This window comes from Myxocyprinus asiaticus, chromosome 5 (genome assembly GCF_019703515.2).
Source record: "Myxocyprinus asiaticus isolate MX2 ecotype Aquarium Trade chromosome 5, UBuf_Myxa_2, whole genome shotgun sequence".
Classification (NCBI taxonomy): domain Eukaryota; kingdom Metazoa; phylum Chordata; class Actinopteri; order Cypriniformes; family Catostomidae; genus Myxocyprinus; species Myxocyprinus asiaticus.
In genome coordinates, this window is record NC_059348.1 from 52,713,508 (window position 1) to 53,234,800 (window position 521,293).

The 521,293-nt window shown below is 38.4% G+C and overlaps 11 protein-coding genes across 20 annotated transcripts in view; 3 read left to right on the forward strand and 8 right to left on the reverse strand.

Annotated features, from left to right (window-relative positions):
• Positions 1–1,356: 1,356 nt before the first annotated feature.
• On the reverse strand, positions 1,357–91,528 carry LOC127440672 (potassium/sodium hyperpolarization-activated cyclic nucleotide-gated channel 2-like). Its single transcript, XM_051697405.1, has 9 exons — positions 91,399–91,528; positions 87,088–88,065; positions 83,821–84,244; positions 70,324–70,485; positions 48,787–49,005; positions 25,343–25,489; positions 17,725–17,965; positions 5,714–5,878; positions 1,357–4,308 (listed from the first exon to the last, which is right to left on the reverse strand). The coding sequence occupies exons 2-9, from the start codon at positions 88,029–88,031 to the stop codon at positions 3,329–3,331; spliced, it is 3,282 nt and encodes a 1,093-aa protein (XP_051553365.1). The 5' UTR covers positions 88,032–88,065; positions 91,399–91,528; the 3' UTR covers positions 1,357–3,328.
• Positions 91,529–94,317: 2,789 nt separating this feature from the next.
• On the reverse strand, positions 94,318–119,772 carry LOC127440686 (E3 ubiquitin-protein ligase RNF126-like). The gene is made up of 9 exons (XM_051697430.1): positions 119,604–119,772; positions 110,343–110,401; positions 105,052–105,109; positions 102,510–102,745; positions 100,384–100,452; positions 100,217–100,286; positions 98,093–98,186; positions 97,367–97,482; positions 94,318–96,686 (listed from the first exon to the last, which is right to left on the reverse strand). Exons 1-9 carry the CDS (start codon positions 119,676–119,678, stop codon positions 96,534–96,536), a joined length of 930 nt encoding a protein of 309 aa, XP_051553390.1. The 5' UTR covers positions 119,679–119,772; the 3' UTR covers positions 94,318–96,533.
• Positions 119,773–121,530: 1,758 nt separating this feature from the next.
• Positions 121,531–147,417, reverse strand: LOC127440692 (twisted gastrulation protein homolog 1-A). Its single transcript, XM_051697437.1, has 5 exons — positions 145,725–147,417; positions 144,487–144,632; positions 133,967–134,066; positions 126,881–127,126; positions 121,531–122,121 (listed from the first exon to the last, which is right to left on the reverse strand). Exons 2-5 carry the CDS (start codon positions 144,610–144,612, stop codon positions 121,940–121,942), a joined length of 654 nt encoding a protein of 217 aa, XP_051553397.1. The 5' UTR covers positions 144,613–144,632; positions 145,725–147,417; the 3' UTR covers positions 121,531–121,939.
• LOC127440689 (uncharacterized) lies at positions 122,098–123,852 on the forward strand. Its single transcript, XM_051697433.1, has 3 exons — positions 122,098–122,224; positions 122,784–123,596; positions 123,772–123,852. Exons 1-2 carry the CDS (start codon positions 122,115–122,117, stop codon positions 123,508–123,510), a joined length of 837 nt encoding a protein of 278 aa, XP_051553393.1. The 5' UTR covers positions 122,098–122,114; the 3' UTR covers positions 123,511–123,596; positions 123,772–123,852.
• A 936-nt stretch (positions 147,418–148,353) lies between the features above and the next one.
• LOC127440668 (ankyrin repeat domain-containing protein 12-like) lies at positions 148,354–243,129 on the reverse strand. 7 transcript variants are annotated; one of them, XR_007897174.1, is made up of 14 exons: positions 242,975–243,129; positions 178,800–178,913; positions 178,171–178,321; positions 176,421–176,492; positions 172,665–172,811; positions 171,837–172,040; positions 170,659–170,801; positions 167,370–167,517; positions 159,297–163,840; positions 159,035–159,133; positions 156,486–156,629; positions 155,890–155,985; positions 149,350–150,045; positions 148,354–148,685 (listed from the first exon to the last, which is right to left on the reverse strand). XR_007897174.1 is itself a non-coding variant. In XM_051697395.1 (14 exons), exons 3-14 carry the CDS (start codon positions 178,857–178,859, stop codon positions 149,860–149,862), a joined length of 5,994 nt encoding a protein of 1,997 aa, XP_051553355.1. In that variant the 5' UTR covers positions 178,860–178,913; positions 186,721–189,816; positions 242,975–243,129; the 3' UTR covers positions 148,354–149,859. The 7 variants fall into 7 exon arrangements, 5 of the variants coding, with proteins under 5 accessions (XP_051553355.1, XP_051553354.1, XP_051553356.1 ...); XM_051697395.1 differs by adding an exon at positions 186,721–189,816 and having other exon boundaries at positions 148,354–150,045; XR_007897175.1 differs by lacking the exon at positions 148,354–148,685 and adding an exon at positions 153,278–153,886 and having other exon boundaries at positions 149,912–150,045.
• Positions 243,130–249,508: 6,379 nt separating this feature from the next.
• LOC127440690 (NADH dehydrogenase [ubiquinone] flavoprotein 2, mitochondrial-like) lies at positions 249,509–264,851 on the reverse strand. The gene is made up of 8 exons (XM_051697435.1): positions 264,716–264,851; positions 261,256–261,318; positions 260,996–261,058; positions 259,209–259,325; positions 258,292–258,460; positions 256,856–256,965; positions 254,271–254,347; positions 249,509–249,688 (listed from the first exon to the last, which is right to left on the reverse strand). The coding sequence occupies exons 1-8, from the start codon at positions 264,755–264,757 to the stop codon at positions 249,595–249,597; spliced, it is 735 nt and encodes a 244-aa protein (XP_051553395.1). The 5' UTR covers positions 264,758–264,851; the 3' UTR covers positions 249,509–249,594.
• A 1,687-nt stretch (positions 264,852–266,538) lies between these two features.
• Positions 266,539–291,366, forward strand: LOC127440674 (acetyl-coenzyme A synthetase, cytoplasmic-like). The gene is made up of 17 exons (XM_051697408.1): positions 266,539–266,761; positions 267,098–267,293; positions 272,327–272,418; positions 272,581–272,684; positions 274,539–274,611; positions 276,053–276,128; positions 277,327–277,408; positions 279,928–280,065; positions 280,847–281,017; positions 281,203–281,336; positions 281,417–281,549; positions 281,753–281,809; positions 281,962–282,042; positions 282,500–282,608; positions 284,109–284,177; positions 284,516–284,767; positions 289,827–291,366. Exons 1-17 carry the CDS (start codon positions 266,551–266,553, stop codon positions 289,952–289,954), a joined length of 2,106 nt encoding a protein of 701 aa, XP_051553368.1. The 5' UTR covers positions 266,539–266,550; the 3' UTR covers positions 289,955–291,366.
• A 17,429-nt stretch (positions 291,367–308,795) lies between these two features.
• Positions 308,796–395,241, reverse strand: LOC127440670 (microtubule cross-linking factor 1-like). Of its 4 annotated transcripts, none has more exons than XM_051697400.1 (15): positions 394,240–395,241; positions 389,555–389,779; positions 389,168–389,326; positions 356,363–356,422; positions 353,031–354,452; positions 342,294–342,440; positions 338,395–338,520; positions 337,985–338,203; positions 335,592–335,756; positions 328,632–328,799; positions 322,665–322,916; positions 321,308–321,646; positions 319,790–319,866; positions 315,621–317,187; positions 308,796–309,163 (listed from the first exon to the last, which is right to left on the reverse strand). In XM_051697400.1, exons 1-15 carry the CDS (start codon positions 394,975–394,977, stop codon positions 308,936–308,938), a joined length of 5,892 nt encoding a protein of 1,963 aa, XP_051553360.1. In that variant the 5' UTR covers positions 394,978–395,241; the 3' UTR covers positions 308,796–308,935. The 4 variants fall into 4 exon arrangements, with proteins under 4 accessions (XP_051553360.1, XP_051553359.1, XP_051553362.1 ...); XM_051697399.1 differs by having other exon boundaries at positions 338,395–338,565; XM_051697402.1 differs by lacking the exon at positions 342,294–342,440.
• Positions 395,242–396,198: 957 nt separating this feature from the next.
• Positions 396,199–417,033, reverse strand: LOC127441129 (ras-related protein Rab-12). The gene is made up of 6 exons (XM_051698345.1): positions 416,685–417,033; positions 414,205–414,265; positions 402,348–402,486; positions 402,126–402,215; positions 401,552–401,656; positions 396,199–399,921 (listed from the first exon to the last, which is right to left on the reverse strand). The coding sequence occupies exons 1-6, from the start codon at positions 416,887–416,889 to the stop codon at positions 399,814–399,816; spliced, it is 708 nt and encodes a 235-aa protein (XP_051554305.1). The 5' UTR covers positions 416,890–417,033; the 3' UTR covers positions 396,199–399,813.
• A 2,488-nt stretch (positions 417,034–419,521) lies between these two features.
• On the forward strand, positions 419,522–433,799 carry LOC127441052 (gamma-soluble NSF attachment protein-like). The gene is made up of 12 exons (XM_051698205.1): positions 419,522–419,670; positions 420,354–420,421; positions 420,553–420,637; positions 420,977–420,994; positions 423,085–423,115; positions 423,199–423,308; positions 423,819–423,885; positions 427,023–427,093; positions 427,437–427,515; positions 429,224–429,303; positions 429,838–429,967; positions 432,786–433,799. The coding sequence occupies exons 1-12, from the start codon at positions 419,615–419,617 to the stop codon at positions 432,924–432,926; spliced, it is 936 nt and encodes a 311-aa protein (XP_051554165.1). The 5' UTR covers positions 419,522–419,614; the 3' UTR covers positions 432,927–433,799.
• An 11,433-nt stretch (positions 433,800–445,232) lies between these two features.
• The window catches only part of LOC127440425 (piezo-type mechanosensitive ion channel component 2-like), a 144,868-nt gene continuing 68,807 nt past the window's right edge, over positions 445,233–521,293 (reverse strand). Inside the window, exons 21-56 of the mRNA XM_051696980.1 lie at positions 520,172–520,332; positions 518,920–519,096; positions 517,307–517,426; positions 515,239–515,439; positions 514,777–514,981; positions 514,438–514,539; positions 507,750–507,915; positions 504,891–505,134; positions 503,776–503,878; positions 502,355–502,502; positions 500,707–500,796; positions 493,781–493,908; positions 493,276–493,338; positions 485,258–485,361; positions 483,975–484,073; positions 482,981–483,101; positions 482,684–482,749; positions 482,419–482,585; positions 479,102–479,280; positions 476,521–476,685; positions 475,015–475,647; positions 473,319–473,577; positions 472,546–472,728; positions 463,214–463,502; positions 462,847–462,979; positions 462,604–462,751; positions 461,048–461,262; positions 460,662–460,820; positions 456,086–456,233; positions 455,385–455,573; positions 452,917–453,009; positions 452,539–452,711; positions 452,177–452,299; positions 450,366–450,445; positions 450,035–450,245; positions 445,233–448,196 (exon numbers count right to left, since the gene is read on the reverse strand). Coding sequence (XP_051552940.1) covers positions 447,944–448,196; positions 450,035–450,245; positions 450,366–450,445; positions 452,177–452,299; positions 452,539–452,711; positions 452,917–453,009; positions 455,385–455,573; positions 456,086–456,233; positions 460,662–460,820; positions 461,048–461,262; positions 462,604–462,751; positions 462,847–462,979; positions 463,214–463,502; positions 472,546–472,728; positions 473,319–473,577; positions 475,015–475,647; positions 476,521–476,685; positions 479,102–479,280; positions 482,419–482,585; positions 482,684–482,749; positions 482,981–483,101; positions 483,975–484,073; positions 485,258–485,361; positions 493,276–493,338; positions 493,781–493,908; positions 500,707–500,796; positions 502,355–502,502; positions 503,776–503,878; positions 504,891–505,134; positions 507,750–507,915; positions 514,438–514,539; positions 514,777–514,981; positions 515,239–515,439; positions 517,307–517,426; positions 518,920–519,096; positions 520,172–520,332 — 6,098 coding nt within the window. The 3' untranslated portion in view covers positions 445,233–447,943. The remainder of the gene's footprint in view (positions 448,197–450,034; positions 450,246–450,365; positions 450,446–452,176; positions 452,300–452,538; positions 452,712–452,916; positions 453,010–455,384; positions 455,574–456,085; positions 456,234–460,661; positions 460,821–461,047; positions 461,263–462,603; positions 462,752–462,846; positions 462,980–463,213; positions 463,503–472,545; positions 472,729–473,318; positions 473,578–475,014; positions 475,648–476,520; positions 476,686–479,101; positions 479,281–482,418; positions 482,586–482,683; positions 482,750–482,980; positions 483,102–483,974; positions 484,074–485,257; positions 485,362–493,275; positions 493,339–493,780; positions 493,909–500,706; positions 500,797–502,354; positions 502,503–503,775; positions 503,879–504,890; positions 505,135–507,749; positions 507,916–514,437; positions 514,540–514,776; positions 514,982–515,238; positions 515,440–517,306; positions 517,427–518,919; positions 519,097–520,171; positions 520,333–521,293) is intronic.

The window sequence follows — 521,293 nt, forward strand, 5'->3', positions numbered from 1 at the left end:
AGGAACGTTGTGATGCGCCGCAACTGCTGTTTCCAATGCTGACAGCTCCGATCTAGTTTTGTTGCACTGTGACATGCCACACACATCCGGTGGAGACACGGTGTTAGTCATATAAGGTGGCATCCTCTTGCTTAAAATGTTTTTAAATATTCGAAAATGAATGGAACCCTGTCTGTTCAGGGAAATCAATAACGAAATCAATCAATAGTGATGATTTTATTAAAAAGATTATTTAAATTATAAGGTCAGAGACCAGAAACATCGCAAGCTGGCTTTGACGTTACGGTCAAAAGTTTCTTAAATATGTAACAAATAGCCAGGTCTCCTAAGCAACCAAATTGGCCCGGTTGCTAGGGAGGGTAGAGTCACATGGGGTAACCTCCTCATGGTCGCGATTAGTGGTTCTCGCTCTCAATGGGGCATGTGGTAAGTTGTTCGTGGATCGCGGAGAGTAGCATGAGCCTCCACATGCTGTGAGTCACCGCGGTGTCGTGCACAGTGAGCCACGTGATAAGATGTGCGGATTGATGGTCTCAGAAGCGGAGGCAACTGAGACTTGTCCTCCGCCACCCGGATTGAGGTGAGTAACCGTGCCACCACAAGAACCTACTAAGTAGTGGGAATTGGGCATTCCAAACTGGGAGAAAAGGGGATAAAAAAAACATGTCAAAAATAGAAACTTATCATCTGTAAACTGAAGGTGTGTTGCGATGCACCGCTATGGCCGCTTCCAGTGTAGACAGCTTCATTGTAGTTTTTGGACAAGTTTTAGACTAGCTATATATATAGTTTTTTTGCGTCGAGATGTGCCGCACGCATCTGGTGGAGACACGGTGTTAGTGATATGAGCTGGCATCCTCGTGCTAACAAAAATGAAGCAAAATATTCAAAATGAGCTGATACTGTTCAGGTCTGTTCAGGTCAATAATAACAAAACAAAACAATAAAAAATCAATAATGATCAATGCACTGTTGTTTCAGTAAATCTTAGAGATAAGAAGCTTTTGTTTTGGTCAACTGAATTAGCTGCCTGTTTCAATCTCACAATTACTGAAATCTCAAACCGTTCAGTTTGGCAACTGGGAATGTGGTCATTATACCTGTCCTCTACAGAGCACAAATAGGGACACAGTGTGCTTTGTGGTGCGGCTATCTGGTTTGGACATAGGCTACTATGTGGCCACAGATGCAACACCATTAGGAAAACAAGACTAGAAAAAATAAAAGCGTTCTAGACAAATGTGATCAAAGTATTTAGGACGTGATTGCTACAGAAAGCTGACAAATACACACAAGTTTCATTTTGCATTAATTATTACTGGTCTATTTACATGGCAGTTATTTATATTCAGGTCATGTCATTTATGACATTTGACATACATTCAACTCCACATTATTCACCAGTCTCTCTGAATTCTGAATTATAATTTTTTCTAATAGTTTTTTTTTTCATGATACTGCCCAGGCTTGCACATAAAATAATTACAGCATCATATTTACAATTTCACAGTTCAAGTGATGAAGAAATTGCAGCAGTTTACAACGAAACAAACAAGTACATTCTTGTAAAGAGACAAATTGAGACAAAACAACCCAATCGTTTACATCTGTTTGCAAGCAATCACCAAACAAACAATTCGGCCATTGTTCAAATTCGTGCAAATTCAGGTTTACAGGCCATTTATATGCAGCATGTTTTATATATTCAGTAATTTGTGCAAATCATGATCTATTTTTGCAACAATGGGATAACACACAACGTTATAAAAATGTCACTGTTTAACTGTAAAATACAGAATAATAAATAGATAAATATAGAAAATAATGTATTTTGTAATATTATTTATTTTATTGTATTATTTTATTATGTTTATAAGCAAATATTACAATTATTTAAGGTCTACACTGGAACAATCATCCTCTCTGACCCTTTGACTTTTTAAAAATTGTGACTATCAATTACCGTGACTAGAGCTCTTCCGACATGTTAAAAAAAACAATCAAAAGAACTCTATTACGTTATAAAACCTGCATCCTTCATCAAAATACACTGAAATGTATGACTGCCATAGACCCTTACAAACGTAAAGCAACAACAATTGTCTACAGTAACAGTTTACTATTTACTGTATATAAACTCTAAAAAACTATATCTGAAAGTTACCTAGTCCTGTGCCTTAAACAATGACATTTTAATTAATCTTTGAATTACACTGATTAAATTGCTTATGCTGCAACATGACATTTTAACGTAAAAGGCAGGGCATGAATATTGCTGAATTATATTGCATGTACAGATCAACACAGATCACAGAAAACAGCATGATTCTTTTGGCTTCTAATTTTTTTCTGTCTGCTAATTTTAATGCGTTCTGGAGAACACCATTTTCTTAAAAGTCTAACACTCATGTGCAACCTTGATGCAGTGAAGTATTGCCTTTATTAAGAAACCCACTCAACAAACCAGACAAAACGACATAAAAATACAAGCATTCCACTACATGTGCATTGCACTCCCTTTTGAGAAAAATAAATAAATAAAAAATGTATAATAAGCAAATATGATCAAGCGCACAAACAAATACACACGCACACACAAACCATTAATATGGCTTCTAAACTTGGAATCAAGGCAGTTAAATAGAGGAAGTTTTCATCTGACTTCTTTTTCTTAGTTGACACAGACACAACCAAAGCTTGTGTTCAAGCTCAACTTTGGTTTTCGAGTAAATACAATTATTTTTCTATTATAACATTTTCCCTTTTTTCCCGTCTTATTTACAATTAGATATAAGATCGACCAGCGGTCCATAATACTTTTTCATTGATATTTTACAATGATGTGAAAGACAATTAATTAAATTGCTATGAGTAGAGCCTCTACAGAAAGAACAGAAACCGTCCAAAACCCTTTTGCAAAGCGTTACATTTTATCATTGTCATCTCTTGCAAGTCCCTGGTTTTCTTGTCGTCGCAGCCCAGGCCCGATTGCACTGTATGAACTCTACAAAATACACCACGTAAAACACAACAGGATATCTCCCCTTCACTCGGGACAATAAAGACAACTATATTTAGAAGCTTTGGAAGTTATACAGGGGCGGCGCTAACTACACAAGCAAGTGGAATCGAGGCATCCAACCTTGTTAAACTACTTGTAGCATAGACTTTATATCTAGTAGTGTTAAGTCAACTGGTTCCCATGAAAAGCCACCGAGCTTACCTTCTCCATGGAAGGCTCCTATAAATACAGAACTCGGGTAGAGCTCAGACAAAAACGAATCAACTGGGACTTCCAAAAGTATAGCAAACAGTCCCGGATTTCTCGTCAGAGATTGGACGATAGCCTGGATCTGGCTGTGTAGTCCGTCTCGGGAAGGCTGACTATGGAATCCTTCTTGCGTATTACGGAGTCCACAGGCGCCAGTCCCACCATGCCAGGTGGGGTACCTGTAGGAGGTGGTGTGGATGGGCAATTTACAACCGCAGCTGCTGCTGTTGCTGCTTGATGGGGTACCACCACTCTCTGAGGAACTGCACTCCTAGCTCCAGAAGGCCCGGGAATGGCTGGATGAGGTGTTTGTGGAGGACCAATTGATGTAGAGGAAACGCGAGTTGATGGCGGTGGGCTTGGTGCAACGGGTAGAGCGCCATCTTGAGGCAGGGAGGGCTGGGAAGCAGACAGATCTCTAACGTCATGGGTCAAGCTGCCCGTTTGGTGCAATGGGTGGGAGCTCTTAAGCAGGGTGGGTCGTGTGGGACTGGGAACGTGCTGTTGAATGAGCGACAACTGAGAGCCGGAACGGCCACCCATTGGGCCACTTCCATACTGGAATGTCCGTCCACCAGCTGCCGCAGCTACTAGAGGACTTTGCACCGGCGTACTCGCCAAAGCTACGGCAGCAAGTGCTCCAAATGGTACTGAACCTGGTGGCTGCCCCTGCTGGGGAGAAATGGCAACTGGGCTGGCAAGGTTTTGTACCACCTGGAACCGTCTGACCATCCTGGGTGACTGCATGGTACTCGGCCCCACCATAGGGCCTCCAAACTGGGGACAGAAGCTCATAGCGACCGCCTGCTGGAGGGTTGCAATGGCAGAGCTGCCCTGTGATTGGCCAGGTGGAGCAAACATCCCACCTGGGATGGATGGCGTCATGGACATGGCACGTGGACGCTGCAGGTCTATCAGCTTTACCATCTCTCGGTCGTATTTTACGATCTCTTGGATCATCTCATTCTCGTGATTGTTTAAGGTGCCGGAGTTGAGGTCGTGCTGTACTTTATTCATTAGGATGGAATTCTTTTTCCCTGCAAGGGTGAGATGGATAATTATTTGTATCTTTGATCATTTAAACATATTTTAATTATTCACTTGAATTCGCTCCAAAATACGTAAAATTCCTCCATTGGTTTTAAAAAGAACTTTTAAGTAGCACTAAATAACTCAATAGAAACATACACAGTGTGCAGGGAAAAATCCGGTTTGAATGGACACAACTGACACATGAAAAGCATGACTGGGTCTAAGGGGGGACTAGGGGGTTTTGTCCCTAGATTTGCCTCAAGCTAATACAACCCCCCAACCACCTTCACCCCCTCCGCAACTTTTAATGCCCCTGCCTTATGAAAAGATCAAGGGGTACTCCTCTGGAAATGATGGTGAAACAATCAACGTTGCCCCCTCTCCACCCCCCTAAACATAGAAGTGCCCCACCAAAGATCACATCCTAGTACCAGCCCTGATGAAAAGTAACATTTCACAATCTGAATCTTAAAAAGTCATTACAACTAGTGGTTGACTGACATGGGTTTTTTAATGGCCGGTGCCAGTATCGAGAAAGCAGGGTGGACAATGCCGATATAATGTAATCTATTTATTACATATAATATTTAATGATAGCAGGTATACACAAAATGTAACTTGCTGAAATGAAATGTATTTAAAGGTTTAAAAAAAGTTATATTTTACAGCGTATTTACTCATAAAAAAAAAATAAAAAAAATGAAAACAGAAAATTTGCATTATCCATTGACAAGGCTAACTGACATTAGGCGGAATGAGCACTTCTGTTGCCAATTAGGCAGTTTTTAGCCAAATACATTAATCAGCCAAATATCATCTAATTAACTGGCCCAGCTGAGACATTATACCAGCACATAACTAATTATAACACATAATTAGAACATTGTTTTTACACTGTTCTTCCAAACTAATCTTTAAAGGATTATTCAGGGTTAAACACTGCTTACGTTTATTATGTAAAAACAAGCGAAAAATGCATTTACAGTAATGTACTTACAGTAGGCCTACAATGGAAGTGTAGTAGGCAAGTGTGCAGCACCATGAATAAATGTAATATTATCACAACTTTTCAAAAGTATAACACTAAAAAAGAAGCCCCACTGCTGAAAGAACAATTTAGAGCTTTACATCTCAAATAACAAACATTTTAACAAAAATACTAGCTTTAAATTTCTGCTTTTAAACCCTCCAGTACGCCCCGTAGACTTTCATTGTTCTGTAACTGCATTACTGGACGCACGATTTCAGTTTCCTGACACACAATTCAATATTTTCTGTAGTAATTAACAGCATGCTGCAGATATTGTCGAAAGAGTTTGAGCTGTATTTAACCCTGACTATTCCTTCAAGACCTTTTAAATGTGAGAGTTCACATTCTGTAATTGAGAAAGCATTTCTAGTTTTGCTTACCTAAGCGGTCCAGTCGGTCAATGGCCACAGTCTCAAACGCCCTCCTCATCATGGGGTATTCCTCCAACACCTCATTAAAATTGTCCACGGAGAGAGAGTACAGCCGACAGTAGGTCTCTGCTCGCACGCTCGCTGTACGACGACCTCGTGTCAGCAAACAGATCTCTGACAGAGAGAGAGGCAGTGAAACTCTTAAACACTTCAACACAGTTGCTATGTTCCCATCCAAGTTGTGAATTTAATTTATGCAAATCTCTGAATATCGCAAAAACAATAAGCGAATAAATTAGCATTTCCATCCCAATAGTATAAGAGAACAAAACCCTCACTTCTGGGGCAACTGGCGTGACGTAGAAATGAAAATGGAAGTTGAAGCCACTGTTGATCTTTTTTTAAATGTAATAAATTATTTGGAGTGTAGAGCTTGTAGACAAGTGCTCTGGCGAACTTCATGTTTGACGGCATTCAGCGGCAGATGCCTTATGTTTGGGAACGAAAGCGTGTCAGACACTTTTGGGAGATAATAGTAGCAAAACATTTAAATGACAGGCTTTGGCATTTTACAATAATCAGAGCAACATTTGAGATGCTATGCGATGATATTGATGATATTCTCTGAGCTTTTAGATTTCTCTGAGGTTTTATAGGTCTATGTTTGGTAAATGTGTTTCCATCGTAGTGTTCTTACCAACAACAACAAAATTTGTATCCACCTCAAGCAAACATAGAAATGCACATTTTGGAAACTTTATTTCCATCTTGGTGTTTCCATCCAGTATTTTTTATGCAAAATCCCAACATTTGCGTAAAAATATGTGGATGAAAACCCAGCTAGTTGGAGAACATTAAGATTCAAGAACATTCCAGGGGTCTATTTGCAGGTCTAGATTGTAGGTCTGTTCCAATATTATGCTATCATTTAGTAACACTTTTAAATGAGGTTACTCATGAATTTGTAGATAATCATACACTAGGTCTTACTCAGGAACTAGGTAGACGTCAAAACAAGGCAGGTAGTAAACTAACTCTCCTTTTATTTTATTTTAATGAATTCACTCAGCAATGACTACCCTTACAACTTACAACTTACTTCTTCTCTGTATATTTTTACTTCTTTCTCTTTAACCAATGAGCGCCCCATATGCAACACACATGACACAACAGTTACATTTGTTAACATTAGTTAGCTACATTTGTTTACATGAATGTGTTAATCTTTGTTAACTTTAATTTCAACATTTGCTTATACATATAAAAAAAATGTAATGCTGTATATGTTAACAGTAGTTAACACAATATGAATTAACATGAACTAACAATGAACAACTGTGTTTTTATCAATTAATATTAACCAAGATGTAGCAGGGTGGAGGGCGGGGCCGGGTCGTGATTCCGCACACCCATCCCCAATAAGGCTGATTAAGCCTGAGAGGGATAAGGCCGACCGGAGACGGCAGTGTGTCAGGGAGAGAGTTACGGACAGCTGTCCGACACCTGTGTGTGTGTTTGTGCTTTTGTTTTAGTTAATCATTAAATATTATTTATAGTGTAAAGCCAGTTCTCGCCTCCTCCTTGCCTCTTGTGTTACACAAGATTAAAGGAATATTCCGGGTTCAATCCAAGTTAAACTGATGTAAAAATGATGATTTAAACAACTTTACAGCTCAAATAATACATGAGTTTTATTTATTAAAAGTGCTTTTGTAAAATTATAAGCTTCACATTTCTGCCTTTAAATCCTCCAAAAATTTACCCCATTCACTTCCATTGTAAGTGCCTCACTGTTACCCAGATTTTTGCTTTTTTTAAGAAAAGGAGGGACAAGTCTAAATATTTGTTTTGTAGTAATCAACATTATGCCACAAATGCTGTCAAATGAGCTTAACTTGTATTGAACCCAGAATATTCCTTTAATAAATTATTTTTAAAATATTTTGTTCATTGATAGATCATGATACTAATGCATTAACTTAATGGAACCTTATTTGTAAAGTGTTTCCTATCATTTACAATGCTAACTGCAAATAATAAAATGCACCTAGCCATATACTGTATAATTGTGCATAGTTAGGCCTATTATAGTTGCATCCCACTCACCCTTAAAACATTCTAGGGTGTGGCATTAATGGGGGCTCGTCCAGGATCCTAAATAACTACTTTTTAAAAAATGTAAGGTAATTTTTGCTGTGTGTGGTGAATTGCTGTACAAGCTAGAGTCTGTTGGAGTTTGTTACCTCCAAAAAAATAAGTGCAAAATGAATAGGCTTCTCAATTTTAAAAAAGGGAGGAGAACGTCTTTGTTTTTGACATCAAATGTTGTGCGTCCAGAAAAAAACTTGATATTTTGTTACAAATGCATCTGTCATTTGGTAGAAACTAAATATAGGTTCACATGCAATGAGGATAATAATGGGTTGTGTTGACTACAATTTGTTTTTTGCTCCAAATTATTGGCTGCCAAGAGCATGAAACCATAGAAATTCAAGAGACATTTAGAAACAAATATGATATATATATATATTTATTTATTTATTTTTGTCCTTGTATCATGTCAAAGGAATGTTCTGGGTTCAATTAAAGTTAAGCTCAATCGACAGTATTTGTGGCATAATGATGATTACCACAAAAAAATAAATAAATAAATAAATATTTTGGCTTGTCAAAAAAATCACAATTACAGTAAGGCACAATGGAAGTGATTTAGGCCCGTCCATAAACACTCAAATACACATTGTTTCAAAAGTATAGCCACAAGACATAAACAATATACACGTTAACATGATTTGATGTAACAAATTAACTTATAGGGTTTATCAGCATTGTGTTGTCATGACATCAAAGTTGTAATATTGGCTATAACTTTACACAGTCAAGGTTAGTAAGCAATTTTATCACAATACCATCATGTTAACATATATAATGTTTACGTTATGTGGCTATACTTTTGAATCAATGTATATTTTAATATTTATTAGCTTGCCCCATTCACTTCCAGTGTTAATACCTTACTGCAACCACGATTTTTGCTTCGTCTTTCTTTTTTTTTATATATATAAATGAAGGACGAGTAGAATTTTATTTGTATTTATTGTGGTAATCCATATTATGCCACAGATGCTGTCGACTGAGCTTAACTTGTATTGAACCCGGAATATTCCTTTAATAATTTGGAGTGTCTATTTGCACCCCAGTGTAAATACCATCTGACACACAATAGTCTGGTGATACCACAGAAATATACAACAAACTAAATAGTATAGCTGCGGTGGCATGGGGTGTAAAGACGGTGTGTGAATGTGTACTGTTGTCCTAGCAACTGTGGTTCGAATCCGTGTTTTGTCCCACTCTTTTTCCCCATCTAATTTCCTGTTTCCACTCTTTTTTCTTTTTTTATCCCCTTTTCTCCCCAATTTTGGAATGCCCAATTCCCACTACTTAGTAGGTCCTCGTGGTGGCGCAGTTCCTCAATCCGAGTGGCGGAGGACAAGTCTCAGTTGCCTCTGCTTCTGAGACAGTCAATCCGCACATCTTATAACGTGGCTCGTTGTGCATGACACCGCGGAGACTCACAGCACTGGAGGCTTCATGCTACTCTCCGCGATCCACGCACAACTTACCACGCACCCCCATTGAGAGCGAGAATCACTAATCGTGACCACGAGGAGGTTACCCCATGTGACTCAACCCTCCCTAGCAACCAGGCCAATTTGGTTGCTTAGGAGACCTGGCTGGATTCACTCAGCACACCCTGTATTCGAACTCGCGACTCCAGGGGTGGTAGTCAGCCTCAATACTCGCTGAGCTACCCAGGCCCCCTCCTGTTTCTACTCTTAATATTTCCTTTAATACTAAAAATAATAGATAAAAGTGAATATAAATGTTGATTTCATCGCAGTGATTTGGTCACGGTGAATGTCGTGGAGTGCAGAGAAGGGTTTGATCTGGAGGCGGGTCTGTCGATAAGCACTCATTCCTGCGTTGGTTTCCATACAGAAACAATGGTTACTGTAGTAAAACCAAGGTTATTTTTTATAAGGTAAGGTTAAGGTTAGGTTTAGGGGTAGGGGTCATTGTAGTATGTCTGTGGCACTCAAAAAATATGGGTTAATTATGGGCACATATTTAAATATGGGTGCAATTAGTATCTACCGTTATTTGCACCAGGGTTGGGGTGCAAATAATATCTGCCACTATTTGCACTGGGGTGTAAATAGCATATACAATTATTTGCACCAGGGTGTAAATAGCATCTGCCTTAATAATTTTGCATATTGTTGGGTAATTTGTCCATGTTTCTTTGTCGCTCTCACATGATGTAAATAACCTAGAGAAGTCTTTCCCACTGATACCTGCACAAATGTATGTACTGCAGAATAAACATTAAAAAATTTTACAAAATCTCTACCGGTTGACACATCATCTATATAGACATACTGCCCAGCCCTACCCACCAGGCATTATTTCATGGTGATTGTCCAAGGTTATTTTGTGTCTATATTTATAGGTCTATATTTATAGGTATAGGTTGTCTGAGATTAAATTTACCTCAGACAATATTGGAACACTAGTGTGAAACTCTTCAGGATGGGAGAGAACTGTCCAGTAAAAGCCTCCATAGATAATAAACATCATTCATCGCACGTTGTGCGTCATCCTCTGTATTAAACCCTGACCGATCCATTAGGTCCTCTGTGTGTTTGGTCCATTTCCCTGTCTGCTCCCAAAATCAATCTACAAAATCCAATACACAACCTTGGAAGCTTCAGCTAATTTTAGAGAGCCTTGTCATTCCCGTGGCATTCATCGGGAGCCGCGGTCATTCATCAAACCGATAGGTAGTAAATTAAAGCCACAGTCCAAGGTACGTACGTAAAGGTGAACAAATGCACCAACCCACACTTGTATGGACATGCACACAGGTACAAAACCTAATTTGCATCTAATTTGTTCTTTCTTCTGAATACACATAAAATTAACACACACACACACACACACACACACAAAGTGGTACAACCTGTAGAAAGAAGAATTGTAAGAATTGCAAATGAAAATTAATATCGCAATTGTTTCTCCTAGTCAGCAATGAGATTAAATAAAGACATTTCAGATGTTTCTTTTTTTTTAAAAAAGAAGAAAAAAAAGAAGCTATAATTATCTAAGCTATACTATCAACATTATAATTTTTTTAGCTTGGTACTCTTACTGCATGTCAACAATTGACTCGTTTCTGTTTGTGTTTCCCCTAAAGTATTTTTGAAGAAATATCTGAGACAAAGTTGGTAGGGGTGTTTCTTCAACTTCTAGCAATTTCATGACCCAGGGGCTGATTTTTATTAAGACTAACAGATTTCAACTTTTTTCTTTTTGTTATATGAAGGGCATATTAAAACTGACTTAAACTTTTTACCAGGCCATCATCATTTATTTTTGGTACTTTTCAGATGCCTTTTATCTATAGATTTTGTTGTTTTAGCCTTGTCTCAGAGCAAGACTTTCAATATTAAACTATGCAAATCCATTCAAAAAATATAAATTATTGCATGTTTAAAACATATTTGATCATATTTTATGTATTTATTTTATAAAAATGTTATGTACCTTGAATGCATATAGTAGTTTGGCATGTATAACCCACCCCTGTGACATTATTTTTTCTAAATAAAGAGAGCAATGGTTCATACAAAAAAAAAACACATGAGACCTCTTCAGTGTTGGCTCAAGAGCTGTGTGCTACAGCATGCCTGGCGCCAAGGACGCATGTGCATCGCTATATCTATATCGCTACCTGCTATAGCACCTTGGACAGCTCCTGCTCTCTACCAGCAAGGTGTCATGCTGTGGCAGGTTTTCAGGCAGAAAGTGGTGACCACAGATGCTTCCAACACACGCTGGGGTGCATTGTGTGACAGACGCCCAGCTTTCGGCACCTGGACAGGTGCGAGTAGGGTGTGGCACATCAACCGCCTGGAGCTGTCGACTGTTTTCCTAGCCCTGAATGCTTTTCAATCCGAAATAGCGAATTATCATGTTCTGATTCACTCGGACAACATGACAGTTGTAGAGCATAAAAACCGCCAGGGCGGAATTGGTTCCCTGCCAATGACTGACACGTCGCCTCCTCCTGTGGAGTGAGATGTAGCCCTCACACACCCCTCTCCTTCAAAGGTCCTTGCTGGGACAGCGAGAGAGGAAGTCAGCCATTACGTTATCTTTGCCAGGGATATGATAAACTTTAAACTGGAAGGGCTGCATAGCTAGGTACCACCGGGTAATCCTTCCATTATTGTCCTTCATCCTCGGCTGGAGGGACAGGCTCTATCGTGTCCTTCTGCAGAAAGGTCGCAATTTCCACGTGCAGGGCAGCACAGCAGCGTTCTCGCCCTTCACTGAGGTGAAGCGGACGCCGTTGAACCTGGGTGGACACCTGGTGAACTGAATCGCATAGCCGAGTCGGATGGTCCGGGTCAGCCACCGCGATGGGTTGGAGAGCGCAAGCCACGCCTCCAAACTCCGGGCGAGGGGGACCAAGGGGACAATCGCATCGGACGTACCGGTGGGTGGGGCTTAGTGGTGAGGCGGAGCCTGAGGCACCACGTTGAGGGGGCTCGTGCCCCGAACCTGTGGCCATGCTGAGTCTGGGGACGTCGAAGCACTTACCTGGCTCCGTATACCCATCATAGGGCTGGTCAGGGAGGGCGGAGGAGGGAAGTCATCCCCATAGTCCATCAAAACCGCCCTGGTGTGGGTGTGTTTGTGCCACAGCTGGGCACGCCGGGGCAGGGGGCCCACCTCTTGAACTGTGCCGGGGCAGGATGTGCTGAATAGCCTCCGTCTGCTTCTTAACTGCCGAGAACTGCTGGGCAAAGTCCTCGCCGGTGTCACCGAATAGGCCAACCTGGGAGATGGGGGCATCAAGCCTCCTTCATCTCAACCAGGTTGAGCCAAAGGTGGCATTCCTGAACCACGAGGGTGGACATCGCCTGCCCGAGAGTCCACGCCGTGGCCTTTGTCGCCCGGACAGCAAGATCGGTCGCCAAACGCAGCTCCTGCATCACTCCCGGGTCAGAACTACCCTCGTGCAGTTCTTTAAGCGCCTTGGATTGGTACACTTGCAGGAGAACCATGGCGTGCAGGGCGGAGGCTGCCTGTGCAGCGGCACCGTCAAACCATCGTCAGGCCGCGAGGGTTCAGGTGGGAGTGGAGGGTTCCACTCCAGCCCAAACGCTCACAGCCGCCCTGGCAAGCATCGCCTCCAGCTCTGCGTTGGCCTGCAACTGGGTGACCACACCCGAAGGTGGAAGCCCAGCAGAGTCCTCAGCGTCCGACTGGACGAGCATGCTCTCTGATGCCGCTGTCGTCAACTCATCCTCTTCATGAACCCCGAATGAGACCGCAAACTCGCCCTGAAACTAGCTGGCAGTTTCATCGCGGAGAGCTCGATCGGGGCGATCGAGCGTGCTGGGGAATGGGAGGTCCGCTGGGGCGTACTCGGCGGAGCGGCTCCCATTGGGGTCACCAAGTCGTTCCCAGTGCTAACCGACATGGCCTCAAACCCGTAGGTAGAAGGACCGTGGTGGGGAGCCACTGGGGTGGCTTTCCCTCCGAAGAAGTTGCCATGGTCATGTTCTCGCAGTGAGGACATGAACTATCCACGAACGCTGTCTCCACATGGGCAGCGCCCAAGCAAGTAAGACAGCGATCGTGGCCATCGGAAGCGGAAAAATAATGACCGCAACCAGGAATTATACACAAATGAAAAGGCATCTTTAAAAAGATGCTCTCCGTGAGTGCCACTCTTTTAGAGGAAAATATACTCTTTCAGTTAAGAATATACTCTTTTAGTCTGTCGAAGCGTCCAGGGGCGTTCTCTGCACTCCAATGCGAGAGGGGAGAAGCCGCTGTAATGCGCCGTAAATCCAACAGCTTGTAGAGGTGAATGAGACAGCGGGGAATTCAGCTCAATGAGAACACAACCGCTCGGCTCCGAAGAGAAAATCTGAACCTGAATGAGTGGTTCCTGTGGCGAGCCAGCTCCTTTTATACCCGTATGTCCGGGGGAGTGGCATGCAAATTCCACTCACCAATTCCCATTGGCCTTTTCTCAAAGATCAGAGGTGTTTGGGGCTCCCAAGAGTGACCCCTAGTGTCACTACATCGACACAACGTCGAGTGAGTGACAGATAGGGAAGGCAACTTAAACAACCAACCAAAAAAACCCTCTCCCCACCAAGAACAAGGAGACATATATATATATTGTCTGATCAGACCAATTACAAACAAACAGGGGGAATAAAACACAAACACATTCACTGCATACACAAAAGCAAAACAACTCCGGCTAGCCTATTAACTAAAACAAACACTTCAGCTATGCCCAACAATATTCAAATATCAAAACTCAAATCTTAATAAATATACAAAGTAACCGAACTGCATAATCCCCACTCCCCCTTGATGCAGTAGGCAGTTGGTACAGCACAATCAGCACTTCCTGTATTTAAGACTGCTGCTTTCAAAAATCCCTCTATTGCCCAGTTCTAGCCAGACGACCGCTCAGCAGAATTAAGGAACACCCCAGCACCAGTAAAACAGAAGAAGTGATTAGTTATGTAATTAGATAATGTTGAAAACACAAGTTAACTAAATGTGCGCGCTAACAAATACAACCAATGAATTCAACAGATACTAAATAAATCAAATGTTATAAACATTGAGTTGTCATTATTGATATGTATATAGATATTGGCAAAATGTGTAAAATGATATCAAAACATAAAATGAAGGCATGTATGGGTGCAGGAAGGTTACAAACTTTCACTCTTGCTGTGGGGCTACAGATGTAGCCCTCACAAGGACGCACAAAGGAAAGTCCATCTCCAAGCAAAGACTTTCCCACTGGATCATTGATGTGATCGCCATGGCTTACAAGTCGCAGGGTGTGAATTTCCCAGTTGGTGATAAAGCAAACTCAACTAGAGGCATGGCCTCTTCTTTGCATGGATGAACAGTGTGTCCTTACAAGACATATGCTTTACAGCATGTCTTCTCCAAACACATTTGCAAGGTTTTACAACCTAGATGTAACGTCTCTCTCTTCACAAGTCCTCTCTGTCTAAAGCGCTTGCTATTTCTTTGGCCAAACATAAACTTATGCCCCCCTTTTTAAGTATGGGCTCCCCCATCATTTTACACAACCGCTTGCGTTCAGACTGTTGTAATTTCCCATAAAGTCACAAGCACTTTCATTATAAATAAAAGTTCCTTCCTGACTGGGTTCGTGAAGGGGTTAATTCACACTATATGACTATAGTTCATATATCCATTCTAAGTGCTCCCCTCCTGGATCACCATGAGGGTTATACACTTGTGGTATACTCATGTCGGTTACTGGACCGTGGCATCATGTTCTTTTGAGAATTATGCTTCGCTATCCCTCTCTGGGAGTGTTATGTCATGTAGTGTGGCGTGATGGGACTCTGTTCCCCATATGTGTCAGCTCGACGCAATGTTGAGTGAACTGTAATCGTAAGGAAACGTCTCGGTTACGTATGTAACCTTGGTTCCCTGAGATGAAGGGAACAAGACATTGTGTAAGTTGGCCGCACTACAGACTTTTTTAGGTGCAAGCGATGTGCTCTTTGTCCTTCAGTCAGAAAATTCTGAAAATGGTGTTTTCACACCCGCTTATATACCGGACAGCTTCGCGCCTAAAAGGGTGGGGCTTAAGCACCATGGCCAATCCTAGAATTGGCGTTATTGTAGAAGGGTTTCAACTAGCTCTTCAGAAAAGAAATTTCCCATATGCGTCAGCTTGACGAAATGTCTCGTTCCTTTCATCTCAGGGAGTCAAGGTTACATATGTAACTGAGATGTTTTCATTTATAATGTGATTCTCTGTTGTGCAGTACTTTAACTGACAAAAATAAGACTCATTTTGTGTTTTGGATTATGCTGTGAGGATCTTTACCGAAGCACTTATAAAAGTAATTGTTCTTTTTTCTTTGATTAAAGTTGTATTAATTCAATTGATTAGACATTATGTTGATGATGATATTGATTAAACTTTAAAACATAGAACGGAAAACAGAATATGTGGTTTCCAAGTTTAAAAAAAACTTGAATCAGTGTTCAGTTAATTGAGAAACTCTTCAAGAAAACATGCAATGGTTTTAATCTATTATATACTTTGATACATTTAACATTGTTAAATAGGCTAAAGGAAGGTGTTCAAGAGCATATGACCTTTTTATTATTATTATTTTGTGGTATCAAAATTGCTTTTGAGAATCGTGAAATTTAATGGTATTGGTACCGACTACTGAAATTTTGATATCGTGACAATTCTACACCACACCAAACAGTTTTGTCCAAGTTGACATGTGTCAGTGAAGAGCATCCTTAAGATAAAATATGAGACCAGTGGCATAGCCAAGGGTGGGCCGGGTGGGCATGTGTCCACCCAAATTAGACACTGTCCCACCCATAATATTAGAGATTATTCTTTGACTTCAAATATATTTTTATAAAATAGTTTAAAAAATGCATACATTCGGATTTCTTAAAGTGTGAAAGAACTGTTTGATGCAGCACTTCTCTGTTGTTAAAGAAAACTTCACATCCATTTTTATTGAGGCCCACCTAAAAGTAATTTCCTGGATATGCCCTTGTATGAGACAAGTGATGTTTGAACAAAACAAAACAAAACGTAACAAAAATCAAGGTAAATATAACTTGTTGTGAGCAGAATATTTTATTTGGTGTCATTTCTAATCAAGCTGTAATTTAGCTAAATTTGCATAAAGTGTTAAAACTATTATTTAGGATTCATAAAATGTTAGCTATAAAATTACCTTTAGCAAGACAAAGTAGTCGGACATTTTATTTCAAAAACGTTAAAAATGTAATTTCCATGAGTGTCATTTCCACCACAGATTTCTATAAAGTACAATACAGAGTTTGAAATGTGCTGGGAATTACAGTGGTGGGAATTTTAATGACTTAAAGAAAAGAAAAAAAATGACATAAATCATCAGTGATACATACACATACACTATTGCACATTTTAGTAGACAATAAAAAATAAAAAAAATTGTTAGACTGTGAAAAATGTTTTAACGAGACTTTACTTTCTAGAAGTCCACAGTTGAAAAAACACCCTTAAATGAAGTGTAACTGAGAACTCCATTAGCAAATCTCCTGAGCTATGAAAGAGCAACCTCTGAGCAATAACATTTTCCATTGGGTAATACTAGGATGAAGATCCTTTTAAACATGATGTTAAAAGTATAAGGCTTTATCTCTCTTTATCTCATGCTACACAAGACATCAGTTTGTCTTTGACCCTTCCAAGGTCACATGCTTAAAGCTCTTCCAAGCATATCTGCCCACTGCAGCTAAAACCGGCTGACTCATGCGGATTTATGGCTGCAGAGGGATCGTGTTCCACTCCTCAGCAGCACACACACTCACACAACACTCTTCTAGAGTTCTCCAGGGTTCTGGATTTCTCTGCCAACTTAGAACCAAGAGAACTGATTTGAATGCTACTGCAGATCTGAATTTGATTAGTAAAGATCAAGAGAATTTTGGAAATAAAGAAGCTAACACCATGTCCTAATCAGGCGTGATGCAACAAGTTTACAGAGACAGTTAGGCTCATTTATCTGTCCAACACAGCCACTCAGAGCATGTTAGATGTTTAAATGTAAAGCAGGATTTTGTAGCAATGAGATTTCACTTATTGTGGGGCTAGCCAGTGTGACACCACAGAAGTGGAAAGCAAGCTCGGCACGTTTGCACCTGGTTTGACATGGTGTTAGTTTTAAAATTTCTCTGAGGAGTTTAAAGAGTACTTAGATGAAAGAGGTCACATCATATCCGGCTTAAATTGTTTTTCAATGTTACGGGGTTCGATAAAGTTTAAGTACTTTAATTAAGCAAAGTGATGGTTTAATTTCCATCTAATCTGCACAGATATAAAATAAGGTATATTTGAGTAATTTGTATTGTACCTCCGAAGTAGGAGCCATCAGAAAGTTTCATTCCGACAGTTCCTTTGGTAATAATGTTCACAACGCCAAGTTGAATGAAGTACATCTTCTTGCCAATGGTGCCCTCACGGATTATGTAATCGCCCGGCTGGAAGACTTCGAAACGGAGCTTCGTCAGCATGGCTGTCACAAAGTTGGGTTCGGCATTGGCGAACAGGGGCATCGAGGCCACCAGCTTACGGCAGTTAAAGTTCACTATTTCCTAAGAAAAAATGAAAACCGATGGGAGGCGAAAGAAATTAGGTCTTTTCAAACAAATTGTACACGTATATTACATACACAGCATTTATGTAAAGCAGTTTAAGGGTGAATCTTACAAAAACTGTAAAGACATGGTTGGGTCAAATTTAATTCCAAAATGTATGAATCTATAAATTATTTTAGATAATAAGAAAATGTAAATTTTAATACTGAAATGTGAAAATCATATTCTCATTTATTTAAATTGTAAAGTACAGTTGTAAAATCGCATTTGTTGTACTACATTTGCTGATTTAAAAAAAAATAATAATAATTTAAATAAACAAATAAATAAAATCCTAATTGTGAGTAAACATAGTTGTGATGACTTTACTATTATTCTAAATGTGAAAAAAAATATATATATAATAAAGAATGAGTTAATGTTTAAAAACTTTTGACCGGTAGTGTATATATATTATAAAATAAAAGTTTATATAACCTTTTTTTTTTTTTTTCTTCTTTTTGTTTTTAGTGTGATGTGCTGGAAATTTTGGTGTGAAATTTGACCTGGGTATTTCTTAAAGAGATTCACCTGTAAATGGACAATATACATAATAAATAAATAAATAAAAATCTGCCATTTAAAAAATAAAATGCTTAAAAATAATTTCCACCATAGAATGGTATCATACACAATTCGGAACACTTCACGTCCCAGGCTTTGATCTTATTTTATTTTTTTAAATCCTAGTTGTGTCTGGACAGGAGGATTGTATTACATCATAGAAATGAGAATGAGTTCCCTATCTGTCACTCACTTGACGTTGTGTCCCCCGGACATACAGGTATAAAAGGAGCTGGTATGCAACCACTCATTCAGATTTTCTCTTCGGAGCCAAGCGGTTCTATTCATTGAGCTGAATTCATCCGCTGAGTTCATTCACCTCATCTGCTGGATTTACAGCGCATTTCAGCGGCTTCTCCCCCTCTGCACCCGTGGAGTGCAGAGAATGACCCTGGGCGCTTCGGCAGAACAACAAAAAGAGTATATTCTAAAAAAAAGAGTATATTTTCAATTCTAAACGAGCAGCACACACGGAACGTCTTTTTAAAGATGCCTTTCCGTTTGTGTGTTATTCCTGGTTGTGGTCGTTATCTCTCCGCTTCTGACTGCCACGATCGCTGTCTTACATGTCTGGGTGCTGCCCACGTGGAGACTTCGTTCGTGGATGGGTCTTGTCCTCATTGCGAGAACATGATCATGGCAACGTTGCGTTCGCGGCTTGCCTTCCCTGCCTTAGTCCTTCTACCTACGGGTATGAGGCCGCATCAGTTAGCACTGGGGGCGATTTGGGGACTCCAATGGGACCACCTCCGCCGGGCCTCCCATTCCTCAGCATGCTCGCTTGCCCTGGTCGGGCTCTTGGACGAGACCGCTGGCTCATCTCAGGGCGAGTTCGACCTCTTATTCGGGGCCCGGGAAGACGATGAGCTATCGAGCGCAGCATCGGAGAGCAGGCTCGTCCACTCTGAAGCGGAGGCTTCACCTGGGCTTCCCCTTCGGGTGTAGTCGCCCAGTCTCAGGCCGATGCGGAGATGATGGACATGCTTTCCCGGGCAGCCGCGAGCATCGGGCTAGAGTGGAACCCTCCACTCTCCCCTGAACCCTCGCGGCTCAATGATTGGTTCCTGGGCCCAGAGTGCCGCTCATGGCCGCGCCCTGCCCTGGTTCCTTTCTTCCTGGAAGTGCATGAGTAGCTGACAAGATCCTGGAGGCCACCTTTTACTACCCGGTCCCGATCTTTAAGCTCCCCCGCTCTCACTACCCTCGATGTTGGGGCAGCCAAGGGGTATTCGGTGATTGCCCAGGTGGATAAGGCACCGTCCAGGGCCTGAAGGTTTACATCGTGTCTGACGGCTAAGGCCTACGGTGCCACTGGACAAGCCGCCTCCACCCTGCACGCCATGGCTCTCCTGCAGTACACCAAGCCAAGGCGCTAAAAGAGCTGCACGAGGGTAGTTCTGACCCGCAGCCCACCCCCACGGCCCGGCACCGGAGTGGAGCCCACCACAGGAAGCAGATGCCACCCGTCTCACGGCCGGCCGCCAAGAACCCTAGGAAGGCTTTGAAGCGCCCCTGAGACAGGCGACCCCGGGACAAGGAGACCCGCTTCTACAGAGCTGGTAGACAGACCACTCCATCCCCCCGGTGAGACAAAAGAGTGGTTTCCTTGTTCTCTGGGTCGCATGTCAGGTGCACACAGCCATCATCACGACCGCCATTCACCATCCCATTTTGGCAGGTTTGGCGCTCCAGAGGTGGACCCCCCACCCCTGCGCGGCCAGCTGTGGCAGAAACATGCCCACACCGGGTTGGTTCCGACGGACTGCGGGGACGATGTTCCTCCTCCCCCCTCCTTGACCAATATTATGGTGGGTGTCAGGAGCCAGGTAAGTGCTTCGATGTCTCTGGACTCAGCACGACCATGGGGTTCAAGCCCCCTTGACGTGGCGCCTCAGGCTCCGCCCCACCACGAGGCCCCACCCGCCGGTACGTCCGACGCGATTATCACCTTGGTCCCCCTCGCCCGGAGTTTGGACACGTGGCTCGCGCTTTCCAACCCGTCGCGATGGCTGACCCAGACCGTCCGACTCGGCTATGCGATTCAGTTCGCCAGACTCCCACCCAGGTTCAGCAGTGTAAGTTTCACCTCGGTGCATGCAGAGATTGCTACCCTTCTACGGAAGAGTGTGACAGAGCCTGTCCCTCCGGCCGAGATTAAGAAGGGGTTTTACAGCCCCTACTTCATCGTACCGAAGAAAGGTGGTGGGTTGCAGCCAATCTTGGACCTGCAAGTACTGAATCGGGCCTTGCACAGACTCCCGTTCAAGATGCTGACGCAAAAGCACATTTTAGCGAGCATCCGGCATTAAGATTTGTTCGCGGCAGTAGACCTGAAGGACATGTACTTCCACATCTTGGTCTTACCTCAACACAGACCCTTCCTGCGGTTTGCTTTCAAGGGCCAGGTGTACCAGTACAAGGTCCTCCCCTTCGGCCTATCCTTGTCCCCTCGCATCTTCACAAAGATCACAGAGGCAGCCCATTCCCCGCTAAGGGAAGTGGGCGTCCGCATCCTCAATTATCTCGACGACTGGCTAATCCTAGCTCACTCTCGGGATATATTGTGTGCGCACAGGGACCTGGCGCTCACGCACCTCAGCCGACTGGGGCTTCGGGTCAACTGGGAAAAGAGCAAGCTCTCCCCGGTTCAGAGTATCTTTTTTCTCGGCTTGGAGTCTCGATGACGGCGCACCTCACGAACGAACGTGCACAGTCGGTGCTGAACTGTCTGAAGGCATTCAGACAGAAGACAGTGGTTCCACTGAAACTTTTTCAGAGGCTCCTGGGACATATGGCATCCTCAGCGGTGGCCACACCGCTCGGTTGATGCATATGAGACCACTTCAGCACTGGCTTCAGACTCGAGTCCCGAGTTGGGCATAGCGCTGTGGGACACATCGTGTGGTCATCACGCCGATCTGTTGCCGCCTCTTCAGCCCTTGGACCAACCTTGCATTTCTACGGGCAGGGGTTCCCCTAGAGCAGGTCTCCAGGCACGTCGTGGTTATGATGGACGCCTCCAAGACAGGCTGGGGCGCCGTATGCAATGTTGGCACATCAACTGCCTCGAGTTGTTGGCAGTACTGCTCGCCCTGCGGAGGTTCCGGCCGTTGATCCAGGGCAAGCACGTGTTGGTCTGGACGGACAACAAGGTGACGGTAGCATATGTAAACTGTCAAGGTGGTCTACACTCCCGTTGCATGTCACAACTCGCTTGCCGTCTCCTCCTCTGGAGTCACCAGCGCCTCAAGTGGCTATGAGCCACTCACATCCCAGGCGACCTCAACATCACACAGGATACACTGTCAGGACAGGTTACACTCAGGGGAGAGTGGACACTCCACCCCCAGGTGGTCCAGATGATTTGGAGTCGATTCGGTCAAGCACAGGTAGACCTGTTTGCTTCCCAGGAATCCTCCCACGGCCGCTTTGGTATGCCCTGACCGAGGCACCCCTCAGTATAGATGTGTTGGCACACAGCTGGCCCCTGGGATTACACAAATACGTGTTTCCCGCAGTTAGCCTACTTGCACAGACCCTGTGCAAGGTCAGGGAGGACAAGGAGCAGGTCATCCTAGTAGCACCCTACTGGCCCACCCAGATGTGGTTCTCGGATCTCACGCTCCTTGCAACAGCCCCCCCCCAGCGAATTCCCCTGAGGAAGGACCTTCTTTCTCAGGGACGGGGCACCATCCGGCACCCACGACAAGACCTCTGGAATCTCCACGTCTGGCCCTTGGACGGGATGCGGAAGACCTAAGTGGCCTACCACCCGCAGTGGTAGACACAATCACTCAGGCTAGGGCTCCCTCTACGAGGCGCCTGTATGCCTTGAAGTGGCGTCTGTTCGCTAAGTTGTGTTCTTCCCTACGCGAAGACCCCCAGAGATCCGCAGTCGGATCGGTGCTTTCCTTCTTGCAGGAGAGGCTGGAGGGGTGGCTGTCCCCCTCCACCTTGAAGGTGTATGTAGCCACCATTTTGGCACATCACGATGCAGTGGATGGTAAGTATTTGTGGCAGCACGACTTGATCATCAGGTTCATGAGAGGTGCTAGGAGGTTGAATCCCTCCAGACCGCGCCTCATCCCCTCGTGGGACCTCTCTGTAGTCCTTCGGGGTCTACGGGGAGCTCCCTTTGAGCCCCTGGAGTCAGTTGAGCTTAAGGCACTCTCTTTGAAGACTGTCCTCCTGACTGCGCTCACTTCCATCAAGAGGGCTGGGGACCTGCAGGTGTTCTCTGTCAGCGAATCATGCCTGGAGTTTGGTCCGGGATACTCTCACGAGCCCACTCTACTAGGAATTTAGCGGCCTCCTGGGCCCTGACCAGTGGTGCCTCTTTGGCAGACATCTGCAGAGCAGCGGTCTGGGCAACACCCAACACCTTTGCGAGGTTCTATAATCTCCGGGTTGAGCCGGTTTCATCCCGTGTGTTGTCAGGTACGAGCAGGTAAGTTCCAGGACAGCTGGCCGGGTGTACCGCTTGCGCATAGTGACTTTCCCCTCCCATGAGGTGAAGACGTGCGCTTTTGACTCCCAGTCATGTTCACAAGCTTTGACCCCTGGATGGCTTTCCTCCTTAGCCCTGTGGCAGACAAGTTTGCGGAGAAACTCGCTGCCGGCCCAGTACGTGTGCTAATTAGGCCCTGTACTGAGGTAGGTGCTCCACATATGCTGGTTCCCTGTAGGTGACCCCATGTGATATCTTCAGCTAAATTGTTTCCCTGTCGGTAAACTGCGTCTTCCTTGGGCAGAGGCCCCTCTGCACCTGGTCACCATGTTTGTAGAAACTCCTCCCCCCTCGGGTAGGACCTACCATAGGACTTCTCCACATGACATACTTCCGACAAGACTCAGTAAGACCATGTGACGTATTTCCACTCAAAATACCCCCCCACCCCCCCTTTTTTTTTCTCTGGCCAGGGTGTGGTCTCCGCGGTGTCTTCCCCTTGGGAGTGACACCCCCCTGCCGTAGACATTTATGGCCCCCAGTCAGTTAACAAATTCTACTCTTCTTGGGGAGAAAAAAAGAGGAAAAGAGGCCATGGCTGGGCTAGCCTGTCCCTATTTTTTAGGTAGTCGACTTGTTCCCGAAGGACCGTTAAGATTGTTGGGGGAGGTTACGAGACAGCCTGGTGCGCTGGCTACGAGGCACACAGTGGTCTGCCCCTCTCGCACTGCCAGTCCACGTAACACAGTTCAGCTAGTTGTGGCGTGTTGTACAGGGACCCCTAGTGTCACTACATCAACACAACGTCAAGTGAGTGACAGATAGGGAACGTCCTGGTTACTTTCGTAACCTCCATTCCCTGATGGAGGGAATGAGACGTTGTGTCCCTCTTGCCACAACACTGAACTACCCACTGAAATGGCCGGGACCTTGTCTCGGCTCCTCAGCACAAAACCTGAATAAGTGGTTGCATACCAGCTCCTTTTATACCTGTATGTCTGGGGGAGTGGCATGCAAATTCCACTCACCAATTCCCAATGGGCTTTTTTAAAAAAGCAGAGGTGTTTGGGGCTCCCAAGAGTGACCCCTAGTGTCACTACATTGACACAACGTCTCGTTCCCTCCATCAGGTAACGGAGGTTCCGAAAGTAACCAGGACAATTTTCTTTTAAACACTACAGTAATGAGAATTGGGCAGTGGTAGCTCAGCGGTTAAGGCTCTGGGTTACTGATCAGAAGATCGGGGGTTCAAGCCCCAACACCGCCAAGATGCCACTGTTGGGCCCTTGAGTAAGGCCCTTGACCCTATCTGCTCCAGGGGCGCCGTATCATGGCTGACCCTGCACTCTGACCCCAGCCTAGCTGGGATATGTGAAAAAGAAGAATTTCACTGTATATGTGCAAATGTATAATGTGTGATAAATAAAGAAAACTATTATTATAATTATTAATTATTACAATTATTATTAATTATTATTATTATTAATTTGGGAAAATGTGCTTAATATGTGCTTTTATGAAAATAATGGCATTTTGAAAATTTTATATATATATATATATATATATTTCATGCAAATTATAATTTTTTATTAAATGTATTTATTTTATTTAATTATGTAATAAAAGTAATATATTTATTTTTTTAAACTTTGGGATGAAATTTGACCTTGATATTTCTTTGTGAGATTCACCTACAATATAAGGGAAAATATCAATAAAAATGTGTATTAGATATATTTAGATATATTTATCTGCCATTTTATTCCAAAAATGCTTAAGACATTTTCACCAACGTCATTTTTAATGGTATCAACCACAACATGGACCAATTCATGCCCAAGGCTTTGATTTAAAATTTTTGAGTATATAAATTGGGAAAATAATGGCACAATAGAAAAAAATATATAATAAAACTGTTTGTATTTATTTATGGTTTTATTTAATTAAATAATAAAGCAATATCATTTCCTTTTGATTTTGGGATGAAATTTGACCTGGATATTTTCTTTGTGAGATTCAACTGTAAGGAAAAATATTCATAAAAAATATTGAACAAACAAACAAAATAGAAATCTAGACACAATGTTCAAATAAGAACATTTAATGTGTTTTTTTAAAAACACAAATTAGTCTGGAGGCTATACAGTTAGTTCCCTATTAAGTATGGCTTTGTTGATGTGGAAAGCTCTGAGACAAACTGTAACGCCTTCTGGGAGTTTTTTCCACAGATGTTTATAGACATATACAGACCTTTGCACAGACACAAGCAACCAAACATACACACACACATACACACACACACACACACACACACGTGTCCTCACCTCTCTAAGCGGTTCGTTTAGTTCCTCTAGGATGCTTTCTTCATCAAACATCTTACCCTGGTAACGGTGCTCATAGTAATCATGGATCTTCTGTCGGAAATCTGCTGGTAGTTTATGGAAGGACATGTACTGCTCCACTTGTTTGTACTGCAGAGAAAGAAAAACATCATTGTAAATAATATTGGTGCTCCAGTAGCTCAACTATTAGAGCACAGTGCAAGGATGTGGGTTTGATTCCCAGGGAACACACATACTGATAAAATGTACACTCTACCTTGGATTCACTAAAGTTACTTTGGATAAAAGCATCTGCCAAAGCATAAATGTAAATTTCATTTTTGGTCTTGCCCTATAGACAGCAAGTTTGCTGTTACAGTACATAAACTACTGGTCAAAAGTTTTTTTTCTTCACATTTTAGAATAATAGTAAAGTCATCACAACTATGGAATGACATAAATGGAACTATGGGAATTATGTTGTGACTAAACAAAATCCAAAATAAATCAAAACTGTGTTATATTTTAGCATCTTCAAAGTAGTCACCCTTCGCCTAGAATTTGCAGACATGTACGCTTGACATTTTCTAAACCAACTTCTTGAGGTATCACCCTGGGATGATTTTTAAACAGTATTGAAGGAGTTCCCATCTATGTTGGGCACTTATTGGCTGCTTTTCTTTATTATTCGGTCCAAGTCATCAATTTCAAAAACTTTTTTATTTTTATTACATTTTAGTTTTATAATGAAATAAATTAATATGGTGGCACAATTATATTTTTGTCTACAAAACTAATTTCAAACATTTAAGCATACGCCTTCAGATCAAAAGATTTTTAAGATCATGGGAAACATTTCAGGCAAGTGTTTCAAAACTTTTGACCGGTAGTGTATAAAACACACTCAAACATGTAAGATTACATTCACATATACCATTAAGACCTCAATCATTACGTAAGAATAATCTTATCTGGATTGGTACTTCAACTATAGGTACTTTCATGTCCCAGGGGTTGATTTTTTTATAAAACGTAACATTTTTATTTGTTATATGAAAGTCACATTAACTATTTTACCATGCCTTCATCATTTACTTTGGCTACTTTTCAAATGCCTTTCATGCACAGATTTAGTTTTTTTACCCTTGACGCAGACCAAGACATTCAATTTTAAAAGTGGTTGGTTACTAATCAATACCACCAGTGATAGAATATTTTTATTGTGTGTCAAGTTGCAATTTTGTTCAATTATATTTTGAAAATGTAATTGATTTTTAATTGTGCATATTTAGAATATCTACAGTCTGTCATTTTATTCCAAAAAATGCTTAGAAAGTCATTTCCACCACCGTCATTTCTAACATAGAATGGTACTAAACACATTACTGATCATTTCATATCTTAGGAGGAGATTTTTTTTTTTTTCCACTTTATTTATTTTTGTTTTGCGAAGGTCTCAAAAAAATTAAATTGTTGAGCTTTATAAAGGACTGACTGTTTGATAGTTTATGGTGCTGACACCTTGTCTACACCGGGCGCGTCCGCTGATGCGACACAACGCAACGGCTTGAGGCTGTTTACAGCAGGTGCATCAATGCAAACTTTCTAAACCATTTATCTGTGTTGTTGGCAGTAGTAGCACCAGTGCAAAATGGAATGGGACACCTGTTTACTGTTGGCATGACGCGCTGCAACTGACAGTTCCATGGTAGACAGCATCATTGAATATAATGGGTGCTATTGCTTTAGACGTGACGTGCCTCTCGTGTCCGGTGTTGACAGGGTGTGAGTGTTAACAGTTGTGCTTGAGTTTAATATATTCGGATGCAATGTGTTGGATGTGCGTCATGTGGAAACCCTGAAATTTTGTTTTATAATATTGTGGAGGTTGTTCATTCTCTGCCAATTGAATTTCAAATATGGATGTATTTGAGGGGCTGCACGATGTTAGCCAATCAGAACTGTGTCCATTTACATTTAAAGGAGGAGCAAAGACCAAAACCGAATGTTCAGACATAGGGCCAGAAATACGGTGGAACATGATCATATATTACTAAATTATGACTGTTTTGGTAAAAAAAAAAAAAACTTCACTAACATTATAAGTGGACTTCAGGGAAGATAATAAAAAAAGAGCATTTCATGACCCCTTTAAATCAATAGTAAGGGTTTCTAATACATATCACAGTGTGGTTATAATCAGGGATTTTATGCTGTCATATTTGTTGGAAAGACTGCCCTGTGTACAGTATCATCTGGATTATTTTGAGCAGTCTACAGTGGATCTATAACCTGAAACAGCTTTTCCCAGTTCCTCATTGATCCACCAGCTTTACGGTGAAGATGTCACTCACTTACTCAGTAGAAGCAGCAGCAGTGTGGATCTAAGTGGCTTACTGATGGAGTGATACAGAAAATTGTTTAATGGCCGGGCCAGTACAATCAATAGAGCAGAGATGGACTGATTGGCCTGAATGTGACGTCAACTAATTAAACTGTACTCTCTCACCTCATTTACAGCCAAATCTAATGAAAACTGATTTATTGTTGATGGTGCCATTTACAGATGAGGTGAGAGGTGACGGAAAAGGACAGGCCACAACATGCGATGATTTTCATCAATTTAAAACGTGGCCACTGATTTTATTGATGCTGACATGATAGAAAGAAGTGTGATTGTTCTTATGGGACCCACTTTATATTAGGTGGAATTAACTACTATGTACTTAATCATCAAATCAAATCAAATCAAATCAAATCACTTTATTGTCACACAGCCATATACACAAGTGCAATGGTGTGTGAAATTCTTGGGTGCAGTTCCGATCAACATAGCAGTCGTGACAGTGATGAGACATACGCCAATCTACAATAAACATCAAATTAACACAACGCAATTTAAACATCTGTTATACATAATTAAACTCGACTTAAAACATCAAATTAACACAACACAATTTAAACATCTGTTATACATAATTACACAACTTAAAACATCAAATTAACACAACACAATTTAAACATCTGTTATACACAATTACACTCAACAATATACAATAATAACATACATTGCACAGTATACAATATGCTGTTTTTGTTTTGTTTTTTTTTGTTTTTTACTATATAGATACTATATAGATACACATTATTCAATAAAAATTAAAATATATATGAAAAAAGTATATATATAGAATGTACAGTATTGTACTGTATTGACATTCAGGCTGTCGGTTGATAGTCAGTTGTTAAGAGAGATATAATATAAAGACAGTAATATAATTTATGACAGTCCGGTGTGAGATAAAAGAGTAATAAAGTGCAGGGATGATGTATTTTGATCGTGGGAGATCAAGAGTTCAGAAGTCTGATTGCTTGGGGGAAGAAGCTATCATGGAGTCGGCTGGTGCGGGTCCTGATGCTGCGATACCGCCTACCTGATGGTAGCAGTGAGAACAGCCCATGGCTCGGGTGGCTGGAGTCTCTGATGATCCTCCGAGCTTTTTTCACACACCGCCTTGTATATATTTCCTGGAGGGAGGGAAGCTCACCTCCGATGATGTGTTTGGCAGTTCGCACCACCCTTTGCAGTGCTTTGCGGTTGTGGGCAGTGCTATTGCCGTACCAGGCGGAGATACAGCCAGTCAGGATGCTCTCCACAGTGCAGGTGTAGAACCGTGTGAGGATGTGGCGGTTCATTCCAAACTTCCTCAGCCGTCTCAGGAAGAAAAGGCGCTGATGAGCCTTCTTCACAATGACTTCAGTGTGGACGGACCATGTGAGTTCCTCAGTGATGTGGACACCCAGGAACTTGAAGCTGCTGACTCTCTCCACTGGTGCTCCATTGATGGTGATTGGACTGTGTTCTCTGTCTTTTCTCCTGAAGTCCACCACAAGCTCCTTTGTCTTACTGACGTTGAGGGAGAGGTTGTGCTCCTGACACCAGTGTGTCAGAGTGTGCACCTCCTCTCTGTAGGCTGTTTCATCATTGTCAGTGATCAGACCTACCACCGTCGTGTCATCAGCAAACTTAATGATGGCATTGGTGTTATGTGTTGCCACACAGTCATGTGTGTACAGGGAATACAGTAGTGGGCTGAGAACACAGCCCTGCGGGGCTCCAGTGTTGAGGGTCAGTGATGAGGAGATGTTGCTGCCTATTCTAACCACCTGGCGTCTGCTTGACAGGAAGTCCAGGATCCAGCTGCACAGCGAGCTGTTTAAGCCCAGAGCCCGGAGTTTCTCATCTAGCTTGGAGGGCACTATGGTGTTGAATGCTGAGCTGTAGTCTACAAACAGCATTCTCACATAAGTGTTCTTTTTTTCCAGGTGGGAGAGAGCAGTGTGTATTGTAGATGCAATGGCATCATCAGTGGAGCGGTTGTTACGGTAAGCAAACTGCAGCGGGTCAAGATTGAGTGGTAATACAGAGCAGATGTAATCTCTGATTAGTCTCTCAAAACATTTGCTGATGATGGGGGTCAGAGCAACAGGACGCCAGTCATTTAAACAAGTTATTTTCGATTGTTTTGGAACAGGCACAATGGTGGATGTTTTAAAGCATGTGGGGACTACAGACAAAGAGAGGGAAAGGTTGAAAATGTCCGTAAAAACACCAGCCAGCTGGTTCGCGCACGCTCTGATGACGCGGCCCGGAATGCCGTCTGGACCCGCGGCTTTGCGGATATTCACCCGTCAGAAGGATCGGGTTACATCCGCTACAGAGACGGAGAGTGAACTAACCTCTGTAGCTTCGGCCGTGAGAGCTCTCTCCGCGAGGGCGGTGTTATTTCCCTCGAAACGAGCATAAAAAGTATTTAGCTCATCCGGTAGAGAGGCAGCGGTGTTCATGGCGGAGTTTTTATTCCCTTTAAAGTCCGTGATGATGTTAATTCCCTGCCACATGCTTCTAGAGTTGGTGGTGTTAAACTGTCCTTCAATCTTACTCCTGTACTGGCGTTTTGCTGTTTTGATAGTTTTTCGGAGGGCATAACTGGCTTGTTTATGCTCCTCCGCGTTCCCGGAATTAAAAGCGGAGGTCCGCACATTAAGTGCTGCGCGAACATCGCTGTTGATCCACGGCTTCTGATTCGGATAGATTCGCACAGTTCTGGTCGGAATCACTTCCTCTACACACGTTCTGATGAAGCACATTACGCTATCAGCGTAAAGCTCGATGTCGTCATCAGAGGCGGACCGGAACATCTCCCAGTCCGTGCGATCAAAACAGTCTTGTAGCGTAGAGTCTGATTGGTCCGACCAGCACTGGATCGTTCTGAGGGTGGGTGCTTCCTGTTTCAGTTTCTGCCTGTAAGCGGGCAGAAGCAGAATGGAAGAGTGGTCCGATTTGCCAAATGGTGGGCGGGGGAGGGATTTGTAGCCATCCCGGAACGGAGAGTAGCAATGGTCCAAAACCCGGTCCCCTCGTGTGTTGAAACTAATGTGCTGATGATATTTTGGTGCGACTGATTTTAAACTGGCTTTATTAAAGTCCCCGGTCACAATGAACGCGGCCTCAGGGTGCGCGGTTTCCTGCTCACTTACACTCCCATACAGTTCCTTGAGTGCCCGGTCTGTGTCGGCTTGTGGGGGGATGTACACAGCAGTGATAATGACCGCTGTGAATTCCCTCGGTAGCCAGAATGGTCGACACAGAAGCATAAGAAATTCCAGATCAGGAGAACAGAAAGACTTGATAGAATGTATGTTCCTCTGATCACACCAGGATTTGTTGATCATAAAACATACACCACCTCCTCTAGTTTTACCTGAGAGGTCTTTCGCTCTGTCCGCTCGGAGCATGGAGAACCCCGCGGGTTCAATGGCTGAGTCTGGAATCTCCGCAGACATCCAAGTTTCCGTAAGGCAGATAACGCAGCAGTCCCTCGTCTCTCGTTGGAAAGAGATCCGCGCTTTCAGCTCGCAGAGCTTGTTATCCAGAGACTGAACATTTGCCAGTAGAATAGTGGGTAGCGGGGGTTGATTTGCGCGGCGTCTTACTCTGATGAGAACGCCGGCTCTGTTTCCCCTTTTCCTCCTGCGTTTCCGTGGCCGTGCTGCCCAGACAAAGGGCTCCGCTTGCGTGTTTGTAAACAGCGGGTCGGCATTGAGGAATGTGAAGTCCGGTTTACGGTGTGAGATCGCTGAGCCAATGTCCAAAAGTGTTTGTCTGTCGTAGACAATAAGGCAGGCAACATCCAAGACAAAAAACATAAGAATTGTAAACAAAACAAACAAACCATTGCTAAGTTGTGTCGGAGCTCGCAACGCAGCAGCCATACTCGGCGCCCTCTTGAGTCCTGAGTCCTAATCATTTGATGCAATGTACTTATTATGTACATACATGTTGTTGAATTTAATTACATTTAAAGTACTTGTATTTAATTACATTTGTAGTTACATGTTTAACTTTACCCCTAACCCTAACCCAACCCTTATCCCAATACCTAACTCTAACCCCTAATCCTAACCCTAACCCTAACCTCACTCCTAACCCTACCCATACCTCAACCTCAGTAGCAGCAAATGTGGGCATTTTGCAGAACAACAAGCAGTTACACAGTAAATACATAGTCTTGTATGAATTTAATGTTAGTACATAGTAGTAAAGGCCACCTAATATAAAGTCATGAGAAACTTCGCTAGGATTTTGCTATGTAATTGATAATGTGTTCTGAGTGGTTGCTAGGGAGATGCTATGTGGTTACCATGGTATAGTAATGGTATCAGATCGTAAAACCGTGGTACATAGATATATGATTCAATAGTGACATGATAAAATCTTTTTTTTTTTTAAGAAAATTGACATTGATATTGTGGGTGCTTGCTGCCCGCTGCAAAGGTGTTCTGAGTGGTTGCTAGCACATTGCTATGTGATTACTAGGGTGTTGCTATGTTCTTATCATGGTATATTAATGGTATCTAATCAATAAACTATGGTGCTGAATGATTACATTCTCAAATACCATGGTATTGCTATAATATATTATCTTAACCCTAACCAATAAAACTGTAGTATATTCTTCTTAGGGCCATAAAACCGATAAAAAAAAATGTAATCAAATTAAGTACATGATATGGCGATTAATTAATCACAATTAGTCGCATATATCAGTAATTGCTAAAAAAGGCACCCAGTTAAAGATAATTTCATATATAATAATCAAAATAATGAAAAATATAACAAATAAAAAATAATAATAATAATTCAGATAATTGACAGACATTATTGTGGCACTTGCATTGATTAGACAATACAAAAAGTGCCATGATTAAGGCGTAATTAAATGCGTACATTTTTTAGCACATTTTTTTTATATAATTAATTGCAATGAATTAATGTGTTAAATTGTCAGCCTTAATTTATATAATAAAAAAAGACAAAAAGAAAATGTGAGTCTTGCAAACTTTCACTAGAACATTGTGGGTGGTTGCTGTGTGTGTTGCTATGGAGTTGCTAGGTGTTCTGAGTGGTTGCTAGCACATTGCTGTGTGATTGCTAGAGTATTCTGAGTAGTTGCTATGGCAATTCTATGTGGTCACCATGGTATAGTAATGGTATTAGATTGAAAGAGCATGGTGCTTTGATAATACTAGAGGTAGACCGATATATCTGTTTTACCAATTAATCGGTGCCGATAGTTACTTACTGGAACTATGGGTTATCTGCAAAAATCAATGCCGATTGTTGCTGATAGTTTTTTCATCATTTCATCATTTCAAAATAAGAGTCCCCTGTTTGTTTTTGGGCTTGTTTACATGTAAAAAACCCAAGTTATGCACCAAATCTTAATTTTTTTTCTGGTTATTAATGGAATTTTGATTGAACAATAAACTGCATCTGGGATTTTATTCATTTTGGACTCTTTGTCTGTGTCCATCATAGTGCAGAAAGAAAAGGTAAAATTTTTGACATTCTATAAATCTATTTTAAAAACTATTGGCCGTTATTAATCAGTTATTGGCCTTTCCAACCACCTTAGTTATCGGTATCTGCAAAATCAACTATTGGTCAACCTCTGGATAATACCATGGTACTGAATGTTTACCATGCTCACATACCATAGTGTTTACATGGTACTACAAGCTACTTCAAAGAATACCATGGTATTACTATGGTACATTACCCCAAACATAACCAATAAAACTGCAATATATTTTTTTTATTAGGGCTGTAAATAGATTAAAAAAATTAATCAAATTTATTACATGATATGCCAATTAACTGACTAACTTAATCACAATAAATAACATTTATCAACATTATCAGTACTTGCTGAAAAAGTCCCCCCAAAACAGATAGTTCAATATGTAATAATCAAAATAATTATAAATATAACATAAATAATATAATACATAATAAGACATTTCATTATTTTGGCAGACTTGTAAAGCTTTGATTAGACAATACAAAAACGGGCAGAATTTAGGCGTGATAAACTGCATGATATTACCATGGTATATTACCCTAACCCATAAAACTATAGTATATTTTATGGTAATACCGTTGTATTTTTTGTAATGAAGAGGAGATGCTTTAGAATGCTTTACTTGAGCTTTAGAATAACCTGAGTGTAGTGTGTGATTTGTTTGCTATTTCTGGTTGTCCTGTCATGGAGTGCACAACAGAGATGTGCAGACGAACAGAAGCAGGAGGACAGCAGCAGTCACAAAGACTCAGTCTGCTGCTGTAGATTTAGACCATGTCTTACGGCAAGCCCATTTATAAATATACACAGCACACACAAACTCTCTCCATCTCTCGCTTCAGTATTCCAAAACACTGCACGGAGAGATATAAAAGCCTTTTAGGATGGGAGCGAGGGTTTCAGACTGTTTGATAAAGTGCATTTTAGGTCAACATACCAAAAAGAATATTGCAGATAGGAGAGAGCAGAGAATTGTTTGGAACTGTGAACAATTCAGAGGCAGTTTAATCTGTTCCTGATGAGTGTGTGTGAATGGACAACTGCCCTTCCAAACCAGGATACACAATAATGTTCCACTCATGCTTCAATACTGTGTGTGTGTGTGTGTGTGTGTGTGTGTGTATGTGTGTGTAAGTATAACTGATAGAGGCATACAAATGTCAGCCCTAAATAGTAGTTTAAAGGAATAGACCACCCAAAAATAAAAATTCTCTCATCATTTACTCACCCTCATGCCATTCCATAATCATATGATTTACTTTCTTCTGCATTACACAAGCTTTTTTGAAGAATGTATAAGATGTTTTGATCCATACAATGCAAATCAAAGGGGTCCAACCTTTTAAGCTGCAAAAAAGACAGAGGCAGCAAAAAAGGAATCCATACAACACTGTGTGGCAGGCAGTAATGCCCAGAAGGTTTATACATCTACCTGTGTATCTGACTAATATTCTGGGAGAACAGTGTCTACTGTGAAAAGGGCAGTTGGAGTCCAGGGAAGACTGTCAGGAAAGTCTGACTGACTGCAGGAAAGTCTGCACAGGGGTTGGAAGGCTAGTTACCTTACCCACAAGTCCTCATACAGGTGACATCCTAACTATGAGCACTATACAAGAAAAACAGCCCAGTGGTCCTCCAAGAGGTGGGATGGAAGATTAGGATGGACTCTACAGACATGACTGGAACGGCCATGGATAATGAGCAAAGGATCCTTAGGAGATGCAGCTATGGGTAGACGAGGGTAACGACAGGAAGGATGAAATGTGGTGGGAACAGCCAGAAACAACCTTGCAATGCAGCAGCAGGCCAGACAAGAAGGATATAGAGCCCGGTTGAGCACCATAGCACTACTGAATCCACTGTTGTGGAGGGTCACCAAGAAGACCATTACTGCCAGTAGGACAAGTCATACCCGCAAGGTGAGCCACAGAAGGATACTGTTAACCTACAAGAGACGGAAGGCAAGACAAAGAAAAGAAGCCAGGGAGAAGGAAACTAATTAATTGGCCAAGATCTGACGATAATGAAGCCTGGAGCAGACTAGACCAAGACCTGTGCTCCACATTGGAGAATGCACTCAGCGGAAGGGTGGAGGTCAAGCTTAATATGTTTAGTGACATTGTTTATGAAGAATGTATAGGTAGATTTGGGGAAGCGTCAATGAAGGAGTGTGGTCCCAGGGTGATGGGTAGGAGAGAAAATGAACTACTTAAGCTGGTGAAAGAGCATATGCAGCTCTGCAAGGCATGGAGAAGAGCAGATGACCATGACAAGGAGGGCTTGAAGGTATTGTGGAATGGCATAAGGGCTAGGTTGTCAATTTTGAGGAGGACAGAGAGAATTCGACAGCAGAGAAGAAGGAAGGAGCATGAGAGTATGAAATTTGTCATGGATCCTTTTAAATTTGCCAGAAATCTTCTCGAAGAGAACAGGAGTGGAAAGCTGGTGATGCCAAAGCAAGATCTAAAAGATCACATGAAAGAACAACTAGGGGATCCCCATAAAGAAAGCCTGCTAGGCTCACCCGGATATGTCCCACAGCCAGCAGAGCCCGTAGTGGGATTTGATATCGCTCCACCCATGCTGAGTGAGATCAGGCAAGTGGTAGAAAAAGCCAGGGCAACTTCAGCCCCTGGCCCAAATGGGATACATTTTAGGTTGTATAAGCAGTGTCCAACAGTTCTTAAACTGTTATGGAGACTACTGAGAGTTGCCTGGAAGAAGCAATGTATACCCCTGGACACCCAAAGAACAGGAATCCACCAACATAAGTCTGTTTAGGTGTATTTCTCTACTGAATGTGGAAGGAAAGATTTTCTTTTCGGTGGTAGCAAGGAGGATGTTTGATTACCTCCTGAAGAATGGATACACAGACATAAGCTGCAAGAAGGGAGGCGTAACAGGTTTTCCTGGATGTGTGGAGCATGTGTCAGTAATATGGGAGCAGATCCAGTCTGCCAAGAGAGACAAGAAAGACCTCCATGTGGTCTGGCTGGACCTGGCAAATGCCTATGGATCAGTTCCACACCAGCTCAACAGTTATGCACTGGACTTTTTCCATGTATCAGAGTGTATTAAGAGCTTGGTAGATACAGTAGTTACTATGGGGACCTGAAAATATGTCATGCAACACAGGAGTAAATAACTGGATGGCAGCAACTGGAAAAAGTTGTGATGGGATGTTCAATCTCTCCCATGCTGTTCACAGCTGCATTCAAGATCATCCTAACTGGTGCCAGACAGATGGCCCGAGGAATCCGTTCACAATCTGGGGTGAGAGTTCCAGCACTGCGCAGCTATATGGATGATGTCCCAATATCCTCCAGACTGCTGCATGTACAAACAGACTCTTAAAAAGACTGGAAGAGCTTTTGGCATGGGCCAGGATGAAGATCAAGCCAGCAAAGTCACTTTCTATTCGTAAGGGGATTAGAAGCAACCAGATATCATTTGAGGTGGATGGTGAAAGAATCCCAGTGCTTGCAGAGCAGCCCATATGAAGTTTAGGGAGATAATACACAGCAGATCTGTCAGATAAACATATGGCAGGGTTGGTTCTGAAACAGCTGAAAGAGGGCTTGGATAATTAGACAATTGTCATCTCTGAGGCAAATACAATGTCTGATGTCACCAGTTTATAATGCGTCATCACCTGATTTGGTCACTAAAGATGTGTGAGATCACTGCAGCGGCAGTGGAAAGGATTAGACACCAAGGCCAACAGTTACGTTAGGAAGTGGCTGGGCTTGACACATTGTCTTTCAGATGTAGCATTGTTTTGAAGAAATGCCTTACAACTGCCATTAAAGTCCATAACCCTGGGTTACAAGCAGGAGAAGACAAGGCTGTTCTTAGAACTAAGGGAATCAACAGACCAGTCGGTGAGGGCTTGTCAAGCCCAGGTCAGAAAAAGGCCACACGCTAGAAGGCAGAGGAGTTGTAAACAGGGCGGTTTCAAGACTGAAGCAACAAGAGATTGTTGGAAGAACCCAATCGGGAACAGCAGGACTTGGATGGGGATGGCTACCAAGCTATGGTCAGCAGCCTCTAAAAAACAGAAAAAAGCACCAGTAGTGACAGAAGTAACTAAGATGGAAGAGGAAGGGTATATGATTTGAGCTGTCAGCCAGCAGCAGCAGGGGCGCTGGACAGTATGGGGAGGTGCATCTAATAGAGATTTAGGAGGGCTGACCTGTGGAAGATACCTCAGACCAGGCTAAGTTTTCTAATATGCTCCACCTATAACACTCTTCCAAGCCCTGGAAATTTGTCTCTGTGTTATAGTAAAGAGGAGAGTTGTCCCCTCTGCCTGGCCCCAAGAGTAAATCTGCAGCACATGTTGGCTGGGTGCAAGACCACCTTGGCACAAGGACAATACAGGTAGCGGCATGATCAGGTTCTGAAAAAGCTGGCAGAGATCCTTGAGGCATGAGAGTAAAGGCCAACAAATGCCATCATGCTCCTCAGAGGAAGTACATTGAGTTTGTTAAAAAGGGAGGTGCCGCACAAGGCACAGCTTGGACGAAGGAAAGGTCAATCGTGGCACATGGAAGTGATTGTTCAATATTGTTCGACCTTGGCCAGCAGCTAAAATTTCCTTCTGAGATCGCCATTACCTCCTTGAGGCCGGACATAGTGTTATGGTCAACATCAACTAGTAAAGTCATCATGATTTAACTTACTATCCCATGAGAAGATGGACTGGAAGAAGCCTATGAGAGGAAAAAGCTCAAATATGCTGATCTGGCCGCCAAGTGCAGGGAAAATGGATAGAGGGCTGCCACTTACCCTGTAGAGGTCAGATGTCGAGGGTTTATTGGAACATCAATGCAGCACCTGTTGAAAAACATTGGTATCTTTGGATCAGCGTTGAAGAAGTCTCTGAAGGAAATGGCAGAAGAAGCAGAAAAAGGGAGCTTCTGGCTATAGTTAAGAAGGAAGGATGAAAAGTGGGGTGTGAAGAAGTAAGAAAGTAGGAATAGGGAACAGTTGAGATATGTGGTGAGGTAGCATGAAGAAGAGGAAAGGGGTGGGGAGGAATTATTTCCGCTGACCCAATCGGACCTTATCCATGGGTTTCTGGAGAGGGATTGAGTGGGGGAGTGAAACCAGGCCAAGCTAGGCATTGGAGGGGCGGCTGATGCAGTCTCGTGCCTCGCCTCTCATGTCGCTCTCCTACTTAATCTGTAAGAGGAGTGGTTTAAGGATAGGCACTGGATGGGTGGTAAGTAGAGATTGATAGCTTGTGTTTTTTCTAACAGAGAAGAGGCCTTGGACGTTGGGTAGGTCTGCTCATGGGGGGGGTGTATTGAACCCTGGTTGTATGGTATGTCTCAACAAGAAAGGAGGAATGTCTTGATGGGAAAGCAAGAAAGAAAGGCAATCAGAAGGATCCGGTGTCCAGCTGTGGGGGGTGGCAGGGAGATGTCCCTGACTGCCATCCCTCCACCAAGAGTTGTTCCGGGATTAATGGGGCAAAACATCTGTGATAGGTGGTTTCCAGCTGATAACCCTGTAGCTGGACAACTAAAGGTGCCGGCAGAGGTGCGGAATGGCAGTTAGACATCTACCTGTGCATCCGAGTCATTTCTGTTAGTTTCAGGCATCCGAGTACATCCAGCCACCGAACAACATGGTCCACATTTTAATAATGACATTTATGACAGTCATTTTAATGTAAGTACATTAATCGTGTTAAAGTCACTATCAATGAAGCGTCTCCCGCTATTGTTTTAAATGAGTATGACAACTAGAAGGAAATGTTCAAGGAACAAAGATCACTTTCTCAAACCGACGAATATTCCTTCAAATGGTCTGTATAAATCATCCAATTATAATGATTAACCAAAAGCCTAACCATACTTTTTAAAAGATAACTTTGTGCTTTGTTTTATTCATCAATCATTTTTACCTTTGAGGACATTGCCAGATATCAGCAGGTTGTTTTGTTCCCCAAAGTATAGCAAAATAAACCCACACCGTCCTTCTAAACCACCGTGTTTTAAAAGCTGAAATTTACTAAATGGTAGTATTATAACACTAGGAGGCCATGTTGATTCCTGTCTAAAGCTTTTCCAGTGTACTGTAGATGAAAGCAAACAAGACCTTGCTCCCTCATTCCCACATCTCAAATAATGGAAAACACTGAGCCGAGCCTGTGTGTTTGTGCTGTTTAGTCTTGGTGTCCTTTTGGTGAAAGTTAAGATGAATAAGCCTAATTTCAGGTCCACATCAGAGATGTATAATTCACTGCACTGATTTTAGTATAAATCACCTCAGTATGGTACTAAGCACACTTTGTCTGAGCCAAAGCTAGCCTGTGAGCAGCTGCTGAGCAGGGTCTGTGCTTTCACAGAAAAGTAGGGTCAGCGTTATGCAGCAAAAAGGTGTCTTAAGTTTTAAGGAACCAAAAGCAACTTTGATAAAATTAGTCACTCAAATCTCGTTTTAAATTTGTGTTGTTACACCAGTCACAGGCAAAGATATCTGTCATTTATCTAAGAGATGTGTAATCAACAGGTTCGGCCTGGGATTTTACATAGTAACTGGCCGAAAAGTTGTTGAGCAGGTGGGGGGGGGGGTGCTGTCCTTTTCTGCATATAGCTGTCCCCTTCTGCATATCGCGGCACCGTTTTGTGGTGCCTTCTGCATAACGCGGCGGCCCCATTTCACGGCCGGCACACCGGGAAAAGTCCTGGTTCTCCCAATGGCCAGTCCGCGACTGGTAATCAACTACCCCATGTAAATAATGTCCAAAATAATCAAAAACTTTGTTCTTTCTTGCAAATAAGTACTGTGGCAGTACCATGGTACTTTGATATAGGCTGTATAGGTACAAAATGACTACCATTTTCATGTCCTGCTGAAGAAAAAAAAAACAGCTTAAAGAGATACACCCAGAAGGAATTCACCTCAAAATAACAACTTGTTAAAAATTATGTTGTTCAAAAACCATACTACTTTCTTATGTGGAACACAAAAGGCAGAATGTGGCTTTCAGTCCCTAAAACTGTTAAATAAAAATGTTTTCCATAGAAGACAGAAAGTCAAATGGGTTTGGAACAACATGAGGGTGAGTAAATTATTACAGAAATGTAACTTTAAGGTGAACTATCGCTTTAAATGTGGTTTGTTTGTCTAAACTGGCCAACAAGCTGGTTAGACGGGTCTAATTTGCCGTTTTAGAGGAGTTTTGGGCACTTGCCAGCTGGTCAGGCTGGGAGACTAGCTGGCCGACCATCTAAACCAGTAAAAGACCAGCCAAGCTGGGGCTTAGATGGTATTTCACTGGTTTAGATGGTCGGCCAGCTGGTCTCCCAGCCTGACCAGCTAAACCAGCAAGGTGACTAGCTAAACCAGCTAAGACAACTAGCATGACAACACAAGCATAGTGTTCCACATTATTTCTACATTGCCATTTATTCTGGGCTAGAACCGGCAACTTAGACCAGAGGAGACCTCTATGAGCGACATATAAAGCATCAACCACAGTTTGTGTTTTCCATGTGATATTTGGGGGCTGGTAAATTTGAAATAAACAAGAAAGAACTCTTAGAACAAAGCAAATACAGGTGCGCTCAAGTACATATTGTCTTCTTGCTACTAAGGCCACTCCTTTTTCAGTTTCCTAAAAAGGGGCAATTCTAGGATCAGTGAATTTTCAGAGCTCAGCCCAGACCTCTGTGAGAGTACAGATACGTATGGGCCATACTATGATGAAATATTGGACTATAATATACTTTATAATAAAAGTTTTAATGCTACATCAGTGAGGTGTCACTTATCTAGTAAATCTTTAAATATTACTGAAACTAAAACTAACTTTTGTCTCAGCTTCAGATACACTCTACATCAGAAGATGTGTGCTTTTAACACTGTGGACAGTAAAACATGATTAAAGAAAAAATACCCTTTTGGTTTTCCTTAGTTCGACACACATTGTACACAATAGACAGTTTTGAAGCCTATTATTGATTCATCAGGTGTTTTAAGTCAATTTAGAAGATAGGCTGTAAATGGGCTAAAATAGGACAAATTAGAAAATATAAGAAAAAAAAACTGTGACGTTCAATGCATCGTGCCTTAATGTTTGCATTTCACAAGGAAAACGCTGTTCAAGTAAAGAGGTGTAATCATAGTGAAATTAATGCGTTCTCAAATGAAAACATACTAGTGTGGATGAAGCTTAAGTGTCTAAAACAAAATTCAAAAATGTATTCAAGACAAATTCAAGACCTGTTCTTTCTGGAATGTACTTACTGTAGCAGTTTGGGAACTTGTAAACTCAACTTTGTTTTTCCAGCAGACTCATTAAAACTAATTCACCTGAAACTGACCCCCAGGAATTGCGTACAGCCAATCAGTACATGAACGGTGTGTGGACAGGAGCTGGTGTCGAGATAGCAAATCAGAATTTATTTTCTACCTGTTCTAATCTGTCCAGCTCTGTCAATCTCTTTTAGTATCCAGACTGTTTCTCTACCTGCCAGATTTAGTACACAATCAACACACTCTTATACCAGTGATATAAATGAGAAATGCTAGCAAACACACACACACACACACACACACACACTCCATTCTGAGCGGCCACTGCAGCCACCACATTGTTGAACTGAATATTTGGTAGCTTGCAGCTATGATGCAAATCAAACAGAATCGTTCATTGTAACATATGTGGAGGCCACAGAACTGCTATAAATGTATGTGTCACGCTTCCTCTTCAGGCAATGTGTGTGTGTGTGTGTGTGTGTGTGTGTGTGTGTAAGGTGTAGACGTCATGAGAATCAAACGACTCTCTGGGGCAAATTCATGTAACTATCACATGACTTTTCATTGCAGCATTTCAGCACAAAACTGCTGCAAAACAAAATTTTGACGCAAAAGGAGTAGACCTAAATAGAATGCTATAATCGACAATTTTCACAATTAGTCAATCGCAGCAGCTATAATCGTAATCTCAATACTTATTCAATTAATTTTGCAGCCTTAATGTGTACATGGGATGACTCTTTGTTTCCAAAACATGCCCGGGCAAAGACACAGACATAAAGTTCTAATAGATGAAGATGATCAATAAAACTCTCTCTTTGAGAACTAACTGTTGACTCTTTCATAAACCATTGATCAGTTCTCATAAAACGCTAAAGTTTGAGCTAGAGGCTTCCAGAGGGACCTGAATCATTCATATAGCTTCGTCATTTTGGAGTGCCCGGCTCACATGTCTGCATTAATTTTTTCTGCTTGAAAGCAGAATGTTTCCCTGTCGGATGAGTCATGACTTCTGTAATTTTAATTAAGACATAAGTGATTCAAATCAGGTACGAGTTTCAGGTGACAAAAAGCACAGACAGTCTGAATGCAACGGAGTGAATCTCACCAAAACATGTCCAGGTTATATTTCACGCCAAAATCAAAAGAACACAAGAATTTATACTTTGGGTAACACTTAACAATAAGGTTGTATTTGTTGACATGAGTAAATATGAAATAACAATAAATCAACTTTTTCATTTTTTATTTACATAGATTTATTTTTCCGCTTTGGATAAAAGTGTCTGCTAAATGAATGAATGTAAATAAATGTAAATGTTCTTGACAGGTTTGGTAAGACACACCCAATGACATCAATGATGCTGAACCCCAGTGGTTCTCATTTTTATGACTGTTACGGTGCGTTTTTTTATTATAAATGAAAAGTTAAGATAACAATAACGACAAAAAAGAAAACTGTTTTACCAAAATTATTTCACCAAAAATTATATTTATGCACATCGTGTCGTTCCTCCTGCGTCACTGTATCGAAATCAATTGTAGGACTGTGTATTAATCCAGATTTCCAGATTCAATTCAAATGCGATTCACAAGCTCTTGGTTTAAGAGCTAATAAAAGAAATTCCATTTTTGGGTAAACTGTCCCTTTAAAACTGAAGCAGGGATTCAAGCTGAGGATTTTTCAAATTGAGTGCAGCACAATGTGCAGAGAAACAGGTCACTCGTCCGTGACCCCTACAGGTCTATCCACCCCCCACACCCTATTCCTCTCTGCCTGTCTTTTCTTTCTCCCTCCCTCATGAGTTAATTACAGTACTCTCAAGGACACAGTCACAGTGTACATACACACACACCTATGTCAACTTCACGAGGACACTGGCAGGACAGTAATCTGCTGCCTCATCAATTTTACCTTGTCCATTGTAATATTGTACACACACACACACACACACACACACACACATAAATCGTATACACAACCACTAGAACACACCTTGTGTGCCCTCCACTTAGGAAACACACCCACCTCAAATTACTGGCTAACCAGGGTGAGGGGCAATCCCCCCCTTTCAAAGCAACCAATCACATAGCACCGTTGCCTCGGCCAAGCGTTCTGCATGGTAACAGAGCAGACAACTGATTGGCTGAGCTCACCGGCACAGAAACGCTGATAGCCACGCCAGGTCTAATCTACTGTTAAAAACACAACGCACAGAAATATGACCGTCAGCAGCACTGCGGTAGGTAGTACATTAGCTGATTCTGTAACTGTGGCCTCTTCAGCTAATAGAGAGCTTGCAATGAAAACAAACACAGAGATAGTAAGGCAAACACATATCTGCCGCATTAGCAGTCATTATCCAATCAAAGCAACAGCATGTGAAATGTTGATGACACAGTGCAACAAACAATCAAACCATAGCAGCTGTGCAAACAGTAGTTGCGCATGCAGCAGGAACAATAGTGACTTTAAATGAATTAATGTAGGAGTGACATCATAAGGTGAATAAATGGGTGTTTGGACTCAAAAATGAAAGTATACAGTAAGTTTAAAGACTGAGTATGAATAGTTACATCATGTCCCTTTCTGAAATTCTCATGTGGACAATAAGCGAAAGTAACTGGGTTTACTCTTTTCGCTCGTAGTTTATACACCATGCTAGTCAAAACTGTGACCATTTAGCAGAGCCACTTCTATTAAAATGAATGGAAGAAATTGGAATGCCCAACAGTAGCCAACGGTCAACAAAAAAAATGCAGCCTCATCACCGCTTTCTCCCGGTCTTTCCCCATTCAAGTATATAAGAGCTACACTGTTATGACGCTTGTTTACATAGAAAAATAGCTGCCCAAACTGGCCAAGAGCATTCCAAAAACGGCCACTGAGTGGACTGACTTACCTTGAAAAAGAGACTTTGTTGAAAGGATCCGGAAATTCATTTGGACTGTTCTAATTCATTTTTTTTTTTTTTTTTTACATTCTTGAAATGGTCTAAAGTTGAACCATAGTTACTGTAATAAAACCATGGTAAATTTTGTGGTTACTATGGGAATGCAAAACTTATTGCGAGGGTATGCAAACTATTGTGAGGGAACGCAAAACTTATCGCAAGTAAATGCAAAACTTATTGCGAGGGAATGCAAAATGTATTTCAAATCGCGGACGCAAATCGCAAATGGGCTGGGTCAAGTGCAATTTAATTCTGATGTTCTTCTCCGGTTATTGCAGATTCTGCATCCTGTTATATAGTCCATTCCCTGTCAAGCACCAGCGATATAAACAAAAACAGCACACCCACAATAAGTTGGTGTAAATGGACTGTATGCAATGAATTAGAATAAAATAAATATGGACACGCCCTTTTTATATGCTTAGAACATGTTATTCTTGTCAGAATTTATAGGGAATGTAAGTATTATTACTGACACACAAATCATGACTGGTATTAATAGTGATTGACACACTCTTCACTTCTACCGGTCGATTTTGATCAATTAAATTCATTAATTGAAGCTCAAAAAATTTAACCGAAAATATTTCTTAATTCAGATTACACTTCAAATGAAACAAAAATATAATCAAAACAATCATATACCAAATCCAAATATTTTATTCTCTCCAACTTCTTTCACCAGCACCTTTTGCAGTGACATAAAAATCACTCTACGACAACAGGTGGCAAAATACCAATACAAATTAGATCATAAACACAATAGTAAATATAAACAATAATGGCAAAAAACCTGCAGATTGTCAGGGACATAATTTCATGCTCCACTTTATTTTCAGAGTTTGGACATGAACTTTATTACCACCTGCTGATGGAATTTACAAACTGTAAAATGCAGGAGGTGAGTTTGGACTTTGCACTGAAAACAGACCTGCTTTTGAAACGTCTTAGTGCAATTACCTATTTCTCAGGAAAATAGCAATTTGCACTATTTTGCCACTTAATTTACATCCAGTACATCCACAGTTTGTGTGCATACACCCACAGATAGCACAAACACCCCCCATGCCCACTTGCACTGGCATGGCAATTGCACTTCGAATTAGTGCGCTCACAAATATTGGATAAGACATTGTGCACATTCTGTGCACAGTCTTTGCACATAGTGCTGCCTGATCACGAAAATAGAACCCATTATGTCATGGAGGGAAATGTATTGTACACAAGTGTGGCAAAAAGATACTTTCTGACCCTATAAGTTTAACTGTTGTGGTGATACTTTCGAAACAGAGTGGTATATGCATATTTTAACCATAAAAAGCAAACACATATCTGTTGCATTAGCAGTAATAATCCAATCAAATGTACAGCAGTTGCAAAGTTGCTGACACAATGCAACAGCAACAAACAAACCATGACAGCTGAGCAAACATTAGCCGTACTGGGCCTGGGACATCAGTGACTTTAAAATTATTTAAATGGATTTAGGAGTGCTTTTTTAATGGGTGCTTTGTAAGTATTGTTTAAGTTAAAAGACTCTCTGCTACTATTGTATTTCAATTGGATTATCTTGGTCAAATATTTTGGGTTAGGCAATAGAGCTCATACTCTGAGTTCCTGTAGCTCAACAGGTAAAGCATGGCGCTAACAACACCAAAATCATAGGTTTGATTCCCAGGGAATCCACATAATAATAAAATATATAGGGCCTACTAAATATTTTGTATAATCTAAAATTGAAATACTATTGGTTTTTACAAATTGAGTGCGTTTACATGCACAATCTTGCACTGATTATGCTTAAAAGTCATGTGTAAGGTCATGTAAACAACTTAAACGGTTTTGTTCGAGGTAAAGTCTTAAAGCTGCACTATGAAAGTTTTTTGGTTACAAATAACTAAAGTTCATTATTAAGTGAGTACATAAAAAAATCAATGTTGAAAATTGATTGCGAGCTGTTGAGTCGGATTTGGTGTGAAATCGCAGGCATCTGTCATTCGTCCTTGTTTACCTGCTATAATGCTTGGATATGTTTTCTGGTGGGGTTGTTGAAGCTTATATTGGTTGTCATGCTTTAAAGTATCGATCATTACTCATGTGTTTACTGATTGCAATGTGCTTTTAAGTTTGTTTGTTTTTTCGGTGAAGTTACTGTAACGTGTTTACCATTATTCATGACTTACTACTTCTACTTACTATACTACTATAGTATTACGGTTTACTTGTATTGTCCACTTAGACTGTAGGTTGTAAAATAAAAATGTAGTGTCTTCAATTGAACTCATATCAGTCATTTCACAAATGTCACCTCTTAAATTGATATGTGTAGTACAATACACAAATTACCGCAAGGGTCTTGGTCATAGGCGGAGCGTGTATAAGGCTGGGTGAGGCATGATCTTTGTATTAATGCTTATTAGGTATTGATCAGAAATTCTTGTTGCCGCTCCTAGATAACGCTGCTCGTAGCTGCACCAGTAAACTGTCAAGGATCAGTTTCCCCACCTCATTTACAAACTTTAATTACTAGCGTAAAGGGAAAGCTGACTCTAGATCAGTGGCCGTGGCCAAATTCATCTTAAAACGAGTCACTGTGTGCATGGAGAATGTCTTTATTTCCGAAAGAATTTAACATTTTAAAACAAATATAAAATAACGTAGTGCAATTCTTACATTGATACATATTTATTAGATTATGGTAGCATTGAAAGTGTATCCGCATTTGTAACATTCCTTTTTAATTGCATCCATTCATGTTTAAATCAATAAGCATCCGATCAAACACGAAACGATCCAGCATGGAGATGACTGAAAAGAAATTCATCATCGTTCCTTGAGCTTGTGAAGAAGACTCTCTCCTCTGGATTTTATCTTAACTTTCAAAACTTTAATTCAACTGCATGACAGGTGCGGGGCCACTTTTAACGGTGTATGCAGGTCCAAACAGTTAAAAAAAAATTATTTTGCTGTGTTAGCAAAGAGATTTTACTACCTATTATTTAATTTGCTTTTATGCCAATAAAATAAATCGTGCATATTTGCTTGCTGTAGCCAAATATTGAGTCACTAAAATAATTATTAATAGCCATACTGGCATCTGTGTAAATAACAATAATTAACCATTTATTCATCTAGAAGTTTTTGTATGGAGTGTGAACATTAACAGCTGTTAGTAGATAATTGCAATTTAATAAAATATTTTGTCTTAAATGCATGGGTTAAATTGAGGTCTCAGAGGTGGGGAACCTTAATCATGTGATTGCTGATTATAACATACATTCAATTAAAAATATGGATGTCTAAATATGTATATATTTATAGGCCTGTGTATGGTATTTCATAGAATGTTTTTTTTTCTCTCTCAGATGAATCTCTTTGACTGGGACAGTTATATAATTTGTCTATTATTTTTTTAACTTAATTGTGAAAATAGTTACTTGATTTAGTACATTAAATGACAAAAATACATGTTTAATAATGATGTCAGATGTATTTTATGCATTTTATAATAATCAGATGACAGCTGGGACAAGTTTATCTTCTTCTTGCCCGAGGTAAGGCGTCATCTTGCCTTTGAAAATGCTAAACTATCCAATTATTTGACAATTTGAAAGTAAATGCACATTTTTAAGGGGTATACAGCTTTGAATTAAACTAAGCAAAATTGCTACTGCATATTGATTTCAGAAATGGGTGAACAGTTGATTCCATACAGTATTTCACGATTTCTATGAATTAGTGACCACAGAACAATAGAGAAGCGCAATGCGTTTCTGTATGCGGGGGCGCAGTCTCACTCCGTTCTTGAATAGCTGCCTCTACCAGCATGCGGAACTGACTAGAGTGAAGCATAATGAACTTGAAAGGTGTCTGAGCAAGTATACTCATGAAATTGAGCCAGAATGTGTGAAATATCAAACAAAACCCATGTCAAAACATAAAAGAAATTGAACAGGTTGACAAACAAGCAAAGGTGCCGGACCATTGCAGCCCAACTTAAGCTCTGACTGAATATGGTTCCAGATGGCAATAGCTGTATTTAAATGTGTTATTATTATTATTAATCTTATTATTATAAGCCTATAACCCTATTATTATTCATTTGGGGGGTGGGGGGTGGGGTATTGTAGCCTTACCCTGCAGTGCGTTCACCCTCCACCTATGGTCTTGGTTAAATGTGTGGAAGTAAATGTAAAAGTTAAACTCAAAATAATAATTTATACTCAAGTGAAGTGGTAATATTCCAAAAATCTACTTAAGTACAGTAACAAAGTATATCTACAGATGTGACTCTTACCTTTTCCTGGTACTGGCGTCGTGAGGAGTCCAGTGATTGGATGAGGGCCGTAGCGTGTCCGATGAAGACGGCGTAGCAGGTGGCACCAACAATCATGCTGAGCATCGTCAACCAGATATCAGAGAGACTCTCTGGAGCCTGACGACCGTAACCAATACACAACATGTGACTCATTGCTTTAAACACAGCAAACGAGTACAACTCACTCCACGTGTCATTCTGTAGAGAGAGAAATAGACAGAGAAAGACAAATGAACAACATAAACAACACGTAATTGCATCGTACAACACCTGGGACCCATTTGAGAGCTAATCATTCATAAGTTGATTCCTGCAAAAATAGTAAACACAGCAGCAGTAAAGTCATTCTAACTTTTATTATCTGGATTGATTGGCATACTTGTTACATTTTTCATATTCTGTATGCAATTCATATTATGACCGAAATGTCCAAACTCTACTCTCCAGCTTTCTAAAGTCTTGTGCAGAGTTTAAGCTGCAGTACGGGCGGTCTGTCAGATGTCTCCGGCGATGACACAGATCAGCGTGTGGTTGGGGTCGGCCAACAGTCTCAAACAAGAAGCCATTAAATGTGCCCTTTTTAAAAATGCGTCTGCAGTCTGACTTGTGCTGACATCCAGCTAATTCCCAAGGCAAGATTAATTACTGTTGCTGTCCTCTGCCAAACTGCTCAAACTCGTGAGCTGAAAAGAGAAAACTGAAACCACGGCACCCTGTCGTGACTCCAGAAGTCTCAAAATTCATGAATTTTATATACTATATATCAACAGCTTATAGAACTTATTGAGATTAAGATCTACATTTTTGACATTTTCTAAGGGTATGTTTGGAATGGCGGACTACTCATACTATTTTTGCAGTACAAAGTATTATAGTATAGTGCACCTTGCATAGTATGCAAATGTTTTTTTACGCAGAATACCTGGATGACCTACTACACTGACATGGTATACTGTATGCCTCATTGCCAATGTGATGAAAGAATCTTAAGTAACTATGTTTGCATCATAACTGGCAAAAGTTTAGACATTTTTACATAAAAGTTTATTTAAAAAAAAAAATGCAAAATAACTGCATTTATTATTGTATTATTAATTGAGATGATACCTGAACATTACTTGCTGAATTAAATAAGCAATGTAGAGAGATCATGTGACAACAATGTGGCATGCTCCTGTTCATAGTTGAATACTGAATACTTTTTAGCATACTATTTAAAAAACTTAGAAGGCAATAGGCCTATATTGTATGAACTGCACAGTATGCAATGAGCAATGCACTACTATTCCATTCCAAACAAATCCTGAGTGTTTTTATTTTTCTCTTCCAAGACCTCATGGTGGGATGGAAAGCAGAAGGAAAGAAGAAAAAGACTGATAAAGTAAGGATGAAAAGATGAAAAATAAGTAAAGAGAGAGGTGAAGTCAGAGAGAGAGCAGGCCGATGTAAAAACACTGGAGTGAACAGAGCTGAATTATGTATGAGTCAAGAGCACTTTGCCTGGAAAACAGAAGTAGAGTGTCCATGCTGGAGGTCTGGACACACACACTATTATATTTGCAGACACTTAAATAGAAACTATGGATATTGAAAACCAATTCTATAGCAACAATGACATGTAAACTTACATTTACATTGGCTATATTTGAAATGCAATCCTAGCATACAGCTTACTGTGCATTATATACTTCATACTACCAATATTTTGTTTTAAAGTATGCGAAACGGTATGCCGTTTGCAATGATAAATGTTTCCAACAACAGCATGCTACATTGTTGTCAAACTACATTGTTGTTCACATTAAGTTACATGTTTAATTCAGCGAATGGCGTTCAGTTATTTCGGAATTAAATATGGTTATTTTGCCATTTGAATAACATTTTATGTTAAATTGTCTTAACTTTTTGCAGTCCAATCAAATTTTGAATCAAAAAACATTTAAATTAAAAAAGTGGTTAATATTGTTTCTGGTTCGTTCATCAAGCTGAAAATGGATGGCCAAGTGGAGCACATTGCATTGTGACATACAGTATTCCTTGCAGTGTGCTCTGGTTGTATACTTCACATTTTGATGTAGTATGTATGTAAGTAGTAGGTAATCCAATATTTCATGCATAAGCACAACTCACATACTGTGCAATTACTGCAAAAATAGTATAGGTAGTATGCTATTCCAGACACATCCATATTCATACAGGTTATACAACGTTAAATCAACCAAATTTTAGAAACATCCCCAGCTGAAATTTGTGAGTTTGTTAATACTTTCTGAAGAAAGCATAAACATAAATGATGATGAAAGCCAAAATATTAAATGCTGTTAATCAAGGGGTTCGAAATTGCAAAGTTGGATCAAAACTACAGGTCAAATAAATAACACTAAAAAGATGGCATTTTTCACCGAGATAGGTAAGTCTATTACTAAAATCAGTTGACTTCAGCACCCCGTGTTGCACTCTATGCAAATGGAGTGTGTCCAAAAATTGGAAAAATAAAAATAAATGAATATGTATTGACTAACTGAAGAGCTATGTGTGTCATTTATTCTGTACAACAGTGTATTTTTTTGGTTCCCAAATTAAGTTTTTGTCATTGTTTTTATGTTAATAAATAAAGGTGCATTTCTAGTTTCAACGTTATTTGTACTTCAGCCCTTTGCATTGTTGGAGAAGAAAAACTAGCTTCATACCAACTGACCCACATTTGGTTTTCGACCATTGAAAATCTGTTAAATTGAACCATTTATGCATGGAGCCACATTGAGAGCCTTATATCTATAGAATTTAACCATATAGAGCCTTAAAAATGAAGATATTAAAATTAAAGTTTGTTCTGAATCAGATTATAAAAGGGTATTAAGATATCTTTAATAATTCTGGAGTTATAGGCCCCCCCAAATTGGGAAAAACAACACAAAAAAATTTTTTTCCCATGTTTGGACTCACCCCATTGGCTTATAATGCAACAAGGGGAGCTGAAGTCAACTGATTTTGGTAACAGACCTACATATCTCTGTGTAAAATAAAATAATGACGCTGACACCTTTCTAAGGTTATTTTTGGACCTGTAGTTCTGCTCCAAACTCATAGCTGAAAATTGTCATTTTGACTCACTACTCCATAAATATTGATTCATGGCCTTTAATATTTTGGCTTTCATCATCATTTATGTATTTCTTTCACCATGTTTTGAGCTGGGGATCTGGTTGAGCTGGCATGGAATGACCTAACTATCTAACCCTAACACACTGGTATGTGTAGTCATCCCAAGGTAGGTGTCTCCTACTGGGCCTATCATGATACATTACAAGAATGAGAAGTATTCTAAATGAAAACCTATGTGACTGAAAAGTGGATCTGAGAAGAATTTTTTATCGCTCTCCCATTCATTCATTCTCTCCTGCCCTGGTCTGTCATGATAGGGCATGAGGCAGTACAGCAAGACATTTATTTTTCATATAGACGAGTGTGCCCTGCGGCCGATAAGCTCTTCGAATATCAGCCTCTTGTATTCTGCCTTTAATACTGTGGATGCAGACGCCAGCCTGTTCTAACTCTGTTTATCAGAACACACAGCACTCGACACATCCTCTACTGCGACGACACGCACCACTGCCCAAGCACACAGTGACCAGATGCTGTCAAATATATGTTTTTAATCTCAGCAGAGACAATCAAACATCTTTCCATGGACCTATTCATCTCCGCATTTGACCGAGATGGGGACACGTCGGGGTTTTTTTTATTCCTAAAATGAATGCGGCAGTCAGCCGGAAAAGCCTCCTGGAGTGATGATACTGTATGCCTCTGTGCTCTTCAGAATGAATATATTTAGACAGGGAGCAAATTACAGAAGGAAGCAGGACTCATCAGGATTATATTTCTGATCGTTTCAGTATGGCAGAAAGAGGTCATTTGCCCCAATTGACTTTTGACATGTTTTGACATAAAGCAGCTCTGCAGGAGAGCATCACAAATACATTTGCTAATATTTAAACTTTTAAACCCAATCGTCATTCTTAAGTACATGTAAAGACTTAGTAAGGCTAATTTCATAGTTAAACTTTAATGCATCTTAAATAAACACAATTAAATGATACTTAGACAATTTTTGAATAATTTGGCACAATTTGATTGGAAATGACGTCCAATGAAATATTCTGCTCACATGTGATATTTACCTTGATTTTACTATGTTTTCTTCAAATTTCACTTGTCTCAAATTTCATCTCAAACATGCTCTTCACTGACACTTCTGTCAACTTGGTTAACAAGCAGGCTACACTAACTTTAGAATATGGTACTTCTCACGTGTTAAATATTGAAATGGTTTATGTTTATTGCACTCTTTGTTTAGATGATCATAGTTATAAACATGTAATAATACATTTTTTATAATGGATTTTTATAGTTTAATATTGAAAGTTTTGGTCTGGGACAAGGCGAAAACAGTAAAATCTATAGATTAAAAGGCATTTGAAAAGCCCCAAAAATGTATGCTGATGACCTGGTAAAAAGTCAATTTTCATGAGAACTTCAAATAACAAAAATAAAAAAATCTGTTTGTTTTAAGTAAAAACAACCCCTGGGACATGCAATTGCCCAAAGACCCATTTAGTGAAATTCTGTTCACTGTGAGTGAAATTACATTATGTTCTGAGTGAGTATCTCAGAATAGTCTGTGTTTTATGTGAAACCCTACGGCTGCTGTGTGTGTCCACTAAAGTTAGTGTGCTACCTCATGCTATCCTAATAGATTTATGTTAGCACTGAGGAACACACACACAAACACACGCACACATATTCAAGTTTGTTTACGGATGATTCACAGCGTGTGCAAATCTGTTGCCTCAGTATGACTTTATTAATAGCCGTTATCATAAACCTTGCTGAGAAGGAAGCTGCACAGATGATAAAAACAATAAATAAAGTTTTCTTTTTAAACAATATTCTCCACACCTGCTGTTTATTACATGTAACTGCAATATTTGAAAAAGTGGTGTTTGCTAAGACAAGCATCACTATTACGATAGCTCATACGGTGGGTTGGGATTGGAACAAACCCCTAATACAAAGTAATGACTTTGGTGCGTATCTCATCTTTTCTTCATACAATGAAAGTGAATGGTGACTGAGGCTAACATTCTGTCTAACATCAACTTTTGGGTTCCATGGAAAACAGAAAGTCATATGGGTTTGGAACAATATTTCATTTTTCATTTCATTTTTGGGTGAACTATCTCTTCCTGTAAACACAGCTATTACTGACTGCCAAAAAACATTAATGCTCTGTAACACAGTTCAATGGAAAGGAGGCGGCGAGAACCAGCTTGACAACATAAATAATATTTTAATAATAAACTGAACCAAAAAGACAAACACACACAGGTGTCGGGCAGCTGCCCGTAACTCTCTCTCTGTCGCTCTGCCGTCTCCGGTTGGTCTTATCCCTCTCAGGCTTCATCAGCCTAATTAGGGGCCGGGTGTGCGGAATCACGACCGCCCTCCGCCCTGCCACATTCCTCCCTCATTCTCTCAGGCCGGGGAGCCCCCGGCATGACGTACATCTCCCCCCCCACCCTTTGCCTGGGGGGAGGCGTGCCATTCCGGCCCCGTCTGCCGGCAGGTCATCCCCACCTTCCTGTATCTGGAGAGGGGACAGGGGGTTGGGAAACAAACAACAATAACAAAAAAACACGGTACTTACACCATAACGGTGATCATACCAGCTAAAACAATACTAAAGATTTAAAAAGAGAGGGAAAGGCCAATGCGGAGCGACAGCGGGAGAGAGAGAGAAAAAAAAAAAAAAAAAAACTTACTCGCCGGTTCTCCGATACGCCGTATCCTGGTCCTCGGCCACTCCTCCACCCTCTAGTGGATGACAGCCGCACCTCCCCGGGTGGATCGGAGGTAGTCCTCCGGCCCCTGGCGGACAGAACGCCCTGCCGCGTTTTCGGTGAACGGAAGGGGTCTCCCCCGCCCCTGGCAGCGGTCCTCCCGCTCCAGGAGGTCGGCCAGGAACCCCTCCTCCCCTCGCGGTTGGCGGCCGTTCCTCCACTCTCAGGCGGCCGGGGCTCCTCCGTCCCCCGGCGGATGCCCGTGGCTGCTCCATTGAGGTGGATGGTAGCGGCGAGGACTCTACTACGGGGCATCCCTCCTCTTTCCCGGGTTTCGGCACCAGTGTAACACAGTTCAATGGAAAGGAGGCAGCGAGAACCGGCTTGACAACATAAATAATATTTTAATAATAAACTGAACCAAAAAGACAAACACACACAGGTGTCGGGCAGCTGCCCATAACTCTCTCTCTGTCGCTCAGCCGTCTCCGATTGGTCTTATCCCTCTCGGGCTTCATCAGCCTAATTAGGGGCCGGGTGTGCGGAATCACGACTGCCCTCCGCCCTGCCACATTCCTCCCTCATTCTATCAGGCCGGGAAGCCCTCCAGAGACAAAACCCTACATGTATTTCTCTGCCCGTGTCTCATTCCGCTCCTAAGTGACCTTTGATGTAAATAAGTATATCATGAACACAGATTCTAGCACTAGCAAGGGTGATGATCTACGAAACATTGGATCACTAATGACACAAATACGTACAACATGATTGTTCTGCACATTACTACACCAAAATGTTTTATTTTTCCGCTGCTCATTGTACGTATCGTGTGAGTTTGCTGTTGAAATGAACACTAAAGCCGCTACAACAACTTTGAATGTTATTCACTTTCATACAAATCACAAGTAAAACGGCAGATTATCAGTTCAAAAACACTCACTTTTCACCCTGTTCCTCACACAATGCTATTTTCTGACATCAAAACACTTTTACTATTACGCATGACTTGTAAGGCGAAACATTTTTACATATGCACTACATAACCAACTACATTTACAAGCTTGTTCATGTGCAATCAAAATGCAAGGTAGCTCAACTGATAGAGTGTTGCACTTGTGATGCAAAGAACTGGGGTACGAGTCCTGAAAAGTACATGATTTGACACGTAGTCGTATTGCGTGCGGAAGCACTGCAAAATGATGTGGCTGCTTCAGCAATTGCTCTTTTCACGTAACATTTGTTTTTTATGACACTATCAGTTAGGTTAAGGTTTAAGGTAAGGGCCTGAAATTCACCACGGGATTGCCGGTATTGCTCACATTTTTAATCATTACCGCAAATTCTATGTTTATTATGCGGGAAATTACCACACACTTTTATTCACTTATTATTATTGTTAAACCAATTGATGCAGATGAACAAATCAGAAATTAACAGGAGCTCTGGGCAAAAATGTACTGTATGTGTGTGTGTGTATATATATACACACATATACATATATACACACACACACACACACACACACACACACACACACACACACACAGCGGCGTCTCCTGCATGGGAGGCGGGCGTGCTAACGAGGAGGCTAAAGGCTGCAGTCTCTAGCGTCAGTTGCAAGTGCGCCTCTTGAGCCCAGGGGAGTGAGGTTTACACATACCGCACAGCTATCACGTACCTGCTAGCTACCGTTACACTCACACCCCCAAATCTCACTCCCATCCAGGTCACGCCACCACTGTAACAAGACCTGCTTGAGCCGATTCGAACGGGATTCGAACCGGCGTCTCCGGCATGGGAGGCAGGCACACTAATGAGGTGGCTAAAGGCTACAGCCCCTAGCATCAGTTACTAGCGTGCCTCTTTAGGTCAGGGGAGTGAGGTTTACACATACTGCACAGCTATCACGTACCAGCGGGCTCCCGTTACACTCACCCCCCTAAACCTCACTCCCATCCGGGTTATGGCACCACTGTTGAGCAGTACACACGCACACACACACACACATATATATATATATATATATATATATATATACACACATATATATATATATATATACACATATATATAAGCTCCTCATTCCAAATCTATCTATCTACAGTATATCTGTCTGTCTATCTCTATCTAGCATATTCATAGTCATTCATTCATTCATTCATGTATCATCCATCCATCTATCTCCTCCACTCCCTGGGTAGTGTACTTACTAAACTAGGGAGCGGATTGAGAAACACTCTTTGTCATATTTGTTCTTGCGCTTGTGTAAAATGTCCCTTTCATCAGCATATGTTTACATAATTCCTCTCTTTTCTCTTTCTACCCCACTGCCATGTCTCGTTCTCTCCATCTCTCCCTCGCTCTCTGATCTCTAGAGGGATAGTGACCTTAATGTCACGAGTGACATCATCACGAACCCTCTGTATCCAGAGCGACAGTGCCAGATCACCCAGACAGAATCTGCACTTGTTTCTTTTCCTTTTGTGGCATTTTGTGTGCTGATTTTGAGGGAAAATCTGTGGAATGGATTTAAATATGGTAAAAGTGTTAAACTGAGCAGAGTAATTAACTAATTAATTAAGCGAGTAAGTAAAGCTTGATTTAGCACCTTTTAAAACAGTGTTTACAAATTGCTTTACAGAAAACATATAAATATACATTCATATAGATAAAATAAACAGTAAAAATAAAATAAAAGAGCAAAACAGAATTAAAAAAAAATAAGAAGAGAATTAAATTCTCTCATATGTGTTATTGGTAGATTAAAAAAAAAAAAACATCAGAATAGCCAGAATAGTATTAAATAACAAACATGCCAGAAGGGGAGGACATTTTAATGAATGAGATTCTGCAGAAGTCTATGCCATCAATACCATAAAAAGTGATATAATTTTTTAAGTACACCTTAAATGTCCCAGATATCACTGAAAATAGGGTGTTCTAGGTTTTGGACAAAGAGGGTGGTCTAATTTTAAGATGCTGTGTTAAGTGAAGAAGAACTTCAATTATTTTGCTAAATAATGTTTAATGCTGTTGGTCAATGAAAAAACAACAACATTTTTGTAAAAATAGTTCATAAGACTCGTGTGGTATTTTACAAGACTTCTGAAGCCATACGGTAGCTTTGTGTGAGAAGCAGACAGAAATTGATGTCGTTATTCCCTGAAAATCGCACAACGTGAGTGGGAGATGACAGAACTTTCATTTTTGGATGAAGTATCCCAATGTTATTTGGAATCAGTGGTGTGTTTGTATCTGTATGTGTGTGTGTGCGTGGTGTCTGGCCCTCTAAACATGTTCTTTCATGTCTGTTTGAGAGATGTACAAAGAGCGCAGCTGCTTTGGCACATCTCTAAACCTTTACATGCACAGACACACATACACTTTTATCTCCACTGCCATCACCCCGTCTCCTCTCACCCACCCCAAAGAGCCCAGAGCTGAGCATCAACACACTCCTCTCTGAGTTTCATCACACACTTCAGTAGACTGATGCTGGATGAACTAAGAGTCAGTGACAGATTGTAAACCTCAACGAGACAAAAAGACAACAGAGAAAAACAAAAACTTGAGTTGAAAGAATACCCCATTGAGATGAAACTCTCTTGAGTGTCATATTTTGGGGGATATATTTGCTGTCTAACTCTATAAATCTTCACGGTCTGTCCTAATGAGGATGAAAACACAAAAGGGATTAATTTAATATATTATTTGCTATGACACCAGTAAAATAAAATTGAGAGCCAATAATTCTCACGTTTCTCCTGAAAAGACCCCATTAATCTCACATGTGAGAGATGAGAAGTGATTTTAATAATTTCTCAAATTGTGCTCACATTCAAGAGACTTAGTGGTGATATCTTTTCATTTAAGCATCAACTTTGTATTGGATGTTTGTGCTAAAATTTCTTTGGATTGAAACAATTCACACAAATAAGACGACTGTTTACAAACAAATTATATTATATTATTAGCTATAAAATAATATAAATAGCAAAGCTCAGATTATTTGCTCTAGGAAGAATTTAATGAGAAATGCTGGTAACACTTTATAATAACTTTCATTAACAAACATTCTATAATACTTAAAAGGTCATTAGTTAATGTGTATTCAAATATTTATAAGTATGAGATAAAGCACTTGTCAATGCTGACTAATGAATTTAACTAACGTTACATGTTAGTTAAATAGTTAAAGCTGCACTGCATGTAACTTTGTGCTCTCAAGCGACATCTGTGGTTGAAACTGCAAGCGATTTGCGGAATAATACATTACATCAGTCATGTTCTGGCACTGCTCTCCTGGCGGAAGAATCTCCCAATTTGAGTTTACCTTGACATCGCCTGTGCGTGATCATGACTGGGGCCGGAGTCATAAAGTGCTATTTTCATGTTGATATTATGCATTTGAAATGGAAATATTACTTGCTTGATGAAGATAAACTCTTATTTACATATTTGAATGAATTTTACACTTTTCTGACACTACACTCAAAGCATTTTAAAAAGAGAACAGGGGACTCTCCTCAGCCACCACCAGTATACCTTAATATGATTATTCAAGTGTTTTATCTACTATTAATGTTTGAGTTGTACTACAATTTTTAATTTAAGAGGTTAAACTCGTGATATGGCTGATACGGGTTCAAGACTTTACTATTTTTATACTATATTGTCCAGCCTCTGTTACTAAAATAGCATGTCTATGCAATGCACACAATAACACCATAAACTAAAAACATAAAACTTGGATTCAGTTATGATGGGGATCAAATATACTTTATTAAACATAAAAATAATAACGCTTGGGGCCTGGGTAGCTCAGCGAGTGTTGACGCTGACTACCACCCCTGGAGTCGCGAGTTCGAATCCAGGGTATGCTGAGTGACTCCAGCCAGGTCTCCTAAGCCAAATTGGCCCGGTTGCTAGGGAGGGTAGAGTCACATGGGGTAACCTCCTTGTGGTCGTGATTAGTGGTTCTCGCTCTCAATGGGGCGCGTGGTTGTGCGTGGATCGTGGAGAGTAGCATGAGCCTCCACATGCTGCGAGTCTCCGCATTGTTATGCACAACGAACCACGTGATAAGATGCGTGGACAAACTGTCTCAGAAGCGAAGGCAACTGAGACTTGTCCTCCGCCACCCAGATTGAGGTAACTGCGCCACCACAAGGACCTACTAAGAAGTGGGAACTGGGCATTCCAAATTGGGAGAAAAGGGGAGAAAATATAAAAAAAATAAAAAAATATATTCATGTGGCAGCGGGGGCGTGGTCGAGCATCCGTCCGGAGAGAGAGAAAGTAGTAAGGTCGCTTACACCTGAGCTAGATTATGTCTAACACCTGTCTCTAATTCCAGTGAGCATGGGGAGAGTGGCATATAAGCAGCCACACCACCAGCAGAGAGAGAGAGTGAGTCTGGGTCCAGAAGTCTTTTGTGAAGCTAATGAGCTATTATTGTAAAGCTGTTGAGTTATTGTGAAGCTGTAAAACAGAAAAGTTGCCAATTAAAAGAGCCTTACCTGTGACTGAAAAAACCCAGTTTCCTGTGTCCTCCTTCCCACTTACTGTGAACTCTTACACTGGTGCTGAAACCCGGGAATTGAACTGAAGGAAGTACGCCCCATGGAGTCCTCGTCATTTGCTGAAGTCCTCCAGTCCCTCGCCAGCCTGCACCACTCCCACCAAAAGGCCCTGCTTGAGCTTCGTCAGGATCAAGATCGTCGCTTCCATGAGATTCTCAGAGCTCAAGCAGAGGACCGGCAGGCGATCCGGAGCCTCCTCAGCCAGGAGAAAGCCCTGGCAGCGACCCTGGACAACAGCAGCCCCATGCCCCCGCCCTCACTCATGAAGATGGGGGCGGAAGATGACCCAGAAGCCTTCCTCGACCTGTACGAGCAAACCGCCGAGATCTGGGGTTGGCCGCGTGCTCAGTGGGCGGCCCGACTCATCCCTTTGCTGTCTGGGGAAGCCTAACTCGCAGCTCAATAGCTGCCGGCGGCTAATCTCCTGGTCTACAGCGATTTGAAGGAAACCATCCTGCAGCAGGTTGGCCGGAGCCCAGAACAGCACTGTCAGCAATTCCGGAAGATGAAGTTGGACCGGCCACACGTTTGCCTTCTCTCAACGGCTCCACGACCCTTGCCGGAAATGGCTGCTGGTGGGGGACTGCAACGTCAATGGAACTGTCGACCAGGTGGTGCTGGAACAGCTGATTCGGCAGCTACTGGAAGGGACGGCAGTATGGGTCCAGTGCCATCGCCCAGCATCGCTGGAGGAAGCGGTCCAACTGGCGGTGGACCATATGGTGGCGTACCCAAGGGCGGAAGAGCCCTCCCACTCTCTCACCCCTCCCCCTATGCTTTCCCCATTCTCTTCCCCCTCCCCTCTTCTCTCTCACTCTGCTCCCTCCCCAGAGCCCATTCCTTCCCAACAGAGGCGAGGAGTCCCACCACCGAAGCCAGTACCCCATGTGCGGGGGGTTACACCCCCCCAGCATCAATAGTGCCCTGCCGCTCTTCCCCTCAGGTGGAGGTGTCCGCCGACACAGGTGCGGGTGTGGCACCTGGGCTGGTCTGCTGGAGTGTCGGGACACTTCCGGGATCAATGCCCTGTCGATGCAGCTAGGGATGGTGGTCCGGATCCCCAACACTCTGCAGGCTGCTCCCGATCAGGCCGGAGCAAACCGGATACCGGTAAGAGCCAAGGGGGGTACTCACCAAGCCTTGGTGGACACGGGTTGTAATCAAACCACTATCCACCAATGCTTGGTTCAACACGAGGCTTTGGGCACAACCAAAAGGGTGAGGGTGAAGTGTGTGCATGGGGATATTCACAATTACCCCGTGGTGACACTTGTGATCAAATATCGGGGAACAAAACATAGAGTGGAGGCCACGGTTAGTTCCCACCTTACCCATCCGCTGATTTTGGGGACTAATTGGCCTGAATTCAGAAATGTATTAAAGGGAATATGCGCGGATAGGTCCGCATGCTCTGGCAGGGGAGGCAGATCTCCCATCCTCAGGGGATTTCCCTTTGGAGCAGTCATGAGACGAAACCCTCAAGCACACCTTCGACCAAGTGAGAGTGATCGATGGTCAACATCTCCGGCCGAATGTCGCACTTTCATATCCCTATTTAACAACTATAAATAAGCGGTTGTATAAAGTGACGCAGGATGCTCAAACAAAGGAAGATACAACCCAGCTCTTAATACTGCGGAGCCGCCAGGAAATGGTGTTCCAGGTGGCTCATTATAATACGATGGCGGGTCACTTAGGGGAAAGAAAAACACTGAACTGACTAATTGCCCGTTTTTATTGGCCGGGTATTGGCGATGATGTTCGCAGGTGTGTGCTGCATGCCGCGAATGTCAGCTGGCGAAACCACCGGCCACCTCAAAAGCGCCATTGCGCCCCCTTCCGCTGATCGAGGTCCCCCTCGAGAGAATTGGCATGGACCTCGTCGGGCCATTAAAGCGGACATCACTTTGTATAAGTCCTAGTGGACTATGCAACGCGATATCCGGAAGCGGTGCCTCTACGCAGCATCTCAGCATGTAGTGTAGGGATTCTGAAAGAAATCCTCACCAATCAGGGCACAACCTCTATGTCATGGACACTACGCAAGCTTTACGAATTATTGGGCGTTAAGTCAATTCGCACCAGCGTTCACCATCCACAAACAGATGGCCTGGTGGAGCAATTTAATAAAACCCTTAAAAACATGATTCACCTCTCACCGTATCAAGTCGCAGAGGTTGCTAAGTTGCAACAGGAGTCTGCAGACGTGTTTTCCCATCTACCGGGTCATACAAACCTCATCCAGCACCACATCGAGACCGAGCTGGGGGTGGTGGTATGTAGCCGTCCCTACCGATTGCCAGAGCACAAAGAGAAAATTGTTCATCATCAGAACAGATGAAGAATTGGATGCAATGCTCAATATGGGGGTAATGGAGGAATCCCACAATGATTGGTCCAGCCCGGTTGTTCTAGTTCCTAAGAGTGACGGGTCTGGACGGTTCTGTGTGGATTATAGAAAAGTCAACGCGGTGTCTAAATTTGATGCCTACCCAATGCCTCGCGTTGATGAGTTGCTTGATTGGTTGGGCACTGCTCGATTTTACTCGACATTGGATTTGACAAAGCGTTATTGGCAGATCCCCTTGACACCAATTTCCTGTGAAAAACAGTCTTCTCCACATCGTTTGATTACACCCATTTGTGACGCTTCTGTTCGGTTTGTTTGGGGCTCCGGCCATGTTTCAGCGCTTCATGGACCGAATCCTCAGGCCACATTCGGCTTACGCCGCTGCCTATTAGGAAGACATTATCATTAGCAATGATTGGCAGTGGCATATGCAGCATCTGAGGGTGGTTCTGAGGTCGCTGTGACGGGCGGGGCTCACAGCAAACCCAAAGAAGTGTGCAATTGGGCAGGTGGAGGTACGGTATCTGGGGTTCTACTTGGGCCACGGGCTGGTGCGCCCCAAATTGACAAGACTGTGGTGATCCCGACCTGCCCAAGACCCAAGACCAAAAAGGGGACAGTTCCTGGGGCTGGCTGGCTGTTATAGGAGGTTTGTGCCTAATTATTTGGATGTCACCAGCCCGCTGACTAATCTCACTAAAAAGGGAGCTCCAGACCCGGTCCAGTGGACAGAGCAGTGTCAACAGGCGTTTACGCTGGTTAAAGCCGCACTTTGCGGGGGGCCGCTTTTACGTGTACCTAATTTCTCTCTCCTTTTTGTGTTGCAGACGGACGCTTCAGACAGAGGGCTAGGGGCTGTACTGTTGCAGGTGGTGGAGGGGGAGGAGCGCCCGGTGCTGTACAATAGCCGCAAGCTCTCGCTGAGGGAGACTAAGTACAGCACCGTGGAAAAGGAGTGTCTTGCCATCAAGTTGGCGGTCCTCACTCTCCGGTACTACCTGCTGGGGCGGGCCTTCACCCTTTGCTCGGATCACGCCCCACTCCAATGGCTCCACTGCATGAAGGATACCAACGCGTGGATCACCTGGTGGTATCTGGCTCTCCAGCCCTTTAAATTCAAGGTGATCCACTGACCGGGGGCGCAGATGGCTGTCACCGACTTTTTTCAGAAGTCATACAATTTCAGAAGTCATACATATTAAACATGTCACAGTAACTTCACCGGACAATGTAGATACATCGTGATCGGTTAACATACGAGTAATGTTCGATTCATAAAAGCATGACAAGCAATATAAGCTTCAACAGCTCTACTAAAAAATATATCCAAGCATTATAGCAGGTAAACAACTTCGCCAAATGGATAACAGATAAACATCCATCTGGACTGCAACTGTGTGAGTGTTCATGAACTGAGCTGAACAGCGTATAGTTTCTCCAGCCCGAACATGAGACAGCCAGTCCTTCTTTCCTGTGTGTGCATAATGATGCAAGGATGAACATCATAAACCAGCGATTTCACATCAAATCGAACCCGACAGCTCAAAACACAAATCATAGGCTAACCGTAGTGAATCAGGGTAAGGACGTTGTTTTGAACACTGATTGTTTATGTACTAACATTGTTAACAAAAAAATGTCATAGTGCAGCTTTAACAGACCACTAGTTAATGTAAATTCAAATACTTACAAATGTTATGAAGCTTTCATTCATATATGGCCGTGCACTTTTTAATATCTACAAATAATTTTTTACAAATGTTATACACTCAAAAAAATTATTTTAGCCTATTTTCATGATTTCAATTTCATAACAAAATTCCATTACATTGAATTGCATAATCTTAAAAAAATTCAATTCAAATTAAATAAAATAAATCTTAAATGTATTAATTTTTATTCATTTAATTTTGTTTAAGATTACGCAATTCAATTTGATTAAATTTGGTTATGGAATTGAAATGCGTAAATCTTAAAAAAAAATTTAAAAAAAGGCTAAAATGTTTTTTTTTGTGTGTGTGTGTGTGTGTGTGTGTGTATATAATGATTAACAGATCATTTGTTAACATACATTCGAATGCTTACAAATGTCATTAAACTTTTTCATAAATGATTCATAAATGAGCTCATGCACTTTTTTACATTTACAAATGTTTTCAGAATGTATTAATATTTTTCATTACAAATTATTCATTACTGTCCAGCTAATTAGTAACCAACGTCTGTAAAAGCCACATATTTGCTGTTTGTTTGGGGTATATATGTATGCAATTTAAAGATTTTTACAAATCATTTATTCATTATTCATATTCATGTTCATATTTTTGCAGTACCTATCTAAAGTTCATTTAAAACCTAGCTATTCATCTAGTGTAAAGGTTTATAAAGGTTTACAAATAATTATTTAGAATCTTTATGGGCATTTGGAGTTTGAGCTACTGTAACAGTCTGTAAGTTTGGTTAAGGGGTGGTTTCTTAAATTTAGTTGTATGTTTAATACAGACACTAATAACAACAAAAATAACACTTTAAAAACATTTACAATGGGTGTAACAGTAAAGGCATGCATGCATACATACCACAGCAGACCTTGGTTACTAATTAGCTGGACATTTATGAATAATTTGTAAACATGAATAGTGTGTGAAGTTGAGAAAAAAACTATGAATTTCTGAAAACATTTGTAAATGTAAAAAAGTGCGTGAGATTTATATCTGTTAATCATTATAGAACATTTGTTAAAATCGTTTGTAGATGTAAAAAGTGCAAGGCTATGTAAGAATAAAGTTTCTAACTATTGGAATATACAGTACATTAACTAATATTCTGTTAAGCATTATATAATTATATATATATATATATATAATTATATAATGCTTATATATACACACACTATATTGCCAAAAGTATTCGCTCACCCATCCAAATAATTGAATTCAGGTGTTCCAATCACTTCCATGGCCACAGGTGTATAAAATGAAGCACCTAGGCATGCAGACTGCTTCTACAAACATTTGTGAAAGAATGGGCCGCTCTCAGGAGCTCAGTGAATTCCAGTGTGGTGCTGTGATAGGATGCCACCTGTGCAACAAGTCCAGTCGTGAAATTTCCTCGCTACTAAATATTCCACAGTCAACTGTCAGTGGTATTATAACAAAGTGGAAGCGATTGGGAATGACAGCAACTCAGCCACGAAGTGGTAGGCCACGTAAAATGACAGAGCGGGGTCAGCGGATGCTGAGGCGCATAGTGCACAGAGGTCGCCAACTTTCTGCGAGTCAATCACTACAGACCTCCAAAGTTCATGTGGCCTTCAGATTAGCTCAAGAACAGTGCGTAGAGAGCTTCATGGAATGGGTTTCCATGGCCGAGCAGCTGCATCCAAGCCATACATCATCAAGTGCAATGCAAAGCGTCGGATGCAGTGGTGTAAAGCACGCCGCCACTGGACTCTAGAGCAGTGGAGACGCGTTCTCTGGAGTGACGAATCACGCTTCTCCATCTGGCAATCTGATGGACGAGTCTGGGTTTGGCGGTTGCCAGGAGAACGATACTTGTCTGACTGCATTGTGCCAACTGTGAAGTTTGGTGGAGGGGGGATTATGGTGTGGGGTTGTTTTTCAGGAGCTGGGCTTGGCCCCTTAGTTCCAGTGAAAGGAACTCTGAATGCTTCAGCATACCAAGAGATTTTGGACAATTACATGCTCCCAACTTTGTGGGAACAGTTTGGGGATGGCCCCTTCCTGTTCCAACATGACTGCACACCAGTGCACAAAGCAAGGTCCATAAAGACATGAATGAGCGAGTTTGGTGTGGAAGAACTTGACTGGCCTGCACAGAGTCCTGACCTCAACCCGATAGAGCACCTTTGGGATGAATTAGAGTGAAGACTACGAGCCAGGCCTTCTCATCCAACATCAGTGTCTGACCTCACAAATGCGCTTCTGGAAGAATGGTCAAAAATTCCCATAAACACACTCCTAAACCTTGTGGAAAGCCTTCCCAGAAGAGTTGAAGCTGTTATAGCTGCAAAGGGTGGGCCGACGTCATATTAAACGCTATGGATTAAGAATGGGATGTCACTTAAGTTCATATGCGTCTAAAGGCAGGTGAGCGAATACTTTTGGCAATATAGTGTATATATATATATATGAGCCAAAACATTATGACCACCTGCCCAACATACTGTTGGTCCTCTGCGTGCTGCCAAAACAGCACCCGTCCTGTGGTATCTGGCACCAAGACATTAGCAGCAGATCCTTCAAGTCCTGTGAGTTGCGAGGTGGACCTGCCGTGGATCGGACTTGTTGGTCCAGCACATCCCACAGATGCTTAATCGGATTGAGAGCTGGGAATTTGGAGGCCTTGAACTATTCATCACGTTCCTCAAACCATTCCCGAACAATGTGTCAGCGTGGCAGGGCGCATTATCCTGCTGAAAGAGGCCACTCCCATCAGGGATACCATTGACATGAAGGGGTGTACCTGATCAGCAATGATTTTTAGGTAGGTGGCACATGTCAAATTGACGTCCACATGAATGGCTGGACCCAGGGTTTCCCAGCAGAACATTGCCCAGAGCATCACACTCCCTCCACCAGCTTGTCATCTTCCCACAGTGCATCCTGGTGCCATCTCTTCCCCAGGTAAATGGCGTACACGTACACGGCCGTGCACGAGTTGTAAAAAAAAGCGGGACTCATCAGACCAGGCGACCTTCTTTCACTGCTCCAAGGTCTAGTTACAACATGCCCATTGTAGCCGCTTTTGATGGTGGACAGGGGTCATCATGGGCACTCTGACCGGTCTGCGGCTACGCAGCCCCACACACAGCATGGTGCGATGTACTGTGTGTTGTGACACATTCCTCTTGTAAACATCATTAACATTTTCTGTGACTTGTGCCACAGTAGAGAGTAGACCTTCTGACGGTTCGGGCCAGACAGGACTGCCTTCATTGCCCTCGCGCATCGATGAGCCTTGGGCACCCAACACCCAGTCGCCGGTTTGTGGTTTGTCCCTCCTCAGACCACTGTCGGTAGGTACTCACCACTGCTGGACTGATTGTTCGCTTACCATCTAATCTATCCAGACTTTGACATGTGGCCTTGTTAGGAGATGATCAACGATATACATTTCACCTGTGAGTGGTCATAATGTATTGTATATACAGTATATATACATATACATATAAAATTATACAATGTTTGTTAATGATACTGATGAAAGTTATTTTAAAGTGTTAGCGAAAGGTTTGAGTTCAATGTGAGATCTCTGACTTTTAATTGCACACTAATTTTTTGAGTATATAATCTTCTGAGAGATTGTTGAGACACATGAAGTTACTCTGATCTTTTTCTCAGAAGAAAAATGTGAGAAACAGCTGAGACTAAAGCACAAATCTCCATTTGATCTGAATTTAATCTCATTGCTGTCTGGACATGTGATTTTCCCACTGTATTCGCAGAAATGTTGAATTTTCAGCTGTGTTGACGTTGATGTTGCTGGGCTCCATCCTATGACGTTTTTCTGTCCTGGTCTGTTCCACGCGCACACTCTTCAAACACCCATCAGAACCCCGCTTCTACGTTTACATGGCCACAATAAGCCATGTTCTCTGAGAGAAACCTAGGTGTGTTAATCCGCTTTCTATGGCTGCATACAAAAACGTAGGCAGCTGATTTGCTGCAAAAACAGCTGTTTTGAATGAATATAACTCTTAAGAAAACTGGTCTCCGAACAGTTTGAAAAGCACCTTATTTTCATTTTTAAGATGCAGCCTCTTAATCCCTTGCACGGCATAGGGAAATCAGTGTTCTTGTTTACATGACATTTCAGAACGCCTCTTTCTGCTAAAACCCTGGAATAAACTGTTTTCTTAAGTGCATGTAAACGTGGTCAGTATGTAGAATACATTTATGATTTTTCCTTTCCTATGGGAGATTTCACTTTGAACTCAAATATTTCTCATTAAATTAGCCGAGCTATGCTATCTACAGGTGCATCTCAATAAATTAGAATGTCGTGGAAAAGTTCATTTATTTCAGTAATTCAACTCAAATTGTGAAACTCGTGTATTAAATAAATTCAATGCATACAGACTGAAGTAGTTTAAGTCTTTGGTTCTTTTAATTGTGATGATTTTGGCTCACATTTAACAAAAACCCACCAATTCACTATCTCAAAAAATTAGAATACATCATAAGACCAATAAAAAAAATCCTGCTGGAAAATGAAATCAGCATCTTTAAAAAGCTGGTCAGCAGAAGGAAGCATGAAGTGCTCCAAAATTTCTTGGTAAACGGGTGCAGTGACTTTGGTTTTCAAAAAACACAATGGACCAACACCAGCAGATGACATTGCACCCCAAATCATCACAGACTGTGGAAACTTAACACTGGACTTCAAGCAACTTGGGCTATGAGCTTCTCCACCCTTCCTCCAGACTCTAGGACCTTGGTTTCCAAATGAAATACAAAACTTGCTCTCATCTGAAAAGAGGACTTTGGACCACTGGGCCACAGTCCAGTTCTTCTTCTCCTTAGCCCAGGTAAGACGCCTCTGACGTTGTCTGTGGTTCAGGAGTGGCTTAACAAGAGGAATACGACAACTGTAGCCAAATTCCTTGACATGTCTGTGTGTGGTGGCTCTTGATGCCTTGACCCCAGCCTCAGTCCATTCCTTGTGAAGTTCACCCAAATTCTTGAATCAATTTTGCTTGACAATCATAAGGCTGCGGTTCTCTCGGTTGGTTGTGCATCTTTTTCTTCCACACTTTTTCCTTCCACTCAACTTTCTATTAACATGCTTGGATACAGCACTCCGTGAACAGCCAGCTTCTTTGGCAATGAATGTTTGTGTCTTACCCTCCTTGTGAAGGGTGTCAATGATTGTCTTCTGGACAACTGTCAGATCAGCAGTCTTCCCCATGATTGTGTAGCCTAGTGAACCAAACTGAGAGACCATTTTGAAGGCTCAGGAAACCTTTGCAGGTGTTTTGAGTTGATTAGCTGATTGGCATGTCACTATATTCTAATTTTTTGAGATAGTGAATTGGTGGGTTTTTGTTAAATGTGAGCCAAAATCATCACAATTAAAAGAACCAAAGACTTAAACTACTTCAGTCTGTGTGCATTGAATTTATTTAATACACGAGTTTCACAATTTGAGTTGAATTACTGAAATAAATGAACTTTTCCACGACATTCTAATTTATTGAGATGCACCTGTATCCACATTAATTTTATATCTCCATACATTACTATATATGTCTTTTTATTCCTCCTTAGGAGAAACATCGGAGGTAAAGTTGATACTTACATGGAAAAACTGAGAACTGTAAGTCTTCTGAGTAATGAAAAAGCAAGCTCGGAGCAATAACATTTTCACATGGCCACATTACATAATAAAAAAAAATTATATTATCAATTGTAACAAGCAATATCTAAATCCAACAGTCACCAACATGGATCTTTTATTCAGCAGGTCAATTAGAATCAGGTAAAATCTGTAACAAAACACTGGTTAACAGAATTAAATTCCACTCAATTAAATTACCCATTTGGATGTTTGCTCTGTAACTGTTTTGAACCAATTTTCTTAACATTGGCTCTGTAGGGCGCTGTATTGTTCTGCGATAACATGCAATGTGCTAGCTCGGCAGACAGCCTCATTCACAGCATCTTTGTTATCATGAATATTAAAGAAAGTGCATTCATCTTGACGATATGAATGAAAAACGTACCACCATCTTGTTGAGGGATACCCAGCAGTCTGAGGGGAAGTCTTGCAGCATGGGCACCAGGAACTGTAGACACCCGTCCCAGTGACAGAGCAACAACATCATCGCGATCAAGTTAATTATCCTCATCACTGCACTCGCCAGGTCATAGGTCATGTGGAAGATCTGCGAGGGGGAAAACAACATTTGAAAACCAAAATGAACGTTTGCTTGATAAAGTTTGGGAATAAGTTACTTCATTTTTGTATTCTGAATACGTAACACCGTTACATGTATTCCATTACAGCCCAACACTGGCTATATGTGCATCCCAAACTGCACACTTCTGCACTATTCTTCATTATTTTTAGTGTAAGTAGTGCAAGTTGTATGTTAACACTGAAAATGTAACAAAAAGAAGTATACTACGAGTACCTGGATAATGCACTTCAAGTGTGGAATGTTGGACACTTCATGCACACAGCGCTCGCGGCTTGCTGAATGTAGCTAAAGGGGCGGAGTTACTTGGCTGTGTTACTGTGTCCAAAGCAACGCATTATACACTGTTCACTTATATAATATACAGTATACATGATATACAATATACACAATATACACTATGCACTCAGCCATGTACTGTATGAATATCAAAAGTGTAGCATCGTCACAAATAGAACACTTAAAGTTTTTTACTACATGGAAGCCTTCGCCATTTAACAGGAGAAGGAAGTGACGTTTTAAACACATGCAATGTCTCAGTTCAACACTTGTATCTCAAATAATGTTCATATTTACACAGCGTGATGTGATGAAAAAGCATTTAACTAACATTTGTAAGGTCTTCAACTGAGGTTTCACTAGTTGCAACATTCTCAATAATTTTTTTTTTTTTGTCAGACCAGTTATGCAGCCAGGTAACTCCGCCCCTTCCGCTACGTATGGTGAGCCGTGAGCTCTGAGAGCATGAAGTGTCCAACATTCCATACTCTGTTTTAATGGCTGAAGAAGAGCATCATCCGGATAAGAATACCTTCTTATACACAGTGTAAACATACCACACTCCCCACTTGCTCCCCAGGTACAAGTGTTGAACTGAGGTTGGCTAACATGCTAAAGCTAGCGGCAACACGTTGCATGCGTTTAAAACATCACTTTCGTCAGCTGTGGACAGGGGTACACTTCCGGGTAGTAAAAAAATTGTTAAAGGAATATTCCGGCTTCAGTACAAGTTAAGCTTAATCAACAGCATTTGTGGCACAATGTTGGTTACCACAAAAAATTCTTTAAACTTGCCCATTCTTTTCTCTTAAAAAAAGCAAAAATCTGGGTTGCAGTAGAGCACTTACAATGGAAGTGAATGGAGCCAATTTTTGAACATTAAAAAACTTCTTCAAAAGTGTAGCCACAAGACTTAAACAATATGCATGTAAACATGATTTTAGTGTGATACATTCACTTACTAACCTTTTCTGTGTAAAGTTATAGTAAATTTTACAACTTCATTGCCATTATGATGTAATATCAACAAACCCTAAAATGACTGTAAAAATGACAAACAACTTAAATATAAAACAAGTTTTAACAGAAGAATTCATGTAAGTGCTTTTATTAATAAAAAATTATAAGCTTCAAATTTCTGCCTTTAAACTATCAAAAAATTGGTCCCCATTCACTTCCATTGTAAGTGCCTCACTGTGACCCACATTTTTGCTTTTTTTAAAGAAAAGGAAGAATGAGTCTAAATTAATTTTTGTGGTAATCAATATTATGCCACAAATGCTGCTGATTGAGCTTAACTTGTATTGAACCAGGAATATTCCTTTAAGTGTTCCATTTGGGACGATACCACACTTAACACTACATGGCTGAGTGCAAAGTATTATAAGTACTGTACTTAGTGTATAGTGCGTCATTTTCGGATATAGCTTTTGTCTCTGCTAACTGATCAAAATTAATGTTTTCGCAAAACGGACAATTAAAACTCGTAAAAATCACATCGACTTACATTGACAGAATTTTCAAATGTGCCAAAACTATTCAAACTCCAAATGCCAAAAATTCATAAGTAAACAAACACAAGGCCTTAAATCTGTTTTAAGTTACTTTCTTTCATACAGTAAAGACTCACCTTTATTTCTTTACAAACCCATATGACTTTCCCTTTCTATGCGGAACACAAACGGCACATTTTTTATGAATATTCTGGTCCGTCTTTTCAATAACAGTGGATTGCGCCTCAATTTAAAGCATGAAAAGACCCAAAAGTATCATAAAAGTAGTGCCTGCGACTTGTGCATCATATTGCAAATCTTCTGAAAGCGTATGAGAAACAACCTGAAAAGTATGTAATCTTTCAGTGTAAATCTTGCTTTCAGAAGACTTGGAATATGGCACACAAACAGAGCTGCATGGACTATCTTATGATACGTTTGAGGGTTTTTTTAAAGCTGTAGGGCTCTATTTTCGTGACAGCACAATGCATAACAAACATTCTTAACAACTTTAGTTTTTGTGAGAGCGCAAATTCCAAGCACAATTTTCGTGCCAGCGCAAAGCGCAAGTGAGTGGGCCAGTGGGAGTGTTTGCGCTATCTGTGGGTACAGTATAAGTTCGCAAACTGTGGGCCAATGGCCAGAAAAAGGCCATTGCGCTAAGACATTTTAGAAGCATGCATGTTTTCAGCGCAAAGTCTAAAATCAGTTCCTGCATTTGCAGTTTGGAGATTTGCAGATAAAGTCCATGTCCAAAATGTATATGATATTTGTTAAACTATCTATATGTCATGCTGTCATGGTTTATTTTTCAATTATTATTATTATGTTTTTATTTGCAATTGTATTTATGATTTTGATATTTTTGGTTTTATTATTATTATTATTTAATTTAATTCAATTTCTTATTTAATCCACAACCTAACCTGGAAGGCTGATAAAATCATTGTTAATACTAGCAATAATGTATGTCACTTACATCAATATAATTAATAATATTTACATTCTCTATAATTTTAACAGAGCCTACATCCAAATCCTGACGAGAACCACATTTCCCATGTGTATAAAAAGAGCATGTCACTATCATGTAAATATGTCTGACATTCAGCAAGGACACAGTTAATGAACAATAGAACTTAAGTCCATATTTCTATTTTTCTATTTCATTGCATACAGTCCATTTACATTACCAACATCTTATGAATGTGCTGTCTTTGTTTATATCGCTGGTGCTTGACAGGGAATGGACTGTATAATAGGACGCAGACGGTGGACTTGATTGTACTTGACCCAGTCCATTAGAACTTCCCATGCACAATTTCACCAAACCCACATGCGCCTAGACTTAGTGTACAAAAAAAATAAAAAACTATTCCTTCAATGTAATCAAAAATAAATTTGCACGTAAGTTCTGACTGTTATTGTCAAGAACTTCCATTTCGGGAATGTGTCAACAGTACTGAGGTTCACGAATTACAAATAACACGTTATGCAATAAATAGATTTTTTTGGAAGTACCGAGTTAAGTTTTTGAATGTACGCCACAATACTTTTATTGCATATTATATAAAATATTACAATATTAGAAAATTGCATAATATGATAAATTATTATAATAACTGTTTTAAATTTTCTAATTGATTTATTTATTGACAAATACATTTGAAAATCCATTTTCAAATTACAAAAACAATTGAAAACCTAATTTATATTTCAATTTGATTTATTTACTGACAAATACCATTTAAAATCTCTCCCTTCCCCATAACTTAGATGCAGTGTATGTGACATGTCTACACTGCAAATGTAATAATCAGTAAATCTGTCTACACTGCAAGCAGTGCGGGATATAGTGGTTTAGCAGCTACATGCAAACTAATTTGGTGGGAAAACACTCGTCCACAGACCACAGCTAATAAAGAGAAAACTAACTATACAAAACTAAATGTAACATAATTTGCTACTTTCATTAGGAGTAATGCATTATTGTAACATGCTACTTTTTAAAGTAACATTTCCTTACACTGCTGCCCATCAGACAATACAAAAACACAGCCAGACACTTGCTACATGCCCTACGTACACAGTGAGCATTTGGTTGGTTCAACTGAACATCCACCTCCAATCCATCACATTAAAGCAAATGTTTTGTAATCATTTACTCAGCCTCAGGTTGTTTCAAACCTGTATGAGTTTATTTTTTTCTGTGGAACACAAAAGGGGAATTTTTGAAGGCAGCTCTTTTCCATGTGATAAAAGAAAAAGGAACTGGGTTTGTCAAGCTTTAAAATGCAACATATTTCAAGTCTTCTGAAGCCATACAGTAGCTTTGTGTGAGGACAGACTGAAATGTAAGTTGTTATTCAGTGAAAATATTCCTCTTAATGAGGGAAAATGTGTAAATTAGTTATTTTGGTTCTTTCACTGTTTTGCATACTGTTGTACTAGTATTATACAGTATTTATTTAAAAAGTAAGTATTACTTCAGTAAGTATTTACTTACTAAAGTGGCCTATAACAGTTTGTTTTAACATTCATCTGACACAATTTATTTAATTAATGAAATACTAAACGTTTTGGGGGTTAAATCAGGTAAGTTCGTTTTGGGTTCAAATATAAATCTTTAAAAGGATCTGAAGTCATTCAATGCCTTTGTTAACCTTATTTACATGCATGGAGTTACATAGATTGCAGACTTTGGTTTGGCATAACACAAAACTATTCTATACGCTTACTTACGCAACAACTGTTGTAATTTTCTTTACTTATTTGACAGACTCGGAAATCATGACTTAAGTGAGTCTTTCAGGTGAGAGAATACATTGTTCAGAACACATGATAATAAGGATAAAACAATTACAACAGAGCCCCGCAGCGCGACATTTAATTAGACTACTAATCAACACATAAGTGAATCACTGAGTCACTGTACACCAGTTTACAAGAGACTGAGACAGCAAAACCCTCATGCACAAAATAAAATGACCATGTACTCTAAAAATAAAGATTTCAATTACAACTAAAAAGGATTTTAAAGTCTTATATCATAGAACTTTTTAAGTGACACAAAGAATTCTTAATTCTCTACTTCTTAAAAAAAAAAAAACATTTATGTACTGCTACTTTAAAAAAAATAAATAAATAAATAAATAAAACGAAAGAAGCCAATACACTAATCTGAAGAACCTATAACAACAGCAATAATTTTTTTTCAAAGAACCATATAAAACATGTAGCTCAACTCAAGAATATTAATTACTGTATCTAAACATTTTAATTCTATATATTCAGTTTCCCCAAACACTACGCCCATTTTTATTGGTCAGACAAACAGATAGTTCTGCCCCAAACTCACGCCACTGGTTGAACCCATGTTGCTGTTTCAGGCTGGTAGGAATGCTGAACAAACAGCCATTTTTAACTTCATGTTTAAGATTCATGTTTAAGATTCATGTTTCTAGGGAATCAACCAATGAATGGATGATACTTGTTGCCACTGCATATTAAGCTATAGTATTTTAACACTGGAAGAAAATTACTCTCTTCACTTTCAGTGTGACTCATACAGCAGCGTTTTATAGTGCCACATATAAATAATAATAAAAAAAATCTTTTGAGATTTTGTGAATAACGTCATAGTGATAATCATGCCTTTTCTCATAATATTGTAATTTTTTCCCTTATAATATAACTAATTGAATTCATAATTCTACAACTTTAATCTCATAATATTACTACTTTATTTTAATAATATTATGACTTTATTCTTGTAATTTTACAACTTTAGTCTCGTAATAATGCAACTGTAAACCAAATTATATTACAACTTACATTTTATAATACTACGACTTTACTAAAATAATATTATGATTTTATTCTTGTAATGCTATGACTTTAAACTCATAATTTTACACCGTTATTCAAATAATATTACAACTTTAATCTCATAATATTGCAACTTTATTCTAATAATATTAAAAATGTAATCTAATAATATAATGACTTTATTCTAATATTAAGACTTTATTCTCCTAATGTTACGACTTTAATCTTGTAATACTATGACTTTATTCAAATAATATTACAGACTTTATTCTGGTAATTTTATGACTTTAGTCTCATAATATTACACCTTTATTCTAATAATATTACAACTTTAATCTAATAATATTATGATTTTTCTCTAATAATATTATGACTTTACTCTCATAATATTGCAACTTTAATCTAATAATATTATGATTTTTTTCTAATAATATTATGACTTTACTCTCATAATATTGCAACTTTAATCTAATAATATTTTAAAATTATCACATAATTTTAAGACTTTATTCTAATAATATTACAACTTTACTCTAATAATATTATGATTTTACTCTAATAATATTAAGACTTTACTCTCATAATATTGCAACTTTAATCTAATAATATTTTTAAATTTTATCACATAATTTTAAGACTTTATTCTAATAATATTTCAACTTTAATAATATTATGACTTTAATAATATTGCAACTTTAATCTAGTAATATTATGACTTATCACATAATATTACTTTATTCTAATATTAAGACTTTATACTCCTAATGTTACTAATTTAATCTTGTACTGCTATGACTTTATTCTTGTTATTTTGACTTTATTCTCAAAATATTACGACTTCATTCTCAAAATCATTTTAATGTGGCACTGAAATGCCATCATACTATCAACCCCTTGATTACTGAGGTTTGTTACCACCACAATAATGCAAGAATGCGCTTTAAGGATGTACAACAGGGCTGCATGCGCAAAATGCAGTGGTGTACTTCAGTTGTTTTAGAAGAGGAGATCATGTACAGGAAAGGAGAGCTCTATGTTTTTAGATTGCTGCTGAGTTCTCCCCTGTGCATGTTGTGAATATAAATGCATCACACTTTTTTTGAAAACGCTAGAACACTGTGTCTCACCTTTACTGCGGTACCCTACAGTAGCTGAACAGAAAGTTAACAAGGAAGGTCTCTGTACAGCAATGGTCTAATTGCGTATTGCAGGCAAAAAAAAAAAACAATCACAACCTCATAATTATGCAAAGTAGCCACTCTTGAGTGCACTACCATGACCCACCTGATCTGGCTATTGTATCATAATTGATAAAAGACAGTTATTAACAGTACGTAAGCATTATAAATCAACAGGGATCAAGCGATCAGTACAAATTCTGTCATTTACTCTTTCTCATGTCAATCTAAACCTTAATGATGTCATTTTTTTACACAAAATTACACTTTTTGAAGAATCTTTATGTAGCTCTTTTCCATACCACATCTGTCAAGCTCAAAAAGGGACAAAAATAGCCAAAACAGCAACATAATAGTCTATATGACTCATGCACAATAGTCCAAGTGCTCTGAAGCCATTCAAAATGAGTTGCTTTGTTTGAGAAATAGGCTGAAATGTATTCACTGTTACTCACTAAAAATCTTATGGAATCTGTATGCGTTCAAGCTGCGTAAAGTTTTCGTTCAAAAATTCTCCTTTTGTGTTCCATATAAAAACAGCACACAATTTGGAACAGCACAAAGGTGAGTAAATAATGACAGAATTTTCATTTGAGTGAACTGTTCCTTTAATGAACAATTAAAAATATTTTCCAGGTAAAATTAAATGTATTTCCACTGGAAAACTTTCAACCTCACATTACTTGTAATTGAAAAATGCCCCAAAGCAAAAGACCCTTTATGTGTTGTTCATTTTAATGGGCAGTCAATAATCATGCTGAAATCATTAAATGATAATTAAGCCAAATTATTAAGGGATTTAAGTGCCACAGAGCAGTCAATGTTAATTACAACCAGCTTTTTTCTTGTAACAAATTAATTTGGTGCTTGAGGTCTTTATTTTCTTTCTCTGTAAGAACATTCGCTTCCATAACATCTGGGTGATATACTTTAAATTAAAAACATATTCCTCAATATTTTTTCAGCCTGTAGTGGATATCTATCTATCTATACATCTGCCCTAGAGTAGGAATTAGTTGACACTGTCGACAAAAATTTTAGTTGTCGAATAGTCGTTTGATCTCATTTAATGTAACATGAGATCACATTAAACTCTAATGATGACGCGCGAGAGCAGCACTGCAGTTCTGACTGAGGAGAGGAAGAATTACACAGATCACAGTATAGGTGCACTCTAAACTTTCCAAACAGATTCAGGTGATGTAGATCATAAAGTATGAGGGAATTATAATGCAAAAAATACTAAATAAGTAAATACAGAAGCACTCTTGTTGTGGAATACAGTAAGTGGAGCCGGAGCTCTTTAAAGGAAACACCCCGGCATTACATCTTAAATGCAGTTATATTTAATGCATTATAGCTTTATTAAAGTTCAAAAAATACGGAAGCAGGTCATGTAAGTAACTATAAACTACGAAACTGGCATTTCTCTGTGCAGTCAGCACCTCTTCTATGAATTGCGCGAATGTCCCGATATAAGGGGGAGAGAGGCACATCCGGCTGAGGTACACTCTGTTGCAGGGACGCTTATCCTTGAGCGCACACGCTTAATGCAGCAAGATTATAACATGATGGCTCGTGACTTACTGAATCATAATATATATGTCACTGTGCATTTCTTATTGTGAAGAAAATTGGCAATACGCAGATTTAATAATAAGAGAGAGTTTGTTTTTTGAAAGTTAAAGATGGATTGAAGTGAACAGAGAGGTGAGAGAGGGTTGTCTTCACCCCCATTATACACTGCAACAAAATACGTTTTTGATTTGTTTTAGTTTTGGCTTGTTTTCCAATGTAAATATCTAAAACTCCTTTAAAACAGCGTACGTTTACTTTAGCAGCTATACTGCAGAAGAAAACATTGTTATCTGAGAATGTTGAATATAATATTAAAAATACAAATATTGTAAAATATCTAAACCCTTTAAAAAAAGATGCATTCACCTGAGAAGCAGCATTTAAGATATTTAGACTTACTTTTAGAGAATAGATCTTGAATAGAAATATATTTAGTCTTTACTGTACTCGCTGAAGTGTAACCAAGTGAAAAAATACACTTATATACAAAATACACTTATATTTAAGATACATTCTCTTAAAGCAAGCCTAAATATCTTATATGTTGCTTCTCAAGTAAATGTATCTTGTTTTAAGGATGTTTAGACCATTTTAAATGGAAAACAAGACAAAAACATTTGATAATAATAGGATTTTTTGCAGTGAATTTTTTACTGAATTACACTTAAGTATATATTCCCTTTAATTCAGTGAATGTCATTTAGAGGTATTTTTAAAAGATGATTTTGTCCTCTTTATTGTTAGTAAGCACGTTTAATACAACCTTTTAAGTCGGGGCACAAGCTGAATAATCAGTTAAGAGCTAATGATTAATCGTTGCAATAATCGCAGAATAGTCAAATAATCATTAGATTAATCTATTATATTAGATAGAGCTCTAATAATCACGAGTCACTAAATAACAAATGCATTAAAATCACTGCAGTATTCACAACATTGCTTGATTTTATATCACAAGAGAAAATCATCACGTACAGTATATAATGTGAATATTCTATACAGTATATAGCCCAGCCCTGGCTTTCCTGCATGGTGACGTCCAGCCAAGAGAACCTATTGACCGACAGTGTCTTAGACACAGTGCTTTAAATAGTGAGAGAAGTGTGAACGCCCCATTTTTAAGACCCGTTACAAGTCTGCCTGGACCTTTTTCGGGGCCATGACAAGAAAACCATCAACACCTTTTTATCTGTGTTAAACACTCCATCTGCTATCTGCAGGGTCTGCAACCATAGAAAAGAAAAATCACAAATGAAATTTCTTTAATATCTCAATTCTTTCTCCTAAAAAGCAATAGATCAAATGGGAGACTTTTATTTTTCCCAAGAGCAAATGATCTGAGCTATGTTTCCAAATTAATTTTAGCACTCTATGTTCTTACTGTGTCTAATTTGTGTCTATTTTTATTGCTCCCTGCAAGGAATTTTAGGAGACACATCTAACACAAAGTTGACACTTAGATAAAACATATCATAAAACATAGCTGAGAACTCCAGTAAGTCTCCTGAGCTCCAAAAGAACAACATCTGAGCCAGAAAATTCTGGCCTACTGGGCCCCGTTCAACCGGCACATCTCCACAGCCTTCATGCCCTCTACCTCTGTTACGCATGTATAAACATCCACATTCCTTTTGTGCCCATCAGGAGAATAACCCCAACCTTCCCTGACACTCACATTCATATTTCATCACATTTTACACAGAGCATGCTGAGTTCATGCTGGAATCCAGTACAGTTAGCTTTTTAATGCCTGAATGTGGTTATGTAATGCACCACATTGGTTAAAACATGGTGTAAATATTTAAAATGCTAAAGGACAATAAGACAAAAGAAATATTATAATGGTGATTACCTGCATACTAAAAAGAATAATACAACAACTACGGGGTAGATATGTAGCGTTGTGTATAAACATGCAGTGATGGGATATACAGTATATTGGGAGCTTTGTGTATATATGAAGTGATGGGGTATATATGGAGCTTTGTGTATATATCAAGTTATGGTGTAATCTGTATATGGACCTTTGTGTATATATGAAGTGCTGGGGACATGTGAAGTGATGGGGTATATATAGACCTCAGTGGATATATGAAGTGATGGGGTATATATGGAGCTTTGTGTATATACAAAGTGATGACGTATATATGGAGCTTTATGTATACAGACCATGCAGTGATGGGGTATATTCAGATCTTCGTATATATATTAAGTGTATATATAGAGCTTTAAGTGTATAAATGCAGTAATGGGTTATACAGTATATGGACCTTTGTGTATATATGAAGTGATGGGGATATATGGAGCTTTGTGTATATACTGTATGAAGTGATGGGGATATATGGAGCTTTGTGTATACACTGTATGAAGTGATGGGGTATCTGTGGACCTTTGTGTATATGCAATGTGATGAGGTATACACATTATTTGAATCTTCATGTATACATGCAGTCATGGGGTATATTTGGACCTTTGTGTATGTATGAAATGATGGGGTATATTTGGAGCTTTGTGTATATATGAAGTGATGGGGTATATATGGACCTCAGTGTATATATGAAGTGATGGGGTATATATGGAGCTTTGTGTATATACAACTGATGACATACTGTATATATGGAGCTTTATGTATACAGTACATGCAGTGATGGGTTATATTTGGATCTTTGTGTATATATGAATTGATGGTGTTTATATAGAGCTTTGTGTATAAATGCAGTGATGGGGTATATGTGGACCTTTGCATATATATGAAGCTTTGTGTGGATATGAAGTGATGGTGTATGTATGGACCTTTGTGTATATACAAAGTGATGGTGTATACTGTATATGGACCTCTGTGTATATATATATGAAGTGACGGGGTATCTATGGACCTCTGTGTATATATGAAGTGAAGGGCAATATATACCTTTGTGTATATAAGATGTGATGGTATACAGGTGCATCTCAATAAATTAGAATGTCATGGAAAAGTTCATTTATTTCAGTAATTCAACTCAAATTGTGAAACTCGTGTATTAAATAAATTCAATGCACACAGACTGAAGTAGTTTAAGTCTTTGGTTCTTTTAATTGTGATGATTTTGGCTCACATTTAACAAAAACCCACCAATTCACTATCTCAAAAAATTAGAATATGGTGACATGCCAATCAGCTAATCAACTCAAAACACCGGCAAAGGTTTCCTGAGCCTTCAAAATGGTCTCTCAGTTTGGTTCACTAGGCTACACAATCATGGGGAAGACTGCTGATCTGACAGTTGTCCAGAAGACAATCATTGACACCCTTCACAAGGAGGGTAAGCCACAAACATTCATTGCCAAAGAAGCTGGCTGTTCACGGAGTGCTGTATCCAAGCATGTTAACAGAAAGTTGAGTGGAAGGAAAAAGCGTGGAAGATAAAGATGCACAACCAACCGAGAGAACCGCAGCCTTATGATTGCAAAATCGATTCAAGAATTTGGGTGAACTTCACAAGGAATGGACTGAGGCTGGGGTCAAGGCATCAAGAGCCACCACACACAGACATGTCAAGGAATTTGGCTACAGTTGTCGTTTTCCTCTTGTTAAGCCACTCCTGAACCACAGACAACGTCAGAGGCGTCTTACCTGGGCTAAGGAGAAGAAGAACTGGACTGTTGCCCAGTGTTCCAAAGTCCTCTTTTCAGATGAGAGCAAGTTTTGTATTTCATTTGGAAACCAAGGTCCTAGAGTCTGGAGGAAGGGTGGAGAAGCTCATAGCCCAAGTTGCTTGAAGTCCAGTGTTAAGTTTCCACAGTCTGTGATGATTTGGGGTGCAGTGTCATCTGCTGGTGTTGGTCCATTGTGTTTTTTGAAAACCAAAGTCACTGCACCCGTTTACCAAGAAATTTTGGAGCACTTCATGCTTCCTTCTGCTGACCAGCTTTTTAAAGATGCTGATTTCATTTTCCAGCAGGATTTGGCACCTGCCCACACTGCCAAAAGCACCAAAAGTTGGTTAAATGACCATGGTGTTGGTGTGCTTGACTGGCCAGCAAACTCACCAGACCTGAACCCCATAGAGAATCTATGGGGTATTGTCAAGAGGAAAATGAGAAACAAGAGACCAAAAAAATTCAGATGAGCTGAAGGCCACTGTCAAAGAAACCTGGGCTTCCATACCACCTCAGCAGTGCCACAAACTGATCACCTCCATGCCACGCCGAATTGAGGCAGTAATTAAAGCAAAAGGAGCCCCTACCAAGTATTGAGTACATATACAGTAAATGAACATACTTTCCAGAAGGCCAACAATTCACTAAAAATGTTTTTTTTTATTGGTCTTATGATGTATTCTAATTTGTTGAGATAGTGAATTGGTGGGTTTTTGTTAAATGTGAGCAAAATCATCACAATTAAAAGAACCAAAGACTTAAACTACTTCAGTCTTTGTGCATTGAATTTATTTAATACACGAGTTTCACAATTTGAGTTGAATTACTGAAATAAATGAACTTTTCCACGACATTCTAATTTATTGAGATGCACCTGTATATATGGAGATTTGTGTATATATGAAGTGATGGTGTATACAGTATATGGAGATGTGTGTATATATGAAGTGATGGGGTATATACAGTAGATAGACACATACTACACTTAATAGGGTATAAATAGAAATTTGCCCATATGCACTTAATGAAAGGCTATATAATGTATGGAGCTCCGTGTAAATGCAGATGATGGAATATATATAAAGCTTACATTTGCACTTGATGGGGTACAAATGTAGTTTCATGTACAGTATATGCAGATGATGGGGTATATTTGGAACTTTGTGAATATGCACAAGGTGGTGTATGCACAGTACATAGTTTCATGTGTATGCAGTAGATAGGGTATTTTTGGAGTTTGTGTACAGTATATGCACTTAATGAAGTACAGTATATGTGGTATATTAGAGGGGTGTGTGTTGACGTACCTCTTCCCATTGGTGAATGTAGCGGATTAGCCGAGAAAGCCGCAGTAGCCTCAGCAAACTCAGGATCTTAGTGAAACGCACAATCCTTAGAGCACGTGCCGTCTTATACACCTCTGAGTCCATGCCTTTCTCCACAATCAGGAAGATATAATCCACCGGGATGGACGAGATCAAGTCTACCACAAACCAGGTCCTCAGGTACTTCTTTTTGATGGTTTTGGGGTCCAGAATGATGTCAGAATTGTCCTCGATAATGATACCCGTGCGAAAGTTCAGCACCAGGTCCATGAGGAAGAAGGTATCAGAGAACACATTGAAAATGATCCACGGCGTGGAAGTCTCCTCTTTAAAGAAGGTGATACCAACAGGAATAATAATCAGGTTGCCCACCATGAAGAGAAGCATGGTGAAATCCCAGTAGAACCTACAATAGACCATACAGAAAGAGAGACGGGAAAGAAATGGGCCTTTCAACCTTGAAATTATGAACCGATAGTCATTTTTAACCAACTCCTATCAATTCAGTTAAATTCAATTTATTTGTATAGTTTTCACAATAGGCCTATATAATGTTCCTAATCAGTTCAACCCCTGGAATACAGTATTCTGTGCAGTGTGCACTGGCTGTATACTGCACATCACTTCAAATGTAGTAGGTCATCCTGTATTTTATGTATTCAGAAAATGTGCATAATGTGCACAGTATACATCCAGGATACTGCAGAAATTCTAAGAGTAGTATGGTAGTATACTGCTACAAACAGAACTGTAGTTGCATACTGCACATTATCTGGGTATTCCATGCATACTGAAAATCTGCATACTGTTCACTGTATACAGTACATACTATATACTGCAGAAAGCATAAGAGCAGTACAGTATGCTAGTATGCTATTCCAAACGTAGACTTAGTTGCATATTGCAAATCATCCAGATATTCCAGCATACTGAAAATGTGCATACTGTACATAGTATAAATAGCCTACTATATACTGCAGAAATTGTAAGAGTAGTATGGTAATATGCTATTACAAACAGAGTCTTAGTTGTATACTTTGTCATACTGGTAAGATTTTCTGTAAAGCTGCTTTGAAACAATGTGTGTTGTGAAAAGCGCTATACAAATAAAAGTGACTTGAAAAAAGACTATTCCTTGCATACTGGAAATGTGCATACTGTTCACTGTATACATACAAACTATATAATGCAGAAATTGTAAGAGTAGTATGGCAGTATGCTATTCCAAACATGGCCATGGTCTAACATACTGTACATCATCCAGGCATTCCATGCATATAAAAACAAATGTTACTACTGTGCACAGTATACATTTTTTACAGTGCAGAAATAAGAATAGTATGGTAGTATGCTATTCCAAACATAGACTTAGTTGCATATCATCCAGGTATTCCATGCATACTGAAAATGTGCATACAGTTCACAGTATACATGCTGTTTTCTGCAAAACCCACATGTGTATTATGGTAGTATGCTATTTATTTCATGCATTGTATTCCAAAAACAGTCACTTAAAGCACCTTTAATGCAACAATGTGGTGTAGACATGGATGGCCATCATTTCCTCTCTAAATGATTAATATTGAAGGGGAGAGTGTTGCAAGCTTTACAAGACCCCTGATATGCGAGAGGCTCACATGGTTAGGTCAATTCTGAGGGTCTGGAATGAATGTCTGCGCGTGTGGAGCGGAAGTGATCTGTTTCCACGTGGTGCTGCTTGCAGTCGCGCGCGTGTACTACTCAAGGTCACAGCAGCGCGCGTTGAAGTGCATGCTGACTCATAACTGGAGACTGATGCAACTCATGCAAAATGGCAGAAGTTTGTTTTCGCTTGGTTTGCATGGCTGAACGTCTTTAACAAGCTCCGAGGGAATGTAAAATCGCAGATTACATTTGTTTCGCGTGGAAATAGTGATAAATATGCATCGGTTTTCATAGCGACAACGCAAAATGATGAGAATATTGGCATGTTATTGCATGGCATGTTTGAACGCAGAGATTGCATGCACATTTTTATAGTCAACGATATTCATATAAAGATATTAGTTTAAAACATTTTGGTCTACTTTAGACTTGAGCTAAACTGCTGTCCGCTTTGTATGGTGCTGAAATGACGTACTTCGCCTGAGAACCCAGACTAGTTCCCTAAACAGAGAGTTAGACAGGTCTGCCCACGCTTGAAGTGCATGTATTGAGGTCACTGTGTTTAAACTGTTCAATATTTTAAAGACTATCAGAAACAGTTCACATGAATGGTTATTGATAAAGAAAAATAATAATGACTGTGAGGCAATCAAAATAGATGTGATTTTCTCAAACTTAGCATATATTGCGAATAAGTCGCTATTTGCAATTTAATTTGTATAATCTAAGATCATATCTATCTATCACAAGCTATCTCAGCATGATATCTGCTGGACAAAAAATAGCTTATGTGCCACACTCTGTATGCTATGAGGCAACAATTTTGCTGCATTCTGATTTTAGAAGATATATTGCCTGGTCAGTGTACATTATACTGTAACATCCTTAAATGCATTCTTTTGTGTGAGCATATGATGATTGTTTCTTTATTTGTTGGATACAGAAGTATTTGGGGCCCAAAAGTCTCTCTCAGAAAAAAAGGTACTGTTAAACGTACAAAACCCCTCAAGGGGACCTTTTCTGTTCCTCTAGTAAAAATAAATAAGTCCTTTTGGGAGTTTAGTGAGAATGTGTCCATTTAGCATTTTACTGATTTAATTCAAGTTTTTAATCACATATTATATTATCAAACTGACCATTTGAGTGGAAAGTTACATTGAAACATTTGCATGAATTTGAGAATATCTTCGTATTTATTTGCATTAATGACAGCATGCACTCGAGCTGGTTTGGACTCCACAAGTTTGTGCAAAACCTGCTGATCAATGTTATCCAGCATCAATGGAAGCAAGAATATCTGACCATCTGTACAAAGCCTTTAACATGCTCAGTACCACAAATAGTGCAGAATCTTAAATATGTCTTATTCATTTCACGTTACAATGTCACAAAATCCTAACCCTTTGCTTATTTTCAGGTTTAAATGAACCAAAATACTATGTTTTTTTTACTTTGGGGCCTCCAAAGTGCTGTGTAGGCCATATATGTTCGTACTGCCTTTCTCATGCATCCTAAAGGAGCACTTTTTGACATAAGGGATGAAATATTCTCATGCAAATTCGCAAAACTTTATGCAGAAAGTTGCATGCCCCCCTCAGCTCTTACCTGAAGTCACTGTAGGGGTGAATGATCCAGTTGCCCGCCGATTTCACCCGTTCTTGCTCCTTCTCCACCGCTTTCTGACTCCCGTACATGCGTAAGGAGAATTTATTGACCCCGGGCTGCAGCATGCTGCTGAACTGCCGCTGCATGAAGCTCGCCTGGCTGCCCCGAGTGTCACTATCCTCCGCCCCGATCTGGGAAGCATCCTCGGATTTGAGAAATGTCAGCGAGTTCCTGGGCTGCTGGGTGCCGTGGATGGAGGAAGAAGCTTTCCGACTCGGCGCGTTGGAAAAGGACACTTTCGAGTCCTTCTTCTCCGGGACACCAGTGGACACGGGGGTCGCACCGGGGTTTGACGCGTCCTGCCCCTGAGTTAGGGCTCCGATTCCGTCCATGCTGGACGTTGAATTGCAAGCAGCCCGTTTACTCCCGTCCGGCTTGGACATGATGGACCGGAGACTCCCCGTGCCGGAGTCACGCCTGCATTCCCCGTTTTTGTTGCATTTCATGCTGGAAAGCGGTGCCGAGGTGTTGCCGTCACCGACACCTGCAACATTACAAGCCTCCACCTCTACGGTAGACGCTCGACCTCCTCCTCCGCTCCGACCCGCCGCAGCAGCATCACCACCCGGGCGCGCATCTGTGGAAGTGGACTGCTCGTGGTGCGCGGAGCTCCTCCGTGACGCGGCTCCCCCTCCTGGCGCGCAGTATTTATTCTGGATGCAACTCCCACCTCCGACTCTCCTCAGACGAGGATGCTGAAACTTGGACTCTTCCTCCCCGCCATCCGCCTCATCCATGGCGACGTGATTGGGTTTCAAGTCCGGCCCGGCGGCATCGGAATGGGACTCCAGGCAACTCTTGGTGGTGCAGTTGCGCACAGGTGTGCTGCTGCTGCTGCTATGGGCTGCTTTCTTTGTCATGGCAACATCCTCATTCCGGTCCATGTCATTCACTGTATCAGCTTTGGCCTGGAATTATCTTTGCGGGAAACCAATCAGTGATCGCAGCGGTGATGGGTGAGAGAGAGAGAGACAGAGAGAGAGAGAGAGAGAGAGAAACCTACGTGATTTTTTTTTTTTTTTTTTGGCAAACAAAACGAGACATCTCTCAGTTTATTAGCTATTTACTGGTTCAGTCTACAAGTGCTAGTAATTTCTGTAAGAATGTAAAGAATGGCTTTAAGTGTTAATTATTTGCCTTGTGCCATCTCAAGCGAAATTAAAATACTAATTAAAACTGTAACTGTAAAAGTAACAGGGGTGACAATTTAAGATATTTTACTAACCTTAATCAGTTGAAGTTGGAAATACAAGGCTAGGGCCAGGCCAAAAAAAAGGCATCTTCATGACGAAAGAAAAATAATAAAATATATTTTAAAAGATATATTGGATGTTTCTTAAAAATGCATTGTAACGACATAGTAGTTACTATTAATATTAATTGTAAAAGGAATATTCAGTGTTCAATACAAGTTCAGTTTAATCAACAGTATATGTGGACCAATGTTGATCCCCACAAAAATATATTTCGACTCGTCCCTCCTTTTCTTTAAGAAAAGCAAAAATGCAGGTTCCAGTGAGGCACTTACAATGGAAGTCAATGGGGCCAATCCATTAAATACTCAATGCCACAAGACATAAACAATATGCGTGTAAACATGACTTTAGTGTGGTAAAATCACTTACTAACCGCATCTGTGTAAAGTTATTGCCAATTTTACAACTCTGTTGCTATGATGATGTAATGCCGCAAACCAGGCTGTAATCCTAAAAAATGACGATTTAAACAAATTTACTGCTCAAATAGTACACTCGTTTTAATAGAAAAAGTAATGTAAGTGTTTTTATAAAATTATAAGCTTCACATTTCTGTCTTTAAACCCTCCAAAAATTGGCCCCATTGACTTCCATTGTAAGTGGCTCACTGTAACTTCCATTTTGGCTTCTTTTGTTTGTTTGTTTTTTAAGAAAAGAAGGGATGAGTCGAAATTAATTTTTGTGGTAACCAACATTATGCCACAAATGCTACAGATTGAGCTTAATTTTTATTGAACTTGGAATAGTCCTATAAAGTCCTTACTGACGTAAACAAAAGGCACCCGTTTTGTATAATGACAAGTTATAAATGTGCTGGCTTATGATCAATAAATGAATAAGTAATGCCACCAGTTACAAACAAATGACTTATATGTTTAGTGGGCATACGTACTGGTGTTACATAAGCAACCTCACATTTTTCTGTTCATTTTCTAAAAACGCAGATGTCGTCATGGCATAATGATGTCATTGAGCTGGTAGAGGGTGACAGTTTCAGAAGTCCAATCAGACTGTGCCGCCACCTACTGGCACATAGACTAAAGTACAGCAACTCATGGTCAAGAGTTTTGGACAACCTCTGGGGTCACTCATCTCTAAAGACTTGTTGAACACCCTCAGATACCATAAGAAACAAATAAACTCTGCATTTGAAGAAAACACCTGCTTTAATATGCTGTCAGTAAATTACCTTACCACCCCTGTCTGCCTTCATATGCCCTCAAGACCTCTCAAAGATGCTTCAACCATGTTCATACTTTTTTTGTTTACATCAAGCATAGTCTCAAGTGTCTTTGATGTAATAAACATCCTTGCTTTTATAAAATGCATTAATAAAATACAATGGAGTCAAAAAGTCTGAGACCACTAGTGGAAACACTTTAATTTTGCATTCTTTTCTAACTGAATACAAAACGTTTCTTCTTCTTCCATCCGTGATCCATATATTTGACTTGGCACAGGTTTTATGCCGGATACCCTTCCTGACGCAACCCCAAGTGGCTGGGGGACTCTCACTCACAGAATATAAAACGTTTAATTACCGATTAAGTTGTCATTATAAAAGTGCAAGTGTAAAGTTGAAAAACTGAACAAAACCTGATGATCATGTTATCCAGCATGAATCGAGAATGTTCCAAAGAGCATCTTAAGTCCTTCAGTGAAAGCAAGGAAATATTTTGCACAAAGGAGTTAACATGCTCAATGTCACACATTTGCTTATGTAACCCTTAAATGCATGGGTATTTCGCCAAACATTATTACATACTCAGGTCTTTAGAGACCCGGCATGCACTGTATATCTATAAATTATATTATCTATTTAGAATAGAGTATATTCGGGTATATTTTGACGTTTTATTTTTAATATATCAAAGAGATGATGCAAAAAATTAGGACAAATATAGAACACGATTCATTAATTTCACACTGAAATTTCATGAGATGCAATTGGCTGTCAAACACATACTGAGCTACACATAACACATATGTATTTTCTATATTTGAGTCTAATTAGACGCACAACTTACAGAATTACAGTAGTAAACTCAACTTGAGTAAGAAACTGCATGTATAAAATGTATGCATACACACATCTGGGATACTGATAATTCGTCATTGTTGCACCGGAAATCGACATGATGTATTCATTTCTCATTTGTAAACAAAGAAATATATATAGTAAACGTATATAGATGTGAGATAATCATAAAAAAAAAATTTATGGAAGCGCACAAAAAAGCGACACTATTACATATCTCGGGTCACTAATGACCCTAAACACTTTTGGTACTTAAGCAATTAAATTTTTTTGTTGTTGTTGTTGCAATTTTGGCATTTTTATTTATTTATTTATTTATTGTGTTACATAAGAGAAAGGTTGAGGAATACTAAAGAAGTGTGGGCATAACTCCAAAAAAATGGATGAGGTACAGGGTCACTAAAGACCCGAGGTATGCGTTTAAGGGTTAATTAGTGAACTAGAAATAGTGCAGAATCTTAAATACACATACCAGTTGTTGTTTTTTTGCATTGTAACTTTTCTCTGTTTGAAATATTTAAAAATCCTAAACTTTGTTCATTTCCAGCTCAAATCAGTAAAATCCTATATTTTCAATGTTGTCTCAGACTTTTATGTCTCAGAATAACAGATACTGTATGATCATGACATTAACATAAAACACCATAGAAAGCTCATTTGTTTGTACCATAAACCCATATAGCTGCAGAATCGCATCTCTTCTTGACCACTTCCATAAACAGAAAGCATTTTCCTAACCACATCTACAAAAAGCAAGTCATCTACTGCTTTATGTATCATTTATTCTGACCTAGAAGATTTCACTCATGTTGGAACACTGGATCACAGAATTCCTGCTGCCTTTCAGATGTCATTCCCCAAAAAAGCTGGGTCTATTCTGACTCAAGATCTTACCTCATTATCTCTAATGCTGATGTATAATCAAGCACAACCAGTACAGTGCAGAGTGAGACGTACCTTGAGAAAGCAGCTCGGAGCAATGACATTGAAAGGTTGTCTGAGCCCAGTGGAGATGTGGGACGCGTCCCTTCAGTGATGCAGCGGTTTATCCTCTGAAGGTCACTAGGGTCGCCATGCTCCCTACCACACAGTCTGCCTCCCACTTGGGAAGGTGTTAACCTGAGCAGTACTGAATCTCTCTCTCTGCAGAGCAGAATGCCGGCACTCACTTCCTGGTATGACACATTTAAGTATGATGCTTTCGGGTTCATTTGCATAAAATGCAAAGTTCAAGAAAGAAGGTGGTTTCGGATTGATCTTGGAAGCTACCCAGACTCAGGAGATCTAAAGAGTCTGAGAAGTGTTTATACAACCCCTCAACAGATATGGACTACATAAGCAGAGATATGCTATATAAGCACAGATGGAAAATATAAAGCAGAGGTAGACTATATCAGCAGAGATAAACTATTTAAGCTATGGCCTATATTCAGCAGAGATGGACAATATAAAGCAGAGATAAACTGTATAAAGCCGACAGACTATATAAAACAGAGATGGACTATATAAGTAGACAGACAATATAAGCAGACAGAGACTAAATAAACAGATGGACTTTATAAAAGCAGGGAGAGACTATATGAGCAGATCTGGACTACATAAGCAGATGGAGACTAAATGAGCAAAGATGGATTATATAAGCAGACAAAGACTATATAGCCATACAGAGACGGACTACATAAGTAGAGACAGACTATATAGAAGCAAACAGAGACTATATAAGTGGACAAAGACTATGTAGGCAGACAGAGACTATATAAGCAGAGATGGACTATACAAGTAGAGAGAGAGAGAGAGAGAGAGAGAGAGAGACACACACACTATACAAAAGCAGATGTGGACTATATAACAGAGATTGTCTATACAAGCAGACAGAGACTATAAAAACGGAGATGGACTATATACACAGTACATCCGGAAAGTATTCACAGCGCTTCACTTTTTCCACATTTTGTAATGTTACAGCCTTATTCCAAAATGGATTAAATTCATTATTTCCCTCAATTATACAAAAAAAAAACACCCCATAATGACAACGTGAAAGAAGTTTGTTTGAAATCTTTGCAAATTTATTAAATAAAAATGGAAAAAAAAAACCACCACATGTACATAAGTATTCACATCCTTTGCTCAATACTTTGTTGAAGCACCTTTGGCACCAATTACAGCCTCAAGTCTTTTTGAGTATGATGCTACAAGCTTGGCACACATATTTTTGGGCAGTTTCTCACATTCTTCTTTGCAGGACCTCTCAAGCTCCATCAGGTTGGATGGGGAGCGTCGGTGCACTGCCATTTTCAGATCTCTCCAGAGATGTTCAATCGGGTTCAAGTCTGGGCTCTGGCTGGGCCACTCAAGGACATTCACAGAGTTGTCCCGGAGCCACTCCTTTGTTATCTTGGCTGTATGCTTAGGGTCGTTGTCCTGTTGGAAGATGAACCTTCGCTCCAGTCTGAGGTCCAGAGCGCTCTGGAGCAGGTTTTCATCAAGGATATCTCTGTACATTGCTGCATTCATCTTTCCCTCAATCCTGACTAGTCTCCCAGTTCCTGCCGCTGAAAAACATCCCCACAACATGATGCTGCCACCACCATGCTTCACTGTAGGGATGGTATTGGCCAGGTGATGAGCGGTGCCTGGTTTCCTCCAGACATGACGCTTGCCATTCAGGCCAAAGAGTTCAATCTTTGTTTCTCATGGTCTGAGAGTCCTTCAGGTGCCTTTTGGCAAACTCCAGGTGGGCTGTCATGTGCCTTTTACTGAGGAGTGGCTTCCGTCTGGCCACTCTACCATACAGGCCTGATTGGAGGAGTGCTGCAGAGATGGTTGTTTTTCTGGAAGTTTCTCCTCTCTCCACAGAGAAATGCTGGAGCGCTGTCAGAGTGACCATCAGGTTCTTGGCCACCTGCCTGACTAAGGCCCTTCTCCCCCGATCGCTGTTTGGCCGGGCGGCCAGCTCTAGGAAGAGTCCTGGTGGTTCCAAACTTCTTCCATTTACGGATGATGGAGGCCACTGTGCTCATTGGGACCTTCAATGCTGCAGAAATTTTTCTGTACCCTTCCCCAGATCTGTGCCTCGATACAATCCTGTCACGAAGATCTACAGACAATTCCTTGGACTTCATGGCTTGGTTTGTGCTCTGACATGCACTGTTAACTGTGGGACCTTATATAGACAGGTGTGTGCCTTTCCAAATCATGTCCAATCAACTGAATTTACCACAGGTGGATTCCAATCAAGTTGTAGAAACATCTCAAGGATGATCAGTGGAAACAGGATGCACCTGAGCTCAATTTTGTGTGTCATGGCAAAGGCTGTGAATACTTATGTACATGTGATTTATTTCGTTTTTTATTTTTTAATACATTTGCAAATATTTCAAACAAACTTCTTTCACGTTGTCATTATGGGGTATTGTTTGTAGAATTTTGAGGAAAATAATGAATTTTGGAATAAGGCTGTAACATAAAATGTGGAAAAAGTGAAGCGCTGTAAATACTTTCCGGATGCACTGTAAGGAGACAGGCTATATAAGTAGAGACCGACTATATAAAAGCAGACAGAGACCATATAAGCAGAGATGGACTATACTATAAGCAGGGTAGGGCAGTTGTCACAGAAGGCCTTTGGAAAACATTCACTGCCACTTAAGACATGCAAGATTGGCATGTTGAAATCGTGTGACAAGCCGCATTCTACTCACTTTATAAAATAATTATTCTGTACCTAGTACTATTATGTCATCAAACAGATATCCTGGGTCAGTACTGTGATTTGCAGTGCTTTGAGAATATGTTTTTGGGGTAAAAGCAAATAACAAACCCTTAAACTAATGATTATTTTGTGTTTGTGATATGTGAAGAGACCAATGACAGTTTTGATAAAACATTTCATCATCAGCAGGGTACATTCATCTGATTTTATTATGATTTACAAAAACAAATCATTTAACTTAAAATAAGTTAAAATAATAAGCCACCTTGAACTGAAAGTCACTGAATGAGTGTGGACGAGAGAGATTAAAAAAAAGAAAGAAACAGAGATTGTGTTATTGGGTGGTGTTTGTAAAGAAGTCCAAACATGCAGGGTTTCCTCTGTGACAAAAGTTGTAAGGATGACACTAGATGTAAAAAAAAAAAATCATATCAAATGTTGCCAAAGTCATTCACATATTTCAGTTTGCTCAATGATCTAATAACCTTTGTGAAAAAAAAAATGAATACAGTGCAAATGAATATTGGGGAGAGAAACCAACAGTACAGTCAGTGTTTTCCTCGGTAAGATATTATTGGATTAGTTGGCTTTACACAAAATTATGCAATTCTTTTTTTCTTTTTTATGTTTTTCAATAAATATGACATGTCCAGGTCACATTTCACCAAAATCAAACCCAAACCTAACAACAAAAAAAAAAAAAAAAATGTATTTGTTATTTTTGGCATAAAGAAAATGAAGCCTATTTAGAGCACTTTGTTTGACAACTAAACACATTTTTAATTGTAACATAAATACAAATCTAATTACCGTAATGCATTTTGCTTTTAAGTTTCCCTTTGTTCTCAATGGCGATACTTGTTACTGTGATACAGTACTTATTGTACAACAGTAGAAATAGAAAACTGTAATACAATTTTATTTAAATAAGCATAAAGGGATAGTTCACCCAAAAATGAAAATTCTTTCATTTACTCACCCTCATGCCATCTCAGATGTGTATGACTTTCTTCCTTCGGCTGAATACAAACAAAGATATTTAGAAGAATATCTCAGCTCTGTAGGTCCATACAATGCAAGTGAATGGGTACCAAATCTTTGAAGCTCCAAAAAGGACATAAAGGCTGCATAAAAGTGATTCATAAGACTCCAGTGTTTAAATCTATATCTTCAGAAGCGATATGATAGGTGTGGTAGAGAAACAGATCAATATGCAAGTCCTTTTTACTATAAATTCTGCTTCCTGCCCAGTAGGTGGCGACATGCATGGAGAATGCGAATCGGCAAAAACAAAAGAATTAAAGAAGTTAGAATTAGAAGAACGAAATTCAAGCGAAAATGGAGATTGAAAGTAAAAAAGGACTTAAATATTGATTTGTTTCTCACCCACTTATCTCGCTTCTGAAGATATGCATTTAACAACTGGAGCCGTATGGGTTATTTTATGCTAACTTTATGTGCTTTTTGGAGCTTCAAAGTTCTGGTCACCATTCAGCTGTATTGTGAGGACTTACAGAGCTGTCATGTTTGGGTGAACTATCCCTTTAACGGCATTACAACAAATACTTCCACAAAGTATACATTTTGTAATAATAATCATTAATGTGCATGATTCTTTTACGGTAATGGAATTTGTAAATTTGTGTAAATGTGCTATATTGTCATGAAAATCATCTTAATGTTCTTAAAAATTGCCTTCATATTCTTCAAGCTAAATATAATTTTGTATTCCTTTCTTTTGATTTTGGGGTGAAATTTGACCTGTTCTTGACTGGTTTCGTGAAATTCACTCATATGCAGGTTCACATTAGCCACTTTTATCTGTAAAATAAAAATCAAATGATAAAAAGAAAAGGTTCTTATTTTTAATGCGCCTCTCTTCTGAGACACAAAATCTGCTTGTAAAATGCAGTTCAACTCCATGAGTCTTCGTATCTGTCACTGTCATCCGCATCACGCAACCTCCTCTTCCTCTTGGTCTCGCTTTTCTTGTGCGTTCTGCTGATTAAAACCACATCACGTGGACAGGTGCTGCTGTCCGCCAGCTGTGTGCACTGAATTCTTGAGGAATGATCGTTCTTGAGTTCAACAGTTTTTAAAAAAAGAAACAAAATGCTGTTAGAAGGAATATAAGAGTGTATTTTCTCTTCTGTGTTTTGGTTGTCCTCTTTGTTTCCGCCGTTCCAGGGCTTGTAAAATGCATATTAGTGATGTTCGGGTTCAGAGGTTTATCTGCAACCCTGGTTCCACACGTTCTCAGTTCAGTGCCGCTCGGCCTCGTTATCAGTGGAAGGTAAAGGTGTGGTTTGTTGGCCAGGCCAGCACTGTCGAGCTGAGATGATGTTGTGTTCATGTGATCTGGATGTGCGCTGAGGTCTTACGAGTTGTTGGTGGCGTTCTCGTTGTTTGGAGAGCTGGAGGAGGAAGAGGAGGAGGACGAGGGGGAGAAATTCATCCCTGATAGGCCAGGTGGATCTGTGGCTGTGTTCTGCCCACTCAAACTCTTCCTGCACACTGGACACGTGTCATGCTGGGAATTGGAGAAACACAAAAACAAACACACACACGTTACTTGTATCTGTAGACTTGAGTCATATCCAAAAGTCTGAGACCACACTGGAAATCTAGCATTTAAAATCTAATTTAAAAGGGAAAAACTTTCACTGAAGAAAGAATGTCACATGGGGTTGGAACAACATGAGGGTGAGTAAATGACAGAATTTTCAATTGTGGGTGAACTGTCCCTTGAAACCTGGAAATAAACAAAGTTTAAAGGTTTCAAGGATTTTAAAACAAACGTATAAATAAATGTAATGATGTAAAATTAAGTAGCAGGTTTCATCTTGTTATTTTTCTTGCCATTGTGTAAACAATAATAACAATAATAATAAATAAAGCTTAAGTGCCTGAGCTTGACCAAAGCATATTTCTGAAAGTATATTCTTTTACAGAAATATACTTCCTAATACAACACAAACATATTCATTTTGTGCAAGACAAAGAGTTTGAAATGTTCTAAATAACAGGATTGACCCAAACGTGCCATTTCTCAGGCGTCCGCAGAATTCAATTTGCAAAGTTAACTAATGAAAATGTCACAACTACAAATTGAAGTGGACCTTGTTGGAATGACTAATTAACAGCAAAATAATGATGTCAGACGTTTGCAGGTTTGGAGGAATGAAATAAAAGAGAATCTAGAAGTGGCACCTGCTCGAGCCAGGGAACTATACAGTCATTATGAAAGAGATGATTGCAGGGAAGCTGTCTAACGTTCTCTCCTGAGCTGTAGTCTTCTTTACAAACAGGACACTCCAGACCGGCACCTGAATGACAAACAAACACGTTACATATCGCAATCAAACTCATAATGGTTCATCACTGTATTACAAAAAACAGGAGCATAATATTGATGGTGAGTGCAAACCGTGTTAGCAATGTATGTATCAATATAGAAACGGATTTAGATTGACGCTTATTATTATTTTATTTATTTAGATGGAACCTGCTGACATTGTGTGGGCCAGGTTATGGCCAATAACCATAATGATGGCAGATTTTATAATCTATACTTTCCCCCCTTTTTTTGTTTATTAAAAAAAAAAAAAAAAAAAAAACACCACACACTAAAGACCTGAAATAAAAGTAAAACCAGAAAAATTAATCAAGTAAAATCAGGCATCGATCTGTTAACGTACAGAATACATGTGAGGTATGGAAATGACTGTTGTATAATATACTGAACTATTAAAAGAGTATTAATCATACTACGAAAGTGCACTAAAATAGTATCAGATAAGGTTTAGCACTGTAAACTTGTTTAATAAACCCGTACACTGCCATCTCTTATTGTATAGGCATACATAAACATGGATTCTGCAGGTCAGAATATGCTGCAGTAGTCTGAGAGATCTGTTTGGTCTTGTGTGTTCTTACCCACGTGCTCCTCTGTGATCTGGACTGTCGGGAGACTCTTGATCTTCTCTTTGTCTGCTGGAGGGGGACCCGTATTTTCAAACTGATTTAATAACTACAGGAAGACAGAGACAAACAAGTAATAATGCTCAGTTAAATTTTCCACCAAAAAAAAATGGTTGAATTTCCTGAAAGCAGGCGGTTTATGGCTGGTGTATTGATGTTGAATTCAACTGACATGTGGCCACAGGTGTGTGTGTGTATATACAGTTGTGCTCAAACATTTTCAAACCCTTGGAGAATTGGACCATTTTTAAAGAAAACATGAGTGAGCAGGCAAAACACATTTCTTTTATTTCTTATGGGATTCATATTCAACTGTAGGTTATAACAGAATGGCACAATCATAAAACATAACATGGCAACAAAGAAAAAAATGAAATGACCCCTGTTCAAAAGTCTGCATACCCTTAGTTCTTAATACTGTGTATTGCCCCCTTTAGCATCAATGGCAGCGTGCAGTCTTTTGTAATAGTTGTCTATGAGGCCCCAAATTCTTGCAGGTGGTATAGCTGCCCATTCGTCTTGGCAAAATGCCTCCAGGTCATGCAAAGTCTTTGGTCGTCTTGCATGAACCGCACGTTTGAGATCTCCCCAGAGTGGCTCGATGATATTAAGGTCAGGAGACTGTGATGGCCACTCCAGAACCTTCACCTTTTTCTGCTGTAACCACTGGAGGGTCAACATGGCCTTGTGCTTAGGGTCATTGTCATGCTGGAAAGTCCAAGAGCATCCCATGCACAGCTTTCATGCAGAAGAATGCAAATTGTCTGCCAGTATTTTCTGATAACATGCTGCATTCATCTTGCCATCAATTTTCACAAGATTCCCCGTGCCTTTAGAGCTCACACACCCCCAAAACATCAGTGAGCACCACCATGCTTCACAGTGGGGATGGTATTCTTTTCACTATAGGCCTTGTTGACCCCTCTCCAAACATTGCGCTTATGGTTGTGACCATAAAGCTCTATTTTGGTCTCGTCACTCCAAATTACAGTGTGCCAGAAGCTGTGAGGCGTGTCAAAGTGTTGTCAGGCATATTGTAACCGGGCTTTTTTGTGGCATTGGCGCAGTAAAGGCTTCTTTCTGGCAGTTCGACCATGCAGCTCATTTTTGTTCAAGTATCATCATATTGTGCTTCTTGAAACAACCACACCGTCTGTTTCCAGAGCAGCCTGTATTTCTCCTGAGGTTACCTGTGGGTTTTTCTTTGTATCTCGAACAATTCTTCTGGCAGTTGTGGCTGAAATCTTTCTTGGTCTACCTGACCTTGGCTTGGTATCAAGAGATCCCTGAATTTTCCACTTCTTAATAAGTGATTGAGCAGTACTGACTGGCATTTTCAAGGCTTTGGATATCTTTTTATCTCCTTTTCCATCTTTATAAAGTTCCATTACCTTGTTACGCAGGTCTTTTGACAGTTCTTTTCTGCTCCCCATGGCTCAGTATCTAGCCTGCTCAGTGCATCCACGTGAGAGCTAACACACTCATTGACTATTTATACACAGACACTAATTGCAATTTAAAAAGACAGGTGTGGGAAATTAACCTTTAATGCCATTTAAACCTGTGTGTGTCACCTTGTGTGTCTGTAACAAGGCCAAACATTCAAGGGTATGTAAACTTTTGGTCAGGGCCATTTGGGTGATTTCTGTTATCATTATGATTTAAAAAGGAGCCAAACAACTATGTGATAATAAATGGCTTCATATGATCATTATCCTTAAAAAAAAAAAAAAAAAGACATTTTTTTTGCACGATCAGTCATATTTTCAAAATCAATGCCAAAATTTCACAATTTCTGCCAAGGTATGCAAACTTGAGCACAACTGTAAGCTATTTTACAACCACTTCAAATGTGACTCATCTAATCTGATTTTAGAGGCAGGGCTATTAGTTTTGTAACTGTAATATGGTTACTTTTATAACATTTCTTAAAATATCAGAGCTTAATACAACCACACAAATATCTGAACTATTCACAGCAGCTATTTTTAGATCCTAACCGCAAACCTTTCCGGCACTGATGTGTGTCTGCTTTAAAGCATCATAACCCTGAGAAAGACAGCATGTGGTGTGTATTACCTGTGTTATGATGGCGTCTAATCCATTAGCACCCCATGCATAGTCCATTGGGTTTGAATGCAGCATTCCCCTGCAAGAGAGAGCAGCATTATACAGTCATCAGCTGTGCTTTCTCATAGACTGAGGAATGTCGTGAAGAGAGGAAAATAATCTCATGAGTAACTCACCATGGCCCAATTCCCATGTTTGGCATAGCTGTCGGAGCGATGATTCCGTTAACTAACTGCTGAATTATTCTGTGGAAAAAAACAGCATTTTAATCAGTCACACATTTTAGAGTGGTATCCATTTTTTATCAGTCTACAATAATTAAAAAGCTTTTAGATATTAAATACAATAAACAGCCACAGAGTGAAAAATACGATGATCATGTTTCAGGTTTTATGGATGTAATTTTGATGCCTGTATACTTTACGGTTCACTACCGTTATATTATTAAATGATATAAACTTGCTATACTAAACTTCTGGAACTATAAAAGTCTGCTTTTCACTTTAAAATGTACCGTTAATCACCGTAGTAAATATAAAAGGATGCACAATGACTTGGTTCATTAAGAGTGACACTTCCAGTAGCAATAATTAATAAACACGTAGAGACAGTGCACAGTGTCACTCACACAAACACCATCAGGGTAACACATGTGACAGTAAAATAATGCAATAAACATTAACTAAACTACATGAAATATAACATAGAACACCCCAATGTACATAACTGATGAATAAGAAGAAATTTAAATATTCCAATAAAATAGAATGAAATGTGATGGGTCATGCAGAGACTCCTGGGAACGCCCGACTATTGTTAATTACTGTAATAGTTTACGATAAAAAGTAAATGTACTCTCCTGTTAAACATGATACACATTTTTATCATTAATTACAAAGTAAAATCATCCTTTTTACATTTTTTTTTTTACAGTGTGGGATTCAATATCTACAGGATATTCGATGTCAAATCAACAAAATTTCAGAAAGTTGAAATTTTAGATTTAGTTAACACTACTATTGAAGAAAGATAAACATAAATGATGATGAAAGCCAAAATATTAAATGCAATGGATCAATTTTTACATAGTAATCCATTATTTTGAAGAGGGGGGTCAAATGACAATTTTTCGCCTTTGATTTGACAGAATAACTATAGCTCAAAAAATAACCTTAGAAAGGTGGCAGCATCATTAGTATTATTTTTACGCAGAGATATGTAGGTCTATTACTAAAATCAGTTGACTTCAGCATCCCTTGTTGCATTATATGCCAATGGTGTGAGTTCAAAAATGTGGAATAAACATCTTTTTTGTGTTACAGGAGTGCCTATTACTCCAGAAGCATTAAAGATATCTTGATATCCTTTTAGATCTTAGTTCAGAAAAACCTTTCCTTTTCATGTCTTCATTGGTTTGGCTCTATATGGTTAAAATCCCAGAGATATGGGGCTCTCAATGTGGCTCCATGTGAGCCATTTTAAATTTTACACATTTTCAGTGGAAGAAAACCCAATGTGGGTGACATGGTATGAAGCTAGTTTTTCTTGTGCAACAAAACAAAGGTCTGAAGTACAAATAATGTTGAAACCAGAAATGCTTCTTTATTTATTTCACATAAAAAAAAAATCTTGATTTTTTTTAAAAGAGTCCAAAAGTACACTATTAATAATAAGCGACACATGTAGCTTTTCAGTCAGTGCAATACGTTCATTTTGGTGACATTTTTAATATTTAAAAAAAAATCAATTATTTTTCATGATATTAAATAATTTAAAAATATTTAAGATGTTGCACTATTTCTAGGTCACTAATCAAATAAGCAAATGTGACATTAACCATGTTAGCTTATTTGTTAAATTTTCACAAACTTGTGAAGTCCATGCCAAATTGAGTGCATGATGACAAAGGGGGGCATAAATACTCTGGTTATTGTAAAATTGTAAACTGTTATGCTGATAATATAATTTATAATGGAAACATTATTAGTAAATTAAAAAGCACAAAACAGTACAAGTTTCACGACTGTTCTCAGACCTTTGGACCCCACTTCCAGGGCTAGTTAGCTAACTTTTAGCTAGCAATAGCACCCAGAAGTCCCTAGACTTCTCCAGGGCTGTAAATCACAATTTAAAAATTCCCTGATATTTCATGGTTTTCAAAGACTGTGGAAACCCCGAATAGAGAGACTTGTTTTATCATATGAGAAATATAATTAGCAAAATCAAAATGCAAAACAGACGGAATGAATCTATAGTACAAAGTCATTCTGTGATGCCACAGTGCCAAATGTTGTATTCTTACCCCTCTAAGGTTGGCACACCCTCATGCCGTGCCCCTTGTCTTCGGGGAATGTGGCGTCCTCGCGGCTGTCTCGCCCCGTACCGTTGCCGCGAGGCAATTTCCTGTTCTCTGCGGTTCTCTGCGTCACGGTTATCCTCCATGGGCAAACCCGCCCTGAAGTCAAAGCCCTCATCAAAGATCCCCAGAGCGAACTGCCCGTAACCATGTGGAAACGTAAACAAATGCTGGTCCACATTCTGTCGGAGGAGAGCAGGCAATGCTTTGATGAGCTTTTAACATGCAATGGGCTTTATGCACAGAAAGTTCTTAAAGGGATAGGTTACCCTAAATATGAAAACTCACTCGCACATTGTTCCAAACCTGTATGACTTTCTTCCATGGAACACAAAATAAGATGTTAGCAGTAGAAGACCACCGATATATCTGTTTTACCGATTAATCGGTGCCGATAGTTACTTTTTGGAAGCATCGGTTATCTGCAAAAAAAATCTATGCCGATATTTTTTTCTTTTTTTAATTCCTAGTTTTTTTATTCATTATTAATAAACCTCATCTGGTGAAATACAGTTTCATGTGTATATATATATATATATATATATACACACACACACTATATTGCCAAAAGTATTCGCTCACCCATCCAAATAATTGAATTCAGGTGTTCCAATCACTTCCAGACTGCTTCTACAAACATTTGTGAAAGAATGGGCCGCTCTCAGGAGCTCAGTGAATTCCAGCGTGGTACTGTGATAGGATGCCACCTGTGCAACAAGTCCAGTCGTGAAATTTCCTCGCTACTAAATATTCCACAGTCAACTGTCTGGAAGTGGAAGCGATTGGGAATGACAGCAACTCAGCCACGAAGTGGTAGGCCACGTAAAATGACAGAGCGGGGTCAGCGGATGCCGAGGCGCATAGTGCGCAGAGGTTGCCAACTTTCTGCAGAGTCAATCGCTACAGACCTCCAAAGTTCATGTGGCCTTCAGATTAGCTCAAGAACAGTGTGTAGAGAGCTTCATGGAATGGGTTTCCATGGCCGAGCAGCTGCATCCAAGCCATACATCACCAAGTGCAATGCAAAGTGTCGGATGCAGTGGTGTAAAGCACGCTGCCACTGGACTCTAGAGCAGTGGAGACGCGTTCTCTGGAGTGACGAATCACGCTTCTCCATCTGGCAATCTGATGGACGAGTCTGGGTTTGGCGGTTGCCAGGAGAACGGTACTTGTCTGACTGCATTGTGCCAACTGTGAAGTTTGGTGGAGGGGGATTATGGTGTGGGGTTGTTTTTCAGGAGCTGGGCTTGGCCCCTTAGTTCCAGTGAAAGGAACTTTGAATGCTTCAGCATACCAAGAGATTTTGGACAATTCCATGCTCCCAACTTTGTGGGAACAGTTTGGGGATGGCCCCTTCCTGTTCCAACATGACTGCGCACCAGTGCACAAAGCAAGGTCCATAAAGACATGGATGAGCGAGTTTGGTGTGGAAGAACTTGACTGGCCTGCACAGAGTCCTGACCTCAAACCGATAGAGCCCCTTTGGGATGAATTAGAGCGAAGACTGCGAGCCAGGCCTTCTCGTCCAACATCAGTGTCTGACCTCACAAATGCGCTTCTGGAAGAATGGTCAAAAATTCCCATAAACACACTCCTAAACCTTGTGGAAAGCCTTCCCAGAATAGTTGAAGCTGTTATAGCTGCAAAGGGTGGGCCGACGTCATATTAAACCCTATGGATTAAGAATGGGATGTCACTTAAGTTCATATGCCTCTAAAGGCAGGTGAGCGAATACTTTTGGCAATATAGTGTATATATATATATATATATATATAAACAAACATTTCATCTGGTGAAAATATAGGCTATGAAAAGCTTCATTTGGTAAATACTTGCACATAGAGCACTGTAACGCAGCCAAGTCTCCATTGCAAAATAAAAGGTTTATTTCAGGCTTGTTAATAGTTAAAAGTCCTGCATTATGCACCAAATTTCAGTTTGTCTGGTTATTATTGGGATTTTGGTTGCACAATAAACTGCTTTTGGTATTTTATTCACAAAAATTTTAAAAGTCACTCTGTATAAGAACATTTACTAAATGCATTTTTGAAAATGTTAGTGCATTTATTTAATTTATTTAGGCAAAAAATAGTGCTTTCTTAGCAGTGTAGGGCACAAATCTCAACTTCTACTAAACATGCATTAACCAATCTTTACACTCAGCTTTTCAACTTTGTTATAAACAACAATATAGAATACATGGTACATGTTCATAATAGTATATGGATTCAATGTCCATAAAATATATACCCTGAGTATAATTGTTTTTTCATAAAAGCATCTGCATGAATGTATATAAATAAATCAATTATTACACAATGATTCTAAATGGGTAGTTCCTAAACATGGCATTCTTGAAAATGCCATGTGTATCCTCATTCAGGTATGCTGAATAACCGCCCTTAACACGGTTTAAAAAAAAAAAAAAAATCGCCTGCCCTAAAACACAGTAATGATGTTGCTTGTAAAGATATCAGAGTCCACTCACCTCAAATGCGGGATGGTTCTGATCATTAGAAGCTGTAGATGTGGACCCATTCTCTGCTCTGGGGAAATGAAGGGGAAAAAACAGACCAGAGCAACTGCTTACAAGACTGGAAAATCAGAATTCTTGGAAAAGTTAGGTTTACTGGGTTAAAAAAAAAAAAAAAAAAAGTGTCCATTTATTTGCAGTTTTGTGTACATCATATTCCTTACCATATAACTATCTCTGCATAAGAATATTTTCTTGGGCATTATATAAAGCGTTAGCACCATAGAATCACAGTAAAGCCTTTCAGATTCCTTAAGCCTAAAGTATATTTCGATTTTGATGCGAACACTCAGCGTCTGCGTACAGTCGAACGCAAGCCTGTCAAAGTACACTCTACATGTATGCTAGCAAACACAGGCGGTTGCCACAAGTGCGCTAAGACTGCTATAAGACCAACATGACTATTTCTCTTCAGGAGTTTAGACTAGGGGTCGACTGATATGTTTTTTTCAGGGCTGACACCGATTACGATTATTAGTAATCAAGGAGTCCGATGGCCGATATGCATTTGCAGTAAAAAAAAATTTTTTTTTTCCTTTTTCTCCCAATTTGGAATGCCCAATTCCCAATGTGCTTTTGAGTCCTTGCAGTCGTATAGTCATTCGCCTCAGTCCGGGTGGTGGAGGACGAATCCCAGTTGCCTCCGCGTCCGAGACAGTCAACCCGCGCATCTTATCACATGACTTATTGAGCGTGTTGCCATGGAGACATACCACGTGTGGAGGCTTCACGCCATCCACCGCGGCAACCACACTAAACTCACCGCGCGCCCCACCGAGAATGAACCACATTATAGCGACCACGAGGAGTTTACCCCATGTGACTCTACCCTCCCTAGCAACCGGGCCAATTTGGTTGCTCAGGAGACCTGGCTGGAGTCACTCAGCATGAAAATTACAATTTCAGTTTCAAAATTTACACTAACACAAACTCCAACACAAAAGGTCCTTTAAATGCCTATGAACATGTGTTTAATGAAATTTTCATGAAACAATGTTATGTATTAACATGTGATAACAGACGAGAATCAACGTTATTGGAGTTGACACTCTTTTAGCTTGCTGGCTAACCCATTTATTCAAGTGCAAAAAGGGCAACGGGATTTTATTCACAATGGAGGTGAAAGATTTAACGCTAGCAATGTTGACATTACGTTTGCTAAACCTCATAACTTTGGTTAGCTAGCTACCACTATCATCATCAAATCAAATCACTTTTATTGTCACACAACCATATACACAAGTGCAATAGTGTGTGAAATTCTTGGGTGCAGTTCTGAGCAACATAGCAGTCGCGACAGTGATAAGACATATACCAATTTACAATAAACATCAGATTTACAACAATTTAAAATCTAATATACACAATTTTCACATAACACAATATACAAATAATAACATACAATGTACATTACACAATACACACAATATAGAATACACATTATACAATAAAACAAAATAGTATATATAGTATATATAAAATATACAGTAGGTTGTATTGTACTGTATTGACATTCAGGCTGTCAGTTGATAGTCAGTTGCCAGTGGGTTGTTAAGAGAATATAATTTATGACAGTCCAATGTGAGATAATAAGATTAATAAAGTGCAGTGCTGATGTATATTGATCGTGAGAGTTCAAAAGTCTGATTGCTTGGGGGAAGAAGCTGTCATGTAGTCGGCTGGTGCGGGTCCCGATGCTGCGATACCGCCTGCCTGATGGTAGCAGTGAGAGCAGACCATGGCTCGGGTGGCTGGAGTCTCTGATGATCCTCCGAGCTTTTTTCACACACCGCCTGGTGTATATGTCCTGGAGGGAGGGAAGCTCAGCTCCGATGATGTGTCTGGCAGTTCGCACCATCCTTCGCATGGCTTTGCGGTTGTGGGCGGTGCTATTGCCGTACCAGGCGGAGATGCAGCCAGTCAGGATGCTCTCTACAGTGCTGGTGTAGAACCGTGTGAGAACTTGAAGCTGCTGACTCTCTCCACTGGTGCTCCATTGATGGTGATGGGGCTGTGTTCTCTTTCTCTTCTCCTGAAGTCCACCACAAGCTCCTTTGTCTTACTGACATTGTGGAAGAGGTTGTGCTCCTGACACCAGCGTGTCAGAGTGTGTGCACCTCCTCTCTGTAGGCTGTTTCATCATTGTCAGTGATCAGACCTACCACCGTCGTATCATCAGCAAACTTAATGATGGCATTGGAGCTATGTGTTGCCACACAGTCATGTGTGTACAGGGAATACAGTAGTGGGCTAAGAACACAGCCCTGCGGGGCTCCAGTGTTGAGGGTCAGTGATGAGATGTTGTTACTGCCCATTCTAACCACCTGGCGTCTGCTTGACAGGAAGTCCAGCTGCACAGCAAGCTGTTTAAGCCCAGAGCCCAGAGTTTCTCATCTAGCTTGGAGGGCACTATGGTGTTGAATGCTGAGCTGTAGTCTACAAACAGCATTCTCACATAAGTGTTCTTTTTTTCCAGGTGGGAGAGAGCAGTGTGTATTGTAGATGCAATGGCATCATCAGTGGAGCGGTTATTTCCCCTCGAACTGTGCATAAAAAGTATTTAGCTCATCCGGGAGAGAGGCAGCGGTGTTCACGGCGGAGTTTTTATTCCCTTTAAAGTCCGTGCTGATATTAATTCCCTGCCACATGCTTCTAGAGCTGGTGGTGTTAAACTGTCCTTCAATCTTGTTCCTGTACTGGCGTTTTGCTGCTCTGTTTTTCGGAGGGCATAACTGGCTTGTTTATGCTCCTCCGCGTTCCCGGAATTAAAAGCGGAGGTCCGCGCAGTAAGTGCCGCGCGAACGTCGCTATTAGTCCAAGCTTTCTGGTTCGGGTAGATCCGTATCGTTTTGGACGGAACAATATTCTCTACACACTTTCTGATGAAACACGTTACGCTCTCAGTGTACACCTCGATGTTGTCATCAGAGGCGGACCGGAACATCTCCCAGTCCACGTGATCAAAACAGTCTTGTAGCATAGATTTTGAATGGTGCGACCATCACTGGATCGTTCTGAGGGTGGGTGCTTCCTGCTTCTGCCTGCCTGTAAGCAGGCAGAAGCAGAAGCAGAATGGAAGAGTGGTCCGATTTGTCAAATGGTGGGCGGGGGAGGGATTTGTAGCCATCCTGGAAGGGAGAGTAGCAATGGTCCAAAACCCGGTCCCCTCGTGTGTTAAAACTGATGTGTTGGTGGTATTTTGGTGCAATTGATTTAAAATTTTTGTTAAAGTCCCCGGTCACAATGAACGTGGCCTCAGGGTGCGTGGTTTCCTGCTTGCTTATAATCCTGTACAGTTCCTTGAGTGCCCGGTCTGTGTCGGCTTGTGGCGGGATGTACACAGCTGTGATAATGACCGCTGTGAATTCCCTCGGTAGCCAGAATGGTCGACACAGAAACATGAGAAATTCCAGATCAGGAGAGCAGAAAGACTTGATAGAATGTACGTTCCTCTGATCACACCAGGATTTGTTGATCATAAAACATACAACACCACCTCTGCTTTTACCTGAGAGGTCTTTCGCTCTGTCCGCTCGGTGCACGGAGAACCCCACGGGTTCGATGGCTGAGTCTGGAATCTCCGCAGACATCCAAGTTTCTGTAAGGCAAATAATGCAGCAGTCCCCCGTCTCTCGTTGGAAAGTGATCCGCACTTTCAGCTTACAGAGCTTGTTGTCCAGAGACTGAACATTTGCCAGTAGAATACTGGGTAGCGGGGGTCGATTTGCGCGACGTCTTACTCTGATGAGAACGCCAGCTATGTTTCCTCCTTTCCTTCTGTGTTTTTGCGGCCGGGCAGCCCAGACAAAGGGCTCCGCTGGTGTGTTTGAAAACAGCGGGTAGGCATTAAGGAATTTGAAGTCCGGTTTACGGTGTGTAATTGCAGAACCAATGTCCAAAAGGGTTTGTTTGTCACAGACAATAAGGCAGACAACATCCAAGACAAAAAAATAAGAATTGTAAAAACAAAAACAAAAAAATACAATGTTGTTTCGGAGCTCGCAACGCAGAAGCCATACTCGCCGCCATCTTGAGTCCAATATAAAGTCCTATAACATGTAAAAACACCAACTCATACAGGCGAGTACTCTGTTAAATCAGTCCTTATCTCTGCCGCCCATCTATTTTGCTGCTCACTGTATTTCTCCATTACGGTCCACTGTCGTTGAAATAACCGCGTCTGCAGCTCTACTATGCAATGCCTCATGTTGCGGGCCAGGGCAGAGAGGCAACGCGTGCGGAGCGCGAAAGGGCGTTAATAATACGTGTTCGGTGCTAGATAAAAATAAAGATATAGCACTGAAAGATCAGTCTATGTACACCCTGGAACGCTTGCTACCTACACAGCTCCATTATTTTGTCGCGCTGCTAACCTAAAGTGTAGAAACGTTGAGATGGGGCAACCACTGTCATGATGTCTTGCGGTCCGAATGGAACAAATCCGGGGTCCGGACCCGCTAATTGGTGACCGCTGGCATAGAGTATTGTGATGTTTATTGCAACTTCAGTATCTGCATTCTTACCTCTGAAAACAACTCGTCCTCTCATGATGCATCTTTCTCTCGCTGCTTTCATCTTTCCCACCTCTCCCCCCGTTCAGTGTTGATTGGCCATTTACTCGAGACATATAGCCAAACGGATAATACAGTGGGCGGGACACTGAGCCAGACTACAAGCTGTAACCTTTCGGAGAGAGGCGGTGGCATCAGAGCCAACGGAGTTTATTTTAAAATGTATCGGCAATCAGATCAGACAAAATAACAATTCCGATAATTCGAAAAATGATGAATATTGGATCAGATTGGCGGTCGACTCCTAGTTTAGATCCATAAAGATGTCTTTAAATTCCTTCAGACTGGAGTTAAACAATTGCAGGTATCTCCTGATCTCCTCACACATATGCTCTTGATGTGCACATCCACTGTTGTTGTTTTAACCTTTGTCTCTTTATGATTAACGGCAATTATCTTCTAGCGCTTCTTCGTGTCAACAACTGCTCAAATGTGAGTGTTGCCACCTTGTGGACCCGCTAATTAGTGCAAATAATTCCAGGCGCATCTCTGAACAGTCCAAAGACACATGGTTAGGAAAATCGGGCTACACGTGCTCAGTGCTCAAGCACTGAGCTTATTGATGAAATTTGTGCCACGAGTCCTGTATGCGACGCTCAGCATTTGCGTCTGACCGAAGTATACTTTGGGCTTTAATGATTGAGTTTCATCTAGATTAGCAGGTCAATACTTTACCTTCCCTCTTCAGGTAACTCCTCAATGAAGCCAGACTCACACCGCGGACAGATGTAATCCTGCAACAAAAATCACAGCAACATTTTAAAGTCAGATAACCAAAGATATGAAAGCGTACTGCACAGGGTCTATCAAGTATTTTCAGCAGACATTGCAGCAAACTGTCCTTTAAAGACATCACAACAGACCTCAGTTATAAAGACTTAATTAACTTTAGTGCAGTAAAATACTCATACGGAGAGTTGATCGCAGAGAACTGTACCCTTAGCGGTATGTGTAAAACAAAGCAATAAGCCACGTAAGGCCATGTGTTAGTGATTTTGACACAGTTAGGGAGTGTTGTCACTATTTCTCAACTTTGAGCACACATTTCAGCACTGTGACCTTTGCAGCGTGTATCATTCATGACCTCCAGTTGACCCACAGCACTGTGACTGATTTTCTATCCTGTTTGGGCTTTTTCTAGAGTTTCTGCACAATAAAAGCAGGATAATAACAGACTGAATGATGATGAGACAGCAAAAGAACTTTGTCAAAAGCACCCATTCTCTGTTCTGCTCCCCTGTTAACACTGTGAAACTTCACATAAGGAAGAACACATGAAGATCCTTTTGGAAAGACCACAGCGTTCGTGTTTCCTGAGAGCTGTAAAAGTGGCAGAAGGAAAACAGACGTGATGTGTTCTGGGTCATGCGTTCAGTCACTGGTAGAAAAGCTGAAAGTGGATGTAGGCAGTTTCAACCTACTACACTGGAAAAAATGCTTTGAATTTACATGATTTAAAGGAGCAATATGTAATATTTTTACTGTACTAAAGCATAAAATTATCATAATATGTTATCAGAGATTTAGGAAACATGCTAAATTGAAATACTGGCTTCTCTGAAAACAATGCTACAGCCAGTAAATTCTACTTTGAAATGGTCGTTCTGGGACGGAATTTCTTTTTGTGTTTTGGCCTGTGTGATCCCGCCCACTGCCCATTTCCCAATAGTATTTAGACACCCCGGGTTGCCAGATTTGAAACAAGTTAGCGGGCAAACACAGCACGCTGCAGCCATGGAAGCCAGCAATACATCTAGCTAACATTGACAGAGTTATAAAAAATCCACATGAGCTGGTTTATAATTTGCAAACAATAAAAACATTGCAAACATATACATTAGCTGATCAACTTAGAGTGTAAGGCTCTTCGCATGCCACTGTTAGTTTGCTCATTCCTGTTGCGTCTCCTCAACCTGGCAACCCACGAGAGCTTCGAGTCTGGGGAGGAGGCGGCAGGGAGACAACTCTCCAATATTTTGAATTTGTACTGCGGTACCCATTTTAAATGCTTGATGTCAATGTTACATATTGCTCCTTTAATAATCATGTACATCGGCTTCACATGAATAAATTAAGCTGCATCAACATATATATTTTTTCATATTTTTTGGTTCAGCTCATTAAATCTTTGTCAGAAAACATAATTTGTTCACATAATTTAAACTATGGAATAAAGTTATTTTTAAATGACCCAATAAATTAGCCTCGGTGTGATTTTATATATGCCCCTAAAATTTGTAATTTCTTCAGTTTTACATAATAATTGTCACATTACAGATTTAGCTATGCTGTAATGTTATGCTAGTTAACTAACTTTTAGCTGGCAATAGCACCCATTAGCATGCTAAAAGCTTAGTAATTGCTTACTGAGTAAAGCAACATACAGTATGTTGTATGCAAACACATCATCATCAACCTAAGCAAAAAGTCCACTCTTCAATCAGCATAACAGAATCGATTCTAAATCCCAAAAAACAACATTAAACACTATTAAGTCTCCCTTTTTCTCATCTTGCTCAAAAGTGCATAAAATAACACAATTTCAACATGTTTACTCTCTCCAAGTCCCATGCAAAGCATGTAGGAAACTACAAATCCCCTGCACAAATCCCCTCGCCCATGTTGTTGAATATACTTGATTGGTTCACAGTCACCCTACATAATGTAATCTAGTATAGTGCACATTTTAATGAATTACATTATTCGAATGCAAATAATACAAGTTTAGAAGAGAAACACAACTTTGTTTTGTAGATCCCAAATATTATTTAGTAAATCGGACAACCTGCGGTGTTCTAGTTGTTTTTTCAGTTTACAGTTCAACAGACTATATATACAGTGCATTCATAAAGTATTCAGACACCTTAATTTTCTTCACATTTTGTTATGTTGAAGCCTTATGTGAAAATGCTTTAAATTATTTATTTATTTTTTTTTTTTTTACATCAATCTACGGTCCATACCCCATAATGACAAAGCAAAAACCAGATTTTAGATAACTTTGCAAATTTATCAAAAAGAAAAAACTGAAATATCACATTGACATATGTAATCAGACCCTTTGTTATGACACTTGAAATTTAGCTCAGGTGCATCCCATTTCTCTGGATCATCTTTGAGATGTATCTGCACTTTGATTGGAGTCCACCTGTGGCAAATTCAATTGATTGGACATGATCTGGAAAGGCACACACATGTCTATATAAGGTCTCAACAGCTGAAAATGCATATCAGAGCAAATACCAAGCAATGAGGTCAAAGGATTAGCCTGCAGAGCTCAGAGACAGGATTGTGTCGAGGCACAGATCTGGGGTAGGCTACAAAAACATTTCAGCTGCGTTGAAGGTTCCCAAGAGCACAGTGGCCTCCATAATTCTTAAATGGAAGAAGTCTGGACCAACCAGGACTCGGGATGAGAAGGGCCTTGGTAAGAGAGGTGACCAAGAACCCGATGGTCACTCTTGTTGAGCTCCAGAGATCATGTGTGGAGATGGGAGAAACTTGCAGAAGGACAACCATCACTGCAACACTCCACCGATTTGGGCTTTATAGCAGAGTGGCCAGACGGAAGCCTCTCCTCAGTGCAAGACACATGAAAGCCCTCTTGGATTTGTAAAAAAGCACCTAAAGGACTCTCAGACTGTGAGAAACAAGATTCTCTGGTCTGATGAAATGAAGATTGACCTGTTTGGCCAGGCACCGCTCATCACCTGCCCAACACCATCCCAACAGTGAAGCATGGTAGTGGAAGCATCATGCTGTGGGGGTGTTTTTCAGCGGCAGGGACCCAAGAGTGGCTTAGGGACAACTCTGTGAATGTCCTTGAGTGGCCCAGCTTGAACCCAATCGAACATCTCTGGAGAGACCTGAAAATGGCTGTCCTCCGACAGTCCCCATCCAACCTGACAGAGCTTGAGAGGATCTGCAGAGAAGAAAATCCCCAAATCCAGGTATGCAAAGCTTGACACATCATACCCAAAAAGACTTGAGGCTGTAATCGCTGCCAAAGGTGCTTCAACTAAGTACTGAGTTAGGGGTGTGAATACTTATGTCAAAGTGATATTTCAGTTTTTTCTCTTTAATAAACTTGAAAAGTTATCAGAAATCTGGTTTTTGCTTTGCCATTATGGGGTATGGAGTGTAGATTGATGCGAAAAACGAAGGGGTTTATATATATTTGGACACCTCGTTGAAACAGATGTAATTCACGAACCTCACAAAACTTGAGCAAATCCAGTGTCCTGTGGAGCGCTAATATTTCTTCCTCTCAAGCACGTATTCTATCAACATCTCAACAGTTTCCTGTAACTTTTAACTGTCAAATGATAGGAAGGCAAATATCAATAAAACTTCTATCATATACCGTCGGCAAATATGCGGATATCATGTTTAAACAGATGTTAGGGCTGGGCAATATGACGATATATATTGTGGCGATTATATAACGTGTCAATCGATAGAGATTTTGCTATATCGTTTATATCGCAATATGTAAATATACATGTGAGCAGTGTGGGATTATCTAACAGTGGGCAGGGCTTCACGTGAGACTGAGATAGTTTAAGAAACATGGACAGGGTTTAAGAAATTTTTGGCGGCCGCTAAAGCAAATTCAATTACATTCATCTCGCATTCTGTGCTTCATAAGTGCTAATTATGCTTCTCATCTGACACACGCATCTGTGTTTCATGAGAGCGTTGCGTGCGCTATCTCTGGAGCATGCAAGTGGGCACGAGTCCAGCAGGATTTCCAGTATTTACAGGAGAGCGCAGAGCTGGATCACTCGCACAGAAGAAACTACTAACATACGAAAACACAAATAATTAATATTTGATTACATTTTAATCAGAGGGCATCATTAGGGCTTTCACGATTACTCAATTTAATTTGACTACTCGATTAAAAAAATTCCTCAATTGCAAAATTGCCGAATCGACAAATCAAAAATAAGGCAGAAGTGATGCAGTCCATGGACGAGGGTGCGAACACATAACGACAAGGTGTCAGCTGTGTGAGAGCACTTCACTTTAGATTTGAAAAAACATAGCAGGACCAAAAAAAACCATAACAGCACTCCAGCAACAGCGCTTGAAAAGATTATATCCAGTTTTCACAGATGCACTGAACACAGCAAGGTAAGTTCAGACTGCAATTTGCTTTTGCAATTGGTGCTGCCTCCAAATGTGTGAGAGAAGTAGAGCTTTTTGTTGCTGAACACAGCAAAAAAAAAAAAACATTGAATGCAATCTAAACCTATTTATCTACACAACTGTTTGCAGTATAGACCATTTCAAGGACTGTTCTTTGGTGACGTCAAGTGACATCATTGTTCCATGAACATTTCTGCTTGTCAAAACAGAGACTATTTAGCACTTCACGTGTGCTATTCAAATGAAAGGGAGAAATTGGAATGCCCAAAGGCAGCCAATGGTCAACGAATGCAGAAAGTCCCACTTTAAAGGTAAAATAGCCAATCACCTTTTAGATACAGAAATCGGCTGTCAATCAACTCAAGAACGTGCATGCACATTAGCTATACAAGATGGTAAAATTTAGATTTTATTAGTTAAAAACACACAATTATACCAGTTGTGATGGGACGTGTCGCCCCTTCCGTGCATCATCATCGCCCGCGGTGATTTTTCCCCATTTTGCAGCACGTGATGGGGCTCACCAAAACCCAATGAAGAGCCTCATCACTGCTGCTTTGTTTTGGACATTTTAAATAAATGCCTCTCCGAGGCCTGACGCCACATCCACTGCGTCTGTCTCTTGCTTGCCCCGCCACACAGTGTGGATAAATATTTGATAGTTTATCGCCATTATTACAGGTAAAACTCAATGTGGAAATCCAGAAAACTTTATTTACTTAATAAAACCGCAGGTCTGTATGCTGTCAATCAAAGCTCAAAGTGAGTCTGGTTTTAAAGGGATAGTTCACCCGAAAATGAAAATTCTCTCATGATTTACTCATCCTCATGCCATACCAGATGTGTAAGACTTTCTTTCTTCAGCAGAACACAAATGAAGATTTTTAGAAGAATATTTCAGCTCTGTTGGTCCATACAAAGCAAGTGAATGGGTGATTTTTGGAAGCTCCAAAAAGTAAACATAGCCATCATAAAAACAATCCATATGATTCCAGTGGTCTATTAATTAATGTATTCTGAAGGAAAACGCTGGGTGTTTGTAAGAAATAGATCAATATTTAAAAAACGTTTTACTAAAAATTTTCACTTCTGAACAGTTTGAGGTTTGCACGTTGATGAGAGTGGAGTTCAAACTGCCTCTCGCGTTACCCTTGTGTGCGTCCTTCACAAAGACGAATCTGCCCAATTCCAGCCTTGCTGAAGCACCCCCAGATCATCACCGATCCTCCACCAAATTTCACAGTGGGTGCGAGACACTGTGGCTTGAAGGACTCTCCAGGTCTCCGTCTAACCATTAGACAACCAGGTGGAGGGTTGGTGATGATCTGGGGGTGCTTCAGCAAGGCTGGAATCGGGCGGATTCGTCTTTGTGAAGGACACATGAATCAAGCCACGTACAAGGTTATCCTGGAAGAAAACTTGCTTCCTTCTGCTCTGCTCTGCTCCCCAACTCTGAGGATTGTTTTTTTTCCAGCAGGACAATGCTCCATGCCACACAGCCAGGTCAATCAAGGTGTGGATGGATGGAGGACCTCAGGATCAAGACTAGTGGTCGACCGATATATCACCGAGTTCTGACTTTTTTAATTATCGGCATAGGGCAATAAATGTTCCTATTTGGCTGATTTTTTTTCTTGAGGGCGCTGAAAATCGCATGCTTGCATGTGAAGCGTCTGAAATATGTAAACGACCAGTCACGGTTTGTTTTGTTGTTACATGCCATCGTGTTACTACAATAAGACCGGTGTGCAACACAGTCTCATTTAAACGGTCCGCATATCAGAGCCGCAACAGATGCGTTTGAGCTCATAATGTTAAAGTGCTCAACTGTTTCATTCTCCCTCTCTCTCCTCAACAGTTCCCTGTATCCTTAACTGTCTTGTCTAATGATAAAAAGGCAAATATCAATAAAAGGATATATCATTAATCATCTACAAATATGCACATATCTCGTTTAAACAGATGTAATAAACAAACCTCACAAAACTTCAGCAGATCTAGCATTCTGTGGAACGCTCAAATCTTCCACTGAAGCACGTATTCTAACAGTCTCTCCTCAACAGTTCCCAGTAACTTTTCTAATGATAAAAGGCAAATATCAATAAAACTTCTATTATATACCATCTGCAAATATGCAGATATCTCGTTTAAAAAGATGTCATTCACGAATATCACAAAATCGAGCATTTGAAAATAAGGTGCTTTTCAAACTGTTCGGAGACCAGTTTCCTTAAGAGTTCCATTCATTCAAAACAGCTGTCAGTTAAGCCATTAACTGATTAGGCTGCAAGGTAGCAAGTCAACGGCCTACATTTTCAGATGCAGCTCAAGGTAAAATAAATGTCTTATTCACTATGACTGTATGTACAATTGGTTTGATTAGTGTTGACAAAACTACCAATATTTCGGTACCAAGTCGATACTAAAATAAAAAAGATATAACGATACCAGTGTTTCTGTAGCACCGAGCACCGGACTCTATCTGGTGACACACGACAGCTTTAAAATGCTCACAGGCTTATTTTGAACGTATGCTCTTTTACTCCTCCTACACTGAAATGGACAATTAATCAAATTAAAATTGTGACATGTCCTAGTGTGATTTATTAAACCACTAAAGGCTGCAATCTTACTGTGGAAGAGATGCATACTTTAAATAAATCCGACTCATCCACTAGAAACTTCACAAACATTGAGAATCATTCACGATGTAAGGGTACGTTTACACGACAACAATGTACTAAATACGGAAACGTTTTTCCTTTACATTTTTTAAAAGTTTTGCGTATAGACGACAACGTTGTCAAAAGGATCCCCATTCACACGGATCCGTGAAAACGACTAAAACACTGTATTATGCATGTCAGGCCAGTAGTTGGAGACGTCACTTTGTAAAGAAACACTACGCGACTGCGCACATAATCATACTTCCCCCAGAGCGGTGAATACAAACAATGAAGATAGCGAAAGCGTCGAGCAATTTTGTGTGGACGGACGATGAGGTTGCTTTATTATTTCAATTACATTCCTGGAGAAGTGTCAATAAACTCAAAATCTTGAGCAGCACAAACAGTCCTGTAGTCAGCCATTGTAGTTTTGAATGTCTCGCATGTCGTTTTGAAGTACTCGCGCGCATGCCTATAGACTGAACACGTAATACGCGTGCGCATGACGTTATCGTTTTCACAAATTCGCGTTTTTGTTTGTTTACACGGAGACGATAACGGCATCATTTTCAAAAACGTGCACTTTGAAACCCGTTTTCAAAAGTTTGCATTTTCAGGCCCCAAAACGCCGTTGCCGTGTAAACGAACAGCCAAAACGCATAAAAGGTTTTCCGTTTTTAGTTGAAAATGCTGTCATGTAAACGGCCCATAAGAGATGACAGAGCAGAGCACTAATCTACTGTAAACCAGTATATATTTATATAATTAAAATCATAGCATTTGCGCTTTAATCTCAGCTTTTTAATCAGCTGAACTAGCTAAAGAAAAAAGTAGATCTTGATTTAAAAAACAAAAAATGTTGGCCACACCTGGACAAGCAAATCTCTGCCAGTTTAAATTATATACACTTTAATATATATTATAGATCTGCTTTGGGTGTTTGTTGGCTTCAGATATTGTTTGCACAATTGTTTTGTTGTTGTTATTCAATCATAAAACACATAGAAACTTAGTCGAAGGCATTTTAGCCAAACGTGACTTCACTTCAACAACTTTATGCAAACTGAATTAAATAATTGTTCCGATCACTCGATTAATCGTCAGATTAATCATTCGATTTCAATTACTCAATTACCAAAATAACGATAATGACATCCCTAAGCATCATGTCAGTCTGACATTCTTTTATAAACAATTTTATAAGGCTAATGAAAACTAAACAGCTAATGTTTGATGACAACCAGCTACCCAACCATTTCGAACAAAGGGCGTAGCCAGGAAATTACTTTTGGGTGGGCATCAAAAAAAAATGCATGGGCCAAAATTTCACCCAACAATTATTTTTTTAAAACATTTTTCTTAACAACAGAGAAGTGGCACATTAAAACAGTTCTTCTATGTATATTTGAAGTCAAAGAATAATCTCTAATATTCTGGGTGGGCCTGGCCCACCCTTGGCTACACCACTGTTTTGAACTGCTAAACTACATAAAGAAATCACACATCTAACCCCATATGAAACTTAAGTAACAACCACACAACCACTTCCAACCATAGAAAATCTCACCAATTTAAATCTCACATCATATAATTCATTAGTAAGTAAAACTAGACTAATTAAAAATTAACCACTTAATAAGGCCTTCCATTACAGCCAACTCAACTGACATGAATCACTGATCAGATACTAAAACCTCATGAAACATCAACCATTAACATTATGATCAAATTAAAATCAGAAAAAAATACATTGGTCTGACATCATTTAATAAACTGTATAATAACAAGTTAATATAAACTAACCAGCTGATCTCTTAACAACTAGCATCATGTTTCAACCAACAACATCAGACCATAAACGCCTCACAAACACACGAGACGACAGCAAACAACATCTGATCCGCTTTTAACTATAGAAAATCAACACCTCTTCTTATACAGTCATTTCATCATGAATTACTAAAAACTAACGAGCTGATCTCATAACCAGCAGCCTGTTAGCCATCAGCACCGTTGGCACCGGAACAACGCTCGATAAAAGAGCACGTTCGGTCCGTTAAACGCACAAATGCCGATTCTCAGCCTTCAAGCGAGTGTAGTGAAGCCCACGGTGTCTTACCGGGAGGCGCGGGCTGATTTCTTCCGAGCAGCGGTGACAGAAGAACCGGCTGGGCCGCGCGGGAGCTTCCGCCATCTTCACTACAGGAGCGACTGACAACGAGAACGAGGCCACGTACGGCACACCGGACGGGACAAACAGTGTAGCGCACTAAGCCAAAGTCCCTCTAGCAAGTCAGTCCACTTGTGGCCATTTTTGGAACGCTCCTGGGAGGCTATTTCCAGTCATGCCAGTGCAGCTCCTATCTACCTGAATGGGGGAACACCGAAATCTCAGAAAACGGTTGGTCAGGATTACGATCAAAGAACATAAGTCAAATCAGCAATAAAATCGGACAATACTGGAATCATAAATTGTGCTTCTTTAACTCATATTACGCAACAACAACAAAAAAAGAATAAAAGAAAGAAAAGAAAGAAAGAAAAGAGAAGAAACGCAATTTTCCCGGCTCGTTTAGCTAATCACCTTTTAGATACAGACATCGCCTGTCAATCAACCCAACAACGCGCATGCGCATTAGCTATACAAGCCGAGAAATTTTTTTTTTTTTTTTTTTTTTAGCAGAGTCTGAGGTAAAGACGCACAATTAATGATACCGGAGTTGTCAGATTTTACTGCTGATTTGAAACATGTCCTTTGATCGTAATCTTGACCAACCGTTTAGGAGATTTCGGTCTTTTCCCATTCAAGATGATAGGAGCTGCACTGGCATGACTGGAAATAGTCTCCCAAAAGCGTTCCAAAGATGGCCGACAGTGGACTGACTTGCTAGAAAGACTTTGTCCTTGGTTGAGCGTTCCGATTTCTCCCATTCATTTTAATAAAAGTGGCCAATCTCTGCTAAATAATCTCTAATTTAGCCTCAGACGGAGCACTAGTATTAAAATAAATGGGAGAAATTGGAACGCCCAATATGGCGGATGTAGAAACGAAAGTCCCGCCTTACAGATAAACGAGCCAAACACAAGTCGAGATTAGCCGCACCAACCTGAAAAATAGCGTTTTTTTGTTTGTTTTTTTTAAAAAAAAAAGATATATAATAATAATAATAATAATAATAAATAAATATCAAATTGTCAAATTTTACTGCTGATTTGAAATGTTCTTTGATCGTAATCGTCATCAACCGTTTTGTAGAATTCAGTTTCCCCCCAATCAAGTAGAAAAGAACCGTATTTTATGCAAAGTGGTCCCAAGATTGCCGCCGAGTGGACTGACTTGCATTAAAAGCCTCTAAAGAGCAGTTTGTCAGAGCTCTGTAATTAAGCCATTAGTAGAATTGATCTCCCAGTAACGGTTACAACTGACACCAAGTTGTAGAACTACAAAAAATTAAAAACAAAAATCATGCATTACCCTATTTATATACATTGCAGGCCAAACAACTGATCTATGCAATGCCTTTACCATCCTGCAGATGGTGCTAGAGCATTTACAATTCAGTAACACTAAGTTTTCCATTTTCTACTGAGCATAGACACAATTTTTCTTTAAATCTCTTTAAGAAAACACGAACACACGAAACCTCAAAATAGACCAATATCATATTTAAATTTCATGAGAAATCCTTTATGGAATAAAAATATATAACTATGTATGAAACATGAACAAAATAAAAAGAACAGTTTTCAGTTGTAGCTGTAGCCTACATTCTATAAAAATGAAACAAAATTACAGCAACTTTTCAAAAAGATCTGCTTTCAATTTGTAGTTTACAGTTCTGTAACAACACATGCTGTTGAACAAGAATATCTGAGATGCATTCTTTTATCTTTGTTATTAAACTAATTTATTTCTCATACCACAATACTTACGACACTATGATGCTTGTGTCTTTAATATACTGATTAAAATAAGGTTTGTGGTTAAATGACTTGATTCTTTCACGTTTTGTTCTACAACATCAATTACACAGCGATACCTTAAATGTGAATTATGAAGTTTTTTCTTTAGTATGTTGTGTGACAATGCAAGATGACACAATTGAAATATTGAACAATGAACGCTTAATCATAAAATCATACTTAAAAAACATAAAAGTTTTGTTCAGGACTATTTTTCTTTGGTTTTCAATAGCTTTTATAATGCTCCAAACGAGATGCAATCCATATATGCTGCTGAAATAATTAACACAAAATACCGATAATGTTACAAAAATCTCAAAAGCTATGCTTATTTTCTTCCCCCCCCAAAGAAAGACAAGAACATGACCAATAGAAAAACTTTAGAAATATGTGTTTTACACGATATAAACAAGTGTAGCGTGAGTTTGGTCCCACGTCTGTATTCAGTTCTTTGATAGTGCAGTGATTTATATCCGAAAGTGTGTAAAAGTCTCAGATGAGGCAGTTCGTGCATTTCACTGCTTTGCTGCCGTAGTCCAAACATTCGGGTCCAATACACTCACAGCAGGCGTTGTGGAACCAGCGATACTTTGATCCTCCCATTGACTCACAGTACTGCTTACACTGGCGAATGGACACACAGTCATCAAAGTACACCACCGTACACATGGCATCTGAGGGAAGAGAGAGAGGGGGGAAGAGATGTGCACGTGCAAGCCAGAAGAAGAGAAGGCAAGGCAAGGCAAGAAAAGAGAAGGCAAGAGAAGAGAAGGCAAGGCAAAGCAAGAGAAGAGAAGGCAAGGCAAGAGAAGGCAAGGCAAGGGAAGGCAAGAGAAGAGAAGGCAAGGGAAGGCAAGAGAAGAGAAGGCAAGGGAAGGCAAGAGAATGCAAGGCATGGCAAGAGAAGAGAACAGAAGGCAAGGCAAGGCAAGAGGAGAAGAGAACAGAAGGCAAGGCAAGAGAAGAGAAGAGAACAGAAGTCAAGGCAAGGCAAGGCAAGAGAAGAGAACAGAAGGCAAGGCAAGGCAAGAGGAGAAGAGAAGAGAACAGAAGGCAAGGCAAGAGAAGAGAAGATAAGGAAAGGAAAGGCAAGGCAAGAGAAGGCAAGGCAAGGCAAGAGAAGAGAAGGCAAGGCAAGAGAAGGGAAGGCAAGGCAAGGGAAGGGAAGAGAAGGTAAGGCGAGGCAAGAGAAGGGAAGAGAAGGCAAGTTAAGAGAAGGCAAGGCAAGAGAATGCAAGGCAAGGCAAGAGGAGAGAACAGAAGGCAAGAGAAGGCAAGGGGGGAAGAGAAGGCAAGAGAAGAGAAGAGAAGGAAAGGCAAGGCAAGAGAAGAGAAGGCAAGGCAAGGCAAAGCAAGAGAAGAGAAGGCAAGGCAAGGCAAGAGAAGGCAAGGCAAGGGAAGGCAAGGCAAGAGAATGCAAGGCAAGAGAAGAGAACAGAAGGCAAGGCAAGGCACGGCAAGAGGAGAAGAGAAGAGAAGGAAAGGAAAGGCAAGGCAAGGGAAGAGAAGGCAAGGCAAGAGAAGAGAAGAGAAGGCAAGGGAAGAGAAGGCAAGGCAAGGGAAGAGAAGGCAAGGCAAGGGAAGAGAAGGCGAGGCGAGGCAAGAGAAGAGAAGGCAAGGCAAGAGAACACAAGGCAAGAGAATGCAAGGCAAGGCAAGAGAAGAGAAGAGAAGGCAAGGCAAGAGAAGAGAAGGCAAGGCGAGGCAAGAGAAGAGAAGAGAAGGAAAGGCAAGGCAAGGCAAGAGAAGAGAACAGAAGGCAAGGCAAGAGAAGGCAAGGCAAGAGAAGAGAAGAGAAGGCAAGGCAAGGCAAGAGAAGAGAAGAGAAGAGAAGGAAAGGCAAGGCAAGAGAAGAGAACAGAAGGCAAGGCAAGAGAAGAGAAGAGAAGGCAAGGCAAGGCAAGAGAAGAGAAGGCAAGGGAAGAGAAGGCAAGGCGAGGCAAGGGAAGAGAAGGCAAGGCGAGGCAAGGGAAGAGAAGGCAAGGCGAGGCAAGGGAAGAGAAGGCAAGGCGAGGCAAGGGAAGAGAAGGCAAGGCGACGCAAGGGAAGAGAAGGCAAGGTGAGGCAAGAGAAGAGAAGAGAAGAGAAGGCGAGGCAAGAGAAGATAAGAGAAGAGAAGGCAAGGCAAGAGAAGATAAGAGAAGAGAAGGCAAGGCACGAGAAGAGAAGAGAAGGCAAGGCAAGGGAAGAGAAGAGAAGGCAAGGCAAGGCAAGAGAAGAGAAGGCAAGGGAAGAGAAGGCAAGGGAAGAGAAGAGAAGGCAAGGGAAGAGAAGAGAAGAGAAGGCAAGGGAAGAGAAGGCAAGGCAAGGCAAGGGAAGAGAAGGCAAGGCGAGGCAAGGGAAGAGAAGGCAAGGCGAGGCAAGGGAAGAGAAGGCAAGGCGAGGCAAGGGAAGAGAAGGCAAGGGAAGAGAAGGCAAGGTGAGGCAAGGGAAGAGAAGGCAAGGCAAGGGAAGAGAAGGCAAGGCAAGGCAAGAGAAGGCAAGGGAAGAGAAGGCAAGGCAAGACAAGGCAAGGGAAGAGAAGGCAAGGCAAGGCAAGGCAAGAGAAGGCAAGGCAAGAGAAGAGAAGGCAAGGCAAGGGAAGAGAAGGCAAGGCAAGGGAAGAGAAGGCAAGGGAAGAGAAGGCAAGACAAGGCAAGGGAAAGCAAGAGAAGAGAAGGCAAGAGAAGAGAAGGCAAGGCAAGGCAAGAGAAGATAACAGAAGAGAAGGCAAGGCAAGAGAAGATAACAGAAGAGAAGGCAAGGCAAGAGAAGAGAAGAGAAGAGAAGGCAAGGCAAGGCAAGAGAAGGCAAGGCAAGGGAAGAGAAGGCAAGACAAGGCAAGGGAAAGCAAGAGAAGAGAAGGCAAGAGAAGAGAAGAGAAGAGAAGAGAAGGGAAGGAAAGGCAAGGCAAGAGAAGAGAAGGCAAGAGAAGGCAAGGCAAGAGAAGAGAAGGCAAGGCAAGAGAAGAGAAGGCAAGGCAAGAGAAGAGAAGGCAAGGGAAGAGAAGGCAAGGCAAGACAAGGCAAGGGAAGAGAAGGCAAGGGAAGAGAAGGCAAGGCAAGGCAAGAGAAGGCAAGGCAAGGGAAGAGAAGGCAAGGCAAGGCAAGGCAAGGCAAGAGAAGGCAAGGCAAGGGAAGAGAAGGCAAGGCAAGGCAAGGCAAGAGAAGGCAAGGGAAGAGAAGGCAAGGCAAGACAAGGCAAGAGAAGGCAAGGCAAGGGAAGAGAAGGCAAGGCAAGGCAAGGCAAGAGAAGGCAAGGGAAGAGAAGGCAAGGCAAGACAAGGCAAGGGAAGAGAAGGCAAGGCAAGGCAAGGCAAGAGAAGGCAAGGCAAGGGAAGAGAAGGCAAGGCAAGGGAAGAGAAGGCAAGGGAAGAGAAAGCAAGAGAAGAGAAGAGAAGAGAAGAAAAAAGAAAATACGCACATTTCGGAAGTTACAGTATCTTAACAACTTCCGAATTCGTTTGGTGCCACTAGCAGCAAAAATTTACACACTTCACCTTTAAGCATTAAAGGGACAGTTCACCCAAAAATTGAAATTCGGTCATCATTTACTCACCCTCATGTTGTTCCAAACCCATATGACTTTGTTACTTTCGTGGATGTTTGGTTAAATGTTAGGGACTGAGCCTCAGACACCATTCACTTTTATTGTATGGAAAAAAGATGCAATGAATGATGACTGAGGCTAATATTTACTTGTGTTCCACAGAAGAAAGAAAGGCATACAGATTTGAAACAACATGCGAGTAAATGACAACTGAATTTTAATTTTTGGGTGCACTAGGCCTTTTATCACACACCAAATGTAAATGTTTTTAAATTTGTTGTACTAGCATCAAAAAAATACTTCTTTTAAAAGAGAGAAAGAATCTGAAAATTATCTAAAGGGTCTATATTTTTACAATGAAAATCATTTAAACGCACAATACGACTTCCAAACTCATAAGTAGGCATGTCAGAGGAGGACTTAAAGCTTTGTTGATGGATAATAATACATATTTTTCATTTTTTTAGTAAATGCTTGAGTACATGAGTTGCAATTGCATTTCAGCAATTTTGTATACAGTATGTCTAATCATTAAACTGTATTACATACTGTAAATATAGGCATTATATATGTTCTTTGGATGCCTATATTAGCCATTAATAAACTTGTGTCAGTCAACCATTAATAGAAATTTAAACTGATTAATAATCAATTAAAATCATCTCTCATTGAAAATCTTACCTTTATAACAAATCTAATGAGCTTCAGTATTCTGGGACAGGATAAATCTGTGTAAGGAAATGTTCTACCAAAAATAAAATTCTGTCATAATTTACTCATCCCCATAGAGATGTTTTAATAAAAAATGACTTAAAATTCAAGTTTTTTTCTCCAACAATCTGTTGTATACCTTCAGAAGACTTAAGAGTATGATGCTTGCAGCCTGATCTCATGAAAATTATGGTACCGTGGCAACATTTTTGCAAAACGAAATAACATGTTTGATTTCACGTTTTGCTGCAGTTTCCCAGTGTAATGTCCAGCAGGGGGCGCCAAAAGCGAGTGAAATAATGTCATAATCAGACATGGTTTTTAAGGTGAATGTTAGATGGAGGCTTTAATGAGTAAAACGTAGCCCCCTAACCTAAAACTCATCCTAAACCTAACCGATAGTGTTCTAAAAGGAAATGCGACATGAAAAGCACATGTTCTGATGCAACTACGTCATTTAGTGTTGCTTCTGTGACACTTCTGTCTCATGTGTCAACTTGGTTGGGCTCGAACTGCCATCTTCCGAGCAAAAAGTCCAACTCTGTCACAATCAGCCATTGTAGTGGTGATTTGTGTGAAAGTAAATAAAACGCACAGTTCTTATAGCACCTCTAGTGTTCATTTCACCAGGAAACTGTGGCGAAACACAGAACATGGCACGTAAAACTCAGTTTGCAAATATTGTGTAATTGTGTTCATTCTAAGAGACTAGACTGGACGCATGGACTACTTTCATAATATATATATATATTTTTTCTCTTTTTCTCCCCAATTTGGAATGCCCAATTCCCAATGTGCTCTAAGTCCTCGTGGTGGCGTACTGACTCGCCTCAATCCAGGTGGCGGAGGACGAATCTCAGTTGCCTCCGCGTCTGAGACCGTCAACCCACGCATCTTATCACGTGGCTTGTTGAGCATGTTACCGCGGAGACACAGAGGAGGCTTCATGCTATTCTCCGCGGCATCCATGCACAACTCACAATGCACACCACTGAGAGCAAAAATCACATTATAGCGACCAAAAGGAGGTTACCCCATGTGACTCTACCCTCCCTAGCAACCGGGCCAATCTGGTTGCTTAGGAGACCTGGCTGGAGTCACTCAGCACACCCTGGATTCGAACTTGCGACTCCAGGGGCGGTAGTCAGTGTCTTTACTTGCTGAGAATTTTCAAATTTTTCACCCAATACCTACCACCATGGAAGCTGTTACTGGGCAGCGAGATGTTGTGACTCTGACTGTCCAGTGTCTCCAGGAAAGACACGAGATTCTCATGGTGGGACAGTTCCTCAGCAACGGGGAATGAAACAACCATCATGTTAATGGGGGCGTCACCTTCAGTCAGTGCCCTGAAAAGTGACGGGATTGGTTGGTAGAGCTCTTCGACGGTGCTCTTGGAGGTGGCCGGACTGTCGTTGTAATGTCTTGGGTTACACATTCCTATTGGACAGTGGAAATAAAGAGTGTTTACCTCAGTACACACTTCAAAACCTCATCAGGAGCAAAATGTCCTGATGTTGAGAAATGGATGCCTCATGCCTTATTCGTGTGTGGTTTGCTATGATCTAAACAGGATATCTGCTGAATACACAGAACAACAGAAAAACCAAACACAGAAGTGGCAATTAAAGTATCCTTTGTTTCCCCAAACTGTCTGAATCGCTTCTTTAAAAACTGCTTTATGTTTACTGTGCTCAGGTATGGTACTAAACTATGGAAATAAACTTCTGTAAGAAGGATAATAACTGTAGTTTGACAAAAGATCATCTCAAATTAGAGTATCTAGACTTGACTATGAATGAGCCAAAAAAGTTAACATGATCGGCGTCTCTTTAGTTTAGAGTCTCGGCTCATTTCATAATAGCTGGTCACTGCTTGCTAGCATGTCGTGCAGTTAGATTCTTGCTTTTTAAATGTTGCAAGATGTCTTCAAAATTTCCTGGACAATATGTGCAGTTAATGGTTATCCTAATAATCAAGAGAAACTAAAGTTTTGTCTAAAACAGCAATGTTATGATCAGAAACCGCTCGCCAAGCAGAGTAGTCCTTTCTCAGATGCTGCTTCTGCATCGGCTGCCTATAAAGGAGATTGACTGGAATAATTTGTTTGTGTGCTCTTCACTTTATTGGCAAGTCAACAGTGGAGAATACTTGAATAATATTATCCACCGTTATGGCTCAGCAACGATAGATGTCCAGAAACAGAGTGCAATAAATTACATATAAATGATAGAATTATGCGAACAGGTGCGTGCACGTGTGCTGAAACTTTAAGAGTATGTTCATTTCTATTCAGTGTCGGCCTTTGCAAATGCTTCACATGTTTTAAAGTGACATTATTACTTGGTATAAAAATTAAGTGTTTCATGCTGTGATGCTCAATGAATGAATTCTACACTGGAAGACAATAATTATTAAATGAGACAGTTGTAAGATGTTTTATGACATTTGAAAATAATTGTGATTACTGCATTTTTTTTTGCCTGCAATTCACTTTCTTTTTAGTGTCTTGCAGGATGTCCATGTCTTCCCTTAAAGGGATAGTTCACCTAAAAATTAAAATTCTGTCATTTACTCGCCCTTATGATATCCCAGGTGTGTACGACTTTCTTTCTTCACCAGAACACATTTGAAGAAAAACAGAAAAATATCTTAGTTCGGGGGGCCTGGGTAGCTCAGTGGTAAAATACGCTGGCTACCACCCCTGGAGTTTGCTAGCTCACTAGTTTGAATCCCAGGGTGTGCTGAGTGACTCCAGCCAGGTCCTCCTAAGCAACCAGATTGGCCCGGTTGCTAGGGAGGGTAGAGTCACATGGGTTAATCTCCTCATGGTCACTATAATGTGGTTCGTTCTCAGTGGTGCTCGTGGTTGAGTTGTGTGTGGATGCCGCGGAGAATAGCATGAAGCCTCCACACGCGCTATGTCTCTGTGGCAACGCGCTTAACAAGCCACGTGATAAGATGCGCAGGTTGATGGTCTCAGACGCGGAGGCAACTGGGATACGTCCTCTGCCACCCGGACTGAGGCGAATCACTATGCAACCACGAGGACATTGGGAATTGGGCATTCTAAATTGGGAGAAAAAGGGGAAAAATCCCTATATATATATATATATATATATATATATATATATAAATAAATCCCTAAATATATAAATAAAAATATCTTAGCTCAGTTGGTCCTTAAAATGCAAATGAATGGAGATTTTTCTTTTGAAGGTCCAAAAATCACAGTCAGCATAAACATCATCTATACGACTCCAGCTGTTAAATTAATGTCTTCTAAAGTGACACGATCACTTTTGGTGCAAAAAAGATCAATATTTAAGTACTTTTTTAAAACTCTAATTCTATGCTTACATTCTGCAGCGCCATGTACAGGTGACATAATCGAACTGGCATTTGAAACACGAGAATGTGTGACGTACGTGCATCACAGCCGGAAGAGCAGCGCTGTTTACAAGTGAGGAGGAACGTTGTACAGTAGCTTGGTTGGTTTTGGTTTAGATCTGTATTTATCTGTTTCTTTACTCACAATGGTACGTTTGTGTGCTCATCCTGGATGTCTCAACCGAGTGGAGAACGTGAGATTACATCTGTATCCATGGCAACACGAGTACATCACACAAGAGACCGCTTGGACTCCACCCTCTCGTGAAGTGTTGGATTATGGTTAAAATGTACTTAAATATTGATCTTTTTCACACCAAAAGTGATTGGAAGACATTAATTTATCTGCTGGAGTCGTATGGATGACGTTTATGCTGATTGTGATTTTTGGAGCTTCAAAAGAGAAATATCCATTGCATTTTAAGGACCTACTGAGCTAAAACATTTTTGAATTGTTCTGATGAAGAAAGAAAGTCATACACACCTGGGATTTCATGAGGGTGAGTAAATAATGACAGAATTTTCATTTTAGAGTGAACTATCCCTTTATGGGGAAAAAGTGATTTGGAAAAAAGTGTGGACATCAATTAGGTATCAGTTACATTTATTTGTACAGTGCTTTTCATAATGTATATTGTTTTATAGTTGCTTAACAAAGAACATCAAACATTTGTGTACAATGTTTATAATGTATTTCCAAATAAATACGTTTATTTTTATTGCATGTAGTTCTTTTTGTGGCCACTAATGCATCGTTATTTCCCACACAAGAACAATAAATTCAGTCTATCAACAGGATCAGTCGTTCAGTCAACAGCAAAACATTTAATGTAGGTTTAGGCTAGCATTAAGATACAGAGATTATGTATGTAAACGAACAATTATAAAGCTAGATAGAGCTTACTACATAGTCATCTCTTGCAAAATACTTATATTTTATCTGAACAAAAACAGCAGCATAATCTCCTGAGCCCTGTAATAAACAATCCTCCTGCTGTCTGGACCTCCCCTGTCTCAGCTGTAAGTACCCAAGCTTGGTACAACAGACTCTTCAGGTTCTGACTAGACTCAATATCTGTTTTAAAATAAACAATTATCTACAGTTCTCAAAACATGTCCAACTTTACAGCTATGAAGGCATTAGGTTACAGAGCTTTTCAGGTTAGTCTACTCAGCTTCTCCATCGATGGATAAATACTCAACAAAATAAATAAAATGCTTCCATGTGTGATATATGGCCATCATCCTTCCATCCATAATCAATAACAAATAGGTGGGGAAGAACAATATCTCCTCGCTGTAATTATATGATCATTTCTTCTCAAGTTTCTGTCATTTTTAATATTGCGTTAGTACATAACATAACGATTTACGCTTGAATGGAATTTCTGCCCACATTATCCACAAAGCATCATGTGACTCTTGTGGAATATTGTGGATAATAATCAGTTCAGTTCTTATTAATCAGTAATTTTACATTGACCAATTATGGAATGTATTTGTTTATAGACAGGTCAATTGAATTATTAAGCAGTTATGTAGTAGTGTTGATTTTGAGTACTGAATGTGTGTTAAATCAATGTACTGAACGTTTGTTGGTTTTGAGTACTAAATGTTTGTTTATCCTAAATACTGAATGTGTATTAATTGTGAATACTGAATGTGTGTTGATTGAGTAATGAGTGTGTGTTGAATCAATGTACTGATTGTGTGTTGATTTTGAGCACTGAATGTGTTTTAAATCAGAGTACTGAATGTGTGTTTAATCAGAGTACTGAATGTGTGTTTAATCAGAGTACTGAATGTGTGTTTAATCAGAGTACTGAATGTGTGTTTAATCAGAGTACTGAATGTGTTTTAAATCAGAGTACTGAATGTGTGTTTAATCAGAGTACTGAATGTGTGTTGAATTTGAGTACTGAATGTGTTTTAAATCAGAGTACTGAATGTGTGTTGAATTTGAGTACTGAATGTGTTTTAAATCAGAGTACTGAATGTGTGTTGATTTTGAGCACTGAATGTGTTTTAAATCAGAGTACTGAATGTGTGTTGATTTTGAGCACTAAATGTGTTTTGAATCAGAGTACTGAAAGTGTGTGTTGAATTAATGTACTGAACATGTGTTGATTTTGAGCACTGAATGTGTTTTGAATCAGAGTACTGAATGTGTGTTGATTTTAAATAAAGAATGAGTTAGAGTAATGACTTTGTATTATTTGTGAGTACTGGATGTCTTGATTTTGAGAACTGAATGTGTGTTGAATCAGAGTACTGAATGTGTGTGTTTATCCTGAATACTGAATGTGTATTAATTGTGAATCCTGAATTTGTGTTGATTCAGAGTACTGAAAGTGTGTGTTGATTCTGAATACTGAATGTGTGTTGAATCAGAGTCCTGAATGTTTGTTTATCCTGAATACTGAATGTGTATTAATTGTGAATACTGAATTTGTTGATTCAGAGTACTGAATGTGTTGATTTTTAGTACTGAATGTGTGTTAATTTAAATACTAAATATGTTAAGAGTAATGAGTGTGTTATTTTTGAGCACTGAATGTGTTTTGAATCAGAGTCCTGAATGTTTGTTGGTTTTGAGTGCTGAATGTTTGTTTATCCTGAATACTGAATGTGTATTAATTGTGAATACTGAATTTGTGTTGATTCAGAGTACTAAATGTGTGTTGATTTAAATACTAAATATGTTAAGAATAATGAGTGTGTTATTTTTGTGTGCTGGATGTGTTGATTTTGAGCACTGAATGTGTGTTGAATCAGAGTCCTGGATGTTTGTTGGCTTTGAGTACTGAACGTGTGTTGAATTTTAGTACTGAATGTGTTGAATTTTAGTACTGAATGTGTTGAATTTTAGTACTGAATGTGTGTTCATTTTAAATACTAAATATTTTAAGAGTAATGAGTGTGTCCTGGATGTGTTGATTTTGAGCAATAAATGTGTTTTGAATCAGAGTACTGAAAGTGTGTGTTGAATCAATGTACTGAACGTGTGTTGATTTTGAGAACTGAATGTGTGTTGGTTTTGAGTATTGATTGTTTGTTGATTCTGAATACTGAATGAATGTTTATTCTGAGCACTGAAAGTGTGTGTTGATTCTGAATACTGAATGTGTGTTGATTCAGAGTACTGAAAGTGTGTGTTGATTCTGAATACTGAAAGTGTGTGTTGATTCTGAATACTGAATGTGTTGAATCAGAGTCCTGAATGTTTGTTAGTTTTGAGTACTGAATTTGTTTATCCTGAATACTGAATGTGTATTCATTGTGAATACTGAATTTGTGTTCATTTTTAGTACTGAATGTGTGTCGATTTTAAATACTAAATATGTTTAGTACTGATTTAGTACTGATGTTTTGATTTTGAGCACTAAATGTGTTTTGAATCAGAGTACTGAAAGTGTGTGTTGAATCAATGTACTGAATGTGTGTTGATTTTGAGCACTGAATGTGTGTTTAATCAGAGTACTGAATGTGTGTTGGTTTTGAGCACTGAATGTGTGTTTAATCAGAGTACTGAATGTGTGTTGATTTTGAGCACTGAATGTGTGTTTAATCAGAGTACTGAATGTGTGTTGATTTTAAATACTAAATATGTTTAGTACTGATTTAGTACTGATGTTTTGATTTTGAGCACTAAATGTGTTTTGAATCAGAGTACTGAAAGTGTGTGTTGATTCAGAGTACTGAAAGTGTGTGTTGATTCTGAATACTGAATGTGTTGAATCAGAGTCCTGAATGTTTGTTAGTTTTGAGTACTGAATTTGTTTATCCTGAATACTGAATGTGTATTCATTGTGAATACTGAATTTGTGTTGATTCAGAGTACTGAATTTGTGTTCATTTTTAGTACTGAATGTGTGTCGATTTTAAATACTAAATATGTTTAGTACTGATTTAGTACTGATGTTTTGATTTTGAGCACTAAATGTGTTTTGAATCAGAGTACTGAAAGTGTGTGTTGAATCAATGTACTGAATGTGTGTTGATTTTGAGCACTGAATGTGTGTTTAATCAGAGTACTGAATGTGTGTTGGTTTTGAGTATTGATTGTTTGTTGATTCTGAATACTGAATGCATGTTTATTCTGAATACTGAATGTGTGATGATTTTTAGTTCTGAATGTGTGTTCATTTTAAACACTAAATACGTTAAGAGTAATGAGTGTGTTCTGGATGTGTTGATTTTGAGCACTAAATGTGTTTTGAATCAGAATACTGAACGTGTGTGTTGAATCAATGTACTGAATGTGTGTTGATTTTGAGTACTGAATGTGTTTTGAATCAGAGTACTGAATTTGTGTTGATTTTAAATAAAGAATGAGTTAATTTAGAGTAATGACTTTGTATTATTTGTGAGTACTGGATGTCTTGATTTTGAGTACTGAATGTGTGTTGATTTTGAGAAGTGGATGTGTGTTGATTCAGAGTACTGAAAGTATGTGTTGATTCTGAATACTGAATGTGTATTAATTGTGAATACTGAATTTGTGTTGATTCAGAGTACTCAATGCGTGTTGATTTAAATACTAAATATGTTAAGAGTAATGAGTGTGTTATTTTTGTGAGTCCTGGATGTGTTGATTTTGAGTACTGAATGTGTTTTGAATCAGAGTGCTGAATGTTTGTTTATCCTGAATACTGAATGTGTATTAACTGTGAATGTTGAATGTGTGTTCATTTTAAAAACTTAATATATTAAGTAAGATTAATGAGTGTGTTATTTTTGTGAGTCCTAGATGTGTTGATTTTGAGCACTAAATGTGTTTTGAATCAGAGTACTGAATATTGGTTGATTTTGAGTTCTGAATGTGTGTTGATTCAGAGTACTAAATGTATTGTATGTGTGAAGTAACTGTGCATTGATTATTAAACTCACCTACACAGTCGCAGCACTCCTCCCAGAGAGAACTCAAACACAACATACACTCTTTACAACATGAACAGTTTCCCTCTGATGGCCGACACTGACAAAGCCCCTAGACACATACACACACACACAAATTGTATATTAGGAAAAGGTAAATATACAGGGGGAAGTTTTACAACATGGAGGACATCTAGCTTACATAAACATGTGTCATATGCACCATAGCTGACATCCAAACACACACGCTACAGAGACCAGTGTGTGACTGCATACTTAATGGAAACATAAACTTTTAGAATTCTTTCAGTCAAATGAAACCACACAAAGAGACAAAAAAATATTTAAAGCAGGGTAATTATAGTTTTGGAATTGAAATCTTATTACTTTTAATTTTTTTGTAATATGTCACTTAAATTTTGTTTGTTTAGAGTATTTTTTCAACATTTTCTAGTATCAGTTTTGTTTAAAAATGTTCAGCATATATTAATTTAGTATATTAATACATATTAGTATATTTCCATATGTTATAATTAGCTTTAATTTTAGTAGTAATATTTCACATATTTGAAATATTTTAAATATTTTGACAAAATTATTAAATATTTTTAACAACTTAATTTATGGCCTTTTTTTAGTTAGATAGTTTTATATTCCTCTTTATTTACATTTCAGTTATTAAAAATGTTTGAATTTAGTATTCGTTTTAGTTTTCTTTAATGATAATAACACTGACTTAAACATGAGAAGAAAGTAAAAGCAGAGCTACAAACTTTCATGCTGTAAAAAATGTCAAATCACCCGGCAGAGAAAGGAAAAGAGTCACCAAAACCTGGGACGCATTTAGAGTTGTAATTACAGAGAAAACAGCAGCACAGCTGAATGAAAGGGGAACATGTGCTGCATTTGGCTTTTTGCATTTTGTGTTTTGCCAACCGTTGCGAGGAAGGGGTCAACTTCCAGATGTACGCATGTGTGTGTGTGTGCCATTAAAACTGAAAGTTCAGGAGAAGAAGGGGGGAGTTACAACAGAAATGCAATAAAGCAACTATAGAAAACCCAATACCTGAAAACACACGTGGGCCAGATGCTTCCAAAAGAAACAAGCCCAGACAATTCCCCATCCCTGGCTAGTTCCCTTTATTTCAGAGATTTGTGTGTGCAATTTTCATGCATTCCTGAAAAGTATCATTGAACCAAACAGCATAAAAGCTATACTTTAATTCCACACAAGACACTGGAAACAGCTTGCTATAAAACAGCGTCATGAAATTCCTGCTGTAAGTGTAAATGATGGCTTTCATTTGAAAAAGACGTGACTCTGCGTGAAATGAAGGAATGCTCACCGGCGCTCTAAGTTGTGAAATCAGTTTTCGCTCTGACTGTAATTTCCTATAACACATTCAAGATTCAATGCATTCACTGGTTAACTGAACTTTTCACAGTTAATTTATTAAATACATTTTAATAAATTAAGTTTGGTCAATGATGTTGTGCTCTTTTTCTGGATACATTACGATTAATTAAAAAATGTATTAAAAATGTATTACAATTTTTTCACATTCCGAGTTCCAAATCATTTTTGATATTTTTCTTAAGTAAAAAATGTCATGTGGTGTAACTCTCCAGAGACAGTAAAATAATAAAAAAATGTCTTATTAGAAGTTCAAATTATTGAAAAAAGAAATGTTGGCATGAGTAGTGCAGAATAATCTTTAATGATTATTTCTTTTTTTTTAAATAAGCAGTGAAACAATTGTTTTAAAATTTTATTAATATTTGAAAAAATAAATAAAGTTAAATAGACATTTTGTTGTCATGTGACAAAAAAAAAAAAAGAGAGAACCCCTTTAGACCCAAATGTAATGATTGTGTGTGAAGATACAATATCAAATATTATTATATTTTTATGAAAAGGCACATTTGTTCATTTAAAATGGAGTAATCCAAAGAAAACTTCTTGATATTAGTGACTCAATAAATCATGCTATTTGGAAAATATATTTTTTACCTTGAAAAACATGCTTGAAAACTTTTTTGAAATTAAAGATGAAATGACTGAATGAAGTCTAAATGAAATAAAAATTGACCTGATTTACTTTTTAAATACACATCCTTGATTTTATTGTTCACTATATAAACAAAAAAAAATGATTTTCAGCGTAATCTTTCATCAGAATGTAATCACTTGCCCAAACTCTGAAAAAAACATTCCTTTTTGGCTGATGTCATTAATCCCTCTTATTTTCTAATCTCTTCCCATCCAACCACCTGCATGGCTTCATTCTGATTTGTAATGGCCAACATTAAAAATTAATTCCTAATAGATATATATATACATACATACATATATATATATACACATACATACATATACATATATATATACACATACATACATATACGTATATATACACACATATACATACATACATACATATATATATATATATATACATACACACACACACACACACACACACACACACACACACACACACACACACACACACACACCGATCAGCCACAACATTAAAACCACCTGCCTAATATTGTGTAGGTCCCCCTCGTGCCACCAAAACAGTGCCAACCCGCATGTCAGAATAGCATTCTGATATTATATTCTTCTCAACACAATTGTACAGAGCGGTTATCTGAGTTACTGTAGACTTTATCAGTTCAAACCAGTCTGGCCATTCTCTGTTGACCTCTCTCATCACCAAGGCGTTTCCTTTCACAGAACTGCCGCTCACTGGATGATTTTTGTTTTTGGCACCATTCTGAGTAAATTCCAGAGACTGTTTTGTGTGAAAATCCCAGGAGATCCCAGGAGTGTAGAGGCTGATCGGTGTAAATATATATTTACACACAGTATATATATAAAACTGATGATAAAATAAAATTTTTACAATTATTATTTCCATAATTTACCAAGTTAGAAGGTCCTTTGTATAATAATTAACAGCATTAGCTAAACAATCATTTCTTTCATACATTATGCAGGCAAAATGGACATTTAAAATTAAATACTGTATACCCAGATAAATTGGAATTGAAAGCTTGTGAATTGGAATCGAATCGTGTCATGTGTATCGCATTGCGTATCATAATGTTAGGTGGCGGGCGATACCCAGCCCTAAATTTTTTTAAATGTTCAAGTTCCATGTATTCCATCAATAAATACGATATATATATATTACACGGCTCTCTGGAATACTCGAGTCTGATTGGTCAGTGGCGCCATCTAGCGGTCTGATATTTCTCTGTAACAACCGCACATCCACGTATTAGATCACTCATCCAGGTATTTGTGAACCATCTTTCCTGCTTCTCGGATCACTGTGCATTCTCTACAAGTTAGTTTATAAAATAATTTCAATTCAAATGAATGTTTCCTGTGCATATATCTTGTAATAAGATACACAATGAGCAGTCAGACATTCATTTATAACAAAATAAACACCAACAGAACTCCGACGCAAACTGGGGGTGGATTTCAGCTGTTCAGCGATTTCTTTCTTGTCACATAATTACATAATTTCAATGCAAATCAATATTTTATGTCCATGTACTTATTTAATTGGTTAGTAGGCTTATAATAAGCGGGATAATGTACAGACCGTCAGTTGTTATCGCAAAATAAATCCCTTCAGGCTGATACAAGACCCATCCGCTGATCACCCTGTCGGGTTTTATTTTGCAATAACAACTGACTGTAAAAAACAAAGGTTTTTAAAAAGACATAATTCAATGACAAATGGATTGCATGGATCTCATCTTTACACAATGAGTCAAAGCAAACTTTTACTCTCAAACACAGTGAAAGGATCTCAGTGCTAAACTTCTTCGCCACTATACTACTCAATCACTGGTGAATGAACCAACAACTCTTAACTAAAACAAGAGCCCCACAGGGCATTTTTTTATCCCCTTTTTTATTTACACTTTACACCGCAGATTATAGGCATAGTCAGGTGTCTTGTCAAATCCAAAAGTTTTCGGACGATACTGCCCTATGGGTCTACTTAATCAAGGCAATGACCTGGCCTACAAAAGAGAGGTTGAATTATTTGTCAACTGGTGTGATGCAAAAAAATTTAAATTGAATGTTGGGAAGACTAAGGAGTTAATTATTGATTTTAGAAGAAAGAAAGAGGAGGTCTTCCCAGTGATAATTAAGGGTTAGCAGATAAAGATAGTCCAGTCTTATAAATATTTTGGTGTCTATCTGGAAAGTAAATTAAACTGGAAAAAGAACAGGTGAGGTTGTATTCAAGAAGGTGCAATCAAGACTATTCTTCTTGAGAAAGCTTAGATCCTCTGATATTAGCATGAAGCTTCTTCATGTTTTTTATCAGGGAATCTTAGCTTGTGTCCTCTTCTGTGCTGTGCATAGGGTTGCTCACTGCGGATGATAAAAAATAGGATCAATAAGATGATTAGGAAGGCTGGCTCGGTGATTGGCCTTACCCAAGACTCACTTAAAGTCACTGTAGAAAAGAGAACAAGGGCCAAATTAAAAATAGTTTTGCATTTTGAAGGTCATCCATTACACAGTGTTTTTAATGGACTTAGAAGCTCATTTAGTGAGCGACTCGTGACGCCACTGAACGACTTAGAAGGTCTTTTGTCCCAGCAGCGGTCAGATTTTTTAATGAACACTGGTAGATATGGTATAGATCTATAGCACCTTCAGCTGTTAATCATGTCTCAATTGTCATTTAATGGCTTTTTTATTCATTTGTTGATATCTGTGAATGCAATGTCTATATTGTTTGCTGATTGTATATACATGAGTCTAACTGGTGGCAAATGAGTTTCCCCCACAGGGATTAATAAAGCTGTCTATCAATAAATCAATCAATCAATCAAATCTGAACATTTACCAGCCAGTGGCGAATCACAGACATTTTTAGTCCCATAGCGCAAAGTAAAAGCAGAATAAAAGCATACAGGAGAAAGTGTGTGTTTGTGCTGCTGGGGTGAGAAAGTGCTCTTAGCTGACAGGAATTGCTCTTGGCTGCATTGATTCCCAAAACATTCATGACTAAAACCACACTGCAGCTGCCACACCCCAAGAAACACAGCTAACAGTACACAGTAACTACCCTTACAAAGATCGAGAGTTCATGGCTAATTTGCCACAAACTTGTCGCAAATTCGCCGGTGATCATTTTCACACGCAAATGAGCTTTGCGGCAAACATGTGGCAAATTGTCCATTGTTGCCAAAGATTTGCTGCAGAGCTGCAAACATTTCCGGCGAATCACAATCCCATTTGCATGTGAAAATGAGTGGCAAAATTGCAAAATTTGTGGCAACTTTTTGGCTAGTTTGACAGAACTCTAGATTTTTCGTAAGGGACACACACATCACAAATTTAGTAACAAACAATTCTTATTCTCTTTTTATTATTTTGATGGCAAAACAGGAGGGACTCGTGCCATATGTAGTGACCAGAATATCATAGACTAGGAGATGGACTCGTTTAACTTGGGCCAGTATGCAGCCTCCTACTAGCAACCACCCAGGATAGCCTAGCAACACCCTAGCAGCTGCCTAGCAAAACATGTCAGACACCCTAGCGACCACTCAGAATACCATTGCAACTGCCTAGCCTTTCCATCAGTAAGTGCATCAAGTTGTTTTGAATTGTTTATTCAAGTAACGTCATTAACCTCCTTTGTTTATTCCCCAGACAGCCTGCTAATGTTTGAGACCCTCTGGAGTCAACAACACCTGTCTTACATCCACCCGCCTGTCTCTCTCTTTCTTCCTCTCACTAGGATACACAGACTAGAGTAAACACTGTGAATGTCTTTGCTCGTGAAAAGGGAAGCGAGAGATAAAGCTTACATCAGAGTTACACCAGACAGACAACTCTTCAAGAAAGAAAGAAAGAAAGAAAGAACAATGTGCTTCACTGAAAGGTGCCGTATTTATAAGAAATTTACCATGGCACTTAAAGATTACCATATTCATATGATATAATTCATATGGCTACCACAAAGTACTTCATAGGATATCATGGTTTTACTATGGTACCTTGTCCAAAAAAAAAACCAAAAAAAAAACATGAAAAATATGGCATTATCATGGTAAATGTCCAAAATGCATTCTGTAGAGTGGTTCAAGTTGTAGTCCAAAAATCCGGAAGACAATTTGCGTTTTTGAGCCATGGGTTCCCTAAGAAATTTCCAGTTTTTTTAATTGGGGGTTTTGAAATGTGAGTAAAATAAGATCTGTGGTAAAAAATTACTTGAAGAAACTTTCAAATTTCTGTTCTAGAACATAAATGACACACAGACACACCTCAAATGTTAATTTGGAAGCTTCTGTGTTTTTTTAAAAAACAGGTTGCTATCACAATGCTAATTAAGGACTACAACTACCATTAGCTTGGGAGCTACGTGCTTCAGAAAATGTAAGACTGTTGTAGTCCTTATTTAGCAACATGCATTTTAAAAAGCCACAGCGGCTTCAAAATCCACAATTGAGGTATGACTGTAATTTATATTCTAGAACGAAATGTGAAAGTCTCTTCGAAGAATTTTCACCACACATCTTACTTTACTCGTAATTGGAAAATCCCTATTCTAATGCTGCATTCCATTCAAAGTCTGATTCCTACTTGATATCTCCGATCTCCGACCATAAAGGCATTCTATTGCCAGACTCTTGGGCGATGACATGTAAGAGAACAAAGCTGCTACGCTCCTGTTAGGTAGCAGGTATTTGACTGTCACCAGAGACGTCTCCTAGCAACCCAATTGATAATCAAAGTTGCAACGCTAGCATTTGTGCTATAGGTATAGTATAATGAAAAGAGAGTACAACTTAGTGTTTTGAACACCTGTCTAAGCAAACATTTGTTAAATAAGCTTTAATATCATGTAATGCAGGAACTTTGACTCCATGATCCATATTATTTAATAAAAGTGAATATTTATCACTCCCTTTGTACATCTCCCTGGGTGCCAACATGACATCACACAACTAAAGATATAAAGACTTCTGCACAAGCTTTCAAATTGGAAGTCTGTCTTCAAGTGGCATTCTATTGCACTTTTCCTAGTAGGAAATTTGAATTTCTGACTTTGAGTTGAATGGAAAGCAGCATTAAAACCAATGGCAAATTAGCCTTCCAGATTTGCCTACAAATTGACGTCATGGCTGAACAGCCCTATTACCAATGGTACTATATCTAAGAAGATGGTGCTGTGGAGTGTGGTCGCGTAATATTGAAGTTCTGGTCTGTGTAGAATGCAGAAATGTGATTAATCTGTTAACTGTCGATAACTTTTGGACATTTTTGCAGTCTCCAACATGAATACACAACAATTTTCCATTTGTTTTGTATAAATGGGCAGAAAGAGACGCGTTTTGATGAAAGTTATGGATGTCAAGGTTGGCGCCGAAGTTGAGCGTGTCTCTGATGCTTTCCTGAGCAACAGGTATGCTGCGCTCATTGACCCTCGTGGATCATCTAGTCTCAGTCACGATTAAAAATTCTGCCTGGTGAAGCCCATACCATTAACTCCTGCAAAAAGCTCTCCTGCTAAGTAGACTAAAAAGAAGGTTAAGCAAGTGGCATAGCCAAGGGTGGGCCGGGGTGGGCTTTGTCCCTCCCAAATTAGACCTAGGACCACCCAGAATATTAGAGATAATTCTTTGACTTCAAATATATATTTATTAAAAAAATGTTTTTTAAATGCATAAATTCTGATTTCTGTAAGTGTGAAAGAAATGTTTCAATGCACCGCTTCTCTGGAGAAAACTCCTAATCCGTTTTTATTGAGGCCCACCCAAAAGTAATTTCCTGCCTGTGCCCTTCGGTTAAGTAAGTGAGGTTGTCTCTGACATCTTGAACGCTGTTCAAGCATTATCCACAAAGCAAGATGCTACTCTTCAAAACATCATGTCCATCGAGAAGTCGGCTGACGCTACAGTGAAAGCTTGTCTCTGACTTAAAGGAGCATTACGAAAAGATGTGCAAAATGGTGAGCGATATTACAGAGCTTCGTTCTTCAGACAAGGATATCAGATTGCACATTGAGCAGCTTGAGTGCGACAGTCAACACTGGTGTCTGAAATTGCATGGTGCTCCTAAGACCAAAAATGAGGATCTGCATTCGATAGCTCTAAACATATTGGAAAATGTGGCACTGGACGTTAGCTGTACACTAAATTATGTACTTGACATTGTGCATTGAGTCAGAGGACGGAAGCAGGATGGTCTTCACCGGAACATCATAATGAGATTCTCCATGCGAGTCCTCATCTGGAAGGTGGCGAAGTATAACATCTACTTGAAGGAAAATCATCTGTGTGTCTCGGAGGACTTACTTCCTGCAGACATTGCTGCGAGATCTAAAGTATGGCCAATCGCAAAGAAGGCTAGAGGAGACGGCAAGAAAGCGTCTTTCACGGGCCCGTTTGCATTCATAGACGGACAGCACGTTGAGGTGCAATGAGCAATAAATCAGGATGTTGGAAATTAATAAACTGAAACGGTGGGGGGCCTGGGTAGCTCAGTGGTAAACAACGCCGGCTACCACCCTTGGAGTTTGCGATGTGGTTTGCTCTCGGTGGGGCGTGTGGTGAGCCGTGCGTGGATGCAGCGGTGGATGGCGTGAAGCCTCCACGTGCTATATCTCCGCAGGGATTGATGGTCTCAGACGCGGAGGCAGCTGGGATTCGTCCTCCGCCACCCAGATTGAGGTGAATCACTACACCATCATGAGGACTTAGAGCACATTGGGAATTGGGCATTCCATATTGGGAGAAAAAGGGGGAAAAAAAATCCACAAAAAATAAATAAATAAATTAAAAAATAAAAAAATAAACTGAAACGGTAACGAAACTGTGGACAACGTTTTGTTGGACTGTTTTGACAACCTTGCTTTAGTTTCATGCTCATGATGTCATGATGTTTTTTCACCCAATTTGGAATGCCCAATTCCCAGTGCGCTTTTAAATCCTCGTGGTTGCGTAGTGATTCGCCTCAGTCCGGGTGGCGGAGGACGAATCCCAGTTGCCTCCGCATCTGAGACCGCCAACCCGCGCATCTTATCATGCGGCTTGTTGAGCGCATTGCCATGGAGACATAGCGTGTGTGGAGGCTTCACGCCATCCACCGCGGCATCCGTGTTCAACTCAGCATGCGCCCCACCGAGAATGAACCACATTATAGCGACCACGAGGAGGTTACCCCATGTGACTCTACCCTCCCTAGCAACCGGGCCAATTTGGTTGCTTAGGAGACCTGACTGGAGTCACTCAGCACGCCCTGGGATTCAAACTAGTGAACTTTTTTACCACTGAGCTACCCAGGCCCCCATGTTAGAGATGTTTTGATATGCAGATTAATCACTTCCTGCCTTGTTCTAGGTAGGTCAATCAACTTTTCTGAGTCAAAGTCAGTTCTTTTCTTTCTTTTTTTCCCTTTGTTCACCACTTGTTTAGCTGTTTTTGTTTCTTTTTGCACTACATTTTGTGTTTAATTACTTATTTCTTCTGAATTTTCCTCTTTTAGGGTAGTTTCTCTTAATGTTAGGGGTTTAAGAGATCCTTTGAAAAGAAAAGCTCTATTTTTGTATTGCAAAACAGAGTAATGCAGACATATTTTTCAAGCAGTACTCATGCTGTTTACAACTTCTTTGTATTGCATAGTAAATATTTTATTCATAAGAACACATTTCTCAGATTTAAAGCCTTCCTAGCTGAAATCACCCATAATATAAAATCTCTTAAACTACTAAATAATAACAAGAATTACACATTTCTAAAGTATTATGACCTTGTTTTTCCCACTGATTGAGGTTGTTAATTATACTGAACTTCCAATAAAAAAATAAAAAATAAAATAAAAACGGTACTATATCTAAATCAACATTGGTACATGTAAAATACATGTAAATATTTTAAGTTTTATTAATATAATTTTGTTAAACATTACACAATTCAATTTGAAATGCGTAAATCTTAAAAAACAGGCTAAAATACTTTTTTTTTCAGTGTATGTCCAAAAACCATGGTACCTTTCAGCACTTTTTTGTTAATGGAGACATATGTGGATCTAAATTTGAAATTAACAATACTGAGCTACAACAAAAAATGCCACAGACACAAAGAATCTACATTGGAAAGCACACGCGAGCGCACACACATACACAGAGTTTGTTTAAACTAAAGCAGTCATTATGCTTCAGGGAAAAAGTGATCCAATATAACATTAGTTACACCCAGTTACCCTTAAACATGGGGCAAGGCGAATGTTTCTGCAGTGGAGAGTATGCACAGATGGAAGAATAATGTGAAAATATTACTCAGTTTGCATGAGACTGAGTAAAATATTTAGTGTAAAATTGTATTTGCATGAGACAGTGTTTTCCAGGCAAGTTTTGAATGCTTATTAAAGAGTAAAAATGTCCATAAAAAACGAAAAGCATTCCACATTTCAAAGAAGAGGAAAGTATTTTGCGCATTGATCCAGTTGTGATAAATGTGTGCAGCATCCTGCTGTCTATTACCTGCAGAAGACATTTGCTGACGTCACTGGCACACAGGGCTTTGTTACAGCCGTTGATGACGGTCAGTCCAGACAGAAGGAATAACAGAGAGATCAGGACAGGACAGAGAGAGAGAGTCGGCCGCATCCTGACCAAACCTCACACACCTGCGTTATCAACAGACCAAAAACATCATCAATAATGCCTCACTGTCTTTACATATGTAATTCCTCAAAGGAACGTTTCGGGTTTACTACAAGTTAAACCTAATTAACAGCATTTGTAGCATCAAAAATAATTTAAACTGGTCCCTCATTATATATATATATATATATATATATATATATATATATATATATATATATATATATATATATAAAAAGAAATAACAATAATACAGTATATACATATGTGGGTTACAGTGAGGCACTTACAATGGAAGTCAATGGGGCCATCCCATAAACATTAAAATACTGTTTCAAAAGAATAGCCACAAAACATAAACGATATGCATGTTATCCTGATTTTAGTGTGTTTAGTGTGTAACGTGATTGCTGTGATGTAAGAATGAAAATGTGATTATTATTATTGTAATAACACTTTATAACATTTAGCAAAATAATTTATAACAAAAGCAATAAACAAAAATGATATACACTTAACATCAGTAGTTGATGTTCATTAAAATAGAAATATATTTATAATAAAATAATATGTATAGTACATAAATCTATATTAAAATATTTTACTTTAAAAAAGTAGTCTCACATTTCTAACTACATGAATATTTATTAATACATATATTGCTCAGTATTATATTATGCATTGTTAACTTTAAGGACAGTTATTATAAAGTATGCAGGTATGACAATCATTAATTGCCACACAACTGAAGAAAATGTAAGAATGCATTCAGTTACTAAAAAACATGAGTGGCAAAAAAATAACATTGATTAAGGTCACACTGCATTTCAAGAAAATTAATTAAAGATTCATGCAGAACAATAATGTGAAACTGTTGGGTTGCACTGTCGAACACTCTTTCGCCCCTTAAAGACACAGAAACAAAGAAAAGCTTGAGCTTGCCACTCGGACATGTTCTTCTATATAGTCTAATGATACGTATAAGACACATAAACACGCTAACAGACATCCCAAAAGCACAAACATGACGCAAAAACACGATGCATTATCACGTCACATCTCTGGGATACGTCACAGCTTGGGATGCGTTACGTAAACAAAGCATGCATACTTACGGTTTTCTTTGACGCTATCAAAGAACTTTCCTTTGGTTATGGACTTTCTCTCACATAGATCTCGTCTTTGCCCCTTTTACTCAAAATAGAAACAGGACCGAGTTCGATTCATTGAAACAGAATAAGAAGAATAGAACGTACAAACCCAAAATGGGCGGAGCTTGGCGCCCTGGACAATCGCTGATTGGTCATATACTGTGTTGGGAGTAATGCATTACTAAGTAATTGATTACTGTAATTAAATTACTTTTTCCATTGAAATAAGTAAGGGATTACTCTTGTTTTTTTAGTAATTTAATTACAGTTACTTCTGATGTAATCATGTTAAATACCGTATAAACTATAGGACAATTCTATATAAAACAATAGTGAATTTAAAATCTAAATTTAATGTCTAATGTTTTTTTAATTTAACGCTGCCCCCTTAAATTCTTTGGCCATTTATTTGATTGTATATAATTTATTTGATATAATTAAAAGAACAATTTCATCCGGTTGAGGTTGATAAGAGTTTTAGAAAGTAATTAGTAATAAGTAATGCAATTACTTTTCAGACAGAGTAATTAGTACAGTAACCTAATTACACTGTAGAAGATGTAATTAGTAGTTAGTAATTAATTACTTTTTTTTCCTTTTTTTTTTTTTTAAAGAGTAACTTACCAAACACTGGTCATATACAATGTGTCAAAATAATAATTTTCTTATATTAAAATCTTCACTGTGTATGTTCAATTAAATGGTCAAAGTTAAAGTGTAAAAGATTGTTCAGAACGAGAACGCGACAGAAATACTACGTAAATGGCGTTGTCACGTGATATTTGTTCCTTTTGTTCAGCATGGACCAATCACACCGGTTTGAGATTCTGCATGAGGTTCTTTTGAAAATTTATTTAAAAGTAATTAATTTGTCAGTAACTAGTCCATGAGGACTATAATGTTTAGTACATAAATGTCTCCAATAAGGCACAAAACAACCAGATTTCAAATGTAGCTCAGGTGAGGATTTGTCTAATGAGCCACCAAGCGCCCCCTAGAGGAAGACTTGATTATGTCGCATAAGAAACAGTTCGTTGCTTCCCTATGGATTAATTTCAACACAGTAAGTGGAACATGGAGCCCTCTTAAAGACACATCAACCGTCCCAGCAAGAGTATGATAAATCAGGTATGCTCAACAAAAGAACATACAGTACAACATGCATAAGGGTTCCTCCAGGAGTAATTTAAGTTTAAGCATCTTACAGAAGAGTATTGTGGTGAGACTAGTACATTGATGATGTTAGACAGTGACACTACCATGGTACTTTTATATACTATAGGGGGTGTGGTCTGTTGTTGCCGCCTGGTAACTGAACAGTAGCAGGTTCAAGGTCCTATTCAATACTGCTCAAAATGTACCATAATAAAGTACTACCATGTTTTTGGACGTGTGCATGTCAATGCGTTCTTTAAAGCACACTTGAGTACCATATAAATAGCATGGTACATAACTATAATAACTCAGCCGTGGTGCTGTACCACTACTAAATCTTCAGTGCCATGGAAAAAGAAACTAAATTTTACGAGATGTGTGCTTAAAGGAATGAAAATTCTCTCATTGTGTACTCACCTTCATGCCATCCCAGATGTGTTCGACCATTCCCTTGCACTGTATGCTTTATTGAGCAGAACACAGAGTTTTAGAAGAATATCTCAGCTCTGTTGGTCCATACAATGCAAGGGAATGGTGATCAGACCTTTGTAGCTCCAAAAATCACATAAAGGAAACATAAAAGTAATCCATACGACTCATGTCATATGAAACAGCACAATTTATAAGTCCTTCTTTACTGTAAATCTCCACTTTAACTTTCACTTTCAGATGTAAAAGGGGGATTGAGTGAAAAAAGGACTTACATTTTGATCTTTTTCTCACCCACACCTATCAAATTGCTTAAGAAAATGTGGATTTAACCTCCAGACTCATCTGGAGTACTTTTATGTTGCCCTTATGTGGATTTTGGAGCTTCAAAATTTTGGCACCCATTCACTTGCACTGTATGGACCTACAGAGCTGAGATATTCTTCTAAAAATCTTCATTTGTGTTCAGCAGAAGAAAGAAAGTCATACATATCTGGGATGGCATGAGGGTGAGTAAATGATGAATCACTAAAATAAACTAGCACCAAGACCAACCAACTTGATATTCTCACCGTTATTATTGATAAATGTTGCAATCAACATAATAAGCTTCATAATGTCTTTATTAATATTAATAATGTTTTTCAAAAAAATTTCATCACTAGTTTTAGTATCATTTATTAGTCTGAAGGTATGTTGGGTAGACAATCCGCTGAATCTGTCGCCATCTGCTTGACAAAAGTGAAACAACAGTGACACACTTCCTCAAACTAAGCTTCTTAAAACTTTAAAAATTGATTACCCTTTAATTACTTGCATTGATTAGCTATTAAACTCAACTAATACATTTAAATATAAAAAATTAATATTTCTAATTTAATGGTTTTTAATGACAGTTTTATGATCATGATTCTTTTAATATGAACTAATTCAAAAAAATATATAATAATAATAATAAAACACATATAGGCCTATATAAAATAATAAAAATCAGCCAACACCAATATAGTTTTTGATTTCACAACAAATAAAATTTATTCAATTATATATTACAAATATGTACATCCTCATGTAACAAGTAAATATTAAAATAGACATTTTTAGAACCATCGTTCAAAAGGCATTAACGTTGTAAAAAATAGGTTTTGTGATCTCACATTAAAACTGTAAAAGTTTTTTTTTTTTTTTTCCTACCGAGAAGCCACATTTTTTTTTTGTGTGCGCAAGACACAAGGGACAACACACAAATGGATGTTACTAATAGACAGAACAATGGCAGAAAAAAACCAGGACCACTTCGGTAAACCTCACCACAGTACAACTTTTCAAAGAGGGACGAACCTGCGAAAGCATGCACATTATTGAAATCACAAGTCAAAATACACCGGCTTTGATGAATGTCAAAGGGGAATTTTAAAAATAGAATAAAACTAAACGAAAAGGTAATTCAAAAACACATGCTTAAAGAGTTAAGCAAACATCAACAAACAACAGCAACAAAGAACTTCAAATGTAAAAACAACTTTGGTCCATTAAACATTAGACAAAACTAAGTTTACAATCAAAATATTACTTTTTCTGTCCTCTCAGTTGTCTTTCATTTTTTTTTTTACAAGTTAAAAACAATAATTACATGGCTATTTACAAATGCACAATCAGTATGTATAAAATAAGTTAAAAAATGAGGAGCACAATCTATACATAATCTATGAACACTCACTGTAGAAACTTGTTGGATTGAGATCTCTTTCTTAAAAGAGAAAGTTCACCCAAAATGTCATGCACTTTCTTCTATGAAACACAAAAGTAGATGTTAGGCAGAATCACAGACTCGGTCACTATTCACTTTCATTGCATCTTTTTTTTTCTCTCTCTCCATACATTGAAAAAGAATGGTGCTAGATATCTCATTTTGTGTTTTACAGAAGAAAGTATGTCATACAGGTTTGGACAACAAGTTGAGGGAGGGTAAATGACAGAATTCTCATTTTTGTGTGAACTGTACCTTCAATGGAGGAGGAAAAATCTCGATCCCCCATTTCTTTCTCCGAACACTTTCCGATGGTGGCCTTCACCCTTCGGAAGCTGGTTTTCGGGCACTCCTCTTTGTAGTTCTCCCACCCCTTGGTCTACTGGATAGTGGAGCTCAGGGTTAAGTGCGTTTTAGTTAGGCCTGTAGTCTTACCTAGTGAAGTGCGTTTGGAACGGGTACGCGTGGTCAAACCAGTACAAGAACACGGACCGAACTGGCGATGACAGCCTTGAAGTACAGCACAGTCGAAGACTGAGCGACTTAACGTTTTTATTATTTCTTGTTAGTTTAGTTACTTCTCTGGCGTGTGACGTGATATGCAAGCACACATGAAAACTCAAACATACATGCACGCAAACACGCACACACCAACTGACTCCCCCCAGATCAAGTGCTTCGTGTTATTATCATCACTGTCGTGGTCCGACAGCTACGAATTGTTCCATCATGTCTATATCTCGGAAATCGCACAACGTCACAAGGTCATATTGGCGTCAGGTCAAAGTTGTCATTGACTTCCACGAGTGGGATGTAGAATTCGGGAATCTCGAAAATGCTGGTAGACTTGTAAGTGGCGGGATCCAGTTCCTGCAGCTTTAGCTGCCACTCCAGACGCTGAACCGCATTTAACGCGGCCGCTTCGTGCTGCTGGCGCATCAAGAGACATGTCTGCAGAAAGAGAGAGATTTACCTCAGTCAAACAGGTATGCATGGAGCTGAGCCATCTACAAATGCTGGCTAGTGTTAATTGTTTAATTATTTTGTTCTACTTCATATGGCTAGCTCACATTCAATACTTCTGTCACACTGCTGCATCACACATTTCTTTGCCTAATTGCCAGTTGTGGATGTCGCATTCTGTGAATGAAGACCTTTTTAACAACTATGTATAATTACTACATATACATGCACGGTTAATCCAGATACAAGGAAAACATAATTAGAGGTAAAAAGAACATTTCTTAGTTGTTTCAAAGTCCTCACTGAATTATTGTTAGATATGATGCATTAATACAGATTTGATGCTGCTGTGTTTTGACTAAGAAGCAGATCTATAATTAAAATGATACTTCACCGTTTATAAAGTGCTTAAGATTTATATAATAATAAATCCACCACACAGGAAAAAATGTAATTGCTTATTTTCGCTTAATTTAGTGTGGCAAGTGGCTTATTTTGGGCTTGTTTTTCCAGACCAGGTTGCTTGTTTCTCTTGTGAGATCTGGCAACACTGCAACTGGTATTTCACCCACTCCTTAGCGCAGAGTACTGTCATTTTAAAAAGAACGTTATTAACCGTTCTTTTATTTAGTTCTAACCGGTTACCATTTGGAAAGGAGGCTGCGGAACTTCTGAACTGGAACGAAAAAATACAGTTTTTGCTCAGAGCGAACCGAAATGAAAAACATTTAGTTTTCAGTCCCTGCTTCAGAGGGATACATAAAGTAAAAGAATAATTGTCACGGTCCTGTCACTCTGGGTTTTTGTCTGACAGGACCATGGCATTATCGTCCCATGCCTGTCGTGTTACATTGTCTGTCGTTGTGTGGGCGCACGGTTTCGGTTGTATTCCCGGTTCGGTTTCGGTCTGTCGGGATCCGGACACTCGTGCTCCATGTCTGTCTGTTATTGATGTGAGTGCATCGCACATATATCATCTTGGCAGCATGCACTCGCATCAATAGTTTGTCTGTCTCTCGCGAACTTGGGTGTGCCTCGCTTCGCGCTCGCGTTGCGCGCCTGGGTCGTGAGTGGTCTTCATGTTGTTCTGAGGTTCGGTCACTTCGGTCTAAGGTGTCGGATGTGTGTGGCCAAACTCTCGCACAGGTGTCCCGTCTTGTTTTTGTCGCCTGTTGCGTGCATCGCATGGTGTTTGCCTCGCAATGTACGCTCAGGTTTCGTTTAGTGTGAGAATGCGTGGCATCGCTTTGTTTGCCGTTGCTACGCATTCTCTCGTCTTTGTTTGTAGGTATATTGCCTTATTGTCTTGGCAATGTGCACTCATGCCATTCGGGTGTTTTGTTGTCTTGTGAGAGTACGTGGCTTTGTTTTGTTTCTGTATCACCGCGTGTCTCTCTGTCTTACGTCATACCCCGCCTCCTTGTTTGTCCATTATTAGTTTATTAATCACATCTGCCCTGTCTTGTTAACCCGTTTGATTTCTCACCCTATTTTAGTCTCCTCGTGTTTGCTGTCCAGTGCCAGTTCGTCTTGTTTGTTCAGGCGGTGTTGGTCTCATGTTCAGTCGGTTTCCCATCCCTGTTCCGTCCGGTCGGTCCTGTCCCTGTTTTGTGTGCCCTAGCCCCTCTTCAGTTACCTCTGCCCTGGACTTGTTTGTTTCCCCCTTGTGGGAGTTCTAGTCTGTTTTTTTATTTATTTTTGTATACAAATAAATTCCTTTTTTCACTCTGCATTTGGGTCCTGAGCCGCATTATCTGCATCCGTGACAAATTGTGAGTTTCTTCATCTTAAAAATACATTAAATTAAGATTTTCAGAACTACTAACTCAAACGATCAAGTACAGAACTGAGGTCGTGGGGAATAAGCCCTTGTGTTTGAATAATTTAAGCATGCTTTTGGTCAAAATGAACTTATGAGGCATTTAATTCTTTAAGAATTCATTGAGATTTTGGCTTTTTTTTATTTTTTATTATTGATGTTGTTTTGCTGTAATTAGTTTTTTTGTGTAAAGTCACCATTAGGGTGATTAGTTGGGGTGTAACGATTCACTCATCTCACGATTCGGTTCACGATACTGAACTCATGCTTCGGTTCACGATTCTTTAAACTAAGCCTGAATCAAGAAAAGTTAAGATTGATAGTTTTTTTAAAAATTTTTTTTTTTTAAAAGACATTTGCAAAACAGCTCCTTTCCTTTCAAACTTATTTAAAATATTGTTCTTAAAAGTGCTAAATGATGCATCAGAGATTGATCGGAACTAAAAATCAGCCCAGAACAGGGCAATGGTGACACCAAATGGAAATATTAGCTATTAATTCTGCTTAATGAAAATACAGTATTATGTTAGATACATATGCTGCTTACACACCATCACTGATTACATATATTTAAAATATTAAACATTTAATAACTGTATTTTTCTAAAATAATATTTTCTCTGATTACATCTAAATATTTTTTCAAAAATAAATACTTAAAGCTGCACTACGTAACTTTGTGCTCTCTAGTGACATCTGTGGTTGAAATGTAAAATTGCAAGCGATTTGCGGAAGAACACTACGTCCGTCGAGTTTCGACACTGCTCTTCTGGTCATCGCCGGTGTGTGATCATGACTGGAGCCGGAGTCATAATGTGCTATTTTCATGTTGATATTATTATGTTATTCATTAAACATTTTAAAATGAAATATTACTTGCTTTGATGAAGAAAAACAACAATCTTATTAACATATTTTGAATGAATGAATTGTAACCCTTTTCTGCACTTTTTCAACGGTCAAAACGGAGTGTGGAATTTTGGACACTTCGTGCACTCAGCACACGCGGCTTGCCGTTCATAGCAGAAGGGGCGGAGTTACCAGCAGCGATGGTGATCTGGCAAAACAATTGTAAATAATGGAGAATAGCGAAACATGACAACTAGCGAAACTTCTGTGAAGATAGCACCTTACAAAAGTGTGTTAAACACTTTACCATCATACCATGCTCTGTGAATATGTACATTACTTATTTATTTATATCCTTTAATTAACCAGGAAGGTCCCATTGAGATAATAAGTGTTGAACTGAGAGTGGACAGCGCACTAAAGTTAGCGGCAACAACGCTTGTGTTTGAAACGTCACTTCCGTCAGCTGTTAAATGGTGAACGCTTCAGTGTAGTAAAAAAACATTAAGTGTTCCATTTGGGACAATACTACATTTTGAAGCTGGTTCCCACCTCCTCCTTGCCCATCCTTTACCCGTTATACTGGTGCCGAAACCCGGAAGGAGGAGGAATGTGCTGTCGGAGAGCCCTCGCCGCTGTTAGAGGGTCACGACAGGAGGTATAGTACGGTGGTACTAGAGCGGTTCGTCAGGAGGCAGAGGAGCCCACTGCCGTTCTCCAGGAGATGGAGAAGCCGCTGCCGGCCGCCAGGAGGCGGAGGAGCTGCTGACGTCTGCTGGGAGTCGGAGGAGCTGGCTGCCGTCTGCCAGGAGGCGATGTCCAGCTGGCCGAGGACCAGGCAACAGTGTGTCTGGGGACCGGCGACCCACTTTTTCGCTCTCTCGCCTCCTCTCTCTCACCCTCGCTCTTTCCCTCTCCCCTCTCCCTCCCCTCGTCTCTCCCAGGGCTCCAGAGCAGAGAAGACCTGCTGGCAGAACAACGGCCGGAAGGGCAACACCTCCCCTCCAGGAAGGGAGTACGTCATGCCGGAGGTCTCACCGGCCTGAATCGGGTGGCGGAGGAGTGTGACGAGGGCGTGGCTGGGCCGTGACAACACACGCCCTGTGCTGAATTGTCGTAATCAACTGGGAGGAGGATAAAGACGAGCCGAGAGCAGCAGTTCTAGAGAGAGAGAAAGAGAGAGAGAGACACATACGCGGCCGCTGTGTGCGTGTGTTTATGTTTCTTTGAGTTCTTATATGTCATTAAAGTTATGTTGACTGTTCTGCTGGTTCCCGCCGCCTCCTTGCCCATCCTTTACCCGTTACAATACAACATGATGAAATATTGACTATTTTTAAAGGACATTTATGTCAAAAGACTAAAACTGTGACTAAAATGAAAACATGAACAGGGAAGTTGATAAAGCAAGTGAAACTGTAGGCATAACAACACTGTAAACTAAAAAACAAAGAGCAATAATGGGGTTAAATATACTTTATTAAACATGAAAATATAAAATATGTACAAAAAGTCAATTTCAGAAGTCATACGTATTCGTAAACATGCACAGTAATTTCCCAACAATGGATCGCGATTGGTAAACACACGGGTAATGTTCGATTCATAAAAGCATGGCAACCCTACCAGAAAACATACTGTATCCAATTCCAAGCATTATAGTAGGTAAACAACTTTGCAAACGGATAACTGATAAACATTCATCCAGACTGCAGCGATGCCATCCTGAACTGCGTGATTGTGACTGACTGAACTGAAACGTGTCCTGAGCCAGAACACGTGACAGCCGGTACTTCTTTCCTGTGTTCACGGACATGACATCATGACGTTAAGAGGAACGATGAAAGCCAGCGATTTCACGCCTAATTCAACCCGACAGCTCAAAATACAAATTATTTTTATAGACTTACCGAAATGAATCGGGGTAAGGTAAGGACATTGTTTGGACATTGATTAAAAAGCACTATCATTAAACCTCTGTAAACTATAATTTTCTCCCGTGCAGTCAGAGCAGATCACTCTCGCACTTCAAACTAACAGTTGCAGACTGGACACGGTCAGTTTCCACAGTTTCAGCCGAACAACACCTGTGGCTGCTAGTGTGCAATCATATTTTAGAGCTCCTTGTGTGCAATGAAGTGATTTCCACTTGTATGCGCATGTTACGTAGTCTTAGCACGGCGCACTTTTGGATAGAACAGACGCTAAAATAATAAGTCAATATAAAAAAACCTGTCCCATCTCCATTAATGCACATTGTCACATTTTTGAACCATGATGTATCATCCTTTGGTTAAGTTGGATCCTGTTCAATCCATGTAATTTTTTCTTGCGCATGTGAATATGCATTGTTGAAGTGCAGCTTTATCTGCATTTCTGTGGGGAATCAAGTTTAATGACTGACCTCATTATTTTATTTTAAGCCAATTAATTTAAATAGAAACAATAATATAAATGTTCATTTAAAACAACATACTATTAGTTGCTGAATATTCCTCGTGTGACATACCGTTTTTCAGTAAAAAAAAGGTGACTGAACTGATACATCTGTGTATATCTAACAACGATTGACATAAAATAACCATAAATTGAAAGTGTGATGCAAAAATTCTACATATTTTTTTAAGTAATACATTTATTTCAGTGTAATTACTGAAGCCGAAAAAGTGTTTAACCCACTACAAACCACTGTAGCAGAACTAAATAATACCTATTTTTTATTTTATTTTTTAATTAAAAATGAGTAAAAACTACACACAGCAATAGCAGACACTCACAATAGTTTTGGTAGGAAAGAAACAGCATATTGAAAGTCACATCAAATTCACCTGAAAACACTATATGCTTAAAAATCAAGATTTTTATAAACAGTGACTTCCTGGAAACATAAAAACTTCCTGGAGAATATCCTCAATATCAATGCTTGGGTCACTGAAGGTTAAAAATTTTGAAAAAAACAGTCAAAGCAATTAAAATAGAAATTTTTCGTTGTACGTTCATAATTTTCTTTTTAACCAAAAATCTTCTCAAAAATCTTCTGGGGTAAGGGAATGAAGTAGAGGGGCATTCATCAAAAAAAGGTTGAGAACCACTGAGCTAAACAAATACATTATTCATTTCCGTATATATTATATACCATATTTCATTTTGTGTTTTTTTTTTACCTTTAACTTGTCAAACTTGTCATCTACATCTTGAAGCCAAGACATGAATTGTCTTGCATTGAACCGGTCTCTAACAGAGGTTTTCCCATCATCACCCTGAAGAGCAAAAAGAGGTTAGTAAAGATGAGCTTGTGCCTTTTAGAGTTTCTGAAGCCTCAGACAAAATTAAAGACCCCATGAAATGGCTTGACAAATACAGATTTCTTTACTTTGTTGACACATTTCTTATGAAAACAGGGGGAGCGTCTTATCTCGTTCTCTAGCTCCGTATGTCGTGAATCAGATTATAGTGAACAAAAATTGGCGCACTGGCAAGGGTGTTGATCCACTGAACATTGGGGCACTTTGACTCAATTACCTGCGACACGATTATGAGGTTGCATAAACGCAGCTGGTATTAATCAACATCACTGTATAAATGACACTCGTGCATTTTCGTTGTAGATATTAAAACTTACAATGTTATGAAAGACAAATGACATTAAGAAATAAAATTCGTAGGTAATGTTCTTTCATCCAAGTTTTTAAAGCTCCAAAATGTAGTAAAAGTACAGATTCTTCAGTCTGAATTGTGTCCTTACAAGATGGTCACTCACTTGCATGTCCTGGGGCATGTTGTACACTTCAGCATCCAACAGGACTGTGCAGGCACTGAATGGAAGCGTCTGATTGGCTAGTGTTCTTGCAGCTCGGTAATGAACTCTCAAAACCTCCTGCTCATTGGATACAATCAGCTTTTCCTGGAACAGCAAAGGGCAGTCATTCCATCAAATCATCTTTATTACAGTCAAAAAGAAGCAATCCTATTGTTTAAAGGAATATTCCAGGATCAATACAAGCTCAATCGACAGTATTTGTAGCATAATGTTGATTACCACAGAAAATATTTTCAACTCATCCTCATTTTTTTTAGTTTTGGCAAGTCGTTTAGGACATCTACTTTGTGCATGACACAAGTAATTTTTCTAACAATTGTTTACAGACAGATTGTTTCACTTTTAATTGACTATATCACAATTCCAGTGGGTCAGAATTTTACATACACCAAGTTAACTCAGTGCCTCTTTGCTTGACATCATGGGAAAATCAAAAGAAATCAGCCAATACCTTAGAAATAAAATTGTGGACCTCCACAAGTCCGGTTCATTCTTGGGAGCAATTTCCAAACGCCTGAAGGTACCACGTTTATCTGTACAAACAATAGTATGCAAGTATAAACACCATGGGACCACGCAGCCATCATACCGCTCAAGAAGGTGACGCATTCTGTCTCCTAGAGATGAACGTAGTTTGGTGCGAAAAGTGCAAATCAATCCCTGAACAACAGCAAAGGACCTTGTGAAGATGCTGGAGGAAACAGGTAGACAAGTATCTATATCCACAGTAAAACGAGTCCTATATCGACATAACCTGAAAGACTGCTCAGCAAGGAAGAAGCCACTGCTCCAAAACCGCCATAAAAAAGCCAGACTACAGTTTGCAAGTGCACATGGGGACAAAGATCTTACTTTTTGGAGAAATGTCCTCTGGTCTAATGAAACAAATATGGAACTGTTTGGCCATAATGACCATCGATATGTTTGGAGGAAAAAGGGTGAGGCTTGCAAGCCGAAGAACACCATCCCAACCGTGAAGCATGGGGGTGGCAGCATCATATTGTGAGGGTGCTCTGCTGCAGGAGGGACTGATGCACTTCACAAAACAGATGGCATCATGAGGAAGGAAAATTATGTGGATCAACTGAAGCAACATCAAGACATCAGCCAGGAAGTTAAAGCTCGGTTGCAAATGGGTCTTCCAAATGGACAATGAACCCAAGCATACCTCCAAAGTTGTGGCAAAATGGCTTAAGGACAATAAAGTCAAGGTATTGGAGTGGCCATCAAAAAGCCCTGATTTCAATCCAATAGAGAATTTGTGAGCAGAACTGAAAAAGCGTGCGCGAGCAAGGAGGCCTACAAAACTGACTCAGTTACGCCAGTTCTGTCTGGAGGAATGGGCCAAAATTCCAGCAACTTATTGTGAGAAACTTGTGGAAGGCTCCCCAAAACGTTTGACCCAAGTTAAACAATTTAAAGGCAATGCTACCAAATACTAACAAAGTGTATGTAAACTTCTGACCCACTGGGAATGTGATGAAAGAAATAATAGCTGAAATAAATCATTCTCTCTCCTATTATTCTGACATTTCACATTCTTAAAATAAAGTAGTGATCCTAACTGACCTAAGACAGGGAATGTTTTCTACGATTAAATGTCAGGAACTGTGAAAAACGGAGTTTAAACATATTTGGCTAAGGTGTATGTAAACTTCTGACTTCAACTGTATACAATGGAAGTAAATGGGGCCAATTTTTGGAGGGTTTAAAGGCAGAAATGTGAAAGCTTATAATTTTATAAAAGCTCATACATGAATTCTTCTGCAGAAGTTCTGTTGAAACGTGTAGTAGAGATGTAAAGTTGTTTAAATCATCATTGTTAGGGCTGTTTAGGGGTTTACAGTGTTACTTCGTCATGGCAACGAAGTTGTAAAATTGGATTTAATTTACATAGAAAAAGTTTGTCAGCAATTTTATCACACTAACATTTTAATATGCTTATTATTTACAATGTGTGCCTATACTTTTGACAAAGTGAGTATTTTAACACTTACAATGAAAGTGAAAGGCCCCATTCAAGTACCTCACTGTAACCCAGATATTTTCTTTTATAAAGAAAAGGAGGTACAAGTCAAAATTAATTTTTGTGGTAATGAACATTGTCACAAATGCTGTGCAGTAGATTGAGGTTAAATTGTATTAAACCTGGAATATTCCTTTAATATAGTTCAGCAGGCTCAAAAGGTTGACACTTTAGCAATCAACATGTGCCTAGTAACAGTGTAAAGAAGTGATTACCAATCCTAAATATAATGAAAAAATAAAATACAAAACTCACTTTTTATGTAAAATAGAAAATATATATATATATATTTTTTATATTAATTTATATTTATTTCTGTTATATTAATATCTAATAATTTTATTTATTATTTACACATCTCACAGACCCCTGCACTTCCATTATTAACCCCTGTTGATTCAGTTGGGAACTCCTGTTTTTGAGGTTCATGTGCAAGTAAATGTAGAAAATTGCATCCATTTACCCTCTCGATGCTGTGCTGCAGTCTTAGCTTCATCCGCACCATCTCTTGCTGTTTGAACATCTCCTTCAGTGGTTCAGGTAGAGATGGGGGTGGAGTTATCTAAATAGAGTAAAAATTCTCCAATAGTGAGACTTCAGCACTGGTTTAATTTGAACTAAAAACATTTTTATGGTACAATATTTTGTCTTTAATTTCTCTTAGTCTAATGAATAAATTAGTTATATCATCATTACTGACAGAACAGAAGTAGTAAAAAGCTTACAGTTGGGATGCAGAGCTTGCTAAGTGGGTTTCCATCCAGCAGGTAGGACCCATTGAATGTCACATACTCATCATAGTACTGAGGAGCTTGAGGAATGACACTACAAAGAACTTTCCTCTTCTCCTCAATCTTCTTGCGAATGTGCAAATACTCATAATAAGGGTTTGCTCTCTCAGTCTGGTAAGGCTGAATCTCTTCAAGCTTCAATGCATCTACAATTGCAGCTAAGGACTGCTGTGTCTTTTCTTTGACCTGCTGAGCTGTTAGGTTTGCTTGTGCCTGAGGCAAAACCCTAAGCATCTTTCGTTTCCTTGGATGGGTCACCTGGATATCACCTTCCTCTTCCAGGAGTCGGACTTTGGCTCTGGTCCCAGATGTATCGGAATCTCTCTCCACTATGGATAATGGGGAGGAGCTTCCTGAGGTGCCTCCACTAGGTGGCTCTACCTGAGGATCTTGCTGGACTCCAGTGTTGCTTTGACCATGTTCTCCTCTAGCCTGAAGATCCGATTTTGCAGGCTGCTCCTCAACAGCAAGCTGGTCTGACATCTCTACATCAGCCTTACTTTCATTTAGAGTGTGGATTGTCAAACCTTCTTCTAAGACTTTTACGGCATCTGTCTCTGTGACTCGGCTTTCATCTGAAACCTCTTCAGACAACTCCATTGGCTCCTCAGGGTTCCTTTCTGGACTAGTGCAGTGAGGCACGTTTGTTGAAGCAGAATGCAGGCCATCTTCGAGTTTCTCTGGTTGAGCATCAACTGTAACCAATGACTCACTGGAGAACCTTGATGTACCTTCTTCTTGGACACTTGCATCCTTTTCTGTATCCTCCTGTACATTGGTGGTTCTCAGCAGGGGCTTAGCATTTTCCTCAGAGCTGGATCTACATGAACCAATAGATGAATTTGCAATGCTTGTGTGATCTGTTCTGGGGATGTTTTCCCCACTCTTGTCTATTTTGTTCTCAGCAACAGCTGAGGGTTTCTCTTTCTGTTCTGGTCTTAGACAAGAGTCAGCTCTCAGTGTCTGCTCAATGCTGGAATTGAGGGCAGTTTCCCACTGCAGGCTACTTGAATGCAAAGGTACATTGGTTTCTGATGAATTTTGTGTCTGAGAAGACTGAATTGATGCAACTTGTGATACAACACATAATGGAGAATCCTTGTTGGAGCCCTCTGTCATTACTGTACCAGCTACTTCAAGCTGACCCAGACTTGCCTGCTCTACTTGACTACCAGTGTTGCAAAAGTGTTTCTTCTCCAAATGGGTCTGAAACACAACGTTATCCTGTGTGAGGCCACATTGCTGGCTGCTAAGGTCTTTAGCAGTAGATCTGTGCAAGTGCAATGACGGCTGAACTTGACAAACAGGAGTGATGCCTTCACCCTCAGTACTAGACATCTGACTTTCACCATCTGGAATAGTACCAGTAAGACTTTGACTACTCAGATTCTCCTGAACAGGGGTTGCACTCATTTCTGTCTGATGAACTGCAGCTTGCTCATTGCTTGAGTGTGACACAGTAATTTTCTGGGACTCTTCGCTCAGTCTAGTTTCTGCTGGTGGCACCTTGGCTTCTTCATCTAGAATTGCCCTTAAGCATGGGGAAGGGTGCCTGCTTGACAATGGTGTGCGATTGCAGAAAGCCGATTCAGGAAGACTGCTGGTCTCTTTATCAAAAACAGATGGTGACTTGGAGGACTGTAGAACAAGGGGAGACTGCAGAAAAGGTGGCTGGGAATCTGAAGCTTCCATGTTGGGGTCCGAATCATAATCAGTAGGTTTAGGGGTTAATATGGTTGCCTGGCAGGAGTCTTCTGAGCTTGCCACAGAGATCATGGATATGGATCTTGACATAAGACCAGATCTTTCGCTCTCTGGTCGTGGAGATCGACTAAGGTTGTTTTCTATTACTGGACCATTCTTCCCAAAGGAGGAGAGATTTTTCGTATCAAGTGAGAGCGTTCTTCCACTGGTGGCATCTTTTAAAGTTCTCTCGCGATGACCATCCGAGGCCTCTGAGCTTTTGGAGCGAGTTAGTTCCTTGGTAAGACATGGTTCACTGGACATAGAGGAGGTTTTCATTTTATCCTTGCTTTTCTGTTTACCCATTTCAATTCCTGGCCGTTGTTTTAGTCGTTCTCTTTCCTTCTGCTTGATTTTCTCTAAGTGTTTTCTGTGCCACTGTTCAATTTCTTGGTCCTTCAGACTGAGCATGCGTTCAAAGCTGGTCTTCATGAGGTCATCATTGACCAACCTCTTCTCTTTGGGACGAGTATCTTTTAAAGCATGTGCAACTTTAGGTTTGGAATCCACTTCACTTGGTTTTGCCTTGCTAATTTTGCCATCTTTATTCAGTTGTGACCGGTCTTTATCTTTGTCCTTGTGTCGGTCTCGCTCACGGTCTCGATGTCTTTCAGACTCCCGGTCCCTCTCTCTTCTATCTTTGTCTTTCTCTGAAGCCTTCGTTACCTCATCTTTTGATTTCGACGAGATGACCTTATTGTTCTCAGAAATGTAGCCTTTCTTCTCTTCCAACAACAACTTGAGACTGGAGTAGGATGAGGAAGAAGGGGTGGTCTCTTTCAGTTTGTCTTTCTTCCTCTTGTCAGAATCTTTTTCCCGTTCTTTTTCCTTAGTGCGGTCAGATTTGCCATGATCGGTAGTTTTCTCAGGGGCTTTTGCTTTTTTTTCAGAACTCGTTTTGTCTTTGTGGTCACCAGAAAAATGCTCTTTCTCTGCTCTTTTGTCGAGCCTGTCCTTATTCTTCTTGTGTTCCTCATGTTTTTTCATCACTGACATCGCCTTGAGCTTTTCACTATCTTTATGGCTTTTATCATTGGGTGAATTTGAAATGCTTGTTAATTTCTCCTTCTCTTTCCATCGATCAGTGGAGTTGTGCAATTCAGGCTTATCAGCTGAATGATCAGATTTAACTTTCTTGTCTTTATCTGCATGCTTTTTATCAGACTTCTCAGTCTCTCGATCCATTGTTGGCACTCGCTTATCATTTTTCTCTTGAGTGTTCTTCTCCTGTTGATCTTGGTCAACCAAATTCACAGTGATTGGCTTATCATCCGTTTCCTCTTTCACTCCAGAACTGTGCAGTGAACCCTCAGACATTCGTCCAGAGCCAAGGCCCTCAGTACGGTCATCAATTTCATCTCCTTTTCCGTCCTTTCCACGTTCGTCTTTGATGGGAACCTCTTTTTTCTCTTTTTTTATGGTCTTGTCCTTTTCTCGCTCCTCCTTTGGCCTCCTGTCCCTGCTGCTACTACTGCTTGAATGTTTGTCCTTTGATGCCCCTCTTTCCTCTTTAACAGGTGACGATTCTGAAGATTTCGGAGGAGATCCACCACCTAGCGTCTCACATATACCAGTGAGCTCTTCGCTCTCATCACTTTTGAAGAAGTTCTCTTTCCAAAACTCCCGATCGAACTCCATATTCCTATGTCCATCTTTGCGGGCCTCTTTCTGCCGATGGCGATTCCTCTCAGCCTCGTACTCCTTCCTGTACTTTTCCTTGTGTTTCAGCTTGTGCTTTTTAAAAACTTCCCCTTCATTGTCAGTCTTCCTAAAGACGTACTCTGAACTGTCCATACTGTCTTTGAAAGGACTGGAGTTACCATCATCTCCATCTAAGCTGAGCTCTTTGTGGTGATGCTTGCTTTTCTCCTTGTGTTTGCAGCTCTTACTACTTGAACCTTCTGTGCAGAAGTCTGACTCAGTGTAGTGGTTGCACTTGACGCTTTCCATCGGACAGGACCCATCGCCAATAGAAACACACATCTTAGCATTTTCTTGTTTCAGAGGGGTTGTCTGCTTGTCAGTTTGGTTGTGGTTCAGCTTTGGGGACTTGACTAGGTGAAAGAGGTGGACCGATGTGTCATCCTTTGCACTAAATGACATTTTAAAGGAGTCTTCCTCCCTGACGCCCCTATCAGAATTGTCGGACACAGTTGCAGTGGAAAAAATAAGGGATTTGCTGTTCTCTTTCCCTTCTTCTTGGAGTTCTTGGTTCTCCTTATTTTTGCTTTGGCTCTTGTTCTTTTTCTTCTGTTTACCTTTTTCTTTCTGCTCTGCTGGTGTGAGATTTAGACTTTCTTTCTTCAATCTATTGTCCATTTTGTGACCATCCATGCTGACCGACCTAGTCGGCGAGCTCCTTCTTTCTAATGGCACCTCAGCTTCATCGCTTGAACTGTCTGAACTGCAGTAAACACGGGTCGCCTTCGTTTTTTTAGACTTGCATGCCAGCGTCGACTGGTCGCTTTTGCTCCCCTGTTTCGAAGCATAGTGGTTCTTTTCCTTCTCCTCTTTCTCCTTTTGGCGGAGCTCTCTTCTTAGGATGTGTCTGTCATTAAGTGCCTTACTCAGGTCATCCTCCTCTTCCTCGTCCTTGAACTCATATTCATCTAGCCCCGACATGGATGATGAGGCCTTCACTGTGGTGGATTTACAGTCAGAGTCTTTTTCAGCATCAGAGTATTCCATGTTCTCATCTACACTGGATGGATTTACAGAGGGTGGGTCCTCAGATTCTGTGACAAACAAAATAGTGGACAAATGAAATTAATCAAACCATATTATATTAGATGCCTAAATAGTGTTTCCCCTAGAATTTTTTCAGCAGCGGTGCTGTGCGCACGTCCACAAGCCCTCAATGTCAGACCCGTATTAACGCGTAGGGGTGTCAAACTCAATTCCAGCCTGGGCCACATCAGGGTTTATTTGTGCCCTCAAACGGCCCATTGAAAATGTGGCACCAGCACCTGCTTTGGTAGCACCCATGCAAATAACATTACATGTTATCTGCATTGAAATGCACATTTGACAGTACTGCATTGATTTTGAGGTTGGGATGCAGATGAAAATTATGATATTAACAACAGTAACATTTGTGGAAAAAATGAACACCTAATTTTTATATGGCTAAATTGAAATAATCTAAGACTAATTTGGGTCTTCTTTCCAGATTCCTTTCATCAAGCTCCTACTAATTAAACTACAGTCATGTCTACAGGCAAACAAAACAATCAGAGATCATTACAAGTGTACAGATTTTATACAGATGGGAAAACTGATAGCTTGGACCAACGCACCATGGTTCTTCCATAGTATCCATAGTTTTAACGATGTTTGTAATTGTTTATGGTAACCATGTAAAACCATGCATGGCTCCACACTACCATGGTTAGTAACTATGGTTTCTATATAAAGAACTATGGCACTTTTGTAATGAAAAAACAGCAGTCTAAATACATTTAGACAGTTTTTCTGCCACAACTACCATAGTTAATACAGTACATTTAGTGTAACTACAGTAAACCCACTAAACACTGCTAAATTAAAGGAATATTTGGAGCTAAAAACAACTTAAGCCATCCTTTTCAGTGCAAGGGAGTGTTTCCCATTAATTACCTAGACTGTGGTGGCCTGCCACAGTTTCATAATAAACCAAAAATATTTTTACACTTGTTATAACAACATAAAAGATCTCTAATGTTTTGTGCTGTTGCTTTGGCAAAGCATCTCTCATTCCCAGTCAGTCAGCCCCCGGACAAGCAGACTGATTAAAAAGTCAATAATGAAAAAAATAACCGGCTATATTTGTGCTGGGCCTGTGTCACTTATTACAAATTTAATATTATTATTCTGCTGATGAAAATAATCCAGAGTGCGTAATTTTATCATTCGCTAGTGATCTATTAACACCTGCGCCCTGTTGGATTGACAGGCGGCGTATGTGTGTGTGCTGAACATGCGCGTGTGTTCCGAAAATGCTCACGCTAATGCGCACCTGAACGTCAAATACATTTCAAAATTCCGCCAAAAAGCCGTCTTGGAGAGGTATTCATGTAAACACAGAGAGTGATGTCAAATGTGAATGTAAATGGTGGAGAAAAAAGCGGATTTTTATTAAAATGTCAGACTTGTAAGTGTAAATGTAAGCTAATAGACCTGCTGTCTAGTGTGTCATTATAATAATCAAACAACCATAACAAGAAAACCACTCACTGCTCTTGAATGGGCAACTTTAGTAGCTTTAAAAAGCATTCATGTATTATAATCATACAGTAAAGATCAGTAGTAGTTTTATGTTGCATTTCATTCTGAATGTTTCATTGAATACTTGATATCCTACTGCTGTTAAAAAGTTTTAAAGCTGTTAAAAAAGCACTGAATTTTCATAATTTGTTCTATTATTTTTAATCTATTTCTATTCATTGCTGTTTTTTTATTAATAGTTTACTAGTCTTGAATAATTACTTAAGAACTTGAAACCATTCTTCCATAATTAACATATTATTTAGTGTTATTTGTTGTGGTATTGAAGCTGGTATTGAGAATGGTCAAATTACAGTTAAGACTACTGAAATTTTGGTATTGTGATAATGTCTATATTGTACATGGTAGATCTTGCTGCAATAACAGGATGAAAAAGTATCTCTCATTCCATAGAACTATGAGCATCCCTGCTGTTAATGATGGCGATGGAGGCTTTCCTTTATTTAACTACCATATGTAACATAAAATAATTATCATATGACAACAGCCTCCTCCCCTACCCAGTGCAGTTTACATTTCTGCCACAGAGAATTGAGTTGATTGCATAGGAACACTATTAGGTTGGACATCGGTCGTAATTTTAGGAAACATACAACAGAAACTTTGACATGTTACTTGAGCATGTAACTTAAATGTCCTTTTTTCTCTCCAGACAAGTAACATTTTAACTCGGACAAGTGAATGACCAATTAACTTATCTTAGCACATGACAATGCTTAATGTCGAGCCCTGATGTAACGTTAGGCTATTTGTAATGTTAACTAATCAAGTTGAAGTAACACTACAGTTTTAAGCTTAATGTGTGCACACCTTAAGATTTTCAGATCATGAGCATTTTTAAATATTTCAAGAAGAGAGTGTGAAATCCACCACCAGATGAGGAAGAAACAGCTACAGAGGTAGCTAGCTAGGATAGCTAGCATAGTTAGATGGCAAGTCAATAGCCAAACAGATTATTCATAGGCTTTTGTCAAGAAATAAACTGGAGTAACAGTGGAATTTTAACGTTACTTGTTTCTTTGTTGCAGAAGAGACAGCTTCTCTAGGTAGCAAAAGAGACAGCAGGGGCAGAAGGAGAGACAGCCTCAGCTGACTCTCATAGAGGGACAGACATTCAGAGAGGGGCATCAGGGCAGGTCCTACCCATTGAGGCAGCAGGGGAGACAGCCTCCCCTGAGGGTGGAACAGCCAGTGATTTTGACAGCAGAGAAAGGGGGCAGTAGGTCAGAGTAGTTTCAGTTCAGTTTTTGAACTGCGTTAAACTCTCAATTAGTTTATGCTTTGTGGGTGTGACTTTTTTGCCGTGTCATCGCCATTCATATCTATACAACCAATGTGTTTATGATTAAATTACTACTAGAGCACAAAATCCTTTACAAGAGCACAAATTCTTCATAGATCTAGCCTCTTAATTCTGCTCTCAAAGTGCACCAGATTGATACATTTAACTTTAAAATGCACAACATTTTCTTATGGGGGAGCATGCCGCCAGACCCCCTAGAGGGTCCGAGGTCCACCCACCACAGTCTCACAAAATCCTGTGGGAAACACTACAAGGTATATCAAACCTTTCAACTCCACTTAAAAAAAAAAAAAAACATGGTTTCTTTTGATTGGTTTCCAGGATACCAGCAGGGGGCATAGAAGTGATGTAACAATTCATAAATTCATAAATCATGATTACAAGGCGCAAACTTCACCCTCAGGAATTATGCCGTAACACACACCAGAAGTTCATCCAGCTTTATAGTTCTGCTTTTAAACCCCACAGGCCCACTTACCTGCCAGGCTTCCATTTTAAGTGCTGTAAACACATTTCTGTTCATTTATACAGATTGAGGGCAGAGCAAACATTATTTTCTTTGGTCATCGACAACATTTCCAAAAATTCTGACAACAGAGCTTAAGTTGTATTTAACCTGGAATATTCCTTTAATAGTCCTAAAGTACAAAAGCACTAGCACTTGCATCAGCACTGACAAATCTCAGCTGTGTCCTTACCTGAAGAGCTCTCTTCTGGTTCTGACAGTGGGATTTCTCCCTTGAGTAACTGCTCAAGCTCCTGAGAGTCAGCAACATCAACCGGTCTCTCTCCTCTCTTGTTGGCCTGGTAGGCATTACCTCCATGATGCAAGAGCAGCTTCACAATCTATGAAAGTTCAGAAAAACATGAGAGAAAGATAGAATACACACAGATGAATGAGTGTATAAAAAAAACTAGTTAAAACCAACAAGAAATGTCCGGGTCATATTTCCCCCTACTTCAAAAGGAAAAGTCCTTCGGATGAGACGTTGAACCGAGGTCCTGACTCTCTGTGGTCATTAAAAATCCCAGGACACTCTCGTAAAAAGTCGGGGTGTAACCCCGGTGTCCTGGCCAAATTCCCCCCATTGGCCCTTATCAATCATGGCCTCCTAATAATACCCATACATTAATTGGCTGTATCTCTCTACTCTCTCTTCTCCACCAACAACTGGTGTGTGGTGAGCGTACTGGCGCACTATGGCTGCCGTCAAATCATCCAGGTGGATGCTGCACACTGGTGGTAACATACATTCATTCAAAAGCAAGAAATTTTTGCATAAAAAACTGAAACCTGTTTTACACGTTGGTAGTATTTTTTGTACTGAATAAAAAAAATAAAAAAAACTTTCTGAACAGAATGGTTTTTATTACTGTATTACAGTAATAAGAAAGATATTTTTTTGCATTACACTCATAAGAATTTGGTGGGAAAAGGTTAATTGCTTAATTGTCCTGTCTTGCACGCTAAAATAATATCACAATGAAAAAGAGTTTTAATGGTCCTAAAAATATACATTTTTGTTTTCTTTATGCAAAAGATTTATGCTTAATTCTGGGGTGAAAAATGACCAGGGCATGTCTTTGTTACATTCACCCTAACAATTACTAAGGGGGAATTAACTAAGAATGAATTGCGCGCAGTAAAAGTGCCGGTTATTTGTATGCGCTGTCTGCGTTGGTTTAGCGCCAGAAAATGTACACAAACATCTCTTTTAAATCAAATGAATTGCCTGCTTTCATTTGGCGGTAATAGCACAAATGTAAATTGCAACAGGCAATTTTTGTGAATGAATCTATAATAACCCTAATTTACATAGAAAGAGGCGTGTTTGAGAGGAAATGATGAATGATAATGACATCATTTAAATACTCATGCACTAGGGTCGGGAACCGAGAACCGGTTCTTGTTCAGAACCGGTTTCATTCTTTAAAAACAAATTACCAGAATCTTATGATCTTCATGACTTTCGGTTCCGTTAACGGTTCTCAAGCATGCAATTTTCCGCCGATGCGGCTGGAACACCATCCTGAAGTACTCTGACAGTGTTTCCAGCAGCACATTTCTGCAGCAGCACTGCCCTCTACTGACTCTACAGCATAAAACACACAGCTCAGACAGTATATTTAATTCCTGATCGAACGAGTCTTGAGCTGGCTCTTTTGAATCTACAGCACGAAACATACAGCGCTTCCATTTATAGTCCTGTATCCACCTTATTATGCAACGAGGAAGCAAGCAAGCGGCTGCGTTTCCGGCAAATGTGACAAAGTTCCGCTGGCAGTGACCGCAGTGTAAATAACTAGAAGGATAATAAGACCAGAATTTAGTGATATTGGCTTATACACTATCACACAACCACAGGATGTACAGCAGAATAATATGCCAATGTCGGATAATTTTCTAACATCATCATTTATAGTAAAAGAGTAAGTAAATCATTCACTTGTTGCTGTGTGTTGTATTGAAGAGACAATAAAATCAGCTTCTTACTTTACTGAGAGCATGACGATGCCGTGTTTCTTGTCTCCATGTTAACCTCCATTCATATTTTTATCTGCGAAACCTCTGATGATGCCTTTATGTATTTATTTCCAAACGTGATGTTTCATAAGCCATGCTAAATGCAAGATCTGCGTGTCTATAAAAACTGTAAAGAATGTGGGAAGGTTCTTTGACAAGAAATGAGAGAATAATGCGTTTATTATTTTGCCAAAATGAAACAAGATGCCGTTTTGAGGCAAAGAAAGCTGAAGCAGCATTTTCCCAGCGTCTTTCTGCTCTCCACTGTTTGTGTAAAGTTTGCGGTAGCGGTTACAGACGGAGCCGAGCATTTCAGCGCCTGATCTCTCATTCACTCTGCCTGTGCTACAGCGTGTGAAAACGGTTGCAAAATGTGATAAACGGTCAGTGGCGGTTCTAGCTTATATGGCACCCTGGGCGAAACCCGCTTCAACACGCCACCAAAGCCCCCGCAAGATGCCGCCCTAGGCAACTGCACATGTCGCCCATGCCTAAATTTGCTACTGTAAACGGTTAAAACTATATATGCTACAAACCAAGGTGTTCATGAAAATAATAATGAATATAATATGATCACATGTTTGCCAGCCTGCAATATAAAGCAGTATAAATTAGTATTTTTGTATTGCTGAAATGGCTGGAGGTGGCTTATCCCGGATGAGGTCCACATTCAAGGTTGATAATGGCGGCGCCCTAGTTATGCTGAAAAATAAGGTGGATACAAGTAATCTTACTTGTGCAAGTTTTGAATGTCCAACTTTAAATTAAATAAGAACTGTTGAAGTCTCACAAGTCTGAAGTACAACAATAGGCTACATAACAGAGTCAGAACTGTTTCTGTTTATTTAATGATGACCTGTGTCTCTATTAACTCAAGCAGTGCAGCTACTGACTGATTGTTCATATGACAATGTATAATTAAAGATACACGAATTTTGCTGTAATAAGTGGAATTTTATAAAATAATAAATTAATGAAATATGCCATCACATTTTGTGTTGGTTTAGATTTGTTTACTTAAAATATAGTTAGGATCTATTATTGGATTGTATTTATGTCTCTAAAAAGTCTGCAAACACACCTTTTACAAGAAGAGTATTCAATTTATTTCTGATTGGTTATATCTGCTCTGTAGAAATCTGAAATAATCTCATTATTTGGTAACAGACAGCAGAGGGTAGTAAATACAATAAGAATTGCATTTCTCATTTCCAAATAATTCTTTTTAAAAAAGGACTAAAAGAATTACTGGAATCATTACTGGAACCGATAAGGAACCGGAATCATTAAGAGGAATTGGAACCGATCAAGCACTCATTACACCTGCATGCAACTGTTTAGTGAATTCACCCGTAAGTCTTTGCATCATATGTCATTATGCACAATTCAAATTATAAAATGTTAACTAAAGCAATAATATATTTTTTAAATGCACTGTTTTAAAATTACTGTTTGACACTCACATCTTTGTGTCCACTGCTGGAGGCATCATGAAGCGGAGTGTCATCATCCAATCCCTGCGTGTTCACTTCCGCTCCTGCACCAATCAGAACCTTTGCCACATCATAGTAACCAAGGTTACAAGCTTCATGGAGAGGTGTCCAACCTAAAAAAAATAAAATAAAAAAAAAAGACAATTCAGTATGAGCTTTAGAGAAACTGTGAAATAATTTTCTTAATCAGTACTTTTTTATACATAAATTGTTATATTTCTCACTTAACACCATCTTCAGTAAATCTATTGTGATTTAAGGATGTTTATAATATATTTACTGGAGAAAAAGACAAACATACAGATTCTAAAAGCTTTTGACAACTTTTTAAGGAGATTAATTTACATTAAAGGGATAGTTCACCCAAAAATGGAAATTCTCTCATCATTTACTCCCCCTCATGCCATCCCAGATGTGTATGTCTTTCTTTCTTCTGCAGAACACAAATGAAGATTTTTAGAAGAATATTTCAACTGTAGGTCCATACAATGCAAGTAAATGGTGACCAAAATGTTGAAGTTACAAAACGGGCATAAAGGTTGCATAAAAGTAATACATATGACTCCAGTGGTTTAATCCATGTCTTCAGAAGCGATATGATAGGTGTGGGTGAGAAACCGACCAATATTTTAGTCCTTTTTTACTGGGAATCTACACTTTCACATTCAGCCACCTAATGGTTGGGGGGCTGGTTAAAGTTGAAGATTTATAGTAAAAAAGGACTCAAATACTGATCTGTTTCTCACCCACATCTATCAAATCACTTCTGGAGACAGGGATTAAACCACTGGAGTCTATTGGATTACTTTTATGCTGCCTTTATTTCATTTTTGGATCTTCTGAGTTCCGGTCACCACACACTTGCATTGTGAGGACCACAGAGTTTAAATATTCTTCAAAATATCTTTGTGTTCAGCAGAAGAAAAAGAGTCATACACATCTGGAATGGCATGAGGGTGAGCAAACCCTCATTTTTGGGTGAACTATCCTTTAATTTATTATGGTTTTACAATAGCAACAATGACTGAATAACTTTGGTATTGTGGATGAAATTATGGTTTTCATGATCTTTTTTTAAGGGCTGATGAACTACAGACAGCTGGTGGTGTAATTCTATAAATGTTCACAAAATACACACACAATCTCACCTGCAAAATCTTTGACATTCACATCCGCCCCGAGGCTAATGAGTTCCTTAACCTGTTTGACGTCCCCCCTGATTGCGGCCATATGCAGCGGGGTCTCTCCTCTCTCGTTCCGTTTATTAACTTTGTCTTTCTGTCGTGAGGACGAGCTGCTAGCGATCTTCTTCTGCACTGGCGGCATTTGAGATGGGTGACTTGGCGTCGTATCTGACATAACAAAACCATTAACAAGAATGTCAAAGTCATTTGAATGATCTGAATTGATTGTGAAGGAAGTGAGTGCTCTGAAAAAAAAGAACTGCTTCATCATCATCATCATCATCATCATCATCTCTATGAACATAAACAGGTAACTGCAGGTTAGAGTGTGATATATGGCAATTATAATAAATATGCAAATAATTTATTCTGGTAAAATTCTCAGGGGAAATATTTTTCTTATTTTAGGCATAATCTAACAAATTTAGTGACATTTATAATTAAAAAAAAATTGCCAATGGGATAAGAAAAAAGTAATTCAATATATTCTCTGAAATAGACTCTTATTATCTAAAGCCTGCTTAAAGAGTATTTAGATATTTTTAATTGAAAACAACAAAAATACAGATTATGAAAAATGTAAAAAAAACAAAAAAACATATTTAAGCTCATAAAAATAGGCAATATTCACTTTCTTTCAGAAAACATACCAATTCATTTGATTTTGGGATTAAGGAATATCTTCCAGGTTTTAACATCTTCCAACCAGACAAATTACATGGAGAAAAGATTCAAACGTTAACACAACAACAGAGCAACAGGAGTAAGCACTAGGTGGTCGGCGTCCCCTACCAGGACTGTTGTCTCTCGCAGTCATCTGCATTACAAGTGCCATCTGCTTTCGTTCCGATAAAGGGTAGCCGAACAAAATGTTCACAGGGGTTGACTTCTTAGTACCCGACTCCTTCTTAACCTTCTTCTTATCTGGTACATCTTTGTCTACAGCAAACAAGAAAAATTATAAACAGTGCATTAGCATGGCTTTTCACTCACATTATATTTCTTAAAAATGTCAGTGTCTGATGCAATTTATCCCCCTTAAATGCAAAGCAGAAGGAATTGTGATGAAAACTAAAGTAGTGAACTGTTGCCAGCCTGGTAGAGACATGCATTACCCATCTAACACCCCTACTGCATGTCTAGTGTGCCATGGAAAAGCATGCGATTAAAGCAGACACAGTAGACAAATCTGAAAATGTGTCTGTATGTGTGCTTCCTTGAAACCGAATTGCTTTTTAATGACAGACAGTTCATGCGGAAGAAGTTAGTGTACACTTTAGGCCAGAAATGCAAGTACGCAAACATAGACGCAAGTACTTGGCCAACGCACCGGATATGTTATTATTCGGGTAGCTAGCTATAAAACTGTCGAGAGTTTAGCTTACTGGAAACTGAAAACCGACTGTGAATGAAAAGTACAGCTCAAAAGAGAAAGCAGCTCGTACTTGCATTTTGTTACACATTGCATTCTGACACATTTCGGCGTTTGCGTTCACATACTAGTGCAAAATATCTTTTAGGCCTTATTCCGCAGTCACACAATGCCTTCAGCATGCAAAATTATTTTGGACACAGCGACGAACAGGATATGATGTCACGCTTGAGGGCTTCTGATTTTTAATAAATAATAAATCAGAAATAAAAAAACATTATATAAAAAATAAATAAAAAAAATACACTGCCGATTTACTTTTTGGCAACAATAAAAACACGGCCTTTGTTTGTAGGCAAAAAGGTCAGTGTGTGATGTTTTAATCTTCTATTAGTCACGCATCTTCCTGTCATCTGAATTCGCACATGAGTTCACGGAGCAGCGGAAATCGACATTTTTCCACATGAGATTGTGTTTTGGATGCCAGGCATTCAGATGTGTTTGAATGGAACTGAATGGAGTGCTAAGTGCAGTGCTACCACAGCTTTATTGAAACATGATTTATTTCAGCCAACATATTTAAAGTAGAGTGGTCAACTGATAATTTTTTTAAAATCAAATTATCACATAAAACGCAGATTAACTAATAAAATTAATTGCAATTGATCTAATATACAAATATTTGCTGAGAAAGCGCCGCAAATGACAATGATTCAATATATAATGATTAAATAGTGATTAGGCGAGTTGTGGTGGTGTAATGGGTACATAACTGTTAATCAGAAGGTTGCTGGTTTGATCCCCACAGCCACCACCATTGTGTCCTTGAGCAAGGCACTTAACTCCAGGTTGCTCTGGGGGGATTGTCCCTGTAATAACTGGACTGTAAGTCGCTTTGGATAAAAGTATCTGCCAAATGCATAAATGTAAATGTAATGTAATGTAAATTGTTATACAGTTGTGCTCAAAAGTTTGCATACCCTGGCAGAAATTGTGAAATTTTGGCATTGATTTTGAAAATATGACTGATCGTGCAAAAAACTGTCTTTTATTTAAGGATAGTGATCATATGAAGCCATTTATTATCACATAGTTGTTTGGCTCCTTTTTAAATCATAATGATAACAGAAATCACCCAAATGGCCCTGATCAAAAGTTTACATACCCTTGAATGTTTGGCCTTGTTACAGACACACAAGGTGACACACACAGGTTTAAATGGCACAATACGACGATTCTTGAACAAAAATGAGCTGCATGGTTGAGTTGCCAGAAAGAAGCCAATTCCACAAAAATCCCGGTTACAATATGCCCGACAACACCTTGACACGGCTCAGCTTCTGAAGTGTAATCAAGCTTAAAATTATGATCACCAAGGAGACTGCTTATGACAGGGTGTCCAAACTTTTTCGGTCGGGGGCCAAATGCAGAAAAAAATAAGGTGCCGCAGGAATGTTTGGCCTTGTTAGACACACAAGGTGACACACACAGGTTTAAATGGCAATTAAAGGTTAATTTCCCACACCTGTAGCTTTTTAAATTGCAATTAGTGTCTGTGTATAAATAGTCAATGAGTTTGTTAGCTCTCACGTGGATGCACTGAGCAGGCTAGATACTGAGCCATGGGGAGCAGAAAAGAACTGTCAAAAGACCTGCGTAACAAGGTAATGGAACTTTATAAAGATGGAAAAGGATATAAAAAGATATCCAAAGCCTTGAAAATGCCAGTCAGTACTATTCAATCACTTATTAAGAAGTGGAAAATTCAGGGATCTCTTGATACCAAGCCAAGGTTAGGTAGACCAAGAAAGATTTCAGCCACAACTGCCAGAAGAATTGTTCAGGATATAAAGAAAAACCCACAGGTAACCTCAGGAGAAATACAGGCTGCTCTGGAAAAAGACGGTGTGGTTGTTTCAAGGAGCACAGTTCTTGTTGACCCCTCTCCAAACATAGCACTTATGGTTATGACCATAAAGCTCTATTTTGTTCTCGTCACTCAAATTACAGTGTGCCAGAAGCTGAGGCGTGTCAAGGTGTTGTCGGGCATATTGTAACCGGGATTTTTGTGGAATTGGCTTCTTTCTGGCAACTCAACCATGCAGCTCATTTTTGTTCAAGAATCGTCGTATTGTGCCATTTAAACCTGTATGTGTCACCTTGTGTGTCTGTAACAAGGCCAAACATTCAAGGGTATGTAAACTTTTGATCAGGGCCATTTGGGTGATTTCTGTTATCATTATGATTTATACAGGAGCCAAACAATTATGTGATAATAAATGGCTTCATATGATCACTATCCTTAAATAAAAGACATGATCAGTCATATTTTCAAAATCAATGCCAAAATTTCACAATTTCTGCCAGGGTATGCAAACTTTTGAGCACAACTGTAATTAGTTATGTTTAAGTTATTATAATATATATTAATATAACAATAATTAAAATGCATTATATTATTGTGGCAAACGAGTAAAACATTGATACAACAATACAAAATTTGGCTTTAGAAGGCAATATATTGTTTATTTCCAAATTATTGAACATAAGCCCATCACTGGCCTATAGTCCACAGGAATCTACTTTGCAAATTAATTAGTCAATCTATCCGAGACAGAAAAGCCCTTATAATAAATCTAAGAACGTGTCAATGCACACATGCATCAGACGGATGCTTTGGAATGTCTCACTTTGGTTTGCGTTGCATCATAAACGCTGCATTTTTAAGTTGCTATGTCAAGTCACATGTAGTTTGAATCTTGAGATTCCTGCTTTGTATGCGTTCCGTCCAGCTGTTTAAATACAAGAACGCATTTTCATCTTGTGCTGTCGCTGGTGTGGTTGTTCTCTGCACAGCAGCACGTTGCCTATACAGCAGGAGTTTTGCTTACTGCCCCCTGCTGAAAACAGGTGGTACTGAATTACTCCGACAGTAGAAATTTTCCTCATTACAGTCTGGGAACATGATTAATTGCATAAAAATGTTTAACACGCTATTTTTTTTGTATAATTAATCACGCTGAATTAACGGAGTGGATCTGATCTCGAGAAACAGAAATACAGTGTCCATACTTGCTGAATATACAGATGGTGATGTGTCTCAGAAAGTTTCATACAGTTTGTGGCCATTGATGCGACACAGCAATGCTGTGGGGCGGCTTTAGCGGAGGAGTTACCTGCGTATATCCTGCAGGGGGGAAGTAATCTCTCTCCCCACACATCACTTGACTGCCCGGGGTCAGAGTCATCTACAGTGCAAAAGCAGGGAGGCGGGGGAGAGGCAGGGTGGGTCAGGGTTCGAGAGGGAGGGAGGGAGGGGAGAGCAGAGCACTGATTACACCCACAGGCTCCGCCCCTTACTCAAACGACAAATCACAGCACAGGACTCAAATGTTCCATGTTACTACTTGAAGGGATTGTTCACACAAAAATGAAAACTCTCACATCATTTACTCATCCTCATGCCATCCCAGATGTGTTTGACAAAGATTTTTAGAATATCTCAGATCTGTAGATCCATACAATGAAAGTGAATGGTGACCAAAACGCACAAAGGCAGCATCCATGTCTTCTGAAGCGATCTGATTGGTTTTGGGTGAGACAGACCAAAATATAACTCTAATATGTTCATAGAATATAACTTATTTTTCACTATAAATCATGACATAAACCAGGGGTGTCCAAAGTCCGGCCCGTGGGCCATCTGCGGCCCTCCAGCTGCTCTGATAAGGCCTGTGAGAGATTTTAGAAATAGAACAGAATTAGGCCCGCTATGGAGAAATTATCTGAAATTCATATTCTGGACACTGGATGTCGCTATCATGTACAGCCACTATTCACAGCCCATCGTCTCCGCTAGTAGGTTCTGCGCTGTCGCAATCAGCTTCAACAGGAGTTTGGAATACTCCTTATTTCCAATGATGTAGTGCCACACAGAAAGAATGATGCATTTATTAAAGGACTGGCATCAGGTTAGATACTTCACTTATGTACTCGTTCTTGTTAAAATGTCCCGATACCTCACATCATACAACGGAGTAGAGCTGCTGTTGCGCGAGCAGCTGTACAGAGTTTATTGAGCAAGCACAGAGACGCGCGAACCGAGCACTCGCACATCTGCGTCTGATACGCATGCTCAGATTTAAGATTAAAACTTGCATAAATATGATTTTGTTTTTTTACATTATTTATTTATTTAAAGTATTACAGGGATCCAGACCGCAGCACCTTATTTTTTTCTGCATTTGGCCCCCGACCGAAAAAGTTTGGACACACCTGTCATAAGCAGTCTCCTTGGCGATCATGATTTCAAGCTTGATTACACTTCCTAGCACCATCTAGTGCTCTGCGCAATAGTCAAGCACTAGGAAGAGTAATCAAACTTGAAATCATGATCGTGCCAAGAGACTGAATATGTAAACATAGCGAAAAAAAGAGTTATATTTTGGACTGTTATCACCCAAAACCGGTTGGATCACTTCAGAAGACATGAATTTAACCACTGGAGTTGAATGGATTACTTCTATGCTGCCTTTACGTGCTTTTTGGAGCTTAGAAGTTTTGGTCACCATTCACTTGCATTGTATGGACCTACAGAGCTGAGATATTGTTCTAAAACTCTTTGTTTGTGTTCAGCAGAATAAATAAAGTCATACACATCTGGGATGGCATGAGGGTGAGTAAATGATGAGAGAATTTTCATTTTTGGGTGAACTATCCCTTTAAGATGATATCACAAATCTACATCCATTTTTGTATTTGTATTTGATAAGGCTGGCTTAACCATTACATAACACCCTTGGGAAAAAAATTTTTTTTAGTCCTGTGTGTCCAATGAAAACATGTTCCAAAAAAATGACCAGAAGGGGGCAGTAACGAGGCACAAATACAAGCTACTAGAACATTCACACTAAATATCAAACTGACCTGTGTCTGAGTGAAGCTCCTCGTTCCGAGGTGGACTGATGGTGAAGGAGAGCTTTCGTTTCATGGAGGACCTGGACTTCCCCTCTTTCCCTAGGATCTCACTCCGATCGAGCTTCGGAGTTTTGGCAAACGGAGACATTTTCTCTTTACTCTGAGAAAGCAAAGAAAATACACCATATAGAACGGAGGAACATTCCATCAGTCATGTCTAGTGTAAGACAGACCCCGAACTGTTAGTCTTAGTAACTTGGTTTAGTATGCACAAGTATAAGAAACAGTGTAACAGCATAATCGTGCCACATCATTTAAATTCACATGTCCTTTTGAAATTAATTTGTATATCCTTTGTTTGGGGTCCCAGAACCCCCAATGCTGTATGTATAAAAATAAATAATAGAAATTTTGAAGCTGAACTGTAATGTTTCCTTCAAATTCTTCATTAAAACCCAGTAGACACATATTTATTAAAGATTTAACACTCTGATTTATCAAATTAGGCATCCACCAGTATTGTAACATTGCTTCTGTGAGCAAAATACGTGGCAGAAAAATATCAAAATACAACTTAAATTGCAGTATGTTGCTCACATAAACGCAAAACAAAAAAGCAACTCTAGCAGCCGTCTCACCTTCTTCCCTGCAGTCTTCTCCACCATGGCTCCATCACGGCCCGATCCCGGTTTGGCCATGGTGCATCTTCTGACTAGCTGCAGCAGCTACGGCTCACAGATTTCATTATGGGCCTGTAACACAAACATTCCCACGTATATAAGAGTTTAAAAAATAAATAAATATATAAATAAATAAATAAAAAAACTGAAATCCATGAGCATTTCACCTCCAGAATTAAGAAACAGCGATTCGTATTTATTAAAGATGGTTGACTGTATCAGCTGATATTATTGTTTTATTAATTATAAACATCAGTCTGATTAGGCAGATATCAGAAGCAAATACACTGGGGAAAACAATATATTTTGTGGTGAAGTAAATATAGCAGAAAAGATTTAGTACTTTCTACATTGGATAAGTTAGGCCTAGCTAAAGTGTGAAATTTAAAATATCAAGTAAATTCAACATTTGTACTTAAATGGATAGTTCACCCAAAACATTTTCTTATCATTTACTCACCATCATATCATCCCAGATGTGTGTGACGAAGGTTTTTAAAAAAATAGCTCTGTTGGTCCATACAATGCAAGTAAATGGTGATCAGACATTTGTCGCTCAAAAAAAAAAAATAATCACAAAAGGAAACTCCGTAAGACTCCAGTGGTTAAATCCATATCTTCAGAAGTGATATAATAGCTGTGGTTGAGAAACAGATCAAATTGAAGTCCTAAATCTCCACTTTAACTTTCACTTTCAGTTGTAAAAGTGAAAATAAACAGGTACCACGTGTGACTTTCAGATGTAAAAGAGAAAGTGGAGATTTAGAGTAAAAAAAAATATTTTAAAAAAGGATTTCAATTTCATCTGTTTCTCAATCACACCTATTATATCACTTCAGAAAATATGGATTACTTCTGTTTTGTTTATGTGATTTTTTTGGAGCTACAAAGGTCTGATGACCTTTCAATTGCATTGTGAGGACCAACAGAGCTGAGATGTTCTTATAAAAGTCTTTGTTTGTGTTCTGCTGAAGAAAGAAAATCATACACATCTGGGATGGCATGAGGGTGAGTTGATGACAGAATTTAAATTTTTGGGTGATCTATCCCTTTAATTCAAGCATGAAAAAGTAATGCTCTAGCAAGGTGATGTTATCTAATAGACTACATTGCATGCATTAAGTTTCCCTGAGGAAGGCTTCCGTGTGTCATGTGGTTCATGACTAAGTACAACCCAAATCCCGAAAAAGTTGGGACAGTATGAAAAATGCTAATAAAAACAAAAATTTGTGATTTGTAAATGATATATTCACCCTTTGCTATATTGAAAGCACTAAAACTACACATTATATTATGTTTTTTTTGTTTGTTTTTTTTGGGACAGTTGAGTGTTTACCACTGTGAAACGTCATCATTTCTTCTAATAACACTTATTAAGCATTTGGGCACTGAAGACACAAGTTTGTTAAGTTTAGAAAGTGAAATTTTCCCCCATTCATCCATTATGCAGGTCTTCAGCTGCACAATTGTACGGGGTCTTCATTGCCGGATGGTGTGCAAAATAATGCGCCCCACATTCTCAATTGGAGACAGGTCAGGACTGCAGGAAGGCCAGTCTAGCACCCACAATCTCTGCTCACGCAGCCATGCACTTGTAATCCGTGCAATATGTGATTTGAAGTTGTCCTGCTGGAAAATGCAGGGACTTCCCTGGAAAAGATGGTGCTGGATGGCAGTATATGTTGCTCCAAAATTTGTACATATCTGTCTGCATTCATGGAGTTCTCACAGATGTGCGAGTTACCCATGCCATGGGCACTGCCACACCCCTGGCCCATACAGACACTGGCTTTTGGACCTGACGCTGATAACAGCTTGGATGGTCCTTTTCCTCTTTGGCCCGGAGAACACAACGGCTTTTGGTCAGACCAAAAAACACGGTTCCACTGTTCTACTTTCCATCTAAGATGAGAAAGAGCCCAGAGAAGTCGGCAGCGCTTCTGGACAGTGTTGATGTATGGCTTCTCCTTTACATAGTAAAGTCTTAACTTGCATTTGTGGATGCAGCGGCGAATGGTGTTGACTAACAAAGGTTTACTAAAGTAATCCCAAGCCCATGTTCATGATATCTATTACAGATGAATGATGTTTTTTTAAGACAGTGATGTCTGAGGGATCGGAGATCAAGCTAATTCAGAAGTGGTTTTCGTCTTGCCCTTTACACACCGAGTTGAATCTTGAATCTTTTAACTATATTGTGCACTGTAGAGGGTGAAATGCCCAAATTTCTTACAATTTGTATTTGGGGAACATTGTTCTCAAAGTCCTGGATAATTTGCTGAAGCATCTGTTGGCAAATTGACAAGTCTCGAATGATCCTTGTTCTTGAAGGACCAGGCTGTTTTTGGAGGCTCCTTATACAGTATACAGTACTATGACATGATTGCTTCACCTGTTTAACATCTCCTGTTTCACATCACCTTGTTATTTCAACTCGTCAAATTGTTAAATTCTTAAATTGCCCCGTCTTAACCTTTTTAGAGCGTTGCAGTCATCTGATTTGAAATTACTGTAATTCTTTTTAAAAACAACAAAATTCACAAGGTAAAACATCATATAATATGTAGTTGTAGTGCTTTTAATATAGCAAAGGTTGAATATAATTTACAAATCACTCCTTTTTGTTTTTATTAGCATTTTTCATACTGTCCCAACTTATTTGGAATTGGGGTTGTATGTTAAAAAAGTAGTACACTTTTGTGTGAAATTGACTCTAAACAGAGTATTGCAAAGGAAACTTTCCTTGAGAATGTCTAATTCACTAAGAATTGTGTGAAGCCTTAAAAATGTGAAGAAAAAAAAAAGTTGAATAACTTTATAGATTTGGACAAAAAAATGAGCATCATGTCATGGACCCAATTAGCAAATGGCTTCAGGCAGCGATAATGTTTCATATCCTGAGTATCGTGTTAGCGTAAACTTTCATGTCAATGAATATGCAGCATAACAAAGCCTTACACATGGAAACAAGCATAAACCCCCAGCCGAGCACATTTACTCTGACATTTCTTAAAGCAACACTAGAGAAAAGCAGCAATTAGAGATGTCTGACTGTGGCACTTGGGTCTCTTTTGGATAAAAAAAAAACTTTTAAAACTAATCAAAGACCCACAGACCTAAACAACCCCCCCACCCCCCGACAGACTTGCCCTGCCTTCTGTGAAGCAAACAAAGGAAACAGAGCAAAGACTCCTGGGAAATAACACTTCCATGACACCTGACACCCCGTAGGACCAGCAAAAACCAGCTGAGTCACTCCATCTGAGAAAGAGGAGGTGGTGAGGAGAAAAGAGCTACAGCATCCACTAACATCATCAGAGTGGGACAAATGTGTTACAACTACACCACGTTTCCTGTGTTACTGTAAGTGTGCCAGCTTTCACAATGTGCACTTTAAAGCGATAATTTATCCAATAAACGAAAATTCTGTCATCGTTTTTCTCAACCTTATATCTTTCCAAACAGGTTCATGCAAATGGTTTTTACACAGACTTTTTAAATTAAAATATTATATTAATTTATTCCTTTTTATAAAATACCACTAATTGCAACAACACTCATGATGTGCATCTTTAACTATACATTGTCATATTGACAACAACCATGCAATAATTACTTAATTCTTGGTTCATTTCGAGTCTGACATGATGAAATCAATAGCAGCTTTTCCACCATCGGGTTGAATGTTTCCGAGCACGGCGAGGAACGGTTCTAGTAGCACTTCCACTTGAGCATGGTTCTGCATGGCACAATTACTAACTGTTCTCTGCCCGGATTTCTCAGTATGGTTAGCCAACCGTGCTGAACCGTGCTGGTGGAATGGCTTTAGTACGTAGCGACTCATGATTGTCAATAGGTAACTGGCAATGTTCGCTATGGTAAGGATAATAAAATTAAATAAAAATATAGTTTACGTTTAGTGTATCTTAAATGTACACATCTTTTTTCGTCAGGGAGGTAGATTATGCTATAGCTCATTAAAACCCATATAATAAATTAATATCTTACTTGTATAATATTTTGTTAATAAATGACCTTTTTAGTTAGTCTGGGAACGTTTACGTTTCTGTGTGTTTGTGTCCAGTGGAATACACAACCCCTCTCTAGCATTTTTCCTCTTTGCTTTTTTTTTTTTTTTTTTTTTTTTTTTTGAGATATGGGGCATGTCTTTTCTGTTCTTTAGCAGAGTGAAAACCAGGGGGAAAAAACTGGTATATGTGGTCATCATCCATAGAGCACAGGCTCTAATGTTTATCTCACATATCGTCGCCAACTGACGTATTTGTTACGTACATTCAAGCACCACAGTGGAAAAAGAATCCGTAACTGTGCCAACTGGCCTGGATCAGCATGTAAAGCATGGTTTTGCAACGATAACCATTCGGCCCGATGATGGAAAAACAACATAAGAGTCATTTGGTCGAGAATCGGACCACACTGCTTGAGCTGAATGTTTCCCACTGTAGATTCAAAAGAATCGAATAATAAGATTCATTCAATCGGGAATCGGTCTACATAGGTCACATTGCATTTCACATTGTTGTTTTAAAGAAATCTTATTGAATGAGCACTGTTTGAAATTGTAACGAGTACAATGTGTAATGCAACAGCATTTTGTGGCAATGTTCATTAACCAGGGTATGAAATTAACGTTTTTCCCCACCAGCCGCAGTGGCAGGTGAATGGCCTATTTTACCTTACTCTTTGATTTTTTTTACCAGCCACTTTGATTTTTCATACATATATATATATATATATATATATATATATATATATATATACATACATACACACACACACACACACACACACACACACACACACACTTATGCAATTGCGAGTGCAGTGGTGGTTTGTGTCCCGCAGTGGACATGCGTGTCTCATTCACGGACACTTGTTACTGCGCTCATCTGTGACAGTTCCACTGTATAAGTTATTAAATGTAATCACATTGTAATTGGAATAGGTAAAAACAACATACAGAAAAAAATGGTCATGAGCCATAATGTTAGAAAAGTATCAACTAGTAAAATACAACAAGCACATTTGCTTCACTCACAAACTAGTGTCTTTAGCCATCTCACGTCGCTCTGTGAGGATTATTTCACGATCTATACACCGTGTTACATTGTGTTTGATACAACTGTGATTCTATGCTTTAAGTAACAATATGCTATTTTCCATATTCTGTTTATGCTTCATGAAGTAATACATTTACATTTATGCATTTAGCTTTTATCCAAAGCGACTTACAGTGCCCTTATTACAGGGACAATCCCCCTGGAGAAACCTGGAGTTAAGTGCCTTGCTCAAGGACACAATGGTGGTGGCTGTGGGGATTAAACCAGCAACCTTCCGCTTACCAGTTCAGTGCTTTAGTCCACTACACCACCACCACTCCATGTGGTAATACGCAAAAATAATTGAACCCAAGTAGCATGCATACATATTTTTATTTTTGTTGATTGCTTAATGAAACGTAAACAGAATATGGGAAATGGCATGTTGTTCCAGCAGATGATCCTGATTAAAACCAGCCCCAAAAGAACGTAACAAGGTGCAGAGATGTTGAAATAATTCTCACAGAGCGACATAAGTTTAGCTTGCAACATTACCCAATCAGACACGCTGTGCGCGCTAGAGGACAACTGATAGTGGACTGTGTCGACACTGATAACTATGGTGCTGGGAAAGTCCGATAACCAATTAATCAGCCGATAGTTTTAAAAATCGATTTTTAGAACCTCAAAAAATTTATAATTCTTTCCTTGCTATGGCGGGCACTGACAAAAGAGTCCAAAATGAACAAAATCCCAATAATAACCAGAAAATGTTTTGATTCGGTGCATAACGCAGGACTTTTAAGTAAAAACAAGCCCAAAACACACAGGACTCTTATTTTGAAATTACGAAATGATGAAAAAACTATCTGCATAGATTTTTGCCAATATTCAATAGTTCTAAAAAGCAACTATCTGAACAGATTAACCGGTAAAACCGATATATCGGTTTGAGATCGACTGATAATTGGATTTTCCGATATTCAAGCATTTTTCTTTCATCAGATATCGTTTTTGTAATAACGGATCCACAGATAACTGCCGCCATCTAGCGGGAGTTTCTGAAATTGCGCGCAAGACGGCCATTGCAGCAGTGCGTTTGAGAGGAAACAATGCTGGGGGTTGTCCCCCAGCAATGCTTTTGCAATGTATTCCTTGAATTAATAAACTGTATTAAACGTAACAGCTATTCATGCTCTAGTGAGATGCGTTACAAATATGCCTGATGTGTAGTTTAAGCGCTAAGAAACGGAGACGAACTTAAGTAAAGACAAATCCTGCAAAGTCCCGAAGACGAAACATGGATGAGTGATGAGTGCATGTTGGAAATATGACGGTTTCATTTAATTCTTAGTTGGCTTAGTCTTGTAAAGTTTCCATTCAGGTAGACGCTCATGTTCCTTTGTTTTAACAAGATCCACTTGTTTAAAATGTCCTAAATTATACACTATTAACTTTTGCTATTAAACTTCATTTCGCTATGAATTATCATCTACACGATTACTGCTCTCGGGAAATTAATTATCTCTACGACACCGTTAGAGTAAACATATAGTCATTCATGGGGCAAAATACTTGTCACAATAAACATGTCTTAAATAGCTTGTGTCAGGTGACAGTGAGAGAATTGATGAAATTTGCATGTAATTTGCTTCAAAATAAGCTGCAGATGCATTGCTCACTGTGAAACAAAAAAAATAATCAGCTCTGTCAGCAGGTGTTTCATGAGGCAGCTGCTATAATCTAGAGACCTAATAATAATTCTGATGCCGTTCGGGATGGACTCTGTAATTGCAGCGAAGTATTTGTTGTTTTTCACTTTCCTAAAAATATATGCGCTGTTTATTCCAGCAAACTATTTACCTTTAGCCTATTAAACAACACCTAAACCTTTCAACTGCAGGTCTAGTTAAAAATGGAAGATTACATCCATGCAATGACTCCCTTGTAATTCATGTTCTCCGTTTGAAATCAGAGGTTGTCAAATTATTTTGCCTATTATAATCATTGTTGTTGTTGTAGTTAGTCAAGTCATTTTTATTTGTATAGCGCTTTTCACAACACATCGTTTCAAAGCAGCTTTATAGAAAATCATGCATTAACAAAAAATGAAACTGTAATATCTAAGAAGTCTTAGAGTGATCATTGTGTAGTTTAATTAAATATGATTGTAAATTGTGTATAAAAATTAAATAATTAACTAATAACTATATTTAGAACCCCTGTGAGTTCCTGTGGCAAGGAACACAAAATTTAAGATGTTGGTTAATGGAGAAAAATAACCTTAGGAGAAACCAGACTCACTGTGGGGGCCAGTTCCCCTCTGGCTAACTTCATGAATATAATGCCAAAATTAGTTATTTGTGTGTAGTGCCAGTCATGTTTTAAAATTTGTAAACTAAGTAAGTGTTAAGGGCCAGTGTTTAAAAAAAAAAAAAAAATAATAATAATAATAATAATAATAATAATAATAATATATATATATATATATATATATATATATATATATATATATATATATATATATATATATATATATTTTATGAACTAAGATTAAAGTTCATCCTGGATTAACTGCAGAAGTTCACATAGATGCATTGTCCTTTGTTAGTTGGCTGATGAAGGCTTTTGTTTGCAATTAACTGATAGTCTATGTATTTCATTTCAAGAGTGTAGTCCATCAATAGACAAAGGTGATGCAGGCAGAGATCAGTGATGTGCATCGCATTTCAACCAGCAGGTCATTTCGGTGAGGTTCGGTGGGGTCCATCCTAAATCCAAGGTTCGGGCAGTGGCATATGAAGTATCCGGTGTCTTACAGTTGGAGCTGGATCAGTACATCCTCCGAAGTCCATCGTAAAAGACTGAAGTGATGTCTGTCTAGCACCGGCTGTAGTTTGTCATCATTCAGCGACACCTAGCAGTGGAATCCGACACCAAGCAGGAACTGAGATGGATCTGGCTGGCTCTGGTAACCTCAGGATATGAATCCCGAGGTTGAGACAGGGAAACAAATAGAATAATATTAGCGTGAATGCCATTCAATTTATTGCAGAGTTATAGATCATGATAGATGTTTCTGGTTCCAGCAGACCTAACTAAAGCAGCCTAATTGTGAGTTGAAGGATAAATTAGGTGTATGCCTGGCTAAATAGATGAGTCTTTAGTCTAGACTTAAACTGAGTGAGTGTGTCTGCATCTCGGACAGTATTAGGGAGACTATTCCATAGTTTTGGAGCCAAATAGGAAAAGGATCTACCTCCTTGTGAATTTTGATATTCTAGGAACTATTAACAGGCCAGAATTTTGTGATCATAATGAATGTGATGGAATATAGCGTGTCAGAAGGTCACTTAAGTACTGCGGAGCTAGACCATTCAAAGCTTTGTATGTAGTTAACAGAATTTTTAAATTAATGCGAAATTTAACAGGTAGCCAATGTAACGATGATAAAATGGGGCTAATATGATCAAATTACAGCAGCTGCATTTTGAACCAATTTAAGTTTATTTACTGAACCTGCAGGACATCCACCTAGTAATGCATTACAATAATCTAGTCTTGAGGTCATAAATGCATGAATTAGTTTTTCGGCATCAGAAACAGAGAGCATGTGTTGTAATTTAGTAATATTTCTTAGGTGGAAGAATGCTGTTCTACAAAGGATTTTCAAGGATTTTGATTTTCAAAGGACAGATGGGTGTTATATTTGATACCAAAGTTTTTCGCTGTAGAAGACGACGTAACAGTACATCCATCGAGAGTCAAATTATATTTTAGCGGCTTATTTTTAGCGGTTTTTGGTCCGATCATTAGTACCTCTGTTTTGTCGGAATTGAGAAGAAAATTTCTGGCCATCCAATCTTTGATTTCATTGATACACTCTGCTAATTTGGAGAATTGTGAATTTTTGTTGGGTTTAGAAGAAACAAAGTTGGGTATCCTCGGCGTAAGTGGAAACTTATTCCATGATTCCTGATAATAATTCCCAGGGGAAGCATGTATAAGGAGAAATGTAGATGCCCTAAAACTGATCCCTGTGGTACTCCATATTTTACTTTTGTTTGATTTGACAATTCCTTGTTTACAGATACAAAGTGGCAGCGGTCTGATAAATAGGACCTAAACCATGCTAATGCAAGTCCACTAATGTCAACATAATTCTCCAGCCTATTCAAGAGAATGTCGTGATCTATCGTGTCGAAGGCAGCACAAAGATCTAAAAGCACTAGAAGAGAAGTGCAGCCGTGATCAGATGATAACAGCAAGTCATTGGTAATTCTGATAAGTGCAGTCTCTGTACTGTGGTGGGGCCGAAATCCTGACTGAAATTGTTATTATATACCATTTCTCTGTAGAAATGAACATAGTTGGGAGAACAATACCTTTTCTAGTTTGTTTTCGACATAAATGGTAGATTTGAAATTGGTCTGTAATTAGCCAATTCTCCAGGATCAAGCTGTGGCTTCTTAATAAGCAGTTTGATAACTGCCATTTTAAAGTTTCTTGGGACATGTCCCAAGGATAGAGAGGAGTTAATAATATTAAGAAGAGGTTCTGAGAATACAGGGAACACGTCTTAAGAGCTTACATGGTATTGGATCTAATATACATGTTTTTATTTTTTGATAAGTTTTGTTAGCTCTTAATGACCTATGACAGCGAAGAATTGAAGTTGCTCGTGAGGAAAATTGACACTGTTTTCTAAGGTGCTGTGACAGTTGATTGCATAGTTCCGATTTTATTTCTGATTATTTCAATTTTATCAGTTAAGAAATTCATGAAGTCATTACTATTGTGCTGTGACGGAATATCTGGTTCAGTCGATGCTTTATTCCTAACCAATTTACCCACAGTACTGAATAAACACCTAGGATTGTTGTGGTTATTTTCTATGAGTTTGCTAAAATATGCTGACCTGGCAGCTTTTAATCTGTAGCTACAGACACTATCCTTCCATGCACCACGAAATACCTCTAATTTTGTATTTTTCCACTTGCGCTCAATTTTCCAAGCTGCTCTCTTGAGAGCATGAGTGTGATCATTGTACCATGGTGCGGCTTCTTTAATCGAAGGAGGGCAACACTACCAAGAGTGCTAGAGAAGACTGTATTTATATTTTCTGTTATTACATCAAGTTCTTCTAGACTTTTTGGCTTAACGATTATGTGACAATTCAGAAAGATTATTAGTGAAGCTATCTTTAGTGGTCAAAAGAATAGATCTACCTGAACGATAGCGTGGTGTAGATTGAGTGACATTAGCTGATCGTAGCAAACTTGCAAAAAGAGTTGGTCCTGTCACATTTTGTCTGACTCCAAGAGAGTTGAGATTATTGATAAATGCTAATCCCAATGTGTCATTTTCATTATCTATGTGAATGTTGAAGTCAACAACAATTTAAGCTCTATCTACATTAACAAGAAAATTTACAAATTCACCAAGGATATCGGTGTACAGCCTGGGTGATCAAAATACTGTAGCAAGGGTAAAAGACGACAGAGATTTTTTATTTATATCTGACGATTGGAAACCCCAACAGGAACGGGAGAGTGGTGTCACTTTGCTGAGCGAGTATGCCACCGAAACGTCACCCAAACACCCTGCTGCGGGTGTGTCTGTGTGTGTTGCTCGGTGTACAACCCGCAACCGAAACGGTATCTACCGGCTTCTCTTTTGCACTAACCTCCACTAGCGTTCGGATGCGTCCCTCTAACTCATTAACCTTCTCCATCAGACTGACTAATTCCTTACATTTATCATATGTGAATCCCTCACTGCTGACAGAAGAAGCTATAGTAAACATGTGGCATGCAGTGCAGGAAGAAATAACATGAGTGGATGCCATGACTTACCGTAATTGTATGTTGTTGTTGTTGTTCTTGAGCGGTGAGGGTTTGAGATCGATGTGGTTCCTAATCAGCAGATGTTTGAGATTGATGCAATAATCCATGTAAAACACAGTGGAGAAAATGAATGCACGCAGTCGAGACGCAAGATGTAGACAAACGGAAGCAAAAAAGAAAAGAGAAAACGGGTGCACGCGTTAAAATACAAGCAGCTGAAACAGTAGAAAAGCAGAAAACCCGAAGCAAACGGTAAAATGGCAAAGGATAAAACAATGAACGTATAAGAATAAGCAATGCAAAGCATTCTAGCAAGCTACAAACACTCGTGCAGCATGCCGGCAAAAAATAAATTAAATAAAAAAAATCAGTTCTGTATATCGGTTATCAGACATGTAAACATACAAATAATCATTATTGTTTCAGTTTCTAAAAAAATCAATATCGGCATACTCTAATATCGGTCTAACTCTAGTGCACGCACTCGCACTATCGCTTGAGGCTGCCTGAGTCCCTGAAGGAAAGAAGCCACAAGCCGTCTGAGATTCTCAGACAAAGCCAATGAAACAAATTATCGGTGAAAATATCGGCGGTAATTCCACTATTGATGCGAATTTTGTGATAATAATATTTTGATTTTCACGGTTTTCGGCCAATAATACTTTATATCGGCTGCAAAAGATAAAATAAAATAACATACATGTTTTTACATTTTACACAGTTAAATCACTACGGACAACCTGTATGTACAGTAAATGTCCAGGAGGTATACAAAACTGCTCTGTTTAAAATTATGGTACATTACGCACTACTACAAGAGGAAAAAAACTGAATATTTCGTTTAATATAATAAAAAAATGTCATGGTATGATTTTTGCTATTTGTGGGATTTACATTTTTGGTCAGCTACTGTAATGTACGAACAAATGTTCAGAAATATTTATAAGCAAAGCAATAAAATTCAAGCGTCAGGTTGTAGCAGAGGCCTAGGGCTCTTCCACTTTGAGCCATAGTGTTGATGTGGGTAACATGGGTTTGAATGCAGCTTATGATATTTCAAGATCCCAAAATTGAGCAAAAATGCAATAATAATAATAAAAAATATATACATACATACGTGTGTGTGTGTATATATATATATATATACACACACACACACACACACACACACACATACACACACACACACATATATATATATATATATATATATATATATATATATATATAAAATAAAATGCTGTGCAGTTACTTTGCCAATAAAAAGAATAAAGACAGTACAGATCTGTTTAACCCCAAGAAGTATGGTCCAATTTATAAAATTCAAAATTAAATATCAAAGTTAAATATCAAAGTTTGCACTGTTTGAATGAAAGAATGGCAGAAAATACTACACTGGAAGGCACGAATATAATCCAGTGGCACTGGTCAGAAAACATACAACAGGAAACTTCAAATCTTCAGAGGTAAACTGTTTACTAATGTCCAAATATTCTCTGAACGCAGAAACATGAGGTCACAAAACTTGCCAGGTCACAAAGTGAAATCCAAACTGAGGTAACTTGGTTGCCAGGAACATCAAAGCCACTTTATGAAAGTACCAGGGATCCCAAACCGTTTGACCGATGAATTTCATGATTTTTCTGTGACTTTTCCTGTAGCTTGTGATAAATGGGATTAGTAATTATTTTTATTTATTTATTTTATTTTTTTTTTTTGAGAGAGAGAAACACAGACCCAGTAACAGAGACAGAGAATTAAAATCTTGTTCTCGCTGATGAGACGACAGGGTGCACCTATAATTAGGCCCACTAAACAATAGAAGAACTGGACCATGACCATTTACATGCACTTAAAGAAATATTCTGGGTTAAATTTAATTTAAGCACAATCGACAACATGTTTTGCATAATGTCATTACCACAAAAATGTATTTCAACTCGTCCTTCCAGTTCTTTAAAAGCAAAAATGGAAGTTACAGTGAGCCACTTACAATTTTGGGGTTTAAAAGGCAGAAATGTGAAGCTTCTTTTTTATAAATGATCACATTATCTTCTGTTAAAACTTATAAATTAACTAATTTGTTTCAAATGTTATTTACACAGTAAAGATTAGTAAATGATTTTAATCACGGAAAAATTGTTAACACACATTTTGTTCACATCTTGTGGCTATACTTTTGAAACAGTGATTATTTCAACAAATACAGATTGGCCCCATTCACTTCCATTGTAAGTGCCTCAATGTAACCCAAAGTTTTTGGTTTTATTTATTTTTTTCTTATGAAAATGAGGGACAAGTTGAAATTTATTTTTGTGGCAATTAGGGCTGTCAACTGGGATGACAAACTAAATTGTAATTTTTACTTTAAATATGACCAAAATTCTAATTAAATTCGAATTTTAAAGTCCGCAGATTTTTTTAATTGCCGTTGTTTCCTTAGTCCACAAGAGGGCGACTGAATACATTTTAAACCATACAGCACCATGTTAAATTATTGCAAAGAACATTCTTGGCTATTTTAAAAAAAAAAAAGAGCATTACATTTTAAACTAATGAGCATAAATAAAAAAAAATAAAAAAATGTTTTAAAGGGGCTGTTCACACCGAAGACTTCTTACAATTTGTTTTCTATGTAAACATACACTAGACAGACATCTTTGATTGTTTTGCCGCGTTTTGTGTGTTCAGTAGGGCTGGGCGATAGGACGATGTAATAGGATATTGACGATGTCTCACAAAGATCCCGATGCCGATTGCGAACAGACGATGATCGATGATTTCGGGAAATGGCAAAACCATGTATCAGGGAAGTTACTAAATATATTAAACAGTGACCAGGGTGTGAAACTAGCACCAGCCACCTGCAAAATGCGATGAGGCTGAATCCAGTTCACAAGCTCCTCGTCCAAATGTTTTTCATGCGTGGGTAATTTTGCTCATTTACCCGCAACAGGCGGGCGACCTGTAAGACGCCACAGAGTGACACATGACAGGGAACGCTGTTAGTCACAAAGACATGCGCTTGAAGAAACACTATTATATTTTTAAGAACGGACAAAAGAAAAGCCGTCAATGCTTGTGTCTGATTCGCTGTTTGTTCAGAGGTGTGCAGCACGCGTCTGTCATGTGGAACACACGCATGTCAGCGTGCAGCGTAAGCTTGTTTCGTGGAACAAGCGCATGTAAAGAGTTTTCACTTTTTTTTCACTGTTTCATTCGTCTGTGAGTTTAGTTCACTTTATTTCCACACGGCATGCATTGTGAACTCAACTCTGCAGGTTCAGTTACATATATCTTTGTATTAAAGAAAAAGAGGAAAGTGATTAAATCATAAAGTAATACAAGACACGTTCACCTTGAACCTTTTCTTTTGGCAGCATTAACTGTATTGCCAACACGCAATACAAATTCGATAAGAACATACAGATTCTTAATCTGTAGGCTATTATTAATTTTCCATCTGTTGTCATTGACGGATGCTTGCGTGACGGCAAATGGAGTCGTTGGAGATGGCAAATGTTTGGATTTGGGGAGGTGGTTAAATAAGATTTTTTGATCACTTCTTTATTTTATTGCTTTTTTAGTTTAAAGTGCAATTTGAATTTAGAAACATTTTTTACGTTTTTCGTGTTTCAATAAATGAATACAATTTTTAAAGCAAAATCAATAAAGCAAAAAAATTCACCGACCCTCAGCAGGGGGGTTGGCGATGTAATCAGATATCTCGATATTTTTTAAGGTGATTATCAGTAAAAAAAAAATAAAAAAATTACATATCGCCCAGCCCTTGTATTCAGCATTTTTCTTTTACTTTTTAATCACATCAGATTCCGCTGGTCTCAGGCTATATATGCAAGCGTAAGCGTAGTTCTAGCATGAAGATCTCAGGATTCATTCATCCCCACCAGTTTAGGTTCCATCCTGGGCAGGGGTAAGCTGTCAGATCTGGCAGGATCTGCTGAACCGCAGGACGGGGCCAAATGTTACAAGTATCTTTTCATCCGTATTATTCCAATAATCTCGAGTCTTTCTGACAGAACTCTGTAACTCATGGCCATGGCCGAGCGACCAGCGTGCAGCATAAAAGGAAAATTACTACGATCTTGAACATGAATCCATGGCAACCCGCTGAACAACCACTTATACCATGGAACCACCACAATACTTTTTTTGTAAGTCATAGTTTGCACAATTACTCTACAAATGAAATGCTTGCGTTAGACAGAATTTTCTGCATACTGTGAAAGAACAATTTTTTTTAAGCTATTGTCCAATACAATAAGCACACAGTCTATACATAATACAGAACAAAGGACCACAGTGAAAGCAATCATAGCCAGGCAAGTCTGTCTAATGCAGGCTCTGTTTACTTATGAAGCGGCTGGCTTTTATCCGTCTGTAAATACTACAATATACAACATGATTACTGCCGTTAGCACTAACATATTCACTTTGGGAATGGCACATCCAGAAATGCAGTTCCCAGAACACTTCACATAAATTCTGAATCTGATGTTACTGGAACTGACACACAAATAGACAAAAACACACATAGACCAACCACATAGGTCAGATCCATACAAAAGACAGCATTGTTGTATGATATGCTCTGTATTTAATTATACAATGCTTCTCAACTTGTGGGCCTTGACCCAAAATGGTCATGGACAGCAGGGAGAAAACAATACTAAATGCAAATAATAAAATGTGACTAAACATAACCATGCAGAGTTAGGAAAGCAAAATTAATAAGCTTACCAATTTTAAATAGGGAAGAGAAAATGCTTTTGTTGTTGACTTCAAAAGTAGTGAGTCCAAAAAGTCTGTGTGGACCGAGGTGTGAAAAAAAAAACAAAAAAAAAAACAAACACGAAACATAGATATACATATGTAGATTCTAGGGATGTGCGTAACGACTAATTTCACTGACGTTTAAATGGAAATTTTGGAGTTGACTCCAAAGACTAGTCTAAAAAGAAACCAACCTTTGTTTACAGGTTTATTTAATAGTGCAGGACCAATACAGCAACCCTAATAGCCTGTTCTAAATGGAATTCACCAAGTAAAAGTTACTTAACATATCTAAACAGTCAGGACATTGGTGAAAATAATTAACAGGCAAGCCAAATCTACGAGAGAAAACAAAAATGCGCTGAAAAGTGGAATGTATTTCATGACATGCAGTCGTGCATTAACCATTAATCTAATATGACAGCTGTTCTGTAAAGAACGTTAGCCAATAACAGTGAAGATCTAAAAAAAATAAAATAAATAAAATAGCTAAGAGGCCTGTGAAGTACAATAAACCTACTGTATTCTAAACACGACGTGCACACAGAATAAAAGATAGTTTAACCTGTCAAGCAGTAGGCACCTCGTTGAAAATAGCCTTATCAGCAGATTAAAACAAAATGGCATACCTAGTCTAAAACAGTCATTTTCTAAGCTACTTAAAAGCATACATTTTTTGATGAGCAAAATTAACACGTGGTCATGGTCCGGTGAAAGACGGGACTTGACTCTCCTGAAGTGGCTATCCTGCGCTTGAAAAAGCCTGCTCGGTGGAAAAATAACTTACAAACACACACAGATTTAAAGAAGACTCAAATGTGAAAACATCCGACTTCCAAGCCACTGTTTCGGAAATCCGCTTCCCGCACCACCACCAAAGTGATTACTATAGCTATTTTGCTGAGTTTTCTCGTCTAGCGGGAGGACATTTTCCTGCACGCCGCGAGTGAGAAAGGGAAGCACGCGCAGCTTGCGTTGAAATGAAACATTGTATCTGCTCCAGATATCCTCTTTTTTAAACAATATTTGTATTATTAAGTATATTTAAAAAGTGTAACATCAAAATGACAGTAATTTAAGTGCAGCCTCTATAAAAATATAAAGCAAAATGTAAATTGTGGAAAAACGTTGAACAGTTTAATGGGGAAAAGTATTAACCGACTAGTGATTCCAGTGTCGACTAGCAGCATCAGAACCATTTAGTCGACTAGTCTCGCACATCCCTAGTAGATAGATACCTAATTCGGTTGGATCAGACACGCCACCACAACGTTGGAACGGTCAACAAGAAGATCTATTTGTAAGTAAACAGAGGAGAAGCCTTAAAGGGCTGAATACAATGCTTTTGTGTGAAAGCAGTTAATCATATAATAAACAGACTTCCTGGGTGTTAATCTTTCATATGTTTGCCATGTTATATTCATTTGTGGAGACTTATACACACACACACACACACACAGAGTATATATACATACAGATATATATTTATATACACACAGTGTGTGTGTGTGTGTGTGTGTGTGTGTGTGTGTGTGTGTGTGTGTGTGTGTGTGTGTGTGTGTACGTACTGTACACTGGTGGCCAAAAGTTTGGAATAATGTACAGATTTTGTTGTTTCGGAAGGAAATTGGTACTTTAATTCACCAAAGTGAAGTATAGTCAGGACATTACTGATGTAAAAAACACCACCATCACTATTTTTGATAAAATCTAGACAGGCCCCATTTCCAGCAGCCATTACTCCAACACCTTATCCTTGAGTAATTATGCTAAATTGCTAATTTGGTACTAGAAAATCACTTGCCATTATATCAAACACAGTTGAAAGCTATTTAGTTCCTTAAATGAAGCTTAACATTGTCTTTGTGTTTGTTTTTGAGTTGCCACAGTATGCAATAGACTGGCATGTCTTAAGGTCAATATTAGGTGAAAAATGACAAAAAAGAAACAGCTTTCTCTAGAAACTCGAGGAATTAAGGCTATACAATGCTTGAAATTGCCAAAAAACTGAAGATTTCATTCAAAGGTGTACACTACAGTCTTCAAAGACCAAAAACAACTGGCTCTAACAAGGACAGAAAGAGATGTGGAAGACCAGATGTACAACTAAACAAGAGGATAAGTACATCAGAGTCTCTAGTTTGAGAAATAGACGCCTCACATGTCCTCAGCTGACAGCTTCATTGAATTCTACCCGCTCAACACCAGTTTCATGTACAACAGTAAAGAGAAGACTCAGGGGTGCAGGACTTATGGGAAGAATTGCACAGAAAAAGCCACTTTTGAAACAGAAAAACAAAAAGAAAAGGTTAGAGTGGGCAAAGAAACACAGACATTGGTCAACAGATCATTGGAAAAGAGTGTTATGGATCTTAACCCCATTGAGCTTTTGTGGGATCAGTTAGACTGTAAGGTGCGTGAGAAGTGCCTGACAAGACAGCCACATCTATGGCAAGTGCTACAGGAATGACTCATAAATGACTTTTTTCAAATAGTGATGGTGCTGTTTTTTACATCAGTAATGTCCTGACTATACTTTGTGATCAGTTGAAGGCCACTTTGGTGAAGTACCAATTTCCTTCCAAAACAGCAAAATCTGTACATTATTCCAAACTTTTGGCCGCCAGTGTATATATACTCAGTGACCACTTTATTAGGTACACCTACGTATTTATGCAATTAACTAATCAGCCAATCGTGTGGCAACAGTGAAATGCATAAAATCATGCAGATATGGGTCAGGACCTTCAGAAGTACCTCATAAAGTGGTCGATGAGTGTATATATGTATACAGTATATATTAACTTTTTCAAAATTGAGGACATCTCTGGAAGGTTTTTCCTTCTGTAGACAATTTTGTCCTTAAAGTATAACTACATAAATGCACACGCGCGCACACACACACACACACACACACACACACACACACACACACACACACACACACAGGTCAGCATGTGAAAAGCAGCGCATGGAACAGAGTAACCTGAACTAGTGAATGCAAAAGAGGACAGACTCGTTAAGAATAGAGTTTCTACACACAGCACACACTCACAGAACACATGTGGACAGTATAAAACACATATGATGTGGAGTAGTTGTAAATAAGCTGTGCACTATTCTGAGAGTGCGTGGGTTTAGTGAGAACGCAGTACCAGACAGACTTTCACACTTTCAAATGCGTTTGTCATCTTGTCATCGGAATATTCAGAGACTGACGTTTATGAAATTAAAAATGAAAAAATGTCTATTTCTATTTCAAAATTACAAACAGAGAACACGCTGATATACTCATTCATGCATAATATTCATGTTCAAACATTAAAGTACTGGTGGTGACATGAAGCCTGTATAGATTAAACACTAATGGTATTTATAGTGCCTCATAATAAGCACTGCAATGCATTATATATTTTCATAAATAGTTTAACACTTCATAGTTACACCTTTAAAGAGTATAATGCATTATAACACATGATATAATGCATGAAACTGGGTGCCAATCGTGTTTTAATGCATTATATTCTTTCAAGGTGTAAACATGAATAAGTAAGTTGTATTAGGTATTATAACATTTGTTTTTTAATGTTTTTTTTTTTTTAGACATGTGTAGGGCTGTACAGTGATTTCTTCTATTTTTGTGTATTTTTCCATAATAAAATTCTTTTAGATCTTCAAACAAGATAAAACAAAGGCAACCTGAGTAAACACAAAATACAGTTTTCAAATATATATTATATTAATATATATATATATATATATTAATATATATTATATTAATATATATATATATATATATATATATATATATATATATATATATATATATATATATATATATATATATATATATTGAAGCAAAAAAGTTATCCAACACCTATATCACCCATGTGAAAAACTAACCTCCCCCTTAAACTTAATAGCTGGTTGTGCCACCTTTAGCAGCAATAACTGCAACCAAACACTTCCGATAACTGGAGATCAGTCTTTCACAACGCTGTGGTGGAATTTTGGCACACTCTTCTTTGCAGAACTGCTTTAGTTCAGCCACATTGGAGGGTATTTGAGCATGAACTGCCCTTTTAAGGTCCTGCCACAGCATCTCAATTGGGTTCAAGTCAGGACTTTGACTAGGCCACTCCAAAACTTTGATTTAGCTTCTTTTGAGCCATTCAGAGGTGGACTTACTCCTATGCTTTGGATCATTGTCTTGCTGCATAATCCAGTTGCCCTTGAGCTTCAACTCACGGACTGCTGACCGGACATTCTCCTTTATGATTTTCTGGTAGAGAGCAGAATTCATATTTCCCTCAATTACTGCAAGTCACTGTGATGCAGCAAATCTTCCCCACCCCATCACACTACCACCTCCATGCTTGACCGTAGGTATAATGTTCTTTTTGTGGAACTCTGTGTTTGATTTACACCAGATGTAACGGGACCCCTGTCTTCCAAACAGTTCCACTTTTGACTCATCAGTCCACAGAACATTCTCCCAAAAGGTTTGAGGATCATCAAGGTTGTGTTTTGGCAAAATTCAGACAAGCTTATGTTCTTCTGGGTTAGCAGTGATTTTCACCTCGCCACTCTTCCATGAATGCCATTTTTGTCCAGTGTCTTTCTGATAGTGGAGTCATGAACAGTGACCTTTATTGATGTGAGAGAGGCCTGCAGCTCCTTGGATGCTGTCCTTGGCTTTTTTATGACTTCCTGGATGAGTCGTCGCTGTGTTCTTGGAGGAATTTTGGAAGGTCGGCCACTTCTGGGAACATTCACTACTGTGCCAAGTTTTCTCCATTTGGAGATAATGGCTCTCACTCTGGTTCTTTGGAGTCCCAGAGCCTTTGAAATAGCTCTGTAACCCTTCCCAGACTGATGTATTTCAATCACCTTTTTCCTCATCATTTCTGGAATTTCTTTAGACCTTGGCAGTGCGCTACTGGGTGAGACCTTTTAACCAAATTCATGCTGCTGAGAAAGTTCAATTTAGAATTTAGACCCCTGACCAATTATCTCATATTACTGAATTACAAATGGTGCAATTAAATTTCATTCTGTTTGATATTTTATTTTAAAACACTGGAACTCAAAATCAATTATTGTTAGGTGACATTGTTTTTTATGTTGGGATATATATATAAGAAAAGAAAAGCCTGAAATATCTTGCTTGCATAAGTATTCAACCCCTGTTCTGTGGAAGCAGCCAGGTTACACCAATGAAAGAAATTGCCCTAACGAGGACACAATTACTTTACCATTTTCTGTATAAAAACCCATTGTTGAAGGATCATTGGTCAGGCTGTGAATCTGAAGGAAAATGAAGACCAAAGAGCATTCCACAGAAGTTAGAGATAAAGTAATAAAAATGCATAGATTAGGGAAAGGGTACAAAATAATATCCAAATGTTTGGATATCCTAGTGAGCACAGTTGGATCAATAATCAGGAAGTGGAAGCTGCACCACACCAACCAGGCACTGCCAAGAAATGGCTGTCCCTCAAAATTCAGTGCTCTAAGAAAAAAAGAGACTTGTGAGAGAAGCCACAGACAGGCCAACAATCACTTTGAAGGAGCTACAGAGTTCAGTGGCTGGGAGTGGAGTAATGATGCAACAGTCAACCATATCAAGAGCACTGCATAACGCTGGCCTGTATGGGAGGGTGGCAAGAAAGAAGCCATTACTCAAAAGTACCATCTGAAAACACATCTGGAGTTTGCCAGAAAGAATGTGAGTGACCCAGCTGTGATGTGGGAGAAGTTTTGTGGTCAGATGAGACCAAGATAGAGCTTTTTGGCCAAAACTCAAAGCGCTATGTGTGGCGTAAACCTAACACTTCCTATGCCTCAAGACACACCATCCCTACAGTGAAGTATGGTGGTGGCAGCATCATGATGTGGGGATGCTTCTCATCAGCAGGGACTGGGCATCTTGTTAGAACTGAAGGAAGAATGGATGGAGCAAAATATAGGGAAATACTGCAAGAAAACCTGCTTCAGTCTGCTATAAAAAAAAATAAAAAAAAAAAAAAATAAAAAAAAATAAAAAATGAAGCTTGGGAGGAAATTCACCTTTCAGCATGACAGTGATCCCAAGCACAAGGCCAAAGCAACATCGGAGTGGCTCAAGAACAAAAAGATAAATGTCCTACAGTGGCCCAGTCAAAGTCCTGATCTCAATCCTATTGAGAATCTGTGGCACTATTTGAAAATTGCAGTCCACCAGCGTAACCCAACCAACCTGAACAACCTGGAGCAAATCTGCTGAGAAGAATGGGCCAAAATCACTTTGTCACTGTGTGCAAAGCTGGTATATATGTACCCCAAAAGACTTAAAGCAGTTATTGCAGCAAAAGGTGGCTCGACCAAATATTAATGTGTGGGGATTGAATACTTATGCAAGCAAGATATTTCAGTTTATTTTTCATAAAAATATTTTCCAACAAAAAGAACAATATCACCTTACAATAACTGATTTTGAGCTTCAGTGTTTTAAAATAAAATATCAATCAGAATGAAATTTCAGTGTACCATTTGTAATTCGGTAATATGGGAGAATTGGTCAGGGGTCTGAATACTTTTGCAAGGCACTGTGTGTGTGTGTGTGTGTGAGAGAGTGTGTGTGTGTGTGTGTATATACACAAACACAGTACTGTGCAAAAGTTTTAGGCACTTGTGAAAAATGTTGCATAGTGAGCATGTCTTTAAAAATAATGCCATAAATAGTTTTCATTTATCAATTAACGTCATACAAAGTCCAGTAAACATAAAAAAAAAAAAGCTAAATCAATATTTGGTGTGACCACCTTTGCCTTCAAAACAACACCAATTCTCCTAGGTACACCTGGAAACAGTTTTTCTTGGTTGTTGACAGATAGGATGTTCCAAGCTTCTTGGAGAATTCACCACAGTTCTTCTATCTATTTAGTCTGTCTCAATTACTTCCGTCTCTTCTTGTAATCCAAGACCGACTCAATATTCAGTGGGGGGCTCTATGGGGACCATGACATCTGTTGCAGGGCTCCCTGTTCTTCTATTCTATTCGCAAAAGAAATGTTTGGGAGTCTAAAATGTATATTTCCTACTGACACCCTAAAGCTGAAGATATATATATATATATAACCATCTTAAGACAAATGTTTTTATGAAACATCTTATGTGCCCAAGACTTTTGCACACAAACACACACACACAGGTCAGCATGTGAAAAGCAGCGCATGGAACAGAGTAACCTGAACTAGTGAATGCAAAAGAGGACAGACTCGTTAAGAATAGAGTTTCTACACACAGCACACACTCACAGAACACATGTGGACAGTATAAAACACATATGATGTGGAGTAGTTGTAAATAAGCTGTGCACTATTCTGAGAGTGCGTGGGTTTAGTGAGAACGCAGTACCAGACAGACTTTCACACTTACAAATGCGTTTGTCATCTTGTCATCGGAATATTCAGAGACTGACGTTTATGAAATTAAAAATGAAAAAATGTCTATTTCAAAATTACAAACAGAGAAAACGCTGATATACTCATTCATGCATAATATTCATGTTCAAACATTAAAGTACTGGTGGTGACATGAAGCCTGTATAGATTAAACACTAATGGTATTTATAGTGCCTCATAATAAGCACTGCAATGCATTATATATAGGCCTGTCACATTAATTACGTTATTGACTTATCGTACGATATATGGACATGACCTCGATAATTTTTGCTGACCTCGATATTGCCCATTGTGTTTATATGCGTGTTTGTTTACATAAGAATGAATGTCACCAACATTTTAGCCAGTCACTCTGCTTCTGTCCTCATCATCCACTATCTGTGTCGGAGCTCAGGCAGCTCCCCACACACGCACACACGCACACACGCACACACACGCGCGCGACAGGTGAAGATTACGTGTTACTCAAGGATAATAGGTGTTTTTCCCCGACAACTGCATAATTCCAACCAGAAGGTTTGGAAAAATAAGTCCAAATGGACTTGGTTTCAAAGCCGCATTCCAGAGCTCCAGTGTGGTAAAATTTTGGCTTAAAGCCGAATGAGAGCGGAGAGCCCATTAACGTGAACGAGCCGGTATGTCGAATTTGTTTAAAAACAGTGGCAACGAAAGTGGTAATACAACTAACTAGAGCTGGGCAACACATCGAATACCCACAATATAATCCTGATGATTTTGCTGACAATGTAAAATTCAACAATATCGTGAATATCGCGATGATTTTAATGAGCCTTTTACTGGGCCATTAAGTTTCATAGAGTGCATCATTAGACTAATTTCACGATTCTTCAGGGCTGTATAATTAATCAAAATAACAAAGTAAATATGATCATATGTGATTATTTATGTGATTATTGCCAAAGTGTGCAATTAAAGACAGATAAACATGGTCTGTGTGCGCTTCAGAATGAACCGGTGACGTGCTGATCTGTGTGCACGCGCAGGGGCTCATGTTTGTAGCGCAGTTCACCTGCATTGGGAAGTACTACAGGTTCAAGCATTCGCGCAATTCCAAACATTAGTAACCGATATAAAGTTATGATACAAATCTACATACGCAGAACAGTAAGGAGAGTTTGACAGCGATTCACAAGATGCGAAACTCTTAACTGTGAAACAAACACTGCACTTCCTGTTTCATATTGAAAGCTCCTGGTGAAGGTGAAATAAACACTACCGCACTGGCAGTGTCAAAATAAAAACCCCAGTTTAGGGTGAAGTAAATAGGACAGAAATATTAATTAATTTATCTTTAACAAATCTGAAAACAATAATAATTCAGTATTATATTATAATAATAATCTTGACTGGGTTCCACAGTAATAATAATGTTCATAAAGTGCAGTAGTTTTTGTACACCTTGTTCATTGACAAAAATATATGAAGGTAAATAAGATTTTTATTAAGCTTCCATGCATGATTGTTTTAAACATAAGTATAAACATGCAAATCAATGAAAAAGATTACATTTTACCCTCCTTTTTATTAATTTAGTAAAAAAAAATTTGATTTTGAATTATCGAGATATATATCAAATATCACCAATTTGCTGAAAAATATCGAGATATAAATTCTGAAGCCATATCGCCCAGCCCTACAACTAACCTTAAAGCTCATCTAAAATATAACCATCCCATCCAGTTTTCCGAGCTGGGAATATTCAGATTCCAGTGTCTGAATATTCTTAAGAATTATAAGTTCATTGCTCTTGGAAAAGGTGTACTTGCATTATTATGCTATTATATTATCATTATATCAGTGGCATAAAATGGTCTTAAAATGACAATAATATCGTTTATCGTAATGATTTCTGGGACAATATACCTTCCAACAAAAGTAGTTTTCATGACAGGCCTAATTATATATTTTCATAAATAGTTTAACACTTCATAGTTACACCTTTAAAGAGTATAATGCATTATAACACATGATATAATGCATGAAACTGGGTGCCAATCCTGTTTTAATGCATTATATTCTTTCAAGGTGTAAACATGAATAGGTAAGTTGTATTATGTACTATAACATTTGTTTTTTAATGTTGTTTTTTTAGACATGTGTAGGGCTGTCATGAGTGCAGTGCAAAAGTATTTGCCCCCTTCCTGATTTCTTCTATTTTTGTGTATTTTTCCATAATAAAATTATTTTAGATCTTCAAACGAGATATAACAAAACAAAGGCAACCTATATATATATATATATATATTGAAGCAAAAAAGTTATCTAACACCTATATCACCCATGTGAAAAACTTACTGCCCCCTTAAACTTAATAGCTGGTTGTGCCACCTTTAGCAGCAACAACTGCAACCAAACGCTTCCGATAACTGGAGATCAGTCTTTCACAACGCTGTGGTGGAATTTTGGCCCACTCTTCTTTTGCAGAACTGCTTTAGTTCAGCCACATTGGAGGGTTTTTGAGCATGAACTGCCCTTTTAAGGTCCTGCCACAGCATTTCAATCGGGTTCAAGTTAGGACTTTGACTAGGCCACTCCAAAACTTTAATTTAGCTTCTTTTGAGCCATTCAGAGGTGGACTTACTCCTATGCTTTGGATAATTGTCTTGCTGCATAATCCAGTTGCACTTGAGCTTCAACTCACAGACTGATGACCGGACATTCTCCTTTAGGATTTTCTGGTAGAGAGCAGAATTCACATTTCCCTTAATTACTGCAAGTCACCCTGAAGCAGCAAATCTTCCCCACCCCATCACACTACCACCTCCATGCTTGACCGTAGGTATGATGATCTTTTTGTGGAATTCTGTGTTTGATTTACACCAGATGTAACGGGACCCCTCTCTTCCAAAAAGTTCCACTTTCGGCTCATCAGTCCACAGAACATTCTCCCAAAAGGTTTGAGGATCATCAAGGTGTGTTTTGGCAAAATTCAGACAAGCTTATGTTCTTCTGGGTTAGCAGTGATTTTCGCCTCGCCACTCTTCCATGGATGGCATTTTTGTCCAGTGTCTTTCTGATAGTGGAGTCATGAGCAGTGACCTTTATTGATGTGAGAGAGGCCTGCAGTTCCTTGGATGCTGTCCTTGGCATTTTTGTGATTTCCCGAATGAGTCGTCGCTGTGCTCTTGGAGGAATTTTGGAAGGTCAGCCACTTCTGGGAATATTCACTACTGTGCCAAATTTTCCCCATTTGGAGATAATGGCTCTCACTGTGGTTCTTTGGAGTCCCAGAGCCTTTGAAATAGCTCTGTAACCCTTCCCAGACTGATGTATTTCAATCACCTTTTTCCTCCTCGTTTCTGGAATTTCTTTAGACCTTGGCAGTGTGCTACTGGGTGAGACCTTTTAACCAAATTCATGCTGCTGAGAAAGTTCAATTTAGGTATTGATTTGATTGAACAGGGCTGGCATTAATCAGGCCTGTGTGTGTCTAGTTCAGCTGAACCCCATTATGAATGCAGTTTCATAGATTTGGGGATTTAGTAACTAAGGGAGCAAATACTTTTTCATACAGCCCCAGTTGGTATTGGATAACCTTTTGGCATCAATAAATAAAATTATCATTTAAAAACTGTATTTTGTGTTTACTCAGTTTGCCTTTATTTTATGTTAGATTTTGTTTGAATTTTTGAAACAATTTAGTATGAGATATACACAAAAACATTAGAAATCAGGATGGGGGCAAATACTTTTTCACAACACTGTATGAAATTTGGCTGATGATTGTCAAACAAAAAATTGTGATTATGACGATTAATTTTCTCTTTTAGGGCTTTCACGATTAATTGTCATATAAACGGTCATATTTCTTAGGTGCATGCGTGCTTTATAAAACTTAAGTCATTTTTGCATATTTAACTTCAAATATATAAATCAAATCAAACAATGGGACGTGATTTCCTTGTAAAGCTTTATAAACTTGTAAAAATGACATGAAAAATGTCATAATGTTTTAAATATATTAAAATATTTCTTTTTGGTCAACTTTAATTTTGGTAAATTTTACATTTATTTTGTTCTTTTGGAACTCCTATACATTTATAAAAACTAAAATATAAATGTTTTACAAATCTGTATTATATTTATATTATACTATGCAATAGTAAAATATTTCTGTCTTAATTTCTTCACTTTCACGTGTTATTTTAATGCTCTTTGATAAAACCCAGGAGCAAAAGCTTTGAGATTTTGTTTCATCATTTATTCACTAGAATTCAATGAAGCTGTCAGCTGAGGATATGTGAGGCGTCCATTTCTCAAACTAGAGACTCTGATGTACTTGTCCTCTTGTTTAGTTGTACATCTGGTCTTCCACATCTCTTTCTGTCCTTGTTAGAGCGAGTTGTCCTTTGTCTTTGAAGACTGTAGTGTACACCTTTGTATGAAATCTTCAGTTTTTTGGCAATTTCAAGCATTGTATAGCCTTCATTCCTCAAACCAATGATTGACTGACGAGTTTCTAGAGAAAGCTGTTTCTTTTTTTTGCCATTTTTGACCTAATATTGACCTTAAGACATGCCAGTCTATTGCATACTGTGGCAACGCAAAAACAAACACAAAGACAATGTTAAGCTTCATTTAATGAACCAAATAGCTTTCAACTGTGTTTGATATAATGGCAAGTGATTTTCTAGAACCAAATGATCAATTTAGCATGATTACTCAAGAATAAGGTGTTGGAGTGATGGCTGCTGTCTAGATTTGATCAAAAATGACTTTTCAAATAGTGATGGTGCTGTTTTTTACATCAGTAATGTTCTGACTATACTTTGTGATCAGTTGAAGGCCACTTTGGTGAATTAAAGTACCAATTTCCTTCCAAAATAGCAAAATCTGTACATTATTCCAAACCTTTGGCCGCCAGTGTATATCCGCTCAAAATCACCTTATTTGGGCATTAAAATGTGATTGGACTTGAAGTGCACAATAATCGTGGTTATCTGAAATAACCGCAGTTAGATCAAATAACATGAACTTATTTCATATTTTAATTTCATGTTATGTGGATTGAACTTTTTCTTTTTGTTATGTGAGGGCCACATTAAAACTGACTTTTACCTAGCCTTCATTTTTATTTTTTTTTGCCTTTCATGTATAAGATTTCACTATTTTAGCCTTGTCCCACCCATATCAAAAATTAAACTAAGAAAATCCATTATAAAAATACATAATTAAATGTTTAGAACTATAATAATATAAACAAAGACTGAAATAAACAATTTCAATAATTGTTGTGAAAATACATTTTTGCATTTTTTTATTATGACTGTCCCACAGTTGTGGCATCCACTACACCAAACAATTTAGCCTCAATATTTTTTCCCAAAAACAATTTAGTGGACAAGTGTCAGTAAAGAGCATGCATGAGATTAAATATGAGACAAGTGATGTTTGAAGGAAACAAAGAGAAATCAAGGTAAAAATATCACTAGAGCAAAATATTTTTATTGGCCATTTCCAAAAAAGCTGTGACTTTGTGTAATTATGGAAACAAGTGTGAAAACATTAATTGTGTGTATATTGTAGGGCTTTACTGGTTGTTTAGATCAGTGTTACTATCAGAAGAATATCGATTTTCGGGAAAAAAAAACAATGAAAGAAGGTTTGAATCCGAGCACTGACATCCTGTCAGCATGACACAGGTGTATGCAGAACAAACCAAAACACTTCTCTTTGTAATATAAACAGTTTATTTATGCAGTAATATAAATTAATAATACAATGCAGTCAACAAACTTCCGACTTACAACTACAAACTAAACAGTGATATGATTAGATATGGAAATCAAAATAATCCTATAACACATAAGGTGTGTGTGTGTGTGTGTGTGTGTGTGTGGTTAGTAAGAGAGAGAGAGAGAAGTGACAGCCCTAAAGCTGATTTCGCGATCGTGGGAGCGAAAGCAGCTGTTCAGTTCATCGCTCAGAGACGCGGTGGACGGCTCGTAAACAGTCCCGTGTTATATGACTCTTTAATGGATGAACTCAGTTGCGGTCTCACCCGCGATGGCGAAATTGCACAACAATCCAATTTAGTTGGACCACAATACAGCAAAACAAAATCATGATAATTAATACCCTGAGTATTAATAATGAGCGGACATGGCGGTCCGTAAACTGTACAAGCAAAAACCTTGAAACACAAGAATAACACGCTATAATATTCTATCTCTGCCCAGACGTAAACCTCTTACTTGAATCGCATGAGGACACAGGTAGAATGTGTTTTCCTCCGTCCTTTATCTCTGACCCGGTTCCTTGAGGCTCGGGTGATGACGGGAGGCCATTTCCTCGCTCTGTCGGCGGGCGGTACGGCTGTTGATTCGCGGCGGGCTGGCAGAGAACTCAGAAATGTCGACTTGATTGAAGATGGAAGAGAAATCTTTAATCTCTTCACTTCTGTAGGCAAACGGATGAAGATGCGAATTGCTCGGCGGTCTCCTTTGGATCCGTTAGAGTGTTCGGTTGAACACAGAGTAATCTCAACTCGTCCAGCGAGATGGAGATTGTATGGCCACAGTTTCAAGTTGGACGTTACTTCCTTGTGCCACGCGACTGCACCTGAGAGCAGCAAAGAGCTACGTCTATATTCGGTGAACAAAGTCGCTGGAAGCATCTCACGAAACATTTCAGAGGTATTTCAACTCCTGATGATGTCATGTTTGAGGGACGTTCTGTTGTGTGCCTCATCCAATGGGAGTTGAGAGTTCGATCCTTTAGTGAGCAAGGCTTCATGGATTTGTAGTCTGTTTTGGACTTATTTTGGTGTGATTTTTATCAGTAAGATTTACGACATGGAATGTGGGGGCTGAGTTAGGTTTTACGACTTGTGTTAGGCCTGCCTTTGTCTTCTATCTGAATACATGAGGCCCAACAATATACTGAAGAATAGGGCTGTCAAATGAAAATGTGAATTGATTATTTGTCGAATTTAAGAAAATCGATCGTATTCTTGTGCTAAAAAGGCTAGACACAGCACAACAAATACAGTTTAACAGAAAGCAGTTGTCTCAATTTGCTTTTTAATTAGACACAGCATCTAAAAAAACAGCGCTCCTGCACGAGACGCTTAAACAAAAACAAAGCAAAATAAAAGACGTTCGTCTAGCGTTTACATAAAAACAAATGAATGGTTGCAAAACCGTTCAGTGTGAACAGCCCCTTACAGTTGGTGGAGGTACGTCTTGCTTTCTTAATAAGTGTTTCTCAGATTAAACAATGAGTTGTTTAAATGCTTTGTCAGGAAAGGAGTTTAACTTGGAAATGTGTGTCTCGAGATCCTCACGTTCGGTTCCAGTCTGTTGTGTTTCATCTGTTTGAACAGCCCCTGGCCTGGGCACATAGTCTGAGCCACTTCACCACCGAGTTCAGCCGAATACCACTGCTATCTGGGAATATTGCTACTCTACTTACACTGTAATGAATAAAAAACAATGTGGTATTTCGTAGTTATTATGAAGTTTGTGTCGGGGGTAGTATACTTTGGCATCAGTAAGTGTATCACTTTGAAGCATCGCGTCGCGTTTCCCCCCCCCAGTTTTTCTTTTGAAAATACGGAACAGCTAAAACTTTTATTTATTTTATGCACATTAGTTGAAAATGGAATGCTATTTTTTTAACGGCCAGGAATGTTATTTGCAGTAATATAACGGTGCTGTATGATTTATGTATTGTGGACTAAGGAAACATCAATTTTAAAAAAATCAGCTGACTTCAAAATTTGAATATTACCCAAATTTTGAAAATATTTAAGGTAAAAATTCAAACTTAGTTTTTCTGCCCAGTTGACAGCCCTACTGTAGAACAAATAAAATGTTAGCTATGAAATTAACCTTAGCAAGACAAAGGAGATTTTCTTTTTCTTCCAAAAACTTTAAAAATGTAATTTCCATCCCCATTATTTCCTCCACAGTATTCTATTAAACACAATACAGAATTTGAGATGTGATGCAACTTTTAGGAAAAAAAAAAAAAGACATGATGCATGTACATACACTGTTAGTAGACTAGATCCTCTGCAATGGTTTTGTGGCATTTCCGAAATCATGTGCTGTTTTGAATGCGAGGCAAGCAGTCATTGGCTATTGCTGAAAGTCACATGACAAGTCCATGCTTCCAATTGCAGAAAAGCTTTTCCATTCTGGTATTACTGACTGACATACACACACACACACACCCACACACACACACCTTGTGTCCCCTTCAAACATAAATACACCGCATACAAAAACACACACAAATATTCCCATTCATTTCCAACAACAGATTTTTCATTTCTTGGTGATTGATCCCTTTAAGAAAACCTAGACATTAAAACACACACATTTCCCCCTCACAGCCTTTCATAAAAACAATAGACCGTTCGCAGCTCTCGTCTTAGGCCTGACTGCTATAACAACATAGTGTAAACATCCCGCTGTCATTGGCTTTGCCTTCACCCACACCCACGACCAGTAAATCTGCTCCCTTCCCCCCAACCTTCTGCTGAAATCATACTCAAAACGATAAAAACACTTCAACACACACTCTGCTCGATTGAGGTTAGTAACACAACAACAACCACGGTACAACCTCAAACATGACATAACAGAACAGCACAAGCGGTGAGTCACAGCCAACATCAGTATTCTGCAGGAATACCAGTCAAAATATTTTTGGGTAAAAAACATTTTCTTTTCTTTATTCTATAAATTCAGGAGCACTAGTATGTTGGAGTCAGAGAACGCCCATTCGAAATGAATAAATACATAAATCTGTTTCAAAAACTAGTGAGCTGCCTTGCTGTCTACATCCTTCATAGACAGCTTCCTTCTAAGGCGTCGTTCAGACTGAACGTATTCTTGCTCTAAAAAAATAGTAACACGCAGCACAACGAATTAAATAGAACGCAGGTGTCTCAAGACATGCGTTTAAACGCTTAAGTTCTTTTAAACCTGACACATTTACATCTGAAAAATGTGGCGGTATTTCAGAACACTCTGAAAAAACATCTGGACGCAGCACAACGGTCAAAGACGTCCATCTAGTGCATGTTTACATAAAAAAGCCTGTGGGAAAAAGAGTGAAACTGAAATCAAACCTCATAAGTGACTAGGGCTGGCGATATTATTACAAACGTTATATTTCGATACTTTTCAGCCTACTGACGAAATTCGATATACAACATAATTATGTATGAGTAACCATCATTTCAGCCAAACAGCCATTGTAGGGAAACAGATTCAAAACATTTAGCCTAATGCATGACTTAAACTAGCTAAATAAAAATAATAAAATGGTTTTCCCCATTTATTTACTAAATGAACACAAGAATGAATAATACTGAATCATTTTAATTTAAACGCACCCAATAAACGACAATAAATAATAATAACAACAAGCATTAATTACCTATATATATTTTTACTAGCACTGTCGATTTATCACATTAATTTAGTGCAATTAATTAATTCATTATACACCCCTTGACACAAACATAAATTTGTAATAAAAGTACAGATTTTCCTACAATACAAGCAATTCAAGCTTGAAATACATGTGTGAATGAGAACCGCTCACCGAGGAAGCACAACAGAATACAGGAATCTTAAGACGTGATTTTTTTTTAAAGTTTCCACTACTTGTATCTTGACACAGCGCCCAACAAATGCTGTATTTATAATGCGGAATACCAATGAGACGTGTCCAAAGCATTCTGTCTGAGTCACACAAATAGACGGAACAGAAGAACGCATACTGTGAGAACTTGACACATTGACAGACTTGGGGGCTGTTAACACGACAACGTTTTCAACTAAAAACGGAAAACTTTATGCATTTTGGCTGTTCGTTTACATGACAACGGCGTTTTGGGGCCTGAAAACGCAACCTTTTGAAAACAGGTTTCAAAGTGCACATTTTTTAAAACGCTGCTGTTATCATCTCGGTGTAAACATACAAAAACGTGAAACAAAAATGTGAAAATGACGACACCATGCACACGCGTATTACGTGTTCAGTCTATAGGCATGTGTGCGAGTACTTAATGTGCGAGACATTCAAAACAACAATGGCAGACTACAGGACTTTGTGCTGCTCAAGACTGAGTTTACTGACGCTTTTCCAACAAAGTGTAGATTTACTGCATCACTACTACGACCAGCGATCGCCATCTTCATTGTTTGTATTCACCGCTCTGTGGAAGAATGCTTATGCGCGCAGGTGCGTAGTGTTTCTTTACAAAGTGACGTCGCCAACTACTGGCCTGGCATGCATAATACAGTGTTTTTAGTCGTTTTCGTGGATCCGTGTGAACGGGGATCCTTTTGAAAACATTGTCGTCTGTACATGAAACTTTTCAAAAAACGCAAAAGGAAAAACGTTTCCGTTTATAGTACACTCGCTGTCATGTAAATGTACCCTCAGTGTAAAACAGATTGCTGTCAACTATAGGCTTGTTCAATGGTGAGAATAAAACAAACAATCTATTGAGTCCTTAAGCCACTTTTTGCATTGTCTAATCAATCCTTTATTCATCTTCCACAATAATGCAATTTATTTCAAACTGCATTTCAATCTGTATTATAATATTTATTATAGGCGCTACATATTATGTTTATAAATATTAGAATTTTTATATGAATTATTTATTTGGGGGCCTTTCTCTGCAAATAATGATGTACTGTATGTGATTTATTGCGATTTATTCAATACATTGGCATGTCATGCAATATAATCGACTGACAGACCTAATTCTTACTAAAACATTTTTTGGTAAACTAACAGGGTGTTTTTTGATGTACGCTGGTCTTGCTATGGTTGTGTGGTTATAATCAGCTTCCTTCTAGTGCTCAAACTGATTACACGCAAAACTGTACAGACAGGATCAGGCTGAGAGACAGAGACTAGATAGAGTCATCCATCTTTCACTGTCGATCTAGAAATGTAATGCTAACCGATTATGGATGACTACATTATCCTTACTTGTGTCCGATAACCGATACAGTGGCCAAAATTTTAAATCTGCACTGCCTTTTTAACACAGCATTTAGATTAGAGCTCCAATCTGGAACTTCACAACGTTTTTACATAGTTAAAACAGGCAAAAGAAAGAGAAAAGGTTAGCGATAAATTTGGAAAAATAAACCCAGACAGTATCTGCTTCCAATATCAATTAGACCGATACCAAAAATGTATTAAAAAAACTAAAAATGCTAATAATGGTCAATACTAGGGCTGCGTGATATGGCCACAAAACATTGATATTTTTCAGCCTATTGACGATAATATTTATCTCGATAATTATGTAGTTGCTCTGAAATGGCTCAAAAGTGATTTTTATTTTCAATCAGAGGAACCATAATTTCATCCAAACAGGCATTGTAGCCAAGTAGATTCAATATTTTAAAGGCATTGAATAAATATCCATTTAAAAATAAAAAAGCATAAAAAAAAGCATGAACATTTTTCACTAAATGAACACGAGGACATTTAATAATTTCCAGTGATATGCGCTTTTATATTAATATTTATACAGGTATTTTATATACAATGATAGCTTAATAAGCATTAATTAAAAAGCATTATTTACCTTCATATAGTTTTACTAAAACATTTTTTGTGAATGATCAAGTTGCGCAAAAACCACTTATTTTTTGGAACCCAGTTGAAAATTGGATAATACTATATCATTACTGTGGGACCCAGTCAAGTTTATTATTCTAATATATTAATGAATTTGATATTATTTTAAAGATTAGATTTGTTTTATATAAAAGTAATATCTTTCTGTCCTATTTAATTCACCTGGAGCTTTTATTTTGACATTTCACCTTCACCTGGAGCTTTTATTTTGACACTGAAAGGGTGTATTAGTCTACTGATGCTCTCTTAATGAAACAATGGCCAAATAAAAAGCACGTTAAAATCATCTCATTATTGATTAATTTTATTTCGTCAGTAAAATAATTGCAATTATATTCGATATAATCGCCCAGTCCTAGTCAATACCAATATGGTAAGCATTATTTTATGCACCCCATTTTAAAGGGTACACAACTTTGGGAGGAGATTAGGGCTTGGTGGTACATTAAATATTCATGAAATAGTTGCAATGATTTTGCTTTGCGATGTAAAATTAAGCAATATCGTTGGCTACGAAATTTACTAAAGAGCGCATCATTGGACTAATTTCAGGATCCTTCAAGGTTTATTATTTGTAATGAGGAACATTGTACACTGTTAAATACACACTGCACTTTCAGTTTTCTGCCAAAATAAAAGCTCCAGTGTACACTAACATTTATTAGGGTGAAATTCTCCATATGATGTATAGCAATGATCATAGGATCAGAGTTTGTAAAATTAGATATTGAATTCCAGATCTCCAGGAATGGAATGTGGACAGACAACATAACATAACACATCTTAAGGAAAAAAAATTATATATTGAAATGCAGGCTTAAAAACTGCCGCTGTCCAACCTAATGACTCAGCCCGACACATGGATGAAGTTTGGGTGAGTCATGTAGACGCTTTAATAGATTTGTCCTGAGATGAAGTCCCACCTTACAGGTAAAAGAGCCAATCACCTTTTAGATACAGACATCGCCTATCAATCATCTTGGTAACATGCATGCGCATTAGCTATACAAGCCGGGAAAATTGCGTAATCTGAGGTAAAGAAGCACAATTTATGATACCAGCATTGTCATTTTGTACTGCTGATTTGAAATTTGTTCTTTGATCGTAATCTTGACCAACCATTTTTGAGATTTCAGTGTTCCCCCATTCAAGTAGATATAACGGGAGCGTTTCAAAGATGGCCGCAGTGGACTGACTTGCTAGAAAAACGTTGGAATTACTTTGCCGAACTGTTTGCGTTTTTAGCTACATGTAACTGATCCGATCGTCAAGATGTAGAACATAGGCTAAATATTGAAAATTACTAAAGTTTTTCATCTATATCGAAAAAATGTTTTTTTCTATAAATATCAATATCATTTTAAATCGCCCAGCCCTATATATATATATATATATAAAACGCAATAACCACATCAAACACAGACATTACATGAACAATCCCATTATTAAATAGGAGCAAAAAAAAAAAAAGACACCAGTCCTGACAGCACAGGCCTCTGGGATTAAACTAGCTGTGTTTTTAAGATCAGCTCTTTTACTCCAGTCTATTCAGTGTCCCAGCTCTTTCAATTTATAGTCTGTTCACCAGTACTGAAATGTGACATAAACCCTTCAGTTAAAGCGACAAATCTTATATTCCTTTTTCCCCCAAGCTTCAGTTAAAACACAGTAATCCCATATTGCTGCCACACTGAGAACGGGCTCATGGGTAAACATGTTAGATATCCACTTCTGTCCCTTTCATCCACATATCCAATTTCCCATATTTTCTTTGCAAGAGAGCACAAATGAATATACACAAATAGATCAATAAAAACTGACATAGGGATCTAAAGTATTGTTGTTGCGATATATGATTGTATCAGCACAGCCCTAGTCTTAATCAGCAAAATACATCAATTAATGACTTTTACAATATATAGGCCCCCATCACATATCACATCATATAACCAAATGTACAGATAATCAACTTAAACATATCACTATCTTATTTATAGTTGGCTTGCAGTTTGTTGCTACAAGGATGTACATAAGGATGTTATTAGTATCATTTTAGGCAACACCAAAATTATACTATTATACTCCGGGCTCGAGTTGAGGGGGGATGCGAGGGGATGCCATCCCCCTTGTTGCAAGGAATACCAAAAAGCATCCCCCTTGTAAAACCACCATCCCCCCTTACCATCCCTTTTAGATCAATTGTGTCATGTATTACATAGAACTAATCATGAAAGAAAAATATTTAATATTTAATTTTAATACGTTTGATAAATAACAGACTTTAAATAAGGGCGATTAGCCAGTCAGAATTAGATTTTGACGTGTGAAATCCCCCAATCAGATCTGGACACTTGTACAGTTTGGATCTATGCTGCCAAGGTGACCATTTAATCCCGCAATCTGGCAACCTTGAACGCGCAAGCTCTCTCTCACCACTGCAAAAAAAACATGCCGGTTTTCTGAAAACACTGTAAAACAAGTAGTTCGGAGTTTGCGATGGGTTGACTTGTCTTTCCTAGTGTTCACATGAAACTCACACCACAAGTTTTTAAATGTTTCACGCACTTTCAAGCATGGTCAAGTAGTAGATTGGAGTAGAAAAAATGAGTGTCTGCAGTGGGCGAGCAATCTATTAAAAAACCCTTTTCATGATCATAACATGGATTCTTTTCACAAAATTAATCATAAAATACAATTACAGAGGGTAACAGGTGCATATTATGGCCATGTGTCCTAAGGGTCAATGAAGTGACGCTCATTTTTGTTCTGATCTATTAAATTAAAAATACATAAAAAATGCAATTCACACAAACCATTTACTTGAATACACCTCTCCTATGATGAACATTTTTCAAAGAGTTCAAGGTCATATTGATATATAAATTTTTTCTCATGGGGCTTACAGTAAATAAATGTCATGTGGTGTCCAGAGACAGTTTAAAAAAAAAAAAAATAACAAAAAAAAATCAGTCTTATTAAAATCAGAAATTCCTGAAAAAAGAAATGTTGGCATGACTAGTGCAGAATAATCTTTTGTTATTTCTTTAAAAAAAAAACAAAAAAAAACACATTGTAAATCATATTTTAAAATGCTTTTGTCCACCAAATCAAAATATTTGGGTGTAACCAAGAGGGATGTGCACGAATAGTCAAATACTCAAGTATTCGTTCTGCAATAAATATTTTAATAGTAAAAATACTATTCGAATTTCGCAAAGTTTTGCTTTGCCAGCCATATATACAGTGAGATGCATGTTAAATCCTGCACACAAACTAAAACTCACAGTTATAACAGAATGCACTGTGTGGCGCTGTTGAGTGTGGACACAAGTTGATCACATTTGATGAGCACACCGTTCTGTCAGTACGTTTAGATGGACACCAAAAAGCGGGTTATTGCCAGAATGTGGCTTACTGTGAGAAAGCTGGGTTCCTGTTTAAATGTACTGGATAAGCGGTGTACTCTTTACTCCCATAAATGTGCAACTCGACAGAAAGCAACGTCCCTGTTGCAACGTAATACCTGTGACGCTTTGCTAGCGGAGAGACATTCATTCAGTTAAACTGGTGTGTATAAATGAGTATAGTTTACTGAAACTATACTATATCAACAAAAACATGACATGAGATACAATATAAACATAACTATTATATGCCGAGAGTTAATAGTCGTTCTGTACATTAATTACGTCAGTCTACTTTATTAGCGGTTTCTTTTTCTTTGCTTTGCATGAGCTTAAATGCTTTCATTCTGTACTTTGTTTTCACGCATTGCTTGTTTAAACGTTTTCAACAACAACAAAAAACGCAGGACATGATAAAAGCTCGTTTTGGATGTAATTAGAAGCTTGTTTATTTTAAATGGTGATGCAAACTTTGACTAAAAAAATAATTTACCTTCATTTAAATAATAGAATATTTGAGTATTCGTTTTTTTATTCGCTTAAAAATTCGAATACCAAATTATTGATGAATGCCCATCCCTAGTAACCAACATGTAGGTAGCCATTTTGTTGTTTATGTTGACCATAAAAACTATAAAACACTGCAAAATAGTGTTTTGTCAGTATTTAGTATGCTGAGATAAACACTGGTATTGAGACTATTTGGTATAGACGGGCACTTCTATTAAAATGAATGGGAGAAATTGGAACGGCCAGCAGTCAACGGATGTATTTGTCCAAATTGGACAAAGATAACATTTCTGAGAATATGACATAAGTGTTTTAAACTAGATTTTTAAAAGGTTTCTCATTTTAATTTTGGGTGTAATTTGTCAATGACACATAAGTAATAGACCCCCCCCCCACACACACACCCACACACCCACCCACACAAACTTTGACTACTATTAAATAAAAACTCCTAGTCAAATGTTTGGACTAAGGCTGTCACGATTATGAAATTTGGCTGATTAATTGACAAACAAATAATCACGATTATGGTGATAATTTGTCTGTTTTAGTGCTTTCACGATTATGACAATTAACTGTCCTGTCCTTTAATTTTGTCATGCTACTAAGTGGGCCAATGTAAAATCTATTTACTGATGAAACAGGAATAGTGAAGTAATTCAGATCGACAGTTCTCAGCTTGCTTTGGATGTGTAGCCTGCATAACGAATATGCCATGAAGTGGAACAAATAAGTAAGCTAACTTCTGTTAATCAACATTAGCTATCGTAATTACAATATCAAGGGCAATAATCAACTATTAAGATTTTTGTCATAATGGTGCAGCCCAAGCTCAAACTTATATTCTGGAATTGTTGATCAGTTCAACCAAAGCAGCGAAGGCTGTTGTGTGGCAGGAGTTAACTGCAGCTCCTGCAAAACAATCACATGACCACCAACCATCCTAATGCACATGACAACCAGTGTTTTCAAACACGCCTGTATAAAAAAGCCTGGATGACAACGCAGGCCTTCTCACATACCAGCTGAGCACATGTTGTGCATACTTAGCGCTCCGCCCACTGCATGCACACACACACACACACACACACACACACACAGACACACGCTACGCATAAGCAACATGTTTTTGTCAAGCAGGTTTCTTGTTCTTGTATTTGGCTGGTTGGTTTCACTTCACATGAACGCAGCACGATTGCGCTCTCACAACAAAGTGCAAACATACACAAGCCCACATGCCCACACTCATAATCATACAAATACGCACATATTAAATGCAGATGAGAAAAACATCAGTTCCTTTTTGAAACTACAGTAGGATCATTTTTAGTATACTGTACATTTCCATGCCCCCATCATTGCAATTCTTGCCATTATGTAAATAATTCAGTTAATTAATATAGTGCCTGAACTGAAAAACACTGGCTAACAGGAATGACTTAAACGTGTTAGACAGCACCAGGCTCCCAAATTACATTCAAAATGGTGCCAAAATCTGTGTTCGCCAAAGTGGCCAAACTAGTTTGTCCTGCAGCATTTCACACAACCTTTTCATTATGTTGGCTACATTACATCCCATGAACACTGGTGTCAGATTCACTGTCAGAGCATTCCACCGACTGGCACACTCACTATTGCACATTTTGTATGAAGTCTACATGCTCACACCTGCAGCAAGTACATTTCATAAATCCTATTCACGTTCTTAACACACAATCCTGGTCTTATTGTGAATCAAATAACGTGCACCAATGAATCAAAGAAAAAAATATCTTTCATCAAAATATAACAAATCATTTTACTTTTCCGTAGGTCTGGGGAAAATTTTTATTTTCTGATGCATTGCGATCTTCATTTGTTCATTTCACAAGATCAATCTTTTACTCAACCCTCTAGAATGTAAGTAAATCACTTGCATTTGACCAAATTGTGTGCTATGCAACTAAAAATAAATGATTGACCACTAGTTGGTAATGTTAAGATTTCACTCACCAGTGATTTAGTACAGCGGCAAAGATGTAATTAAAGCAGTGTTAATCACGTCAACAAAAAATGGGATTTTGTCAATAATAATGAAAGAGACGCATCACGATGCTAATTACTTTTTCAGCACTAATTAATCTTAATAGTAGGGATGGGACAACAAGGTTCTCATGATTCAGTTCAATATACGATATGAGGTTCCCGATTCGATATCATGCAGATTCGATATAACACTTAAATAACAAAGAATGGCAGAAAATTGTGTTTATTTTTTGAGAAATGTTTGGGCAAAATGCACATTATAATTTCTCATAAAAGTAAAGTTCTTTAATATACAATATAAATCTTCAAAGTTTAAATAATAAGAGTTTCTCATATACCTTTCACTATAAGATCACAGACAAATGAGACTTAAAAAATCTGGCTGATCAGGTGCAGAACAAGCAACAGAACTGAACAGAACCACTGAACTACTTTCTATCAATTCATATTATTTCTTGAAATTGTATATATAATAATGATATGAGCTGTCAATGTTTATAATATTTGTACAATTTACAAGTAATAACATTAAGTTTACATTATTTTGTATAACAAGCGCTATAGTGGTACTGTCACTTTAAGAGTTTAACATGCATCTCACAGACTTGTGTTGTGGTTCATTTATTAACCAGAGAGAAGTCTCTATTTTTTAGCACATCCGTGCACTTTGTGATTAAATTTAATACTTCTTTTAATTTTTAAGTGACTGTAAAGAACAGACTGTAAAGAACAGAGAGGATATTATAAGACACTTTAATGAAAGTGGAGTGTGGGATTTTATCTATTTTTTTTTTTTACTTAAGTATTATTCTTTATGTTGTATTGCTTTGGAAAGATCTCAAGTTTCTTGAGGAAAGTTTATAATAATATTGGTCAACAACATATCAGTGTGAAATGTGGCATAATGTGAAATTGAGTATTATGGTAAGACATTACAATATGGTTATTTAATATATAAGCCAATTTTTACTGATTTTTCCCCCCCAAAATGACTATATCATGATATACATCTCATTACTGTGATATAACATTACTCATATAGTGATATAAGATTTCAGTCATATCGCCCACCTATAATATCAGCCCATGCAGATAATCTGAAAATGGCAAATTTCGGCTAATAGGGCCTATCTCAGTCTGGCCAATATTCATTATTCTATCATTGCTATCAACTCTTTAAGATGACAGAATTCTTCATTAAATAATAACCAAATTAGGCTTTGATGTTTTCTAGATTTTGGGCATCTGTCTTGACTGTCCACCGTAGTGCAATTCTGTAACGGTGTGGTAGAGCAAAGTTTTCATGTACATGTAATGCATGTCAGAGCAAATGAAGAAGACAAGCACGTCTCAAATTCTCAATCTAGTGATGACCATTGGGCTGCTGGCCGTCTCATCTCAAGTGTCACAGACATGACATTGCAAGATGGCCTGACCATTGTTTGGACCAGCTTCTTTACACAGGTTCAGGAAACACAACATAAACACGACCCAGAGATTGAGTTGGTTCTCAGGTACGCCAACATATAACTAAATACTGTAGGCTATTAGCTGTACACTGACAGCACTTAAAGCATAGATCCTTTTTATTACAACAGTAACTGAAAACGCACACATCAAATAGATGTTTTGCAACAACAACGGGATCACCAATTACACCAAAATTCCAATGACAGGGAAACCGATACTTGAAGACAAGCACTCAATGTATATTGTTTAGGCAAGATTGTGGTAATTACAGTAAATCAAATATTTTAATCACAGAAGCTAGGGTAATACTATCTGCAATTGTTGCATGGACTAAATATTACATTACCATTAGAGACTGACCAATATTGATTTTTTTACAACTGATAACAATTGTTTTTGTTTACATGTCGATAACTGATATGCAGAACCGATATCTAATAACTGTTTAGTATTTTTGCGCAATGGTGGTAACTAAAAAAAAAAAAAAAAAAAATTTAAAAAAAACATTAAACTACAACAATAAAAAGATAATAGCATTAGCTTACGAATATTTTAATAACAAAAATACAAGCAATACCACATCCAATATATCACTGATCATTCACTAATTACCATAAAATATTTTTACTTTAAGACATTAAACGATTTTAATCGAAAATGTTTCCTCATAGAATATGCATTGAAATTTAACTTGCTGAATTACAACTCTAACTACGTTCTGGTTAAGCGTAGGTTAAACTTGCAGATTTAAATGATGGTGGATAATTTTTTAATAAAAGCAATAGAATATCATCATGCTAGCCTTCCAATGACAAGATACTGACTTGCAATTAACAGGTTTCTATAGTGGAAACAATTGCATTAAATGCATTTAATTAATACATTTATGGAGGAGGATTCTAGCTGTTACATAATATTGAAAGAAATAAGCAGTTTAGTTATGTTTATTCTAAAGATAACAGGGGAAATTAATATAGTACATTTTCAATATGTTCTTTCATCTCGATACTGGATCGATACACAGATGCCGGGTATGAATATTTTAAATCTAACTTTACATTTCAAGGCTTTAAAAGGCTGATATCACAAACAGAGTGCTCAAAAAGTTTGGTAGGTAGGACAAATTAACTTTTGTTCTCTCATTTAAAGGAATATTCTGGGTTCAATACAAGTTAAACTCAATTGACAGCATTTGTAGCATAATATTGATTACCACAAAAATAAAAAAATATAAAAGCCAAAAATCTGGGTAGCAGTGGGACACTTTTAGTGGAAGTCAATGGGGCCAATCCAAAAATGTTAAAATACTCAGTTTCAAAATTACAGCCACAAAACAATATGCTTGTTAACATAATTTTAGTGTGATAAAATCTCTTACTAACCTTTTCTGTGTAAAGTTCTGACGATGTTATGTCAACAAAACCTAAAATACTAAAACAACTGTAAAAATGACAATTTAAACAACTTTAAAGCTCAAATAATACATGAGTTTCAACAGAAGAATTAATATAAGTGTTTTTATAAAATTATAAGCTTCACATTTCTACTTTCAAACCCTCCAACAATTGGCGCCATTCACTTCCATTGTAAATGCCTCACTGTAACCGTGATATTTGCTTTTTTAAAGACAAGGAGGGACGAGTCGAAATGATCTTTAATGGTACTCAACATTAAACCACGGATGCGGTCGATTGAGCTTAACTTGTATTGAACCCGGAATATTCCTTTAAGAAAAGGACTGCTTCAAATGTACACCTGTACAATTTGCATACAAATACCAATAAATAATAATAAAAATACAAATCACCAAGTAATAAGCATTTCTGACTGCAGCCAAATAAAAATAAATTAATGGATCACAATTGCAACACATATTTGTAACTCGACCCCCCAAAAATAAATTTTCAATACACAAAGAGGATGGATCATGAGCAAGACAAACTTCTGCATTATGAATAGCCTAATAGGTCAAATAAAACATCCATTACATCATATCCTTCATGAGCTTTTCAGGCTGTGGCTTTCAGAAACAAATAACATTGGCGAGACCTACAGTCTTGCAGTGAATGTCTTGGGCGTCAGGAGAAAGTCACTCTGCTTCCTAACAGGAAGTGCATACTGACGAGTAAACAGAAGCCGTTGACTGAAGGGTTTCTAGAAACCAGTCACCCTGCAATCCAATTGGACAAGCAGCACAACGTGGCTGTTTAAAAAAAACTGAAAGGATTGAGTCTCTATTCCAAAACGCAGTGAGCTGCCTACGTATTAGGGATGTACATTTTCAGACATTTTCATAATCGATCGTCGAGGAAATTAACGATCAATTAATCGATTAATCATTAACGTTAATATCACAAAATGCACGTGGACTCCAAATAATATGTGCATGTAGCCTATTGTTTAAATATCGTTTAAATTAACACACTTAAGAAATGCAAGTATTGGCATTTTCCTCATAACATATTTTTAGTTCAGTGTATTTAAATACATTTGAGCTATGTTTAGTATGAATTTGGGAATTGTTTAATTACTGTTAATGAAATACTGTTAGTGGTAACTTCTATCTTAACATACGTATGATATATAATTTGTATACATATTCGAGTTCATTAAAACTTTAGCGTGGGATATTTTCAATCTTTGGACTTATTGTTTTATTAGAAATGAAGTCAAATCATAACACGCTGCGTAAACACAGTACATAACATAGGCTACCGCTTCTCTGGTGATAGTTGTGATGTCTGCTGAAAGTACATTTGAGCTTTCCTGGGCGATCGCTGATGTAATTGTAGGTTGGGATTATATGAGTAGTCCAGCCATTGATGGACTATTGTAGTCCAGCCATTTCTTCCGTAAAGTATCTACGTCACTATGTAACACATTTGCATAATGCATTTACGCATTTGGCAGACGCTTTTATCCAAAGCGACTTACAGTGTACTTATTACAGAGACAATCCCCCCCCAGTGCAACCTGGAGTTAAGTGCCTTGCTCAAGGACACAATGGTGGTGACTGTGGGGATCTGATTACCAGTTATGTGCTTTAGCCCACTACGCCACCACCACTACAATGCCTGCCTAAGGGCTACTTTGGCCCACCCTCAAACAAACGTAGTTATAAGCCGAGGCCAGGATGAGTTGGGTTAGTGTTGTCGCCATGTCGAAAAGACGCTGTTTTCTTCACTGCAAAAGCAAAACCTCTTTGTTTGGACTTCCAAAGACGAATTGAAGTATCAGTATCAAATTTATTTTAACTAACCAAAACCAAGCTGTAATGTTACAGCCGCTATCGGTATTACACGGCTAACTTGCTCACTAACTCTCTAATACCCCCGGTAATGTCCAACCGGGAGTAAACCTCTGTTCTCCGTTCATATCTTGGGTGAGAAAAGTTCGGCTACACCCATTCCAGCAAAAGATGACTAACTTAGATGCACTACCTGTCTTACTTGATGCTTTATTAAGTTCACAGTAATCGACATTGTACTTGTAAGAAAGCTACAAAATTAAAACTTACCATTGTGAAACGTCCTGCTCAAGTCATGCTTGCAAAGGTGGTTCAGGTCGATCAGCTTGTTCTTCCAAACTTTCATTATTTCATATTTATTTATTATCGGACTCGGGCTAGAGCTGTTACGGCAAAAACCGACGCCATGGTTACCACAGTTACAATAGTGTTTACAGAACTGCTCACGAAACCTCGGGAGCTGAAACTCGGTTATGTTAAGGGGCGTTACATTTCCGACACACGCTCTACGTGGTTGACCAATCACAACAGACTAGGCTAGCTGACCAATCAGAGCAGACTGGGCTTTTCGGAAAGGGGGGCTTTAAAGAGATAGGAGGTAAATCAGAGCATTTCGGCCAGAGTATGAAGAGCGGGGAAAAGAAATGTACGGTATGAGAAAAATAATGTGTTTTTTGAACATTAAAGCATGTAAACCTATTTTAGTGGACCCGCAAAATAAAATTATGAACCTGTAAATTTGCATAAAATGGTCATAATAGGTGCACTAACATGGAGGGTGTTCCAAAAGGTGGACAACATGATTATACTGGGGTACACTTCGAGCAGTTGAGCGCCCACAAGGACGTGTTCTACACATGCGCACTACGACTGCTTTTTTATACTCTTTCAGCACGGTAAACGGCAGGTGCATGTGCCGACAACATGCAAAGATGCATACTGTGCCGATGACGAAATTCGCGCCACACACACTGTGCGCGAGACATACCAGCATGTGGAAAACCGAAGTATACCTTGGCTTTTAGATACCTTCTTTTGGCCAAATTTTAAGGAAGAATCACATATACCTTTCACAGAGAATGCAGGAATGCAGTGTTTCTCCTGCATTGAAAAGTTTTTGAAATGAAATTTTGGGATGGCAGAAAATTTTATGATATATCTTGCTTTTGCCACTTTATAAGATCTAAATATGCTTCTCATGTGTAACGCGAATGTACGCGGCGAGAATAAATACTGGTTTCACGTGCGTGTTACGTGATCCACCAAGAATCACTTGCGCAAGTGATGCGCTTTTCTTTATCCTCATGTAACTCACGCGTCAACCAGGCTTCTCTCGATATGTGAGCTCCGCTGACAGGTTAGCGTGGAGCGGATCACATGCGCGATTAAACTGGGCTTCCCTCGGTATCATGCTGCAGACAACAAAACTTATGCAGCCCATTTTAATTTTACATGTGAATTCCGTATTTTAAAGCGCTATGGGGCAATTCAACCATTTCAAACATCTAGACAGCTCCGTCATTCTGAACAGCACTGACGAGGGAAAGAGAAAACACCTGCATATACCATACGTTTCACAACTGATACTATACCAGTATCAATTACAAGACTGCTCACATCTGTAATAACATTTATCACAGAAAACTGTAATAGAATTCTCTGTGGCAGTTGTAAAAGAAAAAAATACATTTTTAAATGTGTTTAGGCTATTATTATTTCATAAAAAATAAAATGTTTATTTTCAAGAAAGACTACCCATTCACTGTAATGAGGAGCCAGCCTCATATTTCCAGATGATGTATGATATTAGGAAACAAACTGGCCTGAGTTGGCTTCAGATGTTCCTAGAATCAAAAGGAAAACCATATCTGTTATGGAGTAGGAAACAAACATTTCCCCTATAGAACAACAGAACCAAATCCGTAAAGTGGTTTACTCATGAATATTATATTTAGGCCTATAGAAACAAGGTGTTTAGTTTGATTTCCCACAGCACCTTGAAATACAAAAACTGTGTGATTCAGAGGTTTCTAGATGCTCTGCTGATCAAAAATAAATAATATTCATTACAAACATGAAATGCAAGTAAATATCTTAAATAATAATTGCAATAAAGTAAAAAAAAAACAAACAAAAAAAACACGCATCACATATGGGATGACCATGTACGTCAGCCACCACCGAAGACCATTTTTTTAACCCAGGAAAAACCCTGAGAATGTAATGCGACAAACTCAAGACTGCAGATGAAGAGAGAAAAATGTTGATTATAAATATACCAACAATTTATTCAGAAAAGTGCTGATAAAAAAATAGATTAAAAGTCATCCAAATTGACTTAAACTAGTGACTTTTTCGTGACTGTGAGCTATGTATTTTTATGCCTACGTTATCATTTCATTAGCTTAGCAACATTAACGTTAAACTAAGGCTGCACAATGAATCGAAAAAATAATTGAGATTACAGCATTCAATTTTAGGCCTACTCCTGTTGCAGCGAAATTTCTGTATACATAATTTTTTGTCTATTGTGTGAATGAACGCAATAGCAAATCAGAGGTTTTTAAATTAGTCTATCGCCATATCAGTAACGACTACCTAGTATTGTTGCATTGATCACTTTCTTTGTAAAAAAAAGTTAAAACTTTGAAAACGTTCTTTTGTTTTTCATGCAATAAAAGCAATTCAGGAACACAGTGATGTGTAGCCCACGTAAAGAATGTGTCATGCAGTTGCCCCACACAAAATAAGCATTTTAATGCAAATCCTACTAATCGAAATGTAATAAATCTCGATTGCAATATGAAGGGAAATTATCGACAATTATAAATGTCAATATTGTGCAGCCTTAAATTAAACTCTATTAAATCTCATGTGCTTCTTGTGAGGATTGCTATTTTTGTGACACATGGAGTTTATGCCAATGTAGAGCATTCCAAATCAGTCACTTATGAGGTTCCATTTCAGATAGGATGCTGCCTTAAAAGGTAATGCTGCCTATGTACAGTGCTGTGGAAATGTATTTGCCCCCATCCAGATTTCTTCGGTTCTTTTCGTACTAAATTGTTTTAGATCTTCAAACGAGATATAACATAAAACAAAGGCAACCTGAGTAAACACAAAATACAGTTTTCAAATTTGATATATATTATTGAAGCAAAAAACGTTATCCAACACCTATATCACCCTTGTGAAAAACTAACCTCCCCCTTAAACTTAATAGCTGGTTGTGCCACCTTTAGCAGCAACAACTGCAACCAAACACTTCCGATAACTGGAGATCAGTCTTTCACAATGCTGTGGTGGAATTTTGGCACACTCTTCTTTGCAGAACTGCTTTAGTTCAGCCACATTGGAGGGTTTTTGAGCATGAACTGCCCTTTTAAGGTCCTGCCACAGCATCTCAATCGGGTTCAAGTCAGGACTTTGACTAGGCCACTCCAAAACTTTAATTTTGCTTCTTTTGGGCCATTTAGAGGTGGACTTAGCACTCCTATGCTTTGGATCATTGCCTTGCTGCATAATTCAGTTGCACTTGAGCTTCAACTCACGGACTGATGACCGGACGTTCTCCTTTAGGATTTTCTGGTAGAGAGCAGAATTCATGTTTCCCTCAATTACTGCAAGTCACCCTGGCCCTGAAGCCACCATCACACTACCACCTCCATGCTTGGCCGTAGGTATGATGTTCTTCTTGTGGAATTCTGTGTTTGAATAACACCAGATGTAACGGGATCCCTGTCTTCCAAACAGTTCCACTTTTGACTCATTAGTCCACAGAACATTCTCCCAAAAGGTTTGAGAATCATCAAGGTGTGTTTTGGCAAAATTCAGAAGAGTTTTAATGTTCTTCTGGGTTAGCAGTGGTTTTCGCCTCGCCACTCTTCCATGGATGGCATTTTTGCCCAGTGTCTTTCTGATAGTGGAGTCATGAACAGTGACCTTTATTGATGTGAGAGAGGCCTGCAGTTCCTTGTATGTTATTCTTGGCGTTTTTGTGACTTCCTGAATGAGTCACCGCTGTGCTCTTGGAGCAATTTTGGAAGGTCGGCCACTTCTGGGAAGGTTCACTACTGTGCCAAGTTTTCTCCATTTGGAGATAATGGCTCTCACTTTGAAATCGCTCTGTAACCCTTCCCAGACTGATGTATTTCAATCACCTATTTCCTCATAATTTCGGGAACTTCTTTCAACCTTGGCAGTGCGCTATTGGGTGAGACCTTTTAGCCAACTTCATGCTACAGAAAAAGTTCTATTTAGGTGTTGATTTGATTGAACAGGGCTGGCAGTAATCAGGCCTGGGTGTGTCTAGTCCAGCTGAACCCCATTATGAATGCAGTTTCATAGATTTTGGGATTTAATAACTAAGGTGCAAAGACTTTTTCACACAGGTATTGGATAACTTTTTTGCTTCAATAAATAACATTATCATTTAAAAACTGTATTTTGTGTTTAATCAGTTTGCCTTAGTTTTATGTTTGATTTTGTTTGAATTTTTGAAATTTAGAACGAGATATACACCAAAAAAAGTAGAAATCAGGATGGGGCAAATACTTTTCCACAGCACTGTAGGCAGCAGAGCAGACAACAAGGCAGGTTACTAAGTTTCAGAACAGAGCCTATTTCTAGAAACTATGACTTTCCATTGTAGTGGAAATAGCAAGGACCCTAGTCACCGCATCAGCTGTGTCCTGCACGCCCAGAGAACCTCATGTTACTCTGTCATCCCACTGTAGATTTTCAAAGCCTGACCTTTGAGGAGTGAAGGATGGAACCTGATCTATTTTCACATGGGGTTTCCCCACGCTGTCTCTACAAGGGACTCGTAAAAAAAGGAAATTCTGATGTTTTGTGCATGCTATTGAAGAGAAACGCAAGAGGGGAAAATGTGCGACGTGTGACTTATGCAGCATTTGGTCAAGGGGGAACTGCGAACCTCTCTCAGAACCGACGCATGTTTCCACTAACTTCAGAGCCAAACAATGACATAATAATGTATTAGGCTACGTTACTACATAAGCTGACAACTAATGAGTGTTTATGAGTCTTACTACAGGTTTTGACAACATTCTTTACATCTCAAGTAATTTAATTAAGTATCTTTTTGACATCACAAGTTATCGTCAATATTAATATTTGGGCATTTACATATTATCGGCATCTGCCAATAACCGTGTCCACTTGACCAGTTAAAATGGGGAGAAAAAAAAAAAAAAAAAGATGCAGCATACTCAAAAGCATAAGGATGTGTAAAACTATGTAGGCTAAATGACAAGCATTTTAATTCTACACAAATGTACAGAGCTAACCACAAAGTTCTGTACGCACATATTCCATGTGGGCCTGCTGATAAGACAACCGATACTATGGTTGTTGGGTTAAATTTGTGCAGGGTAGAATTTGAAAACACCTCTAAAATAGGCCCTCGAAAGGGCCTATTTCAAATCTTGCCACTTTAGGCCTAAATCAGACAAAGCTTTCCTTTAGCAAAACAAGACCAATAAAGAAAATATTTAACTGAAAAGAGCATTACATCAAAATAAAATGTGCCAAATTTGAAAGTCCTGCAGCTAAAAATCGGTCTGTGCTTGCCGAAATTCAAATAATCATTGCCCCAAGTTAGGGCTGAAACGACTAGTCGATGTTATCGACAATGTCGACAATAATAAATGGTCAACCAAAATTTCAGTTATCAAATAGTCGTTTGATCTCATTTAACCTAACATGAGATCACATTAAACTCTAATGATGATGCGCGAGAGCACCAACAATCATCCATGCGATTATCTAATCAGCCAATCGTGTGGCAGCAGTGCAGTGCATAAAATCATGCAGATACGGGTCAGGAACTTCAGTTAATGTTCACATCAACCATCAGAATGGGGAACAAATGTGATCTCAGTGATTTGGACCGTGGCATGATTGTTGGTGCCAGATGGGCTGGTTTGAGTATTTCTGTAACTGCTGATCTCCTGGGATTTTCACACACAACAGTCTCTAGAATTTACTCCGAATGGAGCCAAAAACAAAAAACATCCAGTGAGCGGCAGTTCTGTGGATGGAAATGCCTTGTTGATGAGAGAGGTCAACAGAGAATGGCCAGACTGGTTCAAACTGATAAAGTCTATGGTAACTCAGATAACCGCTCTGTACAATTGTGGTGAGAAGAATATCATCACATCAGAATGCTTTTCTGAGATGCAGGTTGGAGCTGTTTTGGTGGCACGAGGAGGACCTACACAATATTAGGCAGGTGGTTTTAATGTTGTGGCATTTATCACAATACCAGGATTTCAGTAGTCTTTAGTGAAATGTGATGATTTTTTTATACCATCTTCAATAACACAACAAATAATCTATTAGGTTACATTTAAACTTACAAGTCGTACATTTCGATACAAATCACATTTTCCCCCAATGTTTACGTTCTCTTTAAACATAAGTCTGTTTTCACATGAACACCTCACCAAGATGGGCATTTTTGCAGAATTTTGAAATGTATTTGACCGTTTAGGCGCAAGCATTCTCGGAGCACACGTGCACATCAAGTTTTGTATTTTGTTCTCTAGGTCTGGACAGGCAAAGAATAGGAGTGTGTGCTTTCAGTCATTTGGACATCTGGTGAACTTAATATTGAAGTTTTTGAATGGACTTTTATGTCCGTACCATAATTTACCTTTATGAGTAACATTTTTGTGATATTTGAGCTCTCATTGTGTAATAACTGTTCTGTTTGCAAAAAGGCCTCAATTGCTTTTCTTTTCAAATTTGTAATAGATAGAAGTTAGTTACTCTAACTCTATAAGCTAAAACTGTGCTTACTGTTGTTGGGTCTACGGTATGGACACTGTATTTTAATATACATCATACGACTACTGCAATTAATTTGACAGTATAACACAAACTGTAAATCATTATACAGTATGTTGTATATACTGTAGACAGTTTTACAGGAATTTTACTGTGGTATGGAATACAGCAGCTTGCTGGCCATTTGTTGCCAGTAAGTAATTGTTGATTTTACGTCAAAGTTTTTACAGTGTGGTTAACATTGGTGTATGTAACATAATTAGTGGTGCACCAATTAGGAAATGAGGCAGATAGTGATCTCTGATTATTTAACACGAAGATCGGCCAATACCAATTTTTTCTTAAAGTGCCCTTTGCCACACTTTTGCAAGTTATATGCTGCAGTTATGTTTATGCCCCACACAGTAAAATTACGGTAACACTTTACAAAAAGTTTCCATTTGTTAACATTATTTAATAACATTACTGTAGTTAACATGAACTAATGAACTTGATGTTTGTTACAACATATACTAATACATTTTTAAAACCAAAAGTTGTATTAGTTAATGCACATTAATGCACTATGAACTAACATGAACTAACAATGAACAACTGCATTTTTATTAACTAACATTGATTAATAAATGCTGTAAAAATATAGTGCATTGTTCGTTCATGATACCTAATGCATTAATGTTAAAGAAATGAAATCTTTTTATTAAGTTACCAAAATTACATTAATTGTGAATTGCTAACATTGAAAACAGTTATGAATAGTTCTGTTGCCAATATCAAAGGTCATTGTGACTACTGTCAACCAAAAACCATGAGAGCATCACACACAGCAGAGATACTTTCAAAAATACAAAAAATATATCCATTACAAGCTTTAAAATTGCTCCAGTGAGAAATCATTCATATCTAGGATTTGTTTACCGTCTTTGGCGTCTTGTAATTTTGGCGTTGTAACTCAAATCACTAATTAAGCAAATGCATGAAGACGCAGTGCCATTATTGAAGGTTAAACAGTAATATCTGTTATTAGTGGTATTGTAACCAACATTAATCTGATTTAAATTGGGATCCTCACAGAATAGCGCTGAGATGAGTACCTGATGAGATTTTAAGAGCACTGAGAGCGCTCATGTTCGAGAGAGTAAAGCTAAAAGTGCTCATGATCGCTCAAACAGTAGGGATGGGCATTCATCAATAATTTGGTATTCGAATTTTTAAGCTAATAAAAAAATGAATACTCAAATACTCCTATTTAAATGAAGGTAATTAATGAAAGAGACATTGTAAAATTATTTTTTACTTTAAGTTTGCATCACCATTTAAAATAAGCTTCTAATTATATCCAAAATGAGCTTATATCATGTCCTGTGCTTTTTTGTTGAAAACGTTTAAACAAGCAATGCGTGAAAAAGTACAGAATGAAAGCATTTTAAGCTCATGCAAAGCAAAGAAAAAGAAACCGCTAATAAAGTAGACTGACGTAATTAATGTACAGAACGACTATTAACTCTCGGCATATAATAGTTATGTTTATATTGTATCTCATGTCATGTTTTTGTTGATATAGTATAGTTTCTGTAAACTATACTCATTTATACACACCAGTTTAACTGAATAAATGTCTCTCCGCTAGCAAAGCGTCACGGGTATTACGTTGCAACAGGGACGCTGCTTTCTGTCGAGTTGCACATTTATGGGAGTAAAGAGTACACCGCTTATCCAGTACATTTAAACAGGAAACCAGCTTTCTCACAGTAAGCCACATTCTGGCAATAACCCGCTTTTTGGTGTCCATCTAAACGTACTGACAGAACGGTTTGCTCATCAAATGTGATCAACTTGTGTCCACACTCAACAGCTCTACCTACTAGCTAAAATAGTATTTTTATTTTTCGAATACTTATTGCAAAACGAATACTCGAGTATGACTACTCGTGCACATCCCTATCGCTCCACACAACATCTTGACTAGCGTTACATCACATGTACTCAGATTTGTATTTGCATGTTTATTTGTTGTTTAATTTGTTTTTATACCCGTTAGCAGCCTCTTTATCCTCTTCCTGCTCACTGTGCTACGAGTCAGATTAATGAGGCAAAAAATGGGCAACTTGATATTCATACATGTCTCACACATTTTTAAAAACAAAACTGCATACTCATGTGAATTACCTCATGTCTCAAAGTTTAAATTCATGAATGCTTAGAATTGCCTACAACTCACCCTTCCAAAGGCCACTCTTTCATGCTTAAAGGACTCAGCAAGCACTCATTTATTAGAGGAGCAGTGTATGTGTGATTCCCTATGTGCTGCAAAAAAGATCTGCCCTGATTCTAGGCATGACCAGCCAATCGCCGATCACGGATTTAAGACGAATATCGTCCGATTTCGATCGGTGGCCAATCGATCGGTGCACCCCTAATAATTAACCATATTGTAATGCCTATTTATGGAAAATCACGAAAATAACATCTTGCAGAAAATAGATTTAAAATAAATTAAGCACTTCTTGCAAAAAAAAAAAAAAAAAAAAAAAAAAAGAAAAAAGACAGAAATAACGTGGAGCGCATCTTTTGACGGTGGACTGCTGCATCCTCCGCTGTAGAGCGCTCGGAATCGGCCCGCAAAATCAGAATTGCAAAGAATCAGCCACGAGTTTGTGGGCGCATTTGCGCCATTGCCTGCATAATTCTTTTAGTGAATCCTGGCGTTACACCAGCATGTGCAAATAACCGACGAATTCATTCCCCGCTCAAGCCTAGTTTCAGTTTCACGTGAAGTGTGCCCACTGATAGATACGCTCGCGCTGCGCACATGGATATTTACATATCATGATATACATGATATAGCAAAGTCTCTATCGACTGACACACTATATCGTCACCACGACATATCATATCGCCCAGCCCTACAATGCATTATGTGAGTGCTTGAAACAAAATGACCATCTCTGGAGGCACTGTACACTTTAATCGTTGTGCAGGTCGCTGATAACGTAGCACTCGAGTTACCCCTTATTATCACGTGATGCATAATTCCAAATATTTTTCGCCAATACCGAACAAATCTAATGAGAGAGCATTTCACCATATCAAAATAACAACTACAACAATAATAATAAAGCAATACATAACCTTTATTATAAAATTAAAGTAACCAAAAAAAGGGGAAAAAAGAAAGATTTTAAACGTCAATATTTTAAATATTTAAACTATTATTGTTCATGCAGTTATATGCTGTGCTATATGTTAACAAATATTTGCTAATAGAGAACTGAAAATTTCATATCATACAGGGAAGTAACAAAAAAGAAAATTACATTATTATGTACGACAATTAATCATCAGCCAAAATTTCATAATCGTGAATGCCCTCTATTTTATTTTGTTAATGTTAAGCCCACATACTTCAAAGCCCTGTGTCTGTGCAGCAAATCAAAAATGGCATCCAGTTTGAACATGAAGTGAGGAGTGCGTTCTCTCACGGGAACGATTACGAGCACAAAGGCCAATGTCTAATGGGTAGGAGAGTGAGTCAGTCTGCTCTTACGCATGCTAGTTTCTGTCTCTCTCTCTCTTTTCCTTTTCTCCCTCACTCTCATGCAACCAGCCTCTGCTCACATGAGCTCCATGGAAATGCATGTGCTCCAACCATTCAGCGCGCAGTGAATGAACTCGACAGAAACACTGCAGCATACGCATATCATCTGTGCAAATGAAAGCAAAACTAGGACGCAACTGTAAACAGTGCAGCAAATGTGCAGACAGACATGCTGGCAGTTGATGCATTACGTGTCCATGGATTTTTCTTTTTTTTTTTTAATCAACATCAATATTTTAGTGTATACTTATATGAAAACAAATTAGGAAATGTTTCTTTGTGATTTAACCAGTTACCATTTCTATTTGCCTTAACTAGTTTATATTAAATGGCTCTGCGTTGAGACAAATGCATTTTTTTTTTAAAGTACAAATATTTCATAGTCTCTCAATTAACATGAGGTCATAAAAGCTGCATGAATAATAATTATAAAAGAATGAACAAAACATTGTTTAAAATGGTTTCAGAAGGTGTATAACATATCACACTGCAGGACAAAATATTTCATGTCAACTACCCTAATACAGGTACAAATTTGGATAAAACTGGGTCTGTTTGAGGATAGTACCAGGAATATTGACGCAAATGCATTGGAGCTTTCCAAGTACCAAAGACTAACTTAAAAACTAATAAAATACACACCATAGTGTTTAACATACAACTAGTGGCTGACCGATATATAATATATAGTTTTTTAATGGTCAATGCAAATACCTACCGTCATCTTCCGTGGAGGGTGGCCAGTTTAATGCTGATATATTATAACTCAAATAATACTGAAATTAGACATTTAGCCTACAAAATTTCTGATTTTGAATAAACACTTATTTCACATAGGGTTGTCACATTACCAAAATTTCAGTAGTCAGTACCAATGACAAGTAAAATTTTGATACCACAATTTTCTTTTTTTTTTTTTTTATACATAAAATAGGTCAGGGGGCCTGGTTAGCTCAGTGGTAAAGACGCTGGCTACCACCCATGGAGTTTGCTAGTTCGAATCCCAGGGCATGCTGAGTGACTCCAGCCAGGTCTCCAAAGCAACCAAATTGGGTAGAGTCACATGGGGTAACCTCCTCATGGTCACTATAATGTGGTTCGTTCTCAGTGGGGCACGTGGCGAGTTGAGCGTGGTTGCTGCGGAGGATGGCATGAAGCCTCCATGCGCGCTGTCTCCATGGCAACGTGCTCAACAAGCCACGTGATAAGATGCGTGGGTTGACGGTCTCAGACACGGAGGCAACTGGGATTCATCCTCCGCCACCCGGACTGAGGCAAACCACTACGCGACCACGAGGACTTAAAAGCACATTGCGAATTGGGCATTCCAAATTGGGAGAAAAAGGGGAAAATATCCAAAAAATAAATACACAAAAAATAAACATTAAATAGGTCATATGCTATTGAACACACTCCTTTAGCCTATTTACCAAAGTTAAAAGGTCATAACAACAGCCTACAGGCACTGCGCACGTCACAGTTAAAGTGGACACTTTTCCGTCATCTTCTACAACAAGCACAGCACATCAGTCTGTGTTTTCAGCTTATAAGATGCTTCAAACATTCCTGTGTCTGCTGAAGTGTGCAGCACATGCAGACTGGATTTATTTAATTCAATCGGCGGTTAAATAATCACACTATGACAAATCACTATTTTAATTTGATTAATTATCCATTTCAGTGTAAAAGGAGTAACAGCTAGGACTGGGAATTGCCACAGACCTCCCGATTCGATATTACAACAATATTTCCTAGTCAATTTTATTTGTATTGCGATATTGCAATTCTATAAGTATTGCGATTTAATGTTTTGATATAAAATAAAAATTCTTAAAAAGATCAAAGAAAATCGAACTCCTTTTTTTCAGAAAAAAAAAAGTCTATTGAAGAACAGATGTGTGACAGATGTGCTAAATGACCCTTGTTGCACTCTGTAACATATAATTTACAGGTAAAAGGTAGTAATGTGCAAAACTACCAATTTAAACCAGTCAGTGAGTTGTCTGAGCTAGGTGACTAGTTAGTGCAAAGGAACCTATGTATAAGGCTGCATTATGGCCATTTGTATTCAACAAATAAATATACAACATATCATTTTAACTTATCAAACTAATATTATTTTTGAATATACAGTAAAATAACATATATTAATACAGGCTTTTACAATTATCATAATGATAATTTTGAAACATAAAAATGGAGGCTAAATTCATAACTAAATTATGACACACGACAATTCACCTGTAGTCTCAGTGTCACCGCATGTTATTTGCATATGCATCCTGAGATACTCTGAGATCCTATGCAGCATTCTAGACAACACTATTCCTACAAACTGCTCCCAGCTGACTGACAGAGGGGGAAAAAAGTGAGAACTGACCATTTGCATGTGTTCCACGAGACACGATCACGCTGCGTGCGTGGGCGCCAAAGCACAGATGAACTTCTGGACAAAAAAGCAAATCAGAAACTTTCCATTTCTTTCGTCTGTTCTTCAAAATATAATCAGGTGTGTTTCCTCAAGCATGCGTCTTTGTGTCTAGCGACATTTCTTGTTGAAAGTGGCAGGTAAATGTGTAAAATTACCCGCCACTGCACATGAACACCCTGGCTGTTAGATTATAAATATTGCGGGGGCGCAAAATGTAGTTTACTGCATCCAACAGTTTGATAAGCCTTTTTAAAGCTAAACTATTTATTAAAGCAGTGTCAGACAGAATCTGCAGAATGACACCTGACAAATTCTCTCCACAACACCTCTCAAATACAGTTGAAGTCAGAAGTTTAACCCAAATACATTTACGTTTTTCACAATTCCTGACATTTAATCATAGAAAACATTCCCTGTCGTAGGTCAGTTAGGATCACTACTTTATTTTAAGAATGTGAAATGTCAGAATAATAGTAGAGAGAATGATTTATTTCAACTTTTATTTCTTTCATCACATTCCCAGTGGGTCAGAAGTTTACATACACTTTGTTAGTATTTGGTAGCATTGCCTTTAAATTGTTTAACTTGGGTCAAACATTTTGGGTATCCTTCCACAAGCTTCTCACAATAAGTTGCTGGAATTTTGGCCCATTCTTCCAGACAGAACTGGTGTAACTGAGTCAGGTTTGTAGGCCTCCTTGCTTGCACAGGCTTTTTCAGTTCTGCCCACAAATTTTCTATCAGATTGAGGTCAGGGTTTTTTGATGGCCACTCCAATACCTTGACTTTGTTGTCCTTAAGCCTTTTTGCCACAACTTTGGAGGTATGCTTGGGTTCATTGTCCATTTGGAAGACCCATTTGCGACCGAGCTTTAACTTCCTGGCTGATGTCTTGAGATGTTGCTCCAATATATTCACATAATTTTCCTTCCTCGTGATGCCATCTATTTTGTGAAGTGCATCAGTCCCTCCTGCAGTAGAGCACCCCCGCAACATGATGCCGCCACCCCCATGTTTCATGGATGGGATGGTGTTCTTCGGCTTGCAAGCCTCGCCCTTTTTCCCCCAAACATAACTATGGTAATTATGGCCAAACAGTTCCATTTTTGTTTCATTAGACCAGAGGACATTTCTCCAAAAAGTAAGATCTTGTCCCCATGTGAACTTGCAAACTGTATTCTGGCTTTATGGCGGTTTTGGAGCAGTGGTTTCTTCCATGCTGAGCAGCCTTTCAGGTTATATCGATATAGGACTCGTTTTACTGTGGATATAGATACTTGTCTACCTGTTTCCTCCAGCATCTTCACAAGGTCCTTTGCTGTTGTTCTGGGATTGATTTGCACTTTTCACACCAAACTACATTCATCTCTAGGAGACAGAAGATGGCTGCGTGGTCCCATGGTGTTTATACTTGTGTACTATTGTTTCTACAGATGAACGTGGTACCTTCAGGCGTTTGGAAATTGCTCCCAAGGATGAACCAGACTTGTGGAGGTCCACAATTTCTTTTCTGATGTATTGGCTGATTTCTTTAGATTTTCCCATGATGTCAAGCAAAGAGGCACTGAGTTTGAAGGTAGGCCTTAAAATACATCTACAGGAACACCTCCAATTCAGTACACCTCCTATCAGAAGCTAATTGGCTAATTGTCTAAAGGCTTGACATTTTCTGGAATTTTTCAAGCTGCTTAAAAGGCACAGTTAACTTAGTGTATGTAAACTTCTGATCCACTGGGGTCAGATTATGTGGTCACTACTGTGATATAGTAAGCTTAAAATGAAACAATCTGTCTGTAAACAATTGTTGGAAAAATTACTTGTCATGCACAAAGTAGATGTCCTAAACGACTTGCCAAAACTATAGTTTGCTAATATTAAATCTGTGGAGTGGTTAAAAAATGAGTTTTAATGACTTCAAGCTAAGTGTATGTAAACTTCTGACTTCAACTGTAAACTTTTGGATTATGCATAATAACAGGAATATTAATCAAAGCAGAGGATTTTGACGTCCGACAGTGAACAAACGGTGCTTGATGGCTGCGAGTAGCGGTGCATTAAAGGACTAAACGTAAAGAATTAAAGAGACAAAACTTTTCAGAAAGAAAACCTGTTAGTGTGGAACTCTGCACAAATATAGCTTCCTATATTTATCTATTAATCATTGTAGCATTAAGATAGCAAATATTTTTTATTATTAAATAAAAAAATAGATTTTTCGTTAGAGAGATGATTTTAAAATCATTGGCTCAAAAATTGCTATTTGAAACAGAATTGATTTTTTTCCCCAGCCCTAGTAATGGCACGTGCTCATAAGCAGAAAGCAGCTGTCTGTCAATCAGACAGCACGCGGGGGCTGAACCGAGTCGGTGCTTGGTAATACAGAAACACTGGTATTGTTACATTTTTTTTTTTTTATTTAGTATCGACTCGGTACCGAAGTACTGGTACTTTTAACATCAGTAATTTCACACAATACTCAAAATTCACTATAACATTAGAAACTGAATAAATTAGAATGTTTAATAAAATGTTTATGTTGACAAGGCTTTTGTTAGATTTTTATACAGACATAAGTGAAAATTAACAATTCTGTTAATAAGACAACAGACACGGTTATCAACCAATGCAGATAATCTTGAAATATTGGCCAAATATCAGCCTGGCACATATATCTGTCATTATAAACAACAACAACTATATATTCATAACAAACATACGCATAAATGCATACCCTGTTTTCTAAATTCTTGAATTTATTTTACTCTATGTGACGTTTGACAAGTGTGTCTTGTTCTTTTCTGCAGTAGATCAGTTTTTAAATGAATTTTAAGCTCAGACGAATGTGAAACATTATGAATATTGGTTTATTTTGAACTGGTAATTCCCAGAAATTATATACTTTTGGGGGTGGGGGGGTTATGTTTATTACTTCAACCTTTGACACTTGACAACTTTCATAGTCTGTCTATCTTTATTTTGGTTCAATCGGAGTTGCTTCCCATCTGCCAACTGCAGTTTGTTATTTTGCTGAGATACGTGTGAGTGTTGCCTTGAAAGTCCCTGTGAATTCCCACCGCATCATCACCACCGCAGCTCATTTATTTAACATAAAGGCATGCCTTATAACTACAGGCAACAGGCCTGTTTTATTCGTCATATTCACGTCAAATCGCACAGATTCTTACACGGAGGCCTTTCGTGCATGTGGCCCCGTGACTTTAAAGAGGGTCAGGAGGGTCAATGGAAAAACAGCAGGAACCACAAGCTCTCATTGGACTGTGGCCCAGCGGTGGAAAACTGGGATCTCTTGACTAATCCCTAATATGTCATTTTGCAAGTGTGTGAGCGCAAAACAAGACTAGGGGAGTGGGCGTAGACATCTGATCTAGATTCCATACTTAGAGGCTAATATGAATATTAAATCTGTCCTCCCCAAAAATAAAAGTCAAAGCAAGGCCTTAAAGCTACAAAGATACAAAAAAACAGAAATGACTATATAACACATTCTTTAATGTGTCTACTTTATACGCAGAATTTTCATTTAATTATTATAATATATTATTTGATCATATTTATGGCTTAAATAATTTAGGCAAACACACATTTTTATAAATAATGGTTAGCTAATATTAGCCATTCCATTAATGTGTCTTATAATTTTCTATTAAAATATATTATAAGTGATGGCGAGCTCATTTCAAAAGGAAATCCTAATACAAGCTATTTTTGCCTGAGCTTAATTAAGCTGTAATATTAAGTATTTTATTAATGTATAAAAAATACATTTCATAAGTGATGGCAAACTCTAATAAAAGCTATTTTTGCCTTAGCTTTGCTTGAAATATAAGTTTTAGATAACCAAACAATATGAAAACAACCAAAATGACATATCAAATGCAGTCAAATTGGCCTACTTTGTCTCCACAGATTTCAGGATCACAAAAAAAAAAAATATATATTTTACAATATTTTATCATCCACTAATATCTTAAACAGCTGTTCTCAATCAATAAAAAAAAAACTATATTTTCATTATTGTTGTCTTTTCAAATACCAATTAAGTCATTATCAAAACTATGTGAGAAAAATATTTATAACTTTATAATATCAGTTTCTGCATGTTTTGTAATAATATATATATAGAGAGAGAGAGAGAGAGACGTTCGCCGCTGTGCGAGATGTGGCGTCTCCCCAGTAAAAGAGAGAGACGTTCGCCGCTGTGCGAGATGTGGCGCCTCCCCAGTAAAAGAGAGAGACGTTCGCCGCTGTGCGAGATGTGGCGCCTCCCCAGTAAAAGAGAGAAGTTCGCCGCTGTGCGAGATGTGGCGCCTCCCCAGTAAAAGAGAGAGACGTTCGCCGCTGTGCGAGATGTGGCGCCTCCCCAGTAAAAGAGACGTTCACCACTGTGCGAGATGTGGCGCCTCCCCAGTAAAAGAGAGAGACGTTCGCCGCTGTGCGAGATGTGGCGCCTCCCCAGTAAAAGAGAGAGACGTTCGCCGCTGTGCGAGATGTGGCGCCTCCCCAGTAAAAGAGAGAGACGTTCGCCGCTGTGCGAGATGTGGCGCCTCCCCAGTAAAAGAGAGAGACGTTCGCCGCTGTGCGAGATGTGGAGCCTCCCCAGTAAAAGAGAGAGACGTTCGCCGCTGTGCGAGATGTGGCGCCTCCCCAGTAAAAGAGAGAGACGTTCGCCGCTGTGCGAGATGTGGCGCCTCCCCAGTAAAAGAGAGAGATGTTCGCCGCTGTGCGAGATGTGGCGCCTCCCCAGTAAAAGAGAGATCCCTCACCACTGTGCGAGATGTGGCGCCTCCCCAGTAAAAGAGAGAGATGTTCGCCGCTGTGCGAGATGTGGTGCCTCCCCAGTAAAAGAGAGATCCCTCACCACTGTGCGAGATGTGGTGCCTCCCCAGTAAAAGAGAGAGATATTCGCCACTGTGTGAGATGCGGTGCCTCCCCAGTAAAAGCCTGATTGTGTCAATTAGATTGTGCTCATAGTAAACAATGTAGTAACGTGTTATGTCAGCGAGGGGGTAAAAAACTATGAAAGACACTGAGAAATGCAACTATTTGACATGCTTATGGCTGTAGCTGTACAGCTGAAGACGCCTCGTAACGTCCTAGACAAAAGGTTTCTGCAAGAAGGACGGCCACCAAATAAAGCTTTGTGGTATCACACGCACACACACACACACACACCCCAGAGCTGCATGCATGGATACTATATTTCATGCACGGCGTAGATGCAACTGTTCTCAATATAACAAACACCCAGAAACCATAATACAAAGACATTTCCATACATCTCAATGCATTTAAGCATGTGCAAATTTCAGATCAGAGGTGAGTATATGAATTTATGAGCATATATACAGTAGGTTTGAGAGAAATAATGCAAATTACAATAAATGCAAGGCTGCCACGCGCTCACGCAACGCGTTCTATGTGAATATCCAACCTGAAAACCGAAGGTAAAATGTTTTAATGTGAACACTATAGCAGACAGTATGATGTTGCGGACTGCGCCACCCCTCTCACGCACAGACAATGAGCCCGCAGTGGGTTTAGGAGAAGTGCGGGCCCCTCCAGCGCTTCACATCCGCGAACGCGCAACAAACGCGCCTGTCACTGACGCATGCACAACACACACGAACGCCTCGCGTAACCGACAACATACCTGTTCGAGCTGCCTCTACGGACAGAATAATATCAATAATAGGTTTGAAACCCAACGTTATTGTTGTACTAGTTCTCAGACTGGTTGGTTAAGCTCTCCACAGCTAAACTAAATGCGTTTTCCTCCCACAGTAATCGCAAAGCCCCGTCAAAAAACAACGAAAACTTTCCGCTTACCGTCACAAAGCTCTTCGACGTCCTCTTCGTCATTCACTTTCGAGCAGAAAACGAAATATGTGTGTTGGAGGGTGAAAGCTGAACATTAACCCTACGACAATGTGACGTCTCTCGGTTCTGGTTTTGAAAACATCGCCGTCAGTCCGTCTCTCAGAAAATCACTAGCGAGAAAAAAAAAAAATGCAAAGCCGCGCCTCTCATTGGCTGACGGGCGGTCATGTGATCCGCCGCGCTCACAAAGCGTTTTGCGTGCTCGTGCACGCTCTGCTTGCTAAGATATGACTTCCTTGCTGTTTAATATTTCTGTGCTCTCATAATGTTTTTATTTATCTTAATTATTTTACTTCTGTCTGATTTATTTTTGTCATTAATTAATTAATTTCTGCAAGCAATCTTTTCTATTTTATCTTATTTATTCTTTTGATCTTCTCTTTTTTCACAATTATCTGCAATTTATTAATATTTGTATGTATTTTATTTTATATATTGCTTTCATATCATCTTATTTATTTACTGTCAATTTAGGCAAATATATAGGAATCGTGGAAATGTATGCAAAGTGTCCTGTTTTTTCTCTCTCTCTTTCGTTAATTTGTTTGCTGTGCATATACTTTATTACGCTTTTATTATTTTAAATTGATGCCAAAACCAACTTGTATGCAGTGTTTGGTAAGTTACTCTAAAAAAGTAATTAATTACTAACTACTAATTACATCTTCTACAGTGTAATTAGATAAATGTACTAATTACTCTGTCTCAAAAGTAATTGTATTACTTATTACTAACTACTTTCTAAAACCCTTATCGACTTTGACCAGTTGAAAAATACAAGGATAGACATGAAACTGTTCTTTTAATTCTTTCAAATAAATCATATGAAATAAATTATTCATGAACTGGCCAAAGAATTTAAGGGGGCAGCGTTAAATTCGAATTTTTGGGGGGGGATTTTCCAATTCCCAATGCGCTCTAGGTCCTCGTGGTGGCATAGTGATTCGCCTCAATCTGGGTGGCGGAGGACGAATCTCAGTTGCCTCCACATCTGAGACAGTCAATCCACGTATCTTATCACATGGCTTGTTGAGCGTGTTACCGCGGAGACCTAGCGCATGTGGAGGCTTCACGCTATTCTCCGCGGCATCCACGCACAACTCACCACGCACCCCACCGAGAGCAAGAACCACACATTATAGTGACCACGAGGAGGTTACCCCATGTGGCTCTACCCTCCCTAGCACCCGGGCCAATTGGTTGCTTAGGAAGCCTGACTGGAGAGAAAACATATATTTTAACATTACACGTTAAATTGAGATTTTATTGTTTTATATAGAATTGTTCTATAGTCCATACAGTATTTAACACAATTACATCAGAAGTAAATGTTATTAAATTACTGAAAAATTAAGAGTAATCCCTTACTTAACTTTTTTCCAATGAAAAAGTAATTTAATTACAGTAATTAATTACTTAGTAATGCATTACACCCAACACTGCTTGCATGATATTATACCAGTAAGTATAGAACAACGAAAATAAAAAAGATGAAAATAAAAATAGAAATAACAAAAGCCAGAGAGAAACAGTTATATGAGGTCATACATTGAGAGTAATTGTTGGTATTTCAAGTTGTTGTTGTTGTTTTTTGTTTTTTTTCATAATATACTAAAAAGGGGAAAAATTAAAGTAGAGGATTCTTCAATAAAAATTTGTATTTATGTATTTAAAAAAAAATCCCAAGAATAATAAATAAATAAACAAAGTAAAGAATCTGAGAGTTTGTGCTGTAGTAAAGAAAAATAATATTAAAGGTATTAATGAATATTTTGACATTAGCTTCTTTTCTGAGAGATGAGTACTTGTTCCAAAAAGGTTTTAACATACACACATTAACAATAAAAGATGTCCAATCGTCTTATCTTTGTCAAAAAGGGAGCATTTTATTTTTTCTCTCAGTATTTTGAATATATTTGGACAGTGTGCTATTACAAGGGTAACATTTTAATCGTCACTTCTTTTATTTTGTTTGTTAATAAATAATTGTTGGGAGAGATCAGACCAAATTCCAGATGATTTCAAATACTCTTTCTATGATTGGATTACGGCGCTGAGCACTGTGACGTCAGCCTTTGCGCCAGACGCTGCAGCGAGCGAGAGAACGCGAACGTTCTGGAAATGTTCGTGTTGGAGAGGCGCGAGGAGATGAAGGTACTTTAAAACAGCCCACTCCATTGTGACGTCATTCTGTCTGTTATTATGAGCACAGAGAATGTGTTTGATTCGCGCTAGTTTAGATTTGGATCGCCGCTACCGCGTTTTCTGGATTTAATGTTGCTGTGGCGCAGTTGACATTACAAGGGGAAGGAAGGAAGAGAGATATTGCGCATGCGGTGGGATGGTGTCGTGTTGCTGACCTTATTCACGCTAGAGCCATCTTTCATTTTTAACGAGAGAACATTGGTGTGTGTGTGTGTGTGTGCGCGCGCGCGCGCTGGCTAGATACACGCAGACAGACCAGCAACAGTCGATAGCATGAATTGTGTCTATGTTGTGGTCTGTAGAAAATGATCATAACCTTTAGAAATATGTGTGGTAGATATATGGCAGTGCAGCTGACTTATGTAGAACTAGGGCAGAGTTTAAACTCTTAACAACGAGAAAGTACTAGAAAGCATTATGACACTACCATTTGTACAATTGGTTGCATGAAAATTGTGTGTTTGGCAGCTGTATGTTCTTTGTGCATTGTTTTACACCAGCCAACTTGTTTTAAATTAACATATTCGTTGAGCACTTTATTTATTTTAATTTACCTTCTGATGTAATGTTTATTTATTCTCAGTTGTTTCCCTTCCCTCCTTTAAGACTGCAAAATCCTATCAGGCTGTGTAGTTCTTAAAGGGACAGTTCACCCAAAACTGAAAATGTTTTCATCATTACTCACCCTCATGCCATCCCAGATGTGTATGACTTTCTTTCTTCTGCAGAACACAAATGAAGATTTTTAGAAGAATATCTCAGCTCTGTAGGTCCATATAATGCAAGCGAATGGTGGCCAGAACTTTGAAGCTACAAAAGTGCATTAAGGTTGCAAAAAAGTAATCAATATGACGAGTGGTTTAATCCATGTCTTCTGAAGTGATATAATATGTGTGGGTAACAGATCAATATTTAAGTCCTTTTTTATTATAATTCTCCACCTTTGACCAGCCAGACCAGTAGGTGGCGATATGCACAATGCATGTGAATCGGCAAATAAAACAAAAGAAGAATGTAGAAGTGAAAGTGGAGACTTATCCACGGTTTTCCTGAGCAACCACTGGGCAGCGCCATTATGATTCTAGTTGCCTGTTTTCTGTTTCTGGTCTCAATGTAAAAACTACCAAAACTAGCGGTCCACAAGGAGAATGACAACCATTTAAGGTTGTTGTTTTGTTTGTTTTTTTTAAGTAAAAATTAATTTCAGGCTCAACTTGTGCAGTTGTTGGCTGTCATAACAACTCAAAGTAGTTAAGGATATCAATGTAACTAACCTCTGACCATCGCTTCATGTCATCTACACACTCAGTTGAGGCACTGTCAATAATAAACGGTCATCTCGACTCTGTGAAGTATCGGCACTATTCAGCCACATGTTTTTTGACCATTTTTACAAATGTAATACCTTAGCTGGTAATGTTTAAGAATATACGCCATTGCGAGTGAAAACACTGGAGACTGGAAACTGAAAATAGTCGAATCATGGAACACTTCCGTGTTCAGGAAGAAGGTGAATAGTAAAAAAGGAATTAAATATTGATCTGTTTGTCACCCATATATATCATATCACTAATGAAGACATGGCTTTAACCACTGGAGTCTTATTGATTACTTTTATGTTGCCTTTATGATCTTTCTGGAGCGTCAAAGTTCTGATCACCATTCGGTTGCATTTTATGGACCTACAGAGCTGAGATATTCTTCTAAAAATCTTTGTGTTCTGCAGAAGAAAGAAAGTCATACACATCTGGGATGGCATGACAGTGAGTAAATGATGAGAGAATTTTCATTTTTGGGTGAACTATCCCTTAAAGTGACTCCGCCTGGTTAAATATAGGTAAAATATATAAAATACTATATTTTTTTGGACCAGTTCTACCATGGTATACTGTAAAGTACCTTGGAGTAATGATGGACCGATATATCAACCAGGCCGATTATTCAGCAGATATTTGACCACAGATAACTGCCCAATTGGCCGGATAAAGGAATATTCGGGGTTCAATACAAGTTAAGCTCAGTTGACAGCATTTGTGGCATAATGTTGATTACTACAACAACAACAAAAATTATTTCGACTTGTCCCTCTTTTTCTTTAAAAAACAAAAAGCACATTTCTGGGTAACAGTGAGACACTTACAATGGAAGTCAATGGGGCCAGTCTGTAAATGTTAAAATACTCACCGTTTCTAGTCATAAACAGTATGCATGTTAACATGATAATAGTGTGATAAAATTGCTTATTAACCTTTTTCTGTGTGAAGTTATATCTAATTTGAAACTGTTGCCATGAGGAAGTAATGCCTTAAACCTTTACCACTTTACAGCTCAAATATTACACAAATTCTTACCGAAGAATTAATGTAAGTGCTTTTATGAAAACATAAGCTTCACATTTCTGCCTTTTATTATTAAATTATATTATTTACAATATATCCGCATAATATTGCCAATTGACCCTGCTCTCTAGAAACTGACATCAGTTATTTAAAAACCCATATCAGTCGACCAGTACCTTGTAGTACCACGAAAACACATTGGTATATGAATAGTGATCAGTCAGTACTATACTATATGATATATTGTGTAGACTACCATGTTATATCTGTAAGGGAAGGCAGTTGTCTGAATGGCAAAGAACAGTTAAAAATCTGTATGGGTCCACAAATATTTTATTTTGCATTTTTCCTAATTTAATTGTTTATTTTTCATTACAGCATAACAGTTTGAGTGACAAATTTGTGCAAAACCCGATTATAATGATATATTCATGATCCTGCATGTGAATTTTCACAGAGCATCTTGTGAAAGTGATTTAATGAAAGAAAACCTGTCCTTTTGTACAAAATGAGTTGGCACAGTCACAAATTTGCTTATTTGATTACTGATTATGAAATTTTGTGGAATCTTAAATATTTCTTGTATTATGTCATCCATTTTTCAAATCATTTGTAGCAAGCAAAAGCGAGAGAGGAGCAGGCTATTTTATATGCAGTTTTTTGCAACTGCATTTCAGCCTACATCTTTATGTAATCCTTCCTCATGATCACACAGCTGAATGGGAGACTAAACACTATTGAAGTGTGACGAGACTCGCGCTGCGCTTGCGAGCCATTTGCGCATCACAAGCCGATCAACTATTTAGCCCTTTTTGGTGAATCGCACCTGCAAAATCCTAAACTTTATTTCCTTTACTTCCAATCCTTATTTTCTCCTTTTTCTCCCAATTTGGAATACCCAATTCCCAATGTGCTTTTAAGTCCTCGTGGTCACGTAGTAATTCGCCTCAGTCCGGGTGGCAGAGGACGAATCCCAGTTGCCTCCGCGTCTGAGACCTTCAACCCGTGCATCTTATTACATGGCTTGTTGAGCGCGTTGCCACGGAGACATAGCGCGTGTGGAGGCTTCATGCCATCCACCGTGGTAACCACGCTAAACTCACCACGCACCCCACCGAGAACGAACCACATTATAGCGACCACAAGGAGGTTACCCCATGTGACTCTACCCTCCCTAGCAACCGGGCCAATTTGGTTGCTTAGGAGACCTGGCTGGAATCACTCAGCACACCCTGGGATTCGAACTAGCGAACTCCAGGGGTGATAACCAGCGTCAGGCCCCAGGCCCCCAGGTTTAATTTATATTTTGAATAGACTCACAATGTGGGTTCATGTTTTCTCTTTTAATCGTTGAATGTAATTTTGAGTGTGACCATGGTTTAAGGAGGGTGTACCTGTATGCTGAGTGGGAAATCTCAAGGATTAATAGTGGTGTTTTCCTTATTACATCACGTGTTGTTCTGAAAGCAAAAACAAGCATATGAAACACGGAATGTAGGCTGTCATCCACGCAGCCTTACAAAGTGGGCGCGATTAACCGAAAGTGAAGCGCTGCCGGCTCGTGATGCACGAATCTGTTGGGTATACTGCAGTCTCGTCACATTTTAACTTTTTGTTTAGCCTCCCATTCAGCTCATGACAACACACTGCGTGATCATGAGGAAGGATTGCATCAAGATGTAGATTGCAAAGCAGGTGTGGAATTTCATATGAATAAAAGAGTCTACTCCTCTCTCGCCGTTACTCATGTGCCAGTGATTACCCCTCCATGTGTCAATGCTGGCACACATGCCATAGATTGCCGCCCCGTGCACTACAGCTTTTAATTATGTTTTAGTATGCAGGTTTCGGTCAACTCCTATAATATTCTTACCAACAACTTTTCAATGGGCTAAACATTTAGCTGTTCATGTTAAAAAATCACACTTGGCCTACCGAGTACAATAAATGATAGCACTTTATTTACATACACAACATCTCTGATGTTCAAGGACTTAAGTTAGTTAATGGACTATGGAGGTCTGTTTACAGGTCAGGTCTCACTCCAAAGCCCGGTCCAGGAGGAGGTTCTGTCAGTGAGGTTAACCCTCCGGCGGGTTCACATGAGAAACGGCCACTCCTGACAGAACAAGATGATTAAAATAATTTCAATTATTCAATTAAAACATTCTTAGTGTGCCAACTGAGTTATTAACCAACAACACTTATGCAATTACAGTTTAATTATACTAATTTTGAAGGTTTCTAGGAGACATTTGGGATGCATTTTATTTTAGAAAGTGTAATAAATAAAATGGTAGCCTTCAAAGAGGAGCTAAGCACACCATCATTATCTTATAACAACATGACTTTTCCTTTTTTGCCCCTCAATCCATTAAAAGAGCTTGTTTTCATACCTGTGATAAACTACACAATGACCACACAAAGGTTACTCTGAACCAGATATTTAAATAAATTAATATGCATGGCCTAATTTCTGGGCAAAAGAATTTTGACTCACCCTTCAGTTCGTAAAAACAATCAAGATCAGTTTTAAAGTAATACACTTACAATGGAAGTCAATGGGGAAAGGCATTGCACCAGAATAAATGTAAAAAAAGAAAATTAGGGATGTCAATTTAACACGTTAATTTAGTGCGATTCATTAGAAGATTAATATGTAAAAATTGTACACAATTAATCATGTCCCCAACCTGTACGTAAATTCCACAGTGTAAGGAATGTTTCAACCATCAGACCAATGCAAGCTTGATTTACCACCGTAATGCAGCAGGGGGCAGTCAGCGCTCCAGCTGTGCAGTCAACATGCCTCGACAAACCAACGAGCTGCTCAGCCTTCCACAGACGCACTTTTACGCTCAAAGACAGCTGGACCGAGCACAACAGAATGCAGGGATTTCGAGACGTGTTTATCAAAGTTTTAAACTGCGTTTAACTTTACACATCGTCCAAAAAACACAGCGCTCATGGCTAGAGGTGCAAAACTAGTGAAACTAGGAGGGGGCAATGAAGTTGTTTTATTGGTTGATGCCTAGCCAATGAAATGGGACGTTTTTGTATATGATGACGTCACACCACAGCACCAGCCCGCACCTGTTTGTAATGGCAAATTGAAGGAGTTTCTTTACTGAGTAAAACCTGTAATAAAAAAAATGTATTCGTCAACTACTACACTCACGAAATTCTATTTCCCCAAGAGGAAAATTCTTCTGGAACTCTATCATGAATCGCATAAATTGAAGGAAAGCATGGTTGTTACCTTATAAATATTGCATGACTAATAAGATCAAAGAAGTGCATTCTAAAATCTTGCACAAAATTTACCCTTGTAACCTACTTGTATCTAAGTATTCTGATGTAAATAACTCATGTACTTTTTGTGGTAGCAATAGTGAAAGTCTTGATCAAATGCTTTTCTTTTGTGATCTTGTATCTGCTTTTTGGCATGATCTGAGTCTCCATTGTTTTTCCAAGTTAAAGTTAAATAGGATTTTTGTGTCAAAGACATTATATTTTATTTTGAAAACGAAAACACTGTAAAACATTTTTTATTCTGGTAGCAAAATTTTATATACACAAACAGAAATGGCTTAAACGACCTATATTTGCAGAATTCATGCTGGAAATCAAGTGCTTAATAAATGTTATGAGATATATTTGCGATAAAAAAAAATTATTTCGTTTCTTGCTTGTTATGATGAGAGCTTTCCTGCCTCCTGAGTGATGTGAATTTTATTTAGTTTTATTTTCTTCTCCTTTTTATTTCCTTTTTCCCTTTACTTTTTGTGTACAAGTGATGCAAGTGTACAAGTGATGTAAATTATTTTGCTACAAATGTGCAGGTCTGCATTGATACTCCTTTTTCATTGTAATAATTTTTTTCTTCAATTAAAAAAAAGAAAGAAAGAAAAACATGTTTGTAAGGGCAAAGCAGAGCCGGTCATCGCGATGGAGGGATTCTAACAATCCAAGGGTATGTTTTTTTTAATAATGAATTAAATAGTATTAAAAAAATGTTTTGTAAAACTCCCACACCTTACATTGTCAAGTGGAAAGTGGTCTTCATCAATAATATACGTTAGTATATCAGTGAAGGAAAACATATTGATAAGTGTGGGAGCTTTACAAAACTTTTTTTAATACTATTTAATTAATTATTAAACAAACCTTTCCTCGGATTGTTAGATCCCTCCATCATGATGACCGGCTCTGCTTTGCCTTAACAAAAAGGCGTGGGATGGTGCTGTGGCGTGACATCACACACAAAAACGTCCCATTTCATTGGGTAGGCATCAACCAATAAAACAAACCCCCCCCCCCCCTCCCCCCCCCATCAGTAGTGCACAAGTGAGTTTTGCTACAGGTTTTTTTTGCAAAAGTCAAGGTGTGAAGATGTAAAGTTGCAGTGCCAGATTTGAGAAGTTGTAAGTAGGGATGCACCGATACCGATACTGGTACCAGAATCGGGTCCGATACCTCACTCGTACTTGTAATCGTAAAAATGCTCCGATACCAAAAACCAATACCATCTGACGTACGAATGTCATTACATAAACATTCAGCACACAGATTAAAATCACATCATGTCCTAGTGAGATTATTTAACAGCAAAAGCTGCGATTTAATGAGATAAATATATAGTTTGCATATGTAGCGTTATTTAAATGTGTGCTTGTGAATGTGTGGAGCCAGTGTTGTGCAGGCATAGAGACACAAACTGCTCATACATTTAGAGATCCTTGGCTCATACACAGAAAACACTATTACGAGCATCGCATACTCTGTTTATAGCAGCTGTGATTCACGTAGCGACCTGCTTTTGCGGATTGTGAATCTGCCGTGATTACGTCAGAGCTCCTTGGTCTAACGACACAGAAACACTTCAAAATAAAAAGCTCAATTTAAATGAAAAAAGTATGACAGAAATAAATCATTACTGTATAATTATGTAATATACACTGTTATACTACAACTAATACTACTACTAATAATACATCAATACTCACTGTATTATATTTAAGCAATATATCACATCTGTGATGCTCTATTATGTGCACTTTATTTGACAAAATATAACTCCAATGTTGTATTTAGGATTGTGCTGTGAGGTTCTGTATAAAATCACTTCATTTGATAAAAATAATAAAATTTCATGTTGAAAATTAATTGTTATACTTTCATTTGATTAAAGTTTTAATTTATTTAAACACAATTTTGATGATAAAACTGAATTGAATAAAACTGCTGATATTGAGTCAGTATCGAAAACATGTATCGGACACGGTATCAGCGAGTACTAAAAAAAAGTATCGGTACTCGTTCTCGTTCTAAAAAAAATGGCATCGGGACATCCCTAGTTGTAAGTGCCGATTTGTGGTTGTACTCCGAAAATGAAAGTACAAAAGTTAATGTGTAATACAAGTTTGTGTCTGTAGTTATATTTATGTGAATATCATTTTACACATTTTTGACTACTTGCCTGCAATTGTGAATTCATAACACAAGCTTTGAATTATTGTCTGTGAGTGCAAATTGCAACATTCATATTAAAATTTTACAAGTTTTCACATCTGTGCTGTGTAAATTTCAACTTACGAGTACAAATATTTATTGTACAAGTTCTCAAATCCAAATACGCAAGCTCTCGAGTTTTGCTACTGATTTACCTTCATATGAAACGAGCATTAAAAAACGAAATCTCTCAATAACCTTGTCTATGCGAAGTTAAATCATATATTCTCTTCGGTCATGACTATGTGAAGCCAGTAAACACAATAATGTTCACACAATACGGGCAATGATACCAAAAAAGACTATTTGCGTTATTTACATACTCCAACTATACAGCTCAAATAACAAACATCAACTTATTTAAGTGCTTTAACAGAAATATGAGTGGTACATTTTGGATTTTAATCACTGAAATGTCTTGCACCATAGACATTCACTATAAGAGCAAGTTTAGATTGTGTTTAAAAACCTGCCTGTGGTAACTGACAGCATGCCACAGATGATGTTGAAAGAACTTGTTTTTAACCCGGAACATTCTTTTAAGATACAATACCACACTGTGAGACTACATATGCAAGAGGATCTTTCACAATGGAATATGCAACTGTACAGTATGTAAGTTTTTTTTTTTTGCATCTTAAAAGAATGTTCCGGGTTAAAAACAAGTTCTTTCAACATCATCTGTGGCATGCTGTCAGTTACCACAGGCAGGTTTGTAAACACAATCTAAACTTGCTCTTATAGTGAAAGTCTATGGCGCAAGACATTTCAGTGATTAAAATCCAAAATGTACCACTCATATTTCTGTTAAAGCACTTAAATAAGTTCTTCTCTACAAAAATGTTTGTTATTTGAGCTGTATAGTTGGAGTATGTAAATAATGCAAATAATCTTTTTTGGTATCATTGCCCGTATTGTGTGAACGTTATTGTGTTTACTGGCTTTACATAGTCATGACCGAAGAGAATATATGATTTAACTTCGCAAAGACAAGGTTATTAAGAGATTTCGTTTTTTAATGCTCATCTCATATGAAGGTAAATCAGTAGCAAAACTCGAGAGCTTGCGTATTTGGATTTGAGAACTTGTACAATAAATATTTGTACTCATAAGTTGAAATTTACACTCACAGCACAGCCTACTAAATGACAGTAATATTAAAAGTTGAAAGTAGGAAAGGTGTTTTGTACCTGGGCCCAGGCAGAGGAACTCTCCCTGCCTTCAGCTCATCAATGATCTGCTCCATGTCTGATGGTTTAAGATCCTCCTGCAAACCAAAGACAAAGAAGAGTAGGAAGAACATATGAAAGACAATTAAGCAAATTTTCTGCCCAAATTCCCATTGCTGCAATACATCCACAATGGTGTACTTTTGAAATTATTTGTTGAAAATTACTGAAGTTTTTAATTATTGTTGAAAATTATTCTCAATGGTAATTCTCATTACTTTCTTACAGTAAAAATTTGAAACTGTTTATATATATATATATAGAAAATTCTGTGTTTTCCATTTTATTTTTTCTGAATTCTGTTTTAAAGTTTAATTTATCACAACAAAAAGCTGTCTATCATCAAATGAATTCATAGAAATCTAATTAAAGGAAAAACATTATTATTATTGTATTATTACTTGAATATTATATTTCAATTTCATGCTTTTTTTTAAATTGAGCTTTTATTTTGGCAGGAAAACAAAGGAAGCATTTTTGTTTGTTTGTTTGTTTTTGACGACAGCTTCTCACTACTGGATAAGTGATTTGCTGTGTGCGCTTATTAAACAGCAAAAATGAATTACGTTTTTATGACTGGATTCCATGATTCTGTCCATTTTTTCCGCATCATGGAAATCATAGGGCCCTACAAAAATTGAGCCTGTTTACATGCACACCAATACGCTGATTACTTCCAAAAAACAGCTTATTAAAAAAAAATCAGCCAAAGCAAGAAAACCGTGTTTACATGAAATTTGAAATAATCAAGTTATTCTCTGCTTTTGACGTCAAAACTAAACGGTCATGCACACAACACTTCTGGACACTGGATAAGCCGGTAAGAACGCAGTTAAAGGTGTTTACATGCCATGCGAAAGGGTTAATGGGCAAAAATCTACCTGTGTCGATCAGTTTATACTTAAGCCATTTATGACCTATGACACGGATCAAGGAAAGCAGTTTACTGTGTTTACATGACCGCACATGTTGTCGGCTTAATAGGCATAATCGGTATAAAAGCGTTGATGTAAACTTGATCAGTTTTATTTAAAAAAATGTAAACATATCCTGTCTACTAACTTTCCTGCAGCACTAAATACATGCAGCTTTGAAATATCTATTCTTTGTATTGAGCCAAGAGGTCAGTCTGGGACGTTTCGATCTTCAGTTGGTGGTCATGCTTCTCGTCAAGACAGAGTGCATCAGACTTGAACTTTTGTGTGCAGTGGAAAGAGAACATTCTTTGCATAAGCTTGTGTTTCTGGTGTCGGAATGGAAGCAAATAGAGCATAAAGTGTGTAGTGTGACCGCAGCTTTACAATAATAAGAATATTTTTGCATTACAGTACTGAGAACTGGTGGGACAAATGTACTTAGCCTGATTGTCAGACAATAATGTAAAAATGCACACAATCTATCTTAATAGTCCTAAAAATAAAAAGGCTTCATTTTCTTCAGGCAAAATAACATTTCTGATTCATCTGTTTTGATTTTGGGCTGAAATAAGACCTAGAAATATTCTTGACAGGTTTTGTGAAATTCACCCACCACTCACTAGATGTGTTGTATGTACAGTTGCTCTTTAGACCTTTTGAAACTGACTTCTTTGATGTGTTACAATTACTTGGAATAGTAACTTTGAAGGTAAACTCCCTCTGTTCGCCATTTCTCAAAATGTGACACTAAATGCAAGTAATGTGAAAATGTGAGTGATCTCGAGCAAGACCACAGACATCTTGGTCTAAAGGAAGTTATCAAGAAGCCAGAGTCACGTAGATATGATTTCAAGCACAAGTTTTGTCAGCTTCTTTTAAACAACATTATAGAAACAATTCACGCTTATGTAAAATTCTGTAGCAAACCCACATACCTTTCTTTTGAAAATAGATGACAGACTCACTTATATTGCAATATATACAATGAAAGTGAATGGGGACTGAAGCTAACACTCTGCCAAACATCTATTTTTGTGTTCCATGGAATAAAGAAAGTCATAGAGGGTTTAGAACAACATGTGGGTGAGTAAATGAAGTGTACTATTCCTTTAAGCTGTCACCATTACATTAGAAACCACAACAATTAAATACACATCAAAGGATGACCTAACCTAACAAACAAGCAGATGATTTATCGTCAGAACGAGACCTGCTAACCCATTTCAGGTGGCTGAATCACACTCTTTAACTGCGAGAGACCACGGCTAATTGCATCATTAGCCCAGCTGGTCATTCAGGGCCCTGTTTAACACAAACAAGCTTAAACTGACTTAAACAGTCTGGGTAATAGTCACTGTCGATGTGTTTTGAGATCTTAAATGAAACCTCCTCTATTTAGGCCGTCTCAATTGCTTCTGTCTCCTCATATAAATAACAGGCTATTCTCACCGTTGTCCGGATCAGGATATTGAAAGCATAAAACTAGACAGGTATAACTGTTGCTTGTGCGACTTCATAAGAGAGCGACTGCCTCCCCTAGAGGCCATTTGAAAAACGAGCCTCTTTCTACCAACACGGTCACACACACTTACAGCAAGACTAAAAGAGCCGGTTTGTGATCATACTCACATAATAGTTATCGTTGATTTGGACCATTGGTGCGTTCACACAAGCCCCGAGGCACTCAACTTCTGTTAGCGTGAATAATTTGTCTGCCGTGGTCTCCCCGACTTTGATACCTGAAAGGAGAGATCATTTTCAGTTTAAGACATTTTTGTAGTAACATTTTCAAAAAAATAGTTCTATGTTGTTCCAAACCTGTTTGACTTTCCTGTTTGGCTTTTTTATTGTCCTTTTTGTATTTTGACAGCCCCTGGCCACTGTCTGCTTTCATTTGATGGAAAAGAGCAGTGTGAACATTCTTTGACATTTCTACTTTCTAGAAGGAAATTCATACAGTTTTGGAACAACATATGGGTGAGTAAATAATAATAGAATTTCCATTTGATATCCTTCTTTCTCGGTTAGAGCGTGTTGTGGGCATTAGGGGAACTGCCCTTAGTTGGTTCCAATCATATCTCTGTAAACACAGGAAAATTCCACTCGAGTGAGCTCCGAGTGGATAGTGCCCTTAAATTTGACAAGCAAATTAACTGGTCCAGTTTGTATCAACTAAGAGTACTTGCTAAAGTGAAGTCCTTTCTGTGCATAAAGCACTTCGAAACAGCAATACATGCTTTTATCACCTCTAGACTGGACTATTGTAATTCCCTGTATTTGAGAATAAACAATTCTTTCATATCTAGATTACAGATGGTTCAAAATGCAGCTGCAAGACTTTTAACAGGTGTCCGTAAATGTGAACATATTACTCCTGTTTTAGTGTCTTTACACTGGCTTCCTGTCCATTCTAGAATTGATTTTAAAGTGCTTTTGCTTGTTTTTAAATCCTTAAATGGCCGAGCCCCTGCCTACTTCTCCAACCTTTTGTGTGAACACCGTCCAGGAAGAGCTCTTAGGTCCACCAACCAGAGTTTATTAAGTGTTCCTAAGTCGAAGCTAAAATCTAGGGGTGATCGAGCGTCCGCCATAGCCGCACCTAAACTTTGGAACAGCTTACAGACTTCCATCAGAACTGCTCCAACACTACATATTTTTAAATCTAAGTTAAAAATGCATCTTTTCTCTCTAGCCTACAACTTGTGATGTTCTTTGTTGTTTGTTTTTTGGGTATATATTATCATGTTTTATTGTGGGTTTTATTGTATTTAAAAAGTTCTTGTGTACACATTGTACAGCACATTGGTCAACTGTTGTTGTTTTTATATTGTGCTATATAAATAAAATTGAATTGAAAATTTCTGGGTGAAACATAGCTGCTTTTCGTGTTATTATTACAAGGCTCTTGTGTATTATCCCAGCATCTTCAAATATTCACATTTCAGGCCATCTTTAATCAGTGTGGCTTTGTGTTAGTTTATGTTGTGGGTGTGTTTATCATTGACGTGCAAGTCGAGATGTCTCCGTGGCGCCCCTGCAGAGAGCTTGTTGTGGGTCTGGCTCACCCAGTTTGTTCTGGATGGCCGCCAGGATACTGTCCGAGTCGCAGAGCATGCACGGCGTGGTGGTGCAGATCTGGATGTGGTACTTTCCCACTGGCTGACGGAGGAACATGGTGTAGAACGTTGCAACTTCATACACCCTCATCGGAGCGATGCCCAGGATCTCTGCCACCTGCAGGAGAAACCAAACAATACAGGTGTTTGTCAGGGAAAGCATTTAGCAAAGAACGGTAGCTTGAAACCATAAAATCATAAATATTTTAATAAAAGAAATTACAAGAGTCATTATTTATTATACAATTATGTGTTATTATAAATGTTTATATTGTGTATTTTATATGTGCATCCCTGGAAGATCAGCAAACACTATGATGAAGCTTATGGGAATCTAAATAAAAATAAAGGTCAAATGCAGTTAAAACTTCTCTACAAATACATTCAGTATAATTATATATATATATATATTTGTTACAACATGAAACACTGGATTTATCAGACTTTTTGCGACAGATCAATACAAAGTATTCTATAATGTCAAAATAAACAATAACAGGGAAAAAACATAATATAAAGCTAACATTTTCAGGTCAGTTTTATTAAAGTTTCCACATTTTAAGTGTATTATTATTACAGTGTTCCTTCAACTTTTGACCCAAGCATTTCAATGGCTTCAATCATTTTTTCCAGTGATCCGTAATTAATTAATAATTCAATAAAAAATCATTTTATAGATGTTGCATTCACAAAGAGCAATTTCTAGCTGATGGATTGTTTTAGAGCAGAGCATCACAAGAAAAATGCATATTCACTGTAGAGATTACATGACTTTTCAGGCCTAGAATCACAATTGTAAAATGTTCTGATATTTCCAGGGTTTCCTGGTTAACTCTGTAAAAACCTTAGGTTTGTGGTCTCTCTACCTTATTCATAGCTGAAATAGGAAGCCAGCCGTGTTGCCTCTGAGCCAAATCTAGCACAGGAATTGTGGCGCCTGCTTTGTGTCCCTCTGGATAATTATTCATGATGGCCTCAACTCTCTTTGACAAACAACAAACAGAGATATAATGTTTTCTCAACATACACTCAATTAACAATTACAATTAACACTCTACTGTCATTTGTTCATATTACTAAAAAAAAAATCATGTGACCAGGGGAACTTAAATTAACTGAGTTGATTCAACTACAAAAAAAAAAATCGATTTGCGTTGGGACAACATGAATATTTTTTATTTTTTATGGTCAACTAACATAATTCATATTGATTTATCTATTGAATAATTGCTGTACTAACAATAGACCTTATTCACGCTAGCACCATCTTTGATTTTTAATGGAATGACAACGAGGCTGTGAGGGTTAGACTTACAGTCTTTTCAATGGCACTCACGGTATAAAGCTGTATAAAGCTCCTAGATCACATCTGATTTTCCACAACTCTTGTTGTCTGGAGTTATTTGTATACTGAAAGTGCTTGGACAGATATTTTATCGATGTTTTGTCCGCGGAACGATCCAAAAACACTTTAAACTGCAGTACAGCCCACTGAAGAGACCCTCACTGCCTCATTGTCATTCCCATTAAAAATCAAAGATGGCGCTAACATGAATAAGGTCTATAGCATAGTGACTTGCAGTCAGTAGTGCTTCCCAAAGAGTCCACAAGAGTTTCATTTGTGTTATTTTGAGTTTACTTAATTCAGTTAGGTTCCCTCAACTTGAAATATTTAAGTAGAATATTTCAAGCTTGTGGAACCACTGTGCATGATTTAATCAAGCTCAGCCAAAGAGTTTTTTTTTTGTGTGTATTTCACAATAACAAGACATATAACATATAGGGTGTTCAAGCAAAATGTGCATTGCATTATCACAATATCAGCAAATAATAATAATATATGACAAGTCTTCAATCTGATGACAAATATTATCAAAATTAAAGGTGCACTCAGTAATTTTTTCCACATTTAAAAAGATTTACTTCGAAAACAATGAATAGTAATATTGAAACGTATGAAATAATAACCTCTCATATGAGATGAGTTCAGTCATATCAGAAACTCTTTTATTCAACATTGGGCGGGGGCGCCCTCACGGGGGCAGCCATGTTAGGATCACATGACCAGCTGAATACTACTCGCTTAATCTCAGAAACTGCCCTGCTATTGGACACTTTCATTCATGGATTAAATTAATCCTGGTTTACTGTGCATAGTGAATTTCTACAATGGCACTGGTGACTGAAAACTACTGTGTTTGAATGATGCAGCATCCAGGCCACTAGGTGTCAGTGTAAGCCTATGTAAGTTACTTCGACATCATAAAATTACTGAGTGCACCATTAAATGAACATTTTTAAATTATGTCCGTTACTCACCCTCATGTTGTTATGACTTACATTTCGGTCTGTTGCTTACAAGAATCTATGGAATATAATGCACACATTTATGGACCATTTTAATAGTACTTTTATAGGCTTTTTGTCATTTTGGGGCTCGACAGATTTAGCTGGTTTTAAGTATTTGGAAAAATATGGCCAAAATGTCCTTAAAAAAAAATCACCTTTTGTGTTCCACAGAAGAAAATAAGTCATACAGGTTAGAACAACGTGGGGTGAGTAAATGATGACAGAATTTCCATTTCTGGGGGATGAAATCTCCCTTTAATATATTGCTATGTGTTAAACAGAAACGAGTTGAGAATCCCCTCACCTTCATGTTTTCTGGGGTGAATTCAAATGGAGTTTCTGCATTGTTTTCTGGCGTGTCTCTGTGCTGTAATAATAATAATAGATTATCCCATCAACAACAACAATGTAAAATAACAGCGCAGAACATGCCTTCTTAAATAACAGTGCTTCGGTCTTCAGGTGTAGTATGCATGCTTTAAACAGACAAAGGAATTATTGGGGATCCCCATGTACACTGCATCACAGAAACTTATGATGATGAAAAGGAAAGTGAAGTCTCACCACAAAGAGTCCTCCTGCTCCGGCTCGAGCTGCTGATTGATGCAGACTGCGAACATGTCTCGCCTGCAGAAGAATAACAAACTAGACCTTTAGTTATGAGAGTTCAGTGTCGAGTAACTACAGAGAATTAACTCATAATTTAAATAAGTCTTTTTTTTTTTTTTGCATTGCGCTTGTCACAACACACGTAGTTTCAAAGCAGCTTTACAGAAAATTATGCTGTAAGAAATAAGCTCTCATGACATACACGGTCACAAAAGTACCGAGTGGCATCATAATGAAACTTTAAAATAGTTAATCATTTCATAATTTAGCTCAGGGGTCCCCAAACTACAGCCCTCTGAAGTGTTTTTGGAACCATGCCTGTCACATGTTTTGACCGGCCCGCACTTCAAGTTCGGGCTAAGGAGCATATCATTATTTCATCCACTAAACGAATACGGCCCTTCACTGAAGTTTGAGTCGGTCATTTGAGTCTGACTCTACACAACACGAGACGCCTCGTTCATAACGAACTGACTGTACAAGGATGCTTGTTCGCAAACGAAATGCATGAACTAGTCATATCTTTCATGAATGAGGATCTGCTGACTGGCTGAAAGAGAGGAGGCGGCGAGTCTCCAGTTTGTTCAATTCGGCAATCTCGTTCAACAAGAAAATGGGCTGGATGAATTATGAATGCAATGGAGTGATAAACAAATTATTACAATTACATCCGGACTTTATTGAAACTCATTATTTTTTAGGGCTAGTATTGTTGTCTTTTTTGTATAGCTTGATATAAAAAAGTAATGCTCAGCAGTTCACAATATGATAGATATACTTTGTCATTTGTGAGGAAACACTTATGATGCTTAAACATTCTGCAGTCCTGAAGTCTCTTTGTAGAATTGTTGACACGCAAATTTTAATAAATGATAATTAGACTTGTTCCGATTGTGAACAACTGTGCAATTTACTCCTTCAAAGCATAAAAGATGGTCATTCGGTGCCATCTACTGGCGCAAAGGTGTAATTCGCAAAAACTGTCAATGAACAAATCAGCTAATCCATGTAATTAAAGCAGAAGAATATTCTCTGAGACGAAGATGTCGTAGGCTCATTCTGGACCCCCTTGAGAACATAAGAGTGACCTGGCCCTGGCAGCAAAAAGTTTGGGGATACCTGATTAGCTCATCATTTACACACCCTCATGCCATCCCAGATGTGTATGACTTTCTTTTTTCAGCAGAACACAAATGAAGATTTTTAGAAGAATATCTCAGCTCTGTAGGTCCATACAATGCAAGTGAATGGTGGCCAGAACTTTGAAGCTCCAAAAGCACATAAAGGCAGCATAAAAGTAATAAATATGACTCCAGGGGTTAAATTCAATTCATGACAGATATGGGTGAGAAACAGATCAACATTTAAGTTTTTTTTATTTATTTTTTACCATAAATCTCCACTTTCAAACAGCCCTCCAAAGCACTCTTCTCTCCTAAAATTTCTTCTTTTGTTTTTGACTAATCACAATCTTCGTGCATAACGCCAACTACTAGGCTGGGAGGAGAATTTATAGTAAAAAATTACTTAAATTTTGATGTTTCCCACCCTCACCAATCATATAGCTTTTGAAAATATAGATTTAACCACTGGAGTCGTATGAATTACTTTAATGCTGCCTTTATATACTTTTGGAGCCTAAAAATTCTAGGCACCATTCACTTGCATTATATGGACCTACAGAGCTGAGATATTCTTCTAAAAATATCCATTTGTGTTCAGCAGAAGAAAGAAAGTCATACACATCTGGGATGGATCATGAGAGTGAGTAAATGAGAGAATTAAATTTTTGGGGAAACTGGTCCTTTAATTGCAGACTGTTAATTGCATATGGTGTATAATTATACATTTACTGCCTGTGCATTTAAAATACTACACACAGGGTTCCTAATCCTTTTGACCAATGAATTTCCATGACTTTTCCAGTCATTTGTAACTAATGGATGAGGAATTTTAAAAATCCTTTTATAGAGATTGAGCTAAAAAATTGCCATTTCTAGCCAATGGAATAGGTTAGAAATGAGCGCAACAACAAAAACAATTGCATTCTCTGTAGAACTTAGAGACTTTTTAAAATGTTATACATTTCAATAGTTTTTTCAGGCTTAGAAAATCTTAAAACCAAGATTTTTGACCGTGGAAACCCTATACCTGTGTAATACATATATCTGTGTCTATACTGTTTGTCGTGCATATTCTCTTTAATATTTTGTGTTTATTATAATGTACGTTGTACCACAATTGGTCTGTCAGACAGTGGTAAGAACTTCCATAATGGTTATTGCAATAACAAAATATACAATAAGAATAAATAAAAAATAAGTATGACATAAGTATGAACAATAAATGAAAACCTTGTCTTCTAATGAGTCTATGACATCTGGTGGTTACTTAACCCTTGTGTGTCAATAAAAAGTTACTCAGAGGTCCTTAAGAGGACAAAAATGTCCGTGTCAAAAATCTGCCATAATAATATTAAATATTAATATTATTTTCCACTTTCATTGACTTAGATTTTTTTAACCAACATCAGGCTTGATCAAAACTATCAAATATTAATTCATTTTCAGGATTTTAACACTTTAAATGTCTTTAAATGTTGGTTTAACTAATGCCACTATTGTTTTTTACACACACACACACACATTTCTCAATACACATACAAAACATTCTGACATCCATACCGACACACCCACACAATTTTATCTGCATCATTTATTCAATTGGCCTGCAGTGCTCTATAATGCAGCAAACAGGAAAAAAGTTTGTATTTGCTCCATAGGCTAAATATGAGATAAATGGCGCCATCTGGTGGAAATATATATATATAAAAAAAAATTCATTTTGAAGCCAGGGCTCCAGAATGAAATCATAATATCATAGAATTCATGATTTTATGCTTTAATGGCACTGGGATCAAATATTGCAGTTTTAATGGGTTTCAATGTGGACATTTTTGTCCTGAAGTTCCTGAGTGTAACTATTTTGTGTACACAGTGTATTATAGATGTATTATAGGAACTGAGGTTGAAATGTCAAAATTCCCCAAAAAATACACAACTTTAAATTTATGCCGTTGGCATTAACAGCCAAAATGATCGAAAAAGACAAAAATGTCCCGAAGGTCGCACAAGGGTTAAACCTGACTGGGAGAGTCGAAACAACGTGTCCATATAACAAAATAGCATTGTCGTCACCGAAATGATTAAAACCCACAACTTTGCCCTGTTATTTTAGTGACTGTCCAGAGGAAATACGTAGTTAAATTACTATTTAAATGACGTCAGTATTCGCTGTTAGAGCTTAGCTTAATGTCCTTGCACGGATGTCAATGTCGTTTTAATGGATTATGCCTTTGCGATCTCTCTAAATGCCTCATGAGCTGAATCAGTATGACAGCTGTAAATGATCCTACCGTGTGAGACACCGCAGAACGCAGAGTTGAAGATAAAAACATGTTTTAATCGCACTCGGTCACACTAAACACAAACAATGGCGGATACCAATCCGTGTGAGATCGACTGAGCGGGTCTGGTTACGCAAACAACGCACTGAGCTTCGAGTCTGTGTAATCAAACACAGATCGTGTCGAACTCACGCCATACAGAAACAAATCCACACACATACATCATGAACATTGTGTTCTGAACATGCCATGATCGAAATCAGCATGCGAAGCAAACTTAGGAAACTACATGCACTTAATTAGACATAATAACTGGCATATTAATACGAGAAAAACTGTTTAATATTTTTTCACTGTGTTGTAACTTCTTCCTTTTTATTTTGGATTTGCATTAAAGTTTGCATTACAGTTCCTCTCATGTCATGACAATAGACTGTTGGGGTGTTTCTTCAGCTTCAGGCAGTTTCATGTATCGGGTTGAATGTTATTAAAAAAAAATTTTTTTTTCAATGTTCTTTTTGTATGGCTGACATGGACTGACTGTACTTTTCTAATGCCTTTTATGTACAGATGTTACTGTAACCGTAAGAATATATTAGAAAAAAAAATATTACAAATTTTAAATCATGATGATCTATAGCCTACAAATTGTAAGATAAACATAAACCATGTCAATATTTATTGTTTGAAAATTATTTCTATACATAAAAAAAGGAAGACTTTATAGCATCATTTCCACCACAACAAACAATTTTGCCACTAATAACATTTTTTCAAAAGTTATTGTTCTTGTAAACCAAGTGGACAAAATTGTCAGTGAAGAGAATGCTTGAGATGAAATATGATTATGTTTGAAGAAAACAAAGAAAAATCAAGGTAAACATCACTTGTGAGCATATTTTTATCGGCCAAATTTTTCATTTTCAATTTTCATTCTTCCAGAAAAACATAAATCTCCTGTGAGGAATTTACATATACTAGACATTGCGTAGTAATAATACTAATAATTATTTTTGTTTTTTTTAAATAGTGAGACTGTGAAAAATGCTTTAATGAGACTTTACTTTTTAGAAGTTAAAACATCCATATTCTAGACATATAGACAATTCTTATATTATATTATATTATATTATATTATATTATAGTTTTATAGTTTGTTATAGTCTAGGAAAAATTCCCCTGTTTGTTAGTTGGGTGAACAACATTGCTTTGTCAAAGAAATCCACATATTTTTCCAGGAAATTACAGAGAGAGAGAGAGAGAGTAACAATTCACTGGGTGGGCAGTGGAATCCAGAGTTGCAACAGAGGGTGAATGAGTCGTGAAATTATCTTGTCCAGACACAATCATTGTCTATTATTATTATTGTTATTGTTAAAATCTGCATAAAGTAAAGTCAGTATGTTTGTCGGCCAGGTTTTGTATAGCTTTATTTTGTGGCAAATACATGTGTGTGTGTGTGTGTGTGTGTGTGTGTGTGTGTGTGTGTACATACTTTGATATAGTTTGGGGGCCAAATATGTCCCCAGAAGTGAGCAAAATAATAAAATGGTTTAAGTTAGCAATTATAGTTTGATAGAAATAAACAATTACAGAAATCTATGTTATTTCCCTATTAAGAATAGTATATGCGTGTGTTTGTGTGTGTTTCAGTAAACATGCATTTTGATGCCAATCACCCTACTGGCTTGTGCTGTGCCACCCTCTGTAGTGGGTTCAGCAGCCAAGCAGCCGTTCAGCCAATAAAAAAGTAGGAGTGCTGAATGGAGAGCTGTGATTGGTGGATGAGGCTCTGAGCATACAGGGCAGGATTAAAGGGTGCATGCCTCACATGCACAGACACAATGAGCTGCTCCATCAGTGACACTTTTCCTAACACATATCATAAGGATTTCTTTATGTCTCCTGTATCGGACTCCACCAACATGGTTGTTACAGGAACTCAAGAGACAGAGAAGATATACCGTCCGCCAGATGGCCAGTTTTTAGATGCCCATGTGCCAGATTTTGATGCTTATCTTTCCCTATACAAAAAGTCTATTGAAGAACCTGAAGGTATGTCAGTTCATGATGAGAAAGTTTAGAAACAGGGCACGGTATCCTCAGTATTTTTGTCTTGTGTACCATGTAAACAACCTTTAAAAAATATATAATTACTTGAGATTCAAAATGCCACATTAAGTCTTGTTTTCAGACAATTCTAACAACATTTAGAGAGGTGTATGCTTAAAACAAGGAAAAGATTGCCAAATATATTTTTACTGGAAGAAAATTATTATTAATTATTTTTGGTGTGAATACAAACTGTGCATGCACCTTAGTAGTAAAGTCAGCTATTATTATTATAAGGTTTATTGTATGTATAATACAATAATCCAAAATGCATTGCAGAGTTCTGGGGGGATGTTTCTCAAGAGTTTTGCTGGAAGAAGGCCCCGTCAGGCCAGATGTTGCAGTATAACTTTGATGTCACCAAGGGGGAAGTTTACATCAAGTTCATGGAAGGTGCAAAAACCAACATTTGCTACAACGTTCTCGACCGAAATGTGCAAGAAAGGAACCTAGGAGAGAAAGTGGCATACTACTGGTAAAATGTTGAAATGCACAGTCTCGTAATTCAATACCTGTTTGCTTTGAGTTCTGTTTTGCATGCTCAATGCAATATTGAAAATGTTAAATCATGCATTTAAAGTTAATGCATCTTATGCATTTCAAACATGGTGAGCTTATAAAGAGGGTTATACAATTATCAACTGGCAGCTTGAGGGTTTAATACTAAGTTCATACATTTAAATTCATTATCTAAGTTATTTAAAATTAATGCATTTGTGCAAGGCTCAGTACAAACTAAGAATTCTGGAAATACTGTTTTATTCCTGCTAGTATTTGCTTGTAGGGCATGGCAGAAATTCCCATTCTTTGAAACAGACAGGGCAGGGTACAATACTTATTCATAGTGTTATTGAACAGCATATCACCTGCTATGACATCAACCTGACATTTTATATCACAGGACACTCTGATTACATAAACAGTGATAGAACAGTTAGTGTAGGAGTTGTATCAATGTTACATCAATTACATACGTAAATCAAAGACCCTGTAAACTGCAATTAATAATACACCATCTGGATTACCTCCCCTATGTTGACTTATCAATAGTGTAGATAAGTTACATGCAAGATATTGTAATTAGATTGTATTGACATAAAACGGTGTAAAACATTTGTGGTTATTGTACTTATATAACCTTGAGACACATTATGTTCTGAGGTATTAATAGCATTCTGGAGCAGTGGGTGTCATTTTACTTCTGCATTACACAAGTCAAGAGACAATATAGGTCTTCTTTTATATATGTAAACAATTTCTAACAAGCCTTAAGGGGTTAATATAAAATAATACATTATTTAGTATATATATATTAATATATTTCTCTAAATTTAAAAGTCTGTTATTAGATCCATTAAGATTTGTTTTGCATTATGACATTATCTTTATGACAATTAAGCACAAATATAAATAATTATATTTGATATTTTAACATCAAATCTAATTTAAATGTCATGAAAATAATGTCACAGTGCAAAAAAAAATAAAATAAATAAATAAATAATAATAATAATAATAATAAATATATACATAAAATAAGCAAAATATAATTCCTTTTTTTCTCTATTCATTTAAAGGGGAAATATGACCTGGACATGTTCTTGACAGGTATTTGTGAAATTCCCCCTAAAAGTCAATAGGGAAACATTTAACTGTGTCCTTCTAAATATGTCCTTTAAAATAATACTGAATTTGCTGGTTTGTATGGGTGACAGATCCCCATAACTCTAGTTCTGGCACTAGCAGATGCCAAGAATCAAAGCATGCAAACCATGCAAAAGCAACACTCTGATAAGACATTAACCATCATGAACTAATAATGGACACAGGTTTTAACAGACAGTCTTTTCAGAGTCAGGCTCTGTGAAAAGCAACATGAACACTATGTTATCCAGCATGGTTTGAAAATTTACCAAAGAGCATCGTGTGCTTCAATGGAAACAAGGAAATCTGATGCAGGTTTAAATTACACTTTGAATCCATTATTTTTCAATGTAGTCTTAGACTTTTGGACCCCACTGAATAATATACAGACATATGTCTGGAATAATACCTATTGCTGGGCTTCTTTATTAAATAATAATTCACAATATGATGAAATGTGCTAACCTCAGAGGTCAGAATTCCTTCTTTGTGGTGCCCATCATTCATACCAGAGAGGTCACTCACTTAGAAGCCATCTTGTCATCTGTCCATTATTGTCTTTCCATTTTTGGATGGCCAGGTGCAGTTGTCCAGTAAACCAAAGCCATGAGCTCACTTACTGATTTGCTTTGTCATTGTATTATAGTTGGCAGGTATGTATCGCAATACTCTGTTGCATCCTGTGTTTGTTGTAATTGTACGCAATATGCTGTAACAGCCATATGGTTTCGGTTAAGTGAAACAATAGAAAGACATAACCATTAATAGTGGATTTTATTGAGGCAAGCATCACTACTATTGCTCACACTTGGGGTTACGGATCTGAACAAACAGCACACCTTAGGTATTACATTTTGGTGCATAACTTGTCTCACACCGAAACGAAACATCATGCTTGTTGAGGAGATCTGTGCTATTAATTTTCTAAGCGACTGGAATGTAAAATCGCTGAGAAAATTCCCATAGACTTATATTGAATGAGGGACCTGAGTCACATCTAGACCAGAATATCATAGAGAATGTGGGGTGGGTGTTCTGAATTGTTCCAGCAAGCAACCACCCAATACACTGCAGCAACTGCATAGCAATGCCTTGGCAACCGCCCACAACACCATAGTATCACGATAATATATTATGCACAGGTGAGGACCACTCACATTTTCTTAAGATTTAAAAGAAATATATATATATATATATATATATATATATATATATATATATATATATATATTTTTTTTTTTTTTGCTTTTTTTTTTTTTTTTTGCAGAAATCTAGTCCAAAGCATAGTGTTTAACAAGGCAGTAGCCATATTGCAATTTAGAGGATTGACTGTTTTTTTTGGCTTGGGTAATAAGCAAGGATCACTGGCCAAATATAAAGCTGACAGACATCCAATACAGACAGCAAGGCCAGAGGACATTGTACTGTATCTATTCTTCTGAAAACCAGACACATTTATTCAGGAATTGAAATCAGCTTAACTGCACAGGGCTGAAAGAAAAACCGAGAAGTGCATAGCTGCAGACAGAGCTCCAAAAAGGGGCGAGAGCTCCAAACCGGCAGCAAATATATAGGGAGCTCCTTACCTAACCCTAGCTGTCTGTGGAGGTGTCGCCCACTTTTGGAATAACCCCGTCCCTTCTGCAAAAAATTTTGGAGATTCTGCCCCCATTTGGAGATCTCCAGCCTGCTGCTATACCTACTTGGAAAAATCAGCAAGATGCGGTGCCTGTGCGAGACGCTGAAAAGAAAAACAGTGAGACATAATGCTCCTGCACGAGAGACTGAAAGAAAAAAAAACTGAAAGAAAAGACTAAACTCTCCTGCACGAGACAAGATGATCCTGCGGCAGACACTGCAAAAAAAAACAAAAAAAACAGCGAGAAGCGACGCTCCTGTGCGAGACGCTGAAAAAAAAAGTGAGACAAGCCGATCCTACGGCAGACACTGAAAAAAACAGCGAGAAGCGATACTACTACATGAGATGGCAAAAAAAAAAAACAATAGCGAGAAGCAACACTCCTGCATGAGACGCCAAAAAAAACAATAGCGAGAAGCGACACTCCTGCATGAGACGCCAAAAAAAACAATAGCGAGAAGCGACACTCCTGCATGAGACGCCAAAAAAACAATAGCGAGAAGCGACACTCCTGCATGAGACGCCAAAAAAAACAATAGCGAGAAGCGACACTCCTGCATGAGACGCCAAAAAAACAATAGCGAGAAGCGACGCTCCTGCATGAGACAGCAAATAAAACAATAGCGAGAAGCGACACTCCTGCATGAGACACCAAAAAAAAAACAATAGCGAGAAGCAACACTCCTGCATGAGACGGCAAAAAAACAATAGCGAGAAGCGACAATCCTGCATGAGACGCCAAAAAAAACAAAACAATAGCGAGATGTGATGCTCCTGCGTGAGAGGCAAAAAAACTGCGAGAAGTGATGCTTTTGCGTGAGACACTGAAAAGACCAGCGAGATTCGACACTCCTGTGTAAGAAGCTAAAAAATAAACGTGTGGACAGTTTTGCCACTTCCTTTGGTGATTGTTGTGCTGTATTGATAGGCTGAACACGGGGACAGGTGAATGCTCAGACATCGCGATCCTTGTATATCTTCTCCCTTGTAACGAATATTATCCATAACGAGCTAATTAAACATGACTGTCACTAAAGGGCGAAATGCAACTGTCATACCCGGAGGTTGGAGACGGTGAAACGGGGGTCAGTCATTGCTGCTCTATGACAGTTTGGGCATAGCAAAATGGCCACTTGAACAATTCCAGTGGCTTCACCTCCTGCCGGCAGTTTACCGTTGCGTCAGCGATCTAGTTCTCTCTCTCTCTCTCTCTCTCTCTCTCTCTCTCTCTCTCTCTCTCATATATATATATATATATATCAGTGCTTATAACGCGTTACCCCCAACACTGCTCCTGCGTGAGACACTGAAAAAAAAACAGCGAGATGCGACACTTCTGCGTGAGATGCAAAAACAACAGTGAGATGTGACGCTCCTGCGTAAAAAGCAACAAATAAAAAAACAGCGAGACATGACGTTCATGTGTGAAATGCAGAAAAACAATGAGGCGTGGTGCTCCTGTTTGAGATGCAAAAACAACAGTAAGAAGCGACGCTTCTGCGTGAGATGCTGAAAAAAAAAACAGCAAGATGCGATGCTCGTACGTAAGAAGCAAAAAAAACAGTGAGATGCGATGTGTGTTCGTAAGTGTGTTCGTAAGTGTGTTCGTAAGTGTGTTCGTAAAAAACAAATAGCGAGACATGACGCTCCTGTGTGAGATGCAGAAAAACAATGAGGCGTGGCATTCCTGTGTGAGATGCAAAAACAACAGCAAGAAGCGATGCTTCTGCGTGAGATGCTGAAAAAAAAACAGCAAGATGCGATGCTCGTACGTAAGAAGCAAAAAAAAAACAGTGAGATGCGATGTGTGTTTTTTCGTAAGTGTGTTCGTAAAAAACAAACAGCAAGACATGACGCTCCTGCTTGAGATGCAGAAAAACAATGAGGCGCAGCACTCCTGTGTGAGATGCAGAAAAACGAGTCGTGCCGTTCCTGTGGGAGATGCTGAATAAACATCGATCCGTTGTGCTCCCGCGCTTCACACCGAAAAAATTTTGATACATGGGAAAGACATCTGTCTAGCGCTTGTTTATATAGAAAAACACAGCAAATAGAGGCAACGGCCCCTACAGTGTTCCACCAAGTACAGAGTATATACAGTAAGCTAAACAACAAGTTTTGCTATGAGTTTTTGGCAAAGTTATAAAAGCCTTCTTATGTACATAAGCCATTGGCATGTGTTAATTATTTCCTAATGGCTTGATATTGATTGGCATTTCCTATAGGGAGGGAAACTCACCTGATCATCACCTGACAATCTCCTACAGCCAACTGTTGAGACAGGTGTGCCGATGTGCTAATGCTTTAAAGCTACTGGGTAAGTCCTTCATCTTCCTCTGTGCCTAAGCATGCTCAACTTTTCCATAATGCAAGTTTGATATTAGTGCATTCAGTCTGTTCACCAAAGATGTCAAAACGAGGATTGTTACTTTACACATCTCTATGAACTCATTCAGATGTGAGTTTTTCTATGCTCCAGGTGTGAATAAGGGGGACAGGGTCGCTATCTACCTTCCCATGATTCCAGAGCTGGTGTACACAATGCTGGCCTGTGCTAGAATTGGTGCTGTCCACTCGACTGTGGTTAGTACATTAATGTCTTACATTTACCTGCAGAACTAGAGCACAGAAGCACAGAATTAATGTCATTTCACTTAGTGTAAATAGTTATTTTTTGTTTAAAAACTGGCACAACATTGTCAATTCAGAATATTGACCATCATCTAACTTATGAGTATAATATTGACCATTTTATATATATATATATATATATATATATATATATAAAGATTGGTTATTGTTATCGCAAAATTCACAAAATTTCTATATTGGTGCTTACCTAATAAATTCATTGCCTAGTTATTCAGTCTATAACTTCAGGGTGGGTACATATTCTACTTCACGTTTTGCCAGGTTTCCATCCAGAGACCAAGAACTACCATTTATTTACCTTGAGAAAATGTAAAAGTTTAAACTGGGGTCAGTATTTAGAACAGTATTGTGAGCATGCTTGAAATTAGTATGCCCTCTTTTACTCTGCCAGGACTATTTTTGGCAGCCAAGCCATCTCTTGCCATGTAAAGGTTATACCTGTATTTAAAAATATCACACGGGTGCTTTCAAGGTCACTTGAAGTATCAAAGTCTATTTTTATGCTTGGATGATGACCCCAATTTGGTCAGATTATTGTGCTCCTTTTTATTATTCAAAAACTGCTCTTTTTTTGTTTTGTACAAAGAACACCATGGACTTTTGGTTTTTCAAAACCCCTAATCCCAAGAACGGATCCATATGTAGGTACCAGAATATCATAGAGACTTGACTTGGGTGGCTTGGGCCAGCAAGCATTTACCTAGCAACCACCCAGAATACACTAGCAACCACCAAGGAAACCCTGCCTGAAACTTGCTAAAAAAAAAACACACCTTAGCAACCACATAGAAATGCTTTGCCAGCTACTACCTTGGCAGTGTGGTGGCAATTTGGCACAAGTTTACAGAAGAAAATGATTATCTTTTAATGTTAACAGCGGTACTTGTCATAATTGCATTTTTACGAGTAAGAATTCCAATTACAGAGCTCTTTAAATTAATTTTTACTAGAAATAATTTCAGCTACAAAGTTCTACAATTGCATTTTTACTAGTTTAAATTCCAATTACAGAGATCTATAATTGAATTTCTACCAGTAAGAATTCCAATTAGAGAGCTCTCTAATTACATTTTTACAATAATTCCAATTACAGAGCTCTACAGCTGAATTTTTACTAGTAAAAAAAACAAACAAAACAAAATATATGCTAGTAAAAATGTAATTGTAGAGCTCTGCAATTGGAATTCTTACTAGTAAAAAATCTGTTGTAAAGCTCTGATAACTGATTTTTTTCTGGTAAGAAGCTCTACAATTACATTTTTACTAGCATAGATTTAATGTTATTTTTTAACTAGTAAAAATTCAATTGTAGAGCTCTGTAATTGGAATTCTTACTAGAAGAAAATTGACTGTATAGGTCTCTAATTGAAATAATACTATACAAAATGCATTTACGAGTAACGCTGGGAGCATTAAAAGCTAAATCGGCTTGCCATACAAGCTGGCACCACTTGCATTTTCTTAATGTAGTTATTCTTGCAATTTTCTTCTGGTCCCTCTAGTGTTGCAAAAAATGACACTTCCCCTTTAAGAAACTGCTTGTCTCACATACTGTTATAAACTTTTATGTTATAAACATTGCAATAAATACTTGATTGTGTTCTGCAAGCTATGATAGTATGCAGGATTTTTTGCTTTTTCTCTTAATAATGTCCTTTTTTTTACGCACCTACCTATGACTTTTCAGGTGTGCGAGGGTCTTTGAATTAATGTTATAAACACACAAACAGCAGGGAGCTCCTCCTTTGCAGGAATGTCTAAATCTCTCCTCTTTTCCTCTGTCAGTTTGCAGGCTTCTCCTCCGAGTCTCTCTGTGAGAGAATCATGGATGCTCAGTGCAAAATCCTGGTAACGGCAGGTGACTATGACAAATACAGGGAGGAGTTTACCCCATAACTCCTCCTCCACACCAGTGTTTTATCATGTGTGCGATAGATGTCCAGATCTGCATTAAAGGATGTGTGTGTAGGCTGGCAGCAGGGTTGTGCACCATTCAGAATTGAATTTAGAATACAAATTCTGTTCCAACTCAATGCCTGAGTTTGAACTGAATTTGAATTGAAATAGCAAACAGGATGTAGAACTGCAATTTGAATTTTGATTTAAGAAAGTAAAATTAAAATTTAATGAAATCAGAGAAATCCATAAAACAGTTGTAAGTTTAGTTTTTAATAATGCATTTGATGTTTTATACATTTGTATTACATTATTTCACTATATTAAATAAATCAGGCATTTATTTAAGAGTTAATATATCTTAAAACAATGGAATTGTTTTAAGATATATTAACTCTTAAAACTCATAAAAATAAAGCCATCATATATAATATACTGCAACTTACTGTAATATATTGAGTTTTTTTTTATTCTGAGCAATGAAGATTTCTTCCATCTTTAAAGATGGAAGAAATCTTCATTGCTCAGAATAAAAAAAAACTCAATATATTACAGTAAGTTGCAGTATATTATATATGATGGCTTTATTTTTATGAGTTTTAAGAGTTAATATATCTTAAAACAATGTGGTGAACAATTTCTAGTGCTCTGTGGCAAATTTAAAGTTTGTTTTGATGCACTCAATAATTATGTTTAGCTTATTTTTAAGATTTACACATTTACATTTTATAAGAAAATTCCATTAAATTGAATTGTAATGTTGAACTAAATTAAATGAATAAACCTTAAAATATTTAGGTTTTCTTTATTTTTTTTATCATGATTTTAGTAAGTAATAAGACTTCAGTAAGATTACTCAATTCATTTTGATGAAATGTTGTTATGAAATTATTTTAGTGTTAATTTTAGTTAGTTTAGTTTAATTTGTCTAATAATTTCATATTCTACCTCTCAGGGTAGGTATAATTAGTCAAAATGTACTGTATAATGTAATTATTGTCAATTATTATGTCACAAAATGTGTGTTGTATTGGACTACTGAAATTCCATTTCCCAGCATTCCATTTCAAATACCAATTTAACTTCCTGTGCGGCGTGGCCGATTCAATTCAAATTCCAACTTTGGAAAAGGAAGCCAATTCAAACATTTTGAATTTTTCCTTGCCCTGGCTGGCAGCAGTGTTGGGGTAATCTGATTATAAAGTAATTAGTTACTGTAATCTAATTACTTTTCAAGTAATATGTAGTGTAACACATTACATTTTAAACTCTCTTAATAAGATTGGATTACAGTTGCTGTTACTTTTAAGTACATTACTTGGGTTACACATTTCTAAAATGATATTATTTATCTTTCTTCTGACTTTCTCTTCTTGTCTCATGTATTTGTATGTGTCCTACAGACGGTGTGAATAGAGGGGACAAGATGATCAATTTGAAAAAGATTGCAGATGAGGCTTTAGAGCGTTGTAAGGGGAGGTACGTCCGTCTCTAATGCTCATCCTCTGTTTACAAAAACCTGATTCAATGGGATAGTTCATCCGAAAATGAAAATACAGTCTTTTACTCACCCTCATGTCATTCCAAACAATGACTTTCATCCGTGGAACACAAAAGGGGATTCTAGGCAGAATGACAGCCTTAGTCGCCATTCATTGTAAAAAATGCAATGAAAGTGAATGGACAGATACTAACATACTGCCTAACATCTCTTTTTGTGTTCCATGGAATTCCAATGGGTTTCCGAGCAACAGCACAGTTTAGAAGCCTCCTAATCTTGTCGTCATGGCGATATGTGAACTGAGACATACACATCATGGAGGAAACAGAGATGATGTAAGAGGAACATGGGCATGAGTGGTGTAACAACCGAATGAAGGTTATCGAGTTGGCGCATAAATCATTTATGGTCATCAGTTGTTGATGGTATTACTCAACGAACTGACATAACGCAATGATAAGAATATAATATACAGGTGGAATATCATTAGCAACCACATGGCAATGTCCTAGTGTAACCAGTCCTGCTCGACCCGCTCCAAACGGCATTCGAACCTCCGGCATGGGAGGCGGGCACGCTAACGAGGAGGCTAAAGGCTACAGCCTCTAGCATCAGTCGCTAGTGCAGGGGAGTGAGGTTTACACACTGCACAACATGTACCAGCTGGCTACCATTACACTAGCTACCACCCAATACACCTTAGCAAATGCATGGCAATGCCCTAGCAACCCCTGGAACACCCTAGCAAGTGGATGGCAATGCCCTTGCAACCAGCCTAGCAACTGCATAGCAATGCCCTAGCAAAATCCAAGCAACCACCTAGCAATGTCCTTGCAACCAGCCACAACAAACTAGCATTGTGGTGACGATTTTGCACAAGCAAGCACCGTTAAAATTCTTTAGAAAATGTAAAAATCTAGAAACCTATCTAAAACTTGAAGTCATGTCTTACTGCAGACAGATTTCATAATTTTAATTTAAATCAGTGGAAATCCAAGTCACACTGTGGAACCGATTCTGAACGTGTTTCTAAAAGTGTTTTTTTTTTTTTTAATTTCCCTTTTAACTTATTACTATCTCTCTCTCTCTCTCTCTCTCTCTCTCTCTCTCTCTCTCTCTCTCTCTCTCTCTCTCTCTCCCTCTCTCTCTCTCACTCTCTCTCTCTCTCTCTCTCAGCACAACCTTCTCTGTTCAGAAATGTGTGGTGGTGAAACATCATGGCTTCATAACAAACACTGATTCTTTCAACAAACTACAGGTTGGTTAAAATGCCACCTTACAGGAATAGTTTGCCTTTCACCCTATCGTTAAAACATGTATGCTGTTATTATTTATTTATTTATTTATTTTGTGAAACACCAAAAAATAATATTTTTATTTTATTCCCTTTTTCACCCAATTTGGAATGCCCAATGCGCTTTTTTTAAGTCGTTGTGGTCGCGTAGTGATTCACCTCAATCCGGGTGGCGGAGAATTAATCCCAGTTGCCTCCGCGTCTGAGACCATCAACCCACGCATCTTATCACGTGGCTTGTTGGAACATAGCACGTGTGGAGGCTTCACGCTATCCACCGCGGCATCCGCGCTCAACTCACCACACACCCCACTGAGAATGAACTACATTATAGCGACCACGAGGAGGTTACCCCATGTGACTTTACCCTCCCTAGCAACCGGGCCAATTTGGTTGCTTAGGAGACCTGACTGGAGTCACTCAGTGCGCCCTGGGATTCGAACTAGCAAACTAGTGAACTCGAGGGGTGGTAGCCAGCGTCTTTTACCACTGAGCTACCCAGGCCCCGCCAAAAATAATATTTAAACACTCGAGTCTTCACCAATGAAAACCCTAATAAGTTGACTCTACTGGTAATGGTGTCTCCAAAACTTGTGTAATTAAGTTCACTTAACATTCATGTAGAATTGTTAATTCTTTAAATTCTTTCAAATTGGGAATGCCCAATTCCCAATGCGCTCTAAGTCCTCGTGGTGGCGTAGTGACTCTCAGTTCTCCTCGAATCTCAGTTGCCTCCGCATCTGAGACCGTCAATCCGCACATCTTATCACGTGACTTGTTGAGCGCATTACCGTGGAGACGTAGCGTGTGTGGAGGCCCATGCTATTCTCCGCGGCATCCACATACAACTCACCATGCGCCTCACCGAGAGCAAGAACCACATTATAGTGACCACGAGGAGGTTACCCCATGTGACTCTACCCTCCCTAGCAACCGGGCCAATTTGGTTGCTTAGGAGACCTGGCTGGAGTCACTCAGCACGCCCTGGATTCAAACTCACGACTCCAAGGGTGGTAGTCAGCGTCAATACTCACTGAGCTACCCAGGCCCCCACGTTCAGGTAGAATTAACTTAACTATTTAAGTTAAGGTAACTTATCTCAGAGATGACATAACTCATATTTGCTATTTAAATGTTGTTGTTTCAACTTAATAATTTAAATTAAATGGACTCAAATTTAGGTCATACTATAACACAGCTTAAATAATGAATATTATAACTGATTCTAGGTAAATCATTAAATACATTTATTTCTCCACAGAAATCCACATATCCCTGTACTTCAGTTGCAAATATCAGTATGCAGGAATCACAGTAATGTTTACAGTAATTAAGACAACCTGATGCAAATTAGAATGTGCTATAATCTTTATGTATTTTGTTTTTTGTTTTTGTATTTTTACTGAAATCATGTTTTTGTACTGTCCTTATGCAAATCAATAAATAAAGAAACAATTCCCCAGTAATGACAACAATAGGGTTTACAATATACAACTTTTCCACACAGTTCATAGTGACCAAATCTGCAAAAACAATAAAAGCATCATAAAAGTAAGCTGAATGACAGCTGTGTATGAGAAAAATACCAAAATTTGAGTCATTATTTGCCGATGATCTAGTACTCCTCTGTATCTCTCAAATCTCATTTACTGTACATTTTTGTGCAATTTCAATAATGCAACATTATGGGCAACCCGACTGAAAATGAGATTTGAGAGCTACGGCAGAGGGTTCGTAAGTGAATTAAAATGTTTGTATGTAAGCTATTGCTTGGCTTCAGAAGATTTGGAATATAGCGCACATATAGAGTACTTTCATGGTGTTTTTACAGCGTTTTTGTTCTTTATATTAACTTGTATGGAAAAGAGGTGCATGCATATTCTTAAGTAAAATGTGTTCCACTGAATAAATAACAGCATACAGGTTTGGAACGACATGAGTATGAGTGATTAATGACAGAATGTTTTGTGTGAACTAAGATCAGAAACATACTTTACACAAGTACGTGTATGCAGATGCAAGTGTTTGGCCAAAGCGGTTCGGTAATTGAGTCGGTAACAAACCGCAGTACTCAAGGGGGCGATAGAGTTACTTTCAAAAGTCTGTGCCATTAAACTGGATGTGTTATTAATCAGGTAACTTGCTATAAATATATAGACTTTAACTTACTTTCTCAGCAATATTCTGTATAAACTGTTGCTCCGCCATGACAGTAGTTGGCTTGAAAGTGGAAACTCACCGTAGAAGCGGACAGTTCAAACTACTGTCTCCAATAGCGCCTCCTGTGGCAACGCAGAGAATGCAATCTGACACTTTTTGGAATGCAACAGCGCACTTGCATAGAGTATGTTTCGGCCTTAAGTTGTTATTCACTGAAAATCTTGACTTGCGTCGTAGCTCTCAAATCTTTTTAATGTTAAATAGGAATCTTTTTAGCCTTAAACTTAAACAATTTACATCCCTTTTTTATGTGTGTGCTGTAGACCCCATGGGATGCAGATTGTGATATATGGTGGCATGATCTTATCGACAGTGTTTCAGACAATTGTGAACCGGAGTGGATGGACGCTGAAGATCCTCTGTTCATTTTGTACACCAGCGGATCTACCGGCAAACCCAAGGCACGTGACCTCTCACATTTCACCATTAAACAGTCATCTTTTGTTTGAAGTCATTTTAAAGGGTTGCCAACTTTCAGCTAGCCAAATACAGGACAGTTTGTTTCAGCGGGGCTTCTGCTCGAGATGCTGTGCAATGGTAAAGAGGTCCACCTAGAGCTTGTTTACATACGTAGGAAAACAATTGAAAAAGAGCATGGAAAAGTAATAATTATAAAAAAAACACACTACTTTTTGCCAAAAGAAGCTGCTGTTAGTTCACCTGAAAATGAAAAATCTCTCGTCATTTACTCACCCTCATGCCATCCCAGATGTGTTTGACTTTCTTTCATCTGCTGAAGATTTTTAGAAGAATATTTCAGCTCTGTAGGTCCATACAATGCAAGTGAATGGGTGCCAATATTTTGAAGCTCCAAAATCCACATAAGGGCAACATTAAAGTACTCCAGACAACTCTGGAGGTTAAATCCACATCTTCTGAAGCAATATGATAGGTGTGGGTGAGAAACAGATCAATATTTAGGTTCTTTTTCCTTCACTTTCTCCTTCTTCTATATTTGGTGATTCACATTCTTCATGCATATCACCCCCTGCTGGGCAGGGAGGAGAATTTATGACAAAAAATGACTTAATAGTATGCAGTATACAATATTTTTGCAAACTGCGGTCTGTTTCACATACTTTTTTTAAAATGGTATGTAGTATACAGTATGTAGTGCACAGTATGTAGTAAGCAGTATGCTATTATTCCACTACGAACATCATTAATAAATTCTCTGTACAGGGGGTTATCCACACTGTCGCTGGCTATATGCTGTATACATCACTGACCTTTAAGTATGTTTTCGATTATCACCATGACGACGTATACTGGTGCACTGCAGACATTGGCTGGATCACAGGCCACTCCTACATCACATATGGGCCATTAGCAAATGGAGCGACCAGTGTGCTTGTAAGTTATCCAGTGTACTGTAATGCCTTTAAAAGTGCTATGTTTAGTTACATGAACGAGCATATTGCAAACTGGTGACTTGTTTCAGCAATTTTGCATTGTAGCTTTATATTTGACAGAATATACACTCAATTAAGTGGGAGATTAATCACTTACCCCAAACTGGTTTGTCATGTGTTTGTTAGTTTGAAGGTGTGCCGGTGTATCCGCATGTGGGCAGATTGTGGGAGATTATTGAGAAATATGGAGTATCTAAATTCTACACAGCACCAACTGTTATTAGACTGCTGATGAAATACGGCAAAGAGCCACTAGAGCGGTGAGCAAACATGTAAATAGCACTAGCACATGTTATTTCATTTTTAATCTTGTATCTACAGTATGTCTCTGTCTCTCTAGGTATGATTTGTCCAGTCTGCGTGTGTTGGGTACAGTTGGTGAACCCATAAACCCGGAGGCTTGGCTCTGGTATCATGATGTTGTGGGGCAGCAGCATTGTCCGGTTATCGACACATTTTGGCAAACAGAGACGGTAAAATATTTACATTTATTTTACATTCCAAATTTAAAATGGTTGGTGCATTGTTATAGAATTCAACTGATAAACAGTCACAGGCATATATTGCGTATATATTGGCTTTAAACATGGCTCATCCAATCAGATTTCATATTTAGAACTTTCTGTTTTATTAAATGAGCTTAAATCCTTAATCACGAGATAAACTGTGTTGGCAGGGTGGCCATGTTTTGACCCCACTTCCTGCTGCTACTCCACTGAAGCCAGGATCTGCTGTGAGTCACCTTAAATTCCCATGAAATTATTAATAATTATCAAAACTCTGCATTAATGTCTGCCTTGATGGCACACAATTAAAGAAAATGATGGATGACTTTTTAGTCCTGTGAAAACAGTATTGATGGACGAATGTGTCCTCTATATCCAGACATTTCCATTTTTCGGAGTTCAGCCCGCCATTCTTAACGAACACGGAGAAGAACTAGAGGGGGAGGCGGAGGGATACCTGGTGAGATTTATATCCTTAGTTTTATATTGGTTAAGACAGGTTATATTGGATTATTAAAGTCAAAATGGAACTTTCACAACCCACTTTCATGAAGTGATGTAGTTCTGAGTGAAACAGAATATTCAACAAGTAAAAAATGTAAAAGAAAATTGGTGTCTATATGGCAGGTGGTTGAAGGGGAATGGCTGAAAAAAGCAGAGCAAGTTATTATATTTTAGTGAAAGATCACAAAGACAAACATTTTTCTTTGGAATAACATGCACTGATGAATCATATTCATAGGTAAATGTTCTCCGAATATTTACCTCATTACGTACTGGTCAGGGTCGCTCATGGTTTGTCATTTGGTCTCTCTTCAGGAAGCATTCCATTTATCCCAGCTGCAATTTCCAAACTGCAAATGAAATGGAGAAGTTTTAGGCATCATTTTGACTATAAACTGATGTTTTGCTCTTAGGTTTTCCGGAAGCCCTGGCCGGGAATCATGAGGGGTGTGTACGGGGATCAGGAACGCTTTGAAAACACCTACTTCCGAAAATTTCCAGGATTCTATGTGACAGGAGACGGTAAAATTACAGGATATCAAGATATGCCTTTATCGGTGTTGCGGAATGTTACATTTAAAAGCGATGCATTACATTGTTATGCTACTTGTGATACGTTTTGTAACTTTTTATGAAAATGCACATTAAGGATAATAATGATAATAATACATCTAATTTATTGCGTTACATTGTCACTTTTTACAGAAATTAACATGTTAGTTACTTTTGTATTACTTCTCCAAATAAATGAAACTAATTATGTTACATTGTCACTTTTAATGGCAATTAATGCTTTAGTTACCTCTGCGTTACTTCTAATAAATGCAACTAATTATGTTACATTGTCACTTTTTATGGAAATTAACGCGTTAGTTACATTTGCGTTACTTCTAATAAACGCAACTAATTATGTTACATTGTCACTTTTTACGGAAATTAACGCGTTAGTTACTTTTGCGTTACTTCTAATAAACGCAACTAATTATGTTACATTGTCACTTTTTACGGAAATTAACGCGTTAGTTACTTTTGCGTTACTTCTAATAAACGCAACTAATTATGTTACATTGTCACTTTTTACGGAAATTAACGCGTTAGTTACTTTTGCGTTACTTCTAATAAACGCAACTAATTATGTTACATTGTCACTTTTTACGGAAATTAACGCGTTAGTTACTTTTGCGTTACTTCTAATAAACGCAGTGTAAGGAGGAGGCGAGAAGCAGCTTTCCTGGTTCAGGTAGGGATTTATTTTCTCTCTCTGCAGCACAAACTACAGTCTCACAGTCTTGGCGTTATGCACTAAGTTAACCTATAATCACACACCGTTCCACAAAATAAACTCTCATCATTTGTAATAAAAACTCTTTGCTTCTTGTTCGGATCTGTCGTGCCCAGGCTCTCTCTCCCCGACTAAGTGCTGTATGGCTCTATTTATGCCGCTCTCCCTGTGCTCACTGAAATTAGAGACAGGTGTTAGACATAATTTAGCTCAGGTGTAAGCGCCCTTACCGCTTTCGCTCTCTCTCCGGAGAGATGCTTGACCACGCCCCCGCTGCCACACGCAACTAATTATGTTACATTGTCACTTTTTACGGAAATTAACGCGTTAGTTACTTTTGCATTACTTCTAATAAACGCAACTAATTATGTTACATTGTCACTTTTTACGGAAATTAATGTGTTAGTTACTTTTGCGTTACTTCTAATAAACATAACTAATTGTTACATTGTCACTTTTTCAAATAACATGTGGTTACTTGTAACCTTGTTATCCCCAACACTGGTTATGAAAGTGTTAGATCAGAGATTTCATAATTTGTCATGACTTAGTCTTTAATAATTTACTAGTCACCATGTGTCTCTTTTAAGCAGTGTCACTGAACTGACTATTTAAAGAATGACCTGTTGCTGTATCGTCTTACACTGTGTGTGTGTGTGTGTGTGTGTGTGTGTTTGTGTGTGTGTGTGAGTGTGTGTGTGTGTGTGTGTGTTGTAACTGATGTGTCTTTGTGTCCTCAGGCTGCCGGCGGGACAAGGACGGATATTACTGGATCACAGGCAGAACCGATGACATGCTTAATGTGTCTGGTGAGACCTTGAAAGATATCATTTCAGTGCTGCCCTCTAGTGGCTATAGATATCACATTAGGAGTCATTCTCATTTGCCTTCTCTTAAAGAGATTGTACACCCCAAATTATGTCATTATTTACTTATCCTCATTTTGTTCCAAAATCGTATGACTTTCTTTCTTCTGTAAAATAGAACAGGATTTGTTTTTCTTAAAGTGAATTGTGATTCTGGTCTGTCAAGACATTTATTAAGATTGCCAAAAGGATCAATTTTGATTTCTTGCCTTAAATATATACATGTGTATGTACTATATAAACACAAACAGGTGTCTAACCATACCTCTCTCTTGTGTAAGGTCATTTGTTGAGCACTGCAGAGGTGGAGGCGGCTCTTTCCGAGCATCCGTCTGTTGCTGAGTCCGCGGTGGTCAGTCGGCCACATTCAGTGAAGGGAGAGTGTCTCTATTGCTTTGTCATGCTCAAAGACCACCAAGAGTTTAACAGTGCGCTTGTCGAGGAACTAAAGAGGAAAGTGAGGGAGAAGATCGGGCCAATAGCAACACCAGATTTCATCCAGAATGCTCCTGGCCTCCCCAAAACACGCTCAGGTAACAAGATCTTCTGTCATTCCTGCCTTATGTATAAACGTATAGGATAATATTTATTAAAAGCTTCGTTTTTGGATCACTAACAAATAAGGTTGTCTGAGGTAATAAAATATACGAAATATTGTAAAAATCTAATTTAAAAGACACGTGTCTATTTCACTGAAATTTAGTCTTAGTGTACATGTTGGTTTCATAAATTTGTGAAAAACATTTTTAGCATTTTCAACAAAACAAATTATTTACTGACTTTAAAAGTGCCAAGTTGTGCAACCTTCAAGTGAAAGGTATTAAAATACTTTCCTTGCACCTTGAATGCATGTGAGGGGACACAACATAATCATTCATTTTTAAAATGTTATTTTTCAAGCATATTTTTCACTGTAAATAATATAATCAATTTCTGAGTCATGAATATCATGACTCAGATCTTAGAGTATCTTAGGTTCCCCTTCTGTCACTCACTCGACGTTGTGTCAATGTAGTGACACTAGGGGTTGCTCTTGAGAGCCCCGAACGCCTCTATTCTTTTGAGAAAAGGCCAATGAGAATTGCCAAGTGGAATTTGCATGCCACTCCCCTGGACATACGGGTATAAAAGGAGAAGGAATGCCCACTTTCATTCAGATTTTTTCTTTGGAGCCAAGTGGTTGTACTATCAGTGAGCTGAATACTGCTGCTGTTCCATTCACCTCTTAAGAAGCGTATGCTGTTGGATATACGGCGCATTTCCAGCGGCTTTCTCTCTTTCTGCATGATGAGTGCAGATTTCACCCCTGGGTGCTTCGACAGCGCTAAAAGAGTGTATATTCCTGCTAAAGAGTATATTTTCTCTATTAGAGCACACACATTGACGTTGAACGTCTTTTTAAAGATGCATCTTTATAAAGATGCCTTTCCATCTTTGTGTGATTCCTGGATGCGGTCATTATCTTTCCGCCTCTGACGGCCATGGGTGCTGCCTCACGTGTCTAACGTTGCGGTCGCAGCTTTCCTTCTTCCTTCAGCCTCAACGCTACAGCGGACACAGTGTCACGGCAGGCAGCACTCAGCGGAGAGTGGAGACTCCACCCCCAGGTGGTCCAGCTGATTTGGAGTCGATTTGGCAAAGCACAGGTAGACCTGTTCGCTTCCCGGGAATCCTCCCACTGCCCGCTCTGGTATTCCCTGACGGGAGCCCCCCTTGGGACAGATGCACTGGCACATAGCTGGCCCCGAGGGTTGCGCAAATATGCGTTCCCCCCAGTGAGCCTACTTGCACAGACCCTGTGCAAGGTCAGGGAGGACGAGGAATGAATCACCCTTGTGGCCCCATATTGGCCCACCCAGATTTGGTTCTCGGACCTCACGCTCCTCGCGACAGCACCTCCCTGGCAGATTCCACATCTGGCCCTTGGATGGGACACGGAAGACCTAAGTGGCCTACCACCAGCAGTGGTAGACACGATCACTCAGGCCAGAGCTCCCTCTACGTGGCAGCTTTATGCCCTGAAGTGGTCCTTGTTCGTGAATTGGTGTTCTTCCCGAGCCGAGGACACCCAGAGTTGTGCAGTCGGGTCAGTGCTTTCCTTCCTGCAGGAGTGGCTGGAGGGGCAGCTGTCCCCCTCCACCTTGAAGGTTTATGTAGCCGCTATAGCGGCCCACCACAATGCAGTGGACGGTAAGTCCCTAGGGAAGCACGACTTGATCATCAGGTTCAGCAGATTCTCACGTGATCCTGAGACCCCGGCCGGGCTATGTGCCAAGGTTCCCACCACCCCCTTCAGGGATCAGGTGGTGAGCCTGCAAGCACTGCCCCGGGAGGAGGCAGACCAAACCCTGTCGTTGCTGTGTCCGGTGCATGCTTTGCGCACCTACTTGGATCGCACGCAGAGCTTTAGATGCTCTGAGCAGCTCTTTGTCTGCTTTGGCGGACAGCGGAAAGGGAACACTATCTCCAAACAGAGGCTTGCCCACTGGATCGTGGATGCCAACGCTCTGGCATACCAGGCCCAGGCCATGCCCATCCCTGTCGGCAGGCCTGCATCTCCCTTGGGCAGGGCCCTCTCTGCCCCCAGCAGGTGTTTTTGTAGAGCTCCTCCCCTTCGAGGCAGGACCTACCACCGTGCCCCTTCCATGTGCGGCTGGTGAGCCCACATTTCGTATTGCCACATGTTGACCTCTCCTTTGGGCAGGATGTGGTCTCCACGGGGTCTTTTCCCCCTGAAAGAATAGGAATGGAAAAGAACACCTTCCCCGATGCGTATAATAGCATTAGATGGCCCTAGCCGGATCTAATACTCTGTGGAGAGAAAACATAAAGAGAAAAGGCTGCGGCTGGCGCAGCCTGCTCCCATGCTAGTTACGTCGCTTCCCCCCTCAGGGATGTGGAGATCTACATGATGTCTTTTTGGGGCGTTGGTGGAGGTTACGTGCAGACTGATGCTATTACGCACGCAGCAGCTTGCTTGCACCTGCATCAGCAGTTCATGTAACACGGTTCACCTGTTGTGGCGTTTTTCTATAGGTAGCCCTAGTGTCACTACGTCGACACAACGTCGAGTGAGTGACAGAAAGAGAACATCTTGGTTACTGTCATAACCTCCGTTCCCTGATGGAGGGAACGAGACGTTGTGTCCCTCTTGCCACAACACTGTACTAGCCGCTGAAATGGCCAGACCTTGTCTTGGCTCCTCAGCACAAAAAAAAAATAGAGGTGTTCGGGGCTCTCAAGAGCGACAACTAGTGTCACTACATCGACACAACGTCTCGTTCCCTCCATCAGGGAACGGAGGTTACGACAGTAACCAAGACGTTTTCTCTAAGAATACACAGATATATATATATATATATATATATATATATATATATATATATATATATATACAGTTGTGCTCAAAAGTTTGCATACCCTGGAAATATGACTGATCATGCAAAAAAACTGTCTTTTATTTCAGGATAGTGATCATATGAAGCCATTTATTATCACATAGTTGTCTGGCTTCTTTTTAAATCATAATGGTAACAGAAATCACCCAAATAGCCCTGATCAAAAGTTTACATAGCCTTGAATGTTTGGCCTTGTTACAGACACACAAGGTGACACACACTGGTTTAAATGGCAATTAATGGTTAATTTCCCACACCTGTGGCTTTTTAAATTGCAAGTAGTGTCTGTGTATAAATAGTCAATGAGTTTGTTAGCTCTCACGTGGATGCACTGAGCAGGCTAGATACTGAGCCATGGGGAGCAGAAAAGAACTGTCAAAAGACCTGCGTAACAAGGAAATGGAATTTATAAAGATGGAAAAGGATATAAAAAGATATCCAAAGCCTTGAAAATGCCAGTCAGTACTATTCAATCACTTATTAAGAAGTGGAAAATTCGGGAATCTCTTGATACCAAGCCAAGGTCAGGTAGACCAAGAAAGATTTCAGCCACAACTGCCAGAAGAATTGTTTGGGATACAAAGAAAAACCCACAGGTAACCTCAGGAGAAATACAGGCTGCTCTGGAAAAAGACGGTGTGGTTGTTTCAAGGAGCACAATATGACGATACTTGAACAAAAATGAGCTGCATGGTCGAGTTGCCAGAAAGAAGCCTTTACTGCACCAATGCCACAAAAAACCAGGTTACAATATACCCAACAACACCTTGACACGCCTCACAGCTTCTGGCACACTGTAATTTGGAGTGACGAGACCAAAATAGAGCTTTATGGTCACAACCATAAGCGCTATGTTTGGAGAGGGGTCAACAAGTATTGTGCTCCTTGAAACAACCACACCGTCATTTTTGTTTTCTTTCTTTTGCATGATCAGTCAACCACACCGTCTTCAAAATCAATGCCAAAATTTCACAATTTCTGCCAGGGTATGCAAACTTTTGAGCACAACTGTATCTATCTATATATATATATATATATATATATATATATATATATATATATATATATATATATATATATATATTACATGACAATCATATAAAAACAGAATGGCTACCTACATGTTGGTTAAGGGCATAGATAGTAAATTACTATTGAATGGGCCTCAATAAAAATGGATGGGACAAGTTGTCACCCAAATTTTTTTATACCAAATCTTTCTTAACAACAGAGAACCGATGCATTCAGACAGTGCTTTTGGGCTTTCAGAAATCAGAATTTATGCATTTTTTTTAAAACTATTTTATAAATATATATTTGAAGTCAAAGTATAATCTATAATATTCTGGGTGTGCCCAGGCCCACCCCAGTCCACCCTTGGCTACGCCACCTGACTTTTGAAGTTTTTCAAATATTAATCAGATTTTAAAACAAGTTGTTTCTTTTAAAATATATATATATATATATATATATAATAATAATAATAATAATAATAATAAAAGACTATTCCAAATTACTTATGCCAACATTTATTTTTTCAATATATTTTTTTCATTTTCTTTTTATTAAAAAAAATATTTATTTTATTGTTAGACTTTCATTTAATATTTTATTTAACTTTATTTTGTTTAATTGTATTTTATTTTATCCGGATGGTTACACCAGTTGTTTATATAGTTGTTTATAAAAAAAAAAAACATATGAAAATGACTTTGACCTCAGATATTGAAAAGATTTTCATCAGAGTAGTGGTGTATTCAAGTAATTGTTTTGGGTGGATTGCATTTTTAATGTATTTTTCAATAACTTAATAGATGATGACAAAAAAATAAAATAAAAAATAGTGTCACATCATTGGCCCATTAAGTATAAACTATTCTCACATACTGTAATTTCTTACTTATACTTACATAAACTATCGGCATAAAGTCTGGTCCACTTGCTTATTCTGGGCTAGAACCATCCACTTAGACAGGAAGAGACCGTCTGACCGTTTAGCGATGGGTAACTGTTAAACTGAATATAAATCTGAGAGCAAAGCAGAATATGTAGGTGTGCTCAAAGATATCTAAGTGTCTCAAACAGAACTCTGAATATCTTTCAACAGTTCAGTGTCACGAACCTTACAAACAGACAGTATAAACAAACATAGTATCTGGTACATTTTTAACCCAGCCTGTTACCTGTCCTGCAGGTAAGATCATGCGACGAGTTCTTCGACAGATCGCCCACAACAAAAAGGACCTGGGTGACCTCTCAACCCTGGCTGACCCCAAAGTCGTGGAAGTTCTGTTTAGCCAAAGATTTGAGGCAGCTGCATGATAACAGACTCATTTTAATAATATTACTTTTACATCAAACCCTGATGGTTTTGATGCCTCTGTGACCCTGTGTGAGCTCGCTCGGGGTTAAACATTTTGGGTTTGGGCTTAGAATGGGCTTGGCTTCTCTTAGATTATTTCTAATGGGGTGTAACTTTCAAGCCTCTGCCTGTAATATAGGACAAATCTGTGCTGATCACAAATCACAAATTATATGTCAGCCCTTCACAAAACCCTGGGTCACATTTGTCATCAGGGCACTGCAATTACTGATATATTTTGTCAGGTGATACATTGTGTAAATGTTTAAGTTTAAGAGTTAAATCTCTGCTCAGATGAAGGAGGGCTTGGTTTCTGTTATGTTTATTTTTAGGAACTGGTTTTATATCACAAACTTTGATACTATGTGACTTTGATCATATTGGTTTTTTAGACCAGACTGAAAGTGATATATGTGGTCAGATCTGATTTTTTTCTGTCAAGACTGCAGTTGCTTTTGCTAGTACATTGGTTGTCATAGTAAAGACACAAACTTGCATACTGATTGTGTGCCGTTGCATGACAAACAATGGAAATATCACATGAAATTAGGGATGCACAGATATGAAAATATTTGGCAGAGACCAGTTTAACAAAAACCTATAGGCTGATACTGATATTTTGCCACTCACCTTATTTTGTTACCAGATCACTGTTTTACTTAAGAATTATGTTTTAAAAATGTAAAAGAGGTACAAAGTTTTTTTATTTTTTTTATTTTTTATTTTTACTGTACTATTGAACATGGATTATATATGTTGAACACATGACAGGCCCAAATTTTAAAGAGAGCCACAATGAAAGATACATAGAAGATAAACATTCAAAATGATACAAAAATAACTAAATACGATTAAATGATGATTGATAAGAAATATATTTTATTTTGTACTTCTAAAACATTTTTGCCCTTCTGTTTTTGTAGTTCAAAACAACAGAACTCGCATTTTACATGTATGAATTGTGTATGAAAGAATATTATTCATTTATACTATTCCACGGAAATATCAACCACACAACATGAAAAAATAAAACAAAACCCCCTTTTAAATTCTGTATTATACTGGTATAATGGATAATGCCGTCCAGACTGCTAGAGTGCACCGCTTGCTCACACAGCGCTCTTTTATGGTTTAGTAGTCGCACAAAGCCATTTGTGATTTCAATCTTAATTCAACCATTCATGCACCATTAATGGATGTCATACCGATGTCTCAGAAGTCAAAGTCTGCTGGTTTCAAAGCATTTTGGATGGTTTCCTCATCATGTAGCCCATTGCTAAGTGCTGCTTTCACAACTATCACATTATGGCATTTTTTCACATTAACATGAGAACAAGAAAGAATAAAAATTGCTCTTAGGAGTGCCAACCAACCCTTCTACATATTGTGGCTATTATTATTTCTGGATTGTGCATTTAAATTCACAGAGTTTTTACAAAGTGTGTTACTTATTAATTATAAATAAACCATCGGTTTTTCATATCAGCATTTTCATGCTTACATATTGTATACCCGATATGCTGATGGTTTTAATTTGGTCAATAATTGGCCAATAATTAGTGCAGCCAATTCATCAGTGCATCCCTACATTAAATCCAATCTGACTGTTCAGAATGAGAATCATTAACAAAAATTTTATTTTAACTGGATTTTAAACCACCTATGAAGCTGATCAGATTTAGTATTTTTGCTGTCTGTCTGAACAAGGCCTTTGAAACATATCCATTTGATCTCTATTCTGAGCATATTTTCTGAGTTTAATAGTAATCATTAGACTGATTGTTGTGTTCATGTGTATTAGTGTTTGTAAAACAGACATATCTGATAAGGTTTTGCAGTCATTTACGTGGCTTATCAGTTAAAGTAATGGTTCACCCAAAAATGAAAATTCTCTCATCATTTACTCACCCTCATGCCATCCCAGATGTGTGTGAATTTCTTTCGTCTGCAGAACACAAACAAATTTTTTTAGAAGAAAATCTCAGCTCTGTTGGTCCATACAGTGCAAGTGAATGGTGATCAGACCTTTGAAGCTCCAAAAATCACATAAAGGAAATTTAAAAGTAATCAAATGGAGTCCAGTGGTTAAATCCATATCTTCAGAAGTAATATGATGGGTGAGAAAGAGATCAAAATGTAAGTACCAGTTCCGTTTTTTTACTTTAAATCTCCCCTTTCACTTTCACATCCGAAAGTGAAAGTTAAAGTGGAGATTTAGAGTAAAAAAGGACTTAAATATTGTTCTGTTTCTCACCACACCTATTATATTGCTTCTGAAGACACTGGAGTCATAAGGATTACTTTTATGTTTCCTTTATGTGATTTTTGGAGCTACAAATGTCTGATCACCATCCACTTGCATTTTAAGGACCTACTGAGTTGAGATATTCTTCTAAAAATATTCATTTGAGTTCAGAAGAATTGAAAGAAAGTCATATACATCTGGAATGGCATGAGCGTGAATAAATAATGACAGATTTTTCATTTTTGGGTGAACTATCTCTTTAAAAACAGTCCACTTATGGTGATATATTAGGGGTGTTTGCCAAAGCAAGCGTTTACTGTACTTGCTAATACTTAAAGACCTCAATTACATAATAATTAATTACTTAATAAATAAAATCACTTACAAACCCTTTCTGTGTGCAGTTAAATCCCATTACAACTTTGTTGCCATGATGACGCAACACAGGTAAACCCTTCAAGCGATATTGACACTAAAATCAGGTAGAGCAGAGATTTTATCACAGAAGAGTAATATTAACTTGTATAATGTTTACGTCTTGTGGCTTTTCTTTTGAAACAGTGTGTATTTTATTGTTCATGGACTGGCCCCATTCACTTCCACTGTAAATGCTTTACTGTAACTGCGATTTTGAAATAAACGAGAGACGATTTGAAAATATTTTTTGAGGTAAACAATATTATGCCACAGCTGCTGTCAACTGAGCTAAACTTTTACTGAACCCAGAATATTCCTTTAATCTTTAAAAGTGCACATTTGGTAAAATAACAGTTATGTAGCTTATTTATTCATTTTGATAAGGTTATGTAGATGTTATATTCTGATTTTAATTTTATACATTTATGTTTCAAAAATTATACATTTACTTTCATTTCATTTGGCATTGCTATTTCTATCACAAACTACTGATTGGTAAACCAAGCATTAGACCACACACTCTCTTTCTCTCTTAGAAACATTCACGCCACCTTGTGATCAAAACTGTGTATCACTAAGATACACCCTGTCTCTCTGTAGTGTGTTACTGTCCTGTTGTGTTTCACTTAAATATTTTTGTTCTGAATTTAAGAGTGCATGTTAACAGGCAGAGGAAGATTACATCCAAGTTCTTTATCAAAAGATCATTTTATTCAGGCTCTGACTGAATGAACTACTTTTTTTTTTTTTTTTTTTTTGCCATTGCAACAGATGCTTCCATGCAATGCATGACAGTGTGATATTGCAAGAGCTTAGAGCAAATCATACGATTTAAATAAGATCTGTACAGCTTTTCTTGAGGGCTGTTACATCATCACAATGTAACACCAGGGTTCGAAATATTGCAATTGTGTGTGAGGGCAGATATTATGTAATGTGCTGAACCAGGCTTTATCAGATACATGTTCTTGATGCTCTGGAACATGATTTCCTATTACATTTGTATATATCAGTCATTTGTTTATTAAAAAAAAAACAAATATGGGGGCTCAATCGGCATGCAGACCTACAGAGTTCACATGTGTGACTACAAACATAGGCAAGATGTGAGACAGTTCTGCATCCGAAAAAATCATGACATCACAATAAGGCTGCAGGGGCGCAGTTACCATGACAGCAGTCATCTTGGCTAGCAACCTTCATCTTAACAAGTGTGTAAAAGGTTCAACAGCCAAACAATGACTGTGCCATCTGCCACTTACCCACAGTCTTGCAAGACACAAGACTTGCTTGTGAAAAAAAGAGAGAGTTGTCTTCCCTTTTGTAGTATTGAATGAAAGCCAGAATATTACATGCCATGGATCAATATTTACTGAGTAATCAATGATTTTGGAGCAAAACTACAGGTCAAAAAATGACCTTTGAAAGGTGGCAGCATCATTATTTATTTTTACACAGAGATAGTCTATTACTAAAATCAGGTGACTGTAGCATCCCTTGTTGCATTATATGCCAATGGTGTCCAAACATGGGAAAAAACATATTTTGTGTGTTGTTTTTATAAAGTTGAAGTGTCCATAACTCCAGAAGTATTAAAGATATCTTAATATCCTTTTACATTTGGTTTCAGAACAAACTTTCCTTTTTGTATATTCATTTGTAAGGCTCTATACGGTTAAATCCCAGAGATATGGGGCTCTCAATGTGGCTCCATGTGTAAATTGTTAAATATTACCCATTTTCAATGGTCGAAAACGAACTGACTTCATACATCCACAAAGAAATCACTGCCACACCAGCTGATTAAAAGTCTTGTGCAACAAATTGCTCAGAACAGTCAAAAGTGAAGTTAGTTCTGAGAAAAGCTTGAGAACTGAGCATAGATGACACATGCTTGATATTTTGTTATCTACTGCAAAAACATTCATATATCAAGTGTGACTTAAGTGTCCAAATACGTTTGTCTTCATTTTGAATAATAGGTGTCCAAATATTTTTTAAAACATCCTTTAACCCTCTAATGGTCTTCGGTCATTTTTGACCGAAATCAATTGTCCTCATTTAATAAAAATGGTTTCCTTTATCTGAGCAGCACAAGACTTGGTGACTTTTTGCCATCTGAACATACAAAAACAAATTGGGCTTGATTTGGTAAGTCTAAGTGGTCGTAAAAAAAAAAAAAAAAAAAAAGTGTCACCTTTGGTATTCAGGGTAAAAATTGATCGACCATTGAAAATGAATACAATCAATAAATCAAACACAGTGCAGACAAAAACCAGACAGACATTACAGGGTGAGACTCAAAAACATCCTCAGTGCAAAACATACACACCCACTCACACACAAACACACTTACACACACACTAAATGAACAGGTGAGACTATAACACAGAGCTTTTTTTTTTTTACATTTGTCCAAAAAAAAAAAAAAAAAAAAATCAGTCACAATGCTAAACACACACTCAGAAATGAAGGGGTGAGACGATAACACTCAATTCAAAACACAAATGAGATTTCAAATCTGCTTTCAGTGAAAGATTTGATTAGGAGAGGAGCTTTGAGGCTCTACAGTAAGACAATCAGTCTACGGTGAGATATTAGTACACATTCAGTTATTTATTTTCATTCATGTATTAATTTTTTATTTAATCTCAAATGCTGTATTTTTACGTTTTAACAACATAGTAACTTTATAACTTATAAATGAAGCCCTAGCTTGTGCCTTGAATTACTGCGTTATTTGTAAACATTTAAGTGAACAAAACACTAAAACTACATACTGTATAGGGTTGATCATTTTTATTGCTTCAAAACCAAAAAACATAATCAGCCACAGAGATGCTAGGTGCACCTCATTGTTTCACCACCAGGTGGCAGTTTATTGAACTGTGTTAAGAAGCTTCAAGAAATGAACCCATTTTCAATACATTTGCATTTAAAGCCCCATTGCTTCAGAAAGCTTCATTTTGCCATCACTTGTGGTGCCTGCGTACCATGAGTGCTCCAACTGAAAATTTTCAGCAATAGTGACATTGTTTGTCTTGTATTTCTGTCTGTATTTATGTCAGATTCACAAACTAATCATTCTTTTGAGTCAGTTCTTTCATTTACATTACATTTAGTCATTTAGCAGATGCTTTTATCCAAAGCCACTTACAAATGAGACACATAGCAAGCAATTTGTCATACAAAGTTTAACAACATCTGCAGTATAAGACTGCCAAGTTCTCACAGTGGCTGGAGTAGTAAAGATGCTAGCACAGAAGAAAGAGACAGACAAGTATTTATTTTTTTCTGTACAATAAGTGCAGTGGTAAGTGCAATTAGTGTGGGTTGGTTAAGTGCTTGTGGAACAGATGTGTTTTCAGCTGGTTCTTGAATGTTGAGAAGGTAAAAGCAGATCGTGTGGAGGTTGGAAGTTCATTCCACCACAGAGGAGCAGAGAAAGTGAATGATCGTGAAATAGACTTTGAGCCTCTTTGTGATAGGACCACCAGGCATCGCTCATTCATAGACCAAAGAGAGTGAGTTGGAGCATAGACCTGAAGAAGTGAATTGAAGTAAGAGGGTGTAGTTCCACTGGATGTCCTGAAAGCCAGAGTCAAAGCCTTGAATTTGATGCAGGCAGCTACAGGTAGCCAGTGAAGTGAAATCAAGAGTGGGGTGAAATGAGCCCTTTTTTTGCTGATTGAAGACCAGATGCACTGCTGCATTCTGGATCATCTGCAGTGGCTTAATTGTGTTAGCTGGAAGGCCAGCTAAAAGAGCATTGCAGTAGTCCAGTCTTGAAATGACCAGAGCTAGGACCAGGAGCTGTGTATCATATTCAGACAGGAAAGGTCTGATCTTCCTGATGCTGTAAAGCGTGAATTTGCAAGACCGGGCGGTTGATGAGATGAGTGCAGTGAAATTAAGCTGGTCATCTACTACCACTCCCAGGTTCCGGGCTGTTCTGGTTGGTGTTAGTGTAGTAGAACCAAAATGAATAGTGAGGTTGTGGTCAACAGATGGGTTGGCTGGGATCACGAGGAGTTCTGTCTTGGCAAGGTTGAGCTGAAGTTGTCGTTCCTTCATCCAGGCCGAAATGTCAGAGAGGCAGGCAGAGATACGAGCTGAGACAGTAGGGTCATCAGGCTGGAACGACAGGTAGAGCTGCGTATCATCTGCATAGCAGTGGTAGGAAAAGCCATGTGCCTCAATGACCGTTCTGAGTGATGTTGTGTACATCGAGAAGAGGAGGTGTCCAAGCACTGATCCTTGAGGAACCCCAGTGGTCAGCCGGTGTGTCTTGGACACCGCTCCTCTCCAGGAGACCTTGAATGATCTGCCAGTGAGATATGATTCAAACCATCCAAGCACAGTTCCTGTGATGCCCAGGTCAGAGAGGGTGGACAGGAGGATCTTATGGTTCACTATGTCAAAGGCAGCAGGCAAGTCAAGGAGGATGAGGATGGATGATTTGGAGTTAACTCTCACCAGTTGCAGGGTTTCAGGTACTGACAAGAGGGCAGTCTCTGTTGAGTGTCCTTTTTTGAAGCCAGACTGATGTCTGTCAAGTAGGTTGTTGTGTGAAAGAAAAGCAAACAACTGGTTGAATACGACCCTCTCAAGAGTTTTAGACAGGAAGGGTAGGAGAGAGGCTGGTCTGTAGCTGTTGACTACCGTGGGGTTATGTGTTGGTTTTTTAAGCAGTGGGGTTACTCAAACCTGCTTGAATGTATTGGGAAAGTTTCCAGTTGTGAGAGATTGATAATGTGTGTGAGTGCGAGCAAGATCGATGGAGAGGCAGCTTGCATAAGATAGGGTCAAGTGGACAGGTGTTAGGACGGTTAGAAATTAGCACTTTGGAGACCTCAGTCTCGGAGAGAGGAGAGAAAGAGGAAAACAGATATTGGAAGAGAGTAGCTGTGGGTGTTAGGTGTAGAGAACTGGCTGCTGATGCTCACTACCTTGTCAGTAAAAAACGTGGCAAAGTCATCAGCAGTCAGAGAAGTAGTAGATGTGGTGGAGGAGGATAGAGAGATGAGAAAGTTGAAAATAGTTTACGGGAATATGAAGTGTTATTGATCTTGTTCTGGTAATAATCACTTTTAGCAGCAGAAACTCTTGCGGAAAAAGAGGAGAGAAGCGATTGATACTTGCACAGGTCAGTAGGATCTTTTGACTTGTACCACTTTCTCTCCGCAGCCCTCAGCTCGACAGCCAGGGGCTGGAGAGTGTGGCATGTGCTGGCCTGCAGGTAAGAGGACAGACGCTATCAAGGCAAGAAGTTAATGCTGAGCAAAGAGCATTTGTAGCTTCATTTAAATCAAGTGAAGACAAATGGTTATTGGAGGGAATGGATGCAGAGACTATAGAAGAGAGGCGAGTGGGTGAGAGAGACCAAGGATTGCAGCAGATTGAGACCATAGGTGGAGTAAGAGGTAAAGAAGAAGGGAGAGTAACAGAAAACTGGATGAAGGAATGGTCAGAGATATGTAGAGGGGTAACAAGGGGATTATTGGAGATACAATAACGTGTATGGATGAGATCTAGCTGTTTCCCTGATCTGTGAGTTTCAGGGGTGTGCAGTCTTGTAAAGTCAAATGAGGTCAGAAGAGCTAGAAAGTCAGCCGCTTGAGGTTTATTCAGGTGGATGTTAAAGTCCCCAAGGACCACCAGTGGAGTGCCGTCCTCAGGGAATGAGGACAGCAATACATCTAGCTCTTCATCAAAGTTGCCTAGTTGACCTGGGGGGGGCGATAGATGACCAAAAAGTGGATTTTAGCAGGATTAGTGGCAGTAATATTCAAAAGTTGTGTTACTGCAGAGAGAAGAGAGTTGAGTGAATTTCCATGAGTTTGAAATGAGCAAATTGGTTCCCCCACCCTGCCCAGTCAGTCAAGGGGTGTGGTGAAAGTGAAGTCAGTTGAGAGAGCTGAGGGAGTTGCAGTGTTGTCTCTGCAGATCCATGTCTCACTCAGAGCCAAAACACTGAGTTTTTACTGACTGGCAAAGGCCGGAATGAAGTCAGCTTTGTTGACAGCTGACTGGGAGTTCCACAGTCCAACAGAGATGGAGAGGGACTGTGGAGTGGCAGTGCAACGTGACCTAAGGTGCTCTGGGGTGTGTAGTCTACTGCGTGTGCATGTAGATTTTCGCCTACATGAGACAACGGGAATGTACTGAAAACACATTATGAGTAGAATGAAGAAGAACAATAAGAAAGAGAGAAGGGGGCAAAACTTAGAGTAGTGGCTGGCTCCTTGTCGATGTCCTTGCTCGGTGAACTCGCGCAGGTAGACTCGCAGGTCTTTACCCAAGATAGGTCTTCACAGGAAGAGGGCTGCCTCTTCCGCTGCCGCTACAGTTCTCTCACTACTTAAGTACTAATTGCTATATAGCTAAGTCCAGCCCACAAATTTGCAACTCAGTCAAATTGTCAAAAGCCTGAAACTGAAACAGGAATGCCCTAAAAAGCTCACTAATAGACAAAGATTTACCTTAATTCTTAATTATTTTCAGTGAATTGGCCAAAATGGGTTAGCAAAACTAAGTATTACATTTTGATGCGTAACTCATCCTACGCTGTTTGTGTTACAGTCATAAATTATACCTCAAATCATTGTGTCACTAGTATCTTTTTTCAGTTTTACTAGTAACTGTTCATTAGACACTTGTACTTATTTTGTTGTGACTACAAATTTTTTCAGTAGTGACTATTGTCTTTTAAAAATTTTACTAGTGCTTATTCATTAGACACTAGTGTTGATTTCAATTGATACTAGTAACATTTCTTATCTCACTAGTTACAGCTGCTTTTATACTTGTCAAATGTACTGACTAGTCAGAATGGCTACTGTATAGTTCAATTAAAAATGTTACAAGTAACATTTGACAGACATTAGTGTCTAATAATTCAGTACTAGTATCTATTAAATAGGTACTAGTAAAACTGGAAAAGATAGTCACTAATGGAATAAGTACTAGTACCTAATGGTCAGTAAAATTTTAAAGATACTTGTCACTTCATGCAAAAAAATTATTTTCTTACTGAGCATTTTTGGTTTGCACTTTATTTTACAGTATGTGTATTTTCAGTATACTTACAGTGTACTTACCCAAGAAAGTACTGAGTAATATTAGGTAACTACATGTACTTAATATAGGTTAAGGTTAGGGTTGGGGTTAGGTTTAGGGTTAGTTCCTAGTAATTACCATCATTCTTGTAATTATATAGTATGTAAATGTAGAACAGTACTGTAAAATAAAGTGTTATCCATTTTTGTTATGTTTTCCAGTAAAAATAGAAACATTCATAAAACAAGGTACATTTACTTGAGAAGCAAAATTATGATATTTTGCCTTGTTTTCAAAGAAATCTAACAAAATGTTGTAACTTTTATGCTTATTACAAGAAATAAGTATTTGCCAATGGAGTAGGGAAAAAAACTTGATTTAAAAGGAAAACAAGTTTATTTTTCTTGACCCATTAGCAAATACTTTTTGCTTGTTTTAACCCTTGTGTTGTTCCCTTGTTTTGTGCAAACACATTTTGTGTTCCCGGTCAAAAATGACCGGCCCAATAAGATTAATTCTAAATCTCTCAAATTGCATACATAATCACAAGATATTGCATTAGATCTTTTTATCAACTTCTTTTTTAGTAATTATGACAGGTTTTGTTCTCTTTTTTTGTTTTTTTTGTTTTTTACATATTTTTTTAAATATATATTTTTATTGATAGAAAGATTAATTGAACTGTGCTCATACCGGGCTAGTGGGGGGCATTCCCTGTGGAAAAAATAAAAATATAATAATTACATAATACATTAATAACCACTTGCTTGATCTGAACAAAATAGGTTTGATTTTAAAGCTTAGAGTCTGGACTTTACAATGCATATAGCTGGTCATACCAATTCTTAAATAATGCTTTTTAATTTGCTGACAAATAAGAACTGTTTCGTTCTCATCATTTACAAATTATATTCAGAATTGGTAAAAGCATTTAAAAAAGAGATATAAATGACCGCAACACAACATAGGGGTTAAGCAGAGACTCCACCAAATTTTGACTTAATATTGTATGCCATTCTTTTTCTTGAACGAGAAGTAATTTTTTCTTGTTTTAAGGACGTTAAGGTATTTTAACCGTAAAATAAGATAAAATACTCGGTACGCTCAAAAAATTATTTTAGCTTATTTTTAAGATTTTTTAAATTTCATAGCAAAATTCCATCAAATTAAATGGTGTAATCATTAACAAAACTAAATTAATAAAACTATTAAAGGTGCACTCAGTAATTTTTTCCCCCATTAAAAAAGTTTTACTCCCAAAGAAATGAATTGTAATTTTGAAACATGTGTATAAAATCATAACCACTCACATGAGATGAAGACTCTAGTCATATCAGTAACCTTATAAAAGCTGTTTTAATATACATGGGGCAGGGGCGCCCTCATGGGGGTTGCCATTTTAGAATCACATGACCAGCTAAAAACTACTTGCTTAATCTCTTGATATTGGACACTTTCACTCTTGGATTAAATTAATCATGGCTGATAGTGAATAGTGAATTTCTACAATGGCATCTGTAACTGAAAACTATTGATTTTGAATGATGCTGCATCCACACCACTAGGTGTCACTGTAAGTCCAATATGACACAAGCAAAAAGTTACTGAGTGCACCTTTAACTATTAATTTAATGTAGCAATTCAACTTGATGGATTTTTGTTATGAAATTTAAATGCTTAAATCTTAAAAATAAGCTAAATATTTTTTTTTTACCAAAGTCTGCAATCAAAAGTCAGAGATCTCAATGTGAAACACAATTCTTCCAAGACCAAATGATCTGAGCTATACTATCCACATAAATTTTGTATGTAAAAAAACTGTATGTCAACAATTGAATCACTTGCATGCCCCCCCCCCCCAAGGAATTTTAGGAGAACTATCTGAAACAAAGTTGCTACTTAAATTAAACAGAGGATTCTATTAAGTCTCATGAGCTTTGAAAGAGCAACCTGTGAACAACAAAATGTTCTCTAATGAGAAAAGTTGTACTTGTCAGATTTAGTGTTTGTAATTCCAAAAACAAATTCCTACCTTTATGATTCCTGAAGGCATGTGACAGGAAGCTGTAGAGCTGGGCTTTGTGAGTTGTAGTTATCGTAAAATAAGAAACCCACATAGCTGAGAAGGTTTATCATCTCTTGGTTCGTGAATGAATCATTCTATTGAGTCGGTTCTTTTACATGAACTGGCCTTTAATTTTTCCAACAGGCTTTTCATAAAATCCTTCATAAAAGAGTTGTAAGCAATGAACCAAATCAACCAGCTCCGAGGTGGATCACAACATTACAAACTTTTATTTGAAGCAAAAAACTATTTAAAAATGAGACAAAAAAAGCCAAGTTTCAAGACTGTGTCCTTACCGTCTTTCAGGGAACAAACTAAACCGTAGCAAATGACGTAATCAAATAAAAATGATTTTTGGTTGCTGATTATAAGTATAGAAACAATATATTTTACATTTACTGCAAAATATACAAATATATAAGTAGTTTGAGAGTGAAGGGCGGTCACTGCTGGACTTGTTTGGAGGACTTTGTTGGCCATGGTTCTCTTATTGGTGGATCTTTTTCTGCAGGACCATGGGTTGTGTAGTTGTTCACCACTAATTCGGTTATTAACATGATTTTGAAACAATGAAGTTGAAACAATGTAGAGTGATGGCTTCAACAGAAGCATATGCCATTGATTATCAACCTCAGAGCTCACCGTAGGTTGTCTTTAAACGTTTATAATTTATCTTTAGAAATCAATTTGTCTATGGAAAAAATGAATTGGATTTTTGCCAGACTGTTGTGCTCTGTAGTTATACATACTCAGGAACATGTAAAGATGCTTCTCTCAAAGTCACAAGAATTGCACGCTGTGGTGTTGTTTTTACCAAAACATTTCACCAGGTGAGCATGCCTACATGATTATTGTAAACTTTTTTCATTTTACAGACAAAAGTACCAGAGCCTTGATTGTTTAGTGTTGTTTATCCTGGTAAAAAAACAAAAAACAAAACTGTAAAACAGTCAAACAATGTCTTGAACGTTCTCTTTTTGAATCTCAATGGTTTTGCTATTTCTACCTGCATTTCCTGTATTAAGAGTCCCACTAACAATTTTTGGTTCCCGGAACATTCTGGGAACTTTAGTTTATGGCTATAAAAAAAAGTAGAACTTAAAGGGAACGTTAATAAAAATTAAATTAGAGGTTGACCGATAGTGGATTTTGCTGATACGATAACTAAGATGGTGGGAAAGGCCAATCGGTTATTAATCGGTTTTTAAAACTGATTTATAGGATGTCAAAAAAATTCTTATTCTTTCCTTGTGATGATGGGCATGGACAAAGAGTCCTAAATGAATAAAATCCCAGATGTAGTTTATTGTTCAATCAAAATCCCCAAAACAACCAGAAAAGAATTAACATTTGGTGCATAACGTGGGACTTTTAGGTATGTTTAAGCCCAAAACACACCAGGGACTCTTATTTTGAAATAGATTTTTGCCATAGATTTTTGCCGATAGCGATAGTTCCAAAAAACAACTTTCGGCACTGATTAATCGGTGAAACCGATATATCGGTCTACCTCTAATAGAAATTGGCTCCCCAAAAAAATAACCAAACGGGAACTCTAGATTACAGCATGTCAGTTTGAACTGTTATCACAAGATTTGTGTTCAATGCAGCGCTGCAACACTGTGATACATTTAGAGATGAGAAGGGTGAAATCTGTCATTTGAAAAGTAAACAGAGGGGGAGGGCATGTGCTGTATTGTGTTACTTGTAGGGCACCTGGGAGATAAATGTTTAACACTGTTTTATAATCATTGCATCTGGACTGCTGAAAGCTACTAGCCCACAAGAACACAAAGGTTTTCATTTCAAGGACCATGACTCTCTCTAGGTGTGTGTGTGTGCGTGTTAAACTATCAAAGATTGTGTCTGATAATAGAGGGGTTTACCGAGGAGGGAGCACCTGTATGTAGAATAAAACAGCCTTTTCTAAACCACCGATAAGACTGGAGTCTTCATTAAATGTGAGGGTAACAGATTTGTCAAAAGTGCTATTCTTTTTTTTTAAGGTGTAAAACCAAAAAAAATTGGAATTCATATTTAAAGGGATAGTTCACCCAAAAATGAAAATTCTTTTTCAAATCATTTACTCGATTCATGCCTCACATTGGGAATATCATGTTTTTTTTTTTTTTTAAACGTACCATGGTAATCCCATTTTTTTGACATACTATATGTAACGGTAGCCAGCTGGTACATGATAGCATTGTGTGTAAACCTCACTCCTCTGGCCTCAAGAGGCACACTAGCGACTGACGCTTGAGGTTGTATCCTTTAGCCTCCTCATTAGCCTGCCCACCTCCCATGCCAGCTGATGCCGGTTTGAATCCCGCTTGTAGCGGGTCGAGCAGGACTGTTTACACATATAACATGGTACTACATTTTTTTTGGCATGGTATGATGGAAATAGGTTTTTTGGAAATGTAACATGATAATACCATGGTTTTTGGACATGGCATCATGGTAATAATATGTTTTTGGACAAGTAAATTTGTAATACCATGTTTTTTTGGACATGGTATATTGGGAATATACTTTTTTGGGGGGGAAATGTACCATGATAATACCATGTTTATGGACATGGCATCATGGAAATACCATGTTTTTTGAACATGTACCATTGCCATGTTGTTGAACATGTAACATGGTAATACCATGAATTTTGGACATGGCATCATAGTAATATCATGTTTTTTATTTTTTTTGGAAATGTACCATGATATGTTTTTGGACAACTTATTATAAAAATGTCATGTGTGTGTGTGTGTTTTTTTTTTTTAATGTACCATGGTAATACCATGTTTTTGGGCAAGCTATGATGGGAATATAATATTTTCTTTGGAAAAGTACCATTGTAATACCATGTTGTTGACATGTAACATGGTAACACCATGGTTTTTGGACATGGTGTCATGAGAATATCATGTTTTTTGAAAATGTACCATTGCAGTACCATGCTTTTGGACATTTAACTTGGTAATACAATGGTATTTTTTTTTTTTTTGGACATGGTATCATGGGAATTTTATTTTTTTATTTTTTGGAAAATGTACCATGGTAATACAGTGTTTTGGAAATGTAACATGGTAATACATTGTCTTTGGGCAAGTTATAACGGGAATATCATGTTTTCTTTGGAATTGTACTATTGTAATACCATGTTGTTGACATGTAAAATGGTAACACCATGGTTTTTGGACATTGTGTCATGAGAATATCATGTTTTTTGGAAATGTATGATTGCAATACCATGTTTTTTGGACATGGAATTATGGAAATGTAACATGGCAATAACCTGTTTTTTTGGACATGTAACATAGTAATACCATATTTTTGGACATGTTATAATAGAAATATCATGTTTCTTTGAAACTGTATTATGGTAATACCATGTTTTTGGGCAAGCTATAATGGGAATATAATATTTTCTTTGGAAAAGTACCATTGTAATACCATGTTGTTGACATGTAACATAGTAACACTATGTTTTTTTGGCATGGTATGATGGAAATCTTTTTTTTCTTTTTTTTTTCCGGAAATGTACCATTGTAATACCATGTTGTTGACATGTAACATGGCAATACCATGTAATATGATTTTGTTTAGAAATGTAATATGTAATATATACTGTACAATAAATCACATAATTCATAGTGTTTTTTGGAAATACACATTCAATTTATTACCAATTTAACACACTCTATCATTAGACTTTTGACTGTGGCATCATTTAAAACATTCATTTTTTTCTCGAAAGAAAAGAAACATTTAAATCGATAACAGCTATACAAAGACAAAGAGTTAATAGGTACAATAATGGACTTAAAAAGTGTTCATAATGCAATGCGAATTTGATGGCAACAAAAATGATAATTAAAGAGAAAACTGCAGTGTGTGTGTGTGTAAGTGTACATGTACGCATATGTGGGGTTGGCTTACATTATGAGCTTTATCACAAAATACAACAGTATTTGATTACATGCATTAAAGTGCTAGTGTTTAAAGGCATGCATATCAAATATGATATTTGCACAACTGTTGTCCAAACCCTAGTCAAAAGATCCTAAAGGAATATGTACAGGGAATCCTACTGTAACTTCTGTTATAATATTCTTATTCCATCACACCACAAAACCTAAACAAGAAGGATTTTTGCACAACACTTACTGTAAGTCAACATGAAACTGTTCACAACCAGTTTTACTTCCATAATCTGATTTATATTCAAGTAACAATGCTGTTAGCTTCCAATAAGTGTGTAGTACTTTTAACTTGCCTACCAAACTCTCAACCTACAAATCCTTCTAGTTGTTTCTGCAAATTAGGATAAAACAGGAGAAAGTATTTTAAAGGAATATTCCGGGTTTAATACAGGTTATTCTCAATCGACAGCATTTGTGGCATAATGTGGATTACCACAAAAATGTAGTTAGACTAGTTCCTCCTTTTATTTAAAAAAAAAAAAAAAAAAAAAAAAAAAAAGAAAAAATGGAGGTTACAGTGAGGCACTTACAATGGAAGTCAATGGGGCCAATTTTTGGAGGGTTTAAAGGCAGAAATGTGAAGCTTATAATTTTATAAAAGCACTTAATTTTTATGTTACAACTTAAGTATTATTTGAGCTGTTAAGTTGTTAAAATTGTCATTTTCAGTCATTTTAGGCTTTTAGGGTTTGTTGACATTACATCGTCATAGTAATGAAGTTGTAAAACTGGCTATAACTTTATATAGAAAAGGTTAGTAAGTGACTTTATCACACTAAAATCATGTTAACACACATATTGTTTATGTCTTGTGGCTATACTTTTGAAACAGTGAGTATTTTAACGTTTACGGATTGGCCCCATTGACTTCCATTGCAAGTGCCTCACTGTAACCCAGATCTGAGCTTTTAGGAGGGGCAAGTAAAAATGTTTTTTTGTGGTAATCAATATTATGCCACAAAGGCTGTCAATTGAGCTTAACTTGTATTGAACCCGGAATATTCCTTTAACATTGAAAAAATTACACACTTCAGCTTCAACTGTCCATTAGCATGACTATTTCAATACAACAGAAGTGGGATAAAGATACAAATAACAATATCCAGGCAGAACCCCCCCCCCCCCCCAAAAAAAACAACATATCAAAATATTTTAGTTTATCTATTAGGATCATAATTCTAACACAATTCTTTTTGGAGCCCAATTACAACAGAATTTCCAGTTGGAATCCTGTACACGTTCCTTTAGGATTTTTAGAATTGGGAAATGTGCATAAGGATAATCAGTTTCAATATACTCTCCTTTCATCTTGAGTTAAACATTCAAATTTACATTTGATTTTTAAATACATCAGTATAGTTGACATCATATATCATTCGTCCCTGTCGACCTGGTTTGTGTTTTTTCTCCTTTAGTTTAAGTCTAATTCTCTTTACGAATACAACTGAGTATTTTAATTTTAATTCAAGCATCAAAGGGTTCCAATAAAAATGGGATGTCAAGTTCACAGAAAATAAGAAAATAGTTTATAAAGTATACACTGTACATGAAACATAATTTAACGAATGATATTCACCCCCAAAACAAGAGAAACGTTGCAGATCACATGTAAACTCTTATGCTGTTCAATTATTATTACTATCCAGTTATAATTTTCAGAACATCTGGAAAGCAGTCTGCAGTTTTATGACCAACAAATACAGTATAAAGTAATATGTATTGCATACATGTACATTGACGCACACACAAATACGGGACCGTTGCCAGGTCTTGTATGTAGGCACATCTTATGGAATAGTTTGTCATTTTGCGTCGGTACATTCCAAATGCTTGATACTCCTAAAAGATTCTAGAACTGTTTTAAACATTAGTTTAGCTGGTGGTGCTCAAAGAACTCTGCCCCATAGTGGCAGGGTAGTTCAACAGTTCTTAGAAATTTTCTAGAAGTTTCCATTACTCCGGCGGTGTATGTGTGGTCAGGCTGGAACAGGAGATGGTAAAGGAGAGTGAAAGAATAAAATACAATCTTTAATCGCAAACGATTTATCGCAACAGAGCAGGCCTTAAAGATTTTTTTCCTGCAACAAAACCGGTTTACTCATACTATTTTAACAGTGTGCAGTATAAGGGGTTGTTCGGACATAATGCGTTCTTGCGGTAAACAATTCTAGACGGATCGCACTTTTAAAAATTGACACTCTTTTTTACCTGATTTGCTGAATAAAAAAAGTGCCAATATGCAAAAATCTACCTTCCACTTCTAGGGTGATAAACGAAGCATTATAAAATGCAAAAGAAGCGTATTTATTTCCGAGATGATAACTGGACGCCACTCGCTGAATTACATGCAACGTAGTGAGGTCGTGACAACAATGTAGCCTACTACTTTTTAAAATGTTTATCATTATATCCTGCACACTGTTACAACTATTCGTAAAAAAATCACATGATTTCTTCCGAGAATATATTTTGAATTAAGTTTATTTTTCTTACCGCATTTGCAAATTTTTGTTGTTGTTTTAAACACAAATCTAACTAAATTTAGTGAGGTTTACGCTTAAAACAAGAGAAAACATTAGGGCAACGCGTAAGATAAACACACTTAATTCCAGATCAGTACTGGGTAGATTACTTCCGAAATATAATACGGTACTGATTACAATTCTTACAGTTCTACAATTACTAATCAGTTAAGTAATTTTAGTTAATCTAATTTGATTTCTTTCAGATTTCTAATTGCATTTTTGAAGAAACTCAATTTTTGCGATCTAATTACGTAATCCAGATTAAGTGTAATTCTTTTACTACCCAACACTGTTCTAAGATATATTCCCTGAAAAGAAGTGCTTCTCAAATACATTTATCTTGTTTTAAAGATGTTTAGATGCTTTTACTGGTAAACAAGACAAATATACTGATTAAGAAAATAGTGAAGTAAAATAGCTAGTATTCCACTCCAAACATAGCCTTTTATAAGAACAACATCCCTGGAGCAAACAGGGATTAATGCCTCGACTGAACTAGAAACCTTCCAGTTACCAGCCCTGAGCTTTAACAACTACATCACAGCATCCCAGAAAACAGAGAGACAGTTCAAAGTTAAAGGAAAGGACAAACAGAAGAAAATGCAATATGAAAGTAGAAGGATGTAGTCTAGGCTGGTTGAGGTTTGAGCTCAGACCGGGTGTAGAGGAACCTCCAGACCGGGCTCTTCTATCTCTGGGATGGCCCGAATTGGTCTGATGGGCGAGGGAAAGCGGAACCTCTCTGTGCGATTGTTGTAGTTGGGTGAGGATGATGGGGAGTGGGCTGCCCAACGGGAAGGCGGGCGGCGGTTTGCAGGGCGAGCCGGACGCAGGAAGCAGGATTCCAGAGGTGGAGCCACTGGAGAACGTGGCAAGTCCTACATTAGGGAAATAAAAAAAAATAAAAAACATAAGCTTTCAAACTCTGAATGCACTTGATCCCTCAGTAAGTGCGAAAAGAGTCCTATAGTGAGATATACTGTACTCATTACCTAGGTTCAATACAAGTTAAGCTCTATTGACATAATAAATAAATAAATACCACAGAAAATGCATTTATCCAACCAGGTCTCAAAGAACCACGTTTGGCACGTCGCACGAATCGCAGCAGTTTCCTGGTGAAATGAACACTAGAGGCACTAAAACAACGGCTTTTATTCCCTTTCACACAAATCACGAGTAAAACGGCAGATTTTGCATTCATAAACACTTTTCACCCTGTTCCTCACACAATGCTATCTTATGATATCTACACACTTTTGCTTTAGCGCATGACTTGTTTTAACGTTTGCATTACATAACTACATTTACAAGCTTGTTCAAGTGTGGTCATATTGTGCGGTAGCTCGACTGATAGAGCGTTGCACTAGCGATGAAAAGGTCTGGAGTATGAGTCCTGAAGAGCCGAGAAGTGAGCCGAAAGTGTCGTAGAAGCACCACAAAATGACATGGTTGCATCAACAACTGGATTTTAAATCTTACGTTTGCTTTTTCAGACACTATCGGTTATGCTTAGATTTACGGTTTAGGTAAGGGAGGTAGGTTCAGTTAATTTAAAACTCGATAAGCATTTTGTTTTTAAAGCATTAACCTGTTTGGGAGAAAATTTAACTTTCTTTTGGCGCCACACAGTGGACTTTTCACCTCAGAACTGCCGCGATACGTGTGAGGAACCACGGAGAATATAATTTTGCAAAAATGCCGTCACAGTCATGCACTTTTCATGGGATTAGGTTGTATTTATCAGTTTGTAAAAACAAGAGAGAATGTACAATTTTCAATTATGCACTTATTATGGAAGTCCAGTGGGCAAGACACTCCAGAGGATTCAAAGGCAGAAGAGTGTTATTTAAGTGAAGCAGTATACAGTAAATCACTCTTTTAGTGATGCGTAATTCCCGTGGATGGAAATGGTCCCTTTCTGTTGTCCTAAAAGTTACAGTGTTTACTGACTTGACATGGTCATGACAGGAGTTGAAAGATTGGATATAACTTTAAAAAGACAAAGTCAGTAAGTCATTGTATCACACTAGTCTCATGTTAACACATGTTGTGTTTAGGTTTTGTGGCTATAATTTTGAAACAGTGTGTATTTTGATGTTTATGGAGTGAGCATATTCACTTCCATTGTAAGTGCATAACCACAATTTGCAATTATTTTTTTTGTGGTAATCAACATTATGCCAAAATGCTGTTGATTGAGCTTAACTTGTATAGTAAGTATGTAAGTTGTAACATCAGAAAGATCTAACTTCTTTTGTCTCGGCAGATTTGATTCTTTCTTAAAGGTGTTTGGGATTCTCTCTTAGATTAAAAAGACATGAAATATTAATGCATTTATTTTCTTCAAAGCATTAGTGTTTTTACAGTTAAATGTGCATCTGTACAAAGATAAATAGCAGAACATTCCACTTAATTCATTTTGTTTGGCATAAAGTCTAATTTAGCAGACTTCAAGGAAATCCGTGATTTCAGCTTGATTTAGTCTAAAAACATTTTTTGAAAATCTCATGAGCGACATATATTAAAAATGACTGAGATTTTAGTGAAAGTCAGATTACGGAGGGGTATTTTCTCTTGCTTGAATTATTCAAACACAGGGATTTACTACGTCTACCTGAATCTGTCTTTGGTTTCAGGGTGAGACTTTGACGTTGAAATACAAAGTGAATTTAAGTGAGTCCTGTGCTTCCACAGAGGCAAAAAAGAACTTCAGTGTTTCCAATCATTGAATACAGACCAGTGACATCATAACCAACATCAAACACACTATTACATGTTGGTAAATGTAAAGTTATCACAAACAACAATGGCATTATGACACATTTCACTGTCAGAAGTTACCCAGTGAGACCCAGCATTAGCAGCGGTTGTTAAACGCTGAAGCAAAGCCAACACAGACACCAGCAAATGTAGTCAAAATGGCCTGAAACACAGCAAAATCCTTGCTAGCATGCAGTAATGTTGAACAGGAGACACATTCTGTTAACACCAGACAGCAAACATGGCAAAAAGGACGGTAAATCAAGAAAGAGCACAAAATGTGACGGTGTGGTCTTCATCGGTTGGGCTGGCAAGATTATTAAGGCATGAAAACACTGTAAAAGACCATTTGAAATGGACAAAAATAATAAAATTACAAAAACACAAACACGGAGCAGCCAAAAGACCTACGAAAAATAAAAAGGTGATTATATATGAATATTTAAAATGGTCATTCCATCCAAACAGCCAGTGAGCTTGCTTTAAAGTGACCTGAGGCACTAATGTCTATTTATTTACTTAAGTGACACTTAATCAAAAGCGTCCTTGTATTTGATAGCAAAATGTCAAAACTAGGGCTGTCAATTTAACATGTTAATTTAGTGTGATTAATTATATAAAAAATAACGTGTTAAAAAATGAATGCAATTAGTCATGTCCGCGGACCGTAATATGGAATATTCCTACCATCGGAATAATTCAAGCTTGAAGTGCCACCTGTTTTCAGCAGGGGGCAGTAAGCAAAACTCCAGCTATACTGGCAACGCACAGCTGGCAGAGAACAAACCACACTCAGGCTTGCTTCAGCACAAGATGAGAATGCGTTCTTGCATTCAAACAGATGTATGGAGCGCAATTCTGAATGCATGGATCTCGAGACATTTTTTTCGAAGTTTCAAACTATGTTTAACTTGACACAGCGACCTAAAAACACTGCGTTTATGATGCAACATAACCAAAGTGAGACGTTCAAAAAGCCTCCGTCTGATGCATGTGTGCATTGAGGCATTCTTAGAAAAGGCCTTATAATAAATCTATCTCGGACAGATTGACAAATTCAATTGCAAAATGGATTGCTGTGGGCTGTAGGTTGTTCAATATTATGGAAATAAACAATATATTGCCTTCTAAAGCCACTTTTTGTATTGTCTTATCAATGTTTTACTCGTCTGCCACAATAATGTGAGGCATTTTAATTATCTGAATTCTTCTATTTATAATATATATATAATATTTACAATTATTTAATCATTATATATTGAATTATTTTTATTTCGATAATGTATATATAAATGCGTTTAATTTATCGGCATATCATGTAATTCATTTGATTAAAAAATGTAATCAATTGACAGCCCTAGACAAATATTTCCTTTTGGGATTTGACAACTTTTTAGATTGCGAATCAATTTAGCATATGCTCTGATGGCTTTTTGGATGATTGATTATTGATGATGATTCATTAATATTAGATAATGAGCATGCCCACACCTACATGAAGACAAAAAAGTGTGTCCACATAAATTATTTCCCATAATACCTAGTGGTGATAAAGTGTCTATAAACTGTGAGGCATGCGGTGAAAGAAATCCATTAAAATCCCTGAGAAGGACACAAGTGAGGTCACCGTGAGGTCAAAGGTCAAGAAAGAGCGGTGGAACTTACAACACGGCGAGCACGAGCTGCATTACAGTCCCCAGGGTGCACTTAGTAAGACAGTATGGTTCTGGAGACAATCCAGAGAAACAGGAGTAAACACACTTATTAGAAAAACACAACCAAATCAGACTCAAAATGAGTGCAACATCGGTGAACTGATGAGGCGACATCCAAGGGGGTCACAAGGCATCCTCGGTTTTCATTATCCTTTAAGTAGAAACAATTGATTAATCAATTATTAATTAAACTAGAGATGCACTGATACAATTGTTTTACTTTTAGAGTGTTTTTTTTTTTTTTTTTAATACATATGCCTTTCTATTAGTGAATGTACATTTGACATCTTGATATTGTCAATATTAGCATTTTCAGTAATTAAATATAACAATTCATGACAGTTTTACCAGGTTTTAGCTTAACTTTAAAAGTAACCCAGTTAACACGATATGTTATTCATGCTTTAATGCTGTTGTTTTATGCATATTGTTCTGTGCACTCATGGAGTGGGCAATGCAGCCTTGGTATTGATTGTTCTGGGTTTGTTTTGTTGTGCCTGACAGTATTTGACGTTCGTTTGATTGCTTTGTCCTGTGTTGTTGTTTGGCTACGTAAAAGCGACAGACAGTACCTCCTATCACTTTTTCCAGCATCTTAATACATAACACACATATGATTTTAAGTGTTGCATGTTCAAAGACAGTAAGGACCATCAGGCGCATGTCTGATTAAAGCACTCTTTCGCTCTCCCTCTCTCACTAAACGCAAGTTTGCAGAGAAAGAAGCCGCATATGTCACGTGAAGATGGCTAAAATGAAAGCTAATGCACTAGTTTCAAGGTTTTTTGTTTCTTTTCTTTTCTTGTTTTTTTTTTTTTTTATCTGTCATGATAGAAAACATTAGGAATTATCCATTAAATAAATCTTGTATGACTGACATGCGTAAATCTGGTGAAAGTGATCTCTCGCTCTCTCACACAAGCGTGTATGGGGAGAGAGTTTTTTAACTGGTCTTAAAAGTGCACAACAGATGTAAAAACATCATTATTTTAATGTACTCAGGCATACCGTATTAAATGATGAAACCGATAACAAGTACGAGTATTTACTCCCATGCAGGTATCAGCCCGATACGAGTACTACCGAGTAGTATTTGTAATCTGGATATATCAGGGAAATTTTCTCCCAATTTGGAATGCCCAATTCCCACTAATTATTAGGTCCTCGTGGTGGCGCGGTTACTCACCTCAATCCGAGTGTCAGAGGACAAGTCTCAGTTGCCTCCGCTTCTAAGACAGTCAATCTGCGCATCTTATCACGTGGCTCATTTTGCATGACACCTCGGAGACTCACAGCATGTGGAGGCTCATGCTACTCTCCGCGATCCAAGCACAACTTACCACGCGCCCCATTGAGAGCGAGAACCACTAATCGTGACCACGAGGAGGTTACCCCATGTGACTCTACCCTAAGTCATAGAAATTAGTATTTTCCTAAAAAGTCATGGAAAAGTCATGTATATTTTAAAAAAGTCATGGAAAAGTTATGGAAATTAGAATATTCCTAAAAAGTCATGGAAAATAGTATATTTTAAAAAAGTCATGAAAAGTCATAGAAATTTGTATTTTTTTAAAAACGTCATGGAAAAGTCATAAACATTTGTATATTCCTAAAAGTAACTGAAAATTAGTATATTCCTACAAAGTTATTAGCAGAAATTAGTATATTTTTAAAAATCATGGAAATTAGTATATTCTTACATTTAAATATAGTATATTATTAGTATTTATTGTACATTTTTCCCATATCATTTAATAATTTAAATACTATAACCTTGGCAAATAGTTTTGGACATTTCCTAGAACAATCCATCAGAATGAAATCACAAATCGTTTATTCAACCCGACAGGAAGGTCACAACATACATTGGACACAAAGAACCATCTGCCTTTAATCCACTGACCTAAAGATTTTGTGTTAAATGTTTGTAAATGTGTCTTTCAACATTAACACGCCATCATGGGATAAATCCTTATCTGTCTTTCCAAATGTCTCGTGTTTCTATGAGGGATTCATCTTCCAAATGGACAGAGTCTGTCACGCAACAAACACTGAAAACAGCCTTATTGCGTTGCATTAGAACATTCAGCTTCCAAAGTAGTAACATAAGCTGGATCCACCGCAAAGACAGAATAAGCAGCGAATATCAAACACGATTAAGCTGCTGTTAGCTTTGCAACAAAGCAGGATGCAAAAAGGCATGCAGCTCAAATATATAAACACTCAAGCAGCATTTAAGCAGCATTTTGGATCAAAGCAGATCAACTACTAGCATTCATTTTTTGTTAATTGAAAGTCAAAATTGAACTTGAAACTTGGAACTGTATAATATTACATAATAAAATTTTTGTTTAGGGAAGACAAACTGGGTATGAAAAATGACTTCTTTAATATCTCAAATCTTTATCATAGTCAGCAATGAGTTCAAATGGAGAGCAAATGGAGACGTTTCCTTAAGTCTCCAGCATGCTTCTCTGATGTTTCTTCTGAGAAAAAGAACCAGGGATCTTTCACGTGCTTCCTCTAGAGTTTCAGAGGAGATCTCAACAATGTCTAAAATTGTACCCAAGTCTGCAATCAAAAATCAGAGATCTCAATTTGAACTCATTAAAAGTCTCATTAAAGTCTCTCAAGAGCAAATGGTCTGAGCAATGCTGTCTGCATAAACTTTATACCTCTATACTCTTACTCTATGTCAACAATGGTCTCATTAGTGTCTATTTTCATTTCTCCAAAGGATTTCAAGTAAAAACATCTGAGATAACGTAGAACACCTAAAGTCACCTAAGCTATGAAAAATTACCCTTTAAGGAATAAAATTATCCTCTTGGTAGAATGAAACGAGAAGCTCATTTACCTCAAGACATCCGGGCTTCTCCGAGTCTCCGGTTCTGTTCTGAGCACCTGTGTTTGAAGCCAAAAGCCTCCTCTCCTCTCTGAAGCTCTGCTCCAAAAGTTTCTTATTCAAAATCCGTGCTGTGTTTTCCGCTAATGTGTAGCCCGGTGGTGCAGACAGATCTTGTCTGATATTAAACACGTCTGGGGTCTTCTCGCCCTGGGCTTCCACAATCAGCTGCACTGGACTTGGGGACCGGCCCCGAGAGTTCCTCAAAGGCCCCTTTTCGGCACAAATACTGGGTGATATGGGATCTGTGGGTCCCTGAGAACCTGCTTCAATGGGACGAGAGCGACTAGGGGACTTGTTGAACTTCTGCATGGGATCATAAGCGATGGGCGTGTGGTCAATGATGTTGAACAGGCTGGAAAGGCCATCGTTGATGGTGGTGTGGACTGGGCTATCTCTGGTTGTTGTGGAACGCGCCCAGGCGGATTCACTGTTGCCTTTTTGCTGCTGGGTGGCGGTATTTGGGGTAGGAGTACGGGGTGGCTCAGTTTTGGTGGTATTGGTAGAGGGTTTCCGCTGGAGCTTGGGTGAGCCGTATTTTGGTGAACAGCAGGGCCGTTCAAACTTGGCCTGCACGACTGGAGAGTACTGCATCTTTCTTAGACTGCGGGACGGGGACGAGATGGGGGTGGACCCTCCTTTGGGCGTTAGACATCGGTGCGGGCTGCTGGTAAGGGTGCGATGACCCTCGGTTTGCAGTCCAATGCTGTTAGTCTGGGTCGTCTGCGTCCCCCGCGTGGTTAAACCATTCGTCTGGCATGCCATATCGTGTAGCTGCCTTTCCGGAGGACTGGATCCAGAAGCTGAAGATGATCGGATGGTGTTCCGGGCAGAAAAAGCCTTTTCCTTCATGTCGTCGCTCAGGTTGCGGGACAGCTCCAGTTCTAGCGATGAGGTATAACCTACATCAGCGCAAAGTGATGGTCGTTCTCCAGGCTGAATTCCTGCTTCCAAATGAGTCCTCAACTCACACGGCCACCTTCCTCCAAACACCTCCTCTGCACCTCCTACCATGTCCCCTGCTTTTACTTTGGTCACTTTGGAGAACATGTACTCCTGCTCAGGAGGGCCTGGAGTGGACCGCTCCCCTCGAGCAGGACTGTGTAAGACATGGACTCCAAACTGCTCGGCCCCTTGGGTGGCCCTGAGTGGGAGCTTTTGGCAGTACTCAGGGCTACTCATGGTGTTTGTGGTCAAGGTAGCACTGGTGGTCATGTACCAGGAGGCTGACTGGAATGCTTCTGAAGTGGACTCAACCCTACGGGATTCTGCCCTGTCCGCCCAAGCCTCCATCACTGGAGGAGGTATTACTGGGCCAGGAATGGGGCAAGCGAACAGGGAGCTGGTGGTTAGATCCCAACCCTTACTATTGAACTCCTCAATGTACTTGAGGTCGTCTGGAGAAAGGGGAGGAGTCACATCATCCCACCCACTCTCTCCAGCCTTGCTTTTGTCTGGTAGGAAAGGGGAGCTGTCCATCAAACGCTGGAAGTCACTCATGGAGCAAACTGACTTTGCCCTATGAAGGTAAAAATTGTGTAAAGTTATTTATAATCAAAATATTGATGTTACTAAGCATAAAAGCTCTGTTTTGAAACCTAGCAAACTGACTTTCTGTGCAACATCCTAACTGACATGGAAACTCAGAAGTGACTGATTTGGAAAACTCAAATTAGAAAGCAGCAGGTAAAGTGCTCAAAATTGACAGTTGATTCTTGCATGTTGCTAAGCTAACAAAAATACATTGGACGCACAAACATTAGGTAAAATTGCTCATTTTTAATTAGAGTGAACAAGTTCACTCTTGATTTTTTTCCAGTATTGAATGAAATATATTTATAATCGACATTTATCTTGACTCATCCAATGAAATGATTTTTTTTCACTGTAGCAATATGTATGGGATTGCATTCACTCTGAAGGATATGTGTAATGCTGCCTAAAGGCCAAAAAATTTTCTTCGCAAGTATGTGAACGCAGACTCTTCTAGCTACCCAAGCTTGATTTCAAGCCAACTACTGTCATGATGAGGCAACAATTTGAAGAGAATATTGCAGAACAAGTCAATTAAAGTCAGTACATATCTATAGTAACACCTAAATAATAACATCCAGTTTAACAGCACACTTTTGAAAGTAACTCTATCACCCCCCTGAGTACTGAGGTTTCTTACTGCCACAATAATGCAAGAATGCATTTCATGTATGTTCAACCAGGCCGCACATTGGCAATACGTTTGGTAAGCTTTTGAATCTGCGAACACGTACTTGTGTAAAGTGTTTCAGGCCTTAGATTTTTGCAGAAATAAGGCATTTTAGAGGACAGCATAATTATCCTCTCCACTTGGAACAGAGTGTGCCTATGATCAGGGACTATTTAGCAGAGATGGGCCACTTCTATTAAAATGAATGGGAGAAATTGGAACGCTCAACCAAGAAGCTCGTGCCCAACGGTCAACGGATGTAGAAAGGAAGTCCCGCCCTACAGGTAAATGAGCCAGTCACCTTTTAGATACAGACATCGCCTGTCAATCAACTCGAGAATGGGCATGTGCATTAGCAAAACAAGCCAGTAAAATTGCGGTTTTCAGCGTCATCTGAGGTAAAGAAGCACAATTTAAGATACCAGTGTTGTTTGATTTGAAATGTAGTTTAAACATAAGTTTGGCAAAAAGTTTATGAGATTTCGGTGTTCCCCCATTCAAGCAGATAGGAGCTGCACTGTCATGACTGGAAATAGACTCCCGGGAGCATTCCAAAGATGGCCGCCAGTGGACTGACTTGCTAGAAAGACTTTGCTATGATGCCTTAAAAAATGCTGCCCAGGTTGGTGGGTCACTAGTTTTGGAAGAGTTGGCTAATGTTTCAGCCCCAAAGCTTTAAAACAATAACAGTATAATTATAATATTCAATAAGGACCTACAAATGATCATTAAGATGTGAAGAAACATTTAGCCCATCTGATATTAAATGGTTATTTTCCACTCATTATTCTCCTGAGAGGCTGCTGAACAGCAACAACAGCAGGTCTAAAGATAGTCAGTAACCTACACTGAAACAATGGCACAGAAGATAGATTCATCAGTACAGGATCAGGGTGGTGCAGTCAGGAGAAGACACTGAAGGTTATTTTTAGCTACTGAAACTGTTTTGAGGTGATCTTTTGAAATGCACAATGATAAATGGACTGTGGATCAATAACCTGGCTCACAGGAGTTCAAGATAACAAAGCCAGCAACTGAAAGCCTCACATACACAAACAGACACCTTAATGCATATAGTTGTTTTTCTATCATGGTGGGGACTTTCCTTTGGCTTCTAATGTGTTTATACTTTTTTATTCCATACCTGTACATCTAATCCTTATATAGCTTTTTGCATTTTAACAGTTTCATTAGGACATTTTTAGTATGTTTAAACCTTTTTCCTCATGGGGACCATTGGCTGCTCTACACAATGTACTGTAGGTGATTTCAGGTTTTAGTATCCTAATGTAGGCAAAACCTCTAATGTAGGCAAATCCTAGCTCGTAGACACACACATACACACACACACACACACACACACACACACACACACACAAAAACACATGTTGGTGCAGCTATCCTTGTGAGGACTCTCCATAGACATAATGATTTTTATACTGTACGAACTATAGATTCTGTCCCCAAACCCTAACCCTACCCCTAAACCTAACCCTCACAAAAAACTTTTTGCATTTTTATATAAAAAACAAAACAAAACAAAACAAAACAAACATAATTTAGTATGTTTTTTAAATGATTTGAATTATGGGGACACTAGAAATGTCTTCATAAACCACATTTATAGCATAATACCCTTGTAATTACCAGTTTGTCACCTAAAAAAATAAACCACACAAACCCACCCACCCACACACCTCCTGCTCAGGGTCGTATACAAATACTAATCCAGTAAAATGCTTTCTAGAATGAGAATGTCACTTCCCCAAAATTATAAACATCACCTGGCTCCAAACAACAATAGCAAGTAGAAAATCAAGGATTTGTCGCTCTGTGATGGAAACTAAAGGCCTATTTGGCCTTTTGCCTATTTAAAAAAGGACAAGCCTTTCAATATGCCTACAAACACATACAGTACCTGAGTAAGCTGCCGCTGCTTTTCTCTTCCTCAGGATAAACAGTAGAATCTGCGCTCTCAGAAATCTCATTAAGTGCCTGAAACAAACACACAGTTAGACATTAGCACACAGCTGCTTTATGAAATACTGAAACACTTTCATAAACAACTTTTTAGTGGTATATTGGAATTTTATTCATGTTTAATGCTGTCCTAAAGATTTTAAAGGGACCATATCATGATAAAGTTAATTTTCCTTGATCTTTTGAAAGAAAATACTTTAATGTACTATGAAAACACTCCAAGTTTCAGAACAAAAAAATGGAAAAGACCATTTATTGAAGCAAATCTGCAAAAATGTTCATGGTTGTGACGTCACAATGATATATACCAGTGTTTCCTACAATATTTTGCTTTTGCAGCGGAATTATAACATATAACAATATTATATTATACAGGTTGACGATAGTGGGTTTTGCCAGTGGTGGTGGAAAATGCTGATTACCAATTAATCGGCTGATAGTTTTTAAAAACGATTTATATAAAATAAAAATAAAAACATTTAAAAACAAATCTTAGTCTTTCCTTACTGTGACAAGTACAGACATAGAGGCTACAAGAGCCCAAAATTAATAAAATCCCAGATGTAGTTTATTGTTCAACCAAAATGCCATTAATAACCAGGAAAAGTGAACATTTGGTGCATAATGGAGGACTTTTAACTATAAACAAGCCTAAAACACACAAGGGACTCTTCTTTTGAAATGACGGAGACTTAGCTCCGTTACAGTTTCAATTCTAATTAAAAGATATGCATTGAAGTTTGATAAAAGTGTGGATGAATATTGTCAATTATTAAAGATTTAACTACAGCACTTATATTTCACTCGGAGAGGCTGCTGTTATACAGTAGAATCAAGCTGTTGTTGGTGTGGGTAAGAAACAGATTAATAGTTAATTCATTCTTAACTATAAATCTTCACTTTCACAGTTTTACATTCTTCTTTTGTTTTTGGCAATTCATATTCTTCGTGCAAATCGCCACCTACTGGGCAGGGAGGAGAATTTATAGTAAAAACGAACTTAAATATTGAACTGTTTCTCACCCACACCTATCATATCACTTCAGAAGACATGGATTAAACCACTGGAGTCGTATGGATTACTTTTATGGTGACTTTATGTGCTTTTTGGAGCTTCAAAGTTCTGGTCACAATTCACTTGAATTGTATAGAATTACAGAGCTGAAATCTTCTAAAAATCTTTATTTGTGTTCTGCAGAATAAATAAACTCATACACATTTGGGATGGCAAATGATGAGAGAATTTTCATTTTTGGGTGAACTATCCCTTTAAAGACATAGCAGGAAAAAAAGCCTGTTTAATTCTAGGCCGGAGAGAGGGTCGAAAATGGTCATGAAAAACTAAATTACGATTGTACTTGGTGCGAGAAAATGGACTTGAGGGAAAAAATAAATTGATGAACAATGTTTGATATGTGTATGATCCCTCATCGTGCAGTGTAAACTGATATCTTACTCTGTCTCTTACTTCCTTCATGCAGGGGAACCGCTTCTCACTCTCCAGTCGTGATGGAGGGGGCACCTCTGCCTCTCTTAGAGGGTCCAGTGACAGGGCATCCAGGAACAGGCTCTCTGGGGGCCAGGGCCCCTCACAGGGTCTGGGTCTCCCCGCCACTCCCTTCTGCTCCAGTGTGGCCTCAGAGTCGGAGTGAGAGCGTGTGTGTGCGGCAGTGCAGGGGGAGCGTGGAGATCTTGAAGCCTTACAAGGGCTCTCCTGAGGGGAGAAGTTACGCGCTGCGCCTCCTTCAGACTGAAAACCACATTCAGAATGATGGTGCGGAAGATCTTTCTGCATCTGGGATGGAGGAGAGCAGAGAAGTGTTAACAGATTCACAAAATAAACAAAAAAATGTGATTAAGCAGATGTGGTTAAAGTTCATTTAATCAGACTGCTCTAGAATGCAACAGTGCCCGCCCACTTTTTCAGCCGTCTGGTTTCTAGAAGTAATTTTCCAATTTATTTTTTCCATAGGGATTTCATAAAATACTTCTGCCCTTCTGGCCCCGCCTGCCGGCAGGCTTTTCCCCGCCTCTCTAGAGCTGGGGAGGGGGACAAGGGGAGGGAAAACAAAAACAAAAAAAAAGAGGAGAGGGAAAGGGCAAGGCAGAGCGACAGTGAGAGAGAGAGAGAGAGAGGGGAGAGAGAAAAAACTTGCTCGCCGGTTCCCAGACACGCCGTCGCCTGGTCCTCGACCACTCCTCCACCCTCTGGTGGACGACAGCTGCTCCTCCCCGGGTGGACCAGAGCAAGTCCTCTGACCCCTGGCGAATGGAACGTCCCTCCGTGTTCTGGTGGCCGGTTGGGAGCCCCTCCGCCCCTGGCAGCGCCTCCACCGCTCCAGGTGGCCGCCAGTGAGCCCCTCCTCCCCTCGTGGATGGCGGCCTTTCCTCCCTGTCCAGGCGGCCGGCAGCGACTCCTCCATCCCCCGGAGGACAGGCACGGCTGCTCCTTTGGGTGGACGGCAGTTGTGAGGACTCCACAACAGCGTATCCCTCCTCCCTCCCGGGCTTCGGCACCAATGTAACAGGGTTAAAATGGGCAAGGAGGAGGTGGGAACCGAACGAAGTATCAAAGTAATATTTTAATGATACTTTTTGGCCCAAACTCAAGTCTCTATGATATTCTGGTCCCTAGATATGGCTCGAGTCCCTCCTTCAATGTAAGTCTATGGGATGTTTTGGCTCATTTTATTACCAACCAGGAAAAAAAAATATTGACTTCTTAAAAAAGTAAAGAAACAGTGATGCTTTCATTTGCATTGATGTGAATGAGTGAAATAAGTAGGAATCTTGCAGCCGGCTTGACCTCTGACCTTTTCCATCTTGCGGTGCATCTCCCGTATGCTGCGGTTCCACTCTTGCTTCTCTCTCTCGAATTGCTCCAGCAGCTCATTCCTCTCGCGGCTCCAGCGCTTCTCTCCATGCTGCAGTTTCCAGCGCAGCTCCAGTGCCGTGCTGTGACTGTCCGCCAGCAGGCGGCGCTGTTCCTCCCGTTCCTGCTGAAGAACATCTGCAGTGACTGCACCTTCAGCTGCATCTGCAGACTCACCTCTCGCCTCCTGCAACTGCGAGAGCAACGGCAGAGACAAGGAGAAGCATAAATGCCCATGTATTAAATGGCACACATCGGGTTTTTTGGAATGGTATAGTACCATACCACTCATACTATTTTTGTAGTATACAGCATGTACTGTATACTGTGCACAGTATGCAAATTTTCCGTATGCATGCATGGAATACCCAGATGACCTACTACATTTGGCAAAATGTGCTCTATGAAACCAGAGTAAACTGCGTGGAATACTGTATTGCACAATGCAACACGCTCAATTTCTAGTGTGACGAATGAATTGGAAGTGATATTAACTGTGATTTTTAACATCTCTTACTCATTATTTGATCAGTCTGAAAACTGAATTTAAAATGCACAATAACAATTAACGATGCACTAATGTATCGGCCAATTATTGGTATCAGCCAATAAAAGCAATTAACAATTGGACATCGGCTAATTGTTTAAAAACAGCTGCTTATCTGGGATGATTTTCCTAAATCATGGAAAACATGTAGAGAGATAGAGAATAAAGTTATTATTTACATTTCTTTCGAAGTTGTGTAATATATATCAAACAAGGTAGCACAAAAATAAGAACCACCAAACTATCGGTATCGTATCAGATGTTGTTCAAAATAATCAGATATTGGTTTTGGCACACAAATTTTGCATTGGTGCATCCCTAATATTAATTTATATATTAAATATTTATCAAATTAATATTTAATTAATAGTAATAATTATAGCTTCAAGCAGCAACCTTGGGGCAAAGCACTAACATGGAAACCACTGCATAACTCTAAGCACAACCTAAAGAGCACACAAACACCACATGACAAGTTGCTCCAGGATGGACTCAAACCTATGACTTTCCATTCCTCAGTTAAGAGAGCAAGCCACTAGACCAATCCACTGCACCACAGAGCCACAGGACTGTCAGTCACCAAAGGGCCATACCAAGCTTAGAGCAACACAGCCCAGCGTAACAGTCTTCATAATGTACTTCGTTTTGATGTAACTTTTCAACAAAGATGAAAATCACAATTGGTTGGGGAAAAGCCAGCAACTATTCAGTGAGCACAATATAAAATCTAAAGAACTACAGAAATTTCTAACACATGACCTGCTGAGTAGGGTTTGAACCCACAACCCTTGGTAATTTTGCTAAGAACCTTACATACTGTGCCACTCAGTCAACATAACTTGGCCATGGCAAAGAGACATGCCAATTTTAGAGTCAGAACACATGTGTGGGTTATTTTTCAAACTTTAGGTGGCAGTGTCTCCAAACTGCTCAGGTATCCTCAGGATATAATGTCGATGATGCATAGCAGTGCATTCTATAGTATATATATATCCAAACTGTTCGGGTATCCTTAGGACATGATGAAAGATGCATGCATGTTTTCTTTTAAATATGAAGAAGTATTCAAAAGACACTCCCTCTTGATGATTCAGATGGACAACATACACCTCAGAATGGTGAGCTTTGAACCCAGGACCTTTTGAACTGTAAACCAGTGCACCACTCTGTTGACTTGACACTAACAAAGGAAAGAGACATCCAGACTCTAGAGTCAGCAAACAAATGTGGGTTATCTTTTGAACTATAGGTGGTGCTGTCTTCAAACTTCTCAGTTATCCTTAGGACATGGTGTTGATGATGCATACCAATTTCCTACAAGATTTATCACTTTTTTATCAAATTCAATATGGCGGTGGAGCAGTATGGCTGATATGGGGACAATTGGCATTATTGGAATCCTCATGACCCACAGAATACATAGACACCAACCTGATATTAGGACAAACGGTTCAGAAGTTATGAGCAAAAATAGCATTTTTACACATCTTTTGACCCATACATAGAGGTACATAGAGGCATGAAACCAAACGTCATTCAATAAACCTTCCGTTTTACCCCTAGTGGTTGAATATGGAACTGCTGTCCAATATAAACCTGGGGCTGACTGAGGGTCAATCTCATCCTCTTCTTCCTACTCACTGTTGGACTCAGAATGGACAGGGACATGACACTGGTTTTGTGCCTCTATGTTTTCAATAAAAAAGCTACTACAAAAAGAAAGTTGATTTTGGAGATGCAGTTCCCTATTCAACCACTAGGGGCCAAATGAAATGTTGTGAAAGTTGCACACTTTCCTCCTCTATTGAATGACGTTGGTTTCATGTCTCTATGTCCTTTAACAAAAAAAGCTATTACAAAAAGAACGTTTATATTGGACATGCATTTGCCAATTCAACCGCTAGGGGTAAAATGAAAAGTTGTGAAAGTTGCGCACTGTCCTACTCTACTGAATGACATTAGTTTCGTGTCTATCAACTTCAACAAAAAGCTATTACAAAAAGAATGTTAATTTTGGACATGCATTTCCCGATTCAATCACTAGGGGTAAAATGAAAGGTTGTGAAAGTTGCGCACTGTCCTACTCTATTGAATGACATTAGTTTCGTGCCTCTATGTCATTTAACAAAAAAGCTATTACAAAAAGGTTTATATTGGACACACCAAGCTATTATAATAAATTTAAAAAAAGGAAAATTGCATTTTCTCCATGGTCCCTTACTTACCACTGCGACAAGAAGAACTCTTCCCGGGGTAACTCACATTGTGACGGCTTTTGCAGGCAAATGCTCATTATAACGAGTGAAAATAATGAAAACAAGCTTGAAGAATATTATTAGCTTTCCATGTTTTACAGTAATACTATTTTGGAAAGTATTTTCTAAGCTGTTTAAGAGTTATCCCTGTTTATCGCTGAATGTGTCTGGAATAACAAAAAACTATCTTAACCTCGCTACCCTTGAAGACGCATACCAATTTTCATTCAAATCCGACAATGCATTCAAAAGATATATCACTTTTAAATAAAATTCAAAATGGTGGAAAAGCACTATAGCTGATATGGGTAAAAGTGGTATGGTTGGAATCATCATGATCCATAGACACCAACCTCATGATTTAAGAACATATGGTTCAAAAGTTACGAGCCAAAAAAAAAAAGGAATTTTTCACATCTTTTGACCCATAGGTGGTGCTGTCTACAAACTGTGCATGTAGCCTAAGATCATGGTCCTGATAATGTAACCAAGTTTTATTTCAATAGGACAAACCATTGCTGAGTTATAGCCTTACATCCATTTTACAACGACCTCATTAACTTTGTGTTAACGCAACTTTTCAACAGTGGAAAACCACATTTCAGTATTATTTATTCTGTGCAGCTTGGTCTGGAGATTATTTTGAGCCATTGTTTGGGAAAATCAGGCAAAGTTTGAATGATCAGTAGAGAAAAAAACAATAAATTACATATTTCAAGATGGCGGCCACTGTACTGGGAGGAGTTTTAATCTAAGGGGTCAATTTTAATCGTCAAGAGGAGAGTATTCAAATGCAAAACTAATTTTGTTTCTAGGATAAATGGTTCAAAACATACGCACGAAAAAAGTGAATTTTTGACATGGTGGTGGCGTTATAGAGTTTGTCCTAGAGACCCAAAATTTGGTATGTGGACTATTCATACCCACCCCTATCAGTCTGCCAAATTTCATCATTTTCTTATGTATGGTTCATAGGGCTGCCATAGACTCCCATCCAGAAGAATAAGAAGAAGAAGAAAACTAATGGATACAATAGGGGCTACAGCCACTTCATGGCTTGGCCCCTAATAATAATAATAATAATACTAATGGATACAATAGGTGACCTTCGGTGCTTGGCCCCTAATAATAATTAATAACAATAATTAATTAATATTTATAAATATTAATTAAATATTTATTCATTTAACCATATTTATTTCTGAGATGATACCTGGATGCCACTTACTCAGTTAACCCAGCAATATAATGCGGCCATGTGACAAAAATGTACCATACTGCTGTTTAAAATGTATATAAAGTAGTTACATACTGAACAGTTTCTCATAGTATTTAAAGGAATATTCTTTGTTCAATACAAGTTAATCTCAATCAACAACAACTGCAGCATAATGTTGATTACCACAAAAAATTATTTCTTTAAAAAACAAAACAAAACAAAAAAAACAACAACAAAATAACAAACAAATCAATGTTACAATGAGGCACTTACAATGGAAGTGAATGAGGCCAATTTGTGGAGGGATTAAATGCAGAAATGTGAAGCATATAATTTTATAAAAGCACTTACATTAATTCTTCTGTTAAAACTTTATTTGAGCTGTAAAGTTGTGTAAATCGTCATTTTATCGTCATTTTACAGGGTTTACAGCGTTACATCATCATGGCAACGAGGTGGTAAAATTGGCTATAACTTTACACAGAAAAGGTTAGTAAGTGATTTTATCACACTAAAATCATATTAACAGACATATTGTTTACGTCTTGTGGCTATACTTTTGAAACAGTGAGTATTTTAATGTTTATTGATGGGCCCCATTGGCTTCCATTGTAAGTGTCTCACTGAAACCCAGATTTTTCCCTTTTTTTTAAGATAAGGAGGAACAAGTCGAACCGGAATATTCCTTTAAAAGATAGTCTTACCATTCCATTCCAAATATAACCACACATTCATACACGTCCCCAAATGCATGCAGATAATCAGATAAGCTTCATAACAAACAGTGAGTATACTTTTTAATATATATATATATTTTAATTTGCCAAAGCAACGTTTGTCGAGATTCTCCATGCTCGTCTAGCCAGATGTTCCTAAATCTATTTACTGCCTGAATGAGCAGGGCTCCACTGACATATGTTTCCTTTAATAGACCATGACTGTGTTTGACAGCCAAACTGCACCACTGTATAAATATAGCTGGCTATTTCAAGACACTCCCTAACTCTCAGACACCAAAAACAGTACATAAGTCACCTCAATCTGAAAGCAATGCATGACACTTCAGATGCAGGAGCTGAGAAATCACGTCTGCAGCTTACCGTTACAGTATCGTTTAGCAAACTTCATAATAAATATCAAATGAGGTGAGACTAATTTTACATTAAAGAAAAGGCTACTTCATCCTTACTTGAAGAACAGGCTTCTTTTAGTTTGCCTAAAAATTATGATGTAATGCAGTAACATTTTTGTTCTGATAAGATGTTAGTTTGGTTATATTTCTCCTGTTCGTGCACATCTCTGAAATTCTTGGCTTAGGAGAACTCAAAGAGCGTTGATGACTGGTTAACTAATTGTGAATTCTTTGTTTATTTATTTCCACCTTGGATGCTTTAGTTTGTTCAGGAGAAAAAAAGTCTGACATCTTACATTGTGTAAATTAGCCTTAAGCCATTTTGTACACTGATTAAATGATAATGACAGAAAAATCTAAGTTCTGTTTTTATCAACAAGCATTCCACAGTTAAAAAAAAAATTCTTCATAAATTGATGAAGAACTGAATGTTTTAAAATACTTATTTAAAGTAATGCCAGTTTTCATTCACTAATGAGCTTTAATTGAACCTTTTGCATGAATTCAAATCATTTAACTAATTACAATCAGTCACTATGTCATGAAAACGAGCCAAATTTATGATTTACCATTATGTAGGATAAAGTGCTAAATTCCAAGTCTTCTGAAGGCATATGATAGTTTTGTGTTACGCAGAGACATAAATTTCAGTTATCATTCACTGATAAATTTTCGCTTAACTGAAATGAACTCATCATGTGTGCTGTAATGTCTTTCTCAGGGGATTCTCATGCTGTTTAAGGTTTGTTCCGCACCTTGGCGACGTGACTCCCCATTTCGGTCCGCTGGATTTCACATGCTGCTCTCTCATTGGATAGTGTCTGCTGCAGCTGCCAGCGCCGCTGTGCCTCCTCGCTTAACTCCACCCTGAGCTCATCCAGCAGAGAGCGCAGGGCGTGCAACACTCGTCGACTATTACCCGCCTGTAGACAGAGAGAGAGAGACTGACATTAAGCATTTATGATTCACTTTAACCATGCTCTCAGCTTCCTGCTGCCTGTGAACATGCAAAACAATTGACAGATTGTAAGGGCCTCAAAGTCTTCTGATTGGCAAAACAAAAAATCTGACCGGGAGTCCACCATAACTTTTTTGTTTGCTATTTACAGAGACAGGTGCTGTACCGAAGTGATGCTATTTTTTTAATTTTTTTATGTCCAGATCTATTAAGTTATTAAAAAATATTATTTAATTCACACAATGGCACAGTGGATGGCAGCCTTGGTGTGGAGCTCTCCAATTCTTTTGTTGTTTTTGTTTGTTTGTCCTGTGTTTAGTAGTTTTTTCCAATCAGTTTTACCAGGGTCGAACTGCTGAACATTCGGCAGCACATACCAGACAATCTTTTCCCGATTTTTGACTATTCAGATGTTTTGCTGGCCATTTTAGTCAGAGGCGCAGGTGTGTTGTTCAAGTGTGCTATGAGACGCAAGCGAGGCAAGCGAGCTGGCGCACTGGTCAAGCTCCGTCAGTGCGGCTTTCGAACAGCGTTGCCAAGTATTCATCTAGCGAATCTCTGCTCTCTTCCTAACAAAACGGACAAACTACATCTCCTCACCCATACAAGGACTTTTCAAACTCTGCTGCCTTGTGCTTCACAGAAACTTTGCTGAGAGAAGCCATTCCAGACAGCCCATTACATCTGCAGAGCGGATCACATTGTGGAGTTAATGGGGAAAACGAGAGGCGGTGGAACATGCTTTTAAATAAATGGTGTACAGATGTAACAACGTTAAAAAAAGATGCGCTGTCCTAATTTGGAAGCGCTCTTTATCAATTGTAAGCCTTTCTGCTCACTGCAGGAGTTTTCCTAGTTTATTCCGGTGAGTGTTTATATTCCTCCACAAGCGTGTGTGAGTGCAGTGCTGCAACTCACTTATTATTCTCAGTGATTTTATCAGAGATTTTAATCTCACCCATGAACTGCAAAAATACAGACAGCACATTACATGCCACACCAGAGACAGAAATATACTGGATCACTGCTACACAACATTAAAGAATGCATATCGCTCTGTCCCTAGAGCAGCTTTGGGTCACTCTGATCACTGTCTGGCTCACCTTCTTCCGACTTACAGGCAGAAACTTAAATCAGCTTAACCTATATTAAAGACTGTAAAAAGATGGAATAATGAAGCAGAGCTGGAACTACCAGCCTGCTTTTACTGCACAGATTGGAGTGTTTTTGAAGCTGCAGACACCAATCTGGATGAGCTCACAGATACGGTGACATCATATATCAGTTTCTGTGAGGATATTTGCATTCCTACTAGGACTTATTTAACATTCAACAACGACAAACCATGGTTTACAGCAAAACTCAGGCAGCTTCGTCAGGCCAAAGAGGATGCTTACTGAAGTGGGGATAAAATCTTGTACAATCAGGTCAGAAACACACTGACAAAAAAGATTAGAGCAGCTAAAATAAGCTACTCTGAGAAGCTGGAAAACAAGTTTTCAGCTAACGACCCTGCATTAGTGTGGAGAGACCTGAAAGACATACTAACTACAAGACACCATCCCCCAACACTGTAGGGAATCAACAACTGGCAGACGACCTGAATGTTGTGTGTTTTACTCTAGATTTGAAAAGCCCAGTCTCACACCCCACACATGCTCCAACCTTAACATCACACAAACATCAACACCTCCTGCAACCACCCTCCTCCCCTCTCCCGCTACTCAACCTGCACTTAAGATCTGTGAAGAGGACGTGTGCCGGGCCTTCCGGAAACAAAAGACAAGGAAAGCACAGGGCCCATATGGTGTTTCACCCACTTGTCTAAAATCCTGTGCTGATCAGCTGGCCCCCATCTTCACACAGATCTTCAACAGATCACTGGAGCAGTGTGAAGTTTCCTGCTGCTTCAAATGCTCCACCATCATCCCTGTCCCAAAGAAACCCAAAATTACAGGACTTAATGACTACAGACCCATCACTCTGACGTCTATGGACATGAAGTTATTTGAGAGACTGGTGTTTGACCACTTAAAGGACATCACTGGACCCTTTCTGGATCCCCTTCAATTTGCTTATCAAGCAAATAGGTCTGTGGATGATGCAGTCAACGTGGGATTGCATCTATCCTGCAACATCTGGACAGACCAAGGACCTATGCAAGGATCCTTTTTGTGGAATTCAGTTCGGCTTTCAACACCATCATCCCAGCTATTCTCCTGACTAAATTAAACTAACTCTCTGTTCCCACATCTATCTGTCAGTGGATCACCAGCTTTCTGACAGACAGGCAGCAGTTAGTGAGGCTGAGGAAATTCACTTCCAGCACCTGTACGATCAGCACTGGTGCCCCCCTGGGATGTGTGCTCTCCCCACCAATTTTCTCCTTGTACACAAATGACAACACCACCAAGGACCCCTCCGTCAAGCTCCTGAAGTTTGCAGACAACACTATTGTCATTGGCCTCATCCAGGATGACAATGAGCCTGAATATAAAAGGGAGGTTGAACAGTTGGCTGTTGGTGCAATCAAAACAACCTGGAGCTGAACACACTCAAAACAGTGGAGATAATTGTGGACTTCAGGAGGAACACCCCAGCATTGACCCCACTCACCATTCTGAACAGCGCTGTGGCAGCAGTGGAGTCATTCAGATTCCTTGGCTCTACCATCTCACAGGACCTGAAGTGGGAGACCCACATTGACTCCATTGTGAAAAAGGCCCAGCAGAGGTTGTAATTCCATTGCCAGCTGAGGAAGTTCAACCTGCCACAGGCACTGCTGATACAGTTCTACTCAGCAGTCATTGAGTCTGTCCTCTGCACTTCAATAACTGTCTGGTTTGGTTCAGCTACAAAATCGGACATCAGAAAACTACAAAGGATAGTTCGGACTGCTGAGCAGATTATTGGTTGCCCCCTACCCCCGTACACTTCCAGAGTGAGGAAAGGGGCTGTAAAAATCACTCTGGACCCCACTCGCCCAGCCCACTACCTTTTTGAACTGTTGCCTTCTGGCCGGCACTACAGAGAACTGAGCACCAGAACTGTCAGTCACAAGAACAGTTTTTCCCCTCAGGCTGTCCATCTCATGAACATTTAAAACTGCCCCACTGAGCAATAATTATGTGCAATACATAGCTTAGTCTATTTATATTTATCCAACATATCCTACCTCTTCCACTATTACATTCCTTTCCAATATCTGTATATAACAGATTTGTATTTTTACATATGTATATACAGGTATATATATATATATATTTTTTGTCTTATAGTGTATTCCTATATATACTTATATTTTCTATTCGCTTTTTATTTTTATTCTATTTTTTATTATCTCTGTCTTGTTGTTGTATTGTTTGTGCTCTGGCAGCTTCTATCACCAAGACAAATTCCTTGTATGTGTACGCATATTTGGCAATAAAGCTCATTCTGATTCTGATTCTGACAAACAATGACTTAAATACACCTGTACTATGATGAGCATTTTTCAAATTCTGAGTTCAAAGTTATTCTGGGGCTTGAAGTAAAAAACTGTCTTAGTGGTGTAACAGTTTGGCAGTAAAAATAAATAAATCAATAAATAAATAAAATAAAAGTCTCCTTAAAAACTTGATTACTTGACAAAAATGTTGGCATAAGTAAATTGGAATAATCTTTTATTTTTGTGTGACAAATCTCAAGTTCTCTTCTCAAGGAGGAAGCGAGGGCTGGGTAAATGTTCAATGCAAGTCTTTTATTTTACACACTTTCTTGTCTAAAGCAACAAGGTTTGCTTTTCAGCACAACACAAAACACAAAACACACAGAACACTCAGCTGTGTGTGTCTCCCTCTCACCCCTCCGGTGGCCTTTTTAACCCCCTTCAGCTCTCACTGCAACACAAAACAGCTGTTAAAGGTGATTTTCCACAGGTGTCAATCCTTACCGCACTTCCTCTCCCGGCCTCACTCTCACAGATATTGCTCGGCCACGCCCACATCACCACATATCCCCATTGCCGAACTCAGGCCGGAGAGACATCCGGCCTGTCTCACAGATATTGCTCGGCCACCCCCCCCCAATTTCTGGAGAGGAAATCCGCAACAGCCATCTGCGTCCTGGCCTGTGGAACACCTCAAACTAAAAAGGCTGGAGAGCCAAATACCAACGGCTGATCCACGCATTGGTATCCTTCATGCGATGAAGCCACTGGAGCGGGGCATGGTCCAAACAGAGGGTGAAAGCATGCCCCAAAAGATAGTACCAGAGGGTAAGGACCGCCCACTTGATGGCCAAACACTACTTCTCTATCATGATATACTTAGTCTCCCTCAGTGAGAGTTTGCGACTAATGTTCAGCACGGGGCGCTCCTCCCCCTCCACCATCTGGGACAGTACTCTCCCAACCCCCTGTCCAATGCATCCGTCTGCAAGATAATAGGGAGAGTGAAGTCAGGAGAGTGCAATAACGGCCCGCCGTAAAATGCAGCTTTCACCCACGCGAATGCCTGCTGACAAGGCTCCGTCCAATGGACCGGATCTGGTGTCCCCTTTTTAGTAAGATCAGGTCGAATAATTAGGCACAAATCTGCGATAATAGCCAGCCAGCCCCAGGAACTGTCTCACCTCTGTTTTGGTCTTAGGTCTCAGGCAGGCTGCAATCACTGCGGTCTTATCAATTTGGGGCCGCACTTGCCCATGACCCACGTGGAAGCCCAGATACCATACTTCCACCAAACCAATTGCGCACTTCTTTGGGTTTGCCGTGAGTCCCGCCCATCTCAACGACCTCAGGACAGCCCTCAGATGCCGCTGCCAATCATTACTGAAGATAATTATGTCATCCAGATAGGCAGCGGTGTAAGCAGCATGCGGTCTGAGGATTCTGTCTATGAGCAGCTGAAATGTAGTCGGGGCCTTAAACAAACCGAATGGAAGCGACACGAAATGGTGTAATCCGAACGGTGTGGAAAATGCCATCTTTTCACGGGACATGGGGGTTAAGGGGATCTGCCAATATCTCTTCATTAAATCCAGTGTCGAATAAACGAGCCGTGCCTAAACGATCAAGCAGTTCATCAATCCAAGGCATTGGATACGCATCAAATTTAGACACCGCAATGAATTTTCTATAATCCACACAGAACCAGACCGCACCATCGCTCTTTGGAACCAAAACCACCGGGCTGGCCCAGTCACTGTGGGATTCTTCTATTACCCGCATATCCAGCATGGCTTTTAATTCTTCCCAAGCCACTTTTTTTTATGCTCGGGTAATCGGTAGGGATGACTACGTACCACTACCCCTGGGGTCATCTCGGTATGGTGCTCAGTGAGATTCGTACGACCGGGAAGAGGTGAGAACATTTCAGAGAATTCTCCTTGCAACCTGGCAACCTGGAGTGGTGTAACATGCGCTCTCTTTGGTTCATTAAAGACCAGATATGCTGCTGCATTCTGGATCATTTGCAGGGGTCTAATTGCACATGCAGGGAGGCCAGCAATGAGAGCGTTACAGTAGTCCAGTCTAGTTATGACAAGTGACTGGACAAGCAGTTGTGTAGCATGTTCAGAGAGGAAGGGTCTTCCTGATATTGTAGAGTGTAAATCTACATGATCTTGCGGTCTTTGAGATGTGATCTGTGAAATTTAGTCTGTTGTTGATGGTTACCCCCAGATTTCTGACTGATTTGGAAGGCGTTACTGTAGTTGCACCCAGCTGCACGGTGATGTTGTGTTCAAAAGCAGGGTTGGCTGGAAAGACAAGGAGTTCAGTCTTGGCTGGGTTGAGTTGCAGGTGGTGCTCGTTCATCCAAGCCGAGATGTCTGCCAGGCAGGCAGAAATTCGAGCAGTCACTGTGGTGATATGGGGGCAGCGGCCGAGGTCGCACCAGTGGAAGCCCCCTGGGGTATGAAGCTCCATTAAACCTCCGGTCATCTGTTAAACCTCTGGTGTGTGTGTATATATATATATATATATATATATATATATATATATTCAAGGAGCAAGGAAAGTATTTGAATACCTTTTACTTGGCAGTTACACCACCTGATATTTTTGAGGTCATTAAATGTACTTATTTTTTTTTATAGAAAATTCTACAAATGTTTCTCAAAAATGAATGAAACCAACATGGAAACGAAGATTACATTTCTACGAACTTGACACATGTGTTTTAAACTTTAGTTTTAAACTTTAGAGAGTGCATGCTCAGCAGAAATGTTTTCTTATAATTCTATATTAATTAAAAATACAATTTGTTAAATATTATTTTTCTTATATTAATTTCAAAATATCACCATGTGTACACTGGGAAATCGTAAGCAAAATTATCTAAAGGAAAAAGACCACATCCATCCAAATGAGATGATATGCCATCTTTTTGTTTTGTTACACTAAACTAACTCCTTACAAACTCTCTGCACTTTCGAGTTGCTAAATAATAGAAAAAAACAGAGATAATTTTTACTGCTTTATAAACAGGAAAATTAGAGCAGCTACTAAAACACTCAAACTGTTTTTAGTTTCACTCCAGAAAACGCCCTCGTCACAAACAAGAGAGATTTCAAGGTGAACATTTCAGAGAGTAGAAATAAAATGTCTTCATTTTTCTAAGGTGACTCAGACTGTCTCTACACATGTAACAGCTTTAAAGGGTTATATCATGGAAAACGTTGTCGCTCATTTTGCATCTATAAAGTTTAGCTACTGTATATTATTTTATATTATTTTATTTATAACTATTATTCCACATGTTTGACAGTACACTACCTGTTTCTGGTATTGAAATCTTTCTAGAGACAGCAGGAGTGCATCAGGCTCTGTGATATCACTTCCTGTGATCTGGGTACACACTCTCTGATCGTCCCTCTCTGTCTCGCCATCACCCTGCTCGATCATGAGGCCCAACTCTGGAATGTTCTCCAACCGCTCATACTGAAGAAACAATTACAAGAACCAGAAAAAAAAGCTCAATCTAAAAAGCAAAGTGTAATTATCCTATTTATAGTAAGTATGAAAGCTAACTATCATATAAAATGCATAATAAACCCTTGAGTGGCTTTCTTGCATTTAAACAACAGTGGCAACAAACAATATAATAAAATACCAATGTTAAATACAATTACATTTATTGATATCAGCAATTAGAATTCTACCAAGTAATAAAGCTCATTATCCTAAGTGATTTATGGTTGCCAAGCAACATAGCAACTTAGCAATAATATGTGAGGTCACAGGTGTGCCTTGAATGTAGGTCATCCAATCATTTTAGAGTGGGAGCTACAGTATCTGTTTTATAATGATTCAGAGCTGTGATCATACTAACAAAAAAGTACCAAAAAGTACCACTGTATGACTGCTTTTTTGGACATGTACCATGGTACTACCATGTATTTTGGACTTGTACCATGATATTAATATGTTTTTTTTCTTACTTGTACCATGGTGTTACCATGTTTTTGGGACTTTTACCGTGGTATTACCATGTGTCTTGGACTTGTACTATGGTATTATAATGTTTCTTGGACTTGTACCATGGTATTACTATGTTTTTGGACATACACCATGATATAACCATGATTTTTGGATGTGCACCATGATCTTACTTTGTTTTTGGAAATGTTGTAACAAGTACAACCATGTTTTATGTTTTTTGGACTTGTATCATGGTGTCGTGTATTTTGTTGGTTCATGTTTTTCATGTCTTTTATTTTGAAAATCTAGTTCCTGTTTCATGTCATGTGGTTCCCTTGTCATGTGATTTCATGTTTCCCTCCATGCTGACGTGTCTTGTTTTCAATTTCAATTTTATTGTCTTGTTATCTTGATTAGAGTTCTTAGTGTTTATTGGTTATCTTTGTCGTGTTCTCCCATGTCATGTATTTAACCCTCATGTTTTCCATGGTCCATTGTCAGGTATTGTTTGTTGAATGTAACTTTGGTTGTGAGTTTCAAGTTTATGTCAAACCAAGTTCATGTTTATGTTTGCTTCATGTTTGTAGTTAGGGTTTTTGGATACACGCTGGAATAAATTTGCACTTGGGTTCTTTACACCATCGTCATTGTCTTTGTCATTGCCAGTGCCAGCAACATCGTTACAGACGTTACACATGGTATGACCATGTTTTTGGGATTGTACCATGGTATTACCATGATTCTTGGACTTGTATCATGGTTTTACCATGTATTTTGGACTTGTACCATGGTATTTCCATGTTTCTGGAAATGAACCATGGTGCTACCATGTTTTTTAGAGTTGTACCATGATATGACCATGTTTATTATTTTACTATTACTATGTTTTTGGACATGTACTATGGTATAACCATGTTTTTGTACTTGTATCATGGTATTTCCATGTTTTTGGCCATGTACCATAGTGATACCATGATAATATTTGAAGCATTTTAGAGTACTATGTTAAATAAATATGGTAATCATTCAGTACAATAGTATTACCTTCTAATAACATCTCTGTACCATGAAACCACAACAGTACTTTCCCCCCCTCTGGATTAAGTAGTACTAATGTTAAATTACTTTATTATAATGTACTTATAGGATCAAATAATTTCAGTCAAACAAATATTTCTGTTCTTGAACATTTACTGATCAATTCTGTTGTGCTTCAGAAAACAAACATTTGTGTACAATGAAGCAACAGCTGTTGTAGATATGGCAGAAGGACTGTGAAATCTGTCAACATGTGCTTACACTAATTCACACTGTGCCAATTTGAATCGTTATGGTTTGTCAAATGATCCACTGTCATGAAAGAGACAATATAATTAACATTTTAAGTGTAAAGGAATTGCAACAGAACTGGAAAAATAACAGGTTTCCCAAATGCTCCCACGAGCTGCCATTGGGTGGTCAAAAAGATAGTCCCACCCCATGGTGGGGATGCTTAAATTAAAAGCAATGTTTTGACACTTTTTGGGGAAATCAACCTATGAATAGCTTACTTATAGTTGTCTCTGCATATTAAACTGGCATAGGGGAAAGTGTTTTAACACTGACACAGGCCTGTATAAACTCATTAGAGACCCATTACATTAAAAATTAGGAAAAACAGTTTGTTTTTTTATTAAAGAAGCAAAAATAATAATGCTTTTGATGTTAGATTTCATTGGTGATTTGATATGTCCAAAATAAAAGTTTACCTCTGCGTTTGCGCCATCTTCTCCGGTGTCCATCCTGCGTCCGAGCCTCCAGTGCATAAGAATCCAGCGCAGCTTCATATAGACGATGACAATGTTATGGTGGAATGACCTAACTTCCTGTAGCAGCAAGACTCTTTCCTGTGGCCATGTTGGCTCATGAGTTTGAAGCCCCTGTAACTCTAGTCCTCTCCGAGTTTCCATGCGCCTCCTCTCCTCCTCCTTTAAACATTAAAAAAAGACAATATAAGAGTTATAAGGGTTATGATTATTACAGGTAATGCATAATACAGATACATCATTGTATTAAGGGTTAGAGAACACAGGGTAATGGACCCGACAGCAAAAAAACTGTCCTCAAATCAGCTCTGACATCCTATTTCTCAGTCTTCTGGAAAATAAACCACATTTACCTGAGAGATGGCAGAAGTCAAGCTTTCTCTCTCCTCCTGTACAGGTCTCAGCCTCCTCTCTTGGTCCAGATGTAGTTGCATTTCCCTGCTAGGGGTTGCCAGCTCAGGCAGGGCTGGGTCACGGAACTGGATCCCATCAGAACACAGAACAGCAGTCTCAACATCCCAACACTTTCAAGAGAGAAATCGTGTATTTCATGCAAACGTACAGTATAAATCTGTATCATGCATCAAAACACATGAAAATTAAGGTGGTATTTCAGGCTTTTCCTGTTTCTAGATTCACACTGAAAACATGAAGCGCACAAATTTCAGTCTTAATGTTTCGTGGTTGTTAGGAAGAAAATCTTGGATTGGTATTTAAATTCTTAAAGTATAGATAACTAAATGAAATATTAGGAAACCGTACATATAATGGAACAGTTCCCAAGTACAACCTTTCTCAATTTCACTGTCAAATACAGTAAAAGTGAATTAATTTAAGTCATGCCCGAGTGATCATATGCTGCCTTTAAGTGAACCTGGGAAGCTCAGACGTCCAAGTCAGGCAGCCTAAGATTTGTTAGTCTTTGCTGGTTAAACCCTGCCAAGCTAGTGTTTAGCTGCTGGCTAACAGATCAGCTAACAGATACACAAAACCCTCTAAAATCAGCAAAACAGAACAGTCTAGCTATTTAGGTTGGTTTAAAATTAGTTTCTTTTTCAGAAGGGGCAGTTATTTTAGTTAGCCTGTAGGGCCTACAGTTCACGCTAGCATTAGCAATAGCACATAACTGAAGCTTAGACAAACACAGAGATATCTATAACAAATTATGTGCCGATATACTATCAGCTGATGACATGACTAAGACAAATACAGCACTTCATTTCTTCTTGAGACAGCAACAGTAAAAAAAACTAAAAAAAACACACATTTTCAAAAGCCCCTGTGTGAGTGAATGGTGAATCAGAATCATGAAAAACCAACGTGATTTAAAATAAACAGCAGAGTCTGTGAGTGGAGTGGGACGACCAAAATAACTGTAGTGAAACAATTATGTGAATTAAATGTACGAAATTGCTTTGGCTTTATCTATTATTGGCGTTTCATTCTAGTTGCAACTGACAAATTAATTCTGATTTAAAATAATTAAAAGTGCTATTTTACAACACTTGGCTCTCTTTCACTCAGTTGTAATATGTTAGCTACTGAAAATGCTAGTTTTGAGAGCTAGCAAGCTAGAGAGAACTGCTTTTCATTCTGAAGTGTTCCGAAAGCTTTTCTGTCCCTCTATAAACAGAGATATCATAGTGTTGGTACCAGGGTGAGATTTGTCTAATGGAGAAGTACAATGTTCACACACTGTTCCCATTGTGCTCAAACACACAACACAGTCAAGCCTGTCTGTAAATAATTTAGGCCTAGACAACCTCTTTGATTTAGATTTTTAAAGACCCCATGAAAAGTGGAGTTTTTTGGCTTTTAGTCTATGGCTGTCTCTCGTTTGGAAGGCTGTGTCCTCCGGAGGTCGCATTTGTCGGCCGCATTTGTCATCGAGGCTGTCTCGTTTCAGAAAAGAGAGTAGGACACTTCAAATGCAGCCTTCGAATGCGACCTTCTTTCACGGGAATTCGGAGGATTTAAGAGGTGTATCTTTCGTGGGCACTCACAACCCACAATTCTTTGCTTCAACGGAAATGTCTAAAAAAAAATAACGCCAATTTGCCCCGTAAATATGATGTTCAAAGGCAAGTAATGTTAATTCCCAAGTTGAAGTACCTCAGTAGATGGGTGCAGAGTATATAATATGTATAATTATATTAATACATAATTAAAATAAAGTATTAGACTAAAGTACACCTGTAAAATCTATTTTCTTTTCTCTTTATATCATAACTCTCCTAAAATGTACCTCATACATTCCCTTCCAGAGGGACTTTGTTCCCTTCTCACTCGAAGCGCTCGCGCTTGTTAAAGAGTGGCGTGCTGTCATAGCAACCATGTTCCGTTCCGTTTCTGTTCGTCCAACGAAGGCCGTCTCGTTTAAACGAGACTTGTTTAAAGGAGGACGCTCGGTATACTGCAGCCTTCAAAGGACGCATCCTACCTAGCACGCAGCTTTCGAAACGAGACACAGCTTATATGTGCTATATGAAGCTATCTACTGTATATGCTAGTGTACCCCTAGAAGCTGGCAAAATTAACTTTTAGTAAATATAAATAAAAATGGACCAAACATATTGATGACTCGTCTTGTACAGCTCAGATTTCCATCCAATGAATGCTCTCAAAAATGTATGTAACAAGTAGCAAATCATGGTTCATGGCTGTGACGGAGAAAAAAATAACAAACAAACAAAAACTAGTGGCTTATTTTAAAGGGATAGTTCACCCAAAATTGAAAATTCACTCATCATTTACTCACCCTCATGCCATCCCAGATGTATATGACTTTCTTTCTTCAGCAGAACACATTTGAAGAAAAATAGAAAATATTTTAACTCAGTAGGTCCTTAAAATGCAAGTGGATGGTGATCAGACTTTTGAAGCTCCAAAAATCACAGACAGTCAGCATAAACGTCATCCATACAGGAAAACATTAATGTCTTTAACAGTGACATTAGTGCGAAAAATATCTATATTTCAGTACTTTTTAACTATAAATCATAGCTTTCGGTCAGCAGCGGTATGCTGACACACTTGCGAAGAGCAGCGCTGTTTACAACTGAGTAGGAGGAACGCTGTACAGAAGATTCGTTGGATTTGGTTTAGATCTGTATTTGTATCTGTATGTTTTTTACAATGGTGCATTTGTGTGCTTATCCTGGATGTCTCAACCGAGAGAAGAACGTGAGATTACGTCTGTAACATGGCAACGCAAATATGTCACACCTGAGACCACGTGAACTCAGTGCTCTTGTGAATGCGTATATGGCTGCTGACCAGAAGCGATGGTTTAGTTAAAAAAAATAACCTAAATATTGATCTTTTTAACACCAAAAGCAATCGTATTGCTTTAGAAGAAATTAGTTTAACCACTGGGGTTGTATGGACGATGTTTATACTGACCGTCTGTGATTTTTGTAGCTTCAAAAGACTGATCACCATCCACTTGCATTTAAAGGACCTTCTGAGCTTTAGAAAGAAAGTCATACACATCTGGGATGGCATGAGGGTGAGTAAATGATGAGAGAATTGTCATTTTTGAGTGAACTACCCCTTTAAATGTGTGTCCTGCCCAAAGTTCCTGTTTCATTAGGAAATATGTCAACACAGGAAAACTGCGCTTATCAAGACATTTTATGGGGTCTTTTCCTCTGTCTGAGGTATATAAAGTGCTTTTGTGATCTGTAATACAACTAAAATTTTCAATATTTACCATATTAGCAAACTTTTGAGTATGTATTTTTAATATATTTCTAATTATTTATGTCCCTTGTTCTTCAATTATTTTAAATTGTTGTATGTGTCTTTTATGTATTTATTTGTTTGCTCTTTTGTATATCTATTTAAAGCACTTTGCTTTACCAAACCTGCCTAGCCTAAAACAGTACAACAGTATGGGGACATATCATCAGAAAAATTTTTGTCTGCTTGCAATTTAATCATTAATAACTCCTCTTCTATAATGGGTTGTGGATATATATTAGCACAAAAAGCAAGCTCTGCATCACACTTCAAAAATCAACCAGAAATAATATATCATCCAGGCACATTTGACTCACTATTTTCAACATACTATGATTTGGAATGCACTATTATAATTTTACATGCTTTATAATATCAATAGTATGCAAAGTGGGATGCAGCCTTAGTACAGTAAGGTATCAGGTGTTTCAGGAATTCCAAAGAGGCACTGTAAAGGTCAAATGTCACTATTTTGTCTTATAGTTGGGAGGGAGATGGACGAGGCACTGACCTCGGGTTTGAAACTGTTGTGCTTGGTGTATCTACTGAGTCCAAGGGCCGCCCTGGGCATGACGGGCCCCTTGGCGCTGCCCTGCCCCTTCGCCTCCGGGCCACTCTGCCGGTCTAGACACCACTCGTGCTCCTCCCTTCGCCCGTACTGTGAGTGAGGGAGGGGGGAAAGGTTGTCGGGGAGGTGGAGGAGAGGAGACAGAGGGAGGTGATGGAATTCGGTGAACGACAAACAGAATAGACTCACGAGACAAGAGTGGAGAAAATAAAACTGAATGTGGGTTTAAGCGAAACACAAAGTGTGAAATGCAGAAAGGGTGAGGGGGTCATTTGACACACACTGTACTTCAAAAAATAGTTATGAATTAAAGGAATAATTCACCCAAAAATGAAAATTCTGTCATTATTTACTCACCCTCATAACACTGCGTTTTTCCATAGAACACAAAAGGTAGGGATGGGCGGATCGATCCTAAAGTATCGATACTTCCGATACTGATGTTGTAAAATGTAAAAAAAAAAAAAAAAAGATGATTTGAATTATGACTAAAAATTATATTTTAAATTACCCATTTTATCCCAAGAAATCACCAAAAAAATAAAAAATTAAAAATAATAATAGAAATATCGGTATTGTATCGACGATATCGGACTTGAAATTATTGGTATCGGATCGAAAAGAAAATAAGTGGTATCGCCCATCCGTAACAAAAGGAGACATTTTAAATAAATGTTCACTTTCATTATTAGCAAAGAATGGTAAGGAAATTCTTCAAAATGTTTTATTTTGAGTTCCACAGAAGACAGGTTTGGAACAACATGACAGTGAGTAAATATTGACAGAATGATCATTTTTGGGAGGACACTCCCTTTAAAATTGATCATATGGAAAAAGAAAGAGACAGAGCCAGCAGGTTACAGGACAAAGAAAAGCGCAAAAAGAAAGACCAACTTAAAAATGACGGCATAGGAGAGAGACATGAAGAGGATGAGAATGAACAGGAACAGAACCATGGGCTGAAATATCTGGAAGGAACCAATGTGGGAGAGAGGGGAAAGGGGGGAGGGGCCAAGGGAAGAAAAGAATGCAAAACACTGGTTATGAAGCGCATGCGATGAGGATACCACATGAGTCTTACAACCAATAACCCAAAATGTGCAGTGACAGCTGGGACTAAACGCTAACGGTGTCGTGCGAAATCCAAGCCCCCGTCAAATCCTAATCCTAATTCCATTGGCTGAAAGATGTTTTTCGGGGGTACTTTATTCTATTATTATTGTAAAATAATAATATAATTTTTTGGTCTATATAGTCTTGACCATGAAAATGTGTCAATTAATGGTCAATTAATGTATTTTAAAATCCCTCAAATATACAATCGATACTACAAATGGTAGCTCAACTTGTAGCTAGCACTGGTGCTAGCTGAGCCGAGACCATGGGTTTGATTCCCAAAGAACATACATTCTGATAAAATTTATTGAATGCACAGTAAGCATGATAAAAGTGTCTAAACAATGATTAAAGTGCAAACATGTAAACATTTATCTTGTGTTTTCAGTTAGCCCTACAATTAGCATGCTAAGTGATTAGCCTGCTAAGTTTAGAGTATGAAACATAGCAAATATCTAAATATCAGGGTAGGGTTGCACCAGCTGTGCGTAATGTTTCACGTAAGTTGGGACATAAAGTTCACACTAAGGGCTTAGTAACTACTAGTTAGTTTGTAACTAAGTCAGTGCTTAACCACCTGTTCTTAAGGCAAGACTTAGCTAGTAGGTCGTAAGCTCTCTGTAAAGTGATGCGTAGTCGCATATGACGTTTACCTGTATTCATACAATAAACAGCGTTCAAATTAGTACACAGAACTGTTCAAAAGCCGTGAATTTAACCTTGTTTGCTCTGTTCAAACTGTCAGCTGTAATAAATTATATCCCTATTAAAATACGATGCATAATAAAAGTACATTTGATAAATAGTATATTTGCCCTGTGTAAATAAAATATATAGGAACTGTATCTAAAAAAAATAAGGGGTGATAAATCAATACTAATACAACAGACTGGAAAAATAGACATTTATTCATTTTAATATCCTATATATATATATATATATATATATATATATATATATATATATATATATATATATCTCGTAAATGTAAATGAGTGTAAATGTCAACATAAGCTCATTGATATCATAAAATATCAGTCTATTTTTTTATTCCAACCGTTACTCCTGGTCGGAGGCTTCCGTAAATATTTAGTTCATACGTAGGGTTATGCTCTACCTAAGTTTAATGGTGCAATGTTCAAATATTTAGTAGCGCGTAAATTGTGACTTAGTGCCCATCTACGCCACAACTAGGCTAAATTGTAACTCACGTATAGCTGGTGCAACCGGCCCCAGAATCCCATTATTCTCTTAAATTATAAAAACCTTTGAATTGTATAATTATTAAATAGCATTTTTATTGTTATTTTAGGCATCACAGCTGAAAGATACTATGTTAGGGTCAATATATATATATATATATAGAGTAAAATATATATTTTATACTATATTATTGGAATTGACATATTGTTTATGAAATGGAATGATTGATCGAATCCTGATCAGCTATGATGGGACAACGCTAGGATAGGATTTTGATGGGGGCTTGGATTTGGTGTGACAATGCCATGCTAATTTAGCGTATCTCAGCCATGCAATGGTAGCAGCCTGGCGGCCAGCTGTTGCTCTTAAAGCAATCTGAGTTTCCTGCTTTCGTCACTGAACGGTTAATAGACATGACATGAACAGGCCATGTTATGATAGTGGTCGGGTTGAAGTGATGTGCCCCAAAAGCAAAGAACCGCCCAGCTTAACCAATGTATTCCATCAATCATGAGCCAAATGAGCTAATCACCAAATCAGAAGGCAGCAGGGGCGATACTTCAGCAAATGTTTGAAATCTGGCAGAGACTTTTGGCGAAATATGCAAACTCTTATTAGCTATAAATTCCCTAGAAAAAGATTTTCTGAATATTGGACTATTAAATTTAACTTTGAAATATCAAATTATGTTGTTCAGCTATTCAGATTCTAGATGCTTAAGTGTGTAATTTCTGCACCACTAGCGGAAAACAGAATTGCAAAAATAATGACTGGCTATGATCGGAATGAAATACTAGCTTACTTCTTTATGAATACTGCACAATTTATGTTGTATACTGTCTACAATAAAAACACAAATGAAATTAAATAGTAGGCATTATTCCACACCAAATATTTCAAACAGTAGTATGCTACATTTTTGTCACAAGACCTCATCACGTTGCATGTTTAATTAAGTTATCAGATGTCGTTTAGTTGTCATCTTGGAAATAAAAATGGTTATTTCACATTTTATATCCAATTTTGTGTAAAAATTTCTTAACATGTGGCAGTCCGATCAAATAAAGAGTAAAGTTAAAAATCACGCCATTGGTTGAGCCAGAAGTTGATATGGCGGACTTCTCAATAAATAAAATAAATAATGAATTAAATAAATAAATAATTGCAATTTCATTTGATGCCACTAGAGGAGCAGAAATTACACACCTCACCTTTAAATACAGTATATAGTATAATAAACTACTAACCATGTCAAACTCATAGGTTATTTGTTGGAAAGTTGACTCAGGTTATCGTAAAGCAGTTTTAAAGCACAAAGCACGAAACAAGCTACAAGCAGCTCTATGGAGGATAGCTTTCCAAGATGGTTTAGCACAAATCACACATATAAACACATAAAAATCATTAAAAACAAAAGACACTGGCAATTCAGCTGCATTTTTCTTGAGGAACATCAACCAAATAATATAAAGACATCTGTTCAATATACTCATAGTATGTTCAGTTCATGTTGATCACAAAGGCAAGCTAAATGTCACCTTTGGAGGTTATTTTGAAACAAAATGCACTGTAAGCACTTCAAATATTTCATATCTCATAATGTCTGCATGATCGACATATGTTGCATCAGTATTAACTGTGTAAATAAAGATCTTTGAGGTCTGCTTGGGGGCACCCCAAGGCGATGACAAATACATTTCACTGCCATTATAATGCATACTGTTAGTTCCCCTTCTGTCACTCACTCAACGTTGTGTCGATGTAGTGACACTAGGGGCCACCCTTGGGAGTCCCAAACACCTCACATCTTTGAGAAAAGGCCAATGAGAATTGGCGAGTGGAATTTGCATGCCACTCCTCCGGACATACGGGTATAAAAGGAGCTGGCTCGCAACCACTCATTCAGATTTTTTCTTCGGAGCTGAGCTGTTGTGTGTCAGCAAGCTGTCTTCCACTACCGGTCCAATCACCACCCAAGAAGCATTTGCTGTTGGATATATGGCGCATTCCAGCGGCTTTTCTCTCCTTCTGCACAGATCTGTGCAGATTATGCCCCTGGGCGCTTCGACAGTGCTAAGAGAGTTTATATTCCTGCAAAGAGTATATTTTCTCTATTAGAGCAAACACATTGACGTGAACATCTTTTTAAAGACGCATCTTTTTCAAGATGCCTTTCCATCTTTGTGTGATTCCTGGATGCAGTCGCTATCTCTCCGCTTCCGACGGCCACGGGCGCTGCCTCACGTGTCTGGGCTGTAATCACACTAAGGCAGTGTTCGTGGATGGTTCATGTTCTGATTGCGAGAATATGACCATGGCAACGTTGTGGTCACGGCTTTCCTTCTTCCGGGGGAAAGCCACTCTAGCCGCCCCCCCGCACCGTGCCTTCTACCTCCGGATACGAGGGTGGCCCGGCTGCCGCTGGAGGCGATTTGGGGGCTTCAATGGGCGTGGCTCCGCCGGGTAAATCCCCGCGGACTTCCCATTCCCCAGCACACTCATTTGCCCCCGGCGAGTTCCGAGAGGAGACCAGCTCGCCCCAGGGCCAGCTTAGTGTCCCTTTCGGAGCTCCGGAGCGGAATGAGTGCTCGATGTCAGACGCCGAGGACTCGACTGGGCTGCCACCTTCGGGTCGGCCTGCCCAGTCTGAGGCTGACGGCGAGATGACCGCCATGCTTGCCCGGGCCGCCGCATGTGTCAGGTTGCAGTGGAACCTTCCACCCTCCCCTGAGCCCTCACAGCTAGATGATTGGTTCCTGGGTTCAGGGCACAGCTCACAGCCACGCCCCCCCCCGGTCACTTTCTTCCTGGAAGTGCACGACGAGCTGACGAGGTCGTAGAGGGCAGAATTTCTGCCCGAAACCGACCTCTCAGCTCGTCCACTCTCACTACCCTCAATGGAGGGGCGGCCCACGGGTATACGGAGCTCCCTCAGGTGGATAAGGCGCTAGCGGTGCACATGTGCACGCAAAGCACAGCCACCTGGCAGGATCGCCCGGCACTCCCTTCCAAGGCCTGTAGGATGACGTTGTCTCTGACGGCCAAAGCCTACAGCGCCGCTGGCCAGGTTGCCTCTGCCCTGCATGCCATGGCCCTCCTGCAAGTACACCAGGCTAAGGCACTAAAGAAACTGCACGTGGGTAGTCCTGATCCTGATCTGATGCAGGAGCTGCACTCGGCGACCGACCAGCTTGCTTGCACCTGCACCGGCAGTCCACATAACATGATTCAGCTAGTTGTGGCATATAGGGACCCCTAGTGTCACTACATCGACACAACGTCGAGTGAGTGACAGAAGGGGAACATCTCGGTTACTGTCGTAACCTCATTCCCTGATGGAGGGAATGAGACGTTGTGTCCCCCCTGCCACAACGCTGTACTACCTGCTGAAATGGCCGGGACCCTGTCTCGGCTCCTCAGCACAAAACCTGAATGAGTGGTTGCGAGCCAGCTGAGTGGAATCAAGATGGCACCGAGTATGGCTGCTGCGTTGCAAGCTCCGACACAACATGGTAGTGTTTTGTTTGTTTTGTTTACAATTCTTATGTTTTTTGTCTTGGATGTTGTCTGCCTTATTGTCTATGACAGACAAACACTTTTGGACATTGGTTCAGCAATTACACACCATAAACCGGACTTCAAATTCCTCAATGCCGACTGCTGTTTACAAACACACCAGCGGAGCCCTTTGTCTGGGCTGCCCGGCCGCGGAAACGCAGGAGGAAAAGGGGAAACAGAGCCGGCGTTCTAATCAGAGTAAGACGCCGCGCAAATCGACCCCAGCTACCCAGTATTCTACTGGCAAATGTTCAGTCTCTGGATAACAAGCTCTGCGAGCTGAAAGTGCGGATCTCTTTCCAACGAGAGATGAGGGACTGCTGCATTATCTGCCTTACAGAAACTTGGATGTCTGTGGAGATTCCGGACTCAGCCACTGAACCCGTGGGGTTCTCCGTGCACTGAGCAGACAGAGCGAAAGACCTCTCAGGTAAAAGCAGAGGTGGTGGTGTATGTTTTATGGTCAACACATCCTGGTGTGATCAGAGGAACGTACATTCTATCAAGTCTTTCTGCTCTCCTGATCTGGAATTTCTCATGCTTCTGTGTCGACCATTCTGGCTACTGAGAGAATTCACAGCGGTCATTATCACTGCTGTGCACATCCTGCCACAAGCCGACACAGACCGGGCACTCAAGCAAACGTATGGGATTATAAGCAAACAGGAAACCGCGCACCCTGAGGCCGCGTTCATTGTGACTGGGGACTTTAATAAAGCCAGTTTCAAATCAGTCGCACCAAAATACCATCAACACATCAGTTTCAACACACGAGGGGACCGGGTTTTGGACCATTGCTACTCTCCCTTCCGGGATGGCTACAAATCCCTCCCCCGCCCACCATTTGGCAAATCGGACCACTCTTCCATTCTGCTTCTGCCCGCTTACAGGCAGAAACTGAAACAGGAAGCACCCACCCTCAGAACAATTCCAGTGCTGGTCGGACCAATCAGACTCTACGCTACAAGACTGTTTTGATCACACGGACTGGGAGATGTTCCGGTCCGCCTCTGATGACGACATCGAGCTTTACGCTGATAGCGTAATGTGTTTCATCAGAAAGTGCGTAGAGGACGTTGTTCCGACCAAAACAATACGGATCTATCCAAACCAGAAGCCATGGATTAATAGCAATGTTCGCATGGCACTTGATGTGCGGACCTCCGCTTTTAATTCCGGGAACGTGGAGGAGCATAAACAAGCCAGTTATGCCTCTGAAAAATCAGAACAGCAAAACGTCAGTACAGGAACAAGATTGAAGAACAGTTTAACACCACCAACTCTAGAAGCATGTGGCAGGGAATTAATATCATCACAGACTTTAAAGGGAATAAAAACTCTGCCATGAACACCGCTGCCTTTATCCCGGATGAGCTAAATACTTTTTATGCTCGTTTTGAGGGAAATAACACCGTCCTCGCGGAGAGAGCTCTCGCGGCCGAAGCTACAGAGGTTAGTTCACTCTCCGTCTCTGTAGTGGATGTAACCCGATCCTTCCGATGGGTGAATATCCGCAAAGCCGCGGGCCCAGATGGCATTCCAGGCCACGTCATCAGAGCGTACGTGAACTAACTGGCTGGTGTTTTTATGGACATTTTCAACCTTTCCCTCTCTTTGTCTGTAGTCCCCACATGCTTCAAAACATCCACCATTGTGCCTGTTCCAAAGCAATCCAAAATCACTTGCTTAAATGACTGGCATCCTGTTGCTCTGACCCCAATCATCAGCAAATGCTTTGAGAGACTAATCAGAGATTACATCTGCTCTGTGCTGCCTCTCTAACTAGACCCATTGCAATTTGTTTACCGCAACAACCGCTCCACTGATTATGCCATTGCATCTACAATACACACTGCTCTCTCCCACCTGGAAAAAAGAACACTTATGTGAGAATGTTGTTTGTAGACTACAACTCAGCATTCAACACCATAGTGCCCTCCAAGCTTGATGAGAAACTTGGGCTCTGGGCTTAAACCGCTCGCTGTGCAGCTGGATCCTGGACTTCCTGTCAAGCAGATGCCAGGTGGTTAGAATAGGCAGCAACATCTCCTCATCACTGATCCTCAACACTGGAGCCCCGCAGGGCTGTGTTCTCAGCCCACTCTTGTATTCTCTGTACACACATGACTGTGTGGCAACACAGTAGCTCCAGTACCATCATTAAGTTTGCTGATGACATGACGGTGGTAGGTCTGATCACTGACAATGATAAAACAGCCTACAGAGAGGAGGTGCACACTCTGACACACTGGTGTCAGGAGCACAACCTCTCCCTCAATGTCAGTAAGACAAATGAGCTTGTGGTGGACTTCAGAAGAAAAGACAGAGAACACAGTCCCATCACCATCTAATGGAGCACCAGTGGAGAGAGTCAGCAGCTTCAAGTTCCTGGGTGTCCACATCACTGAGGACATGGTCCATCCACACTGAAGTCATTGTGAAGAAGGCTCATTAGCGCCTCTTCTTCCTGAGACGGCTGAGGAAGTTTGGAATGAACCGCCACATCCTCACACGGTTCTACACCTGCACTGTAGAGAGCATCCTGACTGGCTGCATCTCCGCCTGGTATGGCAATAGCACCACCCACAACCGCAAAGCACTGCAAAGGGTGGTGCGAACTGCCAGACACATCATCAGAGGTGAGCTTCCCTCCCTCCAGGACATATATACCAGGCGGTGTGTGAAAAAAGCTCGGAGGATCATCAGAGACTCCAGCCACCCGAGCCATGGGCTGTTCTCACTGCTACCATCAGGCAGGTGGTATCGTAGCATCAGGACCCGCACCAGCCGACTTCATGATAGCTTCTTCCCCCATTCAATCAGACTTTTGAACTCTTGATCTCCCACGATCAAAATACATCAGCACTGCACTTTATTACTCTTACTCTTATATCTCACACCGGACTGTCATAAATTATATTATTATTATATTAGATTCTCTCTGTGTAATGTAATACTAGTGTACTGGCATGCAAATTCCACTCACCAATTCTCACTGGCCTTTTCTCAAAGATCTGAGGTGTATGGGGCTCCCAAGGGTGACCCCTAGTGTCACTACATCGACACGTCTTGTTCCCTCCATCAGGGAACGGAGGTTACGACAGTAACCGAGACGTTTATGTCATGCCACATCAAATGTCAATCAAAACTGTACACATAGCCTTTGTAACCCTGCAAAGCAATGCTGAAATTACCCTTATTTCTTTGCCCCTCCAGCTCCAGCAACAGTTCAGCAAGCAGCCATAGGTTAGTGCGGGGTAAGACATGAGGGTTGGGTATGGGGAGGGAGCAGGTGCACGTGTTTATGAGCAGCACTGAGGGTGGTTTACCATCACTAGGAATGTAAAAGGAAGAGCACCTTGGCTGAGCTGGTTGGTAATCGGGGCAGATGTGTGTTTTTCAAGGTATTGAAAATGCTGTATGTCTAGTACCTGTTGTGAATCGATCTTACAAAGTAGTGGTAACCCTTGAAAATGATTTCAAGACAAAAAAAAAACCAAAAAAAAAAAAAATTTAAACATTTTTAAAAGCAAGAAAGAGAGAAATAAGCTATGCTTGAAATGTAATACTAGTGTATTGCTTACTTTATTGCAGTACTGTTTATACTGCATTCTGTTTTGGTTTTAATACTGTTTGCATACTATGATGTACAATATGTAGTATGCAACCATAAATGTCTCATTTACCAGTGTGGTTATTGTACATTTTTAATCCAATTTTGTGTAAACACTTTTGGCACTGTGATCCATTAACAAGGCAAGAAGACTGGCATCGCCAAAGCTTGGTCCGGTTGAACTTAATGTGCGCTCTTGCGTTACTGTGGTGGTAACAAACCTCAGTACTCTAGGGGGCAATAGAGTTACCTTGAAAAGTCCGTGCCATTAAACTGGATGTGTTATTATTCAGGCAAGTTGCTATATTGCAGATACTGTATATAGACTTCAACTCACTTGCTCAGCAATATTATCTTCAAACTGTTGCTCCACCATGACAGTAGTTGACTTGAAAGAGAAAACTCACCGAAGAAGCAGACAATCCACACTAATGTACACTATAGAGCCCCTAGTGGCAATGTTGTGAAAGCAACGTGTACTTGCATTGTGTTATGAGTTGTGGTCTGACACATTTTGGTATGCAACAATGCATGAAGTCGAGCTTGCGTGGCTAGAAGCATCTGCATTCACGCACTTGTGTAGAGTATGTTTCGGCCTTAACTCTGCACAGAAAACTCCCATTATTCTTTTACATAATGCAGATCTTGATGCAATTCATAGATGTCTGAGATATACTACTTATGTCAAGCCAGACAAATGTATAACCAGCTCTACTAGTCAGATTCTCTGGCTACAACTAAACATGTCCAACATGTCAAACAAATGGTGGTCATAGTTCACTAAAGTACTGAAATCACACTGCAGCAAGAGGTAATTGTCTTGCCTACAAAGGTATTTTATTTACATCTACCGACTACACTCCAGTGGGGTATCCAGAACAAAACTTGACTTACAGACTTTTCTTTTAACTTTATTTGGTATGAAGAGTCATGCCAGCCAGTGTTAGTTGAACAGCTTCTTTTTGTGGTGGATTCAGGACTTTGAGGTTTTCAGGACTACTGAATACGGTACATAAAGATGTGTAGAATAACTGTAAATGCATATGCATTCTCAAAAGGGACAAAATGGCTTTTAAATAAGGAAGCAGCAAAGGAAAAAGAAAGTTTGCATGTCACATGATCGCATGTGAAGGAAAACACTGATGAGGCACTGAAAAAAAAGATGGAAGATTAAGTTACATGGAACCTACCTGAAAGTCCGTCACCAGATCTCTTCCCAGTGTTCCGATGGGCGAATCCCTTGACATGGACGTGATTGTGGACAGAAAGCTGCTGGATTCGGTGAGGTTAGGCATGGGGGAGAGGTCATCGGCACGGTCCCTTAAGCCCTCCCTGAGGTGGTCCACTTTATCCATGAAAAGCTGGAGTTCTGTCCTGAAAGCCCTCATGCGGGAGTTGATGGAATCCAGTACCTGAGAGTTGGGTTTAGATTCAGTGGAGTCCCTGTCACCCCTGGACTCAGAACCCTCCACAAGATGATCCCCTCCCAAGACAACCAGGTGACCTTCCAGGATCAGAATATCTGTATCCGTGATGAGCCTTTCTACCGTTTTTCCAAGTCGTTCCGCTTCACGTCTGACGTTGTTAAGCGCCTCCCGGTCTTCTCGTCTACGTTGGGCCAACCCGACTGCTCCCAGGTCACCAAAATCTGAGGGTTTCTCAGCACTGGCGAATCCAGATGTAGCCGTCTTCTCAAACAAGTCATCTGAGTCGCTTTCACCACCAACAGGTCCCTCCCGTTTGGGATGGAGCAACAGAAGCCTTGCTGTCTCCTCTTCATTTGGTTCCCTTCGCCCGGCATCACTGTCCGCATCGCTATCACGTGGACTACTGGTCCGCATGCCCAGGTGCGCTGCTAGGTCGCAACGCTGCATATTTGAGATTAGCACCCGGTTGTCATACTGCAACTTCATCACTTTCCCGCTCAACTCGTTAACCTGGAGTCTTGCAGCTTTCAACTCCTCTTGTAGGGTACTCCCTCCTCCTGTGATGCAATTACCTCCTCCGCTAACATTGCCAGGTTTTAGTGACCCAACACTTCCACCTTCAGCCCCTTCTGACTCCCTGTCGCCTTGGCTGCTGGGCCCGAATTTGAAGCGGTTGAGCTCAGAGGTCAACTGCTTGTTGTGGTCCTCAATCTCAGAGATGGAGCGCCGCAAAAGCTCTGCCTCCTCTTCCACAAATTGCAGGTGGCGGCGTAGTTCACTCGCAGATTCCAGTGCATCGCCACTGTACGGTGAGGTAGGAACACTAGAGAAGGGTTCACGGCCAAAGCAGTCTCTCTCGTATTGACATCGTAGGTCCTCGTTTTCTGCCCTGAGGCCACGGTTTTCCACCTCCAACTCTACGATCTTCCGGCCCAGGATGTTGGCCTCCTCCTCCACCAGTTTTAGCCGTAACCGTAACTCAGCTTCCCGGGTGGTGTGTGGGCCTCCACCTGTAACTTCTGCCAGGGGCAAAGGGCTGTCCACATCGCCATATACCGATTTATACTTCTGCAACTCTTGTTCCAGTTCATCTTTCTCGCGGCCCAGTTTTGCCATCTTTTTTCGCATAAGGGCAGATTCCTCCTTGGCAAACTGTAGCTGACAGCGCAAGTCTGCACTGTCCTCCTTAAAAAGGAAGAAAAGAGTAAGGTACAGCATTTAAGTACAGTATATAATAACTAGTTAGTAATCTGGCATTCAATCTCAATTTGTTTGCATTTTCGCGTACATATTGACCAAAGCAGCTCTATAAAGAATAGTGCCTTAAGGCTGGTTTGTACTAATACAGCATAGGCTACACGTAGCTACGGTGGTTATGGCGTAGCCTATGCCATAGCATGACATGCACCTCTTCAAAAATGTGACTGTGTGTCGTGTTGACACAGACCACAACTGCTGTGATTGGTCAGATTTAACCAGTGACCGCCTCCCAGGATGATAACAAGAATGTCTGAGGTAGCATCGCATTTTATCTAAGATTGTTTTAAAATCTATGCATCATATCACATTGTATTTGGACTCGGGACCATTAATGCAAATGTGCCAATTGGGAGCATCTGCTGTTTTTTTTATTTTTATTCTGTTTGTGTTTCATGAAATTACAAGCCAAACGCAACAAAGGATATCTGTTTACAGCTTATAAACTCTAAAGGCTTTTTTCTCCAGGCCTTTAGGCTACTTGATATTAATTTGAAATGTGAGTTAAATAAAAAGTTTTGTATTCTACTCGTGAACTTTCCGACCGGCAAGATAATTTGACCGTATGTCTGACAGTATGTGTTCAGTAAATAATCATATTTCATAAGTTATGGAAACGGAATACTTCTAATTTGTCAACAAATTAAAAAGCACCCGGTGAGTTAGTTATATTGCCTATATGCATTGTAAAGTCTTTAAAACGACACCCATGTTGTGTTATTCAGTCGAGTTGTTATTAATTAATTAATTTCTTTTTCAGTACAGAACGTCAGATATATGATAAAATATTTATTTATTATTGTTTAAGTGACTCAAGAGCAAGCGTACAGTAATTTCCTCATTTATTTTCCACCTGCAATGCAGGCAACATGCACAATAAATAATATGTACCTACATTTCAACATGTTCACATCCTTTGAACACATTTTTTAATGCTAAAATAATTTAATAAATACTTTTGAATCCAGAAATTACAATTACAAGATTGCATTGCTTTTGTTTATTTATGAAACATATAGTTGCCATTTTGGCTGTGTATTCACAGAACGATGCAGACACACCAATGCAGAGCTATAAATACAAACCAACATGTTGGCAACTACGTGGAGCCTACGTCGTATGTTAAATCAGCCTTTGAAAATCCCCAGTATGCAAGTCAAAGTGGAAAGTGGTAATGAAAAACTTCCTAAAATGTAAAAATGCACAAATACTAATGCCATAAACAGTTGGTGTTCATTTCTTTTTTATTAAATTCATTGACATTTGGACAACATTTTCACTTGACATCTTGACCTGACAAGTTTGAATATGTGAAAATGTGAGAGATTTGAGAGCATAAATGCATGAACCACTATTATGTTTTTTGTTCATTGTGGACCTTGACAACCACTGGTCTCTAGCTATGTTTAATTTATGTGAAAAATCTGAATATTGCAAAACAATTTGCAAATAAAGCAGCTTTCCATCCCATGTGTTTAAGAGGATAAAATCGTCACTTCTGGAGAAATTGGTGCAAAACAGAAATACAAATAGAGGTCGAAGTCTAATAAGTGTAGTGTTTAAGTGTAATAAATTACTTATAGTTTAGAGCGTGAAGACAAAACGCAAAAGTACGTCAGGCAGTTCTGGGAGGTAATAGTAGCCAGTCATTTTGATGACAGGCTTTGGCATTTCAGAATAACCAGAGCAACATTTGAGATGCTATGCAATGATCTTCTTATACTTAATACAAATTGTACAGTGTCTCCTCTAGATTACACATTCTGGTGCAAAGAACAAGTGCATTTTATGATCACAGAGCAAGGCCTGTGCATTGATCTGTGCTTGTATGTACTCACCTGAGTAAAAGACTTCTTATCTTTGAAGGCTTCTCTGCTGACTCGTCTCCGCAAAGGAGTCTGAAAGACAAAAAGAGGCAAAGATAAGAGGTTTAAAGAGGATAAGGCAAAGTTTCAAGCAGTAAACTAAATGTGCGTCAATGATCTGAACATCTTAATTTCAGTAGCTTCACTGAAAACTGGGAGCTTTAGAAAAAGTATGATTTCTGTTGAATTAAAAATGTCAAAGCATCCCACTCAATCACTCTATCAATTATCCAGAGCACATCAAGCATTGAGAGAGTTAAACCTGTTATTATGTTAATTACAGATCAAATAAAAGGTAAAATACTTTGTCTTTTCCTAGCTTAATACAGCATACAGAGACTATTCATAAGTTGATTGCCTTTCAAAATGTAAACACAGTGACTCCATGCCACCATCCAAACATTGTGTTTTTAAGCATTCCAACTTAGCAACACTGGCTCGACCAGTGGCTTGACTTTGGGGTGAGCATTATCCATTACTTGTATCAAGTGTAAAAGAGGTTAAACTGTGCCCTGCTTTCTGCTGGTCTATCTTGAGTAATATACTGAACTTAAATAGCTGCTGTTGATGGCTGTGTTAGCTTGAATCATTTATGGCCAGACAGATGGAAAGTGTGAGAGAGGCATCTTCACACGAGAGAGGAGAGAACTTGAAACCTTTTACTCATTTCCTGTCCTGAGAATTCTACAGAACCGTAACATACTCATAGTGAGAAAGTAAAAGTGACTAGCTACAACACCAAAACATAGCAGGAGATGACATGATGAAATGATGTCATTTTTATGTGGGATTGGGTGAATTTGCAATATGGTTGCAATTTACATTCAGACCTCCTCCAATAAAGTCATCAGCACTACGTCATTGCTACATAAACATCAATTAAACATCCAATGAAATGTACAGAAAAAGAAATAGCAAATATTCTTTGCTTAGGCAAGCATTGCTATTTCTATTGCTCATGCTAAGGGTTAGAGATTTGAATAACCCCCTTAACTCTACATATTGAATTTCTGTGTGTAACTACAACACAGTTTGTGCTACAGACATGAATACACCTCAAACATGTGGCTTGTTGAGGATAGGTTTGATATAGCTTTTCTATGTGATCACTTACAAATTTCACCTTGTGGGCGATAAAAAGGCGGGGGGGGGGGGGGGGGGGGTAAGGTAATACCATAGACTTTCAATATGTTTGTACAGAGGCAGGGAGAACATATGAATGGATATACTGTACACTAGTGCCCGACCGATATATCGGTCGGCCGATATTATCCTTTCACCGATATTTCGTTATCGGCGTATATGTTTACTGATATGCGTAGATATGAAAACTTTTTTTTCAGAACATATAATGCAGAAAACAATTGGTGTCATAGTGTAGTTTGTCCAGCAGAGCGTGCTCCGACTCATTGTTTACAGAGCTGACTCTGAGCTGAGGGTGGCTCTGCAGACAGGGCGGAGTTCAGTGGTGCGGAGTTAACCGGTATCTTCACAGTAAGTTGCTCACTAGTTTGTGAAATACATACTGGAAAGTTAATAAACAATGACCCCAATATTTTCCCTTTTCAATATAACTAATATAACGTTAACCCTGTCCCTGACAACCATGTCACTCATGTCTGTTAGCCAGCTATAGTTTGTCAGTGCAGTCAGTAATGTAGCAGATTGAAAGGTAAACATCAGAGCATCTTTTTGCAGCTCAGCAGACAACGGTGCGGTAGTGGATTGTGTCTGTTGAGTGTTGATTTCATGCTACATTGTTACCTAGTTGGTGAGACGCAATGCTGGTCCATCTTTTACTCTCCATGACAACGAACTTATAGCTAACTAGCTAACCATGTAGCTACTTTCATTGCTTGTCAGTTGAGTGGAAGCTAATATGTAAACATGTATTCACCAAACTGTTTTGTTCAGGATTCACAGTTTGGTATCCCCTTCAGCCGAACAATTCCTGTCGTTGCATTTATGAAATGTAATATTTAGAAGTCTGGTTTTCCACCGTTGAAAGTTTCCCCTGAACTTGTATAGCAGAATACGGTGTAACACCGCTGCCGCTGTTTATCTCTTGTCTCGGCAGGTGTAAATGCTTCTTGTTTTACAACCTGCCAATTATTCACTGGCAGTATTAATATAGTCAGCATTTGACTGATATTAAACATACAGTACTGATGTTTATTTAGCTATTTATTTTATTTTTTATTTATTCTTTATTTTAATGGTCAGCATTTGACTGATACTGAACAGTACTGATGTTTTTTAAGCTATTTATTGTATTTTTATTTATTCTTTATTTTCTCAGTGTTTATTTCTAGAATTTGTTGAAAATGTATAATGATAATGTCAAATATTCTTTTAGAAAAATATTTGTTTAAGAAAGCAGTTTTCTGAGTACCTTTGCATAGTCATATCGGTGCAAAATCGGTGAACAATCCACATAGAAAAGGTCTGCTTTCATTCCAGCTCAAAAATTAACTATATCAGCCACCATATCGGTAATCGTGAATTTTCCCCATCTAAATCTATCGGTATCGGTCTCAAAAATCCCATATCGGTTGGGCTCTACTGTACACACCACAAAAGCTGAACACACACAAACAGATCAAGTTACACAAACGTATTAATAGATTAGTAGTCCATAAAACACTCTCACACTTATTCTCTCACTCTTTCAATTCTGTTGACTTTCTCTCCCAAGCACGCAATATCAGAGTCTGCAATTAGAATCAGAGATTTCAATATGAACTCAAATATTTCTCATCAAATTCTCCCAAGAATACCGGTAAATTATGTGAGCTATGCTATCTATATTAATTTTATTGATCTATAATAAAATAAAAGATAAGTAATAGTAAAAGAGAACAGTTGTATGACAGCAATAATGGATAATCACAGTCTAACTATAGTAGACTAATCCTGCTGTCTGGCTTTGTACCAAATCAGATCAACACTCGTCCTCCAATCCCACCTCACCCAGAAATATATAAGCCTGACGAAAACAGACCAAACCATCTTCTGCTTCAGTACCCTAAACGACATGCAGTCAACTGCCAACTGAACTACAAACACTTAAATAAGTGGACAGGGAGAACAAATTGATTATATGCAGGTACAATTAGAACCAAAACCATTGGAGAACTTTATGAAGTTCCTTAAAGATCATATTTTCTAGTGATTCTGAAAACTAAGCATTCATAGAGTTCTCTAACACAGCTTAAAACATATTCACACCAATATGTCTGTATATAAGCTATTTGTAGAATTTTGAATCAGAAGTATCCCTGGATGACAGAAAACAGCACTAAAATACACACAGACAGACATTAGCAATCAAAGACTCATGCATCAAATCTCACTGTGTACAGTGTGTCGAAATACAGGAGAAACCATATTGAGCGTAATGAAGGTTGAGTGAACTGTGTGAACCTGCCCTGACAGAGCTACTGACTGTGCGGTTTTGTAGTGTGACTGAGCAGAGATCATACTGAGATTGACTCAATGTCACATACACATTCATCCCTGTGCAAACACAGAGCATCTGCTACCTGACACAACACAACCGTACACAAGCCTGCTGGATCTTTTGATTTGTTCTGACACTGCCTGTAGTCCAATCCACTTACTGTACAAAAACGTAATTTGGCAATACTATGGTACAGTGATGGCAATGCCAATAGTATTTTAATGTATACTGTGGTGCTGACAACACTTACAAATAAGTACCCCCACAGTACCAAAAATATCATGGTACAACATCCAAAACAATCATGGTACTACCATGGTATTTCTGTACTGTGAGGTTACTTTCTTTTAAGGAAACCAAATTCACAAACCATCGTACTCAAAGAAAACCATGGTATGGCCATCATGATAGTGTCCAAAAAACAGGGTAAATCCAAGTTTTTCCATAATATGTTTTTATGGTAATACCATGTTACTCTTTGTAAGGGTTATGTCAACTTTTTCATTTCTAAAAGCTCATTTATAACGTAAACAGACAATAAAAGAGAACATATCACAGTAAGATATTCATCTAAAGTAGTTCACATTAAAATAAATTAATAAACATATCAAGTATTTCACGTTTTTACCAAATAGCCATGATTAAATGGCACTGTACAAGTGTAGAGGTGTTCCAAATTGGTCTTTCTTAGGGGCTGTTCACGCTGAATTCATTATTGCGTAGGCCATCTTAGCTGTTTTTCAATAGTTTTTCTATGTAAACATATGTTAGACATAGATCTTGGACCATTGCGCCACGTCTTGCACAGCAGCACCGCGTTTGTAGACACCAAGTCAAGATAAAAAAACATTAACTTTTAAAAACGTCTTGAGACACATGCGTTCTGTTCAACAATGTCTCATGACAACTCTGAATATTTTGTGCGAGATGGCGAAATCGTAAGGTATCATAGGGCTTGGCACGTACTAAACATTACGACTTCTGTGAATAAACATCCATAAGTGTATTTTATTTCATTTCATTCCCAAAGAGACCAACCAAACAACAAACAGAATTTCAAATCGATTTAATACAGGCATCAAATTTGAACTAGCCTCCTATCCAACACTTTATTCTACAAAAGGAAACATCTTAATTTGGTGACTCCATATTTAATCAATAACAGCCTGGTCTCACGAACAATACGTGACCGTAGCAACATTTTTGCAAAACGAAATGATGTGCCTTGTTACACATTTGGCTGCAGTTTCGCAGTAAAATGTCCAGTGGGGGCACTAAAAGTGAGTGAAATGGTGTCGTAATCAGACAAGGTTTTAAGGTGAATATTATGTTATATAATATTATTAAGTCATAATCAGCTATTGTACTCGTAATTTGTGTTAAGTGAATAAAATGCAAAGTTTATATAACGTGGGACGCTCCTGTTCCAGCCGCTCCGTACGGGACTCGAACCAACGTCTCCGGCATGGGAGGCAGGTGCACTAACAAGGAGGCTAAAGGCTACAGCCTCTAGCGTCAGTCGCTAGTGTACCTCTTGAGTCCAGGAGAGTGAGGTTTATACACATTGCACAGCTATCTATCAGCTGGCCACCGTTACACTCACCCCCCTAAACCTCACTCCCATCTGGGTCATGGCACCATTGTGACGCTCCTGTTCTACCTGCTCCATACAGGACTCAAACCGGCATCTCCCGCATGGGAGGCGGGTGCGCTAACAAGGAGGCTAAAGGCTACAGCCTCTAGCGACAGTCGCTAGTGTACCTCTTGAGTCCAGGAGAGTGAGGTTTATACACATTGCACAGCTAACTATCAGCTGGCCACCGTTACAAGCACCTCTAGTGTTCATTTCACCAGGAAACTGTGACGAAATGTAGAATTTGGCATGTAAAAGTCCATTTGCAAAAATTTAATTATTGTAACATTCATTCTGAGACTAGGTTGGTAAATAACCTTTAATATGCTTCCCTTGTCTCGTTCCAAACCCCAATGTTTCCTTTCTTTTGTGATACACCAAAGTTATTTTCCAATTAAAATCATGGTTAGGTTTAGGGTTTGGGTAAGGGTAAGGGGTTAAACTCAGTAAAAATCAAACAAAACATTGTTTGTTGGTTCGTTTATTTTTCGCTAAGAGTAAAAGGTGTACATTTTTGTCCGAGCCAACTTGTACAATTCCTTACAATTTCGCCATCTTGTACTACGACTTTTGAAAGGCCCTTAGTAGTCAGCTGCCTATGTAGGCGGCAAACGCCATAAGACAGAGCTTTTGTGTGTGTGTGTGTTTTTTTTTTTTTTTTGTATTTGTCCTTACTGTAACATCATCTACATTTGTTTACTAAAATCACCCAACAGTGTTTCATTAAGTAGCTGTTTTGTCCTTGTTGAAGAAAGAGATTTGGAACACCATGTTTCCTTGTTTCAAGCTCATGATACAGCTGTGTGTTTTGGGTTAATAAATTAATGAAGGTTCGGTTCTCTAATGGAAAGTCAATATTTGCCATCCTGACTAACATTTCACATAACCTTGTATTCTGAGGATGACATAAGCATGTACACCAAAAAATTTTTCTCAGGACTATTCAATGTTTGTCTCTGCCAAAATCTAGTTAAGAACTAAACAGAAAAAAAAAAAAGGAAATAAACGTGTCTCTCTGGGCCTTTGTAGCAATAACTGATTGAGATGTTTGTTTACAGCTACTGTCAGTGTTCCCATGATGATGGCTGATTAACCGATGTCTCCTGGTCGGCTTCATCAGTGAACAACTGGCATGAATACAACGTTAATGAATACTTGTGGCCTCCGGCAGTCAAAGATCAGCAAATAGTGACAAAATGTGCTTAATACTCCAGTTCTGCACATGAAATGAACACAATTCTCTGTTACAATTCTCTCTCTCTTATGAGGCTCCATTTCCGTTAGGATGCAGCCATTGAAGACAGCTGCCTATGTAGGCAGGAGACAGCAAGGCAGCTCACTAAGTTTTGGAACAGACTAATTATCTTAAAATAATAAGATACTATCTTACAATAACAAGATATTACTGAAAAATTAATCAGATAATACCTTCAAATAATTTAATGCTAACTCAGAATAATGTGATTATATCTTAAAATAATGAGATACAGTACTTGTAATAGGATTCTTGCGTAGCATTAATTCACAAGCACAGTTAAAACAAATTCAGACGAAGCAAACACGCTAAGATTGTATATTTGCACAATGAAGACAATGTTATAATCGTCTACCTTTAAGTATTTTTCAAAAGCCCATGCCAATATCTAGAAAGCAGTGTGGGAAGGGCTGATGTTATGCCGATATTTACATAAAATAATATAAGGATCACAAATGCGATGTATACAAAATATTACAAATATGTGTTCCTCTTAATTAAATGGGTTTATGATATAAAAACCCATCAGACTTTATGATTAGGAGATTCCTAATGTTTGATTCCTGTGAGCATGTGTAATAGCTTCTAAACGAAGTTTAATGTCTGATAAACCAAACGGTAATTAGCTGCTAATGGCAGCAGAACAAGATACCCTTTTGAGATAAATGGGCAAATATATGCATCCAAACAATTTGATTAAGGCTTGTAATAGGATTCTTAAGGAAGTTGACATGTTTATGAACAAACTCTCTTTGCTTTATTTGGAATATTGTGGCTGTGAGACAACAGTCTTATTCCAAAACCCAGTGAGACATGATAAGCACAACATTACGCTGGTTCTTAGGTACCATATTGCACTGTGATGAGCTCGGTGGAAAAATAAATCCAAGATGGCGGATGAAGTGAGAGAAATTTCCATAATAAAAACACTTACAATCCATGATCCAATACTAAAAGGTATAGATAAATAACAGTTACTAACAGACTATTTTACCCAAAATGTGTGTGCTATGTTTATCTGATAGTAAGAGGTTTGCATCGTTTATCTCACGTCGCCTGTTTTGAAATCAGTTAGACGAGTCTCCCATGCACTGCACGTGAGGAGCGCTATTTGAATGATGCGTGGAGCTGCTGCCTTTGAGAGTGTTCCAAATCTCTCTCTTATGAGGCTCCATTTCTGTTAGGATGCAGCCATTGAAGACAGCTGCCTATGTAGGCAGGAGATAGCGAGGCAGCTCACCACATTTTTGAACAGACTAATTATCTTAAAATAATTAGATACTATCTTACAATAACAAGATATTACTGAAAAATTAATCAGATAATACCTTGAAATCATTTAATGCTAACTCAGAATAATGCGTTATTATCTTAAAATAATGAGATACTAAATCAAAATAATTAGATACTTTCTTAAAATAAATAGATACTAACTCAAAACAATTTGATAATCTCAGAATAATGAGATAAATTCAAAATAATGAGACACTATCCCAAAATATTGAGATTACATTTTTAAAATAATGAGATACCAACTCAAAATAATGAGACAATCACAAAATAATGAGATACTATCTTAAAGTAATGAGACACTAACTCAAAATAATGAGATAATATCTCAAAATATATGAAATTATATTTTAAATAATGAGATACTCAAAATAATGAGATATTCTTCAAATAATGAGATGCTTTCTTAAAATAATCTGATGCTAACTCAAAACAATGAGATCTAAAAAAAAAATTTATAATATAAAAAATAAGATACTAACTCAAAATAATGAGATAATATTAAAATAATGAGATTCTGACTTATAATATCTCTATCTCAAAATAATGACAAGTGCTGGATTAAAATAACGAGATACTATCTCAAAACAAATTTATGATATTTAAATAATGAGATACTCAAATTAATGAGATAATCTCAAAATAATGAGATACTAAATCAAAATAATTTGATAGTCTCAGAATAATGAGATAATCTTAAAGTAATGAGATACTATCTCAAAATAATGAGATGATCGCAAAATAATGAGATATCTCAAAATATATGAAATTATATTTTAAATAATGAGATACTCAAAATAATGAGATAATCTCAAAATAATTAGATAATCTTAAAAAAATTAGATAATTTCCTAAAATAATCTGATGCTAACTCAAAACAATGAGATATCTAAAATATATATATATATATAAACAATAAGATACTAACTCAAAATAATGACAATCTCAAAATAACAAGACACTTGCTCAAAATAATGAGATAATATTAAAATAATGAGATTCTGATTTAAAATAATAATCTCAAAATAATGACTTAAGTGCTGGATTTGTTTTTACAGAATGCATTGTGACACCCTCTGTGAACGTTTTCATCCAAAATGACAGACGAGGTTAAGGGAAATATTGATAATACTTAAGACTGAGAAGTATTGATAAAAATAGATAGTCAAATCACTCTCAAAGACAGAATAAAGAAAAAAAATATTTCCATCTAAAATGCCCTTGTCATTTTGTATTTGTCACACATGCATCATGGACATTTTCTGTACTGGCCTCTCTAAAAACAACATGAGCATCTAAAAAGCCTTGCTAAGGGTTCTGAGAGAGATCGATAACTAATAAAAACCCTCACTGAGTTTAAAATATGGGGTATGTTTGGAATTACATAATACTGTACTACTACTACTAGAAATGTAGCACACTGAAAAAGAGAGAAAGCAGTAAAATACTAAACCAGTACACTTTAAATCAACTTAATACATACACAGTATGTTTGAGATGAGAACATAATTATATTGCATAAAGTCCAAGTGAAATTCAACACAGTCATCAAAAATGTACATGATCACATTGCTATGAAATCTTCAAATGAATTCAGATTTCTAACAGATGGTGTTCACTCAATGTGATTTTACTGCTTTATTTTAAAAATGTGCTCTCCCAATTTAGTCCACTGCAATGCATGCTGGGAAATGAAAATCCCCTGCTCGGTTTCAGCTATACATTGATGCAACAAATTGTATTCACATAGTCCAAACACAATTGGATTAAATAAACGTAGATGAATTGTACACAATGAAATTAAGTTGAGACCAAATGCTAAAGAATTGTGTTACATTAACCTATTTTAATAAAGTTCATTGAGGGGGGGGGCGCATGGTGAATTGAGCGTGGTTGCCGCGGTGGATGGCATGAAGCCTCCACACGCGCTATGTCTCCGTGGCAACGCGCTCAACAAGCCACGTGATAAGATGTGCGGGTTGACTGTCTCAGACGTGGAGGCAAATGGGATTCGTCCTCCGCCACCCGGACTGAGGCGAATCACTATGCCACCACGAGGACTTACAGTGCATTGGGAATTGGGCATTCCAAATCGGGAGAAAAAGGGGAAAAATCCCCCCCAAAAAATAAAAAAAAATAAATAAAAAAATAAAGTTCATTGAGCAAGAATTAAAATCATGTTGAGTGAACACCATCTGTTAGAAATCTGAATCCATTTGAAGATTTCATAGCAATGTGATAATATTAAGTGTTGAATTTTACTTGGATTTTCCATAATATAATTATGTTCTCATCTCAAACATACTGTATATTTATTAAGCTGATTTAAAGTGTGGTTTGCTATTTTCAGTAGAGCTGCTTTCTCTTTTTTTCAGTGTATGCACATGTAATCAGTCCTGCTCGACCCTCTCTGAGCGGGATTCGAACCGGGGTCAGCTAGCATGGGAAGCAGGCGCACTAAGGAGGAGGCTAAAGCCTCTAGCATCAATCACTAGTGCCCCTCTTGAGGCCAGGGGAATGAGGTTTACACACACCGCAAAGCTAACATGTACCAGCTGGCTCCCTTTACCCGTGAAAAACCCAGATATCCATGTTAAATTTGCCATTTTATATATATATATATTTAACCGGACTGCAAATGAAAAAAAATAAATAAATAGATAAATAAACAAATAAATAAATAAATAGAAAGTTTAGAATGCAAAATAAAGGTGATAACTGGACATGTAACCATGTGACAAGTTCACATGACAACAGTGTAGTATACTAAGGTTTGACATTTAACATTGCATTCTGCAATATATTTTGCATTTACACATACTACTACACAGTATACAGACACTAGAATCCAATCCTGAACAGTCATTGGTTCTCAGTAACTGCTCTAATTTCATTAGCACTATAAATATGATGATAAGACATGTCTGCTGTTGTCTGGAGACTGTCAGAGAATCCTCTAAGCTGTTAATCTCTTTCTGGTTTCCTGTCGGGAGAAGTCAAGGGACCTTGTGTGTAATATCGTCCCCACACGGGGTGCACATACACACACACACTCCCAGAGGGCATTTCTACGGTGGCCATGAAGTGCAAAACAAAACAACAAATCTAAAAACACAACAGCAAATCCAAAGACAAAATAACAAATCAGAAAACACAACACCAAATCCGGAAACAAAACAACAAGTTAGAAAACACAACAGCAAATCAGAAAAGACAACGACAAGACAGAAAACACAACAGCAATTCAGAAAACACAACAGCAAATCAGAAAACACAACGCCAAGACAGAAAACACAACAGCAAGACAGAAAACACAACAGCAAGACAGAAAACACAACAGCAAATCAGAAAACACAACGACAAGACAGAAAACACAACAGCAAATCAGAAAACACAACGCCAAGACAGAAAACACAACAGCAAGACAGAAAACACAACAGCAAATCAGAAAACACAACGACAAGACAGAAAACACAACAGCAATTCAGAAAACACAACAGCAATTCAGTCGAGGGTAGGTACCATAGCTTCTCACCTGACTGGCTGTGTGGAGAATATCTAGTCATTTCCTCAGGACTGGTTCTCTGCCCACTTGCGTGATTATTTCAAAATTAATTCCAAATGCTCAATTACTGAAAATTGTGAGTGGTTTGTCACTCAGTAAAACAGTGATGGGACACTTTATAACACAGAGAGCAAAAACAGCGAGCTGGAAAAGTTTTAGGTACGATGTTCGTCTGGCGTGTAAGGGACTGTCTAAAAATTCCACAAACTGCGCTAAAATGCTGGTGTCCAAGCGTTCATTCAATTGACTTGCATATTACAAACATAACAAACACTGTTATTAAAAAAGCATTTTCACATTGGGGCCTGGGCAGCTCAGCGAGTAAGGACGCTGATTACCACTCCTGGAGTTTGCAGGATTGAATCCCGAGGTGTGCTGCGTGACAAATTGGCCCAGTTGCTAGGGAGGGTAGAGTTACATGGGGTAACCAACTCGTGGTCACTATAATGTGGTTCTTGCTCTCGGTGGGGCGTGTGGTGAGTTGTGCGTGGATGCTGCAGAGAATAGCATGAAGCATCCACATGCACTAGGTCTCCGCAGTAACGCACTCAACAGGCCACATGATAAGATGTGTGGATTGACTGTCTCAGACATGGAGGCAACTGAGATTCATCCTCCGCCACCCAGACTGAGGCAAATCAGTACACCACAACGAGGACCTAGAGTGCATTAGGAACTGGGCATTTCAAATTGGGGAGAAAAAGGGGAGCAAAAAAAAACAAACAAAAAAAACAAAAAAAACATACCCTCTGATGTTCATTCATGTTTTTTTCGTGCTATAAGTTAGAGAGAGAGTGTGCTGTGTCCAGCTCTGTTTGAATGTGCAGCTATTGCAATCTGTCACCCACATCATTAAAATGCATGAATAGATTAAAGATTGAAAAGATTTTAAGAGATTAAAATCTTATTTTTCCAAAAACTACATCTGACTCTAATAATGGAGCTCGTCACATTTATGTATCTGTAGCTGTATCCTGCTAAGTCCTGTGCAGAAAATAATGACACCAGACGCCGGTGTACAAACTAGACTTCGCCGCTATCTGTGTGGATATATCAAAGGATATCAGGTTTCAATTAATGGATCCCGTAAATCATTCCTCTCAGTTTCAAGTTCAGCAGAAGTATAGGTCTCTGCGGAACAATAATCTTTCGCCGTTATCAAACCGTTTCCAGACAGGTTGGGCATTTCTGAACTATCCAATGAAAGCAGGGCATCTCAATGTAGTAATCAGTGGGCGTTTCCAAACAGGATGGGCGTTTCTGAACTATCCAATGAAAGCCCGAAACTCTCCTTATTGATGAGCCCTGAATACATTGCTAAAAATAAAATATATAAATTTGTACAGTATATAAATGTCTTACATGAATGCAAACAGATGATAAAATATAATATAAATATAAATAAATAATATAAATTAAAAACTTTTGGCATTTTAAAAAAAAAGAAAGTTACGTTAATACGTTATTTAAAGGGAAATGTATAGGGAAAAATCTGAACGGGCTGAAAAATCTGTTGAGCTCCATAAGTGCTCTTATTTGGCTAAAGGGACACAGTGGTCTCCAGAGAGGGAATTTGATTGCGTGTGTTTGTGAGGGGGGATTTGTATGCATCCAGCTGGTTAACGAGAGGCCCGTCTTTGCACTCAAAGACAATTCCTCACACTCACTCACTCTCTCACTCACTCACACACACACACACATGCGAGCAAACACACACACACACACACACACACACACACACACACACACACTAGGTCAGTGGGTTCCCTATTGTGATCTGGTAAAAAGGGGGCGGGCCATGTAGTCAAAGCAGTCTGCACGGCGTGTTGACGGCGGGCATCTGGCGAGATTACCTCTGTGTACCCTCAACTACTGTGTGGACAAAGACCCACTTCTGGGAATCTGGTTAGCTGGTTGAATGGCTGATAAAAGAATAGGACACAGATGAATTTAACACATGATTTCTTATATTCGTGTGATTATAATAATATATAACACTTATGCATACTCATCAATCCAAGGCTACATTTTTAAAAACTAAACACTAAAATATGTTTAAGGTCATTTAAATGAATAGTTCACCCAAAAATTTAAATTCCATCATCATTTACTGAAAAGAATGATGTCTGACAAAAGAAAGTAAGTCATAAGGGTAAAAAAAGAGTAAAAGATGAAAGAATTTTAATTGTTGGGTGAATAATTCCTTTATGGGGTTAACAAAATGTATTATCTGTCAACCCCAGTCTACTTAATAACCCTGTGAAGAAGAAGGACTTTTCAGGTTAAGTGAGACTCAGTGGTCAGGTGGACAGCATCCTGTTTTATGCCTACTTGTTATTTTTGGCCAGATGGCTGCCTTCTAACTAGCTCTTAAAGTGACAATGCACGGCTTAACTGGACATCTCAATGGGGCAGATCTGTTGTTTCCCTTCATCTTTTTTTTTTTTTTGTGGCAGGGAGCAGGTGCTTGTAATCAGCTGTGGATAAACACTGGTCCTAAACAGTGACTATAATATGAATAGGCCTAGTTCCAGCTGTAAATAAAAAACACTGCAAAACAGCTCTCACCACATTATATTTTGATGAAAGATTACAAACTCTTTTTTTAACCTGCCAATTTACAGGCCAATGACTCAAACAGCTACAATGTCAGTGTTGTAATCTCTCTGTTTTCCTCTTTCTCTTTCCCTGTGTGATGATCTGGATCCCAAACAATCTGTGTTCAAGATTGAGTCAGACTCTCTCTCTCTCTGTGTGTGTGCCAAATACAATGATGCAACTTTATCCACTGTTTTCCAGCCAATCTGTCTGTTTCAAATGCTTTTTCTCACTAATGGAGCTCAGAACAGAGGACGCAAGAACCAAGAAGAATGGAAAGGGAGAAAGGAAGGAAGGACGAAAGTAAGGAAGGCAAGAAAGAATAGAAAAAATAAAGCAATATGGGTGGAGGGACATAAAGCAATAAAGAAAGAAAGAAAGAAAGAAAGAGGGAAGGATGTAAAGACAGAAAGAATGAAAAAGGAAGAGAGAAAAAGAAATTAAGTAAAGAAAGGAAGGAAGGGAATAAGGAAGGAAGAAAGGCAAAACAGAATAGAAAGAAGGAAAGCAAGAAGGAAGTATGGAATGAAGGAAAGAAAGACAGAAAAAAGAAAGGAATGAATCAAGGAAGGAAGAAAAGAAAGAAGGACATAAAAAGAAAGAGAGAGAGAGAGAGAGAAGTTAAAAAGGAAGGAAAGATGAAATGAAGGGAGGAAGAAAAGATGGAAAGAAGGAAGAAAAGAAGGATAGCAAGATGTGCGGTATACTGTACAACAGAACACACTGCTAGCAATACTGTATCCCACAACACAACATGCTCAACCTGACCTTCTATTTCCAGTTAGACCAATGAACTGAAAGCTTTTCTACCCAATCAGAAAACTAATCAGACACTCTCTCTTCTGGTAAATCATGTGATACACCTGTTTGAAACATTTAATGTTACTAATGTGTTTTATTTCTAGAATCAATTTTTTTAACTAATTAATCAAACAGTTTACTATGATTAATCACGATTAATCATGATCAATGGTACATTAAACCAAACATTAAAATATATTTCATAAATATATTTAATTTATACTTTGTCTCAAAGAACAATTTTTTTTTTTTATTATTATTTAAATATGTACATGTTAAAATGTTCAATAGTTTTGCATTTGTTTTTGTCATAAAATCAGTGGACATGCTGTAACCAAAAGTTGGGCAAAAGTTTGGGGTGTTTTCCAGTGGACTTTTTAAATAATAGGATCAAATGGCCAGATTAAATTCATATCAAGATTTATTGGCAAGATAAACTTAAGTGTGCATTGCCAATGCATTATTAGACACTGTATATACAGATACGCTTAAGTTTAAAATCTCAAAACTATTATTTTCTCTGGCTGCCATTCAGTCTCTATCACGCACACACTGGGTCTCATTTGCGTGGTTTTACTTTCGACAGTGGTTCAGATGACAGTCAGTGTGCGATTTCGTAACCTCAATCACTGCTTGCAGGTGAAGTCTCCATTCTCTGCACAGTAAATCCGCTCACGTGTTTATTATGCCCGGAACATGTGTTGTGCGTAAAGAATAAGTGTGCACTGCTCCAGACAATCAGTTTCTATGTTTCATTATTGCGTTAAACAGTCAACTATAAAAGGCAGAAATTAATGTTTTAAATTTCACAGCGCTAATTATTTCACAAGCTATGTACAAGTACTGTATATAGTAGCAAGGCTGAAATGATTAGTCAACGTTATCAACAACGTCGACAATAAAAAATTGTCGACAAAAATTTTCGTTGTCGAATAGTCGTTTGATCTCATTTAATGTAACATGAGATCACATTAAACTCTAATGATGATGCGCGAGAGCAGCACTGCAGTTCTGACTGAGGAGAGGAAGAATTACACAGATCACAGTACAGGTGCACTCTAAACTTTCCAAACAGATTCAGGTGATGTAGATCATAAAGTATGAGGGAATTATAATGCAAATATTTGGCAAAACACAGCTTTTTTAATAAGAGAGAGTTAGTTTTTTTGTGAGTTAAAGATGGATTGAAGTGAACAGAGAGGTGAGAGAGGGTAGTCGTCGCCCCATTGAAACAAAATACATTTTTGATTTGTTTTTGTTTTTGTTTGTTTTCCAATTTAAATATCTAAAACTCCTTTAAAACAGCGTACGTTTACTTTAGCAGCTATACTGCAGAAGAAAACATTGTTATCTGAGAATGTTGAATATAATATTAAAAATACAAATATTGTAAAATATCTAAAAATCCTTTAAAAAAAATATGCATTCACCTGAGAAGCAGCATATAAGATATTTAGACTTGCTTTTAGAGAATATAATGTGAAAAAATACACTTATATTTAAGATACATTCTCTTAAAGCAAGTCTAAATATCTTATATGTTGCTTCTCAAGTAAATGTATCTTGTTTTACGGATTTTTAGACCATTTTAAATGGAAAACAAGACAAAAACACTTGATAATAATAGGATTTTTTGTTCGTAGAAGTTTTTATTCCCTTTAATTCAGTGAATGTCATTTAGAGGTATTTTTAAAAGATTATTTTTCCTCTTTATTGTTAGTAAGCACGTTTAATACAACCTTTTAAGTCGGGGCACAAGCTGAATAATCGGTTAAGAGCTAATGATCAATCGCTGCAATAATCACAGATTAGTCGAATAATCGTTCTAATAATCGTTAGATTAATCAATTATCAAAATAATCATTAGCTGCAGTCCTATATAGTAGGCAGTATACAGTATATCCTGTGCAGTTTGCAGTAAGCAGCATGCTAGTATTCCATTCCAAATACAGCCACACAAAGAGCAGAACTCAAAAGAGATGAAGTCTACTTGAGAGTGAGCAAGTCACACAAACTGTATCTCTAGCCAAATAACCATCACACACAGTGTTAATATAACCTCTGTACTCCCACAGCCCCTACAACGAGTGCACACATCACTTTATTTTTAGGAAGTGCTAATGCTAAGCGCTTAAATCAGAACAGAACCTGCAACGCATCTTCGAATCAGAAGCAGAATTTAATTAACGACCTGACAGCTTTGATAAGCAACTCATATTTTTGATGATTAACAGTGGAGAGTAGTTTTGTTTTTTACATTAAGTGCCAAAAAAAATTTCCCTAACTGGGACACTCGTATATTTAGGATGAATTAAATTATTTGGTGCTTTCACAAGGACAAATATAAGAATTTGAATTTGAAAATTATATTACCATTATTTTAGTATCATAGTTTTTTGGGCATGTGCAATGGTAATACCATGGTATCCTTCGTAGTACCTTGGAGTACCATGCAAATACTTTGGTGTGTGTGAATATGGTAATCACTCAGTACCATGGTAAATATCATAGTACCATGACATTACTATCTAACACCACAGGGATGACTCGCAGTAAAAACTGCTTCCTGTTCTCATACCAAAACAGAAATAGTATTGAAAATGGCTGCTTATATATTGATATTGAGCACACTATTAGAGCTATAATCCAGTTAGTGTGGATCTTTTTTTCATCCAAGCAAAGCAGGGTGGATTACGTGAACTCTGCAGAATGATTATTTGCTTCAGAAATATGAACACTGATATAAAAACAGCAAAATGAAAACAATACTTCACACATAACAAATTCACCCACCATGAAAACACACATTCAAACACACACTCCACATCTTTTGTGCTCCATGGAAGAAAGTGAGTCATACGGGTTTGGAACATGAGGGTGAATAAATGATCACAGAATTTTCATTTTTGGATGAACTACCCCTTTTAACGCTCTTCAATTTACCAACATCAAAACAATATCAATGTTTCTCTCAAATTAAATGAGTTTCCGGTCATTGTGGGTTCAGCACTGTTTGTCACTGCAGTATATCTGACTGTATTAGCGGACCCCCGTTCTGCTTCCCCCAACACTTCACAGGGAGAGAATTCACTAACTAGGTCAATGAGATCCCCGTTTTTATATCTGCTCCCTGCACCAGCCTGAGAAGACATGTGTGAGAGTGTCTATATGCTGTATCCCCCTCAGCAGTGATGAGGTCTTTGATTTATTAAAGGAATAATTCACCCAAAAATGAAAATTCTGCCATTACTCACCCTTATGTAATTTCAAACTTGTATGCGAGATCTGAAAGGGTTAAGGGGGATTTCAGGCACAGGTTCAGGTTTTCAGCTAAAAGCCAAAGTATCCTTTGGTTTTCCGTGTGCAGCTACATCTTGCACACAGTGCACATGACTAAAATTTCATAATCAGCACAGTAAACATGCATCTGCTCATTGTCTGTGTAACGGGGCCCAGCTGGTATGTAACTGGTCCTGCTCGACCCACTCTGAGCGGGATTCAAACTGGCATCAGCCAGCATGGGACGCTAAAGTCTACAGCCTCCAAAGTCAGTAGCTAGTGCGCCTCTTGAGGCCAGGGGAGTGAGGTTTACACATACCATACAGCTATCATGTACTAGCTGGCTGCATACACCTGCCATTGACTGTACTAAAGCCAGGCCCTTCACCAAGGGTGGGCATTAGGGGGCAGTGCCAGTGCCCCCCCGAATGACACTCGGCGCCCCCCGAAGCAACCAATTGTCAATTAGTAAGTTATCCTTTGGTAACCATTTCCTCACTTGGCTTGAACATGCTAGTGTACTAGTACATATCGTGATCAGTTTGCAGCAAAAGGATCACACCTAACTCAAAGGAACACTAATCTCCCCAAGGGTAACTTAAAATAACACATTGTAATTTAACGGAACAGAAAACAGAACTTGAAACAAAATTATAACCCCAAATCACTTATAAATGACAATTAATAGCATTCTCAAATATTACCCAAACCTTGCACAGACCTACCTCATTAGGTATTCGAATGCAACAGCAAAATGTGCTGCAGTGCGATTCCTGTTTTTTGTGCTCCGGTAGTCGATAGAGTCAGGATCGTACCACTACCCCTGAGGCCGTCTCAATGTGGTGTTCTATGAGGTTCGTGCTTCACCTCATAGTCTACGTTGTTGCGGAGTCCTTATGGCCGTGCCTGCCAGAAGGTCTCCACGACAGCACGTCCTTCCTCCCTCCCGGGATTCGGCACCATTGTAACAGTTAAAGGAAGGGCAAGGAGGAGGCGGGAACTAGCTAAACAGTCAACATAAAGGTTTACTGATAAAAACTAACTTAAAACAACATAAAACATGAACGAACACAGACACACATGCAGCGCGGCCGCGTGCATCTCTCTCTCTCTTCTCTCTCAAACTGCCATCTCCAGCTTCCCTGTATCTCGCTCTCCCGCTGATCACCTGATTCAGCACCTGCCGTGCATCCTTACGGCTCAGCCACACCCTCCTCCTATTCACAGGGCCCTTGCCACTTGCCGAGTAATTTAGAGCTCGATGTGGGTACTAATACGAGGACCTTATCTCCCTGTGAAAATTCCCGTACTCTCCGAAGGTCCCTGCTCTCAATTTTCCCTCAAGATGTCTACAATACCACAAGGCTTATGCCCAGATAATAATTCATATGAAATTGGAGGCTTGCGGGACCTCTCATACTGCAAATAATAGTGGTTTAAGCCACTTATCCCAATTTCGTATGTCCTTGTGTACAAACTTCCGAATCATGTTTTTAAGAGTTCGATTAAAACGTTCGACCAGGCCATCTGTCTGAGGATGGTAAACACTGGTGTGAATCGATTTAATCCCCAATAATTTGTAAAGTTTGCGGAGTGTACGTGACATAAACGAGGTGCCCTGATCAGTTAGGATCTCTTTCAGGATCCCAACTCGGGAGATGTTGCGCAGGGGCACTGCTTCAGGGTATCGTGTTGCATAATCCACCAAGACTAATACAAAGCAATGCCCCCGTACTGTTCGTTCTCATGGCCTGACGAGGTCCATGCCAATTCTTTCGAAGGGGGCCTCGATCAGCGGAAGAGGCGCAATGGCACTTGTGTAGTGGCTGGTAGATTCACCAACTGACATTTGCGACATGTAGCACACCACCTGTGTACATCCCTGCCTGGCCAATAAAAACGGGCCATGAGACGGTTCAGTGTCTTGTCTTGCCCTAAATGTCCCGTTATCAGATTAGAATGAGCCGCCTGGAAAACCATTTCCCACCGGCTTTTTCAAAATTAACAACTGGGTTGTATCTTTTTTTTTTTGAGCATCCTGCGTCACTCAATACAACCTATCTTTAATAATTGAGAAGTAGGGATAGGAGAGCTATCGGGTTGAAGCTTTTGACCATCAATTACTCTCACTTGATCAAAGGCGAAGCCCTCTCTTCCCTCTGGGTTTCCCTGATGTGGAGTTGACGTAGACGGCTCCAACTACATCTCCCCAGCCAGTGCCATGCCCACCCCACACTGAACTTTCGTATCGCAGGACCCATCCATACACATTCCCCTCAACAATGTTTGAAATGGTGGCAGATTGTTCCCAGAATCAGCAGATGGGTGAAGCGAGGACTAACCGCTGCCTCTATTCTATGCTTTTGACCCCGAAATTGGACCTTAACAGGCACTACAGGGTAATTGTGAACATCCTCATGTACACACCTCACCTTCAACCGGCATGCTATACCCTCACCTTGAACCAAGCATTGGTGAATTGAGGCCTGATTACAGCCTGAATCCACCAAGGCTTGATATGTACCCCCTTGGATACTCACAGGTATGCGATACGTCAGGGACCCGGACCTATACCCCCACATCCATTACCTGGCATTGGTCCTGGAAATGCCCAGGCTCCCCGCAGCGCCCAGGCTTTACACCCACACCTGCGGCTACGGATTCCCCAACCTGGCGGGAAGAGGCAGTAGAGACAGAGGGCCTAGGAAAAAATAAATGAGCCGGTCCCACTAACTGTCGAAGTTTGCAGAGGATTACCGAGGACTTGCTATCTGTTGAGACGTTAATGACGGTAGCCAAATAAAACATTTATAAACCTACAGATGTTTGCTTCTGTGTTATTTTTTATTATTTAAAAAAATATCTGCAAATGTAGGTCTTGAGAATTTAGGTATTTTTACTCGATGATGTTACTAATACAAATTATTAATAGTACAGTATTCGTTTTCTAGTTGTGTTTGCACAGTATGTGATGGACATTTTCAAGAAATCTGAATTTATTTAACATATCATCAACAACATACTAAAACAACGATAAATGCAGACAACTAGTAGCGTGAGACTGAGTTCGAAATGAACGAGTTGGACTCATACAGGCTACATGGCTTTTACGAGTTACTAGACCGGTAATTGAACCAAAAAACCTGTTCGAAATGAACAAATTAAACCTACATGCTGAATCAAAAGTTAGCTTGTCAGTCATTTCGGACTCAAAAAGAACCGAATGAGCCGGCCAAAATAACTGTCGAAGTTTGCAGAGTATTATAGAGGAGTCTGATGAGTGAGCTACTGATACTACAATCATGACAATAAACACCCTTATTATTATAACTTAATTGAATAAAAGGTATTAATCAGCAATATGCGTTCACATATGGCTTTATTTGAATATTTAAGCATGAATACCTTGACACCAGAATGTTATAATTATATACTAGTGATGTCATAACATGATTATTTATGTACTATTAAGTTAAACATCATGTCCGTTAACTTGTTGACTCTGGCAAGAAAATATTTCTTCTACATGTGATGTTTAATGATGGTTGGCAATCCAGTTTATGGTGCACTACCGCCACCTACTGTGGTGGAGGGTGAAGCGTCACAAGAAAGTCTTTCAGTGGAGTCAAATATCCACTGAAATTGGGGAAATTTCATTGAAAAGTGATCACACATCTTATGTAGGATTAAATCCATTCTTGAACTTAAAATTAAAAGGTAACTTACCCTCTGGAGTTTACCCATTAACAAATAAGTTATGTTTAATTCATTCTTGAGATTTAACAAATGTGGAATCCATTTCCTCCCCCATTAATGGTATGAAATGTATATCGTGATAAATATTGATATGAAAAAAATATTGTGATGATATTTTTGACTACATTATCCAGCCCTAGCTCGCAGTCATAAGAGTAAAGGCCGAAGTACACTTCGGTTGTCCACGTTGCTGATCGGAATGCGCACAGTCTGCGCTGACAGTCCGCACGCAGCCCAGATTTTCTCAACACGCAGACAGGTTCTCCTCTGGAGATATTAGTGCTTGACTGCACTAAAAGAGTATCACAAGGGGGGCCTGGGTAGCTCAGCAAGTAAAGACGCTGACTACCACACCTAGAGTCGCAAGTTCGAATCCAGGGCGTGCTGAGTGACTCCAGTCAGGCTTCCTAAGCAACCAATTCGCCCGGTTGCTAGGGTGGGTAGAGTCACCTCCTCGTGGTCACTATAATGTGGTTCTCGCTCTCGGTGGGGTGCGTGGTGAGTTGTGTGTGGATGCCGTGGAGAATAGCATGAGCCTCCACACACGCTAGGTCTCCGCGGTAACATGCTCAACAAGCCACGTGATAAGATGCATGGACTGACTGTCTCAGACACGGAGGCAACTGAGATTCACTACGCCACCATGAGGACTTAAAGCGCATTGGGAATTGGGCATTCCAAATTGGGGAGAAAAGGGGAGGAAAAAAAAAAAAAAGAGTATCACAAAGCAGTTAGTATTTGCTAGCAGTCAAAAGAGTATACTTTAAAAGGCAACGTGGTTGACCGGGCATTAAGGCTAGTGTGCTCCACAACCAGCTAAGACCAGCAAACCATCTTAGGCTGATTTGAACTGTTTTTGTTTGGGGTTTTTTTACGCAGGGGAGGCGATATTGGTAGTGCACGAGATAATGTTGCTCTAGCAATGTTTGTGAGACTGGGCCGCTCTATCAGATTGCAAATTGAAAGTGCAATTCTTGACGTATGGTGGCAGTATGTAAATTACAAATGACATGTGCTCATTAGCAACCCTGCAACACACGGAACGACTGAACTGTTTACGAAAACCTCCATAAGCTGCTACCATATTCACAGTCAGACAGATATAAAGCCATATGAGAGCCTATTTCTCTCTCTGTCTCTCTCTCTCACTTTCTCTCGTCACCACTCTGCCAGCAGGTTTCATAACAGGCAGCTCAGTTGGATTAATTCTGGAGCGAGTGCCAATCCCCAAGTTGGAATGAAACAGCTTGGACCAGATGATAGCACAGAGACAACATTACACAACAATATCAAACACATTAGCATTCCCTGAAGGAAATAGCAGTGATCGCAAGGAAGCAAAACAATAGTGTTTACGTTTTGGGCTTTAGTTTTGCATAAATGAAATGCTGCATAAGTGTCTCTTTGACATTGCTTCAACACACTTTTATTTAGAAGTCGACTGATTGTGGATTTTGCCGATACCGATAACTAAGGTGGTGGGAAAGGCCCATAACCGATTAATCAGTCGATAGTTTTTAAAACTGATTTATAGAATGTCAAAAAATTGTCTTATTCTTACTATGGTGGGCACAGACAAAGAGTCCTAATTAAATAATATCCCAGATGTAGTTTATTGTTCAACCAAAATCCTAAAAATAAATTCCTATAGTACAGTAATGATGATCTAAAGAGAATGATTACTGAAAATGAGAATTACAAAACAAAACAAAAATGTCAGACTTATTATGATAAAGAGAATTTTTTTAAATGAGGAGTGCATACTTTTCATAAATATTGTTACAGTGCAAAAAATCTCAATTGGCTTAATTCTCTATATGCAAAAATAAAAAATGACCTGGACATTTTTATTTGAGGTTTACCCAAGAATAAAAGCACAGTGTTTAATATTTGTCCTAGGAGGCCGAAACACATTAAAGCTCCTCTTTCTGCAAAAAAGTGATAGTTCACCCCCAAATTTTATTTTATCATTTACTCACCCTCATGTTGTTTCAAACCCATATGACTTTCTTTTTTCTGTGAAACACAAAAGGACTTCTTTCACTTTCATCATTTACAACCTTTTTATACCTTAAAAGTGAAAGGTGACCGAGATCGTTACTCTTTTGTGTTCCATGGAAGAAAGAAAGCCATACAGGTTTGGAACATCATGAGGGTGAGTAAATGATGACATAATCTTCATTTTTGGGTGAACCAGGAAAAATGAAGATTTGGTTCATAACGTGCGACTTTTAAGTATAAATAAGCCCGAAACACAATTATTAAAAAACTATCAGCAACTAAGAGCATAGATTTTTGCCGATAATGATTGTTCAAAAAAGCAACTATCTGCATTGATTAATCGGTAAAACCGATATATCGGTCTACCTCTAATTTATAGATTACACCATTATAATAACAATTCAATATGCAAAAATAAATAAATAAATAAAAATAAAAAAGAAGCAAAACTGATGACCTTTATATACAAAACTTTAATGTAAAGTCTACAAAACTGAATAGCACACCTTAAACTGAAAGGGTCATTCCATGATAATTCAACCAAATTTTTGAAAATTCCCCAGCTGAAATTTTTGATGTTGTTAATACTTTTTCTGGAGAAAAATAAACATAAATGATGATAAAAGCCGAAATATTAAATGCCATAGATCTTGAGTTTTCGTTCACATGGGAAATGAACATGTTAAACAGGTTGGAATGTCGTTCAGCTGGGCAGACAGGATGCTGCTTCTGTCCCAAGTATCTCAGTACTTATCTAGCACTGAATATATATATATATATATATATATACAGGTGCATCTCAATAAATTAGAATGTCGTGGAAAAGTTCATTTATTTCAGTAATTCAACTCAAATTGTGAAACTCGTGTATTAAATAAATTCAATGCACACAGACTGAAGTAGTTTAAGTCTTTGATTCTTTTAATTGTGATGATTTTGGCTCACATTTAACAAAAACCCACCAATTCACAATCTCAAAAAATTAGAATACATCACAAGACCAATAAAAAAACATTTTTAGTGAATTGTTGGCCTTCTGGAAAGTATGTTAATTTACTGTATATGTACTCAATACTTGGTAGGGGCTCCTTTTGCTTTAATTACTGCCTCAATTCAGCGTGGCATGGAGGTGATCAGTTTGTGGCACTGCTGAGGTGGTATGGAAGCCCAGGTTTCTTTGACAGTGGCCTTCAGCTCATCTGCATTTTTTGGTCTCTGGTTTCTCATTTTCCTCTTGACAATACCCCATAGATTCTCTATGGGGTTCAGGTCTGGTGAGTTTGCTGGCCAGTCAAGCACACCAACACCAACACCAACAGTCATTTAACCAACTTTTGGTGCTTTTGGCAGTGTGGGCAGGTGCCAAATCCTGCTGGAAAATGAAATCAGCATCTTTAAAAAGCTGGTCAGCAGAAGGAAGCATGAAGTGCTCCAAAATGTCTTGGTAAACGGGTGCAGTGACTTTGGTTTTCAAAAAACACAATGGACCAACACCAGCAGATGACATTGCACCCCAAATCATCACAGACTGTGGAAACTTAACACTGGACTTCAAGCAACTTGGGCTATGAGCTTCTCCACCCTTCCTCCAGACTCTAGGACCTTGGTTTCCAAATGAAATACAAAACTTGCTCTCATCTGAAAAGAGGACTTTGGACCACTGGGCAACAGTCCAGTTCTTCTTCTCCTTAGCCCAGGTAAGACACCTCTGATGTTGTCTGTGGTTCAGGAGTGGCTTAACAAGAGGAATACGACAACTGTAGCCAAATTCCTTGACACGTCTGTGTGTGGTGGCTCTTGATGCCTTGACCCCAGCCTCAGTCCATTCCTTGTGAAGTTCACCCAAATTCTTGAATCGATTTTGCTTGACAATCCTCATAAGGCTGCGGTTCTCTTGGCTGGTTGTGCATCTTTTTCTTCCACACTTTTTCCTTCCACTCAACTTTCTGTTAACATGCTTGGATACAGCACTCTGTGAACAGCCAGCTTCTTTGGCAATGAATGTTTGTGGCTTACCCTCCTTGTGAAGGGTGTCAATGATTGTCTTCTGGACAACTGTCAGATCAGCAGTCTTCCCCATGATTGTGTAGCCTAGTGAACCAAACTGAGAGACCATTTTGAAGGCTCAGGAAACCTTTGCAGGTGTTTTGAGTTGATTAGCTGATTGGCATGTCACCATATTCTAATTTTTTGAGATAGTGAATTGGTGGGTTTTTGTTAAATGTGAGCCAAAATCATCACAATTAAAAGAACCAAAGACTTAAACTACTTCAGTCTGTGTGCATTGAATTTATTTAATACACGAGTTTCACAATTTGAGTTGAATTACTGAAATAAATGAACTTTTCCACGACATTCTAATTTATTGAGATGCACCTGTATAAATTGAGCTGGAGACCTCTGGTTGAGCTGACAAGGAACGACCAAGAAAACAAAGCTTGAATGGAGCAGTTCAGCTTGAATTAATTGCAGAAATATGTGAAGAGGAAACTAAAGAGGCATTACCATGGTAACAATGCCATATCCTAAAAATGGTAAATACATGGTTATAGCATTAAAAATGTTGGCACTGTTTTGCCTGGTCAGCTGCATCTCCCTTCAGTCTGTTCTAATGTTATTTTTTACAAAACCATCAAACAGCGGAAAGAGAACACTATAAAGCACCAAACGTGGATAATCATCCGACTGAGTAACTTCACACCAGCATTTATCAAAAATTGCATTGTTAAAAAAATATCTCATTTGCTTTCCAGGTCACATTTCTTAGACTAGTGACAATCTTGAAATCTACAGTTACACTCTTCTAAACTCTGATGACATTGAATGTTGTATTTTTAGCAGCAGAATTGCTCCTTCAGTGCCAGATAAGTACTGAGATACTCGGGACAGAAGCAGCATCCCGTCTGCCCAGCTGAATGACATTCCAACCTGTTTAACATGCTCATTTCCCATGTGAACAAAAACTCAAGATCTAAATCTCTGCAAGGCATGCAGGTGTACCACTGTCAGAAATAAAGCTCCTTCAATGGCTCTTACATTCAGCAACAATCCCTAATCATAACAAGAAACATTCTTGGTTGTATATGGTTATTATGTTGCTGTTTGGTTCTTTGGAGATTTAAAGTTCTTAATATACACTATAGGTTTGAAGCACCAGTACATAGATAGTTTTCTAAAGAACTACAGAATAAAGGGCCGTTTAAACCAACACACATTCACCAAAAATGATGCAATGCAACGAATATAACACAGGGATGTAAACTCATAGCGGGTGTTCTAGGGGTATATATTTTTTAGTTGATTTGTTTGTTGTATTAAAAGCTTTTTTTTTAAGTGTTTAAGCTTAAAGTACCCATTTCAAGTGATTTTAATAAATAAAATGTTGAAAATTTTACCAAACAAATTGGGCACATTAGCTTAAAAAAAGAGGACAAGTAGTTTGCATCCCTGATAACAGAACGCAGGTGTCTCGAGACACATTTTTAAAATTTGAAGTTGACACAGCGTCTTAAAAAAACAGTGACGTCCCAGCATGAGACGCTGAAAAACAGGGAGACGTGGAGCAATGGTCAAAGATGTCTGTCAAGCACATGACGGATACAAAAACGTGATACAACGTCGTAAGAAAAAGTAGCACAATATACTGATATATGATTGTATCGGCAAACCTAAGTGCATTTATCTGACATAGTTGATACCATAAAAATCGACCCATGTGACAGAAACTCAAAAATAATTAAATGATTAAATAATTAAAATAATTGCACAACATGTCGGTCAGTGACCGAAAATAGGCGCAATTAGAAATTAGCACAAATGTGTGTAGATTTTGTAATCAGAATTTGTATTCATCCAAAAGTAATAAATACAGATTATTATTTAAAGGAATATTCTGGGTTCAATAGAAGTTCAGCTCAATCTACAGCATTTGTGGCGTAATGTTGATTACCACAAAAATTCATTTTTACACGTCCCTCCTTTTCTTTAAAAAAGCACAAATGGAGGTTACACTGAGGCTTTTTTCAATGGAAGGGTTTTTTGGAGGGTTTAAAGGCAGAAATTTGAAGCTTATAATTCTATAAAAGCACTTACATTAATTCTTCTGTTAAAACTAGTGTATTATTTGAACTGTAAATTTGTTTAAGTCTTTTTAGGGTTTTAGGGTTTGTTGACAACATCGTCATGGCGACAAAGTTGTAAAATAGTTTATAACTTGACACAGAAAAGGTTAGTAAGTGATTTTATCACACTAAAATCATGTTAACACACATTGTTTATGTCTTGTGGCTATACTTTTAAAAAGTTAGTATTTTAACTTTCAAAAATTGGCCCCATTCACTTCCATTGTAAGTGCCTCACTGATTTTTGCTTTTTTTAAAGTGCACATGCGTGGACATTACTTTTTGGCTTTGCTATAGGCTATGCTTAATGTTTTTTTTTTTTTTTTTAAACCAACTGATCTCAGTTCAGGAGACTCTAGGCTATCATTAAAGGGTTAAACTTTCAGCGCACCGAGTCATGTGACAAAACAACATGGTGCCAATCTCAGCTGAGTTTTTCTTTCAGAGAAATGGCAACAAAACTACATCTGGTAAGAAACCAGCTTATGTTTTCACATTGAAACCTGTTTGAGCCAAAAGAGTCTCTAGTTTTATCTGATATGCCATTTTAAAAATTGCATCGATTCTCACAAAGCGGCACGCTGTTAAACACAATGTCCATGTACGTGGACAATAGGACTAACTTTCCATAAAAATCCTATATTTACTGTGCATTATCACATTGAGAATCAATGGACGTTTCCAAAAGCCGGAAAATGTTACTTTCAGAAGCTGTATACAGAGTTAGGATGAAAATAAGGTGCATTTCAAACTGTTCAGAGACCAGTGCAGACAGACAGCACACTGCAGGTTGAGTCATTCACTAAATAGGGAACAAGGGTGCATATAGCTTTCTATGCAGCTACGTGCATTCACTCCTAAAATCCGACCAAAAGTTCCGTTTCAGGCTGTAGATAATGTTTGGACCACTCAACATGTTTGGCAGACATGGGACGATGATAATCTTCAAATATATTCAGAATTTTATAATGAAAAATGTTATTGTAACATGGTTGGCAGTGTTTTGATGATGCTGGCCATTACATTTAATCAGAATTATTTATTCAGCTTTATAGAAATTTCTATATGTCTATAATGTCTCAAAAACTTGAATAACCAACACTCCTGGACACATAAGTAATAAAACATTCTATAGCTTGAAATTACTTAATTTACCAACTTTGTCCCGCTGTCCACATACTGTATGTGGATATCAATTTTTAGGAACATTTTTTTTTGCTTGTTTATTAGGTGCTACTAGTTACAAATCAAAAAGGAAAATTGAAAATGCCCACAACAGTCACGAGGGGGTCTCAGGAGGTTAAAGAAAAGGAAGGGCAAGTCTAAATGAATTTCTGTGGTAATCAATATTATGCCACAAATGCTGTCAATTGAGCTGTATTGAACCCAGAATGTTGCTTTAACCAAGAAAGCAAAGTGGAATATGCAATTCTGCTAGTGAAAATCTAGTTTACGTGCTACTAAGCATGTAAAGTGTATTGAACACAACAGTGTGCTTCTCCATTTCATCCACATGTGTTCTGTATGGTTCAGAAATGATAGTGAATAGAGGCGTGGAAAATGAAGGGTATAATGCAAGGAACTAGGGATGCTCCGATCGATCGGCCACCGATTGGTATCGGCTGATATTAACGTCCTATGACTTGATCAGTGATCGGTAATTTGTCCGATTGAATAAACCAATCACTCATGTCGCAAAAGACGCACGGCTCCTTTAAGACTGCCGTGGCATCACAGAGTGTGGGGAATACTGGCATAGTGTTGTAAGACAATAAACTTGATTCAGCAGTTAAGAATGATGCAGTGGGAGAGGTATGGTGAATATGAAAATTTTGTGTACTGTACTGTTAATGTTGCATTTCACACGTGACAAGGCAAAGGGAAAAAAGCACGAGCTTTGAAACAGTCCTTATTATCGTTCATCGGCAAATATATTCGAAACGGGGCCGAACGGGTCACGATATGCCGAACAGGTCACGACTGGCTGAAGAGGGCCACAAAATGGCACCGCGGTATGCTGAAGGGGACCGCCACATGCAGAAAAGGACAGCGAGTTATGACAGAGATTCTGTTAAAAGGTGAACTGATCGGTATCGGCCAATCAGGTGACAAGACGATTGGTGATCGGTATCAGCTGTAAAAATCCTGACCGGAGCATCCCTATAAGGAACTGGGACCAGACGTTTTCTGGGGCAAAACCCAAAGAGACGCGCTATAGTTCACAACTTGCTAACATTCATTTAAACACTTTTCTTTACCTTGCTCTCTCTTCTTCTGTCTCACTCTATCTATCTGTGCATTTGTGTGCATGCATACAGCTGTGTTTAGCTTTCCCAAAAATATCCAAGATACTGTATAAAAATTACTACTATATTGCATCATATATAATATATAGTATACTGTATGTATATATAAACTAAATATATCCATATTTATAGCCAGAATAAGAGTGACAGGATGCAATAATCTGTTTTTAATCAGATTTGCTCAGTGTTTTAATGCCCCAAGGAATGTTTTACAAAGCAGCACATCACAGGAGATTCTGGACTATCCATGTAAAGACTTACCATTGTGATCCTCTGCAGTTGAAATAACAAGATGAGACGCCTACACACATATATCTCACACATATATTTGCTCTTAATAGGTATCCATTCACATAAAACGTGTTGTTGCATTAAAAAAACTAGATGCAGCACTACGAATACAGTAAAAAAGTTACTCTCATGACATCTTAAAAACAGGCCTCACGGCATGAGATGCTGAAAAATCAAAAAGACCTGTTGCAACAAACATCAAATATAGTGCATGTGTACGTTGAAAAACAACTCCAAAACAGCGCAGATGCACACACTCACACACACACAATAAACGTCTCCTGTGTGAACGGCCCCTAGAAATTGATTTTGAAAGGTGACACTCTCTTGCATAACATTCATAATGAAAAGACACAAAGCTTGTGCTGAAAATCAACATAAAGCTAATGGTAAATTAAAAATGAATTAACTGAATTATTTAATTGTTCATTACACTAAACTATGTGTTTAATGATTTATTTCAATATTAAAATATTTAATTTGACAAATTTGGCAAAACTGAATCAGTAAAGACACTTCTCGGCTTATTTATTTACTCTGATATGTGTAGGATTTTATAATTAGCCACATATAAGCCAAAAAATTTAAGAAACGGACGACAGTGACGGCTGCAAAACTCAGTACCCAATATCTGACCTATTACAAAACTGTAGACACACATCTGCCATAGTGCACCAGAGCACTGACATACATCTACAGACGCTTCTACCTGTGACACGTTGTTTCCTGATTAGCTTAAGATTAACTTGGCCCACACCAGTTAACTCCTCACTATCCGATTATCACGCATCTGTTCTGCCTCTGATGCATTTATGCCCAAGCAAGCAGAATGCACCGGGTAACCAGCTTTAAAGTGAATTTAAAGTTAATGCATTCATATATAGTTCAAATTTCAAAGCAATTCTGAGTGGACAAATAAGGGGCAATGCTAACCCCTGGGCTATCCGGGTTTAAGTGCCTTATTAAAGAGAACAAACATGATACAGCAAGATTTTGATCACAACATTTCTCCAGTTTGTGGGTAATTCCTTTCTGTTAGCAGCCCAGATAATTAAAGGAATATTCTAGGTAATTTACAACATAACTTAATTTACAACTCGATGCTAAAACAGAAAACAGTTTCAAGTCGTCCCTCAGGTTGTAAAAACCAACAAAATATGTGTGCTAAGGTATACTTGTGGGTGAACAGGTTTCTATTAGAAAATGCCAAAAAGTTTTTATATGTGTTTGCACACTTCCCTGGAATTCTCGGCCAAGGAGAACTCGGCTAGTTGAAGAATGTTGGGGATCGGTTAGAACTAATCGTGGGTGTGGTTTAGGACGTGTTGTTCTTAATTTACAATAGTGCATACTGTAGCTAGACTGTATCTAGGTAGGTGACTATATTAAAGGGATAGTTCACCTAAAAATGAAAATTCTCTCATCATTTACTCACCCTCCTGTCGTCTCAGATGTGTATGACTTCCTTTCTTCTGCTGAACACAAATGAAGATTTTTAGAAGAATATCTCAGAACTGTTGGTCTCTATAATGCAAGTGAATGGTGACCAGACCTTTGTAGCTCCAAAAATCACATTAAGGAAACCATATGACTCCCATGTTTAAATCCATATCTTCAGAAGCAATGTGATGGGTATGGGTGAGAAACAGAACAAGTTTTAAGTCTTTTTTTTTACACTAAATCTCCACTTTAACTTTCACTTTCAGATGTAAAAGTGAAAGAGGAGATTTAGCATAAAAAAAAGGACTTCAGTTTTTATCCCCACCTATTATATCGCTTCTGAAGACATGGATTTAAACACTGGAGTCTTATGGATTACTTTTATGTTTTCTTAATGTGATTTTTGGAGTTACAAAGGTCTGATCACCGTTCACTTGCATTGTATGGACCAACAGCGTGGAGATATTCTTCTAAAAATCTTCATTTGTGTTCAGCTGAACAAAGAAAGTCATACACATCTAGGATGGCATGAGGGTGAGTATATAATAAGAAAATTTCCATTTTTGGGTGAACTATCCCTTTAAAGTAAAAAATTTGATAACTTCAGGAGAGTTGACAACCTTCCATGATATAACCATCAATAAACTAATTTTTAGACGCCCATAGTGTAAACGTGGGCTCTGTTCGTCTAGGGTGCTTTAAGGCACCTTCTGTTGTATAAACTAGGTTTTAGTAATACAATTGCAATGAAAGCCTAGAAGTTAGGCGAGCACCACCACAAGTAAACATTTAGAAAATGCAACAATCATACCATTTCTGAGTATAAACAACTCTTAAACATCACAAGTCTTAGCATGAGACTACTGTGATAGGATCCCTTGCTAATTCTGTTGGTGCAAAGTTATGCCTTTCAAATCATGTTATGGCCAGCTAAAAACAGTCAAACCATCAAAGTACAGCTAGAGGACATGTTGTACTGTACCTCTTTGGCTCTGTCAAGCTCATTCTGTAGGGCTTGTTTAGAAATTTCCACCTCGATGATCTTTTGCCTGAGCTGCTCATTCTCGTCTTCCGCCCGCGTGCGCTTGTCTTCCACCGTTTCCAGTTCATTGTGCAGACGCACGGATACGTCCTTGGCTACCTGTATGTGGACGGACAGACCTGCTTAAATTACATTTTCTTTCCTGTTTTATGACAGCAAAATAATATATGCTTAAAGGTGGATGTGTAATTTCAGCGCCACCAAACGAAATTGCAAAAATAATGACTGCTTTCAAACAGGTTTCCCTAACACTCCCTGGTCTTCCATTGGTCATGCAAACAAATGGTCCAGCCCCAAATCTCACACGCTCAATACATTCACACACACCTTCAGGTCCTGCTCTAGATTGCGTAGCAGCTCTCCGTCGACATGTCCGGTCTGAGCTACACGCAGACTCTTCTGTTCAGCCTTGCGCAGGCGGTACTGAAAGATCCGGCAGTTCTTGTTGGAGCGGTCCAGTTCCCTGCGCAGTTCCTGAAGCTGGTACACTTCCTCCTCCAGGTAACTGTCCCTGATCTCTTCCATCTCCGCCCGCAACTCATCCACTTCATCCTAAATCAGGATTAGAATCCCAATCAGAATGAGAATCGAAATAAGCATAGGGAACTCATTTGGAGCTATTCAGACCAAACACGTTCTTGCGTTAAAAAACAGCTAGATGCAGCTCAAAAATGGATCAGAATGATGCCATCTTGAGATGCGTTTATAAAAGTTGAAGTTCTTTTAATTTGACACAGTGAGTAAGAAAAGGGGCGCTGTTGTGGGAGATGCTTCACAATAGTCAAATATGTCCTTTAGTGCATGTTTACATTAAAAAAATGTAAAACAAAACAACTAAAAAAAAACAGTGAAGACTTCTGCAAAAGCGCATTTTGTGTGAATGGCCCCTTAGAATCAGTACAAGACAGAATTAGCATTAGAAACTGAATTAGTATCAGAATCAGGATTAGAACCAGAGTGAAAATCAGAACTGTGGTCTAAATTTCTGAATGTCTTAAAGTACAAGCCACCGGCCAGCAAGAGGAAAAAGGTATTTCTAAAATGAACAAGCACAAACGAGTGCAGGTACAGTAAAGGAAATCTTGTCATCGGCGAAAACCCAGACCTGATTTGGCAATCATTTGTAAAGCCTCATTTCCCATTAAAAACCGTACTGCGCCTCAGTGACTTTTACTGTAAACAAGGTTAAAGGAAGAAAGACAGGGAAACTGAGACAACGAAAAAGAAAAGACTGAAAGACTGAAAAACAGCCCGGACACGATGACCTTCACTGTACGATGAGGGACAAAGTCATGTGACAGCATCATCCTGCCATCTAATGTATGGATGTTCCTGTCAAATATGAGTTATAGTGGACAAAATGATTAATGTCACACTATAATCCTATAGAGAGAGAGAGACAGACAGAGACATAGACAGGGGGAGTGAGACAGGTTGAGTGAGAGATAGTAATAAGACAGACGGAGGGTTGTGTAGTGGTGCACATCTGCTTTAGGGAGGCTCCAAACGCACAGTCCAGCCCCGTGTGAACGGCCCCTGCGAGGGACGCAGTCATTACACACAAAGCTACTAAAGCGGATTAACAAGCCGTCTTCAGAGAACGCAGCTGCACGCCGATAAAATTATGAAAATCCTGTTTGTGACAGTAACTCAAGCCTTCTCACATCTGACGAATAATATAAATAATTTATGGAATTATGCTAATTAGACTTTACACTGAGAGCAAAGATTGTGATGCGTTTCTTGCGGGGGGTTTTGAGGGGTCTTTACTTGCATGCTGGTTTTTAAAAACAAACATTCTGCACCCTACTGATTGATGTGAGCTAAAATCAGCTGGCTCTGATAAAAAACCTGCTAGCGCTCTCTTCACAGTTTAAATATATCTAGACAGGAGGATTTCTACTGCAGGTTGTGACTTTCTGTAGGTATTAAAGGAATATTCAGGGTTCCAGTACAAGTTAAGCTCAATGGACAGCATTTGTGGCATAATATTGATTACCACAAAAATTTATTTTGACTTGTCCCTCCTTTTCTTGGTTACAGTGAGGCACTTACAATGGAAGTGAATGGGACCAATTTTTTAATGATAAAATACTCACTGTTTCAAAAGTATAGACACAAGACATAAACAATATGCATTAAACATGATTAATCACTTAGTAACCTTTTCTGTGTAAAGTTAAGCCAATTTGACAACTTTGTTACCATGACGATGTAATGTCAACAAACCCTAAAACCTAAAATGACTGTAAAAAAAAAAGACAATTTAAACAACTTTACAGCTCAAATAAAACATGAGTTTGAACAGAAGAATTTTTTATTTTTTATCCCTTTTTCTCCCAATTTGGAATGCCCAATTCCGACGACTTAGTAGGTCCTCGTGGTGGCGTGGTTACTCACCTCAATCCGGGTGGCAGAAGATAAGTCTCAGTTGCCTCCGCTTCTGAGACCGTCAATCCGCGCATCTTATCACGTGGTTTGCTGTGCATGACACCGCGGAGACTCACAGCATGTGGAGGCTCATGCTACTCTCCGCTATCCACGCACAACTTACCACACGCCCCACTGAGAGCGAGAACCACTAATCGCGACCACGAGGAGGTTACCCCATTTGACTCTACCCTCCCTAGCAACCGGGCCAATTTGGTTGCTTAGGACACCTGGCTGGAGTCACTCAGCACACCCTGGATTCGAACTCACGACTCCAGGTGTGGTAGTCAGCGTCAATACTCGCTGAGCTACCCAGGCCCCCAAACAGAAGAATAACTGTAAGTGCTTTTATAAAATCATAAGCTTGAGCTTTCTGCCTTTAAACCCTCCAAAAATTGTAAAGGTAAAACAAATTGTTTGTATTACGAGTGATTATCGTCGTGACAATTTGCAGATGACATTTTTCTGCTCTGTGTTGTCTTTTGTGAACCTACACCACAGATGTTGCACCTGTTTTAATAGCAAGCTCCTCTTAATTTTCTTGACTTGTTTGGGAGTCGTCCCGCTCTGTGGAGATGTTTTTCAGGGCTTTTCCTGGGTCAAAACTGATTAGGTAGCACAAGTGATCCTGCTCTGCCCTCTTCTGTATATATCGAGAATCCCGCTAGAGCGGCTGGACACACGCGCACTTGCCTGCTCAAGAGGAAGCGCGCATGACATGCACATGAAACACAGATGAGCGCGTCGGATAAAGCGCTGAACGCGAGATTAATGTTACTGAATTTGCTTGGGTGGCCGGTGAAATTTTTTTAATGCCATAAAACCCCTGTCTGTTTCTTAAATTCTCTGTCTTACGTGAAGCCCACACTACACACATGGATTTACATATCGCGATATACACAATATAGCAAAATCTCTATAGATTGACATTTTATATCGTCGCCATGATATATATCGTCATATCGCCCACCCCTATTTTACATCAATCAAGACAGGAAGATGTTTACTTTGAATCTAATAAAGAGCCTGATGAAAAGAAAACAATATATATTATGGAGTAGGAAACAAATTTCCACTAGAAGTTTCGCACTTTAAGGGAACAAATGGTTGCTTGCTAAAGGTTCTAGATGCTTAGATGATCACAAATAACCCATATTTCCTATGTAAACACTATATATTATATTGTAACATTTATATTTTAAAACACAATATATAGCATTGCATTTATTATGTTTTTAATAAATAAATGTTAATAAAATGCTGCTTTTCCCCCGATTAATCGAAGAAATAATCGAAGATTATTCGATTAATCGATAACCAAAATAATCAATTGCAGGCCTAAACTACTGCGCCTTTTCATTGAATGTACTGTAAACAGAAGACCAAATATTGCTTCCTATACTGTTCGAAGAAACCGTTTCATACATTTTCATATTTAAACTGGCACACACGAAGAAGACCATACTGTGGAAACCAATAGCACTTTAATATAAATTTTGGTACTGAATGATTACCATATTCACATGCCATGGTATTAACATGGTACTCCGAAGTACTTAAATAACAAACGTTGTACTGCCATGGTATGTGTCCGACAATAAAACAAAAAACAAAACAAAAAACATATCACCATGTTACTTTTTGAATGTTTTTGTTAGTTATTCCATTGTTTATTGCTTTACAAAATCCAAATAAACAAGGCATCAATTTGTGCTGCAGTACTGTTCATCTTTAAAGTATAAATGAGCAATTTCAGGAGACTACAATCATGGAATATGACCGAGAGTGATAGAAGGGGTTATCATGTGTAAATACAAATCATTGTATAAAACAGTCTCATGGATTTCACAGATGGGTCAATCCATAATCTCTCTGAAGAATATTGAGTCAGCCTGACAGATGGGATTTAATCTGGAAATACAAATAATGATAAAATAAAGGAGTTTACACGATCAGTAACTGAGTAAACCTCATTCAGTTAGATAAAAAACACAACAAATTGGTGATTTCACTAATGAAAAGAAGTACCATGGTCAGTGGTGGATATAGGCATGGGCGACATGGGCAATTGCCCAGGGTGGCATCTTGCGGCACGAGGCACCCACACAGACCCCCAACAACTTTGGGGGCATGTTGAAGCGGGTTTCGCCCAGGGCGCCATACAAGCTAGAACCTCCACTGACCATGGTATTGCCATGTTTTTGGACATGTACCATCCAATGGTATTCTTTGGGTACATTGAGCTATTGATAATAAGTAATCATTCAGTACCATGGTATATCTAGAGTACTATGGCAATGCCACCTGATACCACTGATACACAGTACCACAATAATACTACGTATTCCTTAAAGTACCTTGGTTTGTACAATGTAAACACCACTGTATATGGTAATCACTCAGTACCATATTAATATCAGAGAACTGTGGTATCATGACATCCACCATGATAAAACCATGGAATTCTTTGAAGTACCTTAGATACCATGGTATAAGGTCATTTTACAGTACCTAAGTATACATCAAAACACCAACACTTTACCATGGCACAATACTTGAATGTTAAAACAGCATCGGATCACCTTGAGGTAGTCATTTTCCGAACGGAGGTCTTCAATCTCTCTTAACAATTCCTCTTGCAGCATTTCCTTCCCCTCAGGTTTGAGTTGTGCGCTTTTCTCCGCTTTACATTTCTCTGCGTGCACACCTGACACAGGTGAACCCCGAGACACCCCTCCCGCCATGCGCGTCCGAATCCCGGGATTATCCGCGGCCACCTGCTCCCCGCGCTCGCTGGAACCGGAGCCGCTGCCCGACTCCGCATCGCTGTTGGCGGCCGGAACGAGTCTCTGCTCGTCCGAGAGCGGCTCGGACGGACAATCGGACAAATCCGAGCTGCTGTCCGTCTGAGCGGACCGCCCGGTGGGGACACGTATTGGGGATCCCGGGACCAGCGCGGCCAGCCTCCCCTTACTTTTGGCGACCTGTGGCGCGGTGTCCACCACTTTGCAGGGCGGTTTCGGTTCCGATATTGCATGTTGAGTGACCTTAACGGCCTTTTTTGTAGCTGAGGGCTTGAGGTTGCTTTTCGCAGGTGTGCATTTGTCCTTCGCGCCCAGGACAGTGCGCCTTTGGATGCGGCTTAAAGACGCTACCGGCTGCTTGGCGAGTTTGGGTGATTTTGGCACGGTTGGTTTGGCCGACCGGGAGTGCACATCCTTCAGGACGGGTCTGGCAGGGGACGGCGCACGGTTTAACCTCTTCTTCTCCACCTGAGAATGATGATGAGGTTTGGTGTCGGAGCCATTGGAGCTCTCCATTATACGGCCTGACGGATGGATCCAGAAACGCGCGTCTCTCCCTTCGCGTTTTGGCTCATCACGCCAGATGGATGCGGACCCGTGATTCACTTTCCTTCAGCCGCCGCCGGGATTGTAAGCGTCCTTCCCTGCGCTTCCGAGCGGAATATGGTGGATGCTGTGATGTCAAGTGTGAAGCTCCGTGATATTGCCCGTTAGATCAGCCCATCCCCCCGGGATTAGATTATTCCCATCATCTCCCTGCTGTCCGATCAACCTCCTGGCCGCCGCCTCTTCCGCTCTCTGACAGGAAAAAAATCTGCAGCACGCTCCAGTCCGTGTGTGTCGCGGGTCCCGTGGAGCGCATGCGCTTGTTTTTCACACACAAACGCCGAACGAACACACCCCTCCTAGAGCACCGGTACCGGTCTGACGCGTGCGCGTGGAGAGGCGAGATGGGTTGACGCGCCGCGTACACACAAATCAAACATCACACACAGAGAAACACATATATTATAATATTACAGCTGTTGCACATATTAGAGAAACAAATATCTATCTAAACAGACTATAATCACTAGGCTGTAAATCTGGGCTAAAATAAAAATAAGCTAAAATATTTTTGCCATTTCATTTTCAACTGTGTAATTTTTAACAAAATGAAATTACGAATTAAAATATTTTGGAGTGTGGTTTAAGGGGGACATAAAATGCACCTGTCACTTCAAAACTCACAATGCATCATTAATATATATATGTATTTTTTTTAATTAATAAAAAATGAAAATTTCTCAAAATTAGTGCAAAGGCAAATGGCCTTGAAAATGTAAGTAATGCTGAATAGCACTATTTAATTACATTTTGATTATCAATTAATGTTTATTATAATTATCAATTATTATGATTATCATCATTCAAAATAAAAATCAATTAAAATACACCGAAAGTTTGAGAAGAAAACTCTTCTCAGCAAATGGCCTTGCAAATGTAAGATGCATAGGTTATTTAACTGATGAATGATAACCTATCTCACGCCATCCTTAAAAGTGAGGCAGTATATATCTGAATATGAACATTAACAAAACAAAAAAACACTTAAGCAACATTGCAACATTTTGCAATATAAGAATTGATCAGAAAAAATATGCATATGTAATTTTACATATAAACATATTAGCTGTTTACAATAATATTTTATGCTTATGTAAAAGAGAAAAGCATCAAAAAGGTTACACACATGCATGTAATAAATATAGATCTTTATTTGCACGTCATTAGTTTAAGAATGCCACAAGTTATAAATACCACAAAACTGCTTAAACATGCCAAACTGTTTCAAATACCTAATATCAACGTATTATTCATAAAGTACTCTTCTGTTTTGCAATACAATTAGGATCCATTTCATGTTTTTGTAATGTTGTGATTACTGCAATTGGCCAAGAGACTTAAGAAAGAATAAAGGCAAAATATTCTGTACAAAACTGAAGATTCATAAAGGCAACACGTATTGCAACTAGAAAAGAGAAACTAGAAATTATTTATATTAGGTTCTGTTTTTCAGGACAAGCGACGTGTCATTGACTGTCTTTACAAGCAACATGAAGTTCCATTTCCATTTGGGAAGATCTACTAAGCTTTTAATAAATTTGCGATATTTGCAAATATATTTAAAAACAAACAGAAAACAGACAAAGCTTTTATATATAAAAGGTGAAAATGCTTGGTTTTTGTTGCCCCATGTAAAATAGAAAAAAATAACAACTTGGTTAAAGAAGAGAAACAAAGAACAGCTTAGTAAATCTGACTCCAGGGTACAGGGAGGAAAGATAAATTATAAACTCGCCAATCCTGCAGAGAAATAAAGTAAGCACTTGGTAACAACATGGCACATGCTTGCAAACATGAACAATTCTGAGGCTGGTGTACGTTCTCTAACACTGTTCACATAAATCAACCATAAGTTTAGTTTTTATATTTCAATGACTTACAATTAGAATTTAAATCTATTAAATAAAACCGAGAGTTAAATGGTGCAAAAAGTGATTATTAGAATTATACTGAACCAAACAAATACAGCAAAAAAAAAAAAAAAAAAAGCTGAATAACGCAACAATCATACAGTATTAGTCCCTCAAACACAGAAAACAGGCACAGGTATTGGGTTGTTTAGTATAACACTGCTTCTGACAGGCACATCATTTCTCAGAAACACACAAAATGTACATACAAATAGGCATTACACACAAATATAATCTGTCAGTTAGTTTAAATAATAGTGTGAATCTCACAAAACCTGTCAAGAACATATACGGGTCATATTTCACCAAACAAAATAAAAAATAAATAATAAAGCTGATTTCTAGAACTACTTTCAAGACAATTACCGGTACTGTAATATTACTGTAATTTTTAAATTTCAATTTTTAACATACATCACAGTAGTACTTTTTATACTGCATTTAGTTTTGTACAATTTACAGATTTTAATTTAAAAATGAGTTCGGCCAGGTTGATTATCTTCAGCATTACAGTAATTCCAATTGCGGTTAAACTGTGTTTCATTTGCATGAAAATAATGTCAAAATGTTGATTAAAAAAAATAAAAAAAAAACAAAAAAATAAAAAAAAACATACTTGTCCCAAAAATAGTATTTTTCTTGATGCAAAATATAAATTATTGTTGTTTTTTCTTTTGAGAGGAATAACGACCTGGATGAGATTCATTCAATAAGAAACATAAATGGTTTGTTTTGTATATTGAGTTTCACTAGAACTCCCATTAACTCACAGAAAATCATTCATTAACAGTGCCAGCTAGCCAGTTTAATTGCATTAGCTATTAAAACCTTTTTTTTTTTTTTTGATTACTGCTGTATTACACAACTACATTTTAAAGGGACAGTTCACCCAAAAATTAACTAATATACAGACAAACATACTGCCTAGTTAAAAAAAAAAAAAAAAAAAAAATTGAGTAATCTTTAATAAATCAAATAAAATAACGAAATATTTTTAAATTGTATTAACTTGATTGTGTTAAACATCACACAATTCAATTTGATGGAATTTTGCTATGAAAATGAAATGTGTAAATCTTAAAAAAAATAGGCAAAATTATTATTATTTTAAAAATGTGAATAAATGATGACAGAACTTTCATTTTTGAGTGAACTAGCCCTTTAAATACAGTCCTTCATCTATACAGGCAATAGAAAACGATTCAATCAAGGATTGCAGTGATAACTTCAACAAATTCACTCGAAGCTGTGGCAAAATGATGTTAACGGGAGAGTCTTAGGAAGAAGTGTACTTCCTATTCTTCAGTTAGTGATGCTGAAAACAATCCAAGTATCAAAATCATGTCTTTTTATATCCTTCATCTGCTCTCTGTGGAGAAATAGCCCTTTCGCCGAAAGCTTTTCCGTTCTACATTCCAAGTTCTAAGAAACAGAACAACGCGTTCCATCTGTGCAACGACCAATTAATGACCTTTATTTGCGAAACTAAGTTAAATGGCATTGACGGCGGACTACCGAGCAACAACACTCGATAACATTAATCTCATGTACACAGGTCCTTCACTAATGTTCAGCATTTTAGCTGTTCATAAACTAGCTATAATAGATTGTAGTGCAAAACACAACAAATAAATCAAAATTCAACAGATACTTCAAAAAGAATAACGAGTGAATCTCACGAACCATGTCAAGAACACGTACAGGTTATATTTCCTGCCAAAATCATTAGAAAGAAAAATTAAATTATATTTTACCTCGAGAAAATGAAGTCTTCCCTGTATTCTCATTACAGATATGAAAATAATAATTTCTTATCTTTTCAAATAAATTGAAAAGCATTAATGCATCATGGATGCATATGCATAATACACTTGTTGCACAGCCTGAATTGATGTCAATTAAAAAAAAAAGACATATTGAAGTATTTTCTGTACTGTAATACAGTAAAAAAATAAAAATAAAAAAACACTGAAAAATGATAGTAATGGGAATTAGCTTACAAAAATATTAAAAGTAAAAACATTCAGCCGCATTGCTGAAAATAAGTAATGTACGGCTTCATTTTCTTTATGCACAACATCACTTCTTTTTGGCGTGAAGTGTGCCCCTGATGTGTTTTTGTGAGATTCACCCTAACACTGATAAAACGTAAGGCACAAAGACATAATGAATGAGACAATTCCCCCACGCTGGCGATTAATAATAGGCCAAACGTACCACCATGTAAACACACAGCCGACAGAAACGAATTACATTTGGCATGAAATTGACACCCACTTCGCTGTGAATGCCATATCAATTGAGAAAAGAGCTTCTTAATTTGAGACCTGGAAGAACCAGCGATCCTCTCCAAAACGTATGCCGGTGAAAAAGACGTATCTCAAAATGCCACATGTGTGCTTTAAACACGGAAGAGAAATTAAACGTGGTCGAGTCCCTTTTGTCCCACAGAAATGGTGCAAATGTGTTTCCGGTCACTACTAATGCATTAAACAGCAATGTAAAGTAATAGTAAATAGGAGTTGATGGGTTATGACATTTCAAGGCATGCCGTGTCCGATAGGGAAGGTACATGTCGGACAAATCCAACCCTGTGCTTCCCAGAAATGAGGTAGTGCAAGTATGGGACATCAAGAAGTACCAAATATGGAAAATGTTAAATAAAACAGTCTATCGTTTGTGCATCATCTACTGCGAGGGATGAATATATGTAATACTGATTCTTATGGGCTGGAATCATGATGTGAGCATATCGCCCTCTGGTGGCTGTAACAGCATGTGTTGGGTTATATTACTGAGAGAGGTGTATGGGTTTTTAAAGCCCTCGAGATGAATCTCAACAGCAGCGCATGCGAGGAGGCGGCAGCTCTGGTGGAATTTCGGGCTCGGGCTGAAGTGATAGGATGCTGTTGGACAGCACCTTACTGGGGACTTCAAGAGGCATCTATGGAAAAAGAACATTAAAAAAGTTTTAAAGACCGAAGAAGAAGAAAACCTGTAGATTGGCAATTCAGGCTCAGATGGCATGCACACAAATCGCCCCATGCATATTACACAAAAATGGCAAGAACTTTCTGAAAACGGCAAGCTTCAATCTGATTGCCAATTTTTCCTTTTGGCCAGTTAAAGGAATAGTTCTCCCAAAAATGAAAATTCCCTTGCCATTTACTCACCCTCACTGCCATCACAGATTTTGCTCTAAATCTCCACTTTCACTTCCACATCTGAGAGTCACATGTGGTGCCTGTTTAGTTTCACTTTCACATATAAAAATGAAAGTTAAAGTGGAGATTTAGAGTAAAAAAGGACTTAAATATTGTTCTGTTTCTCACCCACACCTATCAAATCGCTTCTGGATTACTTTTGTGCTACCTTTATGTGCTTTTTAAAGATTCAAATTTCTGGTCACCATTCACATGCATTGTATGGACCTACAGAGCTAAAATATTCTTCTAAATATCTTCATTTGTGTTCTGTAGAAGAAAGAAAGTCATACACATCTGGGATGGCATGAGGGTGAGTAAACGATGAGAGAATTTTCATTTTTGGGTGAACTATCCCTTTAAAACCTGTTGAAGCTAACTTTCCCCACCCACGGGCCCGACGTCACTTTGCTTAAATTAGTTCACATATACTATATAGTCTACTGTCCAAAATTTGTAATAATGTTGACAAGTTATACAGCTGTATAATTTGTCAACATTATTAACCTTTTTTTGACTAGACTATACAGTAAATGTGAACTAATTTAAACAAAGTGACGTATGATTAATCGCAATCTTCATTCGAACAATTCCAATATGAATACTTTTTTCTTCTACAGAACACAAATGAAGATTTCTAGAAGAATATTTCAGCTCTGTAGGTCCATACAATGCAAGTAAATGGTGGCCAGAACCAAAAAGCACATAAAAGGGAGCATAAAAGTAATCCTTTCGACTTCAGTGGTTAAATCCATGTGTTCAGACACAATATGATAGGTGTGGTTGAGAAACAGATCAATATTTAAGTCCTTTTTTACTATAAATTCTCCTCCCTGCCCAGTAGGGGGCAATATGAAGAAAGAATGTGAATCACCAAAAACAGAAGAAGGAGAAGGTGAAAGTTAAAGTGGAGATTGACTGAGCAGGGAGGCAAATTTTTAGTAATAAATGGATGTAAATATTGATCTGTTTCTCACCCACACTTATTTCGCTTTTGAAGGTATGGATTAAACAACTGAAGTTGTCTGGAGTACTTTTATGTTTCCTTTATGTGGATTTTGGAGCTTCAAGATTTTGACACCCATTCACTTGCATTGTATGGACCTGCAGAGCAGAAAACTTATTCTAAAAATCTTCATTTGTGTTCAGCAGAAGAAAGAAAGACATACACATCTGGGATGGCATGAGGGTGAGTAAATGATGAGAGAATTTTCATTTTTGGGTGAACTATTCCTTCAAGTTCTCTCCTTTTAGCTCAAGAGCCAGAAACATCCACATTCTCTGATTAACGGATAGCCAATTCCCAATAAACACGGTCAAGGCAAACTCTTTTGGTACAAAAGGTGAAATAATAAACAGCTCCAAACTCACCTTACTCAAAATGTCGTCGACTAGTTTAAGAAATATCTCATCCACATTAAAGTTATCCTTGGCACTGGCTTCACAGAAACGCATCCCTGATATCCGTGAAGCAAACTGTCATTTAGATAAAAAGATAAAAAAATAATAAATAAATAAATTACATACATTGAAACATTCAGATTCTAAAATGCATTTCAAACTAACTCTGTCATTTTTTTCCCATTATTTTGTGCAGCAGGTGAAAAGTAAGTATTTAGCTTGTTATAGGAAAGTGCATACTTCTCAGGAGATTATGTATTAAGACATTATGCCAGTATTGGGACAAACTGCTATCATAAAAATGTGTTTTGATACCACAGATTCCTTTATCGTGTACTGTTTGTCGCAGACTGTGCATTGCATTCAAGCTTCAGCATCCAGCAAAATTAAAACAATATGAATAAAATTCATTATTATTATTATACTACTGTCCTGTATTTCAATGTGCCTCAATGGAAGATTTGGCGCCCCCTAGGGGAAGACAAATGTATGCCTTATTGTTTTGTCTTCATTACGTGCAACATTTTCCGCGCAATGGTCTCACCCTCTCAGCTTGTTGACGTGAGATGATGCGATCGGACTCGCAGTCCAGCTTGTTCCCGACCAATAGGAGTTCAGCATCCTCTGACGCATACTGCAAAGAAGCAAAACAGCTACAAGTTAGAAAAGAACTGCTCTCTTGGCGAGGATGCTGTATATTGAGACAGTACAAAAAAACATTAATCTTTGGGTTTGATGATTTATTGTTTGCATTATTCTGGCACACCTTGTCAATCATTTTCATCCATTTGGGCAGGTCGTCGAAGGTTTCCTGTTTGGTGATGTCATAGACGAGCACGATGCCTTTCGCACCACGATAATACGCTGAGGTGATGCTGTTAAACCTCTCCTGACCCGCCGTGTCCCTGTGAATGCAACATTATTAAATTCATATGACATTCAAATTGGGGAATAAATCTTCTGATGCACTATAATAAATAAATGGTAAAACGATTCACCATTGAGGGCACACATTAAAATACACATGTACATCAGGACTGATTTGGACAACAGACATTATATCATTAGGGAAAAAAGTTTAACCAACATATTAACACCAATGGATGAGGTGTTCTGGATAGACATACAAAGAAAAACATTGTAAGGTGGCATTCACACCAGACATGTTCTTGCATTCAAAAACAGCAAGGTCAAGCGAAACAGAACAGAACGCACAAGTATCAAAACATGTTTTTAATCGACCAGACTTGTTGGCAGATATCCATAATTATGATATTAATGACATGCATGGCAACGAAAATGTAAAATTGGCAATAACTTCACACAGAAAAGGTTAGAAACTGTGTGTATTTTAAAGGAATGTTCTGGGTTCAATAAAAGTTAAGCTCAATCGACAGCATTTGTGGCATAATGTTGATTACTACAAAAATTAACTTTGACTTGACCCTCCTTTCTTTACAAAAAGCAAAAATCTGGAAGTCACTTACAATGGAAGTGAATGGGGCCAATTTGTTATGTTAAAATACTCACTGTTTCAAAAGTGTAGCCACAAGATAAACAATACAGGATGTGTGTTAGCATGATTTTAGTGTGAGAAAATCACTTACAAACCTTTTCTGTGTAAAGTTATAGCCAATTTTATAATTTTGTTGCAAAGACGACGTAATGTCAACAAACCCTAAAACGACTGTAAAAACGTTGATTTAAACAAATTTACACCTCAAATAATACAGTTTTTACAGAATTCATTTAAGTGCTTTTATAAAATTATAAGCTTCAAATGTTTGCCTTAAAACCCTCCAAAGAATTGGCCCCATTCACTTCCATTGTAAGTGTAACACAGATTTTTGTTGTTGTTTTTTAAAGTAAAAAGGGACGAGTCAAAATGTATTTTTGTGGTAATCAACATAACGGCAAAAATTTTGTCGATAGGGACACAATATGCACAATATATCGGTGGCCATATCGATATCGGCCGATAAATGTGAATTTTAATTATTAAAGCCGATAAATTATTTTTTTTAATTAAATATTTTTTTAAATAGCACAAATGGAGCACAAGAACATGTGCTGTGTGTACTCCTTGTAAAGCCAGAAACATACTTTACTTAAGTAAATGAACGCAGACCTAAGCACTTGGCCAATGCATTGCCAACACGTGGTCTGGTTGAACATACTTAATGTACCTTCTTGAGTTACTGTGGTGGTAAAGACGTGGTCACACTTGGCTTTGAGTATGCAAAATAATTTTGGACAGGATATGATGTCACGCTCGAGGGGATCTGGTTTTAATAATTAGTAAATCACAAACAATGTTATATTGAAATGTTAAATATATGGTCTTCTCACTTTCTGGCTACAATAAAAATACGCAGCTTTAAAATATGTATTCTTCGAATTGAGCCAAGAGGTCAATCTCTGACGTTTCAGTTCACAATAATGTCCGCTATAGCGTCCCTTGTGGCAACGTAGAGAATGCACCATTTTGTAACACAACAACGCATCTAATCAAGCTTGCATAGCTATAAGTGTCTGCGTTCACGTACTTGCGAAAAGTTTGTTTCAGACTTTTTGTTTTTCAGCTATGACAGCTAGAGTGAGATTTTGAGTTAATAGGGTTAGAATGAAAACCACAAATTTTACAATTAAATCGGAGGCTGGAACAGTCAAAACAAATTTCCAGCAATCAATGAATGAGAAACAGGTGATCAAATCATTTGCTGCTTCTGTCAGTTAATATGTATATGCCATGATTAGTGCCCAAAATCTGTTTCACACATTTTAGCTTGAATTTGTCCAAGAAATAATTTTCGTATTGAGAAAAAGTAGTAACAGAGATTCATTTTGAATACTAATGCAGATGACGAATATTTGTCTCTTCAATTTTACTGTACCTTAGTGTATGCACCCTAGTCTGGCTGCATGATGTCACAAAGAGGATCGGGGAGGTGTAACATGTCAATGAGAAGTTAAGATGGACAGTGAAGGAGCCGTGGATGCCGAGTAGGACATGTGTTTACAGACAAGATGTTCAAAAGCAGACATCTGTGTAGATGCGAAATGTGAGAAAAACTAGTGCACTGTATTTTAGGGTCAAAGGGACATTAAAAATATCATGAAATGGGTGGGCAGGTGATGGGGTGGTTAGTATCAATTTGTGATTGGTGGTTTGGAAAAGAAGGTGGATAATGAATGACCACTGGAACAGCATAAAGACTATTTTACACTAATATTCTGTAGAACCAAACCAAATAGTATAAAACAGAACCAAACCAAAAACAATAGAACCTAATTGAATAAAACAGAATGAGAGAGGAGCAGAACAGAAAAGTACAGAATGCTCTTGAATAGAATCAAACCAAATAGAACAGAATCAAACAGAATGGAACATAGTATAGAATAACAAAATAATTTTAAAAAGTACCCAGAGAAAATAGGACAGTATAGAGTAGATTCAACCAAATAGAGTAGAGCCTCTAGGATCTCTGCCAGCTTCCGCAGCACCTTATCATGCCGCCACCTGTACCGTCCTTTTGCCAGGGCAGTCTTGCACCCAACCAATATGTGCTGCAAGTTTGCTCTTGGGGCCTCACAAAGGGGGCAACTCTCCTCTTTGCCATACCACAGAGACAAATTCCCAGGGCTTGGTAGGGTATCATAGGTGGATCTTATTAGAAAACTTAGCCTGGCCTGGGGTACCTTCCACAGTTCAGCCCATCTTAACACTCTATCAGATGTCCCCTCCCATATGGTCCAGTGCCCTTGCTGCTGCTGGCTGACTGCCCTAAACTTATAACTTTCCTCTTCCATCCTAGTTACTTCCATCACTACCATTGCTTTCCTCTGTTTTCGGGAGGCTGCTGACCACAGTTTGGAAGCCAACCCCCATCCAAGGCCTGTTCTTCCTGACTGTGTTCTTCCAACAGTCTCTTGATGCTTCAGTCATGAAACCGCCTGGTATACGACCTCCTCTGCCTTCCAAGTTCTGCCTGTTCAGACTTGGACTTGACCTGCCCTCACTGCCTGGTCTGTCGATTCCCATAGCTCCAAAACAAGCCTGGTCTTTTCCTGCTTGTAGCCCAAAGAGAGTGATTTTATAAGCAGTTGTAAAGCATTTCTTCCAAACAATGCTACATCTGAGAGACAATGTGGCAGGCCTAGCCACTTCATGATATACAGTTGAAGTTAGAAGTTTACATACACTTAGGTTGAAGTCATTAACACTCATTTTTTTTAAACTCCCCACAGATTTAATATTAGCAAACTATAGTGTTGGCAAGTCGTTCAGGCCATCTACTTTGTGCATGACACGAGTAATTTTTTCCAACAACTGTTTAGACAGATTGTTTCACTTTAATTGACTATATCACAATTCCAGTGGGTCAGAACTTTACATACACCAAGTTAACTGTGCCTTTAAGCAGCTTGGAAAATTCCAGAAAATGATGTCAAGCCTTTAGACAATTAGCCAATTACCTTCTGATAGGAGGTGTACTGAACTGGAGGTGTACCTGTGGATGTTTTTTAAGGCCTACCTTCAAACTCAGTGCCTCTTTGCTTGACATCATGGAAAAATCAAAAGATATCAGCCAAGACCTCAGAAAAAAAAAAATTGTGGACCTCCACAAGTCTGGTTCATCCTTGGGAGCAATTTCCAAATGCCTGAAGGTACCACGTTTATCTGTACAAACAATAGTACTCAAGTATAAACACCATGGGAACGCGCAGCCATCATACCAGCTCAGGAAGTAGACGCATTTGGTCTCCTACAGAAGGACGTAGTTTGGTGCAAAAAGTGCAAATCAATCCCAGAAGAACAGCAAAGGACCTTGTGAAGATGCTGGAGGAAACAGGTAGACATATCTATATCCACAGTAAAACGAGTCTTATATCAAAATAACCTGAAAGGCTGCTCAGCAAGGAAGAAGCCACTGCTCCAAAACTGCCAATAAAAAATCCAGACTACAGTTTGCAAGTGCACATGGGGACAAAGATCTTACATTTTGGAGAAATGTCCTCTGGTCTAATAAAACAAAAATTTAACTGTTTGGCCATAATGACCATCATTATGTTTGGAGGAAAAAGGGTGAGGCTTGCAAGCCGAAGAACACCATTCCAACCGTAAAGTAAGGGGGTGGCAGCATCATGTTGCGGGGGTGCTCTGCTGCAGGAGGGACTGATGCACATCACAAAATAGATGGCATCATGAGAAAGGAAAATTATGTGGATATACTGAAGCAACATCAAGACATCAGCCAGGAAATTAAAGATCGGTCACAAATGGGTCTTCCAAATGGACAATGACCCCAAGCATACCTCCAAAGATTTGGCAAAAAGGCTTAAGGACAACAAAGTCAAGGTATTGGAGTGGTCATCACAAAGCCCTGACCTCAATCTGATAGAAAATTTGTGGGCAGAACTGAAAAAGCGTGTGCGAGCAAGGAGGCCTACAAACCTGACTCAGTTACACCAGTTCTGTCTGGAGGAATGGGCCAAAATTCCAGCAACTTATTGTGAGAAGCTTGTGGAAGGCTACCCAAAAAGTTTGACCAAGTTAAACAATTTAAAGGCTATACTACCAAATACTAACAAAGTGTACGTAAACTTCTGACCCACTGGGAATGTGATGAAAGAAATAATAGCTGAAATAAATCATTCTCTCTCCTATTATTCTGACATTTCACATTCTTAAAATAAAGTAGTGATCCTAACTGAGGGGGAATGTTTTCTACAATTAAATGTCAGGAATTGTGAAAAACTGAGTTTAAATGTATTTGGCTAAGGTGTATGTAAACTTCTGACTACGGACTCAAGATGGCGCCGAGTATGGCTGCTGCGTTGCGAGCTCCGACACAACTTAGCAATGGTTTGTTTGTTTTGTTTACAATTCTTATGTTTCTTGTCTTGGATGTTGCCTGCCTTATTGTCTACGACAGACAAACACTTTTGGACATTGGCTCAGCGATCTCACACCGTAAACCGGACTTCACATTCCTCAATGCCGACCCGCTGTTTACAAACACGCAAGCGGAGCCCTTTGTCTGGGCAGCACGGCCGCGGAAACGCAGGAGGAAAAGGGGAAACAGAGCCGGCGTTCTCATCAGAGTAAGACGCCGCGCAAATCGACCCCCGCTACCCACTATTCTACTGGCAAATGTTCAGTCTCTGGATAACAAGCTCTGCGAGCTGAAAGCGCGGATCTCTTTCCAACGAGAGACGAGGGACTGCTGCGTTATCTGCCTTACGGAAACTTGGATGTCTGCGGAGATTCCAGACTCAGCCATTGAACCCGCGGGGTTTTCCATGCTCCGAGCGGACAGAGCGAAAGACCTCTCAGGTAAAACTAGAGGAGGTGGTGTATGTTTTATGATCAACAAATCCTGGTGCGATCAGAGGAACATACATTCTATCAAGTCTTTCTGTTCTCCTGATCTGGAATTTCTTATGCTTCTGTGTCGACCATTCTGGCTACCGAGGGAATTCACAGCGGTCATTATCACTGCTGTGTACATCCCCCCACAAGCCGACACAGACCGGGCACTCAAGGAACTGTATGGGAGTATAAGTGAGCAGGAAACCGCGCACCCTGAGGCCGCGTTCATTGTGACCGGGGACTTTAATAAAGCCAGTTTAAAATCAGTCGCACCAAAATATCACCAGCACATTAGTTTCAACACACGAGGGGACCGGGTTTTGGACCATTGCTACTCTCCGTTCCGGGATGGCTACAAATCCCTCCCCCGCCCACCATTTGGAAAATCGGACCACTCTTCCATTCTGCTTCTGCCCGCTTACAGGCAGAAACTGAAACAGGAAGCACCCACCCTCAGAACGATCCAGTGCTGGTCGGACCAATCAGACTCTACGCTACAAGACTGTTTTGATCGCACGGACTGGGAGATGTTCCGGTCCGCCTCTGATGACGACATCGAGCTTTACGCTGATAGCGTAATGTGCTTCATCAGAACGTGTGTAGAGGAAGTGATTCCGACCAGAACTGTGCGAATCTATCCGAATCAGAAGCCGTGGATCAACAGCGATGTTCGCGCAGCACTTAATGTGCGGACCTCCGCTTTTAATTCCGGGAACGCGGAGGAGCATAAACAAGCCAGTTATGCCCTCCGAAAAACTATCAAAACAGCAAAACGCCAGTACAGGAGTAAGATTGAGGGACAGTTTAACACCACCAACTCTAGAAGCATGTGGCAGGGAATTAACATCATCACGGACTTTAAAGGGAATAAAAACTCCGCCATGAACACCGCTGCCTCTCTCCCAGATGAGCTAAATACTTTTTATGCTCGCTTCGAGGGAAATAACACCGCCCTCGCGGAGAGAGCTCTCACGGCCGAAGCTACAGAGGTTAGTTCACTCTCCGTCTCTGTAGCGGATGTAACCCGATCATTCCGACGGGTGAATATCCGCAAAGCCGCGGGTCCAGACGGCATTCCGGGCCGCGTCATCAGAGCGTGCGCGAACCAGCTGGCTGGTGTTTTTACGGACATTTTCAACCTCTCCCTCTCTTTGTCTGTAGTCCCCACATGCTTTAAAACATCCACCATTGTGCCTGTTCCAAAACAATCGAAAATAACTTGTTTAAATGACTGGCGTCCTGTTGCTCTGACCCCCATCATCAGCAAATGTTTTGAGAGACTAATCAGAGATTACATCTGCTCTGTATTACCACTCAATCTTGACCCGCTGCAGTTTGCTTACCGTAACAACCGCTCCACTGATGATGCCATTGCATCTACAATACACACTGCTCTCTCCCACCTGGAAAAAAAGAACACTTATGTGAGAATGCTGTTTGTAGACTACAGCTCAGCATTCAACACCATAGTGCCCTCCAAGCTAGATGAGAAACTCCGGGCTCTGGGCTTAAACAGCTCGCTGTGCAGCTGGATCCTGGACTTCCTGTCAAGCAGACGCCAGGTGGTTAGAATAGGCAGCAACATCTCCTCATCACTGACCCTCAACACTGGAGCCCCGCAGGGCTGTGTTCTCAGCCCACTACTGTATTCCCTGTACACACATGACTGTGTGGCAACACATAACTCCAATGCCATCATTAAGTTTGCTGATGACACGACGGTGGTAGGTCTGATCACTGACAATGATGAAACAGCCTACAGAGAGGAGGTGCACACTCTGACACACTGGTGTCAGGAGCACAACCTCTCCCTCAACGTCAGTAAGACAAAGGAGCTTGTGGTGGACTTCAGAAGAAAAGACAGAGAACACAGTCCCATCACCATCAATGGGGCACCAGTGGAGAGAGTCAGCAGCTTCAAGTTCCTGGGTGTCCACATCACAGAGGAACTCACATGGTCCGTCCACACTGAAGTCGTTGTGAAGAAGGCTCATCAGCGCCTTTTCTTCCTGAGACGGCTGAGGAAGTTTGGAATGAACCGCCACATCCTCACACGGTTCTACACCTGCACTGTGGAGAGCATCCTGACTGGCTGCATCTCCGCCTGGTACGGCAATAGCACTGCCCACAACCGCAAAGCACTGCAAAGGGTGGTGCGAACTGCCAAACACATCATCGGAGGTGAGCTTCCCTCCCTCCAGGAAATATATACAAGGCGGTGTGTGAAAAAAGCTCGGAGGATCATCAGAGACTCCAGCCACCCGAGCCATGGGCTGTTCTCACTGCTACCATCAGGTAGGCGGTATCGCAGCATCAGGACACGCACCAGCCGACTCCATGATAGCTTCTTCCCCCAAGCAATCAGACTTCTGAACTCTTGATCTCCCACGATCAAAATACATCATCCCTGCACTTTATTACTCTTTTATCTCACACCGGACTGTCATAAATTATATTACTGTCATTATATTATGTCTCTCTTAACAACTGACTATCAACCGACAGCCTGAATGTCAATACAGTACAATACTGTTCATTCTATATATATACTTTTTTCATATATATTTTAATTTTTATTGAATAATGTGTATCTATATAGTATCTATATAGTAAAAAACAAAACAAAAAAAAAAAAAACAAAAAACAAAAACAGCATATTGTATACTGTGCAATGTATGTTATTATTGTATATTGTTGAGTGTAATTGTGTATAACAGATGTTTAAATTGTGTTGTGTTAATTTGATGTTTTAAGTTGTGTAATTATGTATAACAGATGTTTAAATTGTGCTGTGTTAATTTGATGTTTTAAGTCGAGTTTAATTATGTATAACAGATGTTTAAATTGTGCTGTGTTAATTTGATGTTTTAAGTCGAGTTTAATTATGTATAACAGATGTTTAAATTGTGTTGTGTTAATTTTATGTTTATTGTAGATTGGCGTATGTCTCATCACTGTCACGACTGCTATGTTGATCGGAACTGCACCCAAGAATTTCACACACCATTGCACTTGTGTATATGGCTGTGTGACAATAAAGTGATTTGATTTGATTTGATTTGATTTGATTTGACTTCAAGTGTAACTGTTGGCCTTGGTGTCCATCCTTCCACTGCTGCTGCAGAAATCTCACACATTTTTAGTGGCCACATCAGGCGATGGTAAAGTGTAAATTGGTAACACCAAACCTTGAATTTGCCTGGGAGATCTTATCCAGGCCCTCTTTCAGTTCCTTCAGGACCAACTCTGCCATGTGTTTGTCTGAAAGATCTGCTGTGTATTCTCTCCCTAAACCTCGAATAGGCTGCTCTGCCACAACCGGGATTCTTTCCCCCTCCACCTCAAATGAAATCCTATCGTCCCTCACCCCCTTTCTAATAGAAAGACTACATGATTTTGTTGGCTTAATCTTCATTCTGGCCCATGCCAATAGCTCTTCCAGCCTTTCAAGAGCCGGTTGGTACATGCAGCAGTCTGGAGGATGCTTGTGACATCATCCATATAACTGCGCAGAGCTGGCAATCTCACCCCAGATTGTGCACGGATTCCTCTGACCATTTGTCTTGCACCAATTAGGATGATCTCGAGCGCAGCTGTGAAGAGGATGGGAGAGATTAAACATCCCATCGCTATTCCTTTTTCCAGTTTCTGCCATTGTGTTGTGTAGTCCAGTGTTGCATGACATATCTTCAGGTCCCCATAGTAGCTGTCTACCAAGCTCCTAATGCACTCTGGTACATGGAAAAACTCCAGTGCATAGCTAACAGGCTGGTGTGGAACTGATCCATAGGCATTTGCCAATGGATGTCTTTCTTATCTCTCTTGGCAGACTGGATCTGCTCCCATAATACTGACGCATGTTCCACACACCCAGGAAAACCTGGTACACCTGCCTTCTGGCAGCTTGTTTCTATGTATCTATTCTTCAGGAGGTAGTCAGACATCCTCCTTGCTACCACCGAAACAAAAAGCTTTCCCTCCACGTTCAGTAGAGCAATGCTGCTAAACTAATTCTGGTGGATCCCTGCTCTTTGGGTATGAAGATGGCCACTGCCCTTCGCCACTCCACGAATATGCACTGCTTCTTCCAGGCGACCCTCAACAGTCTCCACAACATTTTAAGAACCATGGGGCACTTCTTATACAGCTTGTATGGTATCCCATTCGAGCCTTGGCCTCTACTGGCCGGGGACATATCCAGGGGAGCCAAGCGGGCAGTCTTCAACAGAATGAACAGAGTAGAACCACATGAAATAGAATTTGTTAATTGAGGATACAGTGGTTTGAAAATGTATTTGCCCCCATCCTGATTTCTTCTGTTTTTATGTATATCTCATACTAAATTGTTTCAAAATCTAACATAAAACAAAGACAAACTGAGTAAACACAAAATACAGTTTTAAATGATAATGTTATTTATTAAAGCAAAAAAGTTATCCAATACCAACTGGGCCTGGGTGAAAAAGTATTTGCTCCCTTAGTTCCCCCTCAGCTGGACTAGACACACCCAGGCCCGATTCAATCAAATCAGCACCTAAACAGAACTTTTTCAGCAGCATGAAGTTGGCTAAAAGGTCTTTTACCCAGTGTCACCCAGTAACACACTATGCCAAGGTTGAAAGAAATTATAGAAATGATGAGGAAAAAGGTGATCAGTCTGGGAAGGGTTACAAAGCTATTTCAAAGGCTCTGGGACTCAAAAGAACCACAGTGGGAGCCATTATCTCCATTATCTGGCCAACTTTCCAACATTCCTCCAAGAGCACAGCGACTACTCATCCAGGAAGTCACAAAAAAAGCCAAGGACAACACCCAAGGAGCTGCAGGCCTCTCTCGCATCAACAAAGGCCACTGTTCATGACTCCACTATCAGAAAGACACTGGGCAAAAATGCCATCCATGGAAGAGTGGTGAGGTGAAAACCACTGCTAACCCAGAAGAACATTAAGGCTTGTCTGAATTTTGCCAAAACACACCTTGATGATGAGTATGTTCTGTGGACTGATGAGTCGAAAGTGAAACTGTTTGGAAGAGAGGGGTCCCGTTATATCTGGTGTAAATCAAACACAGAATTCCACAAAAAAGAACATCATACCTACAGTCAAGCATGGTGGGGGTAGTGTGATGGTGTCGGGATGCTTTGCTGCATCAGGGCCAGGGCGACTTGTAATAATTGAGGGAAACATGAATTCTGCTCTACCAGAAAATCCTAAAGGAAAACGTCTGGTCATCAGTCCGTGAGTTGAAGCTAAAGCGCATCTGGATTATGCAGCAAGACAATGATCCAAAGCATAGGAGTAAGTCCACCTCTGAATGGCTAAAAAGAAGCAAAATTAAAGTTTTGGAGTGGCCTAGTCAAAGTCCTAACTTGAACCTGATTGAGATGCTGTGGCAGGACCTTAAACGGGCAGTTCATGCTCAAAAACCCTCCAATGTGGCTAAACTAAAGCAGTTCTGCAAAAGAAGAGGGGGCCAAAATTCCACCACAGCATTGTGAAAGACTGATCTGCGTTGTGAAAGACTGATCCAGTAATCGGAAGTGTTTTGTTGAAGTTTTTGCTGCTAAAGGTGGCACAACCAGCTATAAAGTTTATGGGGGCAGTTAGTTTTTCACATGGGTGATATAGGTGTTGGATAACTTTTTTGCTTCAATAAAAAATATATATATATATTTGAAAACTATTTTGAGTTTACTCAGGTTGCCTTTGATTTATGTTATATCTCGTTTGAAGATCTAAAACAATTTAGTATGAAAAATACACAAAAATAGAAGAAATCAGGAAGGGGGCAAATACTTTTGCACAGCATTGTAATTTCATGCGGTCAAAGGGATAAGAAGAAAGTAAAAACACGTATATGACCATACAGCAAGTATTTTAGTTAGTAAGTGACATCACACTTAAACTCCACATATTTACAGTCACTGGGATTCTGTAAGCAATCACAAATAAAATGTCATAAAATACACAAGCTGACTATACTTGATGTACTTGAATGATTTCATAACCCTTGACAGGCATTTTATTGGAAAATCAAAACTTGATGTTTATGTGCTGTAATGCAGAGAGCATTTAAACTGTGTTCTGGTTGGTTAGTTGTGAGCAAACCCAATCGCTGATTAAATCTCAGCAGCTACAGATGGACAAATCTGATTTTGAGTTCTGGAATTCCATCTCATGTGCTTCTGAGACACAGGAAGCGACATGGTGGGTTGCGTCAACGATAAGGGCACAGCTTCCTCTCCACTTACCAGATCTGTAAGCGGATCTTCTTCCCTCTCAGTTCCACTGTTTTGATTTTAAAATCCACACCTTCAAAAACACAAATGGTCAAAACAAACACACAAAAAGGGAAGAAGCAAGAAGACAGATCAACCATACTATTCCTAGTGTATTTACGGTTTTAGGCATTCGATTTCATGTCGTAATGAACAACACCCTTTAATTTGTGGTAAAAAAAAAATCACAGTAACGCTTATTGCTTTAGTGAGCTTGAACATAAATTCTTTGTATGCAATTAACCTAAACTAATTGGTGCGATAACCAACAAATGTCTCCCCTCTACTGACACACCAAAACTTAAAGGCACACTCAGTATTTTTTTTCCTCATAAATTAATAGTAATATTAAAACAAATGTATGAAATCATGACCACTCATGTGAGATGAAGAGTTCAGTCATATCAGTAACCTTATATAAGCTCTTATTCAACATGGGGAGGGGGCACTCTCATGGGGGCAGCCATGTTAGGATCACATGACCAGCTGAATACTACTTGCTTAATCTCAGTAACTGGCCTATTATTGGGCACTTTCATTCATGGATTAAATTAATCCTGGCTTAATGTGCAAAGTGAATTTCTACAATGGCATTGGTAACTGAAAACTACTGTGTTTGAATGATGCAGCATCCAGGCCACTAGGTGTCACTGGCTACGTTTACATGCACTATTATTCATCAAGCCGAATAAATTTAATCCGATTGCAGATTCCGAATGTATTTTTTATATGTCCCCTAAACTTTGCAATCCGATACAAATATTCATTTACATGTGCATTACATGTATTCCGAACAAAACTTCTGCGCCCATTCCTCCTCCAATCTAACCATAGGCATCTCTGGATGTGAGTAGGCTACGAAGTAAAGACAGGTGGGTGAGAGTTGTCCTTAAAGGAGTTTACAGATGTGGAATGGAAACAAAATAATAGGGACTTTAAGCAACAGCTGCGGACAGGAAGTAATAATGACGGTGGAATCATTTAATCATTAATCATCATTTAAAACAGCAAGAGAAGGTATGCTTGCAGTGTTAAATAACTGTCAGAAGAAGAGTTTTACTCTTGTACGATATAAATAGCTTACGTCTAAAACCAAGATATTATTATTAACAGGCTATCGATATTTTTTAATTTTTTTATTAAAAGCCTAATTGCGAGTGTCATTTAACATAAGTTTTGAGGAGGATGTTTAGGCTATTTACGGTGTTCTCTTTGCATCATCTCTTGTAAAACATATTCTAACATTTACTTTCCTAATCTGTCCCGTACGATCGACTACTATGGCAAAGAAGAAATGCTTTAGAAATTATGGTTTTGATGTCAGGAAGTGAGTGAAGTCACGTACACGCAATGGAATACGGAACGCCGTAACCGCACCTGCTTCTTAAAGTTCCTGTTCAGAATGACGCAACGTCCTTTTTTCCTGATGTGATGTCATGAAAGAACATATGTGCCCTGCATAATACGTATTCAGTGCGTACACGCATTCCCTTAATGATGCGTTTTGTCATTTCTTTTAATCAGATTACTTTAGGTCTACATCAATCCCCTTCAATCGGACGGAAATTTCATTCGGATCCAGCTCATTTTTGAGTTTACATGAAGGCTTTTCAATCCAATTGAGCTATCAGTCGGGTTATAAACTGATTATTTAGTTGCATGTAAACATGGCTACTGAAACCCAACATAAGTTACTTCGACATGCTTCAAATTACCGAGTGCACCTTTAATTCTAACCGCCATATATATTTACCCAGACTCTAACCTTACATTAACAACAACCTGAGCATGTTTCAGGCCTAAAGGTGTTGGGTGATCATGTATTTATGAGAAAATAACAGCGAAGACAAACCAAAACTCTTGCTCTCTTGGCTTGTATGACTTTCACAAGCGGAAAACAGGCATGTTGCAGCAGCTGCGTGTGAATGTGTCTGGCTATTCTGGGATATTAAATTACTGTGTGCCACTAATCTGACATGAAGAATTATATATAATCTGATATATAGACTATACTACACTAGCATCTATAGATTACTAATTATTCATAGTGTTCCATTTATGTTGCACTTCTAGAGTTTCATAGTTATCTGAAGTTAACTATCTGTACTAAACTAACCATCTATTAGTTTACCAATTATCCATTGATAATTAAATAAACCAAAACAACCATCTACGAGTAAGCCAGTATCCATAGCAAAACTACAGTTTACACATTATTATTTTTAAGATATACTAATTGGCTATAGTTAACGTAATATCTATACTTAACTATCAATACTACGACAAACTGGAATTTGCCAGTTTTTTGAGTACAGGAGTAAATGAACAGAACAACTGCGTGTTGATATATTAACGATAATAGACACTGGTGAACAAGTAAACAGATAAACCGACAGTGTTTCTTCATGAGCATTCAGACTGACAGCTCAACTTTCTCTCTCAGTTTGTCTTACCCACGGTGGACTTGCACGCCTCGCAGAAGGTGTCATCGGTAAATCTCTCCATCAGGCTGGTCTTGCCCACGCCGCGGGAGCCGATGATGATAACCTGCAGTTTGTAATCAGCGGCTCGCGGCGGCACATTCCTGCGGCGCTGCGACGCTCCCACAGCGGGCGAGCCTCCGCCGGCCCTCCGCTGGACACCGAAGCCCAACTCCATCTAGCACTAACGGCCACTCCACATCTGTCACGCGGCCGGAGCGCTTTAAATACCGCCGCACATCACGGAGGGTAACTTTAATAAACTTAAAAACGGTTTTTATTTGGAGTTTGTCAAAGTTTGTTTCTCTTAGTCAGTTCTTGTTCTGCGCTGGGAATACGGGAGCGGGCGTGACGTCACCACCACTTCCGGTTCCGACGCCTTCGAAAGGATGCAGCTAAATTCCCATTAGAATAAATAATATTGTATATCAAATGTGAAAGTAAATAGTATTGCGTTTGATAAAAAAAAAAAAAAAAGCTTAAAATTAATAGAAAAAAATGTTATAGTAGTCTAGCATTAAAATAAATATCAGTAGCGGATCCTGCATAAGCGAAATAGGTAGCCGCCTAGGAAGGCAACGCTCTCTGGGGCGGCACGACAGGGTGCCTGCTCGGAGATCCCCTCACAGAGCTCACAAGATCCCGATGAGAGAAAGGTGCCCCGAACTGTGCCGCCCCTCCTCTGGCTGAATCGCGATGGGAGAGCGGTGCCCCAAGTTGTTCCTGACAGGCTACTCAGCCTTAAAGGCTATATGGTTTCTTACATTCTCAACAAACATAAGATAACCATGATCAACAGTATAGGTACACCATGACACAGGATCGACTTCTCTCGTCATTTACTCACCCTCATGCGATTCCAGAAACATGGCTATTTTTTTTTTCATAATACAAACAAAGATTCTTAGAAGAATATTTTAGCTCTGTATAGGTCCATAAAATGCAAGTGAATGGTGGCCAGAACTTTGAAGCTACAAAAAGCACATAAAGGCAGCATTAAAGTAAACCATACAACTCAAGTGGTTAAATCCATGTCTTCAGAAGTGACATGATAGGTGTGGGTGAGAAACAGATCAGTCCCTTTTTACCCTAAATCTCCACTTTCACTTTCAGATGTAAAAGTGAAACTAAGCAGGCATCACATGTGACTATCCCTTAAATATATTTTGTGTTAAAGCATAGTTCTGTATTAAAAAGGAGCCAGAACCGCCACTGATAAATATACTAGTAGACCAAACAAGAACTAAATGTGAGAACAAAATCTCTTAGTTACATGTTGTCATACTGTAAACAATATAGGCAGCAAAATGTATAGCCTTATATAAATTCTGATAAAATATTGGGCAAAATGTTTTGGGAGAACTGTATAAAAATGTTAGAAATGTGTTCGATTTTTAGATTTACAAATTTTACAGAAAAGCTTAAAATTAATAGAAAATAAATATAGTAGTTGTAAAATATACTCGTATACTACAATATAGCCTACTTGTCATATTTAGTATTAGTAGTATACAGTATATTAAATATATTTCATTTAACATTTATATTTCTAACTATATAAACATATAATGTGTAACATGCTTTCAGGTGAAATACTTCCATTTAACCAGTTCTTTAACATTAACAAGGGGTAAAGTGCATAAGAATACATCAGATGCCACAAAAAAAAGAGTAATTAATTAATTCATTATATCTATCTATCATTAATTCATCTATCTATCTATACTATATATATATATATATATATATATATATATATATATATATATATATATATATATATATATATATATATATATACTGTATATATAGTATATAAGCATAAATAAGTAAATAAATAAAATGTGAATCCCAGAATTTAGATTATTTCATTTTAACTTGGTCATTTTTTAAGCTTCTAACTTTTTGTGTACACTATAGAATATATATAACAATATTATATATATTGTGTGTGTGTGTGTGTGTGTGTGAGAGAGAGAGAGAGAGAGTGTATGTGAGAGAGAGAGAGGGGGAGAGAGAGAGTGTGTGTGTATGAGTGAGAGAGAGAGAGAGAGAGAGGGAGAGAGAGAGTGTGTGTGTGTGTGAGAGAGAGAGAGAGAGAGAGAGAGAGAGAGAGAGAGAGAGAGTGTATGTGAGAGAGGGAGAGAGAGAGAGAGAGGGAGAGAGAGAGTGTGTATGTGAGAGAGAGAGAGAGAGAGAGAGAGAGAGAGAGTATGTGAGAGAGAGAGAGGGAGAGAGAGAGTGTGTATGTGAGAGAGAGAGAGAGAGGGAGAGAAAGAGTGTGTATGTGTGAGAGAGAGAGAGTATGTGAGAGAGAGAGAGGGAGAGAGAGAGTGTGTATGTGAGAGAGAGAGAGAGAGGGAGAGAAAGAGTGTGTATGTGTGAGAGAGAGAGTGTATGTGTGTGTGTGAGAGAGAGAGAGAGAGAGAGAGAGAGAGTGTATGAGTGAGAGAGAGAGAGAGAGAGAGGGAGAGAGAGTGTGTGTGTGTGTATGTGTGCGTGTGAGAGAGAGAGAGAGTGAGTGCAACTATTGCACTTTATATTTAGAGTGAAATATATTTATGTACATGTGCAAATATTGCAATTTATATTTAGGCCTGTACAGTGAATTGTTTTTGGGATAGTTTGAATTAAATTTTTATTATTTAAAAATGATCACTGTTTTTATGATTTTTTATTGTAATTTGTTACTTTAATATTGCATTTTGTACTGTTGTCAATTAAGAGAGAGAGAGAGAGAGAGAGAGAGAGTCACACATGGTGCATTGCAGCATTCCACTCGGGCTCCCGTAGAAAAACACCGTCACGTGAATGAGGTCTTAATGAAATTCAGGATAATCTACGTAACGGCGCATCATCATCTTCCTTCTTCAAAACAGCGGATCGGTCGCTGAAGGAGAGTCATGGCCGCACAGAAGATCAACGAGGCGCACGAGCACATCGCCAAAGCGGAGAAATGGTGAGACAAGATCATTAATAGAATAAACAGATCTATTCTCATTCATTTCACTGTAACATACAAACACTAGAGTTATCAGTGGCCTAATGGCCTTGTGGCTTCAATGTTGCTGTCAATTAAACTGTCTCTAATAATGCCAGGTGACGAGATGTCGTTTATTTTTAACACACTTGATTAATTGCTGGAATCATGTCTAGATAATTATGTGAGAAGATTAACGATGCAGAAGCTCCGTAATTTAAACGTTATCCAGCGACAGTGATTGCGTAATCGTGCTTTAGGTTACCTTGACGACAGCTGTTGTGGTGCTGATGTTGATTTTGGGAGTTCTGAAATTCTAGCCCGTGGGAATATGATGATGCGGGTCACTCCTAACATGCAGTACAATGGCTAGTTGTCACAATGTCCCAGTGCCAAAAGTTGTGAGTCCAATTGCACAAATTACTTTTGTCTTACAGTGGTTTTATATGTCATCATAGAAAAAAATAAATAAATAATCATAATTGTATCCCCCAATTTCAGTATATTCCTTTTGTAGCTGTGTAGGGCAAACAAGTGAGCACAATAAAACCACACTAGCATACAGTCAACTATTTCAAAAAGGTAGATCTTAACTGAAACTGGGTCTGGTACTGATCTGGGACTGGGTCTGGTTCTCAGAGGGTCTGTTTTATCTCATGCAGTTTAAAGACCAGCATGACCAAATGGAAGCCAGACTATGATGGAGCTGCTTCAGAGATGGCAAAAGCAGGTGATAAAGCTTTCTTATAAACCGTTAAAGATCTTGCACTTTTATATAAAAATGTTGCAATATTTTATTTACTTGAGATGTTATGATTAGGCTACTGATTTTTTCCAAATGTCTGTTTTCTGTTATATTAGCTGTGGCTTTCAAAAATGCAAAGCAATTTGAGCAAGCGAAGGACGCGTATCTGAAGGAGGCTGAATATCACACAGAAAACAAAGCGTATCCTTCTTGATCATAACTGCACACGATGCTGTAACTCCAGTTAAAGGTCAAACTCGGAAATAATCAGAATTTACAAAGCAACTCCACTAAACGAGAACTAAAATTGTGCGTTACAGTGTTATGCCACAAGATTTTACTTTATTCATTACACATTCTGATAATATAAAAATACATACAAAATAATGATGTACAGTAATGTAAATTCTAATTGAATATTGGATTGAACTGTGTCAAATGTTAGAATTGTACTGTATGATGAAACTTGTTTAGATTGAGTAGTATTTGGTTTTATTTTCTCACATTCAATAGTTATATTCACTTAACTAATATTCACAGACTGTTCAACGCAGCAAAGTAAGTGACAGTTTATGTTATCTATTTACTATTACCTCGATCTGTAGTTAACAGTCTATAATACACTATAATACACATCTGTACTTTGCTAATTATCCATTGGTTACTTTCTGATCTATACCTATAATTGACTAATAATCAAAAATTACATTTCTGAAATATAGCTGTCTATAATTTACTAACTATCCACAGTTAATATTCTAAACTATAATAACTTTCAATAATTTACTAATCATCCGTAATTAACTTTCTAAACTATAGCTATAATTGACCAATCATCCATAGTTAATTATCTAAACTATAATAACTATAATTTACTAATTATCCATCATTAAATTTCTAAACTATAGCTATAATTGACTAATCATCCATAGTTAATTATCTAAACTAAAATAACTATCAATTATTTACTAATTATGCATAGTTAACTTTTTAAAAATAGCTATAATTGACTAATTATTCAAAGTTAATTATCTAAACTATAATTACTATAATTTACTAACTATTCATAGTTAACTTTCCAAACTATAGCTATCTATAATTGACTATCCATATTTAACTTATTGATCTATAGCTACCTAATAATTTACAAATTATCCATGATTAACTTTCAGAACTATTGCTGTCTGTAATTTACTAATTATCCATAGTTAATTATCTTAACTATAATAACTATAATTGACTAACTATCCATATTTAACTTTCTAAACTGTGGCTATAATTGAATAATTATCTATAGTTAATTATCTTAACTATAATAACTATAATTTACAAATTATCCATAGTTAATTATCTAAACTATAATAACTATAATTTACTAATTATCCATAGTTAACTTTTTAAAAATAGCTATAATTGACTAATTATTCAAAGTTAATTATCTAAACTATAATTACTATAATTTACTAACTATCCATAGTTAACTTTCTAAACTATAGCTATCTATAATTGACTAACTATTCATATTTAACTTATTGATCTATAGCTACCTAATAATTTACAAATTATCCATGATTAACTTTCAGAACTATTGCTGTCTGTAATTTACTAATTATCCATAGTTAATTATCTTAACTATAATAACTATAATTTACTAACTATACATAGTTAACTTTCTAAACTATAGCTATCTATAATTTACTAACTATCCATATTTAACTTTTTTACTAAGGCTATCTATAATTGACTAATTATTCAAAGTTAATTATCTAAACTATAATTACTATAACTTACTAACTATCCATAGTTAACTTTCTAAACTATAGCTATCTATAATTTACTAACTATTCATATTTAATTATATTGATCTATAGCTACCTAATAATTTACAAATTATCCATGTTTAATTTCAGAACTATTGCTGTCTGTAATTTACTAATTATCCATAGTTAATTATCTAAACTATAATAACTATAATTTACTAATTATCCATAGTTAATTATCTAAACTATAATAACTATAATTTACTAATTATCCATAGTTAATTATCTAAGCTATAATAACTATAATTTACTAATTATCCATAGTTAATTATCTAAACTATAATAACTATATTTTACTAATTATCCATAATTAAATTATTGATTTATAGCAACCTAATAATTTACAAATTATCCATGGTTAACTTTCTGAATTGTAGCTGTCTATAATTGACTAATTATACATCGTTAACTTTCTAAACTATAGCTATAACTGACGAATTATCCATAGTTAATTATTTAAACTATAATAATTATCAAGGATTTACTAATTGTCCATAGTTAACTTATTGATCTATAGCTATCTAATAATTGACAAATTATCCATAGTTAACTTATTGATCTGTATCTATAATTTACTTATTATCCATAGTTCACTTTCTAATCTATAGCTACCTATAAATTACTAATTATTCATTGTTTGTATGGATACTCATTGTCTATAGTTAGTATAGTTTACTATAGTATAGTCTATAGTATAGAATAGATACCTGTATTTAATAAAGTATAGCTGTATAGATCTGTTTAATACATTTGATGGGAAGTCACACATTTCATCTAACATACTGTATGTTCTGCCACCCTGTTTTCACATGTCGTTATTCTTCTCAGGGCATATGAACAAGCAGGCATGATGTTAAAGGTGTGTTTTATACTGAATACTGAATCTTACAGATAGCCTTTAGACTGAAACTGTAAATGAGTGACTGTCATGTACACTCACAGGATATGAAGAAAATGCCTGAAGCCATTCAGTTAATAGAGAAGGCCAGCATCATGTATGTGGAGAACGGGACCTCTGGAACTGCTGGAATAGCTTTGGACAGAGCTGGGAAGTGAGTATACAGACCACTGACACGTTGAAACACTTCAACATAGGTTGTTTTGAATATATTGTATTGTATTGTTTTAATCTCGAACAGAAGTATTTGTTGTCTGTGGATCAGATCATGTAGTTAACATGATGCATTTGACACACCGCAGTACCCTTTAAAATGAACTAGTGAAGGCAAAAAGGTGATAAACAATGTTTTAAAAAAATGGTAACCAGTCATAGTTCCTAAGATACAGAATTATACATTATATTTTAACCTCAAATCTTGACATTGATAAAAAATAAATAAATAAAGTAAATGGATTTACTGCAAGAACTCTGTAGCTTTGTTTCAGCAAAGAAAAAGAAAAGAAACAAACCACCTGTTATTATTTAAATTTTTTCAGTACAAGGAAAACTGCCCTTGTATGTATGGTTTAGTCTGTTTCTTCACACACCTTGAATTGTGTGAATAGGTGTATAACGTTCCGTTACCATTACCAGTGTTAACAATTGACATCCACTTTTACAGACTGATTGAGCCGATTGATCTAGAGAAAGCTGTGGATTTGTACCAGAAAGCAGCATCTGTGTTTGAGGTGAGAAAATGCAAAACATATGTTATAATGCTATAAATGATCATAAAAGTCATAAGTTTATAAATGTTTAATCATTTGACCCCCATATTATTTTGTGGGTCAATTTGACCCATTTCAATTTTTGAGTTGTCTGAAATACTAAATTAACCTATGATGTTCTCCTTGAAATTTTGTGACTGAAATCCTCATTTAGGGTCATGAACATGCATGCAAAGTTTGGACACACTAATGTGTTGTGAAATGTGTGTACATAATTTATTTTATGATCCTGATGTTTACGGGTCAATTTGACCCGCATACTTTTATGTTCAAAGGCAACTGCACATACCCAAAATTAAAGGTAAAAAGGAGCTTTGCAGACAGTTCTGCAACAGACTTTGCCAGATGCAGAAGTTTAATATGAGCTCTCATTTGCATTTTTGAGCAATCTGAAACACTAGTTAAAGAGGCCCTATTATGCTTTTTTGGATTGTACCTTTCCTTTAGTGTGTAATATAGCTGTTTGAGCTTGAAAAATGTCTGCAAAGTTACAAAGCACAAAGTCCACGCCAAAGCGAGTTACTCTCTCCCACAGAAACCCCTGCTCCTGAACTGCCTGAAACGTCCAGCCATTACTTCCGTGACATAGCTACGTCACTATGTAACACATTTGCATAATGCCCGCCTCAGGAATGCGCTGCTCAGGAAGCCTCGGTAGCTGAAACTCGGTTATGGTAAGGGATGTTACATTTCCAACACATACTCTAAGCGGTTGACCAATCACAACAGACTGGACCAGCTGACCAATCAGAGCAGGCTTTTCGGAAAGGAGGGCTTTAAAGAGACAGAGGGTGAAAAGAGGTGCTGCAGCAATGTACGGTATGAGAAAAATAATGTGTTTTTTGAACATTAAAGCATGTAAACCTATTCTAGTAGACCTCCAAAATAAAATTATGAACCTGTAAATGAGCATAATATATGGGCTCTTTAACCTATTTTGTTCTCCTTAAATTTTTTTTGACATTTCCTCTTTTAGGGTCATGCACATGCATGCAAATTGTAACCACAGTGATGTGTTGTGGAAAGTCAACAAAACAACGATGTTGTATACAAATACAAGCCTTTTTTTGGAAACGTTCATAATAAATGAGCCTTTGTTTTGAGTTGTGCAGTTATAATTTTTTCCCTCTATAAATACAGTTTTATATATCATTAGGGCCCGAGCACCGATGGTGCGAGGACCCTATTGTTCTTCTAGGCATTTATTATTTTTTCCCCCAAATTAATCGCATTTCTGAGGGCCTAAACATACTCGAAAACTCATGAAACTTTGCACATGCATCAGAAGTGGCGAAAACTTACATCTGATATGGGTTTCAGAATTAGTTGTGGCAAAATGACTCTATAGCACCACCTACAAACATTCAACGGTGTGCGCTTTACGCAACGTTTGATCTACATGTACGAAAATTGGTACACATGTGTAACATGCCAATACCTACAAAAAGACCCTCTCTTGGACCCATGTCCTAAACTCAAGAGGAAGTCAGCCATTTTGATTTTTCTCTTAAATTTTTGGTCAGTTTTTGCCATTTCCAGGCCTCGTACTTTAACGAACTCCTCCTAGAGATTTCATCAGATCTACTTCATATTTGGATATTCTAATCTAAAGGCCTTGGCGATGCTAAATTGCGAAGCTTTTGAGTTTTCACTGCACGCCGTGGCCGTGGCGGTCTGACAAATTTCAATGTTTCGTCATGAAACAGGAAGTTGTTATAACTCATACATACAATGTCCAATCTGCACCAAACTTCACATGTTTGATAATAGTCCCAGCCTGAATACACCTATGTGCCAATATTCAGTTATAGTCATAGCGCTACCTACTGGCAACAGCCAATTCCAGGTCTTGTACTTTAACAAACTCCTACCAGAGATTTAATTGGATCAACATTATATTTAGTCAGTCTTAATCTAAAGGCCTTGGTGATGTTAAATTGCGAAGCTTTTGAGTTTTCGTTGAAGGGTGTGTCCGTGGCGGCCTGACAAAGTTCGAAATGAAACGAGTCACATTTTTGAGGCCTAAACATGCTCAAACTCATGAAACTTTGCACACATCTCAAAAGTGGGTAAACTGTACATCTGATACTGGTTTTAGAATTAATTGTGGCAAAATGGCTCGATAGCGCCACATACAAAATTTCAACGAAGCAGCTCTCACGCTACGTTTCACCTACACATAAGAAAATTGGTAGGCTTATGTAACATGTCAACACGTACAAAAAAGCCTCTTAGAACCATATCCTAAACCCAACAGGAAGTCAGCCATTGTGATTTTTCTCTTCAATTTTTACTCAGTTTTTGCCATTTCCAGGCCTTGTACTTTAACGAACCCCTCCTAGAGATTAAATCAGATCAACATCATATTCTGACAGTCTAATCTAAAGGCCTTGGTGATGCGAAACTGTGAAACTTTTGAGTTTTCTTTGAACGGCGTGTCCGTGGCAGCCTGACAAAGTTCGATGTTTTGCCATGAAACAGGAAGTTGTTATAACTCAAGCATAAAATGTCCAATCTGCTCCAAACTTTACATGTTTTATAAGAGTCCCGGCCTGAACACTTCTATATGCCAATATTCAGTTATAGTCATAGCGCCACCTACTGGCAACAGGAAATTGCATGTTTTACACTGTGATACACTCTTAACAACATTTAAGTGCTAAAAAATGCAAAAAAAATTGGAGTGACATTCCCCTGGCACAGCAGCCCCAATGTGCACCAGGGTGCGAGGGCCTGTTTGCAGCTTTAATTTGTTTTTGTTTTTTTAATCTGTGACAAGTCATAATATTAAAGGTTTACGTGATTCATTGATGTTTTTGATTGTATTTGAACTGTGTGGGTCAAATTGTCTTTAACATAAAGTACGTCATTTTTTTGTGAGAGTTAAACATAGTTCAAATTTCCTATGTTCTCATATTTCTCATATTTTTTCAGTGTCTGACAGGCCACAAGAAAGGTTTTCTGTTCACAATAGTGCAATTCACAATAGTGTGATTTTTGGTGAATTGCATTGAAACCAATTAGGGTTTTTGAATTGTTATAGATTTGTCCTGAATATTCACGCAGAACTCACGTGAAATGGTCTTTGGTGTGTGCAGAATGAAGATCGCCTCAGACAGGCGGCAGAACTTCTGGGTAAAGCTTCCAGACTGCTTGTACGACTGCACAGGTGATGATTAAAGCAATATTAATTAAAGATAGTTCATAAACTATCATAAAAGTAATCCACATGATTTGCGCAATATATCACAAGTCTTCTGAAGTCATACGATAGCTTTTTGTGATAAATAGACCAAATTTAAGTCACCATTCACTAAAATAATTCTGCTCCCTGGTGCATTCAGAGTTATTTTGGGACTTGTGGTGGAATATCATTTCTAGCTTGTTTGAAGTGCATTCTAAGCCCATGAATCAGATTTTTTAATTTGGTAGGTTTCAAACAGTATAATATTCCACAAGGTGTCCTTATAGTTACAAAATGTGTTGTTGACACTGTGTGTCATTGTCCACAGGTTGGATGAAGCGGCTGTTTCCCTTCAGAAAGAAAAGAACATGTACAAGGAAATTGAGAACTACCCCACCTGCTTTAAGGTTCAAATTCACACATTCAAATGCATTTTATGTCAAGATAGAGAACAAAGGTGCTGTAAACAAGGGGTTTGCTTAAAACTGGGGGTCACAAGGGTATGCTAGGCCATGGGGTCTGCAAAAATAAATAAAAAATAAGTGTAAAAATGTAGGGGAACAAAGTTTGACATTACCGAATTTGACATAAATACTGTTTCATTCTGCTTTGAAATCATGAGATTAATCATGATTATTTTATTCTATTGACAGCCATAGCTTTAAAGGGGTCATGACATGAGGAATCAAATTTTCCTTGATCTTTTAACATATTAGAGGTCATTGTACTATAAAAACATACTGTAAGTTTCAGAACTCAAAATTTCCTTTCTCGCAGCAAAAAGAGCATTTTTTTGCAACCAAGATGCCAAAACGACTCGTTCTCTGCTTCCTCTACATTGTGATGTCACATTGTGGTAGACATTTGCATCTGACTGCCTCCAAAATAACACATCAAGGAATAATTTACTTTATCACCTCTGTAGCCCCACCCTGTTGTGGTGAGTGGTGAGGTGGCAGGTCAGTCGAGAGCAGAGAGCCAATCAGAACAGTGGGCATTTTACGATCAAGTCTTAAAGGAAAACCGAGGATTTCAAACAGAGGGTCAGAATGAGGGTGGAAAATGATTATGTTGTACAAACACATGACTGTTTTTTCATGCAAAATGTTTTACTAAAATTTTAAGTAAACCTCAAGGAACATATTAAAATAATACAAAATGGCATGTCATGACCCTATTTAAACAGTAAGAACTACTGTGTAAATACAAAATCAATATTTTTGTAGATTAAGGGTCCTATTTTAAGAGCTCTAGTACTAAGCCCAGCGCTGTGCCAAAAGTGCAAAGTCAATGTGCATGGCCATGAAGTTTTGGTATTTTCGTGCAAGCATGCACTAAATCTGTGTGCAAGTGGGCTTGGCAAAACTGCGCCCACAGTGCGCTAATGGGCTGGGTCAATTGCAATTTAATTCTGAGGTTTTTCTCCGGTTATTGCACTGTCCTATTATATCCATTCTTTGTCAAGTGCCAGCGATATAAACAAAGATGGCACATTCATAAGAAGTTGGTAGTGTAAATGGACTGTATGCACTGAATTAGAAGAATATAAAATTACGTTCATTGTGCAAACTGCGTCCTTGTTAAATATCAGGCATATTTATATGGCTAGTACTAACAGTGATTGACATAATTTGATGTTCCACTATACTGTATTTTCAGAGTTTGGACATGCACTTTATTACCACCTGCTGGTGAAATCTCCAAACTGCAAATGCAGGAACTGAGTTTAGACTTTGTGCTGAAAACAGACGTGATTTTGAAATGTCTTAGCACAATGACCTATCTCTCAGGAAAATAGTAAATTGTGCTTTGCACCACTTCATTACCATAAAATACCCACAGATTGCGCGCCTACACCCACTGATAGCGCAAACACTCCCATCATTTTTAATTCAGTTACATCATTCGTAATGTTTCATGGGATTGTAGTTCATTCCCTCATTAAAGATGTTAAGTACTTTACTAGTCTTTTTGTCCGATTTTCTAATACTTTTTGTGGGCACTGTCGCCACTAACAATACAATTTATCTACTAAAACAACTTAGTTTTAAATAATGTTGCAGTAATTTCAACAGATGGTTTAATTCACTGGATGTCTGTTGTTGTTATCTGCAGAAAACTATCGCACAGGTGCTTGTCCATCTCCACAGAGGTGATTTTGTGGCTGCAGACAAGTGTGTGAGAGAAAGTTACAGGTATGAATGTGAAACTTCCTGTCTGGCTTGCTGAAACTGAACTGTGTAGCTTTGCAATCTCTACACAAAACAGATGTTTTAGTGAATGGTCTAATATAAGGGATAGTTTACTCAAATGTAAAAAATCTGTCATTCACTCACCCTCATGTCATTCCGAACCTGGATGGCTTTGTTTATTCCGTGGAACACAAAAGGAATGTCCAGGCTGCTCTTTTCCAAATAATGAGGCCATAAGAGAGTGGCATAAATATAGACAGTATGACTCGTGCGCTGTATTCCAAGTCTTCTGAAGTCATATGATAGCTTTTTACTCTTGGTGCACCATACTAATACTGTTCCTTGCATACTATAGATTTACCTTGGTAACCATAATTTCCACCAAAATTCCTTGGTTAGCTACTACAGTTGCTGGAAGTGAATACGGGATCTCCTTGGAACACCTTCTGAAAACTAATTTTAGTTGAAATTCTAATTGTAAGAGGTTGCATAGTATTTGCAATCATGGTTAGGTATTGTTGTATTACCTCTCTCCAGTCTCCCAGGGTTCAGTGGCAGCGAGGACTGCATTTCTATGGAGACGTTACTGGCAGCGTATGACGAGCAGGATGAAGATGATCTGGCTCGTGTGTGTAACTCGCCTTTACTTAAGTACATGGACAATGATGTGAGTACTTAACGGCATTCATCACACTAAACAAAACAATAACTAATGTACAGTATTACATTTGCACAGTATGTAGTTAGTATTTGTGACAACATATGGGTGATTTGGTAACACTTAACCCTTGTGCACTGTTCACTTTAGACTCACACTTGTATTGTTTGTGGTCAGATTTTTTTCAAATTTTTTTTATTGTTATGAAAGAAATGTAATAACACTAACGTTAATAAAGTAAAAACACTTTTATGCTTCTTAGATCTTATCTACCTTTACATTTCCTTTGGGACAATAACGTCTCTTATCTTATCTTAATTACACCATTGATTTACATATATAAGGTCCCACAGTTAACAGTGCATGTCAGAGCACAAACCAAGCCATGAAGTCCAAGGAATTGTCTTTAGACCTCCGAGACAGGATTGTATCGAGGCACAGATCTGGGGAAGGGTACAGAAAAATTTCTGCAGCATTGAAGGTCTCAATGAGCACAGTGGCCTCCATCATCCATAAATGGAAGAAGTTTGGAAGCACCAGGACTCTTCCTAGAGCTGGCCACCCGGCCAAACTGAGCGATCGGGGGAGAAGGGCCTTAGTCAGGGAAGTGACCAAGAACCCGATGGTCACTCTGACAGAGCTCCAGCATTTCTCTGTGGAGAGAGGAGAACCTTCCAGAAGAACAACCATCTCTGCAGCATTCCACCAATCAGGCCTGTATGGTAGAGTGGCCAGACGGAAGCTACTCCTCAGTAAAAGGCACATGACAGCCCGCCTGGAGTTTGCCAAAAGGCACCTGAAGGACTCTCAGACCATGAGAAACAAAGATTGAATGGCAAGCGTCATGTCTGGAGGAAACCAGACACCGCTCATCACCTGGCCAATACCATCCCTACAGTGAAGCATGGTGGTGGCAGCATCATGTTGTGGGGATGTTTTTCAGCGGCAGGAACTGGGAGACTAGTCAGGATCGAGGGAAAGATGAATGCAGCAATGTACAGAGACATCCTTGATGAAAACCTGCTCCAGAGCATTCTGGACCTCAGACTGGAGCGAAGGTTCATCTTCCAACAGGACAACGACCCTAAGCACACAGCCAAGATAACAAAGGAGTGGCTCCGGGACAACTCTGTGAATGTCCTTGAGTGGCCCAGCCAGAGCCCAGACTTGAACCCGATTGAACATCTCTGGAGAGATCTGAAAAAGGCTGTGCACCGACACTCCCCATCCAACCTGATGGAGCTTGAGAGGTCCTGCAAAGAAGAATGTGAGAAACTGCCCAAAAATAGGTGTGCCAAGCTTGTAGCATCATACTCAAAAAGACTTGAGGCTGTAATTGGTGCCAAAGGTGCTTCAACAAAGTATTGAGCAAAGGCTGTGAATACTTATGTACATGTGTTTTTTTTTTCGTTTTTTATTTTTAATAAATTTGCAAAGATTTCAAACAAACTTCTTTCACATTGTCATTATGGGGTATTGTTTGTGGAATTTTGAGGAATAAGGCTGTAACATAACAAAATGTGGAAAAAGTGAAGCGCTGTGAATACTTTCCGGATGCACTGTAAATGTGAATGGGGCCGATCCGTGAACGTTAAACACTCACTGTTTGAAAAGTATAGCCAAATTATCTACTTTAAACAGTATGCATGTTAATGTAACAGGTGCCAGCTGGTTCGTGATAGCTGTGCGGTATGTGTAAACCTCACTCCCCTGCCCTCAAGAGGCGCACTAGCGACTGACGTTAGAGGCTGTAGCCTTTAGCCTCCTCATTAGCGCGCTCGCCTCCCACGCCAGTTCGAATCCTGTTCGGAGCGGGTCTAGCAGGACCGGTTACAGTGGTGCTGTGACCCGGATGGGAGTGAGGTTTAGGGGAGTGAGTGTAACAGGAGCCAGCTGGTACGTGATAGCTGTGCAGTATGTGTAAACCTTACTCCCCTGGCCTCAAGAGGTGCACTAGCAACTGATGCTAGAGGCTGTAGCCTTTAGCCTCCTCGTTAGCATGCCCGCCTCCCACGCTGGTTCGAATCCCGTTCAGAGCGGATCTAGCAGGACCGGTTACAGTGGTGCCATGACCCAGATGGGAATGAAGTTTAGGGGGGTGAGTGTAACGGGAGCCAGCTGGTACGTGATAGCTGTGCAGTATGTGTTATCATCACTCCCCTGGCCTTAAGAGGTGCACTAGCGACTGACGTTAGAGGCTGTAGCCTTTAGCCTCCTTGTTAGCGCGCCCGCCTCCCACGCTGGAGATGCCGGTTCGAATCCTGTTTGGAGGGGGCGAGCTGGACCAGTTACATTAACATGAATTTAGCGTGATAAAATCACTTACTAACCTTTACTGTTCAGTTATCCAATTTTACAACTTCGTTGCCATGACGACATAATGCTGCAAACCCCAAAAGAGGCCATAAAAATGGCTATTTAAGCAACTTCACAGCTCAAATGATACATGAGTTTTAACAGAAGAATGAATGTAAGTGCTTTTATAAAATTAAAAGCTTCACATTTCTGCCTTTGAAAGTCACAGGACAGATCATTGTCTAAGAAACTGAATTTTGGTCAATTTTACCAAATGTGTAGTTACTGCATGTAGTTTTCTTTGCAGGACAGTAAATTTGGCACCATTTTAAATTCATATTTAGACTATTATTACTTATTATATTGTTTTTATATATGAATTGTGTAATTGCTCAGACATGGTGTGTATCATAGAATGCCCCATACGTATCTGTGACTTGCTGTGACACATTTTGGGGTCTAAAGGTGGATAAAATATGATGATACCCTGCAGTGCTGATAAATAGTTCCCTTTCCGCTTCATTTTGTACAGTATGCCAAGTTGGCCATCTCTCTGAAGGTGCCAGGCGGGGGAGGTGGAAAAAAGAAGAAAACTCCAGTTGCTCCACAAGGGGGCAGCGGAGCGCCACTACCAGCTGAAGAACACGATGATTATGAGGGAGGTTTGTGTTAGCTGACAGAACGATTCACCTCCTGAGGTGTGTGTGTGTTAATGAGTATATACCGTAAGTGTTTCCACCCTTTGTGAAAAGTGTCAGTCCTGGTTTTGAGGAATTCTTTTGCTACGTGACCCGGCTGTGGGAGTGACAATATAAAGCTTTAAAGTCAACATGAAATGAAAATTGAAAAAAATTGAAAATTCTCTCATCATTTACTCACCCTCGTGATATCCCAAGCAGAAGAAAAATAGAAAAGTATCTTCGCTCAGTAGGTCCTTTAAATGCAAGTGGATGGTGATGCTTTTGATGCGAAAAAAAGATCAATATATAAGTACTGTTTTAACTCTTTTGTTTAACTAGCTTCCAGTCGGCAGCGCCATGTGCATGGAACATAATCGCGTTGGCATGTGAGACACGCAAGAACTGAGGTACATTAGACACACATGAAAAAGCAGCACTGTTTACAAGTGAGAAGGAGGAATGCTGTATTGAAGCTTCGTTGGTTTTGGTTTAGATCTGTATTTATCTGTTTCTTTACTCACAATGGTACGTTTGTATGGGATCAAAATCCCGTCAAACGTATTGCGGTCACGGATCCAAAAATAATACGCTTGAATCAAAAAATAATAAGTTCAGATAAAAAAATAATAAGCGCAAAAATAAATAAAAAGCGCAGATAAAAAAATAACAAGCATGAATCAAAAATATATAAACACATTTAAAATGTGCTGCAAAAAAACCAACAAAAAAATTCAAGCAAAGTCATTAGAATTGCAAACAAAATCATGTTTCCCTTTTATATTATATTTTAGGTTATATTACTGTTTTTTCTTTGCATCCCCACTGGTCCACTAGTTCTTGACCGACAGCTCCTCCTCTAGTCAATCATTGGAAGAGGGGAGGTGACGTCACTCCAATGCGACTCTGACAGCTGCTGCTCAATATTATATTATTTGTGGATGATAGATACGCTGCTTGTCTGTTTTGAGTATTTTCTGCCAGCTATATGAAACAATGTGTTGTCTGAGTAGGCCATTATCATAGTCCGTTAACATGTATCGAGTCAGCTGAATTTAGTTAGCAGAGTCTTTAGTTTAGGCATTATTTAAGACTCCCTTGTTTGTAGGTTATTGGCTGCATATCTAAAAAATAAACCCAAAAAACAGGCTGGGTTGGTGTGGATGTTTGATGCATGTTTTTACTAGCTGTACCAATGTAGTCGTGAGGTCAGAACCCATCTTGAGCTGCTTTTCCACTAAATAAAATCCAGATCCCGACACTAAGGCCTATTACAGTACTGATGAATATAGAAATGCTTACATATAATTGGACATTTTTTTTTTTTTTTTTTAATGATATCAAAAATCTAAAAGGTGTGCATTATTGCTGACACCTACATGCACACTTTGGAGTTGGATGTTTCAAATGTTACTGAAGTTGTATACTCTATGTTATGGAAATGTTTGTAAATGTTTTGGATTTGTATGCTCCCATGTTGCTGTATCTTTAGAGACAGTCCCTAAATTTGCGACTATTTGTGAATCAAGAACGTCCAACGTCAAGCCAATTTTATTGCATTATTTATTGACGTAGGGATGCTTGGTCACTTGTTTCTGATTTTGCTGCAGTATTGTGGAAAAAGAAACTACATGTAGCCGTGCCAACGATGCCAACGTAGGATCAGTACATAACGGCACCATGAGCTCAGCAACATGGAAAAGCGGATCAAGTTGGTTCTGAACTCATGTTTGCTACATTGGTACAGCTAGTAAAAATATGCATCAAACATCTACACCAACCCAGCCTGTTTTTTTTTTTTTGTGTGTTTTTTAGATATGTAGCCAATAACCTGCAAACAAGGAAATCTTAAATAATGCCTAAACTAAAGACTCTGCTAACTAAATTCAGCTGATTCGATACATGTTAACGGACTACGATAATGGCCTACTCAAACAACACATTGTTTCATATAGCTGGCAGAAAATAGTCAAAACAGACACAAGCAGCGTATCTATCAACCACAAATAATATAATATTGAGCAGCAGCTGTCGGAGTCACATTGGAGTGACGTCACCTCCCCTCTTCCAATGATTGGCTAGAGGAGGAGCTGTCGGTCAAGAACTAGTGGACCAATGGGGATGCAAAACGCAGCCTGATTCTCCTCACAAGTTTTGGAAAACCAAGCACAGAACTTGGAAACGAAAGCAAAGAAAAATACAGCATAAGCGTAAATAAATAAATAATTAAAATATGAGCAAAATGTCAGAGAGCACAAAAAAACAGTAATATAACCAAGGAAAACATGATTTTATTTGCAGTTTGTGTGCTCACCCTGGATGTCTCAACGGAGTGGAGAACGTGAGATTATGTCTGTAACCTGCCAACGCAAATACGTCACAGGATAGACCAAGTGATCTCCCCCCTCTCGTGTAGCTTACCAGAAATGTTGGATTATAATTAAAAGTACTTAAATATTGATCTTTTTCTGCACCAAAAGCGATCGTATGACATTAAAAAACCACTGGAGTCGCATAAATGACGTTTATACTGACTGTCTGTGATTTCTGGAGCTTCAAAAATCACATCACCATCCACTTGCATTTTAAGGACCTGCTTAGGTAAGATATTTTTCAACTTTTCTTCAGATGTGTTCTGGTGAAACCTGGGATATCATGAGAGTGAGTAAGTAATGAGAGAATTTTCATGTTTTGGTGAACTATCCCTTTAAGCCATCCCAGATGTGTATGATTTTCTTTCTTCTGCAGAACACAAATTAAGATTTTTAGAAGAATATCATATAAAGGAGTTTCATTTTGGTCTTTTCTCACCCAAAAGCAACTGGATCACTTTAGAAGACATGGATTAAACCACTGGAGTTTTATGGATTACCTTTATGCTGAATGCAACTCCTTTTTGGAGCTTCAACATTCTAAACAACATTCACTTGCATTGTATAGACCTACAGAGCTGAAATATTCTTCTAAAAATCTTCATTCGTGTTCTGCAGAAGAAAGTAAGTCATGATCTGTGACGGCATGAGGGTTGAATTTTCATGTTTGGGAAAACTATCCTTTTAATATGAGCCATGGACTTCCATTTAACACTTACAAGTACAAGTTAAGCTCAATCAACAGCATTTGTGGCATAATGTTGATTGCCACAAAAATATATTTTTTTAAATAATTCTTTAAATAAAGCAAAAATCTGTTACAGTGAGGCACTTAGAATGGAAGTGAATGAGGCCAATCCGTAAACATTAAAATACTCACTGTATCAAAAGTATAGCCACGAGATGTAAACATTGTACCTGTTATAATGATTTTAGCGTGAAGCCGTTTACCAGATCACAGGGTTGTAACAGTTCAAGGATGGGCAAAGAGGAGGCAGGAACCGGCTGAACAGTAAACATAAAGTTTTAATGTCAAACTTAAAATAAACAAACACAGACACATATGCAACGTGGCCGCGTGTGTCCCTCTCTCTCTCGAACTGGTGCCTCCGGCTCCCCTTTATCTCGCTCTCCCGCTTATCAGCTGATTCAGCACCGGCCGTGCACCATCGCGGGCCGGCCACACCCTCCTCCTTGTTGCACTCCTCCCCCACCCAATTGAGGCCGGGTCACCACTGGTCTGACTAACTCCCCCTGATCTCTGGAGGGGAGATGCTGCCCTTCCAGCCATTCTGTCAACCGGTGGTCCACCGCGCCTCCTGTGAACCTGGGGGAGAGACGTGGGGAGGCGTGGGGAGAGGGAAAGGGCGAGCTGAGACACAGAGAGAAAGAGAGGAGAGAGAGAAAGAAGAACTTGCTCAACCCCTCCGTTCCCAGGCAGACGGCCGCAGCTGCACCCATGGCAGATGGCAGTGGCGAGGACTCCGCAACAGCACATCCCTCCTCCCTCCCGGGTTTCGGCACCACTGTAACAGTTCAAGGATGGGCAAGGAGGAGGCGGGAACCGGCTGAACAGTAAACATAATGTTTTAATGTCAAACTTAACTTAAAATAAACACAGACACACATGCAACGTGGCCACGTGCGTCTCTCTCTCTCTCGAACTGGCGCCTCCGGCTCCCTTTATCTCGCTCTCCCGCTGATATACTGATTCAGCACTGGCTGAATTCTGTCGATTAAGCTTAACTTGTATTGAACCTGGAACATTCCTTTAAAGTGGCGAACTGTTTGTTTTAGTGCAAACAAGCACTGGAAGTTTTTGTTGTATATGTTTGGTGTCATGTTATTTAATAATGATACATATGGAATTGTTTTCTTTTAATTTGGTATGGAAAAGGTGTAGTCATGTATACAAAATCAATTTATTTTAATTTGTGGACAGTCTATCAGTCAAAGTGTTGTTAAATTATTTATACAGCGTGTTATATAATGTTACTCTCCATTATGTACATTAATGTATTCCAAGTGTTGCTGAGAGATGTGAACGATACAAAAATGACTGTCTATCACTCTCTACTACTAAAAGTTGTTTCAAACTGTGCAATTTACTGCGGATTGTGATTAATTCAGCACAGATTAATAAATCAAAGGAAACTAGAAAAACAAACACATTTAGAGGATGAATCTAAAGCTTAAAAAATGCTACACCATCACATTTGAAACTCAACATGTAGGTTTTCTGTCTCTGTGGGTTTAATCTATCAGATGAGCCCATTGTGTTTTTGTTTTTTTTGTTTTTTTTTGTCTCTGATTTAATCTCTTTTAATAATGATGATGAACATGTTTCAGTTATTATACACACAGCAATAAACATGTCTGCTGTGCACAATGACATCATTGTCCTTTTTAAAATGTGTAACATTGAGCATGTTTACACACACACCAATACACTGATAACCACCAAAAATCAGCTTATTTTTTATTTATAAAAAAACAGCTTAGTCTCTGCTTTTGTTGTCAAAATGTAAACAGGCATGCACATAACACTCAAATAATCGGATAAGGCAGCAAGAATGGCAGAAAAAGTGTTTACATGCAACATGAAATCGGGATAATGGGCAAAAAACTACGTGTGTCGATCTGTTTATGGTTAAACCGTTTAAGACCTTACTCCAATAAAGGAAAACCATTTAACATGCCTTTACATGACCACACATAATGTTGACATATTAAGAATAACTGGGGTAAGATTGTGCATGTAAACGCGCTCAATGAGTGTCCACTATAGTGGGACGTGTCCCCCCAATATTTAGATTTGTGTTAAACAAATTTGGGTTTCTCAATGGCCGATTCTTAAAACTATGACCCCCAAACCCAAATATGTGGTTACAGCCTTGCAGAGTACCAATATTTATTTATTATTACAACCCCTATGCCTAACGGCCTCTGGCTTGCTCACTGGGGGCCTAAAGACAATAATTTTTAAGGCATGATTTTCAATTGTGTTCTTCATTTAAAACACACAATGAGGACTTTAAAACATCACAGCATCATTTTGTGTTAATGCATAATTTTCTGTAAAGCTGCTTTGAAACGATGTGTGTTGTGAAAAGTGCTATACAAATAAAAATGACTTGACCAACATCATTTCAACCCTCTCACTGTAAATGTTGAATTTATTGAAGCCTATACTTACATTTATGCATTTGGCAGACGCTTTTATCTAAAGTGACTTACAGTGCACTTATTACAGGGACAATCCCCCTGGAGCAACCTGGAGTTAAGTGCCTTGCTCAAGGACACAATGGTGGTGGCTGTGGGGATCGAACCAGCAACCTTCTGTTGACCAGTTCTGTTTTTTAGCCCACTACACCACCACCACTCTGACTTACAGTTTGAATAGATGACGGAGTAAAAAAACAATACATAACCTGTTACATTTCTCTTTAAAAATATGTTTAATACCAACATTAACATTAATACTATACCATAGTTACAGTATAAGAGTAATTGGAATAAAATTGAGCAGTGCCCAACCGATCGAGCAACTCATCAACTCGAGGCATTGGGTATGTGTCAAATTTAGACACCGCATTGACTTTTCTGTAATCCACACAGAACCGTACAGACCTGTCGCTCTTAGGAACTAGAACAACCGGGCTGAACCAATCACTGTGGGATTCCTCTATTACCCCCATATCGATCATTGCATCCAATTCTTCCCGGACAATTTTCTTTTTGTGCTCGGGCAAACAGTAGGGACGGCTCCGTACCACCACCCCCAGCTCGGTCTTGATGTGGTGCTGGATGAGGTTCGTACGACCCGGCAGAGGGGAAAACACGTCTGCAAACTCCTGTTGCAACTTGGCAACCTCTGCAAGCTGACACAGTGAAAGGTGGTCTCCGCAAATGACCGGGGTAAAATGATTTTGTTTTGTATTCACCTCCAGCCCGAGCTCCGCCCTCTCCGGAACTACTGTAGCCAACATCACAGGGACCACCTCCCTCCACAATTTCAGGAGGTTGAGGTGATATATTTGACGTGTGCCCCCTCTATCGGTTTGCTTTATCTCATAATCGAGATCCCCCACTCGTCGTGTGACCTCAAAGGGTCCATGCCACTTGGCGAGTAATTTGGAGCTCGATGTGGGGAGTAATACGAGTACCTTATCTCCCGGTGCAAATTCCCGCAGCCGGGTTCCCCTGTCGTACAGTCGGCTCTGTCGTTCTTGAGCTTGGAGCAAATTCTCCTGTGTTAGTTGCCCCAGAGTGTGGAGTTTTGCTCTAAGATCAAGAACGTATTGAAATTCGTTTGTACTTGTTGAAGGTCCCTCCTCCCAAGCTTCGACGTATGACATCAAGCACGCCGCAGCTCGAATGGTGAAAACCCCATGGAGGCTTGCGGGACCTCTCTTACTGCAAATAACAGGGAATTGAGCCATTTGTCCCAATTTCTAGCATCCTCGTGCACAAACTTATGAATCATACTTTTAAGGGTTTTATTAAATCACTCCACCAGGCCATCTGTTTGTGGATGGTTAACACTGGTGCGGATTGATTTAATTCCCAGTAATTCGTAAAGCTCGTGTAGTGTCCGTGACATTAAGGTTGTGCCCTGATCGGTGAGGATTTCTTTCGGAATCCCCACCCAGGAGATTATTTTGAAGAGTGCCTCCACAACACTGCGTGCTGAGATGTTGCGTAGAGGCAACACTTCTGGATATTGCGTTACATAGTCCACTGGGACCAGTACAAAGCGGTGTCCGCATGCTGACCGCTCTAATGGCCCTACGAGGTCCATTCCAATTCTCTCGAAGGGGACATCGATCAGCGGAAGGGGGTGCAATGGCACTTTTGGGGTGGCTGGTGGATTCACCAGCTGACATTCACGGCATGCCGCACACCACCTGCGGACATCGCCGCCAATGCCCAGCCGATAGAAACGGGCTATTAGGTGGTTCAATGTTTTTCTTTCCCCTAGATGACCCGCCATGGGATTATAATGAGCTGCTTGGAACACCATTTCCCAACGGCTCTGTGGTATTAAGAGCTGGGTTGTATCTTCCTTTGTTTGAGCATCCTGCATCACTCTATACAACCGCTTATTTATAATTATGAAATACGGATATGAAAGGGTGACATTCGGCTGGAGTTGTTGACCATCGATCACTCTCACTTGGTCAAAGGCGTGCTTGAGGGTTTCATCTTGCGACTGCTCCAAAGGGAAATCCCCTTCGGAAATCCCCTGAGGATGGGAGGGGCTGTAGCCTCTCCCCCCTCACATCATTCTGACGTGGAGCAAACGAAGACGGCCCCGGCTCCGCCTCCCCTGCCAGCGCATCACACATTTCACATCTCCGCTTTTGTGCAGGACCCATCTGCGCATATTCCCTTTAATAGATTTCTAAATTCAGGCCAATTAGTCCCCAAAAACCACGGCCTCCACTCTATGTTTTGTTCCCCGGAATTTAATCATAAGGGTCACCACAGGGTAGTTGTGAATATTCCCATGCACACACTTCACCCTTACCATTTTAGCTGTGCCCAAAGCCTCGTGTTGAACCAAGCATTGGTGGATAGTGGTTTGATTACAACCCATGTCCACCAATGCTTGGTGAGTACCCCCCTTGACACTTACCGATATCCGGTACGCTCCGGCCCAATCGGGGGAAGCCTGTGGAATGTCGGGGATCCAGACCAACGTTCCCAGCTCCATCACAGGGCACTGATCCCGGAAGTGTTCTGGATCCCCGCAACTCCAGCAGACCGGCCCAGGTGCCATGCCCGCACTTCCAACTGAGGGGGAGAGCCGCGGGGCACTGTTGAGGCTGAGGGTGATGCAAAACCCTGCGTGCGGGGAACAGGCTTCGGTGGTGGGACTCCTCACCTCCGTGGGGCAGGAATGGGCTCTGGGGAGAGAGCAGAGTGAGAGTAAAGAGGGGAGGGGGAAGAGAGTGGGGAAAACACAGGGGAAGGGGAGAGAGAGTGGGAGGGCTCTTCCGCCCTCGGGTACGCCACCATATGGTCCTCTGCCAGTCGGACAGCTTCCCCCAGCGACACGGGGTGGTGGCACTGGACCCACTCCACCATTCCTGTTGGCAGTCGATGGATTAGCTGCTCCAGCACCACCTGGTCAACAACTCCCACGACATCGCGATCCCCCGGCAGCAGCCATTTCCGGCAAGCGTCTCGGAGCCGCTGGGTGAAGGCAAACGGGCGGCCACTCTTCTCCAGCTTCATGGTTCGGAAGAGCTGGTGGTACTGCTCTGGACTGCGGCCATTCCACTGCAAGATGGACTTTTTGAGGTCTTCATAGGCCAGGAGGTTAGCCAACGACAGTTGTTGGGCAGCAAGCTGGGCTTCCCCGGACAGCAACGGGAGGAGCCTGGCCGCCCACTGATCACGCGGCCAGCTCCAGATCTCAGCGGTGCGCTCGAATAAATTGAGGAAGGCTTCCGGGTCATCATCTGCCCCCATCTTCAAGAGCGTGGGTGGGGGCAGGGGGCTGTGGCTATCCGGGGACGCGGCCGGGGTTCTCTTCTGGCTGAGGAGGCTCCGAATCGCATGCCAGTCCTCTGCCTGAGCTCTGAGGATCTCAAAGAACCGACGATCCTGGTCTTGACGTAACTCAAGCAGAGACTGTTGGTGTGACTGGTGTAGGCCGGCAAGGGACTTGAGGATCTCGGCCAACTGCGAGGACTCCACGGGGCGTACTTCAGGATCCCGGGTTTCAGCACCAGTGTGAGACAACTCAACAGCAGGAAGGAAGTAGACACAGGGAAACGGGGTTTCTTCTGGCACAGGTAAGATTTATAATCGGCCACTTCAAGGTTTTTCAAGTTCACAACTCGTCAGATTCACAGCAGGTAGTCAAACAAACACATCAGCTTGACAGGAACGTAATAACCTCAACACATCAGCTTCAAACACATAACAGATTAAACCGCTTCAGCTTCGGGTACACCGTGGCCTTTCTTGTGCCAGACTCTCTCACTCTGCTGCTGGTGGCGTGGCTGGTTATATGCCGCTCTCCCCATGCTCACTGGAATTAGAGACAGGTGTTAAACATAATCTAGCTCAGGTGCAAGCGCCCCCACTGCCACATTCACATAAAGACAGCATAAAAGTAATCCATATGACTCCAGTGGGTAAATATACACCGATCAGCCACAACATTAAAACCACCTGCCTCATATTGTGTAGGTCCCTCTCGTGCCGTCAAAAGAGCGCCAACCCGCATCTCAGAATAGCATTCTGACATTACATTCTTCTCACTACAATTGTATAGAGTGGTTATCTGAGTTACCGTAGACTTTGTCAGTTCAAACTAGTCTGGCCATTCTCTGTTGACCTCTCTCATCAACAAGGCATTTCTGTCCACAGAACTGCCGCTCACTGGATGTTTTTTGTTTTTGGCACCATTCTGAGTAAATTCTAGAGACTGTTGTGTGTGAAAATCCCAGGAGATCAGCAGTTACAGAAATACTCAAACCAGCCCGTCTACACACGCCTGTTGTGTTCTCGGCCAGAAATTACCAGCCATTAGGAATGATGGACGAGGTTACAAAATAGAAACAAATTAGTGTTCAGGCAGTCTGTTCAGGAGTGCTCAGTTAATGCCCAACCATTAGATGAACACATATGTGCATGTGTGCTTTGACATTACAGGCAATTTCTGAACCTTTCTTGACTCCATAGGAACAAAAGGGCATTGGAAAAAATATTAGGACAATGTATTTTGGGAACTATTCACTCATTCACACTCAAACAACAAACACACACAAACACCCTTTGATATGCCAGGCAACTTCTGAACTATTCTTGACTATTCTCATATTATAACAATGTGTTTTTGGAACTTTCACATTCTCACAAAGAGTAAGAACTTTGTTAACTAATATACAGAGGCTTTCCCTTGTATAAGGTCAGGTCAATAAAGCCTACTATCAGTAAGTTCCAAAAAGAACAAAACATGTTCTAATTACTAGAAATTATCTTAACAAAAAGATCTAATGCAAAATTTAGTGAAAATATACACTGATCAGCCACAACATTAAAACCACTGCCAGGTGAAGTGAATAAAATTTATTATCTCATTACAATGGCTCCTGTCAAGGGGTTGGATATATTAGGCAGCAAGTGAACAGTCAGTTCTTGAATTTTATGAGTTGAAAGCAGGAAAAATGGGCAAGCGTAAGGATCTGAGCGACTTTGACAAGAGCCAAATTGTGATGGCTAGACGACTGGGTCAGAGCATCTCCAAAACGGCAGGTCTTGTGGGGTGTTCCTGGTATGCAGTGGTTAGTACTTACCAAAAGTGGTCCAAGAAAGGACAGCTGACCCATGCTGACCCCTGTCTACCGCCAAAAAGCGCCTACAATGGACACATTAGTGTCAGAACTGGACCATAGAGCAATGGAAGAAGGTGGCCTGGTCTGATGAATCACATTTTCTTTTAGATCATGTGGACAGCCGGGTGTGTGTGCATCATTTACCTGGGGAAGAGATGGCAGCAGGATGCACCATGGGAAGAAGGCAGGTCGGTGGAGGCAGTGTGATGCTCTGGGCAATGTTCTGCTGGGAAACCTTAGGTCCTGACATTCATGTGGATGTTATTTTGACACGTACCACCTATCTAAAGATTGTTGCAGACCACGTACACCCCTTCATGGCAACGGTATTCCCTGATAGCAGTGACCTCTTTTAACAGGATAATGTGCCCTGCCACACTGCAAAAAAAATTTCAGGAATGGTTTGAGGAACATGACAAAGTTCAAGAGTTCAATCTCAGTCCGACTGAGCATCTATGGGATAAGCTGGACCAACAAGTCTGATCCATGGGGGCCCTACCTCCAGCAGCCATCACTCCAACACCTTATCCTTGAGTAATCATGCTAAATTGCTAATTTGGTACTAGAAAATCACTTGCCATTATATCAAACACAACTGAAAGCTATTTGGTTCATTAAATGAAGCTTAACATTGTCTTTGTGTTTGTTTTTGAGTTGCCACAGTATGCAATAGACTGGCATGTCTTAAGGTCAATATTAGGTCAAAAATGGCAAAAAAGAAACAGCTTTCTCTAGAAACTCGTCAGTCAATCATTGTTTTGAGGGATGAAGGCTATACAATGCATGTAATTGCCAAAATACTGAAGATATCATACAAAGGTGTACACTACAGTCTTCAAAGACAAAGAACAACTGACTCTAACAAGGACAGAAAGAGATGTGGAAGACCAGATGTACAACTAAACAAGAGGATAAGTACATCAGAGTCTCTAGTTTGAGAAATAGACGCCTCACATGTCCTCAGCTGACAGCTTCATTGAATTCTACCCGCTCAACACCAGTTTCATGTACAACAGTAAAGAGAAGACTCAGGGGTGCAGGCCTTATGGGAAGAATTGCAAAGAAAAAGCCACTTTTGAAACAGAAACGGTTAGAGTGGGCAAATAAACACAGACATTGGACAACAGATAATTGGAAAAGAGTGTTCTGGATCTTAACTCCATTGAGCTTTTGTGGGATCAGCTAGACTGTAAGGTGCGTGAGAAGTGCCCGACAAGACAGCCACATCTTTGGCAAGTGCTACAGGAAGTGTGGGGTGAAATGTCACCTGAGTATCTGGACAAACTGACAGCTAGAATGTCAAGGATCTGTAAAGCTGTCATTGCTGTACACGGAGGATTTATGGATGAGAACTCTTTGAAGTAGTTTAAGAAGTTCTGAACATTTTTTTTCAAATTGTAATAGTAATTTTTCACGTGATTAATGTCCTGACTATACATTGTGATCAGTTGAATGCCACTTTGGTGAATAAAAGTACCAATTTCCATAAGATCAAAATCTGTACATTATTCCAAACTTTTGGCCACCATTGTATATAAATTAAAAGTGGAACTCAAAAATAAAATGCCATTTTGTCCTTTATTTGTGTGCTTTATTGAAGTTAATAAACTCATTTAAACCCATTTCCTGTTTCATCCAGGTACACAGTTAACTTTTTCCCCTATTTTCTTGTTGCTGGAAAAGTTATGCACACATAATGAAAGCGTTTCATGTCAAACATTAGTTTTTCATCCAAGCTACATTGTCTTTAATGCATAGTTTGGAGGTGGATGTTTTGTTGGACTTAAAACAATATTCATTTTTCACCTCAAGCATCACAACCACAATCCATCAGAGTGGAGTTTACATTAATAGTCATATCATACATTTTCCAATGGTAAAGCAATGGCAAATGGAGTGTACAACCTAATAAAGACTCCACTGGTACAATATATCCATGATATTCTGATCCAGAGGAAGCTCTTTCCTGAGTATGACTGCCAAAGTTGTATGACATAAATGTACTTCATATTCTTGACTGTAAACCCGCCTATCATATTGCTCAAATAAATAGATGTAGTGCAAATGTAAGTCAGATTATTCCCCATGTACATACAACTTTCTGATGAGCACAACTCCCAGTGTTATTAAATATGCAAAGCATATTTAATAACACTAACTATCTATGAATCTCTCATGCCTTCAAGTGTAATCTACCTGTTAACAACTAATATTTATTATCCGTTTCCACGTGTCATATATTCTACTTAAATGGTCATTGGGCCTCATTCATGAAACACAAGCAGAACGAATTTGTGAGTAATTTTTTTCTAAACCAATGTTTTATACAATTTGTTGCATTGTGACAAATTACGTGTCATTATTAAGAATGGTTTTATGAACAATTTTCAACTAATTGTTGTTTCAGCTTGTGTTTCATGAATGATGCCAGACCAAAATTTTGTGTAAAAACATTTTAACGTAAATTGTTGCATTGTAACAATCATACAAATGATGTACACAAAATCATTTAGCTAATATTTCATAAACAATGGCCAATACCCAGAATTAATTTCTGTGTAAATAGTTTATAATTTTTTTTAAACGTAAATTGTAACAATTTACGCAAGAATGTTTTCACAAACAATTTACACCAAATTGTGTTTCCGCTCGTGTTTCATGAATGAGACCACATGACCAGAGCAAAATTCTTTGTAAATAGTTTTTAAAAACATTTTTACATCAATTGCTGCATTGTAAAATCTTACGCAATAATGGTTTTACAAACAGTTTACACAAATTCGTTCTGCTCAGATTTCATGATTGGGGCCCAATGGCCAAAACTAAATTCTGTGTAAATTGTTTGTGAAAACATTTGTAAGTAAATTGTTGCACTGTAACAATTTATGCGAGAATATTTTACAAACAATTTACACAGAATTTTGTTTCCATTTGTGTTTCATAAATGAGGCTGCATGACCAGACAAAAATTCTTTGTAAATTATTTGTGAAAACATTTTACATAAATTGTTGCATTGTAACAATTAACTCGAGAATGTTTGTATGAACAGTTAAAACAAATTCATTCTGCTGGTATTTTATTAAGGGGGCACAATGACCAAAATTAAATTGTGTAAATAGTTTGTAAAAAATGTTTTACGTAAATTGTTGAATTGTAACTATTTATCCACAAATGCGTTCTGCCAATGTTTCCTAAATGGTACCCAGTGACCAGAACGAATTTCTGTGGATATTGTTTGTTAAAATGTTTTACACAAATTGTTGCATTGTAACAATTAACATGAGAATTGTTTTAATGAACAATTTACACAAATGCGTTCTGCCTGTGTTTCAAGAATGGGACCCAATGACCAGAACGAATTTCTCTGGAAATTGTTCTTAAAATGAGTTTTTATCCAATTTGATGCATTTCGATAATTTACCCAAGTGGTTTTACGAAATTTTACGAAACTGCAATTCTGCTGATTCTAAATTCTGCACTAATAATAGTAATCCAGAATTGCTGAAATTGCCGTTAATTGTAGTGCAACAACAATCTCCCTTGAATTACGAAAAAACTCAATATACTTCTTCAGACCTTATAAAACACTAAAAGTCCTCTGTTTGTCCCAAATCTGTATTCATAGATTACAGACGATATATTTAAAGTCTCAAAGGAAGAAAGTTATTACTATTGGGTATGCTCCTTTTCGTACTTGTTCATACACGAAAAAGTAGATGCTTCCATGTGATGAAATGATCCGTTTGTATTCCTGAGAAAGGTGTTGAATAATGATGCATTTAGTTGATTGTACAAATAAAATAAGGCATATAAATTGTCACATCATTCTCAGCACCCCGTTGGGCTTTGGTTTTGGATCACGGCAAGATTTTAGTCTATCCGCCATTAGTCTGAGGGTCAAGAGGTCATCAGGACCACCCCCATGTTGCATGCACTCCCAAAGGTCAAAGGTTGTATTTAAAGTGATGCATGCCTGAAAGCCCCAAAGTTCATCACTTATCAAAAAGAAGCCCCTCAAAAAACAAAACAAAACAAAACAAAAAAAAAGCATTAGAGACAGCAATCCAGAGACCTTGTCCACTGGGTGAAAACAATAATGCTATTGTCCAGTCATGTGGTACAGTGTGAGTGCCAGTGTTTTTTTTTTTTTTTATCAGAACAACAGTTCTTTAGTTCAGTCCAACTGTACGCTCACAAACCTGGTAGCAAAATTCCTGCTTTGCGCTTTTCGTGGTTAGTTTGGAGCTTGTCGCACTTCCGAGTTAATCCGAAGGTGTCCAGTCTCATCTTCACTTGTTCTTTTCTCTGGTCCATTTGATCATGGTTTCTGGAGAACGGTAGAGGAAGATGAGCTTGGCGTACAGGTCTTCTTCCAGGTCCAGTTCGCCCGTCTCTCGGACCAAGAAGATGTCGGTGCAGAGTTTGAGAATGCGGTCCACATTCGGCAGCTCATCAAACATGATGGTGTGTGAGATTCCACTGAAGAACTCTCGCACAAACTTTCCAATAACCAGAACCACCGACATGTATAGACCCATAATCCTGCGTACAGGCAAGTTACATTCAGCTCAACACAATCCAAATGAATTAAATTCAGTTTAACTGAATCCACATTGCCTTAAAGAAATATTCCGGGTTCAGTACAAGTTAAGCTCAATCGACAGCATTTATGGCATAATGTTGATTACCAAAAAATGAATTTCAACTCATCCCTCCTTTTCTTTAAAAAAAGCTAAAATCATTGTTACAGAAGGGCACTTACGATGGAAGTGAATGGGGCCAATTTTTGGAGGGTTTAAAGACAGAAATGTGAAACTTATAATGTTATAAAAGCACTTACATTAATCCTGTTTGAACTTGTGTATTATTTTAGCTGTAATGTTGCGTAAATCATAATTTTTACAGTCGTTTTAGGGTTTGGTGATGTTACATTGCCAAGGCAACTAAGTTGTAAAATTGGCTATAACATTACACAGAAAAGGTTAGTAAGCGATTTCATCACACTAAAATTATGTTAACACCCATATTGTTTATGTCTTGTAATAAACTAAATAGTGAGTATTTTAACGTTTACAGATTGGCCCCATTGACTTCCATTGTAAGTGCCGCACTGTAGCCTTGATTTTTGCTTTTTTTTAAAAAAAGGAGGGACAAGTCGATATTTTTGTACCGTAGTAATCAATATTATGCCATAAATGCTGTCGATTCACCTTTACTTGCATTGAACCTGGAATATTAATTTAATCAAATTCACATCAATTTCATTCACATTCATTTTTTAATAAGTTATTGTCCTAAACAGACACAACTGCAACCGGCGACAAGATATTTTGTCAAATTCACTGCATATGTTAAATATTCACTGCACTGTGTTGGGAAGCTCCACCCATAATGAAATCTCATTGGTCCAAAATTGCGTTACACATAGCTGTATGTTAAATGTAAAATATATTTCAAATGAACGTTTTTTTGTTTTTGTTTTTTTTTTTCACTTCATTGATATTGGAATAATTACTTGACTTTGGAAATGTATTGCATCAAGACTAGTTAAGACATGGTTTCAGACTTTTTGATGCCAAGGAGCCCAAAATATGAGGGATTGTGAAATATAAAGGCATCTATATATTTTCGTATATAAACACCCATTTATACAGTAAGTGCTTTTTCACCATGACAACATGGTATTTGCTAAATTTAATAATTCATTTTATATTGTCATTGTAAAAAAGCCAAAGGAAATTATTAATGTATTACTGCAGGTAACACTTTATTTTACAGTGTCAGTGTTACAAATAATACATTACTATTATTAATTACTATAGTAATAACAATAACAATATGTAAGTACAAGCAGCTCTACAAAATAATTACATGGCAAATACATGTATTAAAGTATTCAGTATTAATAAGTAATTAATTATCTATTTAAATACACAATAACATGAACACTGTAAAATAAAGTGTGTCCAAATATTATCTGGAAAATATTTACTAGGGGGCCTAAAGACAAATAATATATATACAGGTATATGTAATTTATTTTTTAAGGCATAATCTAAAGTCACGTTTTTTTTATCAAACCGCACAATGAAGACTTTTAAGACATTACAGACATTACAGTTTATTTTTCTGTTACAGCATAATTTTCTGTAAAGTTTTGAAACTGTTGTGAAAAGCGCTATACAAATAAAAATGACATGACTTGCATTAAGTTGACAGCAAATCTTTATTCTACCCTCTATTACAGTAATGATATAGAATTGGAGAAAACATTTTCAATTTAGTTGAAATTGTTTTGTAGTCTTTAGAAAGCAAGTAATAAAACTAAAAGTAATAAACACTATACAGAAGCAGTAATGTGCTTTTTTTCTGTTACTTACCCGTAACCAGCTAGAAAACCCAGACTCGGTGGACTGACTTGGTCACTAAAGACATAAATCTCCAGATGCGAATCATTTTGTTTTTTAGATGGTTTAAGTTTCTCTAGCGGTCCAGGTTCAGTCTGATTCACTATCCACCACTCCTGAATGCCATTGGAACTATTTTCTTTAGACTTTTTGAGAGACAGCGTGATGTCCATAAATTTGGCATCTTAGAGAAGGGCGGAGAAAAGAAAGAGGCAATTTTTAAGTCTTATGATGGCTGTAGAATGACACAGCAAACCTAGCCATATTAAAGGTCTTAATATGACAGATATAACTGGTGTATTACCGTGATAAAGCTGGCCAATAGGTTTGGCGTTGGAGTTGCTTGGTGCTCTGATGTATCTTGGAAAAATATTTTTGATGATCCTTTAAAAAAAAAAAAAAAAAAAAATTGGAATTTACCATTTAGCCCAATTTTTTTTTTTTTTTTAAAGAAATGTATAATAAAGAAGCAGTTTCACAGCACAAAGTCTGGTCCACTTTGCAGATTCTCTAAGCCTCTTTTCACAAGTAACATGGTTTTAAAAGCCTGGCTTGATGAAGCCAACATACTGTTTCTCTTCAAACCTCTCAAAAATCCCAAAACCAAGAATAAAATGTCTAACTCTAACTCCTCCTAGAGCTTTCAATCTACATCCACCAAACTGGGCACAGACCTTCAGACTGTTTTGGAATAGTGTGCTGTCTTTTCTAATTGATCAGACTTTCACACAGCGGACAATCAAAAATAGGAAAAGTTCCATAGACCTACAGTGACGGAATGTTCAAATGGGTCAATGGAATGCTCGTTAATTCAAACTCCAGCTGTCAAAAATTCAAATGTAAACAAACCCACAAAAGGCCTTTGATTTGATTTAAGTTGCTCTCTCTCAAAAATACTGTCAAAAACATTATTAATGTTGTAAATTATTATTACTGTTTCAAATAAGTGTTTTAATGTTCACTTTTTACCCACAATGGCAAAGTCCCATTTTCAGCAGTCATTACTGCAGTCTAATCCTTAAGAAAAGGAAATTGACTTATTACTGGAGCAGTTCAATAATATGCTCCTTAATGAGTGTGGAAATTGCTGTACAGTGTCTTTTTTTAAGTATTGTGTACACTTGCAAGTAAAATGTTAGTTTTAAAAATGGGCAAAAAGAAACACATTTCTCTTTTAAACTCATCATTCTATAGAGATGAATGCCATTCCATGCACCGCTGTCTTACAGAAAGAAACTGGATCTAACCATGCCATAAAACTAATCACTCCTGATTAATAATATACATGCACAATATTCAAAATATCATCTAATGCATCTTTAATATACATATTAAGCAAGGTCCTCTCTCACAGGATTTCATCTGTTAATTTTCAGTGCATTTTGTCAACTTTAAACTGGTAGCATTGACTTGAACTCTTAAAGGAATATTCCAAGTTAAGCTCAATCAGCAGCATTTGTGGTATAATGTTGATTACCACAAAAAAGAATTTTGATTCGTCCCTCATGTTCTTTGACAAAAGCAATAATGGAGGTTACAGTGAGGCACTTACAATGGAAGTGAATGGAGCCAATTTTTGGAGGGTTTAAAAGGCAAAAACGTGAAGCTTATAATTTTATAAAAGCAAGTCAAAATGAATTTTTGTGGTAATCAATATTACGCCACAAATGCTGTTGATTGAGCTTAACTTGTATTGAACCCGGAACATTCCTTTAAAAGGATAGTTCCCCTGAAAATGAAAATTCTGTCATAATTTACTCACCTTCATGTTTTTGCCAACTTGTATGACTTTATTTCTTCTGTGGAATTCAAAAGGAGATGTTAAGCAGAACTTTATCCTCGGTCACCATTCACTGTCATTGTATGGAAAAAACAAGCAGTGAAAGTAAATGATGAACGGGACTACCATTGTGCCAAACGTCTTCTTTAGTGTTCCACACAAGAGAGAAATTTCTATGGATTTGGAACAAAATGAGGTCAAGTAATGATGACAGAATTTTCATTTTTGAGTGAACTATCCTTTTAACTACCTGTTTAGGTATTTGCTAAATACTTATACAGTGGAGAGAGAGAGAGAGAGAGAGAGAGAGAGAGAGTTTAGAAGCTTGAACTTACACAGGTTCATCCTTTTTTACAGTGTCATTTAGCAGATTTCCTAGTTTGCGTCTGGTGCTTTCGTCGAGTTTGATATTGTGTTTGCCTGTGGCAGTTTCAGCTTTGGCACCTAAAGTGAGATTTCTAATGAAAAAAAAAACAAAACAAAAAAACAATTTAAACAATACAGACAACACTATAGACAGATTTTGAATTTTAAAAAAAATAATTTAAAAAATCCAACAATATGTTTATTGGAAAATGGCTCTGCAGATGTACATTGGTTTGCACCAGCTTGAAAACTCTGCAAGCCGGTGTGTTCATGTTGACTGATCTTAAGTGGAGCTCCAGGTCACACCTACTGATGAATTGGACCAATGTACCTCTGTATGGACCAGGTGATGGTGAGTGGAAATTCCTTCCCAGTCTCATTGAGCATCTCAATGAGGTTGACCCTGCTGGGAGGGCTGATGGTCCACAGCGAATTAGAACTGCCTTTCAGATCTGCTATTCTCAAGTCCTCATGAACATACGCTTCCAGGAACTGCATGGCACCCTACAGGAAAAAAACAGCAACATCTTTACACTTTTTAATTTGACTAATTTATAGTTAGAAACAATTACTGATCCACAATTTATCAGTGACTGTATTGACATCGGAGCAATGTAGCTTTTTTTTTTTTACATTATTGGCATTGTTAATGCAAAGGACCCCCAGTAATTAAAAAATGAACACTAGGTAAACTATTTAAACTACTTACTGCATTAGATCTGTAACCCTGTTTGAATGCCTTAAAGTCATCAAAACTGACATTCTTTAGATGGGTCTGCTGAGCACTCATTGTGAAGATCGGCTGCAAAACAAAACAACAGAATGTAACAAACGGTTAAAATGGTTTCTTGAATCCCAGTTTAATATGCAGAGACAACTATAAGTAAGCCATTCATTGGCTGATTTCCCTGAAAAGTGTAGACATTGTGTCTCTGTGACGTTTTAAAAACAATACTTTGCTTGTTTGAGCTTCCTGACCAGACCAACACCGCAACACTGGCTCAACCAATAGTGTGTTTGAGTCGGGACTATCTGTTTTTCAACCAATGGCAAACAGAGGGATTAGAATTGACACACCTCAGCTATAATTTTCGATGGTAGGCGTTCCCACAGGAAAGAAAAACCAAAAGTCTCTTTAAGATCCCAATTGTTTGTCATAAACAGCAATGACATTAAATTAATTCATTCAGAAAATTTTGCTCAATTCTCCTGCTTCTCGGATGTTTCTCCTGAGAGAACGACCCCAGTAATCTCACATGTGTCCCCTCTAGTCTTTCAGAAGAGAACATTTCTCATACTGTGCTTAGATACAAGGAAAACATTATTAGAGGTAAAAAGAACATTTGTCAGTTGTTTCCAAGTCTTCACTGAATTATTGTTAGATATGATGCATTAATATAGATTTGATGCTGCAGTGTTTTGAATTAAGCACATCTATAATTAAAATGATACTTCACTGTTAATTAACGTTATGCTTGTTTTTCTATAGTAATAAATCCACCACACAGGAAAAAATTTAATTGCTTATTTTCGCTTATTTTGGTGTGGCAAGTGGCTTATTTTGGGCTTGTTTTTCCAGATGAGGTTGCTTGTTTCTCTTGCGAGATTTGGTAACACTGTAATCAGTATTTCACCCGCTCCTTAGCGCAGAGTACTGTCACTTTAAAAAGAATGTTATTAACCGTTTTTTTATTATGTTCTAACGGTAGCCTTTTGGAAAGGAGGCTGCGGAACTTCTGAACCAGAACGAAAAAATACAGTTTTTGCTTGGAATGAACCAAAATTAAACAAACAAACAAACAAACAAACAAACAAACAAAAAAAAAAACATTAGTTTTTAGTCCCTGTCATAGACAATGTTGATACTTAAATGAGACATAACTGAGAACTCAATTAAGTCTCCTGAGTTAAGAAAGAGCAACCTCTGAGCAATTAAATATTTACTCTCTTAAAGAATTTTAGGAGAAACATCTGAGACAAGCCGATACCTAAATGAGACATAACTGATAACTCAGTGAGGTCTCCTGAGCTATGAAAAAGCAAATATTTTCTCTCTTAAAGGAATTTTAGAAAACATCTGAGTAAAAGTTGAAACCTAAATGAGACATAACTGGCAACTCAATTAAGTCTCATGAGCTATGAAAATGCAACCTCTGAGAAACAAAATGTTTACTCTCTTTACACATTTTGGTAGAAACATCTGAGACAAAGTTGATATCCCTGAGTTAAGAAAGAGCAACCTCTGAGCAATAAAATGTGTACTCTCATAATTCATTTTAGGAGAAACATTGGAGACAAGCCGATACCTAAATGAGACATATTTAAGAACTCAATGAAGTCTCCTGAGTTAAGAAAGAGCAACATCTGGAATAGAGTGGTGGTGTCGTAGTGGGCTAAAGCATAGAACTTGTAAGCAGAAGGTTGCCGGTTTGATCCCCACTGCCACCACCATTGTGTCCTTGAGCAAGGCACTTAACTCCAGGTTGCTCCAGGGGGATTGTCCCTGTAATAAGTGCACTGTAAGTCGCTTTGGATAAAAGTATCTGCCAAATGCATAAATGTAAATGTTAATCTGAGCGATAAAACATTTTCTCTCTTTAAGGAATTTTAGGAGAAACATATGAGACAAGGTTGATATCTAAATGAGACATAACTGAGAACTCACTGAAGTCTCCTGAGTTAAGAAAAAGCAACCTATGAGCAAAAATGTGTTTCCTCGCTTAAGGAATTTTAGGAGAAACATTTAAGACAAGCGGTACCTAAATGAGACCTCAATGAAATCTCCTGAGCTATGAAAGAGAAACCTCTGAGAAAAATAAAAAGTTTTCTCTCTTAAGGAATTTTTTGAGAAACATTTGAGACAAAGTTGATACCTACTGTAAATGAGACATAACTGAGAACTCAAAAAAGTCTTCTGATTTATGAAAGAGCAACATCTGAGCAATAAAATGTGTTCTCTTGTAAGGAATTTAGGAGAAACATCTGCCACAAAGTTGAAACTTAAATAAAACACAGCTGAGAGCTCCATAAGTCTCCTGAGCTATAAAAGAGCAACCTCCGAGCAATAAACATTTTTCCTCTGGGTTTAATAAAAGTAAAACCATGAAACCAACCATGTACTGTACATTACACATTGGAAAATTAAGAATGTTTTGTTGTCTTGAATGTAAAGTGCACCTGCAATCCGCCAAGGGTAAGAGTGACAGAGACATCCAGTGGAGTGTTGATGACTCCTGCAACAGATTTGACGAGCGACATGAAGAGCAGAGGGAACCAGACGATACAGATGAGCAGCATCACAATCATTCCACCCATTCCATACTTCACAGCCTTCTTTTTCTTCTGCCCGCAAGGCTGAGGGTAACGCTGCAACACATCACAACACACACACACACAAACGCTGGGTCTTTTTCAGAACCTAGTGAGCTGCCTACATAGACAGCATTTTAATTATTGAAATGTTCCTGATGCGAAGGCTAAAAGGTTTCTAAAGGTAGGAAGCATAATTATGCTGTGTTCTTAGATCTCTTCTTGAAAACGTATGCAGCATCAATTATGTACCTTACAGAGAAGGCAGTCCCAAAATAATTAATATATTTAAAATTGACTATTTTACCAAAGTTTGTGTGTGGTATGTCTTTATCTTACCAAAATGTATGTTAACGGCAAACTGTTAGAATCAATTATGAGTAAAGTCTCCCGTGCGAATCGTGTGAGGAATGCTTTTAGTCCCACACACAGTATTGCTGTCTATGTACTGTAGAGCTTTCCAAATCAGTCACTTAAGAGTGTCATTTCAGTTAGAATGCTGCCTGAGATCGTACTTATCTGCTTATGTAAGATTCAGTAGGGTTTATTATGCTGTCTCACTCTCTTACCTTCTCAGACTCTCTCCAGCATTTGAGGATAAAGATGTGTGCATAGATGTCCTCCACACAGATCCAGCTGGACAGACTAAGAGACGTGTCCGTCCAAACCCAGTCCATCACAGCTCGCAACTCCGTCAGGAACGGGATCAGACGAAACCTTGAGTACAAAAAATGCACTTAACCAATGATCACAGTGCTGTGTATCGGTTATGTCAAACAATCAACTGTTCTTACTACTGTACTGCACTCCAATTTTACCTAAAGGGTTAAAAGGATAGGGTGACAACATTAAATTGAACATACATTTATAACTGTATACACAACAGAAAACACCCCATTTTATAGAACTGATTTGAAATACAGTGATAAAGAGATGTAATTACCAAAATATTTCGCTTCAAAAAAGAAGGCAAAGTCCCTTGAACGCAGAGCGGAGCTCAAGTGAATCAGTGAATCGTTTATGTGAATTAGTTAATTAACATAAACGGTCTGAAATAACCAACTCACTAAAATGAATCAGAGTTCCAAATGCTAAATACAAGCAAATTATTTATTTTCACCGGTTCATTAACGTGAACTTTCCGAAAGAACTGACACACTAAAATTAATCAGAGTTCTATTTCATAGTTCCAGACCGCCAGAGAGGGTTTAACATAGTGGAAAAAGTTGTGCGCTCGCGCATGATATCGAGAATCTCGCATTGTTTTGTCACATGTGACCCTGACCAATGACGTGTCAGAAGCCATATATGTTTCCCTTCACGTCATGGTCTGACTCTTTGTCATTCTTGCCGGAGATCTTGCTCGAGCGTGCACAGTTTTTTGGGTTAGCAGTTAGCTCCCCGCTATAGCTGTGTATCCGGGAAACATTGGATTTGAAAAATTGGATTTAAACAATGGATTAAAGAAGCATTTTTCTCCTCATCGCTGGAATTTGGATGTGAGCCTCATAGGGATATGGCTGCGTGGGTCTTTACCTGACTAAGGGACCCATTGGTTATCCAGGGTGTCTAGTCAGTGGTATTCAATTGCCAGTGGTATTAAGGTGAGTGTTATTTTCAGGAACTCAGTGGTTAACAAGGGTTCTTATTAATGCATTTTTACAGTATTTAACTGTTGTTTACATACTGTTATTATAACCTGCCTGACGAATGCTTACTGGTTGAGCAGAGTCTCATCCAGTGTAACATGCGGTTGCCGTGGCTGTAACGATCTTAATCGCAAAACATCGTCGCTTGATTGTTTGTGGCTTTATAATACTCCGCTATTTCCAGTTGTGAACCCATTGATTGACCAGGGTTCTCCATTTATTGGTATAGGTGGCTGCCTCATGCTCTGTCTGCTCTGGGCCTATGGATCTTATGGACACCCATATCCAATGCCCCACCTGTCTGGGCATTGGACATCTCAAAGAGGCTTTAGTAGATCCCTGCTCTGAGTGTAGTTTAATGCAACTGGAGGTAAGGCAGCATTGGCTTGCAAAACTGGACCCTGATTTTCAGCACATCCCTCCACCCACCAGGACTTCAGCTCTACCGTTTAGCAACAAACAGCCAGCAGATAAGGCTGAAGGGTCTTTAAAGAAAAAAACAGGCCTCCTTGGCTATGTTGGCAAACCAAGTGACTGAGCTTGCGAACACAGTTCAGGGACTTCAGGCCTTATTGGCAGTCTATTTTCCTGCCACCAACCAGGATGTGGGTGAGGGTACAGGGTTGTGCAGTCCTACTTGTCCCTTGCCCAGGTGCAAGTCGGCATCCAGGGAGGACTTTGACACTGTGTCTCTGGCTGCCTTGGACTCCCTAGTTACAGTTGAGCAGGACCATTACCCTCTTTTGGATGACACGCCATCTCTAGATTCCCAGTCCCATAGAGGGTTCAAACCTCCGTGGTGCTGAATCATCAGTAGTGTAATCATTACAGGACACACTTAAGATGGCACTAGCCAGGTTGAATTTGGACACACCCTCACCTGTGCTGGGGCCCTCGAACCTTTTGCACCATCCAGTCTCCTGGCCTGATGATTTTCTAATGCCAAGCTTTCCTGACTTCACTGAGTAATTTTTTTGGCTTTTCGGTCAGCTACTTTGACCAGGCCTAATCAGGTGGCACGTACACTAGTGGCAATGGCTGAGGCCCAGGAAAGGGGCCTTGGTAATATGCCTCCGGTAGAGCTATTTATATCTTCCTTGGTAGTGTCCCTGGATGAGGCCCTCAGACAAAATCTCCACTGCCCCAGCCCGGAATGCAGGCGTACAGATAACCTGTTAGTCAGGATATAAAACACTGTCTCAGGCTTTAGCTGGGTGGGAAATTCCATGGCCCACCTGTTGCTTGCACTCCATTCTTCCATGACTGCAGCCCCATCGGACTGCGTAGCCTCAGATTTACTTGATGCTTCCTTACAGGCTTTGGGGCCAATTGCTTTTTCAAGTGGGAAGGCTCTTTGTCTCCTCATGCAGGCTAGACGACAAGTGTGGCTGGCACAGTCTAAGCTGTCAAAAGCTGGTCTTTGGCCAGCTGCCCAGGAAGCTCTTGAGCATAGAGTGCATGCAGCCAAACCTCGCTCCCAGACTGCTCGAGCTGGTACTCCCTCGTCAAGAAGTAACGGGGCTCACTCTTGTGGCCACCTGCTCGACCCCCAACCACATGCAGTCGCATGCTGCGTATGACAGATATTCTGTGTGCTGTGGAGCCCGGCACATGGTTCAACTCTGTGGATTTGAAAGATGCATACTTTCACATCCCCATTGCACCCCATCACAGACGGTTTCTTCAGTTTACATTTCAGGTAAAGACATACCAGTATTGCATTCTTCCATTTGGACTGTCCCTTTCCCCCCCAAGTACTCACACTGTGCATTAAGGTAGCACTGGAACCATTGCAGCGGGAAGGCATGTTGGTCCTTCCGTACTTGGACGATGGGCTACTGTACCTCAGCATGCTGTCTGCAACATGTGGCACCAACGAGAACATGTCACAGCCTTAGGGCTGAAGGTGAATCTACAGAATATTTGCCTTGTTCCTCGTCAGTCTGTGTGCTTCCCGGGCATGCGCCAGGACTCCAGAACAATGAAGTCTACTCTCACAGTGCATGGGTCGAACTGTACAGAGGCCCGTAGCAAAGTTCCATGTTCGACGCAGGCTGCCTACATCAACTTTTTAGGACTGGCTGGACTACTCACTGCGGCCTCAGCGGTCATTCATCTAGGGCTGTTACACCTACACCCATTCCAGCATTGGATAATAGCCAGACGTCTGTCGGCAATTCACATTCGGCTTATCCTAGTGCGGGTCACACCAGCTCTTCCCCCTTCCTTGTGCTCTGACAGGGAAAGTTTCTTCGACAGGGTGTGCAGATCAGGTCGCCCCCTGCACGTAGGGAGTTGGTAACCACAGATTCTTCCCTCACGGGATGAGGTGGACTGTGGCAACATCGGGGCATTCAGGGCAGGTGGAGTACACGGCTAGCAGCTTCAACCTTTTGGAGCTGTTGGCAGTACTTCTAACTCAGAGTCTCTCAAACTGGAGCTGTCAGGGAGACACATACTGGTGCAGACGGACAACACCACAGTTGTGTTCCTCATCAATCACCAAGGTGGAATGAGATCTCTACCATGCCTCCAGCTAACATGGGTATTGCTGCTGTAGGCAGTCAGACACTTCCTGTCGATCAGAGTGATGCACATTCCCAGTCACTGCAACAATGTGACAGATTCACTCTCCCACTCTTGTCCAAAGCCAGGGGAGTGGTGTCTCCACAGAGCAGTTATTCAGTCAATTTGGGAGATATACAGGACAGCGTCAGTGGACCTCTTTGCCAGCAAGGCGACTACACATTGTCTGCTGTCACAGGAGGAACAGGTGGCATTAGGTCAGGATGCTCTGGCTCACGAGTGGCCAGATCTACTGCTATATGCTTTTCCTGCCCTTCCACTTCTCTGGGCCATCCTGAACCATGTACAGGAAAGGCAAAACAGGCTCATCCTAACAGTTCCCTGCAGGCCAGCAATGCCTTGGTTCAGTCTCTTGTTAGCCCTCACGACTGGTCCACCGCAATCATTGCTGATTCGAATGAACCTATTGTCCCAACATAGAAATATGCCTGGCTTTCATCAAGGATTAATGCACATTTTCTATTCTTCTAATTCATTGCATACAGTCCATTTACACTACCAACTTCTTATGAATGTGCTGTCTTTGTTTATTTCACTGGTACTTGACAGGTTATGGACTATAATAGGACACAAAAGGTGGAAATCCCCGAGAAGAACCTCAGAATTCAATTGAACTTAATCCAGCCCATTTGCACGTTGCGCGGGTGATTTCGCCAAACGTACTTGCGCCTAGACTTAGCACATGCTTACACGAAAATACCAAAATTTCATGGCCATGCCCACTGACTTTGAGCTTATGACTTATGGCAGAGCGCTTTGCTTAATGCTAGCGCTCTTAAAATAGGGCCCCTGATGTTGTTAAAAACATTTCTATCCACTCGATCCTCACCTTTTATCTCTGACTGAGGAAGCTGGAGCAGATTCTGTGATGTTTACTTAAATCTCATATGACATCGCCCTCTAAACTCACCCCTGGAAGAGGAAGAGATTGACGTAGTTGTAGCTCTTGGTGAGGAAGTTGCCCAGGATGCGAGTTGGATAGCCACATCGAATCTGATATGCTGACAGGCTGAGGTAAATACATTTCACAAAGTACCACAACTGAGCTATAGTGTTCTGACTGAAACGCCTGCAAAGGAGAGATAAAAGACAGTAGAAAAGTCTTCATTCCACTTTGCATAAAGTAAGCATGTCTTATTTTAGGGATGTTTGGATACATTTGGAAAAAATATTTGCAGTGAAGAAAAATACAAGCTTCACATTTCTGTGTTTAAACACTTCAGAAAGCACCATTGACTTCCTTGTTAAGTGATTTGTTAATTACTTCCCTCTCAAGTGTTCCCAGCATTCCTTTACCTGTCTGTGACTCCTGGCAAGATGAAGAACATCCAGAAATGGATTCCAAACACGAGGATGACCTGGAAAATCACTTTTCCCATCACTGTTTTGCGGAGATACAGGGCTCGATCCACCACCATAGTGCCAAATTGGATCAGAACCATGACGAGGAACGGCCCGGGAACTTGATCTTCTGACAAAGTGGAAGTTATGTCAGCACCTCCCTGATGTTTCTGTGAGAAAACAAGGGATAGTTCCTCAAAAAAAAAAAAGGGTTTAAACCCATATGATTTTCTTTCATCTGTGGAACACGTCTGCTACAGATTTACATTTACATGCTGTATGCACATGTCATGTTTCTAAAATGTATTTAAAGTTACACAACAGTATTCTGGGCTCTTGCGCATTCTGCACTTGCGCATTTGATCCACTTGCATCATGAGTCCTTTATGCAACGCAAAGTGTGCTACGTCTTATCCAAATTTTCATGAGCGCACTAATTGTATGCGCACTAAGCACTTACTCTACGCGCACTAAGCGAACTAAGCGTTCCATAGCAGTGGAACAATGGAAGACAAAACGAGAGTTCACAGCAAGTATGTAGTTATTGCGTAAAAGAACGAAAGACATACTGTAAATGTTCCATATTTCTGTTCTTCCCATTTACACTACCACATTTATATCCTCACTGCTTGATCAGTAACAGACTATATAACAGGACGCAGATGGTGCAATAACTAGAGAAGGACCTCAGAATTAAATTGCACTCAACCCAGCCCATTAGCGCTTTGTGCAGTGATTTCACCAGCCCACTTTCGCCTAGAGTTAACACATGCTTACATGAAGATATCAAAACTTCATGGCCATGCCCACTTACTTTGTGCGTATGACGGATCGCATGTCATCAAACCTAAAACCCTAAAATGACTGTAAAAATTACAATGTAAACAACTTTCAGCTCAAATAATACACAAGTTTTAACAGAAGAATTAATGCAAGTGCTTTTATAAAATTATAAGCTTCACATTTCTGCCTTTTAACCCTCCAAAAATGAGCCCTATTGACTTCCATTGTAAGAGCCTCACTGTAACCTCCATTTTTGCTGTTTTTTTAAGAAGGGACGAGTCAAAATACATTTTTGTGGTAATCAACATTATACCACAAATGCTGTCGATTAAGCTTAACTTGTATTGAACCAGGAATATTCCTTTAAGGCATAGCGCTCTTGAAATATGGATCTTGGTGTGATAAAATCACTCATGAAGAAGTTGATATAACTTTACACAGATAAGGTTAGTAAGCTATTTTTACATCACTAAAATCATGTTAACATGTATAATGATTACATCTTGTGGCTATACTTTTGAAACTTATGTATTTTAGCATTTTTGGACTGGCCCCATTAACTTCCTTACTGTTTAAGTGCCTTACTGTAACCACAATTATTTTTTATTTTTTTTTATTTTTTTTAAATAAACAAGGAATGAGAACACATAAAAATAAAAACACATAATATTCCTTTAAATAATTGTTATTTATTGCCCCCAACATCCTTCCCAAACTTTAAAATTTACCCCAAATGCCCAGAAGCCGAAGACAATGATGATGAAATCAACTGTGTCAGCCAAAAACATGAAGACGTAGACATCCGTCACCGCGCTGTACTCGGGGTGGATCAGATAATAGAAGAACTGATGAATGGGCTTATAGAACTCAACCAACCTGAATGGAGAAGATCAAACAACATTCAGACAAATGAGAGAAACACGATATTCAACAAGAAAAACACACAAATACACAAGCATACACACACTTACTTCTTGAGGATGTAAACCTTCACATTAATCATTTGTTCTCGAATCTTCTCAATTATCATTTCTTTACGACTTTTCTGCGGTATTTCCGGCTTGCTGTCTTCTCTACAAATGCTATTCCGTATGCTCGTACTGCCTGTGAAGAAACCAGCTATCAAACGTCAACAAACAAACCCAGACATCATGGCTGATCACCAGCAAATGTTGTTTCGAACAGTGTCAATTTGAGTAACGCAATACATTATGTAATGTAACGTCTGTTCAAAGTAACTGATTACATTGTTACTTTTGATATTTCTGTTTAAAAGTTTAGAAACTAGCAAAAAATAAAGAATAAATAAATCACTGATTGCACCCTTAAAGTCCTCACCTCGTTTGGTGCGTACAGACGAACGCCGGGAGAGGCGCGACCCTCTGCTGGTGCTCTGTCGTCGCAGATGAGGTTGCTGCTCAGGATAATGAATGAGTACATGCACCTGCGATGAATCCACAGACTTTCCAAAATTCACAGATTTGAGCGTGTATGCTGGAGAACTCTTCTTATCTTCCTCAGCCGGAATCGCTACCGTCATCTTCCCCTCGTCCTCAGACTCATCCCGATGAGGACAGGCCTCCTTACGTGACTGTTTAGGGTCATCCTCGTCCCAAAGCCCATGACACTGAGTCGAAGAGAAACAACGGATAAACAACTAAACAAGACTACAAATAAAGCTTTCTTTTGATGAGGTTTAAATGAAAATTTCTTTTGATGCTGGTCTCAACTGTATCCAACATTTAAAATTATTCAGTAATGTCTTATTTTTGACATTTGAGTTGAATTGATAGTCAACATTTTTGTATTGATCTACTGAATGATATATTGGATGATGCATGAAAAATACATTTATATAAACGTTTTTAATTACTAAAAATTAAAGGCCACTTTTTAAGATGTCTTGATTCCGAAGGTATTTTTTTCGGATTTCATAAAATCCCTTATGAAAGAGTTTTGAGCCATGTACCAATCCAACCAGCTCAGAGGTGAATTACAACATTACAAACTTTGATTTAAAGCAAAACATTTTTTGAAAATCGGCCAAAAGACGAACGTACAAAACTGTGAACATAACGTCTTTAAAGGTGCAATATGTAACTTTTTTCATGTAATATTCACCTTTGTTTTTGCCAATGTGTGAACGGCTTGTAACGCAACTTAAAAAATGAGCCCTATCCGGACTTCCTAGGTTGCCTATTAAAGCCTGTAGACTGATTTTCATGCGAGGGGAGCGGGTCGGTTTTGCCGGGAAAATCCCAAGGATGTGACGTTTATGCGCACTCCCGAGAGCCTTGCCTCAGTGCTTCTCTTCCGCTATTCAACAGCGACAACAAACTGCAACACTAGGTAACGTTATCTTAGAGATGGAATCCAGCAAACTTCCGGCTCCCAGCACAACACCGACTCCGACACAAACTCCAAGTATGCCAAAAAAAAAAAAAAACATTTACTGAATCCCGTCTGGCTAAGCGGAAACGTGATCGTGGTCGAGAGAAAACTAGAGTGAACATCGGCAGGGCATTTGATTCCTGGAGGGACCTTCGTTCGGTTTTGGGGATCAAAACCGACTCTGAATTGGCGTTCTTCTTATTGGACAGGTAAGATTATATAACTGCAAAGCATGTGAAATATAGTGCCATAAGGATTGATCTCTGTAATTTTAGCTAACTTGACCTTGCCTGCTAACGCTGACGAATTGCAAGCTACCATGCTTCGAAACTTTCAAATAATTTCAACGATCTTCTCTTTATACTAAATGTTAGGTATGAAGGATACATCCAAGTTGTCCAAAATCTGGTTCAGGGATAGGTCGTGGAATGTCCTTGAATGGCCCTTTCAGTCCATCATTAAAATCCCTTTGCAAACCTTTGTTGGGATTTCAAGGAAGCAGTGGCAGCACAGGAACCAAAGAATGTCAATGAGCTGGAAGCTTTTGCTCATAAGAAATGTGTAAAAATTCTAATAGAGAGGTGTCCGAAGCCTGAGAACACTTACCTGAAACATTTATTTGCTGTTATAAAGGATGCTCCACAAATGATTGACTTTGAGGGTTGAATATTTTTGACATGACATTTGTGGAGGGATGTAGTTATTTTTTATTTTAAAATTTGGGTTAACTGAACTCTTTGTTCTCAAAATCACTCAAATGTGTATTAAAAACTTACTTTGACTGTTTACTGAGGTTTTAGTTGATGTGTTTTAATTCACATCACCAGAATGTATTGCTGGTCAGGGGGGTTGAATATTTTTGATTGCAACTGTATATATACATATACACACACACATGCTCTCTCTCTCTCTCTCTCTCTCTCTCTCTCTCTCTCTCTCTCTCTCTCAATTTTAATTTGTTTTCAGTTTTAAAGTACTTTATTGGCATGATTGTGTTTACATACAATATTGCCAAAGCATTAATACACAAAACAGATAATGACAAGACAGATAATAATAATAAAACAGTAACAAATAACAATAACAATAGAATTAAAATAAGGTGCCAGTTAATGAATAAAATAAAATAAAAACTATAATAACAATATACACTATACAATATAAAATAAAATAAAAACTATAATAACAATATACACTATACAATATAAAATAAAATAAAATAAAATAAGCATTTAACAAGACATTATGGACATAAGCAAATAAAAATACTGTGACTGAAGTACATTAAGGCAGTGATTGGTTTCTGAATGAATTTTGAATTTTGCTGCAACTGATGCATGATTGTCCTCCCCCAGTAACACCTGCATTTGATCTGTTTCTACTGAACTGGAAAACTGTGGCATGAGGTTTGAGAGTTTGTCAAAGTGTTTCTCTCTCACCTCTGTACATTTGTCACAGTGAAGGAGAAAGTGTGTCTCTGTCTCGACCTCACCAGTGTCACAGTGAGCACAGACTCGTTCTTCCTTTGGAAGCCATGTTTGTCTGTGTCTGCCTTTTTCTATGGCCAGACTGTGATCACTGAGTCTGTATTTGGTGAGGCTCCATCTCTGTTTTGGATCTCTTACCATGTAGAGATATTCTGCCAGATTATACATTCTGTTTAGGGTCCAATAACATTCCAATTGGCTTTGGTTTTTACTTTTGTTTTCCCAATGGTCCAAATATGAATTTTTTGCTTTCTTTTATGATTTGGTTTATTCTGATTTGGTTTTGTTCAGCAGTGCTGGTCTGAAACAGTGTTTGTTAGTTGTTAGTGGGTTTGTGAGTTTCAGAGCCAGCTGACAAAGGGGACTGGTTTTAGGCTTCAACTCTTGGGCTTTAAGGGCTTCATGTTGCAGTGTGTTAGGGGAACTTGAATTTAGGTGTGTCCAAAATTTGAGGGATCGTTTTTCAATATGTATAATTAAAAAATACAGTTTTTAAATGATAATGTTATTTATCAAAGCAAAAAAGTTATCCAATACAAACTGGACATGTATGAAAAAGTATTTTCCCCCCATAGTAACTAAATCCCCAAATCTATGAAACAACATTCATAATGGGGTTCAGCTGAACTAGACACACTCAGGCCTGATTACTGCCAGCCCTGTTAAATCAAATCAATACCTAAATATAACTTTCTGCAGCATGAAGTTGGCTAAAAGGTCTCATCCAGTAGCACACTATGCCAAGGTCAAACGAAATTCCAGAAATTATGAGGAAAAAAGTGATTGAAATACATCAGTCTGGGAAGGGTTACAGAACTATTTCAAAGGCTCTGTGACTCCAAAGAACCACAGTGAGAGCCATTATCTCCAAATGGAGAAAACTTGGCACAGTAGTGAACCTTCCCAGAAGTGGCCGACCTTCCAAAATTGCTCCAAGAGCACAGCGGTGACTCATTCAGGAAGTCACAAAAACGCCAAGAATAACATACAAGGAACTGCAGGCCTCTCTCACATCAATAAAGGTCACTGTTCATGACTCCACTATCAGAAAGACACTGGCCAAAAATGCCATCCATGGAAGAGTGGCGAGGCGAAAACCACTGCTAACCCAGAAGAACATAAGCTTGCCAAAACACACCTTGATGATCCTCAAACCTTATGGGAGAATGTTCTGTGGACTGATGAGTCGAAAGTGGAACTGTTTGGAAGACAGGGATCCCGTTACATCTGGTGTAAATCAAACACGGAATTCCACAAAAAGAACATTATACCTACGGCCAAGCATGGAGGTGGTAGTGTGATGGGGTGGGGATGCTTTGCTGCTTCAGGGTGACTTGCAATAATTGAGGGAAACGTGAATTCTGCTCTACCAGAAAATCCTAAAGGAGAATGTCCGGTCATCAGTCCGTGAGTTGAAGCTCAAGCGCATCTGGATTATGCAGCAAGAGAATGATCCAAAGCATAGGAGTTAGTCCACCTCTGAATGGCTCAAAAGAAGCTAAATTCTTTTGCAGTTTTGGAGTGGCCTAGTCAAATTCCTAACTTGAACCCAATTGAGATGCTGTGGCAGGACCTTAAATGGGCAGTTCATGCTCGAAAACCCTCCAATGTGGCTAAACTAAAGTATTTCTGCAAAGAAGAGTGGGCCAAAATTCCACCACAGCGTTGTGAAAGACTGATCTCCAGTTATCGGAAGCGTTTGGTTGCAGTTGTTTCTGCTAAAGGTGGCACAACCAGCTAAGGGAGCAGTTAGTTTTTCAACATGGGTGATATAGGTGTTGGATAACATTTGCTTCAATAAAAAAATATTGAGTTTATTGTGCATATTGTGCATAAAATATTGAGCATTTTGAGTTTACTCAGGTTACCTTTGTTTTATGTTATATCTCGTTTGAAGATCTAAAACAGTTTAGGATGACAAATACACAAAAATAGAAGAAATCAGGTATACATCACTGTATACACAGACACACACACACACACACACACACACACACACATATATGTGTGTATATATATATATATATATACAGATTTAAACATACTGTATTACACTGACCAGCCACAACATTAAAACAACTGACAGGTGAAGTGAATAACATTTATTATCTCGTTACAATGACACCTGTCAAGGGGTGGGATATATTAGACAGCAAGTGAACAGTCAGTTCTTGAATTTCATGTGTTGGAAGCAGGAAAAATGGGCAAGCATAAGGATCTGAGTGACTTTGACAAGGGCCAAACTGTGATGGCTAGGCAACTGGGTCAGAGCATCTCCAAAACGGCAGGTCTTCTGGGGTGTTCCCAGTGGCTAGTACCTACCAAAAGTGGTCCAAGGAAGGACAACCGGTGAACCGGCGACAGGGTCATGGGCGCCCAAGTCTCATTGATGCACGTGGGGAGCAAAGGCCAGCCCGTCTGGTCCGATCCCACAGAAGAGCTACTGTAGCACAAATTGCTGAAAAACTTAATGCTGGCCATGATAGAAAGGTGTCAGAACACACAGTGCATCGCAGCTTGCTGCGTATGGGGCTGCGTAGCCACAGACCGGTCTGAGTGCCCATGCTGACCCCTGTCCACTGCTGAAATTGCCTACAATGGGCACTTGAGCATCAGAAATGGACCATGGAGCAATGGAAGAAGGTGGCCAGGTCTGATGAATCACGTTTTCTTTTAGATCATATGGACGGCCGGGTGCGTATACGTTGTTTAACTGGGGAAGAGATGGCAGCAGGATGCACCATGACACGTACCACCTACCTAAATATTGCTGCAGACCACGTACACCCCTTCATGGCTACGGTATTCCCTGATGGCAGTGACCTCTTTCAGCAGGATAATGAACCCTGCCACACTGCAAAAATTGTTCAGGAATAGTTTGAGGAACATGACAAAGAGTTCAAGGTGTTGACTTGGCCTCCAAATTCCCAAGATCTCAATCCGATTGAGCATCTATTGGATGTGCTGGACCAACAAGTCCGATTCATGGAGGCCCCACCTCGCAGCTTACAGGACTTAAAGGATCTGCTGCTAACGTCTTGATGCCAGATACCACAGGACACTTTCAGAGGTCTTGTGGAGTCCATGCTTTGACGGGTCAGAGCTATTTTGGCGGCACGAGGGGGACCTACACGATATTAGGCAGGTGGTTTTAATGTTGTGGCTGATCGGTGTATTGTGGCATATGAGAAAAGCAATGACTAGACAATTTTAAAAGGGGCTTTAGAACTCAGTATATTTTTGGTTTTATTCCCATATCATTGAACATAAGCTGACAGTCGACAGCAATTGATTTTGCAGTTGGGTTCGTCCATCTGTCCTGTTCTCACAGCACGTTTTTACATTTCATCTGTGCCATTTTTAATTGTCAATTTATGTACATATGTGTCACACATTTTCAGCCTCATAAATGGCACATTTTTAGGGTACTGAGTCAAGTTAAAAGTAGTTTGAGACTACTTTTTGAGAAATTGTGCTACCTCTGCATTCTGCTGTGCATCTTCCAGCTGTCAAGAACGCATCTTGAGTGACCAGCTCTCATTCTGCGGCTGTGATGCTTGTGATGCCCCCTGCTGACGTGGTTCGTAAAAACACATGTACATCAAGCTTGAATTGCTCAGATGGTAGGAAATTATGTATTACTGTATTACAGAATTGACTTATGGGTCAGGGGACATGTTTAATTGTGTTTATAGGATTTCTACAATTTATCGCACCAAATTAATGCATAAAATCAACAGCCCTTTATAAAATATAAAGTGAAATTCCTTAACAATGGAAAAGGACAACAATATTTAACAAGCTCTATTTCCTATCTTATTTTTATAATATTATAAAACAACCCAGAAACTCTTTGTTCATGGTAAGAGAAATTGCAACATAAATGTCAGATGTTGAGTTGTGTTGTTATCAACTCCAATTCAGTTATATTTTAAATCACATATTCATTATGTCTTTGCAAGTGACTTTTATTATCTCAGAGTCAAACCCCACTAAAAAGCTTCAGCATGACGATAAACTTTTCAATAGGGTACCCTGTAATACCACAAAACACTGTCTGTACAAAAATCTGCCCAATCAAGACCTGGCACCTTAAAAGGAGAGCAACTGAACTCTGGAATTGGTTCACTGGCTACCTCGAACATTAGGAATTGATTTTAAAATCCATTTTATGGTTTTCAAAGCTTTCAACACTTCAGTGGTTTTGTTTGTATCCCATAATGTCTGGTGAATCATGTATCCTGCTATATCTTGGCATTTGCTGGTGCAGGACTGTTAAAGTCAGTGAGGCAGCCATTTATAATTCTGAACAAGACTTTGGAACAGATTAAAAACAAAAAGTTTTTCATTTCGGCTCGTTTTGATCAGAAACTGTTTTTCACGCAAAAATAATCGATCCAGTTTTTGGTTTGATCAGCATAGATATCATAATAAGCATAGTATACAGTAGTAGTATATAAAATAATGTCTTTTCAATAAATGTATCCTTAATATTAAATACTGTATATGCTCAATTTATTTAACTAATAATTTATAAAAATATTTCAAATATACAACTGACCATCTAAAATCAGTAAATAAGCCCCTCTCTCTACACTGTGTGATTGTGTTTGGACTAAATGTCACCTTATGCGGGACAAATTCTCTTTCTTTTTTTACCCACAGAGAGCGCATGCACAGACCATGTTCTTCTGGAGATAATAAAGACTTGAATTAGATTTATACATCTTTAATAACCAATATTCGGATAAAAAAGTAGGGAGCACACACTCATTGCACTGAGAGAAACCCAGACTACCCCAACCAAAAAGACCTCAACGACTTGATTTGCGTCACCAACCTTTTTCCAGCTTCTTCACCCATCAAGATGGGCTCTGCTTCTGCCACAATGTGACCAGTCTGTTCGAGGCAATCGGAATTGCCTGTAACCAGAATGAGTGGTGCCTCTTCATTGACAGCTCATCCAGGAGCCTCAAAGCTGTGCTGCTCCATAATGGTAACAAGTATCCGTCTCTTCCCCTGGCTCACTCGGTGCACCTCAAAGAGGATTACAATAGCATCAAGACCTTGCTGGACACCTTGAAGTATGATGAGTACGGCTGGAAGGTCATAGGAGACTTCAAAATGGTGGCATTCCTGATGGGTCTCCAAGGCGGTTTTACCAAGTGTCCCTGCTATCTTTGCCTTTGGGACAGCAGGGACACCAAGGCGCACTACCACAGGTGGGACTGGCCACAGTGGACCGAGTTTTCTGTGGGGAGGAACAACGTCAAGTGGGAGCCACTGGCGGACCCCCGGAAGGTGCTAATGTCACCACTGCACATCAAATTGGGCCTTATGAAACAATTTGTCAGAGCTCTAGATAAGGAGTCGGCAGCCTTCAAGTACCTTCAAGACTTCTTCCCTATGCTGTCTGAGGCAAAGGTCAAAGCCGGTGTCTTTGTCGGACCACAGATAAAGAAGATCCTGGAGTGCAATGAATTCCCCAAGAAGCTCACTAGTAAGGAGAAAGCGGCTTGGAACAGCTTTGTCACAGTGGTTCGGGGCTTCCTGGGTAATCACAAGGCCGAAAACTATGTGGAGCTGATTGAGACTTTGGTGAAAAACTACAGCACAATGGGATGTAGGATGTCCCTCAAAGTCCATATCCTTGATGCTCATCTTGATAAATTCAAGGTGAACATGGGAGCATACTCGGAGGAGCAAGGCGAGCGCTTCCATCAGGATATACTGGACTTTGAATGCCGCCACCAAGGACAGTATAAGGAGAACATGATGGGAGACTACATTTGGGGGCTGATTCGTGAAAGTGATTTACAGTATAATCGTAAATCTTGAAAAACTACTCACTTCTAAATCTTTTGTAGTCATTTTTGTATTACTTTATTATAAATACATGTTAATTTGAGTTCATATGTTGTTTTTTTCTGACTTTATGTGAAAGAAAGGACACAAATTCGCCCGTTTTCTCATTGGAAATAGGTAAATTTCAAAATATCACTGTCCTGGTCACAAAAGCAAAGTTTGTGTGGAATAATAGCCATTTTCTATACTTTTGAGGCATAAGCAATTAGTAAATAACACTTACTACCAAGGAACGAAAATTGTGTTACATAGTGATCTTTTCATAACTGTCCAATTTGTAGAAGGCATTTAGAATAAAGTTTAGGACAAAAACCGTCAGTGTTTCTCACTTCATTCTCATAGATTTGAATGAATACATCACATTCAGTCGGGTGGTCACATACGGTCTAGTCGCACAAATATTTTAACATATTCGAAGCTCAAATAAGATACGAAATTCCACCTCTGCAGATGGTCAGAACTCTACGCAGCCACATGTGACACTCTGCCATTTGTCAATCTGTCATCTGTCAGATGCAGTGATAAGGCGGCATCAGTCCAGTAAGACGAAAGCAAATTATCTGCAAAAATGTAGTGAGTACTTTTCAAGTTTAAATAAAATTGTAAGGAGTAAAAAGTACTATTTTTTTCTTTGGAAATGTAATAAAATAAAAGTACAAGTATTCTGTTTAAATTGCACTCGAGCAAAGTACAAACCCCCAAAAATAATACTTAAGTATAATACTTAAGTATTTTTACTCAATTACTTTACACCCCTGGTTACCATTCACCTTCATTGTTTGGAAAAAAAAGAGGCTGTAAGTCCCTACCATTCTGCATAAGAAAGTTATGCAGGTTTGGAAATGAGGGTGAGTGAATGATGACAGAATTTTCCTTTTTGGGTGAACTATTCCTTTAAGGAATTATGTGAGAAATTAAAGTACAAACCTTTAGTATGGATCGATGAAAGAACAGTGCCAGCAGCTGGACCAAGTCATAGTGCACGTAACCTTCTTTCTTCTCCACACCGATGATGTTGGGCGGGTGATACGGTTTCTTTTTGTTCACCTCCAGATTTTGGTTAAATGGAAAAAAACTGAACTGGAAGAAGTATTTGATGACGATCGTGACCTGGAGGAAAGAAAAAAACTAATATTTACTAATACATTTGAATAAAATCATATTTTTGTGTAAAGGTTGCATATATAAAAACAATTTGGAAGGTTTAGAGCATAGGTACGGAATGTTTTTTTACTTGTTTTTCTATGTAAACATGCACTACACAGACATCTTTGACTGTTGCATTGCATGTCGCTGTTTTCAATCCATTCGATTCATTGCTTTTCTTGCGCTTGGGGTGGCCTAGGGATAATTTGGGGTTACTGCACAGCTCTTTTGGTGTGCTTTGTATGCCATGATTCTCTGATTCTCTTCAAGATCATGGGTAGTGTAGTTCTTCAACAGGAATTTCACTGTTAAACACGATTTAAAAAAAAAGTGGAAATAACATGGACAGATGGCTTAAAAAAAAGCATGAAAAACCATCTATTAACAAGCTCAGAGTTTACGGTAGGTCTGTCTTTAAAGTTTTATTAGTTATCGTTAAAAATCAATTCCCATACAGAGAAAATAAATGTGATTTTTACTTCTAGAACCAGACCCCATTTGATTTAAACATCAGTTGTCGAACATTTTAAGGCATTTACAAAAACAACCCTTACCTCTGTGTAGACAATGGCAGTCATCCAGAACCGTTTGCTGGGTCGAGGAACTGACAGCATCGCCCACAGGAAGATGAGGATGGGCAACACAAGTGTTGCCATGGATGCAGAGATCATGTGATTGAGAATGATCACCAGGTAACAGACCATCTCAGAGTGTGCCACCAGCAAGTTATAGAAAGCATAGCAGAGCTGCAGACTCAGCGGCTGGGACTTATAAAATTGCTCAGAATTATCCAGTTCCTCATCATAGAACATTCTGAAGAACAATGGGAATGATAAAATCAAAATATAGATTAAAATATAGCTGCAAGCAGCAATTATGAGGCCAACCACACCATTTTTAAACATATCATTATATTTTTTGACCACAAGGTGGCACTGGCCCCAAACTTCGTAGGTATCCTCAGGATATTGTGCCGATAATGCATACCAAGTTTCGTAACGATATGCCAATAAGTTTGTAAAATACAGCAATTTTTGACAAAATTCAAAATGGCCGATGCCCAATGTGACTGACCTAGGACATTGGGTATCATTCAACTCTGTACACCCCAAGAAATCAAAGAGACCAGTCTTCAGTATCATGACATTAGGCAAAACTATTCAGTTATAGTTTGCTTCGAAGTTATAAGCAAAAATATACATTTTTCATATCTCTTGACCAGTAGGTGGCACTGTGCATGTACCATCAGGTCATGCTTACTGTGACATATACCAAGTTTTGTTTCACTACTCCAAAGCATTACTAAGATTTAGCATCACGAACTCTATGGCATGCTCACCATCGAATTTAAGCGTTATACGAGAACAGTTTGGCCTATCAAAAAGATTTTGATGACTTTTGGTCAGGAGTGTCCCTAGATGATACATGCCAAATTTTGTGCAAATAGGACGTATGGCCTAGGATGAGTTCGGAAAAGTACGTTTTCAGAAAATTTGAAATGGCGGGAAATCTAGTGGGTGGAGCTTTTAATGATGCAAACTTACATAGTTATAGGCCGAAACATATGTGCAAAATTTAACTGTTGGTGGTGCTAGAGAGTTTGAGTTGGAGACCCCAAACTTGCCATGAGTGATTTACTGGCCTGTATTTGTGTGCCAAATTTCACAGATTTACTTCAAAGGGTGCTATGGGCTGCCATAGACTCCCAGCCAAGAGAATAATAATAATAATAAGAAGAAGAAAACTAACAATTAAAAGAGGAGCCTCGTCCCTAATTACTTCCTGTAGCCACTCAATGTGAAGTTTTGTAGATCTCAAATCATGGCTGCATAGAGATGGCTGTTGCAATTAATCGTGAAAACTGACAATTACAGTGTTTAATTTAAGTCCTGTTTATACTTTTTGCTTCAAAGGATTCTATATACAGTGTGTTTTTGCAGTGATTGAGTTTTCTAACCAATCCAGGGCATGTCCGTTGAGCAATGAAACAGCAATGACAAATCAAACACATGTAAATTAATCTATAGTGCTACCAGTAATAACAACAGATTGTAATTGTAACAAGTTTTTAACAGTCTGTTGCTAGGTGCTGGCTTTATGTTTCACCTCCGTTCCTGGTGGCACATGAAAATTAGTACCAAAGAAACATCACCTGACACACAAAAAGAAGCTTTAGAACAAAAGCAAAGAGACTGTTATTTGTAATTATTTTGGATTTGTTACATGTCGTACATGTGTTGCACTACTTACTTGTTAAGTAGCAGTTCGCTGGCGGTCAGCTCCTTGGTCATAGAGGGTAGCAGAGGGTTATCCAGGTCAGATCTGCTGTCAGGGGTCATCACCATCAGCCGTTTGTCACTGTCGCTTTCGGCTGAGCACACAGACAGCTGGTCGAAGCTCACGGCCTTGCTGTAGCTGGGTGGCACGTCTGCATCTGATATGTTGGGGAAGTCTGTATCTGGTGTAAAAAGTTGCCCACTTGCCGGATCTGTTTGCTCGTTCTCCTGTCCCGACGACTCGCCATCGTCCCGTTGGAGAGGAGGTTCAACCTCCTCATATTCAATAGCAAACTGCTCTTCCTCACACTCCCATTGAGAGACCTGAACATCTTTATCTACTTCCTCTAGCTCTACTGGAACCCATAGACCACCCTCTGTCACTTCCTGAGTCACTATCTCTGTCATTTCCTCAGATACTTTCTGAGTCACTTCCTCTCTAACTTCATCTTCAGGTTTATCTTCACTAGGCTGGCATTTCAAATCTTTCCCTTCATCCTTCACTTCCAGTTTGTCCACCTTATTCTGATCTTGCTCGTCCTCAACCTCATCTATTGTGTCTTTGGTTCCTTGCAGTGGGAACAGCGTGACACATTGTGTGGCCTCACTGGAAACAAAACCACAGAACAACACATACAGGCATAGAAGTGAGTTGATGAGGACTTAGGATAAACGTATGATTTGTATACCATCTTTGAAAACTTCTTTAGTCCAAATGTAGCTAATTTTTGCAAACTGTACAGCTTCATATACAGACAAAGAATCGTTATCCAAGTTTCTAGTGTCAATAATGTCATAAAAACTTGGACAGTAGGATATTGTTGCAAATTCAGATTCTTCTATCAATGGAAAATGATACCATGTATTGCTGTGCAGTCTGTAAACCATAATTAGAAATAATTAGAATGACAAACTGTGATGTTAAGAATGGCTAGCTTTTCTCTTAGTGTAAAATGTTGATCTAAAGCCTGTTTAACCATCAGGTCAGCAGCAAATTGTGATATCAAAAACTTTGCTAATTATTCCATCAGCTTGGCAACTATTTTTGTGACATGTGGAACTTCAATATACCATTTGCAGCCCAAATTCTGTTTAAAATTGGTCCAAAATGCAGCAAAATTATATGTTGAATTTGAGTAAATATTGGCCTAGGAGAGTAAATAAAAGTAAGCTGGTCCATATTGTAGGGATTACAACATAATACATGTTTTAAATGACAAAATATTGAACAATAGTATGACCATCATTGACATACAAGACATAAACCAATCAAATCAGAGAGATAGAAACGGTCTACTAAAGGATAGTTGAGTGACTGTCACACGTATTCTGACAAAACTTCAGAACTTAACCCTAATGTGGTGAAACATTCTTCACTTACATACGACAGTTTGAAACGAAAAATTAAAAAGAACGAATTCTGATAGGGGTGTGGTGGGTGAGGATGAATGGAATGAAGGTGTGTTTATGAGCTCAGCACCTGGAGATGTCGCTGTCCACCGAGGAGGTGGACATGTCCAGATTGTACATTTTGCGCAGTTTGGGCCGAGCTCGTTCACTGGTTTTGGGAATATTCTGAGGCATGTCGTCCAAATCATCCAGGGTGGACTGGCGAGAAAACAGCATTGTGGCTTCCGTGTATGCGCTGACCAATGGACAGATGAAATGAGTGGAAAAATAATACAATGAAAATGATGAGATGAGAATGATACAATATGCTAACATGCGCTGTTATAATCGAAAACAGTTTTCACCTGTCTGTCCAAGTACCGTATATATAACAATGGGTAATCGAATATTTGAAGAAGGACGTTAGCTGAGGAAGTGTTAAATAAACATTGCACATCACCTTTTTCTTGAACAAACTAACTCGTAATTGAAATGCATGTAAAAATATGGAGTTTCTCTTTATTTACGATTGACAGGCAAAGAGTGTTCTGTCCCAGAGAAAAGAAAACATTTCTTAAATAGCTCAATTGTTTTTCTTAGACAGAAATGAGATGAAATGGAGATTTTTCCTGAAAAAAAGACCCCAGAAATCTCAAACATGTCTCCTCTGGAGTTTCATAAGAGATATAAACAATGTCTTTGAGATTGCAAGTGTGATTTTTTCCCAAACCACTTAAGTGCAAATCATGCCCTGAAGTCGTAACTAAAGCCTCAAGAACGTTTTCATTGGTCATCTCAATCACGCAGTCACCTGTGAATAGTTCTGACTTCAGAAAGCTCGTGAATGGATCCGATGCAGACAAACAGTAAAATACGCCTGCCGTTAGTTTTCAATAACATTTTAATTTATTGTCAGAATTACTTGTTGGTTTTTGAAGAATTCAGTGTGAGTTTTTCTTTTTCATTTTCATTGTATTAAGTCTGTCACGGTCCTGTCACTCTGTCAGTCTAGGTTTTTGTCTGACAGGGCCGTGGCATTATCGTCCCATGTCTGTCTTTGTGTGAGCGCATGGTTTCTATTGTATTCCCTGCCGTGCGCTCTTCGGTCCGTCTTGTTTCATGTCGGGAGCATGGTGTCTGGATCCGGACATTCATGCTCCATGTCTGTCTGTTATTGACATGGGTGCATTGCGCTTATGTCATCTTGGCAGCATGCACTCGCGTCAATAGTTTGTCTGTCTCTCGCAAACATGGGTGTGCCTCGTGTCGCGAGCTGTCTTCATGTTGTGCTGAGATTCGGTCACTTCGGTCTAAGGTGTCGGGTGTGTGTGGCCGAACTCATGCACAGGTGTCCTGTCTTGTTTTTGTCGCCTGTTGGGTGCATCGCGTGGTGTTTGCCTCGCGATGTACGCTCAGGTTTCGTTTAGTGTGAGAATGCGTGGCATCGCTTTGTTTGCCGTTGCTACGCATTCTCTCGTCTTTGTTTGTCAGTTGGCATGGGCATATATTGCCTCATTGTCTTGGTGATGTGCGCTCATGCCATTTAGGCGTTTTGTTGTCTTGTGAGAGCACGCGGCTTTGTTTTGTTTCTGCATCGCCGCATGTCTCTCTGTCTTACATCATACCCCGCCTCCTTGTTTGTCCATTATTAGTTTATTAGTCACACCTGCCCTGTCTTGTTAACCTGTTGATTTCTCTCCCTATTTTAGTCTCCTCGTGTTTGCTGTCCAGTGCTAGTCCGTCTTGTTTCCAGTCTTGTGTGCTTGTTTACTCCACTTGGTCTTGCCTGATGGTTCCTTGTCTCGTTTTGATCCTGTTATTCCCAACCTGGTCCTGGTTTATTCGTTTTCCCCTACAGGATTGTTTATGTTTGTTTTCCCCCTTGTGGGAGTTTTGGTTTGTTTTTATAACACTGCAATTGGGTCCTGAGCCTCATCATTCCCTACACCCGTGACAAAGTCTGTGTTATGAATTCTAGGCTTGGACTGCATGTTAGGACTATAAACTAATATTGCTTGCAAGGCTTTATTAAAGAATGAAAAATGAGTTAAAGAACTGAAAATAATGTTGTTTTTTTTTTTTTTTAATAAAATGTTTTATTGTGTTGGCAGAGCCACAAATTGTCAGAATCTGTGGCAATGAATTGCTTACATCACACCAAGCTTGAAATGGTACAAATATCTTTAAGTTGTGTTTGTGTTTAAGTGTTAAGCCCATCTTTTCTGTTTTTTTTTTATTTATTTTTTTTGCATAGATTTAAAATCGCATTTGGACACTGGTTAATGCCAGCAAGTGCACTATGCACCTTTTTTAAGGTTTTTATTTGCTAGTTTTTATAATTTGAAAATTGTACATAATGTTTCATTTTATTTACCCATTTCTGTACCCCTGGCATTTTTATTTTTGAGAATTTAATAAAAAAAAAAAAAAATCCCACTTGGCATTGCTTGTGTATCCAATCAGCACCGTGATTGAGATGACCATTGAGATGACCAATGAAAAGGTTTGTAAGGGTTTAGTCATGACAGCGGGGCGTTACTCTATTATATATTTACGTTATGTAAAATTTACTGTATATTAATGTGAACAAAACAGTATAAATCAGCACAACATAAAAACCTTTTAAAAGAGCATTAGTCTGTAAAATAAAAAAGTAAAAAACTGATTCAGACCTGGAGATGCTGTCTCTGGAAGCGAAAGAGTCCATACTGTGTCCGACTTGTCTGCGGCGTTCTCTGTGTGAGCCAGAGTCCTCTTCACTAATCCGGTCCAGACTGGACTGTCGAGACGTGGTCAGTTTCATTTGCTTCTGATAGTACACATGAATACTCTCACGGGATGGCACGTTGCCCTAAAATACATAGATTACAGTCGATTAATGACAAATGGATATATTAGCTAGGCCGAATAATTAGCTGATATTTGGCTATTTTGAGATTATTGGCTATGCCTGCTGGGTGATTAACTAAAGTGGTCATCCCCCTTGTCTCAGTTTTAATATCTATTGACAGCCCTGTAAATAAATCACACAAATTTTCTGTTTTCAAAGATTTTTGAGTACATTTTGGGTAAATATTTTGGAATGTAAGTGTTCATTTTATGTCAACAAATTATTTATTTTTTTTGTGGATTTTTCCCCTTTTTCTCCCAATTTGGAATGCCCAATGTGCTTTTAAGTCCTCGTGGTTGCATAGTGATTCACCTCAGTCTGGGTGGTGGAGGACGAATCCCAGTTGCCTCTGTATCTGAGACCGTCAACCTGCGCATCTTATTACGAGGCTTGTTGAGTGTGTTGCCACGGAGACATAGGGCGTGTGGAGGCTTCATGCCATCCACTGTGGCAACCACGCTCAACTCCATGTGCCCCACTGAGAACGAACCACATTATAGTGACCACGAGGAGTTACCCCATGTGACTCTACCCTCCCTAGCAACTGGGCCAATTTGGTTGCTTAGGAGACCTGGCTGGAGTCACTCAGCAAGCCCTGGGATTTGAACTAGCGAGCTAGCGAACTCCAGGGGTGGTAGCCAGCGTATTTTACCACTGAGCTACCCAGGCCCCCCCCATTCTAAATTGTATTACATATAGTGACAAACCGATGTATCTGCCAGGATGATTTTTATGGACGATATATTGTCGTCAGCTGATAACTGTGTAAATATTGGCTGATTAACCAAAACATATATTGGTATTTAGATATCAGTATCATCTATAAAAAAAAAAAAAAAAAACATATTGGTTGACCAATAATTCTATATATATTGGTATTATATCAGCTATCGGCCACTCTTTTCTCTTGATATTGCATATTAGTCGACTACTGCAAATCTCAGTCACAGAACTGGCTATTGTGATGTAGCATACTAATAATATTTATACTTATAACATATAGTGACAGACCGATATATCGGCCAGGATGATTTCTTTGGCCGATATTTCATCACCAGCTGAAAACTGTGTCCCAACTGTCAGAATAACCAAAGCAAATATCAGTATTTAGATATTGGTATTGGCTCTAAAAAAATAAAAATAAAAATCGGTTGACCAATATTTATATATATATATATATATATCAGTATTATATCAGTCATCGGACACTCTTTTCTATAGATATTGCATATTGGTCGACTACTACATAGAAATGCCCAATTTCATATAATTGTTGTCCCAATTGGCTGATTAACCAAAACAGATATCTGTATTTAGATATCGGTATCGGCTATTTGAAAAACACATTAGTTGACAAATATTTATAAATATCGGTTTTATATCAGCCATCGGCCACTCTTTCTCTAGATATTGCATTTTAGTCGACTACTACAAATCTAAATCACAGAATTGGCTATTGTGATATAGCATAATAATAATATTTATACTTATAACATATAGTGACAGACCGATATATCGGCCATGATGATTTCTCTGGCCGATATTTCATCATCAGCTGATAAATGTGTCCCAATTGACATATTGACCAATGCAGATATCAGTATTTAGATATTGGTATTGGCTCTAAAAACTAAAACTAATAATAAGTTGACCAATATTTATATATAGGTGTTATATCAGCCATCGTCCACTCTTTTCTATAGATATTGCATATTGGTTGACTACTACATAGAAATGTTTCCCAATTACATATAATTGTTGTCCCAATTGGCAGCTTAACTAAAACCAGATACAGGTATTTAGATATCGGTATCAGCTATTTAAAAAAAAACACAACAGTTGACCAATATTTATATATATCGGTATTATATCAGCCATCGGCCACATTTTTCTTTCGATATTGCACATTGGTCAACTACTACATAGAAATGTTTCCAAATTACGTATAACTGTCATTCCAATTGGCCGATTAACCCAAACAGATATCAGAATTTAGATATCAGTATCGGCTATTAAAAAAAAAAAAAACACATCAGTTGACCAATATTTATATATATATCAGTATTATATCAGCCATCTGCCACTCTTTTCTCTACATATTGCATATTGGTCGACTACTACAAATCTCAGTCACAGAACTGGCTATTGTGATGTAGTCAGGGTTGGGAGGGTTACTTTTGAAATGTATTCCACTACAGATTACAGAATACATGCTGTAAAATGTAATTTGTAATGTATTCCGTTAGATTACTCAAGGTCAGTAACGTATTCTAAATACTTTGGATTACTTCTTCAGCACTGGTAGATTTTTTCACTTGTTTTGACTATAAAAACTCTGCCAGTACAGTAAGACAAAATACACATGTTAAAAATACATTCTCTGAAAAACCGAAATATCTTATGCAGTGTTGTTTCTAAAACAAGATAAATCAAACTGATCTTGTTTGAAGGATTTTTTAAAAATATTTTTACAGGAAAACAATACAAAAATTATTATCAAGAATATGATTTTTGCCCTAATATTAAAGGTCTTACTAGAAAAAAAGAAATTATGATCCAACGTGAATTTTCTTGATAAAAAAATATGATCGTGCCTGGTAACATGTGCATGTAAAATGGCTAGAAATAGCATTTTAGCTTAGCATAAAGCTGACAATTTACACAAGGTTTATTTCTATTTCTTGTGCTCCAAACTTACTTCAAACTTACTTTTCTGTCTGTTCGTATGAATGTAACACATCATAAGAAAGTGTTTCACTGCTGTTCAAATGCACTTTGGATCGCATCATTTATATGTATAAATGTTTTCCATCTGAAAGGACTAAATATTAAATGAAACAAATGACAATAAAATGCAAAGTAATCTCTTCAGTAATCTAAATACGTTTTGAATGTAACTGTATTCTAAATATCAATGATTTATAAATATAGTGGAATACAGTTACTTATATTTTGTATTTTAAATACGTAATCCAGTTACATGTATTTCATTACTCCCCAGCCCTGGATGTAGCATACTAATAACACACACACACACACACACACACACACACTATATATATATATACTACTATAAAGATAGTAGTGTATGCCGAGAACCTTTTTCACTTCTCTTGTGAGCATGCAGCGTTCAATGCGCAGAACGGTAGAGATGTCGATGTATTCTCTGCAGATGGAGTTCAGCCATCGGGTCACATTCTCAACGGTGGTCAGAAACAGAACCCACATGAACTTAATGATGCTTAAAACTCTCTTGATGATGTTGTCTACAGGAAGTGAGATTTTGAAGTTAGGAAGTTTGTCTGAAGTTCTTTGTCATATGAGAAAATGTATAATGAAGTTCAAATGTCTTTCATGAACGCACCTGCTCCATCTGTTTTTTCTTCCTCTGAACTCTGGCGATCTTCACCGATCTCTATCGCCACATGACCTACACACAATTTTTGTTTGTTTTTACAAATTAAAGGAGTCCAAAATGTTTTCTGGGGTAATTGGCTTAACTTTACTCTGTGTGAAAATTGCATATTCCACATTTGGCTAGACAATCAAAAAATGTTGAGGCCATTTTTCTCAGTTTCAGTGTTGGCATAGTAACAGCAGTTTATCTTTGTAGGGCAAAATTCTCTGAAGATAAAAAGATATTTACAGCAGATTTCTGTACCTTCTTTCTTGTCTTTTCTATGTCTGTGGCCGCAGCTGTATCTCTTCCAGAAATGGCGTGTCTGTTTGGTTCTTTCTTTCAGAGCAGTTTTAGAGTTGGTAATCCAGGCATGATACACAAACTACAGAGTAACATTTATATCAATTCATCTATGCTAGTAGTATTCGAATAAAGTGTTTGACAATCATCAATTTAACAATATTTTGTACAGCCATTGCAGGAAATAAGTCAAAATTCAATCTGTGATTCAAATATATCCAAATATACAAAGCAAGAAAGATTTTTTTTTAAACATTGAGACCATGAATTTGTATTTTATTCCCTGAAGAGGCTGGTTCTGTCTCAAACCCTGGATAAGCAAGCATTATGCTCCACACAAAATACACAACAGTGAATACAAACAACTATTTGTCTTCAAAATTTTCCAAATCTTGAGACCGATTTGATAATAAGCAATGTGAGTTTATATAATATTTAGAAATTTGATTAAGTTGTTTGAATTCGGACAAAAAAAAAAAAAAAAAAAAAAAAAAAAGAGATTTTCAAGACCGTAAATGTGCTTTGCTCCACTGATGGAAAGATTTAAGCATTGAGTATAAAATATTAATGCAAAATGTTTTGATGTTTTTGTGGTAATTTATAGAAAATAGTGGAGTAAACCACATCCTTTAGTGGCAATATATATATACACTGTATAATACTGTAAATGAAAATAAATAGATAGAAGACAGAAAAGGAAAGATCTCGAGTACCTTCCCCAAAACCACCACAAAAAGCAAAGACACACAAATCACAGTGCGGGCCAGCTTTTCCATTCCATTCATTTGAGTCAATATTTCAATTTTTCATAGTAAATCAAGCACAAATATATAAAGATACATTTGTTTGGAACAACATGAAATGGAAAGGCGACTAAGCATATTACGAATGAAACACCATCAACAAACACAGATAAAATAGCAGAACACAGATGACGTGTTCACCACGGTGATACCTTGGCTGCTCTGATAATATACTGAAGTACAGTTTTGGGCAGTTTAATGATTGATCCGGGTAAAGCCACGACGGCTGAAGCAAACTTTCTGATTGCTTGCTGAGAGGGGAAAGAATCAGAATAATAATATGAGAGTCAGTGCATCAGAAACCTGAAATCCTTCAAACATTTAATAACTACAGCACTGTTCAATACAATTAATACCAATGTTGGGGAAATCAACCGAAGTCTGTAAACAAGAAATATCTTACTTATTGCTTTCTCTAGATAGTAATGGGATTACTTTGTCAATATTCACATTACTCATTATTTAATTTAAGAATTTACCTGTTTAGTTTCACAGCATTTTGCCTTTGTCAAAAGCTTGAACAGATCACTTGTGCTGTTCAATGTGGTTGAGAGGCCTTTTATGTCATCTAGGCGAATTTATATTTTAGACTTTTATTCTTATCTGTAAGTATGATACATTCTGCTTTTCTTACTGTTTGTTAGTGATTTTCAAATATTATCTCAAAACAATGTCTGTTTTTTGGTATTCTGAGCCTTAAATATAGGTTTTAAATGAATCATAATTATTTGAAATGGCATATGTAATGCAAGTAACAATGAATCAGTGAATTTCATTTCATTAAGGGATTATTGGAATGGAATTGGAATGAAAGGAAGAGCAATTTACTGAATTATAATTAAAAGAAATTCAACACAAGCACACAATAGAGAAATGTCATTAGTCCAATGCAAATATTGCACCAAAACTGAAATACTTATTTAATTTTTTTATGCCTATTTTTTTCCATTATATGCAGAATACATTTTTCTCAACAGACATATTTCTCTAAACTAGGATCAGTACTCTTAAAACAAACCATCACAACTATTAGATCACATTTTAATTTTGACATAAAGCACCCCCACATTGTTTTCTGATAACATTATAAAATTGACATCAAAACAATCTTTTAATTATATAATATTTTGAGTTAGAGCAGTCTGGAAAATTCATAAATCTTCTGCTGTGATCCATAAAAGGAAAGTTCATATATATACATTAAATACAAATTTGTACGAATGGCATTTCAAAAACATATTATTATTAAACTACACGTGTTGTAGCAGTTTTTAAATGGCAATTCTGCATCCTGTTTGCTACCTTCATTCACATTCATGAATCAAATTGGAATGCAAAAGGAATTCTTTTCAATTCTGAATGTTACACGAGCCTGCTCCAGACAATATTCTGTTCTCTTCTGAATGGTGCAGCAGGTGAGCAGCGGTGCTCTCACCTCAAAGGCTGATTTCTTAGGAGGTTCTTCGTCTTTTTTCTCATCCTCTTCCTCTTCCTCTTCACTGTCAGTTTCAAACAGGTAATAATCACCACTTCTAACCACTGAGAGACAAACGGACAAGAAAGTTTATTGAGAGGAATTACATTTGCTATAAAAGCAGCAAACAAGTGAGAAATGTTACAAAAATACACGTCAAATGATGCACATGGGGGATTCTTCAATTAGAGAATGTTCCTATTCACTCAAAAAAAAACGAAAAAAAAAAAAAAAATTTTTTTCAAATTGAATTAAATAATAAATACAAATATTTTAAGTTTCATTCATTTAATTTTGTTAAACATTACACAATTATATTTGATGAATTGTGTTATGAATTACAAATTCACAAATCTTAAAAACAGGCTAAAATATGTTTTAAGTGTTCCTTAAGAAAACTGCAGATCATTTTTTATATATATATAATATTTTAAAGGGAGATAATAGATTTAAAGTGTTTTATTATTGTGTCTCTTTAATTAGTAATTACCTTTTTCTAGTTTTTAATATAAATATAAAATTTGCCAGAATTTCACTATTTTTGGGCTTGTTTATTATAATACTACTGTTCATTTTTGTCCATGTTAATTCATTTTGTATTACCTAATGTTAACGTACACAACCTTTTAATAAAGAAAATGTATTAGTATACAGTAGAAATGAACATTAATCAAGATAAATAATAATAAAGATTTGAGCCTCTGCTTTTCTCCTTATACTGTATATGTTTCCCCTGGGAGACATAATCAGGAATCTTGGAATTAGTTTTCACTGTTACGCCGACGATACCAAACTTTATATTTTTTTGAAACCCGACGGAATTTCACAATTCTCCAAATTAGCAGAGTGTATCAAATAAAATCAAAGCTCGGATGGCCAGAAACTTCCTTCTACTCAATTCCAATAAAACAGAGGTACTAATGATTGGACCAAAAACCTCTAAAAATAAGCCACTAAAATATAATTTGACTCTCGATGGATGCACTGTTACATCATCTTCTACAGCAAAGAACTTGTTATATTTGATATCAATCTGTCCTTTGAAAATCAAATTACCAATGTTTGTAGAACAGCATTCTTCCACCTAAGAAATATTGCTAAATTACGACACATGCTCTCTGTTGCTGATGCCGAAAAACGAATTCATGCGTTCATGACCTCAGGACTAGATTATTGTAATGCATTACTGGGAAGCGGTCCAGCAAGATCAATAAATAAACTTCAGTTGGATCAAAATGCAGCAGCCAGAGTGCTGACTAGAACCAAGAAATATGATCATATTAGCCGCATTTTATCATCGTTACATTGGCTACCTGTTAAATTTCGTATGAATTTTAACATTTTGTTAACTACGTAAAAAGATTTGAATGGTCTAGCTCCGCAGTACTTAATGACCTTCTGAAACGGTATATTCAATCACGCTCATTATGATCACAAAATTCTGGCCTGTTAATAGTTCCTAGAATATCAAAATCCACAAAAGGAGGTAGATCCTTTTCCTAGTTGGAATGTCTTCATGGCAGTGTTCGGGACTCAGTTTAAGTCTAGACTAAAGACTCATCTATTCAGCCAGGCATACACCTGATTTATCCTTCAACTCATAATTAGGCTGCTTTAGTTAGGTCTGCTGGAACCAGAAACACTTCTCATAATCTATAACTGCAAGAAACTGAATGGCATTTATGCTAATATTATTCTATGAGTGATGACAACTTACTGCGGCCAGTGCCAGCCAGACATCACTTCAGTCTATTGCGATGGACTTCACAGAGAATGAACTGATGCCAGCTCCAACCGTAAAACACCGGATACTTCATGTGCCACTGCCTGAACCTTGGATTTAGGACTGACCTCACCGAACCTCACTGAAATGACCTGTGATGATCTCTGCCTACATCACCTCGGTCTAATGATGGACTACACTCTTATAATGGAATACATAGACTATCAATTAACTGCCAACAAAAGCCTTCATCAGCCAACTAACAAAGGACAATGCATCTATGTGAACTTCTGCAGTTAATCCAGGATGGACTTTAAAGACATTAGTCATTAATCTTACAGTTCTTACAAAATCCTTTTTTTTTAAACACTGACCCTTAACACTTAATGACTTGCACTGCACATAAATAACTAATATTGGCATTGTATTCATGCTGTTATCCAGAGGAGAACTGGCCCCCACAGTGAGCCTGGTTTCTCCCAAGGTTATTTTTCTCCATTAACCAACATCTTATGTAGTTTTGTGTTCCTTGCCACAGTCAAATTTGGCTTGCTCACTGGGTTTATAAATACAATTATTTATTTATTTATTTAATGACAAAATTCTCTTGACTATAATACATTACAGATATTACAGATTAATTTTTTGTCAAAGCATGATTTTCTGTAAAGCTGCTTTGAAACTATGTGTGTTGTGAAACGCACTATACAAATAAAAAATGACTTGATGACTAATAAATGCTTTAAAAGTATAATTCAATTTTGGTTCATGTTATCTATTGCATTAACTGATGTTAACAAATACAAACTTGTTGTAAAGAGTTACCACAAAAAACATATATATATATATTTTTTTCATTTAGTATTTATATGTACAATTTGTAAGTAGGCCTATTTGAAAGGATCATTACCATCATAGCAAGCATTTTGGTGAACAATTGAGTTTTCCCTAAAAATGTTGTTTTGTTTATCATGGAAATAAAAAGTGATGGGCACATCTCTGAAAGGGTTTTATTGTTCAATTAAGAAACAATCAATTAAATTTGTCATAAGTTCTAAGTAATTTGACTGCTAGCTTGTTGTTTTGCCTGTTTTGTATGTTTGTGTCCAAGACCTATCCAACATCTAAAATCTTTCAAGGTTTCAAGTAGTTAAAAGTACCTCTAATTGAAGAATCATTCATATATTTAAACTTCACGGAGGGCCAAAAGTGTTCCTTTATTACCAATTTCTCTGTAAGGCTCTACAAATATAATTTAGTTGTCCAAACTTACCTGAAATCTCATTAAAATGCAATAAATCTGAAAACCGTACAGTTAAATGCAGCTTATAAGGCATAACAGATTACTATAATGAGCTTTGAAAACTTGTGATGCTGTACAGATTTAGGACAATGTATCAATGCAAAAACATTAAACGTTAAACAAATGACTGTAGAACATTCATTCTTGAATATCCCATTTTATACATGTCAAGAAAACCATCGTAAACTGAAAAACAAACTGAATGTATAACTTAAATAATTTTTGTGGATCTATGAGGTGTAGTTAGTCATTTGTATAAAGCAATTTCCTTTAATTGGAATAAAGAAACTGCCTTGTTTCCTTGAACAGAAGAGCCACAATGGAGGGGAAGAGCAGGTGAGGATGCTGGGACAACATTTCAGTTTTTAAGGGATGATTTTGATTCTGTATTGCCAATATTAAAGATGTCAACTGTTATATTTTATATAGTGACTTGAAAGCATCTCTTCATGAAACGGTTCCAAAAAAGTACCACTGTATTTCCATGGTGTTTGGACATGGTATCTTGGGCATTTTTTGGGCATGACCAGAATCGTAGTAAAATTGCATTCTTTTAAGTGCCATTGAGTACATGTAAAATACCACGGTATATGACTATGAGTCATATTTAATCACGTACCATGGTATTACCATCTGATACCATCGTTGTACTTTTTTGTTAGGCAAGTTCTATTTTACAACAAGCAGTATTCACTATACAAAACTAAATCTAAACTTGTTACATTAAATGGCAAGTTTATTTTTAAATAAAAAATTGGAGCATATCGTGTGCGTCTCAGTATTGTGCTGATAACTGAGATCAGCACATCAAAAATGAAAAAGTAAATACCATCTTAGCCATACTGTATATCACATCATTTGTTTGATGAAAAATTCGTTTGAGGGTATTACTTTTGCTTTTTGATGATTTGACGTGCCATTTCTTTGTTGATGAGGAGATTAAGAGAAGGATGCTTTGGTTTCAAAATTACAATCTACTCACCATTATGTCGCTCAAAACATGTAAAAAAAAAACGTTTTCCTGTGGAACACAAAATGAGTCATTTAGCAGAATGTTCATGCTCTTTTTTTCCTACAGTGAAAGTGGATGATAACCAGTGACGGTCAAACTCTAAAAACAAAACAAAAACACACCATAAAAGCAGTCCAAACAACTTATGCACTTTTTTTTTTAATTCTTGCTATTCAGAAAAGCAACTGTATGGCTTTAGAAGTTGTTTGGACTTTTGCAACAAAAGATCTATTTCTGCTGTTCATCTTTATACTTTCAACCATAAATTAGGATGTTATCTAGTAATGTCAGTGGTATTTTCTGTAAATGTAACTGTTTACGTTTAATGCTGTCAGCCAGATCCTCATATTGTGTGGCAGGTAAATACTCCTCTCATTGCAAAAGTAAAAAAAATATTAATAAATAAAATAGCAGTTACACATTTTAAAAAGTGCACCAGGTTCTATTGATGTATCATGAACTAACAATGAACAATACATTTTTAAATTTGTCTTAGTTAATGCACAAAAAAAATAAATAAATAAATAAACTATCATTTTGAAATAGAAGTTTTTGTTTTGAAATTGTATGAAACTGAAATATATATTGTAACGTTGATGGGAGAGATGAGATGGGAGAGCATGGATCCAAACGCAGACATTTTATTAATGTTACTCAGAAGATGAAGACACAAAAATGAAAATAAAACACTTGAGAAAAAGGGAAAAATCAAACATCACAGCAGTTTGCTGGTAAATATGAATGCAACATTTAAATTAACATGTAAACAGACAAACTAACAAGAACACACGATAAGGGAAGGAAACCAGAGGGTAAAAATACACAGAAGGATGATGATGGAACAGGGAACAGCTGTGGAAGATGGAGGGCAGGTGAGGGTAATCAACAAAGGTGCATCCTGGGAAATGAAGTCCATGAATAAGGGGAAAACAAAGGGCAGTTTGTGACACATATGTCTTAAAAAAAATAGGCTAAAATATTTTATTGAGTGTATATCAACTTTAGTTAATGCATTTAATTATTATTAGTATTATTATTATTAGTTGTAGTAGTTGTACAGTGAATAGTACATAACTATACAGTAGTGATATATATTTTTGTCTTACTATTTTCCATTTAATTTGAGCTTTTATTTTGGTGGAAGCTTTTATTTTGAAGCCATTTCCGTTTCTGTGTGTTTTTGACAGTTGCTTCTACAATTGTTAGTTCATAATGCATAAACAAAAGTTGACGTATACTCAAAATATTTTAGCCTATTTTTAAAATTTATTCATTTCAATTTAATAACAAAATTCCACCAAAATAAATTGTGTAATTTTTAACTAAATAAATAACATTTAAAATATTTAGATTTTTGTACATTTGTATTTTGTTAAATATTTTCAATTCAATTTGAGGGACATTTACAGTTGAAGTCAGAAGTTTACATACACCTTAGCCAAATACATTTAAACTCAGTTTTTCACAATTCCTGACATTTAATCGTAGAAAACATTCCCTGTCTTAGATCAGTTAGGATCACTACTTTATTTTAAGAATGTGAAATGTCAGAATAATAGTAGAGAGAGTGATTTATTTCAGCTTTTATTTCTTTCATCACACTCCCAGAGGGTCAGAAGTTTACATGCACTTTGTTAGTATTTGTTAGCATTGCCTTTAAATTGTTTAACTTGGGTCAAACGTTTTGGGGATCCTTCCACAAGCGTCTCACAATAAGTTGCTGTAATGTTGTCCCATTCCTCCAGACAGAACTGGTGTAACTGAGTCAGGTTTGTAGGCCTCCTTGCTCGCACAGGCTTTCTCAGTTCTGCCCACAAATTTTCTCTCAGATTGAGGTCAGAGCTTTGTGATGGCCACTCCAATACCTTGGCTTTGTTGTTCTTAAGCCTTTTTGCCAAATCTTTGGAGGTATGCTTGGGGTCACTGTCCATTTGGAAGACCCATTTGCGACCGAGCTTTAACTTCATGGCTGATGTCTTGAGATGTTGCTTCAATATATTTACATAATATTCCTTCCTCATGATGCCATCTATTTTGTGAAGTGCATCAGTCCCTCCTGCAGCAAAGCACCCCCACAACATGATGCTGCCACCCCCATGCTTCACGGTTGGGATGGTGTTCTTCGGCTTGCAAGCCTCACCCTTTTTCCTCCAAACATAACAATGGTCATTATGGCCAAACGGTTACAATTTTTGTTTCATCAGACCAGAGGTCATTTCTCCAAAAAGTAAGATCTTTGTCCCCATGTGCACCTGCAAACTGTAGTCTGGCTGTTTTATGGCGGTTTTGGAGCAGTGGTTTCTTCCTTGCTGAGCAGCCTTTCAGGTTATGTCGATATAGGACTCGTTTTACTGTGGATATAGATACTTGTCTACCTGTTTCCTCCATCATCTTCACAAGGTCCTTTGCTGTTGTTCTGGGATTGATTTGCACTTTTCGCACCAAACTACGTTCATCTCTAGGAGACAGAATGGGTCTCCTTCCTGAGCGGTATGATGGCTGCGTGGTCCCATGGTTTTTATACTTGCATACTATTGTTTGTACAGATGAACGTGGTACCTTCAGGCATTTGGAAACTCGCTCCCAAGGATGGAGGTGGTCTTGGCTGATTTCTTTAGATTTTCCCATGATGTCAAGCAAAGAGGCACTGAGTTTGAAAGTTGGCCTTAAAATACATCCACAGGTACACCTCCTATCAGAAGCTAATTGGCTAATTGCCTAAAGGCTTGACATCATTTTCTGGAATTTTCCAAGCTGCTTAAAGGCACAGTTAACTTAGTGTATGTAAACTTCTGACCCACTGGAATTGTGATATAGTCAATTAAAAGTGAAACAATCTGTCTGTAAACAATTGTTGGAAAAATTACTCGTGTCATGCACAAAGTAGATCCTAAACGACCTAAAACTATAGTTTGCTAATATGAAATCAGTGGATTGGATAAAAAATGAGTTTTAATGACTTCAATCTAATTGTATGTAAACTTCTGACCAACTGTAAATGCATTAATCTTAAAATGTTTTAAATGTATACAACTTTGTTTAAAAATGTACAGTATATGTTGAAATTATCCTTAAGATTAATTAGTGATATAGAAGCATTGTTCATTGTTAGTTCGTGTTAACTAATGTAGTTATCTAATGTTAATGAATACCACCATATTCTAGTGTTACCAAAAAACAAAAAAAACTAAACAAAAATAAGAATTAGCTACTTAGAGTTAGAGTTAGCTACTTTTTGTTAGTAGCTTGTAGTTTAGCTAGTTACTTTTTCAAAAGGTTCCCCTGACTGTAGTTTTGTGTAGAATTATGTTTATACGCTGATTATACATTATGATTAACTATAAAGTCCAGTTTCAAAGAGGCTTTCCTAACACTGGTGCTAAATAACTAAAAATTTGTGTTCCACAGAATGAACTAAAGGACGTGTTTCGAAATACATGAGGGTGAGTCAGTGATGACAGATTTTGAGTGACTATATCAAGACAGCACACTATTGATTGACTATTCGAAATGGATTTTAAAGAAAGCTGAGTGATTCTCGATTGTACGGCTCTGTTTATCGACACAAACATTCTTAAGCCTCTACCATCCAGACATTAAACTTTTCCTCCAACAGCTGAATAGATCTATTTAAGGCTTTTAATAAATGGTGACAGATGTGTGTGACTGAAATGTGCCACTTAAACTGTTCAGATTAGACTGAAATGATCAGGGATCTTGTTGTTTCTAACACTGGGATTCTTCAGAAGGATCTGCAGAGCTGTAGGTGCTACACACAGCCAGACACAACGTCCTTAAATAGATGTAGAAAAGTCTAAAGTCTGGAGGGCATGTCTGTTGTTTTACAGTCTAACAGAGCACAGGTGCAGTTTGGGAATCCTCTGAATTCTGTTCAAGAACACAAGGAGCAATTAGAGCAGAGGAACATGTGAGGAACCTACTGGACGCATGGTCAACCCACGGCCTCCACCACTGCTTTTTTGGCGCCTTATTTGTCTTTGTCCCTGCAAATGAAATGTCAGAGCATTATTAAAAGCACTACTTTCTGTCCAAAGTGACAAAATGATCCTTAGGTATCTAATAAAGTGTATTAAGGAGATACATTGGCCCCAAAATCACTTACCATAACCTAACAAACATCTTTTTGCGAAAGCTTTTGTTTGAAAAGTGTCCTTGTGCTAACTTTCTTTAAAATAAACGCCACTTGCTTTAATATTTTGTTATATACAGTATTACAAAGACATGCACATTTATTTCAAGTGTGAACTAAATGTCCAAACACTTTTCAGTGCCGCTGAATAGCTAAAACATAGAGTGAATTTAAAACATAATTGCTTGGAGAGTACTGAGAGTACTGTTTTTTCCTGTTCTGATGGTAATGTTGCTCTAATTAAGACTCTTTTCTATCAAACATACACCCTTCCTCTGTCATGATTTACATCATACCATCATCGTCCTCGTTTTTGCCATCAGGTGGAAAGAGTTTCTGTCCTTCTCCAGACTCCTGAGACATACTGAGCATCTTCTCCTTCCCTCTCTTGAACTTCTGCTGCCGCGTCTTAATACGGTCCATCCTAAATTAATGCATTCAAAATGACCAAAGAAATCACTCACTCATGGATACACAAGCACACATCTGTCAAACTGAATGTGTCGATTCTTGTATTATATGCCGGATAACTTATTATAGCCAGAGTTGAGTGATTTTGTCCAAAGAGCACAACAGAAGGATTTCGGATGTAAAAATAACGTATGAACATTTTTAGACTGTCCTACTATGAGCCGTGAGGAAGTTCAGCGATGATATATGCTTCTGTAGAAACCAGTGACGTGACGCAACTAACTTAACTAAATTTTTTAGTAGCGTGAGAGTAGTTCAGCTATTTTCACAATAGTGTAACTTTTTCTATAACAAACTACATTTTCTAACATAGCGGTGTAGTCACAAAACACATTGTATTGCAGCAATGAACGCAGCATTGGGAACTCATTTTAGTGAGTCGGTTCGTTCAGATGGCTCATGTAAATTAACTAGTTTACATAAATCATTCACTTGAGTTCACATAAGTCATACTTTTGTTTTTTAATGTGAACATTTTTGTTATTTGCTGCTGTTCATCCCTAAATTTCAAGTCTGTTTCATAAAATAGGGTGGGTTTTTTTTTTTTATCACTATATATTTAGTATACATTTATTAGTTCACTTTAATGTCACCCTAATTAAATATACTGTATATGTATATATGGTGATATTGAATTCTGCAAACAGAACTTCTGATTCTGATAGTATTAATCAAATGTCTGTTATTTATTCAAAAAATATTTTCTTGTAGCTTGCTTTTCAAAGTAGCTTCCCCAGCACAATAAGAAACAATAAGTGACTTTAGCTATATTTTAAACTAGATTTTCACATTTTATGTACTTAATTTAAAGGGAAAACAAGCTTTTTTTCTTACCCCTTAGCTGTTTTCTAGTTTTAAAAATAAAACTCACTACATTTGGTTCAATTTCTGTGAAAACTACACATAACATCTCATTCCATGTAACCTTTTAAGAAAATAAATCTTGTTTTAAAGATGTTTACGTATTTTTAGGGGTGTCCCGATACCATTTCTTCCAATACTTCCTTTTCGGTACTAGCCGATACCACTACTTGTTCTTTTTATTAATATTTTCTGAATTCCATATCAACAGTTATTTCAATTTTATCAACAAAATTGTGTTTAAATTAATTAATTAATTAAAACCAAATGAAAATAGAACAGTGGGAAGCTTTTATTTTGAAGCCCTTTCTGAATCTGTGTGTTTTTGACAGTAGATTCTCACTTCCAGAAAAGAAGGTGACAACGTGACCCAATGTGATTCGTCGGGACAGCACCGGCTCCACACATACACAAGCGCTCACATTTGAAGCATGCAGCACATGCAAACTATATATTTATCTCATTAAATAGCAGCCCTTGCGGTTTAATAATCACACTAGGACAAAACATAATTTTAATTTGTGTGCTGAATGTTTAAGGAGTGACATTCGTACACCAGATGGTATCGGTTTTTGGTATCGGAGCATTTTTACAAGTACATGAGCGCAGTATCGGTATTGGGACATCCCTACATATTTTTATGGAAAACAAAGAAAAAAAAAATACTGAGCAAGAGAATTATTTTTTGCAATTTGGAAAACATACTTCTGGATTTGTTGAATTCTATGGTGGCTTAAATCTGTCAGTAATGCAGGACTCCAGACTGCGATCAAATGGTCGCATTTTGCGACTGTTTTTCCTGTCGGTGCGATAAAATGTTATTATAGGTTGCACTGGTGCTGCTTCGGTGTTGGCCAACTCACTCTCTCTCTCTCTCGCTCTTTCGCTTTCTCATTCTCTCGCTCTCCACTTCTGTAAAGCAATATCAAAAGGCAAACACATCAAAAGTGGAACGAAACAGCGTAACGGGCTACCCGGTTCAGTGACGTGCACAGACCATAGCAGGGACAGGGGTGGAAGGATGAAAAAGGGCACCGAATTTTTGAATGAGTAGTAATTATTTAAACTAATCACTCATTTCTTTGCTTTTTTATCATTTTTCTTGTACTATATACTGTACATCATTTTTCCTCTATCACAAGTAATAGCCTATTCTGTTATATTTCTCACAAAAAGCACCATGGTATTACACTTGTTTATTTGTTTATTTTCAGACATGATCTGTGTTAACTCCATGTTTATGACATGTGTCATAGTAAAACCATGGTATTTTTTAAAGTACCTTAGAGTACCATGACAGTATCATGAAATATGAACATGATCAATCATTCAGTACCATGGTATTACCCTGGTAATGGCACAGTATATTTTTTTTATTTTATTTTTTTATATAGGGCTCTAATGCTTTTATTGTCTCATCACTCTTGTCAATTTCTCTCATCTCTACTCCCTCACTTCATATTCTCTTTATATAATTAGGTTGGCTTGAAAAAGCCAACCTACTGATATACTATTTAAACGTATTATTATTATTAGTGGTGCTTGCGAAGCAAAGAGATCACTATTATAATCTCACATACTTATTCTTCTTCTGTACACTTTTTCGGCACCTAACTCATCCCGCACCTTTTGTCATAGACCCACAAATGAGGTGTCAAAACGACCGGCCTATTGAGGACACCTGTGCTATGACTGTGCACCCCTGGGGAGCAAAAAATGTCTCAAAAAGTCCCATAGGGTACTATGGGTAGGGATTTTTTCCTACTATGACAAGTCAATGCAAGAAATTTGTCGGATCATATCTCCCAATCAGAATGCCACAGAGACATGGGGGCAGGCTCATTTCACTTGGGCTACCAATCAGTCTTTAAGTATCATCTTGGAAATGCCGTAGCCATGCCCTAGTAACCATTTACGGCACCCCTAGCAACCACCCCCATAGACTTCCATTCAAAATGGCTCAGAAGGATATCTTCAGAACAGAATGTCGTAGAGACTTGGGGATTGACTCTTTTCAGTCAGGTTATTAAGCAGCCAATAAGAATCACTCTGGTTACTATCTAGCCATGCCCTAGCAACCATTTAGAGCACCCTAGCAACCAGCCATATTGACTTCCATTAAAAATGGCTGAGAGGGATATCTTCGAATCAGAATGTCCTAGAGAAAGTTGGCTTGTTTTACTTGGGTGAGCAATCAGTCTTCAAGTATCCATTTGGAAACTACTTAGAGATTTGGAAACCATTTAGAGCACCCTAGCAACTAGAGTTGGGTACTTGAGTTCGGACTCGGACTCGAGTCATGAGTCCAATTTTAATGGACTTGGGCTTGTCACGGACTCGAGCCTTTGGGACTCTGGATTTTTTTAAGAGTCCAGATGAGTCCATGGCATTTGATTTGTGATGCAATGAAAAATAACGAAACAGAAATAAATGGACACTGTCTGATGGAGTTAATTAACAGAGGTTCGGGAGGAGCATGTTAATTTTAATCTGACAAATCACAGCCCACGAGCAGGAGTATATAAGCCGCTGCTTACCTGCATCCTGTGACAACTCTCCTGACATCCCACCTCCACCTCATCTCCACATATTCTCTAGATTCATTATCTAAATAAGTAAAGTTCGGGGGGATAATTAGGACTTGAGTCGAGTCTCAAGCTTCGAGCCCTCCAGTATACAGACAGCAAGCCAAATACGTTTACTGCTTCAACACAAGATCACATTAACATACGAACTACTGAACAAGCAGTTGTAGCACACACTGATGTCGCAGACGTAGCCAGAGTTTGTGTCACCATGCAAACACACTTGCAGAACGGTACACTCAGTCAACCAATATGCTTGAATGTTACTACGGAGACTGCTGTATAACATAGATTACCGAGATGGCTGGCACAACGAACACATAGAGACAGGTATGTAGCCAATGTACTAGAAACTACAAGGCAGTTTCGCACGGCACGGGACCTGACAACTGGTAAAACCATACGTGCCATTTGTGCAGCCAAAACGGTGCTCGCATTGCGGTTTCATCGTGGTTAAGAACTTCATTAAGTCAAGTCACCTACATCATATCTCTCACAGTTTACTAAAAACAACATATCAAAATAAAAATTCAGAAAAATATTATTTATATTGGGCTATTAAGTCTTTTTAGGCGTAATGTAGGCATGTAGGCATCTGTAGTCTCTTGTGGTCCATGCAGTGTTGTCAACTTAAACTGGTCCTTGATGAATTAACTGGAACTTTTTTAATTGTAGGGGAATTTTTTTATTTATTGCTAAAGCAGACTGCAACTCTGAAAAAACAGATAAACAGCACCTATTTATCGTTTTTCTATTTAAAACCATCGACGAGTTGCTTAAAATATGTTCTTTTACAGTTTTTTCCACAATAAAATGCACAATGAATTTATTTTGGGCAGCGAAATGTTTTGTTTATAATTTAATTATAGATTGGGTGACCAGACGTCCCGGTTTATTACAAAGGACAGTCCCGGTTTTTGGTAAGGTCACTGATTTTTTTCTTCTTAAATTAAATCTCGCTATTGTCTCTGGTATCGTTTGCAGAGAAGAAAATCAATTGTGTTGTGTTGCACGTTGATTTGATGATACTTTCATTCTAGTCTTCAGCAAATCAGCTGAAATATATCTGGTTACCACGGCAATGACGTCATGCGCACTATGTCATCCTGTCAGTGAGCGCAATTGCCTAAAATAATGCAAAAATGCGTTTTTAACAACGAGCTGAAAGGAGCCGATCCAAGACTTTGTGCAACACGTGAAAATGTAAGCGGGGTGTTTTCTGAATGTTCATTTTCCCCACGAGCATGGAGGTAAATCAGATAAGTGTCACATTTAGACAGATACACTGAGCTTTTTACATAGTACAAGCACTTAAAGGAATATTCTGGGTTCAGTACACGTTCAGCTCAGTCAACAGCATTTGTGGCATAATGTTGATTGCAACAAAAATACATTTTGACTCGTCCCTCCTTTTCTTTAAAAATCTGTGTTACATTGAAGCACTTACAATGGAAGTGCTTGCACCCCTGCTGCCCCCCTTCTGTGCATGTTACAGCAAACAGGTGCATTTACTCGTGGACCGGTCTTGAGCTCTCAACTGCGCCGTGTAGCGTAAATCTTTAACGGTATTTGTCCGCTGGCATCTTACCAACTGTAAACACGCATATTTAAGATGAAATTTTTGTTCGTGTACTGAAAGCAATGATAGACAATACACACTCACTTTACATATTACAAACACACGCCCCAAAGTGGCTGCTCTCAGGTGAGCATCACTGAGCGGATTTTCCTCCACACCAGTGGACATGTAGCGAGAACCAGTGAGAAGTATGGCACGAGTTGCAGAAACCATTTGAGTTCAGCAAAGAATTCTTTGATGAAATCCTCTATGAAACCCTCAGTGAGTGAACGAGTTTAAAATCATATTAAATGGCCGACATTCTTAATAGCATTGACAAATGAACATGAGAAAACACTGACTTGCACAGATGTAAATTAGCAGTCTTTTCACACATCAGCACCCTTTAAAAATGACCATGAATTTACTATGATAACACTAACTGTATTGACAATAGTATATTAGACAAATATATTCTGAATAAATTTGATCATACTACAACTATAGCTCTATTTTATTTATACTAGGCTACATTAGGGTGTGTGGGAATATCTGTCGTTTTGTTTGCTTTCAAATTTTCAAAAGATGACTGAACTTGAATCAACACCAGCCTGATGAAAGGAGCCCAAATTCAGTCGCACTCTCAGAATAATTTAGCCCTATATAAATTAGGTGTTAACCTTTAATTTTTTTATAGATGTTATATGCTGTTGTTAATACCAGTAACTTAACAGCTGCATACCAACTCAAAATCAATGCCTTACCATAGAATGAGCACTTCAGTAGGGAAAAATAGTCAATATTATTGAAAATTGCACTTATTTTTGAAATGTAATAATAATGATAATATCACTTTTATTATTAGTTTCTAATTTTTACATTTTATAGGCCCCAGTCCCACACCCCACATCGGTGCTACCAAATGAGGTGCTGGTGCCACCAAGCATAGAACATGGTGGCACGGGTGCCACCGCTCTCAAATGTTAGTCTGAAGCCCTGTAATATCAAACTCTAAATATAGCAGCAAGCAACAATTATCATGGTCCAGGCAGTTTGGAAAACTGGTGAAAATGACCAGAATTGCCAAATTAGAAACAGAACTGTAAGGGGCAAAGTCATTTCATTACTAAGTACTCTAGGTACTTTGTAACCTGGACTAGCAAAACAAAATGCATATCACCTATTTCATTTCCCTGCGTCATTTTGCGTTTTCCAGAAAACCTACTTTTTCGAACTCCTCTTAAAACCGTTGGTCCAATTCACACAGAATTTTGCATATATAACCTAGAGACCCTCATGACAAAAAGTTATCCAAATAATTTTTTTTGTCGAAACGTTTAGAAAATATAACCTAATGATTTTTTTGGCCATGGCCCAAACTTAATCAACTTGTATCTTCTGAACGATCTGACGCTATAAAATTCTTTTGATAACTTTTTATCTTGCGCAGAGTGGTGGTGGTGTAGTGGGCTAAAGCACATAACTGGTAATCAGGTTGCTGGTTCGATCCCCACAGACACCACCATTGTGTCCTTGAGCAAGGCACTTAACTCCAGGTTGCTCCAGGGGGATTGTCCCTGTAATAAGTGCACTGTAAGTTGCTTTGGATAAAAGCGTCTGCCAAATGCATAAATGTAAATGTCTCTAGATTAATTTTGATGTGAATCAGATCAATGGTCTAAGAGGAGTTGGTAAAAGTAGGTTAACATAAAGATCACATAGTATAAATTATAAGGATGTTCCTCACTGTCTCTTGAGTTGCTCCATGGATCTCTTCTCTTGCTCTAGACGAGCTCTCACGGCCTTCACAATACTCGCCTGGAACAGCTCTGCTCCTCTGTGACAGAAACATTACATCATCAACACTCAACTATACTGTATTTACATTTACTACACACTCAAACTACACTGCCTGCTGCATACAGTTATGCTTATCTCAGGCAGAAGACACTTGCTTATTAAAGCAACTTACAATATGCAAATATATGAGAATAAAAAGCAATCTCTTTAATATCTCAAATGTTTCTCACAAAACCTTTCAAGAAAATGTCCTGGTCATATTTTACTCTAAAATCAAAAGAAAACAAATAAGAAATTATATTTTGCACATAGAAAATGAAGCCTATTTTTTAGGCTCTTGAGTTTTTTTACATTGTGACATTATTTTCATTATAGTTGTGCACAATTTGCCCCCCATAATACAGTAAAAAATGACTGTGTTACGGTAAAGAGAATCATCATTGAAAACAATCCGGATGAGGAAAAAATTAAATGTCAGAATGGGTTACGGTAATAAGAACGGGCGGTAAGTGTCTTGAAAAAATAAAAATAAAAATAAAAATAAAAATAAAACAAACCTTAATGGTCCCAAATGTTGGCTTGATTTTCTTAATGCAGTATATACAGTGTGTTCTTTGTTTGTTATTTGTTTTTGTCAGAATGTGTTTATCTGTCGTTGTGTCTTAGTATAAGATCAGACAAAATTTTCTGACCAATTGATGCAAAATCCAGGTAAATAAACAAGAGTTTACATACTTTTTCCTGCAGCTATAAGAAACATGCACTGTAAAAATGTCTGTAATTTTAACGGTAAAAGACTGTAAAAATGCTACAGAAAAAAAAAAACATTAATTGATTAACGAGTATTAACTGTAAAATATACAGACATTTTTTAAATATATTTTAAAAGACAATACAGTATTTTTTACAAACAAAGTTGTAAAAATTACAAATTTTTTAGATGTAAAAAGTGTGATTTTCCTGTATAATTAATGGTAAAAATGTACATTATGTTTAACAAGAGAGTACATGTACTTTTTACAGTAAATTATTCTTAAAATTACAGTAAAAAATAAATAAATAAATAAATAATAGGGCGTTCCCACAATTCCCTGCATGGGAATAGTGATGTTTTTTTTCTTATTTTTAATATCAGTTATGTACATTGGGGTGTTCCGTGTTATATTTAATGTAGTTTAGTTAATGTTTACTGCATTATTTAAATGTCACATGTGTTACCCTGATGGTGTTTAGCGTTTGTGTGAGTGACACTGAGCACTGTCTCTACGTTTATTGGTCATTTTTCCTGGAAGAGCCACTACTTTTGAACTTCATGTCATCTTCTGTAATTTTTATAGTGATTAACAATACCGTATAAAGTAAAAAGCAGATTTGTACAGTTTCAGAAGGTTAATATCAAGTAGCACTTTTTTTACTGTAAATTTATCCGATTTTTTTTTTTTTTACAGTGCCATCGTGGTCATGTAAATTACAACAGTTTTACATAATTATTCTGGTAACCACAGCTGCCATTTTTTTTTTGTTTTTTTTTGTTTTTTGTAAAAACAACAGGATTTTTTTTTTTTTTACAATGTGTGTATGCAAGCATGCTGTACCGAGACGCAAGTATCTGTCCTGCGCGGATGTCTGCAATCACATGCAGGAAGTAGTAGCTCATAAAGACACGTCGCTGCAGCAGAAGGAACGTGAAGCAGATGCTGTCCCAGATAATTCCCGCCTCATCCCGCGGAAGGTCACACTGGCCTGAAGAGCTCGACTCTAAACACACAAAACACACATAAGAAGACTATTAGAGGAAATTAAGAGTGTTCTGAGAGAATTTCACAAAACATCAAGAACATGTCATATTTCAGCCCAAAAACAAAAGAAAGAAATAAGAATATTTTGCTGTGAGAAAATGAAATCCATTTTAAAGGGACAGTTCATCCAAAAATGAAAATTCTCTCATCATTTACTCACCCTCATGCCATCCCAGATGTATATGACTTTCTTTCTTATACAGAACACAAATGAAGATTTTTAGAAGAATATCTCAGCTCTGTAGGTCCATACAATGCAAGTGAATAGTGATCAGACCTTTGTATCTCCAAAAATCTATAAGACTCCAGTGGATAAATCCATGTCTTCAGAAGTGATATGATAGGTGTGGGTGAGAAACAGATCAATATTAAGTCCTTTTTTACTCTAAATATCCACTTTAAATTTAACTTTCAGATGTGAAAGTGAAACTATACAAGCACCACATTTGACTTTCAGATGTAAAAGTGAAAGGTAAAATGGAGATTTATGGTAAAAGAAAGGACTTAAATTCTGATCTGTTTCTCACCCACACCTATTATATCGCTTCTGAAGATATTGATTTAAACACTGGAGTCGTATGGATTACTTTAATGTTTCCTTTATGTGATTTTTGGAACTACAGTGTTCTGGCCACCATTCACTTGCATTGTGAGGACCAACAGAGCTGAGATATTCTTCTAGAAATCTTTGTTTGTATTCTGCAGAAGAAAGAAAGTCACACACATCTGGGATGACATGAGGGTGAGTAAATGATGAGAGAATTTAAATTTTTGGGTGAACTATCCCTTTAAGGACCATTAAGATTGCTTGCATTGTGAGATTATGTTCAAGAAAATTAACTACATCCACCTGCCCAGTTCTCATTACCGTAATGCAATATTTTTTATTATTAACATAATGCAAAACATTTTTATTTATACCCACGATGTATAAATGCAAAATATGTTAATGGTCTTAAAAATAGGCTTAATTTTCTTTGTGCAAAATATACGCATAAAAATATGTATTTATTTTATTTAATTTTGGGGTGAAATTTTGTCATGTTTTCATGAGATTCACCCTGTTGCATCTTACAGCATATTCAGATGTTGCAAATAATATCTAACCTTGACAAATACATTGATAGTCTTCTAATTAACATAAAAAAACACAATGTTTGCTACCCTGTGACCATGCGGTTCAATAAGAACCCCCAATGATTCCTGTTGTTCTTTACCTGGTTTAATGTCATAGCCATTAATAGTGCAGGCGAGACTCAGCAGCTGAATTAGCCAGCAGTTATTCTTCATCAAAGACTTGAAATAACCACACGCCAGAATCTGTGAAAAACACAACATTCCATTCCATAGCATATAAGATTCTTCTTTTATTTTATTTACTTTTCATTTCTTGATTGACTTTATTTGTCTATTTTTGTATTTGTAAAATGTATGAGGTCTGTCAACAGATTCAAATAATTAATTGTGATTAAAGGAATATTCCGGGTTCAATACAATTTAAGCTCAATTGGCAGCATTTGTGGCATAATGTTGATTACCACAAAAATTCATTTAGACTCGTCCCTCCTTTTCTTAAAAAATAAAAATAAATATCGAGGTTACAGTGAGGCACTTACAATGGAAGTCAATGGGGCCAATTTTTGGAGGGTTTAAATGCAGAAATGTGAAGCTTATAATTCTATAAAAACACATTAATTCTTCTGCTAAAACTTGTGTATTATCTGAGCAGTAAAGTTGTTTAAATCTTTGTTTTTACAGCCGTTTGAGGGTTTTAGGGCTTATGGCGTTACGTCATCATGGAAGCAAAGTTGTAATATTGGCTATAAGTTTACACAGATGCGGTTAGTAAGTGATTTTATAAAACTATAATCATGTTAACACACATATTGTTTACGTCTTGTGGCTATACTTTTGAAACAGTGAGTATTTGAACATTTACAGATTGGCCCCCATTGACTTCCATTGTAACCCCGTGTTTTGCCCCGTGTTTTTTTTTAAGAAAAGGAAGTCTTAAATCTGCCTCTACATTTATATTTATTTCCTTTTAAAATTATATGGTTCAATTTGAATGCATTCAATTTCTTTAAAAAAAAAAAATGTAACAAAGAGGTTTTTATTGATTTGACGGTCTGCTCGTTCACTGAATTATTTCAAACCTGTTGAGTTTTAATGGTAGTTAATTTGTTAAAAGTCTCATAGATTTAATTTATAAATACAGTACAGATAAAAAAAAATATATAAAAAAATTAATAGTAAACTTGTTGATTTATGATAATATGATTATACATACATTTATGCATTTATTTAAGAATAGGCATCAAATTCCACTCACAGCAAAGACGTTTTTCATCGTAATGACAAAGACGTTGTAAGCGATGAGGAAGTCCCAGTAGCGCAGGATCTCTTTGATTGGCTTGAGTAATAGATCTCCTCCAAACAGCAGGAAATAGAAACATGCCACCAGGTAACCCATGCAGAAAATGCTGATACGGGTGGTGCCCGTGATGAAGATGATGGTCAGGACAAACCAGAACAAATAGCTGAACATGATGACCTTCAACATGTCAAGATAGGACCTTGAGAGGAGAGCACAATTATGAATTGCATTTAGACGTTTGCCTTGTATCCCAAACAACATAATAACCATCCTTATTACGTGGCTCACTGGAATACTTGATTCTCATTGGTCAGTCGTGGCATTCTAGGGTCAAATACTTTTGTTTAATCACTCAAAACTGACGTACTGTGAGACTACACACTCAAAAGCATGCACTTTCATTATGAATACACTACATACTTTTAAGTGCATAGTATAAGTATGCAAGCTGGGATGTTTAACCGCCGCTTGTTTTAACGAGATGAAGTCTCAACCAGTTCTGCTTAATTTCCTATCCAATATTAGACATCTTGACAGGCGTAATTATGAGTGGGTCGATATCTGGAACAATTCCTTCACATGTATATGGATATGATGCTCATTTTCATCACACCCTAAAAGCTTGCATAGATCTCCGATTTCATGGAATGCACTTTAGACCCGCCACTCCAAAGGTTAAGTACATACTCCCTGCTTTAGCGTCCTGTTTGTAGACACTGGCCGTTATGTTTAGCCACAGGTCCGTCCTAAGAGCTCTGATGAAAAGCTGAGATGTTGTGATGCAGAGCTGCATTGATGGACCACAAACAAGAAGATGCTTCCTCCTCTAAAATCAATCACTTTGTAGGAAAAAAGATCAGTCCATACTTAAAAGCTACTTATTGGGTTAGAGCTCAGACAGAGACAGAACGATATGATGGTGCATTATGAATTTCTTCCTCTTTATGCAATGTGATCCCTGGAAATTCTTGGAAAGTGATGGGGAATGACAATGGTGTAGCGACAGACAAGCAAAAACTGAATAAAGTATTTATTAAGCAGAATTTATCATTTAAAATTTGGTCTTTCTGTCAATTCATGTGCTGACTTGAATTCGCCATGGCGAGTTTTTATGTTTCTCTCTGCTGCTTTTATTCACAAAATCTTTATTTGTCTCTTTCCTTTCTTCTCCGTTCTCCCTTTCTTTTCTTTTTTCTTACCCTTCTTTTTTTTTTTTTAAAGTTTTTTCTTCTTTTCATTTTTTCTTTTTAGCTTGTCGTACAGGAACCCCTTTAAAAAAACAGATCTTCTGAATTGAGCCTTGAAAACATTATTTTTACTCTCTCCCAAGGAAACTTGAACATCAATAATAATTTCATTACTCAAACACAAGTTTTGTGACATAACAAATAATTACAGTATATGACTCATTCTGTGTAATAATGTCTATTTATTCCTCGAAATGCACTAATACTGTATATATGTCTCAATTAATCAGAGATATTTTATTTGAACTATGTTCCAGGATCAAAAATGTAACTTTTTAACTATAAGGCAATTTTTGCCCCTTGGATCTGGCATTTTTACCTTTATGAGGGCATACAAAAAACACAGTTTCCTCCTTTTATGTAAAATACTTCAATTTAATCAACTTATTAGTATAAATTCCAAATTAATCAAGTAAGGTTTTTACCTATAAACATAAATCAGCATCACATTATATTTTGTGATAATATTTATTAGGCTTAGAATAAAATATTAGAAAATATTTTAGATGTTGATTCATAAATGGTGCATTTTTACATTTGCATTTACAACTTTAGGGGCATTTGTGTCACATTCAATGGCCAGGCCAATTCTTTTGGGATCCCAGAAAATAACTTCTTTCAACTGGACGTTACCTTGAAGTTAAACTTAAAATGTCCCAAAAGTGTTGAAACAATTTGGGCTTCTTTAAATTTCAGTATTGGTGAATCAGGACATAATCAGGATATGACATCATTTATGAAATTTCACAGATCACCATCATTGTTACCTCATCTGCTCTAATAAGTCCCATTTACCCCGCAGCTGCTGTTGGTCGATTTGAACTATTCACAGAAAACAAATTGCACAAACCACGATCACAAGTGGCTATTTTTAATTTCCAAAGTGCAAACGCTATGACAGATATGAGGTCAAATATCATCTAACAATGTACCACCACTTATACCACCAAGATCTAACGAACGGAACCATGTCATGCCACCACTGCAGTGCGTATCGGATGTTGATATGCAAATAAAAATAATGTAATACTTAAAAAAAAATAATAATAATTTCTTTGCATTAATTTTGAATACATTAAGTAACTTGTTCAATTAAAATCAGCTAATATTAAGTTTAAATGTTTAGTCACATATTCACACAAGTATTTAAACACTGAAAAAGTTACATACTTCAGCTTTAACATTAGCTGTTTAAAGTTATATACATTGCTCTGAATAATTTTCTCATTCCCTTTACATTGTGCTGCCTATAATTCAAATTCAAGTTAATATTCTGCAAATCAAATTGAGGAATTGAAGGGGAATTTTAAAGGCATTCTGAATGGCACACAACCCTGCAGGCTACATCCAAATTTGCATACTATATCTATACTACACAGTGTGTGATATTTGGATTAGAGCATCCCAAATCATAGTGCTATGAAAGAGGAGGAGTTTAAGGTTTTATTTTGCCTTTTTGTTACTTGTAGATATTAGAAATTCAACAAAGGATGTGAGGCCGGAGCTGCTACATAACATTTTTAATGTGTGAATCTAACAGTGCAGTGTGTGTTTGTTTGCATTATACCTGCAGTGTATGAAGTCTGGTACGGGGTTGTGTACGCTGAATGATGCAGCATCGAGGTCTTGGCAGATTTCTACATTATCTCCTGCCATCAGGCGAACAGCCGCTTTATTTTCCTCATCGAACACTTGCCTCTGGAGTGACGCGCACAGCAACAACATGAAGTCATCTATACAAGAGAGAAAGAAGAAAATGAATTTAATGGCAGATAAGGAGGAAACAGGAGCTGAGGGTATATTTGCACACCTACAGGCCACCCATTCACAGACAAGAACAGAAACTGCAAAAAACAACAAAAGATTTCTCAAAGTTTATTAGCAAATGCATTTCTGTTCTTGAGTGCAGTGTTGTTATTATAGTTAACAAAAACTAAAAAACAAACAAACATTTGGTAACACTTTATTTTAAGTGTCCACAATAATGCACAAGTTAAGCATGAATAAGCCAGTAATTAATAATGAACTAAATGTAGAGTAAGGTTATCTTAGCCATAATTTACAACTTATGAAACTTTTTATTTTTGTGTCAGGTTTATAAAACAATATTAAGCCAGTAATTAAGGTAAAATATAGTTGGATTTACAAAGCTGTTACTCAAGTTATGGGATTGCTTTGCACATGTTTCAGTTACAATAAACTAAGTTTACTACAAATACTGTAATCACCTAATAATTTTCAAACAAATTAATAACTACTTACACAAGTATTTAATTTATTTGACAATTATTAGGTGATTCCAGTATTTGAAAATAAGACAATATGTTTCACTTCAGAACAAAAATTCTTTAAGATTTTAGCCATTTTTCATTAACAATTTAATAAAGCCAATTTGGACAAAGTTTTGGTGCTGCGTTTGCACCAGTTCGGTAGAACGGTCCTTAAAAGACAACTTGACCCCTTGTTCCAAAGTGAAAGTTTACTCTATTAAAATTACTGGTTTGTTTTGCACTTATTAGGTGGTATTTTAAGTTTATTGAACTATATTAAGACAGTAATTATGGCTTATTAAACATATATTGTACTATATCTTATGTACAAATATCTAGTACAAGAACAAGAAGAAGATGTCATATTATATTTTCAGATTTTTTTGTAATGTTTTTCTTTTCCCAAAATGTGTCACTACCAAAACAGAGAAATACACCATAATAAAAAGGATTATATTTATCTATTAAGAATTTGTTTCCATCCTCCCCTCTAAAGATTATTTTTATGAATTTTTCTAGAATATTTTTATAGCCAAATAATAAAAAAAATGACATTTTTAACAAATTTCAAAGTTCAATTTATAAGATTAACCAAAATGTAATGATTCATGAAACTAAACATATATTTAATCAATAATTATCATAAAACTTTAGTTAATACCTCAATTTTACTTTATTTTTTAAATAACACCATGTGTTTCGGTAGTGACATTTTGTTTACAAGGTTGTATCATATTCCCTAAAATATTTAGCCTAATCTTAATTTAAAAAATGATTATGTTGTAAATATTATAAACAAGAGTTTTATGATAAATAAAATGTATCAATTAATTATTAAAGATAAAACAATTGTTCCTATCATCCGTATTTGGGCAAACACTACTTTTGAATAGTCGATGAAGTAAAAGACTGCTTGGTCATACAGCTTGTTTTCCATAAAGATGAGGAATAGTTTTAAATAATAACACAAGTGGTTTCAGTAAAAAAAAAAAAAACCTCAACAATAGTATTCATATTACACCTTAGCTGCCTGAATTCTGAGCACTTTGTTAACTAATGTATCCTTTAAGTCTGTAACAAAACAACAGATCCAACATCTCAAAGAAAAATACAACCAGGAAGTGAAACTGCATTCCTGCTCATCATGGCCGTATAGTGAGTGTAGAAAGTACTCTATAAATTAGGATTTTGTATATATATATAGCTTATTATTATCTCAATTAATGCCTTGAGTTTAAATAGATAATAACATACTCTTATGACATATCCAATATCGGAATTCATATACTGTATATATTTTTAATAGTTCTTTTTATTGTGGGACCGCAGTTTGCACCAATTCGGTATTCAAAATTGTAGCAATTAATTAGTAACAACTTAGTAAGAGCAATACTAATTAGTCATAATTACTATTTTAAATATATTTAAATAAACACAAATACAACCTAATAAATGCTAAACAAACCAATAACATTAATAGGTCCAATTTTCACTTTAGAACAGGGGGTCTTTAAAGGAATAGTTCACCCAGAAATGAACATTTGCTGATAATTTACTCACCCTCAGGCCATCCAAGATGTATCTGAGTTTCTATCTTCATCAAAACAGAATTTAAGATTTTTAGGATTTCATTTCAGGCCTCCTCCTCTAAACAATGCAAGTGAATGTACTCCATTTTTTGACGGTTCAAAATGCATATTTAGGGTGCATCAAAATAATCCACATGACTCCAGTCGACAAATAAAGTTCTTCTGAACCCAAATGATTGATTATTTTTAGAAACAAAATAAAACTTATATACTTTTTAACTACAAATGTTTGCTTCCGTACATCTCTGTGACGTGCGCTCATGAGTGGGATGATGTAAGCTCGTTGGTAAGGTCACGTGTCACGTGGAGGAGTAGGCAGGAAGCGCGTCATTGTTTACAAGAGGAGCAGCGCTGTACAAAAGTTTATTTGTCTTTGCTGTAGATTTGTATTTGTATAAGTGTATTGTTCAAAATGGTCGTTTGGTGTGTGTATCCTGGATGCTTCAACCTTCAGAAACCCCAAAGAAAATGTACGCCAGGAAAAATATAAACTTTTCATCGATTGCCTATACATGATCATGAGAGACTGAAGCGCTGGCTTATATTCTCTCAAATATTGGAGGGTGTGCAGTGAACATTTTACCCCTGAGGATTTCAGACCATCAAAAGAAACAAAGTGTCAATATCTGAATTCATGTTTTTCCAGCGAACTCAGATATGTGTGAAAACGTTGTCATTGTTACACCTCCCTCGAGCTCTGCACCTCCCTCAGTGCTCCGCTCCTCATCACCCGATTTCTAATTCACCGCACCAGCACTCAATTCACTCGCTTCAGTTTGTGAAGCTTCTCTTCTGTGTGATATCACCTGTACCATTGATCTCACTGTGTAAATCCTGTGAATCTCAATAAACGCTCTCGCACTTGGTTTCACTAATTACAATTTGTGTGGCTTGAATTCCTGACAGTCATATAGCCTATATATTTCTGCTAAAGAAAAAGCACAAGTAGATAACGCAATAGCATTGCTCTGAAATAAAGGATGTTTATTTACTGCAGTAATGTTTTTTTTTTATTATTATTTGGAAATTATTTTTTATTTTATAATTGTTTTGAAATTGTTTTGGACTGTTTTGGTTTGTGAACGGCACTTGATCTGTGGTCTGTGCAAGTTTCTCTTGTAAACAATGACGCGCTTCCTGCCTCCTCCTCCACGTGACGTGTGAGCTTACCAGCGAGCTTACGTCATCCCTCTCATGAGCATGCGTCACAGAGATTTATATAAAAAGTATATAAGTATTGTTTTGTTTCTAAAAACATTCAACCGTTTGGGTTCAGAAGAACTTTATTTGTCGACTGGAGTCGTGTGGATTATTTTGATGCACCCTAAATATGCATTTTGGTCTGTCAAAAATGGAATACATTCACTTGCATTGTTTAGAGGAGGAGGCCTGAAATGAAATCCTAAAAATCTTAAATTCTGTTTTGATGAAGAAAGAAACTCAGAAACATCTTGGATGGCTTGAGGGTGAGTAAATTATCAGCAAATTTTCATTTTTGTGTGAACTATTCCTTTAATAGGAGATTTTTAGAAATTTAGTAACAGCTTTGTAAAGCCAGTAGTTATTAGCCTTAATATTGTTTAGTAAACTTGATATATGATATCTGAAATAAAGCAATAATAGCATTACTTTCTACACAAAAGACATTTAATAAGTTGTAAATTATGGTTAAGATACCCTTACTCTATATTCAGCTAATTATTAGTTACTGTCTTATTCATGCTTAACTACTGCATCATTGTAAACCCTTAAAATAAAGTGTTACCAAACATATTTGTTAAATGAAACAAAAATCCTAATATATACAGTATGTGTGTGTATATATATATATATATATATATATATATATATATATATATATATATATATATATATACAGTATATATACAGGTGCATCTCAATAAATTAGAATGTCGTGGAAAAGTTCATTTATTTCAGTAATTCAACTCAAATTGTGAAACTCGTGTATTAAATAAATTCAATGCACACAGACTGAAGTAGTTTAAGTCTTTGGTTCTTTTAATTGTGATGATTTTGGCTCACATTTAACAAAAACCCACCAATTCACTATCTCAAAAAATTAGAATATTTTAACATGCCAATCAGCTAATCAACTCAAAACACCTGCAAAGGTTTCCTGAGCCTTCAAAATGGTCTCTCAGTTTGGTTCACTAGGCTACAAAATCATGGGGAAGACTGCTGATCTGACAGTTGTCCAGAAGACAATCATTGACACCCTTCACAAGGAGGGTAAGCCACAAACATTCATTGCCAAAGAAGCTGGCTGTTCACAGAGTGCTGTATCCAAGCATGTTAACAGAAAGTTGAGTGGAAGGGAAAAGTGTGGAAGAAAAAGATGCACAACCAACCGAGAGAACCGCAGCCTTATGATTGTCCAGCAAAATCGATTCAAGAATTTGGGTGAACTTCACAAGGAATGGACTGAGGCTGGAGTCAAGGCATCAAGAGCCACCACACACAGACATGTCAAGGAATTTGGCTACAGTTGTCGTATTCCTCTTGTTAAGCCACTCCTGAACCACAGACAACGTCAGAGGCGTCTTACCTGGGCTAAGGAGAAGAAGAACTGGAATGTTGCCCAGTGGTCCAAAGTCCTCTTTTCAGATGAGAGCAAGTTTTGTATTTCATTTGGAAACCAAGGTCCTAGAGCCTGGAGGAAGGGTGGAGAAGCTCACAGCCCAAGTTGCTTGAAGTCCAGTGTTAAGTTTCCACAGTCTGTGATGATTTGGGGTGCAATGTCATCTGCTGGTGTTGGTCCATTGTGTTTTTTGAAAACCAAAGTCACTGCACCCGTTTACCAAGAAATTGTGGAGCACTTCAGGCTTCCTTCTGCTGACCAGCTTTTTAAAGATGCTGATTTCATTTTCCAGAAGGATTTGACACCTGCCCACACTGCCAAAAGCACCAAAAGTTGGTTAAATGACCATGGTGTTGGTGTGCTTGACTGGCCAGCAAACTCACCAGACCTGAACCCCATAGAGAATCTATGGGGTATTGTCAAGAGGAAAATGAGAAACAAGAGACCAAAAAATGCAGATGAGCTGAAGGCCACTGTCAAAGAAACCTGGGCTTCCATACCACCTCAGCAGTGCCACAAACTGATCACCTCCATGCCACGCCGAATTGAGGCAGTAATTAAAGCAAAAGGAGCCCCTACCAAGAATTGAGTACATATACAGTAAATGAACATACTTTCCAGAAGGCCAACTTCATTGGTCTTATGATGTATTCTAATTTTTTGAGATAGTGAATTGGTGGGTTTTTGTTAAATGTGAGCCAAAATCATCACAATTAAAAGAACCAAAGACTTAAACTACTTCAGTCTGTGTGCATTGAATTTATTTAATACACGAGTTTCACAATTTGAGTTGAATTACTGAAATAAATGAACTTTTCCACGACATTCTAATTTATTGAGATGCACCTGTATATACACTACCGTTCAAAAGTTTGGGGTCACTTGCCTAAAATGTTTCTCATGATCTTAAAAACCTTTTAAATTGAAGGTGTACTGAATGTTTAAATGTTTGAAATTAGTTTTGTAGACAAAAATATAATTGTGCCAACATATTAATTTATTTAATTACAAAACAAACATTTTATTTAAAAAAAAAAGTTTTTGAAATGGATGAATTGGACTGAATAATTAAGAAAAGCAGCCAATAAGTGCCCAACATAGATGGGAACTCCTTCAATACTGTTTAAAAATCATCCCAGGGTGATACCTCAAGAAGTTGGTTGAGAAAATGTCAAGAGTACATTTCTGCAAATTCTAGGCAAAGGGTGACTACTTTGAAGATGCTCAAATATAACACAGTTTTGATTTATTTTGGATTTTGTTTAGTCACAACATAATTCCCATATTTCCATTTCTATTATTCCATAGTTGTGATGACTTTACTATTATTCTAAAATGTGAAAAAATATAAAAATAAAGAATAAGTAAGTGACCCTAAACATTTGTACAGTAGTGTACATATATATATATATATATATATATATATATATATATATATATATATATATATAAATTAGAATACCCTTTCCCTCTCACTAACTCCCTAACTCACTAATTTCAATAAAATTTACCTCAAATTAATTTTAGATTTATTTATTTTTAAACACAGCCATTAAGTACTAAAACTAAATAAATAAATAAAATTAAAAAATAACAAAAAATCTCAAACTGGAAAAAATGGAAAAAAGTAAATCTAACAGTAATAGAGTGAAAAACAATTGTAAACTAAAGAAAGTAGGGATGACGAATTAAAAACAATAAAAATAATAGAAATAAAAACTGAAATAAAAAATTCAAAACCATAATAACCCTGCTTGAATTCTGATTTAGTTCTGAAAACATCTTTGTTAGACTCACAGACAAGGAACAATGAGTTTGGTCTGGTGTGGAAATCAGGGAGGAACAGCCATTTAATGACATTAGATTCCATCATGGAGTCGGGAAGCCTCCAGGGATAATCTGGAGAGAGAGAATTGATTGGATCATGGAAAAAGTAATCTCTATATGGTAGGAAGTTGAATGGGGAGGGGATGAAAAATAAGAGGGATTCGTGACATCAGCCAAAAAGAAAGTCGTTTTCTGTCGTGCAATCATGAATAGTTCACAACAAGACTGTGAAAGTGTATTAGAAATGTAAAAAGGGCCAATATTAAAGAAACTTCTGCTTCCTTTTTGAAATATCCCATAACCACACACCTTTACAGGCAGCGGGTGGAATTCCAATGCAAACGAAATACTGGAATGTGATCATGCACGCCAGAAAGCAGCAGTATTTGGGCCAGATCTCAGCGATGGCTTTCCGTCTGCGTCTGAACATCACCACAGCGAGAGCGATCCCATGCAACATGGAGTAAAAATCCATCCGCTGGCCCATCACGGTAATCGCCATCAGAAAACACACCTGACAAATGAATTGCGACAGAACGAGACACATTTTGTGGTAGCATTGGAAAGTCGATATGCAAATATGCACTAAAATATGACAAGCGTAAGCAGAGTTTTGTGCATGTAACATGCTCTAGGAGCTAGAGTCAGAAATTTTGATCGGGATTTTGAGGTTTGTTTTATAATATCCAACAGTTATTTTCTGATGAAAAATACAGGTATCTTTTGAACAACAAAAGGTACTGTTTTACACGGGAACTGTATGACATGTACCTCTAGTCCAAACTTGTAAAAGAAGTAGTTGATGAAATATTTGGCACAATTGACGATTCCGTTGTCGAGGTGTTGCCGGGTGATGTCATGGAAGATGGTCCGTGAGGGGGGAAGGCAAAGTTTGTTTTTCAGCCGGAAAAACTCCTGATGTCTGTATATGGTGACCTCAAACGCCAATATTGCCAACATCAACAAGTTATTCTACAAAAGAAAGAGCGGAACAACAAGATGAACAGTGAATTTACCAAGCTGACTACATCAGGACATCCTTTAGTTCACATAATCTGAACAAAAGTTGAAATTGAAAGGCGCTTCACCCTAAAACATTTTTTTGTCTATTCACCTCAGGAGGTTAAAGTAAATATTATACAAGCAGTTTTTTTGTGTGTTTATTTTATATGAGATTTGCATTTTCTCCATTTACATTTATGGGTGTTTCTTCAACTTCTGGCAATTTCGTGTCCCAGCAGTTGATTTTTATTAAAGCGAACAGGTTAAACTTTTCTTTTTGTTAAAACTGAATTGGAATTTTTTTTTACCAGGCCTTCATAATTTATTTTTGGTACTTTTCAAATGCCTTTTATGTACAGATTTGACCTATTTAGCCTTGCCCCAGACCCAGACTTTCAATATTAAACTATGAAAATCCATTATAAAACTAGAGATTATTACATGTTTAAAACTATGATCGTCTAAAACAAAGAGTGAAATAAACAAACCATTTCAATATTTATTGTGTGTTCAATAATTACGACTATCTCACAGTTATGGCATCCCTTCCACCACACCAAACAATTTCACCCTTAACCTCATACGACCCCGGATCCACATGTGTGGACATTGTATTTTGGCTTCGCTATACGCAATGCATAATTTAAATTAATTTAAACAGACTGAATACTGTTCACAACACTCTACACTGTCATTTAAGGGTTAAACTTCTGGCGCACCACGTCACGTGACACAACAGCATGACGTCGATTTCCGTGAAGCGCTTCTACGGATGCAGCGCCAACAAAAATGCCTCTGGTAAGAAACCTCTTTACATTTTTCATTGAACCCTGTTTGGGTGTAAAGAGTCTCTAGTTTCGTTTGATATGCAGCTTGAAAAAATGCAATAATTGGTCCACATACGTGGATTTTGGGACCTTATTCCCTCAAAAGATGAAAAACATGAATAACTTTCAACATTAACTCATCTGTGGGTCATTTAATTTCATTTTAATATAAATGTTGTTATATTTTATTTTGTTATCACTGTACAATACGGTTCTATTCATTAACATTATTAAATGCATTCCTATATATTTACTGTGCATCATCACATTGAAAATCAATGGGTTCATCCAAAAGCTGGAAGGCTTTATATGGAGTTTCAGAGGCTTTATATGGAGTTAGGATGAAAATAAGGTGCATTTCAAACTGCCACACTGGAGGTTAAGTCATTCACTAAATAGGGAGCAAGAAAGCATCCTATAACTCTCCATGCAGTTAAGTGCATTCACTCCTAAAATCTGATCAAAAGTTCAGTTTCAGGCTGCAGATGATGTTTGGATGGCTCAACTTGTTTGGCAGACATGGGACAATGCTTATAAGTACATAGATTCAGAATTTATAATGCTTAATCTTATTTCAACATGGTTGGCAGTGATTGGATGATGCTGACCATTACTTTTAATCAGAATTATTTTATCAGCTTTTCATAAAAAAAAAAAAATCTGACTTTCTAATTCTATAGCTTGGTATTATTTAAAATTTCAACTTAGTCCCACTGCTCACAGTTTTTAGGATAACTATTTTCTCTAGAATATTATTTATTTATTTGTTTATTGCATGTTTAATAGGTGCTACTTGTTACAAATAAAAAATAATGTAATGAAATGAAAAACATTTTAACGAGACTTTACTTTCTAGAATTCCACAGTGCTAAAATGCCTTAAGTTGAAGAAACACCCATATACATTATATCAGTATATGTGCACCTATGTGAAGAACTATATACGTTTTTTGCAATCCTGTTACCAAAATATGAGACATGTCTAAATACATAGTTTAGCTGTGTCCTCACCCTCAGATTGGGCAGTATGTCGTCAAACTTCTCAAGGCCCACCCAGTTTGCAGGGTCCACAGGCTCCTTGTATAATAGGGAACTGTTCATCGTCTTCTTCTGTTCAATTGTATAGTTGGGCTACAGAGAAAATGTGTGCATGACTATACCCATGATGCACGGACACAGCAATCAAAGATCAAACGTGCAATGCAATGCAATGCAAAAAAAAAAAAAAAAAAAAAGAAGAAGAAAAAAGTGCTAAGACAAGCTAAAAAAGTGAGGTAAAACGTGTCTCAAGATGTGGCATGGAGTCTAAAATACATAGCGCTCTTACACGAGATGCGGCACAACCATCTAGAAATAGGACAGAATTGTATATATTTCTTATTCATTTGACATCATAACATGTCTTCGTTTTAATTCCTCAAAATTCGTAAACTTTGTTTATATCCAGGTTTAGCTTAGATTTTTAACACCAGAACTTCAGCATGGGCTCTTTTGCACCACACTGTACATACATGTTACATATGTATCTAATTCTATGAGTCTTGTTTATTTTTATGGTTTTGGAAATACCCACATCCAGACAATAGACACTCCCACCATAGAAATAACTTATTAGATCCCAATCCCATCCTACTCAGTGTATGAAATCCCAGGTGTCTTTTGCTAATAAGTGTCTCTCAATAGTGCTGTTGCGATAAATGTATTTAATTATAGAGATAGAATTGTTCCTAATTCAGAGACAAATAGAAAGAGATTCACAAATAGAAAGTTGGTTCACAAAAATGAAATGTGCTCTTAGGAGCACAAACCATAAATTAATACCCTATATTACACAGTGTACAAGATCTGCTATGCCAATAATTTGGTTACATACATTCATTTTCCATCATGTAGCTAGCAGTTTCAGTCAAGAAACTTGGTTAAAATTAAAATTGCAGACTCATACAATCAGCCAGGTTAGCTATAAAGCTAATGATCGGGACACTCTACAAATGGGCAATTTTCAGCTGTCGACACTTAACAAGACACTACACATGTTTATAACTGAGAGAAAATGATACGGACCTTAAGTCACAGTATTTCTCTGATGGCATCCGTTTCTTTAAAAGTTTGCGGCCTTGGAGCTTATCTGTATGTGCTTGATTCCATGCTCATGAGAGCTGTGACTCTGGTCCCGCCCTGATAGTAAAACGAAGCGTGATTGTTTGAAGATAGAACGTGCTACGATTGGTCCGAGTAATGTGGCCGTTATCTAATTGGCTTGAGTAGACGATGGGTGGAGTCCACCTATTTGTTAACACACGTGAGCTGCCATCCACAAATGCAAAGCAAGCGATCTACAAATAAATGCGCGTGATTCACAAATGAATGCTGGACAGAGTTGTGTTTGTGAGTTAAAAAATATATTTGTAAATAATTTTTTTATTTGCAAATCTCATTTTATTTATTTGTGAATTCTCTTTATTTTTGTGAATCTCCTTACATTTATTTGTGGATCTCATTCAATTTATTTGTGAACAAACTTTCTATTTATGAATCTCTTTCTATTTGTCTCTAAATTAGGAACAATTCTATCTCCATATTTAATAAGTTCCCTTCAGGGTTATTGGCCTAAAGAAACCCACCATGATACAAACGCTTGAGTAGTTTTTGGGTTCGATGGATTCTAGCTGGTAAAACATCTTGCAGATGATGATAACACACGTCCACACCGTGCAGACGCTAGAAGCAAGAACTCGAAACTGCTTATAAGGCAGGGCAAATGCCCATGAGATCAAAAAAACATAGTTCAACAGCGAAACCTGCAAAAGATACAACAGATATCTAAAGAAACATCTTTAACTGCCAGTGGAAGTGTATCAAAACATTGTACAAAAACCTCAGAAACTCAAAATCGCAACTTCTGCTTTTTTTCGGACTTATGGAAGCCGTGGAGTGAAAAAAAAAACAAAAAAAAACATGAATTTATAAATGGATAAATAAATAGACACATTTACATTTTTCTATTTAGTTCATCCTTTTAAAATAAAATTGTGCATTAATAAATTGTGTATTTAACTGATGTTTAAAATGCAATTAAATGTAACAATAAAATAGTCATTTTAAAATACAACTTTTGAATTGCATTTAAAAAACATAAAAAAAAAAAAAAAGCATTTTATAAGACAATTTTGAACTCAATTGTCAAATGGAGAGAGAAAAGCAGTTGGCAAATGGATAAAGATAAGCCAAAGTAATACAATAGAGAAAAGCCATTGGCAACTGGGAAATGAATGAAGAAAAGCAATTGCCGAATGCTTTTTTAATATGCAATTTAACAAGCACATTTAAAAATTACTTATTAATGTGCCACTTTATTGTTAAAATTTATTACATTTTAAACATGATTTAAATACCTGATTTATTAATGCACAATTGTATTGTTAAATATAATAACTTTTTTAAACATAAATTAAATAAACACATTTAAATGTGTTTATTTATTTGTCCATTTATAAACTGGTTTATTTGTCCATGTTTTTACATTCAAATTAATAGACTGGTCATTTATTTCTTCATTCTTTTCTAATCGGCACTCCACGGCTTCCATAGACTTAATGGTGAAATGTGTAATCATTTCAATGTTTAAATTAGGCAAGTAATTTCAACGGATTAATGTAGTTAAGCAAAGATGTAGAAAGCGAGTAACAAAAGCCTACTTTCTATTCTAGTATACAAATATTCTAGTATACTATTTGTATTACACTAGAATACTTACAGTGTACTATTTATGGTATACTAGTACAATATAGTATACTATTCAAGTGTTGTTAGAGCAATTAGCTTCTGTCTGTGGCAGGCACAGTGCTAGACGTTTACAAGAGTGGGCGGTTCTACCTCTTTGATGGACAGCAGGATGATGTAAGTGGAGACGATCTTGATGATGTGCATCTCTAACAGCCACCAGATGAAGAGCTTGAGTTTATGGAAGTACTCCAGGAACTTTAGGAACAACACTGTGAGTCTGTCCACCACCAGCTGCCATTTATTCTTCAGGTCTGAAACAGAACCAAGAGATCAGACTACAATAGTTACAAGTCATGACAAGACAGAACTGAACAGAAATGAATAGAATATACCCAAATCATAGTGAATAGAACAGAACCAAATAGTAGTAAATAGAACAGAATACAACAAAACATTATATTAAAAATAACATAGAACAGTATCGACTGTAGAGATTATTTTAAAATGGAATACAAGACAATAGAATTGGACAGAATAGAATAGAATATAAATGAAAAGTAGTAAATAGAACAGAACAAAATAGAGCAGTAGAACCGAATGAAACTGTACAGAATTGAAAGGAATCAAATAGAATAGAAAAGATCTGTATGGACTGATAGAATCTGCATTGAATTGAACTACATAGTAGAATAGAATAGAACATAATAAAATAGAATTGCATAGAACAGTATTGAACCATATTAAACCTAATAGAACAGAAGTCAACCATACTGAAAAGAACAGAATAAAATATAATAAAACTAAATAGATCATATACGGTACAGTACGGCAGTATAGAACCATATAGACAGAACAGAATAGAATAAACTAGACTGGAATAGAGTAGATAAGAACAGAATAGAAAAGACTAGACAATACTTAAATAGAGCAGAAAAGAGTAGAATCAAACAGACTACATGAGAAGTGTAGAAAAGAATAGAAAATACTAGACTAGAGCAGAATAGAAGAGACTAGTCTAGACTAGAATAGAGTAGAAAATAATAGAACAAAAGAATCGACTAGACTAGAGTAGAAAAATGGAACAGACTAGACTAGAATAGATTAGACTAGAATAGAGTAGAAACGAATAGACCAGACTAGACTAGACTACAGCAGAAAAGAAAAGAACAAAATAGACTAGATTAGAATAGACTACAGTAGAAAAGAATACAACAAAATAGATTAGACTAGAATACAGTAGAAAAGAATAGATCAGACTAGACTAGACTGGAA

Excerpts from the sequence above, each read along its gene's own strand:
- LOC127440672 (XM_051697405.1), bottom strand. The coding sequence starts at position 88,031 with ATGGACCGGAATGAGGATGTTGCCATGACAAAGAAAGCAGCCCATAGC. Across the intron at positions 17,966-25,342 it reads TAAACGAACCGCTTAGAGAG|GAAATAGTGAACTTTAACTG; the intron begins GTGAGGACACGT and ends ATTTTTTCTTAG. Across the intron at positions 5,879-17,724 it reads TGATGGCTCCTACTTCGGAG|AGATCTGTTTGCTGACACGA; the intron begins GTACAATACAAA and ends TCTCTCTGTCAG.
- LOC127440686 (XM_051697430.1), bottom strand. The coding sequence starts at position 119,678 with ATGGCGGAAGCTCCCGCGCGGCCCAGCCGGTTCTTCTGTCACCGCTGC. Across the intron at positions 97,483-98,092 it reads GATCACAGAGGAGCACGTGG|GTGCCGGTCTGGAGTGTCCT; the intron begins GTAAGAACACAC and ends TTTGTCATTCAG. Across the intron at positions 96,687-97,366 it reads TAGTTCCCTGGCTCGAGCAG|CATGACACGTGTCCAGTGTG; the intron begins GTGCCACTTCTA and ends TCCAATTCCCAG.
- LOC127440689 (XM_051697433.1), top strand. The coding sequence starts at position 122,115 with ATGGCATCTGAGGGAAGAGAGAGAGGGGGGAAGAGATGTGCACGTGCA. Across the intron at positions 122,225-122,783 it reads GCAAGAGAAGAGAAGGCAAG|GCAAGGCAAGGCAAAGCAAG; the intron begins GCAAAGCAAGAG and ends AGAGAAGAGAAG.
- LOC127440692 (XM_051697437.1), bottom strand. The coding sequence starts at position 144,612 with ATGCGGCCGACTCTCTCTCTCTGTCCTGTCCTGATCTCTCTGTTATTC. Across the intron at positions 134,067-144,486 it reads TCAGCAAATGTCTTCTGCAG|GGGCTTTGTCAGTGTCGGCC; the intron begins GTAATAGACAGC and ends GTATGTGTCTAG. Across the intron at positions 127,127-133,966 it reads GGAGTGCTGCGACTGTGTAG|GAATGTGTAACCCAAGACAT; the intron begins GTGAGTTTAATA and ends ACTGTCCAATAG.
- LOC127440668 (XM_051697394.1), bottom strand. The coding sequence starts at position 178,859 with ATGGCCAAACCGGGATCGGGCCGTGATGGAGCCATGGTGGAGAAGACT. Across the intron at positions 176,493-178,170 it reads GGAGCTTCACTCAGACACAG|ATGACTCTGACCCCGGGCAG; the intron begins GTCAGTTTGATA and ends TTTGCACTGTAG. Across the intron at positions 172,812-176,420 it reads CCCCTGCAGGATATACGCAG|ACAAAGATGTACCAGATAAG; the intron begins GTAACTCCTCCG and ends TGTTTGCTGTAG.
- LOC127440690 (XM_051697435.1), bottom strand. The coding sequence starts at position 264,757 with ATGTTTTTATCTTCAACTCTGCGTTCTGCGGTGTCTCACACG. Across the intron at positions 261,059-261,255 it reads GAGCAGGAGGACTCTTTGTG|CACAGAGACACGCCAGAAAA; the intron begins GTGAGACTTCAC and ends TTATTATTACAG. Across the intron at positions 258,461-259,208 it reads CTATTTCAGCTATGAATAAG|GTGGCAGAGATCCTGGGCAT; the intron begins GTAGAGAGACCA and ends TTTCTCCTGCAG.
- LOC127440674 (XM_051697408.1), top strand. The coding sequence starts at position 266,551 with ATGAGCTGCTCCATCAGTGACACTTTTCCTAACACATATCATAAGGAT. Across the intron at positions 266,762-267,097 it reads GTCTATTGAAGAACCTGAAG|AGTTCTGGGGGGATGTTTCT; the intron begins GTATGTCAGTTC and ends AATGCATTGCAG. Across the intron at positions 284,768-289,826 it reads CCTCCCCAAAACACGCTCAG|GTAAGATCATGCGACGAGTT; the intron begins GTAACAAGATCT and ends CCTGTCCTGCAG.
- LOC127440670 (XM_051697399.1), bottom strand. The coding sequence starts at position 394,977 with ATGGAGAGCTCCAATGGCTCCGACACCAAACCTCATCATCATTCTCAG. Across the intron at positions 321,647-322,664 it reads TGCACCGCAAGATGGAAAAG|ATGCAGAAAGATCTTCCGCA; the intron begins GTCAGAGGTCAA and ends CCTCCATCCCAG. Across the intron at positions 317,188-319,789 it reads AGCAGCGGCAGCTTACTCAG|GGCAAAGTCAGTTTGCTCCA; the intron begins GTACTGTATGTG and ends TTACCTTCATAG.
- LOC127441129 (XM_051698345.1), bottom strand. The coding sequence starts at position 416,889 with ATGGAGTTGGGCTTCGGTGTCCAGCGGAGGGCCGGCGGAGGCTCGCCC. Across the intron at positions 414,266-416,684 it reads GGCGTGCAAGTCCACCGTGG|GTGTGGATTTTAAAATCAAA; the intron begins GTAAGACAAACT and ends GTGTTTTTGAAG. Across the intron at positions 402,216-402,347 it reads GGATGAAAATGATTGACAAG|TATGCGTCAGAGGATGCTGA; the intron begins GTGTGCCAGAAT and ends GCTTCTTTGCAG.
- LOC127441052 (XM_051698205.1), top strand. The coding sequence starts at position 419,615 with ATGGCCGCACAGAAGATCAACGAGGCGCACGAGCACATCGCCAAAGCG. Across the intron at positions 419,671-420,353 it reads ATCGCCAAAGCGGAGAAATG|TTTAAAGACCAGCATGACCA; the intron begins GTGAGACAAGAT and ends TATCTCATGCAG. Across the intron at positions 420,422-420,552 it reads TTCAGAGATGGCAAAAGCAG|CTGTGGCTTTCAAAAATGCA; the intron begins GTGATAAAGCTT and ends CTGTTATATTAG.